General features: G+C 40.4%; 13 protein-coding genes and 2 long non-coding RNA genes across 62 annotated transcripts in view; 7 read left to right on the top strand and 8 right to left on the bottom strand.

The window, feature by feature from the left end:
• The first annotated feature begins 64,908 nt into the window (after positions 1–64,908).
• Positions 64,909–87,135, top strand: FERMT1 (FERM domain containing kindlin 1). 4 transcript variants are annotated; one of them, XM_054196615.1, is made up of 15 exons: positions 64,909–65,045; positions 67,989–68,162; positions 70,993–71,226; positions 72,759–72,905; positions 73,495–73,708; positions 74,702–74,804; positions 76,329–76,436; positions 77,341–77,472; positions 77,617–77,666; positions 80,177–80,301; positions 81,617–81,723; positions 82,463–82,684; positions 83,292–83,416; positions 85,252–85,393; positions 86,683–87,135. In XM_054196615.1, exons 2-15 carry the CDS (start codon positions 68,012–68,014, stop codon positions 86,854–86,856), a joined length of 2,034 nt encoding a protein of 677 aa, XP_054052590.1. In that variant the 5' UTR covers positions 64,909–65,045; positions 67,989–68,011; the 3' UTR covers positions 86,857–87,135. The 4 variants fall into 4 exon arrangements, with proteins under 4 accessions (XP_054052590.1, XP_054052593.1, XP_054052592.1 ...); XM_054196617.1 differs by having other exon boundaries at positions 65,028–65,045; positions 67,989–68,083; XM_054196616.1 differs by lacking the exon at positions 64,909–65,045 and adding an exon at positions 65,102–65,280.
• Positions 87,136–91,903: 4,768 nt separating this feature from the next.
• Positions 91,904–101,258, top strand: LRRN4 (leucine rich repeat neuronal 4). The gene is made up of 5 exons (XM_054196614.1): positions 91,904–92,283; positions 93,567–94,290; positions 95,510–95,714; positions 97,208–97,345; positions 98,484–101,258. The coding sequence occupies exons 2-5, from the start codon at positions 93,603–93,605 to the stop codon at positions 99,814–99,816; spliced, it is 2,364 nt and encodes a 787-aa protein (XP_054052589.1). The 5' UTR covers positions 91,904–92,283; positions 93,567–93,602; the 3' UTR covers positions 99,817–101,258.
• A 9,249-nt stretch (positions 101,259–110,507) lies between these two features.
• On the top strand, positions 110,508–118,273 carry CCT4 (chaperonin containing TCP1 subunit 4). The gene is made up of 14 exons (XM_054195358.1): positions 110,508–110,799; positions 111,243–111,295; positions 111,704–111,793; positions 112,557–112,665; positions 113,928–114,070; positions 114,762–114,883; positions 114,972–115,104; positions 115,463–115,602; positions 115,896–115,992; positions 116,310–116,420; positions 116,662–116,792; positions 116,888–117,122; positions 117,709–117,822; positions 118,099–118,273. The coding sequence occupies exons 1-14, from the start codon at positions 110,523–110,525 to the stop codon at positions 118,111–118,113; spliced, it is 1,770 nt and encodes a 589-aa protein (XP_054051333.1). The 5' UTR covers positions 110,508–110,522; the 3' UTR covers positions 118,114–118,273.
• Positions 118,274–118,275: 2 nt separating this feature from the next.
• FAM161A (FAM161 centrosomal protein A) lies at positions 118,276–129,635 on the top strand. 5 transcript variants are annotated; one of them, XM_054195356.1, is made up of 7 exons: positions 118,276–118,342; positions 120,694–120,941; positions 121,391–122,578; positions 122,996–123,163; positions 126,164–126,263; positions 127,293–127,447; positions 128,063–129,635. In XM_054195356.1, the coding sequence occupies exons 2-7, from the start codon at positions 120,766–120,768 to the stop codon at positions 128,493–128,495; spliced, it is 2,220 nt and encodes a 739-aa protein (XP_054051331.1). In that variant the 5' UTR covers positions 118,276–118,342; positions 120,694–120,765; the 3' UTR covers positions 128,496–129,635. The 5 variants fall into 5 exon arrangements, with proteins under 5 accessions (XP_054051331.1, XP_054051332.1, XP_054051328.1 ...); XM_054195357.1 differs by lacking the exons at positions 118,276–118,342; positions 128,063–129,635 and adding exons at positions 119,782–120,010; positions 126,644–126,901 and having other exon boundaries at positions 127,293–127,430; XM_054195353.1 differs by lacking the exon at positions 118,276–118,342 and adding an exon at positions 119,790–120,010.
• On the bottom strand, positions 122,572–128,111 carry LOC128907021 (uncharacterized). The gene is made up of 5 exons (XR_008465431.1): positions 128,026–128,111; positions 127,164–127,185; positions 126,604–126,820; positions 123,684–123,885; positions 122,572–123,020 (listed from the first exon to the last, which is right to left on the bottom strand). It is a non-coding gene; the product is annotated as an uncharacterized LOC128907021 (long non-coding RNA).
• A 77,133-nt stretch (positions 129,636–206,768) lies between the features above and the next one.
• XPO1 (exportin 1) lies at positions 206,769–247,193 on the top strand. Of its 5 annotated transcripts, none has more exons than XM_054194312.1 (26): positions 206,769–206,932; positions 207,647–207,670; positions 211,265–211,396; positions 215,122–215,223; positions 219,133–219,205; positions 227,516–227,577; positions 227,658–227,702; positions 227,791–227,972; positions 228,446–228,494; positions 228,589–228,708; positions 228,810–228,938; positions 230,510–230,668; positions 233,457–233,654; positions 234,284–234,422; positions 235,301–235,482; positions 236,341–236,497; positions 236,620–236,783; positions 237,565–237,699; positions 238,611–238,794; positions 240,133–240,239; positions 240,637–240,831; positions 241,823–241,991; positions 242,637–242,771; positions 242,895–243,054; positions 243,134–243,230; positions 243,962–247,193. In XM_054194312.1, exons 3-26 carry the CDS (start codon positions 211,271–211,273, stop codon positions 244,106–244,108), a joined length of 3,216 nt encoding a protein of 1,071 aa, XP_054050287.1. In that variant the 5' UTR covers positions 206,769–206,932; positions 207,647–207,670; positions 211,265–211,270; the 3' UTR covers positions 244,109–247,193. The 5 variants fall into 5 exon arrangements, with proteins under 5 accessions (XP_054050287.1, XP_054050286.1, XP_054050285.1 ...); XM_054194311.1 differs by having other exon boundaries at positions 207,615–207,670; XM_054194310.1 differs by lacking the exon at positions 206,769–206,932 and having other exon boundaries at positions 207,040–207,670.
• Positions 247,194–247,643: 450 nt separating this feature from the next.
• On the bottom strand, positions 247,644–254,517 carry LOC128906665 (uncharacterized). Of its 4 annotated transcripts, none has more exons than XR_008465284.1 (5): positions 254,397–254,517; positions 251,871–251,942; positions 251,448–251,616; positions 249,793–249,897; positions 247,644–248,678 (listed from the first exon to the last, which is right to left on the bottom strand). It is a non-coding gene; the product is annotated as an uncharacterized LOC128906665 (long non-coding RNA). The 4 variants fall into 4 exon arrangements; XR_008465285.1 differs by lacking the exon at positions 254,397–254,517 and adding an exon at positions 253,640–253,813; XR_008465283.1 differs by lacking the exon at positions 254,397–254,517 and having other exon boundaries at positions 251,532–251,616; positions 251,871–253,633.
• Positions 254,077–388,663, top strand: USP34 (ubiquitin specific peptidase 34). 17 transcript variants are annotated; one of them, XM_054194293.1, is made up of 82 exons: positions 254,077–254,221; positions 273,162–273,249; positions 276,664–277,084; positions 277,346–277,387; positions 282,484–282,534; positions 282,730–282,879; positions 288,185–288,252; positions 295,945–296,137; positions 301,379–301,440; positions 309,573–309,654; positions 309,748–309,840; positions 312,031–312,156; positions 312,531–312,660; positions 313,242–313,274; positions 313,679–313,809; positions 314,386–315,002; positions 315,474–315,688; positions 317,444–317,559; positions 317,644–317,771; positions 318,880–318,969; positions 319,808–319,903; positions 321,028–321,110; positions 322,411–322,565; positions 323,400–323,513; positions 324,335–324,434; positions 324,582–324,741; positions 325,190–325,316; positions 325,416–325,563; positions 328,567–328,667; positions 330,142–330,351; positions 330,974–331,099; positions 331,886–332,008; positions 332,136–332,219; positions 332,548–332,634; positions 333,788–333,988; positions 335,305–335,387; positions 336,714–336,754; positions 337,655–337,779; positions 338,868–339,020; positions 339,661–339,765; positions 340,891–340,946; positions 341,047–341,167; positions 344,743–344,926; positions 349,782–349,945; positions 350,998–351,063; positions 353,161–353,307; positions 353,396–353,452; positions 353,555–353,632; positions 354,372–354,466; positions 355,487–355,659; positions 356,256–356,409; positions 357,766–357,844; positions 359,373–359,426; positions 359,522–359,617; positions 361,192–361,256; positions 361,354–361,429; positions 361,533–361,580; positions 362,315–362,446; positions 363,892–363,972; positions 365,185–365,270; positions 366,385–366,553; positions 366,638–366,712; positions 367,295–367,446; positions 367,867–367,915; positions 368,018–368,122; positions 368,246–368,290; positions 369,710–369,814; positions 372,294–372,441; positions 373,453–374,087; positions 375,044–375,201; positions 376,418–376,496; positions 379,782–379,908; positions 380,257–380,364; positions 381,418–381,522; positions 381,647–381,771; positions 382,808–382,960; positions 383,926–384,049; positions 385,541–385,620; positions 386,116–386,256; positions 386,384–386,530; positions 386,904–387,063; positions 387,460–388,663. In XM_054194293.1, exons 1-82 carry the CDS (start codon positions 254,179–254,181, stop codon positions 388,068–388,070), a joined length of 10,914 nt encoding a protein of 3,637 aa, XP_054050268.1. In that variant the 5' UTR covers positions 254,077–254,178; the 3' UTR covers positions 388,071–388,663. The 17 variants fall into 17 exon arrangements, with proteins under 17 accessions (XP_054050268.1, XP_054050269.1, XP_054050275.1 ...); XM_054194294.1 differs by having other exon boundaries at positions 313,239–313,274; positions 335,326–335,387; XM_054194300.1 differs by having other exon boundaries at positions 313,239–313,274; positions 362,315–362,380.
• Positions 388,664–388,798: 135 nt separating this feature from the next.
• Positions 388,799–403,264, bottom strand: LOC128906664 (activator of 90 kDa heat shock protein ATPase homolog 2-like). Of its 9 annotated transcripts, none has more exons than XR_008465277.1 (11): positions 403,107–403,264; positions 402,781–402,971; positions 398,173–398,258; positions 397,412–397,526; positions 396,719–396,807; positions 396,354–396,476; positions 395,438–395,539; positions 394,175–394,226; positions 393,466–393,920; positions 390,610–392,704; positions 388,799–389,722 (listed from the first exon to the last, which is right to left on the bottom strand). XR_008465277.1 is itself a non-coding variant. In XM_054194316.1 (9 exons), exons 1-9 carry the CDS (start codon positions 403,184–403,186, stop codon positions 393,745–393,747), a joined length of 1,014 nt encoding a protein of 337 aa, XP_054050291.1. In that variant the 5' UTR covers positions 403,187–403,264; the 3' UTR covers positions 392,724–393,744. The 9 variants fall into 9 exon arrangements, 1 of the variants encoding a protein (XP_054050291.1); XR_008465279.1 differs by having other exon boundaries at positions 391,788–392,704; XR_008465280.1 differs by having other exon boundaries at positions 391,838–392,704.
• Positions 403,265–403,530: 266 nt separating this feature from the next.
• Positions 403,531–446,225, bottom strand: LOC128906766 (protocadherin Fat 4-like). The gene is made up of 42 exons (XM_054194616.1): positions 446,156–446,225; positions 444,245–444,316; positions 441,297–441,457; positions 439,616–439,714; positions 439,209–439,298; positions 438,390–438,500; positions 437,580–437,696; positions 436,439–436,529; positions 435,803–435,915; positions 435,363–435,536; positions 434,890–435,018; positions 434,480–434,635; positions 433,303–433,483; positions 432,169–432,302; positions 430,242–431,186; positions 428,687–428,944; positions 428,283–428,381; positions 428,005–428,177; positions 427,266–427,414; positions 426,035–426,342; positions 425,127–425,396; positions 423,766–423,903; positions 422,926–423,142; positions 421,805–421,963; positions 421,182–421,333; positions 419,886–420,054; positions 418,582–418,790; positions 416,931–417,110; positions 416,095–416,314; positions 414,465–414,601; positions 413,605–413,748; positions 411,626–411,870; positions 411,038–411,147; positions 410,171–410,305; positions 409,548–409,684; positions 408,722–408,919; positions 408,285–408,379; positions 406,803–406,958; positions 405,782–405,979; positions 405,028–405,153; positions 404,432–404,615; positions 403,531–404,035 (listed from the first exon to the last, which is right to left on the bottom strand). The coding sequence occupies exons 1-42, from the start codon at positions 446,223–446,225 to the stop codon at positions 403,868–403,870; spliced, it is 7,377 nt and encodes a 2,458-aa protein (XP_054050591.1). The 3' UTR covers positions 403,531–403,867.
• A 3,506-nt stretch (positions 446,226–449,731) lies between these two features.
• On the bottom strand, positions 449,732–475,450 carry SANBR (SANT and BTB domain regulator of CSR). The gene is made up of 21 exons (XM_054196923.1): positions 475,174–475,450; positions 470,670–470,835; positions 468,637–468,823; positions 466,102–466,195; positions 464,885–465,123; positions 463,967–464,025; positions 462,992–463,152; positions 462,022–462,108; positions 461,796–461,906; positions 459,650–459,773; positions 459,311–459,463; positions 458,931–459,076; positions 458,453–458,552; positions 457,377–457,409; positions 455,685–455,784; positions 454,569–454,663; positions 454,430–454,458; positions 454,251–454,324; positions 453,112–453,200; positions 452,664–452,755; positions 449,732–451,760 (listed from the first exon to the last, which is right to left on the bottom strand). Exons 2-21 carry the CDS (start codon positions 470,817–470,819, stop codon positions 451,724–451,726), a joined length of 2,160 nt encoding a protein of 719 aa, XP_054052898.1. The 5' UTR covers positions 470,820–470,835; positions 475,174–475,450; the 3' UTR covers positions 449,732–451,723.
• Positions 475,451–480,746: 5,296 nt separating this feature from the next.
• PEX13 (peroxisomal biogenesis factor 13) lies at positions 480,747–485,078 on the bottom strand. Of its 2 annotated transcripts, none has more exons than XM_054194056.1 (4): positions 484,939–485,078; positions 482,133–482,830; positions 481,578–481,706; positions 480,747–481,060 (listed from the first exon to the last, which is right to left on the bottom strand). In XM_054194056.1, exons 1-4 carry the CDS (start codon positions 485,010–485,012, stop codon positions 480,765–480,767), a joined length of 1,197 nt encoding a protein of 398 aa, XP_054050031.1. In that variant the 5' UTR covers positions 485,013–485,078; the 3' UTR covers positions 480,747–480,764. The 2 variants fall into 2 exon arrangements, with proteins under 2 accessions (XP_054050031.1, XP_054050032.1); XM_054194057.1 differs by having other exon boundaries at positions 481,578–481,703.
• Positions 485,079–485,240: 162 nt separating this feature from the next.
• PUS10 (pseudouridine synthase 10) lies at positions 485,241–519,953 on the top strand. 3 transcript variants are annotated; one of them, XR_008465230.1, is made up of 18 exons: positions 486,710–486,846; positions 488,396–488,662; positions 490,307–490,393; positions 496,701–496,735; positions 498,802–498,913; positions 500,608–500,669; positions 503,255–503,300; positions 506,119–506,183; positions 507,278–507,363; positions 510,229–510,354; positions 512,063–512,119; positions 513,047–513,123; positions 513,215–513,270; positions 513,396–513,513; positions 514,710–514,852; positions 515,534–515,633; positions 517,193–517,459; positions 519,860–519,953. XR_008465230.1 is itself a non-coding variant. In XM_054194055.1 (17 exons), exons 1-17 carry the CDS (start codon positions 486,721–486,723, stop codon positions 517,229–517,231), a joined length of 1,602 nt encoding a protein of 533 aa, XP_054050030.1. In that variant the 5' UTR covers positions 486,710–486,720; the 3' UTR covers positions 517,232–517,606. The 3 variants fall into 3 exon arrangements, 1 of the variants encoding a protein (XP_054050030.1); XR_008465231.1 differs by lacking the exon at positions 519,860–519,953 and adding an exon at positions 485,241–485,428 and having other exon boundaries at positions 513,215–513,513; positions 517,193–517,606; XM_054194055.1 differs by lacking the exon at positions 519,860–519,953 and having other exon boundaries at positions 517,193–517,606.
• A 141-nt stretch (positions 519,954–520,094) lies between these two features.
• REL (REL proto-oncogene, NF-kB subunit) lies at positions 520,095–560,946 on the bottom strand. Of its 3 annotated transcripts, XM_054194052.1 has the most exons (12): positions 560,126–560,946; positions 558,142–558,298; positions 557,155–557,234; positions 547,141–547,283; positions 543,744–543,892; positions 539,329–539,420; positions 529,080–529,220; positions 524,642–524,746; positions 524,108–524,320; positions 523,695–523,763; positions 523,511–523,585; positions 520,095–522,872 (listed from the first exon to the last, which is right to left on the bottom strand). In XM_054194052.1, exons 2-12 carry the CDS (start codon positions 558,150–558,152, stop codon positions 522,082–522,084), a joined length of 1,869 nt encoding a protein of 622 aa, XP_054050027.1. In that variant the 5' UTR covers positions 558,153–558,298; positions 560,126–560,946; the 3' UTR covers positions 520,095–522,081. The 3 variants fall into 3 exon arrangements, with proteins under 3 accessions (XP_054050027.1, XP_054050028.1, XP_054050029.1); XM_054194053.1 differs by lacking the exons at positions 557,155–557,234; positions 558,142–558,298; positions 560,126–560,946 and adding an exon at positions 552,608–552,732; XM_054194054.1 differs by lacking the exons at positions 557,155–557,234; positions 558,142–558,298; positions 560,126–560,946 and adding an exon at positions 550,672–552,449.
• A 4,312-nt stretch (positions 560,947–565,258) lies between these two features.
• The window catches only part of PAPOLG (poly(A) polymerase gamma), a 25,250-nt gene continuing 13,792 nt past the window's right edge, over positions 565,259–576,716 (bottom strand). For 3 of the 5 annotated variants that reach the window (XM_054196213.1, XM_054196212.1, XM_054196210.1), the window contains exons 16-22: positions 574,979–575,100; positions 574,722–574,891; positions 573,758–573,864; positions 573,443–573,681; positions 572,462–572,533; positions 571,818–571,874; positions 569,893–571,019 (exon numbers count right to left, since the gene is read on the bottom strand). In XM_054196213.1, the coding sequence (XP_054052188.1) occupies positions 570,921–571,019; positions 571,818–571,874; positions 572,462–572,533; positions 573,443–573,681; positions 573,758–573,864; positions 574,722–574,891; positions 574,979–575,100 (866 nt within the window). In that variant the 3' untranslated portion in view covers positions 569,893–570,920. Of the gene's footprint in view, positions 566,812–569,892; positions 571,020–571,817; positions 571,875–572,361; positions 572,534–573,442; positions 573,682–573,757; positions 573,865–574,721; positions 574,892–574,978; positions 575,101–576,716 lie in introns of those variants that run through there. The other 2 variants (XM_054196211.1, XR_008465577.1) reach the window with 2 other exon arrangements.

Raw genomic sequence — 576,716 nt, 5'->3', positions numbered from 1 at the left:
ATCATTATTTTTAACAATGTGTTTAATTACATTTTGCTAGCTAAACCTCAATGTAACATTAACATTTGCATGGTACCTGAGATACCACTCTAAAGTGGGAATAAATCAGTGCTTTTCACGTGACAAACCTGAGGACTGATCTTTCCGAGAGGTAAAGCAGGTAGACGAGCCAGTGGAGGGTGCTACAATAACAACGTACACTTACAGAAACACCGTACAGTGTGTCAGAGCCAGTGACTATACAGAAACACAGGTCTTGAACACAAATGAATCAACCTGCTTGCTGCAGCCAACAAATCCAACCGGGAACAAGAGGAGCTGCTATTTAAATGACCAACTAACAGCTGGAAGCCCTGTGCAGCTGGTAGTGAACAGGACAAGTCTAATCTTCCTTTTAAATTTTACAATCTATGGCCTGTGGTCACGGCAATGTGTTCCAACAGTATTTTAGTGGCAGGGATGCAAATAATACCATGACCTTCTTCACACTCACAGCTTTCTGGCTGATCATATAACCTGAAGCAAAGGCACAAAGGTTAAGTTCAGTCATGCTACAAACATGATCCTGGGGCTCAGCAGACACCCACAGAAATACTCCAGGCTTTTGCACTCTATCATGAATCTCCCCCCCAAGTAATTTGGAGTTTCCCCAGTAGCTTTAAATTCCTGTCATTATAAAAAAATGACAACTTTTTCCTCCAACAAGAAATAGCTGAATTAATCTGGGCTCTTTAAAACATCTCCCCATTTTAAGAATCTGGCCATGGTCTTGTTCTTGAAAAGAGCCTGTTCAGTGCTAGATTTGTATCGCAGATACATCCAAATAGGAGTAAGAGTGTGCCTGATTTCAAGACTGCAAATCTATTATCTCATTTTGATTTAAAATCAACACTGGTTAGTGTTTTAGCATTGTTACTGCCTGGCCTTCTGTCACGCAGCCTAATTCTTCAATCCCCTAAAGGGCTGGTGCATGAAATCACCCATGTTATAAATACTGTACTTAAGTGCAAACATCAGGATGTCCTTTAATAAGAGAGTCAGAGCTGACCTCTACATTTCTTCACGTTGTCAAACATTCAGAAGATACAGGACTAATAGACACGCTAATGCCCAAGGAAAAAAGTGAGAACATCAAACTCCGCTTAATGGAGTTAAAACACATTCTTAAAAAAAAAAAAAAAAAAAGGCTCTGAGAATGTGGCCTTTCACTAACATAAACAGTTTCAAAGAATGGTTGTGGCACAGAAACAGTGACTGGAAAATCAGAAAATCTGTATAAGAACTGTTGTCATAGTGGATTTCCCATAGGGATTATTTTAATCTAGGGAAGCCATTAAAGACATTGGTTTGACTGGAGGATCTCAATGGTTTTTTTCTTCCTCCTCTCCAGACACATACATCAAACTCTATTGGGCTGTCATGTTATCTCCAGCACTCGCTGAAAAATCTGCGGCAGTATTAAAAAGAAAACATTTGATGGTCTTGTGAACTGCTAAGAGTTATCAGTATTAAGGCGTTAATAATGCCATAATCTGAGGCTGATAATTATTCCTCCCATTGGTAATGCAATTTAGGCACTTAGCACATGGCAGCTATGATGCATACCAGATTCATCGCAAAGCTCTTGGAGGAAATTGTCCTAAGAAAAATAAAAAGCCCCAAGAATTCAAAGCCAAAACATGCATGACATACAGGGCACTAAAAATGCAAGGAAAGGAAGGTGTTATATACCAAAATTTTAAAGGAACCCCCAAAAAACCCCCAAAGAAAACCAAAAAAAACAAAACCAAAAAAAACAAAACCAAAAAAAACAAAACCAAAAAAAACAAAACCAAAAAAAACAAAACCAAAAAAAACAAAACCAAAAAAAACAAAACCAAAAAAACCCAAAAAAAACCCAGTCCAAATGTTCACTGTGTTTTGCATCTTGCAGTGGCTGACACTTGTACACTCTTTATTCATGAGCTTTTTTCTTTTTAATCACTTTAATTTTTATTCTCACAAAATTTCAGATAAGAGGGATTTTTCCTCATCCCCTAAATATCCCTTCCCCCAAAATATCTTTCTGACCATGTTTTCTAACGGCCCCTAAACTGATCCAAAGGGAATGTTTGAACAAATCCCACCAAAACTGAGAGGAAACTTTCTGCCACCCATCCGGTGGACGCTAGACCAATTTGAGAGAGATTCTGGAGCAGGGCAGCCAGAATCAATGAAGCGATGGCGTTTAACTCGCAAGTGAAATGAAGCTGACCCTCGCCACCCGCCAAAGGAGGGAGAAAACAAAAGAACCGAACACAGCCAAAGGCTCATTCTGATCATTCGCCTGGGAGTAGCAGTTGCGGCGGGTTCCAGAGGAGAATTACTTTCTGCTGGTGCCAGAGTGGGCACTCCGGCATGCATCCAAGCCATTCACTTCTTCTGCATATGATATAGGTGGAAATGTAAAAGCCGTCACTGAATCCAGGCCAGAAGTGCAAAAAAATTCCAAAAATGAACTTTCCAGCCACAGTATTAACTCAGCCACATTATACATCCTGTATATTATAAAGCACAGATTAAATAATAAACAGTAACACATTACATTTAACAAGGAAAACTGAACTGGAAAATGCCTTCTAGTCTCACTCTGTGTACGTGTACCACGGCTGAGTTAGGGATATGAACCACATATTTCAGACTCTCCTTGCTCTGAACTTTGGACTCCTCAGCTTTCATATTATTCCAGTACTGATTTTTTGCAATTATTTAAAGCAGAGGGGGATTTCTAAGAACTGCAAAATCTCAATGGCTTCTTTCATTCATTGCAAAGGTACAACGTTTTAGGAATCAACACCTAAAGCAGCTCTGATGGAGGCGCCAGTAAATGAAACATTTCTCACTCTAGCAGCCTTCACCCAGGCATCATTAACACACCAAGGCATCTTGCGTTTGGTGGCCAGGTTCCTTTAGACATTGGTGGAGGTTCAGCCCCTCCGAGAACGTTCACCGCTAGACCTCTACTGGAAAAGCACTTAAAAACAAAACAAGGACAGCATAGTGAAAGATAGCAATGGACACAGGCAGTAAATCTACTCAGTCACAGATTCTTTTCTGCAACATGGAAAAGACTTTTCAGATCTCGCCGACAGCCATGGAAAGTCTGTAGGAGCCACTGAAGCAGCACTTTGTGCTTCTAGTATTGGTGGGATCCACGGGCTTTAGCAGACAAGCTCAAGTGGAGCCCAGCTGAAGCCCTTGAAGATATCATTGAAATTAAAAACAAACCGTGTTTAATGGTATACACAAACTAAAGTCAGATATAGATTGTAACCATTTCCCGTGTAATGATTTGCTTAAAAATGTTTTTGTTTTACTTACTCACCACATTTAAGATTAACGTTTCAAACCTCTGACTTAGAGGTGTAGATTGGACCCAAGCAGCTCAATTTTTTTGTCGGGAATACAGACTATTCCAAACTGAGTCTACTCAACCCTACAGCCCCTAAAGCACAGAGCCCCACGGGAACTGTAGCTGCGGACTCCCACCCTTGCACGAAGGGGAAATCCTTCACCACACATTTACAGCATGACACCGTGGTCTTCTACTGTGCGGCACATCGTGGGAGTGTATTAGTAGGTTCCTCCTCCAACTTGGGAATCAAAATAATCCCACCCTTCATGGAAAGGGAACGCTCCTTGCCCAGCTCTGTTAAAACAGCCTTTACTTTCAAGAGCAGCAGGAATGCAGGTGCCTCGGTCCTACGAGATTCTATGACATTTAATCTCCTAAATGTCAATGTTGCTTTTGAAACGGGCCTAAATCATTAGATACTTTTGAGAATGTCATCCTTCATCTTTAAAGTCGCTGTGACCACCCACAGTCACCACAACTCTTGCAGTGCCATGAACCAGGATATTCTGCAGACAGCAACTACTCTGCTTTCTTTCCTTACTCAGGGCTACAAAACAAATCTGAAGTTTCTAGCTTCAGAGACTTTTCAGAATGCAAAAGTTTCATTAAAACATGAGGAGGAAAAAAAAAAAAATGTATTTTATTCATGCTCTCATAATTCAAAATCCTCCCAGACTTCCCAGAAAATTCACCTGAGGGCTAACACCAAGCACGGAAAATTTCAGAGCAAAAAGAATTTAAGAAAGTTATTAGCAAAAAGTTATTAGCCAAGAGTGGGGATTAGAACTCAGCCATAACAACTGCGTTTGCTATTGCAACTACTATAATAATTTTTACACAGGGGCTGCACAGCAAATTAATTTTCCTAAGGCATTACCGTCAAACTTAGCAACACTGTGTTTGTGTGCGCTGACTTACATATTGCCACCTCATCCCCATCTAAGGCAGCGCTGCTTTGGCACGCAACACAAATAAGTGACTCTTATATGGGCTGCGACGCGTTGGGCTTAGCTCTTTGTTCTCCTTCCCAGACATGTGTGAAATAAATAATTTAGCTTTAAGGCAGTTTACAGAAGCCTTGTCGCGTCTTATAGGCATTATCTGTTTTGCAGCACAACCACAATAAAACAACAGTGACGTACGCCAACGGCACGGTGAACTGTGGCAACGTTGCTTGAAAGAAGACCTTGGTTAAAAGGACACAGCAGTCACTGCTACGTAAGACTATGGACACCCCTGAAAAGGATCCCCACTGATTTCAACCGCTTTGTGTAAGAACTTGGGCCTGCATCTAGGAGCAGCCCGTAACCGCTGCTTCAGAGGAAGGTGAGATGGGTGGTCCCAAAGTCTGGGTGCTACACAGGGGCTCAGAAAAGCTCTGTTCCGTTCTCCACTTTATCACCTTCCTACGTGACTTTGGGCGAGACGCTTCTGCCCGAAAGCTTTGAAGTACATGGGTACCCACAAACTCATGGGGATCTATGCCGTAGTTCTCTACCTGTAAAGTTAAGAAATTACACTCGCCCCGCACCTGACAGGTTTTGGGGAAATAAATATCCTGATAATCCCAAGCTATCATGGATCCTCGCATGAATAAAACCCCCCACTGGTGACCGTGGAATTACAGCTGCCTACGCAGAAAATTTCTGCCCAGTCCGCGTTTACTCAGATACTGAGTTTGTGCCCAGAAGCACGAGGACTTCTAAATCTTTCAAAACTTGAGAAGGGTTTCCCCCCCCCCCCCCCCGTTCTTGACACCATTACCAATGATTCAACAAGTATCAGATCTAACAACTTATCATAGATAATGAAAATTTAGGCAGGAATATATCAAGTTTGGGGTTAATTTGGCCTCAGACCTCACTAGCCTGAACCTATGCAGTAGAAAATTAAGGATAAGGCTCACGAGCCCCTGTGAATTCAGAGCACCTCGCCCGTAACACCATCATCTCCCAAGTTACGCACTTTGGCGGAAAAAAACATGCTTCTCTCTGTGGGTGTCACTTAATTGTAATGTCTGTTTATTTTGTATTTTTGTCTGTTTTCCTGCATTGTTATAAAAGTGTAAATCCTCTTGAGAAATCTCCTTTTACAAGTTAAAAACAAGTTAAAAGTCTCTGAAGACTTATAAGCTGATGTGAAAGATTGACTTAATTGAGCAGTATATTTTTGATTTACTAAAGAAGCCTTAATCCTTTGATTAAACTGATGTATAGATTTTAGAGAGATTAGCAAATCTAAAACGCATTAAATTCCAGGGCAATAAACCCATTCTGACTGTATTAACATACATAAACATAAAACTATGCAAAATGCAGCTGGTGTTGCCAGTTACTGGGAGCTCTGATTACCTGTGGGTTCTCAATTAATTTAATGATTTTGCATAAAACAGATATGGCAATTATTTTACTGTAGTGATAATCATATGTTACAGTAAAAGTACTTGTCGAAATTATTATGAACCTCCTGACATCAGCACCGGAAAGCCACGGTGCTAGCCATTTACCAACACAAAGAGAGGTCCCTTTCCTGCAAAATTTACATCGGAAGTTATAAGTGAGCTAGAAGAACAAGCAATTCATTAAAAATATCACAGGATACATTACCAGCACCAAGTTTTGTATGCGTCGCTACCAAGCCACACAGAATAGCAATTTTTAATTAACAGTTTTGATGACAAGGGGATGGAAGCGGAAGCAAGGCCCATGAAAACTGGAGGGCTGACAGCTTTCAGGAGGTCAAAAATGTCTGGGGAACCTGTGTTTTAATTTACAGCTTATACCACTAGGGCAATTGGAGGTTTTCTTAAAACTTGATCTCAAACACAAGCAAGAGGACGCGCAGCCCCTGCGAACAGCCCCGGGCCGTGCAGGCTGCCCGGCTGGAGGATGCTGCTGCCTCCTTGACCCCGCGCCAGCGCTGGGCTGCGGGCTCTCGCTCTCCCACAGATGGTGGGCAAAGGGGGCAGGGGCTCGCTCCGAGGGACACCACCAGCAGCGCTCGGCCTCCTCACGGGAGCAGGGATAAGCATACTGAGGATTACAAGCCTGCCTGGATCCCGCGGTAATGGACGCCACACAAATACCTCAGATAGATGCTGTCCAAGAGCCAGATAACATTTCCATCTACGATCCCTCCCCAAAACACCAAATACCTGACCCTCGGGTTGTTTTTAACAGAGATTTTTTTGCATCTGGAGCTATCTGCTGACTGATTTAGTTAGCGTTCTCTGCTGTGGCAGTGGCTAGGGAGACAAGGGGACTCACGGATCAAAAACTCATTCCCCTCGCTAATGCAGGGTAGTTGCCTCATAGCGAGTTTGTGATCTTCATTTCATCTCTAAGGTAACATGCACCACCTTCAGTCACACCGCAACGAGCACGTGCTAGCTTGCAGAGAAAGAAAAAAGAAAAAAAATAAAGATTTATAAATCCCCACACAGAGACATTTGTATTCAAGCTGTCTTTCCATCACACTAAGTCTTCAATTATCTTTCCCTCACCATGACAGCATGGGGAGAAGCAAATCAGTGCTGCTGCTTTGGGTATAAAGATGACACATGAAACACAATATTCAGTAGATTCACCATGTTACCTTCGGAAAAAAATAAGTCAATTCTGAATAAGGCTTTTTAGAAGAAAGCCCTGGCAGGTAGAGTCACATTCCCGACGCTCGCGTGGCTGATGCCAGGACACCTCATGTTGGAAAGCGGTGCTATTGGGAGGGTAAAGCCCTGGCCCAACACTCCTACACCTTCTGCACAACCTTGGGACTTCCAAGTCTTTTTCCTCCTCTCCTGTCTCATAGTCACTTGGTTTCTTCAAAGCAAAAACAGTCTGTCACTACGTAGACACACAGGCCCTACCACTACGAATTCCTAACACCAGCGAGGGCCCCTCTATTCCACTGGAATGTAAGTAAAACCCAGCGCTTCTCCTGGACCTCTGCAAGTTAAGTGAAGTAATCGCACAGCCCTACCACCAAAGCACGTGAAAATGCGTAAGGGATCGATTCCGGTTTGTCTTTGGACTTCCTGTACCTTCATCATAACCTTCAAATCCCTTCTTTATTTTTTCAACCTTTTCACCAAAACCCATGTTGGAATACGGAGGAACCAGAAAAGGGGTACTAAAGGAAAGCAAATGAATAGACTAAAAATATTCTGGCCAAACATGCAGAAAAATAAATAGGTGGAAAATAAGCCCAGCTCTCTTGAGGCCAGAGCAAGGCAACATATACCAACGGGTCACAGCGATAGCTGCAGTAATTACATTTTACATTGCTTTAGGTTTCATTTATGCTGTCAAAACTGTTTTGTCACACTGGATTTTTTTTAATGCTTTTCAGGTTTTGCTAATCTCTAGAAAATCTATATATCAGTCTAATCAGAGGATTGGGGGGCTCCTTGCTGTATCAAAAATATATTGCTCCATTAAGTCAATCTTTCATGCTGGCTTATAAGTCTTTGGAGATTTCCAATTTGTCAAAGGAAGGGGATTTTTTCCTGTTCATGTAGTTAGGTTTTTTCTAACGATGAGTCTTTAAAAAAAAAAAAAAAGGAGAGGAAAAAAAAGAGTAGACTAAAAGTCACAGTCATTAAAAGAGCCTGCACTGGCCAAAACTTAGCATGCAAGTACCTGAAATCCCAAGTATTTGCACCAACAGAAAATAATACAGAAACAGTCATCATGGACAAACTCTTAATTCCTTCTCTTACACTGCATCAGACTATTTATCTTCATTTTCAGGTTCCTCTTGGCCTGCATTACCATACATCAGACTTACAGACAGCTTCCGTCTCCCATTGCCCAGTGGGAACAGTCTCGTGCCCACTAATGACCGCTCCAAACGAGCACCTTCATGCTTCCTTGCAAAGTGCTTCTCAAGCATGGCAGGGATTCATTGTAAACAAGACAAATCCATTCTGCTATCAGCTTTCAAATCCCTCCCTCTAAGCTCTCTTCTGCTCCAGTGACTACAGAAACACTTGACTTTGACCAGGCAGCTTACGGCCCCAAGCTCTAGGAGGGAGCACTTGGCGGAGCTTTGGAATGAAAAGAGACCTGGGTTTGGCAAACAGCAGGTGATGTTGATCACCTCTGTCTCTTCAGTGTCCACCACTATCTCTCCTAAAGGTCACAACCTCCATGGTGGTGTTGCTCATGCAAACGCTTCTTAAGACACCACATTCAAAATGAACCAGATTAGTGAAGACAAACTGAACTGGCTGATGTGGATCGAGCCAGATTAGGGACTGCCCCAGAGAGGCAGGGAACCGAAGCTGGGACAGGCTGCGAGCAGTGATTTCTACTGCAGCACGACTGAAGAAGGAAGAGAGCATGTACTCACAGCTATGGGCGGCCTGTAGACCAAGCGATGAAGTACCAACTCTAGGAAAAACGAAAACGCAGAGTGAGTGTTACTGCTTAAGAAAGCCTCCAGGATAAGAGGAGGTACACCAGTGTTCAGAAGAGCTCACGCTGATTTCTCTGGCCACATTTTGTGACTTCCTCTCTTCTGGGGAACAGCCAAAAACAACTCTGGGTTTTCCTGCTTTAGACATTATCGGAAAGAGCATCATTCCTCTTCTAGGGGAAGTCGCAAGGACTGGAGGGCAATAGGTAAAAGACTGGAAACTGGGAGAGGAGAAGGGGAAAGTGGCAAAAGAATGATTTTCCGTAACAGTTATATTAATACCCAAGACATATGGATGTTTATACTCCAGTTTTTTTAATATATTTCCAACTTTTCACAATGGCTTGCTGTATTCATTTTTAAGCATAATCCCGCACCGCAACTGGAAACTTCACTTTATTGTCCTTTTTTTTAATGCTAGTTTCTTTCTGCTCCTAGAAGAGCACCTGTCTGTCTTAGGTACTTCTTGTTAACACAAATAGCCTAGAATCTCTTTGGACTCTCCTGGTATGTGTTGATAAGGCACTATGAAAAATGGAAGCCTTATCTAGGATTGTCTAACTGAATCTGAGCGCATAAAATAAAAGAATGACAATATGATGACTTTATCATCATACCCGGTCACAAACTGCCTGCTGGTCTGCCTTGAGTTTAGCTCTCACGCTTAACGTCCCAGAGTTATTGATATACAAGCGTAAACTCATTAGTGCCAGTCGTTAAGTGTTCTGCCACTGCAAAGTCAATACGTTAGCACAGAGAGAGGATCCCAGCCATAATCTATGAAAAATCCCAGCCCGATGCTTGAAAACTTTAGCCCCAGACTCTTCCAAACAGGATTTCAACTACAAGGTGCTTCAGAAATCAGCGTTAGTCAAGAATGACTAAAGTCCAGTGAAAATGAAGAGAAAATTCCCCCAGCGTTGTTACCGGCTCCGATCCTCAAAGGACAAGCAACAGAAAACCAAACCACGTTGTGCAGCTAAAAGGACAGTCGGCATCACCAAGCAGTAATGAAAAACTCGCAGCCCCGGTGGATGAAATATTAGCCCCTCAGTCACTTCTTGCTAACCAAAAGCCATTGAAAGCAAAATGATTAAAGTCCACCTGGTGGATTTACAGGGCTTTGTGCTGATATGAGACTATTTAGTCGTGAGAGGCAGCCTTTTGACATGATTCAGTTGACTGCCCATGGCATTTGACACACACCTAAGGAGTCTAAGTGGTTACTGCTATTAGCAAAGACTTGAAAAAAGACACTTGTCACATTAGGTCAGCTATCTCTTAACTTCATCCTGTGAAATGTCACCAGTACCCCCGGGCTTCTCTTTTCTTATCAGTCTTTCAGACATACGTAGTTATTTTTTTAAAGCAGTAAGAAACAGAGAGAAAGAAACAAAGAAAGAGAAGTGCAAGTTGTTTACCGTCTCTTCCATAAATCACAAATCATTTCATGAATTTTTAAGAAACGAAGAGACCGTATTGCATTTGTGCGCTGCGCTTTTATAGGGAACTTTTAACTGCGAGAGTTTCCCTCCTGCAGCAAAGCGCCTGTTCAGTCTCTTTGCAAACGGGCAGCTGAAGACTCTGCCGCAGCGGGACTGGCACTGAGGTCCACAGACCTAAACTGATGCCAGCCATGATGTTTGTGGTACATCGACTTAATTTAAAGCAGTCTGGAGGATGCTCTAGTGTAGAGCAACTTCCAGACTGCCCAACAGTACAGGAGTGCCTTTGCCTGCCTTCCCCTTGGTGGCATCAGGGGCATTTGCCAGCCGTAGGAAGCGTTTGCGGCCGGGTGATGTGCTTCACACAGATGTAAGCGAGTATGCCGGGAAACAGCAACAGAGTTACCCTGGCTGCCTTCACACCAGTTGTTCTGCCCAAATTCAATTTCTTGGAGCCTATGGAGCATTTCCTTTAACTACACAGGCTACGCACATGGCTCATTTTAAACAAGCGTGAACTTGCTCTGCTAATTCAGAGCCGAGCTGTTCAGCCCCTTGCAGAACCAAACTCTAATAGAGAATTACATCCCATGTGCCGAACCCTCACCCATTACCGTTACTCACTGGAAGGTAACTACAGCAGAACGTTATCCAACAGTTCATCGTTAAGACACTGATATCCTGCTCGCAGTTGCAGCTACCCTCAGAGGACGTTTTGGGAACGGGGTATTATTTTAAGATGTAGCAGAATCTAGCTTTTCTGCCACATTTAAGGCCTAGAAAATCTAAAGCCTTGAATTCCTGCCTTGCCACAGGCTGAACCTCTAAATTGCAATGGGAGAAGGATGGAAATGTGCTAAAAAGGAAAGAAATACAGGGAAGGGAGACATGGATGAAAGTCTTCTATAATATCTTGGTTGGACAAGTTAGTGTTTGACAGCTTGAATTTATGTGAACATTAACAGGATTGATAAGTCAGGGTCTTGCTGACCTTGGTAATATTCCAGAAGTAATATTTTCACTAAGGTGAACTATTTCTGGACATTTCTCCAATGTACTGAACACAAACAATTTTTTTTCTGACACTGGAGCGAGCACAGCTCCTTGTTTCTGTTCTCTATTGAATGGGAACAATATATTCTTATTGCAGCCAAGGTCATCTAAATTCTTGCCCCTTGGCAGAGATTCACATTTTTCCCGATAGACGCTTTAATAAATGGATGTTGCTTTTCTCTCCTTAAACGGGTTGCAGCTACCCCACAGACCTCAGCCAGTAAAGCCCGGCTTCTCAAAGGTGTGGTCCTGCCAGCAGGAGCCTTGCCTTTCCCATAAAACTTCACTTTCTCCCTTTCACCTCGTTGTGTCCATACGTTGTTTTCCACAAGTAGCACAGCTTTGCTGTGACTATTTATCAGCACTCCAAATACAAATCATTTTCCTTGGGCTGAGAATGAGTTCCTCAAGCAGGGCAATAAAAGGGATGGAGCTGAAACCAAGATTTCCCGAGACGCAGACCATCTATTTTGCTTCTGAATGTTTTAAGTGAGTAAATGAATGTTATTCCTCATCGGTATGATTGACACCTGGAAAGCGCACAGTACTGAGACCTCAAGGAAAATGAGTGCCTTTTCCTTTCCATTCTCAAGTGCCGAGGGGCAGAGTCTCTTGGCCTGACCACACTCTACTGACTGACAATAAAAGATCACACCATCCAGAAAACCCCACTGAATGCAGCTTTCCCTGGTGTGAATCAGCGCAGCTCCCTGGCCTGGAGTGACAATGATTTATAGCAATTGAGAATATAGGCAGTTAAATTAATTTAATAAGCAACCACAAAAAGCATTGTATGTAATCTTCTCAAATAATCTATAACAACAAAACCTGTGTGCTCAAGAAAATTGCTTGATGATACCGCAGATATATACATTTATACAAGCTAATTAAAAGAGAGCTACTGAAGTAGTAGAGAACATATCTTTAATTACTGGCAATACTCTGAATGGCCCATAGCCCACAAATGTATCTCTATCATAATCACGCTCAACCCTTCTCCTCTTCAAAGTGTATCATAATTGTTTACTAATTAATCTTTAAGCTCTTGTACCACACAGCATGTTTAGCCTTCTATAAACACTGACTACACAGTTCTGGAGAAGAAACGGAGGAGAGGATGATGTGTTAAAGAAATTACCACATTTGCTGAAAGGCTCGCTACTTAGACTTTGTTTTTATTAACAGCTGTGGCATCCTGAGAGTCAAGAGGGATCTATCTTAGTTCTATTCACACAGCTAAAAATCCTGATTTACAGTCAAGTTCTAGATAGCACTTAAACATAATACCTACAGTCGCAGTCATCGTCTACCTTACTAGACTGCGCTCGGGCAAAACACTTCAGGCCCATGCAGCACTGAAACCCGCCTCTACTCAAAAGAACACGTACTTACGGCTTTTTTCTTCAACAGTCCTAAAACACTACTTGCTCTCATTACAAGCTCATTTACTGCTAACACTAATAGGAAATAGACTAAGCCTTTAATTTTAAAGGTAACAGTAGGTAAGGTTACCTGGCACGTCCTTGTTTAGAACAAGGTACAACTGAAACAGCTGCGACGGCTGATCATTTCCAAGTTTTATATTGATCTCAGGCTGAATTCTTCAGAAAGACGATTAAGTCATTTCTGTAAATAAGGAGAGAGAATGTGCTGCCAGGTCAAATGTCTCTATCGCAGTCATGGTCAGAAACAACTTGAAATTGCACAGAGGAAGTAATGTTCTTTCTGGGGAAACGTGAACATGGCCGAGTTACAAAATAAGACAATTATTAGTCTGAAACTAAATTTTAGGCTTTCTGTGTCACCTCCAACATATACCCCATCTTAAGTCAACATCCATCATCAACCAATTGAAGTTAGGAAATGCTGGAATTGCAGGTTGTTTGGGCAAAATTCTGTTCAGTTACACCGTCAGTTGTCGCTCGGATGAATTTATTGAGATCACACACTTCTCCCCCAGCCCATGCTGCTGCACCAGGTACAGGCAAAAGGAAGTTTCACTTCTTCCTCCCTCGTTCTGAGATTAAACGCAAATAAATTCTTCCTTTCACGTGAAGCTCAAAGCAGAGCTTAGGAGGAAGAAGTGACAGTCCTCACTGTGTCCTTGTCTTCAGGGGAGACAGAAGCAAGGCAAAAGAACCGAAATCACGTACAGCCTGAATGAGCTGAATGCAGCCGTTACCCTACATTATAAATAAAGTCACACTATTATGCAGTGACTAACGGAGTAGGGCTTTACAAAACAAAAAACCCCAACCAGTTCCGAAGGGAGGGAGAATTTTACTTCTATGAACAGGACTTTTCAAGGGCATACAGCTGCTTGGGCAGGTACGTGTCTTCACGCATGCACGTACGCAAGAAGAGTGGAGAGAAAGACTTCAGCAACCCAACTGCAGCTTTTGGACTACGCTGTGTTCATGTGTTGCTAAAGCTGATGATGTGCCAGTATGAACCAGCTCATCAGATGGGCACAAGCTCTCTCTGTTCTTCCCTATGAAGGTGGCAGATAAAAGACAAGGCATTCAAGTAGCTGACAGGGTAACCTGTAAGTGCCTGTCCTGAGCAATCTACTTGTCAGCTTTCCTGGCTAAGAGAGGAGATGTGTGCCATAGCTGTCAGCTTTGTGTCATCTTTCCTCTCTGCCTTTCATCGTCCTTCATCCCATGAATGGAGGTTTTATTTGACTTTCTTTTTTTGGCCCAGCTCACAGGAGGAGCTCCTTTGTCCCGCTGCCCTAATGCATCTTGTGAGTGTGCAAATCTGGCCAGCTCCAGGAACGGCTAAATGAGAAACAGGACAGAAGACATAAGGAAGCCATCATCATTCAACAGGCACGGCGGGGCCTGGAGGTGTAAATTCACGTGCTACTCTGTAGGTAAGCTAACGCAGAGTCTTCCCTTTAGGGCACTGCAATACACTGACCACCACACATGAGAACCTGTGTAAAAAAGACACGGCTCTCCTTTTTTCCTTTCTGTGATTCCAGCAAGCGCTTCTTCATCACAGCGAGCGTAAACACCTGCAAAAACAGGGAATCTCGAAGCTGCTTTTATTTAACAGCGCATTAATAATATTAGAGATGAAACCAGCTTCCAAGTCTGACGTGGGAAATCCCTGCACATGGTCCGTTTCGATACCTGTCCCTGGCAGAAGCTGTCTAACCCGGGTATTCCCTGCTGTTGGAGATCCTTGTGGGTACAACGAGCACTTAAATGTAAGACAAAGGGCTAACTCCTCGACAATCTTTCCATCCACCACAGTTATCTAACAGAAGACGTAGGAAGAGCTGATGAAAGTCTCAGGCTTTGAGCAGAGAAGTCCACCTAAACCAATAATCATGTCTTTAGGCAAAGGGCAACTCCTTGGTTGTGCAGAAATGCCAACACACACACACACGCACACAGGAAGGAGGCTATGGAGCTCCCCTGCAATTTTAGGAGAGCTGTGAAAGATCAAAGATTAAAGTAGCACTAGAGACTGGCAAGAGCACATATTTAATTTTGGAAAAATAGTATAGCTACGGTTGGAAGACATGACGAGAAGGACGAGCATCATCAGAAGTATAATTCAGGAAGCATGGCACACTGGGAAAAACACAGCATCAGCAGCTGAACTACCACCCTGATAAGAGGCCATGGTAGCGCAAGCAGATGCATTTCATTGTCAAACAGATTCTAATGAAGTGTCTCAATTTAGAAATGTCAACGATATTCTACTTTGATCAAGACTATTTCATCATTCCCAGATCAAAGGGGTTTTTTCTGAACTTTTTATTCCCTTCCTTTTATATCTATTAAAAAATCAGATTTAAAGGTATATAAGCTTTGATTCCTTGCTCTGTCTCCAAATGGAAAAGATGTAACTGTGAAAGTGGCCCTCCTCTGAGCACAGGGGTGGACCCGATGACACGCAGAGGCTGCTTCCAACCTGCATTAGTCTTCAATTCTGTGACGGGAAATGTCAAAGTAAATACTGAAATGTAGCTCTGAATGGAAATTCCAATTTAAGCTCTCCTCACCTTTTCAGATATCCAGTAGCTAGCTGACGTTTGCTCCAGTGTTTGAGAGCTACGCAAGGAAGTCTGAGCCTGTTCTGCTTCCAAACGTGGACAAACTACAAGAAAAGAAAAAGAAGAATTGAATGTGAGAAAGCATTTGCAAGATCCTTTGGAAAGACAAGTGTTCAGGTGACAAACAGCTCTCAGTTTTCGAGAGTTAGTTGTCAAAGACACAAGTTCCTGCATGCCGGCCTCTGGGCTTTTTTTGAACTATCCATTAGAGAGATGAATTTTTAGATAACATGACATTTGCTAGGTTCATACTGGTCATTCTGCTTGGGTGTTCCACCCCTCCTCTCACCCCTTCCGCCTCTGCCCGGCAGTGCTGCCGTTGTCGCCGGGTGAACTCTACTGGTGTATTGCACAGCAATTCGGCACAACAGAGCGTCACTCTTGGTACCTTCTAAATACTACCATAGCCGTTGATGCCATTGCAAAAGTTCAGAAACAACAAGAAAGTGAAGTAAAAAAAAAAAAAAAAAAAGAGGATTTTACCTATCTTAGATATAATTATGATTCCCACCTGCAAAACTCACACTACCTGATCACCTCATAAGCCTACCCAGCCAGGGGAGCTACGCACAGGGAGTCTGACCAGCAGATCCGCGAGGTATTTATAGTCCCTAAAATGCCCTTTGGAACTGACTTTCACAGAATCATCCTGTGTCCTAGAGGAATTCTGTTATACGGTAGGTAAAGCAGCTCCCGAGTACGTACATTTTCTAAACTTCCTAAATTTCTAAAGGAAAAATGTTGGTGGGGGGAAAGAAATCTGGTTTTGAAAATAACTCCACAGGACTCCTGCAGCAAGGGTCATTTCGGCTCTGGCTGGAGAGAAAGATTTCTAATGGAGAGAAAAGCAAGGTTGAGGGCTTTTTTTACATATAAAATAACGTTTTACATAAAGTATAAATTATTGCTTTTCTTTAGTAGAGTAAGATAATTCATAATCAAGAGAGTGTGAAACTAAAGTATTATAACATAACTGATTTTTGCAGATACCTGCTTGCTGGTTTAAACAATAAAGGCCGTAGTTGGACCATAGCTGATAAATGCAAAACATTCTTAGAAGATAATATAATCCTACTTAGTACATCATTATTACTTGGCAAGAAAACAAACAAATGCGGCAGTTTTATCACAGCACTCACATTTGATCAAGAGCACAATAATCTCATTTAAATCAACACCATAATTAGAAAGTAATTGCTGTATAATCAGACATCAAACAGACAAAATCACCCTGGGTGTTTCTAACAAAATCACTCGGTATCAGTTTAATTCTACTCCCTTTGGAGGCTTTACTCAAAAGGTGACAGCAGTGAGACTTCCTGAACCCCCTTCCTAATTTTTTTCCTTACAGCAAGAGGGGAGATGCAGAAATCCAGTGTCAGACAGCTTCCGACCCTGGCACTGGCATCGACGGACTGCAGCACCCCACTGCTCCCTGCTGCAGTACCACAAACCCACACCTGCCCAGTTTAGCACCATTCCCCATCTTCACATCTTAAAAAAACACAGAGCGGATTTAGAGACTGGCAGACTGCAGCACCGTACCGAGAAGCAGAAAAAAGGGGCTAATGCAGGAGAAATATCTAAGCCTCTTCCCAACCGGATGAGGGGTATTTCACTGCAGACGTGGTACGGAAGCTCAGGCTTCCTGGCATCTCACCCGACACCGTGTGCTCCCAGCGCAAGCAGGTTTTTCATGACACGCGGTATGCGAAAGTTTACCAGCACTCCAACTGCTCCTTCCCTCTCCCTTTAAATAAAGTGCTAGTGGGCAGCAAAACGCTCGTGTAGAGCCAACTTTTCTCGGTGGTCTCTTATTCTTGAGATCAACGCAATCTCCGCCTGGAAGCCCTTTCCTCGGTTTCCATCAGGCAGAGCAGCAAAGCAGAAACGGCAGTAGGTGCCAAAGTGAACTCCAGTCAATTGTTACACACAAAGGGACAGTTCGATGTGAAAAACCTTTTGTACCGCGCATCAAATAGCCTTGTAATAATCGTATCTTTTTCTCTGAAGAGCCTCAAAGCAAACTATTTCAAAGGCAGGAAGAAGCAAATACCTGAAGCTCTCTAATTACAGAGCCTGAGATACGCACGGCAAAGTATTAAAATAAATGATATAGATGAATTATCAGAGAAGAGAGTGGGGCTGATGAACCATATTTAGTATACTAATCCTGAATGTTTGTTTTGCATTCTTTGAGCCTTTTAAGATGACAGGTTCTGATCAACTGCTTCCCTTAGAGGTTGGCAGCTTTCCTGCTCTAGCGTTTAATTTCTGTTTGATGTTCTCAACTTTGTGTCAATGTACAAACTACTGTTAAGATATATAGCAGCGATTAAAATAATTCATCCATCTGGTTATAATTAAAGACCTAGTTAAATGTAATGACAACTAGATCTAGCAAAGCCAGCTCTCATCTTTTAAAAGGGCTGCGTACATTCAAAAAATAATGCTGTAAATGGGTGACAGACTATTGCAACGTGGCCATTAAATTCAAGTGAATTAATTAAACTTGTTTGATAAAAAAAAGTCTTAATGACATTTACTGGCAAGACAAGTAAGGCAGAAATTGCAAGTATCCGCAATTGCTCCCTACAGTATGTCCCGGCCTCCGGAAGGCCCCAGCAGACCCCTCCGAGCACCGCGGCAGATACTTGAATGGAGGCAAAAGGGTTTGATGAACTCGCTCTCCCAGACAGGCGGTAGCTGCTCAAGTAACAACCAAACGGCATTCCCTGCAAGACAGCAGGATGGCTGACGCCGTGCACAAACCAGTCCCCGCTCTGCTGACCTCAGCGGCAAACTGCAAGTTAAAGTCAGTGCTGGCTGGTACCCAGCTGAGGAAGATAAACACCGGGAGAGTACAAACATACATATATACACGTGACTACTTTGGGCATCGCGAACACTGATCTCGAATGAGAAATATTTGTATCGGAAAACGCATCAGAACCACAGAGCTAGATAAAGATCGATTAGTCTAATGAAACAAAGAAAGGCCGTTCTCAATCAGCTGGAAGAGCTGCCATTCCACTTCGTGGGTCTTCCTGCTGGCGACAGGAAAGATGTCCTACCTGTGCCAGGTATTGTCTGTTATGGCAGAAAAAGCACAGAGGACTTCCATCACCGTTTGCCAGATGAAGGAGTTCTGTTGTCTTGAGTAAGACCAAGACCACATTCAGAAGCTGAACTCTGTAAATAACTGATTTTGATTTTGCCATCCAATCCAAACATCTTTCAAAAACTTCAGCAAAGCTGAAAATTGTAATGACTTAGCTTGTGTCCAAACTAGACATTAACTTGATCTGAAGGGATTACTTTATTTCAATTCTGAAGTGCTTTAAAGTGGCAATTTTGAAACGCAAACCCCCTTGAATTGTTAGATTTCAAGATCTACTTGATTTGGGTGATTTTTTTGTTTGTTTTAATAGAAGAATTCAGCAAAAGTTACATACATATGTGAAACTATTACCACAGCTAGATATGCATTTTTTTGCTGAAAAAACCTGTTTCCATTGAAGACTTTCACTCAAGCCAGGAGCTGGCAATATTTTTCAGGTTTCAACAGTCACGAAGAGATTCTTGCCTGATTCCATTATAGCCTTTTCAATGAAATCTATAAAAATGCATGGTCTTCACAGAAAACCAAGGCAGCAAAAGAACCTCATCAAAATCTCACACGCTTATCTCTGTGAAGCTATTTTAACAGGCATGGGCAGTGAAGCCCCTTCTAATCCCCACCTTCAATTCTAATTCCAGGTGTAAAACAAGATACTGCTGAAAATTTCGCTGGTGTTTATAGCTTTTTCCTTTTTTGTCCTGCTTACAGTTTAAAAAAAATTAATCCATACGTAAAGCTCTACTTTCAGTCTGCTTCTTGAATTTCTGCTCTTCAAATCAATATATTACTGACTGATTAGTCCACAACACCTAATCGATAAAGATACCAATTCACGGTAGAAACAGTGATCTTTTCACATTGTCCCAATAAGCTGCTGATTCTACTCTTAATTGGCTTTAAAGGCTCTTCCCAACTGATTTTATTTTAGGACAAGACTCTCAAGCAGGTCTGGGGTTTGAGTTTTTCTTCTTTGCTTCACACACATATTATAATTCTTTTCTGTTTAACTAGAAGACTGTGAACAACCTGTCCCGCTTTTTCTTCGTCGAGAGATGCTGAAGTTTTCTCACTTCCATGCATCTTAGTAAAGTGCCTAGTATTATGAGATAAAATTGGCAAACTACAAGCCTTTTCTCACTCAAATTCACTCTATGGATCATACAGCACAATTACAGTCTTCTGCAGCACGCACGCCCCTGTTTCTATGTCTGGTCTAGGTCCAGAAGTGGTGAAACAAAGGCAGCTGTTAACATTTTCAACTGGCCAAGTGAAAACTTGAAGAATAAGAAATCTCCTGAGAAGAGCCGGAGTCATGAGATCTCCGGTTAGATAGCCAGACCAACTTTCGGTGACCTTTCTGAGAGAACTGAAAACGTCTGGACACTTGTCAAAACTGAACATCCAACCCTATTGCTGAAGGAAACCCATAATAAGAGATAGCCAAAGCAATATCAAAGGCATGAAATCCACGAGATACAAGTAATATAGTTGTTTTGGGAATAGCCTTTTCTGCACTGCACGCTCCATACTGCTTCATAATTACATGCAGACACACTGGTTCCTGTTCTGCCCCAATCATGATATCACAATACTCACTGCCTTGAACGTACAACCCCAGCGTCCCCTTTCAGACGTCTCTTAATGGGCTAAAACTGATCCAAAATGTCAAAATATTACAGGAGAGACCGAAGGGAGAGTTGCCAACGTTAAGACAGAGCAGTTCTTCCATCAATCCTGCTCTTGCCTTTCTCTACATTATAGCCACAACCTCCACCCCCCAAAATTATTTCATACTATTGAACATGAGCAAAGATTTCAAAATCTAGCTCTTCCAGACCAGAGGGTCACAGCCTATACTAAGTATAACCATTCCTAGCAGCATAAACCCATTTTCTAAACTGTAATTCAACATATCCAGCCCCTGGTGATCACAGGGCACGTGGATTTGGGATGTAGAGTGGATCGATAGTAGAGACGGTCCTGGAGGAACATCCAGGGGTGGGAGAGAGCTAAGGAAGGTAGGCAAGGTGGCAGGTTCATTAGAAGAGCAGCACTAGGGAGAAGCAGCAGGATTTGTGGGCGTACCGGTCTGAATTTCTATACCTATGTGACATGGTGCCAGTAGCACTGACACTTTGAGCGCAGAGACGAATCATCTGCTGCTCCCAATTCTCCAAAACCAGACACCCTTATTGCCTGTGTTGCTCTCAGAGTCCAGAGGAGCCGCTAGGCTTCGACCTGTCTCTCGCTGGTAAATGTTCCATTCCACAAAGATCTGAAGTTCAGGGCCCCACACTCTCAACCAGGGTAAGTATCTCCCCAAAGACTGATGGCAACGTCAATCAGATATCATTAGAAAGTGACATCAGGCGAGCAGAGTTGTATTTAACTCTGGGGGTTATCATACTTCGAATGGCGAATTCATGTTTAGCCGGGAGTTTTGTAGGAAACAGGCTTTCCTGCAATCACACCATCTGACTCAAAACTCCCAGGGTAAGGTTCACGTCTCCCCACAGTGACGTGCCAGTTACAGTACTCCAATCTGCTCTCCGATTCCTTGTGATTCTTATTATTTATGACAAAGCAACAAATAGAGGCAAATGGACAGATAATCGGAGGTAAGTGATACAACTAAACGATAGCGCTGTCTCAGCAGGGAACAGGCAACAGCTACAAAGCACTGGCTGTTACTCCCAACACCCTACCTTCTGCGATGCAACAGACCTGCATTCAGAAGACTCTCCAAAAACCTACTTTCAGCCATGAATACAAATGCTCCAGGAACCTGACTCTCTTCAGCCATTCCAGGACCAGCTGTTTTTAATTTATCTCACTATTCAAAAAGGAACCACTTGAATTTGTAATTTTTAGTCCGAACAAAAGGCTCTATATTTTGGGGCCGGGGTGGAGGGAGGAGGGGAAATCTGGCTCACCCTCAGCTACTGCAGAATTGACCAGCACAGAAGTCAGGGTTAATGCACAGCAGAAACAGGGAACCTCAGCTGCAAAGCAAGGCCTGAATCCCCTGCAGCAGCTGCTCCACACCCTCCTCCTTGGACGAGAAGGTCCACCATAGGCTTCCATTGCAAACCTTTCTTCACAGTTATTTCTCCTCTCTCTCTGAGTCCAGCACCGTTCCGCCTCAAATGAGGTGCCATCTAGATTATCTTACTTAGATTATTGTCTGAGATAGCAAAAAAAAAAATATTCCATCTGCTAATTTTTATTACAGCAAATTGAAACTAGTCATTAGGATTTATCAAATCTAAAGGGAACAGATATTTTCAGCTTCTTTATTGGCAGTCTTGATGTAATTAAAAATGAATTATCCTTAGGAAGTAGGAAATACAGGGTCAGGACAACATGGAAATGTATGCCATGCTCCTAAAAGTTTACAGGAGGAGGCAGTGCCTGCATTTTATTTGCCCAACCGTGCCTGCAGCAAGGCTGACTCTTCAGCAAAGCTTGACAAATCTGTGGCACATCTCACGCCCCTCCACTGAGCCGCCCCAGGACACACACACTGGGGAGACAGGGCTATAGCATCCAGTGGCTTCTGACTGCCATCCCTCCTCCATGTGACACCAGGGAACTGCCATCTGAAGCAATTCACCAACACCTCCGCCAGCCCCTGCTGCTGAGGGAAATTCAGCTGGACTTTCACCCTAACACCCCTTCCTTTACGCAATTCCTATCTCTCTCTTCACAGGACCTCCTCATCAACATCTCCTTGGCACAACCCAAGTTGGTCTCCTATTGCCGCGGGAAGAAAAAGCTCAGGGTAGAGGCAATTTGTACTGCGGAGCATACATCACGTCTCTAGTCAACGCATGCATCTGGCCAGGGTTTCTTGGACCGCTTTACGGAGCGGTGGACGCTGTCCAGAGCTCTATGCTCAGTGTCCCTGACAAGATGGCCATCAAAGACTAGGTTAGGGGTCAGTCACCCAAAGCCATTAGCACTCCAAAGTGATTGATTATCATCATGTGTGGTCTCAATCAAGAGCCGGTAATGAGCTGCATTCATTAATCCCATTTATATGTTTGCATAGGCCAGTCTTGAATTTCAGAGAATAAAAAGGCTTCATACTGAGATCGGCACATTGCACTACCTGGCAAGGATAAAGAAGTCCCTCACATGTAATTCCATATTTTGAGAATTTCAGCCCAGGTATTTCCAAATACCAAGCAGACCGGCTCCACGGCATGGCCTGCACACCTCCAAGCAGCCCCGAGTTGCAAGCTCTCTTCCACAGCTCTGTACTCCAGTTTCATCTGTACTTACTTATTTTTACATTTTCCTTGCACTTTTAAAATCACTTTTTATGAACAGAGCTATATCCAGTGTCACATCCACTCCAAGTTTCTGTTCCTTTTTAGACCACTATGGGTTTTCTGTTACTCTATGTTCGATGACCCCTTATTTTCTTCCTATAATCTACATCCAAAACCTTATGTTCTGAATATGCCACTTCCTTGATTGTCCGGTCTTCCTTAAGCCATTCCCCTCCGATAACCTTCTGCACGGAGCCCCATCAGCAAGTAGCTTGACTCCACGTCCTGCCTCAGGCTCCCATCATCTGCTGAGCCCTACGCGTGAATGCAGGCTCCTTTCACTAGCATTAAAGTCCTACTTCCCTACTTCCCCTCCCTAAAGATCCCCTTAAGGAATTATAAAAATAAAGGGTGAAATTCCAGCTCTGCTGAAGTCCACGGGAATGTTGCCACTGACTTTAGTAAGGCCAGGACTGACCTCAGCACTCAGAGCTCCAGCACAAGGCTCTGTTTCACACAGGAGGATGAGGGGGTTTTCAGCTTCACCACTTTTGAAAATAATCCACAGATTCTCAGTGAGGACACCTTCAATTTATTTAACTCTGTCAGAAGAAGTTCATATTGATAAACTCACCGACCAGAACAGAAGAAACATGCCAGATCTCAAACCCCTCGCGAAATACAGTAAATTTGAACCAGTTAACTCTAAAGCAGAAACCATATTACCTCAGAAGATGACGTTGGAAACTGCACCCGCCTTAGATAGCTCAAGGAATTAGCTAATTGCACAGTTGGCTGTCCAGAAGCTGTCAACTTTTCTCAGAATAAATTTTATACACGATGTAAAAAACAAAGTTCTTTCAAGATGGACAGTTTGAATACATTAAGAGGAGCCTTTTTTTTTTTTAAGAGGGTATTAGTCGGTTAAAAATAGATGTGAATAATAAATGCCTTTAAGTGTTCCCAGGCCCCCTATTGTAGAAATGTTTTTAGCATTTCATGTAGGGGGAAAAAAAAAATATGTAGCAGTGAAAGGTAAATGACATTTAGCCTCTCAACTACAAAAGAACAATAGTATGGTAAAGGTGACCAGCAAATAATTGTTTAAGCAATTAAATAACTTTACAATTATGCACTGAAACCTAAAACAAATAAGGTAAAGGCGATATTGACCATACAGTAAATTCAAACACACCTTTACTTTTCTTTTGCAAATCCCTTAAAGACCAGTCTCAAGCTCTCCTTCCTTGCGATGCCACAACACGGGCTGTGCTGATGCTCTCTGCCACAACGCCCTGCTGGAAGCAATCTGCTGGCACAGGCAAATGCCATTGCCCAACACTTAATATCCTTATTTCACACCCAGAACAAGGAATTCTTTATTTCTTCAAAGGAAAGGCCACCTCTGCTGAACACTCTGACTAAAAGCAGAAAGCTAGGAGATGCCTGGGCAATGCCCGATGGATGCCAAGATGAAAGAGCACTTTATAATGGCCCTGCAAAGCGCTGTTCTGTTAACAGAAGGAGCAAGAGGAACCAAGCTCCTGGAAACGCTGCCTCTAATGATCTCCAGGCAAGGCAGGATCAGGCAGAGGCATGAGCCCCAGAGTTCCTCGTAGGGCAGGAAAGGAATTGGAAAGATGCAGAGTTATAAAATAAAAATACTGATAAAAAGAAAAAATGAGATGGAAGGGAAGACTTTGTGATTGCTCCATAGAGAGACAGTGACAGAGGAGACAGAACTAGCCTTCTCAGGAATTTTTTCCACTGGGATTCAGTGATTCAGGTAATTGCCCAGTACAAGGTTTTCTGGACCGAGCTACCTGCTTCTTTGGACACACAGGGATAATTGGCCATTCTTCACAAAGAGCCAGGTGACCAGTTATCAACACTGACAACCGGCTGTTGCCTTCAAACCCATCTTCTCACTGCAAAGAGGTGACCTTAGCCTCGGCGTTCAAGAAAGGTCAAACAAGAAAGAGCGAACACAGCAGTCACAGGTGTACACCAGGCCACAGCCCGGCTGTATGACCTCAGGCAAACTGTTTTCTCTTGCTTCTCCTAGTTTAAACTAGCAGCAGGATCCACTTTCCTCTCTCACCACAGCCCTCTAAACTCAGTTTTGGAGGCAGCTACTGGGAAAGCAGTGCTGGAGCTGTGCTGGTATTGCCGAAAGAGGGCTTTGCCTATGGCTTGTCTGACCATCTCGGTTCCCTGAATGAGTTTAACAAGTACATGTGAGCATACAAAGAAACAAGTATTTCTAAACATACATCCTCACTCCATTAACTCAGAGAGACTATAGGAACTGTAGCCTCCCCGTCACACAGCAGTTACTGATTAAAACATAAGAACACTGCAGACCCCACGACTCGAGAGCCATACCCTCTCCGTCTGGCTGGGCTGTTCTACCAGGGATCTCCCTTCGCTTGGGAACAGACTCGCAAGGCCGCAGGTTACAGTTATTCCATACCACAGTAGCATAAATTTTACTCTGACATTTAACATTGAAGAGCTGCGATGACTTAGGGCTCCATTTATTGGCAAGTCAGCAAATAAGGAGGTGGACAAAAAATTCATACACAACCTGCCTTCAAAAATAAGGAAAAAGAGAGCACTACTAAAAACCACGCAGACAAAAGGTCTTAACTGCAGCACGACAGCAGTTTGATGAACGAATCCATGTAAGAATTCACCACCGTACCAGAGACAGCACGAGCTCCCAAGTCCCTTTGGAGGAGAGCACTTGTATTTGCTCACATCACTGAGTTTGGAGTTCATGCAGCTGTTTTAACTTTAAAAAAAAAAAAAAAACCAACACAGATGGGACTTACAAAGCATAAGACTTTAATACCTGCAGTATTTTCGTGTTTTCTCAAACTCAGGTCACAACACCCCCAAGGAGACACCTGCCCGCAGGCTCAACCTTCAGCAGCACCCAAACACCCTGAGGCTGTCACTGCATTCATAGAGAAAAGACAGTTTTTGCTGCGTCCGATGCATGCGGGAACCAGAGAAGTTGCTCAGAATCACCCCCTCACACCAGCCAAAGGATGGAGAGGAAAAATCAAAGGGCCAGTGGAGAGCACATGATGATAAAACTTTGACAGCAATAAAGAACCTCGGCCGCGTGGCAGCTCAGGTATTACGGGTAGGTTTCTGCAAAGGAACAAACTCAGCCCAGGAAGGTTCAGATCTCACATCTGGTTGTTTCCCGTTTCTTTCATCTTGCTCCCCAGCAATCAGTCACCAGCTCTGGCAGGGAAGAGACAGACCATCACCTTCCAAATCTGAGAAAGCAGCAGAGAACGCCAGAGAAAAATCAATTCTCAACCTAAGTAGTTTCAATTTTACCCTAAAACCACCAGTCTGCAGTTGAAAGGAACCTAGTTAATTATAGAGATGACTGAAAGGAAGTTTCTTTGCTCCTTCCAACTAATTTGGGTGTGTCTATGCGAACATTTTAATGCTAATCAGCAAGGATCTTCCTGAAACAAATCTTTCAGTCGTCTTCATCTGCTGTGCTTCGGTTCCCATCACAAAGCAGACGCGGGGCACAAGAACTGCTTTCTTTCTCACGTAACAGAACCAGAAGATGTGCTATTAAAGGACGTTAAGTCTACGAGTCCATACTACACCCACAGTGAAACCCTCGAGCCATGTACACTGTGGGCATCTCTTCTTCAGCATCTGTTTGTCTATAGATGCTCTCACCCCTGAGTGTAGACACAGCTGTCAAGGCTAAGAGATAAGCATACTGCAATTTAAACACCAAATAATAAACAGGCCAAGACCCTCTTCCTGATGTAAATTTACATAGTGATTTTTGTATGCCAGAGTTCTGAGATTCTATTTAATTTGGGGTTTTCTTCTTTAAACAGTCTTATAACTGGCTCTAGTGGTGTCCAACTAAGTCCAACTAACTAATTTTTATATACATTCCTCTACTTCATCTTCTAAAAAAAGTCAGGAGTCTTCTGTTTCTCAAAGCTCTGAGATACAAGAAAACGAAACACAAATACAGAAGGTTCCCGAGTTCTGGATCTTATGAAGTGGTTCCTACAACTTACATCATCGTTCATCAGGGTTCAAAGAAGTCCAGCAGGACACGGGGTGGAAATGACTCTTGTCTGGTTCCAAGAATCCACAGAACCTACAAAATTTATAACGCTGCAATGAAAAGTGGGGAAAAAACCACCAACCCTTGGTTAACACATAAAAAGACAGAAGGGTAAGACGCTCTCCCTAGTTAAACACTGATCTTCCGAGTCCTGACTAAAAGATGTTGGAAATCTACAGTATACAGAATTTTTAGACAGAAGCAGGGGATTCTGAAGCAATTTTTGTTCCATAATGGAATTAATTCATGTTTAGAAGATCTACAAAACAACGTTTCTTATAAAAATTAAGTGTTAATATATAATGTTAACAAATTTTTTAATTATATTTTTGAAAAAATGTGGAAGGCTATTACTTTTTGTCTTTTCTTATTGTTTCAAATTATGCCTAACATCACTGTTGCTGACGGTTTTTTTTTGTTTTACTTTTTCAGCTTTTTCTTAATTTTTTTTAAAGTTTTCTAGACTTTCTTTTGCTTGCAGAAGCTTTTTAATGCCCTTGTTCAATTGCATCCAGTATCAATACAGGAGAAAAAGAGGTAGAACTAAAATATCAACATTCCACTTAACATTTCTATTTTTAATGAAAAAGGAAAAAGTGTTGTTTCTAATCTAGTAAGAAGGCTGTCTTTCATCATAAATGTTTTGAACGGGAAATGTGAACAAGATACAACGACAACATTTAAATTTGTCTTATCTAGCTTTAGTTAACATAATGCTTAACATATTAGAAGAAAATAGTTTGTACAAGAATTATTAGCGTCAGTGGACTTAAGCTGGTGCTAGCCATTTCAGGAATAAAAAATAAAACTAATAAAAGACAGTGCCTGTTTATAGAAGGTGTTTCTATGGACTTATTTACCAGTTAAGTACTTCACAGGCCTAAAAAGTGAATTATTAAATTAAGCTCGTTCTACTCTTTGATAACACGTATCATTGAAGAAACATCTGAACTGAACTACTAAGAATTTGGAGAAGAAAGCTGTAGCAGGGCATTGACCTCTTCTGAAAACGCAGAAGTAAAACATAAGGATCATGTTTACTCTGCATGAGTTTCCTGTCGACACTGTTTATTATTGAGCAATAAACACACTTGGATTGTAGAGATATATCTTTAGAAGAGGTATTAAGAATCAAACGGTTTCTGTAAATGTTCTGAGTGGTATTAACATTCAGATTTAAACAAGGTTCCACACATAACACGCATTTGATCATTTAACAGGTCCATATCCAAAATATTTCTGGCTGCAGATGTACAGTCAGTATCTGATTCTTCCACTTAACTTAGCCAAAACGCTGAGATTTAGTCTTATTTTAACTAAACATATCCTAAGTTATTTTTATGAGTGTCTCCTGGGTCTCATTTTCACAGAGGCAAATTTCTGCTGTGCTGGGCTGTAAATGTTCCTTTCTTCCATCTCCCCTCCTTTATTCCGCTTCATGGCATTATCTGATAAAAAGATAAAAACGCTGTGGACACCCTCACTCCCTCATGCAAAACATAAACAAAAGGGACATCAAGAAAACGGCACCACTGCATCGCTGTCCCAGCCCTGCCATCACAACTGGCTGGAGTCCGGAGGGCGATTTGCTGCACCAAGCCGGTGACACGGAGACAGTTTGGACCACATCACGTTGTTTCCTCAGCACAAAGCAAGCCCCCACAAAACCTCGTCCTTCAGCATCAGCATCACATGTGCACGATCTACCAGGGCCTGGATCGGGGAATGATCTAGGGAATATTTCTCCAGGTTATTCATTCTAATTGTTTAGGGTCATTCTAAGAATCAAAATGTCTCTGTTCTCTCATCAAAAGATAAACTTGGGAAAAAACACATTTCAGACTAAAAGAAATGTTTCATTACGTTCACAAACGGCAAGTTGGTTTTTCTATTGAGAGCGCTTCTTTACTTTTAGAATTGTATTTATGAAGTTTAATTGAACCTGATCTTGGAACCCCATTTCAAAACAAAGCCTAAACGTTTCATATAGAAAATGCTGCAATGACAGCTTTCACTTCACTCATTTTTTCCAGGGTGGGAAAGTTTGGCTGAAATTGTTTGCCAAGTTTGACAAGGTTGACTGCAAACAGTTTCAGTTGAACTGAGTCTGATTTTTCAACAAATAAACCAGAGGAGTGACTATTTGTTTTGCCTATCTGTAAAAATAATATTGGCAATTTCAACATAACCTTTTTGTCAATAGCTGGTAACATATAACGTATGTGGAGACATGATGGACGCTGCCTTGCTTTGACAAGGGCCTCGGCCGTATGGGAGCGCATGGGGACTGGTGTTAATGAGAGGTCTGAATGCTCATTAACCCCTGCATGGGGTTGTACTTGTGCTTGTCCCCTCCATGGCGTGCCACAGCCCGGGGTGCCCGTCAGCCTACCTCTGCCCAGCTCCGCACCGATTTACATCAGCGGGGACCCTGGCTCCAGGTCCTCACTATCTGTTACGACTATCGGCTACAGTGCCCAGATACCACAGAAGTGGACCCTTCAAACCAGTTACATATGTAAGAATAGTATCTAGCAAGTGCGCGTATACAGCCAACCTTCTCCCTCTCCTCAGAAAGTCAATGTTCAGAGCAAACCCCTCCTCTGACTTGTCAACACACGCTGCCTCACCGCTTGCCCTTTTGAGATTCCAAGCCTGACGGAAGGTGATGGGAATTGAACTTCAGCTCTCAAGAGCACCTGGCTTTGTTATCTCTAAGGGCCCAGGAAGATTTCAGGCACTATCGCTCCGTGCCATGTCCTGACACTTGACTCACAAAGTGGCACTGGTGTTGGCTTGCCTCCAGGCTGTAGATAGTGACTGTCAGCAGCGAGGTGAAAATGAATGGGAGTGGAACAGAAGCTGAGACCCTACTGCTTCTTTTAAGGAAACACCGCATCCGAGATTGCTGAGGAGTCCTTTCTCTTCTGACTCTCTCCAAACATCAAGACCTTCGCTACAAGGAGTCCAGGAGGTTGAGTTCACACACGCCTTTTTAGTTCATTATCTCTATCTGTGTCGGTGGCCACAGCAAAAGAGTCAATACTAAATGGAAACCGATGGATTTCATAACAAGACTCCAGCCGGATCCCAGAAACACAACAGAGGTTGGAGCTATGGTACATGTTCCAAGCATCGGTGAAGGCAGGGAAGTTCCCCACTTTCCCCATGCAATTTGCCTCTTCTTCCACAAAAATATACTTATTATATACAGATATATTCTGTATTTACTATTCAGCATGAAGAGACTGAAAGTCCCTAACACCCTAGACAACATAACAAATCACAACTGATAATTTGATTTGTTTTGAGTACACTTGAGCCAGAAGCTGTAGCCTAATGATAATGGCCTGACATCTCTCTGGAAACAGATACCAGACCGCTAAACTGATCTTCTCCCCATTGTTGATACTCGCCTGTGTTACGTGCATAAGACAGATGTAGGAATGCCCTAGGAAGGAGGGAGATACTACTTTGAATGAGAAACCAGATAACGGCGAAGAAAGCAGCTGCTTTAGAGAAACTTCGTTGCTTCTAAAGCATTCAGAACTGTAGAGGCATTTAGTGTTTGCTCTTTTATCAGTGCAGCTGCAAGTGATAATTCAACCTCCAAGTGGTCTGCGCTTTTGTTCCATTTGAATTGAAAAATGCCCTAACAAAAATCCTTGCTTTGTATCGGGATTATATGCTTGAAAAGAACTGAACAAATTGCATTTAGAATGATCAAAATGATCTATTTTCCTTACCATGTTGCTAGCAGACAAAGGTTGATATTCGTGAATCAAATTTTACCACTATCAATATTACTGCTTGATGCGAGTGTAGTGTTATAGCTTTATCGGTCAAATTCCAAGACAGATTCACCCAAAAGACAGTTATCTTTATTATCCTCATCTCACAAACAGCAGTTACCAGTGTCACACACTGACAACACTTCACTAGACATCCTAAGCATCTTTATCATCTCAATATCCCAAAATAGAATGCCTTTTGTAGGTGTCTCTACAAGACTACACTTGCAAATGCTGTTTCTCCTGTACCAAAAAAAATAAAAGAGAACCACCAAAAAAAAAACCCCAAAAAACCCAAAACTCTTCCAAAATACTACACTATGAACGTTACTCCTCTCCCAGCCTCACTCCTTGTAACATCCCAGTGTCCTACAGAGCAGCCAGCGAGGCAGTAAGGAGCTCCAGTTGGAGACAGAGACTAAGGCCCAGCTTCTTGTGTATTTAGGAACCTCATACCCACTAAAAAAAAAAAAAAAAAAAAAAAAAAAAAATCAAGCCTTTACCCTAGTTTGAATCAAATCTCACCTTTTGTGGAAGTGGTACCACTGCGTATGTAGACAAGGGCTCTCCTGCTGAAGAAATCTATGTGCGCAACATAAGGTTGGTACTGTATCTTGTGTTGTAGTGACCTGAACTCACTGCCCACCCCGAGGAAACAACACAGCTAGTGTTAGGGAGCTGTATTTAGACAGGTATTTGAGTCCATGGAGAGAGACTCAGCAGGAAAAACACCCCGACAGACACGCCTACTGGATGCTCCCCATTTCCCAAACAACAATTTTCCCCAACAGAAATGTTGATTTAAACTATTCATGCTAACGTGAGTGCAGGATAAGGTTATGTGATTCTTGGAGCCGCCACATCAGGTCATGAATGATGTAGTAATGAAAAGAAAATTCCTTGCTCATTGCACAGCAAATAAAGACAGGATTGTGAAACCACTCGCTGCCACGCTGAGCTCTGCTGCTGTGTACGCACAGAGTCCAGTTTGCAGAAGAGCCCAGCACAGAGGATGAAGGAGACTTTTGAACATCATCTCACAGTCATTCCCCTAAAAACTGCTGAGTGCTAAGCACTACGAAAATCCAATTATGAATGCGAGCTCTGGTATTTGTACCCCTGCTTTAAAATCCAGGCACCTTGCCTGCTCACAGAAACTGATGTCCCCCTAAATTCTGCTGCACCATGCACCCGTGTCCTGGGTCAGAAAGTACCACACCCTCTCGGGAATTACCCTGGCCCATGATGAAATACCTTCCCCATAGGCTGGCAAGCTTTAACCCTCCTAACCTCTACGCAGAGGTGAATCCAAAGAGGTTAAGAGATAACCCCATCATAACCCCAGGTCTTCCCAGCTGAGCTACTGCACTAAAATCTCTCCTGTGGAAAAACCAGAGACCACGGGGGAACAAACAAGACTCTTTGAGCCTAAGTTTCGGGAGTACTGAATATCCACACTTTCCACTGATTTCACTTAGAACTAAAGGCACTCAACAGCTCTAAAAATCATAATAAAGGGTCACCTTCTACATAGAGTTAAGATTATTTAGATTCTGTAATTACTCATATTATTACGCCAAGAGGGTTTTTTCCAGGACGTCATTATCTCCAATTTCCTAGGCTTTCAATGTGTTTTTTTTCCTAGGGATAATCCCCTACAATGTGGGGGTTTTTTTATACACACGCTGAACAAACTCTTGATTAGGTAGTTTTTATACACGGAATACAGATTGCTTTTTTATATAAACTTTCTAAAAAAAAAAAACCCCAAAAGTCTTCTGTTTCAGCTTGGCCTTTAGAGATGTGCAAAAGCTTTGGTGGAAGGAGGGTACATTTTTAAAAGGTAAACATTAGAAAGGATTGATTTTTTTTTTTTCCTGGCTTTACTGACCCCAGACTGTAACCTCAGCCAAGCTGATAATTGAGAAAGTAAACTAATTACCACCTATGTCCAAAGCCTGCCCTGCCACAACTTCACTGCTCCAACATTACCACACTGCACCTTCTTTTCCACGATTTCTCAAAATTCAGTTCAATGAATCAAAGACACTCCCAGGCTGCATCATCTGCTACCCTTAGGCACAGCAGCCATCAGCCCAACGCATCTCTGTGCAGCGGTTTTAGAGCATCTGTTGTCTTCGCTAAACAAGCATTTTCATGACAAAAGTCAAGAAATAAATAACGATTTCAAGAAGTTCCTGAAACCTCTATTTAAAGTCCCTTAAGTTGTAAGTTCAAGGAAGGCAACGCCTTTGTGACAGCACAGCTGTAGATTAAAAAGATTCCCAGGGCCTCCTAGCTATTCTGACTCTTGGTCTTTAGAATTATATGAATATAGGCTTAAGACCACCCAAATTCTTCCCCCCCCCCCCCTCTTTTTGAGAGGGGGAAAGAGAGCGTGCACACAAGCGCGTGGAAAAGAAAGAGACCATTACCCTCACGTTGGACAACTGTAGTTTTACAGTAACAAAGATCTGACAGGCAGTACTGACCTGTGACAGCAGCTGTATTTACATTATAGCCTGAAAGGGAAAGCACGCTAGAGGGGATGGTATATACACTGCATGATAGAGTGGCCTTTAGAGAGATACTTTAACCCACATGTGCAAAATCCAGTTGCAGGAATTTAAGTTCCCTTCCAAAGCACACCCAGGGGGTAACTGACTTTTGCTTAGTAAGTATGTGGCTGCTTTTGCACCTAAATCTCCATTCTCTACCCGGAAGCCATCACATCGTGGTAGGACACGCTCTTCTGCGGAGCCAGCATTTGTCTGTGACCAGACAGTCCTAGTTACCTCCTATTTTGTTGGGATCATCAGCATGACCGGTGTGCTGGAAGGAAAGGGGATACCCCCCAAGCTAAGCAGCATCTAGTCTGCATGGCAAGTTTAGAAAATGGAAAAAATAAGAGCTTAAAAACCCCAATTCATTCCAAAAAGCTGAACAAACTAGTCTCTTTTCTTAGCAGAGAGGAAAGAGGTAGAAGTACTTCAAATACCGCAGTTTAGCGCCTTATTGAAGCTAATCTCCCCAGGGTCCCCAGCAGCCCATGGGGAGAGGGGGGGCAGTTCCTCTGAAGATGATCCAGAGCTGGAGCCCCCAGCTCTCCACCACCATCCAGCGAGTGCAGGGACCCAAGAAAAGCACCTGGGAGGCAGGGGCTGCCCCCCTTGTAGATCTAGCCTGAAAGCAATCAGTTTGTACTGGGTCTATTCCAAACTGAAATCCATTATACAACCTTTTGACAACATTTCTTTGTTTTCTAATTGATCCAGGCTTTCTTAGACTGATCTCTCAATAGAGAGTCTAAACAAAGAGAAACATAACCAAATGCTTGCTTTTTCAGCAGAAGGAAAAAAAAAATATCCCGAACACTGCTCTGTCTCGCGCTGTAGCTTTCCTGCGCTGCTCCCATCTTTATTTATTGTTCTTCCTTCACACCACAGGTCTTGGATAGCAAAGAAAAACAGTCCCTGTCCTCAAGAACAAAGGTTGGCAGGGAAATCAAATTAAAAATGGCAATCACATTTGCAGCAGTGTAGTCAGCTAAAATAATCAACATTGTTATTTATACTGTGCCTTCACTTCAGGTATCAAGTAGCTCAGAGCCCTGTTACGCCAGCACCCTGTGAATGGAAAGGAAACAGCTATCACAAGCATATGGAAAGCATACCTGGCCAGGATCTTCAGGTGCTGAAGCTTTAAACGTATGCACATGTCCCACTGATTCCTTTATTACCAGCTGCTTTTAATCACCTGCTAAAAGCAGGTGCTTACATACTTCCCTGAATAACAGATGTAATCTGGGTTTTATGAATCAGGGTGGATGGGACAGGCTGGTGGAGAAGGGACGAAGTTCAAAGTCATAGGAAGGTCTAGTATAAACTCGTCACAGGGGAGACTCCAGCAGACAGCTCTCAGTAGTGGCAAATCCAAACCATGACATGTTTGGACATAAGTTTTCAGCACGGGAACTATTCCGGTCTGCGGGACCCGAGTAAAGGCATTGGTGTAGTCAAAGCAAGAACGTGGGACAACGGCAGTTCAAACTTGTTCTCAGCCACACGCTTTCATATCGCTTGGGTCCAGCCACTTTGCCTCCGACTGCTTCAGCCCCACACCAGTGGGATCACACAGACACCAACCTCTTGCTCACAGGCTTGCTTCAGTAAAGGCAGCATGGACAACCAGGAGGTACTCGGGCCACCTGGCACCTGAGGTTGTCTAGATCTCCTTAGATGCAACCAGCTATCCTCACGCATCTCTGGGAAAGCGGATAATTACTCTGAAATAGCCTTAAAGCCTGTTCCTTGATTTGTGAGCTTTGTATTGCTTCTAGCTGAGGCACTTCGGGCCAGCCCTACAGAGCTAGATAGGCACCAAGCTCTCACACATAGTTTAAAGAATGATATCCTGCTTCCTGCCTTCCACGTCTCTCACTCTGAAGAGCCCATTAAAGTTTTTCCACTGATTCAACAATATACAGCTCCATCACACTGGTCCTGACTTAAGTACCTGTCATATAAATCAATCTTGCACTTCTAGTAGAATAAAATACAAACACAGGTCAAGGTGGCAGTAATGAAACATGAACTCAAGGGCTCAATTTTGGTTTCATTATTGGTATTAGCAAAAGCCAGCAAGACAGCGGATACCGATTCACAACAGCCGTTCCTCCCATCTAGGCTGTCCTCTTATATGAGAGGCTGGCTGTGCAGAAGGGAGCGAGACAACTTCAGGTGACACGAGGACCCTCCAAGCAACAAGAGCAGTCTTCCAGCAAGGCTCTACCCATCCCCTTCACCTGGGCAAACAGTGCCCTCAGTCTGTAAGCCCAGGAAGGGCCTAGGGAGGGGAGCAGGGAAACTGCTGCAGCCCAGTGCCTGACGTAGGTAAACCCACCACCCCTGCTGCCAGAAAGAGCCATTTCAGGGACTCCTTTTCATGATATTGGGAATTCCTGCAAAACTCCCATTTCTGACGTGCTGCTCTTATGTGAAATATCCGCAGTGTTTGCAAAGAAGTGATTATGAATGACTAACCAGCCGTGCATATATTTCAAGAAAACTTGGAAACAGCCTTGTTATTTTTGGAAACACATACACTTGTTCAGGGCAAGCTGGCAAGGAAGAATTATAGGGGAAAGTTACCTAAAGAACAGAGAGTCTGTAGTGCCACCTACTGCTTTACTCTGGATTTTAACTTCTGATTTAAAAAAAAAAAAAAAAAAAACAAAAAAAACACACACACACACACAAAGCCATCAGAGACAAGAAGTGCCACCCTGGAGTAGAGCCAAGCGCAGACGGTCACCCAGATCTCCTAACCACCCACACCAGATTCCTCACCAGAAGGTGCAAGAACACCACCACAGACAATGTGAGAGCTCATCCCGCCTGTGAGCTCTGCAGCCCAAAGCACAACAGCCCTTCAGAAAGCACCGTTAATTTCTGTTGTAATCATGCTGACTATTCGTGCTATGCACACGAATACTAAAGCTGATTTGGACTCTTAATACCTCCTCGACTCCCTCCACAGATCGGCAGCAACAAGTTCCAAAGATACTCCAAAAGATATTCCAAAGGTACATTGTAGGAAAGTATGGATCATCTATCTTTTTTAAATATTTGAAAAATATTTATTTTTTTGCATAATTTAACCTTTTAATGTAATTATAAGCCTTCCTGCTACACAAGACAGAGACCAATTTCCTGGCCTCCAGAATGCTGGGTAGTCATTACGGTATAAACTTTCACCAGGTTCACAGCTTCTCAGCTATTTGCACAGAATTAAAAAAAATAATAATTAAGAAATCCAGAAGTAAAGCCCCTTTGTGTTTATTTTGAACTGCCCAGCCAAATATATGACTGTTCCTTGAATACATTTCAGTTTTCCTAACCACAAATTCACAAAACATAGATGATTCCACAAAGAAATCCTTTTGGATTATGAATTACAAACCAGAAAACAAAACATGCAGAAATGCAAGGGGAGGCTGCTTTTCTCCTCCAGCTAACAGAGAGTATCGAAGAACCGTAATTAGAATTTGCTACCCAGTACAACATATTATCAAAAATCACCAAAGAGAACATATCCATTTATTCGTAAGTGTGGTCTGGATTATACAGGCATTGTAGATGCTTGGTCGCACGGTGTCCGGTCTGGTTTGTGTTTGGTTTGGAATCCAGTCATTCAGTCCTTAATTTGCCATTAAGGAACTGATACAGCAAGTGTGCACATTGAACATTTAAATACAGGTGCCCAGAGGCACACATAGTTAAACAACTGCAAGTGGTTATCCCTGGAAGTTTAAACGAGTGATTTTTCCTTCCTCTACAAAGATGAGGTTCAAGGTTGGACTAGATGACCTCCAGAGATCCCGTCCAACCTAAATTGTTCTATGATTCAAGCACATGCAAGCGCAGGACTAGAAAACTGACAAGTAGGCACAAGGTAGAGTATAATGCTCTGGAACCATGCTTCCCATTGGTACCAGGGCTGGAGGGAGTTCATACATCCAGATCTTAGGAGACTTCGGTCCACATCTTTGAGAGTATTTAGGTGAGATACTGCCACTGACACCAGTAGGACTGGAACTCCTGTGTACCTGGGGGCAGGCAGGACCCAGGGACTCGCACAAGCTTCTGGACTACAGACCTAGCGACAGAGCTCAGACACACCAATTTCACCACAGTCTCCATGTCATGAATTTAAAGAGTTCTCAGTCACCTGGAGCACAAACCAACACAAACAACAGAGTTCCAAGATGTCAGAAAAGCCCACAACTACCACCATATACTATTCACTGAGGAAGGGTTAAATCCATTGAAGGGTTTGTTTTGTTTTTTTACAGAAACTCACTAGTTATGTTTGATTATATTGTATCTGTACCCTGTAAAAAGCGACCCGAATCCCTCTTGTGCCAAATGCAGAAGTCCTTCTACAGATTTCAGGGATTTCGTTCCATGGCTAATGAGAAGTTTTCTCCATTTATCTTAGGTAAAAGAAATTCTACACATATCTTAAGAAATGTTGGATACTGTCACGCTACTTAGAGCAACATTTCGGTGGAATACGGCAATAGGAAAATGTATCACCTTTCACAGTCTGCCCTTCCAAACACTCCTATGATTTGGCCTGTCTTTAAAAAATAAAGAAAAAAAAGAAGAAAAAAAGCCTGCTTCAGCAATGCCAAGCTTTTAATGGCACTCCAAAGCAATGCAGCTTAGAACAGAAAGTGAAGAATATCGGAGCTGTACAAGAACAGAGCTGGGATAAAAGACCTCAACTGTAACGGAAGGAAGACAGCATAAAAGAATCATCAAGAATATTTTCGTTCTTTTCAGCAGTAGCGAGGCCACATCTGGAGTGTGTGTGTACCTAGTTCTGGGCTCCCCAGTACACAAAAAACGTGGGTTTAGGGCTGCAAGCCCAACAAAGTGCCACAAAGATCATTAAGTGACTGGAGCATCTTTCACGTGAAGGGAGACAGAGAGAACTGGGACTGTTCAGCCTAGAAAAGAGAACGCTTCAGGAGATCTCATCACCCAGTATAAATACCTGGCGAGAAGGAATGAAGAAGAGGGAGCCAGACTCTTCTCACTGGTGCCCAGTGAGAGGCAACAGGAACAAAATGAAACACAGGAAAACTTCATCCAACCATAGGAAAAATACTTGTTTTACTGCGAAAGTGCTCAAAGACTGGAATAGGCTGTGCAGAGAGGCTGTGGAGTCTCCATTCTCAAAATGAGAATTCCCAAAACTCCTCAGTTTTCTTTGTTTCTTTTTAAAAGTGCTATTAGAGGTTAAATTCTATGAAATTCTACTCAATTAAGTCACATCGGAATCATTAAACTGCAATAGGGATCAACAAAAATGCAAACCTCCAGACCAGCTGTAAGATATGCTAAGTACCACGACCGTTTGTCTGTCTGCTTAAGACTGTTCTTTACCCGATCCCTTCGTACATATAGGACAAACTTTAAGAGGACGGGCATTCAGACTGAATAATCCCCAACTAAAATGTTGTTGTAAAAACTGGACTTATTCACCTACTTCGATGTCAGCTACAGAGACAAGCAGATATCTAAAAAGACTTGCATTTACCTCTGTGTCTGAATCAGACGAAAGGAGACAACTGGTTTTCGGTTCTGAGTAGTACTGCATTTAAGGGTTAGAAATGGGTCTGATCGAACACACATCCAAAGGATCTGCAGTTAAAAGGAACATCGAATACTGACACAATCTCCTCAGTTTAATTCCATTTGTATCATTCTTTTGTGCAAAATGCCCAAATTTAATAGCAAAGCCTCCAAAACAGAACATACAATACATGTAAAGTGTCTTGTTCCTACACAGGAACTAGATCTGATCCTGCATCTATTTAAGAAATTGGCAGGATATATTAATTATGTCCCCAAGAACAAGGTTTGGCCAACTATCTTTAGTGCCTCTGTATAACTAAACTTTAAATAAGTCTGCAGTATGTAGGCAACAGTGTGCAGAAGTCAGCAAGTGGCACTTAAAAAGCACAGCATCAATTCGCAGCACTTAGCAAACAGCCATGGTTTCCGTGGTGGTTATAAGGAATTTGCCTTTGAATCTGCATTAAATAGCCAAATTTTCTACATCCTGTTTGATGCATTTAGAAAACATCTGTTTTGATTAACTTGAAATCAGTGCAGCACATTAACATCTCAGAGGAAATTAGGTTCATTTAATATGGATTTTAAGGCTGTGTTCCCCTTGCTCTAGTGATATCGGAAAGGGGCTTTATATTTAGAAGCTGTGCTTCTGCAATGCCTAGCGATGGTGGAAACGGAGTACTCTGAGCATAGAGTAAGATACGCTGAGCCTTGATTTACTTCCCTGGGTGGTGGGTAATAATTCAAAGGAGAAATTGGCCAGATGAGAGTTAAATCCTGTGGGATCTGGATTCTAAATGGGATCCAAAGTGGTGTAGTTTCCCCTTTCCTGGTTTCCCTTCCAAAGAGAGAAAACAGCAGGAGCCTTCACAAGCTGATCTTGGGTTTAGCGCTGAAGGAAAGGGGTGACACCAGACAACTCTGAGAAGAAAAGGGAGCAAACTGAAGCAAGCTGCCACCACCTTGTGGGTAAGAAACACTTCCCCAGAGTGAAAGAGCTTTCCAAACATTTCTGTTGCAGTGCAGCAAACTGAAAGATGGGCTTTCTCCACAGCAAAGGTAGTTTTCTTCTGGAGAAGGGAAAAAAAAAAAAAAAGAGCCAAAACCCACAGTAAACCCGTTTGAAGATGCCACTCCAGTATTACAGATGCAATTTGGTTGCCTCACAGTCCAGTACTCCTCTATAGCCAGCTATCTCTGGTTTGACGATAGCTCTCAACACGTACCACTGTCTCTTCCCAAGGAAAAGAACAGCACAGGTATCTCGGGCATCTTCAAGTGTGGTTCCCTATGGACATCTGGTTAGGCAAGCATGCTCAATAGGACCACATGGGCACTGAAACAGGCTTTTGAGGTACTTATGTAGGTTAGTAAAATCAAAATAATAGAGAATTACCAGTATTAGCATCTATAGAAAACCTTCAGAAGGCTGTGACTAAAATAGAATGAAAATACAGTGTTAAGAGTGCTGCAGGCACAGCTTGGAAGGTAGGGTCTAAAGCAAATAAATGCCCAAGGATGTCCATTTGTAGCTAAAGTACATTTCGATTCCCCATTTTCTCAGGCAACATCCAACAGATAAGCGAGAGAGAAGGATCAGACTCCTGCAGCTAAGATTTTCAAAGCAGCTTAAAATTGTGAATGAGTTTCAACAAAGTTTGGGTAACAAAGCTCCCTCAGGCTGACCTGAAAAGCTCTCCTGTGCCTGTTCAGCCTTCCGAGGTGAGGACTAACCTATCACGTGTTTCCTCACGCAGGGCCCAGCTCAGCAGAGAGGGCTTCGACTGGGAGGTTTTACCTGTTGCTGCAGTAATGATGGCTTGTGAGTTCTCTGATGAAGCTTAGAAGCTGGTGAAGTTTCCAGGGTTTAAACTTCTTACTGTGGCAATCATAATCATAGCAAGGCAAGTTTGCAGACCTTAGTTTCATATTTCCCCTCTCATTTCAAAAAACCATCTAGTTTTCAACACAGCTCTAATGATAACTGCACAAAAGTCTGTGGTTTTGCTTTGTAGATCATTTAAGTATTTTGTCTCAAGTTGCTCCACAGCTCTACTGTGTCAGCTCCAAATGAATCAAAGAGATCTCAGAGCAAAAGCTGTTTGAAACTGGTAATATTCTTCTGGATTCTCAGTGGAACCACCAATTTTGCCTGACGAGGTTCACTCAAAAGACTTCATTGACTTAAGCAAATCTTTCAACATGCATGGCAGGAGATTAAAGCTTCTAATGAACCATGAAACCAGGCAAGTTTCATAGGAGCTTTCTGAGAATGCTTTTGTTAATTCTAGCTCCACCTCACCTAACAATTTTGCCACCAATCTCATGATGCACAAGACCCATGGGAGAGTTGTACAAGCTGTTGAGGAAAGCTATGACAACCATATTAGAATATACAACAGGCCCAGGGAGACCAAAAGTTATTCACCATCTTGTAAGCCAGAGCTCCAAGGGCCAGTCAGAGAGCAAGATAAGAACCATTCAAGAGCAACACTGATCTCCTGCCACAAGTAGAACTAGATTTCTTTTTTTTTTTTTTTTTCTTTTTAAACAGGGTTTTGTTGCAGAATGCTGATTCATCATTACTAACAATGGATCCAGGATACTAAAGTGGATCCAGGAGATGACTTCTGGATGGAGGGAGGGACTCTGAGTTGCCATGTATTCTCTGGCATGCTCCTGAAGTGGCTTTTAAGCTCACATTTTTAGAAAGACTAAAAGCTACAGAAAAACAATTCAGCCACTGAAATCCAGGATTGGTGTTGTGCTCTGTCAGTGTTCCTACACAAGTTAGTTTCTCTGTCCTCCATTTCCTCATTTTCCAAGCAACTGAGACTTCCTACCTCATGGAAGTCATGTAAAGGTAGAAGCTTTAAAGACTTGCTGGTGTTTAGCTGTGACAAGGACCGGGAACACACATACTTCATGTACCTTACCAAGAGGCTATAAAATTCACAATTGTCTCACCAATACTATCAAAACATACTACTGGCCACTGGCCAACACGGGCATTTTGAGTGAAGTTGGAGCCTTGACCAATTTGAAGCCAGGCTTTAGTTTATGCCTGTGCTCCATCCTAGAAGGAAGCAGAGTGAGAAGAGTTTTACATTCATTTTGAAATCCAGAATACGCATCGGTGTATGGCAGTTATCTCCGAGCAATGAAAGAACAACCAGTTTTACTGCTAACTGAACTGATGAATCCACATGCAGACTCTTCCACAACAGAGCCTGGAGAGGCCTGTTTAGCAGCAAACCTCCTAAAGATCTGCTACTCAGTCATAACTGCCCAGTGTGCAAACACGAGTTCGCTGCAGCTCCTAACTGCAACTGCGTTTATCCTTTTGCTTACAGAAGCGGGACCTCCACTAAGTCCCGGTTCCTCTTCACTAGCCAACTGTGGACGGATCTTACACTCCTTTTTACTTCAGTTTAAACATTGTAATCTGCATTTTCTTTACTTGTTTCTCAAAATTCTTCTGTATCTATATAAGAAAAGATACGAGAAAAAGAAGCCTTACTTTCTTTTTAACATATCAATTTCAAGGACAAAGATTAGAAACCTCTTGGTGACACAGACTGGACTCAATTAAGAAAAAATATTCTGCATGCATACTCTCCTCAAGGCAATATCTGCAGCTAGTATGTAATGCAAACCATGTTAAGGAGCTACGTCTAGCCTGATTTCTGTCCAGCTACCACGGATTCTGACTGAATTTCACCAGACAGAAATGTGCAATTTTTTTGTCATTAGAGAGCACCCAGGGAAGTAGCACAACAAAATGCTTCCTGCTGCCGTTAAATGCAGGAGGCTGTGATTTCAGCTCAGTCATCTGCTCTCACATTGAGTAATCCACAAATATTTGAGCTTTCTGGCAGCAGAAACCCCCCCCCCTCAGTAGCGGAGTCTTTTTCTCTAAATGGTCCGAGACATTTCCATGTTTGCCTTCTCCGGCTATTGATAGTAAACCGCTTAATAGGAGAGGGCATCTGTGATGCTTTTCCCGATTATCGATAACATCTAGAAGGCTTAAACATGGCCTTTCCTGCTTCAGTTTTTAAAGGAGGTTAATTGAGATCAGATACTTAAAGCTGAACTTAATAGCAACAGAGTAGTCATATAGTCCAGACTACAGAAAAAAAAAACACGTTAAAAATACTTGGAATAGTTAAATATCTCCAGATCAGCCACATAGGATAACTTCAGGGCATTTAAGAATTTAAATGAAGGACCCTGAACCGTTCCTGGTTATCTGTAGAGTGTTCAGTGAAGACACGTATGGAACTCCAGGAGACGGGAAAGGATAATTTTACTGATTTTTAAGAGATAGGGAAGAGTTTGGGAACATTTAGCCCAGTCCATATACCTGATTATAACCCCTACTATACAAATAGGACAGTAAGAAGCACCTTGTATATGTGCAGCAGTACAAATGAAAGTTTCACCCTTCACAAGCTAACTGGCCTACAGGGCATAAAAAGATTATACAGAGGCAAGCAAGGCTTTGAGTACAGCCCTCCCAACACAGCTCCTCCAAGAAAACAAGGGAAAAAATGGTCTTTGTGAAATAATTATGAAGCAACAAAACAAGCAGTTGAAGAGTTGCATTCAACAAGTCATTGTTAACCATTCACAGGGAGGCTGAGAGAACGTATTCACCAGGGTCTCCGTCCTACACATCTCACGGCGCAAGAGGATTCAGAAGTCTTTAAAGTGCTTTTGAGAGACTTTTTTATAAAAAAATTAAAAAAATAAAAAAACACCACCCAAAAACCAACTGGATGATACCAAGCCAGAAGACAGTCCAAGTACTTTGGAGGACAAAAATCAGAATTTGAAGTTATATCGGTCAGTTGGAGAAGCCAGCAGGAAAAAAGCTCAGACATCTGTTAGACACCTTTGGAAAACAGTAAATCAACAGGAATAACAGCAAATTTTAGCAAATCAGAAGATTTACACAGTAGAGAGAGAGAAAAGAAGGAGACACCTTACAGGACACCAAATTTGGTGGGGGAGTCAATTACTCGTCAATTACCCTTCCTCCCCCATGGACAGGACAAGAGTAAAGGGCTAAATTTTGAAAACAAGAGAAATTCAGTTGAGAGGTCAAAAAGATTTTAAGTTAATTAATAGTTACTTGGAGGATTGTGAAGCACCTGTCACAGATTTCTAGAACACGTCAGGGTGGTTTAGGCTAATTACTTACATCCCATTTTGTTTCTCCTTACCTCACAACCTCTTCCTTGCACCACTTCTTCCCCCAGGGATGGGAAGAGGGAAATCAGACTTTAAAGAATTCCGCCTCAAATGACTAATGAATTAAGTTAGAATTAGTGTCACTAATGAGAACATTTTTCAGCATTTATTAGACCAGTGGCTGCAGTGACCTCTTATGCTAGGGTCATACAGTTGCTTCCAGTCCAGCATCCCTAATTTCAAGAGTCATGAATAACTTTAAAGACATACATTTTGGCTGAAACTTTCTAGGCATGAGGCAGAATTTGTAGGGACATCAACGGCTCCTGCATCGTGCAGCTTCCAAGCTTTTTCCAGTTTGGAAAAATTATTGTGTCACTGGAGAAATAAGCTGTGATCGTCTAGTTAAAGTCTATAGGATAATAACGCACGTGCCCAAGGCAGCAGAATTACAACTATATGCCTGACTGGCATTTCTTACCTCTGAGAGCTTAACTGTATGACTTTAATGTTGTATTAACATCAGCTGTTTCTACGGGATCTATTTTACAATGAACCTACAAATGGCATGTGTAACAAATGATATCTATTGCATTTTATTATTCATCTTTTTCCACATATTGACATTTGAGATGTAACCAGGGACTTTGCACAGAATACGTCTGGCAGAAGTGGTGTGTACTGATTAATGTCCTCTCGGTGCTGATATGAAACACATGGGTTATATTAGCAAAGCGATGTATGAAATGATACATTGGAAATTACTTACCTATTCCATGAACATGACTTACCAAAGTCAGGAATGTTCTAGTGATTAACTCTTACGAATGCATGTGAATTAAACTACTTCTTTCTGGGAAAAGGGGAGCATTATCAACTACCGATAGGCTGCAAGGGGTCAACCCTAAAATCTTCTGAAGTAAATGGCTTTGACAGTACAGTAGCAAAATTATATATTCAGACAACAAGTACACTGAAACAAAGAGCTATTGTTATTCCTCTTCCCTTTGACAATTTGAAGGTATTTCTTCAAGTTTAGGCCACGACGGACAAAAGAATCCCCATAGAAGTCCTTAGGCACATGCTTAACTCCAATTAAAAACAACATCCCAGTGAAACTGTTAAAGTTAAGCATGTGCTTAAATATTTTCCTGAATCTGGCCAGTGGGTACTTATTTGCCAAAGTTTTATTTTCTTTATTGATACAATATTAACTCCAACATGCTGTGGACCCGTAAATATTAGCCAAAATTATTAACTTTTTCTGGATTTCTTGGCCTTTTAAAAAATCTGGTCTGGCTAGAAGGCTGTCTTATCATTAAAGCAACATATTAAATTTCTCTGACAGTAAAAATCTATCTATAGACATACAGTAACAACAAATTAACCTCAATCTGACATGAATGAAAACAGTTTTTAAGTGGTTATAGTTCCTAAAACAGAATCTATATGCAATAAATATAATTATTTCACTAAAATTGTTAGCACATGTTTTTCTGTTGCAACAGACATGTTTGCCGTACCATCTTTGTTGTATTGATATGTTCTTTAGTAGCCCGTTCTGTGCCTTCATCCTTGATTTAAATTTATCATGACACATTTTTAAACAATAGCAGGAAACCTCACTTATGACTTTAATTATAAAATGGTGTTATAAAATTATATCCACATTTTACTTTTGGCAGTTGGCAATCCTCATTTAACATAAATAACCCTTCTTGGCCTCAGCAGTTCTCTTTGGTTGATTTCAATGCTTACTGTATGTAATTGATATAAAAACACAAGGTTTAGGAAGCAGTTATTGGAACTTGTTAAAAGAAGTAGTCAAGTTCATAAACGCAGTCATTTTGCTATGTTACATGCCAAGAGAATTAATAATGTACATTTGGGAATAAGGGAGAAATTCTGGCTTTTTAAAGAAAGACTGATGTAACTACAGTATTCCACTCCTATGTTAATTGTTTGGCTCACAAACCCACGGCTTTGTTTCTCTTCCACCCACAGCTGCTTCCAATAATCTTCTAAAAACTGACACATACATACACACACATCCACATTATATGCAGACATCCATTTTTAACTACACATATGCACTAATACCAAAATAATTCTGTTGCTCTGTATTAAAGAGCGAGAGCAAATGTGTTCACCTTGCTGTATAAATAAAAGAAAGAGACAATCGCATCAGAAGAGGCTGTTCTCAGGAGCCTGAGGTTTAGCAATACTAGGGATGAAGCTATTTCAAGTCACTTCCCAAAGCAAATTCCCAAGCAGTTCACACAAAGGGACTGATTTTCAACTGAAGACCCCCAAATTTGCACAAAGTCATCTTTGTCTGTCTGCCGCACACCAACAGCGCCAGTACATGAACATGCAAGAGAGTTACTTGTCTGCAAGAGCCATTAAGTAACTCCAAAATTGAATCCCCCGATGCACAATGGTCACATGAGTGTACGGAAAGTCACCTGTAAGTGACGCAGAGACAGACCATTCGTTGAAAAACTGAAGCTTAATATTAAAATGCAACACCTTCTTAACTTCTATTTGACCATCACATAGCATTACGCACAGGACCAAAGAAAAGCATGTTCATAAGAGACTCTCGACGGTGCTGGGCCCTCCATAACCTTCACTGAGCTGATGGGAGCTACTAATGGTCCTTCACTTTTGAAAACAAATCACTCTGGTTAGGCCGCACTTAAACTTTTTCCGTTTGCCATTTTAAGGACCCAGCTTCAAAAATCCTAACTTACTACAGCTAATTTATGAGAAAGAATTCAAAAACATTGAGAATGTTATTTTTAAGCTCCCATTTGGCTGGTTTATCTCATACCTCAAAAATCAGTTTAAGACACACGCGGGGGACTTTGTGCTTTTTGCATCAGGATCCACCACCTCAGATGACGTGGGGATATGCCCTACCAGCCAAGTCACACAACAGGAGACAGCCACAGCACAGGACAGCGTTTGCGGACAGATGGGGATTGGTGATGCCATAGATTGTCACTAACAAATGCCAGATGCAGAGGGCTGGAAGCAGAGGCAGCTGGGGAATTCAGAGGAAAGCCGAGATGCTTAAAATGTACGTGCTGTCAGTACTACGATGGGAGAGCAGGACAGAGGAGCCAGATGTGCGAGTCTCACACAGAAAGAAAGAGACTAGACAGACCTGGCAAGACAAAGCTAAAGAAAATGAATGTTTCAATTATGGGCTACTACCTTGGAGTAAAGGCTTGGCTTTAGGAGCATGGGAGGGACAAATACTTTTCCTGCCTCCTCTGACATATCCACAACAGGCAGCTGTTTTTATACATCCAAGATGTAACACAGTTGGTATTTGCTTAGTCAAGGGCATATGTACCTATTGGTCCTATATAAACCAGTCTCTCAAGCTCGAGCAGGTACCAATGTGCACCCCATCCCTTTGCAGTGAACAAGGAGAACACGCCAATACCACCAACCTTTACAAGATATGTCTCTCATCTGTAACTTGCCACTTCCAACCACTGCTGGAAGCAAGAGCCAGCCTGTTCCTTTGGCCTCTCATTAAACCACTCAGTCAGAAAAGCTCAAGAACACTGGGATTTCAAAACCTTCTTGCGTCCTCCCTTCTTACCCATGCAAGGATGGACACGACCCAGACTCTGTGACATAATAAAGTTCACTAAGTGAATCCATCTCAGGAGTTTTAATTCATCAGCATCACTGAATGGTAGCATCTATTTCAGCCTCTCGCAACTCATCCCTAACCAGCTGAGACCTACTGACTTTAAGAGACCCAAGAGAGAGGTGCCAGCTCAGACCTGCTACCTGTAGAACACAAGAGGGGCCAAAGCCAGTGGCTCCCACCCTAAAACCAGCTCAATAGCAGCTGCCAACTCTTTGGTTTAAATAGTCTGGACTGGCCTCTTTCTTCCTTGGGCATCGCCAGGTTTGTGCAAGTGTTAAAAGCAAACCTAAAAAAAAAAAAAAAAAAAAAATAGTGCTAGGGAACACGTTGCTTTTTCCCTGACTGCCAGGCCCTGAGGTCCAGCCGAGGAGGCCACACATGCTAGCATGTCTTTCCCTCTCCCACAGATGTTCCAGTGTTTCTGAATAAATAGGAAGCTGGCTACCTAGCAGTGGAAGAAATTACTTCAGAGGACGCGGAGACTCATGGGATTTTCACATTTCCTAATATAAACTTTGATTTTGCTATTTTTATTGAAAAGGGGGTGTTCGGCAAAGGCAGTAGTGCTTCCTCCTCACACTTCCTATTGCTATATGCAATATTAATACTTTAACCTTATAATTAGGGATGGTCATATTTTGTGGAACCTGAGGTTTTGCAGACCTCTTGAACTTCGGCGGGGGGGAAGGAAAGGGAAGCTGCAGAGAATGAAGCTCACCACATCTTCCCTTATAAGCCTTTGATTTTCTTTTCTCCTGTGAAAGGAGATTCAGGTTTTTTCTTTTTTTTTATTTTTCTGCTTAAAGACCTATCTCCAACACTTGGTCTAGATATACTTTTGAGGCCAAGCCCTAAATTGCTGCAAACTGTCAGTGTCCCTGACACCAGTGCTCCCAGTCTATTCTATCAGCCCTGGTGCGCCTGCCTCCATGCTTGGCAGGGCAAGGGGAAGATCAGTCTGCACAGAAGAATTCACCCATCATTCTGCAGAGATCAACTACTACTACTTAAAAAAAAATAAAAAATAAAAAAGCAAACAATTGGCTTTGGCAGCATTCAGGAGGTATCTGGCCACGAAATCCCAAAAGAGAACTAATCCATCATAAGAGCAACATTCAGTCGGTTATACTCCTTATTTAAAAGCAGATTCCATGCAAATAAAAAAAAAAAGGCAACACAGCTGAGAAATTTAGGTTTCCTGACTTAACCAACAACCGAAATCAAAACCCAAAGCCACATCCTCAGCTAATATAAATATGGTGCCACTGAAGCTGATAGACCAAAGCCTGTCAAACACATCCCTGTCCTGCTGTCATCCTTTTTAGCAGGGTTGAGGCAGAATAACTTTCCTGAGGCACACGGGAAGGGAAGAGAATTGCTCTGTTTGCGCGCATGCGATAGGAGACCACCTATTTTTTGGTGTTTGCAGCGGCATCAGGGCTTCTTCATTCAAGAACTCATTAGAAACAAAGTAAAGGACGACCGTAGGCATTAGAAGTGCTGAAGGAGAAGCAGGACAAAGAGTACGTCCGTCAGCTCGCTATCAGAGAGCTGAGTCCTCCCTGTTGGCCCAACAGTCTCAGAAGTCAAAAAAGATTTCAACCGAAGTCAGCTTAAAACTGCCATTCCCATCTTAACTTTAAAACTTAACAGTGAATTAAAGGATTGTTCTACTATTGAACATTAAAGCATGAAGTACTTAGCTTTCACGTTACTTTTATTTAACAAACAATTTAACAAAATTGAGGTGAATTCTCAAAAAAAAAATTCTACATCTCTATTTTTTGCCTCAGAGGGGATGGGATTTTTTGGGTTGGCGTGTTTGGTTTTGGCAAACAAAATATTTATGCCTTTCAAGAGTCCTCTAAATTATGGGGTCCACCTCGTACAGAAGACACAACTGGATGGATGGCCTCAGTTCAGGGTACAGCTAATTACACATAAACAAAGACCCAAAAACAAATTCCATCAATACCCTGAGCACCCACCCTGTTGTGTACATGACTTAGGGCTGCTCTGTGCCTGCAAGTGACGTACTTTAGGAAGGCAGGGACTCCCATTTCTCTTGTTGGCCCCATAAAGATTCCTTTATATGAACAGGTTGATTCCCCAGCTCCTACCTCCATACCTGATATCACGGAATGGCTGAACAAACACAATTTCGCCCCCCACCCCCGAATTTTCTGTGCCAGCATTAGCCCACTGCTGCCATCAAGAGGTACCCTCGCACAAGGCACATACGAAATTCACTTTTCTCAAAGCCATCGGTTTTAAATCCCTCCTTAATTTCAACTTCTGCCATGACGCCCGCTTATCCCTCACGGGCAGGTGAGCGTTTCACTAATAACAGATGCATAATGTTTCCCTAGATTTGAGTTCCTCCTGCTGATCGCTTCTCCGACACACAGTCTTTGCAGTACTGGTGCCAATCGACAGCACTTCTGTCAGCAGTGCTTTACTGGCTGAAAACTGGCATGGCAAAAAGCACTCTGCCTCCAGGACCTGTGAGATAGTTCACTTGTAATTTGTTTTCTAAAGTCTCAGAAGTTTTCACTCTTCAACAAAAATAGGCTCTTTTGTAAGCGTAACATTCTCCAGAACTCTATAAACCATCAGGCTAAAGATCCACAGGGAATGCCAAAAGACAGCCTCTTGGAGAAATTTATTGAACAACAATGTCCTCTGCTGGCAGGAACTAGACTCAACTTGTAATGCTGAATTCCAGTACCTTCCCCACGATTCTGGGGACATCATCATGAATACCTCATTAAACGTCCTGAACTAGAAGCCAAAAATAGAACAAAAATCAACACCAGGATAAAGTGCTATTTGGATAGCCTTGTCTGGTTTACCTCAGACGAGGACAGAGGTCAGGGTATATTCAATGCATAAACCTCTGATGACAGGAAATAAATTGGAATATGATTCAAGATTAGCCTATGTGACTTCGTGCCCCAGTGAACAGGGCAACAACATGGCAATGGAATGCAGATTCTCCTCTCAACCTTACTGCTTACCCTCCGCATGTCTTCAGACAAATCAGGTCTCTTCCACCTATTTAGATTTTGAAAGCATCAGAACAGTGAAGACATTATTTGCCCAACCAGACCTTACCACAAAAAGGAGCTGAGGTACTTCCAAGAGCACCCAAAGGACACAGGAGTCTGGGATTTATTTACAAGTGTCAGACACATACTAAAGACTAGATTTTCAGAGTATTCGGGTTCCAAGAGAGGCAAACAGGCCCTTACCTGACCTGGGTGCTCCCAGGAACTCTGGTAACAACCTAACTCCTGTTAATCCTCTTTAAACACAGTAGAACTGACAGCTGCTTTGTTGGGTTCCTCCATGTCCTTAAGTGCTGATTCTGAAGAGCTTATGTTTTGGCAACACTTCCCTAAATATCTGCTCCAATTCTCAAAATAAAAACCAGTGTAGCTGAAACCCAATTTTAGGTCTATCACACCAGATTGCTTCTGGAAAGAGAGAAAAAAAAAAAGCAGCCAAAGGGAAATCCTCCATTTTCATTCTTGGCAGGCAGCTGTCCGGTGTTCCTCACGCTGGAAAGCAGCTCTGCAGAGGGGAACCTGGGAGCCCTGGTGGACAACAAGTTGACCATGAGCCACCAATGTGCCCTTGTGGTCAAGAAGGCCAATGGTCTCCTGGGGTGCATTAAAAAGAGCGTGGCCAGCAGGTTGAGGGAGGTCATCCTCCCCCTCTACTCCGCCCTGGTGAGGCCACATCTGGAGTACTGCGTCCAGTGCTGGGCTCCCCAGGTCAAGAAAGACAAGGAACTACTGGAGAGAGTCCAGCAGAGGCTACGAAGATGATGAGGGGACTGGAGCATCTCTCTGATGAGGAAAGGCTGAGAGCCCTGGGGCTGTTTAGCCTGGAAAAGAGAAGACTGAGAGGGGATCTCATCTATGCTTATCAATATCTAACAGGCGGGTGTCAAGAGGATGGGCCAGACTCTTTTACTAGTGCCCAACAAGACAAGGGACAACGGGCACAAACTGGCACACAGGAAATTCCATCTCAACATAAGAAAAAACTTCTTTGCTTTAAGGGCAACAACACTGGGACAGGCTGCACAGAGAGATATTCAAAACCTGTCTGGATGCATTCCTGTCCAACCTGCTCTAGGTGAACCTGCTTTGGCAGGGGGGTTGGACTAGATGTCTCCGAAGGTCACTTCCAACTGCTACCATTCTGTGATTCTATGATACCCCTTCTATGCCTTAGAGGGGCAGTTGCACAATCATACATGAAAAAAGCTCATGAATCCCAATTATCATCAAAACCAAGCATTGTTATAGTTTTAGTTAGTTCTAGGCTCTAACCATAACCCTAAAATGCACATAATGACATGCTTTTCCCATTGACGGAGATTGACAATTCTGTTGAAATTCAGGAAGGTAAACAAGAATTATCCAACATATTTAGAAAGACCAAACAAACTTCTGGGCTCAGATTCACTTTATCAGATCCCTTGAGGTTCTGAGTTTGTTTGGTCTTTCCAACTACAAAAGTTGGTCAAGGAAAAGCAGTTACCCCCCTGAGTACATTTTGTTTCCTTGATATCCTTAGAGTTCTACAGCTACGCCACCACTACGACAAGAGTTTTTGCAACTTTCTTCAGCAGCCAATAGATGTCAGTGGAAGAAACCTCCAACACCTGCAAAATGACTACGTTGTTTCTTAAGAAAGCAGAAGCCGGGCTCAGGGTAAGAGGATTATGAATCAGTGCAACGGCTCAGAATTGGCAGATCTGAAGTGTCGCAATGACTGTATTTTGGCAAGGAACAGTGAAAACCACACTGTAAGGTTGTATGAGACAAGGTGATCAAAATACAGCAAGCAAATTCAATCGCGGAAAAAAGCGGAACTATTTCTAATGATCCTTTAGCTTAGTCACCAATTCTATTTATATGTTTTAAGGGTCCATAAATATTTTTATCGGCACTCAGGACACAGAGTTTTCCAGTTTCTATATAAAGAAGTCATTTTGGACAGATCAAAACAATAAAGGCACAGGACTCCTGGATGACAGATGCCAGGATGTTAGTAACCATAAATGGTTTTCAAATATGGCCCCATCACCATCCCCCACAGTAGCCCTTTCAAGTGGGAATTACAAATTACTTACTTGGAGAGGAAATTTCAAACAGGCCACTTATCAAAAAGTGCCAAATAAACCTGTCATTGGGATAGAAGTTACAAACCATTCCTAAACTCTGCAGACATTTCCTGAGCCTGTGAACTCTGATCTTGGCTTCTAATAAACATGACATCAGCTCCCCAGTACTGCAGACACAAGACACATGACCCACCACTATGTTATCGCTTCCTCTGCAGTTTCTTCTAGGATCTGTTCTAAAGCACAACATCAATGGAAGACTTTCCGCTTATTTCAAAATTGGTTTTGGATCAGGTCCTTAAAGGGAGGTCAGAACAAGCGCAGCATGGTATCAGTATGTGAGCTACAAATATTATTGCAAGTATCCACTTAAAAGCAATACTCAATCTGAGACCTCTGAGGAGTTTTCCAGGTATTGAATTAGTTAGTGGGTTAAGACAAGACCCCCGTTGCTGTCAAAGACTTATTAACTGCTAACCTCTCATCCTAGAAATGTAACTGAGCCTTTAAAAACTCTGATTAAACACATATATACTGGATGGCTACCGAATAACATCTCAAAACATGTTAAAAGAGATTACGATATGCTAGAAGAGTTCAAACACTGAAATGACAGTCACCTCAATTTCCAGAGAGGTTCTAGGGAAGGATTAAGATAGCTAAAGCTCTACCGTTTACTTATTCCATGTAGGCACTTCCTTTGCAGCTAAGTTTTTGGGGTTGAAACTGAAGTTGGAAAAGTAGATTTAAAAGAAAATTTCCCGTTTATCTCTGGGCTGGAAACTTGACCAAGAACCCTACCTCACACACCAGAAAAACGGGCAATCAACTCAATAAGCTAAGATGTCAATAAGCACAGAACTAGGGCTCCTGGAAAAGTAACTTCAAAAACATATAATTAAAATAAGATACTTGTAAAGACTATGGAATATTTATCTAGAAATGAAGCCTCTACTTCTGCCTAAAGAATAGACATTTCCTTCATATTCAGATATTCCTAAAACAATTCCAGATCAGATATGGGTCAGAGCTAGCAGGTTATATTGTGCAAAAAAGAAATTTATTTTAAAAGCTTCATGATTAACACATGAATCTTGCTGGAAAGGACATCTCCAGAAGCCACCATGAATCCTCACAGATGGTAAGTCCTAGCAGATACAGACCTAGAAAGCTGTCCAGTGTCCTGGGAGCATGACTGCCCTTTTTTCGTTTCTGTGTTTTCCTCTTCCACCATCATCAGTTCAGAACCTGTCATTTCTAAAATTAGTAAAGTCCCATCGGTCTGTGTAGGTCAGAAAGGAGAGATAGCTGCTCCATAGCATAAACTGACTCCCAACAAGGCTAGTCAAGCTCAAAGCAGTTGTGCATAAATAGCATTCTAGCGCAGAGCTGCTAAAACATCCTCAAGTCACGGCAGCCTTGGCACAGCCAGCTATAATGCAAATGTTTTGCTCTTCTCATGGCAGGACATCACCTGCCATTCACTGGGCACAAAGAGGAGGTCACTCTGTGGAACAGATACACAAGGAGACATAAACATATCAACTGCTATCACAAGATTGAGCTGGTCCTCAGGAATCTGCAAAGCTCACAGCCCCTCTGCGCCCTGTGGTGGGGAAGGGGAAACTCCTCCATGCTCCTGAATGGACAAGAAATCCCCCAACCTGAAAGCCAAACACTTTGCTCCAAGGACTTTTCTTATGAAGCAAAAAGAAACTCGCAGAAGGCACGAGATCCCTGGCCTATGTATGCTGTCAATCAAAAAGAATTATCCAGTTTACATCATCTGATTATTTAGCCTTCCCATTTCAGAGCTGTAAAAATGCATGGGTTTCCCCAGCACTAAAAGCTTGGTATATATTCTATACCAACATCATGAATGTGCAGCACCTTCGCAGGAAGGCAAGGAGGAAGTGATGAAAGCGCACTGCCCAGGGAGGGGACTGCACGGGGAGGGAGCTTACCCGAGTCAGGGGTTAGTCACAACAGCAAAGCTGCGCTCCGACTGAGGGAGCCAAGGGATCTTTAGTGACCAGGAAAAATTCCGTGCTTTGGATTGAATGACTCATGGAGCGGTGCAGTACCTCCTACCAACGTGCTGTGGCATTCAGACCCAGAAGGAAGTGTGTCAGCTATTGAGTCATGCACCTCCGAACGAGTGGCTGTGGCCAATCTAAACACAAACGATGCCCAGCTCCGTTCAGTCCTGACATTACCGTAGCCCAAGGTTAAGCTCATCTCCCAGGAGCTTTCTAAAATAAAAACCTTTCTGGTTATAAACAAAATATGATTTCCAAACCCAGGCTATCAGGACCGTGCTTGAAAAGCCCAGCAATTTCCCTACGCACACATTTAGCCTTCTAACATCAAAGTGCCTGCAATACAACCTGCCGAAGGGACTGGAAGCAAAACTGACTGGCCACTTAGGAGCAAACTTTAATATAGGAGTGGGACTTGTGTTGTTACACTACTGACCTACATTTGCAAATCCCTGGAGGTAATTTCGTGCAGCCTATAAAAAGGACGAGCTATAAAGCCAGCTATATTAAGTTGTTATGCAACAGAAAGCACAGCTGCGCCAAACAAAAACAGCCTACGACAAGAGGAGCAAACAAAAGCCATGAAGTTCTGTGTAGGAAAAACTAATACGTTTCAGCTAACAAAAGAAGAGTCTTTTAATTAACTTGTTCTCATTGAGTGCAGAGATAATTAAATTACAGAAACAACCACATTAGTGTAATCAGTTTAGAAAAACCCACATACAGAGACAAAGGATTTTTCAAGATCCATCTATAAAAAAAAAAAAAAAAAGAAGCTCCACTTAAACTGCTTTCACTCTTCCTTTGTTAAATGCATTCATGTGCTTTCTTTTAGAGGAAAAGAGACCCTTACTCCCATTCAGTTTAATCAAATCCTTGAAAGACTACCACAAGCTTCTGATCCAATTCTTCAAACATTTTGTATTTTTTAAGATTATTTCTTTCTTCTACTCATGCAATTACTCAGGAATCTCACCTTTCACTTCATCCAGGTATATCTCCCTTCCTTTCAGCTGCACAGTAAAGACTCACATGACTTGCACGCATGCTCCAAATGACAAATAAAAAACAAGGCGACAAGCAAAATAATGAAAATGGTCAGAGCTAGTTTGATAAAACCAAAATATTGGGGTGGGATTTAATTTTTGGGGAGGTGCAGCTCACAACTTGAGACCTTCAAGGCTTGATAACAGTGGCTTGCTTAATTGCTTCAAAAGGGATTATATTTGCTATGATTTGATACAGATATATTCATCCTAAGGGACCTGCGCTGCTTGAACTGCGGTATTCTTTAGCCAAAACAACAGCCCACCTTTCCAGCATTGGTCACAGTAAAAGTCACTCATGGTTTGATCCATGAAGGTCCAGCAAAGAGCTCATTCTATCTTTAAGTTAAGGAGCTGTTGAAATGCTTTGTGGAGCTGATACAAAATACATTAGAAAAAGAGCTCACGTTAAGAGGAACTCAGACCAGGAAAAGAGAATCCTCTGATGGCGTGCTCCTTGAGGTCTACCCAAAGACATCAGAGATGCCCAGAGCAGAGCTCCTGCAAGAGCACTGCCCACACCCGCCTGGTAGAGATGACAAGATGCAGCAGGAAGGAGGCATTTTCCATCTGAAGCAAATTGGCTGGAACAGCATCTGCGAGCTTGTAACACCCCGAAGAGAGACTGGTACAACAGCCAACTCCTTTTTGCCCTTAATAAATTCCACACGAAAGCATGAATGACGTAGACCCGGCACCACCACATCCTCAAGTCCTCCTAACATCTGTACGGTACAGCTGCACTGGTTCTAATCCCACATACCCTCACCACAGGGCCTTCTCCTCGCAATTTATGGCCTCTTATGGAGATATGTTTTGTACGAACAGCAAGTTCTACACTTCGGCATAAGAGCTACTTTTTAAACAGATAATGCTCCAGACAGACTTATAGTCAGGTGGGTTAAAAATATATATTTATATACACATGAAAGTTAGAACTACAGAAGCAGCTGTATGGCTTCCACTATTTGTTTTTCTTAAAAAAAAAAAACAACCCCTAAAATAAAACATTTATATAAAAATATTATCATAATCTATTTTTCATTAAATAATATTTCAATGGAAGATCTTGTCTCCAAAATATCATCTTTATACTTTAAAATAAAAAAGCCAAATAGACCTGGCTCACGCTATTTCAGGAACATGCAATAGTCAGTGTTCATCAAATCCCGAAGGTGATGCCAAGCACACCCACCATGGCAGCAACTTCAGTGCTTGCTGGGCCCAAAGCAACAGTGACTTGGAAAGAAATATAAATTGCACTCCTTGGTACAGGGGCAGAGGCACCATCGTGAATCTCATTCTATCATAAGGCAAGGGCAAGCAGGAAACTCAGCCAGGAAAACCAAGCTTTCCAGAGTCCTCAATAGGAAGCGTGTAATTTGCCGTAAGAATTAATTATATACATGTGGACATAAGGCGGTTTTACCCCACGTCTATCCCGTGCACCCCCAGCATTAGGTGGCGTGGCACATGCTGTCATCAGCTAACATGACTGAGCAGGCCACCAGATGTCCCCTTCCCATGCTCCAGCCACGTTCAGTTCTCTCCGTGCCGTGGTGGCCCCTGTTAATGAGGCTGCAGTGGCATCTACTGGTCATAGCCCAGCGACGCAGGCAGTATTTTTGTCGGCTTCAAACGTTTCTCACATGACAGAAAGGCTTTTCAGGCTTGTTGCATAACTTCTTTCTTCCGCCCTCCGCTGCTATTTATTGTTGTCGTTTATTATTGTTAAGTTGCTTTGGAGATGTTACAGCAACGGATATTACAGCTGACCGTCATCAATGACAAGAGAAATAAAACCCTCGGGATGTGAATGTATCACCCCAACCAACCCACGGTTAGTCTGTATCCTATCGGTAGTACCACAAAAGGCAGTGCCGGTTTACGCCTGGATTAGCCGGGCTTCTGAGCAAGCCTACAAGGACAATTATTTCCACTGACTGAGCTGGGACGTTTAGGCCTCCCTTGATGTTTCTGTTTACCACATCGTGCAATATTTACATTTCTTCGGGTACTCAGAAGGATCTGCACGGGTGAGAGACAGGTTGTGATTCAGCTACGGACAGACAGAAAACAAAAGCTGAACTCCAGCTGGCATGAACGATTAAATGAGACTTGCGCACAGGCGTGTCGGTGCAAGAGGGTAGTTTGCCAATAGGGAATTTCTCTCTTATCAGTGCTCAGCTTTAACTGCAAAGCAAAACTAAATGAGGGCCGAGTTTGAAGAACGCAGTTAAGCATCATAGTATAGCTCTCAGTTTGTGGGAATTCAAGTATCCAACGCTCACTTGATCTTACAAAGAAATCGGAGTTTTGTTCTGTCACAGGGAATAAAATAATAACCGGTCCACCCACAAGTGCAAGCACAGGCAAGAAGCCCAACGTTGGGTCAGGGCCAGAAAACAAGGGAGATGCAAGTATTGCCACTATTATGACAACTGCTGTTTTAGTCATCTTCGAAGATGACTCCTGTTTAAAGACATATTTAAAGCAGTGCTTCAAGGCTTGAAAACTTTGCCAGTTTTTAAGTTTGGGTTTTTGCCCCGATGAGTTTGGGTTTTTTCTTAAATCAGCTTTTAAATAAGCAGTACAATATTTGCCATTCGGTTTGGAACACACTTGAATCATCTTTTCAGATTTTCTTCACTGTTTTCAGTCTAGCCTTGCTCTCAGAGGTGAAGCTCTGAGAGACATAAATTAACATGAGGGTAACAATAAAAGCATAAGAGTTAGCAATCCAGTCAGAGACTGGGTGGATGAGGGAAGGAAAAAAACTTCCCCTTAGGCACATAAACATGCAACGCGATTTTTCAGAGCGTTAACTGTGCTACAGCTTTCACTGGTCAGTCACAACCCTCGTGGGGAACTCCAGGTGCTGCTCAGCCCTTTGGAAAATGCTGACACCAATTTAGGTGCCTGAATAGAAACAGGGAAGTCTTATTTAAAGCTTCTGATTTTAAAAGGCTGGGTCTAGCATTAAGACAAGAGTTGCATGTTTGGATGGGAAAACCAAGTTTAGCAGCACAGCATCACATCGGTTTCATCCAAAATTATTCATCCAGGAGACTTGCACAACCCACTTTTGCAGAAGCATCATTTAAAACAATCTGCTAATGCACTGCTTCATCGACAGATGCCTTCTATTCCACACCAAGTTGTATGGACCAGGGAAGATATCTTCACTTGAGATCTTCTAATGTAGGCCTTCAGGGCCTACAGGGCAGGAGCTCCTTGGAGGCCAGCACAGATCCCATCACCACCACCTCTGTGAGCCCCAGGGCTGTACGCCCAAACCCTGCCCTGAAGCAGCAGCCCTTGGCTCCTACCAGCCTGACCCACAGCTGGGGGCTCCGCAAGACCTCCCAAACTGGAGTGGGGGAACACCTGTATAGCTCTGCCTCTACCACCTGTGCCTCAGAAACACCTGATTTACAACCGAACCACTTCACAACCTCCAGTCATTCTTCTTTTTGTGCAGGAGAGAAAACAGGCTCAGTTACATGTGTGGTAAGCAGCAGACTCCACACCAGCATGTGTTAAACCAAACCCACACACAGCTCAGCAGGTTTACAGCCACTTTTTGTTGCTAATAACTCATCCTACCACCAAAAGGCTGTTACAAACAAAAGACGATCAAGTACTAGTTTTAGGTACAAGAAGTATGATGTGCATGGCCTTCCAGCCAAAGCTCCAGACTTGACATTGGGATTTGAGCCTTAGTTCCACCCCCTAAAAGCCGTGTAACTTTGCACAGACCTGTAGCCACTACAGTCCTCCTATTTCCTACTTGCGGAATGAGAACTGCTACTGCTTTTCTCACATCTGCAACAAAGCTGTCATGAAAATTTGACTTGAGACCTACAAGAAACACAACGCAATATGAGTGCAGACTAAATCCACTGGCCAACATTTTATATAGTGTCATATCTTGTAGCCTGTAACTTTTGTTTACACAGTCAGGCATGATAACATTTAACTCACAACTTTTACAACTCCACAGCAGGTGCTTGGACTCCAGGGGTGGAGAAGGAAAAGGTACTTCTTTTAATTAACCACGCAAATACATATTTAAGGGGAGAATCTTCAAAATTGGCCAACATTCTCTTGGTACTACCTCCTTGTAGCCCTGACTTGACACAAGCACAGAAAAGGTAACACCAAAAATTTCTGAAAGTCTTACACCACCTAGCACATTTGACAACCAAGCCACTGATTTTTTTATTTTTTTTTAAAAAAGCAGCTTGAAAGACAGTCCAAACCACTTTTTTTTTTTTTTTTTTTGCTCTGCTTTGGAATCACTGGACTGAAGGGAGGTAAAAGGCTGAATGGTAGGGTGAGTTCATCCTCTGTCATAAAAAAGCAGTTCTACTTGCAACTAAAGCTTTGCAGAGCTTCATTGCTTCAGCAGAAAGCACGTGACAGAGGTCTGAGTCATTAAAATCATCTGCCCGGGGAACATACACGCTGTTATGGTCCATTTCAGGCATTATTCTCTTCTGTATAACAAGACTCCTCCCACTCACCTTTCTCTGTTCCTCATATCATTTCTGATAACACTATTAAGTGACTCAGACTGGTCTAGACATGCCAGTGTTTCATCATGAGTTGCTTTTCAAGCGTGAAATAGCCAGAGACAGAGGGTCAACTTTCAAAATCCTTCAGAAGCACCTGTGCCCAGAGGGCAGATACACTCTGCAGACCTGACTCATGATGGCTCACTGCTGTCTGCTCTGCAGAGAGGGAAACCCAGTCACATCAACCACAGACCCCAGTTCAAATCTGCAATAGACACGTGACCTCTCCTAAACCAAGAGTAAGATGGTGGGGGGGGGTATTTATTTTTACTCTTAATTCAAGTGCTGCTTACAGGACTTAGATTCAGAGATGAATTTTTCCAAAGTTTCAGCTATTTAGACTATGGCTACTGGCTTTATCAACTGGCAGTAGAGCCAAGAGATACCAAAGATAAAGCATGGCCACCTCTCCTCTTGGCCATTTATTACAGAGCTGATTTTAAACATGGAGGCCTACAGATCCACCGTGGTAAAGATCAGCTTTTCCAACAGCTTTGCCAGTATTACTTGGTAATCATTCCAGGGATTGCATCAAATTTTTTTTATTTTTTTTGGTCAGTAACAGGGGGGGATACCAGAGATACATACATTAGTTCTGCACCTAGAGCAAATGAAAACAATATTTTTACTTAGCGCAACAAAAGTCATCTGTTTGCATAGTGCGTCTCAAAGGCAGACTTCAGAAATCACACTACAAAATAACACAAGTTCTCCATGGGGAGAGAGGACACCACCATTTTACATCTCTGCTCTTTGGTTTTGATGCTGTTACATGAAGAACGGGTCTCCAATGACGAGCTACAGGACAAGGGGACATGACACTGACATCGTCTTCTCGGCTTTATCAGAGCCTTCACCTGGAATCTGACCCAAGATACCCAGCACACTGACAACAGCTTCTTACCTTCAAGGCTTTAGGAAAGTCTAAGGTGCCAGACACTTGCAGGGACATCTGCAAGTATTTTACAAATGTCTATATTTAACTTTTGACTCAAATGCTACAGTCAGAGCTCACCTACTACCCTCTGAACTCAGGGCACTCTCATGAGTAGTTACTTGGAAAAGCTGAAGTGTGTAAGCATCTGAAGAGACTTGGGGGAAATACAGCACTTGCAACAAGTTGATGCTGGCCCCCACCCCTCCTGCAGTTCTGTTCTGGATCCGCTTTTGACGCAGTCTGACATAGGCTGACACACCCCGAGTGGGGAAGTCTGCTTATGGAGAAGGAGGAAGTATTACATCTATTACACGGAGGATGTGAAGAGAACCTAAGCAAGGCAGGTTGGGCAGGAATAGAAATTTGGAGAACAGATGCATCCGTGAACTGAAGTGACCCCAACAGTACTCGAAGTTTAATACTGAGCAAATTTTTTCCCCCACTGTTAATGTACAGAGGTCCCCCAAGAAAACATAAGACACTTACTTGTGTTTGTTAACAGGACCATAAAGACAAGAAACAGTGGAGCACGTCTTCCATGCCCACTTGGCAATAATTTAAAGCACTGGCCTAAAAAGGTACAGAGGAGCTATAAAAAATGTACTGGAAGAAGAAATACATCTTTTACAGAAATTGGAATATTTATTATTCATTGTCATGTTACATTCCCATGCTCTCAAAATATACATTTGTCTACTAAAAGACTCCCAGCTATAGGCATTTAGCAGACCCTATAGGAAAAGGAATCAAACTCTGAACAGACGATGTTGAGTCTTAGCCGAGTAACTCCAAGCATGAAGTCGTATGTTACCCATATCCAGTAAGCCTCATTCTTGATTAGAGGAGGGTTTTAGCATATAAACTGATCAAGGTGAAAATAGAGATTTTCTGTCCTTTTCCATGGGAATTCTGTCAGAGAAAAGTCATTACTTAATTACAGTTTTCCCCACTCACCATCTCAAAGGATGAGAGAATTAAAGGTCTCCAAATCAGATTTCTCAGCCTCCCACAAGATGGCTGAAAATGAGCCTGCTGCCTGCAAAACACACCTTAACTTTGCAACCCTTTGGAAGTAAAACGCCCCTGCCTTTAATGCTGTGGGTATGGTCAACAGTGACTGACAAACCACCCGTTTCCTGACATCTACACCTTATAACAGTTTATGCCAGATTCAAAGAGAACTTACCCAAACTTCTTTTTCTTCTGGCTTTCCTCTTCATCCAGCTCCTCCAGCGTACAGCGAGTGCATTTCCCTCTCAGAGGGATGTGGTGGGATCTGGGAACAGAGAGTTTTCTGCAGCAGTCCCAGAGCAGTTCAGAAGGAACACACGCCATGGCCCTCCTGGCACAGCAGAACATGGCTGACATCAAACCCCGCAGTCTCTTCCCTCAGGTTAGTTATTCACAGGCAACTGGGGGTAAGAAAAAATTTAAAAAACACTTAGAAGAGGTCAAGACTCGGACCAACCTGGAGATGAGAGACAATGTTTATTAATACTTCTGGTCCTGGCAACCACCTTTGCTTCTATTATCTCCCGAGCATCTTTTTTGCCCCAATTAATCAAGTCTTGCCCACAGGAGGGATGCTTTATTTGTTTAAACAACAAAACAAAGGATTTGTTTCTGAGCTGAGCAGCAGCAGACTCACCTATTTACAAAGCTTCCCTGGACCTCTGCATCGCATCTCTGCTTAGGTTGAATGGAGCACCAGGAAAAGCTTCTTAGCTTTGTGTCCTAGCCACATAGGTAAGGCCTAAATAAGCTCACATAGCCAGGAAGAGCACACACCAGAATATTCTGGCCCAAGAACAACCTTTTAAGTTTTTAAAATTGCTTTTCCAACTATTGAAAGTAACTCAGACCTGAATTTCATATTACCTCAGGGCCTTTTCCATAAAAGGTTATTTGCTCACCTGTATGTATTCCTGTCTTTTTAAAAAAATAATAACAAATAAATAGCTTACCAAAGTGTCCTATGGAGATCTAAAAGCCATTGAGTCAAGACACTGCCAAAGAGCAGCAGAAGCAGAGCTGTTCCACGTGGAGGCGTGAGCCAGGACTAGAGAGTGACCCCTTCAGTGCTCCCACCAACTGGGACACCCACAACATCATTCAAACAAGGACTGAAGACCAAGCCTGACCTTAACTAGAGCTCCTGGAATTGGTCCCAGGTGAGGCTGCTTGGGGCAATTAAAGGCCTATCTGTGCCCTCAAGTGACTGAGAGCTCTGGAGGGTATGAGTTCTGCACTCCCTGACTCAAAGGATGGCTGATACTTGGCCAATCTTGGTGCATGCATAGCCATCCAAAAAGATGGCTGTGGCCAGGGCAGCTCAGTGACCAAATCTAGGACAGCAATAAGAGGAGCAAATAGCCTGTGATTCTGTCTGTGGTTCAGCAACTTTGTATCTACTCTGTTCTAATGAAAGTAACTGCTTGCTACCCATGGGGTGTCAAAGATGCATCCTTTATACCTCTACAGCCTCTGGGGACTCTTTTTCCTGGATATGAGTTTAATTGGAAATAACTTTTTCTTCAGTTTTCTCTATTTCGCTTTCCTGGTTTGCTTGTTTGTTTGGGGATTTTTTCCCCCCACTGTGTTTTATCTAGTCGCTATACCACCAAGTAAGTCAGAAGTTTAAAACAAGAAAGGCTTTCTGTGGGAATCTACCCCTTGGAGAAGCGCTTGCCCAGTTCCAGTCAATTCAACCCACTTTTATTCTGCACATTGTAACACACCCCTACATCACAAATACACCTTGCTGGTTTTTGGCACCGTCTTCTCAGAAACTGAACTTATTTCCTCCGACTAGTCTCAAATCTCTCAACAACCGCAGACAAGAAGCAAAAAGCCCCTGTACACCCAACATGGCTCGATGTGTGCCAGTACAGTATGGTGCTGCAGTTAAACCCAAATGAGGTGGGGCCCCCCAGGAACCCCCCCTTGGGACAGCGTGATGAAGCGTGGCTGCCGCCGGCGTTTTGCTGTCACTTCTATAGGTTTCACACCCAACAACCAACCTCAGACAGCAAGGCTTTCAGGACAGGAGGAAACCTTTTAGCCCTGGTCACCACAGAGCGGCTTGTATCTACCTAGCTACGTTTTCAAACACTAATCGGCCTTCAAGTGGACTCCTAGATGTTTCTTACCCTGAAGTTAATACTTAACTTTAAATCATAGATCCAGTATCTTTGCACTAGTTCTCACTTCCTGAAAGGGAGATACGGGGTATTGCAGATAGGGCTTTGCCGTTCTGTGTTCCGGAGGGCAGCTATCGACTTCCCCCGGCGGCCTCCGCTCCTGGCCCGGCCACCTCCAACCACAAAGAGCTGGTTTTTTTTCACGAGCAGCCCCGGCTCTGCGGCGGCCGCTATCGCCAGCAAAGCGCTGCGTGGCGAGCCGCCCAGCTCCGCCACATGCGCTGCGGGGAAACGGCGGGGGACGGGGCGGAGGGGAGGGAAGGGAAGGGCAGGGAAGGGCTGCCTTTGCTGGCGGCAGGGCCGGGCTGGGTGCCGCTCCTCCCCGCCCCGTCTCTCAGATCGGCCGGTGGAGGCGAAGGCGGCGGGAGCCGGTCGGGGAGGCGAGGCGAGGGACGGCGCTGCCCCCGGAGACCGCAAGTGAGTGAGGGAGGGAGGGAGGGAAGGAGGGAGCAGCCCGTGTCCCCCCGGCCCGGTGAAGGCACACCGCCGGCCCTGCCGCCCGCCGGGACCCCCCCCGGAGGAGGAATGCTGGGCAAACCAGATTACTTTAATTTATTTTTCACTATTTCCGAGCGCTCGTAATGGCTGCCGGGCCGGAGGAGCAGCGCCGGGGCCGGCCGGCCCCTCGCCCCCCGCGGCCACCGCCCGCAAGGTGGGTGCCAGGGCACTACCTACCTCTCCTAGAAATACCCGGGGAAACAGCACGCTCTGCCTTTCCCCCCTTTTACCTTAAAGAGGATCTTTTCCTGCTCTAGTACGACTGACATCCTCCTCTATTTTCACACAAAAGTTTGAAGTTCAGGGCTAAAATTTGCAGAGAGCTCGACCTGTCGGGTAATTGCTGCTTTTTTATAGCCGTGTTGGCTCAGGCGCTGTGTAGAAACACTGAGTGGAGTCAACAGTAGCCTGAAGACATGTTTCTGGCCTTTTTGATCTCCCTGTGCCAGGCCACACAGCTGCAACCCTCATGGAGCCCAGGAACCGGGGCGCCTTCCCGCAGCAGATCCCGTCTTGACTCGAGGGTTCGAAGCCATGGAGCTGGCACAGCCTGCCCTGGCAGCTTGGGGTTTGTTGGGTTCTAATACGCAGCAGTTAGTTGTCCTCTTTTTGGAGACCAGGCTTTGTTTGCTCTGCGTTCTCCCATAGATTTACTAGCGTTTGTGTTTTCTTATCATCAACCTGAAACCTCCTGGTTGGAAGAGGAAGTGGGAGAGAGCAGCTTTCGGGAATGATGGAGTGCCAGGATTAGCTGCACTGAGGCCATGGTTTTCCAAGCCAGCGTGAATGAAAGAAAGAGTTTCACCCACCCCTTGGGCTGCTCATTTTCACCCGTGTCAGCACAAGCATTTGAATGCAGAACTAGACTGGGAAGCTAAATCAAATTTAAATAGGAAAAAAAAAAATCCAGATCAGCTCCCAAATGTTTTCGCTGGCACGAGAGGGCAGGTGAGACCAAGACTACTGCTTTTCTATAACAATACTGGCTTATAGTGGACTAAGCGTAGGCAAAAGTATAGTTCTTCTGCCAGATTTCATGCCAGTGCTGCTGAAATGAAATCCCATTGTTCTCGTGCTTAGGCCAGTTGTAGATTTATTTATTTATAAAGCTGTTATTGGTGCCTAGGAGCGTGACTAGCATAATTTTGACTTTTCTAAAGTCAGGATTTTTGGTTTGCTATGAATGCAGTGCAACGATAACTGTTCTCTACACCTTGGGCTGGAAGCCTCACCTGGCTGGGAGCCCATCTCAGGAGCTGTCTCTTGGCACTGTGGCGCAGGAGAGGCACAGCCCTTCCCTTCCAGCAGGTACCCCTGCTCCAAGACATCCCTGAGCTCCTCCAGCCATGTGGCACGCAGCAGCGCAAACTCCCAGCTCTATCCCATCGTGTTTTCCAGTGTCCAACACAATGTCTTTATTTACCACGGCAAACCAAACAAGCTTCTTGGATAAGTATCAACCCTTGTTGGTTTAGTAGCTGGTGAAAAGGTGTAGGCTGGGACATCCAAGAACCTAATTAAAAATAGCATTTATTTCTGAGTGCAAATTAGCCTCTTGGATACGTATGATTATAAAGCTGCAGTTTTTGGTAAATAGGCAAACTTAAATTTTCACCCTGTTTCCAGCCATGCTTTATTTAACCTTTAGCTTAATTTTACATTGGTGTAACCTAAGCTAGTCTGGTCTTGTCCTGCAGTCAGTCCTAGAAAAGGTCATTCCTCCTCTCACTCCTCACCCGTGACAACAGTTCTTGATTTTTCTGGTTTTGACCCAACTTTTAGGCTGTGTGTTTTAACTTACTAAATACTTCTTTTTAAAAAGATCTACATAAGTTTGTTAATATTGTTAAATCCCGTCTAGCCTTCTTTGTAAACAAATCCTAGTTATTTTTGATGTCAGAAGCAGTGTGTGTATGGCGCCTTTAGCAGTCTCTGTCTGTGACTTGGTTCCCAGGTATTGCTGAGAAGTCATCCACTTTACTGCCTGAGCTTCAACTGCAAAGGCTTGTTTCTTAGCGTTCAGTTTGACACAACACTGAGCGCTAATCTGATATCTTCTCTCATGGTTAAAGATCCCAAATCCTTCCTGCAGCATCAGTCACCTTAGACCTACAAGCTCTTTCTTCAGTAATTAGCAGAATTCTACTGGTGATAACCACAGCTTCGACTTTGAGAATCTTTTCTAGTTTGGCTTGGCACGCTTACTCTTTAACCTGTCCTGGCAGGAGCCTGGTGGGATCGCAGACGATTCACCCTGCTGAGACAGGATATGTGCCTACGTCTCTGTGCAAGCAATCAGCAGGAACAGCAGTAACGTGCCTGGATATTGCTGGCTGAGAGCCGTTAAAGTTATTTGTCTCCCCTCGTGTCTACTCACATAGGTAAAACTACTCTCTGGTTTTGGTCCCGTGGGACCAAGCTGGCAGAACTGCAAGTGTAAACTTTAATTTGCAGTGAAAATTACAGCTGTAAGTGTACAAGTCAACGAAATTCCTTTGTTCGCTGGACAGATTGCCAAAACAGATCCCACCCACAACTGCAGGCTTTATGGTGTCCAGACTGGCAGATTAGCAGCGTATAGTGGGGAAACTGGGTAAAACTGAGCTATCTCTACCCAGCTGGGGACACCTGAGTTAGGGGGAGGGATATGGAAATCAAAATAAAAAATCCCACATGCCTATCTTGCAAGAGTAATCACAGGAGCAGAGTCTAGTTCAGAGGTAACAAGATAACACATCTGAAGTTCCAGCCAAGGCCACTGCGAAGTCTTGGCAGCACGGAGGTATTTTGAGGCTGTGGAGATGCATTTGTTTCAGAGTGGAGAGAAAATATCCTTTTTGCTTGTTTGTTTTGTTTTTGCAGAGCTTACATAGCCCTTTTCCAAAATGATTTCCTCAACTGAATATGGGTCTCACACTTGGGAGCTCTTGGTGACAGTTGATCATCAGCATGAAGAGGTACAAAAGGAATTTGTACTACGGGTCACAGGGGACCTTCATATTGGAGGAGTGATGCTGAAATTAGTAGAACAAATCAGTGAGTAAAGACCTGTTTAATTTACACAGTGTTATTAAAATAATATATCCAGCTTTCCTTCTACAAAAAGAGGCTCCTGCGCATTTTGAAACGGCAGTGCCTCACTTACTTCTTCGTAACAGTACAACCAGCACGTAGGTGCTGCAGACTCAGGGTCTCATGTGGCCAGAACCTCTCCCTGTCTGTGACTAAAGCCCCTGAGCTATCACAGTGCAAACCAAACTTTACTTTGATCTTGTCTTCCAGTTAGACAAATACAGTTGGACCGGGCGAACTATTCAACTCCCTTTCCAGATAGACTTTATAGGTGACTAGTGTAAGGGGCAATAAAGGTAGTGATACCTTATTTATTCACCTGCAGCAGTCAGACAGGATTAGTTGTTACAAAGGCACCTCTGAAGTTACTGTTTCCTGTGCTATAGTGGCATTCTAGCCAAAATCTGAGCCACGTTATCCATTGCGTATATCCAGTAGGGAACAGCTGTGAAGAGCAGGACTGGCCGAGTCAAAGTTAGGAGATGAAAGGTAGAAATATCCTGTGTACAGTCACAGCAAGTCAGCGTGATGGACAACAAGAGAATCCAGCTTTCTTTAACTCAAAGCCATCAAATGAGCTGCCTCCCAAAATAACCATCTGCACTCTGAGGCTGCAGAATGACAGATACAGACAAGTTAGTGCAGTATTTGATTATTATATCAATGCCATGGAGGGTTCATATGCAATTCATTCTTCAAGTATTGTTTTTTTTCCTGGGGTTCGTAAATCTAGAAGTCTTCGGTCACAGAAAGGAACCTGTCTGCTAGATTAGACTCGCCAAGTGGGAATACCGCGAGCTTTTCATTTCTATGCATTGCTCTTGAAATACAGGATTTGTGTCCACAAAAAAAAAAAAGGTCAAAAAAACCTCCTTGAAACTTTAGTCTTTTTTATGTAGTTCAACTTCAGACAAACCAGAGGAGAAAAGCTGAACTATAACAAGACCCTTCAGCAAAATAGCATCAAGAAATTTAAAATCAGCAACTTGATAATTTCAGAGTTCTTACTGCCAAGTGAAAGGTTTTGTTTTCAAACACGGGTTTTGAAGGAAACAAAAGGGAAACACACAAAATACTCTTTCCAAAAGGCTGCCATTCAATGGAAGGCCATTTTTACACAAAAGTCCTTCATGATGAAAAAGCTCTACTTGGAGATAGTGATTTTATCAAGGAATCCCGTCTCCAGCATTAAAGCAGGTAGCAAATCTGTGATACATTTTTACCAACTTCTCTGCATACTTACACATACAATTCAGGCAGCAAACCAATGGTAGCTGGAGTTCTCATTGGGTCAGAAGACTAATTTTTCACAGTATTTTTATAACTAGTACTTGACTACTGCAAAAAGTTTTCTATATTAAATAATATTTAAAGCAAATCTGTGACTTGTGTCAGACGCTGTCTTGAGACGCAATTTTTTACGAAGAAAGTCCCAAATAGGACAGGGCTCGACTGTGCTACAGACACGCTGAGGAAAATAGCCTCTGCCTGGGGGAGCTGGTGAGGAGGAACAAGAAATGACACAGAAGACTGAAACAACTTGACCAAGATCACACAGAAATGTTACCTATTACTACACATCACTGGCATCTGGGAAGTCATCTAAGCTTGGAATTCCACATGGAACTGAGAGCAGCAATGCTTTATCTCTTTCCCTATGCATGTGCTTCTCCTGGTGATCTAAGTCAAGGTTTTGACACCTTTCAGGTCAGGATAGCTTACTGCTCAAGAGTAAGCAGACAAAAGCCACTGTTCTCCCCCTCCAAAGGGGGAGGAGGCTCATGAACAAAGCCTTCCATCTGTTCTTGATTCAGCAAGCTTTACTCTATCTGCATGTTTTCAAAGTACAAAATACACAAGCATTTTCTACTTAAGCAAGACACAGGCAAGTCTATATTAGTGAAACGAGAGTCATCTCTTGGCGGGCCTGTCTTCTCTGAGAAGTTTTGGTAGGCAACCCTTGTCAGTCCCTGGTCAGTCACCCCAGCCTGCCCTTCTGCGCAGACTATTAAAAGATTTAACTGTACCATATCAAATTGTGCCCATTCCACCTCCCTTACAAGTTTCTACCTCTCTTACAAGTTTCTGCATCCTGTGTGGTAGAGAAGGTCATCTTATTTGATGGAGAGCTTTTTAACTCTTTCCTGTTTGTCACAGGGCTTACTCACAAAATAATAATTCTTTTCCTTGACTATTTCAAGAGCCTTGCCACCGTAAAGTTGTCCCAAGTGGGTTGCACTCAGGTGAGCATCCTTGTTCATCTAACTGTGCAGCCACAGAGAAGAGCTCAGAACAGCCCTTAGCTCTGCGTCACCAAGATTTCAAGGGACTCGTTGCTGGTTCTTAACGCTAATGGAGATGAGCTGTTCCGTGGTGCTTCCCAGGAGACTGGGGAGAACTTGTGCCCATCGGGGTGCACACGAGGTTTTGCGGGAGGATTTTCAGCTTGCGCTATCAAGTTGCGAAGCGGGTACCCTTGTTGTTAGTCCGTATCCTAGCACAATCAAAGCAGCATTGGACCACGTATAGCACCAGATTCAGGAGATGCACTTTCCCTCTGGATACCTGCAAGACGAAGGCATTGCCACAGTCAGCACGTAGGTTAACTCTTAAGGGAAAACAAAGTTAGTTCCCAGAGACTGCCACAAGTATTCAGCAAATGGGGTCTAGGTCTCAGGAACCGTAGTTGCTACTTTAATGTAAATAAAGTCTGCTTGCAGAGCACTGTTTCAAACCCAAGTTTTTTAGTATATTTGCGCTGTAGTTTATTAATAACCATTTCGTATTTTCCTAGAAATACCACAAGATTGGTCAGACTATGCTCTTTGGTGGGAGCAAAAAAAATGTTGGCTTCTGAAAACCCACTGGACACTGGATAAATGCGGGGTGCAGGCAGATGCTAAGCTGTTCTTTACTACTCAGCACAAAATGCTGCGGCTTCGCTTGCCAAACATGAAGACTGTGAGACTGAAAGTCAGCTTCTCTTCTGTGGTATTCAAAGCTGTCAGTGACATCTGCAAAATTCTCAGTAAGTGAAGCTAAATCCCCTCCGGCAGCTAAGTTGGAGCATTTTATTAGGTGACTTTCTTTTGATGTAAAGTCCTTACTCACAAAACTGTTTAGCTCAAGGAGAAATTTGATTGAGTTGACCCAAGATCAAAAGACAGATTTTTTGGTTTTCAGTATCCAGTGCATGTCAATGGTTCTCAATCTTTGTGATAACTGATGCAAACAGTGTCAGAAATGTGTCCCATGAGCTGCAGGAGTAGTGGATAGCCAAAGTCCTGTTGATGGGTTTGTAGGGATCCTTGTCCTCCTTGAGCAGGACTCGATCCTGCTTATTCTATGCCATTGACTAAAAGCTTGAGCTTATCGCTCTCCTGCATCATCACCACAGGCAATGATACTGCTGTCAACTGATTTATCAGCTGCTTTCACTAGCATTCGTGATATTCAACTCACCCTATTGGTTATATGTATTTACTTCAGAAGGAGCATGTTTTAAACATTTGAAACTTTTTCATGCCCAAACCTCTTCAGGTCAGGGCATACCCAACTACCCCACCCAAGGCCGTGAACATGTTGCAGCACTGAGTCCCTGTGTCTCTGCTCCAAGCAGAAAGCACAGAGCACCTCCAAGCAGAGATGAAGTTTTGGACCATGCCAGACCTGTGTGTCTGTGATCCATGGGGATAAGTCGAGTCTGCAAGCAGTCCTCAGAATCCCTTAGTTTTAGGGATTCTTTAATTTAGATCTTCAAAGCTTAGGCCAATAACGCATTCATCTTCAGAAGGAATTTACCAGCTCATACTGACCACAGCGTAGCTTTCCATTTCATCTTCTAGCACTGGATTGTGAAAGGGATAGTATGTCTTTATTACATTTAACAGCTCTGATAAAATGATGCCATAATTGTTCAACTGACATTTGGCCAAATTAAATATTTCTGCCCACTTTTTTCTTCCAGACTGAGTCAGTACAGGAACCCTGTAACTTTTCTCATGAGTGCATATTGTCAAAAATGTCTTTGCCTACCCCAGGATTTGTTTTTCAGAAACAAAGTGTCTGGTTTGCAACTGACAATACACGTCTGAATCAGTAGTGCATTAGGGAATAGTGTGTAGCGAAGACAGAATTTTGTATGTGAAATATAAAATTCTTAAGTGAAAAACAGAAGGCATGAACTTCAAATACAATGGTTTCATTTCTGTTCTTGCTTATTCATAAGTCAGACATTTCATTTAATTTATTATGCTCAAAGATGACTGCAGACCCACTAGGGAGAAACAGTTTTTCCCTAGTGTCGTAAAATGCAGATATGCTTGCTACAAACGCAGGCTTAAATCCTGTCAAAACTCACTCTCACAGCCCAAAGTCTTTGGCCTCATTATTGAATTACTGGATTTTCCATAGCTACTGCTTTCAACCTCCTAAAAATAAAATTCAGATTGCAACATGGAGCTTCCCCGAATGCTATGACCAACCATGGGCTTTTTTTGGACGTAAGTTGCTAAGTTTCAAATGTTTCATTTTGCTTCACTTCCCAAATTGCCATTGTAGATATTAGACGGTCAGAAGAACTCTCTTTGTTGAAACAATCAGAAGATGCACTCAAAAAGAAAAAGAAAAAAGACAAGAACGGCAAAGAACCAGTTACAGAAGATATTTTAAACCTGTGCGACTCTCCAGTGAGTTCTGGATTATCAGGTAATGAAAAACCAGCATTACTTTGTTCTTCTGACTGAAAGTCAAAAAGAGGAAGAATGCCTTTGCTACACAATTAAAACCAGGGAGACTAGTTTAATGCAGGATGGTGGTCAGAGAGACACAGCTCGGCTGACATTAGTGGCTCCAAGAAGTTACTGAAATCTCCAGTGTATCAATATTTTTCTCTTGTTTTTTAAATGTTTTCCTTTCCATTGATACGAGAAAGGCTAAGCCAGAAAACAGGTGATGAGCTGTGGCCTTGCACACAGGATGTGCTGCCGCTCTTTGAAAATGTGAGACCACTCAAAACAATCAACAATTCTGGCAACCTCCAAGGAAAAGGAGAAATAAAGGCTTGAAAGTATGTGTTTCCTATCTCCAACACAACTGAGATATCTCACAGAACAAGGAAGAGCACTTCTGTCCCTGCGGTCACTTCACCTGTGAAAGGACGAGGCCTGCTGTAAAGAGCAGGGATAGGAGACTGTCTCGAAAGAGAAGAGTTAGTCTTTTTTGATAGGAAGTGGTAGACTACCAAAGTCTGAAGGCAGTTTTCCCTGGAATCATACATTACTCTTTCAACTTGCAGGAAGTCCAGGTTTATACAGTAAAACCATGACACCCACTTATGATCCCATCAGCGGGACGCCAGCTTCTTCTATGATTACTTGGTTCAGCGACAGTCCCTTGACTGAGCAGAACTGCAGCATCCTCGCCTTAAGTCATCCCAACTGCTCTCCAGAAACACTAGCAGAGATGTACCAGCCTCGGACTTTAGCTGACAAAGCCAAACTCAATGCAGGGTAAGATGCCTCTCTTCGAGATCTTTGTTAGCTGGCTTAACCAGGGTGGCGTTAATCCAGCTTTTTAAGTGTAACGCAAAATTTGAAAACAAGCCCCTGATATATGGCTATATCAATACATAAAAACATGCTTTGATCCACGTTTTGTTTCAGAAATACTCTTTTTGATCTTTTTTTTCCTTATTCAACATTCTCAGTTAGAAAATTTTGGTTTAAAGTGATGAATGATGTAATGGTGCAGGCTCTGGACTAAATTCTGTTGTTAGATGAAGGCAAATCCAGTTTAGCACTGTGGGCACAGCTAAAGGACAGTCTGGGTAGAAAACTCTAAAGGCTTTAAATAGGCAGTGGAAATACACGTGGGTAAATTCAGTAGAGCTCTAATGCATTACAAATAGGTGAATTCTTGAATTATGCACTGACAAATGTTGCTTATCGTACACCGTAGAGGAACACAGAGCGCTAGGGGGTTTAGCCGTGCAAATGTTTGAGATGGTGGTCTCTCTAGCATTAAAATATGGATTGTCATTTTTAGATCTGTGGAGCATTTAACAGTGACTTCAATATTTTAATTGGATTTCACTGGAGAACAGAAGTAGCTAGAATTATAAACCAGCAAATATTGAAATGAAAAGCGGGAGTTCTAAATATACAGGTACACTTTTGTCCTGGCTTAAATGAACATCCCATTTCTAGAGATCAAGAATCTTATTGGCATAGGTCACCCCACAACTAGTTAATGCTCAGTTTCTGGTATCTACTTCTGATGTTTTGAATAGCGTTGGAGTAAAAATTGGAAGATTTTAGGTATCGTGTGTACAATGAAAGTTGGAAATCCATATGTTCCACCTCCTTGAGTTATGTGAATTTTTCCCAGCCTTGCAGGAATTAGAGCTGTTTATTCCCATTTTTGTTTCACAATTACATTGGAGCTCTGCAGGTGTGACAGTTTTTTCCTCTACAGATGAATCTGTGGGTTGTTTTCTTCCGCAGCTGGCTAGATTCATCCCGATCACTTATGGAACAAGGCATTCTGGAGGACGATCAACTTCTTTTACGCTTTAAATATTACACTTTCTTTGATTTGAATCCAAAAGTAAGAGCTTTGTTTTTATTGCTATTCATTGTTCGCCTGCTTTCATGTCGAGGAGCTGTAGCACAAGGATAGCGAATTTTAGCTAGGATTTGTTACAGGCCCTTCAGAGATCAAATTCTACTTTTCCCCTCGGCTAAGGCTGCACTTTTCCCCTCTGGACACTGACTCATCGTTCCTCACATGAAATAAGATCTTAAGTATAAAGATGAGATCTGAAGAGCACCAGAAACAGTATCCAGATTTCCAGAGGGTCTGGTTTACTTTCTGCCTCTCTTTTAACAAGAAAAATTAAGGGGAAAACTAAACCAACAGTATCCTAAATGATGTAAAGGTATAAGCCCTATTTTTGAAAATGGAATTAAAAATGACATTTATGTTCCACTGCCCTTCACTGAATATTCAGCTTTTCTGAGCTGAAGCCCTCAGAAGTACTTAAATCAAATTTGTTTCAGTGAACTTTGGAAAGCTCAGCAAAAGCGTTTTAGTCCCATTTGGAAACAAGACTTACGTTGTCAAAAAACACTTACATTTTTTCTCAAGTTGCCTTTCATTTGCCTTTATTTCCACGAAAAGACAGTCACAGTGCTTGTGTTAACCCAGTGTTTTTACAGCTTGGGTGATACATTTAGTGAAATTAAAGCACAATTTTACCAGTGTAAATCAACAAGAGTTCAAATGTGAATTTTAGAGGATTTGGCCTGCTATTTTCTGTAAACTCTGTAAAACTCTTTCATTTCAGGCATCTCAGATAAACAGAAGGGCACTTTCTAGTTCAGGTGGCATGGTTTTGGGTGAAATGCTGTCCCCACTAAAATTCAAGTACATGTCTCAACTTCAGCAGCCCAAACGTTCCCCTCCTTTGCCCTATCCAGCCATGGAGCCATAGGATGAAATTACCCAAAACAGCTTCAGGCAACTTAATAGCTCACCAAGGTCACGCTCCCATCATCTACTTTTCACCAGCTCTGGGGCTTGAATATTTCTGTGAGTCACTTCAGTTTGTTAACCAAGTAGGTAACAAGAAACAATCAATAAGAAAACTATCCAAAAAATGGGCAGTGAATTAGAGCAGTTCACAGCAGGATCTGACAAGTGTCAAGCCAGTGCAAAGATAAAGCCAGAACCGAAAAAGCCAAGAGCAGAAGAGGGGAAGTGAGGAATGAGAGTTTCTTGTCTTTTGGCAGCAGCAAGCTGATGAATGTCACGTTCATTTCAGCCATGCCACGTTATTTTCACTCTCATAGAGTGGTTTCACATTTTGGTTAAGCCTGTCCGAGGCCTACTACCACTTCTGCTTCAGCCAAGAACTCCTGATTCATTTTCTGTTGGATCAGCAAGCCACCGTGACCCCACACACAATGCCACGAGCTAGTAATGCAAGGACGGGAACATACAGCAGGGCAGAGGTGGGGGAGGAAGGAACCAACCTTTATGGCTTCAGCGCAGTGTTAGATAAGCTGCAGCTGATTGTGAATCTCCATCTTGATGGTCATTAATGACTACTGTTATTCTTTTTTGCTACAGTATGATGCAGTGCGAATTAACCAAATCTATGAACAAGCCCGTTGGGCCATCCTGTTAGAAGAAATTGACTGCACAGAGGAAGAAATGCTGATCTTCGCCGCACTACAGGCACGTACTTGATCCAGGTTGCAAAACCTGTTTCCTCAAGAGGCAGGCATAAACTAGGACAAGACTGGGATTGAGCCCAGGCCGACAGCTCTGCTCGGATTGGGGGTCTGCTATTTGAGTGAGAAACAATAAGCAGCATCCATCAGCTAAGCCAACTAAATTCAGTAGCAGCACACCATTACTCAAACTGACACATACAGTTATGGAACCATTTACTAACATTATCTAACGCAAACCATACCCAGGATGTAACTTTGATACCAGTCTATTCGGAAGGGGATTACTGTGACGTGTTACTTCCCGTACCAGCTACCAGCCTTTCACGTACTCCTCCTGAAAATTTCTCTAATATGTAAATACATACATTCAGAACGGATCAAAATAAACTATAGCACAATGTGAAGATAGGGATGCTGTGGAGTACATAGAAATTCAACATGACCTAGCATAGCATAGTCCCTGACTGTAGGTAATAAGGCACGAATGTTTATTCATAACAAATTCTTTCCTTTTAAATGTAAAAGGAGCTGCCAAAAAATTCACGGCCTGCCACTGCAGAACACCACAGAACTTTGCTGCCAAGTTTCCACCTGGTATGGACGGCACTCACAGCTGACAGTACTAGGAATGCAAATGTTAGTGCTGAGTCAGCCTCACAGAACAAGGATGATTACATAGTGAAGGAATACAAACACTGGCAATTAACATAGGAAACCGTTACCAGTAATTGCTGTGGAGATGATAGTGGACATACTTGTTGCCTTGTGAGAAAACCCATGGTTCCATGCTGCAGAACTTTATCCAGTTGGCAAGACCCAGAAGACCAAATGGCCTATTTTCATATGCTGGGATTGTGTGTTGCTAATTGATGTATTGACTATTTGGTATCGATGCTTTGTTTTAGTATCAGGTAAGCAAGTTGTCGTTATCATCAGAGGCACAAGATTTCACCTGTGAATCAGAAGTGGATGAAGTAGAAGCTGCACTTTCTAATCTGGAAGTGACACTGGAAGGTGGAAACACAAGTAACATCTTGGTATGTCCTTTTGGATCCCAGAATTGCTTTCACTGTGTCAAATGCATTGACTCTGATGAGGCTGCCTGGTTCCTGATTTTATAAGAGTCAACAGATGATTACAAAGTGCACTGTACTAAAATTATTCCTAATTATTCCTGATAGGAGGACATCACAGACATCCCGAAACTTGCTGATAATCTCAGGCTAGTTAGGTGAGTTATTAAAACTAATAATGAAACATACAAAACAAAAAGCTTAACCATGCAAGAGATCTCTTGAGGTTTTGATTCTAATCTAACAGTAGATCCTATGGTTACAAATTAACAAATACACCAGATAGATAGGTCTAACCAGCCTAACATCATCCTCGTCAAATCTCTTTCTTACTGCTTCTGAGCAAGATTCTCAGCAAATCTTTCGAGCTCTTGGGCTGCTGGGGTAGCTATACTTATGCTTATTAAAAGACCAGGCTCTTTATATTTCCTAGTGCTCCTCAATCATCATCGCTAAACAAAAGTGTCTACAGTTTTGTTTTCGATCACATTTTACTGTTTTTTGCCAATGAAAAACTAGAAAAAACTTACAGCTCTCCCTGAGAAGAATTCCTGAAAGCAACCCTGGGGATTTATTTTTTTAAAGAAAAAAACAAAACAAATTATCCCTTTCTAACCAAACATGGAGTCTGTTTTTTTATTTGTTTGTTTGTTTTTTTAATATCCAAATGAGTTTCTGTGATCCCACTATAATATCTTGATTTATGGGTTATTGAAATGACTGCAGTGACCCCAAGTCCATAATGCCTTTTATCACAAAAAAGTCTTTGTGTTTTAGAAAGATAAAGATTTCTATTGCACAAATATTTATCAGATTCGTTCCATTGACAAATCATATTTGTAGTCAGTGAACTGAAAACTGCACCTGAAAATTTTTAACTGTTGTTAACTGTTACGAATTGTTAATTATTAATTTCCAATTAGGAATTTTATTTGACATTCAAAATACTAAGGTGGCTTAAGATGAAAGGGAATTTAAGCCTTTTAAGTTTTGTCAGTTACTCGGCTCTAACAATGGATTGTTTATTTTTCCCGAGCAGTATGAGCAGTTTGCTTTTAAAAGCATTCAGCCGTTATTTTTCATCATGAAAAGTTTCCTTTATACATGATAAATCACTTACTAAACCTAAGACATTGTAGAAACTAGGTAAGGTGTAAAACGTTTCTTTAAAGGAACAGCAACTTTTTGTTACTATAATTATTTGCTTAATTGTAAACCTGAATGCAAAGCTCTGCATGTTATACTGCTGACTGTATTCACATAGGGAACTTTTATTCACATTTATTCACAGTATGCGCCACATTAGCACACTAGTAAATACTGCTTCCAGGTGGGTGACAATATTGTGGAGAATATTATGTTTTTTTCAAAAACAACAACAACAAGAAGTTTTCAGCAACATTTCTGGATAGAAAAATAATTTTGTTAGTCTAAAAAAATTATAGTCCCTTATTTTTGAAGAGTGTCACTGTATTGGAAAATTAAAAGCCAAAGTATTTGACAGTTTTGAAAATCCAAGGTTTTTTTTCATTTGAATACAAAAATCACAATTTTCTAGAAAGGATTCTAAACTAGGACTTCTAGAAAGGCTCTGGAGAAGGCAAGAGCAGATATAATAAATCACTGTATTCCAGTTAGCAGTATGCTCTCTGTACCAACATCGAAGATTGAAAGGGAAGTACTAAATTGGCAGTAGATTTTTTTTCTTTTTTTCTTCTTTTTAACTTCATTGTTGACCTTTGTAGCTAGTTGTGATGTATTTATCTACTCAAATAGTTTCCTCTCCTGAAATATACTGAAAAATACACTGATTTTATTGCCCCCCCCATCCCTGTGGCTTTCTTAGTGTATTCTTAGTAGAATTATGATTTTTATCTCTTACTGAAGAGAGGTGGGGCTGGTACAATGATTATGTTTGACCATTAGTATCTATCAGTTAATTCTCAATTCCCAAGTAGATATTTTTAAATTTACTCCATGGAAGAAATCAGTTTGCATTAGCAAACTATTGAAATAATTAAAATGAGGATTATATCCATCTATACACATGTGTGAGGAGCTGGAGTAACACTGCCCTTGTGGAAGAACATGTTTAAACTATTACCCTTTCTTGGAGTGTTACAGAACCTCCATAAACTTAGTGAAGGAAGAGAATTTTGTTGTGTTAGATGCTATTCAGATAAAGCCAAAAAGATGGTCTCTACCCCCTTACGATTTAATGAATACAAGTTAATTTTATGGGTGCAAATCTCCTAGACAAGGAGCTATGAAAAGCTGAAGGTAATTCTAGCGCAGGTGAACAAGCCAGTGGTTACGTTAGCATTACTGAGTTCATATGAAAAACAGAATTAGTCTGTTAGAAAGGAATGGCTTTGATTAGGAATGGAAGAAAAAAGGAAAGTAAGAAAAACCACATAGAAGAGAAAGGAAAAAACCCAAGAGAAATCACAGATGGGATTCAGCTAGAATCTGGGGTAATAATCACATCCATACCTGGGATAACTTGGGTGCCGTGTTGGTTCCTCCCTCGTTGACACAAGTATGAGTAACACAACTGAAGCCATGTGTATGACCCCACAGCAATTTGAGATCCACAGTAATATTTGTGAGTGACTTACCAATTTGTACATTTCAATATAAACAAATGTGATTTCTTTTTTTCTTTTAGGCCCAGGAAGCTGTCGCTCAAAGCTATCAAGCCATATTGGTTTGTTTTTAAAGACACTTCAGTATCTTATTTTAAAAACAAGGAATCCGCACTGGGAGAACCTATTGAGAAACTAAACCTAAAAGGTAGGAATTTTCTTTTCCTTTCTTTCCTTTTTCTATTGCATTCGTGAACTGAATAAATGAAGAAATCCCTGCAGGATTCCAGAAGGCAAGCACAGGAGCATTTAGTCTTGGAACTTTTTCAGTTATTGAGACTCCTAAGCAGGCAGCCCGCACCTGCAGAAAAGGCCTAAACAAAAAGGATTCAATAGCTTAGCCCAAACCAAGATTATCTGGACCTGGCTTGTAAAACGCCATGTACTGCTGAATTCACTTAAAGATGAGTCAGATAGAGAATATGATCTGTGCGACACTTTTATTTCCAAATATTTTGACTGTGTGTTAAATGGTGGTACTCACCTCTGTCCTTGGCAAATGCACACTGGTAGAGGAGGATTATGGATGATGCAGTGAACAAGAATACCATAGATTGCACCTCGATACTGCTGTGAAGGTCCAAGACCTTCTCTGGAGCTTGTTTGTTTCGTGCATGGGGATTTCCATAGCTACAACCAGCTTTAGGTACTTCTGGAGGAGAAACCCCAGGTGTACACACAGCGAACACCAGCGTCATATATAGCCTCCATCTACATCTACTCCTGCAGGGACATCATTTGTTCAGCATCAGGGAACCAGTGATGCCCAGGATTCATCCTAGAAGAAACCTTTGAAATAGAAAGAAGATTGACCCCTGTGAACAAATGGCTCTGCATACCAATCTGCATATCCTCAGTAGGTCAGATAAATACATGGTAAAACTCGCCAGGGTAGCTGGAACCTCACCAAGTAGCCCACAGCCTTGGTGTCCCTTGACACAAAGGGGAACTGTAGGCATCCTCGACTCTAGCTGAATCCAGAAGGCCTGTAGTAGCACCATTAACATGAACTACCAAGTCCCCAGAGTTCTCTGGGATCCCTGAACTGGCCAGCTCTGTTGTAGGTGTCACCCACATCCCATTGTTAGTACTAAGTTGCTTCTGAAAATATAGTCCAGGCTTTCAAGACAATTAGGCTAAAATTTCCAAAAGTGCCTATCTCGTCAGCTCCTCTCTGTTTTAAATGTTGAGCATTTCCTAAGATCAGGCTGAGGTTTTGAGAGCATTTGGATCCTCTTCCACTTTGACTAACATGCTCTTTGAGCTCAGAGCATTCACCACCCTGGCGAGCCAGACCAGGCAGTGAACTAGAACAGAAACCTTTCATTAGGCCTGAGCTTCTAAAGTCTTGGCCCTTGATCTTAAAGAAAAACAACAATTAAGTACTGTTCTTTAGACTTAATCAGGACTTAGTGATGTAGTAATTAAATAAATTGATTTCTTCCTGATTCTCTGTGATCTAGGATGTGAAGTTGTGCCAGATGTAAATGTTGCAGCGAAGAAGTTTGGAATCAAATTACTAATTCCTGTTGCTGATGGCATGAATGAAGTATATTTAAGATGCGAAAACGTGAGTAATAAGACAAGGGAAAGTCTGTATTCCAGATTTATTGGCAGATTGTCTAGAAGACCCATTATCCTGTTGTAGAATTTGTATAGACAAATAAGGATGCTACAGAGAGTTTATTATCTGCAAGTTTAGTAAAATTTAAGAATTATGTGATGGTCTAACAAATACTTAATGGTTGAGGGGACAAAAGGACAGTAGTTCTATGTTTATCATCAGTTTCCACATAAAGCTGCTGGAAAGAAAAAAGAATATACTATCAAAAAATAAAAAGAAATTACAATATTTTGCTTCAGTGTTTTCAGAGGACTGGGGTTTGGATTTTGTTCTCTTCTCTTTTCTTAATTAGAACTCTCTCCATTCAGATGAGGCTGGTCTGATAAGGATCTCACATTTGTTTTCAGTTTCAGTTTATTTAATTTGTATTTAAAAGTATCAATCCAAAATGTGTAAAAAATGTTCATTAGGTGGAAGATAGTCATGCAATAAAATTTCCAAGAGAAGCTATTCCAACGTACGGGATTTCTTTGAAAATTTAAAACCTACCTATTCTGCATAGGCAGTCCTGTAGGCGGAACTAGCCCAATGAGAGAACAACAACAGTACTAGGGTAACTATACATCCACACAAACTAAGCGGAGTAACTCCAGAGTGCTTTTATTACACAGTGAAAGATGCGTGAACAGTAGCCATCTTCACAAATGGTTTGTCCAAAAATATCAAACAATTGTCTTTGTTGCAGGAGAATCAATATGCTCGGTGGATGGCTGCTTGCGTTTTAGCCTCAAAAGGCAAAACAATGGCCGATAGCTCTTACCAACCTGAGGTCCACAAGATCCTTTCATTTCTAAAGATGAAGAACTGGACCATGTCTCCCCAGGCTGTCTCTGATCCAGAAAGCATAGACATGAAACCAGAATGCTTCGTCTCACTACGTTATACCAAAAAATACAAGCCCAAGCAGGTATCCTGAGCACGGCTCGATGGTTGGGGATGGGTGGTTCCAACGATTCCTTGGGGTGAGGTTGGATCGAAGCAGCATTTGGAAGCCATATAGTAGAATCACCTTGAAATACTCATTTGTCCCTTTCGTATTTAGCAAGAGGCCTTTCCTTTAAACTGAACACACGGACAGCGCTCTCAGCACTTCTGAGTACTCCTCTTACATCTACACTGCCTCCTAAGTCACTCTTCACATTCTCCTCCTGATAACACTGTCCCTGAAAGTCTCTTCAGAGTAAGAAAGGAAGGTTTTTAAGGTCAGGAAGTTATTGTCTGCATCTTAAATAAGATGCTGCAAAAGAGTTCAGCCGACTCATCCTCAGGACAGAGTCTCCAGAGCAGTATGCCGGACTGTGCAGCACAAACCCAGACACTGAGACCTTCCTGCACTGTCCTGCCCTTGTAGCTCAGCATCTTTCCCCAAGTGCTCTCCACAGTACATCTGCATGAATGGTGACCACTGAGTGTCTGAACATGGCACCAGAGCTAATGATGTTTGATTTAGTGAAAGCAAGGGTATTTTTGTTCTCCGGTCCACTGAAACCTTTCTCTCTTCCTGTGTTTCCCAGTTGGCTGCTCGTATTCTGGAAGCCCACCAGAATGTATCCCAGATGACTCTAGTGGAGGCCAAGCTGCGTTTTATTCAAGCATGGCAGTCCCTCCCCGAGTTTGGCTTATCCTACTACATCGTAAGGTAATCCCACTCTTACAGCAATGTCAAGCTGCCATAATGTGTTCACGGTCAGCGATTTGCAGGAAGCTTTTTTTCTCCCTGTTCTGGAAACATTCTCTCATTTTTCCCCCACAGACCTTTTTTAATTCTAGTAACTTCTGTACTGCTGTTTTTTTCTATAGCAGTAGCGCTCAGTAGCTCCCTTCCTGGAGTGAGACCCTCCATTATGTCTGCCGTCATACAGACCTGTCAGGTTTTGCCTGAAGTAACATATCACTAGGATTAAACCCTTATTGACATAAACTCACTAAGATGTAAAAAAAATGCATGTCTTGTTGGTGTTCTCAGGTTTGCAATATATTTGTTCACTCCAACTCTTGCTCACTAGAATATGACAAAAATGCTTATTTCTTTGGCATTTCATTAAGAAAAACAGCAAATAATCCCTTTTTTAGGTGAATCTGGAAGAGCAGTCAGCACAAGAAAGGTCCTGTTGTGTTCACCGCAGTTTCCCTGGACACTTACCTTGAATATGGCAGGGTTCTGACCTGCATTCTTTTCTCTTGACAAAGCACCAAAAAACTGAAAAGTACTGACACAACCGAGGCACTTTCCTTAATTTGTGCTTAACACCTCTTCCAGGGCTACTTAGGAACCATCTGCAATATAAATTGAACCAGCTGGGAGCCATTCTCGGGCACAGAGGCCAGCTGGCATAGAACAGCCCACATCTGTACTATTAATCTATCTGACTTCCCAAAAGCCAGTAGCCTCATGTGAACTACCAGATCATCTTGGTCCTTGGATGTTCCAGCTCCTAAGCCATACCTGAGAGCCCTTTAAGAAAGCCAGAATTCTGCCTGGGACTCTTCTAGCAATTGAACAGAACCCGAGTTCAGTGCCCAGGAATGTTCCCTGTCACTAGTTGATTTACTAGATATTGATATTTTGCCCTATCTGTCAGCACTGATTCAGTTGAACAAAGAAACAGACCCAACACCTAAACTGCATTTTGTAGCATGAACAAAACATCTTGTGAATTTCTACAAACTGATGGGCAGCATCTCAGTGGGGGTGTTAAATAAGGCACAAATTGTATCCCAGGTCACATTCTTTCCCTAAGGGCCAGCTTCATCTAAGGAGAGAAGGTTCAAAAACAGGATCAAAAATATTAAAAATATTAACAGCAGTCAGATGAACTTCTTCCAGCTTTCAGCATGAAGGTGGAGGAAAGTAGTTTCCTTACCAGAGTAATCTTTTCCTAGCTATTCCCAAATTTCTGTCCCCCAAAAGTTCTGATAATTTTGTACTTATTTTTCACCTCTAGTCAGAAGAAAGCTGAAATGTTAAAACGTCTCAATATTTTTGTAATGTGATTTATACTCAGAAACATGCATATATCACTAACAGTTGTTTCAATAAGTTAATGGTGATATATAATATATTAAATGTATTTTGATATGCTTATATAATTCAGGTGAATATAACTAGAAGAACGTGTTTGAACATTAATGATAAGAAGCAAGGAAAATTATTGTTGACACTTTTCCAGTAAAAATATAATCAAATTCATCCATTTGGCAGAACAGTATTTTTTAGCAGAAAACAATGAATTGGAAAGATTTCAGCCCGATCTACCTGCCCGATTATTTTACATTTTATACCATGGCTCACCAGCCTACATTTTTGCTTCATAACAAACGCTGTTCTAAAGAAGGGTCTAAGATGTCCTCGATCCCAGGCTGTTGGGAATTTTGCCACATTTTTTGCACTTTCAGAGGAGGGCAGGTGAAATTTTCCCGAGACAGAAATCATTGAAAACCAGATCTGCTCAAAGGTCTTGGGTTTTTTTTCAGGTTTAAAGGAAGCAAAAAGGATGATGTGCTCGGGGTGTCCTATAACAGGCTGATACGAATAGATATAGCCACGGGAGATCCTATCACAACATGGAGGTTCTCCAACATGAAGCAGTGGAATGTGAACTGGGAAATACGCCAGGTAAAACTGGAACGGCTCTCTGCATTCACTCATTGCATTTCAGACACTGGAGGATGCTTTCAGAAAATTTTTTTAAACCTCAGCGTGAAACGATTTCAAATGTGTTGTGACATGTTATTAAATAAGCTGTCTATAATTTTTCTTAATGGAGTCTGTAGTCAAATTTCAGAAACAAAGGATTTCCAGTTTGAAAGGTTCCTACCAAGCTTATTCTTTATAAGTTGCCCTCGGTTTCGATGGGATGAAATACAGAGACTCAAAGGTAAATTCCAACCTGTTATGTTTACTGCTCTGTCAGTAAAACTCATTTTAACTCTCTGTATAGTCTAGCTCACGTATCATCCTCTAAATTGTGGTGATTCAGTCTCTGTTACAGACCGAGGATACAGGAACCCAGTTTGTCTTTCAAATCCCAAACTGAGATTACAAGGCCACGGGGCGAGCTCCCTTGTGTCAGTATGTGGTCCTGAGAACGCAGCTCTGGGGTGTGCTGTATAGCGGGGTGCTCCGGACCATGACACAGGCTGCTCAGTGGGGCCAGCTGTTGCCCAGCGGTCCACTGGAGAGTTTGCATTTGAAAGCTTGAAGCCAGCTCTGTAAACTGCAGATTTCTGGGGTGGAACTAGTGTGACCTGATGTAAATTCAAGCAGCCTCAAAAATGTTCCTGCTGATACAGTTCTCCACATCCATCTGTAGGAGCCAGGAGAGATCAGACACAGTCCCTAATACTCTCCTGCAGCACTCCCTGTTCCAGAGCCTGTAATGCTGGGTAAAGCTGTTGGGTTTGCTTTAAATCCCTACCAAAAAAGGCAGAACCCAGTCAGCAATTAACACCACTTTGCTGGGTTTTAGAACTGACAATAGTTGGAAATCAAAACCTGGCCCCCAAAAGCAGATTTAAGGTCAGCACGTAACAATGAACAGTATTAAACATTATTGGTTCAGTGTACAAAGAGTCAGGAGTGCCATTCCTGCTCTTCTCAGTGCTCACTTTATGAGCCATGAGAAAAAAAAAAAAAAATCTAGTTAAAAGCATGCTTTTGTTGCCTGTCTAAACAAGCAGCAAGATTTTGACCACAAGAGGGCCCTGCTATAGCAGAAAACTAAGAAACAAGCCACCGAACACCCTCAACATCCATCAGACCCAGAAATCTTGGTTAGCAGAGACGGGTACTGCTTTATCACAGTATTTGTGATCCAGCTGTGCTGGGTTTTTTTCCCATTTGCTTTTTTTTCCCCAGATGCAGCTTATCTCTGTTCCTGATTTTGCTGTATCTATTTTCTTTAGGTTGCAATCGAGTTTGATCAGAATGTATTTATCGCTTTCACATGTCTAAGCGCAGACTGCAAAATCATCCATGAGTACATTGGGGGCTACATCTTCTTGTCAACCCGCTCCAAAGACCAGAATGAAACACTGGATGAAGATCTGTTCCATAAATTAACTGGAGGTCAGGAATGAGGTGAGATAAACTCTCTTCCCTCTGCCGCCTTCTCCCCACAGCTAAGACGACCAGAGATGAAACAAAAATATCTCCGATTGTTAACTGCTGAGTAATAAAACTTGTACATGTCAATCCATCTTGTAATATGACTGGACTATTTACAGTTTTTGTTAAATATTGAAGTCAAGGTCACTGGATGCAGTATGGCAACTCCATCATCAACACTAGGAAAATTAAGTTGTCTTTGTTTTCCTTTTGTACAGCTAGAACTTTTTAAATAAACAGTGTTTAGCCACTGGGCGTTTCTGAATCCAGTATTTTTAATTGCAACAATCTGTTCAAGCATCCAGAACAAGTACCTTGAGGTACTTGTACAGCAAATTTTCTTCTCTGCTACCGCTCCCACTGTTAAAGTGGCCATTGTTAAGAAGGTCAGCATTTAACAGAACTAAAGCTGAATAAATACATATTTTAAAGCTATCTTACTTGACTAACACTTGCACTGGGAACAGAAAACATTCCGTCAGTGTTCCAAAGTCCTGCAGACTGAGCTATCGCAACACAAGTAGTGATTACACAGTTGTTCAAAAATGTAGCACCCGTGTCTACCTTCATCCACTTAAATAGTTCTCTTAAGGCCAGAGGAGATACCAGACACCTAAACCAAACCATTAATCTTGGCAAAACTGGATTCAAAAACGTTGATCTTTTGAGGAACTTTGTTAATTTCCAGACTGAAAAGATTGCTTTACATACTATTTAAAATTACTTGCTTGTTAGAAAGACCTCTGAGTGTCTGAGTGTAGGCTTTTCCGTTTTCTGTCCCTGTTAGTCTGTTTCACTCTGACACCTAAATCTAAACTAATCCTCTTCATAAATTGAGTAAGGAGCTGAAACATCTGTAGAAATGATGTTACTCATGTATGTAATGCAGAATACAAAGAGATTACTTGGTGATACTGTGCCTGAGGAACCAGATCCCTAGCAGCCAGCTCTGCCTGCTGGGGGGAGCCACACACATCCACCAAGAAATGTGGTTCTGCCCTGCAATGCATCAGTAAAGCAAGGGGAGACTCAAACGAGGAGGATTCGTGAAACTGCTGGACAAACCAAACGGACAGGTGTTGTCATATCACCAAAGGATGCTGCAGAAATCACTGCATAATTCCTAACCATCACTGGGACTGGATAGCCCTGTTTTTTCTGTCATGTCCTCTGCTTTTCTCCGGTGTCTCTAAGTAGGCTGCAGTGGAATCACTCCCAATTTGTGCCAGTTTAAACAAACTATAGCTTTACAATTTGCAAAAGAAAGAGCCGATACAGCCTGCTTCCCAGCCCTCTGTACTTCCCTCTCCTCGGGACTGTTTACAGTTTTCCTTCAGTAGAGGACTTGCCCAATTCTCACTTGCTTGACACAGGCCAAGAATCTTCCTTGGAGTGTGCGAACCACCTATAACGGATAGTCCAAGTCCAAACACTTGCAATGTTTAAAACCTGCCCAAGGGTGCTGTGGGAGAACTGAATGCACACCTTAGTGCCAGCACTTCTTCCACAGGCATCTCTCTTCCAGACTCAGTCTCCACTGTGGCTCCTGAGCTGCAGCCGGGATTGTGACTGTGCCTGTGTTGGAGCCCCTCGTTTGGCAATGACAGGCTCCCGTAAATTGTTCATCGGGAAGTACAGCCCCGTGCTTGCCACTCTCGGAGCAGAGCTTGTCACACGACCGTTGCATGGAAGCCGTGTAGTTGCCACCTGTCAACTAAATGATCTGAACACACGTATGCAGAGACAGGAGAACTTTGAATGTAGTTCTCATTAGCAGAGTGTGCGGCGCGTTCTACTGCTAAGCAAACACACCTCCTTGCAGTCCAAGTTGTCTGGGCTGGGATTTCAGAAATGATCAAGTATTTCCGTTTTATTTCCTGCCCCTCCCTCAATCTCACTCCATGTGTCACTGCCTTCCCAGTAAAGGCTTCCCGCTGCTCTGCGAGGAGGAACTCTGCCAGCTCATCCGGCGGGATGTAAGCCCCCCCGCCTTGTCATTTTAGCTGTACGGGAATGATCTCTTGCTGCTGTCCTCTCTCCAGGTTTCTTTAGCTTATCAGCTATCTCCCTCCTCGCTCCACTCACCTTGCAAGGCTTTTCCATGACAGGTAAGGAAGGCTTAGGAAAGGAATCTGGTTTTATCCAAGCGTGTCCCAGCCAGACATTCCCCTTAATACACACAGGGTACCACACCTTCCCTTAGTCATGCAATAACTTGATTAGACTTGGCTGTCCTTGTTTGTATCACCTGATTTATACATAGGGTTACAGACCATAGGCTCAGTGGTCTATAGTAACAGAGTTATTAATTGCACAGTGCCAGATGTGTAAGATGTTTTACACAGAGAGTGAAAGCAGGACAAGGGCGTCTGCCCTGAAATTTCGCAATGCAGACAAAATCCTGGACAGGAATGTTGTTTAGATGAAAATAAAAACCTTTAGGAAACTAATACCTCATCTCAGCTGCAACGCTATTCTGTCCATCGTGTTTAATTAAACCAAAGTCAGGTCAGAGTAAAACACTACCTGTGTCAGATGGCTGCTGTCTGTTCTTACTCTTAACAAATTCCATAGGGAATTTCACCGCTCCTTCAGCATGTGTTACTGCAGCAGACAACACACCCACCTCAGTTTTCTGAAACCTCAGGCTAAATAATCCTGTTCTTACATCCTCACCCTGTTCTCTGTAGGTAAATGTCTTGCTTACGCTTGCTCTGTGGACTGACCTGAAAAATACTTTTCTTTTGTTGGCCTTAAAAGCCATTCTCCAGATTTTTTCAGCATAATTTCATTCTTAACCATCACTTGGATCACGGCCAGCGAGAAACATTCATCACTTAAACTTTACAGCCTCGGACCATCCTCGCCTTCTCCTGCTCTCCCCATGCCCTGCTTATCCTGGTGTCACTAAGGAATGTAGGGCTCATCCCCAGCATTCCTGCAGGCACAGCGGTTTTGTGCAGCATTGAATCAGCCACGGGGAGGGGGCATATGGTTCAGCTCTTTGTGCATCATCCATGCAAAAAGGCTGACAAAAATGCCTGCCTTTACTAAACATTCCCCCTCCCCCCCCCAGGTTGCCACTGAAACTCTTAGAAAATTAGAAAAAAGGAAAACAATAATCTGAAGAAACACAGGGATGTGAGAACAGGCCAAAGTGACTCACAAAGGGGAAATCTCTGCTTCCTGCTACCAAATGATTTCAAAGAAACTGGTGAGAGCGGGCTGCTGTCTGCCCAGGGAAACCTCCACCGATACCTGGGCAGCTGTTTGGGACACAGTACCATAGCGGTAATATTCCAGATGATTAGTTTGCAGCTAGGCAAGGAGCTAGGAAAATACAATGCCTCAAAAACGAGACATCCAAAAAGCAGAAACAAAGGCGGAAAATAAAAATAATAAAAGCTCATTTTCCAAGGGTGCTCTGCTTCTTGCAAGAAGCTCTCTGTAACACTCAAAAACCAAGCACCTCTGCGCAAAGACTCCACCTGGCTTCCATCTTCACTGAGATGAGTGGCCCGCTTGCTAGGCTGCTTTTCCAGGCTGCTTGTCTCAGTCTCCAAAATGAAGTCAGTAAGGTTGGACACATTAAAAGTAAGGCAGCGTTTGGCTCACCAGGTTTCATGGATTCGTTTTTAAAGAGATTAAAAACAATAAAATAACCAATGAAAATGGCCTGTCTGTAAATACTGAGCTAAAAGCAACAAACGCAACACGGGTACTTAATAGTCCAAGGCAAAGTGAGGGCACCTTCCTGCTTCCCGGCTTCCCAAAGAGAAGCTTTGCAGCCAGCAGCTCTGCAAAGCCAGAGGCAAGGCAGGGTTTCCACTGGCCTGGCAGAGACTGGACTTTTCTCCTATTATAGCAAATTCTTCAGATTTTTTTAACCTGCTTCCATTTGCCCTTTGAACCACAGATCTCTGAAGGTACCTGTTAGTGTGCACATGCCTGGCCTGCACGCTGCCCTAAACCCAGGCCTGCGAGCTGCTCCACCAGGGTTAATCTCTGGGATTAGCCCCTCATTTAGGAAACTATTTGTCTTGCCTTCGAGCCGTTCCACACGGGAACAAGGCGTACATCTCGCCCAGCCTCCAAGGGAACCGCAATGGCTCCAGAGAATCTTACTAAAAGACGGTATCTTGTTCTGTGGATGTTCTGGTGTTTTTCAAGGCTCTCTCCCCATGCAGATAATGAACGACATGGTCAACAGATAAGGCCTGTGTACATGCAGACTCAAGGTTTTTGGGAAAGCAAGACCTTTATCTGCACTTTGGCACCAAAGCATACAGGTCTGCGTTGCCTTCACGTCATGGATCTTTTTTGTTGTCCTGACAAATGAAAAGCACTGGCTACTGTTCTTCCTGGAAATTTTAATCATTAATTGTCTTATAATAGCAACTGAACAACTGCCCTTTTGCTTTTACTTTGTAACAATCTCTATTAATTCATCCCTTTCCAGTTCCTAGCTTTACTCTCAGCCCTTGACCAGCCTAACTATTATTTGAATGGTGGGAAATGCTGGGAAACACAACTCAGGGCAGGTCCCTTGGTAGGAGATGCTCTACATCCTCAGTTTTACTTATCCAGCAAAGGATGAGAGAAGGAGCAGTAAGGGAATTCTCCCAAGTCATGCGGTATGGCAGATGCAGAACAGAGAAAACAACCCACGCACAGAGGGACCAGGAGAAGCCTCCCAATTCTGTCACGCACAGCGTGAAACGCCACAGGCCCTCTCCATCGGCAGAGAGAATTCCTCTCTGCAGGAGCGCCAGGTGAGAGTTTTGCTTTTGACATTTCCCAAGGGCCTCCTTAGAAAAGTCATTTGTCCTGCATGAACATTTCCAGGACTTACTCCCAAGTGCAAGAGTCTTAGAGAGACATATAAACACTTGAAGCCTTTTATTGGCGCCTAGAGAGCGACCAAAGCCCGTGTCAGCAGACAAAGCCTTAGCTTTACATCATCCTGACCTGTCAGCAAAGAAACACAGTAATTCCTTTCCCTTCTCCCCCCCGCCCCCGTCAGTGGAAGACGTGAGAATTGGGACTAAAGACTCTGATCTTTTCCCTTTACCCCCCTCTGCTTAGACAAAGACAGACAGAGCAGCCCTGCCTGAGTGTTGGGAAATAAGAGCCCTCCCACCCACCTCCTGCTTAGGGCCAAGGGAGCGGGAAAGCTGCCTGGAGCCACCCCCTCTCCAGGCAGGGGAAAGCTGGATGCGGGGGAGCGAGCCTGGAACAAACCTCGCCTGCGCTTGTGGGCAGAGCCGCGAGCAGGGAAAGCTGGGAACAGAAAAGAGGCATTTCACGCTCTCGGCTGAGTCACCGAAGTGTATAAAATCAAGGCCAGGCAATCGGAGTCACGCAGAGCAGAGGCACGAGGCATCAGGACTTCTGGACAGGTACGTGCAAGCGGATGCGGTTTAGAGCCAGGGACTAAGATTAAATCTAAAATGGGGATCCAGCAGTTCCATTCCTCCCATCCTCTCCCTACCATGTGCTGGGAATCCAGCAGCTCCGGTGACCAGGAAGCCCTGAGGCTGCTCAGCTCTTGCCCAGTTCCAGATGACAAAAATGACACAGGCAACCAAATTATACTATTTTGCTAGTCCCTACTTTAAACCTGGGATGGCAGCAACAGATGACGGTCTGGGCAAGACCTGGCACCATTCATGGAACAGCAAATAGCTATTAAGGTTTGGAATAAGTCTGAGATATTTCATAGTACATGGGGATTCAGTCACCCGCCTACACTGCAATATATTTTTGGATGAGGAATGAACATTATGATGTGGTAGTACAAAAGACAGCTCAGTAAGAAAAGCACTAGTTTTGGGCTGTTGTTAATTCCCTCCTCTAACACAGATTACCTGCGCAACCTCGGACAAGTCATTTAGGACTCTCTTTCTTTTTTTTTTAAATGCCAAAGACAAAGCCGGAGTGGGACGAGAAGGGAGCACAGGGAGAACTATAACACCGAGTAACATGCTTTTTGGTATCAAGGCCTTTGGGGCCCTCATCCAGGGGCACAATCCCCGTTTCTGACCACTTTCACTGAAACATGGTTCAGAAGCTGCATTTTCAGCACATCCTTTCCCCAGGAGATGGAGCGGGTAGCCTGTCTGCGGCACCCACCAGCAGCAGGGCCCTAGCCCTGCCACCGCCTGGCGGACAGGCTCCAAGGCACTGCCAGTGGGTCAGGAGCAGAGGAGGAGGGCGAGTTTCAAAGTGCAGCTCTCCTGCAGCTTGTCCAGTATAGTACCAACTGGTATTTTTATACTGGAGTAGCACCGTCACTCCCTCATACCCCTCTACTGCACAGAGGCAGCCGAGCAGAGAGTCTGGGGAGCCCACCTACTATGCTGCTGCTGTTCTGGGTGCCAGACTGGTACCGAGGGTACCAGCGTGGGAACCAGACATCTGATACAACTTGCTTGCTCTTGGCATGAAAAACTGTAGGTATGCTTAGACTGAGATCGCATGATAGTTCTGTCCCCAAGGGTTCATGTTTACTTAGGCTTAATTACAGAAGAGACATTAATTATCACTTCCACTGTCTGGATGCAATAGGAAAGGACTTAACAAATGTTTCACTTTTAAATAGCTTGCAGCTGCCTGGAGAGATTTAATTTAGCTCTTAATGCTGATGTTTTGTTTTCCCCTCCTTGAAACAAAAATCGAACAGATCTTGCAAGTTCATTGCAAGGCACCTGGGAAAAGAATGTTTTCATCCTTGCTCATCCTCGCTCTGCTGGTGGGGAACACAGCGTCGGGCCCGGTAAGCAGAGCAGAGTCTGCAGCATCCAAGGATGTCACCACCTTTTTCCAGATGGCTCAGGAAGCCTCTTGGGAGAATGTTAATCTCACCAGCATGTCCTGTGAGGATAGGAAGAACAAGACCTGGATCACCCTGCAGCTGACCAACAGCAGCCTGACAGCTTTCCCCATCTGCCTTCCAGAGGCCCTGGAGACCTTGGATCTCAGCAACAACCTCTTAGAAGAGGTGAACGGCACAGACATAGCAAACCTCCCACAGCTGCGCAGCCTCTTGCTGAGGCAGAACCATCTCCAGGCAGTTAGATGGGGATCCGAAGCCCTCAGCAGTCTCATCTCCCTAGATTTAAGCTTTAATAAACTGTCATCTGTGCCACCATGCCACAGCTCCGCCCTGCCTAACTTGAGGTTTTTGTCCCTGGCTGGAAATCCACTGATTGAAATCCAGCCGCTGGCTTTTTCCTGTTACCCTCAGCTACAGTTCCTGAACCTTTCTGCAACACTGCTCGGACAGGATGACAGCAGAGGAATTAAGGAGTCTGCTTTTGCCATCAGTGCATCTCCCAGTGAGGCCACAAACAGGCTTGGAAACACCATCAACATGCTTGATCTGAGTGGGACCTTTCTTGAGAAAAGTAAGTTTATGAATTTCCCACTGCGAACATGGGGCTTGGTCAGGCTGGGGGGGAGCAGAAGCCTTGCTGGGACGATGGCTCCCATCCTGGCTGAGCCCGAGGTGGAGGGGGAACACCCCACACCGAAAGCTGCAAACAGCTGGTCCAAGCGTGCAAGGCTCTCTCCAGCCGTGATGCAACAGCTGGGGGGAAACCCGCTGCAGACCAGACTCACAAAGGAAGGGCAGAGAGCAGACACCATCAAACAGGACTGTTTGTCCCACTGTAGTCCCCCACCTCTGTCCTAATTCCAGTGTCAACCCCGAGATTAGCTCTGGGACACGTGGGAGGAAATTCATTTCTCTTTCCAGACACGTTGCTGAAAGCTTTCTCTGTCTATCGCCACAGTTACGCTCTGCTTTATACCACTGCAATGAAGTTGCACAGAGAGAGGCTTTTTGTGTCAACCACAACCAGCCAAATACTTCCGCACAGGGGAGACAATCCCTGCCCTGAGCAATTTACAGCATGATTTTCTTCTTTTGTCTGCCTCCCCTGCCAGCCTCAGTTTATAACTGAGGTGCTGGGACAGACAGATGTCAGATGCCTTGCCCAGCTGCTCTCAACCTGGGGCAGAGCCAGGACCTTAGGGACTCCTCAAACCAGAGGTTTCACCTCAACTCACATTTAACAGATGCACCACCAAATTTCCTCCCTGGATTTGCCTAATCCCTCTCGTGGTAGCAAGTTACACAATTCAGGCATGACATGGAAAGGTGCCTTTTTATAAGACCTGTTCTTTCGGATTCATGCCTCTCAGTTCTCTTTCCTGTGCTAGAAGTAAGTTACTTGCCTTTCTCACACCAGTTACGACTTTGTAGACCTCTCTAATCTCCCCCCACCCATCACTTCTCTGAGCAGAGAAATCCTTGTTCATTTAATCTCACTTAATAGGAAAGCTATACCATTATCTCTTATCAGCTTTATTGCCCTTCTATCTTCCCTTCTTTTCCTCTGCCCTATGACAGCATGAGCTGCAGGTAGTATTACAAAAATGTGATTGCCACAGGTGTTTATACACTGGTGTATTGATGTTTGTTCTATTCCTTTCCCAAAGAGAATAGCTGCAGAAGACCACAGAGATATTTTACAACTCTATGAATAAAAAACTTTTTTCTAGGCAGAAATCCCCAGGCATGTTCTATTTAGGCAACAGGTATAAATCTTTTTTCTGCTTCAGTTCAACCAGAGTGGACCAGAGACTTGACCAACCTCAGATCACTTCACCTGACAAAGATGTCACGATTAAGAAGTCTTGATACTGACTTCTTCAAGTCCATGCCTGGTCTCCGAGAGCTGAACTGTCAAGACTCCCGCTCACTGGGTTTCGTGAGGACAGAGATGTTTGACAGTGCTCCTCATCTGAGCCATCTCTCGTTTGAGAAGTGAGTTGTCTTCTTTTTTGTTCTTCCTCATGTAACGTTGCCTTTGCCTCACAGCACCATGGTGCCTGGGAGCCAATTTTTATGCAGAGTTTGCTTGTTACCAAATATTTAGGAAGGAGGTATGGGATTGCGTGCCATGGAGAAACACGCTGTCTCATACTCAGATATGCCATGTAAAGCCTGTGATGTAGACCTGATACAGAAAAAGAGATGATACAGCCCAAAGAGGTGGCATGAGACTCATAGCACAGTTAGTGGTTGCTTGAGATCGCATCCATCATGCTCCCATTAGATTAACATAGATCCACTGAAGCCCACTTGCGATACAGACCATGCTGCCAACAGCTACAATGGCAATGTCTCACCAGAGGAGAAGCGGGTTGCTGGAGATTCCTTGCTCTACAAAGGATGAATGCTGACAGTTTCCCAAAATCTGCAGTCAAAAATCCTGTCCCTCACACTTTTAGTGTGAGAGATTAATCTAGTTCCTAGCTCAGCATTAGTAAAAGCAATGGCTTAGTCCTTATTCCAGGGGTAACAGCTCAGTGTGATTTACTTGATGTGTCACACACCTGTTGAAATACTAAGGGAAACAAAAGTCTGAAAGTGATTTATCAGAATAAGAGGACGTAAACTGCACATAGAGCAGTCAGTATAAAGGAAAAGTGTTCTATAATATAGGCCCAGATTATAAGCATATCAGAAAACAAACACTAGAGCACTGGCTGTGCTCTAGGAACCAGTTTCAGGAAAATAAACCCATTCAAGCAAAAATCCCCCACCGAATTCCATTCCCCACTAGACTGCCACACTGAATTTACACAGCACTTTACAATACCTGCAGGAATACCAGTTCAAAGTGCTAAAAATCAGGACCCAAACAAAGGAGTAGCCGTTAAAGTCATAGAGAGCCGTTAAAGACAAAAGAGAGCATCATCTGAGCACTCAGACTGCAGGGAGGTCACATTATCACACTCTTTGTGCAGCTAGGACAGCTTAACAGTAAAGCCAAGCAAGGTCTTCCTGTATTAGTCATTTGACTTTAGTAGGTGAGAGTCTATATTATGAAAAAGGCAATTAACATGAAGAGGATGATTAGCATAGAGAAAGTCAAGCCATTACGAGCAGCCTGAGAAAGAAGCTAGAGAAATGGTATAGTATAAAAGTGTAGCTGAATGCACAACGGCAGAAAAGAGATGATCTTTCACAGAAACGCTACCTCCCTTCCCTTCCAGTTGCCATCTCTAAAGGTGTTATCCCCTTACAATGCTTTTGTTACGATTTAACACACAGCAGCTACACTGTGCAAATTAAGAGAGATGGGCAGGGATTAGCCTGGCCTTTAAAGTGCAGAATGGTGGTGTTGATAACTAGCTACTTCCAAGGGAACTGGGAACAGTGCTTTGTGTTTTATACAGCTCGGATACTAAGCACACTCCAGTCCTTGGAAGGTAGCTCAGCGCTTGCTAATTATTGCATTTGTCATCTTGTAGCTGTAACCTGAGTTCCTTTAATCCTTGGAATATCAATTCATCGGATAGCATCATCATCAACTTGTATGGAAATCCTCTGTTATGCGACTGCCAGCTCTCCTGGCTGCTCTCCAAGCCCAAGAAAGTTGTGCTGCAAAAGTAAGTGCGTTTGAGATAAACTAATGCTCTTCAGACATAACTTAAATGCGTAAGTCATTTGGCGACCAAACATTCACTACCATCTAAGTTATTCAAAGTCCTTGTGAGTTCTGCCCTTCCACAAGAGGTAGAAATGCAAAATAAAGTCCCCTGCAGGGACAAAGCATGGCTGAATTATACTTGAATGTGGACACATACACCTAGAACAGTATTAAGTGTTATTAGCTGTGGATTCTACTTTAAGATAAGAATAGCTTATTTCCTCTCTATTTCGGTTCATATTTCTCTATTAGCTGGAGATAAAAACAGGCTGCCTTGGTGGCCTTGATGGGCCAGCACTGGAGCAGGAACTGGAAGACTTTGCAAGAACTTTAGCAAGTTATTTCCTCCTTGCCTTTGCATTCCCAAAGCCTACATCAGCACAGGCGGTCAACAAAAGCCCTCGCAAATAGCACCATTTGTCACCTATTGTCTTCATGCTCTCCTACAGTTTAACAGACTAATTAAAATAGGCTGTAGTTAAAAGAAGTACTTTGCATATGTATGATCTCTCCTCCTTTTGAAAGGCCACCAAGAAGATTTGTCATCCGAAGAGAGCAGGGAAGCAGATTACAAAAAGTAGGTTGTTTCTCATCAGGATGGGTTTAGCAGTTGCATTCTTTACAAAAACATGCAACGTCTGAGTAAAGAACTCAAGCTTAGTCATTTAAAAGCACATCCTGTGTCAGCACAGCTCCAGCTGCCTAAACCAGCTGGCTTAAGGATCTTGGCGACCCTGCTACATCTCTCTGGATGTGTTCCCCTCTTAGTGTGGCATTAAAGTCTGACCCTTTACAACAAGTTGCCTTGAACCCTGACACTCATGCTAAGGTTCACAGTCCTTGCACCAAAGGATGCTTCCTCTCAGGCAAAAGATATTCCTGCACCTTACAAAAACAAAAAGGCAGTCAGCTAAATTCCCAGTGCTGTGGAAAACCATCTGTCAAGCACAGGACTATTGTTAAGACAATGTAGCTTTGGTCTGGGTTCCATGAAGGCTGTTTTTGGACAGCAGGTTGCCAATTCCAATCCAAGCAGCTTTAAAGGAACCTGTAATGATCTTCTGGATCTTCTTTGTTCTAACTTGTCCCTTCTGCAGGGCTTGGGAGACATTTTGCAACACATCCCAGGAAGATTGGGGCAGACCTTCAACATCTTTTTCGCTGCTAGAGCTCTATGATAAATGCCAGTCTGAGAGAAACATTACGCTGCCTGATTCAAAAACACCCTCTCCTGAACATGATGCTTTCAGCCAGACCAGTTACGATGCCACTACTGTACTAACAACAACAGCCTCTGCTCTGCTAACCAAAGACACTTATACCAGCTCCATCATTCAGAGGAATGTAATGAGCACGACGGGAGCCAACCCCACTGAGATGATGCTGACAAAGGCCAACAGCTCCTCCCACAAAGAGGACGCAGTTTCCGAATCCACCAGCAATTCCCCGTCCTTCAGGTCCATAACCACCTCCCCGGGTTTTCTGCAAGAGCTCTATAGTCAGTCCTCAGATTATGGCTCCACGAGTCAAATTGAAACAGATCAGCTAACGGGAGAGCTCAGAACAACCGATGCGACGTTTCCCCAGGAGGACCCATTGAACCAGTCCACTAGTCATTATTCTACTCAAGCAACAGGAAAGCCCACTGCCACTCACCATTATATCCACTCCTTGGCCACTCACGCTGGGGAAGGTACACCACAAACGAGCCTACCACAGCTGAACTCCACGAGGACCAATGCTCAGTCAGAGCCTGCATCCGCCAGACCACTGATACAATATGTAGATGACTACGATTATGATGAACAGTCAACGGAACCACCGGTGCAACTGGCATACACCACCTGTGACTACAACCCTTGCAGGCACCTTCAGAAGCCGTGCAGGGAACTGCAAAGTGCATCCCAATGTCTATGTCCTGGCACGTCACGGGAAGATGAAGTTCCAGATCCGCCAAGGCTCAGAGAGGTGTCTGAAGTTACAGACAGCTCTGCACAGATACGCTGGTGCGCCCCAAATTCAGTTGTTCACACCTATGAGCTGATGCTTCATGCCCAAGGCAATGAGGACAGACAGTTTGTCCTGGACAATATTTATTCCACAGCAAGGCAGTACACTCTGTATAATCTATCACCATACACCACTTACCACATTTGCGTGACTGCTTCGAACAAAGCAGGGTCAAGCCAGACAGCAAGACAGGGGATTCCAGGTAATTCGTGCACCAGATTTAAAACAAAGCCCAGCTACAAGTCTGTCTTTGCTGCTCTGTCTGCAGCAAGCGGACTCTTTCTCATTTCCACTATCATTTTATCTGTGTGCCTGTGTAAGGCATGTAAAAAGCCTCAGAGTGAGCAATATGGTACACACTTAGTCTCTTATAAGAACCCAGCATTTGATTATCCATTAAAACTACAAACCACTAATTAGGTCTAGGTGATTGTTCTACACATCCAAAACTCACTGTCTCTTATCACCTTGGTATGTTTTCATGAGACTCTCAAACTGTCCTTCAGCAAAACTATGAAACATCAGACTTCATAGCCCTTATGTTTCTAAGGGAGAGAAAAAACACACACAAAAAGAAAAACTAATAATGAAGGTAGTCAAATAGAAAAAAAGCCTTTGGACTCTTGTTCATGTGCTAAACAGCAGCAAACCTGGACACTAACCTTGAAAAGTTGTTTTTATAATCACCTACAAATACACTGGCATACATTTCACACAGCGAGAGGCTGCCTTGCCAGCTGCCTGCCTCCAGTATCTCTCACAGATACAGTCTGCTGAAAGCAGTGATCCAAGATGCATCTAGCTAAGCAAGATAGACTCTGCTTTTATTCACATAAGTGAAGCTGAGTTTTCAGTTTCTTCTAATGTCCATATAAAGGTATTATCCAAAAAGAAAGCATTACTGGAAGGTGTGAGAGAAAGGTCTCCATGGGCTCCGTGGCAAGGTGGTGTGCAGATCTAACTCCATTAAATAACTCCGGTCACTGCAACTGCCCGGCCCAACTTCAGTTCAGGAAAAAGAAACATGAAGATTAATTGTGAAAATGGACAGTGCAGGATCCTTAGGGCAGGGATAATTGTTTTGTTCTGACTTTGTGTGATGCTTTCCACAACTGAGGCTCCCGAGTGCTCCCACAATACCAATTTGCAGGCAGCGGGGAGTTTGCAGTACGGCAGTAACCCACAGAAGGGGAGAGCACGTTAGCATTTGCTTCACAATTGGGGTTAAGCACAGATGATTGCTCAGTCCCATCTACAGATTTAGCAGGCTGATTATTTACCTCATACAGAGGCAAAGAGCCAAGTAATGAAACGATCTAATGACTATGTTGCTGAGACTTGAAAAACTGAAATCCCATCTACTAGCAGCAGACAGTTATGCCGACATTTTTCAAATGTACTTTTGGGCGCTAATTTCTGCTACAAAAGTAGTAAGAGACACTGAGAGTCCCGGTTCTTCAGCAGCTTTTAGCTTGCCATTAAAATTCAGAGACGTTTGTGTAAGGGGAGGCATTCATCCCGATCAAATACCACCTATTCAGAGACCCACAGGTTTATGCGTTTCTGCTGCTGTATACTGCTGTGGCTGTATAGATACAATATGTAAAATCCTCCCAGATCTCAGAAAGTGAAAGGTGCTATACAGTGTAAAAGAGTCTCTCTTCTGTTCAATTTTTTTTAATACTTCCAATATTAATGGAAATAAAAGCTACAGAGTTGAGTTCTTGTTCTTTGCTAAATATCTAGATCTTTGTGTTGTCTTTACCATCTACAACATTTAGCCTGAGAAATTAACTCAAACATTTTGTTGTTTTGGAACAAACTTTCAGCATATAGTAAAGTAATGTTTTTATTATGGTAAATTTGTGTTATCTGATGTCATAAGAGCTTTCATTTTGTACGGGTACAAGGTGGCCCATGCTGTCCTCCCCTCTACTGGCTTGCAGTCCTTTCATGCAAGTTTGTCCTTTCCCCTACACCAGTGCTGGCAATGACACCATCAGTGGACACTGCAAATTCCTGCCATGCCTGTCTGGAGCTTGGCTGAGCCCCATGACTCAAAACTCACAATAGAGGAGAACTCCAAATGAAAAAGCTGGGATGGCATCATCTTTCACTTTGAAAATCTCTTTCACATTCTGGTAGTTCAGACCGTTCTTTGTTTGGACTTAGCTTCTCATATTTATTTCCAGCCTGTTTTTTTCCTGCATTTTCTGGAAGGTGTAGTGAACAGGCGCAGATGATAATTTTAATTTCATCTGAAGTGAGCAGGAACCTTCAATCTTTGACTCATGTTATTCCAAAGTGGGGCAGAGATCATATCCCTTGTGTTTGTACAACATAGCCCTAAGAGACCTTGACTGGGGTCTTTGGTATTACCAGCAACAGAAACAAAGTGGAGCAGAATAAAAGATTTGTGAATAGAAATTTATACAGTCTTGAAGATTAGCTCTAGAGGAGGAGGACACAAAAAGACACTGCAACTGAAAATAACAATTGTTCCAGCTTAACTATGAGTTAGTCAAAAGCAACAGGACATTATTTAAAATGAGATTTTGAGAGGATATGTCTAACTACCCTTTGCAGCATTTTAAGTCATAATGGATGTAACACCTAACTAGAAAGCTACAAAGCTAAGCAGATCTGCCAGTAACAGGATTTGACTTTCGTGCAGTCAGTGGCCAGGGGACGCTCCAACCTGACACTACCTGGAAGCGCCACCTCATGCCAACCTCCATCTCTGGAACCTTTCCCCACTGTGAGATGCAGGTTTATCACAATCGATTTTCCCAACCAATTTTTACCCAGCCTCTCATGACTTTTCACAGGTCTCACACATTGCCTTCAAGCCAAGGCAACACGTCAGAGCCTTCCATTCTTTAAAAGCACCCTTCCAGGGAGCCAAACAAATAAATAAGTCTCACTTCCAAGTCCCCCACTTGCTCCAACTTAAAGTAACCCTCAACAGCCCGGATGAAACTGATGAACCGTCCTGAGGCACAGATCCCCCAGCCAGGGGTAGTGCCTCTCTCTTACCCAACCACACTCTAACCTTTCAGAAGTGGGATGTAAGAGATTTACCAGCAAGATTCAAAACATGGGATTTTTATTTATCGACACCTATGGTAAGTATCAGTGCTTCAGGTGCAGAAGTTCAGGGATTTTTCCCCACTACTTCTTTATAGTTCCACCAGAGTTTATTTTAGTAATGACCAACTTTACTCTGCTGTCATTTTTGCCTCTATTTGGATCAGTGCTTCTCTTGCTTCACTTTTTCCTGGTGTTTGTGCTAAGCTACAAACACTCTTCCTTGGATATATTATATATACACTCTGAAATAATTTTCAAGTTACGAAAGCTAATAGCTTTATTCTGCTGTACTTCAAAAATTCCAGCTTGGATAAAAAAGTCCTCCCCTGTATTCCCACCCAGAACCTGCGTGTTTTGTAAATAGCTGCTGCAGCCCAAAAACGGGAAAAATGACAGTTATTCAAAAAGGACAACTTACCCTTGAGTAAGTCATAATATTTTCAAAGTAAGTATTCAAGTGAAAAACCCTTCTTTGAAAGCACTGCCTCTTGCTAGTTATTGAAGCTGATGGATACTTCTAGCTGGACCTACTGATTTAGAAAGTAAACCCTAAAAAGCAAGCAATATTTTAACCAATAGGGTAAAGTTACCTTGAAGCCCATTTTCTGACTTCTACATCATCCAAGTACAACTGCGGAAAAAAATTACTATCACCCCCATTCCCCAATCTCAAAACCCAGAGCTGTCTGTCAGTCTTGTAAACACAACTAATAACCAGTTTGGAGGTTTCCTGTATTTTCATTACTGTGGATCGACAGAAGCGGCGGAGCCAGCTCTCACAGTGCTGCTTGGGATTGGGGCAGGGAGGAGAGCAACCAGGGAGCTAAACGGAAACCTTCCCACCCACACATAAAGCCATGTTAGAAAGTTGCCCAGCTCTGCTCTGCCTGGTTGTTCCTCCTCCTCCTCTTCCTGTTTGCACCCAACAGCAAATCCTGTTTGTACCTCCAATTGCAAAGACATCAACCTTTGGCAGTGTGACTGGGATACCCATACATCTCTGAAACAATTTTAAAAGCTAACAAAAGCCAACCCGTTAAGAAAAAAAATAAACAACCAAATTAATAAACCACTTACTGTTTCACAGTTCAACTTGTCCTGATTCTCCATGAGAGGAAGATCCCTTGGGGGAAGCGCAGAGAGCATTTAAATAGGTTTTTCGAAGAACTTGTGTAATTTTTTTTTCCTGGGTTTTCTTCCTAAGAAGAAAATGTTATCTGCATTCCCAAGAACCTTCTCCATTCACTTGTCAATGTTTTTCTTCTTTCTACAGGACCAAGTTCAAGCAAAGGAAGTCCAAAATAGCCAACAGTGCCTGTGGGTGCATCCCTTGAGTGTCATGACAGAAGTGCATGCTGCTCCATCTCTAATTCAGCATTTGAAAATCAGTCACTAGGTCTCATGGAGTCTCCCAGCAGAAACACTGGGAAAAGGAGCTGATCCGTGAAAAGGCACGTGATGGTTGATCCGTGGTGGTTGGACTCGATGATCCCAAGGGACTTTTCCAACCTAAATGATTCTATGATTCTAAGGCACTGATCTGTGAAAAGGCCTCCACAGGAAAAAAACCCAGCTCTCGAAGGGCCAGAACCCACGCAGGCAAAGGCGTCGCTGGCTGAGAGGGAACAGAGAGGGACAACCTTGCCTTTGGTGCTACAAATGCCATTTGGAGAAGCAGTCACCGAGAGGCCTGTCCTGGGCAGCAGAAGCAGGTGGGCGGGTGCCCAGAGCAGCAGGACGAGGTGCTTCGCCCTCATCCGCCTCAGTGACAAGAAGGGAGCCTGCCTTTGAGAGCTGTCCCTGGCCAGAGGCGAGAGAGGCATTTAACGGGCCTGCTGGGAGACGATGCAGCCCAAGGCAGGGAGCTCACATCATACCACTGGCTTTATCAGCCTCTCTGTGGAAGGATGTGAAAAATTAAACCATGCTGCTCACTCGGCAAGCACTGCCCTGGCACAGACGTACTCCTCCGCAGCGGTCTCCGGAAAAATGCATTCATGTGGTGCTAGAAGCAAGCATGCTCTGAAGGTTCAGGATCTTGCTTGTCAAGAAGCATAGGATTTGCACTTTACCTGTGAAATACAGAGATATTTATCACAAGCGCGAACATGTTTCATGTTTGCGGAAACAGATATTCATAAAAGAACATGTTCAAACTCCTGGTACTTTTTCTTTTCATCAGCTGTCCAAAGTATGCAGAGTTTGTTCTGAAGCAGGGCAATATATTACAACAGTAATTCCAACCTCTTTAAAAAGTAATCCAGCAGGACAACAAATAACAATATTCTTTTGAAATACACTCGGGAAACAATCCCTTACAGCAAGGCTGGTGTTCTGCTGTCATCTAGAGGGAGAGGGTGGAATCATCTCCCCAGGTACTTTCCCACATGGAAATACTCATTCTTTCACCTAAGAACTTCAGCTTGCACCCTACAGACCAAGCTCTCTAACTTGCACTACCCGTGTGCTCACCCGTGCGTGTCAGTGTATCCTTACCTATTACCATTAATACCTATCACCATTATTAACATTTGTTAACATTAGATGGGAAAGAAAGCAGAAGGGCTTAGAATTAACAGCAGCAACAGTCCCACAGACTGTTACTCAGCAGCTGATCCATCCCTAATTCTCTTTGTAGCCTTATGACCGGCAATTTCTCTGCCAACTTGACACCGCTAAGGAAAAATGTAAACTTAAGAGCAAGTAATCATCAGATTACTGTCTGGGAAAAAAACTGGTAAATCAATCTACAAGTGCAATAAGATTTTTTAAAATATTGTAGATTTTGGAAACGCATCAGATCACATTCATTGCACTTACACAAAAAAAAGGCAAGAATGGTTGGTTTTTTGATTCAGCACAGATAAAGATCAGCAACAGTTAAGTGTGTTTACATTATCTGATATCTTGAATTTCATTTTGCATATAATATTACTGTGGAATACTACAATAATTGGATGGGGATCTTCTAAGCAACTCTTATCTGCTTCAAAAAAACACTGATGATTCAACTGATGCTTGTGGATTATGCAGATGCAGGGCACGGCGTCTCTGCAGCGTCTGGTTACTCAGCACACGGACAGATCGGTGCTCTGGGCCCACTGATATGCATAATTGATCTGCCCATCTGCAAAACGTAGGTTTTTGCATGCCCCAGCTATGGCAACTCTGAAGAGTTCAGGGGCTGCCAAGAAAGCATGAACTACATCATCTCCATTTTCACTGCTAGAGTTGACCAACCCATAACTGCAAGCTGACATTTCCCATGCCACCATACGTTTTTAAGAGTGCTTTGACAATGCAGCTACCTTTAAAGTACCATCTTCAAAAAAAAAGGTCTGAATCCGTAAGAACCCCTTATACCAAATTCTTCACAGGATTAGCAATGTTTACCCTACTGTCTTAGCAGAGCAAAATCATCATAAATAGGGTGGTTTTATTCTCTTCCAAACCACAGTGCAGCATTGTATTTTGTGCTGCTACCTAATCCTCACACTTCAGTGCTGGATGACATTATCTACTAGTACACGTAAGAAGATAATACTCGTACGGCAATTTGTGTATTTCCCAACATATTACAACAGTACATATCCTTCTTTAATGGGTGAGCAGACTTTTCAACTGCTTATCACGACTCTCAGATTATATTTTTTAAAAGAACACAATGGAGGAAAGAACCTCAGAAAATTCTAACAAGAAATGGAGGGAGCGTGAGGAAAGGAGTAAAAAGTCTTCACAATACATAGTCCATCGGATATACCCAGAGCAGGAGAGAACCGAAGCAAATCAAAAGAAATCAAGTAAAAGAATCCCAAGAAAAATCCATAAAACAGGATCCCTCATTCCCTGTCTCCTCCAGAAGGTGAAAGCAGCGATGCAGCTATCCCTGTCACGCAGGGGGGCACAGCTATCCCTGCCACGCAGGGGGGCACAGCTATCCCTGCCACGCAGGGCTCTAACCAGGGCACAGCGCTCAGACACCAACAGCCATAACCTCCGGGATGAAACTCCAGATAGAAGGAAAAAAAAACCAAACAAACCCAAAAAACCGAAAATCACACTCTGCACTAGGTAGAGACTTCCTTCTTCTTTGAAAAACTAAAATCTACTTGCTGCACAAAATATTTTGTGCTGGGAAGGCACGAGTATTACACTTATTAAATGTTTAGAAACTACTGGCTCTTATCAGAGCATGATTAAGTAATGGTAATTAACTTATCTAAGGCCATTAGGTGAAATGATGTCACCCTGTCTTTGGCAATCATTCCTTATGCTGTCATCACTACTGCCTTGAGAATACTCAGCAAGTTATCTCCAGGAAAAAAGAAAAAAAGAGCCTATATGAAACTTATGTTCATATCCAACCTGACGCAAGTGCAGTAAGTAGTAAAGATGCACATCCCGGGCATTTTTTCCCTTATAAAAAGGACAGAGATGCAAGTATTCCCAGAAGCCCCATTTTGTCCTAATCACAGGATTAGGTGTCCACTGATGACATTTACGCTGTGAAGGTTGTCCATGCTGTTCATATTACACTAGAACTAGCAAGGTCCACTTGATATTAGGACCCCATTTGACAAGATGCTGCACAAACAGCGAGTAAAAAAGTTTACCATCCAGTTGTGCTAGACTAGAAATATTCGGGGAAGGAAAATGAAGAGAGAGAGGGATGACGTGATCTGCCCAGAATCACAAGCACCTTGTACAACAGTTAGCTATCAAAAAAGTTTCATGTCGACAGTGGTTCATTGCTTCTGCCTGAGTAAAATAAAACTTTGAAGCCACAGAAACATTGTCCCACTGACGAACATCCCAGGAGGACTGAGCTCTGTCCTCATGTACTGGTCTTGGCACTCTATCCCAGCCAAAAGCAGCACACCTCAGTGCGCCTTTAATTAAAAATCTCTCCTCCCTGTGCAGCTGGCTATTTACACAAAGCCAGAAAATGCAGTTTCTACCCCATTTAGTCAAAATTGGCTATAGGTCCGAGTGCTATTTGAAGGACAGAGTACTAAGCGCACAAATCTCATTTTTTTAGGAAACTAAGCTAAAAAAAATTACAACCCCAGAATGATGTGTGTGAGTGTTTTCTGTATGATTTGTTATCATCTCACTGCTCCTTGGAAATGCTGGAAAAGGTCGGAACAGCCAGAAATTATGATAAGAGCGTAAGAAAAACAATACCATTTGCAGGCAACTGCAAGTCTAAACCCAGCTCTAAAACAAGTCTGGAAGGTTTCTGTGAGCGCTGGCTCTACACATGACCTAAAACCAAATTTGGTCCTTTGGATCTGTCGTCTCACACCTCAACCTTCACCCTGACATGAAACTGAACTTCATCAGCAAGTCTGATTGATGTGAAGCCGTCTCAGATGACTCTCCCACAAGCAACACCAAATTATGAATACCTAAGAAATGTCTCTCCACAACCCTCTGCCTGGATCAACATTAACAACCGACACGCAGGTCAATGGGACATTACAGGAGGAAGCCTAACCATAATGCTGCCCCTAAATACACGCTAGTAAAAAGAAAAAAAAATAATCTTTATGTCACATTAAATGTAGTGGAAAACTGAGTAGTAGCCAAAGTCCTAAACAAAACTCAACAACTTGACAGCCCTCCATATCTGCTCATCTAAATTACAGATAGCAGACACAAAACAAGCAATAAAACATGATGCACAGCCTGGGACAGTCTACGCCCAGTGACACCTTAAAACCTGCAATGACCTAAGATCAAACCAAACTCTAGCCAAGGAGCTTCTATTGGACACAGAACAAGGCAGATGAAGACAACAGCAGATGACAACAACCTCTAAATTAGCCAGACAACTCCTTTTAAATCCAGTGCAAACCCGATCGCACAGACTAAGGTTTACAAAACCCTTAATCCTACCTCTGCCCTGAAGCCCAGCTTTAGAGAAGCAACCCTGCCAGACCAAAATTATTAGTAGGAAGGTAGCCGCTAACCACAGCAGCCCTAAACTTAGCTCAGCACCTTGTCACATACCAAGTAAAAATCCAGGCTCTCCACCCAGCAATGGAACAAACTCCAACCCCAAATTATTCTCAACACTAGAGGGGCTGTTTTTGCCAAACACGGAGCTATGTATAACAAGGTGGCTGTGACAGCATCAGTTCTAACTTTAATTTCCTTCAAAATCCTGAAAAAAACTTGCACCTAACCCTTGTGCAACATTAAGCAGCACGTGCTCATCGATGGTAATAGCACACGATCTGCCTTCTCCTGTCAGAAAACCAGGTCCTTTGCGTCACCCTATGGCATCACCAAACCCAAAGGCCAGGTCAGCACCAGAGAAGCAACATCTGCCACTGACCGGATTTTCACAATACCCTTAAACGTAGCTATACACTCATTATATACATCCCGGAGAAACCAGGAACCTCCTGTGAGGCCAACAAACTCTAAATGATCCCTAAGATGAGCAATAAGGAGGTGGGCAGCAACAGCAATGTAAACGTTGCTCTTGTAAAAGAGCTCAATAGCTCTTTTAAAAGCTCGGCTCTCTACTCATTCTAGCTTTAACATTGCATTAGTGTTCAGTGTCCAGGATTAAGTACTGTTGCCTTCGCCGCTTGATGTACTTTAAGATCAAGGTTGGAGACCCCAATGATCTCAGTCATTTAAGATGTGTTTCCGGTGATTTTGAAGGTGATATAAATTCACGTCAGGACTCTTACTAGTAGACCTTTCCTCTGTCTATGACCTGGACATATCTCTACCTTTATACTTAAAACTGTTTTCTTCCCTGCCTGTTGAATTGCAATTGAATATAAAAAGGGAAAGACCATTAAATTCCAAACCCACATCTCTATAAACGGCCTCCAACAGCCAAAGGGCAGTTATCTGTGTTTCAACGAAGCATAAATCCAGCAGAAAAAAATCAAAAGCAGCTGTTAGAAATGGTTGAAAGGGGATGAAATCACGTGACTACACAGTCTTTTTTTCTGACAACAAAACTCTCCAAACGCTTGATTTTTATGTATCACCATACAAAGCTGTTGCTGGCACGAGAAAATTGCTCATCATGAGGACATTTCACTTGCAATGAGCTCCTGATATAGATCCAGATACTTGGAAATGGAAAAACAAGCTTAAGAGCTCACATCCTCTGTCTGTTCCTTACCACGGCCTTACCTCAGCAGCACCTGACTAGCACAGGGACGCATTTCGTGTATAATTATAATGTGTGCCATATTATAAATCCTGACTTTTCACATCCAGTCAGGGAGAGATGTGCCATAATAATTATATGGTTTAGATACCACTTGGGCATTTGCCTTTCACTGAGAGCTCTTTCGAGCTGCTGTGTCTTACTTTGAACACCACACAAAATCAATCCGCTTTGTAGATTCAAATCAATCCGCTTTGTGGATTCAAGTAAATCGTTTGCACCTGAACCATATTGTTGGAGACGAAGACAATAATTTAAACAGCTATTCAGAAATCCAAAAAAAAAAAAAAAAAAAAAGACAAGGGTACAGAAGCTTCTTACATCACTACAGCAGCCGAGGCAAGATCACCCAATTATTCCTATTGATAATAAAGCCTACCTTTTTACAACGGTGATACAAGCTGCGATAAGAGTCCCTCGGACACGGGGGAAAAATCAGGGTGTTACAAGAAAATATACACTTTTTTTTCCTGTCCTCTTCCTGTAATTCAAGCCTGTCTGACTCTAACCCTTTTTTGGTGACCGGTTCTGCGAAACATCAGACGCACCAGGTGCTCAAAACCTGCTTAAGACCAGGAGCTCTTAGGCCCGACCGGGGCCCCCCTCAGCGTTACCACAGCGCCCGCGCGCCGCTTCCCGCCTTAACGCTTCACCCCGCCCACGCCCTTACGCCCCCTAGCGACGGGGGCGGGGCTGCCGGGGCGGCGCTGCGCCATTATTGGCGCAGCGCCGCCCCGGCAGCCCCGCCCCGCCCCTCCCCAAGGACCCCTCGCGGCGGGTTCTTTTAGGTGCCCGCGCCGTTCGCCGGCAGCCAGGCCAGTCTTTTCTGGGTTTACCAATGCGCAGGCGCGCCACGGGCAGCCCCACCTCGTCCTCCTCAGTGCGCGACGCGGCGGGCGGAAGGCCCCCGGCGGGTCCTGTGTGGCGGCGGCGGGTTCTGGAAGGTTCTGGAGGTGGCGGCCGTTATCGCGGGGCTCATCCGTCTCCATCGGCGGCCATGCCGGAGAACGCGGGGGGCAAAGCCCACGGCGGGGCGGGGAACCGGGCCAAGGGTACCTACCAGGACCGGGATAAGCCCTCACAGATCCGCTTCAGCAACATCTCCGCCGGCAAAGGTGAGGGGAGGAGGGGGCGGAGGGGACCGTTGTGCTGAGGGGAGGCGGCCGCCGTCCCCCCCACCCCGGGCCGCTCCGTTTTGTGTTGTGGCGTGTTGTGGCGGGACGCGGAGGGGGATGGGGCCGGTGCGTGTGGGGGGGAAGCTGGTTTTGGGGTTTGACACGAGCCTTGGGCGGGTTATTTGGCCTATAATGCACATATACGTTAGCGCTCGGCCTTCAAACGGCCGTGATTGGGTGCTGATTGTTTAAAAAAAGAGCTGTGGAAATCAGTCCCGGTATCATTCTACTATTAAGGATGATTTAGTGCTGGCAGAATAACCGGGGACCGGTTATCACTGGGAGAGGCTTTCTCTTCAGAAGCAGTGTTTGGAGTGATGGAAGTAATCGCTTTTAGTTCTTCAGATCGACTTGCAAACGTTTTTTTTTTCCCCTCTTCCTAGCTGTTGCCGATGCAATTAGAACAAGCCTTGGACCAAAGGGAATGGATAAAATGGTAAACCTTAGACTTAAATATTTAAAATATTTAGCTTATTGGAGATACTGTAAAATCGACATGTTTTATATATGACACCATTTTTTGCCTTGAAATTCTTTGCCAAGTGGTGAAACACTGGCCCAGGTTGCCCAGAGAGGGGGTGGAGGCCCCATCCCTGGAGACATTCAAGGCCAGGCTTGATGAGGCTCTGAGCAACCTGATCTAGTTAAAGATGTCCCCGCTCACTGCGGGGGGGTGGGACTAGATGGCCTTGAGAGGTCCCTTCACACCCAACACATGCTATGATACTAAAATGTGAACTAACCACGCATCTCACTTTGAGAAATAATGTTGTCAGGAAGAATATTTTGCATTGAGCATCAAATGAAATTTGTAGTTACTGATCAGAACTATGTTTCTCCTCAGATTCAGGATGCTAAAGGAGATGTGACGATCACTAATGATGGTGCTACTATTCTGAAACAAATGCAGGTTCTGCACCCTGCAGCCAAAATGGTAAGTGTTTTTGTCTGTGGCTCGGATAATTATATGTTTGAGAGCTTAATTTCTGGGACAAAAAAAACATAGTAATATTTAATGTGTTTTTGAGGAGCGTTACCCACTAGTGGTAGAACAAGAACTTTTGCGCAGTATGTTCTAGGAATATTTATTTTGATGGCAAGATGTGCTGAAGAGTTCCAAGTCTCTATTTCTTAGCTTTTATTCTTTATGCGTAATCCCTCTGGACATGTTTTAAGACACAAGAGAATCTAGCCCAAAGTTTTTTCTCTCTCATCTAAGAGAGCAAAGTCAGCGATGTCCTAAACTGCTGGGACAGAAAAGGGTGAAAGAAGAGAATTAATTGCATTATGGTCAGGTGGACTGAGGGTACAGTAGCCTGGTCTTTTGGGATGTTAAATGTAGACCTCTTGGATTTGGTTGTGGTTGGAGATGGACATGAGCTTTCTGTGACCCTTCTGCAGGAGAGGAAAAGGAAGACCTGTTAGATAGGTGTCATCAGTTTTAAGCTTGGGAGAAAAGCTTCTTTGCTTCTGTAAGGGATCCGTTTCGCAGCAGTTTTACTTCACCAAATAGGCGTGTAATTATGGAAAGCAGGGTGCAAAAGGTACCAACTTCAAATTAGAAAAGGCGTGATTAGTCCTGATGCTAAGGTTGATTTCCTTAGTCCTGCATTCTTGAGTATCTCTTTTTTTGTAATTGTCAGTGTTTGAAATTAAGTAGCATTATATATCAACTTTTGCCATAATTTGTTGTTTAGTTGGTAGAGCTGTCAAAAGCACAAGATATTGAAGCCGGTGATGGCACTACATCTGTTGTGGTCATTGCTGGAGCTCTTCTGGATGCCTGTTCCAGACTTCTTCAAAAAGGTAAATATATATGTGTTTAATGTAAAAACGTGACTGGACATAGTTAAGTCGTCTGTCCGCTTGCACATGTATAGTGAAGCTTAAAGTAGATGTTTCCAGTTAAAACGTGAAAGGTAATTTGAGTGTTGCCATTCAGGTTTCACTCATATCCCACTTTTGATTAAAAATCTGTTTTACCTTTTTATTACTAATTGAATGCATTACTGTTGGTACAGGAAGCAGTGCCTAGATGATGTGGGGAACATTGCCTTGTATAACCTCACCTTGATTATACTTACACTTCTCGCCTGGACAGAGAGATAGTGTAAGAAGGTGTAAATGAAATTTGGGACCAGTGATGTTACAGGGTTGGTTTTTTTTATACTCAGCAAGTTTGTCACCTCCTGTCACTTACGATATATGGACTTTGAGAAAGTCTGGTCAGGAAAAGACACTAATTACGGAAGGCAATAGTTAACGTAGGTTGTTCTGTTAGCTCAGGATGTTCTCTTGCAGTCTGCTTGCGTGCAGTTCAGGAGCTTCATTAGCTGTCTGGCCGGCTAACGCTTAGGCTTCTGCGTGCACTGGAAGTAGAGCAAGGACGACTGGATTTAGAGTTCTTTTCTGTCTCAGATCTGGGCTTGATAGCCATTTACTTACACTTGCCTCATCTCGATACGCACCATTTTGTTGTACTCTTTCTGGGCCTGACCAACGGTTCGCTTATGTTTGCTTCCTCTCCCGGTACTGGCGGTACCGCTGGACCAGCAGCATCCTCTACCATAAGAGGTTGTTGGAAGATGCCTGTCTTATTTGCTCACAAGCTGCCTGCTTTGAAAAGATAAAGGGTATCTCACACACTCAGAGAAACCGGGGAACTTCATGCACAGCTGTGGGAAACCAGTCTTTGAAAATCTGAAATAAAATTACTGTCAGGCTCCTGACAGGTATTACCTGAACAGCAGCAGCTTTAAGAAGGCTAAGAGTAAATAAAACTTTGAGATGTTTCTGGGATGTTGGATGTTGCAGGGAAATGTGCTGTACTTGTCCGTGAGGACAAATGATTAGGAACATTATAGCTTTTTTCCTCAGCTTTAACAGTGGGAAGTAATAAGGGAGGCCATGTAATTGGGAAGAACACATTTTGCTAAAATGACTTCAATTTATTCTGACCTGAGAGTCTCTGTAATCTTAAAATAGGAAGAGAGGGTGAGGGAAAAAAACCAAAAAAAGAATGGGTTTTAAAGCATGACTGTCTGACAGCCTTTTTATGCTATCCGCAGGAATTCATCCCACCATCATTTCAGAGTCATTCCAGAAAGCTTTGGATAAAGGTATTGAAGTGTTGACCAACATGGCGCAGCCGGTTGAACTGAGTGACAGAGAAACCTTGCTGAATAGTGCAACTACTTCGCTGAATTCAAAGGTGCGACTGATACTTCTGGTACCTCCAGACTGGCTGAGCCTTGCGGCTTTTCCCAGCCCGTGCTTACTTACTTCACTTGCTACTTACCCTGCACCTCACAAATGTAGTTGGCTTTCAGACACTGGCTGCCTTCTCTTTGACTGACTTGTCAGAAAGCCGTGGTTGAATCAGATTAAATCGAAGCACTCAGACTGAATTTCAGTACGAAATACTTAGCGATCTTAGATGTTGACTGTAAGTGTAAAAACAAGCTTCAGCTGAAAACAGAAAAATCAGGTGGGATACTGAGACTTTTACCAGTAGTCTGTGTAGGCAGTTCTGGTTCATGTGGCAGAAGCTCCTAAATTGGCACTGAAATCTGGAGAAGTGTGCTGGTCTTCCTTCCAGCAGAATAATGCGGGCAGCTCTCAGAAGTCTTATTTTACGAATCTAAGAAAGAGAAGTTCAGGTTTCTTCTGTAAGTCCCTAAGAATGGGGTTTCCACCAAGATAGCTGCTCTTTCCTTTAAATGACGAGCCATTAAGAAGATGCCATGTTAAGACAACTGGCTGGCGGACAGGGAGGGAAAAGAGCTTTGTTTCTAAATTCAGAAACCAAACGCTAGAATGCAATGATGATACTATTTTGAAATTGCTGTTTTATCAGTGTTAAATTTCTCGCCATTTTCTTTCTTTACTATTAAATCCCTTAGGTTGTGTGTCAGTATTCTAGTTTACTTTCTCCAATGAGTGTGGACGCAGTGATGAAGGTGATTGACCCAACTACAGCTAATAGTGTGGACCTCAGAGATATCAAAATTGTTAAGAAGTTGGGGTAAGAAACCATTTGTAACTAGACAAATTTTGTCGCTGTGAAATCAGCTTCCCAGAGTGCTGGAGTCACGGATTGTTTTTGTTTCCAGAGGCACAATTGATGACTGTGAACTGGTTGAAGGACTAGTCCTGACTCAGAAGGTGGCAAATACCGGTGTAACCAGAGTGGAAAAAGCCAAAATTGGCCTCATTCAGTTCTGCTTGTCTGCCCCAAAGACAGATGTAAGTTATACTGTGACGCGAGTGAAACCTTTTGCTGTAGTACTTGGGAGACGCAAATATAATGATAACACATTTTTTTAAGATGTGATGTCAGCTCTGTTCCACAGCTCTAGTGAAGATCTGTTAGGTCGTGCTTAGCTATTTGTGACTCTTAAAGAACTTGCAGTTGGTATAAGGAAGAAAATAGTTCAGAATTCCAGAATTTCTCATGATTTAAACAACCTCTAATAAGACATATTTTACTGTCATGCGTGTTTGCTTTGAACCACAGGCTCCTAAGTTAAAGCACGTGGAACATCTTGACACTTGCTTTTAAAGTCAGCAGTTGTTCATAATACTTTTTTTTTTGTTTAAATAGATGGACAACCAAATAGTTGTTTCTGATTATGCCCAAATGGACAGAGTACTGCGTGAAGAAAGAGCCTACATTCTAAATTTAGTGAAGCAAATCAAGAAGGCTGGGTGCAATGTGCTGCTGATTCAGAAGTCTATTCTGCGGTATGTTAATAGCGATTTACTCGCTCACTGTGTGTGTTTGGGGGAATGACTGGAATTGTTTGGAATACCTGGAAAATTAAAGCCAAACACTAACAGTCGCACTTGGCGGAGTGTCAGACTGGCTGTAACAGGGACCGTACCTTTAGAAAGCACTAGTGCTGTCTATGTTTTGGGTGTAATGACATCTGTACTTGGAAGACTTTCAGCCCTGCTAGCAAGAAGCGTGCAGCTGGCTGGCGCGACCTGGTTACTGTAATAGCGCTGTGGACTGACTACTCCCCTCCTGTTTTTAGGGATGCTCTTAGTGACCTTGCCCTCCATTTTCTGAACAAAATGAAGATCATGGTGGTTAAAGACATCGAAAGAGATGACATTGAGTTTATTTGTAAGGTAAAGTGAGTTATATCGATGGCTGTTAAAGTAGCAGCGGTGTTTGAAGTCTACCCCAAAACTAAGTACCCAGCCAGTGCCAGGTTATTGTGACACTTTCACAGGTTTCACGTTCTGACTATAATGTAAGAGCAGACGTTTCCCAAAAAACCATTCCTGTTCTGTTGAGCAGTTACACTTCTAGAAAGATTCGAGACAGGTGTAAAAGCCATAGTCCTAACCACATTCTCCTGTAATATGCAAACGAACGTTACGCAGGATACTTGCTGACTCTGCAGTGCAGTTTCTGGGTTTCATTTTATTTTTTTTTTTCCCAGACAATTGGAACTAAGCCTGTCGCTCATATCGACCAGTTTACTCCCGACATGCTGGGGTCGGCTGAGCTGGCAGAGGAGGTCAACTTGAACGGTTCTGGGAAACTAATAAAGGTGAGTCAGCGACAAAATGTTAATAACTAAACATCTGCCAATTATTTTAATGTTCTGCTAAGTTTAATGTTTTTTTACTACTGAAGTTACTACATTTAAGTACCTACTTCTAATCCCTGAGAAGTGGTGGTTTTGCTTAGCCAGGCATCAGCACTGTTACGCAACTTGCAGATACCAACCGAAGGCTCTTTTTGTTCAGAACCCTTTTTTTTCAGTCTTAGTATTTGGTTTTATGTTTTAGATCACGGGCTGCACAAACCCTGGAAAAACTGTAACCATCGTGGTACGTGGATCCAACAAACTCGTTCTAGAAGAAGCCGAGCGCTCAATTCACGATGCCCTGTGTGTCATAAGATGCTTAGTTAAGAAAAGGTAACGTCTCAGTTTGGTTAGAGTAATTTATTATAATACAGAAAGCTGATCATCAGTGCATTTAGGTAAAATGAGTTTTTAATTTGTGTCCTCAGAGCTTTAATTGCAGGAGGTGGAGCACCGGAGATAGAGCTGGCACTGCGCTTGAACGAGTATGCTCGCACTTTGAGGGGTATGGACTCGTACTGCGTCCGTGCATACGGAGACGCGCTGGAGGTCATACCGTCAACGCTGGCTGAAAACGCAGGTCTCAATCCCATTTCGACAGTGACGGAGCTGAGAAACAGGCATGCTCAAGGAGAGAAAACAGCTGGCATTAACGTCAGAAAGGTAACAAGGAATCGTTTATGCGCAGCATAGCTTAAAAAAATACTTAGGCTTTAAACAGAAAATGCTTGGCATTAGGGCTAAACTAAGGAGGGGGCACGTTTGTGTCTCTTATGGGTATTGTCCCTAAAATTAGCGTTGAGGTAGATTAGAGCTCGTTCTCTGAGGCTTTACCTGAGTATTGATAAAGCAGATACTTAAATACCATATCAACAGGACAAGAAGCTTCATGTGTCTCTTCGAAAACATTATTTCAGCTACAGAAATAGATCCATTTGGAATGATCCATCGCTATTATCTGCGGTGGAAGGTGCTCACACGTTATGAGTAGCCCCGTTTCTTTTAAATTGTCACCACGTTCAAACTGACATAACTGTGTTCGTCTTTTGTCTTTGCTAATTTTGACTGGGTATGTCAAGTGCCTGGGGGAAGGCGTGTACCATAATAGTCCTGTTGAGGAGGGGAAAGCACAAGCCCTTTGATAGTCTAATTTAGAGTTGCCTGTCCTTGGGATTCTAATAAAAGAAAACCTGCGAAATCTAACTGTAGTCTCGACTTGCACGAAGTAAAAGCCACTTGTTTCTCGTAGGGCGGCATTTCCAACATCCTGGAGGAGCTGGTTGTCCAGCCGCTGCTGGTGTCTCTGAGTGCGTTGACTCTTGCAACAGAAACGGTGCGCAGCATTCTGAAGATTGATGATGTGGTGAGTAGCGTTTGCATCGTGGTTTGTTTTATCTTTTTTTTTTTTTTTCCACAAGCACCAGGATAGTTACTGTGCTTCAAAATAGAACTGTGGTGGAGTATTTTCAGTTTACAGGCTAATTAGACCACTTGGCCTTTTAATAACTGCAAGTGGAACAAAATGCAGTGCATTATAAATACTGTTACTTAAAAGAAGGGGTTGAGAAAGAGACTAAAAAGTAGTTGTTACATGTGCTATGGCCACCTTGTGCTTAATCGTGTGAACTCTCCTTTGCAGGTGAACACTCGGTAAGCTGAAGAAAGGAAGCTGGGACTGTGCCCTAAAGCTCCTTCCCCGTAGTCCGGAATGTGGTTTCCTCGCCAAAAGCGCCTGTGGGAATTGTCTTAAAGTCCACAGACTTATGTGCTTCTATCACGTTAATTTAATAAAATTTCTGGTTTCACCAAGGAAATGCTGTTTATCAGGAAACATGCATTGGTCTGCCCTAGTCTTTGCTTTATCATTTCGCTGTAGATAGAAGGTAGACTTTTTGTTACACTTGCACTTTTGTGTTTCATGCTCCTACTTGGAAAGGTTTAACAGCAAATATTTAGCTCTTGTAGTACATCCTAAAAACAGCCTTGAGTTGGCACTCAGGTAGCACGTGAGCTGCTTCACTGAGGGTTGGCCACAATGGCGTGGTATCGTTTCCCTTAAATACAACTGCCCAGCGAAGGAGTATCTTTCCAGCGATGACACCCAAGATGTCTCCTGAACACCGCAGCATCCAGAGTGGTGCAAGGGCCAGTCTTTATCTGCAATTTTTCATGCAAGTGGCAAAACTAAACCTAGTTCTAAAGAGGCAAGGATGATATTCCTATAACTGGGCATATCTACACTGATAGGGATTTATTTACAGTTGGCTTTGGATAACAGGCCTGTCTTTCTGAAACAGTTGTAACTGTTCTTTTTGTCACTTCCATCCTGGTGGTGGTCAATCAGGGACACCCCAGGAACGAAGCTTTGGGCAGCTTAGGTAACCCCCCCCACATCCCCCTCCAAATTAGTTGTTTTTCACAAAACTGGCTGAGAAGTCAAAGTATGCTATTTTATAATAACGCAAATTGTGCTTTTCTGAAACAATTAATGGCATGCACAGTAAAATCTGTTAATAGCTGAAGGAAAGGTGTAGCCCGTGGTGTCACTGCAGCCGGGCGCGTGAGCTGCAGTCCCTGTGTCAGGGCGCGCTGCAATGCAGGGCTTCTCGGCCACGGGGAAAGTCCCCGCTGCCCCAGCATTCACTTGTTACAGTTTTTTTTGGTTACAACAGAATTACAGTTTGTTAGCGTTACATTTCATAGTTTAGAATAAGTATTTTTCAAATTCTAATTCTTATCCTGAAATGTTGAATTAACCCTTTCATCTCCCGTGTCGCTAGAGGGGAGGGCCGGATCCCTCTCTCTGTTCAAGGGGGAGGGTTTCGTTCATGGCTCTAACGCGCGTTTCTATTTACAATCAGGCAGGGCTGTAGCTTTTGAGTAAATTCCGGCCGCTTTGTGGGCCGGCTATTGCTGAAATACCTTCCTATCGCTTATAGCAAAGCAGAATATTCAGAATAATTCAAATACTAAGTTAAGACAAATGATTAAGGCATTAATGTTCTGCATGGATTATTTATCGACTGTTTAACATTACAAATTATGCCTTACCCCGCAGGATTACATTCAGCAACCATCTCTTAGTTTAGGTATGGATTAAAGCTTTCCTTCCCCAGCATCTCAAACTTCCAATCCTGGGCAAGAATTCCAAGTATTAGGTGTGATGGAACCTTTCCATCCGCTTCTCTACATAAAGCGTTTGCAATTCACCACGATCGATAAACAGGGGCGGAAGGACATTCCTGCCGATCCACGTTCCCCCCCTCTCCGCCAAAGCTTACCCAGCAGGGGCAGGGGCGCACGGCCGAGGGACGGAGCCCCGCTCCCGCGGCGCCCCGCGCAGGGCTGGGCCCTCCTCTTCCGCCCGAGGGGCCGCCCCCGGACGCGGAGCGGGCGGTCCGACCCCCCCCCGGCGCTGTGGCCGCGGGGCCATGGACGCCGCGCACCGTGCGGCGCTGCTGGCCGCCTCCTGCCTCCGCGCCCCGCGGGACCCGCGCACCCGGGCGCCCGCCGCGCTCTACGAGCGGGGACCGCCGCCCGCCGCCGCGCAGGTACCGCGGAGGGGACGCGGGGGTTGCCATGGGCTCAGCTGAGGCCGGGCCTCCCAAACAAACCCTCCCGCTGCTCTGGGGGGGGGGGGGGGTCCGCGCTTCTTTGCGCCTCTGGGCAGCAGCACAAGCCCCCACAGCCGCGCTCTTTGATTGCGGGTAAACTTTTAAAAACGCGGTGCTTAAAAATAACGTAAAGGAAGCCCTAGTGACGCAGATTAACCTGCTCTTTAATAACTTCTCGGACCTGTGCGAGCTTTAAAAGCGTGGGAAGAAGGCGCTTCCCTGCAGGCAGCTCCCTTACGGAAACGGGAATAAAGACGGGGGTGGTTTTGTTTGTTTTTTCAATGAAAGCTTTTTTAGAGCTGTGCAGTAATAAAGGAAAAATGACAATTTTTACAAGGCAGTTAAAGTTTTTTCTTTTGATAAGTCCTTTTGATCATATTTCCTGGTATAAATAACATCAGTGACAGGGAGAGACTTCAGAATTTTACATGCTTTAAATAGGACCCTTAGGATATAAATTGTTATGCAATAAGTTTATTCCATGTAACTAACTCCCCATTAACAGAGGTATCTCTATTTGGTGTTACTGTACCATTCATTAGACTTAATTAGAATAAAGCAGTATTAAGAACCACGTTCCCCTTTCTTCTAACAGAAAATTTGACAAACATCTTTTCTAGGATGGTTTTGCTTTGGATTCAAAGACCGACAGAGAGCAGACCCTCTCTCTAAATGGAGACCCTGATGACTGGATGGACTTTTCCAAAATATACAATTCAAACCAAGAATACTACTTGAAGCTCGAGGAGCTGAAGAACGCCCACTTGGAGACCATGGCACAATTAGAAAGTATGTATCGGAATAAACTATATTTAAAAGGAGTACAACCCTTGGAGAAGAAAAATGCTGCTTCTAAGATGTGTTGTAGGTAAGTGCAGTGGTACCTTTCATCTGACGATTCTCAGGTGCTTTGCAGACATTTATAAAACAGGGTTTTTTTCTGGGGGTGGGAAGTGTTTGTCTCCCCATTTCCTATAAGGGGATAATCACAGAAAAGTTAGTTTTAATAATAAAAATGCTTATTCACCTTGCTCACGGACTGCGAGATTTACAAGTGTGTGTGCAGCAGAGATGAGCGACATGTTTAGTAAAGCGTGGTGCCTTCCTTAAGAAGTGCTGACTTGTTCACAATCAGCACGCACTTAAAACTGTGATCTGCTGCGAGTGCCCCATGTCCTTCTCTTCCCCCTCTCTTCTTCCCCACCACTGCTGTTTGTTAATTTATTTTTTTGCTAATGATACCTTAAAGTGGAAGTTACTGGCTTTGCATCAGTGTTGGACTGGACTCAAAACAACCTTTTTTTCCCCTTTTTAAAGGCCAACCTGGGAGAAGAGCTCGTATCAGCCTCTAAATTTGCACAAATCCTTTTCAGACTCTGACTTAAGTGACCCCTTAGGCTCAAGTATATCTGAGGGGTCTGACAGAGAACTGGCGTTTGAAGAAAACGGTAGTGAAACTGGATCATCTGCGTTTGCTAAGGAACGGATTGAAAAAATGTGGGACGGGTTCAGTGTGGAAGACTACGTCTCCCGCACCAAACACAGCTGCTTACCAAGGTCACCAGCCTTCAGAATGCTACAGAAGAAACAGAAAGCGTGGTCACCAAAAGTTACTGTGCCCAGGCCTTTCCAGATGACTATTAGAGAAGCCAAAAAAAAAGAACAGAATCTCAAGTCAAAGTCACAGATTGAATTGGAAAATAACTTACTGAAGAAGCAACTAGAGGAAGAAGCAGAGTGTCAGAAAAAATTCCGAGCCAATCCAGTGCCTGCTGCCATCTTCCTTCCGCTCTACCATGAAATCGTGCAACGAAACGAGGAACGCAGGAGGTCTGTGAAAGAGAGAAGCAAACTCAAGCTCTTGGCTTCTCAGAAGCCATTTAAATTCATTGAACGAGAGAAGCAAAGGAGTGAAATTAGGAAAATGCAATTACGAGACCTTTCCGCACCCGAAAAGAAAACAAAACTGTTCAAAGCAAAACCAGTTCCCAAATGTGTTTATAGTCCGGCTGTTACCGACAAGCTAAAGGAGGACGAGCTCTACAGAGAGATCCGGATCAGAATGAGAGCTGAGGAGCTGCTGCGTAATTCCTCTCTACCCAACAGCAGACTGGCTTTAACGGATACCAATAAACAGAAGAAACACAAGTGCATTGAACCAAAGCACACAGAACATAAACCCAAGATCAAATCAAGTGTTCCAGATTTTGAACTGCTCCACCAGAAGTTTCAGAAACGGCTCTTGCAACAAAAACACGTGAAGCACCTTACAGTCTGTGAACCTTTCGATCTTCGTACTCCATCTATTCCCTCAAACAAGGGGAAGATTTTGAAGGACATTCAAGAGGATGAAGAGAAGTTGAAAGAAACACGCTGGCCGTATGCCTCTCCACGACGGAAACCTCAAATGAGACGTTCAAGTGCAAATTCACATCTCTCAGGATTTGGAGAATGTAAATCACCAAAAAGCACAGAATCCGCAAGACGACGGCTACAAGCCATAAGGTGACTACTTTAGCGATACTCTACATTTTATATATACTTTAGGAGTGGAGTTCTTTGTATTTCTACATATGTAGTTAATTCTTCCATGCAGTGAAGAATGCATTAATATTAATATATTAATATGGGGCTTAATTATAATATAAAGCTTAAAATATTTAAAGGTAAGACTTAATTAGTCCTTATGATTGTTAAAGAAACAGTAGTGCATTTTTCTCAGAACGTCCATAGGAAAGGGACAAATGACTGGCGCTTCCCAGGATATGCCTGAATCCCTTAAAATGGCACCTACCTCGTGCCCTCTTATGCCAACCCTGTTTCACCCTGTTTTTCTGTCTTGAATCTCCTTTGCCAAAGCTTCCTTTGAAGTCTTGCTCTTGATTTAAAATGAATTCAGCCTTAGTTTATTTTTCCACCCAGGAACTCACTTGAGGAAAAGAGAAAGCTGGAAGAACAACAAAAAAGGAACAGAACAATCCAGAAACAAAGAACAAAAAAACTCCAGAAAATTGTAACAACTCGGGCTGAGGCCAATGACCCACATCAGAGCCTAGCTCAGATCTCTAAATCCAAATTAAAAACATTCAGGTATTTTGTCGCATTCCCCTGAATCCTGAACCTCTCGGTCTACATTGTATGTTAAACATACAATGTAAAAAATAGCATAGTCTGAGTTTATATAATTACACATTTGATAAATTGTACACTGTAGAAACAGCTAGTAAAAAAAGTGGCCAAATTTAGTATTTCAACTGGGAAATTTTTGCCTGTTCTAGTGATTTCGATCTATGTGTTCCACTTTACAGTATTATAGATCAGCTAACAGGAGACTCCTGTGTTTTCTCAATTGCCGTATCAACTACAGGGGAAAAGTTAAAAAAAAAATATCAAAAGGAACAGTGTAGTTACAGAATATCCCTGCACTGCTGGATTGATAGGTGTTGGTACAACTTTGGTGCTAGCAAACAATCCACAGGTCACTTTTTTGTCCCAGCAGGTCCCACTTCAGAGGGAAAATTAGAGCAGGAATATTTTTTTAACTTAGCAGACATATCAGCAACCAACCGGGAAGCTGCTGGTGGTTAGGAGGGATGGGATCCAAAGTTACCTTTAGTAGAGATACAAATTCAAAGACTGTTCTGTACAACTGAGAAAAGCAGTACACAGGGAAAATTATCAGGGCCTTTTCCGTGTGCTGCAAGGTAGCAGTCCAGATGGCTCCAGCTCTCTGATGCTGATCTGACTCCAGAATTGCTGCTTGACCTTGTGTCTGTGGCTAATTTAACCATTTCTGCTTCTTCTTTTTAATCCTAGAAAAAAAAAAAAATAGTCCTGTTTGAATGAGTCTTTAGTGAGGTTTATAATCTGCCTTGGCATGATGGCACTGCAGCAGCATCGCCCGTGTAAGGCGCTGTTACATGGAGACGGCGAGCGGTGCTGACGGCTCTGCCCCTGTTGCTTCATGCCTGAGAGCAGGACTCTTGGGCGGCGATTGTGAATCCTAATTCCCAGTAACCAGGCAAACTGCCAGCAACTGACAGTAGTAGGGCAAAACAAGACAAGGGTGAACGATCATGAGATATGCCTGGCTGTAAGATTCACAACTTGGACCAGCAACTTTTAAGTTACCATAGTAAACTTTAAGGCATTTAGAATATGGTCCAGGATAGAGATCTTTCCGAAGTGAGGGTGGAGGCCAGGACTGTCTATATGGCCGAGTTGAACAGTAACAAATAAGGTTTCCTCATTCTTTTTTTGCTTTGCATGGGTGTCTTCTTTCTTTATAGCTAAAATAGAGACCTGTGGATTTATTATTAATAGACTTTGAACTCTGGGCTGTCATTAGCAAATTTGCTGAAATAGTGCAGCACCAGCTGCTAGACAATACTGCACATTGTTCCATCAGCAAACTCTGTAATGGTTATTCACCACCAGTGTTGCAGCGGAAAGAGAAAACGCCGCAGAAACTGAAGCACGTGCATCCTCATACGTTGAAAACACGAAGTGCAGTGGCTCAGCAACGTAAGCCAGGAAAAGCTGGAAGAAGCATCTCAACAAGCATTTTGCTTGGCCGCGTGGGCAGTCAGTGACTCTCCAGCACATCTGTGCCCACCTACCACCTCCCCAAAGGCAGCTGAAGCCAAAGCACGCCCAGGATGAAGCGGTGGTCTAGGAGAAGCAGGGCTTACACGGGGTCCTGGGGAGCAGAGATGCAGCGGTAGAGATGCAGATCAAAGGTGGCCGCCCCTCCGAACTACTTTGTTAGAGTCAGAGCTCTTTGCAGTTGCTTTTGCAACACCAACCAGCAGATACTGTTAATAACAGGAGCTTTATAATGTAAGTGTCCTCGGGCGTTGACTCTGGGACAGAAGCAGACAACGATTTGAGTTACAGTACCAAGGTGGAGAATTAAGAGAGACAGTGGGTGTGTTTACAGATTTGACTGGAGTTCATTCAACAGCAAACTTCACATTACAATATTTCGCTTAATCAGATTGTAGGAGTATTGTAAAACACTCATGCTTTATTCTTGACTATACATAAAATTATGCTATTACAAAGCAAGATTACTTCCCTAGTGCTGATGCATTAAGTCTGGTACAAGTGCTTAACTTGATAATGCTTCTTTCAGCATAGGCTGGGTAATAAGGTACATTAACGTAAGTGCTCTTCTAACAGATAATTAGGTTTGTAGAAAGCTGCCTGAGAGAGCAAGCAAGTACCAACAATGAAGGTCACTCCCTCAAAATGGTGAAGAACTTGCCTTAACGCACAGCCACGTTGCAGAAACTCAGAGGGTGGCAGGAGGAGCCAGAAGTGTAAAATGCCCCCCGGCTCTCGTATTTGCCCCTAAACGTCTAAGTAATGCCAGAGCTGGCTCAGTAGAGAGGCAACATCACGAAGAGGTGTCCTTTTCACACACCGAGGATTACAACTCATGCCACCTGGATTATGTAGTGCTTGCTGTGATCTGAAGGATCATTTCAGTTGATGAAGCAAGTTTCATCATCCTGCTACACTGACTGGGCCCTTGACAAACCAACTAGGAAAAAAAGTGTACTGTCGTCCAGAATGTGGCCACCTGTCTTGTGAGATAAACCGGTAAAGTAGGGAGATTCCTAGCATCAAACTCTACCCTAAAGTAGTGATTTTTATTTAATGATATTCATTTTCTACAGTGTATTCTGTTTAATTTTGCTTAGAACAACTGGAGAATCTGTATGAAACCAGCATTTAAAAATCCTAAATATCCAAATTTTTTAGAAAACCCGAAGTATCCAAAAAACCCTTAAGAATCCAAACTCAGGCAGCCTCAATTTAACCTCACTAGCCAGGACCTCTTTCCTCATCCAAAGTGATGACTTCAGAGACAGTTTTGTTCCGTACTTACAGGCAAGCAATTGCTGTGAAAGTGAGACAATATACCTCAGACCCTGTAACCACCGTGAAATAATTTACCTTTTATGTATCTTTTATGTAGGACAATATTTAGTTTGTTATGAGCAATTTAACTTTTAGCTGCTGTAGAAAATTACTTCTTGTATTATAAATTAATAACAATTTCTCATGTACTCTGTTTTCCCTTAGGAATTACGAGAAGCAGAGAATGCAAGAATATTTGCAAGAGTTGCAAGAAATGGAAGAAAGAGTAAATCAGAGGCCATTGCTTTTTGAAAGAGTCACTCAGGTTGTCTTTCTTCTGTATTACTTCTTAATCTTATCTTCGAGTACTACACAAGGCATTTGTAGTCATTTCAAGCATAGAATATATTTGAAAAATACTTTTGAGACTAGTATTTGTCCATTTTCATCTATATCGCCCTGTCTCCGTACAAATACTACTAATTTTTGTGACTAAGCAGTCATGGCTTGCTTGCAGAGGGAACGGAGATGGCTGTTCTAAACGCGTTGTCCAATTCAGTTATAACATGAGTAACTTGAAACACAACAAAAATTTACAGCTAAAGTGTGAGAGGTTTCAGTTGGGAAAGAAGCGATAAGGAAATTTGAGCATGCTTAGTACGTACTTTAAAGCTCAGATGCAGCGTTTCTATCTCTCCATTTCAGTACAACCGCGTGCTGGTAGTGTGGTCCCTGACCTGTTTCCAAACCCAGGGAGGCAGCAAGTCATACATCACTGGTCCCCTTTTCCCTTCTCTCCACGTGGTTTCCTGGTCTGCCGTCGCTGCAGGGCAGAAGCATCCGTGTAGACTGGAGGAGAAGTCCTCCTCACTCAGGTGTTACCTGGAAGAACAGAATTTACACCCTCAGTTTCAGAGGCAGAGATGCTCATCTACGTAACTTGTTAAGCAGCACTGTAAGAAGGTGAATCAGGACTACTTTTTTAGGGCAGCAGCTCCCAGAGAGGGAAGACAGAGGAGGAGGAGAGCAGATAAGGGAGAAGCCCTAGGAAGACGACATTTGCTATTTTAACGTCCACAATTTCTCCCTCCTCCTTCAGTAGCTCTATACAGAATATATAGTTCTTTTCATTAGCCAGTGGGCGCAGGCAGCAAAGTGTATTTAAACCAGTACAGAAAAGGAAAATCTGTTGTAAAAATTTCAAGTATTGTTTTTCCATTCTTACCTGCAGTAAATAATCGTTCAACCTGTCAGATGCAATTAAAAGAAACAGAGTATTAACACAAACAAAAATATCAAAAGACAGGCATTTAATGCATTTAGTTAACACGTAACCATTGTGGGTTCCCTACAGAAAAATGCCAGAATAGCTGCAGAAAAGCATTATTCTAACAGACTGAGAGCGTTGGGGATACGCCCGGAGTTTGTTTCAATGAAAGGACAAACAACTAAATTGCTACAGTCCTCCACTCCTGAACATTTTAATAACTCCACTGATGCCAGAGAAAGGTAGGGATCACTGGGGTCACTGAAGGCTTTTTTTTCTTTGCCACTGCATACCTAGTAACTAGAAAGTTATTTTTGATGTGTGGGTTTGTGGGGGTTTTGTTTGTTTGGTTTGTTTTTCTTTTAATTATTTACAGTATTTCGCAGGTAAATATTTGACTACATAGTTAGCTTTACTAATGTTAGCATTAGTATGTATTTTTTAATTGGTTTTCCTGAATTAAATATTATTTCATAAAACAGAGGAGAGCACCAGAGATGCACTTCAAAGAAAAATGAAGAAAAACGTTTTTTATTTGTTCCTTTCCCCAGAAAAAAGTGACAGGTTGCTAGGAAGTCACTTCATCCTGCATTACCTTTACTGAATTTTTAAAATAAACCTTACAAAAATACTTTGCAATATTCACTACGTATTATTGTATAAAAGGAAGCAGAAATGAAAAATATGAAATCTGTAAGTAATACTGTTGAGTTACTCTCTAGCATAAAAAGAGACTCTAGCGTCCCCCCTTCCTTTTTTCTGCCAGGATTTGTCCTGGATTACCTGAAGGTAGTTTAAAACTCAGTGGAAAGCGTCTTACCTGAAAATAAAATCGTACGTGCAAATTGTCTTTTCAGAGCCAGTGAGGATAAAGTGAACGAAAGGGAATCCTTTGAGGAAGCAGCTGACAGTAGTCCTCCGTCTGAGCAGTCCTGCGAGGAGGAGGAAGAGAAGAGAAAAGGTGTCAAAGCCTCCACCCGGAATGGCCAGTCCAGTCAGCTGGAGGATGGGGAGGAGGCAAGAGCCAGCCCCACCTCGGACCAGCACCATGAAGAGGAGGAGGAGGAGGAGGAAGAAGAGGAAGCAGAAGCAGGCCCATCACTTGGCCGCTCCCAGGAGGGGGAAGAGGAGGATGATGATCAGTCAAGAGCCAGCTCTCGGTCTGACCAGTCCCATGAGCGTGAAGAGGGTCGGTGTGACCCTGAAGCTGAGGGTGACTTCGGATACGAGGACGAGGAATACGAAAGTGATGATTCAGAAGAGAAACCCAGCGATGAAGAAGCTGACTGAAGGGGAGGCAGACAGGATGGCCCGCGGCTCGGGAACCTATTTCATTGCTGGCAGTGAAACAGACACCAAAGAAAAACGGATACAAAATTCTGTGAATTTAAAGCTCTTAGCTTAACACTCACTCCAGCACAGAAATTTTGTCTATTTTCCAGTAAGAAAGACAAAGTTACTAATTTCCACCATGAAAATAATTTAATTTTATACTAATCTTCTTTATTCTAGTCTTCTGCAACTAGAATACACTGAGAGTGGCCACTTAAACTTCTACAGAGATTCTTTAACACTTACAGACAAGGTAGAAGACTAAGTCAGTAGAATAATATGTTATACTGCAAATCTTGTATTACTGTCTAATCAAGCCCCAAAACTGTTCTTTCAACTCCATTTTGTTTTGAAGAGCTCTTCCCATGATCACGGATAATCATTCTTCGTAACATAGCAACAAATGCTGACATTAACCTTCAAATTTCTTTATTGAGGCAGTAAACTTACACTGTAAAGAGAGAATCTCATTACATCAGATAAAAATGTAGCCCAGCAACTCTAGGGACATGAAGGTATGGAAAGAAGTGCTTTAGTACCTTTTCTTAGCCACTTGCTACTCAGGACTTGCGCTACTACATAACATAGACTGCGGAGGGGAGGTCTGGATTTGTTTTTCTTCTTTATATCAGTAGTACCTTCTACTATTAGGAGCTTTCTTGCTAACCTGTCGTATGCAATGTTAGGAGAGATAATAAAGAAAAGAATGCATCCGCATGACAGACCACAAAACAAGGATTTCAAACAAGCTTTGGCTGGACAGAGTACAATGCAACACTGCACAGGTGCTCAAAACCTGCTCATTGAAAAGTAAATGCATTTGTTCAAACTACCAGGTGTGCAAAGGCATCCGCAATGACTAATAATAAGGATTTTTATTTTTTTATTATTTTCGTCCATGCTGCATGCAAGAGCACTAACTCTGTTGTTATTTCTTCCTCCTGACTTTGAGAAACTGTGTAACAGTGTTTGTAAGATTTTTATCATTATTACTTTTATTTATTTTTGAAGCGTGAGCGTAACTAATATGAATTGGAAACTTATTTTTTTTTTTTTTACTTAAATAAAATACCCATTGTATATATGTCATACATGAAAGCATTAATCGTTACTTCATAAGGAAAATCAGTCTACAATCTCCAGTAGCGCCTGACAGCCCCACAATACGAACTTAGGGATGGTTTGCCTCTGCTTGTCAGTATTCTATAGTTCTGAAGAGTTGTACAGTACATTATTGAATTCATAGTCACGTATTACTGATATTTGTCTCTTTAGTAAATCAAGTTTATTTTGAAATAAGGCAGAGGAGCTCTAAATAATGTTTCTCTTAAGATAATCTGAAGAGGTTTCAAATCAGAAAAAATTCAAATTTGTTTTTAAGATTTGACAGCACTCAACTAAGTGTTCTAAAAGAACATAAATATATAATTGTTGAACTATTAGGAGACTAAAAATATTACTAAATCTCCTTTGAACGGTAAGGAAGTACCAAAAACAATGCTTTTTTAAAAAAAAAAAAAGTTTTAGAAGGCAGTATGTGTGTAACTTAGACGGAGTTTTTCACTGAATTTTTACCATATTAACCTTACTAGGAACAGAATTAAGGAACACAAATAAATATTATGTAACAAGGAAGTGTTAGCACAGCTTTTGGAGGTTATGCCTCAACCTTTTCAGCGTTTTTGGAAAAGGCAAGCAGAATCACGTGGCCTAAGGGGATCCAATTGATCTGGTTCCCCTTGGACTGCCAGGGGCATTAGACACACAGTGTGCTATCAAAGGATCTTAAGGAAACCAGCCGTATTGTAGGAAGAGAAAGGTCTTAATGACTTGGTAAACCATTAAAAGTTCAGGAAAGGAAAGGTCAATTTTCACAGTTTAAATGCAGTTATCGGCAGACATTCAGTGAGATTCAAACTGTTCAGCACACTCAGAAGGGATCTGTAGTAGCCATTCCAAAGAGTTTGTGGAAGCCACAAATTTATTTAATGCTGTGGAAAAAATGAAACCGACTGCAAAGAACACGCTGAAGGACCTTATGATGATAACAGAAGAACAGATATAGTTCACTTTTAAGAAGTGCATGTGAGGGTGAAAAATATTCCTAATCTATACAGTAGTATAGACTGAAAAAAAAGCAATGCCATCTTGAATACTGCACACAGTCCTCATCCTCACATCTTAAAAGGGATTTCTGACGGAACTGGAAGAAGGCAACAAGAATGATCAAAGATAATGAATGGCTTTCGTATGACAAGAAGGTAGTTTGGTTTTCATATGACAATGTATACTAGGATTCTTTAATTTGGAAAAAATATGAGAGATTGAGCTTTGAGATATTAAAGGGACCAGTTATGGAAATCACTTTGAGCAGCACAGATTGTCAAAGTGGAAGAATCATGAAATTTAAGTTAAAAAAAAAAACTGTTCAGAAATTGCATTACAAACAAGAATGGGAAAAGCATTCCACTAAAGAATTAAAAAGGAAAGAAATGGCCAAGAAAAATCACAGAACAAAAATGGGGCGAGACAGGTTGGGATGAATTCAATCTCATGAAGCAAAGTAGAGCAGTGAAACATCCTTCAAAGACTGAGGCCTGTACATCACGCAGTCATGAGATGAACAATAGGCTGGCCTAAAAAACAAGTCATTATTTGGCTTTTTTTTTTGTCAGGACAATGATTTAAAACGTAGACAAAACAGGAAGAAACTAATAGGATGATGTCACTGAAATGAAAATTACTGTATTTAAAGAAAAACCCCAATAACCTCAACATGGAAATCTGAATCTAGGTGAAAGGTTTTGGTAAATTACCAAGACTCAGAGTAGTACTCAAAACATTTTGATGCAATTAACATGGAGGGGAAAAAAGAAGTCATGTGATTCACAAAAGATGTTACAATAGAAGCATTTTAAGGTAAGAAGCTCGTTAAAGGAGCAATGATGATCAGTTATGCTTTCAGGGAAGTTACCCTTGCAGGAGGGAGAGGAATAAAAAAGTTTCTCACAGATTATTGAATATTCTCTCTTTAATATTTTAATTAATGGCCAAAGCACAAAAGTAGAAACATGTTCAAAAATTTGCAAAGAAAATGAGAAAGATGTATCCAAAAAACAGTATTAAAAATACCACATGGGAAGAAGAGGATAACTTTGCATGTAGAGTGTAGTATTAAATAAGAATTTAAAAGTGCAAGAATAACATTTCTTTCATGGGAGTTCATCACCTGCAGCTGTAAGGAGAGAGACCAAGACGACTTGTTGAGCAACAGGTGTTGAACCACAAAATGCGATCATAAAAAAGGTGACGGAATTGAAGGATGTGCCAGGTACCTTATTCCCAGCAGGACTGGAAGAACGGTACTTGTACGTCCACAAACACTAGAGATCCCATTCTGGGTTTCTAAGTGATTCTCACGGTACTGAAGGTGAGCGATAGCCTTGGTTGGAAATTCTGTACTGAACTTGCCCTGCTGCGTATCTGCTCACATCTGCCACAGGTTCCCAGTGAGATAAGCTGCAGCCGTACCCACCACGCTGGAGAAGGCTGACGTTACAGGCAGTCTGAAGGGTCAGCATTAGCACCTGGCTTCAAGGCACTGGCTTGCAAGTGTATCTGATTTGTAGGGGATACACATCGCAGTAAAGGGATACAGATTCTGGAAGTTTAGTGGCAGTGCGGGCAGTGCAGTTGCCATGGAAAGGCCCTAAGATCTGGTGAGCCCAGGCTGAAAATGCTCATAAAGGTTGCAGGACCTACGTTTACTGACATTTAAAGACATCAGAAATTACATGTTTTTAGCAGTAGAAAATTTCACAGGAAAAGGAATATCACTGCCAAGTAAACCAAATAGAATTACAAGGCCCACAGAGAAATAAAAATGACTAAGTTACAGCCAGATGCAGCGCCCCGCGTGACTGTTCAGCAAAACCTTTGCCTGAGCTTAGCAGGTAATAGGCACTCTAAAAATCAAAATATATATTAAAAATTCTTTCTAAAAGTATGTCTATACAGTTGCCCACAAATTTAAGTCAAACATCAGCTTTTCATGCAGAATACATTGTCCAGGAATAGTAATTAGTCCATTATTACAAGATATGGCAGCTGCATGCTTACAAATGTTAACATGAAGATAAAACTAGAAATGGTTTGAGGTCTGTCCTCCTCACCCTTTGGTGGTATTTCAGTCTTACATCTCTGGTTGTATAATATTTTGGTAATTACTTGGCTTTGGGAGGGGGGGAAGAGTCCTTGCATACTCCAGCAAAACTCAAAATTGCTCCTTTATTCGATAGGAATTTCAGATATTTGAGGAACGCCAGATCAGAACTCAGACTTGAAATAGTATCAGAAAAATTCCCGTCCCTACTGTATCCTAAAAAACCCTAGCAGTCAGATGAAGAAGCAGAGGACATCAGGGATCACACGGTTAAGGCAAAACGCACAGACAGAAAGCAAGCTGTAGAACCTGATGGAGTGATTTAGCTATTAATTTTGTATTAAGGAATAACAGCATTAAGAGGCTTCCACTGTGCTAAATGTGCACAAACACACAGAAATCAATCCCCAATTCAGTCTCTACCGGGCATCTCTGCATACTTCAGGGGAAATACATCATGTTTACACACAAAGTAAATCCTTTCATTGACAGCTGAGCATACGAAACAGCTTGCTTGGGCCCAAAGCCCTCTCCTCCCCTATCCTTTCTTTTCCTCCTCGTTTTTCAGACCCTTTCACTGAGCCAAATTAACTCACCAAAATAGCCCAGCCAAAAGGAGGGGGTGAGGTTAGGAGATGACGGGGCCAAGCAGGACTTCAAGCCTTTTAGTGCTGGCCAGTCATGCCCAGTGTCTCACACAGAACTGCCTCCCAGGATTAGCCACACGAGAAAATCCCTCACATGCGTAAGTGGCTGTAGTACAGCGAAGACAGATGTTTATGGGCAAGAGCTACGGTCCTTTTCTGATAATTAAGACTGTAAATGAGACCCTGTTTAATGTCATGAACACAAATGGTACCATGGAAGCCAGCTGTTAACAGGACTGAAAACAAGCGTATTTGCATTTGCACAGCTCAGAACTTGCTACTAATAGTGAGGGCTTACTAACAATAAGCCGATTACTAACAATAGTTAGGCAGGTTAACAATAAGAAGGTTAGTAAGAGTAAGCAGGTTACTGATTAATAATAAGTAACTACACTACCTACACAGCTAGGAAATTCTAGTTGCCAACATGGTGAGTTGTTACAAACCATCCTGTTACCGCATTATTCAGATCATCACCCTGCTTTCAAACACAGCCTTCCACACGCACATGGCTCTCACAAAGGGCTTCTGGTAATTTGTTATACTTCTTAATGCATGTTTCATGCCATCCTACATTTTCTAAAATGGATAAAAGATACACAAATTACATTTGTAGTAAATAGTAAGAGGAAACAGAAATCAGATCTTACAGCTATTAAGCTCTGCTCTGGGGAGGCCAGTCCAGTAACACACCTTTATCCCTGAAGGTACTGGAATTGCCAAGGGCACCATCGCGACGAGCTCTCAGATCTAATACCGAAGGGGCCACACAAACAGCTAGGTGGGAGTTAACACATTCTTTGACGACGACCAATTTGGGGTTTTGAACTCAAAGTGTTTTCTAAGAAAACAAAAAAAAAAGCAACTCCAAATATTACACAGCAGAGTCTCAGCACAAAGTGCGAAGGCTAGTCTGACACAAAGGGCCTGCTGATCACGCCACTGCAAAATATCCATTATTAAGAAACACCTATCACTGGGTTCATAAAGTTTATGATATTGCAAAACAGTGATACTGCCTGAGGCAGGCAGACCCGAAGCACGTGAATGTCAGAGCTGAGAAATTAAGCAATTAAGGCTTAAAATAAAAGCCAGACAATAAATTTGCAGAGTTCCTTACTTTGAAGACCAGAAAAAAACCTATTACTTTCTGCAAACCCCCGTCCTTTTCATTTCCTCAGTGAGAATTTCCCATACCCCTTGCTTAACTAGAATCAGTTTATTCCTGGATGAAATCTTCCTTCTCATACTCTGTTCACGTGATTTAATTCAGGCCTAGCAAGCTGAGGCTGAGTTTACCTCTCCTCACGTAGCTGGTTGGGTACCTGTTTGCCTGCTCTGGCTTGTTTCTAACCCTGAGAACTAGCATGCTACCCTTTTAGCAGACAGGCCCTCCTGTTCACACAGCTCCCTTTCTTCCCTTTCCCACTGAAATTGCGCAGAAATAGCCTTCGGCTTCAAACCAGCCATGCAACTCCAGTTATGGGGCTAAGCGGCTTCTGAAAGGAGTTATCTAGGCTTTTCTAATTGATCATAATAGCTAGGCTATTGTGTACACCCATGCCTCACCACATAACGCAAGTGCACGCATAAAACAATGAACCAGTTTAAAACAGAAGCAGCCAAGTTGCACTGCTCCTTTCCGAAGCCAATGATTACCAACCGCATGCCATCAGTTTTGAGTCTGGGGAAGAATGAAGCAGTTGCAGCGATTGTACGTGTTTCTGAACACTGGCAGCGATACCTCTACATACCTGACCCAACATCCGCTGGTCTGTGCTGGGAAGTTGGTAACCTTGCTGCATTCCCATGAACAGCCGAGGCCAAGCCGCACGGGAGAGACCTTCTCCAGGGAGTTCTGTAGCTCTTCCACCTTCTTCAGAAGCAAACTGCTCTCTGTTCTTATCTATCAAAATAGAGGTGCTGATACGTTAGCACATTAAAGAAAACACTATCCACCAAGCTTGTTATGTTTCTGAAGTTACTTAACAAAGCACAGGGATATTGCGCAATTAAGACACTTTGCATTGGCTGGAGACGTCGTTATTTCCAAATGGGATTAGCTCAAAAATACCCACAGTCATTGACACATTTAGCATTAATGAGGCAGTAAATATACTGGGTAATATTCAACTTCGTATAAAGAGTAACTAGGAAAAAGTTGCTCAGTTTTATTCAACAGCTAGTTCTCTTTCAGACCCCTCACAAGACAGTATAATACCAAAGACTGCCCTCCTCACCCTGAAGTAGAGCCAGCAACTCTAGAATGCGGGCCAAACTCCATTTTAGGCCACACAGCTGAGCTCAGGCAGACGAAATTCTGGTAGGGCCAAGTACTAGGAAAAAAAGAGCAACGTCTGTCTTCATGGCGATTAACCTGTATGTGAGATTCCTCACGGTTTCTCAAAAGGGACAGCAAAACAATCCAAAGAAACTACACAGCAGAATTGTTCATCTACCTTCATAAATAGGAATTTATTAATTTATTAATTTTCCTTGCAGGAAACCAGGTAGTTTCCATCATGTGGTAGGATTATTATTATTTTTTATTTCTTCTACTAGTAGTTTTATCAAAACTTCAGCAAAACACATTATCTGAACAGCATAGAGATGCTGAAAATATGCTCCCCTTTTCTGCTTGGAGTTGTATTCCAACCTCACTCACCACCAGGAGCATCCCTTCCATATGTTACCCATCCAACACAGTCCTCCAGCTCTGCTATTTCCTTTAGGCATGCATCCTGTAAAATCATAAGTTGATAATTTATTTGTTATTTGTGCATACATGGCTGTGGATACCATTCACTTGCCACAAATGAGAAAAGAGGGCTGAGGCAGCAGGACATACTTGATAAAGTGCATGTGAAGTTTTTTTTCTTAACCAACCCATGGTTTCACAGAACAGTATGCAATGAATTAAAAGTTTGCTTTGGGTCAAAGGGATCAGTCCCTTTCCTCTCTCCTGGCCACTTACTATTGAACAAGGTCCAAGGCTCGTGAAGTCCAGGTCAAAAAGCCCTTCTGCGCACCCAGTAAGCCTATTCAACTTGCTGGAATAGTAGAAATCACCTCAGCAAATCACTCCATGCCACAACAAAAGCCCTTTCCAGCCATTCTGGTGAGCACAAGGGGAGGGAAGATCAGATGACTGCTACTAAAGGTGGGCGAAGTAAACAACAAGAAGAGCTGTTGATTTTTCTCAGCAATAATACACAAGGACATCTCAAGTGTGAGTTTCTTATTTTTTGGGTACAAAAATCACTTCTCAAATACACTGAGGGGTCTGACTATCTTTTTCCCCAGACTTCTGATAAAAGCCTAGCACAGACTTTTTTTTTTTTTTTTACAGTCATTTTGAAAATCCCACCTTTGGTGTTCATTAGACTTTTCTGTTATACATAGATTAGCTGGGAAGCGTGGGCCAAAATGCAATCTGTTGCTCACATAACTGCAGGCAAAACCAACTTTTCCACCAGCAACACTATGTTGCTGGAAGGCATATTTGCTAATAGCTTTTTTTTTTTTTAAACTAGCATGAAATGCAATTTTGCCAGTAGCCACATAGGGTACACTGTGCTATACCAGAGTGCCCCTGGAATTCCTCACCTGGATCTGGCCTTAGTGTCCACAGAAGAGGCTAAACAGGCAATATTTGTGTTTCTGCAACATCTACAGTCCATCACCTCATCTATTGTAGGACTGCAAACTCTTCACATTGTCCTGCCACAACGCCTTGGACGAAGTGATTTTTTTGAGGTGCAAGAAAGCAGTCCAGCCTCTCCTCTAACACTGGCCAAAACTCCTTAAAATTTAGAGAGAAGGAGAAAACAACCCTCCAAAAACGCACCCTCGCTCCACACAAAAGTGGGGGAGAAGAAATGGACAGAGGATGCAAGATTTTTTTTTTTTTCTCTCTCCCCACTCCTCAAATCAGTTTAAGCCTTCCAAATTTCTAAAAATTTTCACTCAGTTTAGTTTCCTGATCTGTTCCATTGCCAGCTAGGCTGCTTGTGCCAGTGCAAGGGAAAGGAGAAGGATGGTAAAGAGGAAAAAACCCAACCTCTTTCAGCAGTAATCCCAGCTGAAGGTGTGTGTGAAAGCCTCCCTGAAGACTAGGATGCTCCACAGTCCCAGGGGTCTGTTTGGCTCCACCAGCTGGACAGGAGCGCGGGAGAACTGAAACAGAAACCCTGCCAACCACTCGCCACCAAAATGCAAAAAAACATTGCCAGTGGCAGATTTGCTTTTATGCCTTTCCAAAAATCAAAATCAAGACCATCAATTCTGGAGCAAATCTGATTTTCCAAGAAGAAAGTATCCCTTTAAAAACAGAATTCTAACAGAATATATATGCAACTTACATTCCAAAGGATATAATATTTTTCTACATGGGAACTATGACAGTCTTTTAGGGTTATTTCTGTGGTTTGTTTGGGTTTTGGTGGTTTTTTGGGGTGTGGGAGGCTTTTTTAGAACTTCCTGCTGCACAAGCTCTTTGGACTCTGTATCCCAGACATTTTGCTGCAGAATGGCTACTTATATCCCAGTCACACAAAGAACTATCATAACAAGAAGTATTGTACTCCGTAATATAAACACTGGCAGAATGAAATAGAAAGATTAAGGAAAAAATAATTAAAAATAGAACTCTTTTCTTTCCAAAGGAAATAACACGATTTTTACCCCAGCGTCTTTTGTCGTTGTTGTAACAATGGTTCATTTTAGGCCATATCTCACTGCACTTGGAATCAGGAAACCCTGGTACAGACGTACTACAGCAAATTGTGCTTTGCACTGGATGTCTGCTGTAAAAGAATATGGAATATTAGTTGTTTGGTTCAGGTAAAATTAATCACTTAATCACTTAGCATTAGGCCACACTGGTATACTATACTTATCTAGAACTCACCAAGCATTCGTAGCTCAAATTAGTAGTTAAAGTTGCAAGCTGCAAACTTTCACCTAGAGAAGTTGAACTTATTTTGAAGTACTTCTTAGTTACATAAAGGAAGGCCCAGAAACCTTTACAAACCAGGAGATAAGCTACAACGGCCAGCAGAAGCTGCCACCCATCATGATAAGAAGGCCCACCTGCAGTCCGAGAAGGAATCCAGTGAGGAATAAAACCACCCCAGACCAGAAATTTCCATTGAACCAAAGGGCACGTGGAGGGCACACGAAGGGCAGGAACATAGACTGTAAAGGTATAATTGCCCAGGAATTTCTTTGTTCCGGGTTCTTCTCCAGAGGCACTGAGCTTGAGCTTTTCCTGCCACTGTACTACTTGAATAAACTGATTTTGGGGATTTTTTTCCCCAAGACTCTGCTATGGGAAACCTAGGGTGAAGAAACTTCTTCAACATCTGGGACAGTACTGCAGATTTCAAGGGACTTGCTAGAGGTTAACGTACCTATTTCAGGGGGTATGTTTTCCTGGAGCACAACTCTGACGATACCTGTAGCACTGGAGAGCTCTGCAGGTTATGAAGGTGACTTGTCAGAACATCTCAACTCTCTAGATAAAGTCGTCCATTTTGCAATGGGACAGGTTCAGAGCTTGATAAAAAGAGGGATACGTGGCAGAAAAGCACTCAGCAGCACATTTCCAAATACTCTTATTCCTGGCAAGACCCCTACCTCTGACTATACAGGAACCGTAAGAATTCAGTTCTCAGGATTTGACTTGCTAGAGGAAAAAAAATGTGTCCCACTTCCCTTGGTCACAGAGCAGCGTTATGATCTGCAAACTCTCAGCCCTGGAGAGCATGGAAACGTTAAAATGCCTTAACTGCTTCCCACAGTGTTTGGCCGGGAAGAAGAAATGCCAAAAGATTACATTAGTTATTTTTCACTGTACAAAGATAAAAAGCTGTTTCTCTATTCGTTACTAACGGACATTAAGGGAAACCCTGTGCGCCCTGCAACTTCAATGGTGCAAAACCTGAAACCTGTCCTCTCTTCTTTTTTCATCTCTTCCAATACAGGACACAAGCAACAAGCCACCTTTCTTTTATATATTTCGAAAGTTAAAACATTTCAGAGTAAGCATAGGAACTGGAAAGAAAACTGCTGTACACTGGCATACATACATCCACATTTCCTGATAAGCACCTTCTCATTTTCCAGAATAAAAATTTTTCCTTTTTCCCTTTCTTTGTCCTTTGGAGCTTGGACTTTAACTCTTCCATTTCAAAAAATAACTTGCTGTGCTTCACGTTGGTCCTCTGGGTTTGTTCTGCCTCTCCATCTTGCGTTCCTTCCAGGCAGGCTCTTGAGTCCTCTGTTTTAATTAACAAGCTGCTCTGGGTAGGGGGAAAAGACAGCACGTGTTCCATGTTAATTTTGATCAACGGCTTAAGTGTTCTCTGCTCAGCCTCAAGAGTTTGAGCACTTATTTGAAAAAGTGAGGTGGAAGGCCGGGTCCTAGTAAGGGAAGGGGTGCTTTGAATGAAACAGGGACCAGGATTTCACCTTCATCTCTCTCAGGAGTCATTCTAAACAATGAACGTAAGTGTTATGGCCAGGCATTTTCCACAAGGAAGATACCAGAATCCTGGCCAGCTCTAGAAATTGGCTATATTAAAGCTGTGCATTATCTTGTCAACATGTAGAACTCTTCTTTAGCAGGTCCATTAATATTAATGAAATCATGTATACGTTTCCTCAGTCCAGGATCTGTCCAAGGCCAATGCTAATTAAATTCTGCAGAAGGAAGCTGTTGGCAGACACAGCATGCATCATGCCATAAGGCTGAGTACTTCCCCTCTTTTCCAGCTGTGCAGAATACAAGAGACCTATCTTTCTCCAGATATGCAGGAAAGTTTCATGCCCAGGGTCCTCTACATCTCTCAACGGCAGGCCACTGGAGGCTGCAGCTCTTCACTGGCCCTCTTACTGTCTCTCCATTAGGATTCCTTCCCAACTTCCCTATTCCCCAGCACAGTAGGGTAATACTCTGGCCAAGAGGTACACTCGTTTCCTGTATCATCTTGAGATTATGATGCTGGATCTTCCTGCTGTGATGATTTAAAAGCATCTTCAAACCTCCGAATTCCTTCAAAATAAAAAGTTGTAAGCTTATGTTTAAAAACCCCAGACTGACTTCATACTCGCTCAAACCACTCCCTTAAGGAGCAACAGCAACATAAAGACCAGAGTTCACCTGCACTTGAATTCCTCCTGGCTGCCTAATGGCATTATCAGTTCTGGCAAACACTTCCTAAAGGAGGAGAGCCTGGAGTTCATTCTAGTGCGTGGGTCACCACAAAGACATAAAGCTCATCAGCTTTTGAACAAATTAAATTTGTGGTCAGAGACAAAAATAACATTGGTGAATATCCAAGGCAGACTGCCTTCATTCTCATAATATATTTGGCCCGTGGAAAAAAAAGAATACGGAATGGTGTGCTATTTAAGTGAACAGATACCAGGGAGCTTTTAGGATGATGAAAACTGGTTGTTTCAAAGCACCAATGTGCTGTACACTGACAGCATTGCGAACAAAACCATTTTTTTCATCCTCTCTATCAAAGATGTAAAGTTATATGTCAGAGTCACCTTATCACGAGGTGCAGCATAGTAGATGCATTAGCAGAGGAAGGAATCAATTCAGTCAATAAAGGACTTGATATCTGTCTATAGTTAGAAAACACCTTTTACAGAACAAGCTGTTCTTCTGGATCACTGAGAAATAGAAGAGTTTTATTGAGTTTCTAAATACACAGATATATGTATAATTAATATTGTCTAACTGCCAGACATTAAGAGTGTTTTAGGATTTAAAATGTTCTCTTCTTTTGTTCTTTCCTTCTCGGAAGTGTATCTAACAGCTATGGGGAAAAGAAGAGACAGGTGAAAGAGTTAAGAATTTCCTGTATAATGAGCAGGGGGCTACATACACTACAAACCTTAAAGTAGATAATACAGAGACTACACACTCACAGAATCTATTAAGCGGGAAAACAGGATTCAGTCTTTTCTTTCTGACCCACTGGTGGGGGGCAGAACAGTGGCTTTCTGGCTTCTCCATCCATAAAGTCCAAATAATGTTCATCCATGTTCCCAATACTCAAAGAGATTACTGGACAGAAAGATCTCGCCCATGCAGAAGTACTAACTAGGACATTCTGGGAGACTGACAGGGTTATTTTCGTTGTCTCCCAGAAATCCAGCTTCTGCCCAGGACAGGCAGCGAGGCAAGAATGCACACATTCACAGGCAGGATTGTCTCCCTCGGATCTCCTGGGCAGTGTTAGCAGAGTCTCACTGGGCTGGAAGATGGGCTGCCTTCAGGGCTTGGAGCAGTCTTCACGAGACAGGCCTGGAACACGCTGGCAGCACAGGCTCTCCTGCCAGAGCCTGTTCCATACTTGCAGGCCATCTGCTGAACGACAGTCATCAGCCATGATTCAGGAGAAATAAACTGATCTTCAAGTTTTCGAAGCATGTAAAAGAAGTGAAACAAATCAAAAGGTACTTCTACATCATCATCTCAGTTTGAATGCAGAGTGCGCTTGATGCAAATCTTCCAGTTGTCCACGCGTCTTGCACTGTGGTTCACATCATCAAGTAATCACATAAAACCACAAACTGGATTCCTTTTGGATCAAATCAACGAAAAGATGCATCCCAGCCACCACTGGGAGGCTGGTCCCAAGAACTAAAGAGCTAGTCAAAAGTAAAACCCTTGAAACACATGCAGATCAAGCATCAGGTTGCTGCACTGAGAGTTCCCCTCTCCAGTTTGCCACAGCTGCTGATGGGGATGCAGGTAAAGCCACCAAGTACAGACCAAGGACACTGTGGAGGGCATCCAGCAGGTGGCAATCTGCTGACAGCAGTGACAGCAAAGGGTGAGCAGGAGGTCCCACTTCTGGCAGAGGATGTGGGAAGAGGAATGGACAGTGTTTAAAAAAAATAAATTGCTTGAGCTTTAAGTTATCTACTTATTTTTCTCTTTTTGAGAAGTTCAAACAAAGCTGTCACCAACTAGGCAGAAAGATTTACTTGCTATTGTGGATAAGATAGTTTCTTAACGGTGTAAAAGCACACACAATCATTCCATGAAGGAACATTTACTTTGTATTTCACCTATTCCTTGAAAAATGCTTTATTAAGATGGGGTTTACAGCACGACACAAGCTTGGTGGTATTACTCCACATAATCAGTTTCATCAGCAGACCAAACAGGTAATGAATTATGACACTCTTGTTACCACTGTCATCAAGAAATGAAAACGTTGACAAAGTGCTGTGTTTAATTCCATGAGAGTATCCATTAAAAAGCAAACCAAAATACACAGACATAATCCATACTATGGATACCGTAGGTTCTTATCCCTTCACTTTATCTCAAAAGTGATTAGAAAAGATGTGGTTGTCACAGGCAGGAGCAAGACATAACTCCATACAGAAGGAATGACTCCATATGAACTGAATATAGACATTTCTGTGTAGAATTCCCTCTGTCATGGAAGGCACTCTAATATACACTGGCGACAAGCACGGGAAACTAAAGAAAAGGCACAATCCTCTACAGCTGAAAGGCAGAAGACTTAGGAAAGCAGACCCCTTCATTCTCTTGCTCTGGAGGTGTCTCATGTTTGCATCTGTTCAGTTCAACTTCCAGTTCCACAGCCCTTTTCCCCAAGGCCTCCTTGTCTCTTTTGGACTGCAAAACAAATCTCTCACTTGTTCTGGATCCTTCCATCCTCTTTGCAGGTTGGACACACTGAACCTTCAAGTGCTTCACCTGTGGGTCTTTCTGAGGGGATCTCTGAAGTGGGCAACTAACCTGGATTTGTTTTCCAGTTTACTCTCTCCAATACTATCAAAAGTAAAACTTCTAAACGCTGAATTTTACAGATATTCCCCAGGGTAGTAAACCTCTTTCTCTAAAAAGCATTCACAGAGTAACAGAGAAAAAAGAAAAATCTTTTTTTCCTTTCATATAAGAGAGAAACAGACTTGGAAGTTGCATGGCTTCTGCGGTGTACAGATTCACCATCTATACACCAAATCCATAGCTTAATCGGGAGCAAAAATCGGGGCTTGTAGTCTACAATCACCTCTATGCTTTTAAAAACACCTCTTCAGCCTTCCTAACCTTCCACTAACATCTGTTCACTCAGAAGCAGGGGCATGTGTGTGCAACTTCGCTCCTTTCAGCACACCCTCAACACAATCCCCTGCACCATGGCACTATCAGCATCCCTTCCGAATTCTTGAAAAAAAGAAAAAAGTGTTATAGTCTAATGGGAAAAAGAGTCCACAAGGCAGGGAGAGAATTCCCCCCTCTAGGCAACACAAACGTTCAAAATGCCTCCCTTATGACTGGGCATTACTTACAGCCACAGAAGTGCAGATGCCTATATATCACAAAAAGCGTTAGAGAATGTGGCCAAAGGTCTCCTGAAACTAGTCCACACATAAAACAGAGTTCAAAGTACAGGCCTCCCTCTTTCCTTCTCCCTTCTCCGCCTGCTAGTCTCTCTATCAACTGTTCTCATTTGCAGAAAAGTCTTCCACATCAACAGATGACAGGTATATAAGCAAAAATGGAAAAATAACTTATTTTTGAAGAGAAGATGAGGGAAATGCTAGGATTTTTGTAACAGATTAAGATGGCCTGTAGAAGCAAAACAAAATAAAATTTAGAAGCACCAACAGAATGAAGGTGATTTTTTTTATACAGTCTTGTTCCTCATGACTAACAAACACCCTCAAATTTACCTTGGCCTTATGGAGCTTTTATAAGTTTCAGTTTGTACCAGTAAGAGTCAGAATTAGCAGTTTGAAATCAACAGAATTACACTCCTGAAATGTAACACAAGCAGCATGTCAGTGCCTGTCCCTGCTGCTGTTTCTCGGAAGAACACGGAGTTTATTTACCAACCACAATTTGATTACAATTAGTCTAATGGCAAAAACTTTGCCTTTACCTTTCTTGCATTTGGATTTTCAAGTAACCGCTTTCTTCCCTTGGATTCTTCTGAGCAGAAAGTGCACAGTTTGTCTTTGATTAAAATAGAAATAGTGAATATCAACAAATACTTTCATCAGAATAATAATAAAATACAGTATGTCTCATGGAACTATAATTTATACTTTCCACAGCAGTGATTTTCTACCGGTCAAGCCAGTAAAAGACTTTCATCATAAATAACTTGCAGTTACAAATTAAAATACAGTCTCATGAAAGCATCTGTCTGCAGAATTGGCCACATTTTACAGATTGAATGACAGTACAAAAGCATTACTCACTAGAGAGCAAGTTGTTTTCAGAAAGCTTCACATCTGCTACAGAACCACAATGCATTTAACCTAAATAAAAATGGCCTACTATTATTTCCATACGTGCTGTCACAGGATTAGCAGAGTCAGAGTGCACTAGCATTGCATTAGCGTTATTGCAACACTATAAATTGCCATTTAAGGGCTTTAACTGATATTTAATTTTCAGTCTCCAACCTGGTGTGAGAAATACCCAACGTTACTTCCAGTTTCTGTCTTCAATCTAGTCACACTGGTTGCAACATACAGGGGAAGGACAGCATGTTATACAATAACGTTTCTCTCATCTCCAAACCCTTAAAAGGTAAACTATTACTTACCAGCTATAGGCCGACTAAGAGATGAGACCGGGACAGAAAAAAGCATTGTCTCAAAATAGCACTTAGGCGAGAGACCAAACTCCACCTAGCTATAGAGAAAAGGAAGGATGCTAGGAGTCCTCTGGCACACCATTTTTTGCCTTGCTAGTGGCTCTATCCATTTTTTAAATTGACAGTAAGTTAGTAGTTGTATCATAAACATCAAACTCCTCTAGAACCAAGGATTTGAGTAACTGTCTGTGGCAGTTAACAACGCTGATGGTTGGTTCTATTCATAAATTTCCATGGAGCAGGGTAAGAAGCCTCTGATTTCTGCCACCTTTGCAGCTGCCTATGCTTAACACAAGCTCAAAAAAAATAATAGTAACTTTAACTGTGTAGCATCACGTGAAATCTCTCATCAACAGCAGAGGCTCTAAGGCTGCCCGTTTGCAGCCCATCATATGCTTGCATACTGCCTACATTTATATGCATAAGAAATGCACACCTAACTCACTTTTCACTTGTGATATTCTACAATTAGAACCAAAAGCAGTAGGGGTTAGAGATAGCTGGGAGGAGTATTCATTTACATCTATTCAATTAGATCTACTCATAAAAAAATAAAGTATTTTAGATTCCAGCGAAGTTTGGTGAACTCACCTGGAAAAGCCACCTATCTACCACGAATATTTTCTAGTTCTATTCTAAACTACCAAGTTTTCATGATCTGCCGCAAAACATTCCCAGGAACAGGAAAAAAAATATCTACAATATACCTGACAAATACTATCTTGAATTAGGGAGGTCTTCGTAGTTTGGTTTTTGATCCATCGCACTTTACAGACATAGCCTCATGCTCAAAATAAGTGATAGAAAGCAGTTTCCAGGGGAGCTGAGCAAAAATAAAAGATGTGCGTAAGTTTTGATACTGACAAAGGCTGTTCAACATCGTTTCAGGGAACACAGAACAAGACACTTACACTCCTTTCACAGCCCTTCCAAGGGTTTGTCTTGTAGGCTTACTCACATTAAAAAAAAAAAGCAATGGCAGCAGTAATGCTCCCAACGGAAACGTTAGGATAAACACACTAGGGAAACCATTTTGGAGTTGAGAGTGCTGAGGTGGAGAAGTATAAATTATCTTATTATTTCTACAGCACTTACTAGAAAAGTGTTAGCTAGCACAAGGAAAGGAGCACTTGTGCAGAGAAGAAAATGAGTGTTTTGCCATGGTCTTCAGTGGATCATCATCTAAGAAGCAAGTTCTGCTTCCTTAAATAAGGTAGCCCAAAAGGGTCTTGGATTTCTGTAGGACTGCTCCTGAGCAGGACTGGGCTCCTGTTCATTTCTATCCAGAAAAGATGCCAAACAAAATGATGTTTCTGGAATCTTAATCCAAATTATCATTGCCGTATGGGACAGGTTTGCATATGACAAAAGAAATTGTGACGATTAATTGCATCTACATAGCAGAAGTACCTCATGACCACTGAGCCTGAAGCTGCGTTAGGAACCCCACAGTGTAAAAATAGTTACTGAGAGTTTATAATCTAAGCAATTAATGCAGAAAAAGCAACATTCTTACTACAAATAAACCTTGCAGGCACAGTATAATATATTTTAATAAGGACTTATCTATGATTCCAAACTTACTTTGTCCACTGATTTTATCAATGCTTTTACCTTACAATTCAGAAAAATACTACAGTGTGACTAATTTCTCCCGGGGAAAAAGAAAAGGAATTAAGAACAGTACCTCTTAATAGGAACAATACCTCTTAATCAATGCTTTAGTGTTTTATTAAAATTCCTACTATTAGGGAAATGTCAAAGTCCAGATTCAAAACATACTTGCAGGTCTTGTTATTGCAATATGGTTTTCAGTAAACAAACATGTATTTTTAATATATTAAAAAAAAACATGTCCTTTAGGCCAGCAGTATCCTAAATCAAACTCTGAGAGGCAATTTTCTGTCCAGCTGTCTGACTTCAAAGACCTATGTGCAATTTAGGCCTTAAATGTGAAATTAAGGAATGTGAATAGACAAAGTGAAGGATACATTACGTCCAGTTCTGCAGTCAAGGCGGAAATCAATGCACCTAATGTTTCTAATATAAGCTAAACAATTTCTACAATCAGAAGTGAAAAGCTTGGAATTTCCTTGAATGAAAATTCCTAAGTATCTCAAGCTTGTATCCTCAAACAAGAAGAGAATAAACATGTAGGAACATGTTCAGACAAAATGGAATAAATAACAATGTTGAAAATAAGAAATATTATGTATTCAGAAGGCACAAAGACATACTGACCATGAATTGATCAGTTTAGGTTACTTTTTAAGTGATAAGGAAGTGCGATAGTAAAAGACCTCCCAGCAGGAAAGATGGATTAAATCTTGCAACACACACTAAAAAAAAAACAGATACAACTAAGATCTTCACACTTTTAATAGACCAACTCAGGGAAAGCAGAATTGAAACTGGGGTGGGGGGAATAAAGCTAGGTGGAAATCAGATAAACAGGTTTCAAAATGAAGATAAAACCTTGCAATCCCACATGAGCATCTATATTGATAATGGCGATAAGCAGGACAACAGCAGAGAGGGAGCACATCCAGACATTACCGCTTCCCAAGTAGAAGCAAAACCTAAAGATCTTAATGCTCTTAAAAGGAAGTGCTAGGCAATCTCCATCCCAGACTTGTAGAAGAACTGCCATACGAAGTTACAGATCCAGGAGTAACTTGGGGGTAGTATCACATGATGAGAGTTGCAAATATTGCATCTATATTTAAGAAGTGAAGGAAAACACGACAGACAACTGTGGATCCTGTTAACCTAGCCTTGTTGACATGCAAAGTTTAAAGATACATACTTTTGTAAAAACAAAGATACAAAGTTTAGCATGAAGAATGAGATATAATGCAACACAGATTTGTAAAAGGCAGTTCTCTGCTAACCAGGAATTTGCCTTAAATTAGATCTACTTTATTACCTATATTTAGAAGAATCACTTTTCTTATCAGTCTGGACTTCAGAAAAGCACTTCATATGAGGAGTTAGTTAAAATGGAGATAAGAATACTATTGTAGGATGGGACACAGAAAGCCAGGGAAGAGCCAAAATGGAAAGCATTAGGCCAAGGGAAGGTTGCAATTGATTTCATTTAATAACCTTTCAAATAAATAGCAGAGAGGGGCAGGAAAGAAAAAGGAAAGAGAGTGCTAATGGTACAGGTCTGGGAAGGCTCCAAAGCTAGCAGAGAGCAGTTTGTCTTCAAGCTTCTAGTTGCTAAATTTTTTAGATTTGATACAGAGTTGCCCAATATCACACAACCATTTAAGAAAAACGTCAGGAATAAAAAAAAAAGAAAAAAGAAAAAACAGAATTCCCTGTCCCTTCTAAGCAAGATTGACAGATTTTTAACAGCACATAGATGCCCAACTTCCACACCCTCAAAACACAAACTCTAACCTTTTACAAAGCAACTATGGGGCCAACACTCCCATTTATTCTGTGGAAGCAGGCATTTAAAAGGCTACAAATATGCCTTACAGGTCACCAGCTATTAGGAGATAGAATTATTTCCTATATTTTTCAAGTATTGAATCTAAGCACACGGGAGGCTGAAGGCCAGTGTTCCTAGACACTGCAATGAAATAAGTTCAGTAAAAATCCTGCCCCTAGAAATGAAATAGAAATCAGTGTTTCTGAAATCCTACCCAGATTCAGTTTACAGGCAGTGTTAAATTACATAATTAAAGAGTTCTGTTCAACAGCTGATATTCCTGATTTAAACAGTACCACAGACAAAATAAGATTTCAGTATTAATAGCAATTACCGCTTTTCTGGAACTATAAAGTGTTAAAACACACACACAAACCAAACTATCATTTTGAAGTGCCACGAGAAGAGATGACATCATTACTACAGACCATCTGCTAGGAATAATATAGACCAACAGAGGATGAGCCAAAATCACGTCTGGCATAAAAGAATAGAGTTCCACTGACTTCAGGAAATTTATCCCAATGTTCTTGTATGTTACAAGTTAATAAATTGACACACACTACAGACTAGTAGAGGTGAAAGAAGTTAAACCCACAAAGATTGATACAGCATACTCATTTAGAGCAATTTAATCTTTTCACCACAAATATATTTGTAGATGCTAAAATCAAGATTGGGACAGCTACTCACATAAGTCAATACGCTAAAAAATAGGGTATTTCTGCAGAGATAAGAAAGAACATATGGTCCTTGTTGCCAGCTAAAGGTCCCTTTTAAAATAATTTTCCTCAATCTGATTTGCTTTACAATTACACTAAATCCTGACATGATTGGTCTCATAGAGCACTTACAGAATTTGGCTTCCCTTGAAGATGTATTTTTCCTTCCCTTAGTTACCGCCTTTATTATTGATTTCTAGATAATCCCTGCAGTTACTAGAAAAAGGTTTTGGCAAGTTTCCCTAAGAGCCTGCAGATGCCTATTACCCTTATCAATAGAGCATCCTTTCACCCCCTTAGCTACCATCCTCAGTTACTAACTGTTTGACTATGCATAGGTTCTGTTCAGGGACCAGCAGGGAGGACATTTAATATCCTCTCCCTAGCAAACAAGAAAGGCAACAGCTGCTGGCCTCAGCAGAGGGTCCGCTCAGGGAACCTGTCCCAGAGCGAAGTCTGGCTGCACCCAGCTGCAGAGAACTAAGCAATTCCCCCACCCCATGGCGAAACGTGCTATGAGAAATTTGGCCCGTTTTGTCCTCTCCTTATTGGAAGGGGATTATACTATTTGAAAAAACCCTTTTAACCAATGCAGAAGAACTGTAATCAGAAAAGGACTTTCATTAACATCTCTGACACAGAGAGGTCATACCAGAGAAGAGGAGGTTCTTTTGTCAGAGAAATAACAGACTAAATATTCTGTTAATAGAAATCACACCCCTGAAGACAGGACTGCTAGCATGTAAGCTGCTTTCTGAGAACTAACTGATTGGCGAAACTGAGGAGAAAAGCTGAAAAAAAACCACTGCCTGTGTCGTATGGGACTCAGACATGCCTGCTGCTCCAGCAACGGGGGTAACCTGGGGGGCTACTTACTACAGGGGGTTGCTACATGACTCTCACTGCCAACTTTGTTAGGTTAAATTACTTTATTTTGTTTTTAAATTGAGAAAAACATCAATGGGGGATTTTTTTTTTTTTTATTTTTAAGAGAAGGAAGAATTGGATTATAGTCCCAAAGTTTTCCTCCAAGTGAATGCCAAATCTCAGAAACCACAAAGCAAATACAAGGACACCAAGGCCTATTAAACATAACTCAAACATTTTTGCTTTTATTTTTGTGATTTTGCAGCCCTGTGCAGAAGATGGGGCATTTCCACTTCAGAGTGACGACAAGGAGAGAAAGACTGAAGGCGTACAGAGCTCCTTTGAAGCAAGGAGCTGTGCCTTATCTCCAAAACCGGGTAACAGGCTCCTTTAAACAGAGCCGCGCTCTCCTTAGTCTCCAATTGCTCCAGCTGCCACTCAGGAAACGGACAGAAATGCTCAGGGTTAAAAGCTTCTCCCCTCCCTCCAACCCAGGCAATCAGGAGATGAGATGACATAAACCCAAACTATGGCCCCAAGCCAGACCCTTAAAAGGAAGGCAGAAGTGTTTCAGGAAGGTGGCTGGTGCTGGGATCTGGCTGCTGCCCATCTCTCTCCGACAGCAGTCGCTGCAGTCCCAGGGCTGTAGAAACTGCTCTGCACTGCAGGAAAAAGGGAGTGTCGGCTGCTTTCATATTGGGTGGATCTAGCACTCTTTCTAACAGTAGTTTTGCTGGTTCTTTTCTTGTCCCAGCTTGCTCAGGTTCAGCAAGGCTGGCACAGAGCTGGACTGGAGTTGAGCAAATCCCCTTGCAATTCAGAGCTCTTGCTTTTGTTCCGAGATGAGGAAAACTGCTAGTTTTCCAACTAGCATGAGTACAGCCAAGTGTGGGCTGCTACCCACCTGATAATGAGTGATTAGTGTTGGGTGTAATGGAAAGTGGAAGCCTTTTGTTTTGGGGCTAATTAAATGCTTGATTTATGTCCATTAAATAGGTGCTAGAAGTTCTGGGTGCTCCCCACACGCCCAGAGGTTTTTGTCCCTTTACTGCCACAATAACCCACTGGATGACAAATATTCACATTACTTAATCGTTACCACAACTGCACACAGTTACCCGGCTATAGTGTCTGCAAGTGGCCAAGGGCTGAGCAAAAGAACCCGAACTAGCTGGTCACCGAGAAGCTGTCACCAGAGACTGAGCCAGCTGACAAGATCAGTGGAATTCCTACTGCTGCTTCTCTGTGGATTCACATGAAAAAGGAAAAAAAAAATAAACAAACCAAACCCAAAAACAAACAACCCAAACCAAACTGAAAAAGAGAAAACCAAACAGTCCAGGAGATCAAATAGGAAGTTTTCCCCAACAGTAGAAGTCTTTGTTAAATTATAAAAAACCAAAACGTTAAAGCATTTTTAAGCAAGAGAGTGAAACAACAAAATAATCACTGGTGCATGGAGATGTTTTTGACTAAATCCAGTGGAGTTTTGTTTTCTACCCAAGATACAAACCTCGCACTCTGGGGATCAGAAACAGTAAGGCTGACTGATTTAACTCTTGCAGCACAAGTGGTTTCACCATAACACGATACAAATGTGATAAGGCTGAAACCTGATCACAGTGTGACTTTCATACATTACAATGTGAATCCCGTTACTACCACGTACTCTAACTTGAAACACCAATAATTAAAGTGACAATTCATTTCTATAGCATATCTGTTAAAAAAGTCTCATATGAGAAGCGGCTCTTGGTGTATTTATAGGCAAAACAGCTGCTTTCTGCATTCCTTGACCTAAGCTGAGGTCTGCTCCAAGTCCTGCATGTACCGAGACAGCCTGGGTACAGAGTTACCTCATGTGAAAGAAAAATGTGGAGCTCCTTTCTGAAGCTGTGAATGGTGTCTCTTTCACTGTCTGCTGACACCTCCTATGGAACACAGTTTTATTAGTGATTTTCTTTAATTACAAGAAAAGTGATAATTTTTGATGGTGGCGGCAGACTAACTCAGGTCTGGAACTTGAGTTAGTTCATTTTAGAAAACAAAGTAAAGAGACCTTTCACAGCTGCTTTCCTCTCAATTTCCCTCCTGAAATGCTCTTTAAGTATACAACAAGCAAAATCAAGCAATAGCCTCCAGCCAAATTAGCCCATTCATCCAGAGAAGACGACGGTATGTGTGTTCCTCATCTACACACTGAAATGACTCTGCTCATATCACTCACGTACCCAGATGCAGTCATTTTCTACTACTGCTCGCTGTCATCTGTTGTACTGCATTGCTCCATGCAGCACATCCTGCTGCGCATCTGCCACTTCGTAACTGAAGTATAAAATACTCTGTGCTTTTATTAGTTAACATTGGGTATGTGCATTAGTACAAACAGGCAAAACACATATTGTACATATACAAGTACCTCCTTCGCAAAGATCCGCAAGTGATGAGGGCTCACCTAAATACTTTTTCATGTTACCTTAATTTGTTCTTAAGTGATAATATTCATTACAACTTAGAAGTTTCTTGCTCTACATATTTATTCTAATAAGGATTCACAGTCCTGAATCCTAGCATTGAGATAGTACACATTTCAACCCTTTTACATCTTTAAGTTAATATCTTTTTAGAGAAGTTTTATATCATTCATTTAGATTCATTATTGCTTTTCTCTCTTAAAATCCACTTAATTTAATATAGCTGCCCCTTTCTTAGTTTTTTTGAAATATCTAAAGGGGAGTGTGTGTCCTGTCCTGACATCATCCACATTTTGCCCAACAGCGGCCAGTATCTGCAATCTTGCACCAGTCTCACACTGGAGGAAAAATCAATAACATATTCTAGATTACTTTGCTTTATATGCATGCAAACTATAGAAAGTCAAATAAACATAAGCAAGCAATTCCGTCTCCCAGGAATTCCAGTCTACTATCTTTGCCGGTTCCCAAAAGCCAAGTGTAAACAAGAAAAGACTCAAGGATGAAGACAGAATAAGACTTCCTACTTACACAGCTACAGACTGAACCTCTACACAGCCATGAGTAATCCCAAATGAACGGCCAGCACAGTACCCCTTCCCAAAACAGAACATTTACACACATACTAAGTAAAAAATGTGAAAGACTGGCTGCTGGCTGTCATAATTTGGACTCTGCAAATGCATTTGGCAATATTTGTCAATCCAGTTAAATCTGCTTTGTAGTTTACAGGGGCACACAAAACTCATACAGAGAAGCACAAAATGCACTCAGGTATTAACGCCGATTTAAATGATCAGTTTAATTAAACCAGGCAAGTTTAAGCACAGACAAGCCCTGCAGTGTATTTTCTCTGAACACATATTAACAAAAAGAATGGGGGGGGGGAGAAAATCACACTGAGTTTTAACTCTATTTTTTCCCCCCCTTCATTGCCCAAACATACTCATCCTGCTGCTCAGACGATGTGCATATTTTGTGCTGAGCCATTCAGATACTGCAAAGTAGCTGTTGGATGGGTTTGCTGTAGGCATTTTCCTATGAGATGTAGTATCTTCCTGCACTTAGCCAGCACAGCCTCCACTACTATTCACGGCCTTCTTGCTTGGACAGCCAGCAGGGGCTTTAGCTACTGGCTGGGCGAAGCCTGTACTAAAATCGAACTGTAGGCTGAAGCCGTCCCCAGCTGGCTCCAGAACTGATACAGCGGGCAAACGACTCACAGCCAACTTTTCACAGCCCTCCCATTATGTTCTGAGCATAACCCTGCCACGCAAAGTGTAGGATGTGGCCCCAGGGTTTGTAAACCTCAGCCTAATCATACGTAATATATCCAAACAGGAGCTCTGGATGTCTTTTTCTTCTCTTCCCGCCCCCCCCCCACGCCCCCCCGCTTTCTCAAAAGCTGTAACCAACTACTTGGCTCTTTTTTCATGCAAGGCTGCCAGCTTCTATAAACGGACTCAAAACCTGGCAGTCAGTATGCAGAATTCTGGTTGCAATATCCCTGCTTTGCTGACTATTTTTGTAGACACATTTCAAGTGCCTGCAAGCCAAGGGTATTTTCCTTTGGTTAACGATTCTATCTTAAATGGTATATAAGATAAATTCCTTCAGAAAAGATTCCAGTTATCCCTCAGGTGATTTGAACTCCATGAAAGAGACTTAAAAAGCGAGTTTTTCTTTCTGTCACTGCCAGATTTGCGAGTCAGTATTCTGCACACAAAACCCATACTAATTTATTCAGTTCCCTTATCTTCCTCCTTTCACTCTCTCAGCTGATACAAGGCATGCCAAGCTCACCGTGCTTCCCTAATGCTGCACTGCTCTTCGCTTACTCTTCCAAAGGGAACATTCTCTACGTCTATTTAGCAAGATGGCTTTTAAAAATAGGAACATAAAATCCAGTGCTGAGTTCAGGATAATTATGGCAGATACAGCAGGTGCAAGTATTCTCTTACGCTGCATTTTCTGATGGTAAGACAAAGAAAAACTACTTGCAAAGGGCTTAGGGGGCTTTTCAGGGTACTTCTGTTGTACAGCTTTTGAGAACTATAGTAAACAGGCTATTGTAAATGAGTCTGGCCAAGCTAGGAAGTGGAAGCGTAATTTCTGAGTGACGCTCAGCCCGCTCGCTAAGCCAGCCAGAATTTTTCATTCTCAAATGCACCAGGCTCCTGTCAGATGAAAAACCTGGATTTGCATCACAGAGCAGCTGGCCCAGACTTGGACCATTTAGGCTCCTAATTTCTCCCAGATCTAGGAGCCAGGACCTTAATTCCTTTGCTGAGGCAAGTGCTAGGCCTTTGCTACAAGATCTTTGAAAGCTACTGCTTGAGTCCCTGCCTGAAGGGAGCCTCCTTAGTTGCACTCTGTCCCCAGACTTCCCACTTTCATCCACTTCTTGCTATCACAGAATTCACAGTTGAAGACAGGCAATTTAAAGACAGTGTAAGTTCAGTAAGTGGAAATAAACTCAGAGAAAACACACCTTAATCTGATTTACTGAGCCTTACATGGATACATAGCCCTGTATTTTGATTGCGTGTTGATTCCAGAAATCAGTTCATGGTGTTTATGCTCTAAAATATCATGGAATAACTTTTCTGGATGAGAAATATGTTACTGTTTAATTTGGATTTTTCTCCCTCTTGCCCAATGCTGAATACACAAGTTATTTGAAGATCAGCTTTTAATTTTCCAGCACAAGAATTTTTCCATATTATTGAATTCAACACATTAAGGTGGTAGTTGATTGATCCTTTTGAACCTATTTCAAATTCAACCAAAGTCAGTCTAAAGATTAATCTGCTTTGCAGTTAGTTTTACACATCCATTGGATTTTTCTGTTCAACAGCAGAAGCATTAGGGAACATGTTTCTTCTATGCAGAAGCAAACAAGCTTTTGACATAAGATAGGGATGCAAGCTCCTCTTTTAATGGAGAAACGGGGTCCAATTTTATATAAGTGCTGTTCGTTTGATGGGTATGCAGGTTCCATCAGTAGCAGGTGCACAAACTGGGAACTCCCGACAAGATTTCTGGCATATTCAGTATCTTTGATGAGATACCCCTGCAACTCATTGTTTCCAGTGCTGCAAAGCTCAACAAGCCATGCTTAAACCTCTCCACTTCCAACTGATGCTCTCTCGACTAGTAACTAACTCCCCATGCCATTCATCTCTCTCGTGTAACCCAGTCCTTTTACGCCAGCCTTTGTGCTGGCAGTTCTGCTCAGCTGATATCCCTCCAGGGAGCCAGTTCAGGAAACTAAAGGGTAAGAAACAAGTCCCACAAGAACTTTTCTGCCAGTTAGCTCGCTAAACTGTTCCCCTCCAGAGCTAGCACAAGGAAGGTGATGAGCCCTCTCACAGGCAGTTAGCCATCCACATATCCATATACAGATATAACGCAAAATTTAATCTCAATGTGGAAGCACTCATACCTCAGACCACCCTTCAGAGGGTCACCTACCACCTTCAAAAGGCAATACACTAGATACAGTCACCTTACGCATTCTCTCACGTGCATCTTACTGTTGTCCTGCCTCAGTGTGCACTACAGAGAACAGAGGGCTGAAAATATTTGAGTGTGCTTCATGTGTGCTATGGAATTTGTCATGCTGTTCAAAAGGCTCACAGACAGCAACAAGCAGCGAAAGGCTCCTGGCTGAAATTAGAAACCTGGGAAAGGGAAAAGGATTGCCTACTTAAGTATGACAGATTTTTACCATAAAATAATAAAGGTGTCATTTTCAAATAACAGAATAGTACTTCAGAATATAAATACTATAAAAGACTACTAGAAAGAAAAAAAATAGAAGTTTTCCCAAGTGCCGACAGTGAATATAAGTCATTTACATGGTTTTTCTTAAAAACATTTCCCTTACAGTTTTATTTTCAAAGGCCTCAAAAACCTTCTTGCTTCAACATTTTAGGAACAGGCATCTCATCTATTACAGAACAATAAAATACCAAATCTAAATCGAGCTCAGCTCCATTTATTTTACTATCAGGTACAACAATGCTGCAAGCTAACAATTTTGAAGCAAGTTTTGGAACCGAGACAATGCCTATTTGTAAACAATTATTAAATACAACCCAATTATGTAATTGTTTCCACAGTTTTCTGGAGTGCAATCTGTCTTCCTGGACTTTTTTTCCCCAAACTATATCAAGTACTAGGAAGTTCTTAATGTCATCTTTCAAGCTAAACAAAATGCACCAAAATGGTCTCAAAGTCCAGATTTATTTTCTTTAATGACAGAATGATTTCGACGCATCAGTGATTTTCTAATTTCTTGGGCTTAAAATACTCTGTTGAGCTACCTAAAATTCAAGAAGTTTTAGAGATGGCACATTTACTAATGCTGACAAAGGCAAAAAGCCAAAGCTGCCTCCTCTAGACTTCAGAAGGTCAAACAAGAATAAATGCAGCCAAGAGCTAGCCCAGAAGTTTGGAACAAGAAGATGTGCAATCAAATCTTAGCCTCATTATAACAGAAGTCCCACTGAATGTCTTCAGTGGGTCCAGGGGGTTTGTCTTTTCCTCCAAAAACCATCCTGTTTCAGGCGCTAAATGCTCAAATTTCCAGTGCTGCAAAATATTGGATCTCAAATCCAGCAAAGCAAATTACTAAATACTTTTGCAGGACTGCTCTGCTCAGTGTTGGCAGCCAGCATGCCTGGAGTATCAGACACTTCCCACTCTCTCGCATTTCCTTATTTGACTTTGCTGACCCCAGCTGTGATACGGTGAATCACATCTTGTCCCCCGCCACTCCAGTTCTACCCAGTCCTTACTCTCACAGACATCCCCCACTGAGGCTGGGGGATTTCTTTAGAGGCACAAGAGTTCAAAGAGATTTTGCACCTTTCTAATAGAACAGAATTCACTGTAACCTGCGGGTAATCTCTAATCAGCAAGATAATTCTCCTAAAGGTCCTGGCCTGCCCCACAGACTACTTGTGCTGCGAATTTCATTGATCATTTTGTTGGCAACCTGCAAAGATAGCTGAGTAGCACTGCTAATTATACAAGCAAGACAGCCGATGGACAGAACTGACCGCAAGAACGTATCAGAGTCCAGTTTCAAAAGAACTCACTATTGTTACTGCTAGTCCCTCAACAACAAATACAGAATATGAATTTAACATGCATGTTATTGAAATAATTGTTAAGCTTTAGTATACAGGCAGTAATCAGTGGCTTAAGTGATATTTTCTCCTTCTAACACACCTAGTGGAAGCTTGCAATTATTTTGCTAGCTAGACAGAGGCGCCTCTTTTGTGTTTAAGAAGAGCAGTAAAAGAAAAAGGCTTTGATTCCTCAACACCAAGCGTTTAAGGTTGTTCACAAATTGATAAAGCCTAACAACCCAGCATGATACCTTTCTATTATTTCCAAGCAGTTAATGCCAACGCTTTCAGAAGCGGCATATGTTTGGTGCAATTTTTTCCTCCAGCTTTTACAATCCATTGTTGTTACTTGTTCTAGACACTTAAACAGAAGTCACATGTATGCAAAGAAGATAAGCCACGTAAGTTTAGGTGTTCAAAGTGAGGGAATTCCTCTGAAATTTTGAACGTAAAGGACCAGCACATACTCACAGAGCTATTTAGTATCCTTACTGTTGGATTTTCAAAATACTGTTGTTCTCCTCTATTCTATAGTGCCTGTTCCACCATAAACACTAAAAATAACAACTGACAGTATAAAGCATTTAGCAAAACAGGTGTTATTTCAACTATTCAAAATTACTTTAAAAGACTATCCAAATGCAACTCTCCAAAACCAAAAAATGTTTTTCAGAAGTGCTTCAGCTGACAACAGGAGAATGATGTCCCTCCAAAGGGGATTCAGCCTTTCAGCAGATGGTGTTTAGTTAAAACACAGCAGGAAGGACAACATATATAATGATCTTTACTTTGTTGCCTTTCTTCTTACAAAACGTTGGTCCTATCTAAAAGGGAACAGTCAGATTTGCACAAAAGGCTTAATACCTCACATTAAACTAGGATAAATTATACTGCCTGCCAAGCAGCCACAGACAAAAGGAAGTTTGCGCAATGGATATCACCAAACAAAACCAAAAGGGTGTGCTGTCAAATTGCTGCCCTTGTTCAGGAAGGGAGAGCAGTGCGGATGGCAGTTTCCCCAAACTCACCCTCAGCAGAGGCCTGGTGCAAAACACACCGAGGCCAAGGGAAAGGAGGCTTTGGATCAACCCTACAAGCCTCTGAATTACGGGGCAGTCGCTGGACCATGGCTTCAGCCAAACACCAGTGCCAGGTACATGCTCCCAGGGTTCGGGCTGCATGGCGACTCCTCACCTGCAACAAGCTCTGCCAGAGCTAGCAAAGAGTACTGATCTGCTTCCACAGCCACGCCATGGCAGAGGGGGAGTCCCTGTGACTGCAGAGACATCCCCATCGCCCGTCCTAGCGCTCAATTAAACAGCGCCTAATTTATTATACTATTTAGAAACAAAATTACAACATTCATGCAGCCTAAACTAGAGCCACATCTGTAGTTTGTGGCATTTCAACACACTGCACCTATTGCCAGATTGAAAGGTGCCGAGCTATGTGGCAGGGAGCACCCCTGTCACTCCAGAGCGCAGCACCGTGGGGGGAAGAAACCCATGCAGAACTGCCCATCTCTCTTAGCCAGAGCTACTGTGAGCAAGGGAAGAATTCTCCTTGCTAGGGGGGTCCAGGGGAGCGAGGGGGTCACTCAAAAGCAGAGAGAGATTAAATAACTCGTTTGCGACTTGACAACTCAGTAGAGCAGCCAGACCAACATCATAGCGATGACCCTATTGTGCTGCAACATCTGCTTGTGACAAGATGATATATATTGCAAGCTATGATGAGCAATGTTTGCATTATCCTTGCCAAATCCAGGGGGAAAAAAAAAAAAAAAGAGAAAAGAGACAGAGCAAAGTGAGTTTTCTCCGATGAGAAAAGTAAATCTCCCAAATATGGACATTTCAAGGCCTGCATTCTCACATCATGGCCCAGGTTTCTGGAATAAATGTCGTGATGTATCCACGAAGCATTTCTTTGAGACACTGTACCAGCAGCCACCAGGATGTCTAGTAAGTGAACCACGGTCACTGAGAAAGCAGAGGTATAGCAGGCAGAAGACAGCATACAGTTTTGTATGGGACACTAACAAATAAGAGCTGGTCACACCCTTGTTACAAAGCAGACAGGATCTTAAATTGTACATGTCCTCAGAGTATATATGATTTTTAGCTCCAACAAAGAATATATATGCTTGTCAGCAGTTTTAAGGCAAAAAGACTTGAGAATGTTATGAACAACTAAACCAGATGATGCAGAATTACTGCAAGTATATGAAAATGTGGACACTCTACCATTGGTCTAAATCTCCAAATTCAGATCTTCCTTCACCTGGGTAAAGCCTGCCTAACAGTTAGTAATGAAACAAAAACAATTCAAGGTTTCCCCCTCCCAGCTGTTTCTTTAACAGTGGTAGACAAACATCCATTTAAGCTATATTGCGAGCAAATATATTTTTCCCAGATCTTCTGCTTATTTTCTGAATAACCTCTTAAAAACAAACAAACAGAAAGGGGGACTGCCTATTTTTTAAGGATGAATAAATAAGCCATTATTATTATACATGTGTTCTCATGTCCCACTGATGAGGGTAAAAGCCAAATAATTTCCATGGAGGAGGAAGAGAACTAATAATATATTTTTCAGCACTTACCATAATCATAATTTTTATTGTAGTGATGGAGAAAAGCAGCAGATTTCAGAGTACATAATGGAAGGCAATTTTTAAATCAGTTTTAAAAAGGGGTGATGTACACAGATGTTTGTATTTGCAAGGCCCTCCACAATGCTCCACGGCAGCATCGAGTCACTGCACTCGAAAAAGCAGATCCCAGTTCCCTAGCAGATCTTTGCTGTGCTTTTGCATACTTGCTCATCAAAGGCTAGTGACCTTTCCACCGGGTGTAGAGTTGCTGGTGAAAGACGTTTGTCTTTCTCTGTCCTAGGTTCACGATTAAATTCAAGTAAGGATTTTTCAAATCATCTCTTTGTGAAACCACATGAAAGGGATATTCCCGTTTGCTTTCAGGTTTAACCAGGGACCTAACCGAAGCAAAGGGAATTTCAAAGACTGGTCCTCTTGCCCCTAAGGAAAAAAATGGACTGGCTATCACTCTGGAGTTCAGATGCTACGAAGTCAAGCGATAAGAAGGGGAGTAGTGGATCTGAAGGAAGAGCTAGAGGCCAAGTGCAACTAAAACTAGTTTCTCACCCACCCATTCCTCCCACGATTGCACCTTTCATGGAAGGTCCTGTGGAACAGGGAAGAAAACAGCAGAGAAAAACAGATGCCAAGAAAATAAAGACATAGAGACATATGCTTACCACTGAACTATGCAACAGCTGACTGTCCTGTCCCTCCTCCTGAGCAGTCTGAACATTGCAAAGATCTGTGTAAACTCCTACAATAAACACAACTGTCTCATTACAGGCTTGTTAAATTACAGATTGTTAGAGCAGTAGAGATGGCAATGAAAGTAATAGTCATGGAAAAATGTCAGGAAAAACAAATCTGAATAGCTACAGAAAAAGTTTGGGGTGTTTTGTTGGGTTTTTTTTTAAATCTGAAATTGATCTACGAACATGCATAATTCAAAAATTAAAGCAACTTTGAACTAATTTCAAGTCTTCTCACCCAGCAATTTCTGTTAGAGTTGCATCAATGATAGCTGCAAATGTTTGGAGAATGAAAATCATACAACTTCAATAAAATTCCTATGCATGGGTACTCACCAAGGAACAATCAGAAGTATGTTGAAAGTACAGGGTCTGCCTTTGACAGATCTCTTCAAATAAGGACAGCAGTTAATTAAAAAAAAATATACATCCCTCACTGGAATAGGCATTGCTCCCTGCAAACAGAAACAGGGCTCACTGTAGACAACAAGACCCAACTGCTGCCAGCTGGAGGATTTTGCAGCTACTGGCAGGGCAAGGATGGCTCCCTTACAGGCAGGAAATAAGGTTGGGACCCTCTGCAGCCCCCAAGAAAAGGCAAAGACCTGGGACTGCTGGCGTTGTGTGGAGTGAGAGGGAATTCACTCAGCAACTCATGAACCTCCCTATCCAGTTATCACCCCCTCGTTCCCCACAGGGGGTCCCCTGCCTCACCAGGCCAGGGATGTCCCTGGGACAGCAGGATAACTTACAGTGATAGGGAAAAGAACAGGGGCAGCGTCAGACCCCTTGACAAATGCCCAGCTACTGGCACTTGGGAACCAGACCACCCTGCGATTATGGCTGTGGGGACAGAGGAGGCAAAAGGGAATAGAGACGGAATGAGACAGAACTAGGAAAGACTGACCCTAAAAAAAGAAAGGAGGGAAAAAGAAAACTCTGAAGAGAAAAAACAGGTGAAAGAGCAAAATCAAAATAGCACCCACCATAAAGCAAATAAGGAACTGAGAGGAGAGGAGAAGAAACATGAGGATGAGTGGAAACGCAGGCTCTGGAAAAGACTAGAGCCCCACAAAAAGGAAACAGTAGGTCAGAGAAGAGAAGAGAAAAAGAGCAGACTCGGAGAGGTCATGGTTTTGTTCGAATTTTACTGAAAGTTTGGTTTTCTACAATGACCTTGATTGTTGGTTGGTTTAGTTGCTTTAGCAAAACAAAAACAAAACAGGAAATTCCACAGTTGCCTGAATCAAAAAATGTAGAGAAGAGAAGGGAAATGACAAACATTTGAATTATTTTGGCAGAAATTCAAGTGGAAAAACTGAGTCCAGTTGACGTTTTCATTTTTAGGAACAATGATTTTCTTTTAAAATTCTCTTTGAGAGATTTTTCTTATTGGTACCTTATTTCTATTGTTTGTTGGAAGAACATCTTGCATGACATATTAGATCATAACACTAGTGCTTTTTATCACTTAAAACAGTTGTTAATACTGTAACAGTAGTGGTGTTTCAGTATTTGGTGACTTAAACCTTTAAAATCTCAATGAACTCCATCCACATTGAATGCATGACAGCATCTGTCAACCTGAATTAAGTTAGAACCAGGCAACACTGAGTTAAAGTTTCTGCAGAGGGCATGGTACACACTCAGGCAAACAGCACAGAACATGCTTTCAAGTATATTTTGACTGTACCATCTGAATCAAAGACAAAAACCAATAATAATCTGCCTGAGGTTTTACAAACACAAAGTCCAAGAAAATAAATGTTTTGAGTTTCTCAACATCAAGAATCCAAATTTGTCTTTAATGCCCCGATATAGAAAATAACATTTTATACATGTGTGTCTATGTAGGTACATAGACAGTTTTTATTCATGTTGCACGTAGCCCCAGCCTTTTCAAAGAAGGAAACGGCACCTCTGTAAATAACAAACACTTCGTTTACTGTTTTATAAAATCTGAACTAGAATGTTATCTCTCACAACTGCTAGTGTCACTTTTAATACATGTTAGCTATTTTAGTAATGTCACTGTGTGATCATGCTGGTCATAACATGCTAGCAAACGCACTGAAAAGCATCGAAGTAAAAGTAATTACCTCTTAATAACAAGGCCTCTTCCCATCGCCAACTGTTGATGTTCCCTTAAGGTCTGGGCAGGTGGAAGCTTAATTTGGTTGCATAACATTCAAGGCTGCATTTTTTGTGCCCTAAGAGCACCTATTGACTTCAAACAAGACAACAGGACCTAAAACAGGGCATAAAACATGGAGAGCAGAGAAGAATCAATACCTGTGTAAAACAGCGTTAGCCGCTTTAAATGCAACAATCAAGCATAATACCTGATGACTGGCAAGAGAGAAAATATGAGTGAGCATCCTGTACTTCTCCTTCAGATAAGCAAGAGAAAAAAAATATGTTTTTCTGTACATAAAGTAAACAAGAACAGCTAGATAGCTCTAACAAAACAACAAAATCCCATCTGCAGCTAAAATACGAGATGATGCTAAACATGAAAAAAGTAGAAGAAATCTAAACCTTCCTATTTGAACAAGCAATCATGTCTCTACTTTTCACCTGCCAGCTCCAGCTGTGCACAGCAATTAAACATACTACACTCACAGGCTGGTGCTATTGTTTGTGGGATTTTTGTTTAGTCTGGGGTAGATGGCTGCATTTTAAAATAATAATAAAAAAAAGAGAACTTTGTATTATCAGAACTCATGCCAAGCAACTATAAAAAATTTTGATGGCTCTTTCATTTCACATGGGGCTCTAATCTGCAACAATTACCTTCTTCCAGCACATTTGTGTTCACTCTTTGTGACTGACAGGGAATGTAAAAGCAAGGACAACTGATATTGGCTACAAGCCATTCTGATAAGACCTTTTTACTTAACTATTTAAGGCATTGGCCACTCCTGAGGTTTAATCCTCAGTTCTTCACTTGGACAGAATGCTTATAGATCTGGGATTTTTTCTACACTGGATTAATTGACCCATTTATTTCCGCTCCCTTGATTTCCTAGACAATACCATCACATTTGTAGTTGACTTGAGCACACACCCTCACGAGATCAATAAAAACAGCGAGTTACAGTTTTTGACTGCGTATTTCTTTCACTTAACCTATGAATATCAGGTACAACGTAACGCATCTGAAACAGAATCAGCACGCTCCAAGTAATGGAGAATTCTTTGCAAAAATATCCTTCCTATAAAATAAAAGGTCCCTATTGGTGTCCAACACTGGACTCACTGCTAGAATTATTACCTTAACAAGATGTCATTGTATTTACTGTGTTGTTAGTAACTTCTCAGGGTTTTAGATTCTTACTATTTTAAAGTCGCATAAATAAATTAGCATAAAAGGAAAAATACTTTACAGAGCCCATTAAATCAAAGTAAATAATTAAGAATCACTTTTAAGTGACTATTGGGTGCTATTTTCAGTTTATGACCCATATGTGGATTTTTGTACCTCTTATCCAAATGATCCTAGATATCTTTGGCTTCTGAGGAAGCTGGAAACCACAGAACTATTTCAAAGACGGCAGCGATTCTTTCAAATCCATGACTGAAAACAAAGCTCTTGGGTCCAGTCCCACAAGTTCACGTATCAGTAATTTGCACCAATTCCTGCAAACACAAATTCCAGATAGTTGTTGATGTAAACAATTTCACAGCAAAATTGAAGTTGATGGGTTTGTATGATACTAACAAAGCTCAAAGAACTCAAAAAAACCCAAACCCCAACCAACCAACTAGTGCTACCACTGAAAATCACCATTGGGGAAAAAAAAAACCAAAACTGCGTAAGTGAAATGTTAGAAAAGAGTTTAATCTATACACGTCTACAACTGAACCAAAACCTTTCCTTGCAGCTCAGACAGATCCTCCTAGAGTAGTGCTTTCTTCCAGGATACGTACAACTACCTGATCTGTTCTGTTTTGCAGGGGAAATGGATCTTTTCCAAATGGCTGCACCGAGTGTATTTCCCATGCAGCTTTAACAGGCTGCAATTACTGACATTGCTGCTGCAAGCGAAGGAGGTGAAAGTGAAGCGTTAGTTTGTAAGATGTGCTAAGCCATTAACACAACTGCATTTTTGCAAAGGCACAGATCTTCAGTCAGCAGCAAGATAACTTGAAGTTTTGCTGACCAACTAAAGTTACAACAACTGGGTAGATTATTCTTTTTAAAGATTAAAATATGATGCGGAATATTTGAGATATTCTCTTCCTATATAAAAATTCTGTAACTGAAATAGATGGCTATCTCTACTAGAAGAACTGTTCCCCGGCAATGACCAGAGGGTTGCGTGGCGTAAACACGCCAGCAGGATCAGATTAAGATAAGATTATTTAGTTTTCAGTTTTAGAAACAACTGGTATTTCAGCTGAAACAGTCATCAGCAGAATAATTGTCAAAGTTTAACTTTATTAATATCACTATGGTAAGTTACGCTGCAATGAGGTGAAAAAGGACTGTTGACAGCTACCTCAGAGCTGCTGCTTGCTTGTCTCAGTCTTGACTCCTGATAAACTACTTTCTCTGTAACAGAGACTAGAAGGTCTTTAGTGAGGCTCTAATAGCTTTTCTTAAACGTACAAACATTTAAGAGAAGATTTCAGAGGCAGCTTTCAGTGGAATTTGTACTTGCTATCTTGCTTAGTGTGATTTTTAGTAGGAAAACTGTTCTAAATACAAATCAGGTTTACAGATTCAAATTAGAAATCAGGTTTACAGATTCAAAACAATACTCAGTGTAACGTCACCCAACTTTGCAGCAGCTGTTACAACCTCAAACCTTTGTAGTCATTCAGATCTATTTGAACTCCTACAGTCCACTGAAGGCGACAGCTTTGCACAAAGGCTTTACTACACCATACTAATACAATTAAGCCTTAAAGCCCAGATCCTTTAAATTATTTCAGACGGACAGGCTGTCAGGCTGTACAAATATCTGTCACAAGGGGCCTCCAAAGCTGCAAGGTCCTACTGAGAAGAAACAGCTTACAGGACTGGAGCCTTCCTTTGTATTGTAGCAAATAGGGACTTAAGATGTATTACATATAACAAATATTAGTGTGCTAATTGCTGAGCAATTATTTATTCAAATGTGAATCTTGGAATTTCTCAACATTCCTGTATTCTGATGTTGTTACTGTGGGAGAAGCAGAGCAACTATCCAACCCCCCCCCCAACATAATACCATGAAGTCTTCATTACCTTTAATCAACCCTTCTTCCCGCACCTTGCTGTTGACTTACGCAGTTGTGCGCCTATTAGACAGGCTGGCTTATCGAGTCAGCTGAAAAATAAGCCCTCCTCAAGGAAAGCACTCTCCAGGGGACTCGGTCCAAGTTACTGCACAGCTGCACACAAATCAGTATCACTCCAAGTAAAGGAATGAGAACACATAACCAGAGAAGAAAGAGAATCAGTGTCTGTTGACCATAAAAATCACACCCTCAAATTAATGATAGTTCTAAACGGGCTGTTTTGTAGGTAGTTCTCAGCCAGTGTAAGGCCTCATCTCCCAGACGAGACTCTGTGATCTACTGCCAAATTTATTCTAGTGTTGACTTAGAAGAGAGTTGGAAGGCTGAAAACGCTTCATGAATTATTGATAGCGCACATTTTTGTACAGATGCGTTATTGTTTACAAATACTGTCAATATAAAAGGACAGGATGTATTTCTTAATGCACCAGTTCCTATCTCCCAGTCAATCAACAAGCCACATGAAAGAAGCAAGATAGATTCAAGTAACACATGACTCATGTTCATTTATGTTACTATGGATACAGGCTTAGAAAACTGGAGATTTTATGACAGCAGACTAATAATTAAATATTTGGGTAGATACCTTGAATGCATTAATTCAGCTTCTCTCTAGCTCCCTCCAAAATTCAATGAGTTTATTAGTTCTGTCCAATTCAATCTTCAATCATTCCTCTAAAGTTCCCCCTCATTATGTGATTTCCTTCATAAAAGCTCACATTCACATTACCGTCCCATTCGCAGATATCCCCTGTCCTTCTCACTCCCATTTCTACAGTTTTCTCTATAACACATGACAGATACATGGTTTGGGGGAAAAAAAAATAATAAATTAAATCATCAAATTGAGGAACTGCAGGTTTAATATGAACTCTTAATATTGTTAGTCTAATAATAATAAAACTCTCACAAAACTCGTTAATATTTACCAAAACTTACCATTTCTGGTCACCCTAGAATTCATCAAAATTCTCTAATCATCTTGATGGATATGAATATGGCAAACGTGCATACTGTCAGACACACCCACACACACAGTAAAAGGAAACTTCTGCCAGTATTTTCTTTACTTCTGTAAACAATCTTTCATCTAAAGTGTTTAACAACTTTGGCTTGCAAACATAGGATACTACAGGAATGTAGCAGCAAATTTGTACTGTAAATCAGAGCCTTCAGTTTTTCTCATTATCAATAAGTTACACTGCTTACCTAATGGGAAACCTAAAATGTCACGCCCCAAAAGATCTGTCAAATATTTAAATTAACTAAACATGATCTGCACAGTGAATAAAGTTACCTCTCAATTCTAAAAATAGCACAGTGGAAGACCTCAGGTTCACATTTATCACTGACAAATTTAATTTTTTCTGCAAACAATTTATATTGATGCTCAGAAGCTGAAAGTGTTTAGACTAAATAAATGCAGGGAGTATCCCTGCATAGCAACTTAAATAAATTTGAGAGCTTCTCCATGATCTAAATAGCAGTTTTCTTATCAGTCTTGCTAAAAAGAGTAGGACTGAAGAGTGATACTCAAATTACAAACACGTATCTACTTCCTCCTCATGATCCTAGAAACCAGGGGAAGAAAACGATGAATTACTGAGCTGAAATTGAGAACAAGTTCTAACAGCCTTGCACACTTCAGCTAAGCGTCTGCTAAAGAGTGAGAAAGTCAGTGGTATAAAGCACTTGAATCCATCTGCTCTTTTCTCTCAGCAGGGGTTGTTTTATGTGGCATAGAGAAGAGACTTGGATGTGGGAAAACATTGTATTCTAAACATTACGCACTTCTGAAAACTGTCTGAGGTGTCTTTCTGGGTCTAAATACATCTCAAAATGTGACCACTGAATGCCACTTCTAATTTGGCCTTTGACAAAACAAAACAAGAGGGAAAAAGAATCTTTTTTTAAAAATAGATATGAAATCCACAGAGTTACAGACAATAGGTATTTAAAGATTTAAGCGCAGAAAAAGACCCCAGGCATGTCCCACTGTGACCTTTGCCCGGGAGGAGCCATGGTAAGATCCCATGCAACTTTAAAATAGTCCCCCAATTCTAAATTGCAGCATCACATTTTAATACACTTTGTTATATATTAAGTAACTTACTTTTTTGCAAACATATTACATAAAATCTCTGGTGAGTATTTTTTGCAAAGAAAAATAAAATTGTTTTCGTGCAAATACATCGGTCGGAAAGACGGGCAAGTGAAGGAGCCTCCCTGCAAGGCTGGCACAGGTGAGCGTGTCCCCGGGGAGCGGGGCCTTGCCATCCAACGCGCAGACAGGCTGCAGCCCGGGGCTGTGCCTCACCTCCCCTCTGGGCCAGGCGCACTGATGGGTGGCTCACAGGGGGCATCCTGGCCACATGGGAGACCTGGAGTGGGACAGGGACTGAAGCAGCCTGTAAACCACTCTGCCGGCTTCTCAGGTGCCAGGGCACCCGCATGGGAGCCTGAACTGAGACCCAGGCAAGAGAACTGGTGCTTTTTCATGAAGTGGAGCAGTACTCATCCATCCTCCTGTCCTGCAAGGCCACTGGATTCATGGAGGAACAAGGATGCTCAGCACCTGAGCGAGGAACTTGGATACCTTATAACATAAGGTCCCAACCTGCAAGTGATCATTCAAACAAATACCCTTACTTACATGTGCAGTCTCTGCAACACCAGTGGAACATCTTGTGTGAATGTTCCTTTAACTGGCGTTTAACTAAAAGACATTAGGAATGGGAAATACTGAAAAATTTAAACCAGTTCTGGTCACAGTAAAATGGGCTGATGTTGGAAACAATACACTGTCTCTGAGTGTATTCTCAAGAGCAATGCCCTGTATATAATGATCACAAGTATGCAATACTGGGTGGGACTCTGTTCATACTTCTGTTGTTTTGATTTATCCTTGACTGCCTGGGAAAAAACACTAGTATTCTGTGCCATAAGTCATCTCAGAAGCGATGTATCTGTTACCATATCTGTTACAACAACGTAGAGTGAATGTACAGTTCAGGTTATGAAATATGTTTATATACTACATGTGCTCCAGTTCTCAAAGCGAAAATACAATTCTCATTAGGTTTGCAGGCCAACTTCCAAACTCACAGAAAAGGTAAACCATTAAGCAGTTAATACCATCACGTATACATATAATGGACACCTCATGCCATCAGTACTTTTTTTCCCCTCCATTGAACTCTATTCTCTTGTATACTTTTGCCTGCTGTTTGAAAAGAACTGAAATAGAAGGATTTAGAGGTTATGCGCACACAAAATCACTCACTCTTTCACCATCGACTTGTGTATAAATGAAGAGCTATCAACAGACCGCATCCCTTTTGACAAAAATAATGTCACTTTTCCTATGCTTATAAAAATCCAACTGCAAGAGAAGGCTCAAAACCAGTAACTTAAACCTACGAAAAGCAGACATTTTCTACATGGCTTCTAACATAGGTGGAAATCCTGCAATTACTTCCTTACCAGGAGCGCACTTCTTTCTTTGTTCCATCACCTCTCCTGTGGGTATCGGCAATCTTCACCGCAACACCCCATTTTCAAGTCCAAAAAAAAAGGTCTACACTTGTTGCCCTCACAGCATGCAAAACAGATGACAGGGTAACAGCTCGCAGAATTGCCCTTATTACCAGCAGAGGGATTTGTGAGGGGACTGAGTTAAGATTTGCATGAACTAATGTTTTAGTTGGTGACATCTGAAAATACTTTTTTTCTTATCCTGGCTGAGATGCAAGCAATTGTGTCAGAACTACGCTGCAGTCAGAGTCAAGCAAAAGAGCAAAATATATGAACTGCAGGATAATATGAACAAGCAGCAACATTTAAAGCTGGGTGGCTTAAGCACTGTAGCACTATCACAGATCACAGTAGTTATTATTCATCTATATTCGCAATGCTCTGCAAGGCCCCAACGTTAGAACAGATAACTTACCAAAGCAGGAAGATCCAAGCGGCTGATCAGACCAAGTACATCCATTCCACAAGAAACACATGGAATCACATCATTGCCTCAAAACCCACTTCTTTATCTACTACGTCACAACACGACTTTGATGTCTGAGGATCAAACAACCCCTTAACCTACTTTGAAAGTACCTAGCAGAGCATGTTCTACATATTCTGGTTCTACCGGGAGCAGAAAAGAAAGGAAAACAAAGGTCTGCTTTACCCAAGAAAATGGACGTGGTCAAAGGTAGCATGCGGCAAGAGGTAAAAATAAGGCCACACGTCCTGCATGCTGCAAGAGCATTTGTGTAACCGTAGCTCCAGCCACGTGTACGCCTGCAGCTCATACCAAGCGGCATAATGCTACTCACTTTCCTTACGCTACAGAAACGGTGCTTCTTTAAATATTTTTTGAACCCAGGGGAAGAGCCGGGAGATCCTCAGGACTCTGGATTCCCCTCCACTTCCCAGTGCTGGCACTCACAGCTCCTTTCTGAGCAGGGAATGCAACATCACCAAACCCATCACTCAGCAAAAACAAACCTTCTTATAGGATTTGGAGCCCTGAGGCCTAAGGGCAGGATGTTGAAAATTTTATTGTGCTCTGCTTCTTTCTGTATTAAAACAACAGTCCCCAACCTCCCAGTTCTTTACGCTGAAGGGTAAATCACGTAATCATTTAAGCTTTAACTCCAATAATGGCTCTCTGATCCTAGGTCAGATGTAAGTCTATTTCAACCTGGTCAGCACTTCCCACAGCAAATTTGATAGGAGTTTCCCTCATGCTAAAAAACAATAAATACTTTTTCTGTTCTTTACAGTACTATCTGCAACATGCCAGGCAGTTTCCAAACACCCTGTTCTTGCCTTGAGAAGTTCACAATGCACACAATAAAAGGACATGGGACAGGCACACCCATACCACTGGCCTAGACGTAAACACGCACACACAAAGTTTGCCTGGATCTCGTACAATTCTTTTCTACCGCACGGAGTGGTACCACTATCGTATGCCTCTCCCCTGAGCAGAGGGATTCTCACCTCTCATAGATGCTGAAATAAGATGGGACAACTCTGTTGTGACTTTCAGAAAGATGATAATTAATCACAAGTTTCAGTCATCATGAGTCAGGTCCCTCACCTTCAATAAATCCACTAAGATATTCTTCATGGTGGCCTATTGTCCAGACAAAGAAATTAAAAGATACAACATAGGTTAATCAAACAATGCAACATCATGTGAAGGAGAAGTGAGTACTCACACAAAATCGGTCAGCTAGGAATTGTGGTATTCTCCACTTCACCTTTTCAGGATGAATCCCCCAATATTATTCATGTTTGTGTTGCAGAGGGACCTAAATTAAGATGTCTGTTGCTTACCTAAGGTACGAAACCAAATCCTTTCCTTAAACCACCTTAAATATATTTGAAATCTGTAAAGCATACCAATCTTTCCTAGAAAAAAATAAGTGTCATAATTCAGACACCAACCCTCTCTCTCCAATAACACAGGTAAGTTTATGCAGTGAGTTGAGGCTGATCTGCAGAGCCTTGTCATAATCCCTTCATAATTCATGACAATTCATAAAGAAGGAGGATGAGAAATTTCTCAAGAAAAACATTCTTACTGCACTTCGGAGATTATGTGAAGTGTTATATATTTATCCAATGAAATAGAACCTCTGAGCCTTTAGAAAGAGGTTTGTTGCTAGTGAAGTATCAATAATGCTGGAATAGAGGATCAAATAGCTTTTGAAATAACCCTATCAAGATGCATTCACATTTGCTTCCTAACACCACACAAAAATCTGACTCAAAACACCGTGAGGCAAGAACCTGGCATGAACCTCTCCTATGCAGGTAATAGAATATAAAACATTCCCTCTGTTCTAATCAGATTATCATATGAAAAGAGAAAGTTTTAAAGGCAAATTACACCTCAATTTCATCTGTATTGCTCTTTCAGAATTATATTAGGATTTCATTCCAGGAGCAAAGGCGAAATCCATGACAATCCCAGAAGCTCAAGTTTTCTAAAAACCGAGCACCAACGGTCTCATAGTAAAACGCTCGTGGTTTCTTCATCCGTTTGGAGGAAAGAGATGGATCACAATGTGACTCCATCAGAAACTGTCAGGTGACTTTAGGCCAAGAATAACCATTTGTTTCAAGGAATTTTTTTTCCATATTGCATCAAATGACAATAGCAGGATAGAGCTAGGACTTCCCTGGCTGCTAGCAGATAGATCACAGCCATAACGAGAGGGAAAGTCACCTTGAAGTGTAATGCAATTCCCAGACCAGTCAAGGCCCAGAAGAAATCCATTTACAGCTAAGAACTATATAAATATCACATGCAAAAGAATGCCAGGACAGTAATGTGAGAAGGTGAGAAAGGAAAACGGACTATTAAGAGAAGGGAAATGAGGAAATACAGCTCAGGGATTCTTTCGTTAGAAGAAAAAGAAGTAATGAATGAAGCCTGATGTGGGGCACTGTATTTTGAGATGTTCCTCAGAGAGCCAGGGAAGAGGTTGCAGCACTGCCTGAAATAGAAAAAAAGATTTTCTTGCTTTTGGCACTTCATGATTTCAAATGGAAACCGGATCTAATACCAGGTATACTAATTTAGTCTTAAGTAAGGGACCCAGCAGGGAAAATTATAAATGGTGGTATAAACGAGGAGACAAACTTTTCTTCAATAACTAGACATTTAGCTGGATAATCCCTTAGGATTCCTCCAATTCTAGATAAATTCTTGCCTGGCCCAAATCAGAGTACCCTTCAAGCCTTATTTGTACCCTTCTGAGAAGTCCTAAAGGGCCACTGCAGCTGCTACAGGTTTCAGGGACCTTCATCAGTGCTATTTCAAATGAGCCTCACCTGGCACTCCTGAAATAGGGGAAAAAAAGAACAGGGAAAAGGGGAAAAATAAAGGATAATTGAGAGAACACTGTATGATCTCCTACACTACCTCAAGACTTACTGTGTCCTAACTACTGAAGCTCTTGCCTACTTCCAGAAGTGGATGCAAACCTAGATGTCAGCTGAGAAGTGGGTGTATACAGCAATCCCCAGAACTAGAGTATGCAAAAAAACCATCCTCCAAAGTCAAAGTAGAGCAGTGTTATCAAGAATTGTCATATTGAGGGGCACCTCTTAACAGAGCTCATTTCATGAGCCACTTCTAAACCTGTGTGTAGGCATTTGTGGTTCTTCAGTACTCCCGCGCCAACATCTCTGGTTGCTCCAGGGGAAGAGCGATGTGAGGTAGTCAAGCACCTTTGCTTAACCTGCTAGAGGAAAGCAAAGCAAGCCGACTGGCTGATTTTGTACAAACTACTAGCAAGTGCTTCTCTGTGAGACACAAACCCACTATGTACTAGTGTGGTGAACACACACCAACAGACAACTGAAGAGACCCCTTCCATCCTAGGAATTTGTAGGCAAAAGTTGTAGTGAACTGAAGTTTTGAAATTGCCACAAGGAATGATCAAGTTGGAGGAAGATTCCTGCATCCTCCTCCATAATGTACTATTTTCAGTCAATTATGTGGCCCCCAAGCACTTGTACATTAAGATTTTTAGCTTGGTTATAGGAAACTCGCGTAACAAAATTCTGTATGAGATCTCATGAAAGGGAAGATGGTATTTATTTAAAAAAAAAAAAGTCTGGCTACACTGACTTTACTCACTCATACTCTTACACTTATATACCCATAAGTACCAAGTTTTCTTTATCAGAATATTTTATGGCACCAGTTCAGTTCCCCATCTTCTTGGCACCTTAGGTTAGTTCCTCCTCTTTATTTGAATGAAATCACACTTCTGGCATTCTGTAGCCATTAACATGCCTTTCCTTTTAGCCCTTTAGTTCTACTGTTTCCTTTGGAGCCACCACAAATACTTCTTTTTCCCCTTACTAATCTTAATATAGCTCTACATATTTTTAATAGAAAAAAATCTCTACGTATTAAGTTCCAGAAACAATTATAGTATTAGAACTACAAGTAATTGTAGCTACAGGCAATTAGAAATTGTGATATACAAAAAATCAGCAAATAAATTCTTAAGGTAGCATTTGTGAAGTGATCACAAAAACCATCAAACTGTTCCTTGTTGGGAAAAAAACTACATCTTACCTACTAAGCACATTTGTCCCTTGGAACAATTCCGGACATGTAACATTGTGCAAACAAAAAAAAAAAAAAGAGGCATGAATAATATCTACCAAGGCTGACCTCAGTTTTACAAAGTGTTTTAACAGTCACCAATTGGGCAAAACAAGAGATCTAATCATCTTATTAGGGGAAAAAAAACCCCAACACAATTTTTTTCAGAGAACACACTTCTGCACATAAATTATTTTATCAAGGCTATAGATACAGTGTGCAGCATCTGCTGAACAGGGTGTTACATTCATTTGCTCAGTCCAGTTCTTTGTCTTGGTGGAAAGAACTAGGAATTCATTCTATGCAAGGAATAAATCTGTAACAATGCTTAAATCACCAGCAGAGCCAGGAGACAGCAAGGTATACAACAGCACCAACACTCTGTCCCAGTAAGGACACCTGACATGCAGATTAGTCACAACAGGCATGTTTTATTGATTATAGCCTGTCATATGACAGCCCCTCTGCTATTTATGTACAATTAGCATCAAGTTTCATCCTGGGCTGTTGCCACTTTGGATTTAATTTTACTTGGACTTGACGACACATGAATACATCTTCTACAGTTGTATTCCTTGGTGCGAGAGCTGTTTTCTCTTGCAATTGATGGGATAGATTTTCAATAAGGACATAAAAGTACTGCAATTCATAATTTGTGCCTTTAATCCACTGCTTTCAAAACGCACACGTCACTAGTCTCAGGCTCAAAAAAACATTTCAGGCAGGGACACAGACATGAACTCAGATTAATGCTTTCTTTAGCTTTTCACCCACAGAGTGAGCTGAAGTTAATACTTTACAGTGTTAATTTGTACCTGCATTATGGCCAGCTCAGGAGAAAGCCAAGCTAGATCTGCCAGAAGCATGAGTAATCTCAATAGAAAATAACGTGGGTGGGTCAGGCAGCTCGCTCTCAAAATGCAGGGACCAGGCTCCCTGACTATTAAACCATTTTCTCAAAGGACATCACATTCCTCAATGCCTGAAAACACTCGAGAGCTGCAGAACGCCAGCCCTGTGTTGAAAAGAGAGGGGCAGTGAAGGCCCTCAGGTACCTGTTTGGATTTCTTCAGAATCTGAAAAACAATATGGTGTCCTTTAACAAAATAAAAAAAAAAAGTTACAAAAAATCCACATTAGCCCTGTGCGATTGCATGTTGATTCAGCCATTTTGTTGAGTTTGCTAAAAGGTGGTATACAGTTAAACATCAAACTCCAGAGATGTGTGGGTATCAAATACTATAATCAATAGAAACGCTTTAATTGGCACTCACAGTTAAGAAGGAGACAGAAACCTGAAGGAAATCCAGGCTTTGCTACTTCACAGACCCAGCACAGTGCCACGTAGAGTTAACCAAGCTACTTTTAGACACTCTGTCTTCCATATAGGCTTCGTGTTGGGTTTATCAACGCAGAACAGGTCCAGTCTTGCTCTTTTTCCCTCACTGCCCTGTGGGCTGTCACCACAGTGCTAAGTTCAAGGGCATTGTGGGAGACGCTGTGACACAATAGGCCCACGGGACAGTACACCATATTGCAATATAGTATGATTGCAGTGTCGCGTACTAGTATTTTGTATTTCTACAGGATGCACAAGCATTATGAACCAACTTTAAATTTCAGGGTCTTTTAAATCACCGTGATGAAATCCCTAAAGAACTAAAGAGATATGGGTAGGGAAGAAGATACACCTGAAATATGAACAACACAGGAAGAAATCTGCATTGGTCTACAAGCTTTCTGGCTGCAAGTACACATATACTGTTTGTTTGTTTAAAACAACTAGAGTTAAGATATTCATTTTGGACTCAAATGAAATCACAAAGTTATCAGCTCCTGATACAGTGAAAGGTAAGAAAATAGAAACGTTTGGGTTTTCTTAGGGTGAGGGGCCGGTTTAAAAGTGTTCCATCCAAATGCATATAGTTTTTTTTACTTTGAGACAATCTGCTACCCTAAGCAAGATTTCTTCCCAGACCACCAGCTGACTATAGAGAGAAATTCAAACCAATTAAAACCAATTCAAATTAGAGTTTCCAGCTGAGAACTGATGGTAGATCCCTTCTACCTCTCTTAAGTAGGTCCTAGAGTACTCCTCATCAGTACCAGCATGTTATTCTTTTCATCTGTGGCCACTTACTGGCCAGGAATGGATTTTAAGTGAAGTCCATAGCCAAAACACGGTGTTATGAAGTGAACTGCAATAAGCTACAGTACTGCTAGAGATGACCTCCTGCAATCTCAAGGAAAGCTAAACAAATAAACAAACCCCTGCAAGCCACTACCACTCTGCCAGGCTCACACTAAACAACCTCATGTACACAGATAGTATCCAAGTTACTCTGAGAGCAGCCGGTGCTAATATTGGCAACAGAACCTCCATTGAAACACGGTTGTGACAGAGATCACAAATCATCTCCGGCAGCATGCAGAGAGACTGTTCAGAACTGGAAAAGTAATGCTTATTTGCGAGCCGCTTATTTCCTGCTTTGTCTTGAAGGTATCAAACACTGTTTAAGCTTTAAGAAAAAAAGAAACAGACTTTGCTCTCAAACATCCTCAGAGCAATAAAAGATCAGCCTCCTTCTTACCTTTCTTAATGGAGCTACATATTCAGCTAAGCCGCATGTTTCAGCATCACCTCTGAGTGTTCTACACCGCAAGTCTGACATATCTTCCTACAGTCAGTCAATACCACAGTAAATTTGTGGTGAAGGCACACAAGGGCAGCCAGAACTGAGAACTAGGTTTTCAAATTGAACAAGAATTTTTTGTATCTAGGGCCTAAAAAAGAAAAGGAGATTTTTTTTTTTTTTTTGCATTTAGTCATCTGGTTGATGGACAAAACTTACCCTTCCACATGATGTAACCGGCTGGTCTGTTATAGAAGGATTCCTCACTCAGCAAGGAAACTTCTAGAGAGGTTAAATGGCATCATTTGTGCCTGGAATTTTTTTGCCCTGGGGGTTTCTCAGAAAGCACATTTCCCTGCATGTATTGAGACTTCACTGTGAAGTGTCAAGTGTCATCTTTACTTCAGTCTTCATGGAAAAGATTGTGATTAGATATTTACTAAATGGGGACAGAGATTCAGCTCAGAATATTATTTTTATCCCAGTTTCCCTGATACGGCAATAGACCGCTCATGAAAAGCGGGCAGTGTCTGTTCAAATGGTCAGAAACAAGACTAGAAAGGTCTTAGCCCTTTTTCCATTTGGTCACCTGGCGGTCACCCACAGACCTTACCACTATGGTATTGTATGGAGCAGTTCCCGAGGAAGGCCAAATGCTAAGAGTCTCGTGGGTAGTGCAGATCATGAACAGTATAGAAGTTTGGAGCTGGACTGATGTCTAGAAGTTCTCTTGCTCTCTTTACCACAGAGCTGAGTAGCCATTTAAATTAGCCTAAATTAGACTGCCTAAAGCTGTCTTTCCATGTAAACAGCAGAAAAGAAGCACTGAATAAAAGCATTGAAGTAATGTTTGAAATGCTGCAGTTATTGCACGAGGTTGTCTTTAGTGAGACAAGTAATTCTTTCCTAGACTCAGCGTTAACATGCTGTCGCTCACAAAGCATGCAAAATAGTAGCAAGTGATAAATACCACTTTTCAGTAGTTTGCAAGACATTTGTGTAGTATATTCCCAAAGCTTGTCTATATGATTCAATTTTAATGTGTGCTTGTTTTGACCAGCACTGTAAATCACATCTCCAGTGATAATCTAGGCTGCTGGTATTTCGAATTGTCTCTACTGCATCAGAATATCTTGAATTTAGTGATACACTTTCCAGATACTTATAACCATATTGGTTGCTCTGTATTTTAAAACACTCTGAACTGACAACATGCCCTGCCTGAAATTTTAAATTGCTCCAACTCTTTTCTTTTCTGATACGAGAGTTTCTACAAAGATGCCGATATCCAAAAATACCATAAAATACGTCTGTATCATTGGGTGTATCTAAGCACTACAGCCAAACCACTTTCAGCTTCATGATAGACTAGATTACTGCCAGTTTAGGTCTCACAAAGTTCCCAAGATCAGCAAGTTCCTGACCACTTTCCTGTCTTACCAGTGCCTTTGTGAGCCGCCAGAGATTGATGGCTGGGAGAACAAATTGGGGTGGGGTAGGTTAAGCTTGTATATTTGATAAAGAACTGTATGGATCACTACAAGGTGTGCAAAGAGGAAAAGCCATATTTATCACAAATTAATTTAACATACTTTGCAGGAAGGTCTTTGGTACTGACTGTGGTAAAGGCTGCGTTTCATGAACACTTTGAAAGTGTTTTTGAAGAAGCCAAATGATATAATAAGAGAAAGGATAGATAAATGTAACCCTTCTTCACTGCTGAGTCATCGAAACAAAAAGCCAATGCTCAGCCTATGTTATCAGGTCTTTCTCCATTTTAAATTATCTCCCAGGTTAATTTTCTGCAGGACTTCAGCTAAAGGTGAGTCAAGTATAGGTGCAGTGGGAGGTGCCTAGGGTTTGTGCACCCCACACAGCAGTTATGCCCCTAAGCCATGTGATATGGCTGCGGATGACTAATTCCAACGAAAGGAAGACAGGCAGGGAAGCAGAGAGCAGTCTTGCAGCTAAGGAACCAGAAAATAGTCTGCAGCTTGCTTCTACAAGACTCCATGATGCTGATTAAAAGCCACTTGTTATGTCTGACCCTTAGCTCCTCATCCCCTCAGAATGGGAACAATAAGGACACCGTACCTCATTAATTTAAACTACAGCTTTTTGTGGCAAGAAAAAGAATGTCATAGTGTGCCTGTCATAGCTACCTAATTCTGAGCAACACCTGTTACAATGAGAGCCCAGACTTAAGGCACTACTGAAATATACACAACAGTTTACGATAAGGAGAAACCCATCCTTTCCAAATAGCCAGACCCAAAACCTGCTGCACGACCCTCAGCTCCAGCTACAATTGTAACACGTGTTTCACAAGGTTATTTTTTTCTATACTTCCTTTTTATTTTGGAGGTTCGCACTAGTTAATGAAACTTGTTTGTATCTGTAGCCCATGCATTCAGAATGCATCGGGGAATTATTACCTCATGCTGGTCAAACAATTCACTGGTTTGTTTACAGAAAAACCGTGCTAAATAGCTGGACTGTTGTCACAACCCTTCACCCAGATCTTTTGATAGCGGTTACTAGAACGTCACGTAAAAATAAATTAAACAGCATTGAACTACTAAAAGCAGTTAGTGTAACTAGAAAGATAAATTCCATAATATGTCTAGCAAATGAAGCGCTTTGACAAATAGCTCTTTCTTGTGGATGAATGACAGTTTTACACTAGCATTTACCACTGATTACCGCTCTGTATCCCTATGAAATAGATACAAGCAAATATTATTGCATAACTGCATATGTATGGTCAGGTACAAGACACAGTACAGGACTAAAGACTCCACAGTCAATTCTTAACAAAGCCTGTTCCTATTTCTGTAGATCGCTTCTCTCATATTGAGTCATGCTTGCTATCATTTTTCTGCAGAATTATCATGCTTAAGATCATGATCCTTTTCAGTGAACAAATACTGGTAAAACAAATGTTTGCAGAACCTGATACTATAAATAGCAGATTTACAGTAGGGTGAGTAAAGCAAATTTCAAGCGTGCTCTGTCTATTCTACGCGGAATCTCTTCAGCAGGTATCACATTTCCGAAGGAGCGGGGCAGTTCTTGCAAGAGAAGCGACCTGCAGCCCAGCTAAGGGCTGTAAATTTCCACTGCCCAGCCTGCTCCTCATTGTGTGCCGCCAGGCTGGCCCGACCTTCCAGCAGCACAGACCCTCTGTGCCGCCTTTACGGGCATTCCAGCAGCCCTCCACACTCCCTGCACAAGGTTACAACCAGGGAGATGAGGAGGAGGAAAGTTGAGACGAAAAGTGAAAGAATTTCAGCAGGAGATGAAATGCGGAAGTGAGGTGATTTGCTACACAGTTCCTGACGCAAATATGAGACTGATCTAATCCAGTTTCCAGTGAAGTTTGTAGTGTGGTTACTATAAAGCAAGGAGAATCAGGCTCTTGGCCAGTTATTTTGTCATGACCACAGAGCACACTGAAAACATGCATCTTTGCAGTTAAATCTCTTACCTAATTGGCACATGTGAACATGTTACTGATTTTGCAAATCAGGGCCCTAAATACAGAGCCCTCTACTGCAGGGAGAAGAAATGTCTTAAATCCACGCAGCTTTTTTTTTTTTTAAATAACCCCCCCATGCACTTTTTTTTTTAAGACAGCTTTAGAAGGAAGGATACATACTTCTCTCTTTCCTGTCCTTCCTACCACCAAACCTTCCCTTTTGATACATGAAGAATCCAGCTCCTACCCCCTATCCTGTCAGACCCCCAGGGAGCACAGTCACTGTCTGCGCAGCTGTGCTATTAGCCCCCCCACAAACAGAGCGGGAGCCAGAAGAGGGGCAGAGCCATGGGAATAGCAGGGCTGCACACACTGCTTGTACCAGAGCGCTCTGCTCTCAAGTCCAGATCAAGAGAATCAGATATCTGCTTCGAAGGAATGCTCACTCCTTTGTCATCCTTTACCTGTCCTTACCTGCTAACATAAACTGTTCCCAAAGGGCTGGACTCTGTGCTAAGCTCCTTTTAGCTCACAGATCAAGGTTATAAACTGTAGGAGCAGAGAGAAGCCTGATTCAGAGTTTGCTGGGCTTTAAAATGCAGCTGCCTGCTCCCTGTTGTCCTGGAACAGAGAAAGGGGTGGTGGTGCCATCAGGTATGTGAAAGACCCTGCTGTATAAGGAGTAACAGAAGCCATATGGTCAAAGGAGGAGCTTGGGATCGCTTTTTTGGACTGACGCTAAGAGCAGGGCTGTACAATCAATACAGAAGGCAGCAAAAAACACAAAATGAAAGTTTCGCTTGGTGGGATGGTGAAGTGTGCCTCCTAATGTGCACAATATCAGGCAAGACATCAAGACAGAGAGGAGGGTTTGATGCAAGATTTAGGGAAGCTGTCCCAAGCTTGTTAGGCCCTAGTGAGTCAGCCTGTGCAAAGCTTAGTTTTAATGACAATAGAAGCACACGACATACTTTGTTGCCTTACCACATCCCATGTTCTGCTTCCACTGTGTTTTCAGGTACAAAACAAAATCCAGAGCGATTAACTCAATTTGATTTTAGTCACAGCAGTGAACATTTTACTCACAGGGAACAGCATAAGACTTCTTGCAATCCAAGGCTCTGGTCAATCCTCTCTCTGGTCAACAGAGTTCCCATGGATGAACGACACCTGCCAAAGCCCAGAGTTATGTATGTGGTGGAACCATTGAAGCCAGAACAACTTATTAGTGATCCACAGTAATTAATGGACTTTTTTTCCCCAAAATATATTATTTCCATATAGCCCAGAACTACCTTCTGCCTTTGATTGCTCTCACCAACACAACACATGGGCATCTCCATCTGTTTGATCCCCTTTCTGAAAGCGGGTCCAGTACTTCATAGTTGAGCACTACACTGCATCACCCTGTGAATTTGGAGCATGGGTCATAGCTCCTTTTTTTCCATTTCACTTATCCTCTGAGGCCCTGTAGTCTCAGGAGGTCTAACACTCACAATTGGTACTGTTCTAAGGGCATATTTTTTCCACTGACAGTAATTTCTATGATTAATTCTTAGATTAATTCTTAGATTCTATGATTAATTCTTAAACCAGTATTATCCCATTATCTCTTCTCCCACAGGGCATTTAACTCCTTTTAACCTCATGACTGAATGATAGAAGGTATTAAGACTCATTGCAATTGGCTTTTCATAGCCTTCTGCAGTATCTTATCTGGTCTTCATCATGCTAGTCTCCTTCAAGATGTCCCCCCCCAACACAAAATAAAACGAACTCTGTATTGACAAACCTAGGTTAAGAATTGGTGATTGTTGCTTCCTTTCTTGTCTCAGCAAGAAGAAAGCCTGCTATGCACCATGAATCCTTCTGCAGATGTTTTTACAGCAATAGTAGACCTTGGGACCCTGCTGTTGGAATTTAATGAGAACCTGCCTGTTCCCGTCACAAAGGCAGCCTGTCGAGGGACCAATACCACTTTTATCCCTTTGCTAAAAAAAGGAAGACCCGTTACTGAAACAACAAAATAAAGATGCCATCAGAAAACAAGGACTTGAGGGTAGGGTTAAATGTGAATATAAAACCAATAAAAACAACACAAAATAAATATATTTACTACCACATTGTCTTGAAATGGATGGACTTGCTAGAAACATCCTACCTACGTAGTTATTTAGTGTTCAGACAGTGCAACCCAGTAGTGCCCTGGACTGGAAGGACCCCAGGCACTACTGCAAAGATGTTAGCAGCTGGCACTGCCAGCAGGCTACACTGTGGCTTTAGTTCATTCTTTGTGAGCCACTTTGTACCTCTGAAATTACACTTGGTGGGGTTGTGTTTGGTTTTTTGGTTGACCTTTTTTTTCCTTGGGGGGGGGGGGGGGGGGGGGCGGCACACACGCGGAACACAGGACAGGGAGGAACTGTAAAACTCAAAGTAAAAATTAATCAGCAAGCTTCAAAGATACCGCCACCCAGAAGAAAGCATCAGAGGAAGACACAACTGTCTCTCTTCATTCCTAGAATTCCTAAAGGTCTAAGGATATATTCTGCTTTAATTTCTGGCTTCTCTTAATACTGCAGAAACCACCATCAACCCATCTATATTTGGGGCACATGCAAGAAGACTGTGCTAAGGCTAAGACTAAGGCATTTTGCTCAAAAGGAAACTTGGTCCGTGTTAAAGAACCTTACAAATGTATGTACACATAACATATGTAAGCTGTGTGGGAGTTTTGCCAATTATATCCACGATGGCAGGACTGAAATGCAGAGGAACAGAAAATGTATTTGTAATTTAGGAAGAAGAAACAAAATCATTAGCAAAAAAGCACTCCCCATCTGAAATGAATTCGCTGCAAACTAGGTAAATAATGATTCCTATTAATTTGAGGGTCTTTTCTTGCAATGAATAGATGCAAGTGTACTGTGTAGGTATTTGTAAATCCCCAGAATCAGACTGAGCTGCAAGTCCTTTGGAACTCAAGCCAGCAATGCTTTCATGAAAATTTGTTAAAAACCACTACTTTTGAATAATTGTGATGCAGTAGTATCTACAAGAAAATGTTTGTATAAACCTGCAAATTTTGGATCATCTATAGCTCTTTTCTCCCAATTTTCAGGAAACTGCAGACAAAGCATGTTTAGTATATTAAAGAAGGTAAAAGTTAGCTTCAGAACTAAGCAGCAGTTTCCACCTTGCCCAGAGTAAAGGAGCCGTTTATTTCTCCCAGCAATACAAAGTAGGTTAGATTTAGATTCCTGCCCAAAACAGCTGTCTATAATACTTCCCACTGTAGTGAACCTAACCCAAATTCATAGCCATTTACAAAAAGCTTAAGAGTATAAAGAAAAGTCATTAAAGAGGGGATAAAAAGGAAGAGGGGAGTTAAGACCTTCTTCTGGTTTAGACAATGAAAAAGTGGGATGTGCCAGAGTCCTACTGGAAATACATTTTCAGCCTTGCTACTAGTTGGAGCTGGGGACATGGAGCTGTAGCCACCTTGCCTCTCTCAGGCTGTCAGATACAACTTGATATTCCTCTAACAATAATATCAAAAAAACTCCTAGAAAATTCCAGCAGACTTGGAAGGGAAAAATATATGGAGAGTTAAGCACAGGCACAAGAATGTTGGAATTCAACTAACTTCAAACAAGTTACACGGACAACTATACACTTCACTTTTATGAGTCATAGTTCTGATTGTAGTAGCTATTATGCCACAATAATTCAATAATTAACTATTTCCCTCTCTCCGTGAAAATTCATGTTAACTGTGCACTTACTGCAGTTCACTTTCCCAGGCATAACAATCAGTCACAAAGCAGCAAAGATGACTGTTTTGGGCATCTACCTGCAAAAAGGAATAAATTTGAAAAACTGAATATTTTAATACCTTTCCATATCATTGCATTTAATCCACCTTTTCATACTTAGATAAAATCCTGCCCTTCTGAAATCAATACTCTTTTTGCTTAAATTGATATTTGTGCTTTAAAGTGCAATCTAACATCAACGAATTTACTGTATTGATTTTTATACTGTGTTTGTAGCTGGTAACACAGATATATTAATACACACATATGCATTTCGGTAATTCCAAATTAACTAGAACTTAAAGGATTTTAATATTCTGCACCTCCAACTTTTCAAATTACATACAGTTAGATCACCCACTATAATACGTGCCAAAACTAGCTCAAAAATAACTAAAAGCCCTTTGCAAATGGGGTAAATACCTATCTTACAGACAGGGCAAACTAAAGCAACATGAAGGGAAGTGTTTTACTAGAAGCAGATCCAGAGCCTCCACCTTTCTAAGGCCAGGTGTCTACCCTGTAGGCTACACTTCACCTGAAAATGAGCCCTTGACTGTGTATGCAAGAGAAGTATCTGGACCCCTGAACAAGATACTGAAGCGTACAATCTTCTAATATGTAAAGTTTTTTTTCCACTAACACTTTCTTGGAGTTACTCCCTTTGTATAGAACAACTATAACTAGACTACGCCATTGGAGCATTTGTGGATCCACTGTTTATGCCCTTGAGAGATAAATATGTAAAACACACCAGTGAAAGAAACAAAGCTCATCACAGAATAACATTTGTAATCAGAATGTACACAAAACGTGAAAAATACACAAGTGATAACATTGATGATACTGAAACAACTAAGAATCGAACGTGAAATCTGAGCTTTATAAAAATCACAGAAAAAACAATAGCCTATTATTAGGCTGTAGGATACAAAGACATTTCAGCTAAAAGGCCTTACGTAAGACTGCACTGTGCTATACTGACATTCCCCCCATACCAGCAGCTTTATTACTCCAGGCTCAACACAGAAATAAACAGCAGAGAAAAAGGGAGAATGTGGGGGGGTTTTATACTCTAAGTAATGGAATATTGTAATTATGAATTATTATAGAAAAGTATGACTCTAACGTGTCTAGACAAACTGTGTTCACATTCATAGCACAGTCTACACCATCAACTTCGACCGTTAAATTCTGTTAAAACATGACTGACCTAGCTGTAAGAAACGTTTCCAGGCTCTATCAAAATTAGAATAAAGACGCTGTAGGGCATGGTTGGAAAGGCAGGGGTCAGAAAAGGGTTAATGTACTAGTTTGCACTTTGAATTAGCAATGTTTAACATTAGTTAGCACTTAATACGTAGAAGAAATAACAATAAAAAAGTGCTAGTTATTTATGGTGAGTTTCCTTCTTTTTCCATGCTGCGCGCTTCAGTTAAAGTTACAGTTCAGCCTCTGAATTGAAATGCAGATCCAATCCAGACCAGCAGATGGCACAAAGTATTTATTTCACCATGTTCATCACAATATTTATTGTAATGTCATAGAATCACCTATTCTCTTCAAAATAGTGTATCATACATCCCTCTAAGCGTAGTCAATCCTAAGACATTATAGTCTTTAAATGAATTAATAACCAGTTCTAAAAACATTTAAATATATAGCACTGAACGAAAATTTATTATATACATATCAAGAGCAAATAATCCTGCAATAAAGTTATTAAGCAAACACATTTTGCATTTTAATCTTATTGCTTATTTGTAACAATTGTTAATAATCTCAAATATGAAGTAAGAACTTGTTCAACACTGCAAAAATGAATCTAACATAAGAAGGCCTTACAGTGATAGGTATGCAAGAAAAATATGCTGGTGAAACTTTTAACTTCAAGTAAATCTATACTGAAGTGACTATAGATGAAAATGACAAATGCCAGGAAACAATCATAGCAGTTGCTAAAATATCTTGTGTCTTAGAAAATAAATTTAAAAAACCCCAACACTTTTACCTGATTTGTATTACTTCTGCCCTTCTAAACTCACAATGAAGGAAAAACTAACCATTTATTTTAGAACTAGGTAAAGATTTAAAAAAAAAAAACACTAGCAAAAAAAAAATCAAACCTTTAAGAAAAACCTAAGCAAATTTGACATGGAAAAAATCAAGAGCACTAAATATTTGCCTAAAGCAAAAAAATCTAATGGCTTATAACCAATCATACAATAGCATCTATGAAATCCACATCATTTCCGTGCCAAGTGAAACAAGCATTACCCAGTGTACAAGACAATCAGTAGGGTTTAAATGCCTAAATATTTGCAGCTGAATCAGTTCATCCACAGGCACATTTCCAAGTATACTTCTGTATAAATCATTCATGACAGAGACAGTCAGGGGTTATCAGGTTCTACAGAGGATCTTCCCCAACAACAAGAAAAATAGACACTTGCATATAGATAGACTGTTTTTATTTTTATTATTTCAAAAAGAACACACACTCCTGAAACATAGCAGTTGTTTCCTTTGCTATTACAAATATGTTCTTGGAAAGAAAAGAGAATAAAGGAAGTGAACTACACTGAAATACAGGGCTGGGGCATGTATTTACCTCTCATGTTCTGTAAAGCATGATGCTTGCTATTGTACGATTTTGTCAGAATTCTTGGAATACTACAGAAAGAAGAATCAGGCTACCTGACTATTTTCTAAGTTGCAAAGATAACCTATAGCTACAGAATTATAGGATTTAATGATACTTAATTGCATATTTTCAAAGAAATATTATGACATCACATCACTTTACAGGACAAATCACTTAGCTTTATAGCTGCTACTCACTGCAGAAGCACATATTATAAGCTATGCAATCATGGGGTAAATTACATTCATATCTGTTGGTCAAATTACAGCTTAATAACATGACAAAACATATAAATAATGTGAAGATCCATGGTTTAATTACTTTATTAAGAAGTAATTTATCTAATAATTATGAAAAAGAAAGAAGCAGCCGGGTCTACTGGACTGGAATATACAAGCAAGAATGCTTTTTTGCACTGAGCCAAGAACTTGTGAACTAAAATGTTAATAGTAAGAGCATCTTGATTTTTTTCCTCTAATCCAGTACAACTGCAAGCAAAGCCCCAGGCAGTGCTTGTCCCTCCCACCTCTCATTGGATCTAGCGATCGTGGAGATCAGTTCAACAGGTTGATCTGAAAGGAAAACTTTGGTTTTGACAGGTTTGTTTTCCGCTGAACCAATCCATTTTGTGCCACATGCTTGCTAGATCCAATGCAAGGGGAGAAAGAGGGAACGTGCAGCCAGGAGTGGAAGTGCTTTTCCACACCAAACCCTAGTTATACTAGATTAGGTGTACAGCCCAACTAATGACTCATTAAGAAGTCATTAATTTAGTCTGGGACATTTGACAATAGAATATTTTGATGGAAATATTTACAATTTTACAGATAAAGACAGAAATAACAGACATTTGCTCACTGCTGCAAAACCATAGGAGCGTAACTAAATGACTTCATGAAATTTAGTGCCATGTTTCCAAAGCAATATTATAACACCACCATTTTGCAGGGTAAATACCCTAGTTTTATTGCAGGGATGGACAGTTGGACTTCATTCCTGAACATCTCACACATCCATAAAGCATTTCCAGGTTGAAGTGGGGAGCAGTAACCTGGTAAACAATCACAAGAGATTTTCTCACTTGTCATTCCCAACAATGAGGCCAAGATTCTAAATTCACTGATCGCAGCTTACTTGGCAGTACATATTTGACCCCCATGAGCACGACTACTTCTGTTGCATTAGCCTGAACACATGATGTGGTGTTTATGCCTACTGCAGGAAGACATGCTATGCCTGGTTTAGCATAGCAAAAATTTTAATAATACATTTGATCTGGCAGAGTGAACTTGAATAAAGCACTGCTTAGCATCATGAGACTGCTCTGTTTTGACTCAGTCCTAGGTGCACTAAAAACAGATTTATTGTCCTGTGAAGCCATGGTTCATTCAAATTCCCCCTCTCAAAGCAGGCTGCAGGAAAGCATATGTTGCTCAACAGTACCTTTTGAAAGTCATATACCTTCAGACTGATTGTAATACCTCACATCAAGGAATGGGTCTCCAGTAAAGATATTCCAGAGGATTTTATTTACCTATTGGCATAGCTTCGCAAGCCTGCTACCCTTGCTCTTGGCTCAGGTGACTTCTGAAAATACACTATGCCCTCCCTTTTTCTTCTGTATCCCTCTGGAAGTAGAGCTTGATGCTTTGCTGCTGTCAAAGCCTAGAGAATCTGTGCTGGTGGCAAATACCACAGATACATCCTTTGTACACAAAGCTTTTTACCTCCCTGCCACCTTCTCACTGCACGTCATCTTAAGACCCATACCAGAGGAAGCACAGACTCATTGGAGTGTAACTGCTTCTGCTGTGAAGAGGACCTGCTCCTCCTCTGAACTGCTGTTTTGCTGAGGAAGGCAATGAAGGCGGCCTTCACAATTTTGATCATCCCACAAAGGGCTGAGGAGGGAATCAGAGACACCAGAAAATTAACAGTAAGCTGAGGCAAACATCTGTCCGTCTCCAGGACGTGTGAATTCACTCCTGACTGCAGCAGTTCCAGCTGAAGAGGCTACGCTGTCTCTCCAGCTAACTCACACATTTCTCTGTAACGCATTTCTGCTAAACTGAGCTGCACTGGTGTATACCTGCTAATAGAGCTGTTTATAGTAACCCACCTCATTTTGATTTAAATGGGTTAGAGAATGGTCATAGAAAAAGCGTAGTTGGCAGTTCTGAAAAAAGTAGTAACAGGGATTAGCAACCTCTTTAACTGACATGCAGCAGTACTGATGGTCCTTTATGGTGGAAACAGATGACAGTCACTGTACTTGCCCTCAAGATAAGAGAAACTTCTTTCCAGACTGAGTAAATCGTCAGTGTTCCACCCTAAAGAAGCAGAATAGTTACCTAATATTGAGGTTCTGCTTCTAACAAGGCATCCTGTCAGTGGCAATTTCCTGATGTTGGCAGAAAGCAGGGCACAAAAAAAAAAATAAAGACAGACCAGATATCTTTAGGAGTCAAGTAAAAGAAAAGTGGTAGTGTTGGAAATTTCTCTGATGATTGCACTAAGAATATTTTTGTATCCCATGAAGGATGCCCACAAACACAGAAACGGACTGAAGCATGGATAACCTTGTCGTAGCTACTGAGGGAAATGCCGGCCCAAAAGCAGCCTACACTGTGATTAGAAGCCCAAATTTACAGGACAAGCTTGGAATTTAATAGGACAGGACCCTAACACTGTTGACAGAAGTCCTGAACTGTAAAAAATCAGCATACTTAATATTAGTGTACAAGCACTGAAATTCTACTTCAAAGAGCAATTTGCAATTCTGCACCAGTAGTAATCTAAGGGTAGGCTTGTAGTAGGTAGATCTCCATAAGCCAGAAATTTTTGGGTTTTTAACCACACCAGGAGAGAAACTGGAAACAATTTGTTCAAAATTCAAATCTCATGGTCTCTAAAGGAGGAAATCGCTAGATCAGAAACAGGCCAAAAGGACTACCTCAGCAGGAGATAGGAAAATCAACAAGTGAAATTGCTCTTTGACAATGAGTATTGCTGAGATTGAAAGCACAAAGTACTGGCTGACAAAAAGAATGATGATTAGAGTCACATGTGTTTTAGATACAAGATGATAGAGCAGGCTGATTTATCCCAGCTGAACAGTAAAATACCCTTGTTATTGGCTATTTCCTTACAAACCTGCCTGAACAGCCCCCTCCAGGCTACAGAAATGCTAGATCTTAACATTTGGTGGAAAGTTTTCTTCTAGTACAAGTAACATAACTACTATCCTCCCAAAACTTCAGTAAAAATCTCTATATTAACAAAGGAAATCTGCATAACTTAGTAAAAAAGTTATTCTAGGTGACCACATAGGCAGGGGTCTCCAAGAAGACTTGAGAGTTCCTTCTCCCAACACCGTGACAGAAATGGGAGGCATACTGAGTTTGCAGATTAGTCAGCAGCAAGGTCCAAGAACTTTCCAAGGTCCTCAATTTTATTTTCTGAAGGGACAGACGACACAGCATTTATTGTTGCTGAAATTAGCTTCCCTGGGTCAGGGACTACTATTCAAAGAGTGATTAGAAACTAGAGGGTTTTTCTCTAGTCAGGGAAAGGAACCAAATGCCATACTGAAGTATTTTAGCAACTCTTGCCATAGAGACAATTTGTTGTCTTGGAACAATGAACATAAATACAAAATTAAATAACTCAGATTCTGGCTACAATCTCCAGAGGGGGAAAAAAAACACCAACCACCCAAAAAACAGAATAAAACCTGCTCCTTTGGTGCTTTGTTAGCTTCTCTCTGAAATATGCTGATTTTGAATGACTTCTAAGGCTACCATCTCACCTCTTGTGACAGTGGTCTTTTGGCTAACATGTTTGACTTCACAGTTTCAGGTCAAAAATATTTCCTCTGCAAACACGGGCAAGTCAAAGTCCACAGACTTCTCAACTCTCACTTTGTGTGAATGTTGTGAGACTTCTTTCCTACATTTTCTGACTTGGTAAATTTTTTTGGGATAGCATCTGTCTTTGGCTGTGTGTGGGTGCACTGTGCCTTGAACTACCAGGTCCTAAAATTGGTGGTACTTTCAATCATAGCAGAAAATTATAAATAAAAAGTCTAGCTCAGAGGTAGAAACATTTTTTTTTTCCTCTTGTGGATAGTTATTGCAAAGCTACAATTAACCTCAATTAATAGGAAGGGTAAATTTTATACAAAGAATATATGCTGTTCAGGTGCCCTTAATGAGAGCAGCACTTGGCACTGTTCAATCTGTCTGTAACAGGGAGCTCTGCTGGGGTGAAAATTAAAGTGACTAAAGCTTAATCCAAGAAGAAAGTAGTTTGGTTTTCCCCCCCCCCCATACAAAAAGCAATTCCTCTAATAAAAGCTACCTATAAAAGTTAAGAGTCTATTTGGGCCCTGAGTGCATCGATATCCCTTAATTGTCCTGATCAGCCTCATCTGAGACCCCCATCCACACTCTGTCCACTGACCCACTTGAGCTCAGGCTGAAGCCCCTAGTCCCCTTCTGAGCTGTGTAGGTGGGTCTGTGCTCAGTCCTATCCCCCACTGTGCCTGACTTCAGTGGACTTCCCGGATTCCTGACCTCCAGCCTGCCTGATCACTACACATTTGTGTTATTTCTAACACAGTCATCACATTTTTGATGATCACTGGGCTGCACCCAGAATCTGTTAGTGTCACCGACCTCATCCAGCTACTCGAAAACTAATTTTCTGCAAACCTTACCTTAGGCAAGAGCAGTAACAATTAAGATCTTTTCCATTGCTCTCGCTGTTCCTTCCTCCTATTAAAGTAAGAAATATTCAAATTGCCAACTTACACTACCTACAAGACTGGTGTAACTGACAAACAAAAGATCAGTTTCACTAACGGTAAAAATAGGGGAAAATGACTAAATCCTGTACAGAACTGTCCCCTTTATATTTTCTACTGTATTAAGATTTACATTTTCAAGTAATGAAGTTTCACTCACATCCCTGGAGATACATTTTATATTCCATACGCAAGAACTATTTCCTATTGGCTTTCTCAGTGCCATCGCAGTTCTAGTAACCTCTTGTGGGCTATACAAGTGCTATTTTTTGTATCAATAACTATCACGTAGGCCAGCAATATCTACCTCTACAGTTTAACCTTTATGCCATCAATCCAGGCATAATCATTTCCAATTACCAATGAATTTTTAAATAACAGTGTAGCCCAAAGTAGAATTTCAGACAATGCATTGTAGAAAAAAAAATTACTTCTCTTGAAGTCAAAGGATATTAAATTTGACTTCTGAATTTTAGGGTATTTTTAATTGAAAGCTTCCCTGGGAATCTGAAATTACTTTATTTGTATGTAACTTGGCTTTTTAGTTATATACTTTTTGAGGGGAAATATAATGATAATATATTGCACTATATTTCAGACATACAATTAGCTCAGTATGAAGGAGGGAAGGCAAACATCACTACCTGATCAGATGGCTGTTGACCTGGGAATGTCCTCATCTAACCTACACAAGCAGGTACAGCAGAAAGTCTGAATAAGAGGCTGGGTAAAGTAAGAGTTTGAGTAACATAAGAAGCTTCAAAAACAAGAGGATACATTTCATTATCTTACTTCCCCCTTAATTTTTTTCATATACCCAAGTTATGGGTTTATATACAGTTTAAGTCATTATAAACCTGTACTGCTGCTGAAAGACAGAGTTCTGTCACCCCTCCTTCCCACTAAATCCTAGCTATGTACCCATTCCTACTGGAAAAAAACCCAACGTTTTCTACAGCCACAGTGATTCATATCCAGGTTAAAACTAATCACTATCACGTTAGATTTCAGTGCTGGCTTAAAGCGTATGTGAAACTATGGCCTCATTAATCAGCAAATTTTACCTAATTACCAGAAGTCACAAGGGATGACCCTGCTACTGGAACATATCACAGCTTCCATTCCCAAACTTTATGGGTTGTATTCTCCCCTTTCATCAAGCTTGTGACCCAAATACTAGCACACATGAACAAATTCCTATCACCCCTGAGACCCAGTTTGTACCTGCAGTGGTCCCTGGCTCATAAATTACTACTGTATTGCATAGCGAAAAGTTCTTAATAGAAATTTCTCACCTGATTCTGCCTCACCTGAAACTTTGCCTCCCATGCACCTTTTTCCTTCTGGTGTCAGGAGGTAGAGGACTCAGAAGATTCAAACAAATCCTTCCTCCAGGCCCCCCTTGTAAAGCTGTTCCCTGATCCCTGCTACAGGCAAGACAGCATCAGCCTAGGAGATGTCTTTGTTTCCCACTTTGAAAATCTGTTCCGTTCAGGATTTCAGAAAATAGACTCGTTTTATTCCAGCTACACTAGATAGCTTGGTTTGCATTTCTGTGACAAACTATTAATCTATCTTATATACAACAAGCATACATATTGGAGAGAAGAAAAGCTTTGCTTCTGGACTACTTATGAAATAACACAGGGCTTTTACAAGCTCTTATCACTAACCCAGCAGAGCAGGGCTAACAATAGCGCATTTTCTTCTAGAACAATTTACTGTATCCATTTTTTTTTTCCAAGAAAGCAACTAAACTATTCTGAAAGGTTATAGATTATAATACTTATTTAAAATAGATGAAACATTTTAGTCTTTCCATTATCTATTTCCATGAGAAAATCTCCATTATTTCCCTTGAGTTCCCCTTTTGTGTGTAGTCTAGACTATCATAATAGATTTGACAATTATATTTATTACATAACTTTGAAAAACAGACTCTCATAGAATTTGGTTGTTAGAAAATTCTGCTCTGAATAAGATAGGACAATGTGTGGCTTTAAAAAAAAATATCATGAATTCCTCTATTGTTGGTTTGCTTTCAGAGTTGATTTCTCAGCCTAGAAAAGCTAAAGCCATTAAATATATTTTAGATTGTGCCAAACACAGCAATATCTATAGAGATTTTCTTTTCCTACGCTTCTTCCTGTGCGTAAGGAAGTAGTGAAACTCCTCACGCAAGTAAAAATAAGATTTGGCCTTAAATCACTAAGCTATCTGACTAAAGAGCCACATCAAGGCTGCATGTTCTGTTAGTCACCCCCAGTTAAAAATTCTGAAGTACGTTTTTTATTCTTTCTCATTATGTACTCCTACAGGCAGAATACATTTCATAATGTTCTGAGAAATTAGGTGTAATACATATTTGTAAAGAAATTTTGTTTGTGACCCTGATACTACACTATTTACTGAAGGAGCATTCCTCACTGTGCCTCTCAGCTAGACAGGAGAGACAGGCAGGCTTACATGACACTATATTTTCATATTAAAAATAATGTTGCTTTAGATGTGGTTTCTGCTAAGTACCTTTATATTAAACTATTTTTGGTGCTATCTTGACTTCCTCCACAATTCAACCTTCTGGACTACTTCTCTGTGCTGTTTTACAGTTGGAAAGGATAAAAAACTTGTTAGCGGTAAGTGTTAAGTGGAACAGATTCCTGCTAATGGACTATTGATTATACTTGAGTGATGTATTGAGTATCACAAGCAGAATGCTCTTCTCCCCTTTAGGTTTAAGAATATAATATATTAAAAATATTAACATTATATGCTAATTATTTTCATGAGGGAAAGTATTAAGCTAGGATGTACATCTCTGTGCAAGAGGAGGTGACATCTCTATTTTTTTTGTCACAGATTTTATGGAGTATTTTATCACACTCAGAATGCCTTTACCGAAAAAATCAGTATGAAAGTTCTTCATTATTCTACCATAACCACAAGCTTGTTTGGATGAAACACTTCACACAATAATTGTCTACCTCCCTGCAATCTTAAAGCTAGCAAAGCAAGAGTGAAAGACTTACCAGATGAAAAGTGTAATTTTATATCATGCACATTGTCCTAGAAATCTCTTTTCTGTTTTGTAGGTTGTATGCTGACATGCAACTTAAAACTAAGACTCAGAACCCAAAATCCTTTTCCATCTACAATCTAGGACATATTAGATAGATTTGGGATTAAGGCTAATTGTTATTAGGTGACACTTGGCTAAATCATGCTGCATTTCTTTCATATAGCTGGAGTCAAATGCCAGTATTAGTTTTACTTTATAAAGAGTTACTTCTCAGAAATAACTTGTGAAACAGGTTGGTCAGAAAAAAGTCATCTTCATATAAAATCCTGGTCGGGGAAAAAAGAATCAAACTAGACATCCTACGAGTACACAAATTTTCAACTAAGTTTGTAATGAGATTAAAACGGTTAAAGGCACACCAGGTTTGCATCTGTACAACACTGTCACACTGTGTTAATCTAGGCTTTCATTCTGATCCAGACAGTTCACTGGAACACTTACAGGAGAACACATGCTTCTAATTACCAATTTTCTCTGTGCAGGCAGCTCTTAAGACCTGCATTTCCCAAATTATTGAAATCTAATTCCCTAGCAAAAAAACACATCCAGCCATCTCTCCTGCAGTCCCCTAAGGAAGGATGAAATTATAAAGGGCCAGTCCACCAACATGTATGAGCTGGCCATCTATACCTGCTAGCACCTTCCTTGCATGTTTCACATTTTGGGAAGTAACTGTAGTTATTTTGACAAAATGCTTTCTTATAGGGAGAAGTGAAGTTAACAACTTTTGACATTGAAGGTGTCACTGACATCCCCCTTCGAAGCGTGGTGACCTCTGTCACAAAAGGAATGCGTGGCAGCTTCTGTCACAGTACTGTTAACCACGCACAGCACAAGGTTCACACAGCGTCTCCTCCTCTGCAATTCATTCTTTGAAGGATTTGAACTCTCCTTGCACACAGACTACCCTAAACCAATGGCAAGCTTTTGCTTTCCAAAGTTTCTGAAAGTTTGTATCTTTTCTTTCTTGTAGAGATGTACCCACTCTTTAGATATTACCACAAACAATGAAGGAGTCTAACCTACCACATAATTGTGTACTGACTGGGGCACTGACACCCTCTAACCTACTGTTCATTTAGAGCAGGACATTTCTGACAGTCTCAGACCCACAATACTTCCATTTGCTTTGGGGTAGGATGATTGCACTGTGTCATTTTTGGTCTGGGGTGACAAGTTTCTCATCCTATCCTGCCTTCAAAATAAATTGCTTATTGGTACCTGGACACAGAAACAGAGCTTGTGGGGATGCTCTATTAAAACTAAAGCTTTCCAGAGGATTCTCACAAAGGAAAAAGGATTCTAAAGGTAGAAAAACTCCTTTTTTTTTTTTTTAAGTCCTAATTTTCCCTTCAGAGTGGAAAGGGCTAGCCACGAAGGAGCATGATCAAAGACTAAGTTTAGTCACAGGTATGACAAAAAAGCAGCATTTTAAAAAATATAGCTTGCCAACGGCTGAACATTAATTTATGGTGGGTTGAAATAGAGGGACAAGTGAAAAGACAGTAAAGCTTACAACAGAAAAAAACCACATCTCTAAATCAAGGAGTTCGTTGTGCAAACCTGTAAAAAAAAGCCTTAATGAACTGGCACAAGATTGCTTACACATTAATCATTTACAGCAGATATAGTCTGGAAGCTACAAGCTCGTCTTCAAAAAAAAAAACACTTGGGAAGAATGTTACAGAGTTTTTACTTTGGCACAGTGTTATTTGCCTGAAATTGAAAACTGGAGTTTCCTACAAATTGTTTCTTAATATCACTTCTCCAAGAAAAGCCTAAACAATGATTCGGTTTCTAATCCTTTCCTCTTTCTACCCCTTTTTCCAACATAAAATTGAGTTATTTCTGAAATGAGCAAGCTAAAGAAACTTGTTCTGGAATTACGGTCCTGCATTCATCACATGGGGAACACATTTTCATTTCACAGGCTATTCAATATAGAACCAGGAAAGTGTCCTGACATAAGGATAGCCAAGTTGTATGAATGACAGTATGGAACATAGACAATACTTTAAAAGCACAAGGAATTGCCTAGGGGCAGTTTAGCATTAAGGCTCAGTTATAATGCTGTAACTGGACAGATATAAGTCAAAGTTTTCTAGCAGGCTCACTTTAAGGCATAACCTGTATTTTTTCCAGACACTGATATGTTTATGAGTTTGGCAACCACAAAATCTATGTATTATCATGAAAGTGACATCTATCAGTATTATGGAGCCATTAAGCATTGAAAAAATAGTGTAAAGCACTGTAAAGTTTCCAAGCAAAGTTAAACAAAGTTATATACCCACTGAAATCATAGACAGGACATAGAGCTTCACTAGCCTCATAAACAGCAAGAATTTACTGAAGGCACAACAATCATCTTTGGTATATCTAATCCTAAATTGCAATCTGAAGTTATTTTACTTGTTAGAGAAAAAATATTGTCCCAAAAGTTAAAAGTAGTACACAAGAGCAGGTAATACCCCAAATCAATACCTTACCACAGTTAAGTATTAGCAGATCTATTTCAAAAAGAAAGTGGACTTAAGTAATAGACAATTGCCCAGAGGCAATTGTTAGATTTAATATTGAGAAAAGTTTATTGGGTAGAATCAATAGTTTATGCCAATGACATTTAGAACACTGAACACTATGGAGTATTCTAGCTCAGATTCCCAAACCACCTTTACACTTTGATTCTTATTTTAGAACACAAACCCTACTTGAAACCTTTTTGCAATCCTTAAGGTGCTTTAAAAGTTGCAATAGGCTAGATCAAAAAACAAGGCTAAGAAATAGTATCAAAAGCCAAAAAACTACCCGCACTTTTAGAACTAGCAAATGTTTCAAAGCTTATGAGATCTGGTTTAACAGAAGGGTGACAACTTTGGGATCGCCTCCTTGCAAGATTTTACTAACGTGGCTTTATATTAGTCACCGTGTTAGCAGAAAAGCTCTGTTCTGGGACATACACCTCAGACTTAACACTAGTTTTCTAACACAGTTCACAGCTGCAGATACTAGAATCATAGAACTTAAACTGTTAAAATTTGGGTAAGGTTTATTACAGTTTAGTAGTTCTTGAAGAACTTAGACAATTTAGATAAAGATTTATTTCTCTTAAGTTACTGAGTAATGCTATATGTAAATATTCCTTTTGCATTATATATATATATCTATCTCACTGTTTTCACTTATGTATTTACATACCAAGTTCCATTATAAAGGTTTTCAGTAAAAATTTTGTAAACTCACTTATTTGAAGGATCTGACGGGGGGAAGGGGGTAAGTTTTTTTTATTTCCCTTTACCTTCTGACCACATTCAGGCATCAGCACTACTCATGTGAATATGGCAAGCAAGATTTGGCTAGCAAAAGAAGTCCATTACCAGTGAAACACCACAAAGACTACACCTTAAAAAGACTGGAGATGGAGAATTTTTCCCTTGTGATAAACATTGTTTTCTCCCAGTGTTTTGTTCTGTTCCTTCTTAGAATCTATTTTTCATGGATTTGTATGTACTGTGAAAAGGTATTTTACAGTTTTAAGTTCAATGACTAATCCTTATTTACAGTTATTTTAATTATCTTAATCTTCATCAATAGTGTTTACAGTTCATAGCTTTAGAAAGTTTACTGATGAATGTGTCCCCACCTGGTTTTTCCTCAGCCATGTTTTCCATATTTCATACCTTTACTCTCTCTTCCTAAGTGCTAATTACTGATCATCTCCAAAGTTGTGCCCATCTGTTTACAACATACAGATAATGATACACCCAGGCTTAACTACAATATTCTATCAGCAGTCTCAAAATTACTTTAAGGCAGCCACTATCCTGCTGCTGTTCGAAGTGATGCCCACAGATACTCCCTAATTACATTGTCCTTTCCTTTGCCCTGTCACTGAGAAAAGGCATGTGTAATTTGCTCTCCACTTTCTCCCTCAGCTATTACTATTTTCCAACTTTTCCCTTGTACTGAACTTCTCACTTTTTCCAAGGACACATCAGTTTATATTTTTCCTCTCTACTCAGTTACATTAAATTTCCTGTTTCCAAGATTTTTAGATTATGTTGTATTATTTCTTCTTACCCAGTGTTTGTAACACCTAACTTAAGATCATCTGCAAATGCAGCTAATATTCTTATTATAGACTCTCTGAAATCATTGGTCTGGTACATTCATCAAAACAGACAAGTTGCTTTCTTCATAGAAGAATAAATTAAACTAAATGCAAAATTAGTTTGGCCAAACTTAGACAGTAAAGGTAGAGTCAAACAAAAGTCATTGAAGAATAAAGTATGTACATTAGAAGCTGTCCCAAAAGAAAAAACATAAAACAATTAAGAACAGCAGCAGAGAGAAGATGATGCTCAATGAGAAGAGAGGTGCTCAGGCAGGATTAGTTCTGCCATTTCTAGAATAACATGAAGTAAGAGTGTAAGGACAGAACAACTTCTCTACGTTCCTTTCATAAGCCAAATGTATTTCCTGGTCCTATCATGTCAATAATCACAGAACTAAGTCAGACAGCTGCATGAGAAAGAGGGAAATACAAGGCATCTTTCCCTGCTTTCAGGAGGAAGCTTCTGCAATGGACACTGCACAGTAAAGTAAAAACTCTGCGGTCATTCCACACACACACGCACCCCACTCCCCTCCCTCCCTCAAATGAATAGTTTGAGGAAAAGACCTTTACTGAAGAATGAGGTAGAGGCTGAAGCTGTTTACAGTGACACTCATGACATTAACAGATTGTTTTAGTTGTGTGTTGCCCAGACATCCTTGGAAATTTACAGCTGGCAATTTCCTCTGAATGCCGCACTCCCTTCACTTCAGCACACCTCCCTTCTCTTTGCCTTATTCCCCTAAACTGCATTTTTCTTCCTTCCTTGGTCTTTCTGTTTACTAATCCTACTTCACCGCACCGAGTAAAGAAATTATGACACTAACTTGATGTTTTTCTCTTCTTTGTATGATTCCTCCTGCTTTCAGAACATCAGCCTTCCTAGATGCACACCACCTAGTGCTAGTACACCACCCAAGAAAGAAGTCCCACTTCTGAAAAGCCTCAGGAGACCAAATTAACTGCAGCTAAAGAGTATCTTCTGCTAAATTGCTACAGAAAATTTGCAGGAAGAGTGTTTATAAAACCCCAAAAGCTTTCAATAGTTAAAAAATTATTTGCATTAAAGATAAAAGGAAGGAAAAGAGCTACACAGCTCTCTACCTTCAGGATGAAAGCTAGTAAGCACTACTTGCCCATCCACATTATCTTTATTTTGTGACAACCTCAGACTACAGTGGCCCATCCTATCACCCATGAACAATATGCGCAGGGATTAGACAAGCATTCAAAATATATTAACTGCCACAAATTCTAAGGCCCTTGTGAAGAACAAACAGACTACGAAAGCTTATTTACTTAATTCTGCCCATATACTTTCCACCCCCATCTTGGGTTTGTAGTTTTCATGGAAAGCTAAGATTTCCTCAGAAAAGGTAAAAAATAGTTCCTTGAAGTCTGAAGAGGGGTTGCACCATATCACATGGGGTTATTTCCATGCACTTCAGTCTTCCTTTTGCAAAGGAAAACTGAAGCTAAATATTCTTAGTAATTGCCAGCTTCATTCTATGTTATATATTTCTTCCTCTGCCTAGGGAGTCATATCAGTGATACTGGGGAAAAAAAAAAACCAACTTTAAAAAAAAAAAAAAGAGCTCAGAGCACCCAAATTTCAGAGACAGTAAAGTAACAAAGGTTTGAATCGATGTGAAAGATCAGTATATTAGATCTGTAAACACTTCCCTAATATGTCCATGATATAATGTGTAGTAGTAAGCTACAAGACAGCTAATCATTTCAGCGTGTATTTCATAGGCCACAAAACATTCCCAACAGTATTTATTAAAACAAAAATGAGTTATGTATGTCAAATTAAGAAAATAATTTGATCACATTGGGAGTTAAACTGTGTTCAGAGAGACCAGAAGTAAGCAACATTTTCACATACAAAAATATTAGTGGATAATTATATACAGTAATACATAGCTTCTGAGTTTTTTCAAACCACTCGAGTTGGAAGGGACTTTAGGACATCTCTTGTCCAACCTCGTACTCAAGGTAAGATCAACACTGAATTTGAACCAAGTTGCTTGTGGCTTTGTTATGCTTAGTTAACTTCAAAGTGAAAAATTGCCTCCTCATCTCTGGTAGGAGAGAGTACTTCAATTTATGCTTATTGTCTCTTGTTGTCCTACCATGCTCTCAATCATGCTCACTCTTTCTTGTAAGCTCAACTTAATTACTGGGGCTGTTAGTAGGTCTCCCCTTGCCCATCTTTCTTCTGGGCTGAAGAAGTCTAGCTCCCTCAGTCTCTCCTCCATCCTTGTAGCTGGCCTCACACGAAATTTTCAACATCTTTCTTATACTGATGGACCAAAAAGCAGGCATAGCGTCCCAGATGCAGCTAATGATTGTCAAGCAGAGAGGAATAATCGCTTCACTTGATCTACTGGTTATGCTTCTATTGATACAGCCTAGTATGCAGTTAGCTTTTATCACTACCAGGGCACACTGCTGACCTGAAACCCAAGCAAATTTTCCTATTGATTTCAGCAAGGCCTAAATACCAGACTCAACATCTAATAAAGAAGCCAACAGACAGGGAACAGTGGTAACAAAACAGCAAGCATAGGCTTACAGCAACTAAAAGCTGAGATCCAGATATATTCATCCTGTTAAAACAGCTGCTTGTTACCTGACTACCCTCAGTTTCTGAACCAGCCTTTACCTAGCTGCTTACAGAAGAGAGACAAGAAGTATTCTATTTTCTCATAGTACAACACATTCAGCCACAGCTTGCATAAAGACAGGAGGGACATTTCTAAAAAAATATTAAAATATGTTATTTGAGATAAGCAGAGCCAGTGACACTGCTTCCTACTACAGAAGAGATAGGAACTACCCACCTACTCAAGCACAGGATTTATCTAACAAACTTGCAAAACTAAGCCCTGTTGTGTTTACTATTGCAATTTATTAAAAATGCATTTCATTCTGGGGCATTACTGACACCTGATGAAAATGCGAAAAGCTGCATCTACTCTTCTATCTTAAACAGAAATAGCTAACATTCAGTTTAAGTCAAGGATTTAAACTCTCTTCTCCTGCACAAAAACACCAAACAACCAACCACCAAACAAAAGAAGAAAATAAACAGAAGTGAGCCTTCAGCACGGGCTGAAGGAGTTAAAAAAGAAGCTGACTTTTTAGTCTCTTACATCAGTTTGTTTTGAACACCAGGGCTAACTAGAACATCAAAACACACATAGAGACACTGTTTATTCTAAGCACTAGGGTTACAGCTCCGTTTTTAACCCATCAACAGCTTGCTATGTCTATTCATTCTATTTGAATCACTTTCAAATTCAATTCCATCAACTACAATGCTATCTTCAATTATAAGTCACACTGCAAAGACTACAGATCTGTTAATTCTTATACAAGCCAACACACCAGAGCAAGATAAACAAGGTGAGTTAAACAAAGCACTTCGTTACCATTGTGACAGAGATGTTACAGGATGCAGTTATTTTTATGCATGATAAAAAAAGTGTTCACATTCCAGCTCTTCAAATCCTTAAACGCTGCAAAAATTTTCCCAAGAGATCTGACTTATGAATTAAGTACAGGAAAAAAAAACCACAAATAAACAAACAAGCAACCCTCTGCTATTTAGGACAACTGTTGCTTGTAAGAAAAAAAAGTCTCAAAGTTACAGTTTCCATTTATAAAGAGCAGAATAATTCACAATTTGTGAGCCTACTGACTACAGAGACGTCACATAAACGTGGGTCACAAAGCTTCTACAAACACCTTCTTGAACTAAGGTGAGTTCAGATGATATATAACTTTCCATGATACCTCCTCCTGCCCCCTACCTCTCCAGCTGACCTGTGACTATCCTGGTGGCATGGCTATTTCTCCAGTAATACAACACACAGGAGCTAGTTTGGTATCACATGGTGTTGCACCTCCTCAGCTTCTCCCTGAAACATAAATATGTATTTGGATACAAGCGTGATTTCCCTAGCCATCCCAGAATTATATAGAAAGAAACCACACATAACACAAACCCACAAAATGAAGATTCAGAAATTGGAATCTCCACAGCAGTTTCAGAACTTGTAAGGCAGTCAAGAACCATAGTTATCAGAACAGTGTAAGCATGTGTAATTATAGTTCATTTATTGAAGTATGTTATGATTTGCATACTACGAGAAATCTTTTGGTATTAGTAGAGGCTTACCCTAAAATGTTACATTTCACAGAAGGAATGGTTTAAAAAAAATCATAGGGAAAAATACAGGTTTTGAGCACAATCCAGTAGGTTTGCAGACAAATACACACTATCTGTAAAGGTAGAAAGCTAACAGAAAGACTCCAAAAATATACAACTAAGTTTCCTTTTTGTGACTTTGTAGTAACAGCAGAGCCCCTGACTGTCCGGTTCCTTTCCATTAGGATACCAACTTCACACCAATGCTAATTTAGCAGTGGTCTTTATTTATATCAGTTGATATTTTCTGCATGATCATGCCGCATGTCCTACAGTATTGGTATAAGGGAAGGCAACTATACTGAAGCTAATTTTCCTACATAAAAGGAGACTGGTGTTTCTCGGCTAAACTTTGATTTATCGGTTTAGTTTTGAAATACTTTCTCTTTAGTGATTGTCTACCAGTGAGGAAGTGCCTGTTCATACAGGAAACACATCGCATCATTGCTTGATATCTAGTATTAATTACATAAAAGGTCCTCCTTTTTTGGACTGTGATCTCAAAAGCAGCCTCAGCTAAAGAAACAAATGCACTGGGGAACGAATTACCTCTTAAGAGGGTATCATTCCTCAGTTCGATTTTGAACTACTGCATATACTTTGCAATTTCATAATTTCATATAGTATTGTAGAGCTAGTATCTTAGCTCATTTAATATAACGGAGTAAGCTCCGAGCATGAATATACGGAAACCTGTTGATGGACTCTTGGTTGAACAGGTTAGCTCCCACTTAAGCCTACCAATACCTTAAACTCTTTTGTAGAAGCTAACTGATTTTTAAAGCATGAAGCTTTTTATAAAGGTAAGCTTTAAGATATTGCCAACAAGAAATCAAAACATTATTACACAGCTATCATCTATAAAGCAGTGAAAGTTATGCAAACTGTAGAGAATAAATTGGTCCGATAAGGTTACCAATATTCTCTGATAAAACTTTAACAATTCATATAGAAAAACTTAAGAAAAAGCTTTATTAAGCTGGTGCTGTAGTTATATCTCAAGAAAACAAATACTGAAAACACTTTCACCAACAAAAAAAATATTTATAGGATAATAAAATAGTAGAAAAAGAAAATAAGGAAGATTGAGGCAGCTTGAACAACTCATCATTCTAATGTTATTTAACACTTTAGGTTTGCATTCACTGCTTATAGCATGATCCCAAAGCCATTTTCCAGATTATTCCCCTCGCCCAAATGGTGTCTCACCCTATCCGTTATCACCCTGAGCATGCTATGGCAGAGTATTTCTTTCTATACTCACTCCATTCAGTTCTGCTAGAGATTTTTAATAAAGCCATGGAGAACTTATCCTATGCAGCTCGACCAAAAGCTTCTTAGAGCCTCTAGATGAAAGACAAACAGCAATTGGGAAACTTGTATTTCATACACCAGGAGCTCAGACAACTACTAGGGCAGACCACTTAAATGAGTAATTGATAAAGAAATTATCCATGTTGATATAGGAGCGCAGATCTTACTATGTGTCTCCATTTTCCAATTCATTTTGTAACTTCTATTTTAAATAACTCAAGTCACAAAGGGCTTGTTTTTTTAAGCTAGTCCATTAACTTCTATGAGTACCAGTTTATTTTACAGGTTGCTGTAGTTTACAGCATAAGAAAGTAGTTTGGTGAACAATACCAGTATCAAAAATTAACCTCTATATATCCTACTAAATACTCCAGAGTGGTCTGTGGAACTGCTAAGGACCATTTAAGCCTTTTTCAGTACACCAGTTCTAGAACTTCAACATCTGTGCTGTTCTTCCATTTTGAAAAAAATAGAAACAAAAAACTCCACACACTCCCTAAAATCCTGCAAAACCAAACATTTTGCCCAGTTTCTCAAAAACAACTGCAGGCTTAGTTTTTCAGATCAGGAAAATGTAAAAAGACTCTAGTTTTGTGATCAAAAGTGAGCATTTCTGAAAGGATAGACTTCTTTGTGAAGTCTCAAGCAGAATACATACAAGAAAGCACTATTATTATTTTTTCTCTTTTAAACTGTGCAAAAGAACTTAAGCATAAGCTTCCCTCCCACACACCCGCCATAGCACAGGTGAACACCATCTCACAGTGCTTCAGAGGAAGTTTCCTTTGGATACCACCACAAGGACATGGCATTCTACAAATCAAAAGTGTCACTTTTACAACAAGTTTCACTGACAGTGCATTGTTATCTCAAAATCATAATCAAATGGAAAGTTTTGCTTCAAACTAGGTGATGAAAACTGCAAAGCTTGTTCCCAGAAGGACATTTTAAAATTTCATATTATCCCCCTCATAGAAATTAATTATTTGTGTAAGCTTTCTATAGCTATTATTTTCTCAAATAAGGAGATACTGTTTTGAAGAAACGCATACACAGGTACTGAGTACCCTAACTGAATAAGAGTTTTTCCATACGAAAGTTGGTAAGTACATTCTTCTCCTCCTTCAGGTAGCAATGAGAGGCACAACCATAACTTGTTACATATGCACCACCACTAAGAAGCCAGTCCCTGCCCTGAGATCACCCCTGTTCCCATCTGGTAGACAAGCATTCCTCACACAGTTCAGGATTTCTCTTATCTATGGGCAAACCAACCCAGCCTGAACCACACCTTGGAAGGCAAGCTGTGAAAGACCGAGGAACACAGCTGCAGCAGCGAGCTGGATATAGCCCATGAACATAGGTGCTATAGAGGACAGGAAAGACACACCACCCTTCCAACCTGCAAAGGCCTTGGTAGAGGAAAGAGAACTGCCTGGGGAAGGGGTAAGCCAGCACCAACCCCTCACTGCTGCCCCTCCCACCCACACAGCCCACTCTTTACAGCTGAGCCTTTAGCTTCCCGCCAGCCTCGGGACACCAAAGCAGCGCCTCATCCCTGTGCTCAGCATCCACCTCCCTGACCGCCCCCGCTCCGGAGAAGCGGGCCTGTGAGGCAAGGCCTGCCATTGCGACACAGTCCCACCGCGCCAGCACCCCCTCAGACAGGCGCGCCCCCCCCCCCCCCCAGCTCATCACTGCACCCCCATAGAAACACCGCCTCAGCAGTAACGGGACGCTTGCCCGAAGGCCACCTCGAACCCTCCCAAAGGGGACGATAAGTCCCTTCTCCTTACGGACCAGCCGCCCCCCGCCCCGCCCCGTCCCGTCCCCTCTCAGGCACGAGCCCATGGCTCCCAACGGTCGCGCCGCCCAGCACGCGCTCTTCCTCTCAGCAGCCTCTAAACGCCGCGCTCAGGCGCGTGCGTCATGCCGAGGCACCCACCAACCAGAGCGCGGCAGTGGCTGCGCCCGCGCTTCGCGAGCAGGAGGCGGGCCCGCCTTTGAGTGACAGCTCGGGCCGACCTATCAGCCAGCAGCGGCCCGCCCCCCGCCCCCCCCCCCGCGCGCAAGGCGCTGCTGGAGAGGGGGCGGATCCCCTACATCTCTTCCCCCCCCACCCCTCCCTTCGCGCGGCCGCTCGCTCCCTCCGCCCCTCTGAGGCGCGCGGCGGATCGACAGGCCCTCGGACCAATGAACGGCGAGGCCGCTTGCGCGGCGGCAGGGCCCGGGACCAATGGGAGCGGCGGCTGGGCGGAGGCCCGAGGTTTCCAAACGCTCCGCGGCGCCATGGGCTGAAAACTAAACCGAGATGGAATCTCCCAGTCTGAACCGGTTTGAGCCGGTTCCGAGTCTGTGGCATTAGGAGGGGGAGACGCGCCGCGCTCAGTCCCTGCTACCACCGCCGCCGCCTCCGCCGCCGTGCGTGTGACCTGCTTCGTAGGGGAGCCCGCAGGGGGAGCGGCTGGCGCGGCTGAGGGGGGGCAAAGTTGAGCGCGGGCCCGGGGGGGGTGGGTGGGAATGGGAACGGGGGTGAACTGAGGCGCCGGCCGGGCCGGGCCGAGCCGAGCCGAGGGGAAGGGCGGGCAGCAACGGGAGTAAGCCAGTAGACCCAGCTGCACGGCCCCGGGCCTGGGCAGGCAGCCAGGCGGGAGAGGGAGAGCCAGGGCCACGAGGAAGGTAGAAGTCCCGTGTCCCCGTCCTCGTTTCCCCGTCCTCCCCCCACTCCACCTGGGGAGGCCGGAGCCCCGCACCGAACGCCCCGAGCGAGCGGAGGGAAGCGCGGCCCGTGGGCTGCGCGCCCGGCGGCGGGCGGCCTTGCCACCTGGGCTGAGGGGAGGGCGCGGAGCCCCGCGCCGAGGGCAGCGCCCGCCTGGGGGCTGTAGGCTTCTGCTGGGCGGCTCAGTGCAGGGAGGCCGGGACCCGCTTGCCAAGGGCTAGCGTGGGGTGGAGAGGAGAGGTGCTGGGAGCGCAGGCCCGGCAGGGAGGGGTTGCGCTCGGCTTAAGCCCCCCCTTCGGGTTTGCGCTTTTTTTTTTTTTTTCTTAGGGGGGAGGCTTATTTTTGGTGGTGTTTATTTTCAATTTTTTTTTGGCGTGTGGTTAGAAACTTGGCTCACCCACCCCTACTTTTTGAAGGAAGAGGCTGTAAGAAACACCTAGGTAAGTAAGTGCGGAAAGGGGAGGGGGGGTCCGCCATGAGTAACGCGAGGGGGCGGGGAGGGGGGGGTGCAAGGGAGAAGGTGTGGGGGGAGCGGGGAGGGGTCTGGCCCGCCGTGTGCCCGGCAGGGCCGGGCTGTGGCGGGAGAGGCGCAGTGTGCTGCGAGGAGGAATCCCTGAGGCGCGGGGGGGTGCTGTTTAAAATGGGGTTTGGGGGTACGAGCATCCTCGGCTCGGCCGAGCGCGGATGCTGCGGGGAAGGCGGCCCGCGGAGGGGGGGAGCCGAAGGTGGGGGTGGGGGGGTATTGCCCCTCGTTACGAGGGGGCCGAACGGGCGGGGGTGGCGTTGTTGGGATCGGGTACGGGCAAACCGAGGGACATAATCTGTAAATTATTAGGAGTGGAAGTTTCCAGAAATATTTTTTTGTGTGTGTCTGTGCAGCAGTATTGAAACGTCCGCCTGCATCACGTGGGGGGCCCCTGTATAGAGCCGAGGGAGGGAGCGGAGGGAGGGGCCGCGCCGCCGCCGCGCTCCGCAGGGCCCCGGCCCGCCCCGCCGCCCCACCGGGGCCCCGCCGCCGGTCTGCCCCCCCCCCATCCTCCCATCCCTCCCTGCCCCTGCGGCCACCGCAGCCCGGTGGGGGGGGAAAGGCCTCCCTCCGCGCTGGGTGGGTGTCGAGTTATTTCGGGCGCGGCCGTGGCGAAAAATTGCGAGGCTGGGAGGTGGCGGCCAAGCGGGGGCGATGGGGGGGCTCGGAGGGCGGGCGCAGGCCTGGGGGAAGCAGGCGGGGAAGGGGCCGCTTCCCTGCGGTGGGAGCGCGTTTGCGATGTGCTCCCCGTCCGTGTCGTGCCGCCGGAGGAATTTACAAGCCCTGCGACTAATTCGTTGGAAAAGGGTAGAGGGGCGGTCGTTCGCCCGCCTTCGGTAGCGGAATTGCATGCTTAGGAAAGGGACAGAGTCCCCCTCCTAGGGGTTTTTCTGTAATCGGTGCCCCGACTGAGCTCTAAGTAGCCGCGTTGAAGGTGCTCGAGGGTTCACTGTGAATACTCAGCATTTCTTGCTCTTAAAGTGTATGCTTTTATTCCTGCGCGCTACATGCCGAAATGAATCGGATATATCATAATAAGCTAACTGTTGTGTTAAAGGTCCAGGGTCATCGAGAGTTGGGATAGCTATGTAAACAGTGTTGTAAATGCAGTTCTTTTGACCTTCGGTAGATGTCAGATTCTTGCTATGTTGTGGTTCAGTTTTTTTTTTTTAAAAAACTTTTTATCTTCTTTTCTTTCTGTTTCCCCGTATATTGGCGGTATTGAAGAATTGATTAGTGGTGGATCTTAGAGATGAGGTCTACACCTCTTTCGGGCTTCAGGCATGATGGAAGGGGAAAAAAGTATAGCACTATAGTAAATCAAAAGATTATAAGCTTCGTGTGGGCACAATGTTAGGAAATGGAGTTGATTGCAGTTGGTATTGACCACAAAGCCGCCATTTCTGTACTTCAGTTTGCGAGTAGGTAGGTCATTTTGAAGATAATGCTGGGAGTGGCAAAGGGCCCTATTCAAAACATTTCCTTTCTGTTTCCATGTGGTTACTAACTTCTCTTGGTCATGTGGCTCCTCATTTGTGCTCTTAGGGCTGCATAAAAACCACCGAAACAGGCTTAAATCTGAAATGAATGGCCCTACCTGAGGAACGACTGATTTACGAGGTTTATTGTAGTTTGAAAACCTCTTTCCCGGCTTAGGGTTCAGCCATGGAAGCCAGATGTGGACAAAAAGAGGCGTGCCTGAAAGCATGCATGTCTGGTGGGAGTATTAACTGCTCTAAGCTGAAGAGCGTATTAATTGGTGCTGTTTCTTTCTGGTAGTGCTGCTGGCTGCTGCCCCTCTGTGAAATGAAATTTTCAAGTGTCCTTCTGAGTTAAAAGAATGAAATCATCCGTTTTGTGTCTTGTTTCCATACTTAACGTTGCGCTTTGAAAACTTTAGGACGTTGGGGAGGACGACAGATGTGGAGTGTTAGTCTCAATATATTTCGGTTTCTATTTGATGCTTATTTCCTTCTGTATTTCCAGGTAGCTGCTGTAAAAAGGCTGACTGGATATTGGTGGAGCCCTAAAAATGATTATGTTAGCGTAGTAATACTAACTAAATGAGGTTTTTCCTTCAGAATACAATTAAAGCGTTTGGGGTTTGAAACTGATATCTTTCTGTATAGAAGTAAACGAAACTGCTTGCTGCTACTTGCAAATATGCATTTCTAAACAAAAGATTTTCCTTGTCTGTGTGCTACTGTAGGACTTTCACTTAATTAGTAATTACTTGGGTTGAGGCACAGGTTTGTCTTGCTCTTTACTTTTGAGCATGGCTTAAATATGTAAGGCATAAAACACGTGAAGTTTTTAGCAAGAGTAGATCTGACTTCTGGCTTACTCTAAAGAAGGGGTTGGCTAGGGGGAGCGATCTTGCTGTCCACGCTTCTGGCTGATTCTCACTTGAGCAGTTTTATAGGAAATTTGTAGCTTTAGGACAGATTCTCAGAAGGAGGGTGAATAGCAGAGAGCTGCTGTAGAGGAGAGGGTAGGAATATGTGTTACGGCTGCCAGTGACTGTGAGAAGAGGGCAATAAACTTGATCGGGTGCTTCCAACATGGGGGATGGTGTGAAAAGGTTAGACTATAATTTACCATCCACAATTCTGTGGTTCCTAGCTTATTTTCTTGCTTTTTGCGATTGCCTTTGTCTTGTACCAGTCTCTGGCTGGTAAGCATCTTACATGCACACCCACGGTCACACACACCCCACCTGACTTCCTTTGCATAATATTGAGGCTGCTATATCTAGGACAAAGAGTTAATGCATGTGTCGCTGGTTTTGTGGGACCTGAAACCTCCAGTACAATTCCATTTCAGCTTGAAGTGATCTAATGTGGTTCGTGGGGTAACCTGCTGACTTAACAGTCCCCTTACTTCATCCTCTCAAAGTGCCTTCAAACAGTCAACTTTCTTATTTTCAATGGTAATTTTTTACTTGTATGTAGTTAACTTTTAAGTTTTGTTTTTTCTCCAAGTATTTGAAAAATGCCCTCTGGCTAGTTTCTTACTGTGTATGTAGATCACATTTCACTTCCATGACCAAGCTTTTAGAACTGATCTTCTAAATGTGCATGTTGGCCTCGGAAACTCAAAATTTGACTGAGGTTGCTAATATGGGTTTTGGTTGTAATGATACTGGGTATTTCTACCAGTAAACTTACTGGTTTACATGTGTTTAGGGACTGATATAGGGTTCGATACCTGCTCTGAAATAATCTTTAGCTTGCTGATAATACAGCCCATTGACTAGTCAGACTGTTGTTATGTGTTACACCTGCTGAAGACCCTGAGAATTCAGCTGGGGTAGTGATGTGTGAGTTTTTCAGAAAGTTTGTCCTGATGCTCACTCAACAATTGAAGTGTTGTATTTGGTGTTATACAGTACTGCTAACATAGCTAGTGTCATTCAAATGAGATGCGTAAGTTGAAGTGCTTGCTTTACAACTACATCTAATAATAATTTCCTATTAATTAATCATTTTTTTCCAAATTTATTTTGCAGTAATCTATGCCAGCAATTATGACAATGTTAGCAGACCATGCAGCTCGTCAGCTGCTGGATTTTAACCAGAAACTGGATATCAATCTCTTGGACAATGTGGTGAACTGCTTGTACCATGGAGAAGGCGCACAGGTAATGTGGACTTAGAACCTTCATTTATTCACCATGTTTAACCTTATAATAAAGCAGTTGAGCAAATTTAATTCAGTTAATAAAAATCAGTAATGTTAATGAATTTACTCTGCTAGTGACTGGAATATCACTGATAATTCACATGTTGTGGTTTAAAGGCAGGCCTCATGTAATGAACATTGAAATGACACTTAGAAAAGTGTTAGTTTGGTGTGTGTTCATTTCTAGTGTGCCTTCTGCAGTTGGAAAAGCGTGAGCAAGTACAATTTGGTAAGGGCACTTCTGCTTGCAGCTGAAGTTCTCTGACTTAGTTCTTCAGGAAGGTTTGAGTTACTTGTTATTTATCATCATGGACAGGATTGTGAAGCCATAAATTTAACGTTGGCTTCATTGAAGGACTGTATTTAAAAGAAAAATCTTAATTATGTTATTACTGTATTTGTACTTTAAAGAAGGATTTCACACATATTTGAGAGAAGACTTTGTCCTTTCTTGTGTCTAGTGTTTTTTTCCGTTACTGTTTGTCTGTACAGGTTCTTATTGCGCTCTTTTTCTTTGGACTTAGTGCAGGTTGTGAAGTCTTAAGTTTATGTTGGGGAAATGTGTGCATTTGTGTGTTTGCATATATTGTCTTGAAAGTGAATCTTGTGTTGCCTTTATCTTATTTCCAAAGTAGTTCAAGAAATAGACTTAAATGTTGAAAGGAAATATTGCTAAAAGGGTGTTGGCATAGTTCCTCTTCTGGCAAATTTTAATTGTTCATGCTTAACAAATTGGAAATTTCAGTGTCAGGCATCTCTTATTAAGATATTCTTGCACAACAATAAGAAGTGAATTAAAATGAGACAAAGTAGCTAATGCTTTTCTATTCCTTCCAGCCGTTAGAATAAACAATAATATACTTGCTTATACTTGTGTATCTGTTTTTTTTTTTTTAAGTTTTTGTAAGGCTTACTAATCTGAATTCCTACAGGTTCTGAAATACCTTGCTGTTTTTTGAGACATTTGCATTTTTAATTTCCTAAATTCAAATAGTTATTAGCTGTAGTTTTTAAAATGATCATATGACAGAAAACTTCTTGTAGCTTTTGCCATAAAAGTATGGACTTCTGAGTGCTTGTTTTGTAAGTGATATGTGTGTTTACTGCCTTATAAAGTAGGTGGTGCTTATAGTATTGTTTGGTTTGAATGGGGTTTAGAGAGTTGTGAAGGTTTATAAGGAGAATAGAGGATTAACACTAAATACAATGATCAAATTGTCATTGTTCTGGTATTGCGAGAAGTTGCTTCATTTATGACAGCTGGGTATTGTCTCACTATTTAGAAAATTAATGCAATAAGAAGCAAAAATTCAAGAGGTGGTTCTTAACTGACAAAAATGAATTATGGTATAAATTTAAGTTCCTGTACTAACATGTGACACTTCAGTGAAAATTTGGCTTGCTATTTTAGTATGTTTCCAAAGGTGGAGACATATTTCAGTGAGTCTGTGAGCTCTTATCTCTTCCAAGGAGTTCAACAGTTCCTGCAGGAAAAAATGCTTCTCTGTGGAGCCTGGCAGCTCAAAATCATGACTTAAAGGGTGACAGGGGTAACAGAAGTTGAGGAAACCAATTATTAAAATTGGGAGATGATCAATGGTTTGCCTGGAATAGATTAGGGTAATGTTAGAGTAAAAAAGGTTTAGAATGCAGCCTGGATGGCCCATGCTGAACTTGCTTTCAGATTCACCTGTCTCCTCCTCGGGCTTAATTCTTATCTGTGCTTGCAAAACTCTTATCTGCTGATCTATATTAGGCAAGAAAGCAGCTCTTTTCTGTCCTACTCTTCTACCTTCCCCCCACCCTCCCTGTTCTTAGCTTTTTTTGGTATACTTCTCTGAAAAGAAAGAATGTCCCCAACCCCACCCTAGTGCAACACATGACTGAGGGAGACCTCAGACAACTCAGAGATCTTTACCTGGGCTCATCCCAGACTCTGGAGTTCCATTGGTCTGTTAAAACTTCCCTAACTGCTTTTCTTTTTGGTAGCAACTACACAGTGAGGCTTTGATCTTGAATTAATCATTACTGTTAAATTTATACCCTTTTTATGAAACTACAGGAATTGATGTCCAGAAAAGGGGTTAGTGGGTATGGGAGCAAACTTTTCAGTGCTTGGGAGAAGGATATTAAGCATTTATTTTTTTGGTGTTGAAATTTGATCCTGTGATCTGTCACCAGTGTTAGAAGCACTGAGGAGGCCAGTATAAAAAAAACACACCCAGGTTGAACCTGGAAATAATACAGCTATTCTTTCCCTCTTACATTAAACTGCATCAAAAGTGCTGATTTTTATTATTTTTTTTTAAGCTCTGATGTGACACTGTGAGAATATGGTTGTACTGCTTTGGGATATTCCTTTTCATTTTTGTGTGGTACTTCTCCATATCAAATCTACGGGGAGTTACTTGCTAGTCAAAGGCAGTATCAGACTGGGAATTGCTCCACTATGCTAAATTATATTAAGTAGGGATGCCAGTGTTGTACAGTTATTTTAGACATCCTGGCTCTTTACTGTTGTGGCTTTCAATTTTAATTTGCTAAATCCCATACCCAATTTGTCTGTTCTCACATTATACGTATATAGATTTTGGGGTCTTGATGGGGTTTCTGTTTTACTCAAAATAAATGCTTTCTTATACCAGTTGATGATTAGCTCAAGTATGTTCTTTGCAGCAGACTAGAAATCTGCATAGCTGCTGTGAGTTTCTAACTGTTGAAGTTAATCCTAAGTAAAGTTTTAACTGCTTTGTAATGCCATTGAATTGGCTCTACAGTGCAGTGAAAGAATAAACTAAGTTCTGTTAATCGTTATGTAAAAAGTTGATCTTGTTGGTAAGATGTTGTCTGATGTTTGTAGGTGATGTAATTTGCAGCAAGATTTGTCACTAGGCTGCATTTTTGAAAATAGCTAACATCATTTGGCTCCCTAAAAAAAAAAAAAATGTTTATGGACATCCAGGCTTTTGTAAAGGATGGCTATAATGAATTCAGTGTTTCAGTGCGTAATTGCTTCAGATGAGGTTTTGCAAGTTACTGGAACCATAGTATCTAGTACAATAATTGGTAATGTCAGTCCCAAGGAAGAACAAGCCATTAGCATGACCAACTCCCTTCCTCCCCCCAGTCAGTTTTTATTATTGTTTTGTAAGCTGTTAGATACATCAAGGGATTCCTCAGAAGTAGGGAATGGAGACCTCTAATGCTCCACTCCATGGTTCTTCAAAATAAAATCAACAGTTCCTACACCAACAACTTTGCAGCGTGGTATGGTGCTCCTTAAAGCTGGCGTTTTATAGGAATGCTTCCAGTAGAAAAAGAAAATTTGGGTGCCCTTGAATAAAGCTTTATCTAGATGACTTTCTTGAATGGGAGAAAAATTAATTCCCTATAATGTGTGCTGTTTTCACATGTTCACTGCTGGTCTAGATGAATCATTCAGTATGGAAGAGTGGAAGTAAGTCAGCGACTGTCTTGCGTCAAGGCGTTTTTGGAGTTTCGTTGTTAATAAACTTTTAACTGTCACACAGAAGGAGGCTTAAGGGACTTGTTGCTTCTAATTGAGTTCTGCCTAACTCTTGGATAAGTGATTTAAAGAGGCATTACCTGTTAATGTCTTCACTGACAGTATATATTTTCATAAATAATGTAATACTAATACATTTTTATCAAACTTGCTTTTAGCAAAGAATGGCGCAGGAAGTCTTGACTCATTTAAAAGAACATCCTGATGCGTGGACAAGAGTTGATACTATTTTGGAGTTCTCTCAGAACATGAATACCAAAGTAAGCAAATTAACTTTTATTGATTTGGCTTTCTTCTTTCTTCCATTCATAAACTTTGAGGAAGGTATCTCATTTTTAGCCATAGACTCTCTTGATTCAAACCACGTTTTTTTTTACTGTCTTGTTCCCAAAGTTGGCTTTAAACAAGAACTGTAAATGGACAAAATATTTAAAGCTCCTTTTACATTGACAAGAGTTTTTCTCCTTTTTTTTAAAAAAAAAAAAAAAGGAAGACCTAAATTGAAAATGCAGGTGGTTTTTTTCAAGGCACATACAAGCATAATGCCAGTTCCAAAGATTGGTGTGTGTCTGTATACATCTGAGTAATGAAAAGTCTCCTAGAGTCACATTTTGTCCTTGGGTTAAATGCTTGGCTGTTATTGCTGATAATGAGAGCCACGTGCATGTGACTCAGGAGAGAATTTGTCCCTAGGTGTACTAAAGACAAAATAGAAACCTTATTATTAGGCCAAGATTTTGAGCAATCAATGAAAGTTAAGCACCCCAAACTCTATGTAGTATGAGACTAGTCTTTACTAATATGCAGAACACGTTTTCTTTGTACTGCTGTTTTAAATCCATCCATCATGGTAGAGACTAAAAGGGGCAGCATTCAGTTTTTTCTACAATTTTAAATGCTTTACTTAAGACTTCTGAAGTTTGAACCGAAAAGTTGATCAAAATGTATTTTCACTGTCTTAAAGTTGATGATTAGTCTTCTCAAATAACTGACATGCATGTTTTTCTGCTTGATACACACCGTGTTCGAACAGAAAATGATGGTGTTTGGGTGGCTTCTGAAATCAGGCGGTATTCATGAAACAGTTCCATTTTTTCCATTGCTCTCTGAAGTTTAGGGGAAAATGGTGTAAAGAACTTCCTCAAAGTGCTAACCTTTAAGTAACAGTGTTTGCCTGTTTGCTTGCCTGGTAAACTTTGCTTTTTATACTGACAGACATTACTAATGTTTAAGTTGATTTATCAACAGTATTTTTAAAAACTCAAATTTGTCTTGTGAAAAATGAGATGATTAGAGGAACAGAAAGAAAGCAACAGGTAAAGAATTCTTCAATTTACATAAATTGCAAATGATTTGGTGCTAAATTTATGCACTATGACATTTGGCTTTTATGCAATCATATTTTTTCTTTAATTAAAGCTGTTAACACTACCTGATATTAATCATAATGTTCCATTATGTTGATTGCTTGTAATAGGAAGAAAAGGGGTGTCTTCCTGTGCAACTGACACAGCTAGGCTTTGACGGCAGGCCTCCACAAGGTCTACCCTTTTGATTCCCTTTAACTGAATTCTGTTCATCAATTGTTTTTGTTTCTTGGGAGGTGGGAGGGAAAGGGATTTGGTGCATAGAATAAGTAATAAGGGTACCATAGAAATTTCGACCATAGGGATCACGTCATGCTTTTTTTACAGTCTTTGCTGTTACCTGTCCCTCATCTTCATAACTGAGCACTGAATTGCTATTAGGCAATTAGAAACAAGCAAACCAAGAGCAAATTGATTTTGAAAGACTTCTGGTTTATGCACAGTTTAAATGTGTTTGCATGCACTGTTGCAATAGTTGATTAAAAAGTAAGCTTCTGATAGTTCACATGGCAGAACTTGTAATTGGTGTCAGTGACATTTTTTTGGGGCTTGGTTATCTTGTTATCAGGGAAATACCAAAAATTAGAACCATCAAATCAAACGAAGCTTAAAAACAAAATAAAAACCCTAGAAAGCCCCTTGCAGAGTGTTTAGGCAGGCTGATGAAGGCTTCAAACATGGTGTGGCAAGAAAGAGGTGTAGGTGAAGATGTATACAGTGGCGTTATTACTGCTGCTATTTCATTTCATGTGCAAGTGTTAAAAAAATGAGTATTACTAATACTGAGGAAGAGGTGAACGAGACACTAAGAGGGGGCAGAATTGAAGTCGTATGTAGAAAAGAACGAGTAGAGACCTAGACAGCATGAACCTCTTCACAGTTTAAGGTACATGAATCTGAATTAGATATTTGAGCAGATAATGAGGGATAGGTGTGGCAAATTGCTAGAGGTGTCTGTCCTTTCCTTTGACTAAGAGGAAATGGTAAGTGGGGAATCAAAGACTAAAGATGAGGTCTGCCCTTAGTTTATGTCAGGATTTTCATTTAAGTTTGTTTCATCATCTAGTGCTTTTCTAAAATTAAACTAGACTTGCTATTCTGGTCTTAAAAGCCAAAGTGGAAAAAAGTTTGGAAGCAAACCTAACATTTTTGGCTAGCTATTATCTGAAAGGGCTATTAATATGTGTGTCTGTAGAATCTAGAAATTAAAGGAAAGTTTAGATCTGCTTGAGGAAAGTTAGCAGTGTCTGATATCAATGTACATACTTAGAACATTGTTAGAAGCTTTTGTAAGTATATATTGTGAGGCTGGACGAGGTGCAGATGACATCTATGAATCTATAGCAGTGGCTGAAATCACTTCCTGTGAAGTGAAGCATTTTCCTTGAGAGCGTTTTCATACATTTTCCTACATGAACATTCCCTTTATTTCATTTAACTTTTATATTAAGTAGTTAAGTAAATTTGCAGGTTAAAAATCTAGTTGATAAACACTTGCTGCTGACCATGCAGAAAAAAATACCTTGCCAATTTGCTGTTAACACATAATTTTCCTTGGTACCCAAGATTTTGGAAGCTGACAGAATATTTTGTAAATGCAGGATGTACATGTAAAGCTCGTGGGAACTTGGGTTGGACAGAGAAGCAAAAGGATCTAGGTTATGCTAAGATGACAACAGCAAAAATTGCATTTTAATACAATGTAGTTTGGGACAGTCTACATTGTGGGGTTTTTTTATTAAGTTGAAGTTTATGTGATCCCTTTGGTTGAAATACTAATGATCCTACTTTGTATAACAACTAACCATTTTAAAGAGGAACTCTTATTCTCAGCCAAACTTTTAAGTGTGAAAACTTGTGTTTACCTTTCAGGCATTGATGTGATATCTTTTTTTTTCTTCCTAATCCACTGCAGATAAAAGTAAACACAAAACACCTCGTCCCCTTTTCTCTCCTGTCTATTCATGCTAATGGGGTTTTACATATTAAAGTTCTTCGATCGTATCATCGCAAACTTCTTTCCCTGTTACTGTGAGTTGGCAGTAGGGACAAATGGGCAGAGGGACTGGCCTTACCGAATACTTTACAAATGTAATGGTTTTGGGTAAGAACATAGGAAGGAATTCCTGAAAGGTAAAAGGATTTCCAAGAGTTTATTCACATTTTTATTATTCTTTGACTGAGCACAAAAGTTCATCTTTAAATAGTAGAAATAGCTGCCATATTGGGGTGGGTATTGAAATTAAATAAACCTGTGGGTTGTCTTGCTGTTCCTAAAGTAACACACCAGTGAAGTTTGCGAAATACTTTCTTTAGAAAGTGCCAGTTTCAGGACATGTGATGCTAAGACAAAGTGGTGTTTTTTTTCAGCTCTTAGAGGAACGATAGGAAGCTTGAGACCATCCAAGCTACTAAATATTTTAGGAGCCTGGTTGTGTTAATGCTTGAACATATGAGCAGTCATTTATGATGCAAATTCATATCTGGCTGCTACTTTCTCTTCTCCAGATAGCCAAAATTGTCTGCCAGAGGGCTTTTCATTATTTTTTTTTTCTTTTTTTCCCCCCCTCCTGGTGTGAGCATGATCAAACAGCAGGACTTAGTATAGTGAAGAATAAAACAAGAAAAAAGAAATGCATGAAACGTCAGTAAATGGGTGAATAGACATATATTTAATAAAATTGTTAGTTTAATAATCTTGAAGTCTTAGATGTTAAGCGTGAATGTCTGATTGAATGAGAGTCCTGAAAATAAGTTAGTCTTACAGTAATGTACTCACATTTTGTTCTTCTCCAATTTCAGTATTATGGGCTGCAAATCTTGGAAAATGTGATAAAAACAAGATGGAAGATCCTTCCAAGGAACCAGTGTGAAGGTAGGGAGGAATTTTGCCTTTTCCTCTTGACTTTGTGTATTAACTGATACTTAGGCTGTCAGTCCCTGTGTAAGTAATTTTCAGCTTCAAATACAATTAGGCTAGTAACTTTTTATCATGTTATCTGGGTAACAGAACCGTGTGTTTCCCTTTTTGTGATGATGATCTCAGTGGGATGGTGGGCACCTGAAATTCTGTAAATGTCATGGGAAGGTAAAAGGTGTGACTGATAGTTTTGAAACATCCATTGCTTAAGTGTTGTACTGACTTAATGGCCAAACTTACCTGAGGAGGTCTAACCCTAGGCAGCTTCTGAAGTTAGCTCCTGGCTTTGAGGTAGGGTAGGTTTTGGTTCTCTCTACTTGGCACAAGAGGCTCTCTGCTGCCTGCCTGGGCTGTGTACACAGCCCCACCAGCACGCTCTCCTTTCTCTGGTAGACTGTCGTCTGTCTGGTAGCACGTGTAGATTTATGTGACTTTTATTTAAAAATACAAACACTAAGTAAAAGCATAGTCTTACCTATTAATGGTCATTCATTCTCTTAGGCAGTGAGATACTGTAAAGTCTGCTTTCAATTCGTGTAAGCGTATATGAAGCTAGATTGCTGTAACTGGAAGTGCAGTGTAGGGCAAACCCCAAACTCCTGTCATTGCAAGGAATCTGGAAGTCTTAAATGCTGTGGTTTTGTTTTGTTTTTTTCTCTTCCCTCCCTTATAGCTTGCAGTGTATGTTGAATTTTAGATGCTAGCTATGGTAGATGAAGGTACCTCTATGAGACAGGATTAGTGCTTGTTCACGTAGCTTTCTGCCAAGTCATGATAACTTGGACTTCAAAATATTAAGTACAACTACTTTAAATTCGTGACATTGAACATTGTCACCGTTCTATACTTTCTACTAAAAGCTGCGTTTGGAACTCATTAAAGTTACTCCAGATTTCTGTGTTGTGCTGTGTGCTTTTATTAGCAATGCTAAGATATCCTTCAAATTTTTTCTGCCAGTGCTTAGGTTCTGAAACTATTGATTAAAATGTAACTGTAAATATCAGTGCAAACATGTGTAGAGAGAGACTTGCACGTCTTTGGTTATTATTCTTCTTACCTTTCCCCCCACTTCTTCCAACTACAGGTTGACAGATAAAGCCTATCTCTTCTTGAAAGTGGAATTGTGGTTTCATGTTCATTCTGCTGTTGGAAACAGATTTGCAGGCTTTTAGGGAACAGCTTCAACTAAGGCTCAAACACAACTATGTCCATTTGAGAAACTAAGGGAGCACCCTGAAGTTAAGTCTCCTGCGTGCTTTTAATAACTAATCTCAGTTTACTCATATCTTGTTACATTCCTGACTATGGGTGCTTAGTTTCAGCATTTGGAAGTTGTACTCCTAAAGTTCTTGGCTGTGGGTGCAGAGCAGGAAGAAAAGAGTCAGTAGTTCGAAGCAGTTACTCAGCTTGCCACTGCCTGCTGGTCAAGTGAGGTGTAGCAGAATAAGAGATGTCACAGAGGTAGACTTCCTTGATAGTCAAATACAGAATATAATCCCGTAATTGTAAATCTTAAAAAGACATGCTCTTAATGCACAGAATAGATCAGAACTAGTGGTGGTAGGATGAGGATGCTGGCTGTGCTTTGGATCGTTATCTCATCTGGTGTCGAGATGCCAAGATAATACTGGTTACATGGCTTAAATGAATTGTGGAACTGATATATTTGAGTTAGTGGTTTAGATTTTTGTTACTTGACTGTTTGCAGGCACAGTAGTATTGTTTAACTGGTTCCTGTCATCTGAGAAGGTGCAATGACTAGAGCTCAATACATTACAATGCAAAATGAAGTTACTATCTGTAGTTGTTCAATCAACTTTAACTATTATATTCTTATTTTTCCTGATTTACGTACTATTTCTGAAGATTACAGAGGAAAAAAAACACATTCATCCTAACAAATGTGTCTTTAGTTCAACCTTTAAAAATATTTTCCCTTTCACAGTGCCACACTAAAACTGTGAAATTGTCTTTTATTCTAACATTTTAGGGGAATTGAGTTAGTTGGCTTTTATTTGCCTGGTTTCTCCCGTGCAGCAGTAGAAGAGGAACCAAATATATTTAGCATACTGTGGCATTTGATCCATCTTGGCCTCGATGGTGTAGGAGGGAGAATCAATGTTTTATCTCGAATCCAGTTTCATCTGGTCTGTGGTGGCTTTTTTTAAGATGTTTTTGGCTGATGATGCTGGCTGGTACAAAGGAACTGCTCCAGAGCTCATTCAGACGGTTTGATTACCTGGGAGATAAGAAGACTGGTTAAATTGAGGTTTCCTTGATTCTGACTCCAGTCATTCCTTTAGCTGACAGGATTTTCCTGTTTGAAGTATAACTAGTAAAATATGGGTGCAGGAAACTGAAACTCAATCTAACAAAGTAATGCTTAGTAAGAAAGCAATCCATGCAGGTTATAAATCAGTTAATTTTATCTTACATCTTACTTTATGAAACTTAACAGATCTGTTTTGATTTGTGTAGTAAATACAGCTGACAAATCTTACTTTTGGTTGAGATGAAACTAAATCCATTTATGAGAAAATACTGTTTTCCCTTTGTAGCAATAGCAGCACTTAAGAGTTGAAGTTAAGAGCAGACCTCAGTTGAGCTGTCAGTGAATGGAAGTTTTCTGAAACAACCTGCCTGAAAATTCTTGGAGAAATGAAATGATGTCATTAATCAGAGACTGAACTGTAACCTTTTTTAAGTATTTTTTTCTCTTTTTCCCCCCTAGCTGTACCTCCAGTTGTAGATCAGGGTGACTTGTTGGGCCTTGAGGTTAGCCAGGGTGTCGTTATCACTTCTGCCTGAATGCTGGGTGGCTTTAGCTTCCAGCCTGAAATTCCAAATGCAAGTTGGAAAATATGTTTTCTTCACATGCGTTCTTTGGACTTGAAACTCCATTCTTAAGTCGTCTTGTATTATTTTAAAATAGCTTTTAGTCTTGAGCTCTTCTGGCCCTGATACCTTTTAACTTGTTAAAAGTTTTTCCTGTTCTGCAGTTGTCCTGGATTTTGAGGGTTGAGGATTGTAAGCGGTTCAGGGAAGTTCGTCCATATCTGCCCATAATTCTAAACCAGGATTTGGGCAAAACAATTCACGTTTCTAAAATGCTTATGTGATTACTCTGCTTTTTCTTGTTCTTGAATTTTTTTTGTTTGCTTTTGGAGTTAGCAGCTTGAACCAGTTGCTGACCTGGTTATCTAGACAAAAGTGACGTTTGTGGAAGAAAGAACTGGTCAATTTGAGTTAAATGAGATGCCTGGCCTGCGCTGCATGTTCAGCCTTCAAATGTTTAGCAGTAGACCATAGCAATGGTCTGGACTTGCTCTTTATAATTTATTTAGTCTTTAAGAGAATGCTTTGGATTGTTCTTACACATATACAAATGATGCGATGTGGTTTTCATTCAAACCTTACTGAGGCTGCTTTAGTGAAAGGTGAGTGGGTGGCGTATTCCAGAACATGCCATATGGTGGTGAACTTGGCTTATTTCCAGAGTATTGTACTATCATTCTGAAGTAAAAATTCTCAGTTTACTGAGGTGATACTAAACTGCTTCAAACTCCGATATCTGTAGAGCAGATTGTTTAATGACACTTATAAAGGATGTCATTTGGTTGAAGTGCTGTGGTTTCAATAGGATTTTCTCTTACAGTGTGAAAACCTGCCTAGAACTAAAGGCTTCTTGGTTTTCCAGCTCAGTGATACGTTTCATTAATCCTGCAATGTGAAATGAAATTATGTTCCTGTGAACAGAGCGAGCTTTTCTGGAGTGGTTTGAGTTGGAATGGATAAGCACTTCTTCATTATGAAATCTGAATTGCCTGTACGACTTTTCTCATTTTGAAATGGAGGGGGGGAAAAAAAAAGTGAAGTGTTCAGAGAGACGCAGTTAGTGGCTTAAAGGAAGGTCCTGGAGTTAAGTATTAAAGCTTATGATGCTGTGGAAGCTGCTGTGGAAGAGATTTTTCTGTGGAGTGATTAGACATTTTAATGGAAATTTCTGACCTGCTTCACAAAGAGATGTTTTTTGATTCTCTGTAATGAAGGGGGAATGAGCTACGTGGCACTTCTGCGTTTGTTGGGGGAAGACAAGCTTTATGCCCTTTTCAAGAGTTTTCATGAATTAGCTTTTCTTGTTCTGCTGAAAAACAAATAGATAATTGATTGATCGGGTTCACCTCTAATGGAGAAAGGTGATTTGTGGGACAATATGGGATAGCATTGTTTCTTAAGACTAAAAATAAGATGGTATTTTGACCATGTTTTGGGGCTACTTAAACAGTTTAGTATAAGCATGTATGCATACAGACATCCCTGGAGGGGACAATTCAGCTTTAAGATTTGAAATTCTAATTTTGGTTGCAAAACAACGTGAATTTGCTGAGCTACGTTGTCCACCTGCTTCACTTATGCATCTTATTCTTTAATATAAGCAGAGAATTTGTTAATTTTAGTATACTAGTGTAAGCTCGCATCTGCAGCACCAATTACGATAACTTTCAATGCTTGTTAAATGTTTGTGCTTTGTAACTGCATAAAAGGATGTGCTTGTATGTCTTAAGTACAAGAAGTGGTTTTGTCTACAGGTGTGTACTTGCTGCTGCTGAGTATTTGCTCACCATAGGAACTCCTCGGAACTCAGGTTACACAGCCTAGATGAGATGTATTTGCTTCTAAAAGTGCATCTGAAGATTAAACTGTAGGATATTTCACGCTTTCCAAGTTTAGACTGCGGAATTTACTAATGTTGGATAATGGGATGTTCCTCACTGTCCCAGTCCAGCGCTAACCATTGCAGGGCTTGGGTCACCTGTGAAAATAGCCTTCGGTCCAGAAAGTGTTTCACTTTTATGGTATGTTTGCCTATCTATAGGGGAGCAACTTTCACACAAGGACTATAATATCTAATGCTCATCCACAAACTTTCTAAGAGGCCTTGGATTAATGTCCTTGTTCTATGCTTCATTTTTTTGTAGTTTGGACAAAAGTACTTTTTGTACTTTGCTTACCAGAAAATGCTAACAGTGGCACTAGTCCAGGCCTTCTGACAGCGATGATGTCCAGCCTTTCTGAGAATTAGAACATAGTTTGATGTGGGGGCTTGGTTGATCTACTACTTCATTGCTGTGGATAAAGGTGTTCCTCACTGTGCGCTTTTTGATGTCTTTGATGTGCTTCTCTGGCCCTTTAGTGAACTGGTTCGGGGAACTAAGCTGGCAGGAGATAATTTCAAAATGATTTTAAAACTATTGATCTTTTTTGGTAACTCTATTTTCCCACTAATTGAGCCCCTGAATGAGTTCTTGAGCAGGTGCTAGGACTGCCAGTGCTGTGTCAGTGACAGTTTTGGAATGGAAAACAGAACCTGCTCCCTTTGGTGTCAGGTTGTCAGGAGATCAGCGTAGTTGTGATGTCAGATGTAAATCTCTTTTATTGGAAGGCCTGTTTTCCAGGAATGTGTCTCTCTCCCTCTTTGTCTCAGTGAAGGGCCTGAACTTGACAGTAGTGGTGTTGCCATCTCCAAGACTTACTCAGATGCTTCTGTGATTGAAGGAGACCTTTTAGGCAGTGGCTGTGTGGCTTGTGCACATCCTGTACCTGTCTCCTTAAAATAACGCTTCCTTTTAACTTCTCAAAACACACTGATTTTAGCAAATCTAGCGGACTGCTACCCTTGACCAGTTTCTTGGCTATGCTGTGCTGAAAAATGGTAACGAGTTTGTGTTGATTTTTGTCAGAGTATGAAGTTGAAATATCTTTGTTCTACTGAGAACTATCTTTCCTGTGGAATGATAAAGAAATGAGCTATTAAATATGGAACAGAAACCACAATACTTCAGTTGAGAAAAAAAAAAAAAAGTAGAAAATGCCATTTAAGCCCAAAAAAGCATTAGAGGATTGGATTGCTGATGCTTTTAAGGGATTAAGAATATGCCTTTGTTCACTGGATGAAAGACCTTAGAAGACCAGTGAAAACTATCAAACTTTTCAGGTTGTTCTTTTGAGCTGTGGTGGCTATCATTATTTCTTTTTTCCCATGGAGAAGCTTTGGTCCTGAGCAACTGTTTTCATCTGCTGATCTCAAGGCCATATGGATGGTGGCTTATCATTCAAGTTATAACTGAAAAGCATACTACTATTGATGCAGCAAGATGGAAAATGTGCAGCTTTGCAGTCGGAAGTCTAAGAACAACACTCGCTTTCTAATTCCTTTTTGAAATGCAGAGTTGCATCAGTAGGCTTCCCTTAGTGGTTTGGCAGACAGTTACAATAGTTTAGTTTCTGGCACTGCAGACCTGTTTCCATACTATTTTGGGGGCTTTCCTATCTCATCTGTTGAATTACTGTAATGCTTCAGCAAAGCATGTGGTTTTTAGCTTTAAAATACTAGGACATGCCTATGGTGTAAAGCTAGTGCTTGGTAATAACTCTTACCCAGTTACTGACAGTGATGATTATTTTGCTAGTGACCATTCTTCTGGAGTAGTGTGCATTGATCCCAGTTGGTAATGACAAATATTTTCATTTGTAATTGAAACTACCCATAGAACAGCTCCTGTCCAGTAGGGATCTAATGGCTCGAAGTCTAGATCTAGTTTTCCAGATTTCATGAGAATGCAATTAGCAAAATGTTTCTTCTAATCCTGTTGCTCAGGCCCGAAATGCAAAAAAAATGACTAATTCTGATAAAGTCTTAGAAATGTTTTAAAATTTAGAACAGCGGTTAGGGGGAAACAAAATGTCTTCGACATAAGGTGTTCTTCTGGGTAGTGACTTTTCCTAAAATTTTCAACATCTGTGTTTTGTCTGCATGAGTCAGTTGACTCTTGTTGAAGGACGGGTTGAAACCAGATTTTGAGGTTCATCAAGTTGAAGAGCAAAATATACACCTATTGTAAGACTTCACTATGACAAGAAAACATTTGCCTGGTTTGAAAGTGTTTAATCCCGGTGTGCTGAGATCCATCATCGTGTCAAAGCTCTGTTGAAGTAGAACTATTAGTAATGTTCATCTAGTTCGTGACTCCAAGAAAAGACATGCACAGATGACCTGGAGTCAGATGTTTTTGTACAGAGTGGTTTTATATATGTATATCATGATGAAAAGTCGCTTGGAAAGCCATTGTTTCCATGTCTTCAGTCACTGGTAGGTTAACAGTGAGGAGGGAGCTGAGGATACTGTGTGGTGGAGCTGAAAACTCTAAAGCAATTTAAAAACATTTGTAGAAGAAACACAACAAAACGAGTGATTTAAATACAGCCCGTGCCCTCAGTTGACAATTTAAGCAGAAAATACAAAAGCAGGAAACCAGAATTTATTGAGTTTCATAATCCACAGTATCCATGTGTGCCATAAGAGCACAGTCGTCCAAATCCAAGTGCATTGTACTATAGTGGGTGAATAAAGGTTTAAGTTTTGTTCTTTTAAGATTGTGCAGGGAAACCTTTGCTAAGCTCCGGCACGGTGCTTTTACTTTTAAATGCTGTGCTTAAGAATTCCTGTGTTTAAAATGGATCGTCTAGGTGAACTGGAGCATTGCTGAACTTTTACGTACAGTGAAGGTGAAAGGTGATGTACCGAAGCTCTCCGTGCAGTTCTAGCTAACTTGGCATTAAAATTTGAGTTGTGCTTAGAAAGCTCTCTTTATTCTTAGAGTTCGCTTTTTATTAATAAAAAAGCATTAGTCAAAGAAGATGGAGGACTCTCTTGTTTGTATTTTTTGTCTTGCCATTGTAAACATTTGGCTGAGGCAGTAAGAGTATATTTGCCAACTTTCGGTTGTTAGGTATGATCTGAAAATCATATTGGGTAGAAATAAATTTTACTGAGGGAGCTCTACAGCAGCATTTGTAAGTTCCTATCGCAATATGTGTCGGGGTCTGGACAGTGCTGGATGCTGTCTTTCTGTCCTCAGCCTAATGTAGTTCTGTGCAGTGCTGCCAATGCAGGCTTCCTCACGAGTTCTTGCAGCCTTTAGGAAGCTGATAGATTGATCTGGTGTAAACTACTACAAGTACACTCTGATCCTTAGTCCATTTAAGTATAAAGCCCTCTTGTACATTTGAAATACCCTCTTGCAGAATTGATCCAAAGGTGGATTTTTCCATACAAGTGAAGAGGGATGCTCACCGAGATGTGCATATATGTTCATTAGAGGTGTTTCTTTTTAAAAACATGTGAAGAATCTGAATTCAAAAATATTTATTACTGTACTCGTGATATCTGGCATAGTTGAAAATAAATTCCTAACTCTTCTGCAGGTATTAAAAAATATGTTGTTGGCCTAATTATCAAGACCTCATCTGACCCAACATGTGTAGAAGTAAGTGACTTCTTTTCAGGGGAGGAGGGGGGAGGGGAATATTATGCATTACTTGACTCCTCTCCTCTTGTCTTCTCCAGAAAGAGAAAGTGTATATTGGGAAACTGAATATGATTCTTGTTCAGGTAAGCTGGAGTTCATAAAGTTTTACATCTTGTAATAAAGTGTTTGGCTTTGCATACGTGTCTAACATATGGATGCTTCACTTTTCAGATACTGAAACAGGAATGGCCAAAGCACTGGCCAACTTTTATAAGCGATATTGTGGGAGCAAGCAGGACTAGTGAAAGTCTTTGTCAGAATAACATGGTGATCCTTAAACTATTGAGTGAAGAAGTGTTTGATTTTTCCAGTGGCCAGATTACTCAAGTAAAAGCTAAACATTTGAAAGACAGGCAAGTATATATATTTAAATCTTAATAAATAGGATGGACTTTGTGCTTGCTGCTAAGTAGTTGCTCTCACTTCGAGCTTTTGGGTGAACACCTACAGCTGTTGAATTTTATTTCTAAGGCTGAGTAGTTACTGATTTTTCTTTAAAGCAGTACTGTTGGGTGATACCAAACTTTGTACACACGGATATTTCTACCTTACTGCAAGTAGCATCAGTTGACTGATGGTCTTACCCTTTTAACAAAACATCCAGCATTGCTTGCATTTCCAAGCCAGAATTTGCAGGCACAGACTTTAAGCTACTTCAAAATCTGCGTTATTAGCATGAAAATTGGTAAAAGACAGGTGGCTTGTGAATGCCTCCGTGGAAAAAGGTCTTTAGGACCTGTTCTGTGAGCATGGACATTTTGATTGAAGGAGATAGGATGTTTCATGGACGGTGGAAATGATTAATTTTTAATTTATTTTTTTACAGCATGTGCAATGAATTCTCTCAGATATTTCAACTGTGTCAGTTTGTGATGGTAAGTCTTATTTCTTTACTGATATTTTTTTGATATTTTTAAAAACTCCCCCATCATGCCTAACAATATCATAAACACTAATGGTCGTTTACAGGAAAACTCCCAAAATGCTCCCTTAGTTCATGCAACTTTGGAAACTTTGCTACGATTTCTGAACTGGATTCCTCTGGGATATATATTTGAGACCAAGTTAATCAGCACACTAATATACAAGGTACTTGCGCAAAAATTGATGGCTTTTAAATTTAAATAAAAGTTGCAAAAAAGCTTAGTGTGCAACACTTTTGTAATACTCTTTGTTTCCTCTCTCAATAGTTCTTAAATGTTCCCATGTTTCGAAATGTCTCTTTGAAGTGCCTCACAGAGATTGCAGGTGTCAGCGTAAGCCAGTATGAAGAACAGTTTGTAACACTTTTTACATTGACCATGATGCAGTTAAAACAGGTAATGTTTTTAATAAATCTGTCTCTTGACTGGTTCATTTTGCAGAATCAATTTGTGTTGAACTTAAAGTTACTTAACAAATTTATATTCATTATAGAGCTCTCGATAAGACAAATATTATTCTTCAGTGGTATTTAGCACTTGATCAGAAGGTGATAAGTGTATTTTTTTGGCTCTTGATCACAGCTGTATTTTGCTGCATTGATTTGTTTTGATTAATTCAGGGGGCTTTGTGAGCACTTGGGCTGTCTGATGGGGAAAGTTGAGAGAGATGCAACAAAACGTGTACTGCGTGTCTCCTAAGACCTAAACTGAATTAACTTCTGCAAGTTGCTATTTATTTTTGAAACAGAGAGAAATGTTTGTCATAAAGCCATGCTTTAAGTTTATATAATTTGTTTATTCCACTCAGAGCAGCTCAGATTCAGGTACATGAGTTTGTAGCTTTTCTCATTGTGTTAGCATCTTAAGAGAACAGTTTTAAGGGGTTTTTTGGCATTTTTTTTCCTTTGTTTGTAATGTTGGTCTGTCTCAGGGGTTCTTTAGAACAGGCATGCTTCTTTTAATGGCCCAGTTCTCCCCAGCTGCAAGTGGAGCTGTAGGACTTTTATTTAGTTATAATTAAATTTAAAGGCAGGTTGTTGCACACACCAAAGTTATCTTGTGTATTAGGCAGCTGAACATTACTTCCTCAGTTTTGACAGATGATACTCTTGATTTTAAATGCCGGTATATCTGGCCTAAGTTTTTGCTCAAAGCATCAGTTGAATGCCAAGTTGGGTATTTGGCATGTTTTGCAACCTGCAGGTTTTTAGCGTGACTGTGGCATATGAAGTTGATGCAAACTGTTGCATTTATTGCAGATATTTGTCTTGTTCTTAACTTTGTAAAATGAAGTTGGAGAACAATCAAAACCACACAAAAGCTGGCAGCAGCAAAAGTGTTAAACTTTATTCTCTCTGTTCTATAGCTTAATAGTGTTGACTTCAAAGAATGTAGTTTACTAGTTGATGATAATGTTGAAAACATTTTATTTGTATAATGATCGAGTTTAAAAGGCAGCGCATCTCTTTAAGAGGTGCCAGAGATTTCTAGAAGGTGACTGAAGAGTACGTTCCAGTATCCTTCAGTCGTCTTTATAATTTCTAAATACTACAGAGGAGGTCTTTCATGGGGTTTTAACGTTATGATGATGTAATGTTGTGAAACTTAATGTTACTAGGGACAGGTAACAAACACATTTTTGGAACATCTTTGCCCCATGCCAGCTGGAAATGTCTGTGATAGAGTAGATACTTCTCTTGTTTACAGCTGCTGTTACAAGGGGTGGAAAAGGGTCTAGTGCGTCAGAACTCTTGCATCTGTTTGTTTTTGCCGTACTGTCCATCTTGGGCTCAAGCATGAAATGAAGGAGCTGTAAGGCTTTTTTGTAAGAAAGCTCTGTAAAGAGTGGATGCCATCAAAGGCAGAGGACTTTTTTGCCAAAAGAGCAGGATATTTCTTAATATTTAGTAGTTCTACTTCTGCATAAAATGGGAAATTCTTGATTATGTCTCTAATCTTTTTATTAGATGCTTCCCTTAAATACCAATATCCGACTTGCGTACTCCAATGGAAAAGATGATGAACAGAACTTCATTCAGAATCTCAGTTTGTTTCTCTGCACGTTCCTCAAGGAACATGGTCAGCTTATAGAAAAAAGATTAAATCTGCGGGAGACATTAATGGAGGTAAGTTGCTCAATTTATCCTGTTTCAAAATGTAGCAAGTGTGTCCTCACATGCAAAGGATGTGATAGTAATATAATTTCTAGATTGTTCTACGTATAGCGGGTAAGAGGGGAAAAAAAATTCCTATTTCCTTCACATAATTAATAAATCTCATGAATAATTCAAAAAACCTTTCGGTTTTTGTTTCCTAGTATGCTTCAAAGGCACTCTGTTTTCAGTGATCCTATACTGCTAATACAATGTCTGAAGTCCATAAGTCTCTGTCTCTCCCTCTTCTTAATTGTTCCTCCTTGAAAGTGTTAAATACGGCTTTAAAATAATTTCATATATTCTTTTCCCATGGGTCCGTACATACCATGTTTTGCGTTTAAGTCTTGTACAGAGAAGGCGTTGCTATGACTTTGATCAGTCTGTGTGAAGCAGGTCAGTTGTGTTTTCACTCAGCATCCAAAGCGGGTTTGTAGGGTCCAGCGCGTGCCGCAGTTCAGCGCTTCCATCCTGGTGCCGTTTCTTGCCTCATTTGCCATTTCCCGAAGTTTGAGTAAAAGGCTTTAAATATAATCCTCGAGGATGATGCTCTGTTTCTGTGTAATAAAGACTGCATGTGCCAGTAACACTTAATGGCAGAGCTCTACCAAATGACTGTGCGTTGCTGTATTTTGCAGTATTACTGGTCTAGGAGGGGGACCTATGGGTCTCGGTTATCAGCAATCTTACAGCAGTTGCTGTAAGAGATTTCTGCTGAGAATAAGATTTCCAGTTGTCCTTCCTTTCTGCTTGTTCCCTTCTTTTCTTGGAGACTGCTGCATTCTTTTCAATTGTGACAGTAAAGTACAACTTCACTGTCAAAAATTACTGGGATCTGTGGAAATTATTGGAAATTCAGCTAGGAACGACGGGTTGGAAAGGCTTAAATTCTAGGTGTCTAGATTCAACGTGCTACCTCATAATGTATTGAGGCTAGATCACAAAATTAGGGTTTTTTCAGCTGTGTTTTTTTTGATTGTGAAGACAAATGTGTCTGAGGGTGAGCTGTTCTGTGGTGACTCTTTTGCTAGCTCCCTCCCACTGCTGAGCTCCAAGGGGACGAAAGTGGCTCTGTAGCCCCTTGAAGCACCACTGCCCGTGCCCAGAGTCAAGCCCTGTGTAGGTATGGAGGCGCCAGGGTGAGGGACTGCCCGCAGACGGGGACAAAAAGAATATTGCAGCTGAAACATGGAGACCACGTTCCATTTGGGAGGGGGAAGTACATCTTGCAGGTGATTAGTTCTCATCTAACAAACGTCCATCTGAATTCCAGTCTGTTTTCCAGCTGGTGTTCGCAGTATTTCTGGAGGTAGCCCTCTACACATAAATGTTCATAAGATGGTTGCAAATACCAAATTGTAGCTCACTTAGAAGATGGACTAAGAGGAGTATCACTTTTTATTTTAAAAAGAATAACTATCGACAGTTCCCAAATAATTCCTAAACTTGCAAGTAGTAAGCTTTTAAAATAACAGTGAATCGGGGGAGCAGAGCTCAAGCTTCTCTATATATTGAGGCTTTATTAGGAAGACTTGTGGTCATGGCTGCAGCTGTTGTGTGTCCCGTGCAACTGTGTGTAAGTTGGGGTGCAGTTTTTAGGTATTGGCCTCCTCTTGTCTGGTATAACTATGTTAAATTCTTCTTTAAAGCTGACACCTACAAAATTCAATTCTGAATGACTGAAAGTGGTGTACAGGATGTTGAAATGCTTCACAAAGTTCTTAGGCTGGCCGAAAATGGTTGCAAATTTCACTTTTGTAAGTTGCAATGTAATAGAACATAGTTACAGTTACTTAAAGTTCTATGTCATTCTAACCTCTTTATTCCTGCACTTTGGATGTGTCAGATCTTCTGAAATTGCTCCACGGATTCACTGGAGCTGTGTAGACTAATGAAGGAAGCTGTATGAGTTCTTCCAAGTAAAATTACCAAGAAAAAGTTTGTAAGACTAATGTATGGCTGGTTTGAATCCCTCTTTTGACATTGTAGGTACAGGTGCTGAATTCAGGTCTTTACCATCTGAAATGCTCTGAGGTGCTGCAGTACCCAAGCTATGAAATGTCTTCAGATTTCATTGTTTCATTCTGTTTGTTCACTAGGGGACTATTGCTTTGATACCTTTCACCAGGGGACTGAAAAATAAGCTAGGTAAAAATAGTTTGGCTACGTAGTTCTAATTACTGTGGTCGGTATCTGGGTCTGTCAGAATTGCATCGGTGGCCTTCCCTTCTCAGTCTGCCATGGCTCTTCTGGCAATAAAGAAGCTGAAAAGGTTCTGGTAGATGATGGCTGTGGAAAGCGAGCCAGTGGCATGGCTTTGAGCGCCTTTGGTTCTTCAGGGTGTACGGATCCAGAACAACGGAGTAGTAATAGGCTTGAGAACAGCAGTCATTGAAACGAGCTGTCGAGAGTTTTTTGAGGCTCTAAACCAAAATGCCTTGCAGAAGCTCCAGAGGCTGAGTTGGATAATTTCCAAACAGGCTGATTTGGCTGTGGCAGTTTTTAAGTTGTCTTTAGGTTACTTTAGATTTAAGAATTGATACACACTTTGAAAATACCAGTAATTGACAGGGCGCTTTGAGTTGTCTGCTGGTCACGGCTCTGACTTGCAGGTAATGCCATTGCAATGTTAATGCCTCCTGTTCCGAACTCGTGCATTAATTTGGCATTTCATCAATATTTGGATAACTGCACTTTGAAGCAATGTGGTTTTATCTGCAGAAATAATTCATAACTGGATGTTTAAACCACACTTTTCCAGGCTCTTCATTATATGTTATTGGTATCAGAAGTTGAGGAAACAGAAATTTTCAAGATTTGTCTTGAATATTGGAATCATTTAGCTGCTGAGCTGTACAGGGAAAGTCCATTTTCAACGTCTGCTTCTCCGTTGCTTTCGGGAAGTCAACACTTTGATGTTCCGCCAAGACGACAGCTTTATTTGCCTGTATTGTCCAAGGTAATCCATGCTTAAATAAAGGTACTGTAAAGACTTAGATAATGTTCCTGAATTAGAGATTTTGCCTCCTGTAAGGAGTGACGTAAGAAAACTTTTCTTGCTTTGAGTAGTTGGTAATTGATGCAACTCTAATTATTTAGTATGCTGCAATTGTGAAAATACTTTAAGATGATACCAGTACATGACAGGAGTATTAATACGGTGTTTCAGGGGCTTTTTTTTAGATACCTATTATAAATGTAAGACTTAATTTAATAAAAAAAAAAAAGTTTTAAACTGTTTCTTAAAGGGGTAAAGGCTGGAGTGTTACAGTTGGAGGAAAAAAAATGTGTGTATAGAATAAATGGTTTTTTAAAACCCTAATATGACATACACATTTTGAAGCTCTAAAAAGTATACTTCATAGGTTGGGGGTTTTTAACTACTCAGCTTGTTCATGGAGAGAGAGAAATCAGCAAAATGGCTTTTTAGTTAATGCGTGTCTATAGAATCTTAATGTGAGCAAATCTGGTGAAGTGCTGGCTATACGCTTTATCTGGGTCAGGCTGCTCTGGCAGCACCCATGGAGCTACACGTGTATTTTCGTGTTACGGTTTGATTCAGTTTTAACTCGCTTTTGCAACATGCAGGTTCGATTGCTAATGGTTAGCCGTATGGCTAAACCTGAAGAAGTCCTAGTTGTGGAAAATGATCAAGGGGAAGTAGTACGAGAATTCATGAAGGATACAGATTCCATAAACTTGTATAAAAATATGAGAGAAACACTGGGTAAGTGTACTCAGCTCAAAATTTAGTCCTAACTGCAATTTGAGGGGGTGGGGGGGATTAGAATTGTCACGTATTTAAGACATTAGACCTTCAATACTAAATATTTTTCTATCAAATGCAAATGCTTTAAGGGAATGCTGAGAGCCAGCGTTAGATTAATTGTTCTAATACCTTTTCATGTGGAATGTGAAAAAAAGAACTTTTGATTGATTTATTGTATTAAATGTTTATTGTATTAAAATTATTACTGTATGTCTGAGCCTTAGTTGTATGTCCAGATACAGGATTATTTATATGGAAAAGCAGATTTAGTTAGTGTTTGATTTCTGTTGTTAACTATTGCTTGTAGTGTAGTATCTTTCAGATTCAAAAAAAAAAAAACACATGTGAATGTGGTGGAAGCTGTGTTCTGTGGAGTAGTAAAATCTGTTTCTGAATCTGGCCTCAGATTTAGAATTTCATATTAAAGACACAAATACTTATTAGGGGCTGATGCAAGTGTCTGAGTTGCGATACCTGAATTGTCCCACCTAGACTTGTTTAGGAGGAGCATCTCCACTGTGCTGATGGCTTATTGCAACCAGCAGAGTTAAGGGCACTGAAACAAAGAGCAGAAGAAAATGGATTGACTTCTTACACACTATATAACGTCCCCCATAGGTAGCCAGTCCCATATTCCCTATAGACCATCAGTATGTCTGCCTTTTGTTACTAATTTAACTTAGCAACTTGACTGATGTGACTGGCATGCGAGACATTCATTGACTGAGACTTTTCACATCGCTTGTTGTCTTTTGGTTACAACTTAACTTTGCCTATGGAGCTGTGGTCCAGGTTGTTGCTTTAAAATGCCCCTGTTTGATGTTTATGTCTTTCAGTTTATCTTACGCATCTGGATTATGCAGACACGGAACGAATTATGACTGAGAAACTTCACAATCAAGTGAACGGAACAGAATGGTCATGGAAAAATTTGAATACCTTGTGTTGGGCTATCGGCTCGATCAGTGGAGCAATGCATGAAGAAGATGAAAAAAGATTCCTTGTTACAGTAATTAAGGTATCATGGTGCAAAACTAACAGCTTTGTCACACTTCATAATTTATGCTCAAAAAACTAAGTTTACAAAAAATATTGCTGTACGTTCTTTGTAAGTTACCTTGTACAGCAGGCAAGTTGGTAAGAGTAACTTACTGGGGAATCTTACATCCTGAATTTAAGGCTGATAAAGTCTTTAACCATGAGCAATGCGTTAATCAGACAGCCTTTTTGCTGTGAAAATTTCAGGGGTAAAATTTAGTTTATGATTAAGAATTTTTCTTCAGGGATGCAGAAGAGATGGAAAGGGATTGCTAACGAAATAAAGGAAAGTGGCAAAATAACCTACACTTGTAACGACGTGGCACCCTGCTGTTTTTCCTTTTTCCAAATATTCATTGATCAAAGTGATTTTTTTGGTAAATATGTGCATGGAAAGAGTGCAGGAACAGAACATTTTTTTACAAGAGTAACGGACCTTGCTCTAACAAGTCACATAAATCATGCAGACGATTCAGTTTAATTTCTTTTCTCTGATGTGGAATGTATATTGATACCAACTGCTTGGTCAGTATTAAATGCTGTGAGGCTTGTTGAAGTCCTCCCTGTAGAAATCGTTAGTTATATTGCAGATGAAGATTCCGAGGTTGAAACCATGGTGTTCCTGGTTTGGTTGAAATTTCAATAAGTGCATTACCCAAGTCTTAACCCACTTGGGCGTTTTGTTTGTTTTTTTCTTTGGACTTTGAACTTGATGATGGTAACCACTTTCCTTTATTTTAGTACAGCTCCTTGTAGGGTTTTTATGCTTCGTCTTGTAGTGCTTTTAATTGAACTTGGACAAACTTGGAGAGGAAACTAAAAATATGTTGTGTTGTAGGATCTCCTGGGACTCTGCGAACAAAAGCGAGGAAAAGACAATAAAGCCATTATTGCATCAAATATAATGTATATAGTAGGTCAATACCCACGGTTTTTGAGAGCTCACTGGAAATTTTTGAAGACAGTAGTCAACAAGTTGTTTGAATTTATGCATGGTAATTATCTGGTTTTTACATGCTGTTTTAATTGTAAAAAACAATTAAAATTGATGCCCATACATGCATGTGTATGGGGGGGGGGGGAAATGCAAAGTAGTAACTGACTTGATCTAATTTAGAAACCCATGATGGCGTCCAGGATATGGCTTGTGATACCTTCATAAAAATAGCACAGAAATGCCGCCGACATTTTGTTCAGGTTCAAGTGGGAGAGGTCATGCCCTTCATTGATGAAATCTTGAACAATATTAATACAATCATCTGTGACCTTCAGCCACAACAGGTATGTTTCATTCGGGGTTGTGGACAATTCTAAAAACTAATCAAAAGTGAACTTCATATTAAAGTGTAGTAGCGGCTTTCAAGGCTTGAATTGAATTCCTCAGTTCTTTGTTCGTGACAGTGTGAGGGTATCAATAGTATGATGCGGTTGCATTACGGAGAGCTCAGTTGGAATGCTTGGAAGGAGAATTAAAGTGCATTTAGTCAGAATTTTGATTTCTGGAATGTTTTAACAAGTAAATAACATACTGAATCTAATTCTGAGGTTCTGATTCAGGAAAGATTAATACCCTACTATCAGAGTAGACTTACAGCTCCTGTATTTGAGAAGCGGGGAAGGGAACAAGCCAAAAGCACCTATGTCTAGGAAGGGCACAGCTCAGGAAGCGAGGTGTGCATGCAAGTGACACGTGCTGAGATGTGCAAAAATGTCCTGAAACTTTGGGCAGAGTGGCTCTGGCATCTGGAAAAGGTTTAAACACTTCTGCTAATATTTAGTTAAGAGCTAAATGGCACACGTCTGAGCTTCCTCACTTCAGGATTTCATGGCAAAATGAAGGAAGACTCTGGGATGTATTTAGTGGCATTTGAAGGGAAGGGGATGGAGGTTTGTTTTATATATGATAAAAAAACAGAGAAGGATCTCATAAATTCAAGAGGGGGGAAAAAGGCATTTAGACAGTGAAGCCTGTTTTCAGCCTTCACTATATGTTAGTTCAGAACAGTGTGAAATTTGCCTTATTCCTTTTTAACCTTTCTATGTGACTACTTGTTCTGATCAGGTGCATACATTCTATGAAGCAGTGGGATACATGATCGGGGCACAGACAGACCAGTCTGTGCAGGAGCACCTGATAGAAAAATACATGTTGCTACCTAATCAGGTGTGGGACAGCATAATTCAACAGGCAACAAAGGTAAGCTCATAAATTTTACATGTATTCTGTGTTCAGGTGAAGAAAACCTGCTAAATGCTGGGTTTGTTTTTCACGCAGCGGGAGATGAAGTACGTAGCTGTGGTGGGCTTTTACTAAAGGATGGCTAAAGCAGTGATTGACATGACAGCAGAAGTGGTTTTGAGAGAGGAGACTTAAATGACAAAATAAATACTGTTTTTAATCTGACTTAAAGGATAATTTTCTGTTACTGTACAGAATATGCTTCAACAGTTTTTTCCCAAGACTCCCTTTCACCTGGCTTAGAAGCGGGTTTTCTTTCTGAGTAGCAGGGAAATTAAAATGCTAGAAAATACTGCTCACTCTTCCTCCTTTCTCTTCCATCATTCTCTTAAAGTACCTCTTTATTTCTTACTTTGGTCTTCCGTTTCTTTCAGTCTTTTCAAAATACATTATCTCCACCCATTAAAGAACAACAGTCTTGCACTGCACAAGAGATCAATCCATTTGGAGTTAATCTAATTGAAATCCTGAAACTGAAAAAGCTTGAGTAACTTTTCTCACTCTGGCTTCCCTCTTAAAACAAGAACGTACTGCCTTGCCTTTGGACCACTGCTGTCTGGTTTCACCTTCTTACTTTCTCCTCCTTAGTGTTTTTCTTTCTTCAACTGGAGTGACGCTTGTACCACTCTAGCAAAAATACTTTAGCAGAAGAGCAGAATGAAATCAATTGAAGTTTTATCCAGACTTTCTGTTTGAGGTGGTGGCAAGTGCCATGAAGTAAACAGCGGTGTATATGAAGTCTGTACATTTCAGTGATATGTTCTTTTAACGCTGTGGAAGATAAATTATTTAAAGTTACATTTTCATGTTGAAAGCTAAAGAGCAGTTTTATTCCCTAAACAAAATGGACTCTATTTTTTTTTTAACAGAATGTTGATATTCTAAAGGATCCTGAAACAGTGAAGCAGCTTGGTAGCATTCTGAAAACCAATGTGAGAGCATGTAAAGCAGTTGGCCACCCCTTTGTGATTCAGCTTGGAAGAATTTATTTAGATATGCTGAATGTGTACAAGTGCCTCAGTGAAAATATTTCTGCAGCTATTCAGGCTAATGGTAAGAAATTCTACGTTCTTCCTGAAAATGAGGGTTAGCAGGGTATGTCATTAGGTTTCAGAGTACATTCCAATTAGGCTAATTTTACGGTGTTTGTTTTATTGTTTGGGAAAGTGGAGAATGACTGAAAGCGCTGGCTTAGATTTTGTTGTTAACCAGATGTTCTATTCAGATAAAGAACTACTGATTTTAGAGGGAGGAAAAAACACCTATAAACAAGCAAGTTGAAAAAGGATGCAAAGCACCATAGATGCTTACTTAGAATTAATAGGGATCTTGCTGAGACAAAGTTGTAGCATGTGTTCTTTTAGCTTACTCTTAATTTTGTATATTAAAAGACTGTCTTTAAATAGAACCTCATTCATTTTTTTAAAAGATGTTGTCAGGGTTTTGGTATGATACTGTGTTACTAAATAGCTTTATTACAGAAATGTAACCGTAGTGAGGAAGATGTCTGAAAGTCATGATAAACCAGGCTCGCAGTCACTGAGAAGGAATTGCCAATTACCTAACCTATTTCTACAAGATAAAATAGGCCTATGGTATCTCAGCAGAGAATGTGCTTCTGTAGTAGTTCATTACAAGATTAAATGAGTCGGCTATTGAATTCTGTGTTATGACCAGTTTTCTTTCTGGTGCAGATAATTGTATTTGGAAATGTGAGCGTTAGATAAAACTTGGTAACTGAGCAGCTGGTTTACCTTGAAGTAGCTTCTCAGAGTCTGTTCTCCCACCTGGCTCTGTCTTCCCAGAGACAGCTCTGATGCCAGCCCGAGCCATCCCACCTTGCTTTCCCTGGCTGCGCTCCTCAGGTTTTCCTGCGCGTGGTAATGGTTGTATGGCGCTGCACTTCACTAGATCAGGTTTCACTGAGCAGAGTACAGTGATTTTGGGGGGTAAGCAACTGAACTAAGGATGAGGCTTCTTAAGGATGAGTGCAGACAAAGAAAAGTGGAAGGGTTATTTCTTAGATGAAATCAGGAAGTAACTTATTCTCCCCCCCCATCACTTGATGAGGAGCAGATGTGAGCTCAGTCCGTGTGGTTAAGTGACTATCCGTGATTTCCCTTAGTTGAAAAGTAAGTTGCAGCTTTGTTTTTGAACGCTGTAAGTCATGTACTGTCTTGTAGTAGTTCTGTAGCGCTAAATGGCAACTTGGAGCTATGGAGCTAGAATGGGGAGGTAGGTTTTTTATTTATTTGCACAATACGCATAAGAAGTCTTTAATAGTCTTTGTAGTTTGGATATAAAAACTGAGCATTCTCTGTTTTGTAATATGAATTTAAGTTAATCTTTTTGTTATTTTACCCGATTAACAGAAGCTTTAAAACTTTTCAGGTGAAATGGTAACAAAGCAGCCCTTGATTCGAAGTATGAGGACTGTAAAAAGGGAAACTTTAAAACTAATTTCTGGCTGGGTGAGCAGGTCCAATGATCCTCAGATGGTAAGTAGGTTCATTTTATACAAATAAGTGTATTCGTATAAGACGACAGAATTAGGAAGACTCTGTTTTCTTGTTCTGTTGCTGACCGAATCAGTTGGTCACAAGAGCAAGGAGAAAGTGTGATGGTACAGAGGGAAGCCTGGGCTACACTTGAGATACTTCAGTTAATTTTAGCTGAGACTAATCTTAAAGGGAATCGAGGAGGTGTAAGAGAACCCTGTTGGAAGCCCTGTTGGATGGGTACAGAGTGGGGGGAGTTTATGGAAGTGTAATTTATTTCAGCTTCCTTAGGAAAAGTATCTCCTGTAACTACACAACGCACTTTGCTATAAACTGTATGCCAGAGACTTTGTTCAATAACTGCATTGGTATAACCGTGGCTTACTCTTTCATTTAGGTAGCCGAAAACTTTGTCCCACCCTTGTTGGATGCAGTTCTCATTGACTACCAGCGAAATGTTCCAGCCGCGAGAGAACCTGAAGTGCTGAGTACTATGGCTATCATTGTAAACAAGCTGGGTGGACACATCACTGCTGAAATACCTCAGATATTTGATGCTGTTTTTGAGTGCACGCTAAATATGATCAACAAGGTATTTATAATTGGTAACGGATAAGGCATCTCCCTGGTGACTGAAGCCCAAAAAAAAAAAAAAGGGGTTTTCTAAGAGTGCTAGTCTTGGCTGTTGGTACATCTCTAACTGAAAGACATCCTTTTCTTGCCATGAAGGGAGGCAGTATGTAGTGAACTTAAGAGTTCAGTACACAGCTTCCATCTCATGGAAATGAAGCAGGGGTTCGTGCTGTCTTTCTGTGATTATCATTTCCATATGTGATGTCTTGTGGATCATCTCCCCAGTTTTTTTGCAGTCTCACAAAGTGCATTTGTGGCACTTGCAGAAATTTCTGCTCAAGCGAACATACTTGTTTGAAATCTGGCTGCCTAGTTAGGTGTCTTAATCTCATTGCCTCGAATTTCTCTGTTCAGCTCTTAAGTCATTAGCAGTTTTTCTGTTCTGGGGACTTGGAATGTCACGCTTCTGGAAGCAGAAGTGTACTTCGGCCCAATGTCGGTGCGGGACTAACTGCTGAATTTCATAAACATATAAAATTTATGAATATAAGTATGATCAGTCACTTTGAGTATTTCCTCACTCATGCAGTTCTTACGCTACAGCGTGCAATGTGTATTTGCATAATACTTGAGCACTACCAGCTGAATTAGTGCTGCTTTGCAATAGGGTGTAACCAGAAATTGTTCCCCTGTAGCAACGTAGGCGCTTAACCGGCGCTGAGACCATCTGCCTCCTTATCTGTGGACCCAGTAGCGATTCAGGTTGTGTTCTGACAGAACGTGTCTCGGCCTGTCAGCGTTGGGTAACTCCAGATTGTCTTCTCAAGCTTTGGGGGGGGAAATTGCGGGGAAAAATCTCACCGAGAAATGTAACCTTTGCTTTGCGTTTCAGGTTATTTCAAACCTGGGTTCTAAGTGTTCTGTCAGCTATTGACTCTACTCAACACAAGATCTTATGATGGACCTTTAAGAACCTTGACCTTTTTTTCTCCCCCTGCCTCTCCTTCTAGGACTTTGAAGAATATCCTGAACATAGAACAAACTTCTTCTTGCTACTCCAGGCTGTAAATTCTCATTGCTTCCCAGCGTTCCTGGCCATTCCACCTGCACAGTTCAAGCTTGTTCTGGATTCTATTATTTGGGCTTTCAAACATACAATGAGAAATGTTGCAGATACAGGTAAATGGAAGTGTTCAACATGCAGACTTCATTTGCAGTATCAGATATTTTCTGATACTTACTGGTAATTACTTGGGTAGTTAAAAAGCCCTCCAAAATGACGGTTATCAAGGGAGACTAGGAGAGGCTATATATAAGTCTTAAGTTCTAAACCCATTATTTTTTTAAGATCGTGGGCTTAGTGCACTATTTTGGCTACCGGATAAAAAGGAACGTTGTTCTGAAGCCACTTAGTCTTTGCCAGTTGTATCAGTGTTTGGAACGGGTGGGGATAAAAGATACCTTTCAGTTGTGTTAGTAAAGTAATTTAAGTGCCTTCTTAAATTAGCAAACGCTTCTTTTGGTAGAGGGATCCTCTCACCTTCATTAGTACCAATGAATGCGATTGGCTCTTTATGCTTTTGACACCCAAGAATGCCAAGAAAAGCGGCATCCCGTGGCCGTGCGGCGATAGCCCTCCCGTGGCGGCTTGAGGAAGTGCCTGAGAAAATCACTGTACGCGCTACATACATAATAATGCTTGTCTTCTCGGTGCCTGTCGGAATTTCTTGGGACATTTGTCGCATTTGGAAAAAGGCAAATTATGCACCGAGGTCTTAATATTGTTCTGTTGGTAATTTAGTTCTCTTAATGCATGTTTTCCAGGACTTCAGATACTTTATACTCTACTACAGAATGTTGCACAAGAAGAGACTGCTGCCCAGAGTTTCTATCAGACGTATTTCTGTGATATCCTTCAGCACATTTTCTCAGTTGTAACAGACACCTCACACACAGCTGGTAAGAATGAATAAAAATATCTATGAGCCCCTTGATGATGACAATTCTTTTGAACATCAAAATACTGTTAGGCGCATGCTGTTCTGAATAATAACTGCATACGTCTAACTCTGCTCTGCTCAGGTTTGACAATGCACGCATCGATCCTCGCATACATGTTCAACTTAGTAGAAGAGGGAAAAATAAGTACTCCCTTGAACCCGGGCAATCCAGTGAACAACCAGATGTTTATTCAGGAGTATGTTGCTAATCTTCTCAAATCTGCGTTTCCTCACCTGCAAGAGTAAGTGTGCCGTGATTCTTTAATGCTTTTGAAGCGGGTTCTTCTGTCTTGCGATGCTAACGGTTGTGTTTGCTGTTAGTGCCCAGGTTAAGCTGTTTGTAACGGGACTCTTCAGTTTAAACCAGGATATTCCTGCCTTCAAGGAACACCTAAGGGATTTCCTGGTCCAAATCAAGGTATGTTTGGTGTGCTTTTTTCAAGAAATCAAAAATAATTATTCATTAAGGTGCTATCGTTGGAAAGGACTTGGACAGCATTCACGCAGGGTTCATTTAGGAGAGACAAGTTATTTTGCAGCTGTTTAAAATGTAGCGGGAACTCTCAAATGGCTTGCATGACTCTGGTGTATCATGGAATCCATTTCAGTATGATTTGATAAACTGGGCTTAAACGTCATCACTTGTGCTTCACGCTGTGCGTACAGTTCGTATGTCTAAGTTGGCTGCAAAACTAATGGGAAATAAAGCAAGCTGATTTTCAACCAGATTTTGATTCAGTTCTGCTTGGGATGGGGACTTGTTTGAAACTTGCCAGAGTAATGCCATGCTTCTGATTTTCTAAAGATGCTGCAATTCAGGCCGAGTGTAGGGAAGAGTCTGTTAATTAGTTTTCAGAGTGCAATTGTTAGGTATCTCACAACTGTAATGACGCTGCTTTAGTGGTGATAGGCTCCAAACGCCGGGTTACTACAGCATCCTGTTCCGTAACACGTAGTGAAAAATCTTAAAATATTTTACATTCCTTTATATTAATTCTGACCTTGGGAGCAGAAAGCAAAATAAACAAATAGCCTGGCAGGGAACGTGAAAGGAGGATGTTTTTCTGTATCATTCTGGATTTTGAAAACTCTTATTACTCTGCCTAAAGCATTTGACGAGAAACTAATGATTTGATGTGAATTATACAGGAATTTGCAGGTGAAGACACATCAGATTTATTCTTGGAGGAAAGAGAAACAGCCCTTCGGCAGGCTCAAGAGGAGAAGCATAAACTTCAGATGTCTGTACCTGGCATCCTTAATCCACATGAAATTCCTGAGGAGATGTGCGATTAAAAAAAAAAAAAATAATAAAACAAGTTTTGCAGTTTTCTTTCTGTACAGCTACTTTGTTGTGATAGAAGAAAACAGCACTTGGATTATTTGTTGACCAAAATGATGCCAATTTGTAAATTAAAACGTCACCTAGTGGCCCTTTTTCTTATGTGTTTTTTGTATAAGAAATTTTCTGTGAAATATCCTTCCATTGTTTAAGCTTTTGTTTGGTCATCTTTATTTAGATTTGCATGAAGTTGAAAATTAAGGCATTTTCAAAGTAATTACTTCATGCCCATTTTGTGGCTAAGGGGAAAATAGGCAAAACATAACTTGTAAAAGACTATATTGCAAAATAATACAATTTCCTGTAAGAGTATCGATTTTTAAATTCGGGATCATTTTCTTTCTAGTCTGTCCCGCAGTCTAGGAGAAAAGGTAATGAGTAAAGCAGATTGAATTAATTGTTCAGCAGAGGATTATAGCGCTGCGTTTGTTTTGATCAGTTAGCAGCTTTTTGGACCGAGTGGTAAGGCTAGGCTACGTGTATTTGCAAGTTGTATGGCAAGTTTGCAGCAAGATCATGTGCATATCATCCCATTGTAAAGCGACTTCTAAAGAGTATGGGAACACAGTACAGTTAGTTATTTTTACACAGTTCTTTTGTTTTTGTGTGTGTGCTGTCGCTTTGTCGACAACAGCTTTTTGTTTTCCTCAATGAGGAGTGTTGCTCATTTGTGAGCCTTCATTAACTCGAAGTGAAATGGTTAAAATATTTATCCTGTTAGAATAGGCTGCATCTTTTTAACAACTCATAAAATAAAAAAAAAAAACTCTGGCTTTTGAGATGACTTATACTAATTTACATTGTTTACCATGCTGTAGTGCTTAAAGAACACTACTTAAAAGCAAAATAAACTTGGTTTACATTTATTTTTCTTTCTTCGGCTTATTCTTTTATTGGATGAGAACGCTGTGATCATATTTAAGATTTGTACCCTGAAGGCGTAGAAGTTCCTTGAGGTCTAGATAAGCGTTGCTTCTGGCTTGCCTCATCTCGAGGACGTTGGCTGTGCTTGGAAGTTAACACGCACTAAGTCGGGTTCCGTTTGGAAGTGCAGTAGCTGCTCTGACTCACCTCCAGGAATAAAGAAAGTATTCCGTACTAGGTTACTCTAAAATGCCAGGAGCGAGGTGCTCTCGCTCTCTGGGTGGACTCTTTGCAGTGGATTTCAAAGAGGTATTGCACTGTATCTTGACTAAACAATTGCTACTAGTACATGTTAACACCTGTAGACCAGATCTACAGTTATTTTTCTACCTAAAGTTTTGTAATGAAATGATTTTCACAGACTTATGAAGTATGGATACAAAAAGCAGTATGAACACTAAAGATTGGATGTACAGTCTTGGCTTCCCCGTTTTTGTAATGTCTTGTCTCTGTTTTCTAAGAGTTGATGTTAAGCCCTCCCCAGGTTTTTCCATTTATTTGGGTTTTAACCTTGTTACTACGATGCAAAGTATAGCCATTCACGCCGAGCTGTCAGACGAGGTCTGTGGAGGTGTTTTATGTAAGTTTGCGTACTGTCGTGGACTTTGTGCTGTGTATTCAGTTTGACGTAGAAGTGCATGAGTTAGCAGTGTTCCCGTAGAATTTAGCTGTGGCCAGAACGCTTTCCGGTTTTTTGTATTGGCCCTTTTCTGTTCATGAACATCTCTCCGTTTGTTTTACTGAGCTGGCCCTAAAAAAAGCACAGCTGCTGCTGCCTGGAGGCCATTTGGCAACACCAGTGTTGGGAGCTGGCCGTTGCTAATCTTTGGAGAGAAGGTTCCTCAGACTCTTTATGGCTAGGACTTGGAATACAGCCTACCAAAAATGTTTGTGATGTCAACAGTTGCAGAACTGATTTCGTTCTCTCCTTAAAGCTCACGATTTAAGCTTTTCCATGTCTTCCTGTCCCATTGATGTATAGCTTTCTGTTCCGCTCTGTGAAGGCAGCATCATCTTTAATAGGCAGTTTAAAATATGTGAAGTACTGTTGAAGGACGTGTCCAGAATGGACGTTAAGTGGCTTGTGACCAGGCCGAGTCGCAGCGTTACAGAGCTACAGATTATCAAAAGCTGTGCAGAGAAGAAAACCTTATTAAAATGGAAATAAATACCACCAATAGTGCGACGTCTGAATGATCCTATCCCATGAGTCACAGAACTAAATACGGAATTGGTTCTGACATGCAGTGGCATTGAAAGTAGTTTTGAACAAAAAAATGCACATATGCTTCTATGCGTGTTAATTCTTTTCCGTATTTAGGATTCAAGTTTGTCTGAGGCTTGCGGTCTGGTTCTTACCGAAGAATTAAATCTGACCTAACCTCTCAGCAAATATGAAATGTATTTTTAAAGTTGATTCAAGAGAAGAGTTGTTTCATTATTTTGATACCTTTTGGATTATCTAGTAACAAAATTTTAATCTTAGTTTTTGCTTCCCTTTTAGATCTAAAAAACTTAACTGTGGTCTTGACTTGTTATCTTAAGAATTGGTGCCTTTCGCTGATCTCTGCAGATGCTATAAAAACGCAGCTTATGCAGAGTTCTGGATACCGTTAAAGATTTGACTTGCGTGTGTGCAGATCTCTAGGGCAGTTATCCTGGATGCGGACAAAATCATTACAATGTACGTCTTAGGAAAGTTCTAGTTCTAATGCACACTCTGTAAATTGAAATATATGGATAAAAAGCATGAACCATCATCTAAACATCTACGTAACTTGGAACTATATGTAAACCAATGTTTTGTGCATATTTCTATACAGACTTTTTCAAAGAAAACCCAGTTCTATGTACTGCAGGTGCATTCAGAAATAGAAACATTACCGGGTGTTTTCTGTGTTTACATGAATCGGTTGCCTGTTAGCTGACGAAGACACCCCCGAGGACTTGTTTCAGGCTACCATGATGTGTTTGCTACTGTAACTGAAGCAGATTATTTTCCAAAGCATTTTAGGTTAGTTTGTTTTGTTTTTAACTAGAATAATTTGGTGTGTGTTAATCTGATTGGTTAAGTGAACTATTTTCCAATAAAGCTAATATTTATGCAAAAAAAAAGCTTTAGAAATGCTCATCTCTCAAGGAAGCTTTTAAGAGTGGCTTTACTAGTTCTTAGCACTGGAAAGGCAATAAGACTTCAGCTGTGGGTTTCTTAATGGAGAAGAAAAAAAAGATTAGGAAAAGATGCTGAAAATAATGTGTAAAACTGTAGAGAAGCTGTGGCTGAAATGAGGAACCTGCATTAGTGCTGTATTGTGACCGGGGGCCAGTCTGTCCCGTACTCCGTTTGTCATTGGAGAAAGGATTGTTACGGGTCCAAGACTTCTGGAGCACCGGATGCATTTGCTGGAAGATAAGCCGACTTTTTCCCATTCTCCCCACTTAGTAGGTTTGTCTCCAAATGTTATGAAGCAAAAATCGAAATGTTGGAGATAGGGTTTTGGGTTTTTTTTAAATAACTTTTGGTGCCAAAAATGAGTAAAAGAACATACCTCTCCCTTCATGAATGCACCTCTGCACTTGATTTCTTGACAGTGAACTTATTTTTGGGTAGACTTAGGAGATCCTTGCTTCATTGTCCAAGGCTGATCATGGCCAGCAGCGTTCCTTGGGAAAAGGCTTAGCCATTCCAGCTGAGGGATTCATTTTTCAGGTAAGATTGCACATACAATGCACCTTAATTACTCCAAGTACATGAAATCCCAGATTTCATTCACATGTACCTGCCCCGCGTGCCGCTATAGGTCTTTGTACACGTGTTTCCGCTACCTGTGAGCGCTGCTTTGTGCTGTGAGTGGGTGCAAGAAAAGAGAGCGCTAAGGAAAGATGGGGTTGAGGAGCAAGGTTCTGGACGTTAGGAGTATGGATGAATGACAGAAGTCAAAGATGAACTCTAGACACATTTTCCCTTTTATTTACCCCTTGCAAGTTAAACAGCACTTTTTTTTTTCTAAGCAATACATTGGATAGTCTCTTCCAAGTCCCCAAGGTGTGAAAAGGCCTGGTTTTTTTTACTGTTGAACACCTTTTAAGTCTTAGCTCTTTTAAATCTCAAGGTTTTTTCTAAGTCTTGAGAAGTCTGTCGTTAGTCTTTTGTGGATTCTGTAATATCGGCAAAGTCTATCAGGAAAGATCGGCCAGTTTATGTTGGAGGATGGAGAGAGGAGTTAAAATTGTTTTCTCGGCTGTGACAACATGACAAGGTTTAAGTGTGTGTGCGCTGCGAAGGGCTGACTGCAGCCCGCTTACTACCACTGCCGGTTATTTTAACATGTATAGCCAGGCAGTAATCACCAGTTTTTTCTTGTGGCATCTCTTTAGTGTTACATCTGGCTTGAGCATTTTTGCATCAAGCTTCGTAACTGGCTCATATCTTTGCAATTAGCAAAATTAGCAAAAAAAAAAAAAAAAAAAAAAAAAAAAAGCAGCAGCTGTCTTGGGCTCTCTCTGACTGGTAAGATGGTTCAGGTGCTGATGCTGAAGTAGCCGTTGTCTTGCTTTCAAATCAAAGGGATGACCGGTCATGTGTGACTACTGTATCGGCTGAAATAATCAAAATGAAGATTGACACACGCTGTGAGGGATATCCCCGAAGGAGGCTGAGAACGTGGGTATAATCCTCAGGCTGCCTCATCTGGAAATAGCAGCGTAGACTAGTAGCACTGAATCTCAAGTTAGGACAGCAAATCTCCACCAGACCCCTATGGGTACAGAAGTACTCAAAGAAAACAACTGAATTACAAACCATAGAATCATCGAATAGTTTGGGTTGGAAGGGACCTTTGGAGGCCATCTGGTCCGACCCCCTGCCATCAGCAGTGACACCTTCGACTCCATCAGGCTGCTCAGAGCCCCGCCCAACCTGACCTTGAATGTCTCCCACCTCTCTGGACAAATGTTCCAGTGTTTCACCACCTTCCTTGTAAAAAACAGCTTCCTTATATCTAGTCTAAATCTTCCCTCTTTTAGTTTAAAGCCATTACCCTCTGCCCTATTGCAACGGGCCCTGCTAAAAAAGCGTGTGCCCATCTTTCTTAACCAAGACTGCGGCTGCGGAGACAGGCTCCAAGGTGCAGTCTGAAACCACTCCAAAGCGGAGCTTACCCTGTTTACCTGGCTGTACAGCCTGATTCTTGCCACACCCAATAGCTGATAATAATGTTTATTAGAATGCAGGCTATTTTCCTACTAAAATGCTGAGCAGCCAGTTAGACAGCTGATTCTGGAGCAAGCTGTTTAATGTAGCTTGGCAGTGCAGTGAGCATTATCTAGTCTTACGTGACAGGTTTTTGACCTAATAGGGCTATAAATTATTTTGAGTGTATTCTCTAATAGTTGGGGTAAGACAAACTAATTTGTCTTCACAGGGTGCTGTGATATCAAAGTCTAGTTAGACATGAACCTTGTTAAAAAGTTTAAAATGCTAACAGAGCAGTGAAAGTCAAGTGCTGAAACTTAAAGTGTGTAAATTTAAAGTGATGCTGTTGCACTTCGGCCAAGTTTCATTGTTAGCAGAGACTTACTTCCTTTAGTTAAATGAAAGATTTCCTATGAAATGGATTCCAACCATTCCCAGCATCATTCCAGAACAGATCTAACTGGACGGGCTGGAACTCATCTTTGTGACACTATCCTCTGTACAGCAGAAATTACTCACTTGCTTTCCAGCTGTCACAGCTCCCGTCTCCTCTTAGACTCTGCTGGAATCACTGGTAGTCAAACGTGCAATCCGTTCGCCTATCGCTGCTACAGGAATGGGAACCTACAGCAGAGCAACAGAAAGTTCAAAGGGAAGATAATTCATTCATCCCCCACAAGACAAAGCTCTGGTTAAAGTAGTTGATGTGACTGGTGTTTTAAAAAAAACTTTTTAAAAAACGTTTCAGTTAAGTCTTTCACGTTCCACAATTACTATTCTGAGGTTGAACAACCAACTATGTATGTTCATAAAGAGAATGAAGACTTAATAATAGAAAGTACGAGGCAGGCTAGGAGGGCCTGAGGTGTCCCAAGGAAGGAAGAGGGGCAGTGATTGGTTTTACTACCTCGGCCCCTAATCCACCTCAGGGCTGTTGGTTCTGGTTTTGTTCTGGTTGTTTGTTTTTCTTTTGGTGAATTCCATCTTAAATGTAAAGAAAAACAGGATTACAGTATTTTTTCAGTGTTAGGACATAGTAGGACATCATTAACTTTGGAAAAGTATATGTATATATGTTACCAAACTCTTAATCCAGTCCTAAATTTGGATTAAGAATTTCAGTTTTGCTCGGGTCTTGTGTTTATCTAAGCTATTCCTCTAGAAGAACCGTGCTGGCAGTTTACCAGAGCAAATATTTCCAGATTAGGAGCATCACAGTCAAGGGAAGGAACGAGGGTCTCCCGGGGATCAAATGACCTTGCAAGGACGGCACATGAGGAGAGAATAAAGGTCAAGAGAAAAAACAACATGTAGAAGAGCGGGAGGCTGATGACCACTATAACCAGGCCAGTTACAGCTCCCATTGCCTTTTGTTTGGAAGCTAACATTTCATTTAAAATAAAAAAAAAAATTATTATTATTGTGTGCAATAAAAAGAATTTAGCTGGCGATATTCCAGCCTGCACAAAAGCAGGAGTGACTCAAGGTCACCCATACTCTTCTGTTGTATTCATTGAGCTTGGCATGTGATGCCACGCCACAAACGGCCCCTTCCTTGTGCTGACTCGGGTGGTTATGTGGTGCTGCAGTCAGATCAAAGAGCTGATTGGTCAGAAAAACGATCTTTTAAGTTGGTTTGGCAGTTGATTTTGGTTCTGTTACGAAATTTACTGCAAAGCCTGTATAAGGAAGGAAGAGGGGAAAGAAAAGGGAAAATTCAAATCCGATTATGCAGATTGTAGAACTACACTCTCTGTCAAAAAATGTGGTCTTTGGCCAGATGCAGACAACTCACTCATATTGTACAGCCTGATTACACGCTAGTGGGAATACCTGTGCGATATAATGTTAAAGGTTAAGGACGTGAGTAAGCATGACTTCTTGGAGATACAGGTTTTATATTATTCTGGTGTGATGAAGTTTAGTTTCTAAGTTTCTCTTTGTACAGCTCTTGGCTTCCAACTTCCACAAATTCAGTTTTGATAAGGGTAAGAAGTAAAGGGTATTCCAGCACATGACGACTGATACGATTCAGAAAACACCATGTAAGATATTGCAAAGACAATTCATGAAAGCTGTGGAAGAAAAATGACATACAAAAGATAGACAAGTGAAATAATCTGACACAGAGAAGGAAAGAAAGCACATCAAGTGAAAAATAACTTTATACGTACACACAACGTAAAAGCCCCTGGTCCACCTTTGAGGGATCCCAAAGTTTTGAAAGCAGTGCCGTAGAAAAGAAAGGTGGCTGGTACCTTAGTTCAGGCACGAGCAAAATGTGATCGCGGTGATAGTCCGGAATGCTCTTTTAGTCTTCCCTTATGCAAGTCTTCAGGCTATCTGGAAGAGATCACACAGCCAAAAAAGGTCTGACAGGGTCCAGTACATCTGTGTCATTTTAATAACTAAACCAGTGTGGTGATTTAGTTATTAAACTAGTTAAATAACTAGTTAATGGTGGTTAGATTTCTATCAATAGAAAATACATTGTTTATATTGTTCTCACTATGACTGTCAGGAATTAAAACATCTTTAAGTTACATATAACAAGAAAGATCAGTAATAAGTTTCAGGGAATTTTTTAGTTTACTTACACACAGTCCTCCTCCTGTCTCTTGTATTGATTGGTGTCCTTCGTTATTCTCAGAAATCCTCTTTGAAAGACACTTGCATTAACACGTGATGTGAATTAGTAACAGACAAAAAGGAATCCGCGTCTCATGTAGACTCTCAAAGAAGTTAATTTTCTCTATTAATTTAATTCAGTCAATGGAAATTTCAGCAGGGAATGTTTAAGAATAACCCCAACTTGGAAAGTATTTAAAAAACAAGTAGTGACAAGAAGTCTGGGTGAAAGATCATTCTAGTATATTCCTGACTTCCACAGTAGTTGTGTCTGAGGCTAGATCTTTTGATTACAATAACTTGTCTCTTATTTTTAAAGAGTAGCGGAGTTCTTTTGGCTTAGCTTAACAAACTGATGCCTCGAGGACTGTTAGGAGAATGTTCTGTGCACTTGAGTGGGAGGCTACGTATACAACTACCAGTGGTGTTATCAGCCTGTGTAAACACGCTTATGGAAATAAATAAAAAAAAAAAAAAAAGACAGAACTGCATTTCCACAATGACATCAGAGTTACATATATTTTTTCCATTTAAGTCAGTCACTGAGGAACTCAGAACAGCCCTCCATTTTTTTTTTTCCTAATTTGGCAATTTTGATTTATTTTACCCTCTACTAAGCTATATTGCATCTGCATTGCGGCTATTAATAGGTTTGTTTCCTTAATCCTATGTACAAGTCAGTAAACTAGAGGCATTCCGAGTAACGCACTGCCTCGCCACTGGGTGGTACTACAGAAATAAAAAACGCTGCCTGGTACCAGGGAAGTCCCTACTTCGGGGAGAAAAAGCAGCCGGGATCCCTCACCAGATGCCTATTCCAATTCCGTGTGCCCGCACCGGTGAGCATGTGAGTGTGCAAGGCTAATAGATGGCAAAAAAAACCCCAAAAAACCCACACCACGCAGTTTTCCTTGTATGTAAAATTGCTGTTTGCTTGAAAACGTGTCTTCCGGGGGTCTGAAAACTTGTTCAAAATGCGACCAAGAGTTAACTGCAGTTGTAAATCAGCATAAATTATGTAATTTTAAATGAAGTCTTTTCGGTTGTTAAGAAATCTGGATTATTTCAGGAGACGGACTTTCTCCTCATTTTCCAGCGTTTCCAACTGTTTATAGACGTTGTACTTGCCATTAGACATTTAATATGCAAAGTAGATCAGCGTCCAAAGCGGGGGAGGGGGGGAAGCAGGGTCAAATATTCGTCCACGTATGAGGTAAAAATAACGTAATTATCTGCATACAACGCTACCGCAGCACTTCAGCCGCCCGTTTTCGGGAGGCCGGCGGGGCCCCGCTCCTGCCCGTCCCTTCGGCTCCCCTCAGCCGCGGCTGGGCGGGAAGGAGATGGCTGACGGAGGCTCTTCCGTCAGGAATTACCCACAGGCCCGAAAAGGGCCCGCCTAGAAAAAGAGGAAGCTCCCTTCCTGCACAGCCCGCCGGCAGCAAGCGCTCCCTTCAGGCCGGAGGTCCCAGAGGGCCGCCGCTGCTCCCCCTCTCCTCGCCAACCCCATCTCCTCGCCAGCCCGCCGCGCTCCGGCAGGCCGTTTCCAGCTCGGCCAACGTATACATTTAAAAAAATAAAAATAATTAAAAAAAAAAATGATAAGGGAGTAACCGGGCAGCGGAGCGTTATTGGAGGAGATTCCCCCCCCTCCCGGGAGGCGGGAAGAGGGCAGGGAAACACGCTTCCCGCCCTACCCCGGGCGCGCGCCCAGCCGCAACCGCCGCCGCCATTTTACCTCACCGGGCCCCGGCTGCCGGCGCGGCCCGCCCCCTTCCTCCTCCTCCTCCTCCTCCCCGCTCGGCAGCCCGCCGCTCGGCCCGGGGTGGGAAGGCGGGGCGAAGGGAAAGGGAGGAGGGACTCGGCCACCTTCGCCTCCCGCCTGGTCGGAAACTGCCGAGCTGAGCCCGAGCGCCCTGTCCCCCCTCGCTCCCGTCCCCTCCTCCTCCTCCTCCTTCCCCCTCAGCAAAATGGCGGCGCGTGGAGTCACTGGGAGCCAGTGAGTGACTCGGCTTCTCCTCCCCGCCGCTACCGCCGCCGCCACAGGCTCATTTGCATTGATCAGCCGCCCCATCCCCCGCTCCCCCGGATCCCAGACCGGCCCCTGCCTCTCCCCCTCCCCCCCCCCTTCTCTTCCTATTCCTTCCCGCCCCCTCCTTCCCCTCCCCCCCGGCTGACCCCCGCCCCGGCCCCCATCAATCATCAATCAGCAGCACCGAGTGGATCAATCAATGGTCGGGAGGAGGCGGCGGCGGCGGCTGCTGCTGTTAATGAACAATGTGTGAGAGCTGCGCCGAGCTGCTGGAGGTGTTAAATGAGAGTAAGTGCGGCCGCCCTCCCCCGCTACCCTCCCCCCAACACTCCTTGCCCCGGGCCGGGACCCCACGTACCCTCCTCTACACGGGCTGGGTTATAACCCCGCTCCATCTCCTTCCTTACCCCCCCCACCCAACCCCTTGCCTTTCCCCGCTCGGGCCTCCTGGGCGCGGGGTTACCTCTCTGCGGGGTGGCCATAGAGGGAGAGCTTGCCCTACTCTGCGGCTTCTTTCCTCCCCCCCCTCCCCTTCCCCTCCTCTCCGTGCCGGGCGACTTGCGGCCTGGGGAGGGTGCGCCGAGGGGCTGTCCTCGCCGGGCCTTCCGCAGAGCCGCCCCCCCCTCCTTTTCCCGCTCTCCCCCGTTCCCGCCTGCCCCCCGGGTGTCTGCGTGTGGGGCCGGGCGGGGACGTGACCCTGCCGTCGGCGTGAGGAACCCGCTCCTCGCCCCGCATCCCCGGGAAAGCCGCAGCGGGGCCTAGCTGGCTCCCGGCTGGGCTGAGGAGGTGCCTGGAAGCCGCTCCGGTGGCTGCTGAGCAGCTGGAGGCCGGGCCTGGGCTGGGTCCCTCTCAAGCGGCAGACAAGGCGGCTCTGAGTGATCCTGCCTCCCCCCTCCCCCTCGCGGTGTGGTGGGGCGGGGGGGGGAGGTGGTTTTTCGGGTACTTATTTTTTTCCGAAGCGACTGCCGGGCTGTGAGGGAACCGGCGCCTCAGGGAGCCCGGCTCGGCTTTGCGAGGGCCGGGCTGGCGTTGAAGGAGAGGGGGGGGGGAAGGAGCTGCCGGCTGCTTCACTTCAGGGGTGGTCTCTTGCATCCTTCCGAAGTTTCCTCTTTACAGGTGTTCCCTAAAGAGCCGGGAGGGTTAATACGGCAGGTATTCTTCCCCCGGCACCGCTGGGATCCGTTTCCATTCGGGGCACGAAATCCCCTTTACCCCTACGCAGTAGGCCTCGGGTATCCCTGAGAACCTGCTCCCGGCCCTCCCTGCCAGGCAAGGTACCTTCCCCGCTTCCCCGGGACTCCTCTCTGTGCACTGCTTCATGAACAAAGGCTAAAAACCATGATTTCCAGAGATGCCGAGGAATTTAACGAACTTACCAGTTGAAGTTCGTGATTAGCGGGAAGTTTAGCTATCTCCAATCTTAAGCATTTTTCCTGGTTGTACGCTGCGGTCTGCTTAGGGGCAAATTGTGTTCCAATAAACTGAGGCACAGAATGCTTCCTGGAGCAGGATTTGGATAGAGTTTTCTTTTCCTTAACTCTTGTGAGGCCCAGTTGCATGTGGTGTGTGTTCTTTCCTAAGATTTATTAGTAGATACTATGATAGTTGAATGTTGGCCTCTTTCTTGCTGGGGAAATATGATATTCAGGTGATGGCCAGCTTTTTATTTGAAAAGTAAATACGTATGTGTAAAACTAACTTTCAGGAGAGCCTAGAGGCTGGAATAAATCAGATTAAAAGGTTAACATCGGAGAACTGTTGGGTTGTTAAAATTGTTTGCCAAGTTTGGCTAAGCTTGCAATTCCAATATCTTGTTTTGAACAATCTGTGTGATGTTTACTTAATTTAGCATGTATATCTTATCTTTCTCAACTGGAGCGGTGGAGAATATGCTGGTACTATAGATTGAATGCTTATTTAAACAGTAGGTTCAAAATAAGACTAAACTATTAATGGTGTACTGATGACAACTGCTTGTTGGAAGAGATAACTTCGCTTAGTTTTGATAGATTGATAAATAATCATTGTTTAAAATTGATCGATTGGTATGATCAAACAAAAAAGAGTTGTAACATTAAATTTGATATTTCAAGAAATCTCTGCAATACCAGTATGAATTTATTTTTAGAACCATTTTAAGGTAATTGGGCAGCTAGATATTCCCTTATAGATAAAGCAATGTCTTAAATCACTTTAACAATTTTTTAAAAATATGTAACTAGGGTATGGATAATTTAATGGTTCTGTATAACGTAAGATATAAACCTGCCATTTATGAAAAGGAAATTTGGTGCTTTAAGTTAAATTTATTTGGGAAATTATGCACTACTATTGCTATATAGTTAACTTACAAAAAAGCTGGTCAGATAACGTTAGGTTTGGCACGCTTCAAATAAGCATGACTATTTTGTGTGTGTGTTTGGATACGAAGGCATATATGATGGTGCATTGTGTGTGCCACCTACCTTCTCACTGTATGAGAATGAGTTATGAGGGAGGTATGCTTTCTTTTATAACTTCAAGTTGTGTTTTTTGCATTTCTTAAGTAATAATTAAAGGTAGCATGCAAAGATAATGTCAAGCCTTGGTTTTTAAAACACTGCAGCAAAAATGAAAAGTGGTAGTAAAGAATGAGGTCATGCCCAAAATGTGTGAGCCAGAGACTGCCAGCAGTTTCCTTTTCTGCCCGCTGAGCATTTGGGATCGCCTCTTCACTGAAACTACTGAAACAGTGTTTTGAAAGAGGTCCAGGAAACATAATCTAGTTTGTTTTAGAAATTTCTTGCTAAACTAAATATTTTTACACAGAACACATACCACCCTTTGTCTTCGTTTACCCTGATGTTTACAAAATAATTATTTGGTATCAGTTGTATGACAGGTCACTTAAAAAGTGAATTGACTAACAACTCTTTAATGTACTGTTTTGAAAAGAACACGTGGGAAGCTCCGGTTTTCTTCAGAAGAAGTTACCAGTTTATGGATGACAGAAGGGTGGAATTGAACAATTCTGCAAACAGCCAGGCATATTTTTATTATCAGCATATTAGTCCCACTGTAAACTGCTACAATATTAATCCACACCCCATAACAACACGCAGAGATGGAGCTTTTGTCTGGCAGCAATCTTGTGTAGGCCCAGGGTTATGTCTTGCTAGAGCTCATTTTACTACAAGGTGCCAGGTCCTTAGGCTTGGTTTTGTAACAGATAGTCAATGGGCTTGCTTCTGTGGAACTCCTGAGGGCCATCTGAGGTCTTATGGAACTGGAAACCTGTAGTTTGAAATTATTTTTTGGTCATTAGATCCATATGTAAGCGTATATATGTTTAACACAAAGCTTCATTGCTATGCTTAAGTGTGAGAAGCAGGCAAAGTTTTATGGACAGAAGCAGCAATGTTGGGTTTGGTTGTTTGTTTGGGTTTTTTTTTTTTTCCCCCTCTTGCAGCATCTTTCTTTTCAGCATTTGATATGAAGTATGAAACCCAGTAAATTCCCTGATCTTGAACTTACTTCCTGAGAAGCAGTAGTAGTTTCAAGTTGTTATTTGACCCAGGAACTCAGTGAAACACTTGTTCCTCTATGAAATGTCCAGGCTTTAAAGCAGTTTTTGCATGGCAAGACGATTTGTTGTTCGCTCAGAGTAAACGGTCTACAATTTCTCGCTGAGTGTTCTAGGTATGTTAGCATCACTTATGTTTTCCCAGGCAGGGGTTTAATAGGAGTAAAGTCTTTATACAGTCTCGTCTGATTTCTGAAATGATCTTCCAGAACATAAACATTTTTAGTAGCCTTAAATAGAAAGAAAAAAAAAGGAAGACACAATTGTTTACTTTTAAAGATAAGGGCACTTATTTATAGAAGACTTAAGAACAGATTCTTATGGCATTAATTATAGGGGTTCACTTAAATGTACCCACTTTCTACAGGAAAAACGTGTGGAGGACGTTATGTGCTTTAATGTTAGTTTACAGTATTCTGTATCCCAAAATGAACCCTGATATTGACACACTGTGCATTCCTTGGTTTCTTTGGATGCCAGCTCTTGTCAGTCTAGGAGGGATTATATTAAGTTACATTTGTTCTTTGGTAATATTTACATTATGCTGTGGTCCAGAGGCCCTGATCAGGATAGTTCTGTTTTGCTAGGCACTGTGCAGATATCCAGATAGTCTTAACCCTAAAGTAAGCCAGAAAATACAGAAATGTAACATTAAACATGGATTTTTCCACCTCAAGTCTTTTACACCCATAGTCTTGCAGGTCGCTGTGTCACACCTGAAGCCACAGTAACAGTTTGAACTACGTATAGAACCATGTTATCACTGGACGCTTACACAGGTTTCACCTCGAAGTAGAGAGTACATGATGCTCCGTGATAAGCGTTTGTTGAGTGTAAGGTTGTCTTTGCGTGCCTGGGAGCGCCTCTTCTTAGCTTAGAGTGGAAATCTAGTTCTCAGACTGGTTGTGAGTCAGTTGTGCTTGTAGTCCTGGCTGTGGCACGTCCCAGAGAGGCTGACTGGTCTTGGTTGCCTAAGAGGCTTCCCTTTGGGACTGCAACTGGTGTTGCTGTATGTTGACTTAGAACTCTGTAGATGGTTTTGGTTGAGATCTGTTTTGTTCTTTTTGTTTGGTTTGGTTTTTATAAAAGTAAGAAAAAAAAATTACAGCATGGATAAATAGGTTTTATTATACAGCAGCGGTTGTGGGTTTAGGTAACTTTGGTAGGCCTAGGTTATTCCCAGTTCTTGGTTTCTGGGAACTAAGTTTGTTTCCTTCCCAGCATTCTGCTTCACTTGCTTCGATCATTACCTCTTTAGTCCATTTTATTTTTTTTCCTAGCAGCTCTGAAACCTCATAAAATGAGTTCACATTGATGAGTAGAGGCTTCCAGGTATTATTCTACTACACAAGCTTGCAGGCCGTTCTTCTCATTACATTTGCTCTTAAACCTTTAGTAAAACATAAAAAAGAAAACCCAAAACAAAAAACTCGGTGTACTATTTACTATTCGTATAGCTTCAGGATAGCCCAGAGTTTGGATGCTGAAGATGCTTGACTTGACTTCTTGTCACATAATTCTGGCATCTAGGAAGTACAAAGAGTGGACTTAGAGGTTGAGTGAGGCAATGTTCACCTTGAGGTAGATAAGAAATTAGAATCATAGAATCATAGAATCATAGGGTTGGAAGGGACCTCTGGAGATCATCTAGTCCAACCCCCCTGCCAGAGCAGGGTCACCTAGAGCAGGTTACACAGGAACACGTCCAGGTGGGTTTTGAATGTCTCCAGAGTTGGAGACTCCACCACCTCTCTGGGCAGCCTGTTCCAGTGCTCTGCCACCCTCAGGGTAAAGAAGTTCCTCCTCATGTTTAGGTGGAACTTCCTATGTTCAAGTTTGTGCCCATTGCCTCTTGTCCTGTCCCTGGGCACCACTGAAAAGAGCCTGGCCCCATCCTCCTGACACCCACCCTTTAAGTATTTATAAGTGTTGATAAGGTCCCCCCTCAGACGTCTTTTTTCCAGACTGAAGAGACCCAAATCCCTCAGCCTTTCCTCATAAGAGAGGTGTTCCAGTCCCCTAATCATCTTTGTAGCTCTCTGCTGCACCCTTTCCAGCAGTTCCCTGTCCCTCTTGAACCGGGGAGCCCAGAACTGGACACAGTACTCCAGGTGCGGCCTCACCAAGGCAGAGTAGAGGGGGAGGATGACCTCCCTTGACCTGCTGGCCACACTCTTCTTGATGCACCCCAGGATGCCATTGGCTTTCTTGGCCACAAGGGCACATTGCTGACTCATGGTCATCCTGTTGTCCACCAGGACTCCCAGGTCTCTTTCCACAGAGCTGCTCTCCAGCAGGTCAGCACCCAACCTGTACTGGTGCATGGGGTTGTTCCTCCCCAGGTGCAGCACCCTACACTTGCCCTTGTTGAACTTCATAAGGTTTCTCTCTGCCCAGATCTCCAACCTGTCCAGGTCTCTCTGTATGGTGGCACAGCCTTCCGGTGTGTCAGCCACCCCACCCAGCTTGGTGTCATCAGCAAACTTGCTGAGGGTGCACTCTATCCCCTCATCCAGGTCATTGATGAATATATTGAACAGGACTGGACCCAGTACTTTGAAGTATTGAATTGAAGTATTCCAGAGCGTTGCAGCGTTCAGTTTGCTCTTTGGGATCTGGAGAGGACGAATATTTTATGCTGTGAATATTCGTGTATTACTTTAGATACTGAATATATGTTATAAGAAGATTGTTACGAATATTGCATACTTACCATCACTTGGTCCACAAGAACTGCTGTCACTTGTGCAGTGGTTGCCTGTAAGTTTCAGTATTGATTATTTGACTACCCCTAGTGTTTAGTGCAGATCTGGTGTTTCATTTGATTGTTTGACGATTCCTCTTGTGCAAAACTGTAAAACAGTCGTTTCTGCATGGCGCACTTTTTTTTTGGCCTTTTTTTTAAAGATTCCTGTTTTCTTTCCACTTACATGTTATTTCCTTGTTCAGAACCTCTGCTTAGACTCTATGGAGGAATTATTGGGGTAACTGCCCAACTTTATTAATTACATTACCCTAAATCTTACTGTCTCCTGTTGAAGAAAAGAAGCTCAATTGCTTATAAAATTCAAATTCAGTGATTGTTTCATGTTTACTTTTGTTTTTGACCCCTTTCAAGGAGATGAGCAGCCAGACTTAGAGGAAAGTGAAAATAACTTTTCCTTCATAGCAGTATTGCCAAATTGCAGTTATCGTGGACTGTGGTGAAGTGTTACTCCAAATGAATCAGAGTAACCAGAGAAAAAAAAAACTGGAAGGAGGAACTTCTATGCTTTCTAAGGGTGAACTTTCTAAAGCAAAAGGGAAGGTGACACTAAGATAAAGTAGTTTTAACTTGCTGTTTGTAAAGCAGTTGAAGGGAAAACTCCGTGACTTTAATAGCTAAAAGTCTTCTATTTTTAGAAAGATATTTCAGCTTTTGTTCTGTGCAGTGATTTTGGTTCATGTTGTTTGATGTGATCAAAAATGATTTTGTCCTGAAACTTTTCCTGTTCAGGCTGCTGAAGACTGGTTCTTTCTCATTTCTCAAACCGCTTGATCACTGATGCTGAAGATTAGTTATGTAAATCCCATTCTGCTGAGTTTTGCTGTGAGTTATGGACAGTTGACATGTATTTACTGAGATCTTTCTCTTTGTAGGTAGGGAAATGTTATGTTGGATAAGTACTTGTTACAATATCCTTAAAGCTTAAGAAAGCATGAAAGCTAACATCCTCACACTAGTTACCACATGTAATATTAAGAAAACTAATTCCTTTTTAGTAGAGATTCTCAAATTTTATGCTGTAGATGCTCTCAGCCTTCCTAGTAAGGGGTCTGCACAGAATCTGCAGTTATATTCCTGCTTAGTTATGTGAATAACTTCAATGAAATTCGAGAAAGAAAGAAAAACAACCCTTGCCTTGATTTTTTGGGGTTTTGTTTGTTTTGTTTTGTTTTTAAAGATACTTGACTAGTGTAGAACTTGAAGTCATCTAATTCCCAGTGTAGGAAAACTTCCTGTTAATTTCCTTTTTTTCATACCTTTTGGTCCTGTATGGCTTTTCCTCTCTCAGGATAGTTTTCAAGTTACGGAAGCCCCAAGCAGTTCCTGAGATGTGTCCAAGATAATGTGTTTTAGGCTATCCTGGATGTTGTCAGTGTTGGCTCTTGTGAGAGACTAGCTGTTCTAAGTGCCCTTAGATGCTCTTGTGGTTGGGACGTTACTGGTGAGAGGGTGCTTGGGAGCTGTGGAGGAGGGGGCAGTACCTTGGAGAGCAGACGTTGGCCCCGCGTCCGTCTGCCTGACTCGGGGGTGATCCATTGGCTTTTGGAGGGACCAACTGTTTTGTCATCCATGGGGGCACTTGCATGGCTTCAGGGAATTATGAGGCTCACTCTTTCTTTTAATTTGTAGAATTCTTTTTTGCTTATTTTTCTTCCACGTTAAACAGGGAAATACATTTATTCATTGTTAATACTGACTATTCACTTTGTGGCTTTTAATTCCTTGCGACTTTGATTTCTCTGTGCCGCTGCAGTTTGCCTCTGTCTTCCTGTGTTCAAGTAACATTGGGTCAGAAAAGCAGATCTTGCTTCCTGGAATCGTGTTGTGTGGACAAGTGATGAGCAGTCTGCAATTTGGCATTTTAGAGATTGGAAGGGGAGAGCAGTGTTTACTACTTGGTTCTTATTATTTCTTGTATTTTATTCTTTGAGTATTTAGTTTCATCTAAATACTCGATCATATTCATACTCTATCCTGCACCTCATTTTTGTTGCAACTCTTCTGTTATCTTTCTAAGTTGTTATTTTTCTGTGCTGGTGATTTTTTTTCCATTTCTCAGTTTCCGTTCTGCTTACTCGAATGCTCTTTCTGTTCTTCTCTCTATCCTCCACCCTGCTTAATTCTTCAGTGTTGCTTTATTTATAATTCTGTGTCTTCATACTACTGTTTCCTTTAACAAGCTTCCATAATAGATGGAAGTATTCTCTTGTTGACTGTTCAGGTCTGATTCAGAAAAGATGAGAAATATCACGGTCAGAAGTTGCATGTGGAATATGGCAGTGCTTTCATCTGTGTCTTGGTGCTTCCAACAAGTCCTTAAGTCTCTCACTTTATAGAAGAGAGTTTCTTAGGGAAAGATTCTCTGTACAGAATGGTTTTTATGATGTACTCTTTTTTTCATTCCTTTTTTAAATGTAGCTCATCTGTTAGTTTTACCAGCTTGGCTAGCTAATAAGTAAGGATTTTTGCAGGCTAAGCTATGCGTTTATAGTTGTCAGGATGCTGGGACAATCTGAAAAATAATCTTACCATCCTCAGGAGCAAGTGATTGTGATGATTACTGAATGCTGCTTATACTAATAATAGCGTACTGCAATTAAACATAGTTGTGGCCATTTAATTTCTGTTGTTTAAGCATATATTGTGGTAACTTTTTTGTGTAGCAAATTGGCAGTTTCCAGAATCTAATCTGTGAATAGGTGAGAAGCCATTCTTTTTACTTTCTTCCTTTCATTGTGTGGGAATTGTTTTGCAGTCTGAATGCTAAACATGGACACGGAACTATGAGTATCTCTGTGGTTTTCTTAACACTTGGTTACAATACCCAGCTTATTTGTAGTTTTACAAAGTGTTACTTTTGGGATTTTCCAGATCTGGTGTGTATGGTGAAAGGTGAACTTCTTGAGGAAATTTGGTGCAAATGCATTATAGCTATTTTGAGGTAATATTAGAAGAGGTAATACTTGCTCTGTTTACCTATATGTAGTTGTATGAGTATGTATAGAACTCCTCTGGGAGATTTAGTGTGGGAACAAGTGGTTGAAGAAGTTGAAACTTGTCAGAAAAAGTCCTTGTGGAAAAAGCGCCTTTGAGTGTTGACCTTTATTTAGCTAATTTGTAGAAGGTCTGTAAATAAGACTTCAACAACACATGACAATTGAGGCATGATTTCTAGATCGGCATCCATGCAGATCATGAGTTCCTGTCTAGGAAGCGATTGGCAGTGCTTTTTTTGCCTCTCTTCGCACTAGATTGAAGAAGCCTCAAATTCTTTGCGCTATTTTATTAATTGAATTCCACTTGAGAGTTTTTAATCTGTGTAATTGTATACAGGAACAGGGAAAAGTTTATGGTGAAAACTAAAGTGAAGCAGAGCACTGTGGTCTTAAGTATGTTAGCCAAAAGGCTTACTACATACACTGTTCTTAAGTACTGCATAGATTCCTTAATAACTTGAGAATGTGCTACTTCCATACCTGCTGTGCTAATGAGCAGACAAGGATGATTTCTTGTAGCTGCTTTTGGTAGGTTTGTGAAGAGCAACTGCAGCACTGGAGCTTTCTGCAAGCCTTGAAAAAGTTTGGGGTGTGTTTGGTTTTTTTTATTTATTCTTCTAGCTATAGAAGTGCATCGCTTTTAATTTCTTTGTGTAAAACTAGTGCCCTCAAAATGTGAAGTATTTCTCTACACTTAAAAGAGTCCAGCTTTTCAAGCTGCAAGTGGGTTTTTCCTGAGAAGGTAGTCTGTTAGCCTCTTTTGTGTTCCTTCTCTAAGAAATCATGGGGTACAAGAACTGTACAAATTACATGGTATTAGTGTGTCTGCTTTATCTTGTGTTGTGCAACACTCATTGTCTTTATCTCTCTATTGTGCTTCCCAACTCATTTTGGGGGGATTTGATAATTTTTAATGAGAGCTTAATTTCATTTTCAGGAAGTGGTCAGTTGCCTGTTTATTGATTTGTTACAGATAACTATTAAATTCTACTTAAGTTACAATACAACCCCCTTTGTTTTCACCACTAGTGAAATATTTTTTTTTAAGTGTATGTGGGGGTGTGTGAACTGAAAAACTAGTGTTTTTCAGAGTCGTCTTTTGCAAATCTAGTGATCAGGTTTCATTCTGGGCATCAACAAAACCGACAGTGCTTTCACTTCTACACTCTTTCTGCTTGTAGAAGCTATGAACAGTGCTCGAAATAGGCAATGGCATGTTTGCAAGGGAGGACAACTGCAGAAAAGTTGTAAAAGGGCCAGAACATCAAAATCTACTCGGGAATTTGGGAAATGGTCTCTGTGAAAGGCTTACATAGTACAGCTGATGCCACCCTTTTCAGGTGCCTGGTTTTTTGGACAGGAGAGGTGTATGGTGGAATTGTGTTCTAGGCTAGTAGTCGTCAGTTGATACAAGAGTGTGAACAACTTTATTTTTCCTTCTTGGAACTAGTATAAGATAGCAGTGGGGAGCGCGAGCTCAAAAGCTGGATAAAAGTAAGCTCTTTGGCTTGGTTTAAGGATGGTCAGTGCAGTAAATTCTGCACTGCATGGGCCAGTCTCTGACTTCTTACACGGTTAGGAATACACTATTAACTAGTTTACTTATGGTTGAAATTGGTTGTGTTTGTGGGTTTTTTTCTTTTTTTCTACTTTTTTTTTTCCTTAATCTTTGAAATTAAATTTTTACCACAAAGTGTCTAAAGTCGTAAGTCTCGATGCTTTCTCTGCTGATGTAGTATTTTAAGTAGATAGAGTCTGGTCAAGTTGATCAGATTTGTGATCAATTTTCATCACTATCTTGGAAGCTCACTAAGTCATAACAACAGTGCCAAAGTGAGTTGGCTTCGTACGTTGTGTCTGGCCATAGTTACGGATATATTGACCTGTGTGCACTTGCTGATAAGTGACTTGCAAAATACTCATTTATATCAAAATGACATCTGTGAATACGTTTTCTTACTGGGGGGGATGCTTGTCATGAAACTTAACTGCAGTCTTGGGGATACTTGTGTAGACCACAGACATTGCCTTCATCCATCCCTTACTTATTTCAGTCTACTAGCTTTCAAAAAAAATTTAAAAATTATGCTTTAACTAATAAATTACTGAGAACACCGTGTATTTCAGTGGATTATTAAATACAGATTATCTAGCAAAAGTGAGTGCAAAATTTGAGCATATGTTTGAAAGTTGGAAGAGAATGCAACTTTGCTGCTTGCCTATCCTTTTTCAGTATTTTAGTCTCCTTTTTGAATGAGGGTTGCTTGCATCTGTGTTGATGAAAACAAATAATGCCTTGGAGTTCAAATGCTCAGGAAGCTCTTCTTGGGCTTTCAATGAATTGCCTGAAGCTCCATTTAGTGTAATGACCCATTGCCCATTTATCCATCTTATCTCTTTGTTTAAGCAGGCTCAAACATACTTTGTAAGAAGTAAATTAATCATATTTGCCTCTCACAGATTTTGTCCCTAAAACCTGGAGCACAGTCATTAGGTGCTTTTGTTATAAATCTGCTGGTAGTCTGTTGGTTCTTACTGGCTGTGGTGGCTCAGTCGTGGGCTCTGGCCTTTTCTTTCTGGGTGTAGGGGAAAAGCTGTTGTTGTTTTCTGTAACCAATTCATAGTCTGCCAAGTAGTACAGCTGAACCAATTCGCAAGGTTCTGTCTTGAAAATAGAATGCTTCCTGGAGTACGTATTTTAACTTTTGCATTCCTTGCTGCTTTTAATTAAGAGTAATAGGAAACCTCTTTAGCTTTTGGTTCCTTGTTCTGGAACCTCGTGCAATTAAATCTTTGTTTTACTTATAAAATAGTTTGATAAACTTGGAGTTCTGTGTTTTCACCTCAAAGTGGTATTTTAGAAAAGTCCAGAGGTGGAGTGTTTAAAGAAAAATAGTTAAAAACCAGAGTCATTCAAGTAGTGACATTATTTTCTAAGTTATCAAAAGGAAGGAATGCAAGCAAGTACTCTATTTTAAACTGAAGGTAAGCAATCCTTTATCCCAGCAGTAGTTTTGGCATTGACAGTGTCAGCCCTAGCTTTGAAAGTTACCTTGGGGTAATTAGTGACATGCTAGGAAGTTCTGGTTTCATGCAATGCTTGTCCAATCCTGAATTGATTCTTTAAGAAACTTGTAGTGGCCATTGTCAAGATATTATGATGAGCAGCCTGACTCTCTGCATCTAGTCTATGTTTTGGTGATGTCAAGCAGACTTGATTGTATGGGAATACTACATAAATAAATCCGGGTTGGTTTTTTTTAATTAAAAGAGGCGCTATAACAATTTTATATTAAAGATGAAAATGCAGTCTTCCCAGAATTGTTATGTCTTATCTTGGAGTCAGAGACAATTTACAATACTGCATTAAAATAGGACTCTGAAATAAGACTACTACTATTTTTATTTTTTTCATCAGAACACAGTATTGCTTATACTTGCAAACCTTTGCCATATTTGTTGAAATTGCTTTTATGTTCAAAAGTTTAAGTGTCTGACAGAGGCCAGTAATGTGATCACAGTTTGTTTTTCTAAGGAAATGAGACTTTAAAAGGGTTACTAATTCCTGTCTTTAAGCTATTATGTCTCTGTAATATTGGCTTTGTAATCTCTGTATACTTTCTTTGTAATCGAAAGCTTGCAGGAAAGAAATAAATTTACCAAGTTGGAGTATTTATAAATAGAAAAATTTAGAGTTAGATTTAGACTTAAAGTGAATTCAGGTGTGTTATGGGGTGGAAGTGGGTATAGTTATCCCTAATGCTGCGCCGTAGGGATATGATGAGGGTGAGCATTGATAACTCAGTATCATAAAGATACCATAAAGGCACTCAGAAGCACCTTAACAAAACAATTACAGAATTTTATTACTACAGTGTTTTGTGTTACAGATTTGATTTTTCCTGAGTTAACCTGGCATCTGAGCAATGTTTCTAATACTGAAGAATTAACTTGCTTTTTTTACTTCATAGTACATTGTACAGTAGTGTTTCAGCACTCTTTGGTTATGTGTATCTGGACAGTTTTCTGAGGCACTTTTATTTTGTGGAGACTGAGGAGTGGAAAGAAGACTCTTCCTCCCTGAAAAGTTGTAGGAGAGCTTGGGCAGTTAAACTATTGCTGTTGAACTTCAAGCTGACACTGTCCTTCTAGATACTTGTCAAAGGTGGCTTTGTAAAGGTCTGGAAGAACTCTGAATAAATCTAAGGCAGCCATGAATTCTTTATAATAAAAAAGGACTAATTCCAATAGATGAAAGTCGAAAGGGAGTGGGAGACACTAAGCTCTGTGGCTATAGTCTTATTTACTATTGATCATAAACAAAAGGAATCCCCCTACAAGTAACAGAAAACATCTCAATGCATATATGTATAAAAAATTGATGTGCTGGTTCTCTGTGTGAAAATGGTACTTAAAGAGATGATTATGTATAAATCTCTTTCAAGATTAGTATTATTGTCCCTAATACTGTTTCATTTAGCGTATGGCACTTGTTTCCTCTGTTTAATCTGTATCAGGGAACAATTTCTGAGAATAATACCCATTTTGAAAGTGATCTCCTCTTTCCCATGAGAAGCTGATATCACATGAGGCTTGGGGGAGAAGGGGGAGGGAGCAGAATCTATATGTAGCTGTACTTCGTTGCAGTTTTAAATATGTAGAAATTACAGTTTTATATATGAAAGCATTTTCTATTGTTTACTATTTTTTGCTTCTGAAAGTAGAGAAAGTATACTTTGAAAAAAAAAATACTATTTTTACTTGCCATTTGATTTTGTACTTGGTGTGATAAGTGACCTTTGGATATAAGATATTCCTCTCAAGTCTAGTATGATAGTTGTCCTTGAGGTCTAATTACAGTCTGTTCCTTTAGCTCTGAAGTTCTTGCTAAAAATGCACTTACGATCTGAGCTTTGTTTGTTCACAGTTGAAATTGTATTGCCCCCTTCTTTGTAGTTGATTTATATTTTTCTCATCTTCTGTAATTTTCTTGGTTTAGTAGCTTTATTAATAGGTTTTTTTCTTAGCTTGGGAGATGGTGTTGTTTCTAGTACTATAATACACTTTTAGCAAATCACTCTTGTGGAAGATTAGGTAAATCACACAAGTTTTCATTTAAAGCTAGCCAAGTAAAGTGGGAGACTGGGGAAACAGCAAGGAAATTTTTTTTTCTGTGTTTTGGCTTCTTGTCAGCTACCTAAATAAACAATGACATTTTAAGTATATCTGATTTTTTTTAAGAACATCTGAAAACTTGAACACTAGAAAATGTTTTTTAAAAAAATCAATCAATTACTAATTGTTACTTTGGGTTAGCTAAGTAGCTCTGCTCTTTCTTATATGGTGTTACTGTGACAAAAAGATCTCTAAACCAACTTGTAAAGATTCAGTGAAATGAGACATCGCAAGTATGCAGAAAGATGCTATTTCCTTCATTATATTTGTTGAATGTATTTAGCTGGAATTTACCTACATACTGGTCTTTCTTCTTTCTGCTGGTTAGTTGTGTCTTGGATGGAGCTGTTTAAGGCCTTCAGTGTTCTGTTTTTTCCATGTTCCAATGGTAACTGTATCTTCAGTTTCTTTGCCTATAGATGAGCAGTATTAGGGGGAAGTTACTCAGGATGGGATGGAGCGATTTTCCCTTTGCAGTCACTACAAAGGTGTTCTCTCAGCCTCACATTCCTCACTTCCCTTTCCAGCACCCCCCTGCTTCCATAGCTGCCACCCTGAGTATTCGGTGGCTTAAAAAGCCAACAAAAAAGTGGGTGGTTTTTGGTTAGATTGGTAGGTTGGGTTTGCTCAATTCCCAGTCCAGCTCTCTGGGTTCCTGCAGGAGTGCTAGTGGTTGTTTGGAGTAGTTGAAAGGCATGGCTATGGATGCCATTAGTAGTGTGGACTTGGACTTAAACTGGGTTATGTTGATCTTGAAATTGGATCTAGTGTGGGGAAAAGGTGTTTGTGTGTGTGGAAATAAGAGGGAAAAGGAAGGACTGGAGGGTGAGAAGGTCAAAGAGGCTTTAACTGAGAAGAAAAATTTGCTAGAGCCAATTTAAGGAAGAAGAAGAAAATTGAGCCCAGAGCGCTCAGGAGTAAAGTAGGGAAGGCGTCTCTAACACTGCTAGCTCATGGAGAAAGGAGCCTGGAGAAAGAAGCAGCCGCTGGAGACAGGGGCAAAGGAGCCGAGCCTGGGATTGGCGTGCCACTGCTGAGAGTAATACTAATAGATCAGGGAATGACTGGCTGTAAAGCTCTGGAGCACATATTATCAATTCTTATCGATGAGAGCACACAAGCTGCCACTTTGACGTGCTTCAGATGCTCTCAAAGCACACAAGTATGCCTTAGCATATCCTGTGGGAATCACTGTCTTAGGTACGAAACTAGGGGAGAGTCTTACCCACCAAATCAATTTGCAAGAATGGGGTTTGTCATAGTAAAATTTTTTGAAAAAGTTTGACATGATTGTTACGGCTGGGTTTGAAACACTGGGAGTGTAGGAGACCGGGGAGACAGAAGATTGAGGAGGACCGGAGACGTGCAGGATGCTCGAATATGGGAGAGAATAAGGGATAGTCCTTTATTTACAAGTGGATGAGTCTGTTTTAATTACTGGCCCATTCAAGGTAGAAGAGAACTAGTTGAAAGGAGAGAGATGCATCATCAATTGGAAGTGAAATCATATGCAGCAAGGGAGTCCTCATAGAACTGACTAAAATCAACAAATACACAGGGATGATAACTAGTGCAGTTGTTCCTATTGCTTTTCTGTCTGTACTTTTTTCAATTAAAAAAATATTACAAAGGCTTCATAACCAATTGTTCAAGCTTCACATGTCCCTAAAGAGAGGGCCTGTAAATCAAGAGCATCCACAAAGTTGATATTCAGAATAAGGCAGGAACTCGAAAGCCTAAGATTTAAATTTTGGTTGTGAGGACATAATTTAGGTGAGCTGAAAAATATCATTTCTGCTAAGGAGTGTACGAGAGAGCTTCAGCTAAGGTGCAGTAGGAGAAGCCCTGCAGGATGCGTCACTACCCCTTTTGGTAGTGGCACAGGCTTAGATCAACTTAAATTCAGTGGAAAAGTGCAGCCTCAGTGTGGTTGCTCCTGTTTTCAACTTCCTGAGCATTTTCAGGAACAAGAACAATATTATTTCTAGGTACAGAAAACAAAAGGGAAGCAGTGGACGTAGCCACTATATTGATTAGCAACAATTAGTAAATAAGACCGTTTGAAGTTGGTCTATGTGTGAGATGTAGAATGTGTAAACAGGAAAACAGATTTCTCCAACTGGTGCATATACCTCCCTGTTTTTTTGACCTGGGTCATATGCCTCAGTATTTCTATAACGTCTACATTCTGTACACTTTACATGGCAATTGTAGCTCTTAAGGGACCAGTTTACTTTACTTTCAGTTCTTTATTTTTTCTTGATCGCATAGAGGGATAGTTGAGAGTGTTTCAAACTGTGGCAGTGAAGAGGCTGCTCCGGAAGTTAGGAATTACTGTGCTACTTGTGAGCGTGTGTGTTTTTAAGTAGGGTGGTGTGGGGATGAAGGAAGTTTTATAAACATATATGTAAGATCCTACAAGTTAGAATTAAATTTGCTGCTACTAAATGATTGTCAACGGTTTTTGTGTCAGGTTTGAAGGGATTCATCTTAATGAAACAATGCTCACAAAAATTGGAAAACAAAGGTTTTATGAAACTTTTATGCTGGGCAAGTCTTTTTCAGATACTATCTATAGTTAAGGATCTGTCTTTTCTGGTCAGCTTGACCTAAATTGTTTGACAGAGTTGTTGGTTTCTTCAGTGCTGTGCTTTGGTCTTAAGAGAGTCAAGTGCCATGGTAATTTGTAGTGTTTAAAATAAAAAGTAGTATGAAGTGATACCCGCCTTCTAGTCTGCTTGTCAATTTTGTGCTTTGTCCAGTGTTGTATAGGGATCTTTAAAGCCTTCTAGCAGTAAGACAGAAAAGTGATTTTTAAAGTTTAATGGTATCCTATTGAGAGACTGCTTTTTGTGTATTTTTATATTTGTGTGTGCGCATATACATGGAGGTACCCATGTGTGTTGTTGTGGTTTGACCCCAGCTAGCAACTAGGGGCTCGCTCGCTCCCCACTCCCCTCCCAGTAGGGTAGGGAGAAGAGGAGGGGGAAAGTAAACTTGTGGGTTGAGATATAGACAGTTTAATAGAGCAGTAACGGGAGAGGAAAATTGTAATAATATTAATTGTAATAATGGTAAAAGAATATTCAAAATAAAGTGATCCAACACAAGTTGCTCTCACCACCTGATGATTAGTTGCCCAGGCTGTCCCGAGCGGTGATTGTGGATTCCTGTCCCCAGCCAACCCCCACTTATATGCTGAGCATGACGTCTGTGGTACGGAATATTCCTTTGGCCAGTTTGTTCTACCTATGCTCCCTCTCAGCTTCTATGGGAAGCTGAAAAAGTCCTCGATTAATGTAAGTATCACTTAGCAACAGCTAAAACAATATGTGTTATCAACATTATTCTCATACTGAATCCAAAATACAGCAGCCGCTCTCAAAAAAAAATTAATTCTATCCCAGCCGAAAGCAGGACAGTATGTGCAGATGTAATGTCCTTATTTGAAAGAAGTCACAGATATTTGTTTTGTGTCAGTATTCTTCTGAACTTTACTTTCTGATCTGTGCCAGCAGACTTTCATTCACTTCAGTTGTTGGAAACTTGTATTCATAGATCACGTAGGACCTCACAAGGCTGAGGCTGGAAAAGAGGCTGAAGTAGGGGTTCTGAAGAGCTTGCTTCTGTTACAGAACCCTTCCCACAAAGCTTGCTTGTGAAGTAGTTTTTTAAGCATATAATACTTGAAATTTCGTGGGAAATGTGGAAGTGAATACTTATTTTTGTTATAAATGAAATGGTTGACTTAAAAGGAACACTGACATTCTCAAATTGTGTAGCAATTAGATAATTGTAGAAGTGTATGCAAGTTTAGGACAAGGAGGAAATGAGAATTGTGCATTCATAGTTAAAGACAGTTACGTGGCCAGTAGACAGAATCCAGTGCCCTAATATATTATTGGTTAATGCGTTAAGTGGAGAAATGGACTACTACTGATGTTTGGCTTATTACAGTGTATAAGCATTTTTTAGATGGAAGTGGGACGTTTGATAATACCTCGTTGAAATATTTGGGGTTTGAATTCAGTACATAGCTGTTACGTTTGCTAGCTGTAATAAATATGGTAAGCGTTTATCATTTTGCCACTTAGTGATTCATTTATGGTTAAGTGTCAGTATAGACTTGTCTATATTTGAAAGTAATAATCATCAACTTGGCTAGTCTGAAATAACTTTATGCATAACCTGCACATTGTTCTTATCTTGATAGTTTTGTTGGTGGGGGTTTTTGGGGGGTATTTTTCCTAGTCTTTATCTGATCAGGAAAAGGAAGTTAAGGTCTCATGGTCATCTCAAAATGCAGACTTCTAAAATCTAGGGTGGGGGGTGGGGGCTGGGAAAGGCACCTGGTTAATGGGTAGAATTGTTGAAGAAGGTTCATATTTGAAAGTGCACATCAATCAGTAGTTCCCAGTGAAGCTTATGAAGAGTATTAAATAAGAGGAGGATTAGAAGAAGGGGCTGTTTTCAATCAATAATTTTCACAGCAGTATTCCAGAATACTGTGCAGATTCTGTTTTCAAGCTAGTTGCATCTAAACCCTATCTCTGTTCACTAAAGCAAAAAATACGTAGATTTGGTTGAGAACTTCAGTTTCTAATATGAAAACATATTTACAAAATATATTTCTTTATTTTTCATATCAAAGATAATTTCTAATAAAAGTAGAGCAATTGCATGAGGGGTTTTTTGCTAATAGTATGTGTATGTTTTTGTGTTCTTTAGTATCAGACATTGAAGGTGCCGATGGGTTGCAGCTCAGAAAGGAACATGCCCTCAAGATATTTGCTTACATCAATTCCTGGACACAAAGGTAATTTTGGAGTGATTTTGAGTGTTGATGATACTGGATCTCAACAGTAGGTTTCCATTTTTAAAAAATACAGTAGAGTGAATTAGAATGGGCAACTTATTAATGTATAGGTAAGTGATACTTGGAGAGTAAAGGACACTTTGCTACTTACAAAATAACAATAAACATGTTACCCAGTGCATTTTGGGCAAAACATATTTTGAATGTGATTGGTGTTTTGGATGCTGTAATAATTGTGTAGCAATAAATAGCTATATTGCAATGACAAATAATGTGTGTTGCTGCTTTAAGATGAAATTTTCTGACCTTCTGTGGGGGGGACAGGGTAGGGTAAGAAGAATCTAAGAAAAGATCACTTCGAATGGGATCATCATATCAAATTTTTCTCAGTGTCCTAGTACTCAGAGTCAAGATGACAAATGATTGCAGCTCATAGCTACTAAACTGATACAGAAAATCCTTTGCACGTTGTCTTAAATCAATTACATTATTCCTTTTAATCTATTATTTAAATTACTGTTGTTGGTTTTTTTTAAAGTAGTTATATCAACTGTTCTGCTTACCTCACACCTACTTATTTTTTTCCAGCACAAGGAATTGTATGGATACTAGTTTTTATAAAGAATCTACAATAAGAATGTTTGGAATTCAGTGTTCAGCAGCGGTCACAAGACCAAACTGAATTGTAAGAAATAATTGGTAAAAGCATAGAGAATAAATTGGAAAACATAATTCTGGTATTTAGAAGACTCCGAAAGACAAAAAGGAATGTTACATTTGAATACCTGCAAAAGCAGAATCCTCCTGTTCTTCATTCTGCCCAAAAAGGCATTCAGAGCAAATTCATTATCTTCTGCAATATGCTGTTAGACACAGAGAAGAATTTTAAATCAAAATAAACAGCAGCAACAGAAACCAGAATACTGTCATTTCTTGACAGGTCCTAGATCCCAAGTATGTCTGTGAACAATTGCAACCTTGTCGTTTTCCAGGTCATCATCTGTTTGGAGTTTTGTTCTGTTCAACAGCTATACCAGGACAAATCCAACCTGAAGAAAAAGTAAAGACTGGATAACATTTACCTCTTTATTTTCTTCTGGTTTCTTTTTACCTTCCATATGTATGGTTGCATACTAAGAAAAAAGTATGGAAATCAGTCCTTAATGTATTCAAAGCAGAGTCTGGCAAAGAGGCCACAGGAAGGAGTTTTACTTTACATTTTAATTTCATGTCCTGTTTCTATTCTGCCAAATGGGCTTGTGAGAGTTCTGCTTGTTGTCTTGTGCTTGAAGCCTTCCTTAAGAACTACTTTTTACTTTGTTACCTGTAGTTTAAATCTCTGCTTTCCTTCAGAACATCAGTTGGTAATTCAGCCTGAAGAACACCTTTTTCTTCCATCTGCATGTTGTGTTTCCATTTCAGTTTTCTTCTGGAAATTATGTTCAAAGAAGTCATATTTGTAGCACACTCATTTTTTTTTTATGGATCTTTAATTTTGGGTGGAGCTCTTCTTCCTGGGAACACATTCAGATACATGAAGACTTGGAGGTTTTGCACATACCTCTGTCTTGGAAAAAAAAATGTGCCTTTGCCCAATAGAGAATTCTCCAATATTGGTTGGCATTCAAATACAGATATATGAGAAGTATTCACCGGACTTTGTTTTCATTATTATTGAGAATAATTTGTTACAGCCAAGTGGGGTAGTAATTTGTAGGCATAAGTGATGGACCTATTGTAGTTAGTTTTCCCCAAGGATAAATGCTTGAGGATACACTTGGCTCTGCCTGCAATTCGTTGTTGTCATTTGTTAATATGAAAATACATTTAGAAGTAAATCACAAAATCTATTTTTCAAATGGGTGAAGACACAATATTAAAAGAATTTTTCTTCCTGGATAGATGGCACAAAAGGTTTTAGACTCTTCCATCACTGTGTCTGGAATTGGAGAATACTGAATGTTATCTTTCTGTCTAACCCACTGAAAAAACCCACCCTGTATTCAGAACGCATATGCTTTAAGAGCTGTAGCTCAAGGGCATGTTTGTATTCCCTCGAGTGAGGCAGCACCCTCTACCTGTGATAGTTCTGAGTTCTGTCTCTTTTTTTTTTTCTTACAAAATATAATTTATTAAGCCCAGTTTCTAGATTAAATGCTATGCTTTGCAGCAGATTTTTTTAATCACTTCTTACTGATGACTTTTTGCTCTATCTTTTGCCTGCTAATTTCTTTCAGAAATTATATGTGTAATAATTTGTATTATTTTAGTATCTGAAAACTGTAGTCATGGACTGGAGCCCATTGTGCTCCATGTACCTTGAGCAGGGTCTCTACCGCAAGAGAGCTACCAGTTTATGTAGCAGTTACGTCATCTACTAGACTTTGAGGGAGAAGATTCGAGTCCATCTCAAAGATTCTGCTACAAGCATATAGCCTTTAATTTTAGTCTTCATTGAAGCCCCCTTGCTTATTGCTTGCTTTCTTCTCTGCATTCTCTGGGATTTAGATCCTTTTAGGGGAATATCCTCCGCCTTTTGTTCAGAAGGAGGAGATTGTTTGTTTGTATGGAAGAAGCAAATGTTCCCAGACAATAGGTTCTAGGGTATCTGTCTTGGGGGGGTTTACGCACCAAGAATCTCTTTGACATCCATAGTTATCCTTGCCACAACTAGAGCTGTATTACAGAGTTTTCTAACTTGATGATTTGATTGATTTTTTTTTCTTATTATATTGATAAAAGGGATGGTGTATAGTTTTCCCCCTTGTTGTCTTCAGTTTACAGTGTATCAGTAGGTATTCAGAGGAATAATCTCTGAGGCTATATAGTGAAGGAAGTAATGAAAATACTTGATACTGCCTTTTCCCATGAGGAAAGGGGTACCAACGCGCATGGGACTTCTATTTAAATGCAGACAGAAGAAGTGAGCTTAAATACTCAATTAAAAATACAATTATTTTGCAGCCCTGTTGATTTAAAAGTAACAATTCTTACACAGCTGACAAGCGTTGTCAGGTGGTTTATTGCAATAAATGTCAATAGAGAAAACCAGAGGAGGAAGTGGATTTAGGAACATACTGAAGAACACTGCTGCTTTAGTACTACGGTGACCTTTCCCTTTTAGATGTCTTTTGTATATTTTACTCACAGTGGCAGCTGCTGAAGGATAACAGGGACTTCATAGTTTTGGTAAGCATTTGGAAGTAATGGGATGTTCACAGCGTTTAAGGAAGGCTTTGTGATTCTCACTTGCTGCTGCATAGAGTCTGTTTCATTTGGATTTCCTTACTTTTACAGGTCTGTCGTATATTTTGTTGTTTAAAATGCTTTAATGTGAAGAGTCCTTTTGGTCAGTTACCTGTTCTGATTTTAGCTACTTCAGGAATTTTTATTTTTTTTTCTATTTTCTTACAGACAATGTCTGTGCTGTTTCAAGGAGTATAAACATTTGGAGATCTTTAACCAAGTAGTATGTGCGCTTATTAACTTAGTGATTGCCCAAGTTCAAGCTCTGCGGGACCAGCTCTGTAAACATTGCACTATTAATATAGATTCAACGTGGCAAGATCAGAGTAACCATGCTGATGAGCCCCTGAATGTAGAAAGAGAGTCTCATGAAGAAGAAAATGGAGAACGGCAAAAATCTATAGAGAAAAAATTAGATTCTGGAAGAACTTGTATCCTGACAGAGGAGGAGTCTGCAAAGAACACTGATGCTTTTAGCTTATGGAGCACTGATGAGAAGGAAAAGTTGTTGCTGTGTGTGGCAAAAATCTTTCAGATTCAGTTTCCTCTGTACACTGCTTATAAGCATAATACTCATCCCACAATAGAGGTATTACCTTATCTTTATGTGTATATTTAATTATTTTGTGAAAGGTTATTTGTTCTCATTTAATGAGTAGACTGTGCGTGTTTGGTGATAGTTGCTTTCACACAGGATGGGCAAATTGAGCTCTCCTGTTGACTTCAGTAGAACTTTTAAATGACACATACTCTTATACTTTCTTTAAAATATGCTTAATTGTTATAGGTAATATATTGATAAGTGTTGGATGGAACTGTACACTGAATTATTGTACTGTTTAAATAACAGGAAGGCAAAAAGGGGACTATAGCGAAGCCTTTCTTCCAGAAGGTAACCCATTAATAGTTTACTAATTTCTTTTCATTGCAATCTATGGTTCTAGAAGCAAAGCTTCATAATCTAAACTTTGTGCAAGACCAAACTTATTTGTTAGAACAGATGTTTAATTGATTGGAATAACTGAGGTCTACACAAGTGGCTTTGTTCTACAGTGCTGTTTTTTCTCTGTGATATTTGTTGTGGCTGCCACTCACATTTTCCGTATTTTCTTCTGAAAAAAACACCACACACAAAATTTTTCAAAAATCATGCCATGTTTAATTCACAGTTTCTGAAATAAATACGATGTTGTTAGCATTTCCTAGCTGAAACAATATAGTTCTTGGAAAGGTTGGGTTTTAATCCAACTTGTGGTAGTCTAATAATAAGTGATAGTTAATAACAGTTCTTTTACAATAGTTGTATGCAAAGAAGATGTATATTTAGCTATATGAAGAAAGCTTCTATCCAACAAACTTCTGAGAAAGCCACAGCGGAGAATCAAACTACAGTTAACCCAGTTCTTAATTTTTTTATTCAGGGGGTTTGTGAAGTTCTGTTGGAGCTCTGAGTGGTTAAGTTCTCATTTTGGACTTAAGTTTAAAAAGCAAAGATACCAAGTGACATATAATTTTTGGTTATGTATGCTAGAGTGATCACAAGATAGCATCAGTTCTTGTTGAATGAATCCTGCCATATCTGACAATAAATTTAGTTAAAACCCGCAATGTAGTGGGGCTTTTGGGTGGGCCGGATTTTGGTTTGTCTTATTCTAAAACATATGGGCATAAGTTAACAGAGGTTGTTTCACAAATATTTGTATAGAAAAATGAGGCAAAGCTAGGATTTGTGGATTTCAGGTTTCCCATCATCCATTTTGGCCTGCCTTTTAAACTTTCACCATATGTAAATAAATCTGTAGTTCAGCCTCTGCAAGTAGGAACTGTAGAGGGTAGATCTTGTTAGTTAAAAAAAAAAAAATAAATCAATGACTACTTAAGTGATTTATCTTCTGTACTCCTGGGACGCCTACTGAAACTGGCTTTGTAGGAATACGCAATGAACAATTCTGGAACAGCTTTCCTATGTATAAGCACACTTGCTTCTTTTAAATGACAGTTTCATGGTTTGTTTTTTTTTCCCTTCCCTTTCAATTTAACTTCCAAATGACAAAAAGAAAATCTCAGAGTGCCCGTTGGGACTTCTTTTTCACTTGATGTGCAGCCATAAAGTGATTTGGACACAGATATGCTGTAGATTGCTGTGCTGTGACTGGCTGTCACTCTAGACATGCTAGTATATATCATACTGGTATATATCATTTGAATTACTGAATACATTTATTAGCTATCCAAAAAACATAACTTAAAGGGGAGCTGAGAATGAAAAACACTTCCCTGTGGTACAGACGAGTGAGAGACTAGTTTTTTTACTAGACTTTTTGTGTTTCCAGGTCTGGATTACGGAGGTATGCTAACCTGCCATATTTCTTGTGTACCTTTTTCTTTTTTTGGGGGGAGATTTTTTTCATTTGCATTTAAAAGGTTCCAGCATCAATCATTTTTCTCACAAACTGAGATTTCCTGTATTTAGGAAGCACTAGGGTTCTGTTATTCTAAAGTAGTACTATTGCCTATTTTAATGTCAAAACTTCCTGCTACCATGAGTGACTCACTAAGGTTTCGAGTTTAATTTTGGATTGCAGTCTGGAGCACATCTTAGTTGAATTGAGACAAGTTATTTGACCCAGTAACGGGAGCACTTCTTGGTTTAGATCAGGCTTGGACTCAGTCCTCAAAGGATCACAAATTAAAAATCCCTGTTTTAAATGTATCATCTATACTTGTAAGCTAAACATATTCCTGAACAGACCAAATCTGTCAAGAATTTGTTGGGAGAAGCTTGTGTAGCTCTCCGTCTCCCTCTAAGCATTTCTTTTGCCTCATGGAAAACACATTCCAATCTACACTCTCTCTGACTTAAAAAATTCCTTGTTCTAGATTCTTGAGATGAATTTTTACACAATTTCATTAAGTCATTCCATCCGGTTAAAGGTTTCACTTTGCCTAGAAATGACCATTTAGACTGTCATTTAAAAATTTCCAATGTAAGACTTTCACATGGCATTATTACCTTCTGGTAATGACTAGCAGTCAATATTACCGTTAGCCATTGTTCTGCGTACACCTCCAAGATCTTTGTTCTTAATGACAGCAGACAGAAGACAAGTCTTGAACTCTGATCCTCTTGTTGGGTGCTCACCAAAGCCATTTTACACTTGACCATCTAGTGCAGAAGAAAATGTGGAAGTGTGAGGTTTTCCCTAGTTTAGGAGTTCACGAATTTGGATGAAAACGAATAGCAAAGACCAGATGATTTGAAAGGTTCCTTCCAACCTAGGCCATTCTATGATTTCTTGGTAGTCAAAAGGGTGTCTGCCTGTACGTGATCCTACAGATTCTCTCCTTAAATGATATGGGCTAGGAATTATTTTGTCCCTTACGACATTTCTAAAGTGAGAGAGTGAAGACCGTGGAAGCCTGATTGGTAGCCAGAAGGGCATACTCTCAACAGCAGAAGCTACCTTGAACGGGTGGCCTTGCAGAGGGCAGAAATGTCACAGAAATATGTTATACACAAGGACAATGAAACTACATCATGTGAAAGTAAATCAAGCGTATTGACAAGCATATAGTCTTGACAACTGTAGAATGGATATGCGTCTGTATAGACAGAATGTTTGTCTCACCTTTTCTTAAACTGATGAGAAGCTTAATGAAAAATGTCTTTCTACTAAGTTTGGATTTCCAAAACAGCACAATTGGTTGCAGTCACTTAGAGGACAGCCCACTTCAGGAAATAAATATTGAAAAAAATCTGTAAAGATAAGATCTGAAAACACACCATTTGCTTCTGTTGAAATCTACCATTATTTTTGTGCCCAGAGAGAGGCCTTTTTGTCTATTTTTCATCCTAAACAAAAACTAACTCAAACTATTTTTATAAACGTGGCTTGTTGTTTTTTTAACAAATGCTTGTACTTTGGAATTAGTTAATTTCTTGTTTTGTTTTGTTTTTTTTTAATGTATGGGATATCTTTTAAGAGATCTTGCATACAGGGTAGTTTAAGACTGTATGCACTATTCTTCTTTTCATACCTACTCTGTGCAGCAAGCGCAATACCTGTGAGTGGACACTTCAGAAGGGAAAAGAAATACCTAGAAAATGGAGTCCTGTAGAGTCTTGAAGTCCTGTAGAGAAAGAAGCAACTGTGTAAAGTGTGCTCCTGAATTTTGCACTGTCTCGGAATGAACAATGAAGCAATTCTGGAGAGAGGATGAAATGAAAGAGGAAAAAAATCAGTTGTTCAGGTGTCTGTAGCTGTAGTCCCTGATTCTTTGCTTCTCTTTTCTTTTTCTCTCTCCTTCTCCTTTTCAAATAAATATTTTCTTGGAAAATATCCCTAGTTAAGTGCCCTCCACCAAGATCGTGTCCGTGTCAGACCTCAGGTAGTATATTGTATCTGAAGTGATGGGTGTTTTTTAACCATATGAGATTCCCATGAGGAATTCTCTTATCTCTTTATACACTTGATCTTAAGGAATTCTCTGTCTCTGTTCTGTTTCTCCTCTGCAGGAACAGAAGTCACATTTCCAGACTCAGTCTCTCAACCACAACAGTTTTAGTAAGCTTTGCAGGACTCGCGCAACAGACCGCCATGCATCTTTGATCTCTGTGTTCTAAGAACTGTAGTTCACTGGACAGCAAGTCTCTATTCTATTCAAGAAAACTAATGAAATTTCTCACACTATTTCTGCAGTTTTCATGAGCAGAGCACTGAACACCTTTTCTTGCTACTTGAAAACATACCACCTACTGGCTTCAAAGCTGTTTTAAAAATAACTGTTAGAGTATCACGAGTTCAGGCATGACTTAGAGTTCAACAGAAGTAAAAAGAAAATAAATGCTTAGATAGAATATGAGCATATTGAATAATTCAAAATGTTTGTATCACACTTAATCCATCCAAAATTGCTTGCCTCCAGCATCCTCTGGTGCAGTTTTAAGAAGCTTACTCCTACACAGCTATTTGAAATATATTCAGGAAACTTCATTTAAAATCTTCACTTTATGTTAAATTTACATTAGATTTGGGAATATGAGAACTAGGTGTTCGGCATAGAGGGATGGGAAGAAGAATGCGCGCTGTAACTACTTGCAAGTACCCATGGCAATGTTGTGGTTTTACAGTCAGGTTTTATGTTCTCTTCACTGCCCTTTTGCCCCAGCCGTATGCAAGTTACACGCAATATGTGTAACAACCCTAATAAATAGAATTCCTGCTTTATACTGCCTGACAAGTGGGTGTTGTGAACGTTAAAAAGAAAAGCTATTTTTCAAAACCGTTTTCACTTTAGTACTTCTAGAAAATAGTTAACAAATAGCAGCAAGTATCTAACGGATTGATAGGGTGATATGATTTCTTCCCTCTCTTTAGTTAGCTTAATCCTGTAAAGAGTACTAGGCACTTATTTTATATAATGTGTTTTGTTATATTTAAGAGAATACACTAGTTGAAGAATGTTAATGTTCTGATGGGAATGAATAATTTGACAGTTTAGCCCCTTAAGTCATTAAATGTAGGATTGTAGAACATCCTACATTTCATTTAAATTCAGATGTTTGGATATATGCCTCATCTTCATGCAAAAATTGCGTTCAAAAGCACCTAGATTGGTTTATTCTGTAATTCTCAGGCTGGTGTGCCCCCTTTGCAGTATTCCTGTTGGAAAAAAAAAATGGTGATCTGAAGGGAGGTGGGACTGAGGAATGATCTGTTAATCCAGGCATTGAGAGCCACTGCTGAGATGTTATCCTAAGCGTGCATTTGTGTACTTATAAATACATCTTAACAAAGGTAAAATAATGAACCAGAAAAGTATGTTTGCAATATAAAAGCAGAGCAAAGCTTGAGCTTTTGTCATCATCTAAATTAGGGTTTTGGTTTTTTCTGTTAGTTAACTATAATGTCTGTTAATGGTCAGTTGTTTTTTGTTCTATAAATGTATTTTTATTGCTTCAGTTAATTTTTTTTTCTTTTTAAACAGGATATTTCTGCTCAAGAAAGCAATATATTAGGGGCGTTCTGTGATATGAATGTAAGTTGTCCATTTTTAAATAGGTGCACGTTTTCTAGAAAGTTAAAATATCCATGTTCTCTCCTGTATAGATTTGTGTTATACTAATGTAGCTTCTTGAATTTCCTGGGTGTCTGAAGGGATCTTGTATTGATTGTTCAAATTGATTGTTCAAATTCTTCTTCTTCTTTTTTTTTTTTCTTAATATATTTCTAGGATGTAGAAGTACCATTGCACTTGCTTCGTTATGTTTGTCTCTTTTGTGGCAAAAATGGCCTTTCCCTCATGAAGGATTGTTTTGAATACGGAACTCCCGAGACACTGCCATTTCTTATAGCACATGCGTTTATCACAGTGGTATCTAATGTAAGTATTGTCTTTCAATTCTTTAATGTTAAACACAAAAAGTAAAAGGGCTGAAGTCTGGAGGAATTGTATAGGACTGGGGAGGGAGAAAAACACTGTAAGATTTTTCCTTGTTAGGAATGTGAGGTTTGCTGGTCCACTGAGCATTTCGTTATCCAAACCCCATACATCTCCTGTAAGCACACAAGTAGTTTTGTAGGTTTGTACCTAGATTTTAAGATTGTAACAGCCCCAGAAAATACTTGTAAGAACGTCATCAGAGGTCATTTCTGTCCCTGAAATTGTGTCATGGGAATGTTTTAAGCATCTTAAGGCTATATTAACTCTTTACCTATTTCCTGTGAGGCACAAAAGAAAAGCCTATGGATTTCTTTTCTTCTCAATATCCTGTGATTTTATATCATTATACACATTTGCAGCTTAGAGGTAACTATCTTGTATTTCGCCTAGTTTTAGAATACACATCCGTCATCATTTCTCCATTTTGAAATAACAGTGATTTTTGACCAGCAGAATTACAAACTGATTTTGGTGAAGATTTGAAGGAGATTGGTGATAGAAATGAAAAACAATCTCTGAAGGAGTACCTATGAAGACTAATGTGAGAATGTGGAGTCATGATCTGTCTTGTGAATGTTACATACAGGCAAATGAAAAACAATAGTTTGTTATGCCTTGTATGAAGTGAGTTTAACATGATTTTGACGTTGATTGCAGTTTTGAATGCTTGAAATCAGATCCTTCCTTCCACATATCTTCCCTTTTTCCTTGTTGCTTTTACTGACCAGCGAGGATGATGTTCCAAATAAGTATTGGAATATGTTTGCATAGAAGGAACCAGTGACTGAAATAAAGCTGCCATTGGTGATGTGTATTATTCGCTCCTCATCCTTTTAGTGTAATGGTTCTTCACTAGTCGGTGAGAGAACAAGTGATTAAGGCCATGATATGCTTTGTTCTGGTAAGCTTGCACAGGAGGACTGCTGCAGCACCTCTCTTTGTTAAGCTGTGGAGATGTGTTCCCTTCTGGCCCTTTCTGTATGATCTGATGAGATTTCAGGTGATAGTCTGAGGAGTTCTTCATCTCTACCTGTTGTCAGTGCAGCCTGCAGTCTTCATCAAGCCATCTGCTGAAAATGTATAGTCTTCTACGTTATTCTGGTGTAGAAGTAAATTTTGGTCATGGAACCAGACAGTCTTTCGTGTCTGATTTTTGTTGGGCTTTTTTTGAGGATGGGCAAAACTGTTCAGTAAGTGGCAGCTCCCTATCACACCAGCATTTTTTTCAACAAGCATTCTGGCTGCAAATCCCATTTCGTAAATATCCCAGACCAGTTTATGTTTATAAACTGCGCCTGCCTTTCTTCTTTGGCCTTTTTTGAAGTCTTTATTTTTCTCCACATCGATCGTTTATTTTCTTTATTCTTAGTGAGGTGCCCTAACCCAAAACACTTCTCAGCAAAGTTTCTCCTTTCAGATGATTACTTAGCAACTTTGCATTTATCTTTTGTTATAGTAGGTAATAGATTTAGCTGTCTCTTGTGGCTATTTTAGATTAATGCTATGGTTAAACCTGCCAGATAAAATGAAATTCAACCCAAAGCATAACAGGTAGAAATACTGTGTCTTCACCCTCTTCCAGCATTGTATCTTTTACTATTCAACTAGAATCTTCCTTTTGAACTCTGTCTGGCTTTGCTGGCAAATCTGTGTGAATTGGAGGAAAACTGTTTTAGAAAATTTTTTATCTTGAGATTTTATCTGTCAGTTCGCTATGGAAAGTACAAGAAAATGATTTATGTGTAATGTGCTTTATTCATCCCCTTCCCGCGTTTTGGTGTCACTCAGAGTACTTGTCAGCAGTGCTCCTGAATTTCAAATGCAATATGGTTTATTGGTTCCAAATGAGGAAGCTAATCTTTTTGACAAAATACATTTTACCTTGCATATATTAAAAAATAATATTTTTTTCTGTACCTCTACAATGGTGCATAAGCTTCTAATTTTTCTTTTTCCCTGTTTCTTTTTGTATCATCTCGCTATATAATTCATACAACTTAAGTAAATATAAATAATTTAATAAATGTTTCTGTTTATCTGGGAAATGATGTACCAAACTCCAATAAAACAAAAATAAACCTTCACAAAACTATTTTTCGTGAACAAAGTATTGGTGATCTCCTTGAGAACTCTGCTAATTTGACTTGTCTTTACCCCAATGCGTTTGAGTTTTGGGGATTTATAGATAGCGTGAGATTTGTGGATGACCCTGTCGATAATAGCTCAGCGGAGACCTCTGCAATGTCAACTGTTAACTGGTTCACAACATGTAAAGGCAGAACTATAGCGCACAGTAGTTCTTAAAGACATTTTCACAGTCCTACCAACCCTTGAGAATGGCAGTTAAGTAGGCATTATTGTAAAGACTCCTAGAAATATCCATGCTGGAATTTATTTTAAAGTCTGAGAGAAGAATTGGTTGTTTACTACTTCCTTAAATATTTCAAAAATATTTTCAGAAAGATTGTAGTGCAGATGAAGCAATCAATTTCTTATTAAAAAGTTAGGCTTAGTAGTAAGGTCCAGGAAGTGGAACAGGTGAAGCTGGAAATAGTAAACAGCAGCCAAAGAAATCATTTGCTAAAAAACCCATAACAGTTAACCTTTAATAGACAAAGGTGCATAGCGGTGTGGAAAGCATTTGCTCTGTTTCTCCCACAAAGGAAGGTGAATATCTCATTAAGTGCACTCTACAGGTGCATGTAAGAGAAGACCATTACCACAAATTAGGAAGGCCTGTGGGGAACTGAGCTGCTTGTTTGTGATTACTGGTGTCTCCTTTACATCCAGGACATTAAAATTTTTGAAAAGATGTTTCATTGAATTTTTTTTTATCCAGCAAATCTCGAGTGAGTAAATGTCTTTGTCTGACAAGCTTATGTTTGTAGTAATAACACCAGCAAATGTAATATAATGCAATTTACTTTACATGGGAGTTGGCTAGTTGGTACTCTTGTTTTTAATCCAGCTCATGGCTCTGCGAGATGCTTTCTTAGCAACCTGTGTTGTGGAAGGACTATTCCTTCTTAGGATATTTCTTTCCTGTCTTTTTTAGTTAGATACTTGGTTCTTCCCACATTTCATATTCTGTGGTATCTGCTCAGCTTAACTACCTGTGTTGTGGTGGCCTTAAAAAACTAACAGATGCAGAGAAGTCCATGACCTACAGCTTGTTCTGTGGAGAATTTAAACCTCACTGAAAAAGCCTGTCATTCCATCATTCTGTATGAGTTCAGTTTTGTGGATGTTGTGGAGGAATAACTGCCCGCTCAGTGGAGGTGAATTAATTGAAATAATGCTGATGGTTTCCCAAACGTTGCTTTAATTTTACTGTATGAAACTTCAAAACTCAAGTCAGAAGTAAAAACTGTTGAGAGACACACTGCCTTTTGGAAAAGAATTACCTATGATAAAGAGCAAATAATAACCCAGAAACCTCTGAAGCTTGAAAATAGAACAGATGCAGTAAACACTTTGTTTTAAAAGCAGGTGAAAGCAAAAAAAGGTATGATGAAAGCTGTGGATTTTTAATGTAATTTTATATATGTTATTTTTATGTCATTTTAGATATTTTGTGCTACTTTATTTAAAAAAATTAGTATATTTATAATTGAGTTCATGATGAAAATTACATTTTCATTTATAATATGTGAGATTATCCATTAACTCAATTGTGAGGATGAAAGTTGTATGTAATGCAAGTATACAGATGAATGAAATGACTTAGAGCGAAAATTACTGTGAACAATTAAAGCTGTAAAACCAACGCTTCCTACTTCTATTTCACAAAGAAAGATACTCGCTTTTGTGTTTGATACTTGCATATGAAAAAGAGCACATCGTTGTGTTAAAAATCAAATTGTGGAAATGCAGTAGTATGTTTGTCATCCTTGCAATTCCTTGTCAAAATAGTATTTAATTCCTGTTTCTAGAACAGGCATCTTTTAGTTACACTTTCTATCTTTGGGATGTTAGCCTTTTTTTCTTCTTGAGACTGCCGATAGGATCAGAAGCCTATTCCAAACGTCGTCTTTTTTGCAACGTGAAGATTTGGCTGGTTTGTCTTGCAGAGTAGGTTGGTATTGTTACTGCATAGTGTTAGTTGCATTGTAAAAAGTGAGTCTGAAAATATTTTTTTCAGAACTGACTCTTAAAATCACTTGGCTAATTCAAAAAATGTTTAAAATAAATGCCGGTGATACAGTTTTACTACATCCCGATATTTTTTCCATCCTGGCAAGGAGAATTTAGGTTTTCTGCATCCAGAATTTTCCAAAATCCTGGTAAGAATTTAGTCCTTAGGCAGAATTTATTGCATCAGTTGCAAAGAGGAACCATTCTCCTAAGAGCAAACATGGAGATGTAAATCGAGGTGATGGTTTTGAGTGACTGGCGCTGTTAGCTGTTCACAAGATTTGTGTGTGCCCATGATTAAAATTGTGTGAGTAGTAGTAGCAGCTGCTAATGTTTCATCTGTGCTAGATCCCTTACCTGGCACGTAGTTGTCTCTCTGTAACAGGTTTAACAGGCTCAGCATTCCTTTTTGAAATGCAGATGGAGCTTCTGACTTTGCCTGTGTAAGTAGTTTGGTTGCTCCTCTTTTCCTCACAGCGGTGTTAAATAGCTGTTTCAGGGTTTTTTTTCTCGACATACATTTTCTTCCCGCAAACAGTTTTGCAAAGGTGGTAAAGGCAGAATGGTAAATATGGGAATGCAAATATCGTAGTAAAAAACTCTTCTTAATTACCGGTTATAAAACATAATTTTATTTTATAGGATATATAAGCCGTAAGAAGCAAAACATCAACACAAGTCAAAAAATTTTACTTGATTTAGGAGAGATTTGCAAGGAACATAAAGAATGGAATAATTTTCGTGTAAACTTTAAAAGAAAAAGAAACCCCACAAGGCTGAGTAACAGTTTTTCCTACTGAAGAAACTACAGAAAATTCAGAAATGAGACATCTGGGCAGTATGATACTATTCATACAAAGTTTATATTTTCCAACTGACTAAAGTCAAAGATGTAACTCCTGTTTATAAGTCGCAGAAACGTTCCTCTGATTAACAGCTTTCCAAATTAGAAAATTAAGAAGTTGAAAGAATTGAAGTTGAATGAAAAACAACAAAGCCTTTTTCTAAAGTGGGGTTGCATGTGCAAATGTACCAGCAATAGTTCATTTTTTACCATTCTCATTAAATGTCATTAATGAAATTTTTATCTATTTATCTTTTTGCATTATAGATCAGAATATGGCTACACATCCCTGCTGTCATGCAGCACATTATACCCTTTAGGACTTATGTTATCAGGTAAATTTTTAATTTAAGAATTTTTCTCGTGGGATTTTTTGCCAGCACCTATTTATAATTTCAGCTGATACACTTTTAATTGTTCAAGTTGTTGCTCTGACTGTATCATTTCAACAAGGAGAGTGAAGGTAATGTTTAGAGTTAGTTTGGGCAGCTCCTTATATCTATCTGATTTCAGTATCGATCAAATCAATCTTGTTAATAGCATTTTTAGTGTGACATCCAGCCCCGTTCTGACGTGTCGTGTCGGGTTCAATTGTGATGCAGTTTCATTTACTGCAGTATCTACATCAAACTTTACATAAAATTTGCAATGAGAAGATGTAAGTAGAAGAGCGATATGTAGTCATTGAGATTTCATATACTGAGTTTCTCTGAGTTTTAACACTGCTTCACATTTTGATGTTCTGTATTTCCAGCTGGCAGGAACTGAAGCGTGATCAAAAGTCTACTCGCACTTTTATGTATCTAAATATATCTAGTCCCAAAGATTTTCTTTACATCAAGCTGACTTCCCATGAAAAGCACTTTAAAATTAAAGTACTTATAAAGATATTTAATTATACAAGCAATTTCTTTTTATTGGCTTTCTCAGGACAATATAAAAAATCCAATGAGGTGCTGCTGAAAGTATCTTGTGTATGTGTGTCTGCCTGGAGGTGGAGGGGTGTGGTCACAGCTAATTCTCCTTCCAGTGGCCCAGAATTTAACTTTTCTGGTGCAGACAACCTAAAAGGCCACTGCTCTTGCGTGGAACCACAGCTCCTCCAAGGCTTTGGATTTCCTATAACTGTAATATTAGAAATGTGCTTATACTAGTAATAGCTTACTTCCCTGATAGCAATAAATGTGCCTGTACAGAAGATATTGTCTTAACTATACCAGTATATCATCACAGTCTTAATAAAAGTAATTGCATTGGCAACAAAAAAGTGCACAGAACAATGAGGCTCAGAACTATGTTTTGTGTTTAAAAATGCTCTGGTTTGAATTGTAAAGAATTTTGACTGTAAAAATTTAAGTACTGGCTTGGGTATCGATCTTTCTTCCTATAATATGGTCTCTACTAAAATGATACCAGCAGAGAGAAGAGTATTCTGATTTTTTATTAAAACATACCATTCTGGAGTTACAGTCCAGCCGTGTGTGCACCTTTACTGCTGATGTGTTATCTTTGAAATCTTACAAAGGTAATTATTAATCATGAAGCAGTCCAGGAAGGACAGGCAGAGAATCTTCAAGTTCTTGTCTCCGTACATATTCCGTTAATGGTTGTTCGTGAACCTGGGAATTTGGTCAATGAGCCTTACCTATCTTCTTGCAATGTATAGAAATTAAAAAGAGCCTTGAAGGATCGAGAATTGGAGATAGGCTGAGAAGAAGGAACTTGAGTGAGACAGAATAACACAGCTTGCAGTCTTTGTTGCTAATCCTCACTTGTCATCCTATAAGTATTTTATAACCGTAGCTGTAATAAGGGTCACTGGAATGAACAGAACATTTTTTTTCCTGTGTTCTCCTCATCTCTTCCTCTTTACCCATAGAATATTTGCATCTGACTTAAAATGTGATATGTCGGCAACTTCTTGTCATAAATAATGCCCTTGATGTCTGTTCTTAGCATTTACAGTACGTTCATGTCAATCAGAACGGTAATACTGATACAGGAGACACCTATGGAAAACACCATCAGTTTAGAGAAGGAAGGGGATGTTCTCCCAGTTCCTGTTTCTCACAACTGAATCCCGATGGGAGATGTGGGATTTCTTAACATTATGAAATGCAAAGCTTTGTTGGGGAAGATGCACTTGCAGAGTGGGACATGAAGCTCAGAGGCTGTATAACAAAAATAATCTCTGGTGCTATACCTTTATATGGGACAGAAGATAACACAGATGCCTTCGGTGAAAGATGAATTTCTTGATATATGTAGCTCACCCCATGTGGTTGTCAAGCTTACAGATCTTGTCTTAGCAGCTTGGGTCTCTAGGTCTCCATCTGCTTTTTACTTTAGTTAAAAAAAAGAAAAAGCAAACGTAATCCTGGGTACAGCAGCACAGCACCTTTGAAAGAAATCCTGCAATAGCTTCTGCTGCTGTGTGAGGTAAGAAAGAGGGCTCGGAGAGGGGTTTAGTCTAGAATGAGATCTTGGGGCTCTAATTGACTGTTAGTCCAAGTTGCTGCTCATGTAGATCCCTTGCAGAACTGAACTGCATGTTGGAGTGCTGATCAGCATCAGCAGAAAGAGACATCACCTGACTGGCATCTTAGCAGCATCTTTTATCAGATGAGGTTAACCTTTATGTTCGCGTTCTGTGGTTATTTCTGCTAGGAGTGGATGAAGTGAATAGCAAAGTGTGCATTTGCGTAGAGACGGCCCCTGCTGGAATCTGCAAAGATCATGGACACAATCCCGTCATTATTACTGCTACTAAAAATAGACTGATAAATGTTATTTTCTGCCTGGGGAATGGAGCACTAGCAATCCTATCTTGCCTCTGAAGGGTCTGTGTTTTTAAGCAGTTTAGGAAAGAACGAAAGGACATGCTTTCAGTAAGGAGCAAAGTGGTTTTGTCCTTCTCAGAAGGAAGCTTTTATTGGTCCTAATACCTTAGAATTCTGCATTTCAAAGTGCAAAATTCTCATGAAAAAAATAAGAGACTTATTGACAAAGTGACTCGAGAAAATAAGTCATAACTTACGGCAATTATAAATGAGGGCAAATTGTTGATGATGTCTCTTTATAAAAGCCCTTGGTTCCAGCTGACTTGCAGCTCAAGATCAGACATGAGGGATGCTGTACGAGGTTCCAGATATTGAATGCCTCGAGAAAGCAGTAGCTATAAACAGCGGTGTTTTGAGGACAATGGTTTTTCCGCAGCAAGACGGTTGAAAGCGTCATGGATAGTTCTGTCCTTTAGAAAGAAGATGACTAGCAATGAAGTCCAGTTTTATGAGACGTAAGAGATAGAAGTTGTATGTCTGATATTGTAAGTGCCTCTGTAAACCACCAAAAAGTGCTCGATAGTATCAAGGAAAAAGACCTAAAATTCTTCTTTCTTTGACATCCAGTTGGTATCGCCTACTTCATGTTCCTCTGGCAAAATCCGAGAGCCATGTGTAGCATTAGTGCTGACCAATATCCTATTTAGTCCTACCCCTTTTTTCCTCCCCTCCCTTTTTCCTCTCTCCTGCTTCAAGACCAATCTTGAGAGATATTTTTTTGCAAAGGATTCGTGTCTGTGCCCCAGATAGTGAGAAACAGAACATTCTGTGCCCAAGCACTTTGAGAGGATATTGGAAGTGGCAGTTTCTGCTGTGTTATCCGTGTCACCTCGGCACAGGACACAAGCGTAGCACTGCTGCATGCAGAGGAAGTGGAAGCTCCAAACAGAATTGTTGATCCATGATGCTTCCTGTGGAATACAGTGAGAGAGAACAGAGCCGAAAGAATTCAAATTACTCTTCTGCTTAAAAATAATTTTTCTTAAGAATTTGGGTTTTCTGGGAGTGCCCGAGACCACTCCTTGCTATTAACTGTCACGAAAAACTCCTGTAATAAGCCTTGAAGTTTTCAATTGCAAAAAATACTTCACTTCTCCGAAAATCTGAAGATTTATGCTGTAGGTACAAAGGTTAGGCAAGTCGGGAGACAATAGGCAGGCACTTAAATAAATTCTTCATATCACTGAGGCTTGCTGACTCATTCTGCTTGATATCCTTCTTGCAGCTGTGGTCCGAAGGAGTCAGATTAAGGGAAAAAAGATTATTTCACAGCTGAGTAGCTGAAGTCCTGAAGCGTAAGATGTGATTGTAAGCGTTACATTAACGTGGAACTGCATGTGTAAAACTGAACTCTCTCTATCCCCAAATACGGCAAACTTAAATCTTTTCAGTAGACTAAACCTGATTTTTTTTTTTTAAATTAATGTGTATGTGTTGCTTAAATTTAGATAGTATATATATTTACTGATTATTTTAATTGTGTCAGGCTGGCAGGACAGATCCTAAACGTATATAGACTATCCTTTATGTATTTGTATAAAAAGAGGTATGTTTCTTTCCAAAAGTCTCATCTAGGCAAAAATGTCAGATTTACTAGATCACATAGATCCTAAAGTATCTTTGATATATTCCTCTAAGACTTAACGCTTATCAGAATCAAAATGACAAAAATTTATTAATTAAAAAAAATGATGGACAGAATGGAAGTTGTTATTAAGCCATTATATGAATCAGTCACATGCACGTTTATATACTATATAGAGTTCTGATCGTTCCATCTCGCAGACGTAATAACAGAACTACCTGGGCCATAGGCAAGGTGACAGAGAAGGTAGGAAATAAAAAAAAATTATACTGATAGGAGGAGAGACATAGTCTAGGATTTTTTTTTGTCAGGGAGGTGGCTGTTATACAAGTGGTATGAAGACAATAAATAGGGAATGATAATTTGCAGTTTTTCAAAAATAAGAAATTGAGAGGATACGGTACAATTGTCGGGTTGCAGACTTAAGAGAAATGAAAGCAGATTGGTTTTCATGCAAACATAATTGTGAAGCTAACTAGCATAGGTTAATGAGAAGGCCAAAAGTGTAAATAGAAAGAGGTAAGCAAATTTGAAGTAGTAGATAGGTTCATCCATTTTTTTAATATATGGCATAAGTCCTTCATCTGCTTTTAGAGTGGCTGTTTCGGGCTAAATGGACCTTTTGCCTTCTCCAGTACCTCTGCTCTTACGTAAGGCAATGCAGCAAATTTATAGTTAGCGTGAGGAAAGATGTGTGTTAATTGCCAGTGCTAGTTGAAGATTTCTTTTTTGTTAATAATAACATTCTACTGGTAAAAGCATAAAATGGTCCCAATTTACCGATACAGTCGGGCTGAGGCCACTGTATCTTTCCACAATAAAAAGTGAGGCTTGGCCTGCTCTGCAAGTTTCTGTAGTTTTAATTCTGATATTAAAGATACGATCGTATTTGATTTATGAACAGTTTAGTGTCAAGAAATTTTCTAGCGTAGCTGCAGTTATACTCGTAAAGACAAGTATCCCATCTTCTACATTTCTACTGTGCCTGGTTAACCCAGTTGCATTAAAAAAACCAAGGAGGCAGGTTAACAAGTAAAAAGTGCTCTTTTCTCCCTGCCTTTAGGGCCTTGGCAAAACAGATTATACTGTTGAAGTGCTTCTGTAGCTGTGAAAATGCACCTACACGGTAGTTTCAGTTATTATAAAGTGGGATTTGTTTAAAACACCGTTTCTTAATGATCCTGTAATACAGGAAAACATGACACAAGTCTGATTCAGGCTTGGATTAAATACAGAAAACGCGTTGAAAGAACCTTAAAAATGTTGTTGTAGTGTGAATTTGATGAATAAAAGTAGGTTTATACTGATACTGTTGCATTAAAATAGAAAACGTTTTTGTTACATAAACTAGATTAGTGTAGTGCCTTCACCAAACTCTCTAGCGTGAGGAAGACTTCAGGCGAAAGTCCTGTTACAGAAATGTAATGAAGCCACAAATGCACCTTTTTTTCTTTATATGTAGATCTGTGTCCGTTCCCCCTTGTCTGTTGCATACAGGCACTCTTTATCTGTCCTGTGTAGAATGAGAAAATTCATAGAATTTATTTTATCATCTTTGAGATCTTTAGAAATCCTTCACAAAACAGTTGAGCATGGCTTGATGTGCATTATGATCGTTGAAGAGCTTTGGGAACTAGGGCTGAATATAGTTTGCATATAAAAACGGGGAGAGAAAACCTGGTCTGAGGTTGCTGCCAGTTATATCGAGATGATTATGTTTTAACATGGACCGATGCATTTTTCATCAGTGTAACTCCTCTCACCTGTCTGTAATTAAAGATAGCTCACTGGCTCTGGTTTGCTGATGAATTTTTTCAAATGAGTATCCCTTCTTGTTGCTACTTTTCTTTTCCTTAGAAATCATAGCACAGAAGCATTACTTTCTTGCCGTGATCCAATTTCGAGTGCTCCACATGAGAAGACAAATTTCATAATTGATAACAGTGAAGGATCTGGTTGCCTTGGCCCTGAATGGTCCTTCTGTTGTCCTACCGTTATTTATCTGTGATTTCTATCACAGTTCTACAGTCTCTATGATTATTTGCACTGAAGTCTCTTTCCTATGTTTGACAATGTTAAGTATCATTTAAGTGTGTTTATTTTAAGGCGTCTACACAAGAGCTGTGAAAAAGGGCCTCAATGTAAATAAGAATCAGGGCCTTTATTTTTGCTTCTTAAAAAAAATATTACTGTTTATATGAAGTAAATGCTAAGGAATGGTGCATAAATCTAGTTAAGTGTAGTTTAATATCTCCTGTGTTTTTTTAAAAGATCCATTTATCTAATTGGCCAGTCTCCAAGGATAGATCCAGGCTTAGGCTGTCAAACAAATGGATTTTTAACGCGTTTCTGCATAGTTAAATCTAGTTTGGATGTAGTTGAAACTTCAAAATGCTGAAGTACAGCAGAAAAAAATAATTATGCTAACCTTGTATGTATGTACCTTTCACTGTGCAATCTTTAACTGCTTCAAAATAAGCTCAGGAAAGCTTTCTAAACATTTTTCTCTTGTGCATTGAGTTTAGGAGAAATTCTCAACTGTGTCAGTGTTTTATATGTGAACTCTACAGGCATTTCGGTATAGATTTTTCTTGGTACGCCTCAAACTTTTAGTTGCTTAGGTAAGAGTGAGGGTGCAGGAACTTCTGGAAATTAATCCTTAAAAATCATTGTTTCTCCTGCCTCCCATCTGCAAAGAGCATCTGTGCTGAGTCTCAACACGCGTGATTAGATGCCCCTTATCTAAGATGTCTGCAGTAGGAAGAATTTAGCAGTTTAAAATTCTTTAGCATTTTTGGTTCTGTAAAAATCCTGGGATCCCTGGTGATGCTTCACGTGTGTCCCTAAAGATGGCGATTACTGCCAGTAAAAGTAACAACTTGGGCACGTGTTACTGTCCTAACCTGTTGCGAAAGCGGTACTGTGGCACGGGGAGTGCTGATGTACAAGCACAGACGCCATATGGTTACAGCGGAAAAAATGTGTGTACACTGCATTTACTCTAATTGTATCAGAACGTGATTGCACAATTATACTTCTCTTCTGACTAAGGCCACAAACAGGGATATCTTCACCTCCAGAGGATTCTCGCTGTGAGAGCATGCTGTTTGTTGTCCACTCACGCTGTTTCCAGAAATTCAGTTTTACAATATGTTAAGCGTATCATGACACTTCGCTTTTCAATACAGTAAATGAACATGATGCAGCTATCTGGAGAGGGCACCTTCCCATGAAACAGATTTGAGGTTAAGGCTTTCAACCTACATTTCCAAAGAACTTTGTGGGTTGCCTGTCATTTTGTGGAGTGAAAGAAATCTGGAAAGGTTTAAAATAAGAATTGTATTTACTTTTTAAAATATGAAGTTTATTTATTTTTTGAAATATAATTATATTTTTAAAATATATATAAAAATATAATTCTGTTTTCCTATGGTGGTTTTTTTATTGTTGCCAACTTTTGATAGTGGTATTTTAAGACTTAGTACTCATACAGCTATTGGGAATATATGTTTGCTATAATCAAGATGGTGTTCCAGGTATGTTCTAGTTTGACTCATACCTTTTTTTTTTTTTCCCCCCCTTCCATTTGTACTTTATTCTAGGTATTTATGTAAACTGTCAGACCAGGAGTTGCGACAGAGTGCAGCCCGGAACATGGCAGATTTAATGTGGAGCACAGTTAAAGAACCATTGGATACAGCCTTGTGTTTTGATAAAGAAAGTCTTGATCTTGCGTTTAAATACTTTATGTCTCCAACTCTAACAATGAGATTGGCTGGGCTGAGTCAAATAACAGTAAGAACTTTTTAAAAATATAAATAATATTTAGAAAAAATGTTTCTTGTTGTGTTTTACGAGTTACAGACTTGTTTGGGGGCCTTTTTTAATGTGTGAAAACGACAGAATCCTCTTATATGCGGTCTTGGGAAATTATATGGGAAATTGTGAAATAGGGTTCACTAAGAGATAAGTCCGAGTGAAGGCTCTGTTCTGCAGCACGTGGAACTGTAACACTTCTCCTGAACAATTTACCATGCTAAACAAAACTCTTATAAGCATATTTTGTGACAGCTATGTTGAAATTAAGTCCCTTGACATGGCTATATTTGTCATTTACAAAGGCTTTCAATCTGTTTGCAGTGTCTTCACTCTACTGTAATTAGCTGCTTCTTTGTATTGTACATACCTCTTTTTCCTGTTTGTTTAGTATAGTCTGTTGCTCAAGAGAGAGTATTTCTGCATTAATTAGCAGAAGACTGAATTGAATCGGTCTTCGTCAAATAGAAATAGGTTAAAATGAAAAAAGCCACCCTTCTCTTTCCCACGGAAAAGCTCCACATTGCACCAGTCAAGATACTTTGTGCATCCTTTGTCATTGTTTCTTCCATCCTACACTGTGTTATAGCCATAGAGAGACAGGTGGACAGAAGGTCAAAAGGGAATATTTTTATTCATCTGAGCCTTTTCAATTTTGTGTTTCTTCTCATGCTCCTGTATTTAAGATTTATAGCTCATATTGTCATGTTTGCCTCAATGCACAAAATGATGAGTGATTATAATCACAAAATGATAAAGGATTAATGCACAAACGATACTAGAACATGTTCTTTTTAAGTTTTATAGTATTTTTTGAACACATGTGGCCTTCTGTGTTCTAACTGGTTACGTAGCATCACTCAGTGACCTTCTTCATCACCGACTGTCCGTAAATGCAAGTTTACTTAAGTTTAATTTTGCTTCCCACTATATTTCTATATAGAACTACTTACAATTGTTTTAATAAATGACAATTTAAAGTAACCTGGAAGTATTCCCAGTCAGATTATTGGTGTTTTTTAACCAAAGTCAATACTTTATTTATGTAGGTATGTGACCTACTAAGTTAAAAAAAAAAAAGTCTGTGAACGATATCCACTCAGTGTTAATCAAATGCTATTGTAAGGGTAACTGCGTTTGTTGGACTTGAATGCGTTGTCCGTTCAGTTTGGCATTTATCTGAACGGAAACGTAACGCAGCTCATCAGGTAGAGATGCTAAAGCAAGACACAGAGAAAGTTAACTTGTGGAAGACATAGTGGCATTACTGTAAATATCATTTCTATACGTAAGTCATTTATATGACTTTATATGAATGCTACATATAATACACTCAGTGCCTGAATTCTAATCTTCTGTCATAATGAATTAGTGTAAAGTGGGTGTTTACACAAGGGCTCTTCTTGTGTAATGAGAAATCCACAGAGAGGTGATGAAGTCTTATGTGAAAGTATAACATATATTTTTGTTTTAATTTTTCATTGATGTGTACTTTATTATTTATATGGTTACAGACATAATCTCTGGCAGATACATTTTAAAATATGGCTGTTAACTGAGTGTAAAAGTAACTTTTTTTTATTCTGCACGGTTTTGGAAAATGTTATTTTCAGTCTCGAATTTAAAGTAAATTTCCAATGTTTGCATAGTTCCAATTACATTAGATATTTATTCCTATAAGTACTTTCCTTTGGTTTTGTACAGTTGTCCGTGTTCAACTACTAATGTATGTCTTTTTGTGTATCCTTACCCAAAGAAAGTCTGAAAATAAGAATGCATCAGTTCGTTTATTTTTTTCAGGCATGTAGTTCATTTTAAGAGAGTGTGAAATTGTATAATTTTAAGTAGTTATAATATGTTTTGACCTGTTATGATTGATAAGTGTGACTATAAAAGTGAGATTTTTTTAATAACAGATGTATTTTTAGACTAAACCAAATAGGTTTTAGCTTGTAAAAAAATGGAATATTGTTTGTTAATAAGCTATTGAGTCTTTTTTAACATGAATAGTCTCTAAAACTGCTCTTGAACTCTGATATTCCATTCTTCTTTCTAATTCAAATCAGGCAATTTTCTCTTTTGTTCTCTTTTTAAAGATCTTATGAAATGGTTTTTGAAAGAAGCATTTTTTGATTTATCTTGTTTGACTTCTGCGTTTGGGAAGCATTTTGGTTTATTTAGTTTTGTATGCCTTGCCTGGAACAATTTTAGTTGCCAGCTCTGTACAACTCTGAGTGTGAAATCTGAACCAAAATTTCCAGAAATTTTGACTGCCTTTTTACTGAAGTTTTTTGACCTCTTTGCAAACAAAGATGTGTTTTCAAAGATGTAGTATAGTTGAGCTTCATTAGTTAGTATTTTCACACAACCTTCTCTATTACAGATGTAATTTCATGACTACTTTTTCAAGTTTCTTTTTTTTATTCCTGTCTTTGATGGCTAGTCAAATTTCTCAAAGTAGTTTCACTGAAATTTTCTTCCCAACAAACACTATTTCAGCCTCCTGGTTTGGATTTCAAGACTTCAGAACTTTGATACCCACAACTGCAAAATGTTTTCCTTTCCTGGACTTCCGTTTGCCAAAAGTAGGGCGTTTAGCATTGAAGGAATTCTTCATTTTGTGTTGCAAATAGATGTGAAGATTCAAAGAAAACTTTTAGCAAAATGATGCACGAAGTGTTTTAAAGTGTGAACTTTTCAATATGTGCTTCATTTCAAAGACAAGTTTCTTCTGAAAATTCACGTGGAAAGGTGACTCAGATGCAGGTTCTAAGTTCAACTCACAAGATCAAGACTAAAATAGTTTTGGTCAAATAATTTCTATGGCTTGCCTGATTGGTCCTTTTGCAAGATAAATGTACTTTTGCTCTCACCGTGGAGACAGAAATCTTTGACCAGAAGTATCAGTGAAGCTAAACAGATGAATGTCTTCTAACACGGAGGTGTTGATTTGTGTCTGCCAAGAGATATTTTTTTTTTTTTTTTTTTCTGTCTGACAGCTAACGTGACCAGTCCTAAAATTAAACCTTTCAGTTTCGTGGAACCTCTTGAGACCCAGAGAATACACGCAGTATGGCGTCCAGGGATTATGTTTGCTTACCACCAAATATAGACTTGCCTCCCTTGAAGAGAAGCATATACAAAATGTGTCATATCATCTGACTAAAGTTCTTATTTACAAAACAAGGTTGAAGACAGACACACGAAAGTTAATTTTAGCAAAGTGGGAGCTGCAGTCATTGAATGTGAAGTTGGAAATAGCTACAGAAAAGAACAGGAAAATATAAACTAAAATATACCTGAAGCTTTATTTTTGTTGTTAACCTCGTTTCTCTTTGATTTCATCTCCCAGTTGTCTGTTGAGGTGGTTCAGCTCCAAAACACCCTCTTCTCTCTACAATTTCCTGACAAGCAGGATACGCTTTTTCTGCCCTTCCGCGTACAGATCAGTTGAAGTGCGTGAAAGTGAACGCTCAGAACTGATCCGGCCATCCTTCCCTTTTCCTTTTTCCAGCCCCTGTTTATTTGCTTTTGTGCATTAATGAATGCAAACATGGTTGGGGTTTTCCTGACCAAATTCGTGCAAAACTTGGAACAGTGGGTATTTATTCTTCTTGCGTTGTTTTCCTACGTAGAAAGTGTTACAACCTGTGATGCCTGGGTCTTGAGACAAGACTAGTTAGGGAGACGCCGTTTTGTTCTCAGCTTTCTTTGCTGAAGACGTTATACCTCTGCTCTACTTTATAGCTAACACATTTGTGTTACATTAATCAAGTGATTGTTTGGGCACAGGCCTCTTTAGTTTCTTACAATGTTTCACATATGGTAAAAAACCGTAAAAGTCTTTTATTCGCTCTGTCATTTCACGGTAACAAAACATGAAGTGAAAAAACTGTTGGGAGGTGCGTGAGGATAAGGCGGTGCAACACTGACCCGTGTGCACTTCGTATCGTGCTGTTGTGTCAGAATTCTAAGATTGTAATTGAAATTACTGGAATTTTCAAACAATTTTTATAATATGAAAAAGAGCATATTTTGTCAGAGTTTTTTTGAATGAGGATTTTGTGTGGCAAATTTGGAACAACATGCGACCATGGATTTAAAATGTATAATAGTAACAGTTTGATACTCTTTCACTCATTGATCCCTCTCAAAACATTTTCAATTGGGGGGGTAAGTCTTCGGAAAAGCCAGTGAACTTTCACTTCTTTATTTGACCCAATTCAAATTGGTCATTACAATTTCTTCATGAAGTTCTGTTCACATGTTTTTCCACTCCTAACTACGTTTCATTTGAAAGTATCTATTAATAACTTATCTATCAATAATTGTGTAATCAGGCTCTCATGTCTCACTAATCTTAATGCATATTTTCAGTTTTGTTTCTTCAAAAACATTTTTTCCCATGATTATTGTTGAGATTAGACACAAATAAATCTTTGTGTAAAGACTGCAGGAGGTTAGCTGTCACCCAAATCTGCACGTACCAGGCTTGTTTCAAGAAAGAAAAAATTAAATATTTTGACGAAGTTATGCAACAAGTTTAATTTGAATGTCAAACCCTCACATTACTGTGTCTTTAATTTGTTTGAAAACAAGGTGACAAGTTTTATTACATAATTTTAAATACGTTTTTTAAAATGTTTTGTACATGTAAAGAATTGAATGCGGGGCCATTGCTGTCTGGAAAATTGATGCCGAGGAAAAGAAGATAGATGTAAACCTTTAACGGGCTTTTCTTTTCTCTGGCATGTCCTGAATTTATCAGTTCGGATACCTTTCAAAGCTTCATTTTATATAAAAATACTTAATTTCCACTCTCCAATTTTGTAGACTTTCAGCACTGATAATGTGACAAAAGAAATCTTTGCATTACAATAATGGGGAAATTACATCTGTTTCCAGAGTATGCGTTTCATTTCTCATGAAAACCTCTGCAAAGTGACTGCTGCACACCTTGCTCTGATTTCTGGAGTGGGTGGAGTTTTTAACATCATCTAATTGCTTTAGTGAAAGAAAAGTTGATGAAAAAAGAAAATTGATCCCTCTTGCCTGCTAGAATCTGTTGTTCAAATATTTGTCAAAGTGGATTATTTACAAATGTTGAAAGTACTAGAAAAAATTGTTTACTGTGACTAATACTATTTTTAAATATAAGAAAACTACCTCACAAAATATTTAGATAAAATTTTAATTTTTTCTTCCTTTTTCTAACTGTAGAACCAACTTCATACCTTCAATGATGTGTGTAATAATGAGTCATTAGTTTCAGACACCGAAACGTAAGTAGGAACGTTATTATGAATACTTTAAATGCGCTATATGATTGCAGTTCTTCTGTATTGTTGTTATGGATTATACGAAGTGGGGAGTAGTGATAATCCAGGGCGTTTATTAGAAATATTCTAATCAGGGGTTTAAAAAATATTTTTAGGTGGTAACTTCAAAATTATTTCTAAATGTTTCTGGATTTTTTCACTGTCTTAAAGATAGAGTCAAGGTAACCTTTAGAAAAATGTAGATACTGAAATAATAAATACTCATAACAGGCCATTGTCTCCATTGTGATGTATAAATAAGAACCAACTAATTCATATCCAAGTAGTATTTTTGCCGTCTTCTCACTTCTGCTGATTATTTAGTTAACTAAGACTTGTCTTGCTGTCGCTGGCTCCCAGTCTCTTACTGGTTTTCCACTGAGTCTGTGAGGCGATACTTTTCGAACTAGTTATTGTTTGTCTATTATTTGTATAACTCAGGTGTGTTGAACAATTTTAAAGGAGACTCCCATAAATCTTTACGAACTTTCATGCATGGGATTCTATTCCAGTGAGGAAATGTATGGATTTTTGTTGTAACTCTAAACTTCATGTTAGAACTGTCTAGAATTTAGATGAAAGTATGTCTTTAAGTAGTTGAAATAACTTTTCTTTCGAAATAACAGGCAAAGTATGAAAAATCTGGGATTTTACTTGTGATATAGTCTTTATCTTGGGGTGTGATATACTCCACGTTTATCTTGAGGGTTGTATCGATGTGTGTATCTGTCTCACTACAGGCACACGCTCTCCACTCTCTTTTACTCATTAATGAGAAGTCTGTTACAGCAGGGGTTGCCTTGCTTTTCTGGCTGGGTATTTTTATTATAGATGGTTTTATTTTAACACCTGCTTGTTGAAATCTGGCAGCAATCAGGACCACAATAATGTAGGTTTCATGTAAATAACAACTTGAATATTTGAGGTGAAATTTATGGTAATGGGTTGGTATTTTAAAAATAAAGAATCAGAATCTAGGGCAGTTTTGCTTTCATAAAGATATGAAAATACCTTGAGAATCCAAAACAAATAACCACTTGTGATCAACTTTTTCTTGTCCTTTGTCATCAATAGGTGAACATGAATCCGTGCTATCCATCTATTTCAAAGTAAATTATGATATATCATGTCATAAAAAATTAAAGAATTCTCATCAAGTATGACATGTATCTTGCTATGATCTGATGAAACCCGAATGTAATGTCATTAAGCTCATATACATTTAAAAAAAAATGCATTGCTGTAATAAATATAAGCACACATTTATTACTTTTTAAATAGAATATTAATATAACATATACTTCTGTATCATTATTATTGCTCTGGGAGGTGTTGGGTTTTTTCCAAAGCCCCTAGTTGTTGTAGCAGTGGAAGTAAATACTAGAGGAGCGTAACAGGTTGAGTGTGTGAGGTGACTTGGTGGACTGGGGTATTCTCAATATTCTACTGGCAGTTTATGGTGTCTGGTTGCACTGGGACTGCCGAACCTCAACTTTATCCAGTTCTTCTCCTCCTTCCTTCATGTTGAAAATCTGAAACTGAGGTGTTTCTTGGTTATTTATCTTCTGAAACACATTGTGAATGAAACAGTTTTTAACTAGTAGTAAGTACTTAAGGAACATTAACAAGAAGCTGTTCTGCCAGTTAAACCTAATAAAAAAAGCCATTTGATTTTCTGTATCAAATGTGAAAAAGGAAAGTTACCGACAGGGGAAGAAGAGAAGGGCGCTTCAGGTTCCCTGCAGCAGAGCAGATGTACTATGCAAGAACATCAGAGTTATTTTAAAGCTGAAGGAAATTGTCAAATTCTCATTTGGGATATTACTTTCTTGGCAAGGGCATCTGTAAACAGCCTGTCATTTGAAAGGAATGCAGCATGAACAGAAGACCTTCTTTTCCACTTTTGTAGTATGTGATTTATTTTTTTTTTAATCTGAATTCCAGTCATTCTAGTGTTTTACCTGAAAAGTTGGGTACAAATGAGTATCATGTATTGCTGCTCATCTGCAGATATCTTTTGAAATCACTGATTTCTTCCAGCCAAATAATCACAAAAGGCTGTTGCAGAAGGATGGGGAAAATGTCTCACTTCTACAGTTTGTTCCATACAAAGCTTCCCTCTCATTAGAGACTCTGTTCCTGAGAAATTTTTGGATGAGAAGGCACTATGGATTTGGCAGTGACTGAATGAGCAGCAAAAGGAATGCTTTTCATTCCTATTTTCTTTCCTTAGTGGAGAAAGGAAGTCTAAGATTTATTTTGTACATTTGTAGCCTCTGCAGATTTATCAAAGGAAGATGTTTTGCATTATGTGTGGTCATCCCCATTATGTGTTTTGACTTTTCCAGATGCGTTTGGAACTGTCAACCTTTGGGATTTCTCCTTCTGTATCTTGATAAGGTGGGTTTGCGGGAGGTATCTTTTTTTTTTAAAAAAAAAGCTGTCAGTTAGTCCTAGCTCTTCCCATTTGTTTGGAAGTATGGTCAGGATTTTTTAGCAAATATTTTGCAACAGTAGCTTCCCACCTTTATCTACATGGTTGCAAATTTTTCCATGGCAGGACAAGCTAAAGCATCTTCCATCTGGGAAAACACTGGATTTCACAATTTGCACTTGAAAGCAGCAGAAAGCTAAGATAGAGAAATCTGGTTTTTAGCTCTAGGTATTTGTACGTCTTTTTAGATTTAGTTTACTTGACTGTCTTCTCTAGGGTTGAGGGTTTGTGGTGACTGAGTATGCGTATTGTACAGATACAAGCAATGTCTCAGTGACTCAACCCTCAGAGATGTGCTTTTAATTTAGCTATTCCTGGCTTTTAAGATAGAATCAAATTCTTTGCAGTCTGAGGTACTGAAGAATACGAAATCTATTGAAGCTAAAAATAACGAGACTGAACAGAAGGGTGATTCCTAAACCTATTTTGCTGGTGTTGGTTAGTGAAAAATGATCACGCCTTTCAGGGAGAGAATTATTTTTATTTTTTGTGCTATTTGGACCACAAGAGGGAAAAGCGGTGTTTTTTCCTTAACAAGGACACTGTCAGCTTGTGGAAATAATGTGTAGAGAGATACTTTGTTTTGCTCTTCGTTTGGCAGGGAGCCACAAATTTGAGTTTCAGGATTCAGGTTGATGCTGAGATGACTTCCCACCTCATTTAAAAACTTGATTACCCTCACTTAAAAATCTTCCTACAGAGTAATTTCAGATGTCCAAAATACCTCTGAACAGAAAGATCTGGACTATTTCTTCTCCTTTCTCTTCTCTCTCTTTCCTTATTTATTGAGATACTAAACTGCAAGTTTTGTATTGCTTTTTCCTTTCAGCACTCTTCTCTTAGCTCATATTAACTCTGGCTTTCTCAATTTTTGTCTAAGCTCATCAACTGAATTTATGGCAGCATCATTTAAATGTCTCTTCCTCTCTCTACACCACTTTCCAGAGATCTTTTTCAGATTTTCTCTGAAAAAAATAGTAGTAAAGTTTTCCACTCAGCTCACTAATGTTTCTTTCTAGTGGCATACACAGTAGTTTAATAAATATTCAATATTATGTCAGTGTGGTGATTTTGGAGTGTCAAAGAAGAAAATGTGTGCCCATAAACAAAACCATGTGCTTGAATGTGTGTTGGGAAGGTGCCCGCTAGATCCTCTTTGCATTTCCAATTCTAGAGAGTTGAGATGAGTGTTTCCCATCCGTTGTGTTGTAGATGGTATTTCAGTGATTTTGTCAAGAAATGTTAGCCTTTATTCTTTGCAAGCTGTTCGTTATGTTTCTACTTTTTTTTCTTTTAAGGTTTTACATTCTATTCCTCAGTGACGTCGCTGACTTGCTATTGTATTTCATGCAGTACTGAGCCGGCGTGGGTTTGTAGCTGCGTGGTGAATTGTTTTGGGAACTGACTGGTCGGATAAATAAGTTTTTTTTCGAGGGGGTGGTTATTTTGCTGTGGGATTTGTTCCTGGATCTGGGTCATCATGTGGCTACCAAGTATTGCACCACAGCCTTAGATTAAAATGTTTCTAGGACTTTAACCCAGTCCTCTTAGAGGGAGACATTCTTTGACCTACCAGGAAAATGCGTAAACTGTAGTTTCCTTCTGGATAGATTTATTTACAGTAATGAACAAAATTCAAGCTCTAGTACTTGCCTTTGGTAAGTACAGCTCACAAACATGAGGTTCTGTCACCAGCAGCATTGCTTCCACCTTCTTCCCCACAGTCTCATGGAACGCCTGGGGAAACTAATGTCAAAAGCGCTTAAATTTCATTTCTTGGAAGTAAACCGGTTCTTTTTGACAGACATGAATTACCAGTGAATTTAAATTAAAAGTCTAGGGAGAAAGTGATTAAGTCTAGAGATCGTGTAGCCTAATACATTGAGTAGACTTCCAGTGTGAGAAAGCTTTAGAGACAATTGAACTAGAGTAGCTGCTGCCTTTACTTTTTCATTCTCTTCTCCTGCTCCCTCACCCACAACACAGACTCAGAGAGTATCAGGTTCTTTAAATGACTTTTCCTCTTACTATCCCAATTACGAAATCCACGAGAAATAGCTAATATGTGTTATTATCAAGGTGAATGTTCTCACTAGTAAGGTCTGTATGACTTGGGTTTGTAAAGGCGTCCGTTGTACTGCTACTTTCGTGTTAGAATGAAAAGCAGATCTATACTTCGGTCTTAATGCGTGGTTTTCACTCTCACTGTTTCTTTCAATATGAAGGAGGAAAATTTTTCTATAACCTTTTGAAGAACGTCTTTTAAAAGAAAATTTGAGCATATTTTTACTGAAAATTGAGTTCTTGCTAAGTTGCGTGAATTGTAGTGATATTGTATAGTAATAGTCGTACAATAGTTTGTAAATTGCTCTATGAAAAAATACTTTTGAATTATGAAAAATACAGACTATATGAAAGACATTTTAACATAGCTAGAAATGGAAATAAAACCACATTGAAAGATACTGAAAATTACACTTTAAACCTTTTAATAAAAAGTAGTTCCAGGTTGCGCTGCTTATCTGGGGCAACTCAGAACTCAGTGAATTTTTATGAACTTGAGCATATCTGCAATTTCTCAAGGCTATAGGGCTTTTGATAATTAATAAAGTAAAAATGGGATAAGTGATGATATACAAACTTAAATCATAGGTTAATTCATCCATAGGCTGGCAGTTTATTTATATGAAGTTCTGGAATTGCCTGTGAGTTAAGGTGTTCTGTCTGCAAGTCAGGAAATGTATCAAGGAACTGGAAAACCATTCCCGAAATGGAAGTGTTCAGGAAACGTCAGACGTTCTTCATTTGCACTGAAATTAGATTTCTTTGGTGAATCCTTGAATCTGCTATCATAAACATATTTCTTAGTATATCAGAGAAGAAAATACTTAGCGCTGGTGATAACTTGGTGATTTTCAAAGACGGTATATTTAGTGATTGGTGTGCCCTCAGCAAAACTTTCTGGGAGGAACGATTCTCTCTGGGAAACACAAAGGCTGCATTCTGCCTCTCACAAGGATCCTCTTGTTTTTGGTCATCCTCAACAAATCCATATCGAATGAACGTTTACCTGCAGAAATCTGAGATGTTGTTTTATCACAGTTGAGCTCACCAGTAGGATAAAGAGTTTTTTTACCACTGAGAATACATCTATTAAAAAAAGGCATTCCTTCAAAAGAATAATCCATTATTTCTCAGAAGAAAAATGTTGCAGACCAGAGATAGAGAACTGCTGTACTCGTTTAATAAAATGTGAAGGAACTCACTCTGTAAGAGAGTTTTTGTTCTTTGAAGTAGCTAAAACGCAGCATATGACTGTGGATACAATGTCTGATGGCCATTGTGCCTCTAGCAGAAGTATTTGGTTTAAAGAGACACGCGGGGCAGTACGTCCTTTCATAGCAGTGTTTATCTGGGACTCCTTCTGAAAGCTACAGGGTTAGAAATCCAAATCCAAGAACAAATTAAGTAGTCCTGGAAGAAAATTACCTCTACTGACTTACAACTCAGGCGTTAAGGCTTTTGCCTCTTACAGAGGACCACATGCAATGATTTTTTTCACATTTCATAACCAGAAGTGATGAAGTTTCATATTCCATATGCATTCAGGTCTCCTGCATCTGATGGCTGTATGTTCACTCGTGTGACCGTATCTGTGTACCTTTTATACATGCAAAATGCAAATTCTGAGGCTTTCTGCTTATCTTTTGGTCCCATAGCAGGAGCACTTCTGCCCACAGCAAGGGGCAGCAACGCAAAGCCATAAGAAGGAGCTGAGGGACAATAGACCATAATTCAAGGAACTTTTTTGCAGGCTGCATTCAGTTTCCAGTGTGGGGGTTGGGCACTTGGGATTTAAGGTGAATCTGTGACATCAAGTCTACCAGTAACAGAGCTCTAGTCTCTTGAGCTATGTGGACAATGCCACTATGGTCGCTTGTGTTTGTCAGCATGGAGGCAGGTGGATAAGAGCATTTTTTAGCGCCGTGTTCATGGCTAAAGGAGACCGGTAGCATATACTTAAATGAATCAGAATTCCCTTTATCTGTAAAACGTGCAAAATCATAGCTCGTGTATGAAAGGTCTTCAGGTTTTGCTAGATGGAAATCCAAGCCCTGAATGAGTGTGTAATGTGGATGCTCCGGAGTTGGGTTCGGGATAGCATCTTTGGGGTGATGGGGGTGGTGGTTGGGGTTTGGTTTTCTGTTGAAATGAGGCCGTAGGAAGTTAAGCAGATCTGGAATTCATGGAACAGACTTGGCTTATCTTTTTTATCCCTCTTCGAGCAGATACCCTGTCAAACGGACTTTACGCTTTGAGAACTAAGTCATAGTAAGCCATAAATGATACTGTTGGTCAATTGTTGTTCTTTGCAAGCCCATTATTACTTTAACGTTAGGGGACGTTATCTTTTTTGAACAATATAAGAATATTTGATTCCCCATGTCCTGGGGTTAGAATAGCAGACGACAGTAAGGAATGGTGAGGAATATGAACTATGCTGAGTTCAGCCATAGGGATCAGGCAATTCAAACCATTGAAGAACTGGCAACATGCCCTGGAAAAGTGAATCCTGTTTGGAAAACCTTTTTACCTGAAGAATCTTGTTTTCTTATTGTGAATGATAAAGATTGGTAATCCTGGAATTTTAATAGTGACCATAAATGTGACACAGACAACAGTGGTAAAAATAATTCTTCCCGTAGCCCTTGAAGACACCCCCTCCTTCCCATCTTCTCCTCCTTGTGAAACAGGGCGCTTTTATTCCAGGGCCATTTAAACGCCAGGCTGTGCTTTAAATACTGTCATGTCCTCTAATTCCTTCTGGTGCCAAAATCTGGGTAAACAAACCTTTGCTTGAAAGGAAGGAATAAAAAGGAGCTTATGCAGTAGTTTCCAGACAGGGCAGTGCTTTCTGGAAGTTCAGCTTTTGTTTTGGAAAATTCAGCTTCCTTGTCCTGTTCTGTTTGGATGTTTGCTTACGGATTGGCAGTGGGGAAGGTTCCCTATTGTTACAGATGAAACAAAATCAGAATTTTGAAGTATCTGTATGCTACATGCGTGTAAGTAGGACCATGGAAAACATAGGTTTTTAAAGCTATATGAGTTGCTATTTATGCAAGAGAATCTAAAAATACTTACGTGGTTTTCTTTAAAAAATAATTTCTATCATTCCCACCTTTAGCTACATTTTTGAACTCAATAGTTCTGGAATTTCGTTATAAACTTGGGTTAAATAGGAGTGTTTATGAAAATCTTACCTGTGAGGTCTTTGAAAGTGGTCTGCAGGTGGTCTGTTGAGCTCTATTAACTAATAACATTGTCAGAGTCCTCGGTGACCTGTTTGCTAATGATCCAGAGGGGTGAGGGGGAAACAGTAATATTTGGCATTAGTCTTCCAGCCAAAGAAAAAATATGGAAATCGTTTATTTCCTACCTTGACGTATGAATGTTGAGTATGCTCTATGTTCAAAAAAGTTTTTGTACACTTAATGCAATTACAGATAATAATTTGAAAGACATGCTGTGCTGGAGAAGAGCACAATGTGTATATTATAGGCAGATAATTTTATGTATGTTTCCACTCTTCTTTCACCTCTAGGTCAATTGCAAAAGAGCTTGCAGACTGGCTTATCAGCAACAATGTAGTTGAGCACATTTTTGGACCAAATTTACATATTGAGGTTTGTATAAAATAATTATTATTTTTAGTATAAACGTGGAGGAGTAACTTCTTGTTCTAGTAAATCTTTCCTCAATATGTTCTCACTTTGCAGATCATCAAACAGTGCCAAGTGATTCTGAATTTTCTTGCAGCTGAAGGGAGACTTAGTACTCAACATATAGACTGTATTTGGGCTGCGGCACAGGTATATATAACATTTTTATAATTGCAGGAGTGATAAAAAAAAAACAAAATAGCACATTAATTTTGTTTTATATTTGTGAAGCCGAGTTTCTTACTTTTTCTTGTCTGTCTGAGTCTTTTGCTGACCAAAATTTTAATTTAGGTGACTGCCACAGTTACTGTTTTTTCATTAGATGCAAGAATTCACTTCTATACAAGAAAGAAAAGAAGTTGTATAGCAAAGACTTAGTGTTTTAACTTAGAATGGGGATGAAGATTGTAGGGTAGATGTAATATTTTTACTGTTGTGCTAAATTGCCTTGCTCCTCTGTATTGTAGCGTCCATTTCTGTTACTCCTGGTGGGAACAATCGGGTGAAAATTGTGGCAGTGAAGTTTACAGCTGTGCTACAGTGCTGATGTTAAAATCTATAGAAGGCACTGAGATTTTGGTTTTTGCTTGGTAAACCTGTAAACTCCAATAGGCTTTTTTCCTTCAGAAAGATATATTTGTTTGCTACTTTAGTGGATTGCTATGACTTTTATTTTAGGTTGTGAATTTTTTTTATTTTGGGGATTTGAATACAATAGACATTTCGATTTCCTGCTGTGGAAACTGGTTTTCCATGGTTTCATTCTGCCTTATTAAAAAAAACAACACACAACCCCCAACAAACCCAGAAAAAACCCTCTAAGGTTTCAGTGTCAATTTTTCTGAAAAATAAAATGAAGGTCAGAGAAATAAAATTGATTTTTTTGAACAGGTATAGGGAACATACTTCTATACAAGTTAGAATTTGAAGGTTGTTTTTTTTTTTAGATGTGTTCGATATTTTTCTGTACTTTGTTTCAGTCAAATACTACTGTACACACATGCTAAAACCTCTGTACTCCATTGTCATTATGACGTGCAGCTGGTATGTTAATAAATGCCCGTTATAACAGCATTCACTCTAATAGGTTCCAACAACTTTCTGTATCAGAGTAATTAATAATTACTTATTTCACTTACATTTTTAAAGCGATATTTTACCGTTCTTGATGTTTTCACACATACAGTGACTCACGCTAGTGTTAGACCTCTGGATTTTTTCCTATCTTTTATACTACTTTAAGAACTTAATATAATTACCCAAATGTGATAATTCTTTTGCGGTTCACATGTTCATTTTGACATACTGACATTTTCAAAATATATACGTTTGATATTAGAATTAAGTATGTCCTGTTGCTTCCTGTAAAAGGTTTAAACCTCTAATGTTGTTTAGAAAGCTGACACCTTTAGACTAAAAGAATAGAAGGCCTTAAAGAATATATTTTCCACTTTTCTAAACTAACTTTTTGACAAAAATTTATATTCTCTGAGTTGAAGAAGGTATCTCAAGAAGTTTAAATGCATCCTTGTATAGAACCCACATAATTTCATTCCAGTTTGAATCCTGTGAAAGATGGCCTGTACCCCATAAACTGCTGACACAGGTATTTTATATGCCAGGAAGGCAAAATAAAATAAATAAATAATTTTTAAAAACCCTTTTGAGGTGCATGTGTGGTAACCAACATTAAGGATGTTTTTTCTAGAAGTTTTCTGTAACCATTATTTTATTTTTTGAATAGCAACATCCTTACAAACATAATGAAATAGCATTTAACCTAAGCGGGAACATCTAGGAGCGTTGTCACTTTAATGTCGAAGTACAATAGTTAGCTAAACGCATTGTCATAGTTTTTGACATCCATTACTGGAAAGACAAAAGAATTATAAATAAACCTCACGCAGTTCACACAGTCTGTTCTCTCAGTCTCATATTAGCCTGTAATGTCTTTATTTGGATTTACCACTGCTAAGAAGATAATCATTGCAAATATTATTTCCCTCAGGATTTAGCACATACACTAATATTTTAGAAGTTATATTGAAGTTAAAATGCAAAGTAAGCTTCCAGTTCTTCTTTTCACCAGACCTCTTGGCACTAGAACTGAGGAAGATATTGTAACATTTGATATCACTAAACTTCACATGCTTGACAATATAAAGATTAAATTTAGTCAGCACTGCAAGTCTGATGTAGTTTGGAATTACTGGACGAGTGCTTCCTGAGAATTTGTGCAAAGATGTTATTTAATTGCTGCAATTTGATGAATCTTCGGATTTTCTTAAAAAGTTTATTTTGCTGTTCCTGTTATCTTCTCTGTCTGTTTGTACCCTGTAGCTAAAGCATTGCAGTCGTTACATACATGACCTGTTTCCTTCTTTGATCAAAAACTTGGACCCTGTCCCACTTCGACATCTTCTTAACCTAGTCTCAACTCTTCACCCGAGCGCTCACACTGAACAGGTAAAGACAAGGTGAACAACGTCACTGTATCGAGAAAAGAAATTGGTATATTGAACAAGCATTATGGATTTGTCTTTGTTTTTGTAAAGGAATGCATTTAAAAGTGATATTCACTAATGTGTACGAGAGGAAACTAGATGAGTAAAGTCATATTTCTTCAAGTAGGCCTTTTCTGGCTTTTGAATTATAATCTTTTTCCGAGATTTTTGAAGACTGCAACAGGTGTTTCACACAACCTTATTTTGTGCATTCATGTATTCTGATGAGTTTGTCTTGGTGAACTATAGTATCGGCATATTGAAAGCTGAACAGTGGATCTTTGCATACAAAGCCTACTGCTTCTTAATGGCGCTGCTCTCTGATTTTCTTTATAGACCTTGTATTTGGCATCAATGCTTATAAAAGCGCTGTGGAATAATGCACTAGCGGCTAAGGCTCAGCTGTCAAAACAAAGCTCTTTTGCATCTTTACTGAGTACCAATCTCCCCATGGGAAACAAAAAAGGTATGTGTTTTTCCAGTAGAGCTGGTAGTTAATTTTTTAATTTTCATACTCTCCTTGTTGATTTTGGACAAAAGGGATGTATAGAACTTTTTACTTGACTATTTTTAAAAAGTGTCATGTTGGCATATTTTTCAAGCAGAAGTTGAGGATAAAGACAAAAGCATTAAAACTTTGTGAGCGCATTTGGAAAGCTTTCTATTTCAGATCAGTTCTGTTTGTATATCTAACGTAGTATGTATTTTCTATTTTTTTGTTTTTTCATTCAGAGGATGGTCCATACCTTATCCATTAACGTATTTTTGTTCTATTGAACATCTGTTACTTACATAGCTATATAAAATTTTACAAAAGCTTTTCTAATTTTTACCTGGTTTTTGATATTATGTGCTATTTCTGCATTGTTTTTCTTTTTTTACTTGACTGTGTATTGCCCCAGTCATTACTAAAGGTGCTGCCAAGCCATTTTACTGTCATTTCCGTTTCTTTTTCTACTGCTGATTTTTATGAATCATGGACAACTAGATGCTGACAAAAAGATTTTTAGTCACTTATTTTTCCATCCTGCTTTTTTCCTTCAGAAGAAGAGGAGCTCAGAAGAGCAGCCCCTTCACCTTGTAAGTATAGTTTTAGAAGTACACCACAATCTGATATGTTTGATACTACAGTGTTTTTCTACAGCTGTTGAATTTGAACAGAAGAACTAGTAAAACTTTGAAATTATGTTTTTATGAGAAGTCAAATGAAAATGATATTTCACATAGAATCTAGTAAATTCGTATAGCTGTGTTATATACTGGCAAGAAGAGACATCACAATACAAATCCTGTAGTAAAACACTCAATGTTCTAAAAAGGATTTTTAGTGTTTAGGTACAAGAATTGTTTGAGTTATGTCCCTTGTTCAGCTGTTTGCAGGAAGAATGCTGTTGAGTTCAACATTTGAGGCAGATTTATGTAATGCTGTTACAGTCCAATTAATATATCTCACAAAGTAACTGGGAAATGTGGTTTTGAACTAGGGTCACCAGCAGCAAGTCCTCAAAGTAGTGACAACAGTGACACCCATCAGAGCGCGGGCAGTGACATCGAAATGGAGGAACAGCTTATTAACAGAACAAAACATGTCCAGCAGAGACTTTCAGATACAGAGGTAAGAGTGTAAATCTTAGTCTGTGAATTTTGTGACCGAGTTGCCTATTTATTATCAGCTATGGAAATAATTTTTTTCTGTAATCGTTTCAAAACCTGAACAGGCACATAGCATGTATGCCTACCTGCAGCAGGATAGCGGATAGCTAGAATCTTATGTTCTGTGCAGTTTACAGAGAATATATTGTTCCTTGCCTATGAACAAGCGTCCTACAAAAAACCACCTCAAACAAATGGGTTCCTGCATTTAAATTGAATTTCAGTAAGATTAATCTCTTAGTAAGGGAATGCATGGCATATTGTTTGTGTGTCACAGTGTCACTCGGTTTGTGCAAAGCCTGCACGTATACCTTGTTATGAGTAAGGTAATGCGAAAGTTAAATTATTAAATCTGAATCTTGCTCAGAGCGTTTTGTCATTGGCAACCAAATTGAGAAAGAATGAATGAAAACTTGTAGATTTGACACATTTCCTCATAAATGAAGAATGGTGTTTGAATGATGATGATGTTGGTTATGTATTTTAAGTGCTGTTTTATTTTTTCACCAATCTTAAAAAAAAATAATAATGATTTCAGGAATCAATGCAAGGAAGCTCTGATGAGACAGCCAACAGTGGTGAGGATGGCAGTAGTGGTCCTGGTAGTAGCAGTGGCCACAGTGATGGATCCAGTAATGAGGCCAACTCGAGTCACGCAAGCCAGTCTGCTGGAAGCCCTGGCAGCGAGGTGCAGTCTGAAGACATTGCAGATATTGAAGCTCTCAAAGAGGAGGAGGATGAAGAGGAAGAAGATAGGAGTCATAATCCTCAGAAAAGCACTAGGAGCACAGATCTACGAAGCAGGAAACTGGAATCGCAAACGGGCATTTGTCTGGGAGATTCACAAGGGGCATCGGAGAGGAGTGGTGCAAATAATGGGGCGGGAAAGGACCATGTTTTTAACACTGACTCTGTGACACCGGTGGATAATCGAATTAGAATGCTAGATGCTTGTTCTCATGCTGAGGATGCAGAGCATGATATGACAGGGGAAATGAGCACTGCTCACATTTCGCAAGGGTCTCAAGATTCTTGTATAACTCACACAGGGGACTTCCTTGGGGAAACTATCGGAAATGAATTATTTAACTGTAGACAATTCATTGGGCCACAGCATCACCACCACCACCACCACCACCATCATCACCATGATGGGTAGGTAGCTTGATTCTTCTTCTGATTCCTTCTATAACAGAAATAAAAGCGGTAGCAAAATACTCAGTTTGGGCAGAAATTTGCGTGGACATTTTGCTATAGTTCAGGATAATTTTATCTAACAGAAATGATAGTTGTCGCGGATAGTTACACAGGGATCTGTTTTGTTAACGTCCAATTCAAGTTTTTTTGTAAAGTTTTTGTATTGAATAAATACGACTGCATTTAACAAAATGTTTAAATTGTTTTGGAAAATGCTGTATTTACTTAATGTTAGAGAAGTCAACGCAGTCATCATGATAGTGAGAGCTCCAGTTTATCTCTGATTTTTTTTCAAATTCATATGAAGGTCTGCTGTTGAGATAGATGATTCGTCTTGACTTCAGCTTTAGGGAGATGTATACTCACTTCTAGTCTGCTGTAAACAACGCTCTCTTGGATATTGTCCATTCTAATATTCTTCTTTTACAGGCATATGGTTGATGATATGCTAAGTGCAGATGATGTCAGTTGCAGTAGTTCCCAAGTCAGTGCAAAATCAGAGAAAAATATGGCTGATTTTGATGGGGAAGAGTCTGGCTGTGAAGAAGAGCTTGTGCAGATTAATTCACACGCTGAGCTCACATCTCATCTTCAGCAGCACCTTCCTAACCTTGCCTCTATCTATCATGAACATCTTACTCAAGGTAAGAGTGTTAAAAAGAAAACAGGAAAACATTGTACTCAAATTTATGTTTGAATTTATTTTAAATTAGTCTCTAGTAATTAAAATAATCAAATTATTTTAACCGTACATGTGTATTTGCCCAAAGAAACCATGGTGACTACTGAGATTTTATTGTTTTTCCAAGAGATTCATTTTTGTATCACATTAGATATAGTTGTGTTTACCTTTTTTAATTTTTTTTCTCCCCATTTCTGCTGGAGCTTTTAATGCAAGTTAAAACAAATAAAGGCACCAAAGAGCCCAGCAAATGTGGGGTTTTTTTCTAATCAGTTATTACAGTAAAGAGAAATGTGGGACTGAAATTTGAGATTTTTTTTTTTTCCTCTCTGAGGCCTTATATGATTTTTCTTCTGGTGGGTGGATCTTATTGTGATTCTGTGTGTTTGTCATCTTAAATGAATTAACCATAATGGGCTGTACAGAGGATAATTTTGGAAAAATGAGTTAAAATATAACTTGATATCTTAGAGAGCTTGCCTTAAAGGGCATTTTATGCTATTTCATCTTACACTGCCAAATCTTCTAGTTTACTTCAGGGTGCAATTTAAGATGCTACTAAAACCCGTCTCAGGAATTATGTCATCTTTCCATATGCTATTGTGGCAGCTTTATTATTTTCTGGTTTATGCCTTTAAATTTAATGGAGGGTATGGTTAGTGAAGGTTTGACTTTTTTCTTCGCTGGTCTGGCAGAACCAAGTTTGCTGTCTTCCAGCAGACAGTAAAACCAGTACGTATCTTTTCCTGAAACACAGTTGAGTAAGAAATCTTTTTTCTTTAGGCTTAACATTTCTTTTTGTGTAGAACTGAATCATAATTTCAGCCCGACATTGAAAATTGGGAAGGATATTTTTTCCTACACTACAGAGTTGAATAAACTACTAAAACTTTGTAGTTAAAACATGCTGTAAATCAGCATATTTTTTCAATATTTTTCATAGATATTACACATCTTATGAAGATCCAAATTATTGTTTGACCAAAGGGCCTTCAGTTCAGGTTATTTTTGACACCCCTAGTTTTGCACATGCAAATAATTACAGTGTTCTGCACGCAGTCTGAATTTTCTACTTGACTTTGCTGTTACATGAAAACAGTATCAAATAATAGACAAATGAATGGTGCCAGCTGTGACCACGCAGAAGGAGGAAAATGTCTATGTGAAAACATGATGAGTTTCTAAAATCATGCACTTTGATACTCTATCGTATATAAAAAATGGTGTTTGTTTTTATTTATTTTTTTTTTGTTAGATATAGGAGATCGTGCAGTAGGAGGGGAATTTATTGAAATGTGCTGCTTTCTTGCTTTCCAGCCGTGGTAGTTATAAAGATACCTCCCTTTGGACCACAACAGTACAGAATAACTTAAGAAATACTTTACTTACACAAAGAATTAAATCTAATTAAATTAAAAAGGAATGGCACCCACTTCTGCAGTTCTTAAGTGCTGTTGTTATGGCACCTCACCGTTAGCCAAAAGCAGCGTAAATATTGGCTTAACTTTCCTGTGGACTTCTTGTATGGTCATAATTATTTTCTTTTCTTTTAAGAACCCGTATGTGGAAAAAGGCTGCAATTACAGTGTTGTTGTACGCACTTGAAAATAGCCAAGTGTACTAATAAAGCATGTTGTTGTCCATGCACTTAGGGAATAATGTTCAGATTAGGTAGTTCCTTCTATTTATTCAATAACGGTCTTTATATTTTGTTCAGGACCAGCAGTTCATAAACATCAATATAATAGCAATGCGGTGACGGACATTAATTTGGATAATGTTTGTAAGAAAGGAAATACCCTTTTGTGGGATCTGGTCCAGGATGAAGATGCAGTAAGTTGAATACCAGAAAATATTATTTTTTAAAAGAAAATAAATATATACTATTCAGTGACCATTTTTTTCTACTTGCTGTAGATTCATCTCTCTGAAGGGTTAATAAATGAAGCAGAGAAGCTGCTCTGTTCTTTAGTGTGCTGGTTCACTGACAGACAGATTCGAATGAGATTTATTGAAGGCTGCTTAGAAAATTTAGCAAACAACAGGTAACTTAAATCATAAATTATCTGTTTTTACATTTTTCTATTTTTGTACCGTATAGGAAATCCAAGTTGACTATAACAATTATTTAACTTTACAGGAAGACAAGTTAAACCAGACAAAAGCAAAAGTATAAAAGTAGTTTTCAAGGTGTTATGGATGTATCTGATGATCCAGTTTTCTATTCTATCAGTAGCCTGAATTTCTCATCTCGTTGCATTTGTCCATTCTTCCTTCTGCCAGAGGTTACTGCCTTCCTACCAGTTGGTAAAAGCGGGTCCACATCTTAGCCAGTTGAGTGCACGGTCAGGTGCCTTAGTATAAGCATTTTGAAATGAATCTTTAGATTTTACACGCAAGTGGCTGAGGAACAGTCATGTTCTTTTCCACCAAGCCTCTCGTGGAGTTTAATTTCTGTGAGGAAGGAGCTGGAGGTAGAAGTAATACCTTGACCTCAGATAACTTGTTTTAATACCAGCCAAAGCTGTGAGATCACACAGTTTGACGCCTGGCAAAAGTGGAATTTATTTTGTTGAGACAACCAATTGACTGCTGGACATCACCTGCAGTGTTACATTACCTTTTTGCTAAGAACTGTATTTGTGAGATGAGTTACAGGTGTACTGAGATACTAATTAGTAAAAGAAACGTGAAGATACTCATCACTGATACGAAAGTTCAGTTATGTGCAGTTTATGCGTTTCTTGAGTCTATAATGAGTTTGCGGCAGACTTCTTTCTGCTGTGTCATCTGTTTGTAGAAAAAACATACTCATTTTGCTGAAATTTCAAAAGATAAGTATTATGAAACTCAAAAATAAGAATTTCTCTTTTGAATTTGAACAATTTTTAACAAGAAAAATGTATACTATTGTATTTTTATACTTGTCCAACAGCTGTGTGTCCCAGGTATTACCTGTAAAGAACTTGAAGTATGTGTAGCTCAGGTTCAGAAAACTAACTGGCTGACGTGGTGGTAAACTTCACACGGACATTTCCAGTGCTTTCAGTTAGCCTGTTTGCTCGCTCAACCTGAGCTTCTCAAAGCAGTTTTAAAACTATTTTAATTTTGTAACAATCACATATTGTCATCGCTTCTCTCTTTCTCCTTTAGATCAGTAGTAGTTTCACTTCGTCTTCTTCCAAAGCTCTTTGGTACGTTTCAGCAGTTTGGGAGCAGTTATGATACACACTGGATAACAATGTAAGTAGCCCCCTGTCCCCAACAGACTAAACCAAGAGAAACGATGACATTTAGGGTGCTGCTGCAAGGCTTGCTGCTTTAGTGCGGGCCAAATTAATAATGCCCCAAGGTTATCATCTCTCTGTTGTCTGGCCGAGTTGTATGAGCTTGTCTAACCACTCAGGCCTAGCTTTCTTCATAATACACGCTACTGTCAGAACTGAGGTGAAAACTGATTTATATGGTTTTTTAGCCTTTAAATCCCAAAGGGCTTGCAGACAGTACTAGACATCCAGTATTAGTATATTAAAAAAGGTTGTAATAACTTGATGTTACGTCATTCTGTTCTGATTGTATATCAAATGCTTCTCAGCAATAAAAAAATTGGTTTATAAGAAAACCTGTGAAATGTGAAGTTATATAGTATAGCATTCTGTACTAGAACAAACTATGTAACTAGCTGCTCTAACTATAGAGAACTGACTACTGGAACTTTTGGGAAAGATTATAGTGATTATCAACAATTTTTCTTGGCTTTCTTGACATGAGATTTAAATATATGCCCAGTTCTGAGTTTTGGCTTAGACTTTTTCTGAATTAGGGCCTTTAGAAAAAGTTTTCTTGGTCTCAAAAGGAAGTGTTCGGTCAGTCCTATGCCTGAAAATGACGACATTGGGGAGCCTTACGGATGGCAAGGAAGAAGAGAGTATTGTACTGGAAAATACTCCTGAATTCATGGTCGATGGACAATCGAATGTTTGCTTTGGTTTTGTGTGTATGCAGTTTTCCTATAATAAGTGTCTAATTTCTGATCTTTTTAAGCAAACTGTAATACTTTCTGCCCTTTAAATTGGCACAGGTGGGCAGAAAAGGAACTTAATATGATGAAACTTTTCTTTGATAATTTGGTACACTACATTCAGGCGGTCAGGGAAGGACGACATAAACATGCATTGTAAGTACACAACTGACTTTGAGTGATATTTTATGCTTTTAAATGTTTCTTTTCTGCTTTTCTTCTGGTGCTTCTGATGTGTTCTTATAAGTAAATACTTTCTATAGGAACATTACATGCTTGGGGAGAGAAAGGTCTATAAAAACAATAACATTTTAAATAGCTTCCTTTTCCTTAAAAAACCTGTGCAACTACTGTCCTGTCATTTCTGTTGGACGTTATGTTGAATATTTGTTTACAAATAAAACGCAAAGATTTTATATATTCAAATCAGTTTAAAGTGATTTCATGGCATAAAATTATTCAAATGTTTTAGTTCTAAGATCTGTTACTTTGCAGTAGTTTTTTTCTGTTTAACACATTCATCCACACTTTCCAGTCTGTGTGATGAAAATCAGGTGTACGTACACAAGTGATACAATTTCTAGCATCTGAATCCCAGAGGAATAGACCATTCAGGCTTTGACAGATGTCAAAGTCGGTATGTAAATATGGGCACCCACAGTTGAAAAACGTTGCTATTTATGGGTCACATTCTTACTTCATCATACACCTTTATGTTGGACGTTGCTATAGTGAGAAATCGCTTCAAAAAGCTGTTTGAGAGTGGGATGAATTGCTGTAAATTCAGGCAAAACGGTACCTTGTTCTGCTTCTTGGACTGCTAAGCTTCTACCTTATAACTAGCAATAAAGTTAATGTTTTTACGCAAGTTATGAAAATATTTTTATTACAAGTATGTATCAGCTGGAATCGGAATTCAGAGTAGAAATATCAATATTTTACAAGTTAGAGAAAAAATTAAGGTCAGATCCTACAAGGTGCTAATGACAAAATGATGCACTTGAATTGGACTATATGCCAAGAAACCCCCCTTACATCCCCCCAGAAGAGAACAAAACAAAGTACCTTACCTAGTAATGAGTAGTGTGTCATTCCACTTGTTTGCTGTGGTTCCGTAATGTGTACAGCTGGACTAGAGACTATATACTGAACTACAAGTTCAGAAAGAAACTTATAAGCAGAAAATTATTTATGCTTTTGAGAGGCATGAGTGGGGGGAAAAAAGTTATGACAATAAACAGTTAAATAAACTTCTGTTTTTATACAAATTTAAATTTTAGATACAGCCACAGTGCAGAAGTTCAAGTTCGTCTTCAATTCCTGACATGTGTGTTTTCAACTCTAGGATCACCGGATCATTTCAGTAAGTATTCGAGGTTACCTTATCAGAGAAGCACCTCATAGTAAGGCTCACATAATTCTTAATAATCAATGTTAGCTTAAATAAATGTATTTTAAACAGATACAGTTTTAAATAATCTCATACTGTTTCAAAAGAAGGAAGATTTTTTTGACAAAAGCACAGAACCAACACTGGAGTTTAGATTCTGTTGCAGTTCTGTGAGAACAAATTTTTATGTTCTCTGTGCATCAGTTTCTCTAGATATTAGGATTGTAGTAACTACTGAAATGAAGGTAATATATTCTGTATTTGTGGGTTTTGGTTCACGTCCATAGTGTTCCCAGAGATCTTTTACTGGCATGCGCTGTAAATAAGTTGTGATTCCCAAAAGGAATACTTCTTTATATCTTAATGCCGTCAGAAATTGGTTTACACTCCCTGTAGGGTCTTTTGCAAAAGTGGTATTCTGTATGACGGCTGATCTGTACCGAGGCTGAAATCTTTTCACTCTACGAGGCTAAAAATGGAAATCTTTTGATGTGGCTGATGGAATTCGAAGTTAAATATAATTTTCTGTTGTTTTAGTAACCCTTGGTGGCTTTCCCATCTGTAAATTGTTTTGGCCGCTTTCTTCTTGAGCCCTTGTAAACTAAGAGCCTGCAGTGTTGTCTCAGCATCAGCTCTGTGCAGACTTTCAGTTGACTGTATATTGAGATCATTTGTTAAAATGGCTGAAGGGAGGAGTCATTTGGGTAGTCTCATTATAGGTAGCCAAAGTTATCATACAATGCATGGCTTGTCCCTCTGGGCATTGGAGTAGAGTACAGGAATAAATGAGGATATCTGCAGCCAAGAGGAAAAAAAAACTTGTAACGCTGTATTCGCTATCATTGATAGGATAGCCACAATTCTTTTTAAAGAAATTTGTTGGAGTCACAGATGGTTATATGCCAACAAAAAAAATAAACCTACAGTTTTCTTGAAAGGAGTAACAGTGAAATAATTGCAGAGACACTATTTTCAGCCACAGTCTCAATACCCATCTCAAAGCTGAACTCTAGGTTGTGCCCAGTAATTGCTTACGAAGTGAGAAACAACCTGCCGTTTGGTACGAGATCTCAGGTCAGCCCACGCTACTCATTGTGTAGTGACAACTCACAGCACTAATGACCAAAACCCCTAGCTGATTGCCAGCTCTGAAAGGGGACAAGTATTACAAAAAACTATTCTGATTTTTCTGTACATATTCCTGGGTTTTGTAGAATATTGCTGTATATTTGATGTTATAAAGGAGGAGTTAAAAATACTTCCCTAATTTTAGGGCTGAGTTTAGAACAAGTGGACATACTGTGGCACTGCTTAGTAGAAGATTCTGAATGTTACGATGATGCACTACACTGGTTTTTAAATCAAGTACGAAGTAAAGATCAGCATGCTATGGGTATGGAGACTTACAAACATCTTTTTTTGGAAAAGGTACGTAGAGAGTTAATTGCAACCTTATTCATTCTAATTAAAGTGTTTCTTTCCGTATCAGCACTATTTAACGTATTTTAAATAGTTTCTATGAAGCTTCTGCAGTAGTCTGGGAGGGCCTCACTTGTCATGCAATGATTTTTCTCTGCTACCTGACTTTAAAAATGACTTTTCTTCTTTTTGGGAGGGGCATATAAATGTCATCCATACATCCACTGAAAATACGTACATGCAGCAGTAGAGCCTTTTGCAAGGGCTCCCATCCATTTCGACAGATAACGTTACAAAAATGATGGATTGTGCAATAGTTAATGTAGTCTAGTTCTTTCTCAAGGTTACACGGTTTTTGTCTAGTTTTTTAAGCGTGTGAGTCTTTTGAACGGACACGTCATGTATGCTCACTACTTGTCCTGCTGTTGATAAATTAAGCAGCTAATGTTACAACAATAATTTTTGTTCCCCCCTGCGCTGTTACAGTCCAAGTCAGTGATAGAGAAGAGAGGTTTGTTTAAGCCACTTATAGTTTAATTTTTGTGTTGTGTATATATATAAATTGTAGAGATATTGTGTATATATATAAACATATAATTGTATATATGTAGTATATATATAAATATAATAATATATATAGTATATATATAAATTTTGTATTGTGTATATATAAAAAGAGTGTGATCTTTTGCAAGAATGTATTTTAATTGATCTACTATATTCGAATATGATTGGTAGTAACAATGACATTTTTCTCACTAATGCAGTAAAACCCTGTAATCGCTATCCATTCCCTCCCTGAATTTTTTTTTTTCCATACTAAAGTGTATTTATTTTATTTAGATGCCACAACTAAAACCTGAAACTATTAGTATGACTGGCCTAAACCTCTTCCAGCATTTGTGTAATTTGGCTCGATTGGCTACTAGTGCATATGATGGAGGCTCAAACTCGGAGGTAAGCCTAGATTCTGTGCTTTTCTTCTTTCTGAGGGAAGGGGAACCTTAAATCACTTATCTGCAACGGCACATCTCTTGAGAACTTACTGGCTTGAATATTGTTTACTGGTTGGAGATAATAATGCCCCAGCCCATCGTGGTGCGGTCCGTACAGATTTCTGCCTTGAGGACAGCCCCAGAAGCTCAGGACTCAAATGCAGGACTGAAGCGGAAATAAAAAGAGACCAGTGATCCTGACCTTCTCTCATGACTTTGAGCATCTGTAGATTTTGTCTCCCGGGGTGGAGATAGGGTAGCACAAAGAAAACGATACCTGTTACCTTTGTCTCTTTGTGCAGTTTGTCATATTCTTACCGTAACTGAACTGTATTCGCTAGTGTGTTTAAAGAATGGGTTCTTTAGTTTTTTATCCAGAGAAACTATCTTAGAAATAAAATGGTATATAGGATATTTTTCTGTGAATTGATTTGAGGCAATTTCTAATTAAAATTTCTATTCTTGCAATGAATACCAATAATAGTTGTTGTTTTAAGGCTTCATTTAAAAAGTATTCCTGTTCGTCAAAAATGAAAATTCACTCTTTTGAATTTTAACGCCTTCTCCTTATGCTTCAAAGTAGGAAGATGTTTCTCTGAAAGTTAGGATTTTACAGTAATTGATGTGTGCAGTGATGAGAGCCCAAGCAGAGGAAAAACAGAAATATTTTTAGTAATTTCATCAAGAGGCAAATAAAATGTCCAGGTCAGAAAAGTAAAGTGCCCAGTAAAATAATGAGGCAACGTTTTGTTTGTGTGTTTGTTTTCTTTTTTGTCAAAACAGTTGTGTGGCATGGACCAGTTCTGGGGTATTGCTTTACGAGCACAGTCTGGTGACGTCAGTCGAGCGGCTATCCAGTATATCAACTCTTATTACATCAATGGTATGAATTTTCATTTTTTATTTTTGTTCTCTGTTTAAAATGTTGTAAAGAATATCTAGTGTTACCTTTTTTTTATTATTATTCTCAGTTTTAAAATGCACGGTCTCAAAGTTGGGCTTATGTAATTTACTTTAACTGATGTTGCAGGTAAAACCGGTCTTGAAAAAGAGCAGGAATTTATTAGCAAGTGTATGGAGAGTCTGATGATAGCTTCCAGTAACCTCGAGCAAGACTCTCATTCAAGTCTGACCATTATTGAAAGAGGACTCTTAATGCTGAAGACACACCTGGAGGCTTTTAGGAGAAGGTAGATAATATATTTGGATGCGGAATTTATTTCCATTCCTCTTATCGTAATGATGAAGGAGTTATGAGTTACTGTTAATTTAAGTAGTAATTTCTTTGGTTTTCTTTGTGTAAAGTAAGGACAGTAGTGGATAATTTTGTAATATTGTAATTAATTGTAATTGTAAAATTTGTAATATATAAGGTTTAAACAGGTACAAGAATCGGCTCTTCTCCTTGTATAAAATATGGATGTGGTTCATGTTGCCCCATGCCTCACCAAAGAAACTTTTTCAAAGTTGTTTTAGTTTTGTTTGAAAAATAGTGCGAATATGAGTAAATCCCTCTTATTTTGAAAAAACGGTGAATGAGGGGACAAGTTTTGTCTTTCCTCTCATTGTTTGTAGAACATTTGTGCTAAATAGATTTTGACAAAAATACTTTTTCACTGTTTTTACCTGCTTCTTAAGGTTTGCATATCATCTGAGACAGTGGCAGATTGAAGGCACTGGTATCAGCAGTCACTTGAAAGCCCTGAGTGACAAACAGTCGCTACCGCTAAGAATTGTATGTCAGCCCGCTGGCCTTCCCGACAAGGTAGTTAAAATGTCGCCCTTTTACAAGTATGTCCTACGTTGTTGAATTTCGGTATGTCCACTGGGCGCTTAGAAAAATAAACTATGTGTTTTATTTCAGATGACTATAGAAATGTACCCTAGTGATCAGGTGGCCGATCTACGGGCAGAAGTCACCCATTGGTACGAAAATTTGCAGAAGGAGCAGATAAATCAACAAGCGCAGCTTCAGGAGTTTGGCCAAAGCAGCCGCAAAGGGGATTTCCCTGGTAAGATGTAGTACTCGTACCTGTATTTCTTGCCCTTACAAGGGTTCATCCATTTAGAGTTTAGAAGATTATGGTCTTTTTCTTCCCCAGGTATCCTAAATAAAAAAGCATTATGATTTATTATCTTCTAGCTGTAGTTATACTTATCATCAGTCTCACTTTTAATTAATAATGTTGTTTCTTAAGCGCTGCCGTTTATTTGAAGTAGCAAAGAAAATGTAGATCTACCAAAGGAGCTTAGATGTAGCCAAGCTCCAAGTCCCAGTAGACTTTGCTCCATGTTGGTTTTCTTCTCGTTGTTTTTATTAATTATGTTGTTTTCTGTAATTTGGAGACTGTTACAGAGAACCTTATTCTGTGTTTTGTGAAATCTATACGTTTCTGGCTCTGCCATTGATTCAGAATTTGAAGTCATAATTCAACTTCATAATTTATACTCTACTTATATGTATTCCAGTCAGGTGTAAGATTTTCCTTGCTCCTGCAAACTGCTTTTTAATTTATGATCATCCTGTAGCAAAAATGATCATTCATCCTCTTTTGATGCACTTAATTTGGAACGTCACCTTGCTCCTGAGATGCTCATTGCTTGCTTACAGGGTGATGAATATGCATCCTGTTGTTGTTCGCTTTCTTTATGTGTTTTGGAGAGAATGAGAACTTCTGCTTTATCCTTTAGGAGGAGGACATTTTCTAAATCCTACTGATGCTACATATGATAGCATTCTTATCCATCGTTGCTGTTCAAAATGTTATTGTTTTCTGAATTATCTTCTTGTCAATGTTTTCTTGTTTTCTTTCTTTCTCATTATGAGCAAGAGTTAGCATGTAATGCATATTATCTCAACAAATTCTGTCCTTGAACATCTTTTTCCAACACCACTGACCATGTGGAAACATGAATCCGGCTTTCTTTTCATAGTTCAACAACTTCTTAAAAAAATGTTTTAATGAGACACACTGTCAGTAAACCTGAATTTTAGACATCTTAATTACCCTCTTTGTGTAATTACCCTCTTTTCCAGCCACTCATCAGAAGCTGTTTTAGTGAAGAAACTATCTTGTTTTCACCAAGTGTAGCCACATAGCAGAAATTTTTATTTTTGTTTTAGGTGGGAGTTTAGAAACACGTGATTCAGAAAATTCAGAATTGCAGTCCAGCAGTGCGGTCATGTTACATACATACAATGTCTTTTTTTTTTTTTTTTTTTTGTAGAATGCCTGTGCTGATATCCATAATTTGGTACACATTTTGTGGATATTATTTTTTTTTTCTGTGTGTATTACACTAATTGTTAACATACCTTAACTGTGAGAAACTGGAGAACCATAACATTTATATCTGTGGGTTCATAAAGCTAGTGTCCTACAGTAGGTTTAAAACCTGTATCAAGCCTCTAAGTGCTTTGTCCTGTAATTGGTATCTGTGTTGGCTGATAAATGCATAAAATCCTCCAGTGGCTAAACCTCTTATTAACCAAACTCCTGAAGAAGTGTCTTTGCCTTGTTCTGTGCATGCCACTGTGTGTTTGGAATAATTTAGTCACAGGATTTTTGCTTTTCAACTGCTAATTTTCAGAAGATAGGACTGAAACTAGGACTTGCAGTTAAAACCTGTAGTTTTACTCATTTGTTCCTTATTTGGGGGACTGTACTGTAGTTTTTTTTTTTTTTAAGGACTTTCTAATAACAAAGATCTTTGTGAATTATGGTTCAGTGTTGACTGTTTACACTTAAAAATGTAAGTCATTCTGCATCACAGGTGGCACGTGACATAAGGTACATAGTGCACGCCTCTGTCTCGGTGACCTTTTGCTGTGTCCACTTAAATATACCTGTATTAATTAAACAAAAACCAGTGCCTGGTTAAGAACCTAAAATGGCTATTATTTCATCAACTGAAGTAGAAATCTGAACAGAATTTATCAAATTCCAGTAAAAATTGAAGTCATTTCCAGCACCTTTGCGCAAAGTGTTACTTTCATTTTGCCGCTTTTGGGATTCATGAGCAAATGGTATGTCTGAAGTGCTACCAGTCACATCTAACACCCACTGTCTTACAAGGAAATTTAGTTTGAGAAGATGAAGACACTGAAAATTAATGTTAAACAGACTGTTACAGAGGTAAGGTAACTACTGATGTCAAAAATGAAGCTGTAGGTTCTGAGGTGGCCTAAAAGAACCTTAGAGCATTTATTAGTCACAGGTACGTTTCTGAAGGTTTTTGCCATCATGCTTCTGTCAAGGGAATATCCAGGAAGCCAAAACGTGTCTGTAAGTAGTAGGTGCATTCACGTTTATTGAATGTTCCTTTTAACTCTCTTTCACTACAATAAAATTAATAATTATTTTTGTCCATTTACCAGACATTTACCACATGTTTCTTTTGAGGCCCCAATATCTCTTGTAACATCTCTTGCTCATTTGAAATCTGCAGCGCTCAGGGAAATGTGGGATTGCATTTGCTTCTCCCTCTGTCTTGTGAAATCTGGCACTAGTTTGCTGAAGTGCAGAAGATGGTGGATGTTCAGATTTCTTGTTCAGCATTGAGAATTCTTTGGAGGGTGTGCTTGGTTTTCCCTTTTTGAAGTTCATGACATTTTGAGTTCCAACTTACATTTAAGATAATTATTGCTTCTTTGCCTTTGCTGACTTTATCACAGGTGTGTGATACAAAGGGACTTTGTCGATCCCAATAGCTTTCCGTTATCCTTCTCTGGCATAGCATTATTTACTACAAAATATGGAGGGCGTGTTTTAATTGCATTGCGGACACTTTTCACTACAAGATTGGGTGAACTGTTACTGAACAGGGTATTTCTAAATACACGCAGACAAATTTAGTTTATTGTAATAACCAGTTTTCATAAGGAAATTGCATTGCAGTTTTGCCTCATTTTAATTGCTGCTGAAGGGTGTACTGTTAAAAACAAGTCTTAGCACTTTCATTAGAAAATGAAGTTATGATTGCAGAAATGTATTGAAATAATGTTTTTATCCTAGGTGGCCTCATGGGACCTGTGAGAATGATTTCATCTGGGCATGAACTGACAACTGATTATGATGAAAAGACGCTGCATGAATTGGGTTTTAAGGATATGCAGGTATTACCAGCATATAGGTAGCAGTCACTGAAAAAGGTTGCTTGATATGTTGCTTTTGTCTTGTGCAGCTGTTACACGTAGAGGTGGTGGAGGGTATAGTTTTCTTCAGGAGCATCCTGCAGTTTTCTGAAACTAGCTGTTTCATCCTATCCAATGTGTGCCTCCTGTAAGCTCAAATTAATACTGTCAGTCCTTGCTGCTTTTGTCAGTCTTTAAAATAATTAATTTATAATAAATAGTTATGTTAGCGGATGTGAAAACTCAAATTGTGGAAAAAAAAAAATTCAATTTTTTCATTCGTCAAGGAAAACTAGGGACCAATGAAAACAAAATAAAGTATCCCCATTTTGTCTGGATTGTTGAACTCCTGTTATTTCCACGGTAGCAGTGACTAGCTCTCCTTTCATGGGTTAAATCTGAAGCATTTTTAAGGCTTATTTTTATTTTTTTATTTTGATTCAGAGTTCCTGTTAGTGACCTACTCATAAGTTTGATGAAGTCTACAGTATAGAAAAGCCTAATTTGATTTGTATGAATGACATGAATGACATCGTGACTGGTTTAGGGAGCTGGGACTGTAACAGCACTTACCAGCAGATCATCTCATATGTTCTTTCTATATAAAGGAAAATGAAACTCGATGACACACCTTCAGGGATCCGCTAATAGACTTTTGGAATGATAATCGCAGTCTGAAACGCTTACGTGTGCCATTGCTGGCTCTTAGCACTTGTAGCAGTTGGTCTGTCTTGACTCTTGAGGTTCCAAACGGAATGATCTGTTGGACTACGTCTTCAATTGTTCATTGCTTCCTTTTGCTAAATGAATTGGGTTAATTCAAAAGCAAAACCAGATTTTAAAGTAAATTTTTCTCGTTAGCATCGATTAATAGAATTGAAATATGGTGCAGTCAGATGAATTCTTATGTTCACAGAACTCGAAGGAGCAGTAACATGCAGTTTAAATCAATATACGGAGGTGATACCTAGTCAGCAGGACGAGTTGACCTGAGAATGGCTTTCCACAACGTGGTTATGCGAGCATAACAAATGTCTGCTTTTCCAGCTGCACTGCTATTTGCGTTGCTACCCCCTCGCTAGCATTATTCTGGTCCTTTGAGCCAATTTATCTCATTTTTCCTTTGGGTTAGTTTTTGTACCATTTCATTAATGTACTGAGAAGTCAGAACTTGAGTCTCCCCAGCCTGAATGGCAAAATTATGGATGCCAGACAAGGAAACAGGACTGTCTGCTGTAACAACAGCAAACAGCGTATGCAACTGCACCATGAATGCCTTCAGTGAAAGCTTTAAGCCAAACCAAGCTTTAATTATGGCAGGTGCTTGAAATACCGCTCAGCAAAGATTTGACAACAAAGATATCGATGTATCTGTAAGTTCTTAATTCTGATCTTGTTGAAAACATTCTGTGGTTTTAGCATATGTGTTTTTCAAATTGTTTCTCTCTATGTCTAGATGGTGTTTGTATCCCTGGGCGCACCAAGGAGAGAACGTAAAGGGGAAGGTGTTCAGCTTCCAGCATCTTGCCTACCTCCTCCTCAGAAGGACAACATTCCGATGCTTCTACTCCTGCAAGAACCTCACCTTACCACCCTTTTTGATTTGTTAGAGATGCTTGCCTCTTTTAAGCCTCCTTCTGGAGAAGTGGCTATGGAAGATAGTGAGGTAGAGTAACTTTATTAGAATAATTACATTTAAGTCTTATTTAATTGGATCTATTTGTTCTGTCCAGCCTACATCTTGTGTAGTCTATCCAATTGGTAGATACGTTTATTGTCTGTATATTCACATTTCATGTATGGTATAATCATTATGATTTTTCTGATTCTCTTAACAACATTGTTCTGATATATTTAAAATGTTTTAAATATTGTAGAAGCTATAAAAAAAGTAATTCTTAAGAAAGAATATTGAATATTTAAATAGATGTGACTAATAATGGGAATCGGCTGGAAGAAGGGTCAGTAAAGGTTTTATTGCAAAACCTCAAGTTTTAGGTCTTCTATGCCATCATTAGCTTGTGGGAAATTAAATAACTACTAGTATATTCAAATCAGTAGTTTATTAAGTTTTATTTACACTCAAATATTTCAAAATACGTGATAACGGTGTAAAGATAATGAACTTGCAGCTTCAGGGAGACTTCAACTATCACGTTCTATTTAAGAATCTATGTTAGATAGGAAACAGATAGCTTCTTAGTTAAGAATAAACACATTTTTGTACTTGGAAATCTTATTTTCATAATGAAATTCACAATAAGAAAGGTTGTTCTATGGTTTGTCAGAGTGCAAGGTGTGAAGAACTCCATCTCCATGCAGAAAACTTATCCAGACGTGTCTGGGAACTGTTAATGCTTCTGCCAACGTGCCCTAATATGTTGCAGGCATTCCAGAATATTTCAGATGAGCAGGTAAACAAAGAATGCTTTTTTTTACATGTTTATCTTTATTATACATGAATGTTTTAGTGTCTAGTGTTTCAGTTGAAATTTACCCAAAGAGGAATGTTAAATAGTAAGTATGCTGCAACACAAGTAAACCTAATAAGCAAACCTAATAATTCTTACAAAATTAAACTAAACAGAGATGTCAGTTTAGTTCCCTGAAGTTTATTTTTGTGATTTCTTTAAAAAAAAAAAAATAAATGAAAAGAGTAGTCAATACTAATTGTCACAATCTTTTGGTTTGAATTGAAACAGCAGTTTCTTCACTTACGGCCCTGCTTTAACATTATGACTGTTGCGATAGCAATCCTTTTGTAGTCTCTTCGAGAATTTCAAAACATAGCTACTTACCTAATTGGTTTTCTGCCCTGTAGACGGAAATTTGGCTCTTTTTACGTTGTGGAAATGTAAGTATTAGCAGTTTTTAGATATTATGGTTCTTTATGGACACATGCATCAAAATTTTGGTGAAAGTTATAATTTAGAGTCTAACTTTTAGCTTCTACTTTAAAGTGGTGTGTACATTAGCTTATAATAGTGTTGGAGGTTTATTCAAATTTCATTGCTGAATTCACATTATTCAAATTGTTAGTCATGTATAGAAATATGCTTTAAAATGTCTAATTTCAAACAATAGATGAAAATAAAAACCAAATCATTTGTCCACGCCGCTTTAAAAATCCTCTCCTTGCATTTTTTTAGATAGATCAGCATTGCGTATAATTGTGTTAATTGCATTCTGTCTTTTTTAAGAGTAATGATGGCTTTAGCTGGAAGGATCTTCTGCGAATAAAAAGTGCCCATAAACTTTTGTACGCCCTGGAAATTATTGAAGCTTTGGGAAAGCCCAACAGGAGAATAAGACGTGAATCTACGGTAATAGAGTTCCTTGCACAGAATATGTGTTTTTTCTCTCTGAACCAAAGCATATCTTGATGAGTTATTTCATAGTATATTAATTCTTTAACTGTTTTTACAATGAATTGTTCTTGTTTCTCTTTAGGGAAGTTATAGCGATCTCTACCCAGATTCAGATGATTCCAGTGAAGACCAAATAGAAAATAGTAAAAACACATGGAGCTGCAAGGTTTGATTTTCTTACAGTATTCTGTGATACCTAATACAGCTTTCCAAAAAGGATATAAAATGAAAACCCATTTAAAACATTAACTGTCTTAAAGTTTTTGGTCTCAAATTTAGGTATAATGTTTTAAAGTTTTCTGTGTTATTAGGCCTGTAAATTTGTCATAGTTGTGTACAACTATTTCTTTTGGTTTTCGTAATATATCCAGCTGAATAGTGTATCAGATTTATTTTTTCTAATTTATTTATAAAGCTTAGGTTGGTATCTAACTGAACTTAGTGATATGTCCGTATTTGCTTTTTCTCACATTGGTTCCATAATATACTTGCAGTTTGTTGCTGCTGGAGGGCTCCAACAGTTACTAGAAATTTTCAATTCTGGAATCTTAGAGCCCAAAGAACAGGAATCGTGGACTGTGGTAGGTGTTTATTCACCCTTTTTCTCCAGAATAACGTAGCTGTCATTTATAAAGACTTCATTACTTTCAGCCTTTGTAATAGTTACTTTCCTGTAGTAAGTGAAATAAATTAATTTTATAATTGAAACCACCAGAGGCTGTGCAAAGCAGCTTTTTGTTGAATATTTTATATTCCTGGAAGAATTTATTTTCTGTAAAAAAAAAATCTTCATGCTTCTGCTTTTTTATGTTTTAAAACCACCCTTTGTATTTTTCTGTGTGTTTTTGGTTTAATTTTTTGTCCAGTTTTAAAAAACTCCTGGTTTGTAGAACATAGAATTGTAGATCATGGGAACGCCTTAGAGGAAAAAACAATCTGGGTTCCATTTTTAGGAATGATTGCAACTGCATTGCATATCACATTTTTTTTTAAAAAGTCAAAATTTGCCGAACAAGAAGGGAGTACTTTACTTTTGCCTTTTTTCTGCTTGTTCTAGGGAAGGTTGTCATTTGGAAGCTTTTATTATAGTCTGTTTTTAAAAGCAGTAATCTGTGAGTTATCTTCCCCTCTGAAGAAATACCATTTTCCCTTGTTGGCACTGAGGCAAAAGCGGTAGCACGCCGTGGCTATGGTGTTAATAAGACATCTTTCAATAATGAACATTATTACTAGCCATGGCCTCACAGCTGAGAGCCGTGAAAACTCATCTCAAGGGTTACCAAAGGCATCAGTGGTTTTCATCTAACAAGGGATGTTGCAATACAAAATGGTATTTTTAAAGTAGTAGCTATTGTTTCTGCATGGTTAAATGTATTAAACTTGAAAGCACTTCTGTATATGGTACTCTATACCCCGTGCTATAGTTGAATACAATGCAGGAAAGGCTTTTAACTCCTATACCATTTCCTCTCTGTTATTTCATGCATTGAGTAATAGAATGCCTTGAATGTACCTGTTAATAGGACTATGAAATGTTCTCATTGTAAGAAGTAACTTTTTTTTTAATAGCCTTCCTCTTTAGTGTCTATTCTGGTGAGGTTTTGCCAGTTAGTTCTAACTGTTTATCCTTTGTACCTTACATAAGCTTTTCATTTTGAATTCTGTAGTAGGTGTAGAACTATTTGTAAGCTAAGTCCCTGAAAAAATAAAATTTCATTTTCTTCGTATTCACAGTGGCAGCTAGACTGTCTTGCTTGCTTGCTGAAGCTGATATGCCAGTTTGCAGTTGATCCTTCCGATCTGGATTTGGCTTACCATGATGTCTTTGCCTGGTCTGGTGTAGCGGAGAGTCACAGAAAAAGAACGTGGCCAGGCAAATCAAGGAAGACTGCGAGTGACCACGCAAAGGGCCTTCACATACCTCGTTTAACAGAGGTAAGAGATAAACAGAGCGCCTGTTTTGGGAACTTTAGAAAAATGACACCTTTGGTGTGTGAAGCCTTTATTTTGGTAATAATGTAGTGGAAAAGTTACTACTAATAATTTATATCCTACACGTTATTCCCCTCTAAAAAGTATTTTAATTGCTTTAAACTTGGCAGTTCTAGAAGCTGAAATCAAAAGGGTTTTGGTGATTGGTGAGCCCATGAGATGGGAGTTTCAGAATTCCAGTGCTTTATCCCTGTTTCTTAGATTTTGTTTTCCAAATTAATTACTCCTTTTTTTATGGTAACTTGTTACATAGGCTGTCCCCATCCTCACTAAACCCATTTTAGATCCCTTTAGTAAACGCTAAAATAACTTACTCTACTAAGGATACCGGAGTGAGTGGATGGTAAACTTATCTAAACCTGTAAACCTTCCTGCCAGATTCCTGCAAGCTAATTTCCTAATGTAGACCAAGAAAATGGAGTATTTTGGCATCAGAGATATAAATGGATTGCTTTTGGGCACAGGACCAGCTGTGATTGCCAGAAAGCGTAGATCTGAACTGTGAGCTGGAGCCCAACTTCCCATTTGTCATTGTTATATGTGGGAAGACCTTAACTATTCTTTAAGTATGAGATAGTTTTGACAAAACAGATCCTTACATTGCCAAAGTTACTATGATACAGGGAAATTACCAAATGGATTAAATTTTTCAACATTGGCTGTGTGTAAATGCTGCTACCAGTCTCTATAACTGGTTTTAAATTGTTAATTGTCATTGATGAATATTTTTGATTGCAGTGGATTTGCTGTCTAAATATTTTAAGACTTTTTTCAGATTTGGATTTTAAAATTCTGTGTAGCCTGTCAGATTCTCTAAAGATGAATAATTTAAGTGAATGTATAGTCAATAAAATGTGTTGATCCCAGAGACAGGCAAAGTCATCCTCAACCCTGTCTCAAGCCCAAGATTTTTAAAAGGAAGTGAACAGTCCTTGCTTTTAAAAATAATACCGTGTTTTTACTAAAAGGATTGAATAAATGGTTGATTTTTCTATTCAGTTAAATTGTCTTTCTTAGAGAAATAGAATGAAATTTTTGCCTCTAGACTTAGTCAATGAAACACAGGATTTTAGATCTGCTTTAATAAAAAACAATACAAGTTTTAACTATGGAGATGCTATGATTTGTCATTTGCTCTTCTTCCCTCGACACAGGTGGGTGTGTTTTAGATTCACAGTGTGTATAATTTAAAAACAGATCAAAAAGCTTGTTGTTATATTAACTGTGTTTTTTTTTTCTTTTGACTTCAATTTTTAAAGGTGTTTCTTGTACTTGTCCAGGGAACCAGTTTGATTCAGCGACTTATGTCAGTTGCTTATACATATGACAACTTGGCACCTAGGTACAATATCTTTTTATTTTTATAATAAAGCTAATCAAGTGTGCACATTTTCATCTCTGCTTTAAATAAAGTAAATAACTCTTTCACTTGTAGTTCCCATCAATGCCCAGAGACTTAAATTCCTGATATGGGTGTTAGACTTGCTTTTCTTAGTCGCCTCTTTTGGTATTTATCCTGCCCCTGGAGGAGGAGGGAGAGAGAGGAGAGTGGTGAGAACTCTCAATTGTCGTCAGTGATAGAAAAATCAATTAACTAAACAAATTATGAGAAGTGTTTTGGGTTTTTTTTTTAAAAGTGTAAAGTAATTAAGCATCATAGAATGCCTTGTTGTTTAACCAGTTGTTCTCCAGGGTATAAGACAGGCAGCAACAAAATATATATGGTATGCTCTCACAAATTTTCATGCCAAAACTATTTCTTTGTTCTCTCTGTAGCAATTGGCATCTCGATTTCAAGGCAATATAAAGGAGAAATTAAAAGAAATCCACTTTTAAGCTGCTTATTCATCTGCTGGTTTTGACTTATTTTTCCCATCCTAATAACGTTCGCTTGTTGTTGCTGAAATTACCCGTAGCGTTTTAGTGAGTGTGCGTGTACCAAAGGCAAAAGTTTACCTTCAGAAACAGGCTGTTAGAGATTTTTGTCCTTTTTGTCTTTTTTCCTGAGGAAAGCAGTTCTGTGTAAAACTGCATCATGACAGAGTCGGACTGAAGGTGGGGAGGACGGGTTTTTTGCTACATTTGCTGTTTTAAAATGATTTGATTCCAAGTGATGAATAGTGCATTTGACCATGTTTTTAAAAGATTGTTAAGGATATTCAGAGCATCTCCAGTCAAGTCTGCCAGTCTGCCTAACTTTAGCTGAGTTGCAGGAATAATTTTAAATATATACAGTATGGTTTTGGTTTTGTAACCCTTTACTGCAATTTATAAGAATGTAAGCAAATAAATACAAGCACTTAAAATTTGTCTAAAGTTTGCCAATATTTGTTCATAGTGCACTTCTCTGAAGAATTCTAGCTTTCTTCTGTATGGGTCAGTTCTTAGTTCTGTTTTACATCTCTTTTTTGGATAAAATAAAGGGGTTGTAGGTATTTTTTCTTGACTTTTTATTTTGTAGTCAGTAAAGCTTGAAGATTTTCGTAGTTTTATTATTGTTGCTAATTTTGAAACATGCAGGAAATGAATCCTTTTAAGATAAACATTTTAGTTTTCTTTCTTAATGGGTGCTTAAGACTAACTGTGTTGTTACTTGTGTGTATTTCTAAATGATAACCCATTACGTCCTGTGGTAAAGTTCAACTGGCTTTATCTTCTTCCTGTTCAGGGTGTTGAAAGCTCAGTCTGATCACAGATCAAGACACGAAGGTTAGTGCTGCAAAACAGCTGTACGTTATGAACGAATAGTAATGAAAATGAGAACAAATTATGTGTTTGTTTATGCCACTATGAGAATGCTGTAAGATTGCGCTCCTTGGTAGTATTAGGGCTGTTATAATCTAGGTGAGAATACACAGAGAGGCTTTCTTTCTCTGGAAATAGTTTTATATGAATTGAAATTTTGTACTGTGGCTATGCTTTCATCTCCAGAAGAGCTGGGTTTGGTAGGAAACCCAGCTGTATTCTTATCTTCCAAAGAGCAGCATATATAACGCCATAAGAGAGTTGCCAATAGCCACCTTTATTCCGGTTTACAAAAATCATTCTGGGCCCAGAATTCCTTGGAGCTCTCCCCCTCTTGTGGAGGTTTCTTACAAAAGGTCAAAATGACCTGTGTCAGATTAAGCCTGTATCAAAGTAATTATCAAAAGTACAGCACAGACGTGCGTAAATATAGGTATCTCCTCCTAGCTTTATACATTGCCTTCAATTTTTCCACTTTGTTCTCCCCTGAGGATGTTCATGTCTATGAACTGGAATTCTCAGTAAATGCTGTGTATCACCTACTAAAGTCTTACTTTTAGTTGTTAAGAAGAAAGGAACAGATATACTAGCGAGCCCAGGGAAATGTTCACGTTAAGACATGATGCAAGCCGTTAGCAAAGGTCATACTTAGAGCAATCTCATTTAGATGTCATCAGTAGTCGAGCAGTCAGTACTTAGAAACCACATTGGTAAAATTCTCAGTTTAGGTAGTATCGCATCTACCAGTAAGGATTTAGTCTTGTACATTAGCACGACTGAAATATGTGCTTAGAAGTATCCTCAACCTAAAAAGCCTCTTCTGTTCGTTAGAGCATGATTTACTCTTATCTCATTTTCTTTCAGTCACTCATTATTCAATGTGGCTGTTGGTGAGTTGGGCTCACTGCTGCTCCTTGGTGAAATCCAGCCTGGCAGACAGCGATCATTTGCAAGACTGGCTAAAGAAGCTTACCCTGCTTATTCCAGAGGTGTGTTAAAGGAGAGCTTGTTGCATCACTAATTAGTGCATAATAGGGAACAAGTTTCATTAAATTCAAAACATGTTGTTTCCTGCTAAAACTAGGCAGGATCTGGCTCAAGTTACTTGTAATCCTGTTTAAGGAGTAATCCGTTGTAGCTAAAATACCATGTAAGATGGCACATTTGTGGTTGATTGCAAACCAGTTCATAAACTCTTGTCTTTGTTCTTGGCTTCTGTTTGAAGGTAATTTTTTCATTGTCATTAGTCGAAATTTCTGGGTGATGCCCTCTAACGTGGATTAGTCTATATATACTTCCCCCATTATATTTTTTTTCAGCTATACTTTTTATCACAAAATGAGGTGAATGACGTCGATGTGAAAATGTTTGTCATTACTGAATCTTTGCCTAGTTTTAAGGGGGTTTTTTTGATGTAAGAAAAACCTGAAAATTGCATAAAGATATGCATAGTAGAAAATTTTTCTATTTACTAGTGATTGCTTAAAGGCGCAACATGGACATGGTGTGATAATTATTACCTGCTGCTTTATTACTCGAGCACAGAAAAAGCTTACCTGCTGACTCCATTTAAAAACCCTGAAAAAGAAAGAATGCAAACTTCCAAAGCGGGATTAGAGTTAGTCTGTGAATATTTTTCTGAAGACTAAAAGAAAGAAGAAAATAATTCTTCTAGTGAAATTAAACAAACTAACCATACAGTTAGGAATGAGTAAGCGTAAGTTCCGGCGTCACACAGATTTCCCTGATTTGCCCAGATGTGATATTTTCTGCTTAGCAATATTTCTGTTTTACTGGCTGTAATCTTTACCGTAGAAAATATGTAACTCAAGAGACAAAGGGCACAGACAAATCAGCTTTTTTTGTTAGAATGGTCGGTCTTTTTTGCATTTTTCTGTAAGTAATGTACATGTACGTTATTTGTAATACGTGTTTTTGGAAAGACGTTCTACATTTATAACCTGAGAGGTATTTTGAGAGGAACTTAATTATGTACACAGGAAAGAAAAGTCAACAAAAGAAAAAAAATCTTCTAAATAATATGCGTAATCATTTAATTCTTTTATTTTTCATAAAGACTGCCGTTCGCCATGAGTCTTGCAATGGTTTATACAAGTTATCTCTCTCTGGTCTGGATGGGGGAGACTCAATTAATCGATCCTTTCTGTTGCTGGCTGCATCAACTTTATTAAAATTTCTCCCTGATGCTCAAGCTCTGAAACCAATCCGGGTAAGAATTTAAGAAATTACAAGACTTTGTCAAAGATCTGTTTAGACTTACTTTTGTTAATATAAAAATAAGAAATGGTAGCACATATTATCATTATGTCTGATGTAGTGCTTCTGATATACTGAGATATTAAGACTTTAGATGCTTCCAGAAACGTCACAAAAGTAGTTAAAGCCGTGACACTTTAAAAAACAGAGTTTTAAACTATTGATATTTTTTAAAAAAATTAAAACCATCTGCAGAAGATTTTGCATTATTTGACTCATTTTCAGAAGAGTTTAAAATTAGGCTTGTACTAACGAACGTTGAAATCAACAGAAGTTTCTCATGTTTAGTCTAATACCGAAAAATTTGCAACCTGCAGTGGTTAGGATGGAGTCAGTACTATTTAATTATTTTTTTTAAGTGTCTGGCAGATCATCCTGCTAATCTTTAAAGAAAATTAATAAATATTTCAGAAGAAAAATAGAACGTGCACTGTTAACCGTTGTAAAATACATTGTTCCTATACTTGGCTTATCTTAAACAGGGGCTTGTTGAAAGTAATATTCTTGTAACAGTTACTGGGTTTACTACAGTTTTGTCATACGCAGTTATTTTGTCCGAGGTACTTCAGAACAAAAGCAATTTCTTTTCACAGATAGAGGATTACGAAGAAGAAACAGTGCTGCGACCAGGTTGTAAGGAATATTTTTGGCTGCTGTGCAAATTGATTGATAACATACATGTCAAAGATGCAAGCCAGGTAGGTTTTGCTTTGCATTCATATGAATGTTTGCTTTTTTAAAATTCGGGTATTCAGGCCACTTTTACTTCAGTAAGAGACATTTTTAGTTAAGATATGGTGAACTGCTGTGAACAGCTCTTGGAACTTTGCCATCTCCCGCCTTTCTTTACTCTCTGATGTGTATTTAGTAGCTCTTGGCCAAACAAAGCTTCAGATACTGAACCTGTAGAGTCAAGAAGCGGGAATGGGTATAATACACAAAGAGGGTGAACTCAGGTGAAGGTAACTGACATTGGGAATACTGTAATTATCTGAGAGATTCACTGTTGATAATTTCAATGCGGTCTAAGGAGGGGGTAATCAAGTGTTTGACTAAAGCTGAAAGAGCAGAAAATTTCAGTTAACAGCCACTCGGCAGAGGTTAGAAAACTTTTTCACAACTTCTGAAACATCTCTAAAGGGTTAAAGCTACCTTTTGGGCAAACTCTGCAACTGCTTGTGCTGGCTGGTGGCCCTGCATAAATCTCTCTAGTTCATTCTGAGTCTTGTGGCAGGAGTGTGGGAAGAGAAGAAAGACAAAGCCTTAATCCTCATTTCTCAAGAATGGAAAAGTCTTTGTCCTCTCTTAACTCTGCATCTTCCCAGTAGAGGCAAAAGTTTTGCCCCCCCCATCATTCCTCCGCTCAGTTTCCTTCCATCTCTGTTTTATTCATTGAATCTCTTAGCTAGGCTGCAGTCCTGCCTACTTCTGCATGTTGCTCAAGCAAGAAGTAGGACTTTTCAACTTTCTGACGGCAAATTGTGTGTTCTTGTGAGAAATAACAAACGCTTTAAAATAGTACTATGCCATTTTTTCAGTATGGTAGATATAGTATATTTTGTGGGATCTGGAATTGAAAGGATAAATGTTACTTCATTTGAACTGTACGGCACCGATTTTAAAAAAACAGTTTTATCCCATTTATAAAAATGTATTCAAATATTGTTGCAAGCATGTTTGAAAAACGAGTTTTAATTGTCCCTGGTTTTTCTGTCTGCAATAAGAAAAGCATAACCATAGTTTCAGACTAGGCTTATAAATTGTAATTCGTGAAGTACGTAATTATTTTCCATTTATATTCCATTTTCTTTATTTTTAATCAGACCACGCTGCTTGACTTAGACGCACTAGCAAGACACCTGGCTGACTGCATTCGGAGGTAAGGTTTGCTAAATGTAATTTCACTTGTAAATTGCATTATATTTATTGTTAGCGGGACAGTGTTTTAACATTTCTTTTGTATATATGTGTACATATAGCAGAGAAATCCTTGACCATCAAGATGGTAATATAGAAGATGATGGACTTACAGGACTACTTCGTCTTGCAACAAGTGTTATTAAGCACAAACCACCCTTTAAATTTTCTCGTGAGGGCCAGGTAAGAAAAGGACACTGAAAGACCGTAAAGAGATCAAAATAGTATCGTCGCGTCTTACGGTACTTTCTTCGTTTCACCTTTTTTCTCCTACTTTAATCACAGGGATCGATATATGAGAGTATGTCATATTTCTAGCCTTAGGATGATGGATAAAAACACACATATCATTCATTATTAAAAAGTAGCACGTACAGTCCCTTCCCTTTCTAACTATATTTAATTTCAGGATGCAGTTCCTACATCCTAGAAATTTTATTTATTTTCATTTATTATCTTTAAATGTTTTCAGCATTGATCAGTATTAACGGGTTTAAAAGTCATTAACAACAGCTGCTTTTTGACCATATCCTGGGACAGTTGTGATCTAAAAGCAGCTTTTAAGCGCTACATCTACACAGAGGCAGACACGTATTACAAGAATATTACATTCCACCTCTGCTTGTACGATGGGAGAGTGGCTAGGCAGAAGCAGCTGCTAAAAAATTTCTACTTTGTGTTTTGGGGCCATATTGTCTAAAAAAAAAAAATATCAAGATTTGTTGTGTAAAAGCTCACTTACACCAATGGTTTTTGCTGTAGACTGTACTGAGCTTATGACTGAACCTTTAGTGAGGTTTGACCAGGAAAATGGTTCCCTGTGTCCAATTATGTTGTATATATCCTGTCTGTTACTCTGTCTGTTGTCATAACATGTCCATGAAGGTAATTCTACAGTCCAAAAGTTTTAATAGTGCCCACATTGTGCACTACCTACCATAAAGTTACATTGCTGACAGCATTTTAAAAGACTACTACTTTGTAATTTTCCCGGAATAACTCTATTTTAAGTACAGAGAGCTTGCAGATTAAATTAGGAGCAAGAGTTCAGTTCACAGAGTGCTTTGTGGAGAATGATGTGGTAATTAAAATAGGAGAGGTATGCAAAGATCAGGTTTATGTAGGCTGGAGATATGAAAAGTATGAGAAGAAAACAAAATGGAAGATTAAGTAGAGAGGAGTGATGCTCTGCAGAATCCTAAAGTAGGTTGCACATAAGTAGTATATCACAGGGAGGCCAGAAATTCGATCGGAAAAATGGATGAGTGTGAACAGAGCAGTATCCACAACAAACTTCTCAAAAAGAGTTTGGCTTTGCTGACAGGGTCTTTGAACGTTTTCTCAGACTAAGTTATGATCTTATGTTATTTTTTTTTAATTCTGAACATCTTTTAATTTTTTAATTAAGAGCACCTATTAACTGCACATGATAAAGTGCATTAGTGAAGAGTTTTGTCTTGTGTTCAGTGTTACAGAACAGGATTGTGAAACCACATGCTTCCCTCTGAGCAAAGGCTGGTGGAAAAAATACCCAGGAAAATACACTGGCAAACACTGAAGATAGTTTAGACTTGCCCAGAGGAATCTGATGTTCCGCTGTGCCTTTTCTTCCCTACAGATTCCTTCTCTTACTAAGTAAACAAAATTATAGTTTGGCAAATACTGTCAAACTTTAAAGGTCACGTTTTGTGACAATATTGGATACTCGATCTACCTTCTTTCACGTCTTTTATAGATAATCACTGCCTACCTTATTCTGCACTAAGTGGACAAAAATACATTTTTAATACACGCTAGCTAGCACATCTTCACTAGAAAGGTAGATCTTAAGGCCACTTTGATGGTAAAGAGACACATTTTTAATAAGATTTTGCATTCGGCCTCTGAGCAAAATCATCTGTAGAGTTCTTTGTCTTCCCTGCTCCAACACGTGAGAATTCAATAAGCACAAATGCAAGATTGAGAGTGTTAATCAGAAAAAGATAGATCCGGATCTCTGAAGTTATGGCTTTTCTACTCTGGGACACCTTCATGTGGCTGGTGCGTTAAAACACCCGTTTGACAAAGGCTGCAGCTGAAAGCACAGCCTCAGACTCCCCTGAGTGCACGCAGCTGGTTTGCCGATGAGCAGTAATCACGGACACCTGACAAGCACGGCCAGGCATCAAAAGGAGTGGGGCTGCTGCCCCCCAACCACTCCTGGCGCAGACTAACTATCAGCAAACCAGGTACCTATCTATTTATTTCTAATTTTATGCATTTTCTTTCTCCAAAGTGTGGAGAAATCTGGAAGAACTTTGGCTAGCAATATTGCCCAGAAGACCAATCCATGTTATTCAGCTGTAAAAATACGACCCTGGTTGTAAGATTTTCTATTAAGACTATGGAAGTTTCCCTGCATGCTGAAACAAGGCTTCTAATGGTGATTTTGCTGTGTGCTCTGCAAGCGCCCCTTTTTTGAAATATTTAGAATTTCGTTAGATTTTACAGCAGAGTCTGGCCTTTCAACCTTAAAAGACTTCTTAACTGAATATTCAGGAATATACCCTGAAATTCAGGGGAAATTCAGGAAGAACACTTTTTTAATTACAGTCTAGAAATTGTAGAATGAAGTATAATAGTTGGATTGGTAGCCTGTGCTCTACAAATGGAGGAAGAATTTTGTCCCTAAAAAACAGCCAAGAAGGTGTCTTTGAGGAGAGAAAACCATCAAAATTCTACAGAAGAGGAGGATTTATTGCCTGAATATACAGACAACTAAAATGATACACTACTAATATAATTTACTGATTAAATACAACTTGTTAAGATTGCAGACAGTGTACAGAAGCAGTGAAGTGTAGGCTGTGGATCGCGTCATCAGACAAAGTATGCACATGAATTGCTGGTTGTTTAAGGAAATTTGTTGAAATATTGCTTTATAAATTCTGCTCAGTTTCTTCTTTCATGGTCTCTCATTATACCACTTAAATGACTAATTAGTAACGTTCACCTTGTAGCTAAAAGGTGGAGGAAAGCCTTTTCTGCGCTTCTTTAAAGGTGCTGTAGTTGTGGAAGAGTATGACCAGCATTCTTACAAGATCTATACAGATCTCTTTTTTTCTTTGTTGTCCTTTTAATGTTTTACTTTTGATTTCATTTTATTTAATTAAATTGCCTACGTATAGAAGGAAGGTATTGAAGTTTGGACAGATCCATCTCAGTTTTTCAGTTTATTCATGTGGGACGCTAAAAATAAATAACAATGTGTAATATGTATTTGTCGTGCAAAGGCAACCTGACCTGGTACAGCTGTGTTTGGTGCCTTTTGTGGTTCAGTTAATATTCCAAACAAGAAACAATACAAAAATACACTTACAGTACATGTGGTACATAATTCAGTGCATGTTTTATAAAACTCAAACTAATACAGTGATTAAGGTCACCTGCTGTCTTTCCCTAGAAGAAACTAGTCTCAAAGTTACCAAAAATACATGTGTATGGTTTGTCAAATTAAATTATCGGTCATGAATCGAGCATAATTTGTCATTCTTTTTGAGTGGACATGTTTCTCTTTAGGCCATAATGTGTTTACACGTGTGCACTTTATGTAGTATAAAGAAAATTTTTCAAATTCATAATTCAGAACTTGTACACGAGTCAGAAAGTTTTGTAAATGAGAGAGGTCTAGAAGTTTCCAGAAGATTGCTAATACATGACTGTCGTCTTTTAAGAATGTGGTCAAGCTGCTAAACCTGCCGATTGAACTGTTTTTACAGGAGTTTCTGAGGGACATCTTCAATCTTCTGTTCTTGCTGCCAAGTTTGAAAGATCGACAACAGCCAAAATGCAAGTCCCATTCTTCAAGGGCTGCGGCTTATGACTTGTTGGTAGAAATGGTAAAGGGCTCCGTGGAAAACTACAGGCTGCTCCACAACTGGGTTATGGCACAACATATGCAGTGTAAGAACCCATATTCATATATAGCTTTTGAGTATGTTTTAGAAAACTAGTCCATTTTCTGTTCATTTTGGGTGTGTTTTGAATTTTCAGATTTATAAAAATTCAGTAAGGAAAATGGAAGCGTACTCATAATACGGGCCCCCATTCTGAAAACTGTGTTCATGATGGTGATGGCTGCCCACCGTTGTGAACACTCCTGCAACCACGGAGTTTCCATTTCCTCTTGAAATACATTAGAAGTGTCTGCAGTTAATGACTTTCTAAAAATAATGATCTGTTAAGAATGCATAGGTAGAAACAGGGAAAGGAAAAGGTGACACAGAATATTTTTAGGCTTAAACTGAATAGTCCTGCTTTCCGAAAGGAGTAATGAAGTAAGACGACGTTGCCACTAACGCTGCTCTTAAAATTCTACTTCGTAGCTCTACTTCTTATCCACCATCACTTATGGTAGCGTCACAGAGCAGATAAGGCATCTTTTGCTCACCTAGCAAATGAGTGTATTTAATCGCGTGTATAATTTTCAGATCATCTGTTCTTATATATGGGTTATTTAAAGTATACGGTCCTGTTAAATGACACTAACACATAGATAACATTGTTAGAGTGGATTTAACATGTTTTACGGGCTTGTGCTGGATTTTAATTTCTGTTTTCCCTTTCTAACATAAAGAAACATGGTATGTTTATGTGTAAACCAAAGTCTGTAGACCCCACTGAGGTACTGTAGGCGTGTTGGGTGTTAACAGCACTGCTGTGTTTCCAGAGTCTCTGATACCGTTGTAGTTGAGTTTCAGTCCGTACCCAGATGTCTGCATACAGTGCTAATACAATTCTGTTATGCCTCTTGGCTTTCATGCTTCCTGTGTTTTGGAAGCTCAGTTCCTATGTATAATATGTAAATTACCAGAATTTGAAGTTAGTTAATATTTTATCTTCGATGTGCAAACTCTTGTTATGCATTTTTAGCTTGACAGGTTTCCTTTCACATGCCCAGTTTAAATTCCTGTAACCTGAGGACCTGTAATTTATTATAATCTATGGAATTGATTTAGTGCCTTACAGTTCAGGAAGCAAAAGAGAAATCTGATCGTAATAATGTTTTGTGTGCTGTACTCATATGCCTGGGGCCTTCTAAAAAGCCTCCAAAGTCTCTTATGTTCAGCAAAAATATTCTGAAGAAGATGTTTTATGAAAATATTGGATATTTCTGTTTGCTGTGAGTGCAGCTGCCGCTGCTGAGGTTGTCTGTATCTCTCCAGGTACAACCAGTGATTTTTTTACAGTTAGTATTTTTCTCACTCCAAATCCCAGTAACTCCTGGGTGCTGAAGTTTTCTGAACATTTACCACAGTTGGTGCTTTCTCCCAGGTTACTCTTGTCTGGATTGTCTGTTCCTTCCTGAGTTCTCCCAAGCCATCTGGTCTCTGCTTCTGCTCCTGTATCTCAGGTTCACGTTAATGTTAATTTTCTGACAACTGGCAGAGTGCCATTGTCTCTTTCGTTAAAGTCTTGTTATTCCATTGACGTGATCCAAAGAGCCTTAAAACTGGATTTTACCACTTTCCTTATCTCTGTAATCTTCTTAGTCTTTAAAAATCTCTTCGTCTTAGGCCCATCTCTCCGTTCTTCTTAGCAGAAACATTAAGGAAAATATCCTGTCTTTGGTTTTAATGTTTTAGATTTGCGGTTCACTGGAGAAATTTTTGATGCTGCCACTTGTACAGTTGTTGTCCTCTGGTCTCACCAGTTGCTATCACTGCTGTTCTACCATTTTTTCTCACACTTCTAACTGATTGAAGCCAGGATGCTCTTAAGAGATGTCAGCAAAATAAAGTAAAAGGAAATCTAGTATATTTTCCTTGGGACAGAAAAAACCCTATTTTCGGGTTCCAATCAAAAATGCTGTTATTAAGACTCTATTTTGGCAGTCATATCAAAATGTACAACTGTATACTGTTCTTCAGACTTATACTAGTAGGGATAATGTAAAGTAGTTGTACAGTTTTAACTGCTGCAACAACAGACCAAGACTAATAAAAACCTCATTGAGTTCAAAGGAAGGAAACAGGACCGGCTGCTTTGCTTTCTGGGAAGTTTAAGATAGTGTCTGATGTTTGGAGCAGAAGTGTGATCAGAAGGTGGAATATAGAGAAATGCACGGTCATGTGAAGAGGAAGAAATTCAGTTTTATTTTGCTTAACATAGACCGTGGATACTGCAAGTTTTGTTCCAAGTTTCCCTATCTTTTCCTGAGAAAAGGCTGTTTTCTATAATGACAGTGAGAAATAAAGAAGAGACATAAACGAGACACAAATTTACCTTTCTAGTTAAGATCCATATGGAAGAAGGAAAGCTTTTATTATCAAAATGAAGACAGTCGCTTAAAAATCCCAGGGTGGAGAAAACAGGATCTTCCTAACAAGTTCCGTGTCAGATTTCTGAAAGCCCTTTGTCAGGTTGAGGTAGGAGGAAGACACACCCAACTGTTCTCATGAAGTGTGAAGAATTCCTCTGATTTCTTTGTAATTACAACTTGATGAGCTATTTGCACAGTGACAGATGCTGAGTCCTGCCATCAGAAAGGGTGAATTAAGATGTTGCAATTTAAGGATTTGGGTTAAAGGAGGGAGGTTTGTGGTGTTCTGTCATGCTAACGACTTTCATTAGGAGGTTAAAGGTGGAGGAGAGCTTTGTTTCAACTGGCCGATCAGCCCAATGTAACCAGGTAGCGTGAGGTCACCTGCTGAGATTTGTTGAAACAGGGGAATTAAAACTCCTTCCTGCCCCACTTGACGCTGCAGGGCTAATAGTTGTTTTGATGCCAATGCCAAAATGAAGATTACAACAATTCTTTGTTCTGCAACAGAATCTCTTGTGGGTCTGGTCTCTGAGGATGCGAGGATGTGTTTAGAGCATGCCAAATAGTTTCCTGAATTTATAGTTGGTAATATGAATTGAGAAGAATCCTTAATGAGCCTTTAATCTTTGCCAAAATAATTAAGGATTTAAAATTTAGATCTTGAATGCGCGTAGTTTTTGTGGATTATAAAATAAACCCAGACTACTTTTTTTGCTTTTTTCTTTATCTCTGAGCGTATACTTCAACAGAGGTGCTGAATTATTTGTAGGACACTTGACCTTTTTGAAGAATGAAATCCTTGGAGATGAACAGCAAAGCTAGAAGCATTGCAAGCCTTTGTGTCAAACTTCTTGCGTACCAAGGAAGATGGGCTGTGGTGAATTTCTTTGGACTCTGGATTAGTTCCTCTGTAATTTAGTGCTTGTGTCATCTAGTTGCCTCTGCAGCTCAAATGCTTAATTCCCCACTCCTTTCTCCTGCGTGGGATGCTTGGAAGAGAAGCCTGTTGGTGTCCAGAAGCAGCACTAATCACTTCCAAATGGTTTGGCTGGCCTGGTTACCATCTTCTTGACTGGCAGAGGAGGAGAACTTTCCCATTCTTCTGATTTCTTGGCAGCCATATCAGAAGAAGGCTTATTAAGAAGAGTCTGTCAGACTTGCCTAACTTGTCTAGTGCCGTGCTGTGTAAGAAATGGATTGCTACAGCTGGTACGAAATACAGAGGAATAGAAAACATACAGGAAACGAAAATGTCTTTTTAATCTTATTCTCTAGGCAATTCGCTTCTAGATTGCAGATTTCTGTGGCGTATGTGGCTTTGAAGTGCAGTAAAGCCATTCCTTCTCTTCCTATACAAACTATTCTCAAGTTTATTCAAGCTTGTGTATAGCCACCCACTTTATTTCACTGCACTTGTGTCTTATCTCTGATAAGCATCTATCCGTCTTTTGCACAGGTCAAAAAGATCTTTAGCTATCCTGGCACCTGTTATAGTAGATACCATTCTGAAACCAGCTTCTCTTCTGAACGGAAAGGTCTCGCTTCACGTGCGGTTCTCTCGGATACCAAATCGGAAGGGAAGGCTCCCTAACTTGAGTCTGGGTGCAGAGCCTCTGCTTTGCTTTCTTTCAGTGTGATGTTAGGGGTGCCTAGGAACGGGTGGTGGAAATTAGGAGTAATTTTTGTGCTGAGGGAATGACTGGTGTATGTTTGGGAACTTGGAAGCATTGTGTGTTATCAGATATGAGTATGTTCTCAGTGGTTTAGGCAGGGCAAGTGTTGTGAGAGAGCTGCGATGGGCTTGTATTCATAGAATCACAGAATGGTTTGGGTTGGAAGGGACCTTAAAGCTCATCCAGTTCCACCCCCCTGCCCTGGGCAGGGACACCTCCCACCAGCCCAGGTTGCTCCAAGCCCCGTCCAACCTGGCCTTGAACCCCTCCAGGGATGGGGCAGCCACAGCTTCTCTGGGCAACCTGGGCCAGGGGCTCACCACTCTGAGTAAAGAATTTCTTCCTGATATCTAATCTAAATTATCTACTCTATTATAAAAAACCCTTGTGTATAAAAAATGCCTAGCAGCCCATGTTTAGAATTTATGGGTGCTCTTGATGATGGAAAACATTATGTGGTTTTACCAAACTTTAGTTTTAAAGATAGAGGCTGGAAGACCACTACTATGTGTAATACTACCTCTAGAACGAGTGTGAGGGATGATGCTGGCCATGAATAATGCTTTGGAGGGTGCAGCAAATCACTTGCAGCCCAATGTGGCACCTAGAAAGGCTCGCTGCTGTATCAAATGATTTTCCAGATGTACATACAGTGCATTTTCTTAAAGAGCGTACAGTCTGGCTCGTGCCTGCAAACATAGAATGCCTAAACAGGATGTATTTTATTAATGTACATATAAAGCTTTTAATTGTATGTATATCTTTGGAAATTTTACTTTGAATTTATTTTTTCTGCATGCGTGACTCTTATTTTTTCCAGCTTCCCATGCACCTTACAAGTGGGATTATTGGCCACATGATGATGTTCGAGCCGAGTGTAGATTTGTGGGTCTAACGAATCTTGGAGCAACATGTTACTTGGCATCCACTATTCAGCAACTGTACATGATACCAGAGGCCAGACAAGCAATTTTTACTGCAAAGGTATGATTTAGGCTCTCGTGTTCCTTCGGTGGACTTTGGTAGAAATTTAAATTTAGAATCAGCGCAAATGCTAATGAAGTATAGACTTAGTTTTAAGACTTTATTTCTTGATAAAGAATATTTCTGCAGGAGTTTAGTTTGCTTTTTGTTCAGCTGGATTCTTTTGCTGATATCTAACATGAAGAGGTTTTTAAAAAAATATATTTTTAATACAGTGTGTTCTTAAGGTGGTATTGTAATAAAACACGTTCTCAAACTCATCATTCTGTTGCTATCAACTATATTTATTCAAGATTGGTTTTACTGAATTGTCTGTTGTTTCTTAACTCCTAATTTGTTGTTTTGTAAGAACAAATGTTATTCTTCTTGAATATTTATAAAGGCCCAGAGCATGTATCTCATGCTACCAGAAGCACAGCAAGTCCTGTAAATTATTATACATGCTCAACTTCCAGAAATATTATAGTATTACTTCTAGCTATTTATAGTAAAAGAGAAAGCTTCGGTTTAGACCCTGACATCAACAGGGCACATATAATGTGTGAAACACCCTAATTGGCAGTGACCTCATAATTTTTTGTTATCATTAAGTTACTGGTAGTTGTCATTTAACTTCATCTACAATTACCCATTTATAAATAAAAATAAAAAAATAAAATGAAAGAGGGAAGCTGCTGGTCTGCGCATGAAATGCATTAGATAGAGGGTTGATGAGAACTCCCACAACATCTATGAATTGGAAAAATTCCAAAATTACTACAGTCTCTTGTGATACCTCCCCAAAAGCTCCTAGCTGCAGTAAATTTTTAGACAATAGAGTTACTTTTTGACTTAGGTTTAACGTTGATGTGCCAAAAAATGAATAGGTAGTGCTTTATATATAAGTGTAAAATAGTGTACTGTGTGTTCTTACACACAGTCATTTTTCTTTATTGTTCATAATAATGCGGTAGGCTTTTTACTTAAAAAGGTGATTGCTTCATCTTTTTAAGGGCTGTTTTTGGAAAGTTATAACCAAAAAGATAAAGTCGTCTTTTATGAATTTCTTTTAGTATTCAGAAGATATGAAACACAAGACCACTCTACTAGAACTCCAGAAAATGTTTACATACTTAATGGTAGGTGTGAAAAAGGGTATTTTGTGAAGTATCTTATTTTGGGGGAGGGGGGGAAAGAAGGCAAGAAAAACGTAGTTACCATTCTATATGTAAATTCTTGGCAGCTTAAGTCCATTGTGCCCAAGCTTTGAAAATGAGTGTCTTAACTGAAATAGTTTTTACCCACTTTAAAGCTGTCATTCAGCAAATCAGTTAAGCCAACACTGGCATAATGGTTTTCATGAAGAAGCAGTGTAAATCCTAATGCAAGATAGGGTTTAATATTGGGCACCAAGTCTCATGAGCAAGAACCAGCTCTCAAACGTTAGTTATTCCGTTGCCCAGTCCCTGAGTGGGCCAGGACCTCCCTGGCCAGGCATCTCCTTGGTTGCGATAATGGAGCGGCTTGAGACAATGGACCAATTTGAAACTGGGTAATTGACTGTGCCTTCCCAACGAAGTATTTGACTGATCGTTACAGGAGCCCCACAGGTGGGAATTTGGGACAGTTCTACTGTTGCCTCTGCTGTGTATAGTCCTATTTCCAGATTGACTTTTCTAAACGGTCGATAGAAACTGTTCCTGCAGAAATGACCACATAGGACAGTCTTTTATACGGATTTAAGATACTTAAGAGATACTTCATACATAGTTAAGGTGAATCAATAGTAATGAATTACACAGATGCCGGGGAGGTCACATAGGACTGTTGGATAATAAGAATTTAATTCTGGATTATACGAATTTACCAAAATGGTGAGTTGAGGAGTCTCTCCGGGTCTAAACTACTGCAAGAACCTAGCCACAGACTTCCATCACCACCAAACAGCTACTGGCTGTGCTGTTAGAATGTTTTGATTCTGTATGTGAGCACCATGCCAAGATCCCAAGAAATGATTATTTTCTTTTTAACAAACGCACTGCCCTGAGCGTCTGTCTGACACCACTGTCGTTCATCCCATTTCACATGGACCTTGATGTAAAGAGTTCTGAGCTTGATTCTTCATTTAATCATGGAACAATTTGTTTGCCCCAGTTTCCCTGGTGATAAAATAAAATACATTATTTTTGTTTGTTGCATTTTCCTTGCTCCAATATTTTAAAAGTTAATCTGTTGAAATAAAGTGTTAAAAAGCAACTAGCATTTTCGAAATTCCAGAACCAAACAAAATTGAGGCATTTCACAGGTGTTCACAGTTGTTAAAATAGAGAAACATTTCTGAAATAATGAAAAGAAAACTGAGGAGAGCTGACTGGTTTTGCTCTTGGCACTGGCTTTTGCGGAAGAAATTCCTAATCACTTTGAAGACAAGTAGAGGAAAGGAATTCAGGCATCTAGTGTCTGCCGTGAATCATAGAAAAAAAAATATTGAGGTATTTACATAAGCATAAAATAGTACAGGAACATAAAATCGTACAGGAACATAAAATCATGTGAAGATTTACCGTTGTTAAAACCTTGAAGGAAGTCTTGCCACGCATCCTTAAAAGAAAACAGTACGTATAGTGTTGTTTACGAGAGGAAAGTTCTTTGTGCTGTAAATAAGTTCTGCGTTCCCAGTGTGCAAGGCAGTGGAATGGGGCATGTATTCTACAGAACTGCTTTATGCTGCACATTCTTTTCTCTGCATGCAGTTGAGAATAGATGATACGATTTTATACCATAGAGAAGGCTGAATGAGAATTGAGCGCGTGTCAAGATTTAAGTCAGTCATGTCCAGAAATACATAAAAACAGGCTGATGTTCCTCATATTCGATTTTGTATCTGAACAGATATGCAGGAACTGGATTGTCGCATCTTCAGCCAAGTTCTTTTATTTTAATGATTCATTTTCTTAAGTATTTATTAAATATTATTTAATACCATTTTACAAATGGTATTTTAATAACGAATATCACAATATTGATAATCAGATCATTAAAAACTGCTTTACGTTAGATCAGAAGCATTTCAGCACTTAAACAACTTTGTTGCCCAATGGGCATATGGAGATATTGTATGTAAAAGTGTATCCTTTTGAAAACAGACATTTGTGTGTGTGTGTTCGGTACACCTGTGTAACTTCAAAATATAAGGATTTGTGTTGCTTTCTTTTGCTTGATTTTGTTCCCTAAAGGAAAGTGAGTGTAAAGCGTATAATCCAAGGCCTTTCTGTAAAACCTACACTATGGATAAGCAGCCGCTCAACACTGGAGAGCAGAAAGATATGACCGAGTTCTTCACTGACCTAATAACAAAAATAGAAGAAATGTCTCCAGAACTGGTAAGTTATTAAGAGGGAGCAAAAGGGAGCTTGAAAACTTATGGATTTGCCCAGATTTCCTTGACAGAATGTATTAATTCATTCACAGAAAAATACAGTGAAAAGTTTGTTTGGAGGTGTTATCACGAACAATGTTGTTTCTTTGGTAAGTATTCCCTACCCTTATCTTTTCAAGATTTTTTTTTTTTTTTTTACCTTCTCAAAAACAGTTATTTCATTGCTCTTCTCTTTCGTTACTGCGATTTAGGACTGTGAGCATGTAAGTCAGACTGCGGAAGAGTTCTATACAGTAAGATGCCAGGTGGCAGATATGAAGAATATTTATGTAAGTAATGGCAGACTGAGACACGTAGCATAGATCACAATTATTAATGAGTGCTGTCGAGTATAAGAGACTGCACCGTGTGCTCTTGACTATCTTGATGCTTTCTGTATCTGTGCTCGAGTTTTGGTGTATTTCTGGGTTGATATTACTAGGTCGTTTGGTCAAATCGTTTCATCTTTTCAATGCAACGTGCTGTCAGCTGGTGCCATTTGGAAATTACTATAGACTGTGAGAGTCAGGAATCACTTTCTCCCTTCTGTGTTCTAAGAATGCTATGGACATGTTTTATATGGGAGAATTGTAAATGTCAGAAGATTTGATATATACATGTACTATTGCTTATTAACACCAAAATAATTTTTAAGTTTTTGAGTTTTTTAAACAACTATTAATCCCCACACTTGGAATTTGAATTTAAAGCACTTGAATTCTTGGGGACAGCTTGGAATATTGAGTACAATTTTTCTGAATTGGTTCCTTAATTTTGTGTTTGGGTTAGGAACTGCTTTTCCTGTCAGACTCTTCTCTTAGTTGACATGCATGCTCTTTGTGCAAACTTTTTGATGCCTTCGGCCACCTTTACTTTCATAACTTACGGAATTGTTACTTAAATTTATGGTAAGATTGAAAGAGAGGGGTTTGTAAAGCGGGCCATGCAAGCACAAGATATAAATATCGAAGATAAAAAGAAAGAAGGAGTTTATGGTTTTGGTTTGGTTTGGTTTTTTATTATATGTAGGAATCTCTTGATGAAGTAACTATTAAGGACACCTTGGAAGGTGACAACATGTATACATGTTCTCATTGTGGGAAGAAAGTGCGGGCTGAAAAAAGGTATGAATAAGAACAACTAAACATTCCTAATGTTTCTTTTTAGTAAATTACTGTTTGAATTAGAGTAATCCTTTAGATGAACCGGGACTGTGGTTTCATTCAGTTTGCTGCTGTGTATGCCTGGGAGGATGTGGTACCCGTGCAAATAAGCTCGTAACTCAGAAATCAGATTTCCGAAACAAAGAATACCAGGTATCTGAGCAAAAGATCACCCAAACAGTAAAATGTTTGTCACCTTTTTTTAATGTAAATAAAAAGAAATTTGTAGAAATCATACCTCTCCAAATCTGTAACTTTTCCCATTTTTAAAAGATCAAATTCTTTCAGAGTTTGTTCAGTACTTGTGTTATTCGTTATGCAGAATTGCTCAGGTTTCATAGGTAACCACAAACTTCTTAATTAAAATTAATTTTAAAAATATTTCCATATTTTAAAAAGTTTGCTAAGAAAGAGAATGCTAAATAAGAATTTTACGTTGTCTTTATATTGCAACTAACGAATTTCTTTGTTAGAGATGAAAAAACCTCATAGTTGGTTTTTGTAGCTGTTATAAATGACACGGGTGGAGTAACCTCCTTTAAAATCATTAGTGTGAACGTTATGAGGTTTAATACCAGGTACGTTCCCCACTGAAATTTGTCCGTTACAAGATAGTAACTCCGTCTGATGAGAGGGTTTGCATTGTTAAATTCGTTCACGACTCCTTTTATGATATCATTTTAAAAAATTGTCGTTCGTGCCATATGAGCATATTTGATGTTTCTTCCAAGGCATGACAATAGCCTAAATAGAATTGTTCGATAGGCTAAAGAGACTTGTTCGATAGGCTGAGTTGGACCTTTCTGCTGCCAGTGAGACTGCCCTGCTCGAGGGCATTATGATAGCTGAATTTTATATTTATGTGACTTAGCAACAGATTTCCAATTTTACGTTTGAAATAAATGTCTTGAAAATCCGTGTGAAAATACAGTTGAATTCTCGAAGCTTTTGTAGATCATGATTATTTTTTTAATCCTTCAGGGCATGTTTTAAGAAACTACCTCGTATCTTAAGCTTCAACACAATGAGATACACGTTTAATATGGTAACCATGATGAAGGAGAAAGTCAATACGCATTTTTCGTTCCCTTTACGTTTGGATATGACACCTTACACTGAAGATTTCCTCATGGGAAAAAATGACAGAAAAGAAGGTATGCCTCATAAAATGAAGTCAGCAGGCTTTGTCTCCTTCATCTGTGTACCGCTTTCTGGATACATAACACATGCGTACAATTAGTGATTTTCTTTTTAAGAAAACAAAATCAAATGTAAGTTTTAATCAACCTATATTCCCAAAGTCACATATTTTATTTAATAGCAGAAAATTATTGACATAATTGACAGACAATTATGTTTCTTTTCATGCACTGTTCGATTTGAATTATTCTTAAATTTGTTTGTAAAGTATGAGAGAAATTACAAATAGTTACATAGTTTGTCACTGCCCTTTTGCAATTTTGCAGGGTCATGCTCGAATGTCAGCAAATGGCTTACTGTTATCATAAATAAGATGTGCTAACTTGGAATAGTTAGTTATTAGTCCTGCTCTCTTGAGTAGTGATGCTTTGCAAAAACAGCTGGGCCTGTTTCATGAGTTGGGATCTCTGCTGCTTGTTCTGGGTATGGAGTTTCTGGACGTCTTCATTGCGGAGTTTTGAAAATTTAAGTGCAACTACAGGAAAAGTGTAATATTGAAGTTCGGGCGTTTAGGAAATAACTGATTAAATATTGTATTAAATTCTTCCAGGTTTTAAGGAAGATGGTGAATATTTGAAAGAAACGGAAAGTTACGAGTATGATCTGATTGGCGTAACGGTTCATACAGGAACAGCAGATGGTGGGCATTACTACAGTTTTATCAGAGATATAGTCAATCCCCATGCTTACAAAAACAACAAATGGTGAGTTAAGCAAAACAAAATGTGATAATTCCTTATGTTTAAGTAACTAAAACCTGTTGACTTTGTCAGATGCAGTTGTGTAAGAGATATCTGCTGTAGCTTCTCCTCAAAAGCACGAGATGTTGGATAGGTGTAAGTACGTTAATTTGTTAGCACACAAGTTTGTGTAGCTGTAAGAGTTGTGGAGCGCCCTGGACACAGGGGCAACAGGAGTATGTAGTAAGAGTTAATAGCCTGTCTTCATAAAATCTGGTTGTTAGCTGTGAGCACACAGCTGCATTTACGATTGTGGAATTTGGACCTTTTCATTTTGTGTGTTTTCAGCGAAACAACAATTTGAATTTTTATTTGCTTTAAACTCCTTGCATCCTGTGTGGCAGAAATGGTGTTGTATCCCTAGGTTATCTAAATCTGTTCTTATTATGCTTTTATATGTGGAATTAGTTTCACATGTAATTTTCTAGTTTATCTGTCTCGTGATCTTCTCCTATTGGCCAGCTCCTCCTGGATGCAATTTACAGTGACGTACTGGAATATTTGATAGCATTTATTTTTCTGTCCTTTCTTCGCAAAGATTAAGAAAAGAGACAGGAGCTTCTTAAACATAAGTGATAGAAAGCTGAATAAATGCAATGTAGTATTTTCTATTTAACCTATGGCATCCCACTTCTAATTTGGAAACTTCTGCACACATTGGATAAATCATGGTTGTAAAGAGGGAGAAAAAATTAGGGGATGTAGCCTGGGAAAGAGGTGAGACGTGGGCATGGAAATAAGGGAGGGTCTTGCTAGGTGATATAAGAAAGCAGGGAATTAGCTCTCCCAGGCATTTCTGGAGGTCGTATCTCAGGTTCCCAGCTGAGGCCATGGAATAGGAGACAAGATTTCCTCCATTCCTGATCTCAAGAACAGCTAGCTGGACCATTTTTGAAATGGTTCCAACCAGTGGCCCAATCCCTGCTCCAAATAGTGTGCCACTTTTCTCCATCCCCTGCCAGTTTGGGTTCTACTATTATATGGAATGGATCTCCTTTTTAAAATTTTTATTTCCATTTCACTCAAATTGAAAAGGAAAAGGCAAATCTTGGCTGCATTAAAACCGTATCTGTACCAGAGTCGGGCTGGAAACATGAGGAAATTAATGAGACTCCTGAGTAAAAGAAAACCAAGGAATGTTGAAATGGTGACTTCCTGATCTTATTGAAAGGAATTCACTTTTGGGATCCGTTTTTAGTTTGCTGCGATTCAAACAAGATATTAGAAATTAATAGGGATACTTTCATTTTAAGTGTTTGTTCTGCTTTATTTGCCCTTGGAGACAAACAGCGGTTGTTTCAAAAGCTGACTGTTTTACAGGTATCTTTTCAACGATGCTGAAGTAAAACCATTTGATTCTGCCCAGCTTGCTTCAGAATGTTTTGGTGGAGAGATGACTGTAAGTCATGACTTTTATTTTTGTCATGTTCAACCATTACCATGTCTCTTCTGAAGACTTTCATGAAGGATTCCGTAGCGTTCACCTTTTGGTCTGCCATCTGTTGTGTATGCAGATGAAACGGTTAGAAGTGGTAGCTGGGTTTTATTAAATTTCTGATATCTTTGTTGTGCAGATGATACTTTATCTTAGGTCTGTGTAGATAGCTGATCTGCCACCATCCATCTCTTCAAAGGGTCTCCCCCTCCTTCGGGGGATGAAAGACTTGTCAAAGCGAGACTGCTTGCGGGCTGGTCATTAAGCTTTCTACTTTTTCTACGCTTTCTGCAGAACAGAAGTTAAGCTGATAAAGGAAAAGGGTCTTAATTTCTCCCGTACCCACTATCATATTTATTTAATTTGTGACTATGCATCCAGATATTTTTATGGAGTTTTAAAAGACAGGTGTCAGAAGTATAGTGTAGGTATTGCTAATGAATCAAAATGAATGAGTGGTCTCTCTCCAAAGAAGAGGTGTTTCTGTACTATATCTGCTTTTTATCATCCTATTATTTATTTACTTATAAAAAAATATGCAACTAATATAGGAATCCTTTGCTTGCATGGTTTTGCTCGGAGTGTGGACTGACAGAATAATTACTTCAAGCTTATGCCTGTTCTGGAAAAACAGGGCTTTTTGATCTTTGTCTGTGCCTCGAGTCAGTAATTTCCAGATTCTGGTCTGTGAACCTCTTACGGTCAGATCCTTTTCCATTGGTGACAGAACTGAACTAAAAACCTCTCAGATCTGTGTACACCTGTGCTTTTGTTCAGCAGCAAAGTGTGAGCTCTGATATTAGCAAGCGAATTTTCAAGCTAATGGACCTACAGGCTTAAATAGTTTTGCTTGTTCCTTTTATTGTAAGAAAATAAAGTTTCTGAAGTTGATTTTTATTTGCTTTCAGTAGTACAAGGTTTTTTTTAATACAGTAGCAGCTTTGTCTCTTGGGTCAGCCTGCTGCCCTTTGACATCCGTCTGAATAGTTCTACACAGTATCAATACCAATAACTGTTGAACAATGCTCAAACGTTCTCAGGTTATGCTTGAATTGATCATTTTTTAATAATTATATATTATTACATAAAACACATTATTAATAATGCGTTCTCTTACTAAAACAGTCCTGTGAATAAGAAAAATCCTCTTGTCTGATAAAGAGAATACGCAGAAATAAAGCAAAAAAATTATTTTATTTGGCAAGCGGATAAAATACCTGTAGGTACCTAAAAAAAGAGAAGTGTCAATGAGATGGATGAGACAGGAAATTGCACGAGATATGGGTCACAATATTGCTTAGCAACTTTAAAAAATCAGAATAGGCCACCGTAGAAGAAGAAAAGAAAGAAGACTACTTTGAGCAAGAACTAAATTGTCAGCAGCCTCTCTACAAATGCCGTGAAATAATTTGCTTGCACGTTTATCTCAAACTGTCAATAACCAGGCCATTAAAAAAGCTTGTAATTAATGGTTTTACTTTCTTCTTGACAGACAAAAACTTATGATTCTGTTACTGATAAATTTATGGACTTCTCCTTTGAAAAGGTATTTCTCTTCCAAACACTTGTTATATGATTATATTTCTACTTGCATGATTTATCTCTCAAAGCAAAAATTATACAGATGTTTTTTTCTTAAAGACGCACAGTGCTTACATGCTGTTTTATAAACGGATGGAACCAGAGGAGGAGAATGGCAAAGACTACAAATTTGATGTGTCATCAGAATTGCTGGAGGTACAAGTTGATTTGTTTTAACACCAATTTTAAAATACTATAGGAAATCTTAAACAAATCAGGAATCAGAATAAATATAGGAAAAGAAATGAAATCTAAATAAGATGACAATCGTTTCATTTAGCTGTCTTCCTTAGAAGAGTGGTGTCTGATAGGAAGTCAATCAAGATTTCCACTATATGTACATTTTTGATGTTTTCTCATTCTGTCCTGTATCTTCTAATTCAGGTAACAGAATCATTCTGCTTCATGTTTGTAAAAAATGGTAGAACACTGTTTGTTTGGGTTTTGTGAGTGCTTATCTACATTTTCTGAACAGTTGCAGTATTTTCGTTAGCTACCATCATTTTCATCCTTCAATTCTTCAACAGATTGCTTTAGGAGAATAGTTCCAGCTGTTTGTTTGCACTTTTGCTAGTGGGATTGTGAAAGTCCAAGTGAAAGCGATCTATGATCCATGACTATTTGCGCTTCTTACTCAAAGTGAATCAGTCAGAAAAGGATCCCTGCCTCCCCATAGTCACAGAGTAGCCCAGGTGTTAGCAAAATGGGTGGGGGAAACAAATCCCAGTAACAGCTACATCTCCCTGTTCTTCCTGGGCACGAGGATACCTGGCTATTTATGTAAAGATACTATTTAAGCCATGTATGATCTGAGGAACTGGAAAAACCATCTCACAGGAGCAGTGTATTTCACTAGGGGTCTCCCTGTGCTAGATACATCCCCACTATGGGATTTGTAAAACAGTCTTCTCCCTTTTTATCTCCTGAAAAGCCAGTTTTCCTGCTCCCTCTGGCCAGAAGGATCGCTTTATCATCCGTCACATGTTATGTTTTGAACTTAAAAAGACTCTTCATCCCTAGCCAGCAAATCAGATTCTGCTTTTTATCCTTCTCGGTCTTAATAATAGATTTTTATCACAGTTAAACTTTTAAAATATGTGAAAAATACTACAAATGGATTTGGTCAAAAACATCATTTTGGAGAGAGGAAGAGGGGGACCTGGCATGTAATCCTTTTCTGCTTAACGATGAAGACTCAAATCTTACTCCTTAAAAAATTTAACAAAAGTTCCCAGAGCTTGTCAGGCTTTGGGTGAGAACTTGAACCTTTAGACTTGAACCTTTTCCAGCTAGGCTGCTGGAAAGTCTAACTCATCTCAGTGAAACGAGGTGTTTAGCAAGATTTTCGGGTTTTTTAAGTTATTACACTATCGCGGCCATCAAAATATGGTCTTAAACTGTGGTTCTTTTTTAACATGTTGGGCCGGTTCTCAAAATTTCAGCCTAAAAATGTGAGTAATTCAGTTGTAAAACTGAGGTCACAGAAAGAGGAGAAAGTTCTGAGCTCCATTCTGCAGTCCTATGGCAGGCAAAACTAATATTCGCCATAGTAGGAATAAAATAACTTTGAGCCAATCCTTTAAAATGAAGAAAATGTTTCCAGAAATAATTTTTCCTAAGAAAAAATTCTGTTTTCTCAGCCATGGCAAGCATTTAAATATTCGTAATATCATGCTTATGTAGTGAAATAAACTGCTTTCTTGTATCTGATGTTAGCATTTTTTCTTCAGTGGATATGGCATGATAACATGCAGTTTCTTCAAGACAAGAACATTTTTGAGCATACATATTTTGGGTAAGTTTTTCTTAAAAAAATGTAATATTAATGCTTCTTTTCTTCTTGCAGATTTTCATTATTTATTTTAATTAACAAATAAAATTACTGACTCTAGGTTTATGTGGCAGTTGTGTAGTAGCATCCCAAGCACACTACCAGATCCAAAAGCGGTTTCCCTGATGACAGCAAAGGTAAGTACTTCAAAATACATCATGCTTATTTTAAATTTTACCTTGTTTATGTTTTAGTTCAGGCATTCTGTAATTAATGGTGCAATTTATTTTTTTTTTCCAGTTAAGCACTTCCTTTGTGCTAGAGACATTTATTCATTCAAAGGAAAAGGTACTCTATTTACTTGTAAATTCTCATTTAGTAGCTGCATGAATATAGTGAAAAGTATGTCTGTACTTTTTCATTTTAAAAGTGTGATTTGGAGATGTAGTAAGTGCCATTGAGAATACAAAGTTAACGTTTAAATGGTGTCATTTAATGTATTTATAGTAAGTACTGCATAGTGGAAAAAATGGGGGTTCTGGTTTTAACTTACTTGCCTTAGCAAAGTGTTGGGAACAACGGCTCTTGTGGTGTTCTCATTTGAAAATTCCTGGATGATTCGCATCTTAACAGACACTTGTTAAAGTCTGGTGTGGAGAGAATTGTTCACTGTTGAGCAACAGTCGTGCTCGTGAATTTTGAAGATATAAATACTAGCGTGAACGACAAGAAAGTTCAGTCTGAACCTTCTTTATTCTCAGTCAGATGTTACTTCTTTCTCGTCTGTGGTGGCATAATGCTATTAATTCTGAATGGTCTGGGATTAGTAAGAATATGGTTGCAATTCCAATTGGGAGAATTCCCTGGGTAGCTACTACATGTTACGTGTACCTTGCATTCGTTTCAATCTATGTACTGTTATTTTTGTGTAGGTGCAACGTACTACTGGTTTATAAAGGGTTTAGTGTTTATAACTATATTCTTAAGATTCGGTGTTCTGACTTACCATTTAGAAATGTTTAAAATGAAGTTGCAATTGATTATGTTAAGTCATAGGTTTTTTTCTGTGTTTCTTTTTACAGCCTACAATGCTTCAGTGGATTGAACTGTTAACAAAACAGTTTAATAACAGTCAGGCAGCTTGTGAAGTAAGTGACTTAGGAACTCAGCAAAGTACAAACCAACTTTCTATATATTGTTTAACTTTCCTGGAGGTTCGTATCCCTGGAATATTTTGGATTATGAACTACTGTATTTGGCATACTTGTGCACTGTGACATGCAATTCATCCTCTCTGATTACTGCAGATTCTGGGGACTGACTTTGACTTTTATTTTCAGACAAAATCACTTTGTCACAGGAATAAGAGAGACATGGTGTCATAACCTCTTAGTTCAATTGGTTATTGCATACTGATTTGTGTAATTAAGAGATGTTCAAATGAAATCACACAAGAGAAACGGAAAGACAGCGCCATGTTTAAGGACTAGAATGGCAGCGCCTGGAGTTGAATCCAAGGGAAGAGGGCAGTGAGATAAATGGAGAGTGAGCAATGGAGAGGTTTAGAAAGGGAATAAGAACAGCTCGTGTCAGACTTCGCTGAAAAAACATTCATACAGCGCCTGGTTTGTGAAGCTCTGGATCTTGAACCCAATGTGTAGAAAGACTGAAACTCTTAGAAGAAGGAGGAAAAAAAAACGGGGGAATGTTTTTATATAAAATTTTTCAGGACGCTGCCTGAAAGGTGTCTGGGACGTAGTTGAGAGGGACTGAGAAACCACAGAGAAAGAATTCGCTGTAGCGTTGGCAAAATCAATTTTGAGATACTGAAGAAAAGTTTGTGATAAACTCTCTGTGATAGTTTAAATGTACAAGGACCCCAATATGTACCGTACCCTGGATTAGACCTTATTCAGTAGAAATGAATAAAATTAATTGTTCTTTTATAAATTGATTCGAGGTCGTTAAATGGTTGTGTAACACTTGGTATTCGGGTGATGCAGTTCTGTTAGTATCGTGTGGTTCTAAGATGCTTAAAATGAGTGAAGACATTTAATATAGTAAAGACTATTCAGGTATAATTAAAATAAAAGGAAGAACTTGGATTCTTTATTGAAAACTGTCTCTCCTTGTGACTAAAACAAAATTCTGGGAGGCAGAATACTCAGCTGTATTATTTGCTGAGTCAAACTTTGAATGAATCATTCTCTGTTATTTCTGTACCTTTTCTGTCTCTGGAGGTAGTAAGGCTTTTCCACATGTTAAACTGCAAAAGGGATCTAATTCAGGATCTACATTCTTATTTAAGCCTATCCCTATTCTGCAAGATTTTTCAGCCTATGCTTCATTGTAAGCATTGTTTTTTATTCTGTTGACATAACTTTTCAGGATAAGCACGTCCTTCCGGGTAATTGAACAATGGCATCATAACACAGGGATAAGAAGATACTGGATATAAATTTATATTTATGTTTATGCTATTGATCTTTATTCCTTTCTTCTCACGCACGGAAGACGTTTAGATTTCCCTTGGATTAAAACCTGCTTATTCCTTAATAATAGTAACACCAATTTCTCTTCAGACTTTAATATCATGCAAAAAGAAGATTGGACTAGAACAAGTTTGGAACAAAACTAACAAAGTATGTATCTTCTGCAGTGGTTTTTGGATCGTATGGCTGATGATGATTGGTGGCCAATGCAGATTCTAATAAAGTGTCCCAATCAGATTGTCAGACAGGTAAGAAAAGATGTTCCTTTGTAAGTCAAGTGCCTACTTAACCCGTGAGCAGAAATGGACAATTATTATGACACATACAGTGATGGTGAAAGTTTTTATTAATACCTCTAATTGTCGTCTGTTCCATTTTTGCGGATGATTCAGAGAATGTGTTTGGCCATGGGAGTGTGATTGTTTGAAACAAAATCAATATCAATATAGTGCCACAGTCGTACAGTTAGGATCACAAAATGTCACAATAGATGCAAGTTAAGGTTTCTACAGCTCCCTCATCATCTCTACAAATTTCAACGCTTTACATCAAAAACGTTTCGTTCTGAATGGGTTCAACTATAATGCATCAAGATACACATTCAGAAAATAATAATAAAAAAAGTACATTCGGTACTCCTCAAAGCTTCAGTTCTAAACTTCTGCATTTGTTTCTCGTGAGTAGATTTAATTTTATAATATTACGCCACAAAGTTTTGTTAGTAGCCTTTTCTGGAAAATTTTAAAATTGAAAAAAAGCCCTAGTAGCATTTGGATATTCACAGATACAAATATTATTAATAGTTTCACTTACAAGTTACACTTTCTTTGCAAGTTGTTTAGGTAAAAACTTTAGCAATTACTTTCTTTCACCTGCATCCTTCAGTTGGGTTTCTGATTATTATTAATATTTCCATATAAAACCATACATAGTTCCTGTATGCAACGCATCATTAAAAGATTATATTTCGTAGCGAAAATCTATGCAAGATCTTAGGCAAAGCTCTAATCCTTGATGAATGTTTTGCAAATTAAAAATTACAGGGAGGAATTTCCTTAAAATTTTCACGTAAATTCTTATAGCCAGGGGCCAAATAAAACAAAAAATTGCCAAAATTATCTAAACGTTTCAGAAAACAGAGATAGAAGAAAAAACAATGTTTATGAGCAGCAGTCTTAAGTCATGTTTAGTAGTGTCCAGTGCACAGCATTATTAAAAACTGGTTTTAGGGTTCTTCCATCAGATCTGTTTATTAAAACCGGGTTTGACTACTGTGTTAAAATACGACGTGTCAGTACACCGAGAAATGGAATGTGGGCGTCTCGATCTCAGCTTTGACTTTGAATCACCTGGAGCTGGAAGTGGTGCTTGGAGACAGAATATCCTTTGCTTAGAAAATGTGTATTGACATATATGTAAAAGAATGAACATGTGGAGTTCATTTACTTCTGCATTTGCAGATGTTCCAGCGGTTGTGTATTCATGTGATACAGAGACTGAGGCCAGTGCATGCACATCTTTATCTCCAGCCAGGAATGGAAGACTGGTAAAATTATAACACCTGAAAACTTCTATTTATTACGTGCCTTAGAGCAACCCCTTTTGTTTAATGAATTATTCAGAATGGTCTGGTAAAGCTAAAATAGTACTGGTTTAATCATTATTTATTATTCTACCCAAAATGCTCTGATTTATTCAAAAATATTATTGTGGTTGGAAAACCCTGTGTCTAAAGATATATTGTTTGAAACATTTGTTCCCTTAGACTAGATTTTCCGCATAGTCTTCCTTTTCACTGCCAGTAATATGCTGCAGGTGTAAATCTCGCTACTTATACATGAGAAGTAGATTGTAAATTGGATCCAGAGGCATAAAGGTGCAAATTTTATTTGTACACCCAGTAAAAGAGGTTGGATTCTACTTTGTGCTGCTAATTATCACGAAAACTGTCACTTTGTGTCCAATTATGAAATATTTATTCTTTTTGATACATAATGAGAAGAAGAAGAAGAAAGTGCTTTTTCTTTCATCTCTTGCGTTCAGCTTATGACTCTGATAATAACCTTTTCCAGAGGAAAAATGTCAGAGTTTGTAATACTATACTGCCATAACAAAATTCAGGACATGAAGATACAGTTTTCATGGCAAAACATAGAATTTAATTTTTTCTGGGAGCCCGTCTTTAAAAGACTCTGTCACTTGTTTTGTTCAGTGCTAAGATCCAACTTTCAGTAGGTGAATAAGGTTAAAAGCGCATGTTTTCTGCCTGTGTGTTTAGGAGACTGCCGTTCCTTAGTTCCACAGTAAAATGAGCTGTAACAGCAGTCTTTCTTGAAGCTCAGGAAGTTTGACATGCAATTGAAGAAGATGATTTTAAGTAGGAGATCCCCTAATACTGTATCTTTGAGAATTCTTTTCCTGACTGAGAATACTAATTTTATTAACCTTTCAACATTTTGAGTGACCGATGCTACCTTACTTTAAGCCGTGTTGTTACCTAGGCTATACTTGGCACAAGAGAAAGTGTTAGACATCTAAGTATGAGAGTAGGACAGAGTAAGTTTTTCTGAATTTTTATATTTTTGGACTGGTTCAAGATGATTTTCTGTTCCGTGTATTGTGTGAAATACCTAAACCGGACTTTGTTATTTTGTTTTCAGTTCGGATGACATGGATGGTCCTGTGGAAGACATCGGCAGTCGCTCTTGTGTAACGCGCTTTGTGAAGACCCTCTTGTCAATTATGGAGCACGGTGTTAAGCCTCACAGTAAACATCTCACAGAATACTTTGCCTTTCTGTATGAATTTGCTAAAATGGGAGAAGAGGAGGTGAGTATAGCCTTGGAGTTTTGAGAATTCGGGGTGTCTGTGCACGTATGTGTTTTCGAGTAATTCGATATCTGCATATTTCAGAGCCAGTTCTTGCTTTCGCTGCAAGCCATATCTACAATGGTCCATTTCTACATGGGAACTAAAGGACCTGAAAATGTAAGTTCAAATATCTTGTATAATGAGAACTAGTCTTTCATATTTTACATACGTGATCATTAGTGCCGTCCCTTTTCAGCCATCTTTGAGCTATTAAATTAAAATTGCTTCGCTCACGCAATTTTTTTCAATGTGTAAGTGAATATAATATTTTAAAAAGATGCTGAATTGGGTATTTCTATTTAGTATAGAAATAGATATTAAGCAATTAAAGTTTACCTTATCATGCTATTAACGGTAACAAGTGATTGCTTACTCCTGTTGTACAAGTTAAGCTTTTAAATTTACTTGCTTTTTTTGTTACATAGACCACCGTATCAGGTTACATAGTGGCTTCAACCAACCTAGCTTTTGTGTTTGTGAATACAATTTAGTTTATGCAAAATGAATGCTTCAATATGTTGATCAAGTGATTAGATATTTATCTGGTTTGATTCATGCAAGTTTAGTAAGTTGCTTTGAATAAAAGGACTGAATCTATGCAAAACCACATACCGGCTCTTTGAAGTTAAGGCTCAAAATGTCCACATTGAAGTTACCTCTTTTATTTTTTTTTTTTTTTTTTTTTGTTTTTCCCTTCAGCCACAGGTTGAAGTACTTTCTGAGGAAGAAGGGGAGGAAGAGGAGGAAGAGGAAGATATACTTTCTTTAGCAGAAGAAAAATACAGGCCTGCTGCACTTGAGAAGATGATTGCCTTGATTGCTCTTCTGGTTGAACAGTCTCGGTCAGAAAGGCAAGAGCTTTTGAAACACCAAAGTAAATTCTAATCTAGGGTAGTTCTGAGGGGAATTAGAGATTTTATGGGTTCGGGGGGATTTTTTGTGCGCTTTTTCAACAGCATAAATGAGCTTGTGTATGGGCCCCATTATATTTTTAACCTTTTGAAAGATAAGTGTTATGTCATTGTTGACCAAATAAAAGACTCAGGGTGAATTCTTGAACACATTCAGTAGCCCACATTTGAATTTCTCTTTTTATTTGGTCTAAGCACAAAATATTTATTATTTTTGTTCAGTTGTATGTCTATACCTTTATTTTCTTTTGTATCTTGTGATCCTGAAGAATATAAATGAACACTCACAGTCCTGTATTTCTTCTTAACCTTACTTAATATCTCTGAAGTAAAATGATAAAGGTTTTTTTTGTATTTTAGGCATTTGACTTTGTCACAAAACGACATGGCAGCATTAACAGGAGGAAAGGTATTTCACTTAAATATGGCTGTATAAGCCTCAAAAAAAAATGCACGGCTGCGTACGTGTGTAATTGCAGGTAGTATACTAATATCTTATGATTTGTTGCAGGGTTTTCCTTTTTTGTTTCAACATATCCGTGATGGTATCAACATCAGGCAAACGTGCAATCTCATTTTCAGTTTGTGTCGCTACAATAATCGACTCGCAGAACATGTAAGTGTCAGAAATTATAGCTGTTTGTTGAAAATCTTAGCTAATAAGTGTAATGGGGTGATTTTTATTGTTTTAACTGAATAAGCACAAGTCTAAGTGAGTTTTGTTTGTTTTGTTTTTAAGATTGTGTCCATGCTTTTCACATCTATAGCAAAGTTGACTCCTGAGGTATGTAAACATACTACCTGTCTATTAAATAATTTGTATTAATATTTTTATGTTTAAAATTACTTAAATGATCCTTTGCCAATCAAATATCTTGCATGGAAGATGATCCATGGAAGTTTTTGTGACATTAGACGAAGTCTAACTGCACTGTATGTTAAGTTTTCTAAAGCAGAAATCCGGTATGCAGTTTAAGATGGAAGTTTTATTCAAAGCCAAAACCATATTTCTAGGTTCTCCACCTATGTGAATTAAAAAAATTGGTAACAATAAAACGTGCATGCTAGAATAAGTGGAGATACGTAATTATTGTCTGGTTGTTCAAGCTTTGGGGCACTATTTTGCAGTTCTGTGCATGCAAACACATTTCTCAGTCAGAAAATAAATTCCTGCCCTGGTAATAACAAAAGTACTGAAAGTTCCGAGTGGATTCCACGTGAAAAATATATACAGAGTGGAGAAGTGTCTGCTCACACAAGGGCATTCTTGTGTACGGCTGTCAGAAAATAAAAAATAATCAGGCAAAATTGCGGGTGTGTCAAGCAGAGGAGACGTGGTCACGGGTGGAAAAGAAGCACCTACTAAATCATTCTCACGACAGCTTTGCTTTGGGTGATAGAATGGGCACTATCGGGTGGCAGTCGCCTTCCCTCCTGCCGTGCTAGTGTTTGCTAGGTTTTGATGCTTTTTTTGCTTTGCACATATACTTGCGCACCGGAGACATTTTTGGTGAGGAGCAAAATACATAATAAAAAAAGTAACCACTTTATTGAAGCATGGTTAAAAGCAGGTGAATCTTAGCAAACTTTAAAAGTAAAATACATTCATATTGGAGCCAAGGTGTTAGAGTAGAAGTATCAGTGGTTTCAGAGGAAAAGAGTATTCCAATAATAGTCATCAGTGTAAACCCTCAAAATGTGCTGCTTTTCGATAAACTTTTCAGGCTCCATGTTACATGTTATGCAAATACATAAAAATAGTAGCTTCCCCGAGGTAGCCAGATCTTCTATTTGTGTAAAACAGGATAAATTGGTGAATTTTTCAAAACTGTACAGAATTTTTCCCCCCTTTGTTTCAGAATAATGTCTGACTGTCTCAGACAATGTCAGTTATTTCCTTGGAACTATATACGTCTACTAAACTGATCCTAGCTAGTATGGTCATGTTGCCTTGCGCTAGCTGTAAAAAAACGGCTTAATTCTACTGTATCCGTCTGTGGACACAGTAGAATTAAGGTGTATATATATGTGGATTATTTACAGACTAAATAATAAAGGATTAAAAGTAATATAAATGTATCAGAAGTTCACAGAAATATATTTTTATACAAATGTTTGGAGTTTATTTTAAAACCTCTAAAAAAAAAATAATGGATGAAATGAAGTAGATCAAAATGGATATTTTTCATTTTATACTTTCCAGGCAGCCAACCCTTTTTTCAAATTGCTGACCATGCTCATGGAATTTGCTGGGGGACCTCCAGGAATGCCACCCTTCGCTTCTTACATTTTGCAGAGGATATGGGAGGTACAACATGTAAAAGAAAACAGAAGCTAAATTGTCTTTCTCTTGTTCATTCTTTTATGTCTATGGAAAGATTTTTACGTTTCATTATCATCCTTGCTGCATGAATTCGTGACTTCTTTAATGACTGTTTCTCTTCCAAATAACCAGCAACAGCTAATAGACATTTAAAAGTTCTGCTCTACATTTTAATGTTACTTTAACAGCATTCTGGTTAACTGGTATTTCAGTTTAAGTTTTAGTTTAATGAGAAATTGATTCATTATAAGAGCCTAGAATGCTACTTAAGGCAAATACCTCTTATTTTTCCCAGTTATCCTTTTGCAAGGATTGTAAAATTTTTCAAGTCTTACCCTTTCTTAGTTTGTTTTTTTTTCCCACGTTATGTACTGTTTCTTTGAATACTGGTTTGGCATTTTTATTCTCTGTAAAATACTCATGAACATTTTTAACCCATAAAATAGTGCTAAATTGAATCTAGTGAATAATTGCTGTGGTGCAGGACCATTCTTGCTTGCCTTTCTAAAGCAAGAAAGAGACTTTTTAACCAAATTGGCACAGGGCTGAATTCCTTAATCTGAGAAATAGATTGGGAATTAAAGCTTTGACTTCAACTAGCTGCTCTTTGAGTTCCCAGCACAATGCGCTGTCTTTATTGCTGTCTGAGAACAGCGCGTCCAGCCTGAAGACTGCCGAGGACAAGCTGTTGAACATTCATTCCCTTTAATACTCTTTGAAAAGTGGGGGTTGGGGGTTGTAAAAGATTATTACTGTGTAGAACTGAGACCTCTAGTAAAGTACAAACCTGTCCTACCCACTGAAGTGCTGTGGGATAGATTATGGATTCCTGATCAAAAGTATTTTATGCCTGGTTGGGAGCAGTTATGGGATAGGAACCACTAAGTAATCTGGGAAGGTGTATACCAAGTGTTTATTAGGTGTCTGATCTGAATATAGATTAGCTGTAACTGCTGTACCTCAGGTAAAGAGAGTTCAACTAGCGCATCTCACGATCAAGAATTACATCCAGCTGCTTTCTGTGTACGGGGAAACAGTAGGTTTGGAATTTCTCTTAGCAATGAGGAAACCTTTCGGTGAGAGTTTTTGATAATACACAAGTTGTGGCATGAAGTGCGTGTGCTTCATTCTTCAGTAAGTAGCTACAAAGTTTATGTGTGTAATCTGTTAAGCAATCCTCTCTCTTATTTCCCTCCTTCTTCTCAGTACACAAACAGAACCTTCAGAGGAGGCGAGTCAGTGAGGGCTTTCTCTTGGAAAGCCAAGCCTTTAGCAGCAGGAGTCCTCAGTTCAGTCCGGTGTCGCCAGCATTGTTATCCTTCCCTCGTTGACACCGGTCTAGAGATGTAAATGCTGTAGGCAGGGACGAGAGGCCCAATGGTTAATGCGTAGGCAGACAAATTTAGGGTGTAGAATGTACTTTTGCGGGCACTTCAGTTTCTAGAAGTCATTAAAAAGTGATTGAGCGATGAAGGCAGTGAATGATGATAGTCTCTTTCTTGGAGATACCCTCCGGCTATTACCAAGGAAACGTCACAGATCAATTTGTCATTTCTAAAAAAAGGGAGGAGATTGTTCTTAATGTGTTTATTTTTAAATGGAGATTAAAATTTTATAAGCGGAGATTTGGTCCTGTCAACTGCTCATGTTCTTCAGGTGGGTCAGAGTAGTTGGGAACAGCTTCAGCAATTCAGTTACTGCCTGTGGTTCCTTAAATAGGTAGAGTTCCATTTTCCTTGTCTGGGCACCTGGACCTCAGGGTAAAACCAAGACAGTTCTTAAAAACTAGCAAATGGGCAAACTGCATTTATTGGCCTAATAATACGTCAACAAATTTTTAACTACACAGAACCAGAAAGGCACAGGAAGCTGCATTTTCTCCTTGTTATCTGTAAGGCTTTGGTAACTGTCCAACAGCACTCCACAGGCTTTTCATTACTTTTGAAAAGCACTGGACGAATTTATTCCTTGAAATTCCATATTCATAAAAACATAATAGCTGTCCTCAGCATGAAGCTATATGAACATATTTGCATGCCATTTCTGTTCTTTTGATATAACTTGTGTGGAAATACTGATTTGGTGTTAAGGTTTTGTGTTAGCTATTTTAAAAAAATATATTTATTTGTTTATAAAGACAAAATTGTTCAGTTTTCTGTGTCATTAGCATTCCAACTCTTAAGGATCTCAAAATATGCAGAAAGGATACGTAGAGTAACTCCTGGACTCAGATTGAACTTTCAAAAGCTCTGAATGAGATTCAGAAGCACAAACCAGTGACATTTTAATGAGGATTTTCTTTGCGTGCCAGAGCACCTCCGTCTTGTAGGTGCTTTGATAGCCCTGTGGGATTTTGAAAAAATATTTGAAAGCCTTAATAGGCTTTCTTTAGGGTTTTTTAATACAAACAGTACATAGTATCAAGGTTAATGTATTCTTTTTGGTTTTTACGCTCTTCTTTCAGGTCATTGAATACAACCCATCTCAGTGCCTGGATTGGCTGGCTGTGCAAACACCTCGAAACAAACTAGCTCACAGCTGGGTGCTGCAAAATATGGAAAACTGGGTTGAACGTTTTCTTCTGGCACACAACTATCCTAGAGTGAGAACTTGTAAGTTAATTGAAGAAAATTATTCTTCTCTTGCAGCAAGTTACTGTGTATGTGGTACTCCTGTCACAAATGAAATATGTGCTTTTGTACTCCTCTCTTCTCCTTTTCCATTTGTTTTAGGATTGCTGCATTTTAAAATATTAATGCAACTGTGGTGCCTCATCAAGACATGCTACCTGGTTTTGATGAAAACCGTGATCTCCTTTTGTAACTTGAATAATACATTACTAGTTTCTTTATCTTTTGTGGTTAATCTACAAGATCCAGGAAAACCCAAAGTAGAAAAAGAAGTAATCCAAGAGGTTCTCAGTAGTTTCCATCACATAGTTGTACTGTTGGTAGGAGTAGTACGTGTTCCTCTTTTACCCATCACGGGGAGATCTGTAGTTGAGTCCTTCGATCTTGTGGGTCAAGGAGAAGTCATCTGTGCTTCTCCCTGACTCCAGGGTGTCCTGGCTCTCTAGTTTCTTCTGCCAGGAATCCCACCACCAGGCCATTGCCAAGATCACGTTTTCAGCCTTTCCTGCCCCTAAATTTTTATATAAAGGAGATTGCATAGTAACAGGCCACGCTGGACTTTAATATGTTTTCTGTGGTTGAGGGAGATGTGGAAACTGGAGGTACAGCTTTGCAACAGAGTCCAGTTGTAAACCTCTCTGAAGAGGTAGTGGCGTCTTGATCAAGCGGTACGGAGTTTAGTCATAGAAGACATCTGGGTCTGTATTTCTGCGATGGGACACGTTGTGTTACAGTAGTTACAACTAAGCAGCAGACAGGAATGTGGGGTAAGGAGGCCTGAAAGCAAATCTCAGCGCCACTTTTAACATGCTAACCTTATCCACTCTGATTATTTCTTTTTTCATCTCCAGTGTGACTATAGTAATACCAGATTCTCTAAAATGCTTTGAAATCTGTAAATGGAACACACAATGTAATTTAACTTTTGATTAAATGACTGTTAAGCATGTGTGTCATTTTCCAAAGGTGTAACAGGTCTGTTTTTGTTTGAAGCTGCAGCCTATCTCTTGGTGTCGCTTATTCCAAGCAATTCCTTCCGTCAGATGTTCCGATCAACTCGCTCTTTGCACATCCCTACACGCGATCTGCCTCTCAGTCCAGATACTACAGTAGTTCTCCATCAAGTCTACAATGTGCTTCTTGGCCTTCTTTCCAGAGCTAAGCTGTATGTTGATGCTGCTGTTCACGGCACTACAAAACTTGTGCCCTACTTCAGTTTCATGACGTACTGTTTGATCTCAAAAACTGAGAAACTCATGTTTTCTACTTACTTCATGGACTTATGGAACCTTTTCCAGCCTAAACTTTCCGAGCCGGCTATAGCCACCAACCACAATAAACAGGCTTTGCTGTCTTTTTGGTATAACGTCTGTGTCGACTGTCCAGAGAACGTACGCCTTATTGTCCAGAATCCCGTGGTGACAAAGAACATTGCCTTCAATTACATCCTCGCAGACCACGACGATCAGGATGTGGTGCTCTTTAACCGCGGGATGCTGCCTGCCTACTACGGCATCCTGCGCCTCTGCTGTGAGCAGTCCCCTGCCTTTACCAGGCAGTTGGCTTCTCACCAGAACATCCAGTGGGCCTTTAAGAATCTCACGCCACATGCCAGTCAGTACCCAGGAGTAAGTAGATCGATACCAGAACAATACCGTTCCATCATTAATATTTCCTCTCTTACCAAACGTCTCTTTTAATGCAAGAGATTAAAAGACCTATGTAATATCTAAGTGGTTAAAGTGTTATATTTTGATTTCCTGGTATAAGTAATTAATAATGTGTTTAGATCAGATTACTATACTTTGTAGGGGGATTGTTTTGGATTTTTTTCCTTGCCACATAGCAGTTGGAGAGATTTTTTTTTTTTTTTTTTCTGGAAGCAGACACTGGTGTTTCCACTGTTCTACAATAATTTGTACACCAGTCTGGTCCTAAGAAACAAGGAATAGCCTTTAACGGTGGTCTCAAGAAAGCACGTTGAGTTCTAACACGCTAAGTTGGAGGAATTCCCAGAGAGTTTCCTCTTTGCCTTCGGTTTCTGGAATAGGGCCAGGATTTAGCCCGTGGCATTCAAAGGGAGCGTGGCCGGGTGCTCACCTTGGGAACACTGGTGTACCTTTTGCAAAGCATCGGTACACGGGGAGTTGTTGCACTGTCTCTACAACATTGATGCTTGCACTAGAGAGTAGATACGAGTTAAAATAGTCCATGTGGAACAGTGGAAAAACAGGCTTACAAAGTTTTTAAGAGGCCGAGTATGCATTTGTGTGTGATTACTGAGTGAATGTTGCTTTGAGGTCCTTTATAGGTGTACAGGGACAGAAAGAATACAAAGATTTTCTTTACTATGTAGAGGAATTTTAGTTTTTAAGAACCATTTAGTTTTAATTTTTTAAGGTTAAAATGTCTGCTGATTTTATAACTTTGTTGTAATCCTTCAAAATGTATCCCCGTCTAAATTCGCTCATGTATGTTTATTCTAGTGTTAGTTGAAATAATACACAATAAGTAATATAAATAAGATCTAAACCCCAGCATACTGAGAGAGATGACTCTAACCTAATATTTTTGTGTGTTTTAGGCAGTAGAAGAGCTGTTTAACCTCATGCAACTGTTTGTAGCTCAGAGACCAGAGATGAGAGAGGAAGAGATAGAAGACATAAAGCAATTTAAGAAAACAACCATAAGCTGTTACCTGCGCTGCTTGGATGGACGGTCTTGTTGGACTACTTTAATAAGGTACGTTAGTAGTGAAGTCGTAGTGTAATAATCTAATCCTGGTTGAATAAGAACGATATTTTGCCAGATGTGAAGTACAATTAAAATTAGCGTTGCTATTTTCATGGGTTTTTTCACAAAGTTTTGGGGATACTTTTATTCAGAAGTAAGTAAACAGAAAGTTTCAATTATATGCTTTTTTTTTTTTCAAGATCCATTGTTAGTGAATATAATTTATTTTAGAATGTTTCATCAGATGAAAATTCAGAAACTAAGCAAATATTTCACAATAAACAGGTGTAAACCAAGTTGCATATTGTTAGGGTTCAAAAAAAACCGCTATGACACAATTGCGTCAGGAGACCCCTAGAAAAAAACCTAAAACCAAATCACTCTGTTCTAATTCAGATGAAATTCCATTCTCAGCCTACTATGCTTAGCCTAGGTGGGCAAAGCAGAAATTGCAGCTGCTGATGTTGACGTGTTGTTTTGGGGCAGAAATGTTTTTTAGCAGTTGTGCCTGTGGGACAGAGTTTTATTGTATCGTATCTTCAGATGGCTTTTCATTCCTAGTCTATCTAGTACATCTGAAACTTCGCTTGGGTATTTTCAGCGTAACTATGAATTGCTTGTGCATGTACATCAGATATCGGGGGTTTAAACGCAACTGTTGATGCATTGAAAGACTCTTGTGAGAAGGGGAAATGATGGGTGTAAGTCGAAGGGGTCACATCCCGTCATGTCTCATGGCGCACAACCAGATTTTCCCCGATGCTCTGGAAGAATTGTTACGTTGAGAGGGATGGTTCAGTAGTTACGCATCATCGTTTATTTTCTGTTCTGCTCGAAATGTTTTCATACATCTAAAAGTCCAAACATACGCTTAACTGAACCTATTTAAATACATCATTTGACAAGCACAAACTTCTGTCTTTTGAAGTACGCTATTCTCCTCGGGTTTTAGCATTTTTGCAGACATCATTTGGAAAATATTTCTGTAATGGTTGTTTATAAATTACTTTCGATAACATAAAGGAAGTTGACATCAGAGGCATTTTTAAATGAAAAAGCGGGGGGGAAAAATGAGGAGAATAATTATGTCCTTTTGGGGTTTCTTTGTTCTTCTGTAATGATTTTCCAACATACAGCACAAGCATAAAATTTTAAGCATTTGTATGAATTGTGAAAAGATGATACGTATTTTTCAGTGTTCTCAATGTTTGAATTTTTTTCCTAGTGCCTTCAGAATATTATTAGAATCTGATGAAGACAGACTTCTTGTTGTGTTTAATAGAGGATTGATTCTGATGACTGAGGTAAAGACTGACATTTAATTATAATGAGCACCTCGCTTCCTTATCGAGTCATCGCTTCCTTCCTGACAATGTGTTTGCTTTAAATTGTTTTAATATGGTATCATTTAAAATAAAGATCAGAAATATATCGATTAAGTACTGGCGTACTGTAAAACCTTAAAATCTTACAGATGTTAGGAAGGACAAAAAAAGACTGACCAGACATTTTGCTTGTCAAAACACTAATGTAGGAGGTCAAGTGAGTAAATATGAGGCAATGCAAATCTTAATGCAGGCTAAAGATAACAGGTTAGTTGATAACGGTGATTTGGTAGGATAACTAGAAGGGGATGTAGCTTAAATAGGAAAGATGATCAAGAAATCAATTGAGAAATAAAAGGGTGATGTGTCATCTCATGTCAAGGATAGATACACTGCGCTGAGGCTCATCATGGAGAGAAAATGAGGTCTACTGAAAAAGTTGCAAGTAGCAAGAGGTGTCGCAAGTAGCAGGAAATCAGACTTGGCTTTCTCCACCCCTGTCGTCTTTAATAAGATTTCTTTAGTAGTAAAAAGATGAGGAAAATGTTTGCCTGTTCCGAAGACAGAGGGTAAGCCACCAGCAGATTATGGTGAGAGGAGTGAGTTTATGCTTTTTTGGTGTCATTCTCTTTACTACAGACCAACTGGGAGTAAATGGCTTGGCACAGTCACGCAATTACTACTAGTTAAGAAGTGTTAAGGCAACAGGTTAAAATACAGAAATAAGGGCTGCTCAGATGCAGTCGTGGTTAATACTTCTGAACACTTCTTGAGGCACTTTGGAGGCAGTTCTCCCCATCTTTCCTACCTATTGCGCTTTTGTTTCCAAGAACGAGTGGTCTAAGAACACATAAACTAGTTTTCTTTCTGATGAAACTACAGCTAAAGATGCGTTTCTGGAGCACATACGGTATATTCCAGTTGTAAATGGGTATTTGGTCGATGAGACCAGACCAGAGTCGGTTCAAACTAGAGAGAAGAAGAAAAAAAAAATAACTAATACAGCTCTGAAATGGGTACAGTTTGGATGTGGAGCCCCTGCTGGTGAAACCAGCGGTGGTTTCACTCTACAGATCCACTTGTCCTCACCTGCAGTAATGTAGCAAAAGCCTAAAAGACGTTGCTGAAGAAGCTGGGAACTGTTCGTGGCTGCTTTTTTTTTAAGATGAGTGAGATACCAGAAGACTGAAAAAGGGCACATACGGTCTTTTGTCTTTTTTTGTCTCGTTTTTTCTTTTCTCCTTGAGATGACTGTGAGCTCTTGGATTCTATTCAACTCTTCCATTATTGAATTGATGGATGAGAACGCGTGTTTATTAAATATACTGGTGATGCAAAATGGGGAAGGAGGCTAGGTTCTTCTGAGAACAAGAATAAAAATCAAGATTATCTGGAGGTGTTGGAGACAGTGTAAAAATAAGATGCAGTTAATCTTTGGTGTATGTTGAACAGTGTATTCAGGGAGGGATAATAAACTGGTAAAAACGCGTGGTGCAAGGGCAGTGGTAGGAGGCAGCTGTAGCTGTGCAGTGAGCGGGATGTTGGAATAGATTCCTTCAGAAGGTGGCAGCCAGCACAACTGGAAGTCATCAAGAGGACTTTGAGCAAACATCTGTCAAGGATATAAAGATACTTAGTCTGCCTTAAGGCACGTGGATGGACTAGATGATGCTTTGAGGTCCATTCCAACCCCATTTTTGTATGGTTTATATAAAAAATTCCCTTACCTTTTTTTTTATGTTGCTAGTTTGTATTTTCTGGAACAAAGTGATAGAAAAAGCTGGAATTACAAAATCAGAAAAATAAGAATTACGACATTGTAGTACTGTTGGAAAATAGAGTTTTCGTGAGTTTATTCTAAGTGTAAGCTTCTGATTAACTCTAGTTAGCTAGCTGACGTTCGGTCAGCTTGGGCTAAGAAGTTAGGAACGGATCTATAACTTTATTCATACGTGAAACTCGTAAGTAGAGCAAAATACATACACGCATATGTATAAAAAGAACTTGTTTAACAGCTGTGGTTAACCCTGACCCATACTAACAATGGATAATTAAGTTTCTAAAGAATGTGTAGTTTAAGATGCAGTTTATCCTATGTAAAGCATTGCTAGAAATTAGATATAACTAATATTCAGCTTTTAGCTGAGTTGCTTTACAGCTTGAAATTACCAGTTCTTCTATTTCCGCTTGTTCCCTGGCAGTGTTCTGTGTGGTGAAAAATGCTGCATCGAGGAGTTGTCACCTCCAGAAAAGTCACACATCTCGTGCTAGAATTTTTGCAGTTCAGAAATTAGTTGCTTTTCCTTCCCAATATTTCTATAAATCACAGATGCCTAGAAGGTATTCTAGTTATAAAAGAAGTAATTCATCTGATGTGCAATCATACAGCAGATGTCCTTAAGCAGCATTTTGAAAAATGACTAGCACCTATCTTAATCTTACGTTTTTTCCCCAAATTCACGTGCCCAGGTGTGTCTTTATGCATCTCTAATATCACTTTGCATGTTGGCGCAGAAATATTGGGATTACAGATATATAAAAATACCATGTCTTAAATTATGCTTTGCTTATTGGCTTTTAGCTAAACGTTACGTGTGAAACCTTTATATTGAGCCACTAATAGAAAGCTTGTACCTGGAAAATGAGCTAAGGCTGTTCTTAAATGTCTGTATAAGCTGTATTGGACGTGCTCACAAAAACGCTCATTTCTTGAGTTGCGGTGGGTGGTAGCTACTTGCAGAGGGTCATTGTTATAATAAATGTTACAAATTCAGTTTCCCTCTGGCATGACGTGAGAAAAATGTAAGATTACTCTAGTCGTTGGGTTAGGTGAGAAGAACAAAAATCGGCCTTGTGACCAAAAGCAAGTCTCAGTTGAACCCTCCGTTTGAGAGTTCCTGTTGTTCGCTGTTAACAGAACCAGATGTCCAGGGCAGCTGTTCTGTTGCTACAGAAGATACCTGGGGGTTCATTTGCTCGCTCTCCTTCCTCCTCTCTTTCTGGCCCTTTCCCTTCCCCTGGCCTTTTCTTCTTTTTGTTTCTTAAGACTCTTTTGTTCACAGTAAATATACCAATTTTGTATGCAGATTTATTCGGTTTTTACATGTGGCTATCTTTGAGTAATTTTGTGGTTCTATCCAGCACCGTATATTTTGATGCATCTTTTTTTGAGCATGAAATAAATCATGTAAAAGTGGTATCTGTAGGATAGATAGAAATGATAACAAGTGTGTTAATTTCAGCTTTTTTTTTTTTTCTTCATAGTCCTTTAACACATTGCACATGATGTACCACGAGGCCACAGCTTGCCACGTGACTGGAGACCTGGTCGAACTTCTGTCTATTTTCCTTTCGGTTCTTAAGTCAACACGTCCGTATCTTCAAAGAAAAGGTTCGATTATAACTCTTCAAAGGATCATGCCTGTTGTCTGTTAATCAGTTTTCATGACTTAAAAGTTAGTACTTCATCCTGATTGTTACCTGTGTTTAAAAACTGCCCATACAAGTAGGAGATATTATTATTAAGTTATTAAATTGTTACTTATTAAATTATTTATTGATGTAATATGAAACTAGATTAAGTGAATTTAATAGCAGTAGACCAGCGAGATCTAACAGGTTTCTACATTGATTATAATCACGCTAGAGGAAAAGGAGATGCTTCAGCAGTAAAATTCTATGCTTTGTTTAATGAGCCTTTTGAGAAACTAACAACTTTCTCTGGTTTTTGTGTTTGCAGATGTGAAGCAAGCTCTCATTCAGTGGCAGGAACGCATTGAGTTTGCCCATAAGCTCTTGACTCTGCTGAATTCCTATAGTCCTCCAGAACTGAGAAACGCTTGTATTGGTAAGTGGTAGCGGTGGAGCTGCGGGCGGGAAGCACCCGTGCTACGCAGTTCCCTGCTTTCAAATTCGAATTCCATTTTTGCAAGTGCAGATGCTTACTAGATGCTCTGTAGATTGGGGTTGTTTATATTAATGTTGTCAATACGCTGGTATTGCCATTGTTCCTATTCCAAATCATTCTGTTTTGGCGGGTTAAAATCAATATTCCTGCTTCCCAGGGCACGCAGACTGTGCACAAAAAGTCAGCCTCCATTTTGAGAGATCGGCTTGCTACCTGATAAGGGGCACAAGTAAGGAATAAATTCAGGCATCAGTGAGTTCAGAACCAAATCCCAAATCTTCCATTAAAATGCAAATATTAAGTAAGGCTCCGCTCGGCAGGTTGCGTGGTGACCAAGTTCCTCTCAGGAACAGCTTCTAGCCTTCGTTTTTATGATCCGTTACAGGAAGGTAAAATAATAAAAGCAAAGCTTGAATAGCTTGTGGGATTGAATGGGTTTGCTTTTATAATTGTCGGCATAGACATTATATATAAGTGTGTCTCTTGCATTAGAAGACCTATTTCAAAAGGTTTTTTCTAGTTTGGTTATTTTTAAGTATTCATTATGCTGATGAAGGCCTAAAACTGTGTCCGAATTACCATTTTTTGTGTGATTTGTATGCATTTTCCCCTTACTTTGAGCGTTTTCTCATTGTCCTCCTGACCGCTGCTGGTTGACATTTTCCAGGCCTCAAACCTGATATGGTTAAGAAGAAGGAAAGAGGGTAATTTTATTGAGCTTCTACTTTCTACAAGCCGGTGCCCCTCTGGCTGGTGGTCCATCTACCACTGAGCGGGTTTTCTCCCAGCAGCAGCGGTGGAGGGAGTCTTGGCTGGTTCAGGGGTGTTCACTTTACGCGCTATTCACAGTAGAGCCTCCCTCCCGCCACGGTGCGCGCCAAGTGCCGCAAAAGTGGTATGAAGGAGAGTTTGAAAATGCATGAGCCTGAAGTTAAACTGTTTGCTGTTAAGAAATAACAATATGTAATAGCAAAAACAACTTTTTGTTTGTAGATGTCCTCAAGGAGCTTGTACTTTTAAGTCCTCATGATTTCCTACATACTCTGGTTCCATTTCTACAGCACAATCATTGTACATACCACCACAGTAATATCCCAAGTAGGTATTTCAGTGATTGTATTTTGAAGTTCTCTTACACTATTATTACTCTATCGTGTTCCTTGCTGATGTCAAATATTGACCTTTTTAATATATCCCTATTTTATCCTAACTTATACTACAGTGTCTCTTGGACCTTATTTTCCATGTCGTGAAAATTTGAAATTAATAGGGGGAAAAAGCAATATTCGTCCTCCACGTCCTGAACTTAATATGTGCCTCTTGCCTACAATGGTGGAAGCCAGCAAGGTATGTAGATGTATGGTCTCACAAACCGCTATTTCTCTATTGTTTTCCCTTTGTATAGCAGTATTATAAGAATCCAGTAGCGTAATGCATCTACGTTTTCTCTGTAAACAAAGCATAATTCTTCTTCAAGATGTGTTGTCCTCATATACTCCATTCTAGATGTGCACTCCAGAAGCGCCATTTCCCTGCCCTTGGTGATACACAGCTTCCTATTCCAGGCGTGACGAGAGTTTGACCCCTGTATTCAGAAAAAAACCCCATGGCGCACATTTTGATAAGCTTCCAATCTGTTGGTGGCGTTAATGAAGAACATTCAGGAACTGCCCAGGGATTGTCCAGATGGGTTTCAAAGTGTGTTATTACCAGGCAGCCGAGCAGATCCTCCAGGTTTCATTGGAGGCCGTCCCAGCGGGACTGAGGCATAATCTACTATTTGTTTGGGTAAAATACCAGCACCTGAAATATCGTATAGGGCTTTAAGTCTTTTACTTTCCATTTCCCCTCTGGGGGCTTCCCGCTGGGATGCCAGCCTCGGTGGGGCTACTTCCTAGTCCCTTGCCACCCCCCGTCATTACAGTCGCAGCAACGGTGGGATTCAGCTCACGTAACTTTGCCTATCTAAAAGGTCAGTGTCCAGCTCTGTCTGTGGTTAACGGCCACAAATAGTTACCCTCGGAAGGAGACAAAGAGTCACGCTCCTTCCTGTCCCAGACACCCGAGTCCAGACGAGGTGACTCTTCCTCTGGAGGAGTGAGTCTGTCTCTCCGCTGACTGCAGGGAATACCGCAGTGACTAGATTTTAGATAGCTAAAGTCAGGTAAGGTGAATCCCACCCTAGCAGGAATATGTATGGACAATCATTTGAAGAAGGAAAACTGGTTACTCGCTGTAGGGTAACTCTGGTTCTTCAAGATGCTTTGTCCACACAGATTCTGTGGTCCCCCTCCCGTGCTAACTCCGAGTCCTGTCCTAGGGGATTCTTACGGGTGAAGGAATTGAGTGGTGGTTGAAGCCGCCATACCCCTTATGCCCTCAGGTACAGTGGTCGCAAGGACACACTGGGTGCAGGCACAGCCCCAGTGGACACTGCTATTCAGAAAGAATCCAATCTCCCGCACACGGGGCCTATGTGCACGTAGATGGGAATCTGTGTGGGCAACACATTTCGAAGAAGCACGGTTACTGTAGGGTAAGTAACCCTTCTTTTTTAAAGCTTTCAAAATGATGCTTTGTAGATTTGTGCGCCGTCAAATTTACCGTAGAACCAAAGTTGGGGTTTTTTTTAAAAAAAACAACATGTAGAACCAGAAGGTTTCTGTAGTGGTTTATTTCCATCGTGTATCCAGAGGTAATGGATGTGACACTAAATAACGTAAATATGTGAACTTAAAAAGTCGTCGTACTATATGACACAGTATTTTACACTCTATAATGAATTCGTATATATTACAAAGCAGGAGATTTTTAAGCCTCTAAAACCACATCCACAGTTACATTTCCCAGTGGTTTTGCATGCTTGTTTTTCATTCTTTTTTGTATAAGATTGCATTTGTTTGCTTGAGTTTTTGAGATTTCCTTCTGGCTCTCTGCTCTACAGAAGCTGATGCCGTTTTAAGCCTATACATCCAAAATATATTAAAATATTGGCACATCAAAGCCTTGGCGTATATTTATCACTTAGTTTGAGACATTCCTGCAAAATACTGCTTTGAAAGCTTGTGAGGCTCAGTCTTGAAAAAATTCTGACTTCTACAGATCGTAACCGACCAATTACGATTTTTAAAAGCAGTAGTGTATTTAGGTATCTGCATGTGATTTAAAATCACTGCGTTCTTTTCTTGTCATCTTCAAGATGTGGTATCCGCGCAGCTTTGTGTCTTCTCAGTCTGTTGATTCAGAATCCTACAATAAAGGTTTTTACTGGTGTGGGAATGGCCTTTCCATCCCTCCTCCCGTCCCACCGCACCGAGGGCTGGGTGAGGAGACGCAGTGGCCTGGGTCAGACCTGGAAATTCCCATCACCTTTCCCATCACGTAGTATTTGATGAAACGCTTTTGGGCGAGGAATGCAGTAAGAGTAAGCTGGGTGCTTAGGAGATCTGGTTGCTCTCCAGTGGCTTATGTAGTTTAAATGAAGCTCTCTTAAATCTTCAGGGCAAAGATGATGTTTACGATCGTATGCTGCTAGACTACTTCTTTTCTTATCATCAGTTCATCCATCTACTATGTCGCGTTGCAATCAACTGTGAAAAGTTTACTGAAACTTTAGTTAAAATGAGTAAGTATGAAGGTTAAACAGCCTAAGGGTTTATTTTTTTTTCCTGTGATAACTGCGAGTGTTTCTCCGCTAAGTTTATATTCAAAATTTTTAAGAAAAAGCAGAGCTTGTGGAACTTGCTGCATTAATTGTCCGGACATTGTTTTTATCCACAAAACCGCATGATGTGTGTAACGCAGCGCAGTCATACCTACATGACTGTCATGCTTCAGGCCCGTCCAGCGAGAACTCAGTCTCCTTGCACATGTAAAGTGCTGTGCTTTTACCAGCCCGGCTTTACTTTACTCCCTAGTTTTGGGAACCATCTCAACATTTAATGAAGTTTATCACCATTCAGTGATGTACTTTTGTACCTGATGCTTGTTTCAGCTCTGCCAGTAGATACCGCCCCTGTTAGGGTTTCTTCCGGTCACAATGTAAACCTATTTTATCGGGGTCTGAAAGAAGGCGTTTGTGGCTTTATCTGTCCAGCTACTCCAGCCATTTGGCTGGTTCTCTGCAGGAGAGCATCCCGCCTGGAATTGCCCCGTTAAGTCCACGTGCTGCTCCAAAGCACATTTGTGGAGTTAAGTTTTTTAATTTTGTCTTTCACCGCGGACCCCAGGAGAGGCCGAGTTACCCGGCGTGGGAGGTGCAGATGCCCAGACCTCAGGGTCGCCCAGGTCGTTATTACCCACACACGCAGCCGGGGCAGCCGACTCACTTCAGTCGTCTAAAAATCAGACGTACAGCCAGATTTTCCTCTGTAGGCAGTGGAGAGCCACAGACTCTTTCCAAGAGAAATATCTTAAATGTCTTAAGCAGAATGAGCCACCTTCTGAAAATACCTGTTTGTTGTCTTGTTTCCTCTGCCTGTAGAAGCTGGCTGGTTCTCATTAAATACCACTTCTAGACAGATACAACTACACCAAATTAATTTTATCCAGAGAGTGACGGTAGTGGGTTGTTCTTTTGATCCCCTGAATCACCCGGTTGCTCATTGTTCGTCGCGCTCTTCCATTGTAACTCGAGCATTATTAGTAGTTACTGTGGGTTGTGTTAATTATAAGGTGTATATGGGATGGGAACGCGCATCGTTTGCTCTCGTTCAGCGTGTCCCTTAACTCTGTCATGGAGTAGGTAACAATGGTGCCTGGGTTAATAATGAACATTACCCTTTAAAAATTAAACACTGGTTTTTAAAGAAAATATAGTTAAAACCCTGAAGTGCTGTAGCTGACCAGTTGAAAATGGAAGACAGGAATAAAGTAACCTACTTCCAAGCCCAGAACGAAAGCCAGCTCTTTTGTTTTTTTATATTTCACAGAAGTGCTGAAGGGATGCGTGTACGGATTAAATACACTGTAAAAACTTGACAGACGAGAGGTCTTTCTGATTATAAAAAATCCTTAGAATGTGGCCTTTTTATAAAATGATACGGTACTTTTATCAGGAAGTGAGTATCTCCAACAGAATTGTCACACAGTAACTTATTTTCTCATAAAATTTCAGGTGTCCTAGTTGCGTACGAAGGTTTACCGCTTCATCTCGCGTTATTCCCCAAACTTTGGACGGAGCTTTGTCAGACTCAGGTAAGAGTCAGTGGGTTTGAGAACTAACGGAACGGAAATACAGGCAAAATCCAATGGATTTAACCCATAAATTGTAACTAGTGGGTATCGTTTAATCATTCAAAGTACTAGTATTTTGAATAGAAAATACCGCTGCTTATGTGGCCTGTCATCTGATAGAACCTGCTAAATCAAGTATAAAAATCTAGCAAATTGTATTAGAGCCCAGCAGGCCCCAGGTCCTGCACAGCGTCACACTGCCAGGGTGGCAGTCTGGGCCGTGTCCAAAAATTACTTATTACTCTTACAAAAATTACTTATTCCTATGGTATAAAATTCATAAAAGGAAAATGCAAAATAATAATTGATAATAATTAATTTTTACAATTTATCGATACGCAATAGAAATACTTTTATCTGAAGGAATTAAGACGGCCATGGGGCCTGGCTGGATGGCGCCAGCCAAGGTGCCGTGCGTCCGGTGAGGATTTTGCAGTGTTCTCTCTCTCCCACCAGTCCCCAATGTCAAAGAACTGCGTAAAGCTCCTCTGTGAAGATCCAGTTTTTGCAGAATATATAAAATGTATTCTGATGGATGAAAGGACCTTTCTGAACAACAACATCGTATACACCTTTTTGACCCATTTTCTTCTCAAGGTAGGTGGTCTTTTAGTGATAATTTCTATTTCGGGGAATGCTGTCACAAATGCTACTTCAGTTTAGGATCCTGTTTTCAGTTCCAGTTTTTTGTGGTTTAAGAAAAAATAAAATGTTCTTTTCACAGGTCCAAGGGCAGGTGTTTTCTGAAGCAAACTGTGCCAACTTAATCAATACGCTAATCACAAATCTAATAAATCAGTATCAAAGCCTAGAGTCTGACTTCAGCAACCAGAGAGTCGAAATTTCCAAAGCGAGCTCTACTTTAAACGGGGTGAGTGCACACTCGGGCCTCCCAGGCTGAGGGCGGGGAGCGTGCGACTGGGAGGAGGGCAGCAGGCTGTGGACAGCAATTAACGCAAAGTGCAGTAGAGTTAATTGTAGAAATGTTGTAAGCTGGCTAAAGATTCTGTCTTGCGGTGAGCAGCACGGTGCTGTCATCTGCTTAGGACAGGCCCCGGTACGGTCAGCGTGTTAGTAGGCAGCGGGAAATTTCGGTAGTGTAAGTGTAGTTAGAATTTGATCTTTTTGGGTGTTCAGAACGTGTTGAAGCCTCTGCTCATTGCACGGCGCTCTCTGTGTGCGGGGCCAAGCAAATGCCAGTTTGAAATAAGGCTGGTTAAGTTTGTTTACTTCTGGTTTTTTAGGACCTCCGAGCACTTGCCTTGCTGCTTTCAGTGCACACTCCCAAACAGCTCAATTCAGCCCTGATTCCAACCTTACAAGAACTTTTAAACAAATGTAGAGCTTGTCAACAACAGAGGAACTCACTACAAGAGCAAGAAGCCAAAGAAAGAAAAACTAAAGGTTTGCCTTCTATAACAGTGTCGCTCTAACAATTCTAAGGTTTTACAAACTTTTACAAAATCAACATAATGCGTTGTTTTCTTGTGCTGCAGCGTGGGCCATTTCTTGGCTCCAATCCCCAACACTACACAGGAAATAATATTTTATTATGGAGCTAACATGGATTTTCATAGAATCCTAGAATGGTTTGGGTTGGAAGGGACCTTAAAGATCATCTAGTTCCACCCCCTCTGCCCTGGGCAGGGACACCTTTCCTTTCTGTAAGGAAAAAGCATTTATTAAAGCACCATGTTTACTATGGAAAAGGATAAAAATATGAAAAGAAAGGCTTATTAGTTGGATATGGGGCCTGAAAACAACGCGCTTTCCCTAAGCGAGTTTTCCTTTTCCTTACAGACGATGAAGGAGCTACTCCTGTGAAGCGAAGGCGGGTGAGCAGTGACGAGGAGCACACTGTAGATAGCTGTATCAGTGACATAAAAACTGAGCCCCGGGAGGCGTTGACCCCAACAAGCACTTCAGATAACGAGACACGGGACTCTTCCATCATTGATCCGGGCACCGAGCAAGATCCTCCTTCCCCTGAGAACAGTTCTGTCAAAGAGTACAGAATGGAAGTCCCATCTTCATTTTCAGAAGACCTCATGTTAGCCACGCGGTCGCAGCACACGGAAGAGCAGTCGGGAAACGGTAAATTTGAAGAATGCAAAGAATTTAAAGACCTGCAGACTTCCAAGGATTCCATTGGAGCCGAGGAGGACTCGGAGTTTCCTTCCACGTCGATTTCAGCAGTTTTATCTGACCTCGCAGACTTGAGGAGCTGCGATGGCCAAGCCTTACCACCCCAGGACCCTGAAAGTAGTTTATCAATCAGTTGTGGCCATTCCAGAGGACTTTTTAGTCACATGCAGCAGCAGGACATTTTAGACATCTTGTGTAGGACCATTGAGTCCACGATTCATGTGGTCACAAGGATATCTGGAAAAGGAAACCAAGCTGCTTCTTGACATTAGATGGAGCATGTCTGCTTTTAAGTCTTTTTTTTTTTTTTTTCTCCCCCCCAAAAACGCTGTTTGTATAAGTTTTGCTTATTTCTGTTTCGTGCTTCAGTTTGTCCAGTGCTCTCTGCTTGAATGGCAAGATAGATTTATATGCTTAATTCTTGGTCAGGCAGAACTCCAGATTTTATTTTTTTTTATTCTATTTTTTCTTTGCATCTACCGTACACTTTCTTAAAGGGCAATCAGATAATGGATATGTTTTATGTAATTAAGAGTTCACTGTAGTGGCTTTCATTTAATATGGCTGTCTGGGAGAACAGGGCCTCCTTGCCCTGTACGATGTAATTTAAACTTATGGCATTTTTACTGTGTATAATATGGTGTCCTCTGTGCCAGTTTTGTACCTTATAATAGAGGCAGATTGCCTCAGATCGCTGTGGTTCTTATTATCAAAATTAAGTTTACTTGTATACTAAACAACCACAAGAAATTTGATTCTGTAAAGAATCCTCTTTAGCTGTGGCCTGGCAGTATATATATGGTGCTTTATTTAACAGAATACCTGTGGAGGAAATAAAGCACACTTGATGTAAAATTAATTGTTTTATTTTTATTGACATGATCAATTGCTATTCTGTGCACTTCATTAAACTGATTGTGATGACTTTTCATTTGTTTATAATATGTTGCTTCACTCTTTGGATTTCTCATCAAAGACAACTCCAAAAGCAAAACCGGTGCAGAGCGAGGTGATGATCAAATGTATCGAATTGATGTAAAGTTTGCTCCTTTTCTGGTTTACTGTGCGCAAATGTTCAGTCACGCGGTTGTGAGGGACGGGTGGTTGTTTACAATTTTTTTCACTTTGTACCTGAGGCGATGTCAGAAGCCAGCGGAACTCTTCATTCCCCTCCTTTTATCCTGTGTTCAGGGGTGTTTTCTCCTGCGCCCTCTGCAGCCTGACGCCCCGTTTCCCCTCTCCCTGCACTCCCCCCGGCCCCCGGAAATGCTGGAGTGACTTTGTCACCTTCCCCTGTCCCGTTCCTCCTGGTATTTCTGAGCAGTAGCCATTTCCCATGTGATCTTGCGGATTGTCAATGGTAGTGGTTTTAATATCTAATTAAACTCCATTTTCAGCTTCATTTTCCAGTCGCTTAGCTCATTTGTTTTTCTATTGTCTTCATAACACTTCTGTCTTGGCTTTTTTTCTTCCTACTTCCTTCATTCTGCCATTTAATGTAGTTCAGCATCATTTGCTTCACAGTTCTATTACGCGATGCTTTTGTGACAACTCTTACTCTGAATCTACTCTCATTTTTTTTAACCTTCTGTAATTAATAATTTCCGTCTTTAAAGTTTAGACTTTCTATACCCCTTCCTTAGCACTTTTATTGCTGCATTTACACTATATCGATGCTGGTAAGTGCTTATTATTCAGACATGAAGTAGTTATGTTTTCACTCTCTTTAGGAGTAATTGTATTACCTGTTCTGATCAACTTCCCCATAGACTGTCACGTCAGAGAAATCATCAACAGCTGCTGGTCAAAACTTCTCCATAATGAATCAGAATTCATCTATCGAGTCTTCTACGGAGCCTGCTCCTTTGGGGTTGGGTGGAGATGTCTTGAGGAAGGTTCTCCCCGTCCATCTAAAGACCTTCAGGAGAGGAAGCAGCCATTGTAACCCTTGGGTGAGTAGTCGCAGTTAATGAATTACTCCTAGTTAAAATGCACATCTGATTGTTGGTACGTTGTCTGACTTCCCCTTTCAGCTGTTGGACTTTGGCTTTAGCTTCTCACGCGGGATGAGATCGCACCATAATTCTGCTACTAAAGTGTAGGATTCTGTCTTTTGTGATGTTTTTTCTCTCATTATTTTGAAACCCCTTTTAGAAGCAAATACTAAGTATAAACGGTATTTAATAACAATTTTACAAATGATACACCCTTCTTCCCCATCTGTTTTCCCAGGTGAACTTTAGCCCCTCTGTGTTCAGCTGGTCACTGACTAAGGACTAGGTCCTCCAAGTTATTTTTAGGGTGTTTTCCCCTACAGGCCTGTATATGTCACTTACACATGCTAGTAGTGGTTATTTTGTATTTTACTGTCCATAGTTTTCTGACAAATATCTAGAATCACACTAGAAGCCCATTTATTTGATAACCGTTTCCCATTCCCGAAGAAGTGAGCGTTTCAGGTTGGGTCTCAGCGGTGCGGTACGCTCGGGTTTGGTGGCTCTGGAAGCAAAGCGCCTTTATGTAGCAAGAGAGGCAGCGCATAGAGAAGCAACCTCTGCAAAAAGCTACATCAAAGTTGACCAGGTATTAAAAACTATCTTGCTTTGCTTTAACGATTATCCTGTGGTTCTAAACTGAACGAATTTAATACTAGCTGTTCTGTTCTTTTGCTCAAAAGTTGTGTCAAGATTACCAGAATTATCGTTATTGTTACTGCTCTTCCCTTACGTTACCTTCCAATTTCCTGTAATTCTTACTGGGAATTATTTCCCAGTATTCAGTTTTTTAAACAAAAGCAAGCAGTACCTGCACAAACTTGTCATCTCTTCTGTATCCTTGTCTGCCCCGTTTTTTTCTTATATCTTCCTGTGTCCCTCACATCTTGCATGTTCTGCAAGTCATTTCTTCCGCAGTATTCTCCTTCTTTTACTTTTAATCCATTTTCTAGTTTGTATTTCTTTGCCTTCAAGGATGCTTTTTTTTATCCCTGTCTCTGAAACCCCCGCCTTTATTTAACTGGCTTCCTCAGTCCCTTAAAGCTTTTATTCTCTTCCGCCATCCCACTTCCCATTTAACTGCTGCGTATTTCCTCCTGGAAGTCCCACCTCCCATTTAACCCCTTCAGAATTAAGCTTCTAAAATACTTTCCCCTTAACAGCCACCCTCTGGGCTGATTTTTGGCTATAATCTTACAAATTCAATTATTTTTCCTTTTGGCTGTCTCAGAGACCAGCTTGTTGTCCAGAATCTTACTATGTTATGAACGCGCTACATCACAGACAAAACTGTCTCTTCTTTCATGCTGCTCGCCCTCCCTGGGATGTCTTCTGTGCTCATTACTCTCTTCTTAAAACACATCAATTCCAGTAAATGCGAGGCTATTTCAAACTCTGTGCACACATCTCCACTGCTGCTGTTTGCCCTTTTGTTACATTGAGAAAAGTTTGACATAAGGAAGAACAGAGACTTACTCAGAAAACAAACTACACGTCTGATACTATCGTTCCATGATATGTGATACCGTATGGTTTATGTATGGTACTATCATATTGTTATCATCATACTGTGACTAAACGGTATGTAATTCCTAACTCTGCTCCATCTAGCTCAAGGACTGAGGATAACGAGTAGTTTAACGTTCTTTGGAAATCCTCCTGCTGGCTACCTGCTCAAAGTAAAATGAACTTCTTTCTGATTTTTTCTGGAATCCAAAACAACTGTGTGCAGACACTGAAGTTTCAGATCGGCAATATGCTACTGGCAGCTGTGTTCCAGCACACACAGTGAAGATGGGAAAAGCGCAGGAATGCTGGTGAAGCAAGAATAAAAACCTGTCCTTTTTTTGGCCTGCAGGGACAGTCAATCGGGGGCCCTTCACGTGTGCGCAAGCCGACTGCCCGTTTCCTGCGCTAGGCTGGCAGGAAGGAAAGGTAGGTACTTCATGTTTTTAAGTACGGAAAGCTTGTCCGTATTACCAAACTTACAGCTGTGCAGGCACGACGGGACAAGACGACAACTAAAGATGACACGTCACCTGCAGTTCCTGCCCTCTCCTTCAGGAGGAAATGAGGGCTGGCTGGGGCTGTTCCGCCTCGCACAGGCTTGGACCTCCCTGCAGAGTGTTCTGGGGGTTTGCACCATCCCACACCTGGCACTGAGTGGTCGGACACTGGAAACACAAGTAAGTCACTTTTTTTTTTAAACACTGATGATGGGCAGTTGGTCCGGCTGATTGCTCCTGCTAGGGGAAGGAGACACAAAAATTCAGACTAGCAAAACATACAAGTAGTGGGTACTTGGGACTCTAAGCCAGAGGGTGTTTAGTCGGGAGGGAAAACTGGTGATACATACTTCCCAGAGGAGTGCTAGGGCTGTAGGATACACCGTTTGAAAAGAATGTGTAACTGGATGTAACAGCCTACTCTCAGATACTAAACTGTCGCTTGGGTCACGTACACATAAAACTGCTTCGCCTCATCTGTCTTAAACCTAGATTTTCTCTTTTTATTTAAAGGTTGCCCCTTCGTCAACCAATACTTTAAATCATTTTTGTATTCAAAGTGTTAGACTCATTGTTCTTGAGTATTTACCGAAAAAAGGGTAACTTAAATTCTGAGCATTCGGAAAAAGAAAGATGCTAAAACATGACGTTTGTCAAGAGGCTGTTCTCCACCCTCTGACTGGACACCTAAACCACAAGCAGTGTGACGCTTGGTAACCAGCCTGTCGCGGCCAGGCCTCTGGTCTTGTCACTACAACAAACCTCACCTAAGCTCACAGCGGGTAAGAGACCTGACCCCAAACTCCCCAGGGAAAGCCTCGCCTGTAGAAGAGAGCAGCACTTCGTTATCTTCTGCATGATGTACGCTGGTGTGTGGGAAGGTTGCCATGTGTTGGTGTCCTGTAACAATAAAATATGCAGGACTCAACTTGTATACAGATTCATTTAGTTTGGCAGTATCACTTAATGGAGAAAATAAACTGCATGTAAAATCACATATTTTATTGAGTCAACCACAGCTTCCAAAGGCAGCTTGCCCTTTTTTGGTTAATTTGTTTCAAATTGCGTACTTAATTCATACACTTTTTATAAAGCGTTTGAGAATTAAATTATCATTGCTAACCTCAATGTGGTTTAATTAAGAGTAACAATTCTTGACTTTCAATATCCCAGCTGCTCTCCTGTCAAATTTCTCTAACAGTTGCTCACTTCAACTTGAGCTACAGAATTGCAGAGGGCCATAAATAATTTAAGTGGAAGGTTTACAGAAGTGCAAAAGGAAAGCAGCATTACTGCTTGTTTCTTCCAAAATAAATTTCACACTGAGGTCAAGTAAGGGAGTCCAGTGCATGCAGATTTAACAGCGGTAACCGTCACACCAACCCAAATTACATAGTGGTGTTAATTATGTTTCCCTAAAACTGTCTACGGAGTTAGAAACAAATCCAGTCTGCAGTTAAAGCAATGTTAAGTATTTAAAGAGGCTGTAAACTACATCCCCCCCATTTCTTGAAAGATCTAGTGTATCAGCAGTTTTATAATCCCTTTCAGGTCACCTGTGATGGGCACCCCATCGCCTAAAGGGATTTAATTTTGCCACTCACTATACTGAGTATTACAGAACTGCAGGTGCTCCCTGTTGGTTCATGGAGCTTACCTACCTACCGTGGCAGCACTTCACTGCAGCCGAACCGCTGTTACTCTCTGAAGTGAAGTTGGAGGCAGGCAGAACAGAGATCAGTTTCCCCAAGTAAAGCTGTTTACGTAGTCCGACTTACTCGCCACCTCACTCACTAAAAATCCATAAATAATGCTTAAATTATATACAGTATCATATAAGTGGGTCTTTATTCTTCCCACAAATAAATTACTTTTTTTTTAAAAAACAAATGTTAACAAAGTATAAAAAGTAATGCCCTAACAAAACTACAGTGCTGTTGTCATTCCATGTTGTCTTTGGCTTGCTGCAGTAAAGTACGTATTTCTTCAAAATACTGCTTCTTCCAACATTGTCTTGTACTATCCTCGTTAGAGACAGGAACTCCTTTGCACTCTAACTGCAGTTCTGTTTGCGCAGCCATATCCTTGAAATTCAAAGCAACTGTTGCGTAATGTTCTGAAGGAAGAAAATAAAGACGTTTCAATAAAGTGTTTTTTAAAGGATTACATTTGTTGTTGCTAATTTTGTATCTGCTTTTGCCTGAGCCTGAGCGAAGCCTCTTTTCACAGATGACAATTGCTGTGGACGTCAGGCTGTTCTCCAAAGGCAGCAGACTAAGCAAGCTTGCTGTCAGCAAGGCTATCAACTGGCACGTCTGTCCCTTTTCCCTGCACGGTGTAGCCTCTATTAGAGCCCTCAAAAAGACTCACCGTCAGGCCAGCTTCTACACCTCCACTTCAGGACAATTCTCTGGCTTGGGACCTGTGAGAACATAAGAAGGTTCTCCCCATTAGCATTGGAGATAATTCTCATTATGACTACTCCGTGCTAATTCTCCCCTGAAAACTAAGGAGACACGTGCATGTAAACGATACAAAGATTGGGGGTTGTTGTTTGGGTTTTTTTCAATAAACTGTTTTCATCAAGCTCTTCTGCTTGCTACATTCCTCTGTTTTGTTTTCTCTACAGGAAAAGGTCAGGCTGATTAGTTACTAAATATAAGCCAATGGTTTTATTGCAGACCTTGAAATGGGCAGAAAAGTCATGTTTTCACCTGTGGAATCTCCCAAGCGTGACAGAGTATATGCCCATGATGTTCTGTGAGCAATCCAGCCTGCTTTAATGTACAAGTCAGGCAGTACCGCGTAAAAATGATCTACAGCCTGCCACCAGCTCGCCTGAGAAGGGGGGGTACTGCTTACTTCAGCATTAGCATATGCATTAAGTCAGTCTAAATTGGGTTTAGTGCTTTCACTAAGCCATTAAGTTTATATTTTGGCTGTTTCATCGAAATAGTTCCTTAGATAAGGACAACTGCAAAGGTTGATGACTGTAACTGATTTCTCTCAGCTTCCATAATGCAGTTCTGCAGCGTGTATGGTTCCGGCTGGAGCCCTTTATGGAACCAACAACAAGTTTTATTAGGTTGAACTAAGAATCCAATTTTCCAAGGCTTTGCTTTTTTAAAAACTGTCCAATTGTCAGTGATACTTACTGCCCGTCACCTGGATGGACATTAAGATACCAAGTCTAACCTCAGCAATTGTGAAAATGGTTTTTCAGCGGTTTCAAAAATGGAGCTGAGCTCTAATTATGAATTTTTCCCTTCTATTTGCAAAAGCCTTCAGCTGGGGAGAATGTCACGTTTGCCCTGAACAGAACAGAGCTCATTTCTCCAGTTACAAGAAGAATCGATAGGAATTTTGGAGATAAACTTGCTTTCTCACTCCTCCTAGCAAAAAAGAACAGTGCTGAGCATTTTCTCCCCCACTGCAGGTCATTAAGTGTAGTCAGTGCCTGCTCTTTTGGTAGTGAAGAAAAATCACACAACTTAATAGCAATTTTTTGGCTTCAAAATAGAGGAACTGAATATGCATTAGAGAAGCTGAAATGTCAGAAACTTATGCTACTTTTTAGCTAAAGAAGCTGACACCACCACCCCATTTTTAAAGTGCGAAGTAGGAGCTTCTTACCAATTCTGCATATTCACCGCTGACGCACCCATCAAACATCAGAAGTTTGCCTCCTTTCTCAGCTTCGATCACAGCAGGACATTTAGAAAACTTCTGTACCAACTAGCAAAAAAAAAATACATATACAGCACAAGTCCGTTCACTCCAAATCTGTTCTAATACATAATGCACCGTATTATGAGACAAGGGAGGTTTGCTGAAGAAATGATACCTAAGAGTCTTTAAGCACTAATCAGGCTTTCCATTTTTCCAAAGACCAGACTGTAGCCGTCTGCGAGAGGGGACAGGCAGGCGCGCGCACACGCACACTGGCTGTTACTAGATTTGGAAATGAGGTGCAGGGGAACTGCTGAGAGCCGTTATTGTTTCCCATTGATATTCTTGGGATTCTAATTTAAAGGTGTCTGATACCAGACCAGGCTCTTTTGAAGGACACAAACCCCAAATTAGTTTGTGCCCTATAAGCAACAGCATCATGACATCCAATAGTTAATCTAATTAACCTGGAAGCTGTGGATAACAATAGTGCCATTACTGAGCACTTCAGGCTCCTGAAGGACAAGTACCTCCATCAATCCTTTGGCATTTTCACCACCCAAAATTCTTCAGTTGCTTAAAAGGTAAAGCTATTCAGCAAAACTTGAGGAGCGAATGATGGCAATTACAAATACTTCATGAAGTCAGACAAAAAGGGAGCTCATGAAGTCTTCAGTTTCTGGACACTCACATCTCTCCATTTAATGTATGTAAGGAGTATTATCTGTATGTGACACATTTATTACTACACATAATATTGTGTATGTGACATGTGACATTAATTACTACACAACTATTCAGCTATAACAGCATCTGCATTAAGTTAAAATTACATTATTATATATATTAAGTTATAGCGCCTACTGAAAAGATCACTTACTTCCTTAGTTGTGAAGATGCTGTAAAGTTCATCTGCTGGAGAGTTGAATATTTCTCTCATAAGTATCTTCACTGTTGGAATTTTTACACCAATTATATCCACAGACTGTGCTGAAACAGAATCCTGTAAAGCAAACAATGTTCACATGAATGAGTGCAAGATCTAACATTTAGAAGTACTGGAATAGCAGGATTGTTGTTACCTGTGCATTCTTAAACATACTGTGTGGTGAATAGATGTTAATTATAGAATCTACTTCACTTTTGCAGGTAATCACAGGAATATGCAATTGTTATCATAGCCAAATCTACAGGGACTACATTTATGGTAATATTAAATGACTACAACACTTAAAGCCAGCATACTTGCAGAGTGTTCCCACTTGGTTTTCGCTCTGTGGCCGGCTCCTGACCAACAGTAGTTTTTGTTGGCAGGATCATTCCCAAGGTAAACTCTGTAATAAAGAAAAGCACTTTTCAGTATGAAATTGAGCTGTACAACCACACTGACATTCAGCTAGGTAATGAAGATTGCTGGCCAAAACTGTTGAGAATGGGCAAAACTGGAGAATGCAAGCACAGAATGGAATAATACAACTCCAATCCACTTTCCCCACCTTAACCCATGTTTTTCTTAGCAACAGAGCCTAAAAGGCAATTTCCCTTAAAAACACAGGCTTTTCAAAGTTACCTGACCCAAAATTAATAACATCTACCCATTAAGGAAAGCACCATCTCCACAAATGCCTGAGCAGTTCAGCAGAGAACCAACAAGCAGAGGGCTGGGCACTGTTTTGCTAGCCAACCAGTCAAGGCTTCACACTAGTCTCTGTGGCCAGTACACGTAACACAACAGAGCCTGGGTTGCTACAGAAACCTCTGGACACTGCCATGTTTGATGGCAAGAAAGGTTTGGACTGGTAGGACTAACTTGTTTCATCTCAGCTGGTGACCATTAAAATAAAACCAATACAAACCGAAGGACCTATCAAAACATTACCAATCTATTCCAGAGAGAAGGCTGCGTAAGAACGTACCTAACATACTGATTTCACTTACCTGTTTTAAGTGCTTTCAGGTAATCTCTCAGGGCCTCTCTGACTTTTGTGGTTCCTTCAGTTCTCATAAGGTCCTTCAGAACATCGCCTTCCCCCTTCTTTTTGCTAACGTTTATCTAGAAACAGAAAAATTACAAGATCTCAGACGCATCTAAACATGAGCCTTTTGGGTTCTGGCAACAAAGGGAAATATTTTGGCTTTGTTTACTATTTTCAGAGGACAGCTGCAATTTCAAGTTCATTATTTTCTCAGTTTATCCTACCTTTGCTAAAAATAAGTCCTCTTGGGTTTTGACTTAAATGTAGTATCTCATCTCCACAGTAGCTTAGTCAAGTTCATCAAGTATAAATAGAGTTGCCTACTACCCAGCAGAGCTTGAGGAATCTGTGGAAGCCACAGTATCAACTGCTACACAACCAACAAGGACATTCCTTAAGTTCTCAGGGGGTTGGGGCGTGGGAGGGGAGGTAGTTAGGTTTTTTAAAGACTAAAACAAGCAGAAGTCTTCTCAAATTTGTAGTTAGTATATTGTCACAAACAATAATTAGCAAAGAAAATCGTGCACATTCCTAGTAGGTAAATTTGAGAACAGGGACAAGTCGTTATTCCAAGTATAAAAAACCAAAAACATGAAATAAACTACCCAAGTGTAATTATCCCACTAAATCAGAGGATAAATCAAAATATGATGCCTATATGTTGATTAACACTTTATTTAAGAATTCTGAACCTATATAGCCATATCAGTATTTCACACCTACCTCTGTATCATCTACCTCATTTTCTTCTGACAGGTTAGGAATTTCAACAGATCCCTTATGTTTCTCACCAGACTCTTTCACTGTACCTGTATTAACATAACGAATTCTTAAATGCATTATTAAAAACTATTTCCCCCACAGCAAGAGTTTTATCTCGGAAATTAGTCGTACAAAAGTGTTATTGAGGCAAGTCGCCTAGATTCTCATTTAAAGGAACTAAACAGCAACTGAAAGTCTGAAACGTGGCACAGTACTTTCATGGTAAACTGTTCTCCGCACCATATTTTCCGGCAGAGATGCATCAGGATACGCACATGCACATGGGTACATCTCACAGCAGTTTGCCCTACTGTCCTGCCACTGCCCTCACCTTCTACCCTTGCCTGTCCTAATGCTCTCCGCTTAGAACAACTTAACTGCTGCCAACACAGGATTTGGAAAACACAGAATGAGGGAAAAATAACCTCCTCTTCCCCAAAATTTGTCTGCCCTTTATTCAGAAGCTCCCTAGAACGCTAGCTATTCCTTCCTGAATATCTGAAAAGCTCCCAACATACAGCCATGTCACCATAAAATGTATGTATGTATAATGGACAGGTATACAATTGGAATTTTTTTAAAATACAAAACTTCACTTGCAAATTTTTTTAGAACAATTGTTCCTACTCTTCGTAGCTTTACCGTGACCTGCCAGTAATCACTGTACATGTCAGAAAGACTTTGCAAGAACAGAAATTATGCTCCTTTTCTGCATCTTTCAGGACAAAGGCCCGCCATCACTTGCCTACACAGCTCTACAAACACGTTCTGGGATACGAACCCTGCGCCGTACTTCTTTACCTCAGACCTTACTGTGAAAAGATTTCACTTACAGCCTGACACTTTCTTTCTTTCCACTGAAGACTCTCCCCCCTTGCTTTGCAAAAGGGTTGTTATTTACATTTATTCACTACTTAGATCATGTCAAAAATCTCTTTAGCGAGCAATGGTGGAAACATGCAGTTCTGCCCCAAATCCAGTTACCTTCATACTCTTGTATCACCTTACTTGTCAAAATATATACTACCCAACAACAGGCTTAATCAGCAAAACTCTAACACACAACCACCCAGCGTTAAGCATGAATGCAGACAAGGAATTATGAAGGCAGATAAAATATTTCTTAGGATTCTCTCACCTTCAAAGGAGCTAGCTAGATCCAGCTGCATCTTAACATCACTCTCCTTTTGTTGTTTTTAATTACTACCCTGAAACGAGCACCAGGCTCCAGGGGGCCACTGTGCACAGATATAACCTAAGGTGCTACCGCTGAAGATCACAGCACAGTAACACAAGCAAATGCTCAGACCTTTCTGAGCAAGAAAAAGAGCGAATGACAGTTAGTGACACAAAGTGGAGTATGGCGCAAAGATCCCTTCCTCATCAGGACCCACGTCAATGAGGCATAGTGCAATATGCAAAACCAGTTAATCCAAAAATAGGCAACCATGTCCACACAAGGAAAGGCTAAAATAGGCTAAAAGACCTCTCTCGGGCTTCTCAAAGTCTCCCAGCAGAATTTGGTAGCTGTAGGAAGGCTGGAGGAAGCCATGTGAATAGTTGGTTGTATGGCTAAAACACTTCTGGGCCCAAAACAAGTCACATGCAGCCATCTCAATTTTCTCTTTACTGCTTTCTTCCAGCTCCAGGACTAGTACAGGCAAAACCACGCACCGTTGTCTTTGCAGATAGTAAAGCAAATCGTACTTTCAGTGATTCTACCCAAAAAGGAAGTGCAAGCATGCAGGAAGAAGTTTTTAGGAGCAAAACACAAACCTGACTTCTATCCATTCAGCTAATTTTATTAACAATTCTTAAAATAAAGATTCCCAAATAACCGAGGCCAGACAACAAATTTAAATTCGTAAGAACAGCAAACAGATATATTCCCCCTCAAAAAAATTGCGTGCCCAAGGGATAAATGGAGATGGTGTCTGTGCTGGACAGCAAAGTCCAGTCAGTTAACAAACAGAGCTGGCCGGTCAACAGTACCTAGGCAGAACACTGGCACAGCTTTGCATTTTTAGTATCACTGTAATGTAAGAAAAACTATTACCTACAAACAACCAAAGTATTTGCTTGAATCCCATGGGACTCCAGTAACAGACCTAAAAATATTTTTTTGTTTCCTGAAAATACAGTATTTTAGAAAATTAATAAAGCACATGTCTCAGAAAGACCTACTTATAAACCCATTACTGAAATACCTACATTTTAAAAGGACATACATGTTTTCATAAAGCTTCCATCACAAGGTAGAATAATGCATTGAAATCCTCATTACAAACAAACAATAGAGAGAACAGCCACTTTGCTCAATTTTAGTGCCAGCAAGTACCCTTAGTTCCTCACCTTGTTGCTCTGTAATCTAAATAGCTAAGGGCAATGTTTTTCCAACATCGGACTTTTCAAACGGCTGCAAATTTCAGTATTTGTATCATCCTATTATGTATCCAGATTTTAACCATAGCTTGAATTACTAGTTATCCTAGAAGACTTGTAGAAAGAAATAATCCCAGCAATCGGTGTTTTTAGCAGTTCAGCCCCAGCTCTTTTAGAATTTCACTATGTAGTAGCAAACTTCTTTAAAACTAAGTTCTCAAAGACATTATCCACCCAGTGCAACACTGAACTGAGCAAATGCGAATACCTAATGCAAATTAGAGTTGTCTACAGTTAAACACTGAAAAGCATGAAGACCTAGCAGAGGAAAAGGCATTTAGAAAGAATTTGTACAGAAATACAAACAAAATACTGTATCTGCCTACTTCTATGCCTTACACACTGAAATAAAACAAAAGATCAACAAACCCGAACTAACCAGTATTTAAAACTTAGATTATTTTAGCTTATCTTGGAAAAAAAAACAAACCCCAAAATATCAAAAAGCTGATTACAATTATTTAAACTGTACTGATATAAACTGCACAACAGAGAATAATGTTTGCCTTCCTCTCTGTTAACATTTAGATCACAATTGTAAGTATGTTCTTAGTTTACAAGACACTTGTAACATTTAACACATAGGTAGCTATCAACGTGAACCGAAACCAATAAATAACAGTACTTCTTTAGGTCCCCTATTATTATGGGAGCAAACCTCCATTCCAAATCTGTTCAAATAGGTGCACTGGTCTCCACATCGGAATAAACGTTAAAGTCCCTGTCAGCCAAACCAGGAAAAACACAAGTCATGAAGAACTGTACTGGAAAGGGTACCAGGAAAAGAAGTGCAAAGCGCAGACAGCCCACTGGAGCAGGCCACAGCATCACCTGAAACCCTGATCCAGAGACTACAGTCCTGTTTTGGGGCACAGGGATTAAGAGGGGAAAATTAAGTATGGCCCTTGGTACGCCCACCTCCTATAGTAACAACTGAGGCCTGAGAAATAAGTACGGTATTTTGTAGAGGAACAACCTGTCATTTGCCATTACAATACTGACGTACAATTGCCCATGCGGGTGCTTTTTTATCAGCTCTTCCTGGTTCTTACTCCCATGCACGAGATAATCCACAATTTGCCATCAAGTTTTAGGCATCTAATAAGTGGAAAGAATTCCTTGGTGTTACCAAAAGAGAAGTTATCGGGTCGGTCTGCAAATAAAGAGCTGTCACGGGACAAGCACAGTGGAGGATGAACCTCCACGAGCCGAGGTTGTGAGCAGATGCCGCACAACAAAAATGCAGGGACACAGCCCCCGTTATCCCAAATGATCCCGAATTATTTCTGTTTTCCTTATTTCCACTAAACAGGTTTTTTTCCCTCATGTAATTCATTATCCTCAATGTAAACTACACTAAATGCTTTGAAACATCTGCACTTCCACACTTGGTAGTTTCTCTTGTTTCCTGCTATCAACGTGCATTAAGCACGCAGCTGTTAATTTGCGCACACCAGGAAACTGAAGCAACTCAAGCACGCTGTTGTAAGCAATACTTCTCTCACCACAATTAAAATATTTACTTCTTCCAAAGCGACATGAGTAACACTGTGCTGATACGCTGTTAAAACAATGCTAAGAAACGTCTGTGGTACAAAAAAAAATTGGGTGAAGGGGAAAAAAGAAAAAGACAAGCTAGGGTTTCAAGATTATTTAAAAATAAGCGTTAATGACAATTCAGGCCCACGTGTCTCCCGCAATCTCCCTACGATTTTGATTCACTGCGGTTCGCCAAAATATTCCTGGTTTTCCAACCCAAAGGAGAGAGCTGACTTTCCAAAGTGATCACACCCGATCCCGCGGAGCAAATCAGCAGAGCCGGCTTTGCAAAGACCACGAAGGCAAGCCCTATCAAGGCACATGTCCCCGGGAAAGCGGGGGAGGGGACACGCTGCCCCCCTCCCAGGTCACAGGCCTCCTCGCAGCCGGGAAAGGCTCAGCAAGCCCGGGGGGAGCCTCTCCGGAGCGGCTCCGGTGCAGCAAGGTGCAGGCGGTGGCCTGCACCCGAGGAACCGCCGCTAGCCGGGGGCAAACGCCTCCCAGGAGCGCGGCCATGGCACCGCCTGACCCGTCGCCCCCGCCGCGCCGGTCCCCTCACAGCCGCCCCTCCGACCCCCTCCCCCGTACCTTTCCAGCTGAGGCGCAGGTTCCACTCGTAGAAGAAGATGAGTTTCCCTTTGCGGCTGTTGCAGGACGCCTCGCCTTCCACCTGCTTCAGGTCGCTGATCTCGCAGCGCCCGGCCTCGCCCTCCACCACCAGCCCCACCAGCACCTCCTTCAGCTTGCTCTTCGACCAGCTGGTCGCGTCCCGCTCCGTCCTGGGCCGGGGAGCGGGGCCGTTAAGGGCAGCGTGTCCCCCTTTGCACCCGCACACACACACGGCGTCCCCCCCCGCGCCTTCCCCTCAGGGAGCCCGCGCCGCGCTAACGGCCGCGCCGCGCGCCGCCCCTCACCAGTGCCAGTTGTTGACGTTGGTGGCGTCCGCGCGCTCCTCCACGATCCATCGCGGGTCCCCCTGTCCCCACTTGGCCATGGCGATGGCCCGGCCACCGGACACCGCTCCCTCCCCGGACACCGCCGCAGCGCAGCGCCCGCCTCCGCCCGCCGCTTCCGCCCGCCGCCGGCCCAGCCAGAAGGTGCCAGAAAGTTCCCCTCCCCCGTTCCCGTCGGAGGAGGAAGGCGAGGCCGGGGCCGCGCCGCCCGGCAGGGGAAGGCGGCCGCGCCTCACCTCAGCCCGGGGCCCCTCGGGGTCGCTGCGGGCCGGGGGAAGGCGGGTGGGCTGGGGCAGGGGCCGGGGGCTCCTCCGGTGCAGCCGCGGTGGCGGGGGGCGGGGGGAAAGGCCCGGCCTAAGTGGAAAAGCAGCAGCCGCTCCCCGTCAAAAATGAACCGCGGCGGTGAGTTCGGTGCAAAAGAAGAGAAAAGGGATGTCCGAGAGGAACTCCGCCTGAAATAACGACAGGGCAGCGCGTTTGGGATCGGTTTTAATTGTCTTGCCATTAGAAATTAAATACACTGTAAGATGGGGCTGCGTTACAGCCTTCTGGCGCCCCACCAGCCTGTTTCTTATTTTCTTTCTTGTCCATCTCTAGCAGTACAAACAGGAGTACCACCAATCTCCAGATAGCGTTCCCATATTCTTATTGCTCGTTTAATTCTGCAGTGTGCAATGAGGAGCCACTGTGTTTTTTCCCAAAAGTTTTCTTCATCTTACTGATTAAAAATCATCATTAATGTCAGGCTCATCGTCTTCAGACTCTGTGTCCAAAATAACTGCCACTTCTGAAAATTTTACCCCTTTAATTTGTTTTTCAGGGATGTCTGTTGTGGGACCAGCTGTTAAGGAAGGAGCTCCCCCTTCATTTGTATCTGCGGGAAAGCAATCCTGCAAGAAAAACATAACACAGATGAGGCAGAAAGCTGCAAATGGTAGAGTTTGGACAAATTCTAAGCAGCACCAGTCAGGTAACTTTTGTACATATATTCTCTCTCTGAAACATGCAGAGAAGGAATCATTTTTAAGGCTGTATTGTTAAGTTTTAGGAGCAGCACGTGAGAACCCTTTACCGTACGCAGTCTGTAAAAGGTGGAAGAGAGTCACCATTTCTGCATCACAGAGCCCTTCTAAAGCAGGAGGAAACTTCTCATTACTTCGCCTAAGATTTTTTTTTTTCATTATTTCCATCACAAGTTTACTTTTTTGGATAATTTTTCCAGGTTTTTTAATGGCAAATAATAAAATGTCTTTCGCTCCCTTCTTTGCAGTTGAAAAGCAAGTTACCTGTTTTGTTTTGAGTTCGGCAATGGGCTGGACATGTACATATCTAGGTTCAGCGTCTGTTTCAGATCCTGCGTTTTCTTCCCATTCGCTGTTGCGATTTAGTGTCTCAAGGTATCTTTCCTTGGCCTGAAGCACGTCTTTGTCAGCATCTTCCAGGTTGATAAACTCTATTGTTTCAGTTTTCCTGAAAGAGAGTTAAGAGAACTCCTGACACCTTGAGCTTGCAAATAGCGAAGTGACCAAATTCTCCACCACTCTAAAACTGGGAGTAGCAAGTGCACTGATCTCAAAATTACTGGGATTTTACCCAGGGCAACAATAAGTAGCTCCTTGTATCCTGAAGGGTCTTTTCTGCATAAGGCTTAACAGTTTGCTAAAGAGTAAGTAGGAATTTGCCCTTGTAATTTTCAATACAAGATTAAAAGGTATTAGCTTCTTTCAAGTGTAGAGTTTTTAATTTATAATTGTAAGGGTTCTTAAAAATCAACCTGTATGCTAGTAATGAGAGACAAAATCCTGTGTTACCAGAATAAACTAGAATCTCATCTTCTGATGTGCTATTTTTTATACATTTGTGATATCAGCATCCTACTTACACATGCTTTGTGTGCTTTAGTTTCTCTAAGCTTTTCAGACTTCCATTTTCGTCAGTTGCACGCGGGTTATCAATATCCTCCATAATTTCAACCTGCTTCGTAACCAAATGCTCTTGCTCATGCTTTCTGAAAATGATAAATACATTAAAATAAAATCATTAATTCTTTTTGAAGATTGCCTTTATAGTTGTTTTAAAAATAGAACATGAAGTATTTGTGTCATAGGTTTAATACACAACACTTATTTTTGGCATTATTCTGGGGATTAGTTTGGAGTATTTCCTATTGTTCTGCACAATTGATAGATTACATATTTAACGGTAACAGGGTAAATAGCCACTGCCGCCTTAGAAGTGTATTCATTTTCCTCATCTACGTGTCACTCAAGTTAGCAGCAAAACGGCCCTTGATTTCAGTATTCATGGGATTAGAGGAGATTTATATGGGTATATCACAGCTGCTTGTGCCCCCCTTAACAGTTAAAATTTCGGCTATCCGCATTTCTCTCTTTTTAAAAGTATTTGTTTCTGCTGTTGCTGTGTGACAAACACAAGAAGGAACCAACTTCCAGTTACGTGTAACATGTCTAATATCTACAGCACAAGGCCAGGCATTTTGGTTTATAGCAAATCTTGGGCAATTCTCTTACGGTAATACCAGTAATTTCTCAGATAAGTATTTTTCAAGGTGACATTTAAAGTAAAGTTATTAGTTGCAAGTCTAAATTGCAATGTTAATATAAAACTATTTGTACCTTTTCCTTTTTATAGTAAAAAGTACATATGCCAGGGAGGCTACGAGGGTGCAGGCTAGCAGAACGCCCAGGACGATCGTTGCGATGAGTTCAGGAGACGCTGAGTCTGCAGGAGCCTCTGCTATGGCAGCAGTTACAGACGTTGAGAATATTTTCTCCAGTTCTCCCTCAATATTACTCTTCTGCTCCCTAAATTTCCTGAAGATAGAAGAATAATATGCCAGTGATTTATCAGACCTTCATTTTGGCATGGAGAAAATAACAGAATACCACTCCCTGCTCCACAAAGACCTTTTCCAAAGATTCAGAATCTTCATGTCTTTCATTCGTGAAAAATTCTGTTTTCTAGTAACCAGCCCTGGTACTTATGAACTAAAATGCTGCAAAACTTGGAAAATTGAACTTGAGAGGTCAGTATCCTCGAAATCCACATCAAGGCAACCACATACACTCTTACAGATACCAATAGTGCTTTCCTCAGAGGAAGCGGTTCATCCATGGAGACTCTTTCCTGCGACCACAGACTTCATTAGCAATATCAGCCACAAACAATTAGTAGTGTGAGAGAGGTGTTGAATCTAGAAATTGTGTGTTTAAATAGCAGCTACCCTTCATAGAATGTTTGTAAGAATATACATTCATACCCCTGTCATGTTACGAAAAAAATGTGAAATACACCTAAAACATAAGTTTTTAATCAACGTTCTGCAGTTCTAAAATGAAGATGATATCTATTTTAATGGTATTTTTTCTGCTGCAGTTTTCTATAAAACCGACTTTTAAATACATTTTGCACAATTAAACAACCTTATTCATGTTTTTGACAAACTCTGAAAGTTACCTTTCAATAAACAATGAAAGCTTTCTGAATTCTAAAAATTCCATTTAAGCCTTGAGAGAAGTCTCAGATAAACTGTAATTTGATCTAAACTTGTCCAGTCCAAGAGGTTAATAATTTTAAGGGAAACAAAACCTAGCTGCATAGTGCTGACCCCCAGAAGACAGGCTCTGCCATACAGACCTTTTTACATCTTCTGCAGATACTTCCTGGTTTGCCTCATCAAAAGCAATGACTTTTACATAGGTTACATCAGTGGTGCTTCTTGCTTTTCTTTCAGCTTCATTGGAATAAACGTCAACGATGTATACATTCCATGCAAGTTTATCTTCCAGGACCCTGCCATCATATTAAGAAAACATTTTAAATTAACTGGGTAATGACAAATTCTTTTACTCTGGAAATTAAATGACAGAAAAGTAGCATTTAATACAACACTTTGCAGAGATTTAGTATTTTAATCTGAGCATGTGAAAATGCAGGATTATTGTCAGCAAGGGAATTGCCCAATATCAATGAGTGATTGAGTAGCAGAGGAGAAAAAATCCAGTCCTTATCTCTAACTGCTAGGTAAAGATAATTTTCCTTAGCAGATGCTATATAACTTTTATATATAGCATGAAAATTCTTAGATAGGTGCTGTTAGCATAACTCAACAATTAATGAGAGAAAGGAAGGGATAACAAACCCTTATACCTAGATTTCATAACCAATACTGCATAGTATATCATATATTTAGTCACGCTTTTCAAAGCTTATTGGCTTTGAAATAGGGCTTATTTCATGCTTAACATTATTTTTTTATAAATACAGGCAGTGATACCTATGGAGTATTACAAACAGTAAATGTGCGGAGGGGGGAAACTCAGTCTCATAATCCTCATTTTTTTCTCAGAGAGATTTTCACTCCGGATGGGACCACTGGCCCAGTGAATCCATCATTCTGACGGCAGTCAGTACCAGCTGCTTTGAAGAAAGCGGCAGAGCAGATCTAGAGTTTCCATTTAATTTTTACCAACAAGAAACTGGTGCTGTAATAGTGTCAACATCACAAACTCATTTTTCCATCCTTCAAAGTGATTTGCCCTCAAAAGCACCAGACTTAATATTTCCAATGTAAAGATATGTTTATGTATAATCAAACAAAAGAACTCGTGTCTTCATTAACGTGCCTAAAAGGCCAAAATATGGTTTTCATTGTGGCGTAGCCAGCCACACATCGCTGGCTAACCCCCTAGCAGCGTAGGGCTGAGACCTCCTTGAGCAGCTCTGCTGCGGTGCTTCAAAGGCGGGGTTTCATTTGTGGAACAGATGGGTTTGGTTTGTGGCCTCTATCTTGTCTTTCTCCATGTTGGTATCTTGAAAAACTTTATCCTAGGCTGTTAAAAATCACAGAAACATTGAGGCGGGAAGAGACCTCTTGAAATCATCTAGTCCAATCACCTCTGACATTTGTCAGCTCAGGCCAAAGCCTTACCGGGTAAAAACTGGTGGATTCCTGTGAATTCCCTCAAATTATTCTGAAGTACGTCAAGTGGCAGGCCTAGCTTTTCATGGTCGCTGGCTGTGCCACCTGCCCTGTAAGCTGTCAGGTCCCTATCTCAAAGGGACTCTCAGTTTGTCATTAGATATTATATCAGAATAAGCTTCACAGTTTCAAAATACCTTTTTACTTCAGCGATGTTTTTTTCAACAACGTTGATCTTCTGATTAAGTACCGCCACCACCATGTTGTTAGAGGAACTGGAATCAACTGTTACCTAATAAATAAAAAAAAAAAACCCACATGTGAGGGCTTTCTAAAGTATTTGTACCTCCCACATTGACTTTCAAAAAAAAAAAACAAACACCAAACCTAAAAACCCCCCCACCTCTCCGATATACAACAATTGTCCTCTAAAAGTCAGTCTTCATGCCAACATATGTCAATTGAAATGATAACCTCATAATTCTGGCCTGAAAGTACGTAGTAAACACTGGTGTATCGGACAGTCTTACTATACAGTGTTGTTTTTTTTTTGTCATTTCAAAACCTAGCCCTTCTTGTATACAGAGTTTTAATGTGGAAGCAAATCAGGACTATAAATAACAATCTTCCTTACATTGACTGTTGCCTGGGCTGTGAGTCTTCTTGTGCCTTGGTCTGCAGCTTGGACTTCCAGATAAAATGTTCCAGCCTTTCCTGCTACAGAAACTGTAAAAATCTGCCCCGTGTTTTCATCGATGTCAAATTCATTCATTTGATTATTCACTAAGCTGTACAGCAGAAGTCCGTTGGCTCCTGAATCTGGATCTGTGGCCTGGGTTTAAAAAAAAGGCGATTTATGAAACTCAGCTTGTGGGTTTTGGACTGCACGTTGCTCTTCAATCATTAAACTCTGCAGTTTCTATTTCTAAAATGGGTATTCTAGGATTGTGCTGTCTTATTTTTCTCTTTGCACTAAACCAAAAGCGGGGTACAACCTATCAGAATCAGGCCAAGGGTATAAAAGGGGAAGTACGTTTGCCATAAAGTCTGAAGGATTCTACAGCTGCAAGCATAAAAGGAGCAGGCTAGAATGGAGGGATAACACCAGACTTTGACAAAGATGAGAACTGCTCCATTTTGTAATTCATTTCCCATTTGGGTCTGATAGAAAACAAAGCAGTTAATGGGAGAGCGAGAGAGAGAGGGGCAGCCTGTGCAGGACGTAATCCATAACAGCAGCATGAGTCAGACCATATGGCTCTTCTGACAGACCCACTGGTAGGACAGGTATTGGATCTGTTCCCTAAACACCCCATCCTTCACCAGCCTCATGTAAAACCTGGGTGATGGGCAGAATCTGAGCAGATTTAACAGCTCCTTTAACCCAGTTCAACCGTGGAAGAAACCAAAATCTTTCAAAGGACTTCTGTCCTCATGAAGAGCACAGAAAGATACTGTACCTGAACTGTAATAACCGGGTACTTGTACGGCACAGAGTTCGGTATCCGAGCAGAGTAGGTGTTACTCAAAAATGCCGGCTCTTCATTTACGTCCTGCACCGAGATTGTCAGCATCATCACATTTTGGGCAAACAGGCCTATTAAACAAACACAAGTGAACTGCAACAACAAACAACGGCAAAGCGCGACTTCAAAGGCCGGGTCAGGCTGTGGCTTTGCAGCAGCGTCTCTGCTGCACGCGAGGAAGAGGGAGAAGGAAGGGAACGCAGGAGGGATGTGCCCAGAGGAGCTCACTGGCAAAAGCAGACAGTGCTGCTCCTCTGTCAGCCCTCTCTGGCTGGCTGTGGTCTACCAGGCACGAGGGCAGGCAAGTTCCTCCAGCTCCTGCTGAGGAGTCCAGCTATTACATTCTTTTCTGAGACCATGGTAGGGCCCTGTGGGGTTTGCAGCCTTGGAGGAAGGCCGCTGCGCTTCTCTGCACAACCTTGACCTTCAGCTTTTCATCTTTCACATCAGACTTTGCAGTTAAAGAGAGTCCTGATTCCTATATTGGGTTGCAAATACAGAAGACGTGTTCATTGCCCCTGATTTAAGTTGAAATGTCCTTTGAAGTAAAAGGTTACCTGAATTTTGGACTTCTGCGGCAGGCAAGAGATTTTCATTTGCTTGAATTAAAATCACGTACTGAGAAACTTCCTCATAGTTCAAATTAATTGCTGTTCTCAGCTGACCACTTTTCGTATCCAATCTGAAATGACCTGAAAGGAAAAACATGCACCTTTGCCATTATAACTACCATTTCACTTGTGTTCCTCCTACCTCTTGTGTCTGCGTTGCTCTTAGGATGTTTCCATGGGTCCTCTGCTCTTAGGAATGTGAAATGCAACATTTCCACTGGCTGAGCATCAAAGGCACCAAAGCTGGGGTCCCATCCCAGACCAAACAGGCCTCAAACAGGCCTCAAACACGTAAAGGAGCACCATACTTGGAAAATAAGAATTGCAGCTTCTTGTTGCACAACTCCTTTTTTGCTGCTTTCCAAGTTTTCTCTCTGTTTCCAATGATTTCCTTTTTTTTTTTTCTGCAGCAAAGGGAGTCACAGCACAGCTGCAAAAGCTGGAGGAGGGCAGATGCCCTGACTTGGTGCAAGTGCAAGGACATGATAGACTAAAAGTGAGCGGCGGGGAGGAAGCTGCTTGCTAACAACTTCTATTTTGGCTCCCTCAGCCTGCAAATTATCCTAATGTAAGACTACAAGAACCCATTTTCTGGCAAGGTACCACCACCTATTTAGCCAGAGGAGATTAACAAAGTCCATGCTGAAGAGCTCTGAAAGAAATTCTTGGTGTACTTTGATTTTTTAAAAATATGACACAGGTTTTAATCCTTGCTCTCCATCTCCTCATTTACATACAGCTACATCTGCCGCACCAAAGACAGGTTATTCTGTTATCTCGGCTATTTTAATTCATAAGGGAAATAGTACTCACCTCTTTCATTGCCAGATACAACTGTATAATCAATCGGTTTTCCTAAAGTTTCAACCACAGTAAAAGCGTAAATTAAATAATCCACTCCTGTGTTTTCCAAAACGGAAATGCTAATATAGAAAATAAATGATAAATCATGTTAAATTTCCCAGCAGTTGTTGCACTGTCAGGCTTTGAAATTTAACTCTTTAAGAGCGAGTTCTCTGTGGAAAATCCTGCCCCCTCCCCTCTAGTTGTTTGCCAGAGCTCCCTGACTTTCAGAGTGCCGTGCAAGCCCTACTTTTCTAGCCAGACATTTGTTCATCCTTGAGTAAAGGCTAAAGAAGAATGTTTAATTAGTGTGTGAGAGGAAAGGGACAAAGAGTCTGGCTTATACGAACTGCACAGTAAAGAAACAAAAGCTGATGCCTCGCATCACGTTCATGGAACCACTGGCATAGCAGAATTTCATGGATGTTTTGTGTAAAAAAACCCTGATGTTCTTCTGCATGGAAGAATATGAAAATTAGCTTCAACTTTCAACTTCACCGTGTTTTCCACTCTCTGGAGAGTATGCAACAGTTATACAACTTAAGGTGAAAGCCTCACCTGATTTTGCTCTCGTTAAACCGAGGAACAAACGGACGGTTGTCAGACACATTAAGAGTAATCACAGCAGTGTCATTTAAAGATGGAAAGCCTTTGTCCTTCGCCATCACTGTCAATTGGATCTCTCCAGAACTAAACAGGTTTCCAGTTGTAGTTATTTTCCCCTCACTCATATCTTCTATCAGGAAGAACGAGCTGGAGTTTTGATCGGGGAGGATGTAGTACTCAATAAGACCATTTTGCCCCTGCCATGAAAGGAACAAAACTTCATGTAACTATTGCTTGCAGGACCACATTATTTCAGTGCCTCAAGTTCCATAGTACAGACTCACTGGAATCTCAATATTTCCACACTTAAATGGACAGAATGCCAGAAGCACTTTAAATAACTAGAGAGAACCAGGCTCAGAGCTACTTCGTGCTTAAGATGTAACACAAGAGCAGCAGCAGAGGAAAGGGTCAGTGAGCAAAGCCCCCACTCCCCAAGTTAATTTTGATGTTCCAAGATCCTAAAAAATTCCCATAGCAATATTAAAGAAGACTACATGCACTAGGAGTACACTTTGAAGGGTAGGATAAACACTGAAACTTGGGGTTAGCTATGGTAGGATGGGTGCCGACAAAAACACAAAGCAGAGGAAAATTCACAAACAGTTGTCCGGTTACACAGTAAAACTGTGGGGAAAAAAAAAAAAGATCTCTAATGAAAATAAATTAAGGACACGTGTAGAGAGGGCCAGTCAGAGTAGTGAAAGGGAGTCATCTAAAGGTGTGATGTCAACAAGAATAAGCCAAAGTCCCTTGGATCCTTTTCACACCTTGAGGAGAAGCGCAGTCTCCCACAGCTATGAGGGCAAGCCCTGTTCCTGCCTGCCACAGAAGAGCTGCACGCGTTTTGCTCTATGCACATTGCTTCCCTTTCCTGAGAAAAGCCGTTCTGACGAACCCTGAGGGTTTGCTCTATCGCACTTTGCTCTGTATTTCTGAGAAGCATTGTTCTCCCACAGCTCTGCAGCAGCAGGATCAAACCCTACCATGAACATCTGTTGTTTCTAAGTAATCTGTGGATTTATAATTATTTCTGGAGCAGGGAGGAACAGGGAAAGACTAATAATTTCAGTAGCAGTCTCTGCCCCAGAATCCTGAAAGGGTGGCAGAGGGAGGATGAGTGCCACTCTGCACGCCAGAGGACCAGACATATTATCTGAAGGATGAGTTTCATTAGGGGTCTCAACATAGATCTCACAGAGTCCACCTAACTTTCATGAGCAATTTCAATTTTGTATAAAATAATTGAGAAGGATGACAAAAAGGGGCCCATTAGATTATTTGCAGCAATATACCCCATAGCTGCAGGTATTTTAACCAAAATTATGCGCTAAGAAATAGGAAGGCACCTGCTACACCTATTCTGTTGTCACTTCCAGATGTTTCTTCTTTTAAAGGACATAAGTAGTAGTGATGCTGTCACGGTGATTTGGTTCACTAGTGGATATCTCTGCCAGTCTCTGGATACTACTCAATGGGTGCAGTACAGATACAACAAACAAAATTACTTTAAAAAACGGGGTCAGAGATAATTAGCTGGGGTACCACACTTCGGAGGCGTTTGGGAAGCAGATGTTTCCGTGTTCAAGCCAGCTATATGATGTTTAGCTTTTACAGCTCCTTCTACTTAGAAGTTCAAGTACCTCCACAGACACTAAATTGCTTTGGTCCTTGTGTACTTCTGAAAGACTGGTACAACGCCGTACAAGAGGAAAAATTAAGGCAAATATAGCTGAAGAAACATGCCCAAAGGCAGGCAGTACATCAGTGTCAAGGCAGAAGCATCAAAAGTCCTCCTTTCCAATTCCCAGTGCTGTTAGTCAATCAGAAATCACTTTCTGCTACATTTGGTATTTCGTGCCTAGAGAATGGCGAAAAATGTATTTGGGCTGCAGCTTAAAGCAATGTCAAAATCAAACAGGAGTAGTTACCTGATCTTTGTCGGTAGCGCTCACAGTTATGACATGAGCACCTACAGGATTAATCATGTTTATAGAAGCGGAATAGGATTTCTGAGCAAATACTGGAGCATTATCATTCACATCAATCACTAGAACAGTGACATGAGTAGTTGCCTAGAAAACAAAATGGTTTAATGCATTTTAGAATGTTTAGAATGTCTTACTTAAGAGATATTTTTTGTTATTTGCATATGCAACAAAAAGTACAAATTAGACTTTGAAAATGCTGTAGTAAAATGCTGTGTTATGTTTAAGTTTGTGAACTCAACATCAGAGATCACTACAGGATTTTAATATAAGAGACGTGGGAATTCAAATTTGCAGTAGGATTCTACTTCTTGAAAGGTGTCTGAATGGGTAAGAACAGGATGAGTTTAGGAGGCCAACATGTCCTACTGTTGCTGCTAGATGCAGTTAAGAGAACCGCACATGCTCTAGTTCTGTTAAATAAGTGTATAATATCTTTTCAAATAAAAGAAACACAGCAGAGCTACAACAATTTGCTGAAAACTACTTTTTCTCCAGTGAAAATTTATAAGGCATTTACAGTACTAATAGGCAGTAGGCAAGAATTCCTGTTCCCCAACACAGACTAGTCTGCAAACAATTCAGGGTCATATTCTTCCATGCGTGACTATGAAGTATTTCAAGTAATTATGGAGTATAATACTTCTCAGCATGGACAAAGGTTGCAAAAATCTGACACTAAACACTATTAGGTGACTAATTTATTCCCCAGAATAAATGTCTTTGATAGATCTCCCTCCCACTAATTTAAAATCCACTCTTACTAGAAGAATCACTGTTTATTACAATGACGGTTCTTTTACCTGATGGAAAGGCGCAGATTTGTTGTTGACTGCATTCACTGTAAGGTTGTATTTATTCACAGTTTCATAGTCTGGAGAGTTCTTTATCTTAATGTTGCCATGTATTCCATCTATTTCAAATATATTTCCTCCGCCACCTGAGATAAATTTAAGGAAGCGTTATCAATAAATACATCTTGGAAGCATACAATTAACTACGCTCAAATTATATGTTTACTTGCGTTTTGAGCTCGTTAGAACAATTTTTTAAATATCATATAGATAACGTGGAAGAAAAACTGAAGGTATTTCGAGTGGATGAATGTTTGCAATGTGAGTCAACAAGCTTTGCAAATACATCTGTCACGCTCAAAAAGTAATAGTGCTTGAGGCACGCACGTGATGATGGACAGCACATTAGAGTTCTGGGCTGAATCTCTGGAAGCAAGTTCCTCCAAGCCTGTGCAACTCTTAGAGGAGATCTGAGGTGTTCCCTGGCGCTTTTACAGTCCTCTGACCTTCTGTACATTCGGTCTCGTGTTTGCTGGTTGTAACAGTCATGAAGCGCTGCAACAAGACAGTGCTCCTGCCAACATCTCACTGATTTTATTCTGCTCTATTGAAGGTGGGCTGAGCGGCACACAGATCTAAAGAGAAATCAATTTGACTGCCAAAAGACCCGGCAGTGACTTTTACTGGCTTTGGCCACCCTTGTCCAAAGCCACCTCAAACTCTGTTATGCAGATTGGAAAGAAAAGACTCTAAAAACATACAAACTGTATACACATTGCTCTTGATGGTCCATGGAACAAAAACAACTATTTCAACTCCTGCAGGCTTTTGGTCCAGAGGGTCCATCTCTGTCAGATTTAGGGGCAGTGGCAAAAAGGGCGCTCTTCTCAACGGCAATGCCATCAGCTTCCACAGTCAAAGGTGACAGGAAGCACCAATCAGAGCTCTCAGTCACTGCAGAGCACAAGCTGGCATGTTAATGTAAAATTAAACTGAAGGCACTTTATATCAATAACCCGGGCAGAGATCTGAGGTAGCAGTAGGTGACCTGCCGTCTGCTGTGGCACTTCTGCTGCAGTGGTAACGGTGTCTGGCACAAGAGCGAAGAAGACAGCTCTCCAGCAGCCCTCGATAGTCAGTCGGGTCCCTGACACACTTGTGATATCATTTACATCTGCTCCTGATAGCTGTGAAATGCTCACAGTCCACAGGCTGCGGAGAGACCTAATTTAGCAGCATTTAATGCCTGGCACAGGCCCAATGGGTTCTACAAGGCAGGGATTAAGTAGGCCCTGGACCCTTGTTCCTCATTCAGGAAAGCTATGAGCATTTTCTTTTTCATCAAAACTACTTCTGCTGATGGCAGCTATGGCAGTCGAGTAGCTAAAGATTTTTTAAAAAGCTGGTTTTTAACAGAATTAAGCGTATGATTAAAAGCAATTTGTAGTTTCCACAAAAGAAGTTCCTACTCAATCAGTTTGAAAGCTGTATGAGCATAAATTAGTAAAGTACCAACCCAGGTGAAAGTGAACCTTCTTGGCTTATGTGGAAGGGGGCTAGGCGATAACACACGTTAGCTCGTAACAGCATAGACAAGAAAGTGACAGTTGTTCCAGTGCAGCAAGAAATTCCTTGTTACCTGTAAGGCTATATAGAACAAATGCATTGTCCCCTGTGTCTCTGTCCGTTGCTGTGATTTTTCCAACTATGAATCCCACAGGAGCATTTTCGTTCACACTGAATTCAGTCACTGGATCGAAGACAGGTGGGCAGTCATTAGCATCAATGATCTTTATAGTAACTGTGCAGTAACCTCTTTTCTTTTCAGGGATTCCATCATCTTCAGCATATATCACGATCTGTAAGTTGCACAATTATTGGTAATGAGAAATCACACAAATAGGTACTTGCATAAGGATTAAAAAATCCTGGTGAATTTTAAACTTCGCAGTATTCTTAGAAACATAAAGTCAAATTCTGATTTCACCTCGAAATGATTATTGAAAACTTAAGGAGTATTTGGTTGATAAAAAAGTCTTTCTATATAGAACCAACAAATTCATCAATATTTTTGCTTCAAGCAAAATAAGCTCATAAAAAAAAAAATCCAGCAGTGGCAGCAACAACAAAGATTAACTGAGAATTGTATCTGCAAGATCTCAGTTGAGTACAGATTCAAGCAAACAGACAGCACTGAATACACGAGCTGTCATTGTGAAGTTAGTTATTTATGTGCTGAAGCGTTTGAGAGTTTGTAGGACAGGTAAACAATGAGCCTTACTTGAATTTCGTTATAGTCTAAAGGCAGTGTCTTGCTTTAATAATGCATCACATCTTGAAAAGCTCATATTCTAAAACAATGCATAAAATGTTCAAGCAATATCAAACTAAACAAAAACAAAAGTGTCACCTGTTGTCCAAGGGAAAGATAAAGAGTTCTGAATAATGGAAAGATGTAAGGAATCTAAAGCAAACCTGATACTCTCTAGGTTCCTCTTCATAATCGAAGGAGGCGGTGGAATAAAGAATTCCAGTTGCTTCATCTATCCTGAATTTAAGTCTGTCTCCACTGAGAATGCCATAAGTTAGGAAGCCATTTCTACCTGTATCATTATCCTGAGCTTTCAGCTGGACAATCTGAGTAGGGGTTAAATTCTGTGGATGAAGAACAGATTTGAGGCTGTCAGAGACTTTGGTTCGGGGGAAGTAACAGCCACCGCGTACACTTAAAATAGTACAGACGTTTTAAAATCAAAATTATACAACTCATTCAGCACAGTGAGAGAATCTCTTTTTTTTCTGTAATTTACAGAAAAGAACTATTTCCTGCCCCATGTCTCTACCTACAGCAGCAGTCTTCAGGAAGAAAAATCACCATGATTTCAAACAGGCCAAATGCTAACCTCCAGCATCTGACTGGCTGATGAGGAATTATTCATGTTTAACAGCCTCTGCTCCTATGAAACCCGATGGATGTTCTCAACTGCAAAATCACAGAATCATAGAATTGTCTAGGTTGGAAGGGACCTTTCAGATCATCTAGTCCAATCATCAACCTAACTCTGACAAATCGTGTTTCTTTCTGAACACTATTTGGTTAATAATTACTCTTTTCAAAATAAATACTCTATTTCTTCCTTTTAAAAAATGTTATTTCAAGATTATCGTGAAGATTAACAATAAATATCAGTGTTCCACTCGCACGGCCATTTGAGACCTGAGCTGAAGTTACTTGATCCCACAGGGCATTCAGCAATTCCTACTGCGTAAATATTTCACATGGAAATCAATTTCTAAGGTTGGGAAATGTGATTCTAACTCTTCTGCATTAAACTAACCGGGAACATTAAAAATAGGTGCGATAATTAAACCTATGTTTAGCTCAATGTTAGAAATGGACTAGATTTTAAATCATTTGTGGCTGTTAAAAGACAATGTGAGTGAATCAGCTGGAAATCTCAAAAGTCAAGGTACATGCAATATAAAATATAAACATGATCAGTGTGCATCTTTTTAAAAAAGTAGCTAGCAGATTAAAGTGTGAAAAGTGTTGTTTGAAAATTTAAGAGTGAAATGTTGAGCTAGATGCCTTTGCATAATTAAATGCTGTGATATCATAACATAACAGCCACAGACTGAAATCTGGTTTGCTTTCTGCTACCGATTACTTGGTGTCAGGAAGAATCACAACAGATTGTACATGAGCAAGAGGAGAAATGTTGCTAAATTAGAGACTTCTGCCTGCTACTTCTCTATATGAAGCTCCATTACAAAAGACTGGGTGAGGGTCTATGAGGTGCCCAGCACAGTCACTAGATTTTGAATGCACATGAATATTCTCTGTGTACAAATATGCAAAATGGAGTGGCTGTTTTTCCTTCGTGAAGCCCCTTACTAGTAAAAGATTCACTTTTCCTTCAATATGTCCACACTTCTAGATCATTCTTTTTGTGGACTGGGATTTTCAGCTTGAAATAAACCTTAAAACATCATATGGCAGAAAAGAATGGCAAGCAGTCGAGTTCCAGAAGGTTTACTTCTATACTCACCAAAAGAATTTTTTTTAATTATTATTATTATTTTGAGGATTTATTTCTGTGATTCAGTTTGGGTGGCATTTTCTTACCTCTTCAAGTCTTGCTTCTACTAGAGAGGATGGGAAAACAGGAGGGAAATCATTTACATCAATAACTTCCACAGTCACAGAAACTTGATTAAATATGTTAGCATCAGATGAATCTGTTGCTCGCACATTGAAATTGACTGGAAAATCTTCCAGTTTCAAATTCTTTCTTGTTCTGACGATACCAGTGGATGAATCGATAACGAAATACTCTGTTTAAAAAAAACAAAAACAAAAATATAAATTATTCTGTTTATGATTTTATTAGTTAAAACTGAAGATACAAACCCTTCAGTGCAAACTACACATTATTGTTATGAATATTGTATGTTACAGTATTCTTCAAAGAATAAAATAACATCCTACGTGGATTTACAAGAATGTCAGATGTATCCAGGGCTGTAATTAACAAAAACAAATAATTCAGAAGGTCAGATGGGAGCCAAAGGGGAGAAGTTCACCGTACCACTGACCGTCCAGTCAGAAGGTCTTCACCTTCCTCTGAAACAGTCAGAGGTAATTTTCCCTGTTTCAACCAGAAACTATTATTTCATTTCCTATGAAGTTCTGTTCTTACTGAAGATGAGGAATTCTGCAAATAACTTCGGGGGGGGGACACAACTTCATACAAAACATTTTACAAAAAAAGAAATATAAAGTGGCTATGTTTGATGATACAATAAAATCAGTTTAGTGAGAAAAGACACATGACAAAGCACTGATCATAGAATTGTCTAGGTTGGAAGGGACCTTTAAGATCATCAAGTCCAACCATCAACCCAACACTGCCCAAACCACCACCAAATCATGTCCCTAAGCACCATGTCTACCCGTTTTTTAAATACCTCCAGGGACGGTGATTGAACCACTTCCCCGGGCAGCCTAGTCCAGTTGATCCCATATAAACTTACTCTACACATTCACGTTTGTTAAGGAAATGTTGCTGTGTTAGTTTTTCTACCGGCAGTCTTTATGCTGAATGAGGTATTCTTTCTCCAGTCACTGTAACTTTATGCCTGATCAGGTACCACCCGATCTTCCTGTAGCAGACATACAAAAGCGTAGAGCTGGTGCAGTCAGCTCTGTCTCATGTGTCTCTAGCTAATCTGACAGAAACTCAATCACGTGCCCACACCCGATCCCTATCAAATTTGTACGCCTGGTTGATTTGATACACATCCAGTATTAATGGCTGTAGAGCTGAGATAAAAGCAAAAGGAGAGAAGAAACAATCCAAAAGCTAAGTGCTCTGCAGCGCTGGTTGTTTAACACACCCTCTTTCTTGCTATTTCAAATGAAGAGCTCACCCTTTTCATCTCCAGATACAATACTGTGTATCACAGGGACCTTATACAGCACACTGATCTGTACAACAAACGTATCTGGCAGCGTCTTCTCGCTCAGAGGGGCAGGCTGATAGGCTGCTTCAGAGAACACGGGAAGTGAAATGCTGACGGGAGCTATCGTTACTGACACCTGCGGAGAAAAGGAGATGACTACAGGGGTTAAGTTTTCAGGCTTAGCAGGCTTTTTCTATTCAGTTATGCAACAACAGAAGTCCAGAACTTTATCAATACAAAAAAGCGTATGATGGCTGCATGCCGAGTTTGACACATTAGTGCCTTGAAAGCAGCGAAGGTTAGTGAAAAATGCCAGCAACCAACTCAGTTTAGCTTTACCTGTATACTTTCCAAAACAGAGAGAGGGATTCCAGTTCATGGCATATAGCACATTTCAAATCAATTGTCTAGCTAAATGGCTCTTAGAAAGAGGTACTGGTCTGTATTTGCAACAAATTCTTCCACTGGAGAATGTATGAGCAGAGCAGGAGCTTGTTAGTACAGTATTTTGAAATTATTATAACTGACTGTATATGAAAAATGGTGACAGGCGATAAATAAATAATGCCTACTGCCTCACAAAAATAAATACAATTTATTTCTAAATGATACCAGACAGCTGCTGTCCGATGCTTTTAAGAATGATGGCTCATAAGTCTATGTTTTAAGATCCTGTTGAATATAATTTTCTACATGTCTTTATCCCTATACGTTTCTGGTCCTTTTTTTGGATTCTGCTAAGCTGTGTTATTTAGTGGCAAAAGATCACCAGCCAGTTGTAAGCACTGTGTAAAAAAATATTTATTTTATCATATTTACATTCTCAGTCTTCAACTTAATATTTTTTTTTCTTGTATTATAGGAAAATAAACATGAAGACTTTATTTGCTGTCTGCTGTTTATTATATCACATACTTCCATTACATCCCCTCTGACTGTCCCACTCTTTGACCTTGCACAGAAGTCTCCGCTCCTCTAATCTTCATCTCTCACTGTATAGAGCTTCTGTTTGCCTTTTCTGAAACGGAATAATCAAAACCAAGATGGGTGACATGCCAGCTAGTGCTACAGCAGCATAACTTTAGAGCCGTTATCATCTTGTGTCCTGTTCCTGAAACAAAAGTGGGACTCTGACATTCTGATTCGTGTCTTGCATAGTTTCACCTCACTAATACCCGTTTCCTGGTGTAGTCACACTCAGTTTAGAATGAAACAATCTGGGGAATAAACTGCATAAGTAGACACTAAGAGAAATTTTAGTACCTTTACAGAAGTTGAAAGAGGCGGCAGACCCGAATCTGTAGCAGTGACTATCAAGGAGTAATACAGGGGAGCAATCTGCTTGGATAAATCTCTTGTTAAGGTGAGTACTCCTGTGGTGCTGGAAAGACTGAAGAGGCCATCTGAGTTTCCACCTGAAGAGGCAAAAACAAGTGTTGGAGATGTCAACAGAGCCAGCAGAGACAAGCAACTGAATTACATGCCCAGGATTTAAGAGACACGGGTTGAAATCCTAATCTGTATATGTAATCTGGAGCAAGACACCTGGCCTCTCTTGATCCTGCATCTGCCTCCCAGAATCGTCTGGGTTGGAAGGGCCCTTGTGAGGCCTCTGGTCCAACCTCTTGGCTCAAAGCAGGATCATGAATGAATTCAGAGCAGGTTGCTCAGGGCTTTGATCCATCAGGTGCTGAAAACCTCCAAGGATAGCCTTTCTGGGCAGTACTTGTTATCCTCACAGAGGACTTTTTTCCCCTTTATATCCAGTTAGAAGCTGCCACTTCAATGTATGATCACTATCTCTCATTCTTCTGTCGAGCAGCTTAGATTAGCAGTATGCAAGTACCCCAGTAATAAACACCCGTAAGATTTTTTTTCTAACATACCTGAAATATTGTAGAAAATGCCTTCATCATAACCCATGCTTTCATCTCTTGCATTGATATCTACTACCAGTGTGCCAGCTGTAGAATTGTCTAGAAGGATCTGGTAATATGAGGGCTTGTCAAATATGGGTCCTTCTTCATTAACATCTCCCACAGTAACTAAGAAAGGAAGATCCAAGTGTAAACATGAGTTTCACCTGAATGGTTACAAGCTATTTCTTCAGCTCCTCTGAATTGAGTTGCAGCTCTCTCAATTTAAACCAGACGGCAACCTTGTTTTCTGTACTGCAAAATGATTGCCTTTGTGGATTAAATTATTTACTGCTCAAGCAATAGTTTCCCACAACGGCTGCACTTCTGGCCACCATGCTGTCACGATTATCTGTCATGAATAATATCATCTTATCGTTTCACTAGGCTCCCTTCTGTGTCCATATTCACCTGGTATCTCTAGGTTTCGGCTTGGATTGCAAGCATTGTGAGACAGGATTGCTTAGTTTTATTATTTGTGTGTGACCTGGCCAACAATTAGCGAAACTGGCAATACAGTAACATAAATAGCACAAAACTACAAGTGATGGGACCAATACTTTCAGTTGTACTGATCGAAACTAGGGCTGGCCAAAAACTAGGCTACCAACTTCATGGAAATCTTTTATGTTGTGTTGGGAAAAAGAGATTTGTTTTTTTTTCCCAGAAAAAAACCAACAGCAATCTAGTACTGTTATTTTAATGGCACTAAAAATCATTGTCAACAGGTTTTTACCGCCCTAGAAGCAGGCTTTCTGTAAATAAACAGAAAAATAACTGAACTGTGTTTTTGGAAACCTTTTCAATCAAAATGTCAATAGGTACTCAAAAAATGCCATAGAAAAATTTGTGGATAACACTGAAGTAAGTAATGTCAGTTTGTGTGAAAAATCTTCATTTTTGACAAGCCAAACATTTTTTAAGAAAAAAATTCATCTGGCTGTAGTCAAAAGGACACATCATCATTTCTGATAATTTGCTTTAGCAGACTGTGTCAGTCCTGAAGGCTATCTTTATGCCTTACAATTACACATGCTGAAACATTCCCTAAGGGAAACAAAGGTAACTTTTCTGTGGTAAAATAGACCTACCTGTAATGTTTGCTGTGTCCTGGAGATGTGGCTCTCCAGGATTGAAAGCTTTCAGAATAAACGTGTACTGGGAACGACTTTCATAGTCCAGAGGTTGAAGAGTTGTAATATTTCCAGAAAGTTCTCCAACACGAAATGAAGAAGTCTCTCCAATTATGGTGTAATGAATAATGGCATTGTACCCTATATCTTTATCTGTGGCTGCTGCACTCAAAATCTAAATGAGAAAAAACAAACAGAAACCCAACAGGTTTAGAGCAGAACCACCAGAGCGGCAAAACTTACACGCAAGAGTGGCATTTAACTATATAGTGTTTACTGACTGAACTACTCATATAGCCATTAATTGCATTGCTAGAATACTGACACAGAATATAGCGTGGCTGGTAACAGATGGTACAGATTCTTAGGTGGTAACTCTTCCCTTGATTCCTGTAAACCATTAGTTCACATCTGCAAGGCAGATACGGAGGCAGAAATGGATATACTGGGAGAAGACAGCAAACCTTAAGAACAGGGGGATGCTGGATACATGCACAACACCTCCAGCATCTTTAAAACATGCTGCCTGTAGGTCTTCTGAAAACTAGATCCACGCAGGGTGGCATCGCTGCTGGGGACAGGAGGGAAAGGGAGAGCGGCACAAAGAGAGTTTTAGGAAGAGTGGGTGGGATAGGCACTCCACTGTCATATAAAACAAACATGCTGTGTGATTTTACAGGCTCCACAAAGGAAAAAAATATGTTCACCAATGCACAGTCATCATAGATTACTACCACTTCCAAGTTTACATAAAGAAAAGAGCTGCCGAATAGCCAATTTATTCTTAATGCCACGTACCACATGTGGAGGCTCATTCTCTTTTACGGTCACAGAGTACGATTTCTGGGGGAACTCCGGCGGGTTGTCATTCGCATCTTCTACAGCGATGCTTAGAACTAAGCTTGCAGAGAGCGGCGGTTTGCCAGAATCAGTGGCCTGTGAAGAAACAACTTGTCATTGAAGGCAGCACTGCATTGATACAAACTTATTTTACCAGTTCAATATTGTTCTGAAAATTGTGAAAGGAAACTTTGTCTCAGAAGAGTTTCTGCGGGATTAGTTATCACCCAATTACACTGCTCTAGCCCTGTGCTTCATTAAATGTTGCAGGTCTTCCTGCAGCTGGTATCCTCACCCTGTCTCATGCTCTGCCTTGTTTCATGAACAATTAATCAATTGCTTAAGCCTGGATCCAGGTCAAATGTGTCACGTCATCAGATGTGGCACTACACCATGGCAATAAAACCATGGTATGAAGATGCCCATCTGTCCTGTGGCATCTCAAAGAATAAGGAAATGCCTCACATTTTGAAGGCTTGAAGTGTCTACAAAACAAATAGTGAGAGCAGCCAGTATGTGGCAAATTCACAGTGCAGTTTTCCATCGCGCTAACAAACCATAGAAAAGTTATAGTCTAGAGGTACCTATAGACAATTCTCAATTAGTCTTAAAAAGTGTCCACTTTTATTAATTCTAAAATTTTCAGAAGACACTGTTTGATTTTTAGTTAAGTTTCCTTGCTGTCCTGTATAGGTTCCACAAGCTCCTTGACCTGTTCAATTATATGTTAGCGGTATAGATCCCCTTAAAATATATTGGAGCACAATGGCCAGTGCTGGAACACTTCTTTGTATGCACAATATTTTATCTGATTAATAGCAGTAAAAACCCATTAAATCAGCTATAATAAATAGATACCCACAAGAATGTTGGGTGAAACTTAATGCTGTCAACTTTTTTTTTTTTATTATTTTAACTTGGAAATCTATATTTCAGGTATTTTAAAATGGTCTAAGTATATATATTTTGAAAAATGAAAAAAATAAGGGAAAGGGACAATCAATATGGACTGGCAAAGCAGTAAGAGCAGTACAGCAGTATGACAGTTGCATGGTCTAAAATGGACTCAGGAACGCTTCGCAGATGTCACAGTGAGCTAGCATGTGACTGTCACCTTTAAGATCTGATGGTCATGGGCTGTTTATTCACTAATACTAATTTACACAGCAGAAAACAAAACTCCGGGTGCAAAACATATGCAGTCAAAATTCATTAATGAATTCTAATGGAATTCACTCAGATTAAGTGTTTTTCTTGTGATGATTCGGTATTTTCTATGTTGAGAATTTTGTGAACTTGCATCAAATTTGTCAGCTTACAATTATTTTCAATTCGTAATTGTCCGTCATCTCTCTGTCTAAGGACTTTTTTGTCATCAGCTTGCCAGTGGAACTGTTAATATGGAACATTCCAGCAAAATCCTCTTGCAGAGAGTAGCTTATAAGTGCGTTAACTCCTATGTCCAGATCAGTAGCAGAGAATATGCCCAAGTCTAGAGTAGCTGCATTCTCAGGAGCTGATAACTTAGTTTGGATCAATGTTGAAAAAGCTGGAGCATTGTCATTGATGTCATTTACTCTCACAGTTACCTGTATTAAAAAAAAAAAAAAAAAACAACAAAAGAAAAAAACAAAAGAAAGAGACAAATATTTGAGCTGTAGAACAGTATTCAAAGGAGAATTTTGATTCATTTTAGTCTATGGAAGCCTATAGGGAAAAAATCCAAACAAACGTACCAAAAAACCCTCCAAACTAAAAGCCAAAGGGTTACAGAACAACTTCAGCATTTTTCAGCATTTGAGTGTTTTGACAACTTCAGCATCTCAGCATTTTTATTTTTTTTTGTTATCAACTGCTACAAATGAGATAACACATACTCTAATTGGAAGAGATGAGCAGGATTAATAATTGGGGGCATTTTGACTCATCTACCTCATGCATTCGAAAGAACCATGCACAGAATCAGTTTCAGTGTTAATCAGTTTCTCTGGTTAGGGGTTGTTCACAGAGGAGCTCTCAGGAAGTGAGAGAATTTGGGAAGTTGACAATATTTCAAGATGGTAATATCTCCTCAGAAAGAAAAGGGGAAATTAAACAAAAGGCTCTCAAAATCCTTATGCTTGCATAACAGATGACAGTTATCCAGATATTGCTTGATTTTTAATGTATTTTTTAACATATTTTATAATCCCTTTAAAAAAATATTTTAAAATGCACTATACTGTACCAAAGCAACAGCTGTATTGGGTGGCACCACAGAATCAACAGCTTCTACAACGATGCTGTATAGGTCGACTTTTTCTCGATCCAGCCCGGCAAGAGCCACAATGTCTCCTTGGTCATTAACAGAGAACTTGTTGCTGTGAGATTTCAGAGAGTACGCCACTTGTACAGCTATGCTTCCGGTCAGCGCCTTCACCGTGCCAACAGCAGTCCCAGCTGGTTCATTTTCTTGAACGCTGAACTCATAGCTGGAGCTATCAAAAGTCAGGCCAAAGCTAGTGTCGTTTACCAGCAAGTAGAGGGTAACAGAGGCTAATGAGAGAAAACAAATTACAATAGTGAAGTTGCTGCTCAAATAATCATGCTCTGTGCTCCATTTCCCTAAATTTTTGAGGAACTAATAGAAAATGACAGAAATTGGCATGTAGGAAAGAGGAATGAGAAAAAAAAAAAAGTCAATAGTAATAAGGATTAATATGTAACACATAAACCATGATGCCTTTTATACCTAACTAATGTTCCAGAATAACCCCACTTCACCGATCACAGCAGTGTTGCTTCTATAGGATAGGAAAGGAAGGATCACCAATTTGAAGTTCATGGGCTATGCAGATATTTTCCACTCCCTAGAAATTTTTTGCTAAACTGCTTTGTAACAAAAGAGAAGGGATATACGTAAAACCATGTGAGTGTAAATTCTATCCTGGCCACTCATCCTTTTTTAAGAAAATCAGTTGTTTCTCCTGTTCATGATAAATCAAAGCTAACCCCTAATAATGCATGAAAAAGTTACAGAAAATAACAAAGAATATTTTTTGAAAGAACAGAAACTTGTTTGGGGGTTATTTGCCAGTTTCTAATTTGTATAAGTGTTTCTAAATCTAAGAAAATAAAAGAAAACTGAAAGAGAAACACGCATTATCAGTATTATTCTAATACATCTGTTTAGAGTGGCTACTGCTATGAAGTCCTGGTTTTTGTACCATAAACATCACTGCAGAACTACAAAATTGTATTTCTAACCAGAATTATTAAATACAGCTTTCTGTTAATATGAGCAGCTGGGAGGAAATCAAAGGGTAAAAAGCAAATATTCATCATTACTGGAACATAACATGGATTCTAGCCCTAATTCATTTCGACGTGAGAGCAATGGTATAAATTTCAAATTTCAATGTTTGCAAAGGTTACATTTATGTGGGGGGAAAAAAAAAAGGTGAAAAGATACTATTTACCATTTGATGTAAGCTGAGGAACTCCATGATCAGCGGCAATAACTATCAGTGTAACAACTGTGTCGGTTGTGATATGGTCCAAGTTACTGCTGAGGGTGATTTCTCCAGTGCGGTTATTTATCCGGAAATCATCAGAACGGTTCATGAGGCTGCATTAAAGAGAAATCAGTATGACATTCATATTCATGACATTGGAAGTACCATCCACTCACTGTTACATCTGCAACAAGCACGCAGCAGACAATATTCGTCTGTTTATAAAGAACGGCTAAGCAATGGGTTTTAATTGCTGTGTTATTAGCCTAAATATGTATCAACCTTTTTATCTCCAAGTATGTCTTCCATCATGAAAAAGAGCATTCACACGGGTCTTCATCATGGGCTGGCAGGGGAATCTCTGCTCCGGCGCCTGGAGCACCTCCCCCTCCTTCTTCGCTGACCTTGATGTCTGCAGAGTTGTTGCTCTCACATATTCTTGCTCCTGCAATTGTGCAGGTGTTTTTTCCTCTTGTTAAATATGTTATCCCAGAGGCACTACCACCATTGATGATGGGCTCAGCCTTGGCCAGCGGTGGATGCATCTTGGAGCCAGCTGGCACTGGCTCTTTTGGACATGGAGGAAGATTCCAGCAGCTTCTCACAGAAGCCACCCCTGTAGCCCCCCTGCTACCAAAATCTTGCCACGCAAACCCGATAGATTCTTTAACAAAAGATACTTAATAACCTCACAGATATTTACCTGTACGAAATAACAGAATTGTTCCCAACGTCAAGGTCAGTAGCAGACACAAATAGCACAGACACTCCTTCTTTTGCTGTTGCTACACGTACATTTGCCGAGTATTGTGCTTTTGTAAACTGCGGAGGGTTGTCATTCACATCTAATACTTGAATGCTGACATGCGTGAAATTCTGGGGTGTGACGGGAGAAAACCATGATTCAGAAAATGCACAGACACTTAAATTTACGAATAAAAGGAAGCTGCAAATAAAGAATAATGTGTTCCTCTCTATTACCTGCCTTTGAGGTACTCCGTTGTCAGATGCCACCAACAGCAGCTCATACTTCTCTTTAGTTTCTCGGTCTAAATAGCCATTGGCCAAAATGGTTCCATCCTAGAGAAGGTAATAGAGTTCACACACGGATCATTTTGATAACTCTTGTACACTGAGATGAGGAATTGAAATCCCCTGTTCTCCTTTGGACAAATATAGTTCAGATTCCAGGCAATGTCTGACCAGTATATCTTAGTTTTTGGACATTGACATATACTTCCAAACTACAGAGCATGCGCTGGGTTTGATTTCATGTGTACTAGAATGGTTACTGCCTACTCTTTTTACCTGATGTATCTTACTATGTCAAGTAACTTCATGAAAACAGTATCTAAATATTGTTTTTAGCATAACCAAAACCATACCTGTTGGATGCTGTATGGATTATCCCTATCCTCAGCTGATAAGTAATAAGTAATTTGTGCATTCTCTCCCTCATCCAAATCAGTCGCAGTCACACGTCCAACTCTAGCAGGAGCACCCAACATGTAATCTCCTTCCAGAATCGCAAATCGATATGGCTGCATCTGAAACTCAGGGTTATTATCATTGACATCCAGAACGGTGATGTGGAACAAGGCACTTGAATTAAGCCCATTTGTTTCAGCATCAACTGCCCATACCTGCCAAAGTAAGAAACAAAAATGGAATTTTAGTTGATGGTATTGCCATTTTAACCATCTGATGAAGATATGAAAAAGGGTTTGAGGGAATGAAGCAGAAATGAGACAAAGCTGCAGAGTCTGCCCCAAATTTACTTGTAAAGTGAATCCAGATGTAGTCTCCCTGTCCAGTTCTGTGTCATTCCTTAATGAAAGTATTCCGGGGACATCCACAGTAAACAAAGTACTGTTATGAATAAAGTGTCCTTGAGAAAAGCCAGTCTAAAAAGAAAACGTAGCTAATTTAAGATTAAAATTATGACTATTTAAGTTTTAAAAATAATCTTATTAAAATTAACATCTGACATTTCTATAGGACTTCTCATTACAAGTGCTTTGCAAGGTTTAAGAAATGAAATATTGTACCCTGAGCTATGGGAATAATGTACTTCTTTGGCAAACAGAAACTGGGGTAAGTAGAAGCCCCTGTGGGCTTCCCTATTTGGGTCCTAGACATCCTCTCCCTAAAGCTCTCTAAGACCAATCCCCATGATGCGAGGGGCAGCAACACACACTTCTGTGGAGTCTGAACTGGGAGAAGCATTTATGCTTCTTTAAAACTGACACGAGCAAGAATACAATAGCAAATCAGAAATCTCTTCCTCCAAACCAGCTCCCCAGTCCCATGGCTACATGTGAAATTTCATTATAAAACAAGGGGAGAAAGAAACAACTTTTTATAAAGCAGAGTGAAATTGTGTCATTTCCTATTAAAGAAGAAGAAACTATATCAGCTTTACAATTGCCTTTCTCCCTGATTAAGCTGATACCAAGGGCAGGTTGACTGCATTGCAGAAATGCACTAACAAATATTCTCACGTAGAAGTAAGTTACCAAGCAATATTAAACCACCGTTGATTACTTTGACGTAATAAGCAATAATACAGAACATTAACAAAAAAATTACTAAACATCTGTTCTCTATCTGGTGTGACATACATGCGTTTATCTCACATGCATGTGTACAGAAACAAACAATTCCTGTCCTGGGTTACGCATCTACAGGGAGGGAAGCTCTTCTTACCTTCTCTGATATAGCCACTAAACTATATTGTACAAGTTGGTAACGCCCTTGGTTAAGGAAGTTTTATTGCTGGCTCCATAGAAAGCAAGATGGACTTTTGGTGACACAAAACATACTTATTGCCAACTGTTTAAGAAGTCTCCCGTTGCCCATTTACTACTATAATTTTTGCAGGTTAGTAGAGAAAAAGAGTGTCATTTTGATTTATCAAGATGAGATTAATTTGGTACCTACCTCATCCTTGTCAGTAACACTGAACGTGTAGATAGGACTACCCTTCTGTAGGTTTTCAAACACAAATATGTCATAAGCTGCCTGATTAAATTCTGGTGGGTTATCATTGACGTCTAGTACATGCACAAAAACACGCGTTTTAGCGCTGAGACTTGGCTGCCCTCCATCTGATGCCTCCACTTCTACTTCAAATTCATTTATGGCTTCGTAATCCAGCTGCTGGCTCAGGCTAAGCTGGCCAGTGGTCAAATTGACAAGAAACACCGGCGAGGAGGTTGGAGGCTGCTGGCTAACAATTCTGTACTTCACGAGGGCGTTGGCCCCAATATCCCTATCAGTAGCAGATACTGTCAGCAGTGCTCTTCCAAGCACTTCATCTTCAGGGACACGCACTTCATATCTATCTGATGAGAAGACTGGAAAATTGTCATTCACATCATCGATGGTGACTGTCAAATTGAGAGCTGTAGACAGCCTGGGCTGGCCTTGGTCACTGGCGATCACTGTTAAGTTATAGGAGTCTTGGTCTTCTCTGTCCAGTACCTTTTGCAGCAAAATTAATCCTGAGGTGTCAATATCCATTTTTCCTTCTCCACCTCTCAGACTATAAACCACTAACCCATTAAAGCCCTCATCCATATCTGTAGCTGACACACTGGTAACACGAGTTCCAGCTGGCATGTTCTCCAGAATGGTAATGGGAGTGTTGAGTGGACCAAACACAGGACTGTTATCATTGACATCTGTAACTTTGATAAACACTGTAGCATAGTCAGTAGTATTTCCATCTGACAAGGAAATATTTAGTATATAATTATTCTGGGATTCATAGTCCAGTTTGGTTTTTGTCGAAATGACTCCATTGACATTGATGTCAAATGTAGCAGATTCCGTCAATACTTGAAATGTAATTGGTATATGGGGATTTAAAGACTCATACTCGACCTGTGTAAGATACAGCATATTATCCATAAGTTAATAAGTTAAATTCAAACCAATAAACCATTGTCTAAAAAAGAATAATGGTTTTAACTATGTCCAAACTTATTTTGCTAATTTTATTCATTAAAAGAAGTAAGAATCAAGCCACAATGTACATAAAAATACAGCTGGAAAGAACTGCCTTTTATTAGAATATCACTAATACAGAAATGTAAATATGTATAATACTTAATAAAAATAACAGACTGCACTTTAACCTTTGGTTCTGCCTTTCTTCATACAAAAAAAAAAAAAGTGAAAGATTAATTAACTCAGGCAGCCAACAAATCAAAGACTAAAATGCATTATCTTCTCTCTGCTTTGGTGTCAGACCTCCCATCTGCTTTCAGAACTGCACCTAAGAAGGAGCTAGTACAGTGCATTCTGGTGGCCTGCTTGTCTGAGCGGTTTTTGATCAAAATGAGGAGCAATTTCTAGAGCCTTCTTTGAAAATGCCTTTATGACAGTCTTCTGATTGGGAAGTCTCCATTTCCTACCTACATCATGTCACAGGGTTTTAGATTTATCACCAACAGATGAGTGAATATTGCCTATCCTAGTCTTTGGAGAATATCCAAAGTCAACAAAGGGCTAAGCATGAAAGTTTACTTTGTCAAGCAGTTCTGGGGTTTATTTTGTTCGGGTTTGGTGGGTTTCTTTTTGGGGGGAGATTTGTTTTTTGTTTTGTTTTGGTTTTTTTTATGTTAAATGGTAGCAGATGCTGTTTAAAGGTTTGCAATGGAAAGAACAGGCTTTGTGGGTGATAGGCTTCATCTGAGGTATGTGATCAGTATGTAGTGTATGTGAAGCTTGATATGCAGAAAAGAAAACACAACATCTAGTTATCCATAACTATGGGGAATACAGACATTTAAAGCACATATATTACAGGATTTTCTTATCGCTGTCATGTCCTATACAAGTGACAGAATAAAGTTGCTCTTACTCTTGCTACTTCAGCAGGACTGGCTAACTCTTCTTCCACAGACACATTATATGTTTTCTGAATAAACCGAGGTCTGGAATCTCCAACTGCAAAGATTTGTACTGGCACTGATGAACTTCTTGGAATCGTCCCACCTGCAAGCAAAAGAAAACAATCTCCCAGCAGATGCACAAAATACCTTCTGCCTAAAAAAATACACTTTTTCACTGGTACTGATTTTTTAATTTTTTTTTTTTTAAATCCTTACTGCTACTATTACTGTACTGCTGAGAGGTCCTAACCAAGATCAGTTTCATGCATTAGGCGTTACATTTACAATACATGAACCTGAATACGTACTACAATATTAGCAGACAGACAAAAGATGGACTGATGAATCTCTTTTGCAACCGTATTCCCCCCAGTCCCCATTGTATCCATGCAGCCACAATTTGAAGACACAGAGGTCATATTGACCACATCAGAGGAAAATCGGGAGGCTGAAAAACACTTTATATCCTCATGCTACCAGGAGTGGGATTCCATTCCTAGGTAACATTTATCTCTGTCCTTACTCAGATCATAAATGTTGGCCAAGTTCTCTGTTATTCTTTCAAAACAAAGAAACCCTCAACAAATACAGCAAAAGGAAACCACATTTGTGCTGATCATCCAAAATACAGCTTTGGCACCTCCATTTTCATTTTTCAATACCCACATGGATGTGCAAACAAAGTTACTCATCACATTTTAATTTCATTTTACTCCCTGTTAACCGAATTATAAATTCTTAGCTTGTGCCTGAATCTCTGTATTCTATGCTGTGCAACACCGGTCAATAATTAAAGGAAGGTGTGAGATGTATGCTATTTTGCACATTCTTCCCACAGCCATACAGAAAACTTAAATTTGATATAAGAGCATCAGCAGGAAGCAGTGTTTTGCCAGAGATGCAGCAATTACTTTGGATGGTATCTTCCATCTTTCTCCTTTCTCCTTATCTTCCACAAACAAGAGCATATAAAAATATACGATATTTTTAAAACAAATTCTGGGAACATATTTTAACAGTATTCCTTCAAGTAAAAAATAAAACCAAACCAAATCCTATCACCGAATATAGCTACGTTGACCTGTACTAAAATCTTGTCTTACCATCAATAGCTGTTATCCACAAGACGAAGTTCTCAAGCTGGTTGACTCCTAATGGGATTACTCTCTTTAAACTGATTTCTCCTGTGGATGTATCCAATCCAAAGTATCCATCCTCATTGCCACCAGCTAAGATAAAGCTTATCTCTCCATTTATACCATCATCCGGATCATCAGCAGCAACCTGGAGGAAAAAAAAAACAACAAAATTTTACTCTAGTTTCTTGTGCTGTTATCATGTAACACAGAATTGCTCATTCTCGTGTAGTTTGCAGATAAAATCATTCAGGTAGCAGATAATTAGGAACTAGTTGTGGGGTTTTTTTCCTCCCATTTACAGCAAATAATGGGTCTGGATAATTTTATATATATAAAAATCAGCTAAATATAGCCACAGTACAATTTGGTTATACCTTTAAGTGACTGACTGTCTACTTCCTATGATTCCTAGGTTAAACCTCAGTAAGAACGTTTGCTCTTCGATGCACACACAATATCATTCCAGCAGTAAGAGTGAAATCCTGCCCCTGTGTAACTCATGTGAACGACACGAAGTTTGTCTCTCAGAAAGCTCATTTCATAATAATTCCAGTCATTGGAGGTAGATTGTTCAAGAGATCACATCATGATCCATTAAATCAGCACACCAGGGTACAAGTTTTCATAGTGACTCCCTATATATCTCAGCTCACAAAGCTATTTTTATCTTGGTTTCCTGTTCTATTTGGTTAACTGGTTTACTGTCTTACAGAAAGTATATTGTATCTAAAAATTATCCGCGGTGCTTCAGCATTCAGCAGCCTTTCCAAAATTTTTACAATTAGTTTGATTTCTGGATTCTAGCAACACCCAGTTTTCATTAAACACCTTTCAACAACAACTAAATCCCATTTTCTGTCTTATGTTTGTGGAATTCAGGATGGCGCACAGCATCTAAGATCAAGAATAAAAACCCTTTATCATTTGTTCCCTGACCTGGGATATCCTTAGAGCATCCACGACACTGTGATTATGGAATATCAACAGATGTAAGCTTTTAAGTGAAAGGCGGGTTGTTTCTGAACTCAGAGGAGATCAAAAAAGATCCCCTATTCAATACGACTGTTACACAAGTTCAAGCAAGAACTCGTGCATACATTCAACTCATGAAAATGTCATTTTTACTTTGTACTTCTAGTACCTGAAGAATGGACATTCCTGCAGTCATGTTGGTGAAAATATCTCGTTTATATGGTGTGCCTCTGAAGGTTGGGCTGTTGTCATTTTCATCCAACAGCAATATGTTGATTGTAGAGTGTGCCTCATGGTAAGGTGACAAATGATCTCGAGCAGTGACCTTAAAAATGATGCAGTAAAATTATTATCAAATGCATGCTCTATAAGTAGTAAGAAGAATGAACGATGATTACAAGCTGAGTAAACGGCATCACTAGTGGTGTTTCCTTCCAGAGAGCTCTAATGTCAAAGTCTGGATTTGATTCTTCAAATAAGCTGCTGATCCATATAAGAGTCACCTTCTTGCCAGGACAGATCAGGTGTCACCTGGTTGCCTTGGGTTGATTTGGAAAGGAGGAGGCTTATTTTTAATACCTGTAGGTGAACAGATGGTATTCTCTCCCTGTCCAACAGCGTGGAGTTCCGCACAGTTAGGATGCCTGCTGGACTTAGCTGGAAGGGACTGTCAGCTGGAGTGAGATTAAAAGTTCCCTGGAAGCCTCCCTGCAAACAGTAATGATATTTGTTATTAAAAAGGACAATCACTGAGCTAGTACCTTAGGATGTTTTCTTCTTATTTTCCAGGTGGAGAGCATTCCAGGTGAATTGCAGCTTTGTGTCCATTTTGCACTTCTGTACTTTCATATTTGGGATCTTATGCAAACCAGCCCAAATTTATTCTTTGGCAGCAGTACTCTACCCCTTGAAGAAGTGAAATTAAGTTTATTTTGCTTAAGCATATTTAAGATAGTCAGGAAAAAAAAATTCTCTAGCACCTGTATAACGCAAATGCATTTTATTTCAGAGATGCAGTATTTGTAGCAACCATAATGACATTGTCATTTTACCTCATCTTTGTCAGTAGCTGTTATTTGAAGAACTTCCATCCCACTTGGGAAATTTTCTGGAATTGAGACATTGTAAGTTGATTGGGACAATACTGGATCATTGTCGTTCATGTCTTCAATAGTAACCAGAACTACTGCATCAGCTGTTTTGAAAATATTGTCTTGCTGAGTTGCCTAGAAAACAGAGTTTGTAGCTCTAAATTCTGTACCCTGATAACAGCGAGCTGTTCAAGCTTAACACAAGGACGTGACATGACTGCATATATTCAATGAATGAAGTTTTCCTTTATTTTGTGTTTTAAATGGCAGGATGGAGCCTTGATACCAACCACACCTTAACATTACTATGAGAAATACTATTAACAGCAACATGGATTCACATATCATTTTATGAAATTGAGACTCAGTATTAACACACTGAACTCTAAACCAGTCACTACCTGAATGCCCACAACAAGATACGGACATTCTTCTCTATCAACTGCAGTCTTTACTTCCAACTCTCCAGTGTCTGCATCGATTGACAAGGTGTTGCTGTAGGCCGGGGGTTTCACTGAAAAGAAACAAATTGCAATGGCTTAATGAGAATGAACCAGAACAGTAGGTCTGGTCTGTCCTTTCTACGACTGCTATCTTCTCAGCCATAGCAAAAATGAACAGACATTCCAGACAAAATGCTTATTTTCAAACATTCTTTCCTCAAAACAATTCTTGCACTTCCAGGGTCTCAAATTAAGCATTTCATGAGCTTTCAGCAATTACGTCAGGAGGAGGAAAAGCTCCTGGTGGAATTATCTCTCTAGATGGTCCTGAATTTTTCTGAATGGAAATCCTTTGATCAAATGGAAACCTCTAAACTGACTTACACTTTGAATCAGTAATTTTTTATTGGAGGAAGGTTAAGAACATCTAAACAGCTCTAATGACTGAAATTAAGCCGATTTAGCTCACAGAGCATCACTGCAGTGAAGATGTATGCAGTTAAGACATGTGACTGTACACTGCGCATCGCTATCATTCTCTTCAGTTCTCTTCATTACTGTGTGAATGTCTAGAAAAAAAATAAAGGCTCTTACCTAGTTTGATGCTGTAAACTACTTTTTCATTTATACCCATGTCTCCATCTTTAGCTAATATCTTCTCTGGGAGAATAGCCAGAGGACCCCTCTAGAAAACATATATTGATTAACTTGAAAAAAATACACATAATCTTTAATTTGTTCATTAAGTCACAATTTTGATTAAAATAACATGTAGGTAATCACTGGGATCCAGAAAAAAATCTCTCTCTGCCATACACCCTTTACAGAGGAAAATGACGACCAAAATATTTGATAGATACACTGTGTTTGAGAAACCCCAGATTATGAAGCAGTAGTCACTGATGGAATTCATGGTAAGAACACCGCATGTTTCAGTTCCATTCCTCTCCTGGAAAACAATGTGCAAGTCTACACTGCAGCCCTAATAAAAACAGTAACTTATTTAAAATATAAAAACATTGTAGGAGATCTGAAATTATTCCTTTCAGACAATTAAAGATGAACATCTAACAAAAGGGACACCAAAGGTATAACAGCAAAAGCATACATGGTTTAAAATATACTAACATGAAGATAATGATAAAGAAATAGGGATAAGATGATAATAATTTTCTTTTTAGTGGATTATTCTGGTAATGTTGTTCTGTGATCTTTTTTTTGTGTCAATACAGACAGAAGCATGAGCTAAACAAATACATTCCACCCAGAAATTTCCACCCTATATAGGAAAAGAAATATTACAATATAGTATAAATTACGGTTTACTGTTCAGATTCTTATTTTGCTTATCTGATTGTAATGAAGTATGAAGGAATTACTCTATTTAAAACTGAAACCAGGCAGCTAACACCAGGACCGATGGGCAGTCAACTGCTCTTCCAAGTTTACAGTAAAAACCCTTTTACAACACCTGTTTAGTTGGGGTTTTTTTCTTTTTTTTTCCTCCAAACACAAAAGAATCTGTTTCTGCAGCAGAAAGTTTTACGCTTCGTGTAATATTAGCCTGTTTACCTTGTACTTGGAGGTCTACAGTGATAACCTTACAATTCACCAGTTAGCACAAAACAGCAGCCCTCCATCTTACGCTGCTCTGTGATGAAGACTCCTCAAAGGAAGAGCACTGCAGACAGGAATAACCTATTCACTTTTGCAGTATTCAGTGCAGTGCTTTTACCTGGTTTTCACTGATGTTCCCATTGTACACTGAATGACTGAAATAGGGGTTCATCGTATCATAATCTTGCACATTAATTAGTAATGATGCAGTATCGCTGTTATTTCCAAATTTTTCCTACATCCCAAGAGAAAGAAGAAAATAAGAAACATTGTAAGGAAAGAGCCATTTCTCAGTGGAAAATAAAGCAGAATATTATTATATGTTCTTTGTAGTGTCTAAGCATTTTTAACCCGAGAACTCTCACCCTGTCAGGTTTTTCCAATTCTAGAAATCCAGTTCTAGGAATAATACTATCAAAAGGTAATTGTTCTTAATTATTAATTTTATATCAGGCAGGTGTTACACAGTAGGACACAGAATGTGTGTACTATTTGCTAGATACCACAATAAGTGTGCCACGATTACTTGTTTTTAGTTCTAAAAGGAATTGAAGGCAAATATATATTCAAATCTCAAAAAGACACACAAAAGACTGCAGGTGGTAAGCTGCAGCAAAAATATGATAGATTTGCCAGAATGAATAGGTGAATATATATTACAATAGCGGGGAATAAATATGTACTATATACATACTTAAAGAAATACACGCAGAAAGAAACTTGGGCTGGTATTTGAGGGGAGACTTACACAATGGCTCAAACATTAAGAACGTGCTACTTTGTCTTCAGTATGAGCCAAGATGCAGACACAACTTTTGGCTTGGGAACTCCCTAAGTTTTAAATTTGCAGAAACTGGGATGTTACAACAAAGGAAGTATCGCCGTGGAACTATCGTGGTTCTCATTCTTCTTTTAATTTATATCATACCTTTGCTTCGACCGTTAAATTGAAAAGGCTGATCTTGTTGTAATTCAATGTTTTATTCACCAGGATGTTTCCATCTCCTTCCCTTATATAAAAGTAATCAGAGTTTGGACCCTATTAAATGAATAAATCACACATTTTACATGATTAACAATTAAATACATTTTCTTTTCCCTTGCCACCTTTATTATTGGAGTATTCATAGAGGACCAGGAATCTCTCGAACACCACCACTGGAAAGGAAAATGCTGATACTCTTCAACACATTTTATTGCCTCTTCCATCAATGCCATTAGATTTTCTGTCTGATTTATCTCATCCTATGGTCAATAACTAAAGCAGATCAGACAAATGGCATCAGCTTCCTCTCACCAGCTATAAAAGGAGCAGAGACAGCAAGCTCAAATGTAAAGATCTCCACTGCAGATACGTAAAGCTAGTTGAAATAATCTTACTTCAGATGGTTTACACATACACCTCAGCAGGACCGGAGATCAATAGCAAGTCAAATTCATGTTTTAAAAAGAGGGGAAACTGTTTCACTCCTGCTTCTAAAAAGGACCACAGAGTTCCTTAGCTGTAGCTGAAAAGTGCCACAAAACATTTCACAAACGCTAAGAAACAAGATTCAGGACTCTCTGCGTGCTAGGCTGATCCTGTGGGCTAAGTTCTAATTTTAAATAGTCTTTCTAATGCTAGCTTTTTGCAGATTGTAATCTTAACTGCACAGTGCAAAACAGAACACTCGGATCAGATACCAGGCTGTACTTCACATGAAAGCAGACTGGTGTTCACAGTCTCTGACAAACAAAGGGCACTCACCCAAAGACTGTAAGTAAGGAGGCTCCAAAAGGATGAAAAATCTTTATCCAGAGCTTCCACTTTTATAACCGTGAAATTTATTGCAGATACCTAGAGGAAAAAAAGATCATCAAATGCTCAGTCACAAGCCGCTTCCTAACTTCTGTGCCACCTCCTTAGCATATGCAAATTACTTCCAATTTCCATTTTAGGTTGGATAGGCAAACCTTCTTCACCTCATGCCTCCAGCTAGACATGCAGCCCAGCCATTCTTTTCCACACCCAGGGGAGGGTGTAGAAAAGTCCCATAAGAGTGCACGTAATGATCTAGTATCAGTGTGGGGACATTAGAATCTCATACGTTTTGACCCCGAAAAGTAATCTAAAAATACCACAAGAAAAAAATATTAACATTAGCCATAACTCACCTCTGATACTGAAACGTTATAGTGAGTTTGTAGAAACCGTGGAGAATTGTCATTTATGTCTTCTAAGGCTAAGTCTCGGGCATTCTCTATCTCATTCGTCTTCGTAATGGAAGCAAAAGACATGTTAGAAATGACAGCAGTGAGGCAGCAGCATACTGCTAACATTTAATTTCATCATATCAAATGAGATCTTCAAAGAGACACCCCTTCAGTTCTAAAAACTGTAATAAGAGGGACCACCATTTCTAATAATGGAGTAGAAAGATTGTATAAATATTTTGAAATTAACTTTTTAAAATTTATCTTAGATTTTCTGCGAATAAAAACACTCATTCCAATTGGCACACTTAAACAAATATATCTTCTACAAGGTGCTCTTAACTCCCTGCATCATATCTTTAAATGAAATACTATTTCAGAAAATAGTAATTTGCATTAAACTTAGACAAAAAAATCCAGTTGATAAAACGTGTCTCTTGCTTACCGTTCCAATCCTTTGGCAAACAACAGCATAAAAAAGATGGTCACTCTAAAAATTAACAAACAAGCAAATAAATAATATCATCTATGAACTCCTAATATGATTGTCAAAGAATGTTTATGTCAAAATTATACAAAACAACTTTGAGTACTTGAATCCTCAGGTGTGCCATACTAAGTTAACAGTGAATTGTTCATCTGATTCAGTTACAGGAGCATAATTCAGCTATTTTTTATCATTTCAATATGTTGTACTAAAGCATACTCCATATAATATATAGCAAAGTGATTACAGATTATTAATCATAAAGTTTATTTGGCTGGCATTCATCTACTGCTCATATCCACCAACCTAGATCCCACCATCCATGTACCTGACTGTTCTCCCTGGAAGAAAAATTAACAGAGAATGCGTAGGAAGCCTAAAACATGTTTTAAGCCATATGGAAAATATCCAGATGAGAAACGCGAATGTAAAAGTCGTAAATACATTTTCATCAATTAAAATTCTTGTTTGTAACAGTGTTTTTTAAAATATGTATGGTTCAATTCTTTCAAGTACAGTGCTACTCTGAAATAGTACTTGTACAAAAAATCACCTCCACTTGCTCTGCAGAACTACACCATTTTCATATTCAGAGGCAACTTCGGCCAGGAAAAATATTAATATTGCTTTATGGATTCCTGATAGTCCTAAAGAGCAAGAATGGCCTAGAAAGAAAGACCTATCCTTCTACGCATCAACCAACAGAGGCGAATGGATCTATTCACGTGTGAAGTTGAACACTTGTGTAAACATTCATATGATTAAGGGTTGCCTTCTACCAAATTATATGTGATCAATCTCACTTTGATGAAATAATTCATGTTACTGAGAGATGAGTTTTAAGAAAAGTGACACCTATCATTACTGTGTATTTACAACTTTCATTACAAGTGACAATATGTGATTAGGAAAGAACCTGTCTGACTGTCAGACGCCAGGTAAGTTTAACAGTGATAGGAAACTGAAGACATTTAACAGATATTACTGAGAGGTAGATACTGAAGTCTACGCTGCTCTTTCTGATGAGTCACTTTTTTGGAATACCGACCTGTATCATAAGAGAATGAACAATTAAAATGTATGTCTTAGTGCTACTTTTTTTCACCTGTCAAGAAAACCTTTATATCTAGGTTTTAAATGTGGTGAAAAGAATACCTGAATAGACTCAACATCCAGTTTCTTAAGAGTCCTCACTGTTGCATTTTTAGATCCAGAATTATATACTAGCTCCACATACGCTAAGTGTTCGGGGAACAGATATGCTTGTAATTTCAAGTTCACATCGGGTGGGATATCTGTAATCCATTCTATATCACCTGTAGGAGAAAGTGTAATGAATTAGATTGCCTTCTGGAAAAGAAATCCATAGGTTCATTTCATACGTACTGACAACTAGACTACCGGTTACCTTTGGCTACATTTTATATTATTTTGGCATTTTCACCTAAATTATGAGATCTGTTAAAGTCCCCTTAAGTACTGTGCACAAGTGTATTGATATGTTTTTATACCACACAAACCCACTTTTTCCAATATATTCACACTCCTTAGCAATATGTCCAGAATTTAAAAGCTTGGCATAATTTATACCTAAATTTCCACCATTTTCTGGAAATAGCTTTATGCTCCAAAACTTTTTTTTCACATTTAGTGTGAAAGAGTAATCAAAGTGTAATCAAAGTGAAGGAATGTAATCAAAGTCGGTGAGAGGCTAGTCAGGGCGGCATGGGATGAGTTTCAGTATTTTCCAAACACAAGGGCATGTCATATCTCTCAGCTGAATCAAGCAGGTGGACGCCAGCGGGAATCTGGATTCAGGTTTGTGGTTGTTTATATTTTGATTTTGGTAGAGAATGGTAAGTGTATGGCCCCTCCTTTAATCTGTTCCTGTATGTACAGAACACCGAAGCACAAACCAATGCAACCTTGGAATCAATTTGAACGTGATTTTCCACAACCATGCATTTAGGAACTATCGTCTTGAAAATATTAAAAAGTGTTATTTGTAATTATCATGATTCATATTAGATTTGCTATCATTTCAGTAGTGAGCGTTCTACTTGCTTGGTTAAACACCAAATCTGTGTTTGAACGTGCGTTTGATACATATCCTTTTAAACCATCCAGTGTGGTGCTACCGGCAATTTTCTTAAATAGATTAAAGTTACTTTACTCATATTATCAAGGTATTTGTGTTTGCAAAATAATGCTTATCTCCTCATGGAACATATTATCTGGATTGCAAACCCATAACCCCCTCTCTCCTCCAAAATATCTCCTGAACATCCCAACTATTTTCCATGACCTTCAGGAAACTTGCTAGCTGTGTTTGTTTCTTATTCCGTCGGTTTTGTACTCCATCACTACCAATTTAGGGTAGTAAACCCTTTCTGTGACAGCCCCACCTCTTATCTCCACATGCAGACTCATAGCCTGGGTCTCTAAGTGCTAAAGGAAGGGAACCTTGACTTCTTCCAACAGCAGGGAGTGTCTGGAATGCCGTCAGCTACCAGCCCAAAGGTACTGGACTATGATTGCGTGTAAGGAGAAAGTCCAGTCAGATGGCTGTAAGCACAAAACAACTGGGCTGCGTCTCCGTGGCACAGCGTTGTGTGGTATCACACCATTGTGTGCAGAGTCGAAACTGTTAGAAGAAAACATTCTAGAAAAGCAAAATCTATCTTTGCCTGCTGATACACAGATAATCCTCCATCCAGAGTTGGATACATTCAGACCAGAAGTATCAAGCAGCTGCCCAGGAAATAGTATTCCAACCAGCGGAGAGAGACTAACAAAAAGGAAGTGTTTGGAAAAATTGAAAGTGGTTATCCCTTTGCTTATTCATTACAGATAGGTCAGCATGTACACTCATATGACACACACAAAGGGCCAGACTTCTTGCTAACTGCTTAAAAATTAAACGGAGAGGAATCAGGGTGAAAGTTAATTCTTCTCCTTTCTGTCTCCATGCAAGAGTCAGCCACAGCAGCTATACCCTTACAGCTTTGAAAGAAATGTTTCAACAGTGGCTGGGAGAAACCCCCCCACTGCTCTGTATCATCCCTGTTTTCTGTATCTTGCTGAAAGTCAGACGCAATGAAGATTGCCTATGGACAGCCAGCATGGGCCTGGTGCGTGCTTCCATGAGACTGGAAGGGTTATGACATATCCTGAAGGGAACGCGTTGCCCATAACCTAACGCTTTGCCTTGTGAGATCGCTATGTATCTGTCAGGCAAGTCAAATCCTGACCGCGGGGCTGCTTCTAACAGACAGCATAGTCACAGACAACAGCCCTACCTTTTAGCTAACAGTAACCTCTCCAGATAGCAGTGGGAGGAAAGGAGGATGGAGTTATCCTCTGTACTGTATTTGCAAGATAAATACCAAAAAAAAAATAGTAGTCTACTCCTTTTCTGCACTGTGCTCTCTTGCAGTCACTGTGGGATTTTGTCTCCAAGGCAGTTACGCTTTGCCAGCTAGGCTAAGGAAGCACAGAAAATGTGGGGATAAATTAACGTTAACCCTGTCAGGTTGCACAAATTAAATAATCATCAGAGCAGTACAGTGTGCTACGCTAACAAAGAAAACTAGAATAGAAAACACAAATACACAAAGTGGCCAGCATTGATGCTGCAATTCCCTGTACTGCAAGGCTGCTTGTTCCTCTGCACCCCATCCGCTATCCCTACTGCCCCAACACAAAGCCTTGGCGTTCAGGGAGGCTCCAGTCTGAAGCAGAGCAGGGCTGGGGTGGCAGTTATTCCTTCTGATGGAGGAGGGAAGGAAGAGATCAGCTCTTGTGGGCTGACTTGACACGGTGAACTCTAAACATAAATTTTTCTGTACTTGTTTCCTTCCCCTTTGCCTGCTCTGTCTATTCAGACAGCGAGATCCTTGGATCAGGGAATTTTGGGTTTTATATTTATTTACTCTACTAAGCAGTATGCCACGTAGGCAGCTTCTGCATCCGGGCATGAAGACTATTGTAAATCAATTAAAAATACAGGCTCATTATAAAATACACCAACTACATGAAGCATTAAAGTACTATGCGCATTAGGGAGCAAATCAGACAATTCTAGGACAGAATCATGATTTTACCTGAATGTTCATCCAAAAAGCCTGACAGCGGGAGTGGTCTGGGGGTTGTGTCACAGTTTATACTTGTGGTTTCTAAAAACAAAAGGAAAAGTCATGTACAAATGACACAGAGGGACCATGTCCAGAAATAGTAGAAGGTAAAAAAAACTTATGCTATATAAAACCAGATGCACACACTAGTACAAATTAAGCTGAAAGACATTTATCGTGGTGGCACCTTGACATAATTTTCAGGGTTGAAAACAATACAACATAATACTGAGTAGGTAAACGTTGGTTTCTTGGACCCAATATATCCTTGCCCACAAAAATTCTACAATGAAGGACTTCACAATTTAAAAAGCAGCTATCAAAAAAGGATGTGAAAACGTCTCGCTACGGAATCGCCCTTCCTTCGTACCCTGACTGGACTGAAACTCGGGCTTTATCACCTGACAGTAATTTCCTGCTGAAACATTTGTGGAAATCATAACCGAAACCACTTTTGTACCCTGGCCTTCCAAATGTTTTCTACTCCCCAAAAAAGCGTAAACACAAAGCTATTCACCATTGACACGTTAGCAAGAATCCGGAAGATTAGGGTAAAGGCACACAGATAGATTTACCTGAAATTTATTCTCCTTAAACTTTTATAGCAATTGGCACTTTTGAAGTATACAGTATAGTTTTTTACTTTGAAGGGGCTTTCATAAGTCATTTATTGTACCTCAGTGCCCTCTCGCTACATTTTCTCTATGTGATAGAAAGCAACAGACATTTTTTCCTAAATCTCCAAACTATACAAACAGAAATCCACCACGTGTTTTTCCTCCTTAAATGACCAGAATTACTCAGCAAAGCTGCCACAGTGCAGTCTATGCTCTTATGGGTACCTGTGCAACTTTGGCCGTCTTGAGTGGATTTGCACCAACGCTAAGAGTGTTCCCATCTTCTTCTCACCATCCTTACTGTATATTCAAAGTGACAACTGGTAAAAGAAGTAGTGAGCCAGTTTTGCCTGGCTAGACAGATACCTTCATATTTGTACCACTCTGTAGAATCTCATTTATAAGTAAGCAGCGGACAGATTTCCACACAAGTAACTAAACAAAACCCTAGAAAATACTTCTATAGACAGCAGCTGCTGGTTATGGGCCTAATTCGCCACCTCCATCTCTGAGTACTCAAAAGCCTGCTTTGGAAAGCAGGGCTCTGGACTACTGAAAAAGATAAAAAACTGGAAGCCTGAGAGTGGTTGGAATGTTACATCACAGTTGAATAAAGGGAATTCAGTAATTAAATAAAAACTCTTGTTGCTTTTTTTCCCCCCAAAGTTTCCCTCAGCCATTCCTGGCGATCATCTGGAGCTACCAGAAACACTGGATTTTCACTGTTGTCAAAATTCTCTAGGAAGAAAGAGAAGGTCCTTTGGAAGGACCAAAATTATATGAAGACCTCAAGTGTAGGCACACAGACAGTTTCTACTCCCAGATTCAGCTAATGGACGGCAGAGTTTTCCCTTTCTGGAAGCCCTCTCCTCAATATACCAAAGAGAACTTTTAATGGAGTCCTTACCCCTACAACAAATACCAGATGTAAAAATGGTAACTACTCCAATCATTTAGCAGAATAACAGCAGCACGGAATTCAACCGATCCTAACTTCAAACCTATACAGCCTCAGTATTTTATTGAATGTCCGCTGCAGATATAAAATAACCAAACGCGGAAAAGCTCAAAGAGAACTTATAAAAACCCACTGTACATAAAAGTGATTTTCAACAGTGATTTTCAACTTGTGATCGGTCAACAGATCAATGCATTTTGAACTTCTATGATTGTGGTTTATACTTATTTAATAACTTTAATTTTGTTCAATTTCAATAAAAGTAGGAACAGACTCACAAGCATTTATAACAATAACACTACTTACTTTGTGCATCAAGACAGATGAACATAACCCAACCGATCAAAGCAAAAACCAGAGATCTAGAAAGCGCCATGAGCACCGCAGAAAAAAATATCCTACTGAAGGCAAAACCAGATGGTCGCTTCTCAAATACAATATTTGTAAAGAATCATTTCAAGTGCCATATCATAAGTGAGTTGCCATCTTGACAAACGCTTCAGCGAGAACAAGGCAAAAGACTGGAATAAGCCTTTGAGAGCAATCCACAATATATGACATGGTTATCATGTTCAGCTTGTGAGATCAAAGTCCCTTTTGGGCAATAAAAATAAACCAACAAGGAAATATCACTTTTTGTGTTACAGCACAAATAAAAAAGTCTAATTTTATTTTAACCTTAACATAGTAATGAGAATAAATAAGTTAGAAAGACATCCTGACCAATAGGAGAGAAGCCTACATATTCTTCCCCGGGAAAGAAAACTAGATGGGGTGTCAAAAGGCAAAGGGACCAGCATTTTCCCTTTTGATCTCGTAACTACGGCAGAGTATCTTCTCCTAACTCTGTTCCACAAGGAATAAGTACAGAATTCCTGCTGCAAAACCAGTAGTTCCTATTTGATGCGATGAAAGTAGACACCTCAAGCGTGCTTAGTATTTTACGGATAGTATACATAAAAAATAGGTTTAGCAAGCAGTTACAATATTTATTTCAATGAATTTTCCTGCAAAAAGAAAAACAAAACAAAACCAAACCTAAAAGCTTGCAGAGAACTTTCAAAGATTACAAGTAATACAGCTAATCATACTAGCTTGTTTCAATCAGTTGGAGATAAACATACCTTTAATTCAAAGGAGCAACTGATGACACAGCAAGGAAACTGCTGCCAGACCAAGGTCTTTTCATGTTTGTGCTAGCGTATTTTGTCACCATGGATACTAAAGTAATTACTGTAGTTTGAATGAAAATACAAAACATAATAAAATTGCGTATAACAACTAAAAATAAAATTATCATTGTGCTTTCCTAGGCATAAATAATTGAAATGGAATTGTGGGCACAATTCAAGCAGAAGTGATTAAAAAACATTAAAGGAAGTTCGATCATGGGCACTAACTCTTCTGAACAAAGGCCACATCCAGTCATGATTATGCATTCAGTGGCATTATTACTAAAACCAATCTCAGGCAGTTATTTTTCCTCCCCTGCCTGATTCTTCTCCGTGTCTGTGATGACCAAGCCTTAACAAGGTTACATGGCAAAATACAGAAGATAGATCTGTGCACAAAATACCTCTTGGAAAGCAGAAAAAGGAAGAGAAGTTTCTTGACCAGCTTCGCAGAACAGCATCCCATACCTTTGTGCTCTCATAGTCAGACCAGAGGCTACATAAGCTGATATTTGTACCAAAAAGTTCTTCCAGCAACCAATCTTCTTGACCACTGGAAATATTTATGTGCTGGAATCTTAATCCACTACTGAAGATCTACTTTTGGATATTCCAAATCACAGTGAAGGCAAAGCAGCTTCAACGTTTTCTGGGACCTCTGTTAGCAAGAGGCATCCCAGAGAGCTGGAAGCTCCATGAGAAGTGGCACGAGACCTTAGTGGATAAAACTCCAGAAAGATCTCCCTCATTATCTATGGGGAGGCAGCCTAGGAGCTGAAGGAAGTTTGCCATTAGTGTACACAAACCCAGTGCAAAACCAAACATAAGTTAAAGGTCACCTACAGGCAGGTGTGGAATGAAAACTGCTACTCGTATGCAGGACAATGCTGTTATTTGCTATTTATGACCTGCCACAGCCATTTAGCTGGGAGAGTCCAAGTCCAAAGCTGCCATGCAAGATTATTCCTTCCTGCTCGGTCGTTTTTCACAGGGATCAGCACTCCAAGCCCAGGAAAAGAGAAGCATCATGACAGTCTCCGCCATTGTAACCTATGTGCCATAATAGAATTAGGCCCAGAACAAAGTTTGGATGAAATTCATTTGCTTTCTACACTTAACGCACAGGGAAAGAGGAGGACAGAGAAACGCATTTAAGGTGAGATGATTTGTAACACCAAACAAGCTACAGAAGAGGCAGGAATACAACCCAGCAATGGTGGTGTGCTGAACACCGTTAACCAGAACATACCAGCCCAGCATCCAGCTACGTCACTGAGGACGGCATCGCTTGCTGAGCATGCGGGGCACAACAACGGCAAACAGCAGGACACACACTTTTCCCACACCAGACTGACAAGCAACAGCATCTACTAAGGGCTGCGTGAGAGTGCACCGTCCTCCCCAAACTGAGGATGCTGCCCACTCTCAACAGCAGCAGCACCTACCAAATTAGCATCCAAAGCCCTTGTGATTCCCAAAGTAGAGGAGCTCACGCAGTTCTGTGCAACTTCGTCAGTCGCTGTAGCCTGACGGTTTCATCAACCTCCACCATCATAATGCTCAAAGACAGGACGAGGCAGTAACCTCAGGGACACAGCTATTCTGTGCTGCCACTTGGCCTCAAACCTGGAAAAGGCTTTGGCTGCTTGTATTTATAGATATAGCCAAGAGGGGGTTCAAGAGTAAATCTATTCCTGTAGTAAGATAAATTTAACATAAGTGCAGTCTTCTTTACTTCCTAATTACTAAGAAATAGAGAAAAAAAAAATCAGAACACAGAGGTAGAGTTCATACAGATTAGATTTCACCAAGAATAGCTGCAGGAGGAATGTCTTCAGTCTATGTTTATGGATAAGGTTTTATATTTGCCTAGAGTAGAGAGTGAGGTGCCTAAGTGGAAGCAGGGACCTTCCTGTAATGGCTCAAGCAAACATCTGATGTACAAGCGCTGTTTCCCAACACAATACAGTATGTCTGTGCACTCAACAAGAACAGGAAACCATATTTTTAAAAAAATCTGTTCCCTTCTGGCAGAGAGAAGTGTCCTCTCAGTCACATCAACTATGCCCATGCCATCCATAGTTCTACATTTACAGACTGGGGCAACCATGTGTCCACATTTCTCCTAACACGTTGCCTTTTTCTCTTGGAGACTGTGGCTGAATTTAAATTTCTGGCCCTTTCTCCAACATTTCTGGACATCAAGAAAACAGCCACAGCTTCACAGTGCAGTGAGTTAGTTTAAACACACACATGCGACAGTAGGACGTACACTATAGTCTTCCCCGTGTACCAACTGCACATATACAGAACATCCATACGGCAGTTTCTACAAACAGATAATGGAAACTAATTCTATTCATAGATTTAACAGACTGTTTAAATGGTGTGATCAGCACAGTGGCAGTGGAAGGCAAAGTTGAACATGTTTTTAACACAGCTTAGTTTGATATTTTTGCATACTTGTGTCATTTGTAGGGCAGCTCACTCATGAACTTTTAATCCAGCTTCAAAACTCAATGCAGATAAAAATTCTTTTCTTGTAGATTTGGAGTAGCTCCATATTCAATCGTATCCTGTTCTTGACACATAAAAAGCCTGTACCATGATGCTGCAATTTAATCACAAATACACATGTGACTGAGACTATCAAACAGCATTTACGCACTTACTTAGTTCTTACAAGTGTCTATAAAAAAACCCCACACACTTCTTAAATCAATAACATTTATTTCCATTAAACCAAGACAAATTTTCAAAATTAATACAAGATAAAAATTCAAGGTGGTTGGCAAGGGGAAAAAAAGATAGACTGCATATCATGTACGTTATTTTTATATGCTCAAAAATATTTTTGAACAAAACAATACTGGCACGTAGAACTGGCACTTTCTCACAGAACAAAACCATCGGAATTTTCCCTTTTCTTCTAGTCAGTAGTTCTATGAAAACTAAACACATACATGCAGCCTGCAACTTCCATAGCAAAGTTTACCATGGGAATTTGGAACAATCCTCTAGCAGAAGTCGCAAAATTGTAGCAAAACACTTACTTCTACTGCATTTTCATACACGGTGGACTTTATAATACTTCCTCGTTCAACAAACAACAAGCAGTCTTCCAGTGTTTACTGTAAGTGCTTAAAACTGCATTACTAATCGCAAACGGACCCGAGGCATTAATAAAGCCTTATTTATTTGATACAGATTAAAGCACTCCTGCTAAGTTACCACTCCTGCCCAAAATCAAAGCCATTGAAATCCACAGTTTTGCCTGTTGGTTTCATTGGCCTCCAAATTTGCTACAGCATCAGACAAAACACACAGTAGACAACATTCATTTTTAATTGTTTCAGTAAAAGTGTTCCACCTTGAAAGCAGTCTTTTCAAGTATTGCTATCCTAGTTTTCTAAAGCCTATTGAAAATCCTCGAGAAACAAGACAAACAAAAAAAGCCTGAATGGAGAGAAGAGTGCATTTAAACAATGATCTCCCTCTCCTTACCCCACCCCACCCTCCTACCCAGGATCTTGCTGACTTAATTCCAAACTCACAATTTATTGTACAGCCGTGGTCTGGAATAAGCTTTCCCTGAGCGCGCTTTCTACCTGTTTCAAAAAGTCAGAACATGTTTACTTGAATTCAGCCATTATTATTGCCATTATTGCCATTTTCTTTGCTAATATGTGACATATTTTCTAGGCAAGTTATTTCGTTTTGGTAGCCCTGGATTTTACATGTAGACAAACTTTTATTCTATTGCTCCAAATACAGAACTTGAAAGTGCATCTGACTTCTAAACTGTTATGCAGGCAGGTTTCAGAAAGTAACTAGACCCAAAAGATGTACATGCACAATTCTTCGTAATGATTCATCTCTGTTAATAGATGCAGAATTACAGCATATCTGCTCAGAAATTAAGTGGCACAGCATCATTAAGAGACAGAACTGCTTCGCACCCTAAGGTCTGGATATTAGAAGGGAACAAAATAGTGTATTGTGCAAGAAGAGTCAGATGTGGAATGGGAGTGAGTATTAATTTCACACACAAGTAAAGCAAGTGTTTCACATGCAAGATGCAATACTGCATCATCGTGGCATTTATATAATCTTTGGAGGTCTAGTCTCTACCTGCTGCCCACCTTCACACCAATGGGAGTTGTGTGATGTGCAGAAGGAAGCCTCAGAACTGCATTAATTAAGCTAGTCTAAGTCACAGGTATCATCATGGACTTTAAACGCAAATCCCCAGAAGACTGACCTAAAATGTACTATCAAATACTGCACAATATAAATACTCTAGGCGACTTGTGTTAATGCTGCTGACTGTATTCAGAATTCAGTAGTCTTGCTTTTTCCTTTTCAGTATTCTAGCATACTAAAAGGCATATTTATGTCTTCCCCCATAAATAAAGTTAGTCTGATAATTTAACTTTGTAGATTCATAAAATATTTTCTATGCAACTTAACATAATAGCCTAAAAAAAAGCAATTAAATTTAAGAAATCGTATATTTACAATTAAAATAAGTACAGACCTTATTGGATTTGCAACCATTTATCGCACAAAATAATTTACAAGGCTTAAAGTAATAAATAAGTCAACTGGAAAGCTTTCAGAGATGTGCATTCTCCATACGTCAGAGTGCAGTACAGTCTCAGGAAGCAGTAATATGTTCTGGCTAAAGTTTTTTCATGAGTCCTTATGTTGGACGGCCTTGACCAAAACGGGATTTTGACCTGGATTTAAGAACACATAAGAAAGATATGTACGTTATCACTGCTAGAATTTTAAATCGTCCAGCCAGCTCTCTAGCACAGCATTTGTTAGAAATTACTTTCATGTTAAAGTGTCTTCTGAGAGAAGGAAAGGGGTGGGGGGGCGGAAAATCTCACTCTCAAAATCTATCATTGAGAAAGTCACCTTTCTGCCAGGATATTTGTAACCAGAAACTACATATTCGTACAAAGGTACACAGCTGGAAGAACTGCGATGTCAAATATCTTCTTTTGAAATCACTAATTCTACAGAAAGAAAGTCATATGCATTTTTTTTTGACAGAAATAAGACCTGCGAGAAATTCCTCCGACAACTTATTTGAAGCTTCCAGCCCATCCCTTAAAATTTTGTCAGCAACTCCACTATAAGCTTCAGCTCAAGGGGCTCACCTGCTGGCCAAATTATGACCAGTTCTATGCTCCACAACTGCACGCAGTGTGACAGCTTCTCAGTTCATTTTTGTTTTATGTATTTAAGGTGTAGACGACCAATATGCAGTAATGTAGGGTTTTGGTGTGGGGAGTTTTGGGTTTGTTTCTGGAAGGAGGCCAAAGAATAGGCTAAGGAATCTTGGCTAAAGCTCTTTCAGTTATCCATAATTTCACAGAAATTTATATTGGAGCAGCAGCCAAACTTCCAACACACAAGCTATAAAGCAGTTCTTCCAGCATGAGAACAAGAGTTCCATTCTCTTAGCTCTAGTTTAATTTGACAAATGAAGCTTTCACATCATATATGGTTAACCTGCTGGAAGGGATGCATACGCAAAAAAGCGTATTAAACGAGGCAATTTTTTCTTTAAACAAAACCCACCACTCCCCCAAGTCCACATTCTGCTTTTTACTTATATTTTACTATCTTACCTGGCATTCTTCTCAGCGTTGTTTTGTCGTGCACTGGCCTGTGCTGAGGCCTTTATCTGAGCTTCAAGTCTAGAATAAATGCCTCCTGCATACTGGAATCCAGAAAAAAAAAAAAAAAAAAAAAAGTTTTGCCATTTAATCAGTGACTTTTCATAAAAATCACTAATATTCAACAAAACCTATGGCATACTTGGTTTCATTATCACAACCCAGTACTGAAACCTTTTAAACCCATCTTATTTTCCATGCCCAGTTTTTAAAGGCAGCGAACTTTAAATATTATTTTAAACTATTTTCCCCAAAAAATCATGCTTGGAACACAAGGAAGACTGATAAAATTCAGTTCTTTAGCTTCAGTATTGAACAGATGACATTGTCAGTTGTGTTATGTATTTTTGTTACCAAGGCTCACTTGGTAAACACTACATTGTGACAGGACAAATCTTACTTCTTTGCTGTCTTTCGACTTGACTCGATCAAGGTCTCCCAGTCTCATTTTTATTAAGTGCCCTGTAATCTCAGACATTCTTCTCTGATCTGTCAGAAATAAGAAAGAATATTTAGAACAGATGTTTCCCTTGCTACTTAATAGAAGAGAGAGAGTAATTAGATGCACACCTTAGTGATATTCTATTTGTAAAAGTAGCTTCCTTTTCAGCTTATATAAAAATCTCGAACAATCAAGACCCTAGATCCTGATGCATAATGTAGCTTCACCAGCGTTCTTGGCAGATACCAGAATCAGCCTGAGGTATTACACTGAGATCAAAATCTACAAGAATGGTTTTGAGGCAGAGGTTTTCAGACCAGCAAAAATGCACAAGAATCTCAGGAGAGATTAAAAAAAGGTGGAACAAACTAATATACTTCTGAACCTTTTTAGTCAGAAAGACTGGGAAAGAGAAGTGAATGTTTATCTCTGTTTATCTGCAGAGACAACAAACGGCATGGGGACGCAGGAAGAATTATTTCCATACTTATGTAGCCATCAGATGACACAACTATCATCTCTGTAGGTTATGTGCTGACATTCCAAATAAAGAACATAAAACACGCTAACATACACATCTAAACCTGCGTTTTTTCTTTTTCTCCAGCAAACTTGGAACTCCTCTCCAATATTTTCCCAATCCTGCCCATTTATTTTTCAATCTGTGTGCAAGACTACAATGTATAGTTTTATATGGTGGATTTTCTTTCCATTTTCCTACCACATACGTTTTTTTTCTCCTGTAGAATAGATGAGATTGCCTATAAATGCCAATCAAATCCCAACATTTCCAGGAGGAGTTCCTAGCTGTATGAATATTTTTGTACAGTTTGGAACCAGAGCCTGAGATTGCTGTATGGTTTGGATACAGCTGATTAGTAACGATTAGCCTAGTTGAAATCTGTTCTCTTCCAAATGAGAAGCAACTATAAAAAAAAATTACCCACACCAAAAACCATTGCTATATCAGAGAATAAATTCCACCTAAAGGTTTCTAAGTAGCTATATTTTAAGAAAATTACCCATTTCTATATGAAAAAACAATTTTCTTTGCATAATATTAACTTTGTGAAAGCTAAACTCAGGTAAGAACAGACCGTCTTCTCTTTGAGCATCTTGGTTGAATCTTAGTGACCTGGAGGCATCCCATTTGTTCTGCTGCATACTCACGCTGGTTAGAAAAGAAAGATGCACACAAGGTCATCAGTAACAGTTTACAAAAAGGGATAAAGGGATATACTAGAATACATTCTCAAGGACTTTGAAAATTACTTACATGAATGGAGATGCATCTCGGGAACTTGACTATCAAAGAAAGAAAAACACATTATGTTTTAAGATTAAGTCCAAAACTTAAAGGAATTCCTTATTATTCAACCCAGCCAGAGAGGCTAGTTTCACAGCTCTGATTTTACCTTGTCAGATGGCTTCTCCTTTTTCTGGACACTAGGTGAAGAAACAACTTTCTTTGGGTGCTTGTAGGATTTCTTCAATTTCTCCTTTCTCCCAGCTAATTGAAGAAACATCATACCATCACAGATACTTGAATTTTCTCAGCTACAAAATAATTTTTTCTCCCCTATTCCTTTATAAACAGAGTAAATGAACAGGCTATTTCCCCTTTGTTAGTACTGCAGGCGTGCTAATACACACAGATTACTCACACACTTTTCTATGAGAAGTGTACAAGAACTCAAGTACATATTTAAAATGCAGAGTGGTTACACACAACTGCACAACTTTTCTGTTGCAAAATGAAAAGCAAGTGCACACACAAGCTACGTCTCTGACCATACTAATTCAGTCAACAAGCTCTGAGTGATATCAGACCAAACAAGTTTCAAGTCAAACGACAAAAATTTTAATTCAAGTTCCCCCCCTCCCGCCCCCAAACAAACAAACTGGTACACTTTAATCCCTCTGAGTCAAGACAAAAAGAATAAAGAACTGCCTCTGTTCAAATGACTTATTACTAGGGTGAAAAGGAGAAGCTGATTTTTAGCTTTCCATGTTCCCAAACTCCTTATATTTAAAAACAAACAAGCAAAAAAAAAAAACAAACCCAAAATCCTTTTAGATCATGTAGAGCTTATGTTCAATGCAGACACAATTCTAGCCACATTCATTTGTCATTCCACTATCAAACCGGAAGAATATTCGGGGGGGCGTGGGGTGGGGTGGGCAGGAATGGCATGCAAAAATATAGTCATGTAGCTACTGCCTTTTCTTCCAATGTTTATCTCTGCAAAACTTCATAAAAGTAATTTGATAGTCTTTCCTGCAAAATATGCCCTTGATCAACTTTGAGGACATCTCAGACATGAATAGTTGCAGCTTTCCTTATTTGCTAGTGATTTTTGATGGCACTGAGCAGTGAGGTAATTTGTACCTAAGCACAGAAAAACTAGAAATAAAATTTAAATGACATTTTGTTTAAAATGCCTAATGTTTAAAATTTGCTTACAGAAGAATTCTGCTGCCTTGAATCCCTATCTCTAATACCCAGAGCGGACAACCGTAGAGACTTGTACCTGGTTTCCTGCATACTTCTTCTTCATCCCCCACTTCATCTTCAGTGACCTCTGAGCCAGTGGTGTACTCCTCCTCTTCAGATAACAATGACTGCTGTTTCTAGCCAAGAGGAGGAGAGTGTCACAGATTATAAGTGAGGCTTGATTCCTATTAAATAATACATTAAATCTGTCCTGAAGTAGTTGTCTTCAAACCTAGCTCCATATATCTTAGTGACACAACTGTGCGCAGTTAGGTCCAAGAACATGATTCTCAAACGTAGAGAAAGTAATTTCAAAACTTTGCTTAGGATGCACCGATAAATATTTTTATTTATGTTTCTTTCAAGCAGTCAAGCATTGTAAGGGGTTGCCCAGAGAGGCTGGAGAATCTCCATCTTCAGAGATACTCAAAATTTGACTGGCTGTGACCCTGAGCAAAGCTGTATAGCTCTGAAGTTGAATCTAACTTTGAAGTTGGCCCTGCTTTCAGAGTGGGAGGAAATACATAAGATGACCACCAGAGATCCCTTCCAACCTGTATTATTGTATGTTTTAGTGTTTAATATCCAATGTATTGCTGGCTATATTATTTTCCTAACTAATATGAAAATTTATGTTAGGGTAGCAAGTGTCTGAGCTAGCCCCATAATCATAGAATACAGGAAACTACAAGTTTACGGACGGTTCTGTTGAGGCTTGCTGCATCTTGCAAACTGCCTAAAATTGCTGAGATACTCAGTAATTAAATACCCCAAAGCACGCATATTGCGGCGCACTACAAATACACACAGATAACGTACACCAGAGCTATCTGCATTAATAATTTATTGCAAGTTGGTCTGGAATATCTGGTTGGCTTTTTTTTGTGAACTCACCTCAGTACCTAATTATTTTTTTTTCCTTCTATCTCTTGCATATCACAATAAACTATGGGCTCCCAATACTGCAACAGATTAGGTTGCAGTGAATAGTTCCTAACTCATCAGCACAGAATAATGAAAATACTAAGGAATGTGATGTTTACATTGTTTGAGACGTACATCTTTTGAAGTAAGTGATAATGACTGCTTAGTAATCCAGGAGAAATGATGAAGCTTAACACAGACTGCAAATTCAAAAAGTTTAGGAATCACGTTTTTGCAAGAACAGTCCTACTATGGGACACTAGAAACATCAGACTGCAACACAAATCCTCAAGAGCGACAGCGGGAAACTGCTGCTCTCCAGCATTTACATACAAAACCAGTAAATCATGTGACATCCTGTGCTACTGGAAGAATGACTCTCGATTCTCTGCATTTGGCTGGGCCCTCAACTCTGACAAAAGCCCTTTGCAGTGAAGCAGCAGCATAAAGAAGACATGAAGCATCTCAGACAAGCCAAACAGCTTCTGATTTTGAGGATTTACATCTCTGTCAGCCTCACGAACTATTAAGAACTGATGCATGCAGTCCTGGTCTATTGTTTGTTATAATTTATAAAAACATTGAAAAGGATTTCTTAATTTTTATTCAGGCCAAAGTAGTACTTCATACATAGCTTATGCTTTCTTGTGAAACTGTTGCTCTACTGCAACCCCCGAATTAAAGCAAAAGTAAGAAAATGCATTTTCCACCAAATTAATTAGAAAATAAGATAAAAATCAAAGCTAGTTCTCTGCCAGTGCACAGGAGCAAATATTTAAAACTATGAACAAAATATTTTACTAACCAGCTGTAAAGTCCAGTTCTTCAGAGAAAGAAACTGTAGTCACAGAAAGAGAGAGAAAGGCATACAAGTTAAAGAACTAATAATAATTAGAATTAAAAAAAAAGTGAGTGGAATTCTAAAAATAGGAGTCGTATGTTAGAGTAAAGCAATATATAAATTTTGATGGAATGAGTAACCTCAAACAGATTGTGAACCAGTGACTATTTAAATGCAGTGAATTCAGAGTCATGTTTTAATGTGCCTAACCTTAGCACTAAAAATATTTACAGCTGATTTTAATCAAAAAAGCAGACCAGGACCGGGGTGGGGGGGCAGATATGTACCACATTGTTATGGTGTTGAAATTATTTATCACAGGAGAGCTTCTGACACTCTGTTTGTAATTCTCATTAAATCAGCAGCATTGTGCTACCATCAGGATTGTTCTGTTACCAAAAAATCCATGACTGGCGCAGAAATTTAAAAACTTATCTTTGCATGAAAGCTCTCTTTAAAACAGAGACAGTATTATAAACAGTCTCCTTAAACTTGCCTTAGAAAGTATCTCTGTTGACCTAACATACATCCATGGTAGCTCTGGAAAGTAAAACATTTCACCATCTTGGGGGGAAAAAAACAAACCAAACAAAAAAGTAAACCAACAACCCCCCCCCCCCAATCAAATCACAACCCAAGTTACTGTTCTTCATTTACAGACTTGCAAAAGTCACATGGACATACCCAGATAGATCAGCAGACAAAACAAAGGCAGTGATTATTTAAATATTTGCCATGTGATGTATAAAGTACAACTGGATACTTAAATATCATCAGTTTCAGAATGGGGTGGAAAGCACAGACATATGGAGAAATTCCTCTGATATATAGAAATATTTCCAGCAGACATTATAAAAGTTTTGCTTTTTCATCAACCAGATACTTTGTACTTATGCTAGCCTATGCTATCCTGCAATGCTCAGCAGTGCACTTCTTCCTCCAACAATGTATGGCTTTTGTTTTTATTAAAAGTTGTCTAAGTTACCCTTGTAAAAATCCTCATTATCAGAAAAAAGGGGAAAAAAACCATTAGCACTCACAGCATTGATTTCTCCAGTTTTGGGACCCCACGGCGTATTTGGTTCTACAAGCACATCACATTCAATGCCTTTTTCATCACAGAGCCCAATACCGGAATCACTTAAAGAGAAAGATGTGAAATGAAAATAAATTTTTCTATTTCACATATTTAGAATCGGTCTTTCTCTACTCATCATGTGCCAAGAGAGAAGACAGATCTCCAAGTTAGTTACATAGTATTTTGATAACAATCCATTAAAATATAAAGATAGGACTGAATGCTTATGGAGGATGATTGACTAAATGCCTGCTTGAAAGGCAGAAGGAAAAAATACTTGTTCTTCTCTTCCCAATTTCCAACTAAACAATCAAAAATAAGTTACCTTTAAAAAGTCCTATGTCCCAATTTAAAATGGGAAAAAAAAATTTAATGTAATGTACACACGTGTTAAGTCTTGAAGGCTAAGTTGTTTTAGTAACACAATATGATGTTCTTACCTATTCTCATCCTTAGTGAAAGGAACAACAATAACATCTCTGTGATGAAGCAGATCATTCAATATTTTAGTAGTTTGAGACGGCAAAGCATCCCCGTCTTCATTTCCTGAAGGTAAATCAACCATGTGATCCCTCACTTTGCAGCCCTGCCATACATATACACAAAAGATCAAATACTTGAGTTAATGGGAAGTACTGATTTCAGTAAGTACAATAACAAAAATTCAACTTTTGAACTCTTTTGTCTCAAGGTCCTAGCCCGCCTTGCAACACCGCAACGATTTACAATCCTGATTTTGGAAAAGATCAATTTTCATAACACATTGTTGTCCCCCCGCCATATGTTGTGCTCTTTTAAAAGTGAGCTAGTATTGAAGTACCTTTGGGAGGGTTGTAGGATCAAATCGAAGTACTTTTTGGTTACAACAGGGATATACTCCTGTCCCAGTCGAGCCCAGAGCACTTGCTACACCTGGATAAAGAACTGGCTGCGAATGGTACTGGCAATGGGAAAATTCAGTACACAGGAAAGACTACATTAGAAGAAAAAGAGAGAGAGTGAGAGGAGAGATTACCTATGGAAGTCAAAATTTTGCACTCTAAAGAACATATACCAAGCTTTATTGCCATATATTTTCCAAACTGCTTTAATCCTTGCCTCACCCCCAAAAGTCACCCACAACAAGCCACTTACATCAAACAACTGAAAATATACTAACTTGGTTACATCTTGAGCAGGTCAACCAATTGACGGTCCCCCAAAGACGCCAATAAACATCCCGCCAAGATTTCAATTCCTCATGAAGGCCAATTAAATACTCGTGAACTTCCCAGGTTTTGTCTCTGAAAAAGCAGAAGGTGAGGTTGCATACAGAGTCATAACTCCGTTTTGATCCTGCCACCAGAAAGGTGAGTGGGAGAAGGAGCAGAACAATTCATGCTCCACTGGTGAAAAGCCTACAGAAGAGTTTAGAACAGGAAGGATACAATGTGGGACAAGCATTATTAAATTCAGACCATGACAGAAGAGCCTATATTCTTCCACCACATCCTGAACTTACTAATAAAGAATTACAGCTTGATTCATCTGAAACTCCAGATAATGCAAATTTATAAGCTAAAATAAATATCAAGCCTTTTGGAAATCAGGAGAACTATAAAACAGAGGAAAACCCAATACACAGAGTTGAAGAAATCAAAATATGCACATGCAAACAAGTTCAGTCATATTGTAGTTCTTTGTCTTTAAAGTAGTGAGTTGTGCAACAAAAGCAAAGTACTGCCATTCTATTTTACTTATTTTAAAAGCCAACATAACATGTTTCTACGTAGCTGCAACGCGACAGCTATTGCTCAGTTAAGAATTTAAGTTTGAAAATACAAAACCATGCCTTTTTGATGAATCTGAAACTTTTGGTCTTAAAAATACAGACCTTGCTCCTTCTTAGTGATGACACACACCTCTTCAGAATTCAGAAGAGAATACAAAACCTGCCCTAGTGCATGCTGTCTTCAGAAAGAGCAGATTACTGTTTTCCCACAGTTTTAAGCCCTGTCCTGAAACATTTTTTATTATATATACACATCTAACCTAGACTAAGCGAGGAATACTTCCAACAGGAAGTTAGTTCTAGGCACCACTAAAGGACCAATAAATATAAACCTATTTTTAAATCATTAAAGATAGCTTGTGTTAGTTCCTAAGCCTAAACTCATTAGCAGCCAGCATTACTTTGCTTAAGGAATGGTAAATGGATTCTGAGTAGAAAAGTAGTCACAAATACCACAAGGCAAATAATTAGAACCTAAATAATCCTCTGAGTAACTTTAAAACCCTGTACATTTATATGCTAGGAATTGCGTAGCAGGTACATACAGTCAGCTTAAGTGAACTAATACAATTAATGAATTTTACGTGGCTAATCACCAATGATCCTAATAGGCCAGGACAGGGTTGCAAGATTCCATTCTATTTTGACTGTTAGGCAGAACTTGATCCACACCTTGAAATTACTCATGGCAGGTAATACTAAATACATGTCACTTCGGGAAGTGGCCCTGAACTGTGTTTTGGTTGTTCTGAACTGAATGGATCTGATGAGAAAGGTCTCCTATTACTAATTTCCCACTATCTTTTTTTAAGGGAGCATGTGGGGAAGGAGGGAGGGAACTGCAGCTGATCATGCACTGACCTTCATTAAGAAGAGAATCCAGCTGCTCACAAACATGGATCAAAGAGACAGAGTTGAATTAAACATTTGTGCCAAATTAATAAGGCTTACATACAGAACAGGTCCTGGAAGCTCCTCTGACAAATACGTTAGAACAGAAAAACAACTGGCAAAGTGTATATATAGTAGCCTTTAAGCAGGCTGAATATTTGATTTGACAGTATAAAGTCAGTCCAGAAAACAATCTTTAGCATTTCTCTGCTGGGGGAGTTGGATCTATCACTCCACAACAAACACTGCAGAAATGCAGCCTTTAATTTAATTTGTCATCAACTACATGTATCTTAAAACACTTCGATGAAAGAATTAGATGAGTATTTTCTATTTAAGGCAGTACCAGCCAAAATAGCTCTCCCAGCAATCATGGCTGTAGTGCTTCCATTTCCATCCAGCAGCAACACTGATGAATGAATTTCCAAAGTACAACCTCATAACTGCCCCTGTTCTATGGGGTTTTTTTTGCTACGGAATATAATAAATTCAGATGTTTCATATTACTCTTCAAATATCTATGAATAGTATATACCTATATATCTTCATTTTGTAATGTGAGTATCTGGTAATTCCTAAACACATAGTATTTTTTAAAATCACACAGTTGAAGAAATATTTTTAGTATATATATTTTCACTACCTTATATGAACATAGACAATATTCCCATGTTGATCTATGTTGATTTTTCCTGGTACACAAGGAATTCTTCTTTCAGTTTCTTTAGTTAGCAGCTTTTTACATAAACAACACCTAGATATTTGGAAAAAAAAAAAAAAGAAGAAAAAGGCAGTACTGGAGTAAGAGCAGGACTTTGAAACACAGGGACTGTCCTTGCGACTAAAGTAGTAATAGAAAAAGACCATACCTGTATAATGTTGCTGCATTTCCTCGAGAATCTGGATTTAGGTAGTCTGGATCAAACAGCCTCTCAATCTTCTTGCAGAAAAGTTTACTATTAATGACAGCAACACAGCTTGCCCATTAGAAAAAACTGAAAATTGTTTTATGTATAGTGAGACTAACAATTATATTTTGAAGATATTCAAAGTCACGGTATTTCTTTCAGAATCTAGTTTTTAATGTGATGTTCCTTTAAAATAATCTGTTTGGATAACTGGTTCCTGGCCTGCTCAGCTCTTACTTCTACAAAGATGCGAGGAAAGAGATCCCTTAATTTTTTTCCTCTGTCCAATGTTCTTTGTTTGCCAAAATAAACTGAGAGCTTCTACCTTGATTAAAAGCCCTTCTATTAATGAATACTTTTTGCAAAATTACACTTAACTTTAATTGTAAAAGTTATAATGTCTTCATCCCTACTGATTAAAATACTTTCTTACTTTCACCTTGCTTGTTTGTCAGTCTGCCCTCCAATAATTGGCCCTTATCTTGATACTAACCAGGACTCCTGGTATATGGAATAGTATTCCACCAAAACTATTCAGCCTCCTAGACATCCTAAATTCTATGTCCAAACATCAGAGTTCACAAGATGCTGAACCCAAACCACTCTCTATGAAGCAGGGGCATGTCATCACATAAAAGGTTCCCTACCCTAATTCTGGCTTCCATGTGAGAATGGATGAATATTTTGTCTATGTCACACCCCTAGCACGGCATTTCCTTTTGCTTGTTTCCTATAAAAAGCTATTTCCTTTTGCCCATAATTTTAATATAAAATTGTGAAGCTACATCATGATACTTAGTGTTGAAGATACATTAGGGGAGAATATAAATTGTATATATACAATTGCAAACCCCAGTGTCTTAGCTATTCTGAAAAATGATCCAAAAGCTCGACACCACTTTGGTAGTATACTACAGGGAAAAAAAGTTACCTCTTAAATTTGTCCCTTTTGTCCTTCAACTCTTCCACTTCATTGTGTGTGAAAAGATCAGCAATGTGAGTGACAAGATTAGCATTGATACAATTCATGTTACACGGCGTGGCTACAATAGCATTCATGTTTTTGTGACAATAATGAATACACTTTTCTACCTAGGAAAAATAGAAACATTAAAAATAATGTTAAGGAATTCTAGACAAAGCTATCTCAAAAGACGTACTCATTGCTTCAAGTTGTTGTGTTTTTTTGTTTTGCCCCCCCCAAGTGTCTGGCATTTTGGAAAACTATTTCAGTTCAACTTAAAAATAAAAAACAAGTCTCAGATTTATCCAAAAGAGACTCTGAATTAATGTGATTCTGTGTTAGTTTATGTCCTCCTCCAAAAGGTTTTGACAGGCCAGAAAACAACTCCACAAATGTTTCATCTTCAACAAGCTGTGCCTTCCAACTGCTTGTAAAGAGAGAACCACGGTACTCATTATACGTAGTATTGTCTGGATCTCAACTTCAACAGCTATGTTTACTGGGTATTTAATTGTGGGTCACCCCAATGACAGAATTTTTGACAAACAAACAAGTCAGCAGATATTACTTATACAGAGCTGGAAAACCAGATCCTAAATTGCAGAAGCATCATTCACATAAAAAGGATAAAAAACAAAGGTATTCATTGATTTAATAATCTCTTTTAATAAAACCTATCAGAAGTCAGATACTGATGTTACTTAGATCGGTCACCAGAAGGCAAATCCATGATCCCACTATCACATTTATAAATAACTTACCCTGTAGGTTATCTTGCACTGAGGTTCTGCAAATATTAATTCCTGCACTGAATAAGAAAGGTGGTAAAATCTCAACATTTTCTCCTTGCGTCAGCTGTTTATGTAACAGCCAAAGCCTAACAAACAAGCTGTTAAACACACGTGCCCTTATGGCAGAGAATCTTTCTTTTTTAATACTTACTAATGAATCCATCTTCAAAAACTCAGAAGAAATAAGAATTGATATGACATTTGATGGTTCTAAAAGGCAATAAAAAAAAGTTTTTTACATTAATTCTTTTGATAATTTCACATCACATTTCTCCTTCTGAATATTTAGTATCTGTTCTAAGTATTATTTTACCAATCAACCTGTCATTCAATCTTCCAATATGGAGAGCATTTCCCATTTTAAGAAACAAAGTTTTGATCTATCATTTAGGTGGCCAGAGTACAACTAAAACAAGCTGGAATTTATAAAAACTGGAAAAAGTGGCTTCACAGGGATACAATGACAAAACAGTTACACAAGATTAACTTCCCTGTGTAGCCACCATACCCAGCTGAGATTTTGCTTAACATAACTTTTGCACTGCAAACTATAATTCTAATCTCTCGGTTTGTTTACATTTTTTAAATATGGCAACCAAGGCTCATAAAAATATTAAAAACTTGCCTCAAATTCATACAGGCAAAAGTTCTTCTACCATGGTATCAGACTGCATTGAAATTTTAGAAAATACTGTTGTTGTACAGATGGGGAGCGGAGGGGAAACAAAACAAAACCCAACTATCATCAGTGTTTTAAAACTGCCACTCTTCTTACTAAGAGGAGGTCTGAGGAATCTTAGTTAAAAGCACCAGATCCCAAAACACATTAGAACTTTTTCACAGCTTCAACTATCAGGATGTTTCCTCAAAACTGTCAATGTTGACAAATCGGAGACATCTGTTACAATGACCAGAGGATATCTGTTGCAACACTTTTCTAACAAATGACAAGCTTCAGTGCAACAGTCAGAAACAAAGAGACTGGGCTGCTCTGCATCAAAAACATTAATCTTCCCTTAGTACAGCACATAATGAACCTATAACAATGATTTACACACTTTTCTTTTACCTAAAGTGGGCATTTCATTAGCTTCAGAATCTTTGGTGTTCCTTTTAACATATCTTATCAACCAGTCAAAGATGTGAACGTCGCAGTGCACCGAAATGTCCACCTCTTCCCAGCGCTGGGCATCCACTGACAGATATTCAGCAAAGTATTTCATTTCTGAAATCAAAAGGTCTCGAGGACACACAAAATCTTCTTTGAGGTTTTTTGCTTCATCGCACACATGGATCACCATATTTGGCCTCAAAAAAGAAAACACGCCACAAACCAAATTAAGGACCATACGCCAATTAGGCTGCTGAAACCGATCAACAAAGATCTCATCGCCAAATCTGGATCACGCTTTGCAATGTTGATGTCACTGACAGGTTTTTGTTAACAGAAAGAAAATAAATTTCAGTTATTAACTATTCATACAAAATATTAATAGAAACTATTGTCAGATAGCATTGTCAGGTGAAGAGCACAAATGCATATCCTCTGACAATGCATATCCTCTGACAATTAAATCAGCGTGATTTAATTGTTCAGTTAAGGGACTGGAGAAAGAAAATATCTAGCAGATATATATGCCTAAGTTACTGAGGCACCAAGGACAATAACAACATACAATAGCAATTTTCATCTGTGGAAATTAAAATCATTTCATTGTATATTAAAACATCTGTTTCTTAAGAAAAGGTCAAAGCTAGAATCAGTAAATGCTGTCTCTACAGAAAGATGGCTACTGTTAGGTTTCCAACAAACACCTTATTCTACGTGTACTTGTATAGCATGGAAAACAGGGATGTGATAGTGCGATAAACAGGGACGTCTGTGGCTACTTGAATTCGTAGTAGAATTTTTCATTTGCATTTTTCATTTATGGCTTTCTTTTCCCCGCTTTTAGATAGGACAAATCTATGTTCACAGAACATTTTTTTTTAATTAAAATGTTATTGAGCATCAGTCTTGTTTCTTTCCTTTTTAAAATCAGGTTATGTTTCCCATTCTCACCACAGCAATGATCCATCACTCTGTCACTACGGACAGATTTATAAATAAGCTAGTCTTATTGCACGTAAGAAATTCTCAAACCAAAGTATTCTGTAGCAATGTAAGTCTTCAAAATTTTGGATGTTCCCAGCTGTTTTCTTTGTGATAGTAGAAAAGTAAGAGCAATTTAGACATCTGTCAGTTCTATAATCTCCTAGATAGCAAACACACAAAGATCATCTTACCCCTGGCTTTCGTCAGTGCTTTCTCCAACTTTATGCACAGGACCTTTCTCAGATTCTGAAGAACAATTCCTTGTGGAGGTTGTGCTGGACCTTCCTTAAATGTAAGGAAAAAAGGCTGCATTAGAACAAAAATGCCTGACCTTTTGCTCTTCAGCATCTTGGAAACACATACTTGGAAGTACAGCTCTCACGGTGGAGCAACATTACAGAACTAGCAAGAAATCTGTGCTAACATAAGGGCTACTAGATAATCCAAATTCCTGCTCCAAATGCCATGCACTGGAAAATCAGACCAGCAACGTTGCTGGGTTGCCCAGACACTTGGCTGCAAACCCAGATTGGTCCTGTCTTCATAGAAAGCAGTAAGATTCACGCAGAGTCTTCAGCATTTCCTTCTGGGAATGCAATACATTCCTTTAGCTCTTCTTGTCTGCTTTTGTGGGATGTGGGTCTTAAGACTGTCTCATCAAAACTTCTGTTTTCGGGAAGCTTTGCTGCCATGATATAACAACTTGAGACTAACTCTGCTTCTTATCCATAATTCATTAGCTTTGTCTCTTAAGATGCATTTTTGCTAACTTTCTCAAATACATGGCTTAAAGCATCAGATTATATAAAACAATGCTCAAAGAAAGCAAACGATGAAATGTGCCTGGTCCTAGAACTACATCATAAAGCTTATTCCAGGAAGAAAGGATGAATAGGTTCTCTTCATAAATGCACTACGTGCAGTGGAACCTGGACACAAAACGCAGTGAAGTCCAGTCACCAATTCCAGCGAGTTCTGGGTCAAGGGTTAAGACAAGCCCAGCATTCAGCCATCAAATAACTTTCCTGACTATGATGAATGGATCGCTGCAATGTGAAACTTCAATCGTCTTGCCTCTAAGTCGGAAAGATCTTACCTTTTTTAAATAATGGAAGGGCACATATTTGTCTTCCACCGATGAAAACCCATACGGTCATGATTTTCCATGATTACTCCCTGACATAATATGCATTCAGAGGGACTTTGCAGTAGTTTGCCTTATAATTAGCAAATAATAAATGAGCTTTTGTAACTCAGCCAAAACCAGAATCCAGCTCAAAATGAATTTGGTCTGATTGCTTTTTCTTGCTGTTACTCATGTCTACAAACAAATTCAACCAGGCCCAAAATTCTCGATCCTAACAATAAGCAGATGTGAATAAATCCACTAGGAAGTAATTAATTAAACAAAACCCATTTATAAATAGGCTTTTCTCAAATCCCCAACTCTGAAATACAGAAGTATCTCACAAATATTAAGAAGGTGAGTTCACTTAAGCCTGTGAGAAAAAGATTAATTATCCTAATTTCATATCAGCAGATTACATAATAAAGAGAAAATGATTTAGCCAAAGTCGCAAAGGAAACAGAAAAATCTCAGGCTAGGATCTTGTAGTAGGAAACATTAGGATACTTAACTGCATTAATACTTATTACATGTATTACATTGTTAAAAAGAAAACATGCACTAATTGCCTAAAGACTTCTATAAGCAGAGTTAGTTTGTTAACTGCCTACTGGGAAGCTACTAATCTTCTAAGTAGCCACCTGTGGGTACAAGAAGCTTTTATTCCACATCATGCATGTAACAAGTACATAATTGAAAGCTGATTGGAAGCATTTTCAGTCTAGACACTCCATATACAGTTTTCAAATATCATCTCTTGATTACAGTTATTAAAAACATTTTATTCGTTCTCCAGCAAAGGTCAAACAGCTGTTTTTCTTTTACAGAGAAAGCTGCAGCACTGTGAAGGACATCATCACAGAGAACATTTTGTTTAAACACTGCACTGTCTGCTTTATTTTTAACACAGAAATTGTTTACTCATTACTGGAGCAAATTTCTCATGCAACACATTTACCAAGCCCTACAAGGTGCTGAAAACATCTCAGCCTACAATGAAAACCAGAGAATGACTATCGCACAGTTAATTACAACTTCTTACAGGAGAAGTACTTAAGGAGATGTTAACAACATTTAATTGTGCTGTGATTGAAATACAACTATTAGGACTGGTCCTCTTCTGCCAAATTATTACTGGGATGCAGCATGGCTAACACAGGGCTTTTTGCTGGGAAAGAAGGGTCTGATCTCAAGGGATCACCTTCTCAACTTTCTGCAGCTTTTCTACGCAAAACTTGCTAATCATTTTAATAACACAGATTAACGTGATTGAAAATGGCTGCAGGTTGAACAGTACAACACCAGGGATACAAAACAGGAAAGTAATTTTCTCTCCCCACCAAAAATCCTAAACAGAGGATTTAGCATCAGGATTTATACCTTTTGGAAGGACAAGCTATTAAAAATACCCAAACAAACATCGATTCTTAATCTAAACTAACTGAAAGCGACTTCATGTATACATCATATTTATACTCAACTTTCTTTTTCAAAGATAAACAAGTACTATTCCCGGGTCACCTTACCACTCAGGACAGGAAAGCATGCACATGCTGATTATAATCAAAGCCAATATATTTCAGAATAACTAAAAACATACCAGTTATAGTAATGGAATCCTGCCCAATAGCAGGCTCCTGAAACTCTGTCTGTGTATCGAGCAAGGAAGATTTGATGTACGTAGCTAAAGTTTCCACAGGACTCGCACCAGCAGCCATCAGGGGATTATACTGGTTGTCAACAGGTGAACTTCCACTGCTTTTTAGTTCATCAAACCTTTTTGCACACTGTCATAAGATTAAATGATAGGACAATGAAGCAGCAGCTTTCAGTACCTTTTTAATAACTATAATTTGAGACTGATACTGTATTTTGTCTTTTGCATGTGAACAGTTACTGATATTAAACTTACAATGCTTCCTATTTAGCTAGTGGTATCAGGAAAGTACATAAATATACAGTAAAATAAGTAAGATTTACCATAATTAAATACTCTAACAGAAAGAGAAAAACAATATGGAACCTATTTCAACCTTTATTTCCTTAAACCCTGTGATTTTAAGCCTGATCTTCAAAAGGGAAAGTTATGGGGAGAGTTTAAATTCTCTTTTTGTAACTAGTTCTTTTACCATAAACATTGTCAAATGTTATTAAAAGTAGCTATGGTAATTGGTTCATAATTATTATTCTTTTACTTTATGATTTCCGTTCCACGTTTTGACGAACTAGAAAGTCTTTCCATTTTGTAAATTTGTACTGATACAATGACAACTACAGGTTTGGTTCAGCAGAATCCTACACACAAGTAATTCACAGGTACAAGTAAATCTACTTAATTCTACAGGTGATTCTCCTGTGACACAGCTCATCAGGCTCCATTCAAGCAGCTGGTTTTAATTATTTTCAATTGAGCTAACTGACATTGCTGTGTGCCACCTGCCCCTTTGGGAGAGATGCACACAGTGAGATCCTTCTGATATTAATGTAGTGTCTCAAATTTGTAAGGATGCCAGTCTACTACATACCACAGACACATAAAAGCACAGGTATACATTTACTTAATTGCTTTAAACAGGGACTCCACATATTTGAGACACTTTGTTCTTTTAAAACACAGTAACCAGACATGTACTAATCAATCATGTTATCTCAATTGAGGAGAGAGCTCACTGATATTTTATAATTCTTTGCTTAATGTGCATTGTACTGTCTGCAAATTGAACGGTAAACAGCAGAGACCTCCCCCAAGCAGTTTGCCAAGCACTTGAAGGCAGTAACATTCCACATAAGCTCCTACACCCAATCATTCACTTTTAATGTTCTAAATACAAGGTTACAGTGATGCCCAATAGCAATGCTATAAATGTGAGCTGACACATTTGATTAAGTTTGCAAGAAAATAAAGACAGTTGGCTTGGTTTTTTTTCCAGCTTTGCTGAATCACAGGGGCAAAAGACATTTTCCTCTTTTAGCTTACTTCCCCTCAGAAACGAAAAAAAACCCAAAAATTATTAAAAAAAAAAAAAGTAGGCATTTCACCAGAAAATTCAGCAATCCAGAAAGATTTAGTATATAGAGAGAGGTACTAGATCCTTCCAACTCTATTCCAACCAAAGAAAGAAAAATCTACATCTTGTAGGACCAAGCAAGAGGCAACAACACTCTTAACTACCTAATGGAGATCTGTAACTCATACTTCCTTAGAATTGTAATGACAAGTATTGAAAGTTATCAGGTTTGCTAGTAAGTATACTACAATCTCCATGAGGTTAGCGGGTACTGCCATCCTTTCCATTAAAATCTTAGCTATGTAATTTGAAATATATTAGCACAACTACTTTTTTTTTTATTTCACTTTAATTTTTACTTTCCAGTAATTTTTGTTCTTATTCTGTATCAGTTCTACTGAAATAAAACACAGAATGTATTTCTTAATTTCAACATTCAGGTTTCATAGAAATATTTTTTTTTTCAATCTACTTCTCATGTAACGTTTTCAATTCTTTAGGTATAAATTACTTCAGAAAAAAAACCACATTCCTTTAACTTCAATTTCCCTCCCTCCCCCAAAGATGTTTTCTTCTTCATGAAGTACTGCTTAAAGTATACAAAATCTTTTATTAGTAAATTCACCTCTTTAGATGTATATCCTGGAACCAGCCTTGCCACACTGTCCCAGTTGATAGGCTGAGGAACACCAATTAGGGAACACAGGATCATATCCAAAACCATTTGATTGTTGTCATATGGGAAGTTGTTATTTTCTGAAAATCCACGACTCATCTTTGGCTACTTAAGCCTAGAAGAGAAAATGTTATTAGCAAGTCTTACTGCAAGGTTTGCTAAAGCTTGATCTAGGTTAACAGCAGCACTCTGTAAGTTACTATGGGAAATGTTTACCACAACATTACAGTCGAGTACTAAGGTTTTATTTGACAAAACTTATGTATTCATATCTGCATCCTCAAAAACCTAGGGGGAGAAGCAGATGTGCAAAACACACCAAACCCAACCAACAGCAGCAGGCACTACCCGCCATTCCTTTGAGTTGTCTGATTCCAGCAGGGATTCCCACCACTGAACCCTCCAATGCAAAAAAAGGCCTCCCACAGTCTCAGAATAAACAGCCTAAGCTACAGAGGGACATTTTAATTTAAATTTACTTACATTCAAATACACTCGTCTCTTGCCCCAAACTTTCCACTGCTTACCTTTGGTCTCCTTCTGCTCTGCCAATTTGTTTTGTGCACCTGACTTCCATTATGTAGGAGCCAACTGAGGGCACCCAGCTAAGGGCAATCAATAATTCTCTGTAGCCAGGAAACACAACACCTGGATGTCTTTCATCTCTCATCCTGAAGACCTGACTTTTGAGTTTTCCTAAGGCATTCATAACTCCCAATTAGCTAGGGTTTGCGTGGCAAGGTTTTGGTAGCTGGGAAGCTGCAGGAGCGGCTTCTGTGAGAAGCTGCTGGAAACCTTCCCCATGTCCAACAGGGCCAATGTCAGCTGGCTCCAAGATGGACCCAGCACTGGCCAAGGCTGAGCGCATCACCAACGGTGGTAGCGCATCTGGGATAACATATTTAAGAAAGGGGAAAAAAGAAACCCTGCACAATTGCAGCTGGAGAGAGGAGTGAGATGTGAGAGCAACAACCCTGCAGATACCAAGGTTAGTGAAGAAAGAGGGGATGGAGGTACTCCAGGCGCCGGAGCAGAGATTCCCCTGCAGCCCATGATTGAGACCTGCGTGAATGCTCTTTTTCATGCAGGTCCATGCAGGACCCCATGCCAGAGAAGGTGGATTCCCAAAGGAGGCTGTGACCCTTGTGGGAAGCCCACCCTGGAGAAGGCTCCTGGCAGGAACCTGTGGTCCCATGGAGAGAGGAGCCCAGGCTGGAGCAGATTTGCTGGCAGGACTGGTTACCCCATGGGGGACCCATGCTGGAGCAGTCTGTTCCTGAAGGACAGAACCCCATGGAAGAGACCCACACTGGAGCAGTTTGTGAAGAACTGTAGCCCGTGAGAAGGACTCATGTTGGAGAAGTTTGTGGAGGACTGTCTCCCGTGGGAGGGACCCCACGCTGGAGCAGGGGAAAAGAGTGAGGAGTCCTCCCCCCGAGGAGGAAGGAAGCAGAGACAACGTGTGATGAACTGACCACAACCCCCATTCTTCATCCCCCTGTGCCATTCAGGAGGAGGAGGTAGAAAAATCAGGAGTGAAGTTGAGCCCAGGAAGAAGGGAGGGGTGGGGGGAAGGTGTTTTAAGATTTAGCTTTTATTTCTCGTTATCCTCCTCTGATTTGGTTGTTAATAAATTAAATTCATTTTCTCCAAGTTGAGTCTGGTTTGCCCGTGATGGTAACTGGTGAATGATCTGTCCCTGTCCTTATCTCGACCCACAAGTCTTATTATGTTTTTCTCTCCCTGGTCCAGCTGAGGAGGGGGACTGATAGAGCAGCTTTAGTGGGCATCTGGTGTCCAGCCAGGGTCAACCCACCACAAATTATCAGGCCAAGAAACCTTGTTCCTTCAGCTTCAAGTTGAACACCAGAGCAAAGCATGTAAGGACAGCAGTGAATATTTCAAAAACGCAGTTCACCTAATTTCCGAAAAGCATTATATTTAGGGTGGTTTTTTTTCTTTTTGTAAATGAATTTTATGTATAGCACCAGGAAACACAATAAAAGTTCAAAGCACTGTTTTAGCATATGCTGGGATAAAACTGCAGGCATTAATCAATCATTTCATATTCAAGTAATGCACAGCCAAAGAGCTTAGTAAGGATTCATATTTGGAAAGCACTTTGGACCTTTTCCAAAGTACCTTAAACGGATCATATAAATAACAGAACCCAAAAGTCACATACAGAATTTTGACTGACAAAACAAAAATTATAGAGAATTTCAGGGAAAATACACTTAGATGACAGATGATAACTTGTTACTAAAAGTATACTTCACAGAGATGTTTCTTTCGCCTCGCTCTCTTGCTGTGTAGCTGAAAGAAAAGATGCTGAAAATATACAAAATAGCACTGATTTTGTTTCAGACTCTAGAAGCTATTCCAGCCCTTTTTTTTGCTTTGTTTTGTTGGTAGAAACCGAAATCACAATAGCAGGCAACTGTAAGCTTTCAACCTCTCAAAAGAGCAGCTGAATGAAACCATCAGAAAGAAAAAAGCCCAGAACCCACCAACATAACTCTTAGGTTTCATATATTCATGAGTTTTAATAAAATAAAATACAGAGCCACAAACACAACAGAGAAAACAAGTCCAATAGGAAAAAATCATAGCGTTTTAGCAGTTCTATCTAAATTAAATCTATTGCAAAGCATGCCAAATAACCAGTTTTAAAGGACAAAGGTCCTTCACAGACAATATGAGCCCAAGTTTTCCAATTAAGACAGATACCAGTAAAGGTAAAGGTAGTGCAGCCCCTTCAGTCATTGAGTACTTCGCCTTCATCCTCATAGTACTATCAAGTGGTGTCACTGTGGTGATTCCATGGTGGAGACTTCTCACCTTCAGTGCACAGACAGATGTCAGTACCAATTATATTTAAGCCACTGAGCATCTACCATTTCTGCTGTTATGAAAAGAAATAACCGGGCCAGAGCAGGTCAGCACCAGTGACAAACCTGAGCAGTTATAAAATACGAAGCCGACTTCTTGTGCTACCTTGTTAGCATGTAGCAGATGGTTTAAAAATATGTTTGAATGAGATAAGTAAATGATTATTAGAATATTAGAGGATTATTAGAATCTTCTGGTCTTGAGCCATAAAATATGCTTAATGAAAGTAAAATTACAAGCGATGTCAATGTTCCATAAATCACCCTTTTAAGGACTAGTTCTATGATATGATTATGCTGGGTAATCAAAGAAAGAAAGAAAGAAAAGCAGTTATTTTGCAATAGTTAGAGTCTATAATTTAAAGGGAAAAATACAGTGTGCTTTGAGCACTTCACTGGTAACAAGTTTATGTACACATCAGCACTGTGGAACATGAAGCAACCTGACCACGAAGGGATGACAGGTATTCTAAAACGTAATGACATGTTCAAAAGGGATGAAGCCTTTGTCTCTCAAATATTATTTTTTTAACCACTTATTCTGTATGTTAAAATGCAGTTTTATATATGCTTATTACTGCAAAGATAAATGAAGCAGCATACTTCGTTACAAGAATACAGAAGTTAAGTTTTTTTATTTCTATTCTGGAAAGAGCATGGGACTCCTCTTTGTGGCTTTATACGTGAAATTTAACATTTGCCTTTCGTCCTTTAGGAAATCCTGTCAGCATAGTTAAAGACACACACAAGATTCTGACTCATGCAAGAGTGGTGCACTCCGTAAGAGCAACATAAGCCTGTGGTAAAGCATATTGTTAAGAGAGAACAGGCAACTTCCACAAATCTCTCCAGTTTGTTACTGCAATTAAAGCTCAAGTTAACCCCTTCCTCAACTATGGAAATAAGAGAAAAAAAGTTGCAGAATTGTTCAATTCTGAACAACTCATTTGATACCCACAATATAGAAAGATATGTGACAATAGGAATTGTTTATTAATACTTAGAATTCTAAATTATGTGGTGTAAAAGATTCCCAACACTTCAATATTTCATAAAACTGATATGATTTAAATAGTTAATTCGTTATGCAGGAAGCTGGTTTACATTACAGAAACGCACCACCTCATTCAAGACTGATTTATTATTATTTTTTTTTTTATTTAAAGCAAAGAATCGACCTAAAACAGAATTACTATCCCCTCGCACGTGCATAACCTGCGGGAAGGTGAAGATGGTGGGATGGGCGTGGGGTTTCATGCTGAACCCTAAATGCCACAAAGTGATGGTGCGGGGGGGTGGCGGGGGGGGGGGGGCACGGGAAACAGCAACTTTGATTGCAGTTTGCCCACATACTAGTCAAACAGAAATTAAGATAAGGTAGTTCAATAAAAAAACCAAACAAATAAACCACACTGATCCCAGTTTTTGAGGCAAAATCCTCGCGCAATAAGGCGGGGGTGGACCTCCGCCCGCCAGCCGGCTCCTCTCCGAGGGAGAAGCCCCCCTCGGCTGCCGGACCCCTCAGAGGCGCGGAGGGAAGGGGAACCCAGGGCAGCGGTTACCTGGCGGGCTCCCAGGCGAGGGGTCTGCGGGACGGGCAGCGGCTCCTCCTCGAGCCGCAACGGCCGCCAGAGCGGGCAGCGGGGACGGCGGCGCCGCTCCCCTGAGGGGACGAGCGCCGCGCCGGGAGCCGGGCGGAGCGGAGCCGAGCCCGGAGCGGCCGCTCCCTCTCAGGAGCTCGGCAGAGCCGACCCGGGGCTCCTCGACACGGCGGGACACGCCGGCCGCCCCTTCCCGTCCCCTCCCCGCCTCAGCTGCCGCGCCCGAAGCGCGGGAGACGGGCGCCCTCACACACGGCCCCACCCTCTCAGGGAGGGAGGGCGAGCGCCGCGAGGGAGGGGAAGGGGGCGCGGCGGCCGCCAATCGGCGCCCGGCGGGCGATGAGGCACCGCCCCCTCCCGCCGGGGAGAGCCAATACGATGGGGAGAAGTGGGGGGGGGGATGCGGCCGCGCGGGCAGTGCGGGAGCCCCGCCGGCGGCCCCGCCTTGTCGCAGTGCAGCGGCTGCGGCGGCCCCTCCCGCCCCGCGTCCCGTTGCCTAGCAACGCGCCGCCCCGCCTCCCCCGCGTGACGTTGCCGTGACGCCAGACTTGCGCCTCCGCGTCGTCACGGAGCGGTGACGCAGCCTGGCCGCCGCCCGCGCTTCGGTCGCGACGGACTAGGGCGGAGCGGGGAGGGGGCGAGAACCGTTACACAGCACGCGCGTGGCGTCACGCCCCGCGCTCCAAGCAAGAAATGACGTCGTCGTGCCACCTTCTCCCTTAGGTCGGCGCGACGCCAAAGCGGCTCTTCCCCCTCGGCTGCCCGAGCAGCGCCCCCCTTTTTTTTTTTTTTTTTTTTTTTTTTTTTTTTTTTTTTAAGTAAAAACCCCCCAGAATCGTGATGACGTTCCCAAGTGTAAAAACACAGAGCGGACGCGCCTGGGCTGCCCCAGCACGCGAGGACGTCACTGACCCCCTGTCAACGCATCAGGTGCAAGAATTAAGCTCACGGTAAGAGCACGGCAAATTAATTAAGCAGGAATTTGTGTTAGAACACTCTATTAAAGACTGCGTTGTACCCCCAAAAAGGTTGACTAAACACTATAAATGAAGCTTCTCCGGTGTGCAAAATATTAGAACGCTTCCCCAAACGCCCGTTTTTCTGCTTGCCTCTGCCTAAAACTGCATATCATACGGTGCAACTCCTGTTCCTCCTCCGTATTTGGGCAGGAGTCACCCAGAGAATCATGGCCACGTGATATTAACCATTTTCTTCAAAAAAACCCTCACCCCTAAACCCTAGAGTAATACATTAAAGATGCAGAATGCAAAAAAAAAAAAAGCACAGAAAAGTTCAGAGAAGGGATGGCACCAATCTAGGAAAGTACATGAAATTCGAATTCTTACAACAGTATCAAAACTTCCTTGAGGTTTCAGTAAAAGTAGAAAACGCTCCCCATTTCATACCGTCCCCCAGCAATCCACGGGGTAAGCTAACGCGGCAATATTGCTGCATCATTACGACATCACTTTATTGCACTATAAATGCAGGCTTGATGAAGTGGCAACACAGTTTTTGAATCAACCTGAGCTGTTCGGCAGAAATTCAGTCCCTTTTTTTCAGATAGGAGAAAAAAACACCAGTATCAGTATTTGAGGAAAAAACCCCACCTCCCTAGTCTAGAGACTATGTTTGTTCAGTTTGTAAGAATTCAAAGGTAGTGGAACTAGCTCTTAACATTTAAAGCATTTTCATTTCTAAAGTGAAAAAAACTGTAAAGATGCCCTTTGACAGCATAAATAAACCACGTCATTTGCCCAAGTCTTACAGTTTTGTAACTCCTGTGAAATTTAGGGAACTTCAGTATCTCAAAGTAGCATTAAAACCTGTAAGGTAAGAGAGGTCCAGGGGTGTTTCGCATTGACATCACGCGCTCCTGGTACTAGTTAAACCGGTTACACGAGCACGAGGAGAGATTATCCAGCTGCTCAAAGGCTGTGACTGGTTTGCCCAGGGAATCCAGGAGACGGATTTATCAGCCCAAACTTGCTCCAAATCAGTCTGCGGAAGAACCAGTCCCAGCGCACAAGGGTGAAAAACACCCCATTGTGTCACTGCCTGCGGACACACGCAATCGCTGCCTGTCACTACAGGCCAAAACCACTGGTCAGTCCCAACACACGGCCACACCTGCATGCGTTAAAAAAACTGGAAGGAGCTACATAAAAACATACGCTTTTGTGTTATCTATGCTTTTTGTAAAATAAGTGTGGTTCCGCTACTTTTGCGGACAAGAGTGTTTCTACAATGGTTATGGTGCATCAAGAAAATCAGTGTCTTGGTTTCTGGAAAAGTTTCACTGCAAACAGATTTATAAGAAACTGTATTTTCTTTGTATTTACCTGACTAGCAAATTTCACCAAGATCACCAAATAAGTCCAACCAATCTTACTAGCTCAGCTACAGTCTAGCTCCACAGAAGGAAGAGGTTTTTGAACCTGTGCAAGAGAAGCAGGCAATTTTATTAAGTTCTGCTGGACAGAGAGAATATTTTAAATTTATTATTCAGAAACCCGAACAAAGCTTTGAACGTGTGCATGTTCACGTATTGCTAGCACCCAGAGAACCAGTTAAAACTGGCGTTTGCCATTAGTTCGGACAGCATTCAAGCATAAAATGGTTGGGATACTAAACAGCAAGATTAAAGTAAGATTAAACAAAAGCCTTATATAAACAAACGTCATAGGTCTGCTACAGACTTCTAGGTCTGCTACAGGTATATAAGTAGTTCCAAAGAATAACATAAAGGTAACTGAGTATGTACAGATCTTAAAATAAGAGTCAATTGCCTAATGCACAAGTTTAGCAATATTTCAACAGCATCTCTTTTCTCATCTCCTCTGCTACATACTCCGGCTGCAGCCACACCTGCTCCTAGTGTTCTCACCTCTCTAAAGCTGGGCAAGTCTTGAGCCGCCTCCCAGCCAGCCTCCCTTTTTCAAGCAGCATTCAGTTAGGCGGGTTGTTTTTTTCCTGTAGCCTGACATATGGGCAGAAACATAAGACAATGACATTGTAGCACTCGCATTATTTCCTGATGCTAGTTTGTGCATTTAAAAAAAAAAAAAAAAATCAAAATCTGAAAGCACAGTATATATTTTACTTCAATGGATTTTAATACCCTTCTGCAATCAGTACAATTAATTGTGACTTAAATAATTCATTTCCTCAGAGCCGCCTTTTCCCATTAAAGTAATCACAAGATTGAAATGATCAAACTTCTTGTGAAGATTTAGCAGATACAGTTATGACGGTTAGTGATCGGTAGACTAAGTCAAACTACTATAAAGGGCAGTCAGTTAAGTTATTGATAACCTATCTTCCTACTAAAAGAATTGTTTTCAAAATAGTATGACCTGAAAGTGAAATTCAAAATATCTTTCTAAAAATTAGTAAGATTTAAAGATTCTAAAAAACACCATGGTACTGTCTTCCCAACTTGTTCTGAACCGGAAAACAGAAGTCCACTTGAATGGATACTCTGCAAAAAGTTTGGGGTTTATTTATTCATTTATTTAAAAGACCATTTCTCTGATTGAAATATTTCACTGACGCAAGAGAGGCTGACAGTCCATTAATTAAATTTCACAACAGTAAATGAATTCCCTCCATGAATACACACTGTAAGCAGAACTGTAAACTTGATACTCCCACCCCCCTTTTTTTCTCTTTATATTTTGTATTTCCGGATTGTTTGCTATTTTTATTTCAACAACAGATGTCGTTTCCAAATATAGGTAATTTTCTTCAATGCCCTGGTACAGAGGGAGATGTCTCAGGAACATGTTCTGTTTTAAACCTAGGAAACCTAGTTTCAAATTTCTCGTTTGCCCTTTAACTACTCTTTCCTTTTCCTCCGCACTTGAAGATCTAACAATCAAGTAAAAATGTTTCTTCGCACCATCTCCCAGTACCTGAGCGCCACCAGTTAAATTCTTCCTCTAATTATCAACAACGGGCATTCAGAGATTACTTTAAAATCCAAGGTTCCAGCACAGTATCCATCTTTTCAGCCGCCCTACCTCAATAAAACTGTGCTCATTTCAATTTTTCTTGTCAGAGTTATTTTTTTGGGGGTGAACAGAATTCTAAGAACTCAAGGCCAGCAAATGCAATTAAAGTATAAAGCTTTGCTAACACATAATGAGTGTTGCAGATCTCTGTAGAAACAGTCAAACTGAAACTACTGGATCAATTAAGCAAAGGCACATGCCCTACTTTCACTAATAGTTTTGAGTACCTTTAAAAGAAAAGCTATTTTAATGATTAAGACAAGCTTTAGCTATTTTATCCATTGCTCTAACCTTCAGAAGCTCAACATGTTATACATATATACTAAAAGGAAAAAAGTGTTAATTATCTTTGCTTCATTAAAAAAAAACCCAAACAGTATTTCAATACAGAATTCTCAAACACCAATATGAAGAAAATACTAAATACTTTGCAACGGGCAAATGTTTTTATGGCTTTTGATAAATCAGAGCCCTCAAATTTTATGGGCAGATGCAAAATTTACCACCTGAAAGGCAGCAAAAAGAGCTAACTCGGAGACCTTTGCTAACTGTGACAGTTAAGCAAGAAACACTACTTTTTCTTGGCCGCTCCAGTTACATTAAACTTCCTCCAACCCAATGCTTTCCTAGCTCACTAAAAGGCAGGAGAGATATTTTGAGATTCCTATAAAAACAATAAAGAACAGAAACAAGTAGAGATGCGGATGGTAGCTGACAGACTATTGATAGGCAGTTAACAGGCTCCAACACAAAACAGCTAGGAGTGATGCAAAGTTAGTCCACCACAGAAGGGAATAACGATTAATAAGTGTGCTGGAAAGTTCCTGACTGCAGGATACCCTTCATTCTAATGTCATTTTAATAAACAAAAGAGAACTGGTTAGAACCACTTGCTGAAGCCTCACTGCTCTTCCTTTGTAACTGTATTTCTCTCCCCTTTTTTATTAGGGGTAAGGTCTTTCTGACAGAAGCCCTGCTTCTTACGAAAAGCAAGCAGCTTAGAACTTCTAATGATTCAGTTGTGTCATCTAAATCTCTTGCAATTCTCTCTCCTTTCAGGGGGAAGCAATGCATTATTACTGTTTTATGGTCCTCAGCGTCCAGTTTTGGAGGACATCTTACAGAAATCTGTCTTCCCTTTGCACATCTATTGGAGAAGCCTCTTGTCAAGGCGACATTCCAATGAAGACTGGATGTTAATCTCCAGATTTCACCAACAGTTTGTCTCCTTAACAAGAATAAGCCGGCAGTCCCTATTTTTTCATTTGTTTGCTTTGTTAGAAATGCCTTGAGATTCTCCTCATCTCAAGAATCTTCGAGCTGCTGCCACGTGGTTGGGTAGAGTCACTAATGTACAGCCTTAGGTGAGTCAAAAATAAATACTACAAATTTGAGCAATCGTTTTCTCCATCCCTTCACCAGTCAGTAGCAGCAATAACTGGTACAGACCCATCAGTGTTCCGCTACAGTACAGCTTTTCAACAAACCCTATGTTTTCTCAATAAAGCACAGTTCAGTTGCTTTGTTGATGTAAGTGCGTTAGAGCTCCTGTTTCTCTCCACTAACCACAGTGGAGTCAGATGCAACAGGAACTTTACTACTTCCAGCAAAAACAGAATCAAAAGCAGCTTCCTGTTCCTCTAAAGTCACAGTAGCAGTGGATCCTCTAACAGATGTGCTGGTAAAGGCTGGCCGTTGCTCTGTAATCCTCTCCACATCCACTGTTTTCCTACCTCTTCTTTTGCCCAGGATTTTGATGTAATTAGCTGGCACAAGTCCTGTTGTTTGGCCATCATAACTAGCCAAAAGCCAACCGCGGATTTTGGGTTGCTGTTCTGAAGAAGAAAAATGCAAACACATCGAGTCACAAAACAATTCAAAATATACTGCAGTTGAGGCACAAATACACCAGAAGAAAAACACCATACACGCAAAGAAAATAACTCTGTGATAAAAGGCAAATACAAATTACTTCACAAGAGAAATTACTAGGATCTGCACCGGGGAAGCGAGCTGAAGAGCACTGTGAAATGCAGGCTATTCTGAAATCGATGACACCATTGTACTGCAAACATCTAGTTGTGCAGCACATGCGAGGAAAACGTAACCACAAGGGTAACCACAAAGCACTCCCTGAGTTTAGGCTGTGTCAAAAAACTAGTCAGTAACAGTAACAAAACTACTCAATAAGTTTTATTACAATGCAAGCAATAATTTACGGACACCAAAAAAGTCAGTGCGGATGAGGAGTTTGGTCAAATAAGGTGGGGGGTTTTGTTTTCATTTTCAGACTCTAACGGTATGACTTACTTCTCATGTGATTAGGAAATAAATACAAAATTAAAAGTTTACCTTTGGGTGCTAATTTTAGCATGTCACCAGCACGGAAAGAAATTTCTTCTTCTGAGAGAGCACTGAAATCATATTCTGCTCTTCCAACTACATGGTCATCTTCTCCACTCGCCCAGTTACTAGATACTGCTTCCAAAAAGAAATTAAATGGTTACCTGCTCTGAATTATAAAGTGTTGAGTTTTCTTAAAGGAAAATGAAGAAAGCACCTTAATTCCCTTGCTAAAACTTTGCCAATAGAGAACTGATCAGAGTAACAAACAAAGAATGATTTGTTGAGTCAATCCAACCAATATTTTTCCCACCGCCCCAACTGATAGAAAGGAAACAGAAATAGAGAGGAACCATGATTTTGGAATCACACAAAGCTTACCATGAAACTGCATCCTAACTCAACACTACTTAAGCAGGCTGTTACTTGTATCATACACCTAAAATTCAGTATTGTACCCCACTATTAACTTCTATTACTGTAGTATAAGATTAATCGCTATACATGTGATAATAAAAGGAACAATATATGCTGCACTTCTCTCGTGCTGTAGATCATCTTTACCTGTTTCTTCGTCACTGTATGTAGAAAGCAGCTTCCAAATCAGATAGGGACCTCCCATTATAACAGCAAAGAACAAGAAAATGGGCCAGGATTTTGCAGAGTTAGCCGCCTTGTCTTCGAGGCCAACGCGAGCTACTGTCCCCTCACTTTCAGCCCACAAATCCTCATTCTCAGAGCTCTTCCGTAGACCTAGTAATCGTTGTAGACGTTGGTAGAGATATCTTATAGTTCTCACCAAGGCAAAAGCTGAAAACACCTTTGTGAAGTGTACTTTGAGGCGGGAGAAGTGATTGGCTACATCCAAGACAGCTCTGAAGCTGTTGTACACAGCTGAAAAGGTAGCATCCATCATCATGCTGACCGAGGCAAACGCATGCACGATACTTTCAATGGACTGAAATGCACCTCTGCTGCTCTCTTCAGCCTGCTGAACAAACCTGCTGGGAGGAATATCATCTGTACGAAAGCGGTTATAACCCAAGCCACCATATCCGTAACTGTAAGGACTATAGCTTCCATAAAAAGAGGTTCCATAAGAACCATAGCCCGGAGAAAAAGAACTAGTATACGCTGGCCTGAAAGTGCTCAGACTACTGCTTCCCGCTTGCTGTGATGGTCTTGGCAAAATAGGTGGAGGTATTCGTGCAACTGTGGGTTGTCCAGGCCTGGTCAGCAGGTTGTCGCCCAAGTCAGCAGACCTAAACAAATTCAGACAAGCAAGATCAGTACTCAAAATAAGTTTATATTTTTACTTCCTCAGAGTTCTTGGCTAACTATATAAATACGACAGTATGTGTCGGTAGTGCTAGGACAGGGAACCTGGTAGCCAAACACTCGGTACGTTGCAAAACATTTGTGGGAAGAAAAAATTCTAGTCAGGAAACACAGGTCTTTCAGGGAAAAAAAAAAAACATACTGAGATATTCAGTATAAATGTGTGGAACCACAGCATATCTGAAATGTACACATGGAAAAAATTTCAGTCTATTTATTTTATTGACTAAGAAAGCATGAAATGCTACATCCAGATCCATCAAACTTGATGCTGTAACATCTAGGTTATTTTTCTATACACAAAAGCCTCTCATATGCACTGCCAAGAATGTTTATGAACTTTTCAATCTGAAAGCTTTATTTCCAATACTTGTTCTCAGCTCTTCTATACAATGAGCCAATGATACACCAGGAAGGAGGCTTGAGAGCTCCTTTGAATGCACCCTTACAGAAAAGGGTGGTGTGACCTAATTGAGAATCCAAGTAATTACACAACAACACATGCAAGGGCTTTGGGTCCCCCCAATTGCCCCTTCTACCCAAACTATCTAATTACCTTTATGTAGCATGTCAAGGGATTGAATCTATTACTGTTAACTGTTGGCAGAAAGAGGTATTATAAGTGATTTATTTGTTTTTAATTTAGTAAACTTGTATTCCATTGTATACCCATAAGTTGAAGTCATTTCATGTGTGCCCTTCGTATCAACACTCTGCAAGTACTAGATTGGTATTTGAATTCTGTCAAGCAGCTGTCCAACTTTTGCTGTTTCATTAAAAAGCTAATCACATATTATCATCCTAAAAGCCAAACATTTTGGTCATTTCACATGTTTACTGCCTCATCCCTTGACTTTCCAATTCTGTAGTCCATTAAATTCACAGAAGAAAAAAAAAAAAAAGAAAAGTCAAGTTTGAATTGCTATGGAGGTGCTTTTTTCTGCGCTGCTTTTAGCATGAAGCATGCTTGCTATACTATTTCCCTATAAGGAAAGGAACAACTTGGTCTCAGCAAAACTTACAGGGTTCCACAGCAAAGAATATTATTTATATCTTTACACTGGTTTTTCCATCATATACTTTAATTCTCTTAGCAGTTAAGAACAGAGGCAAAAATAAGTTGTTATCACAGAAAACAGAGGTACTGTAACTTACGAAGTGACACTACATTCACCTCCCTAATAGTCAACTCGGGACATCTCACTTTAAAGCTGCTTGAAGCAATTTAAAATGAGCTAGATAGCCCCACCGAGAAAAATTAACATCAAATTTCTCATTTAGCAAACTTCAGCTCGCAGCGAAAGCAGGCAAGTTTCTGTTGAACGTTTAGTCTCGGCCTAACCTTTTGCCCAGTTTCAGCTCGCTCTAATTGCAATCACCAGCACCAAACGCAAAACAAGACTGATCTACAGCCGCCAAGCCTTCTTCCTTTGTTTCTGATGAAAAGGAAGGAGTTTACAAACACTTTCTGTACAACATCCCTCTCGGCGAGTGGGGTGGATTTTCTGGAAAAGCTCAGCTTCCCGTCGGACGCGCCCGGGCCAGGCATACACCTGTGCCTTTCCCAGCTCCTGGGGATGGCCCGCAGCTCGCACGGCTTTACAATGCCCAGGAACGGACGGACACCGGCGCTTTGCCCACTGGTGGGAACACCTATAGCTTTACCTTCACCGCATTTAAACACGCAGCTCTCTACAGACGCGAGCAGGGCTCCAAACCGGTACCTTTGGGCACCCCCTCACTCCCTCTCCGCACTGAGAACGGGGATCCCCCACAGACACCCCCACCTCGCCGGGCACAAGCAGATCAAACGACCCCAACCCCCCCAGCTGGTAACCCACCCCCCAAGCTCCGCTCAGCCACCAGCTGGCGGAGGCGCTGCCCGGCTGGGCCCGACCTTTAAGCTCGCCTCAGGGGCGAAGGCCGAGGAGGCGGGAGGCCCAGGATGGCGGGGGGGGGGGGGGTGAGGCGCGGCCGCCCTGAAGGGGGCCAACAGGCAGGGGAGCCGCGGGGGCCGGCGCACGGCACTCACTGGAAGGCCGGCGCCACCGTGCCCGCCAGCCGCCGGTTCTCCCAGGGCTTGGGAGGCGGCGGCTGCGACGCCATCTCCGCCTCGCTGCGGGCCCCGCTCTGCCCCCCGGCCCGGCCCGGCCCGGCCCGCCGCGCTCCTCCGCCCCGCTCCTCCGCCCCGACCGCCCACCGGCAGGCGCGACGCCGGAGCGCCGAGCTAGTCAACCCACGCCGCTTCGGGCAGGGCGTCCCGCCGCGCCCGGCCCATCGATGCGCTCTGCCTCGCCGCTGGTCGAGCCTGTGCCGGCCCCGCTGGCCGCCCGGGAAGGCGGGGAGGGGGCGGTGAGGCCCCGCGTGGAGCGAGGGCCGCCGTGAGGTGATCGCTGCTCCCCGGGGAGCGGGGCGGGGGGCGGCCGCCTGGAGCCCATCTGCGGCGCCTCCGGCCTCCTGCGGGAGGGCGGCCCTGTGCTGAGCGGTCCCCATTCCCCCGCGGGGGAGCGAGGCGCCTCAAAGTAGGGAGGAGGGGGCTGTAACGGTTCTAACGGTCGGGGCGCGCGCTGGTGTGTGGGGGTTGTGGGGCTCCCTCCCCTCCTGTCACCGAGAACTGAGGTGTCCGGGCCGGGAGGGGCTTGTGGGCGGGCGGGGGGGTTGCGGTGTGGTGGTTCGGCTGTCAGCAGGTGGGGTGGAATCCCGTGGGGTGGAATTCCTCTGCCGAGGGATACAGAGGCCAAAAAAAAAAAAAAAAAAAAAAAAAAAAAAAAATTCAAAGAGGTACCCGAGAAGGATGGGAGGAAAGGCCTGTCAAGGTTAACCACCAGGCAAACCACACCAGGTCAAGGGGTTCCCCTTAAACCAGAAATACCTGGAGGCAGAGAGCACTTGGCAGAGGGATATGCCCTGCACACACCTGTTTTCCTGTGGCCTCTGTTTATTCCCACCCTGGGTGACAGTAGGCTAATTGGACCTTTGGTGTGAACAATCGTGGTTATTCTTACGTGCTTTCTAAACTCTCCTAGATATCCAGTGTGGGCGAGCACCTCACTGGAAATCTCTCTTTTTCCGTATTTTTCGAAAAAATGCAGGAACTTAAGTTTGCGGAGAGTTCTATCCGTTAAATTTTGGGCAAAAAAATTGGTCTGTTGTAAAGTTCTGGGCAGAGAGAGCGACAGGAACCCAAATTAGCCATAATCATTTAGGGGAAAAAAGCGTTATGAGATCTCTCACAAAAACAGTAGTCCTGTATTTGAGATGGAAAATAAGAAATCTCAAAAAATTGAAGGAGCTAATGGATAGAAAAGACTTCCTTTGCTTTTAGGGCCTTGTATGACAAAAGGGGATGGCATCTGGTTTTCGCTTGTTTGGGTTTTTTTTTCCCCTGTGATTTTAACGGTTTGATTCTTTAGTTGCTACAATATTAGAAGGGATTTCCATTTTAAGTTTGGTTTAATATGTCTTAGCTCCACCCGCCTTCTTCATTCAGTAAAGAATAACTTGTCAGGTAATGCACATTATCAAAGATAAAACTCTGGGCAAAAGCTCAGCACACCTTTGTCAGAACTCTTGACTTCAGATTTTTCTAGCAAGTACAGAAGCTTTTCCCAGAGTCAGTGGTCTTTTTGGGTTGGTCTTCCAATTCTATTGTGCCTTTGATTTAAGACAAACATGTATCCTAAACTTCCTCTAGAGGACCAAAAAAATCCATTGATTCTAAATATGGGACAGTTAAGTCAGTCCTTTTATTGTTGAATTGCTGAGTTGTGTTTATTCTAAGCTTTTTTTCTTTTCTTTTTTAGAATTATCCAGTATGTCTTCACTAACAGAAAAGGACAGACCAATTGTTCAGCTGTTACTGAACACTGGCACTTGCCCACGATGTATTTTGAGGTTCTGCTGCGTGGGATCACAGGCGCTTTATAGATGTCCATACAAGGTTTGTTCTTTGTGTTCCTAATTAGAACTTGCGAACATATGAATGCAGTGTTCTTTGCACTACCTTGGAGGAGAAGGTTGTTGTGTTCTTGGGCTCTTTGCCTGAGAGGAAAACATTTTGCAAAATGAGTTATGAAAAATAACTGCTGCTACACTGTGCAATTTTGAGAAATTACAAGAATCATAGAATATAACAATTGTTGTGGGTTAAATGTTAAGTTTGACTGTGGAAGTTGCTATGTATTTCCTGAAAACACCAGAAAACAGGGCGTGTTAGCTTCTGCACATCATGGCTCTATCACTTTAGAAGCAGAACAGCTATGACTGCTCCCTCTGTTCTTTTTCCTTTAACGTAATAAATAGTAAAGGGGTTGTGGGCAGTGCAGCTGATGCAGAGGAGGAACCATCTATGCTCCAAACTTTTTTGCTTCATACTTCCTTCTTCTTTCAGTAGGATTGGTAGGGGGATGTAACTGAAAAATTGCAGAGCGCAGGTTAAGGATAAACCTTCCTTTTTCAGTCAATCGAACACAATGTTATTAGGCATCCTTTTTAGCTGACCTTAGTGCTGAAATTCAGTCATCAAATTTTTCCTAGCTGTGCACAATCATTCTTGCCTTTGTTCTTCTACTTGTTACTCCTCAGCTTGGTTTTGGTGATTTGCTCCTCCTCCGTATTGGTTCTTTGAGACCTCTGTCATTGTGTAGGCCAAATAAACATCTCCATTTATCTGGTTTAATCCCGTGACTTTATGCTTCCATTTTCTGATGTCTGTCTTGATTGTTTCACCTTTGTTCAAGTTTAGACTCCCCAGAATTTATTTTTAACATCTTTCTTCCATATCCTTTTTGCTTTTCTATCAATGATTTGAGAAGTGTTCATTCTGTATGCTATTTTTTATTCTTTTGCATCTCAACAACACAGTAACAGCTGTCTTTGTTACTGAAGACCTTTTAGTAAATCTTTCTTTCTGAACTATGTGTTGGCTCTATCTCTCATCCTTCCTAAAATTCAGAGACATGCAGGTAATGCATCCTTTAATTTTTATAGGCTTCTCTCTTTATATGAAGTTCTTCCTTTATGTATTTAATTTCACTCTCACCTGTATCTGCTCTCATTTTCTTCTCATACTATACTAGCCAACTCTCTTCCTAATCATCTGAGCTAATGGAGTTGGTAGAATTCAATGCTAACATAATCTAAATGACAAATAGGCCATAAACATCTATTTCCATTGAATAGTGATGGGGCCAAAGATAAATGCATTTTTGCAGGTTACATCTGTAAAATGTTTTCACTCTTATTGGATGATAAAGAAGTGTTTTCGGCAAAATTCAGTTTCTCTGGATAACATTTTGAGAGCAGTAGAGCGTGAAGCTTTTTAATTGTCTAGGTGTCTGTTGGTATAAATTCCAAGTTATAAATTACATACACTAAAGCTAAACTGGAATGGTTAGTACTACCTTTTAGAATTGTATTGTAAGTTCTTGTTACACCATTGGAGAAAAGAGGAAAGACCAACAACAGTATGATTCCTCTGTTTGTGTTAGGATTTAATGAAGGATTTAAAAGAATTTCTGAAAAATAATCAAGAAAAAGAAGATACTGTTTGTTTTGACGTAGTTGATCCACCTTGTAAGAGAATCAGACTTGAACACACAGAAGAAGGACCTGATGAACTGAACCACAGTGGAGCACTCCAGCAGATTCCTTCAGTTAATAATGAAAATACTGCAATGGAGAACTCAGCTGTGAAGGTTTGCAATGTGTGTTTGGGAATTCTTCAGGAGTTCTGCGAGGCTGACTTTGTTAAAAAGGTAAATAACCAGTTCTTAATCTTCATGTGTGCTTTTATTGGAGCTTGTGTATATTGGCGCCCAAAGTGTAGAGCTGGTTATTACAAACAACATGCAGTTAAACAATTGGGAGAAAGCTACTGGAAAACAAGCCGAAACATTTACCGGTTTCGAATATTTGGAAGGTAGATGGCGCCATTCAACTACATACTGCTCATTGACAGTGTTTGCATACCTCCTGTGCAGCTGGGAAATAACATTTGTCAGTGTGACCACATTTTACCCAGGCCTTGTCATAATGTAACCTTTTTTTAAAAAATAGCAGTGTAGGTGCAATGGAATGACTGCTAGGAGCACATTTTCCTAAGAAAAGGACTAACAGATACGTGGTTACTTGAATTTAGGAGATAACCTGAGATTCGGCTGCTTAGATTACAAGGAAAACCTCACTGTAAATGGTGACCTCTCTTTACTTTTGCTATATGAAGGGAAAATAAGGCATAAGTGCTGTGCTCTTCAGCTTAACTGCGTGTTCCTAATATAGCACGAGTCTGTCTTTACCATGTGCTACTATTTAGAAAGCCACAGAGGAAGAAAATGTTTTGGTGGTACAACAGACTGTAGATAATAGAGAAAATATGAGTTAGGAGAGAATGTAGGCATAACGAGTGTTGCAAACATCATCTCTGAGCAATAAAATTGCTTATGTGACAAATTGAAATATCAGCGAGAAAAATCCCACTTGTATTTAAGATGTTTAAAGGAGTTTTAATAGAAAAGAATTTGGTTTAATAGCATGAGTATACTTAAAAATGGGCCTAAACAGAAAGCATAGTATATAGTTTCTGTTGTAGTGCGTGTTTCTTTTTCATTTCCATTGGCAGAGTATATATATTTTTTACAAAATCTAGTTATAAGGCTTGTTTCAGAGTTACTCTCTTGAGTAGCAATGGAAAATCTGGTAGCATTTATTAAGGCACCGCAAAAGCTGATTATTTTATAAGGAAATTTCCTTATCTGAGATGTTGATTTCACCTTGAAATCTCAGAATTCATCTTTTAACATTCACTAAAATCACTGACGTTTTGGATGACTTCTCCATGTGTGTTTAAGTTTACTTCCAGTAGGGGCATCTAGCCATTGTCTCTCACTAGCGTACTTTAAAATGTTTGATGTGTGTTCGGGTTCTTACTTTATTTCCAGTGACAAACATGATTTTTTTACAATGAAGAGTGATTATGAATTACTGCTGTGGATACCTGTTTATTCCTGTCTTATCCCAGGTTCTTAAACATTTTTATTGTTATAGAATTGTATCACTGCCGTGAAGAAAAACATTCAGAGTCAGCTGTTCTAGCCTTTGGTCACTGTGGTATAATTCATTGCACTAAGATTTTGGTATACAATTGTTCTTAGCCTTAAAATAGAGAGTTTGGTTGTTTCATAGCAGTAAGGATACAGTTTGTTAGTAACTTTTTTTTTTTTAACAGAACAAAAAAAGATTTCAATAAGTTTTTAGGGATTACTCTGGTGTGTATGTTCAGCATCTATCTGAATGTGTATTAACATGGATTTACAGTGATTATGCTAGAATAAAGAATATCCTAAAAGATTATCAACTCAGTTCCATTGCTGTGGTTTAATATTAGAATCCTTCACTTACAGGTGTGCCAAAAGGTTAATTCCGCTGACTACCAGTTCACTAGTTTTGTATTTTCTGTGTCGCTGCCCCCACAGCTGTCTGTTAGGGAGGTAAGTGTTTACAGATATTTCTTCATAACTTAAATGCATATTAAAGAAAGTAACTGTGGAGTGTGCAAGCTGGAGGTGGTTTGATTTTTAATTGCTATTGTTTAAAAAACCAAAAACACATGCTCGAAGTGAAGTCTGCTCTCCTCTTCCTTGTTGGTGAGTATTATTCTAATTAACAAAGTGTCTGAGTCACTTTAGTTTTCAGTTAGCCCGGGAGTTACTTTACATCTGAAAATCTAAAAGGAGTTTCTTTAAACCCTCAGTGTATTGTTTCCTTTGGTACAGATGCCAGCTCTGCTTTGTGGATCTTCTCAGAGAAGGAACTGCACAGCTGGTGCCTTTCCTGAAATAAATGATAATTGGTAGTGCAGAATACAAATGAGGGAACTTGAAGATGAACTCTTTAACTGTTCTGCATTTTAAATGATGTGAAAATACACATTTTAATAGTCACCTGTCTTAGGCATTGTTGAAAGTCTAGATTTGTAAAACTACAGTTAATAGCAGTTGTAAAACTACTGATTTTAATGGCAATTTTAATCAAACTTAAATTGTTTACATTTCTGTAGTGTGGAGTGTATAACCCTGGTAATATTTTTTTTTTTTAAATTGAGGGAGCATACTAAGCATAGTAGAACTTGGTCAATAAAGCGACAATTTTTGCTTAGTTGTGGGTTGTTTTACAATGTTCCCCTGCTTTCTGATATGAAGTGATGCAAAAATACTATTCTAAAGGACAACATGTAAATCTTTTATGATGGATGCCTGCTGTGGTAAGATGTAGTAGAAGCTTCAGTGAACACGGCAGAAAGAAGTGTAGGTGGTCTTGGATTTATATATAAAGCTGCGGTGAGGTCTATTCCCATCCCACACAGTTTGATTGTTAAATAATCTACTACACTTTTAGTGTTGATTTGTACTGTTGGTTCTGGCATCTCAGGCAAATGCCAGTGTAATAGCTGCATTGTGCTAACATACATTCTACTTCTAAGTCTTCTCGAAGCTAAGATTCTCTACTTCCCATCTGAAATTAAGCATAGTTGGTGTGTTTGCTTCAGCTGCCACTGTGTCTGGTAAAATAATACCAGAAGAAATTGCTCTGTGCTTTCTGAACGGATGAACCCTCCTTATTCCCGTTTGATTTTATGGTCGTCCAAAAAATGAGATATGTCAAAAAACCACTTTCAGGTGAGGTGAATATACGGATGTGTGCATGTGTGCCCATGATGCTCTGTGAAACTCCAAATGTAGGTCAAACTTACTCCAGCTTAATGCCCGGTGTAAGCTTAGGTGTTTAAAAAAAGTGGAGCCTTATTATTTTTAGGGTACTATTGATCAGGTCTTTTGCATTTCCACTCTACCTTTGCTAGTCATTAGTGAGAGCTCCCTTACTCTATTCATTATGGCCTCAATGATCAAAAACAAAGTGATGCACAGAATCTTCTGGCTAGATTCCCAACTGCAATTCCCATGTTACCAAGTTCTTAATACGCTTCCATTATGCACTTTAGCTTGACAGCTTTAGTTTATCCAACTTAAAAATAGCTTATTTTTTTTATTATTTCCGTAGCATAGCTATGTAATGATGGAGGCGAGGAATTTGATGCTATGCTGCTCTTTCTCGCACTCTGTGGGTCTTTGCCAGAATGCCTCGGTAGAGGGGGTTATTGCATTGCAGTTCTGGCTCAGTGATGTTCTCACACTAATGTGAACAAGCAGGGCAAGTGTTTCTCTCTGCTTTTGAGGTAGTCTTGGCTGTAAATGGAAGCAAAAAATAACAGTTTGCTTCAGAGTTCCTCTTACTGATCGAAATGTTGATGATACACTGAGACTGTGTGGACTGGGAAAACTGACTTTGCAAATGCAGTTAGTAGAAACCCAGATTTATTACTTTATAACAACTTTGTCTTCTAAGTGCAATAAATCATTAGTTAGATAAAAGCAATGAGATGTAATTTTTAACCTATTGATCTGCTTCATTCAAGCTATCGTGTCCTTATGTTCAAGCAAGCAAACAAACAATACTACAGTGCTTGGTACAACCAAGGGAATAGAAGTTGTGGTGTGGGTTCAGAAATGAATAGGTGGAGTGAGGTGAGTGAGTAGGAAGCTCCAAGTCCAGATCAGTTCTCTTTGGAAACACTTTTGGTTTGTCTGGGAGCAGGTCTGCATTAGGAAGTTCCTGCTATCCTTTCTCTTCCATCCCTTCAGTCTCGCCAAATGCTAAACCAGCTGTTTGTGTAGCTGTGCTCTGGCTGAAGGGGTGAAAATGGGTGATGGTGGAGAAAGAACCTCTTTAAAATCATGGGGGTTTATTTAGCACCTGTCACTTCAAAAAATAATTGGTAAAAGCAGCTCCTGTTTTACAGTTAGAGAAAAGCAGCAAGTAATATAATATGTCAAAGTATCTCAAATATCTCAAAATGCTTCGTGTTGAAAAGAGGTCTTTTGTTAAATTCTGCTTTTAATTCTTTGAACTGCACTGTACAAGAACATATGTAATTTTATCATAAAAGGACTCCCCAAAGACAGCCTCCCTCCCATTGACCTTTTGTATGACACACACATTTTCTCTGACTTCTTTTTAACAAAAAAATCAGAAACTGCCTTTTAATATTACCTTCAACTAATTTAATTATGACAGTTGTCATCCTGCCAAGTCTAAAATGTACGATAGGAGCTGAAGAAGAGTGGGACATAAAATTTACATTTGCAAAGTATTTGTATCTGTAATGCAAAAAACCTATCACCTCTTTCCCCAAGTAGGATATTTGATTAAAATAAATCATAACTACAGGAGTCCCAAGTTTATGTCAGACAACTATATTAGAATGTGAAGCGAGTCATGCCCTTCAAAAGGGTGACTGTTAGCTATGTCTGTAGTCTCAGTTGTGATCCATCATCCTGGTACTTGCTACAAGGACGTTGATGCAAATAGCATCTGTAGTCATTACTCCCTGTAGGGCTGTGTATACCTCATCATGGAATTCCCCATCTCGAAGCTCTTTTCTAATACAGTGAAAAAAAGGCTGTGGCTGGGATTGCACATGGTATTTCAACTGTTGCCACTGTGATCCCTCAGATAGCATTAGAATAATAACCTGCAGCTTGTAATCAATATAGCGGCTGAGCTAGTGTATTTCAGAAATATGTTTGCTGTTAAGCATTGCCCTGCAGGCTTGAGCTCTGTAATGAGCATTTTTCATTTTCAAACCACTTCACAAACATAAAGTAATTATGAAGTGGAGGGATCTGATCCCCTGCTTCACATACAGCTGGGAGAGAGCAGAGCGGGGGAGTGAAGGCATAGGGGTAGGGGGGTTTGGCTGGCTTGGTGACTGAATGTGATTTGGAATTTGGGATCTTTTGGCTTCTGTGCTCACAGTACCCTAATCTATTGTTTCCTCTTAATTGAAGGGAAAAAGCAATTTCTTTAATTTTCTTTCAATTTTGAAGTCAAGAAAGAGGATGTGAAATTTGACTTGTGCTCTCATTTTAGCATAGTTACTTGCACGCAGAAGTTTTCTCTATTTTGTAATTGTACGCCTGTAAAACAGGGGAAAGGTGTGAGATTAGCCACCTGACTGAGTACCAAACCTACATGCTTTAAATCAAGGCATATGTGATTTCTTTAAACTGGCATTTGTCAAATGCAGATTTCTAGACCAAGTTTTATGGTTGTCATGTTCTCTAGTTCTGAATTATGTTCAAGGAACTTCAGTTGTAAACTATTTTTATTTATGATTTTATCTGGGTTATTATGCAAACAAGATTACGATATACTTCAAGCAGTCTTACTCATACTGTCTACATATGCAGGATAATGAATCACAGTGAATTTGAGTGAACAGTGTTCCATCAATACAACTATATTTATTTGGTTCAGTAGCATGCAGTTTTGTGTATCGTGTATCTAACAAAATTTGTGTCCTCTCTCCCTCATCCCTTTTTCCCCTTAACATTTCTAGCATTGTTTTTAGGATTCCCTCATTCTTTTAGATGTACCAGAGGAAGGTTATTAGACATTTTTTTGATTGAGTTCCTCTATCAGCATGTAAAAGAGATCTACGATGGGGTTCCTTCTGATTTCAATGAAAAGATGATGTGATCTTGGCTGTGCTCCTTTAAGTTTGATATAAGTTTTCAAACATGTATTTAAATCAGTGGTGTTCGCTGCTTTTGAGATACCAGCTCTTTTGGACATTCCACATGTATATATGGTTGTATAGCAACCCTATGGAGTCACCTTTCTCTGGCACTTCACTAGTAGCCTGCAGTCCACAAACTGAAAACTACAAATTTTGATTTTTTTCACTGTAGTTATTTCAAGCCACCAACATGATTTTTGGAATTCATCTTCAGTGAGGATGGTGAGACTAGGTGTCCAGACTGCGTCTTGACAGTACAGGTTCTATTAGTTAAGTGGCGTCCTGCCAGCTTTAATGTATTTTGTTTTTGTTAGTAGCGGAAGAACTGAGACCGTTATTGTTGTTGCTGCTTCGTTGTAGGAGGTTTTGAGGGGAGTTTTTTTCTTCTTATTAATTGCTTTTGCACTGATAGGCATTCTGTTGAAATGGAAAAATTGTATGGTTCTTCTGAATACCTGTGTCCGGCATCACATTTTTTCCACGTAATTAAAGACCTAATAGAAAGGCCGTTTGAGGTCAAAGTTACAATTCTGGTTAACTGTAACGCACTTCAGTTTAGTAAGTTAGTTTTCATTGTAGTGCAGAGAATGGCACTCACTCCTGGCCCATGTGGAGGCAAAATTTAAAGCCCAGAACACTAAACAATTACTGCACAGAACTAATAGATCATCTTGTAGAATCAATATTGTCAGTACAAAGAGAAGCAAGTGAGACTGCCAAAGGGTGCACCTCTAAAGTGTTTGGCTCCGCAGAGCAGGGTGTGGTACAGATATGCCTTTGGAAGCTTTTGGCATTAGCAATGTTGTTTGTAAATCTTCAGTTTCTTGATCCTTTTTAATTTTGTTCGAGTCTGTTAGTGTTGGCTGTTCTCCTTTGTGCTTAATCTTGTGTTTTTGTATTGTCCATCATACCACTGGTAGTTCTAATTCTGCTTTTGAACTTTGTTACAACCATTGTTAATTCTTACACTGCTGAGTTCCATTTGTTGGCTGGGACACCTAAGTGATGGTTTGTGGTCTTCTTTCCTGGGCGGTGTCACATCTAAGAGGCCTCTATGTTGTTTGTTTACATACTTAAGGCTGCTAGAGAGTGGGGTAGATTTTGAGGAAGTATTTGCTATGTACGGATTGAAGACAATCAAGCACTAGAGCAGGTTGTCCAGAGAGATGGTGCTGTCTCCATTACTCCATTTCAAGGACTCATTGGACAGAGCCCTGAGCAACCTTGTCTGGTTTCATAGGTGAGCCTGCTACAACTGTAATGTTGGATAGAGACCTGCTGAGGTCCTTGAATTATTCTGTGATCACACATGTAAAGAAAATATTACTTCTTGTAACCTCCACTCAAAGAAGCGCATCAGGAGCCGCAGAAGGTGGTATTCACAGAGGATCTCCACAAAGTAACAGAGGGGCAATTGAGAAATGAAAAAGGAGAGTTCAAGGTTGAATCTGTCCATGATTCTCAGATCACATCTTCCAGCCATTCCTATATATGCTTTGTGATAAATAATTATTAGTGAACTCGAGCATTTGTACTAAAAGCTCTAGAATTGTTCCTTCTGTTCCTCAGCTTTCTCATATTCAGCCTGTGTCTCCTAAACTAAGTGGTGTGCTTTAAATAAGGGGGCAATCCTGAGGGGAAGGGTTCGCGATTACCACGAGACCAAGTATGTCTTTTATTTCATGTTTTTTATAAGGGATGATAACTGAATAGTTTATATTTTTTTAAAAAATTCATATGTTAAATCAGTTTTCATATACCATCCATTTAGACACTTTTAATTTCTCTGTGTGGTAGATAACTGTCGGTTGCACTTGACTTAGGCTGTCAGAGTCTTTTTCTAGTTATAGTGTTAATAGCAAGTTTCAAAGTGTGTTTAATGCAGCCTGATCTTTTTTTTTTTTTAAAGCCAGATGGGATTTGAGGTGAATTGCAAAATGTTGTCTTGCAAATAAAAACAAATAGCAATCCTATCTTTCCATTTCTAAAGCAAAAGCTAAATTAAAATCCTAATAATTCCTTTTTGTCCTGAGTTTTTAAAACATTATTCCTTCTGCTAATAGTCTCTCAAATTGTTGGGAGTTTTGAGCCTTAATTTCACTTGCTTTCTTTTTTTTTTTTTTCTTCTCTTCTTCCTGGGCATGCCTGGTGACCTATAGCGTGCTGCTTGGCTGCTGGTAAAACAGGAAATGGGGTGAGTAATTTCTTTTGGCAACCCTCATACCACTTCTGTTAGAGAGTTCTCCAGATTTAGAGAAAGGAGAGATACTCTTACTATAACTTTTTTCCAGCGTAGTAGAAATGAGAAACCACTTAATGCAGTGGACCTGCTGAGACAAGTATGTTAAGAGAGAATTTTAACCAAGCAATTAATGCTGTATTTTCGAGGTCAAGAAAGTTGTATTCATATAAATGTATTTCTGCTGACAGTTGTGGAATATGTAGAGTCACTTCTATGTTCTTGGACAACATTTTCACTTACCTTCAAAACTAAGCATAAGGAAATTCAGAATTGGGATGTGCTGTCATTTTATTTGGGTTTTTTTATTTTTTTATTGTCCATAGCTTTTGTTGTATGACTGACAAGAACTCTTTTATATAGCCACCATTCGTCTATATAAATGTTGAGCAGGCAAGAAGTTGATTTTATAGTCTTGTTATGAAACTATTGTCCAGTTTACTTGATGCTTACAAAGGATAAGATGGCAGCTGGTTTAGTTTTTTGTTTATTTTTACCTGGTTTGACTTTAATTGGCGTTTCTTATCTCCTTTGCCTCATAGTGTGATTATAGCTAGGACATGGCATTTCAACTTGGAGTGCAGGCTGTCTGTCCAACTGTGCACTTTGGGTTAGCTTAATGGTCCTGAGAGGTGCCATGATGCCATCTGTGAGCCAAAATCTTCTTGTACATGGAAGACATAGTGAAATACAGACCTCTTCAGGTTTAGCTTACATTAATAGTGACAGAAAATTGTTAATCGGATAATGGTGAAAATTCAGTAGTGTAGCAAGAAAGATATTAGTGCAGTGGGTGCATGTTACTTTTGACTCTTCTTTTTTATACCTCAGTGTTTTGAAATCAATTTAAACGCTTGATTCTTTGTCTACTCCAGGACACTCCCATTCCTGGCCAAATGAGAACGTATTAGAGCCATTTTGAATGGGTAAATTGTCTTTGTGGGCAAGAGGAAAGAAATGCACTTCTCTCAAAGTTAGTTGAGGATACTGAACTAGTCTTTGGCGGAAGCCATGTTGGCTGGAAGTACCATTTCAAGATACTCATAGAAAGCTAGACTAAAAGGTGATGAATCACTTCCTACTTTGAGATTAATTTAAAAGCAATTGTTTCATTAAATTGCTTGAGAGAAGATGAGACCCTGTAGAGCCACATAGCCTACCATTGGTGCCATTTGTGTAGGAGGACATGCGCTTTGCTCTGTAAGTTCCCAAACAAGTGGTTTGAAATCATGGCTAAACCAGGACACACATACTGGTATCCTTACAGGCATCTGCTCCTTTTAATTTCACTCTCCATCGTCAAAGACACAGGAGTCAAGGCCTGGTCTTGTATGTACAGAGGTAGTAGAGCCTGTTGCAGCAAGGTCAACTGAGGCTGTCATCTGGGCTTTTCCTCTTAGGAATTTGTGCCCGCTGGAATTCACACCCTCCTTTAATGAAGGACTAGATAGCCCTTTTAACGATAAAAATAAGTCTAAGGGTTTTTTATTTTTTTCTTTTTAAACAAAGTATTTTTGTGCACATCTCTCTCAGCTCTTCTCCAGGTAGACTCTGGAAAGACTTTTGCAGCTTTTGATCTACTGTGAAGCTATGGCATGAGTTTCCTCAGTGCATGTTCTTTTACACAGAAAAAAAAAGAATCTATTTTTAAATGTTAGCGAAAAAAACACTGCCAAATAGAAACAGGGCAAGACAAGATATTACTTAGGGTGGAAGGTGGACAGGAGGCTCCTTAGCAAGTAGCACAGGTGCTGCCCTGCAGGATCCAGATACTTGGTTTACTTAAGGTGAACTAGGTGTTGGTTTACCATCAGAAGGATCTTGCCTCTATCTGCATGTACCTGTGGAACAGCCTTTCATTCTTTCATGCCATCGTCTGTCATCTGTATGCTTCGTACTTTTGTCCTTTTTTATTTGTGCATTGCTAGTTACTTCAGTTTGTCTTGAAATACTGTATGTCATGTATCTATCTTTGGCAGACTCCTGTGCAAGTTTACTATTTCTTTGTGTATGTGATTCAGAAAACTGGGCCTTCCCTTGGCAAAGGATGACATTGTTCAGCTGAAAGAAGCTTATAAGTGGATTATTCATCCCCAATTGTCAGAAGAGTTGGGTGTTCCTGCTGACGGAAAGGTGTCGTATAAATAAGAAAACACTTTTTTCTCTGTGTCTTTTATTCTTTTTAATATGTGCTTGTGTGTGTGTGTGATTTTTATACACTTAAATATACAAGGGGGGGAAATAAAAATATATACATTTTTCCCTCATTAAGATAAACAAGTTGCACTGCTCTTATATTCACTGTAGGGGGAAGCAGGGGGGAAGCTCTTTTAACCAGAGATCTCCAAGACTCAACACTGAGGAGTCCAGTCTTCATTTTTGTACGCATAGATCATTGCATCTTCTGAAACCGTCGTAGTCTTTTCCTAAATCTCTTGCTCTTGGGCTGCCACCCTCTTTTTATCAATGAGACTTTTTCAGTTTTCTTATTTTCCAGGCTCTCTGTTTTCCAGAGGTTAAGGAATGCTCACACATTCCTTCTTTGCTCTCCTATTACTGCCACCACTGTCACTGCTCTGTGAGATAAATCATTCAGGTTGTTAGCATGTTAAATTCTACGGATAAAATATATTTCTGAATCTTACTGAAAGAGGAAAGACTGGTCCTTGTTCATTTTTAAGGAACGCTAGAGATAGGCATGTTGGAACATGCAATACCTGTAAGTAGGCAAGAGAAATGTTTTTTCAAACCCTGGTTTCAGCTTTCAGATTCTGACTAACATTCTTAAAATGTTTCTGAAATGCATTGACTGAACATAACATTCAGGTGTTGCCAGGCAAACTCAGAAACACCATCATCTTGAATGTAAAATTTCTGCAAACATGGCTACAATTCCTGCCGAGGACAAGGCAGACTGCAGTTTTTACCTGTCATCAGCCACACGACTGACCCCAGGACTAGACTCATTTAGTCTTTACGTTAATTTGTCGGCTTCCATAATAATTACAGATTGTCTTTTCCCAGGAGTACTAATTGAAAGCATCCCTTTTGTCTTAGCGAAGAAAGAAATGCTCAGTTACCCTGAAGATGACCCAAGAAGAGACAAACTTCTTACATACCAAGTTAGCAAAAGCTCTACGTTGCTTGGGCACTGAGCCGCTCCAGACATCATTGTACCATAAAAGTTACTTGTCTAGTGCTCTTTATCTACAAGGCACTTGAATATTAGCCAATCTTTTCAATAGCCCTCTTGAGGTATTCTGGTATCTGAATAACAGAAGTAATGAGTGTCGTTTGCCCAAGGCCAAAGAGGGAATTGGGGGTAGAATTGAGATTACACTAGAGTTTCTGGTCTAGCTGTCAATCCGCTAGGACATATTGCCTTTCTTTGCCCCAAGGCCATCCAGTCATTGCAAATGAAGCCCCTGACAAAATTTTACAGTGGTGACTACTACAGGGTTTTTATCTTTATTCCACGCCATGCATTGCTCTCCCAGAAGGTTTGTTAAGTTTAGTGACCGTAATAGGCTTTGAGCATTCACCGTCTCTGACTCAGTTCCCCCTGTGCAAAATAGGGCTGGTATCTATGATGTGTAGGTCACTTATGTTTTGAAGGGCTCTCAGATCATCTTTGGTTACTTCAGAAATGCAAATGCTATTTGGCACACGTTTTAATATCTTTAGACGATGTTGTAGAATAAATGGGTTACTTTCTCTTTTGTCTACCTCTTTACTGGTTTCCTTATACTAAGGATGCTTGAGAGTATCCTCCCTGTTTGTTTAAAAAACTATTACCTTTTTTCCTTTTTTTTTTTTTTTAAATTTAGAGTTTGTTTGAAGTTAGCGTGGTCTTTGCTCACCCAGAAACAGAGGAGGAGTGTCGTTTCCTGTAAGTTTTTATATAAATAACAAAAGATCTTTATCTAAATATTGTGCAACATTGTTGGTTTGGATTTGCTACAGATGAGAATATGCAGTGTTTATAAACTAGAGTGGGGCCTGCATCTAAACTTCCTCATAATGCAGATAGAGTTGTAGAGCTTAAAGTTACACCATCTCTGGTTAATTCTGTGCTTTAAAGCCAATAAACAAAATTATCCAGAATTTTGATTTGAACTAGAAGGAGAACATTCAGATAAATTGTTCAATTTCAGGCCTTCTCAAAGTCATTACCCTCTTCAATATAGCCATATCATTTTAAAAAATAAATTCAAACCACGTAGTTGCAGGGGGGGGAATCTTTTGAGGTCATGCCTAGGTTTTCCTGCTCTTATAGGAGACATGGATGGGAGGGAAGGCTTTGAAGAGAGTTAATCCAGTTTAGCTGGATGACTAAAACAAACAGAAGTTCCCTGGCCATGCTATACATAGTTTTTGGCTTGGCCCAGTAGGGCATCAGCTATAAACAAAGAAGCAAAATATTTCTGTGAATTCAGCTACCATTTAATCTGATTTCTCAAAATCTAGCTGTAGTATATTCTGGATGATTAGGTTCACTCTTCCTGTTTGCTGATGCTTCCTGGAAAACTTCAGTTTCACTCAGTCTCATCACTTATGCTTCTACTGCAAGTTAAATCTTAGCATGGAAAAAGGCTCGGCATAGAATTTCTGACTTCCCTATTGCATAGTGACCTCAACTGTTGAGACTAGAGATTTGCTTTGCAGCCTTCATGTATTTCCCTGATTTTACCCCTTCTGGCAATTTGTGATCTTTGTTTGGATGCCCAGTCTGCCACCTTCTTGGTTTTCAACAACTGCATCCTTCATTTGTCTTGGGGTGGGGGGTGAGGGAAATGCATGCTTGGTGACATACCTGCTATTAGGAAGAACTGATTACCAGCATTTGCTGAACTTCTCGCCTGTCCAGCTTCTTCAAGACTGGGTAGAGAGGGGCGAAAGTAGTAGGGCCAAACTACAATTCTAAATAATGGTACCTGCAATCCTGTAAAGACTCAAAAGTTTCTGGATCCTGCACCCGTTTGTTCTTATTTATTTAATTTTACTTGATCGGTTCTTGTTTCCTGTGGTGCTTTTCCTTCCTTTGAAACCTCTCAGCAATTATTTTCAGCTCATCCTTCCGTCCTTTTTGTAACCTTTCAAAAATGTTGATGCCAAGCATATTATGATGCCAGTGTTGGCGCCCCAAGCAGAATAGTTGTAGAGGTGAAAGCTGTAAAGAAGTTCCATTCCAGGTTTATTCCATGTGGCTTGACTGTATCCCTTTACTTGCCTTCTCTTTGTAGCACACTTAAACAGCAATTAAGGTTTTAGACATTTTTCTGAAGTGACAGCATATTACCTAATTTAATTAAATAGTAGTTTCTCGGGCATCAAGGCATTCTGCATATGTGAATACCTGGCTCTTGGCATGTTCTGCGGCAATGGTTTGGTTTCAATGTAAATATGGTAAATTTGACTAATCTCACAGATTTAGTAATGACAGTCACGTTTTTTGTGGAAGTGAAGGAGGACCTTGTCTCAACCTGGAGAAGTCCTCCAGGTATCCTTTTGGGTGGGATTTCCAAGTATGGCATCTGCAATTTCTCATCTCTCAAGCTGTTCTTACAAAATTATGTGCAGGTAGGTGTGCTAAAATGACCCTTGGTTTGACACGGAAGATTGAATTGACTCTTATTAGTTTACATTTGAGATTTATGTTTAATATCACCTTAGGTGATATTTAAATTCTGGAAGAGGGAAGTTGTGACGCTTTGTGTCACAAACTGGCCAGGCAAGTTACTTGTACAGAAACAGCAAGAGATCAGATGTGCTTCCTTATGGTCTAAAGTAGTTACAGCGGCGTTGAAAAGCACCAGCAAGAAATGATAAATTGTGTTGTAGGCTAGAAATCGTCTCTACCTGCATACATAGAAATCCACTAATAGGAACTGCAACTTCCTTTACAATACTCAGAAACTGAGTGTTTCACTGACTTGGCTTTCACTTTCGTGAAACAACCAATAGTTTCCTTATGAAGAGGCAAAGCACAAATGGTATCGAGCACCTGGTGTTACTTTTTCTGTACTAAATTGAATTTTCCTATCCAGAAGCAGCAGTTTGAATCTATAGTTTGTACTGTGCATTGTCCAAGAACAGCAAGTACAGGTATCAAGATGTCAGCAAATCTTGCACAGAACTTAAACATCAATCGTGACCTTTATTGAGGATTAGAAATGACAGCTAAACTTCTTGTGTGCTTTTCCGTCCCGTCTCAAAGCTGAGACACATTTGCGTTGGTCAGAGCAAAAGAGGATTATACAGCTTTGTGATTTCTCTCGACCAGGCAATGCACACCTTCCGCCGTTAGTGGTTTAGGATAAAGTTAATTTTAAAATCTGCTCTGTGATAAGCTGTCGGAGTGAGATACTGGACATATTGGTACAAAGACCATGTACATGCTATGGTTATAAGTCTGTCTGTCTGTTTATTTCTTTTTCTCTAAGAGTAGCAGCTAATTTTCATTTTTGTATTTAGAGCCACAGCTTGTCCAGACTGTTTCAAACCCGCGAAGAACAAACAGGTAGGATCTCATAATTGTTGTATTTCTTTTCTGACATTCAGAATTTCACAGCTGTAGCTACAAGGAAGAACTTTTCTAGGTATTCAGGCAGTGTTTAATGCCTGGTTTTCTTTCATCAAAAATCTCGCCAGTTTTCAGTTGTGTAAAAATAAAGTTGTCTCCTTTATTCAGTTAACATTCCTCTGCTTAAGAAAAATAAGAGCTTGGTGCTTTTCTTTAGGTCATTCATTTTCCAGACTGTGTGAAGGCCATAATTTTAGGAACGTTCTCTGTAAATACATCCCTTAAGATCTAGGAATTTGATTATCATGCGTTAAAAGTAGTATAAAAGGTGATCCTCAAGCTCTCTGTGGGTGAAATGGTTCAGATAAGTCACATTGAGAAGATGAGAATCCGCAGCTGAAAGAGAACGATCACACGGCAGTTTTCATGTCCTCTGATCTGAATGAAAGACACAATTCATGCCAGATGGTTTTATCCTGTCTGCCTCTGGAGGAGGGGAGGAAAGAAAAGGGACTTTGCCACTTGTTGCAGGCCCTGAGCACGCACACAATCGTTGACGGAAAAGAGGATATGTAAGAATAAAAAAACAGTTGGAGAGAAACTGATACAAGTAGGACAGTTGGTGTGATCAGAGGGAGAACAAGTAACTTCTGACAGAAGCCTATGTGAGGCCTTTTATTCTTTCTGGTGGAGAGTCTACCGACATTTGGCAGAGGCAGTCTGACCCAGGAATTCTGCCTACTCTACTCCACCTGACCAATAAATGCAGGTCTTTTTTTAGAAGGATTGTATTGTTATAACTCACTGCTTGCTGCATTGCTTTCCTTTAAAAGGGAGGAAATCCCACATAAGGAGCTAAAGTAGCAGGGCCTGGCTGTTAAAACCACACAGGCAACAAGATGTAGGGGAATCGAAAGGAAAAAATACCGACTCTGAAGAGCCGTCAGAGGTTCATCCTTACAAAGAAGTTGTGCTTGAAGCTGGCTTCAAGGGCTGTATTAATCAGAGAAGTAGTACAAAAACTGGGTTCTGAGTGAAAATTTCTGTCATCTGCTATAGGTAGTTATTTAAACCTGCTCCTAGTTTAAGGTTTTTCCAGTTCATCTGTTCTACAAGGAAGGGAAGTGCTATTATCTCTAATTTATGCTTAGGAGGAGAAAGAGCAGCTTTCCTGAAGGCATCCAGGAACTCTGTGTTAGAGCAAAGACTTGAATTGTCCCAAACATTGACCCAGTACTTCTCAGTTTTTTTTTCCAAATCCCCAATCCAGTTTGCAAAAAAGACATCATTAAATCGGAAATTCAGCAGATGGCCATCAAGACAGTTGGGGGGCTGGAGCACATGCCCTAGGAGGAGAGGCTGAGAAACGTGGATTTCTTCAGCTTGGAGAAGAGAAGGCTTTCTGGAGGACCCAACTGATTATTATATCTAGTACCAACAGATTATTGAGAGCAGGGAGCCAGGCTGTTCATTACAGTGCATGGTGGAAGGACGAGAGACAGCAGAAAGAAGTTGAAGTGAGAGGTTTGGAGTCGATATAAGAAAAACCTTTTTACCGTGAGGACAGTTGGACAGTGGAGCAGGCTATGCAGAGAGGGCATGTGCCATCCTTGGAGGATTTCAAGACCTGACTTGGTGAAACCCTGCGCAATATGGTTTGATCTCATAGCTGACCATGCTTTGATGAGGAGGTTCATTTAGAGACTTTCTGTTGCCCTTAGCCTTCCTAAAGTAGGACTCCACCTCACCTGTTACAACACTTGGTTTTCCTGTTCTAGGAACCTAAATTCTGTTTTCTGCCTTAGGCTCACTTGAGTTATCAACAGCAGCACCTGGCAGTGCATAGAGGATGGTAGTCGTGACACCTGCCACTGTTGTGCTATTATTACTACCTTTATTATCAGTTCACCCTTGTGAACTGATGCAGCTCGGGGGTCTGAAGTTGCTTGTCCTCCACAGTTTGGGAACTGCCAAGCCCTACTGTTCTGAGCCCTTACGTCTGAGTATGAATGAACTTTGGAACTTTATAAACAGATACCTGCTCAGCAATCTTATTTTCAAAAGAACTAGTTGTCTGCTGTCACAGAGATAAAAGCTGTCACTTAGGTATCCTTCACTCTTGAAAATGGGGAAGCCTGGTTTAGGTTTCTGTTCATGGATTTAGGATTCTGTTTTTAATGTATTTTGCAAATTTGGACCTGAGCTCCCAAGCACCACTTTTTTTGTTCTTGCTTTTGCGCACTGTTGTATATCATCTGAAATAAGATAGTTTCCAGAGATAGGCTTAGCATTTCTTTCAGCTAACCAAAGGGCAGTCTTAGCAATTGAATGTTGTAAGGAATTGGAGTAGGTTTATTTGAAAGCGTGACAGTAACTGTAGACCAGCTGAAAGCCAGTGGCACTTGTTATTTTTCTTCTGTGTAAAAACAGAGTGAGGAAACATATACTTCTCTTTGTACGTGTCTTCTAGAAACAAAGGGGCCAATCTTAGTTCTACGACTAAATAACTGTTATGTTCCAATCTGTCAGCTGTGTAAGTTGTGTTGCTTTCATCTTCATCTTGTGAGTGAAGTTACTTGAATAGGTATTGGCAGAATTACCTGTTGCTTTTTGTTGTTCTATTAAAGTTAGGGTTAAGATCGCAGTGAGTTCTTGCCGATACAGAGTTGCTTTTAGGTATAAGAAAACACAAGTGAAAAAACTATGTTATGAAAAGCATACGGTGTGTATGTTTTAGGGTTTTTTTTAATTCCTTAGGCATATCCTTTCTTAGCTTCTCTTAGTTCTTGACTCATTTTTTTATTTCACTGTGCAGTCTGTTTTCACTAGAATGGCAGTTATAAAAGCCCTAGAGAAGATAAAAGAAGAGGATTTTCTCAAGTAAGTATATACTGAAAACAGTTCTTAGTATTGTACTTTTGTGTAGAATTAGGATGGGGAGGAAAATATTAGGTGGGTAAGTAGTGGTAAGATATCTATAAAAGAACTTTTGATTGCTTAAATTCTGCTAGTTCACTGGTTAAAATGTGGTGTGTTTTCTGTTCTTCTGGTAATAAGATGTCATTCCAGATCTTTTAATTGCGGAGTAATCTGAAAATGCTTGAGTTCAGCCACAGAGGGTGGAAAACTGAGCGTAACAGAAATGATGGTCTTTTTCCCGTTAGTAAAAGGGCTTCCTTGGTTGATTATCTCAGGAGCAGCAGAGAGGAGAAACTGTGGGTCAGAGCTGCAGTTCTGCTCTGTGCTTTCGGCAGCACGTCACTGCACCTCTCTGGGCTGGCATGGGATTTGGAATGGTTAGAAGTGAAAGCAGTTCGTTGTGATATTGCCAGTCATTTACATTCAAAAATCTTTATGTACATCCCCAAAACCACAGAAGAGATTGAGAAATCACGGAACTTCCTTCTGTATGTTGAACCTTAGAGTTTGTAAGGCAAGCTTCTCTTTACAAGAAAGACTTTTTCCCATATTTCCAAAATGTTAGGAGTTGAGTTTTAAGAAAACACCAAGTGCTGTAATATGGTAAAATCACAAGCAATGGGAAGACACGAATAGACAGTGTCTCTGGAGTTCACTGTGCTTAATTGCACTAAGTCTTCACAGCTCTTTTCTTTGATTCACAGCGAAGATTTAGTAATAGATCCTGAAGATAGTTGTCATACAGTATTTAGTTTCATTATTGCTATAGCTATAGTACAGTACATCTTATTAGCACACTTTGGAGTGTTATACTTCGATAACGTTCAATGACAGATTGACAAAAGTATTGGCAATGTGGTGTTCTTGATTTGCTTAATGTTTATCCATTTCTTGATGCTCCAGCTTTTAACGTGAATACTGAATTTATATTGTAGCTGTGTTTTGTGTAACTGAGGTCGTCATCTTTCATGCCATTATTGCTACGGTGATGCTCCATCATGCTCTGGTATTACTAGTATTTTTTAATCTTTTTTTTTTTTTTTTTTTAAATACAGGCATTTTCCATGTCCCCCAAGTTCACCAAAGAACCTCTGTGTTGCTCTGGAAATTCAGTGCAATAATGGTGCAGTTTTTGTGGCTGGTAAAGTGATCCATTTATTTGCTGCTGTGTTGTCTTTAAACATGACTTTATAATACTGCCGTGAGACCCAAAAAATTCTTGCTATTTGTTGATTCCTGTAATTAAAACAAAAAAATAAAACCAAATCTAGCTCTATTAAGAGTGGGCTCTGAAAGGGGAAGAAATGATACTTGCCTTTGCTGAAGACATGACATTGTCAAAAGTTAGAAATTACAGATCAACATTCTAAAATCAAAACTACTTGCCTGCTTTTCTGTTGTGAGTTTAAACTTGGAGCTAGCGTGTGGTGGAATGTGGCTGAAGAGGAGCGGGAGCTGCAGGCAGCTGTCGCGGGGCCAAGGTCGGGTTTCCATGGTGGGAGCTGCAGGAGGGGAGCATGTCGCTCCGGCTGCTCCCAGTGCGCACACACACCTCCCTTCTGGATATTTAGGAAGATCTTGCTTTTCCTTGACATTGTTTTTCTTTTGCTTTGAGAGATGGAAGGATTCTCTCTTCTAAAGACAGCACAGGATGATGTGAAAATTTAAAACAACTTATTTTGTGCCTTCTTTTGGGGGGGCTTATCCAGAAGCAGTTCAGGAAATGAAGAATTTTGCCCTGTTGTCAAAGCTTGCTCTCTCCTTCGGAAAACCTTTATCCCTGCAAATCCAGCAGTTGTAACATGTCCCCTCATAATCAGCACATGGTTTGGGAAGGACGCTTCCCCACGAAATAAGCTCCTGGCAAGTGCTGTTCACTTGGATTTTGATGTGGATTCAGAGGTTTTCACCTCTGAATGGCATATTATTCCATCCAAAACTGCCAATCTTAATGCAATTAATGAAAGTTAAATTTTGGAATGCTTAGCTCTTTCTAGTTCCCTCCCTCAAAACAAGATAGCATCTGAAATAACTGGGTGAGACAGGTAATACAATGCCTGGCGTCCCTGAGTTAGGATGATTAAACTTTTCTATCACCTGCCTGCAAGAGTATCTGCCCTTCCTCCAGTCCTATGTATAAACAACCACTTATTTAAATATATGCAAACAGATTATTTTTAAAAACCCCGCAATTTTAATCCAACGTACTATGTTTAAAAGGATGGTACATATCCTGACTAAAGGAAACTGTAAAATGAAAAGGAAAAAAATGCAAAAGTGAATGTTCTCATGGCAGGCTAGTTGGTGTTCTGTACATACCTGTGTCTTATTTTTAGTTACTGATGAGACAGTTAGACGGACATTTTCACAAATCCAGGATATCCTGTGTCTTTTAGCCTCTTCCAAACACACTGGCTTAGGTTGCTTTTTTGGATGGTTTTATCAGGATTCATCTGTGTGGCAAAAGAGACAGGGGGTTAGCTTTCTGCATGGGATTTAATAGTGGTTTTGCAATTTATAGCTTCTTCCAAACAAAACCAAAAAACCCCAGGCAGGATGTTGTCTTTAATTTTTGAATAATTAAATCCAGAAGAGAAGAACTTGTTGAGTACTGTGCAGTTACTTTGTTATTACAGCAGTTTAGTATCCTTATTTGTAAGCCCAGTTTCAGAGTTGGTATTGCCTTCTTGACCTTACCTTTCTTTGCTCTTCATTGAATGCTTCCCCCCAACTTTTTTTTTAAAGGTTCAGGAGAAGTTGTCAAACTGAGAAACCCCTTTTGTGTTTTTTTAACCCACTCTTGATCAGCTCAAAAGCTAAAATTATTAGAATGGGGAGTTGAGAGAAAAAATAAAATATTTTCCTTTTTCCATTTTATGGAGAGAGTTTAGCAGTGTGAAGCTGCGAGTCACAGTGCTTTCATTATTTGCCCCAGTGAAACAGTATTAGTCATTTTCCCCATTTGTTTGTGTGGGTTTTTCTGCAGATCAAAATGCAAGAAGGAAACATTGTTAGAAATAGGAAAATATGATACCAAAAACCAAAAAAATGGAGATGACAGATGCACAGTATAATATGCATAGATACTTTGAACTCCTTTTTTATTTTCTGTATGCAAGGTTTCAGATTGAAACTTGTTTGTGCAGGGGGGTTACTCATTGTTCTTCATGAATGAGTTCCTTGTTTTGTGCATATTTTCATATTTTCACTTCTTATAAAACCTGTCAATAAGTAAAGCTCATCTTGGTCGTCCGTGTCAGATTGTTCTTTGGTGGTAACAGTCGTGTCACGGGACAGCACGCTGGTGTGACATAATGTGAGACTGGGAGTGGAATCAGTCAGAGGATGGCAATCTCTTTACATGGCAACTTCTCGAGGTTCTTGAGATACGATATGTACTGGTTTATTTTTAACACATCTTGCTCATGTGGTTTTCCTTGTAATGAGCCAAAGTATTTTAGTTTGGGTTTCTTTTGTTAAACATTCAGACAACAGCAGAACTTGGAATGAAACCTGAACTACTTTATACCAGTGGGGTGCGGGAGTGTCTTCACTTGTGACACACATTTAGTGGCCAGGCATAGGTGTAGCACTAGTTTGCTATATGGGAGGCTGGTTGAAAACCATGGTCTGATCCAAAAAAATCAGTTGTTCCATTCAGAATTAAGTTGACTCAGACTAGGCACTTGAACCTCTGGGTTTTCGTTCCCGGTTGAGTCAGGCTGCATACAGTTTTGTTTCTGTGGTTATACCTGCAGGTATGACTGCAGCAATAGGCTCTCCAAGTCTACCTTTAAGCTGGCTGTCTTGGATGCTGAAACTCTCGTCGGTGCAGCAGCACGCGTTACGTACTCTTGCTGTAACGCTCTTGCCTTAAAACAAGTTTAAGCCTGTAAATTTACTTTCACAGTGCTCCAGTGAAAGTTAAATGGGTTGTGCTGTGCCATATTGGAGCTTTTGTCCATTGCTTTAGCATGATTACAGGTAACATAGTTGTTTTTTACAGGAAGATACAATAAATATTCAAGGAATTTACCTCAGACTCCCTGGATTATTGATGGGGAGCGGAAGCTGGAATCTTCAGTGGAAGAACTGATTTCAGAGCATCTAATGGCAGAATTCAAAGCGGATAGTAAGTATCTAGGAGATCTTCTACCATATATTTTTTTCATCATTACTAGAATATTTTTTCTTGGTAGCTACTCACTTAATACAAGAGTGTAACAGAAAAAACCTGTTTCTTTATCCCTCTCTTATCCTTCCAAGTCCAAGCTTGTAAACTTTTTTAGCTATGATCTGTGAGTAATTAGATGACTGCTTTGTCTTATGCAGCGTCTTTTATCCTTCTGAAATATCTCCTCAGTTGATCTGATGATGTAAATATTATGGGTTTATGTGGTAGAATTTTTGCCTTCTTAACGCTTGGTAATTCATAAAATGACTTGTAACAAGAAGGTTTTTGCCATCAGTGTTCCACAATATCTGCCTGTCTTTTGACCCCTTCATTTTTCTTACCTCAATTAATTTATTTTCTTCAGTGCACAGAGTTCTACAAGCTAAATGCTTATCCAGGAATTATCCAGGTGAAATAATCATTGCCCATCATTTGTCATCATGTAGATGTGGAGTTACAGATAGAGAAGGCCCAAGGAAAAATCGCATTAGATATTAGTTTGGAAAAAACAGCTACTTTCCCCTCCGCCCCCCGCTTCCAGTCTAAACACTAGGAAAGTCCTCAAACCATGTCTTTAGGCCAGGTACTACGTAACACCTTATTTCAGCTTGCAGAATTACTACAGGTGGCTACCAGAAGTGCATGTGCAGTAATGTTGAGAAGAGATAGAAACAAATAGAAAGACCATTGCCAGTAGGTCAAGGGAGGTGATCCTTCCCCTTTTCTCAGCACTGGGGAGACACATCTGGAGTACTGGGTCTGGTTCTGGGCTCCCCAGTGCAAGAAAGACGTGGACATACCAGAGTGAGTCCAGCAAAGGGCTCTGAAGGTGATTAAGGGTCCGGAGCGTTCCCAACTAAAAAAAAATCTGTCAGTGTGACCAAAATACACCTTCATGACCATGGAATGTGATTATGTAGTTGTCATAATATGAGCAGAGAAATGAGAGAGAATAAAAACCGAGGAAATCTTTATGCTACGTGTGTTCCCTGTGGAGGAAAAAATGGTGAAACCATCAGTTTTTCGGAGACCCTTTGGAATAGAGCTGCAAAGTTACCGCTAGTGCAGGGTTTGGTGCCCCGTTCCTCCTTCAGGCAAAGCTTAAAGGTAGAAGGGGTACCATGAAGGAAACTAAATACCTAACATGACATTTTTGTAGCTTGAAAGATCTAAAAAACAAATACACAGAGGTTACTTTTCAGTTTGGACTTGAACTGTCTTCCTCTTTTGCCCAAGTGTGTGTGACTAGCAGAAATTTCTCTAAAACCTTTGGAAACCATTGGGTGTTTTGGGGAGAAAAAGTTGTGTTTTGGAGGAAGACAGCTCAGTTTGATTTTATTCGTAGGCTTGAATTAGCTGGGTAAGAAATGAACACAACTAATTAGTGAGTGGAATTCCTTTAGGATGGTACTGCCTTTTTTTGGACATTTTCAGGATTGTCGCGGTCACATTCAGGGCAAGGCACTAGGAGTGCTCTTCAAGAAACTTGTGAGCCTCATCCACTAAACAATAACTATCCCAGATTTTTTAAAGTACAGTGCAGGCTTCATTTTGAAAAGGTAGCCCTTCGAAGTATATTTGCAAACAAGTTTAGAAAGAAAATATTTCACTTAGTATTAAAAATGTAAAATAAAATCTCACCTCCCTTGTTCAAATCTTGTTACAGGCTTTAATTTTTCTTCCTCTGGAAGAGAAGATGTGGATGTAAGAACGCTGGGCAATGGTAAGGCTTGGAACATCCCTCGTGAAACATAGAAACAAACAAAATTGTTAACCAAAGCTACCCTTATAGATCTCGCTGAATGCTAAGTGTGTAAAGTGTGTGAAATTTTCTCTCGGAATCGTTTTGGTAATATTTATGTATTTATTCCCAAAGACTGAACAGTTTTCTAAAACCAACTGAAAGAGGAGCCCTTTTTCCCTGTCCTTGGCCGCACGGGTGCATGGAAATGCGCAGCTTGTTAGGAGCACTTTATTTTATTCACTTCCTATCTTTAAGCCATTTATGCCAGGCTCATTCCTCTCTCATTTTCTGTTGGGTCCTTCTGCTTTGCCTCGCTGTCACTGGGGAGCGGGGAAGCCTTATTTTCTTTTTAAACTGGAGTCCTTTATAAAGGTCAGCTGCTTTCCCAATATGCCGAAGCTACAATAGCCAAAGGAGGAGGGGAAAGAAAAGGTAAAAATTAACAGCGCCGTGTTCCAGTTGCTCTCTGATTTGTAGTGTAGTTCTTGGCATTGCTTGTGCTGGGGCTCATCCCTGGCCCTGAGCGCAGAAAGTGCAGCTATTGCAACAGATGTTTCGCTGAGGGAGCGGGATTTAACATCATCTTGCACCTGGGCATTGCTGTAGGTGACAGAAAATAAGCTAATTAACTTTTTTTTCTTATTTTATTTTTTAATTAGCACAGACTTGTACAAGATGTCTTCTGGGAAGTCGTAATTTGCACTTATTGCTGATACTGGGGTTTAGTAGCCAAAAAAAGTCCCTTGTTTCTTTCCTTCCATCTGATGCTACATCCCTAAACCCGCAAGTCCTCTCCCTGTTTGCATAACAGCAGACAATCTTCGCACCTTCCAACCTTACTGCATAAATTCAAACGTTAATTTAGAACAACATGTTTTTATGTTTTATGACTGTGCATGTTGCCAGGAAGGCCCTTTGCAATTGAGCTTGTGAATCCTCGTAGAATACATTTTACTGCTGAGGACATGAAGGGACTTCAGCAGGTAAATCATTTGCACCTCACGAACTCATAAAGCATGTGTTTCCTCTCTAACCGAGCAGTTTTGCTAACTGATTCTTTTTTAAATATCGCAGACAATTAATAACTCTTCAGACAAAATACAGGTTCGAGATTTACAGCTTGTCACCAGGTCAGTATTTACCATCGCTGTCAAGGGATGTCAAAGCGGTACTTTGGGAGTTTTGCAAGCGTTCTTGCTCACAGCGTTATATAATTATGCTTATGTTATGCAAGTAATTAATTTCTTTTGTTTAGAGAGGCAATTGGTCGTATGAAGGAAGGTGAAGAGGAAAAGACGAAGACCTATAGTGCCTTAATATGGACAGACAAGGCAATACAGAGAGAAGATATTGCCTTTCTAGATGATATCAAGGTATCTGTGGCTCTTTTTCTAGTTTATATAATACCTGTCCTGGTGCCCCAGGGGAGTTTATATACCTACAGCCACGGACATCTCTCTTTCACCGTTTTGTTTGGTTGGGTTTTTTTTATCAGGGTTTCTCTTGCTAAAGGGACTTTCTTATCTCCCTTCCCCCTTCTCAGCCTTCCTTATTTCACCGTGGTCACCCTAGCCATCTAGCTGGCTGGCTGTTAGCCAAGACAACAAATTACTGAATAGTGTTGACCTTCCACTAGACCGAATAATAAAAAGTGGCGAATGGGAGAGGAGGAAATCTGGCACCTGCAGCCCTTTCTTTACCTTAGATAGTGTTTTGCGTCAGTGAAAGGAGTGGAGAAGGTCTTTTGTTCTGCAAGCTCTAAGGCCCTTCTTCCACACCTGCAGCAATTAGGAGTTTGAAATGTCTATGGAAAATAATGCAAAGAGGCCTTACAAAGTGCTCAGTGTAACGAGCCCGCTGTGTTAACGAGAACTTTCTCCAAGTGTTGGTCAGGGAGACACTGCTGATGGAGAAGTGCGTTCAGTTTTTGTCGTGTTGCACTATTTCCGATGGGTCTGGGCCATGAAATCATTGTCAAAGTGAGGGCTTGAGCCATTGCAGCTGAGGGAGACAACTGCTGTGAAGCTTTTTTTTTAGCAGGCCCACTCATTTCCTGAAAAGTTGCCTTTCCAACTGCTGCATCTCATTTAGGAAAGGGGGTGGGGAATGAACTTTTTAAAAGTCTATTACAAGATCTAATCTCGTTTTGGGGTTTTTTTTTCCCCTCACTTTTATTTCTAGGGGGTTGGCTGGAGCTTAGACAAAGCATTTTGTGGGTGGGATATTTTTTATTTTATTTTTTTTTGATTGCCCTGAGGCTCTCACTGAGCTTCAAATTCCTGGAGTCATTCCAGCAGAGGACTATGGAGATTTCAAGGTTATTCCTCTGTATTTGTGATTCTATTAGTTTGTGTTCATATGAGGCCGCCTCACTTAGCCTTTGAGATGGCTGTGCTCTCTTCCTTTGACAAACATGGAAAAAAAATCAGTCTTGCCTCAACAAGGTTACTCAACTACTGTAATATGGTATAAAAAAGATGTGGTTGGTTAACAATATGTGTGACTCTTACAATCTGTGCAGCCTGCTGCCCATTTCCTTCCTCATTTATTTTCTTACCCCTCGTAACAGGAGTTAAAACTTGACCAGAAGACGCCTCTCCGGGTTCTTCACAGAAGGCCTTTAGCTGTCAGATGTCGGATCATTCACACCATGAGATCTGAGTACATAGACGAGCACCATTTTCGCCTGCACCTGAAGACTCAAGCAGGAACGTATCCTTAGGTGCCGTTACACAAGGCGTTTACGAAACAGCTTGCTCATTAGAGTACGTCGGGGAATGGGAAGTTTCCTGCTTTTATCACTGCCGCGTTTCTAAATCCCCGCTCTTCGGCAGTCATATGTTGCTGCATAACGTTTGCTTTTGTGTCAGAATCTCACATTCAGGCTTTCATTCAAAAATGCCACCCAAGGGAGTGTATTTTTGTGATGACCACTCTGATAGTTTTAAAGTATGTGATAGCTATAAAAGTGTATGGTTAAAGACACACTTCAGCTTTTTCTGATTTAACTGATAACTTTTCACCTTGGAAAATAAGCTTTTCCCCAATATTTAATGCGCTGCAATGCAGACTGTAGATCGCTGCTACTTGCAAGTTAACAGTTTTGTCATAAAGTCGCTGCTCGCTTTGGAATAAAATAGAAAATATAGGTAAATAGTGCAGTTTTTGGCATTAGAGTCAGAAGCTGAGAATTAGGAAGGCTTTTAAAGATGGGTTTGGGCTTAACAGGATGGTGAGAATGATCCTAAGAGGACATTCATTGCAAGTGGGCTTAGGAATAGAAAAAGACACTATTTTTTTTTCGAGTGTTTGCCACCATACTCTTTTTTGTTTGTTTGGTTTGTTTTGTTTTCTTTGCGGTAAAATACACCTTTCCTTAGCCAGTATTTCTAGCTACATTAAAGAATTTGTGCATGGCGACTTCGGAAGAACAAAGCCCAATATTGGCTCCCTGCTGAACAGAACCGCCGACATTCTGGAGTTGGACGTAGAGGTAAGTTGTTCCCTGTTTAACTTTCCTGGAAACCAGTAACGTAGTTGCGTTTGTGAGATGGTTTCAGTGGAATTGCTCTGACCAAAACAACGTTCCTCACCGCAGTTATTAGAAAAATTGATGTTAAGGCAAAGACTGTGGTCTGTACCACACTGACACATGTCAGGGAGGGATGGAGGGACACGCCATGAATTGGTGATGCTTATTCTTAGCACCCGCTGGAACTGAGCTTAGCGATGTTACACGTACCACATCATTTCTTTCCAAAACAGCGTTGGGTGAAAAACAGGAGAGATTTGACTTCCTCCTTCAGTGCTGGTTCAAACACAGCAAGAAATTCTATCTGTTCGCTTGCTGGAGTCAGATGAAAAAAACCCAAATTGGTTTTGATTAGAAGAATGTATGTGGAGATACGGATTTAATATTTAACTGAGTGGTTTGGCAAGGTTTATTTGAAACGTGGGTTTTCATTTCAAGTAGCCAGTCATCGGCACGCTTGTTCTCGTGTATTTCTGGAAAACTGCCCCGTGTTACACTTTGCAGAACAGATTTACAGTTTTGTGCGTATCTTTTGTAGGATAATACAGGAAAAGAGCTTGCAGAGGGCACTTCAGTTGCCTCTGAAAACAGGAACACCTGACTTGGGGTGACAAGCGTCGCTCTCACACGGATAGGTGTCACTACAGTTATTGGACATAACTGAACAATGTCTAGGGACGTGAAAATGATTAGTCGCCTTGCTAATGATGCATTTAACTCGGCCTAAGAGCCTAATCCTTTGACGAAGTTGAGGCTTAGGCATGGAGTAGGTATGATTAATGTAGGCAGTCTTGAAGCCAAGGCGTTTCAGGTGCTGCGTGGCGATGCCCGTGCTGTGATTGCAAACGGTGATACCGTGGCGGTGTGGGGCGTTCGGCTTTTGGAAGGGGGTGAGCAACAATGAGCTTATGCCCAAAGGCAGTTGGAGATGTGGCTGCAGGGAGGCCGGGCCAGAAAGACATAATCCACGTTGCAGTAATTAAGACATTTGCTTCTAATAAAGTTAGGCATGTCCCTTTTTTCTAACAGTCAGGGTGACTGTTAGCGATGCTGCCTAGATAATTCCTGCACATAATGCTTGACAGCTTATTCTTTTAGTCTAGTTTTCCTTACTCAGGAGGCAGGCTGGGGGACAGGTGATGGTTTTCTACTCGAGCCTTGCCTGCGCTGCCCAATACCTGAATATTTCTGTGGCATCACTCCACAGGTTATTTGTTTTCATGTCATAACAGCCCGTCTGTAGGATGGGTAGAAGATGGGGACGGCTCACGTTTCTAATTGACAGTTCTGGACACTCTGTAAACGCAGCCCATCAAATGACGAGGAGCTGCGATTCTGCTTTGTGAAGAAAGCCGCAGTCTTGTCTTGGCCCCTGTCTCTTATCTTAGCGTCCTTTATTTACTCTCTTTCATTCCACTGTTAGCCTACAGCTGACAAGCAGAGAGTTCTGACAGCAAGTCTCTTTATATATGTAAAATATCAAGGCTGCTGATTTGCCTTTTTGCCCCCCGCTCTTCTAGTCTGTTGACGTTGACTGGCCTCCAGCCCTGGATAATTAACTTTCCAAGTCGGGACGAGGAAGAAGCAGCTCCTCTGTCGGCAGCTGGTTCCTGAAGACTGTCCAGTATATTACAGCCGGGTTGTAAAGTATTTCTGTTGAACATTTGGATCATGTTGATCTGCCAAAGGATACGGCTACTTTGAATCTACTGTAAACGCTCTGGAACAAGTAGTGTTCGTTCAAGCTCTAGCCTTATTTTAGTTTCTTCGTGCACAAAAGGATTTTGGTAAGGTATTGTGTTGATAACAAGTCTTTTAAAAGTTAAGATAAGCATAAATGACGTACGATGCAAATGCTGTACTGAGCAAGTACCTCAAATATGCGTTCTGCAGTAGTTCAAAATGTTTTAATTAAAAACCTCCCTCAAGCCAGACTTTTCTTTCTAACTCTTTTTATATTGGGTGCTGCAGCTTTCTTGTCTGGGTGCAGGTAGCGCTGAGTTACCTGAACGCCAGCCCCAGCGTTTTCTGAGCACGGTCCCCCAGAGCCAGGGAGAGACTGAAACCGGCAGGAAAGCGCCTGGGAGGAGGCAGCGCTCTGCTGACTGCATTTTGGGCAGCGTCACTTTTAAATCTGGGCAAAGCTGTCTCCCACAGTACTTTGAAAAGGGAAAAACAGTTTTCAGAGGAAAACTTTGCACTTAAACCCAAGTTTTTCTCGCTTAAAAACATCAGTGATGCTTCCTAGAAACAGCAGTTGAGGTACTGGAGCGCTCTGGCCTGGTTACCGTCCTCTTCAGGCGCAGGATTTCCCCCGTTGAGTCACCATTTATAAAAAGACTGGGAACTCCTGGCAGTGGTGCACGATGGAAATCTAAAGAAAAATAGGAATACCGAGAACCCCAAAGTACGGGCAAGTATCAGGCATACTGAAGAATGTTGGTATTGAGAGACCAAGTGGGATAAAAAGATAAAAAGCTCTGGTTTGTAACGTAATACACTCTTTTTTTCTGGTATCCAACTTTGGCTGGATGCCTGGAAGAGCTGAACAGTGTCTAGGAACTTGTCTGGCATAGGGAAGACGTGAGGTGTTTTTTTCTTTGCTTGTGTCATTTAAAATATTTCACACAAGGCAGGAGCTGGGCTGCAGGGTTCTTTTTACGCTTATTAGCCAGGTCCCACCACCTGCATCGTTAGGAAAAGCCACTTTATGCCTGTATCATGTTAATTCATTAGGAAGATGCTGCTGCGTACCTGAAGTACAGAAGAAAGTTAAGTTATCGACAGGACGTTAAGGTTTGGAATTTAAGGGCTCTTTGTTAATTAACATTTCAGAAATAAAGAGGGTAATATTTGCCAAGACAAACCAGTGTTTGGGGACAGGAAGGATTGCTGAGCCATCTTACCTTCAATTCAGTGGTGCCAGGACCTCGTACTAGAACAGCTGCATGAGAACGTTGGCTGAAGGCTCAAAAAGGCACGAATAAATACACTTTTCAAGGAGCTCCTAAAATCCGATCTTGAAAAACTAGCCTAAATATTACGCACTCTGCCTGTGACGGGCTGTCAAAAACTTGTCTCTCGTCACTTGTTTTCCTTGTCTGCTGTAACATAAGTGTGGCAGGACTTCAGAAGCTCCTGTTTGTCTAACACGAAAATAATAGGAACATGATTCAGACAGCAGTATTTTTTTTTGTTTTTAATCTTAAAGCTGTTATGAGCAACAGATTCCAGGAGTAGTTGTCTCAGATATAATCTGTACCCAGAAAGGAAATGTCATGAATGATGGAAACCGTAAGAAACTGAATTCAGAAAACAAACAAGAGAGAATTTCAGTCTCGTATCGATGTGGCTTCTTGAAACTCAAAGTGAAGTAAAATATGATTTATAAATTCCATAAACTACAGGGCCGGGGCGGGGGGGCAAGCAGGACTGCACTACGGCCACGCCAGACACGAGACGAGCTGTCCCGGGGGAACAGAGGGATGGCGGCGGCCGCAGCAGCAGCAGGAAGGGCTCCAGCCCCAGTGCCCGGACGCTCTTTCCGCGCTGGGCTGTGTGGCATCGTGGTGACAGCGGCCAGCGCGTCAAGGATCAAAGTGCGGCTAAAGGAGGCTAGAAAGATGACACGAAATGTGCCGAGTCTCATCTCTTCTCCGCGCAGGGCAGAGAGCGCCACCAAAGATTCCCAAATTGCTTATTTTTTATGATAAAGGTGAAGTATCCAAATGAGGGGGGGGAAGCTGATGATGCAAATATCTTTACAGCTTTAGACACTTACTGCTCAGGGGTCACGTGAAAATACTAAAATGAGAGCTGTAATGCTTTTTTGAACTTTAAAGCCTGCAGTTTGTAATACAAGGTAAACACTTTGAACTATCATAATCTGTAATGAATATCGCAGCAATAACATTAACGGTGTACTTTGGCCTTAAGAGACCTACTTGTGAGTACTGAAAAATAGGCGGTTTTGTGAGAATAAGATTTAATCTGGTTCATGAGACGTGTGAAAGAGGTAGATATTTTCTAGCACATGACGTCAAAAAGACTATAAAAATGTGGTCCAGCATTCCTTACCTCCATCCTCCTTTGTGCTGCAAGGCCTCAAAATAAAGCCAATGTTTTTCTCTGAGCAACTGGTCACCTATACTATCCCCCCATGTTGTTTGGGGGTTTTTTTGCATCAGCTTGGCTGAACCTGGAGAAAACCGTACCAGAAAATTGACTTTTTCTGCCACAAAAAATTGCTGAGCGCAGATGAAGCCCGGCTGCACGCAGCGCGTCAGGGTGGGTAGTGACCGCTGCTGAGCGTGAGCAGAAAATACGGTGAAGAGCCCCAGGATCGGCAACCCGTAACCTACCTTCTCCCCGCGCTCTAGCTTTCCTGCCGTGAGTCCGAGAAGGCTGCAGAAGCCGAGTGTATTTAGTATAACCAGTTCTTTTTAATTACCAAACCAACTCGTTTACAAAGGAAAACAGAACTTTGAAAACATTTAATTATACAGTAAAAACAAATCGTACTATAAAGAGCTTTCTATGAAGTGAGTAAAATGTTTACATTTAATATACTTAAAACTGAGAACTTCAAAAAAAAAAAAAGACCTGAATAAACAACACATTTCAAGCTTTCTTTGTATGTCTTTGGCCTTTGTATTACTTAAGTCTGCGGAGAAGCTCTGCAGAAGTGAGGAAAAACTGCTTTAAAAGGTGGCGAGTCAATTCATCGCGTACCTGCAGTCGGGGGGGAGCAGTTTTCCAACCTTCCTCTCTTGTAGGCGTTGTTTAAGGAACGTGTCGCGTCAAAGCCGCTGCAACGCCTCGGAGCAGCACCTGATCGCTTCGGATGCAGTGGATTCCTGCAGGTGAGGAGTCACTGCTTTCCGATAAACCACCAAGGCTTTTTGGGAGTTCCTTTCTGCCTTGGGTACAACTGTACATCTCAAGTGGCTTTTTTGATTTGGGGTTGTGGTTTTTGGGTTTTTATATATCCGAGTGTGCTTTTTTTTAATTGCTTCTTTCCACGGTGCAGTTTTATGTTACCAAACAGTAACGATTACATTCTTAAGCCTTACCTGCCATGCAAAACAGCCGTATAATTTAAGAAATAGTCATATATTTCTTGCTGTGTTGCTTCTTAACAAATAATAATAATAAAACTAGCAAAGCCCTATAATGCAGAGTAGAGTGTCTTCCCGAGCCAGCAGCAGCCACGCGAGCTGTCGCTGAGCGTCTCGCCACTCAGGCTAAGAACGAAGACTGAGATTCAAGTGGAAGGGAGGAAGTTCTGCTTTCTGATACAGAGAATAGAGGAGTGGGTTTAATTAGTACAGACTGAAGTGGCCATAAGTTGTTAATTAAGTGTACCTAGATGAGGCCGCCCTAAGACTGCCTCTGGGTTTGCCCCAAAGCTCTCCTGGGGGGGGGGGGGGGGCCGTGTCTGAGCCTTCCTTTGAGCAGTCCCTTGCATAGCAGGAACTGCCGGCACACCTGAGGGAAGAGCAGGGAGTTGCTTCGGCTCAACAGAGTTCTGCAGTTCAAAACAGCACACACATCACAGCTACACACGCGCACACACGCACGCCAACTCCCGGGGAAGTAACAGCGTGCTCCAGTCCTGGAGCAACAGGGGTTTGCCATTTAAAACAGCGCACTTTGGATGAAGTGCAGAGAAGTCCTTGCTTTCTACTCATTCTTTTGTGCAGTGATTCATTTACAACAGAGATGGACTATTAAAAAAAAAAAAAACTCAAACCTTCCGGTCTTTTAAAATATATCTAACAATGACATAGTCATTAAAAAAATTTTTAGAGTAAATTTGCCTTCAAAGCAAATGGAGTGTGGTGAAAAACGTGAAAATGCATGATCTTGTTTTAGGAGAGGAATGTGTTATATGAAAGAGGGTAAGAAACCTAAACCTTTCAAGTAAGTTGAGTAAAACTTTGTTGTTAGGCGAGTCGGAACTAGAGTGCCCACGTGCAGGGTTTTTTTTTTTTCCCTAATTTCTGTCCTATCAAAGTTTAGATTTAATTTCCGTAGCGAAAATGGTTCTTTTTCAAAACAATTTTAACCCTGTGAAGGATGTGAAATTTTAACCCTTCTGACGGTGCCAGTTTTTACAGCCCCCAAAGGTAAGGAAGATCTAAGGGTTAACAGTTCCCTTTTCCAACAGCATAAAGATACGCGTACAAGATACTTGAAGGTACAGAACCCCAAACCCTGCTGCCACCTCTCTTCTTTACGGGCACCGGTCTTTGGGCTGGAATATATAACCTTAAGTTACATCGTGAAACTTGCCTAGTAGCATTCTGAAAGAGAAAGCGGGGCCTCCAGAAGGGTAAGTTACTCCTCTTCACGCCGCTAGCCAGCTGAAAAGCGCTTAGGTACCCGCTTCCAGCCCGACACTCCTGCCTCAGTGGTTGTAGCTCTGGAGTATGCTATCGAAGGGGAAGGACTGATAGAGCTCATCGGCGTGGACACCGTCGGTGTCATAGTACTGGCTGTCTGCCATGCTATTCTGGTGGTTTGGGATGGGGTTGGTGGATAGTCTCGATTCGCTTAAAACTTCTTGGTCTATAAAACCGTGAACTGCTGGATCGGCCAAGTTAGACTGGGAATTAAAAGGCGTGCTGCCCGGGGCCGCTACGGGCGGGCAGGCGGGAGGCACCTGATGGAGCTGCTGCCTGTGATTGCTCGCATTTAACACTGGGTTATACTTTTCGAAGTTGATACTAGTGCAGTTCATGTCGTCGGTCTCCATGTTGACGATGCTGGCCGTGGAGACGCTGACGGGATGAGTCTGGTGCACAGCGCTGCTGCTGGAAACGCTCTGCATGTCTGCGGTCGACACCGCCGCTGCTCCCATCCCGTTTGTGCCGCCGTAATTCCGGTAGAAGCCCAAATCCTTCTCATCCGGCCAGTTCAGAGGGTTGTCGTGGAAAGCCGGGAGCGTGCCGCCGCCCTGAGCGGGGGGCTGAGGCGCGTCTGCCGCAAAGCTGTTGTGCGGGTGGGCGTTAAGCAGGCTGCCGGCCGAAGCGGAGGTGCCGTACAGCTGCTGCCAGCACGAGGAGAGCGCGTCCTGCTTCCCCGGCCCCACCGGCGCCGGAGGGTGGGCGACCTGGTTGCAGACAGGGTAGATCTGACTCGTGTTGGCCAGGGTTCCGAGCCCCGGCATCATCAGCGTGGATGAGAACATGTTTGGTTCTGTGGAAAGAAAAGATGCATTTTAATGCCATTTTAAAATATTTTTTAGAATCACAAACGGTAAAAAGCAGAGCAAAACCAGCGCTACCTTAGTCAGCTTATACACGCATTTGCACTTTGGTGCTGCTTTCCAGGGCGAAGCCTAGATTTCTGGACAGCAGCGAGACAAGCTAATCCCCCTCACCCCTCTGTGGCGAATGATGAAGGCGACAGCTACATTTAAGTAAAGAACTGACGATTTTAGTGTTTATAGTCAGAAGTACCAGTATCTCACAGGAAGAAACTCTCAACAGAATATTAGGGTTTCAAACAAAGAGGAGGGAAGGCCAGGAACTGAGCGTACGTTTGAGGGGCAGAGTATCTGAACGCAGAGAAAAGCGGTAGTTATCTTAATTACGGCCAAAAGCGAGCAACGCTTAAAGATGAAGAAGGTGTAGCCCTCTCCGGGGCAAAGGGGAAGCTGCAGCACGGCTGAGGCTTTGAGAAGACTCTGGAGGAGGAAGAGGAGGAGGAAAAGAAAGCGACCAGTACTACTGCTGCCGCAGGAACGCCAGTGCCCCCCCGAAAAAGCTCCAGCCCTTCCCCACAGCAATCGGACACTGTTCGTTTCGAACCGCTGTCGGACTAGAACACCCTACCTTTCTTAATCAGCTTCCCTTCGGGGGTGACAGTGGGGAACGGAGCTACTTTGGGCCTCTCTGTCGCATTTGATCCTGCGGTGGAAGAACACGGGAGTCTACACTGAATGTTTGCTTTTACATAGAACAACTCCATCTAAGTGTAAGTTCACTCGAAGGAGAAAAAGACAAATATTTTCCTTACCACAGTCCTGTATGAGCTTTTGCCAAGCCAACGTCGACCTTTGCCTTTTTGCTTTGTTGCCGTATGGATCTACAGGGGAAGGAGGAGAAGGGAAAAGCGTTAAGTTTCTCTTTGATATAATTAGCAAAGGAAGTTTCCAAAACTTATACTAGTGGGCTCTAATAGTAGTAGCGTGTATTTAAAGAAAAATATTTCAGACATGACAGCACTAACCAAGACAATGTTATTAACAGCGATTCTTGATATTTTCATTGAAAGAGGGAGCAAACTGACTACCGTTACTTTTAAACACCAAAAATTTACACTGTAGAAGCAGTGATGTAGAATTTTTACTACTTAAACTACAGTTTGCTATCAACACGAGTTCTGCGCTGACGATGGCTTTTAAAAAACTCAACTAATTAGAACCTTACCCTTTTCATCTGGTAGGTATCTGAAATCCATCGGTTCGCTGACTTCCTGGTCCGAGGGTCTTCGCAGCTGCATCTTCACCGTGACGGGCTCGGTGATATCTTTGAGGAACGGTGGCGTTCTGAACACAATCGCAACTTGACGGTGAACGTCAGCTTGTGAGAAGGAACCTTTGGCCTCCCAGTTGTCCAAGACGAATCGGACTTCTATATCATCTAGTCCATCAGAAACACAAGATGGTTGTCAAGGTGAAGAGGAAAACTGGAAACTTGCAGCAGAAAAGAGGGGGCAAGGCAACAACGAAAGGAGTCTGACTCAGAATTCAGATGCAAAGTAAAGGGCTTGACTTTAAAGGCACTGAGTATCTTTCAGAGGTGCTGAGAGCCCTTGAACCTGAAAGCTCTTCCGTCCAGCTGTAAAACCAGAGCACTTACGCCGGAGCGTGGTGAAGGGCTTAAGTTCCCCGGCGAGGAAGTGGTAGTGTCGGCCTTTTGGGACGAAAGGTGGGGGGAAAAACCAAGCCTCGTCAAGATTACCTTTCTGAACTTTGTCACACAGTAGAAATATTTCATCTCCTCCTTTTACACTTCCACAGTTCTTGTTCACACGACAAATTCTTAATTCCGCTGTGTTGGGAGCTCCTGGAAACAAACAGGCAAAGTTGGTGATAAAGAATTCCTGTGACTTTGTGACTGTTGAAGGTGAGGTGCTGGGCGTTCAGGCACGTGAAGGGAAGGCAGCAGCTGGAGGAGTGTGACACCCCAAAATCCACGCTAAACAAGTCGCTCCATGCAGGAGGCGCAGAAGCCGGGCTTGATGTTCCGCCACCCTGCAGCTCTCGGCCGCTCGTCTCCGAACACAAGACACCGGTGCAGCTGCGCTCACTCCCTCACTCTTCCACACCAGTCTCAAAATACTTCCCCGAATGACGTTACTGCGCTCGGCCCTGCTGCCCTTCAAGCTGTAGAATTCAAAGCAGTTCTTTGAGGGACTGATTACCTGGTAGAGTCATGCTTCTCTGGAAAAAGCTGGCCTGGCAAGTCAAGAAAATTCCCCTCTCTGAGGCACATTTGGCCACCAGACCTCTCCTCTGTGTCCCCCTCTAGGTGCTTGAGAGCAGGTCTAGGAATCTAACTGTCACGCCTTCACTCAGGGGAGCAGATTTCACCCCCAAAACGCTCACAATTCGGCTCCAAGCTGTGGCTGTGGGCGGGCAGCACTCGTGACAGTGGTGGATGGAGAGCTGCCCTGTGCACAAGCTCCGGGAGCCTTGTGTGTCGCAATAAATTCCCCGCCACCCAAGTTTACACACCGCGTCCAAACTGCCTGGTGGCTTCGGGGACTCGTGCGGGATAGAGACAAGCATCACCTGATGGCGCCTGGCCCCATTCAGCAGCAGCAGCTTTTCTGCAGGGTAGATACGGACAGGGACAACTGCAAGAGAGAACGGCCCCCTCGGAGCTTTGTGGGCTCTGTTACGATCTATTTAAAAGGGCACTAATGTCACAGTATGGTGATTCAGAAGTAACAAAGAACAAAGAAAAAAACCCCAGAGTGGAAGAACCCTCTCTAGAATTTCAAGTTCACCCCCTGTGCCTATATGCTGTGTTGATGCTTCTAAGTACATGGGCACCTACCAATTTTAAGATTCCACCCTCATTTAACAAAGTAACTGATGCTCGTTTTTCTGCTGCTGTCTGTGACCATAGTTCACAGCACCCTCTTCCGCCCCTCCAGTCCCAACAGAGTGAAACTACACTGTGCCATGATGTTCTCTCATCTTCTTCTGTCAAGACATCAACTCCAAATGTATTTAAAACACCTGGGAGGATCTGGCCGGTGCCACGTTGCGACCCAGAAACTGATCCTCTGACCACCACAGCAACAAGAGGCTCCACCACCGCAAGCCCCCTGTTCCAGGCACACAGATGAAATACAAAACCAAATCACAGAATCTTAGAACGGTTCAGGTTGGAAGGGACCTTAAAGATCATCTAGTTCTACTCCCCTGCCCTGGGCAGGGACACCTCCCACCAGCCCAGGTTGCTCCAAGCCCCGTCCAACCTGGCCTTGAACCCCTCCAGGGATGGGGCAGCCACAGCTTCTCTGGGCAACCTGGGCCAGGGGCTCACCACCCTCACAGCAAAGAATTTCTTCCTGATATCTAATCTGAATCTCCCCTCTTTCAGTGTAAAACCATCACCCCTCGCCCTGTCATCACACTCCCTGACCAAGAGTTCCTCCCCATCTTTCCTGTAGGCCCTGTTTAGATACTGGAAGGGGCTCGAAGGTCTCCCCAGAGCCTCCTCTTCTCCAGGCTGAACAACCGTCATGTTGATGATGACAAAGCTCATGGTGTCACCCTCCAAAAAAAAAAAAAAAAAAAAAAAAAAAAAAAAATCTACTTTAGACTCTCAGTTTGAGTCAATTCCTGCCCAATCTTTCACAGTACCGTCCAGGTATGCTGTAACACAACACAGACGACACCCAACCCAGCTCCCGGTAACCTCAGGCCAGACCCCAGTTCCGTAGTTACTATCCGCAGCTATTACTATCGTTATTATTCGGAGAAGTGGGTGCCACAGTCCCATGTACTACATGACACATGCCACTTCATGTGCTGAATGAATCAGAAACTGTGAAGGGAGGGGAAACAAAACAAACCCAGAAACAGCACAGCATCATATGACTGACAGTCTCATCGTGCGTTTTTCACAGGAAGGGTAAATTAAGAATTACAAGGAGAAACCTAATTTTACCTTTGTTTCACTTCTGTCTGCTTGAATGGCACTCGGTGTCCTTTTACCAGGTTTTTGGGAAGGTCTCCTAGGCTGGAGTTTGTTGTTTTGTCTTTTACTTTAAGGGGAGTTTAGGAGGGAGGATAAAGGAAAGCAACGCAGGTGCCAGGAGAGGTGGAGGCACCACGCTCTGCCGTCAGCCCTGGCGTGGGGCAGGAACGTCTCCGAGGCAGACGTTCTGTTCTCCGCAGCCTCCGTCGTGCCGTGCTGCTCCCATCTCTCCTCCCCGAGCACGTCCTCGCCTCCCTCTCGCCGCGACACCTGCCCCATTCCTCTTCCTCACTCCCCAGATCACATCCCTGGTAATAAATCCCTAAAAAAATAAGCCTCTCACCAAAAATCACATCACTTTCAACAAGGGCAGAAGAGCACGTTCTCCCTAAGCTCGTTTCTCAGAAAGGGTAAGCTGCTTTATCTGACTCTTCCCAAGGGTTTTCGGTGTGGTAAGATACACAACTTGGGAAATTTCCGTGCAAAAGCAGTTAACATTATAAGCAACTGAAAACAGAAGCTGCCTGTAATACTGAATTTCATACACGTGCAGTCTCTGCTCGTGCGATTGCCACCCTATTATCTTCATATTATTCTTATGTACCTCTACTACCCAAAGCAGCTGGAGACGACGAAGGATTAGAAAGTGAAGAAAATACTAGATTTAAAAGGTGCAAACCGATCTTCAGAAAAGCTCTGAATACCTTTTTGCTCCCGATCTGGACAGATCTGCGAAAGCTCGAACCCTTACCAGCCCAGGATTTCCAAGGCCATCATACCCTACGGTTTTATCTTGTATCTGAAGTTGTAACCTGACCTCACCCGGTTCCGTGTGACAGAGCAGGTTTGAAAAGGCTAACATTTGAAGAAGAAATTCAGATCTGAAACTGCTGTTCCAGAGGAGCAGCGTAATTTTTACGATTTGTGGTTGCAGTTACGCGCTGTTTTATTTACACCGCTGCTACGTTACACGGAGGATTTTAGATACCTACGGTGTATCAGAAGCTGCCCACATACACCCACAGCCCAAACCCAAGCTTCCCCCCCCACGCAGCTCTCTGTCGTTTCAGCAGCTCAGCAAAGACTGACGTCAGTCAACGCAAACGAGTAATCATGATTTGGCACATTTCTAAATGGCAGCTGAGACGTAGCTGCAAATCTTGTGCATCAATTTTATCTCAACTCTAATTGCTTTAGTACTAGAAGGGTTCTCACTAAGACCATGCACACAGCTCCAGCTTCTAGATAATTCTAGGAGGCGCTCTAAAAATATCAAAAACACCTGAGTTCACGTTCAACATTTTCATAGCGGTTATGCCCACATCAACACAATTCTAACATCAACTACATAAAACGCAGACCTCATTTTATTCAGCAGTTCCTGCTAAAGTAACGACCTTAATATTTAGCATGGAAATACTCTCGCTGCGGAAATAGAAACCACTGCTAAAGTGTTTCCCATTATTACAAGTTTCTTCTCCAGGCGAGAAGTCCAGCACACGTTGAGGGCTGAAATCCTCAACTGAAGCGACCCACCAGAGCCACACGGAAGTCCACTTTTGTGGGACGTGGACACGGGTGCCAAGAAGGGGCGTTTCACGTACTTCTGCACCCTCCCAGAGCATGATCAAACATTCCCTCGTTATCTGCCTATACAGTGAAAATAGCAACCAACCGGGATACAAAAGGGATAGATAAAAGCCTTAAGGCAGGTTCCTGCTGGGAAACTCCTCTCTCTCGAGTCCTGTTCCACAGCCCTCACAAGGCAAAGGCAAGACTCCTCGCAGGTACAAACGGGCTTTCAAGGACGTCCTTGGCAAACGGCTAGGTCTTAGGGCAGCCATCTATCTTGCTACTATTTATTTTAACCACTTGGCACGTCAGGAGCAGGCCCGTCCTTGCCGTCATTGCTGAGACACGTGAACAAGGGCTGCAAAAGCCCACGCGTGAGTCCATGGCTGTACTGCACGATTCTCACTCTGCTGGGCCAACACTTCACCCTGGGACCAGCTTCTGAGTATCTGCTGACCCGCTCGCTGTGCGTTAGGCACGTATCTAAGAGCCCCAAGCCTCAGCAGTGGCCCAGAGCACAGACCTCAGAAACTGCCCTGGCATTTTGCATGCCACGCAAAAGAGAAAAACAACAACAACAAAAAAATACACATTGGACTGCACTGGTACTTACTGTTGTCATAGATGGGGTTGGAAATCAAAGGAGGAAGAGCTATCGTGTAGTTGCCGTGCTCGTCGGGGAGGAAAGCTTGGAAGCAGAGGCGGACGACGTTGAGATCGTACTCATCGATGTTGTGCAGCTGCTCTTCAGGCACTGAACAGCAGAAGGAAAGACAAGACTGAGGATTAGCCATCAAACCCAGCAGTAATTCTTCAACAAACCGGAGATGAATCTCCACCGGTAAAGGAGATGGTGTTGCCAAGGCAGATGAAACGTGCCCATCGTCCCTGCTAGCCTTACAGGGGCTGTGCGAATAAATTCCTTGTACACAACAAACGATACAGAAGCCTTTAACGCTCTCCCTTCGACAAAGGAGGCTAAACTGTCCCAGTTCTCCAGCTGTTTCCTGCGTCTGGTTTCCTCACCTCGTCTTCCAGACCAGCTTCACGTATCTGCAGTGTAACAGTCATTCCCTGGACACGTTTCTCTCGTTTGTGCATGATAAAATTTACAAAGCGAATGCTGCCACTGCAGAGAAACCTTTCAATACAAGTAAGTTCTAGGACGTAGCTGAAGGTTTGCAGCAACAGCGAGAGACTCCTGCTGCACGATATCATTATTTTCCTCTAGAAACTGAGACGAAAAAACAATCAGCAGGCAGTTCTTGGGGCAAGAATGAAGCCGTAACAACACAAACCGCCTCCCCCCTCCCACCAACATCTGTGTTGCTTCGGTACCTTTGAGAAAAGCGGTAAGTGGTGTCATCGTGATATAATTTTGTAACACAACAAGCAAACCCTTGGTGGAAGGGATCCGTTTCCATACATATTCCTCGCAGTGTAAAACACAGTAATGCATAACCCAAGCTCAGCATTTCAGTTTTGTTCGCTCTTTCGCTTATTTTAATTTGAAGACACAGGGCCTGGGATATCGTTACCGAACATCTCGTACTCCTGGCTTAATGGGCGATTCTGGGAAAAGCAGCCCTCTCTGAATTCGATGCTCTCCTTTAAGGTCTGACATTAACTATTATGCTGACATTCAGTGCTAGCAAAATGAGAAACTGATTTAATTTCATTTCAATGGAAGTACTGATAATTAAAATCATTTAAAGTGGCTCTTTTTTCCAAAATTGTTCGAAGCAGCAGTTCAGCACAGCTAGATCCTCCTCGCAATTACCTAAAATGAACATGTGCCGAGTCAACACATCACAACCTCTCACGTTCGCTCCTTCCCCTGCCCTTTCAAAGGCCTCCTGCAAGAATAAAAGATTAAACGTGCCTGCGATCAGACGCCTGGGGGTCACGCTGTACTGATTAGATTGCAGTGCCCTGACCTTTAACATTTATCACCAGCTTGCTCTCCACCCTGCCATGAGTGGGATCCCACAATGCCCACTTGAGTGATTTCTTCCTTTCACCTTTTGATAGTGTGAAATAATAAACGCGCTGAGCTCAGAATACTTTCCACTGGCATTTTCAGCCTTTCTCGTGCTCCGAATATCTCGGTTTCTGCTGGTCTCTAACTCTAAAGAGAAATCAAATCACCTTTCCCTTTTAAAAGTCCGTGATCTGCAATATTTCAAGACAAATACGGCGGCGAGTACAAAACTGAGCAGCAACTACCTGTGTAACTTCAGAAGCGGTGGTGCCCCGGGGAGTTCTGCCAGTGTGCCCTTTGCAGGTTGGTGGCTGACTCTACTACCAGGTACACAGAGCAAAGGTTGATCGTTTAAGGTGCTTCATGAGCTGACCCCCTAACTTAACAAAACAGGACCTTTAGAAAAGGGGCTTGGAAGAGACAGCTCTTCGGCCTGCCTCAGGTTTGGCAGACTCTGCAGCCGGAGCGCCTCGTGACACAGCCTGATGTAGAAAATACAAAAAGAAAAGCACCTTCTCTAGATGGTACCTTGGCAGAAGGGCTAAGGTGATCCTTCTAATCCATGCTCTGACATCACGGCCAGCAGGCAATTAGCTCCCAAGGGCACTCTGGCATCAAGGCTTACGCTCATGCCTTGTAGTGGCCATTGGTGACCACGTGGATCCGGCCAGAGCGCCCAAGTGCTAGTCAAATTTCAGACCTCTTAAAAATGCAGTTGAGCACAGAGATTCAGTACCTTTGCCCAAGTCAATTCCCTGCAGGTAGAAGCCAAGCATAAAATGTGGACCTGGCCTTCAACTCTGAATCAAAAGCGAGGACCTTGTGGTGGTGCAATCAGGTCTGTCTCTCTCGGGTGAACGCCGCACCGCTCCTGTGCCGCGTTTTCCACAGGCGCAGCCGCCTCTTCCTCAGAAACAAACGGCAGCAGACTTAAAAAGCTCGAGAGAACTCTATAAATGCAAAATTACACTTGATATGGAGAAAATTAGTAATGCTAATGTTCAAATTACATCATTTCCTATACTAGGAACTTTTGCAAATTCCCAATAAATCTCTCTAACCACGCGACACAGGAAAGGTGTGGTGTGCTAATGAGCACAAGAAAGAGAATTGCTGTATACAGCTCACGGTATTGCAGCAAAAAACACTGCTCCTAATTTGCATGTCCTTATAAATGATTTAATACAATTTTAAAAAAATCTGTACTTTGAAAGAGGAAGTGCTCAGTCAAGACTGATTCCTCTTGGGCTATTTTTAACCAGATGAGAAGAACATAACAGAGCGAGAAAGGCGAACAAGACAGCTGCAACTCCATCTTGTGATGACACGTTTCAAAAATACAGACAGGCTAGATTCCACCTTCGTATAAAGAAGCGAACAGCTTTCCGCAATTTCAAAACCTATTTCATTTGCACCTAAAAGACAACCATCCAAACAAAATAAAATGTTGTTATTTTTAACAAACATCTAATTCTGCTCCCTCTGAAGTCAATTTGAGAGTAGCCACTCACTTGAACGGTTGCTGGCTTGCACCTTAAGAATATTAAAAACAAACAAAAACGAGGCGGACAAAGACACTGACTAATGCCCGGAGTATGGCTGTACGGAGAATGGTCGTGTCAGTCAGTGTTATTTCACCAACTTCTGTTCAGAAGAACAACAGACGGGGCTAAACCTGACAAACCTGAAGTTATTAAAGTTAAGAAACGCTGTTAAAGATTTGGGGAAGAGAAAGGACTGGAGAAGAGGAGCAGCCACTCCGACCCGCGCAGGCTCCGCGCAAGCAGCGCTGCTGAAACCAGCGACAGGACACACGTGAAGTAAAAACGTCGCACGATGCAGATACGGTGAAAAAAGACTCGAACACGACACATGAATCAAAGGAAGAAGTACTCTGTTTCTGGCAAGAGTTCAACTTCCTCTTCGGAGTGCTGCTCGCTGCGTGGCACCACACCTCGCTGTCTTCATGGGAACCCAGCCGAAAGAGCTGGCGTCCAACCAACAATCTAGGGATGTTCCTGTGGTGGCCCAAGCTAATACAAAACTAGCCTTAACCTGGCAGAAATTCGTTTTCCCTAGCTATCTCTGCAAACTGGAGCATACAAAGGAATGTTCGTAAGTACGGCTCTTTTACAAGGGGAAGGAGAGCGCTTTCAAAAGTAACGCTTAGCGACTCACATACACAGAAATGACAATAATATTTAAAAGGGATTAAAATGCTAAGTTAATTACGGGACAAGCTGACAAAAAAAAAAAATCCATAAAAACACCACCAGCACAACGGAAAAAGAAAACTAAGCCCACTCACCAAGATTCTGGCCAAAGGATCTAAAGAAGGGTATCTAGAGTTCCGGTCAAACCTGGGGAGTATTAGCTGTTCAACCTCCAAGGGGCTACAATAACTAGTAAATCCTTTCTTTATAAATCTGTTTACAGCTCTTCTGAAAGAAACGCTGATTCCCCAACTCAAAAAATAAGTACCTTTGAAATAATTCCCTAATCCATTATCTGCTGTCATGGGAAGAGACTGATATGGTCCCAGCGTGGGCACAACAACCCCCCATGCCAGTTAATCCATCAACTCCTTCCAAGCTGGGCTGGCCGATGGGCGCAGCTCACGCGACACGGGTGTTAGGTTTGGGCTGTCCCCGCCTCAGGGATTTATGTCACTGAAGTCCAGGGGTGCCCCGCTTGGTTTCCAATGGATGACAGAATTCTTGGATTTGCTTCTGTAACACAAAATTGGAGACTCTCTGGGTCCAACCCACCAACGTGCAATGCCAAGTTCGGGCACAAAATTGAAGATGGCGATAAGATCAGGCCTCCTATTTGTTCCTGTTTATTAATTTCAAATATTTTTTACTACTTTAACAGTCTTCAACATCCAGGAAGGCCAATAAAATACCATTTATCTGATGAAATTACTGGGGGATTAAGGGCTCTGATGTTTACTCATAAGATGATGCTACAGGGAAAGTGAAAGTTTATTCTGAACACCAAAGAGAAATGATGAAGTGTTTGGGTTTTTTGACTGATAACGCGACACCTGATTAAATAGATTCCTCACATCCAGCCCCTCCACCCAGCTTCTAGACTAATGATGTCAGAAACTTCTGGAGTGGGTGGAGTCGGAGGTACTTTAGCATCTAAACTTAACCTGCATGGAAACTTCCAGGGCAAACGATGTGGTGTGACACATTCAGAGGGCTCTGCTCAAAATACCAGCTTACCCTGCGAAGGGACATCTTGTGACCTCCCCTTCTCAACGAGGGGCTGCATCTCAACATCTCAAACCAAGAGAACGACCTCCCGGCAAAGCAAAACACTTCACCGAGGAGACCGCTCAGGAACAAACACACGTCGTTAGTAATCACGATGAGCTGTATTCTGCCTCCTCGCTTACGCAGGTGATGGTTTTTAATTTAGGGATACGCTGGGAGTTCAGTTTCATTTAGGTGATGACACAGAGGTGGTTTCCCTCAAGCGTTTTGCTCCCGGAGCGCAAAGATACCGCCCCCCCCAGCCTTGATACCGACAGATGAGTTTAACTCGGTCTACACCAGAGGTTTTGCTGTAAAAGGTTGGCTCTGCCCAACCTTCATTTCCAGCACTGCTCTTACGCTGGGACTAGCTCCCACGTGGCGAAATCAGATCAAGAAACTGGTCTGGCACAAAACTGACTTGCCAGACAGTGCTGGTGTGCTATTTGTCCCTGGCTGTCAAAAGCAGAATATTGTGCTCCATCTGTACCTGGACTTCAGCAACTGGACAGGCAGCACTGGATGGCAGGCCGGGCTGTTCGGCTGCACGTCCAGAGGCATAAATACCATCTCCTAGCACTTGCTGAGAGGTAGAATCTGGGAACAAGGGGAGGGAAGGATCGTGGCAGCACTACATTTCTTCTCCCGATGCACCCATGTCTGATTTATACCTTCTGTGACCCATGAAGAGGCCAGTTTCGATCAGTTCTGCAGACAGAGAAACCTTTGCATGTACCTATAATAAACAGAACGTGCATCAGCAAAACTCGGTAATTTTAAAAAAGCAAAGGGGGTTGATTAGTGCAAATGACTGTAAAATTCAGATGCCAACCTACAGCCAATAAATGCCCAAACCACTATGGTTACGTTCCCCCCGTGTATCTTTCAGGCTGCTTCAGCATATGGAAGTGGCGTCATCGCTGTTTTACAGAAGAAAGCAGCACAGGGAAGGTGGACGGCCTGGCCTCACACAAAAGCCAACGGAAGAAGCGGGAATACAAAGTAAAACTTTCGAAACTCAGTCCTTGTTTTGTCTAGACAATGTTTCTCTGAATCTGGGTTCTCTTCCTGTTTTTAAGTCCAATCTAAAAAAAAGGTAAAAATGGAATAGATTTAAGCACATATATCCAGCAGCCCCTGTATGCTTCTAAGGCATTTTTTAGCAGTTTCTGTTTATAGCACACAAAAAAAAAAAGAAGTCAGCATTTTTTTGTGTCCCTACTTGGTAATTTTCCTTTTCATCTTTAAACAACTTGAAAAGGTGCTGTCCTTTAGGTTAATATAAAAATCTCAGCATAAATAGCAAGAAGCATTTGCATGAGGAACAAAAGAACAAAGGCCTTTCCAAAGGTAAAAGCTAAAGTCGTGTTACCATCAGGGCATTTGGCTTTCCTCAAACGGATTTTCTCTGTGCCTCTTAAAACACTGACAAGTCTCACCTACCAAGATTTTCAGCTTGAGAATTTAGTTGGGGGGGTGGGTTATACTTTCGTTTTAATTTAAGGACAGAAGTTTAAAGTTTCTGTTAACATCTGGGGCTTTCATTACAGAGGACTCTGATGCTTTCCACTTTCAAACCACTTTCTTCTTTTGGTTCATAATATTCTGCCGATTTGCTCAGGTAAGAGTAACCCCCCGCCCCGGTAAAGCAAGTGGGCTGGAGAGGGGGGGTCCTGGTGAGCCCGGCTGACGTGGGCAAGCGGCGTCAGAGGAGAGGGGGTCTTACGAGGGCAGGGGCCGGCGAGGGAAGCTGCGGAGAGGGTGACGGCGTGCGTGGGCAGGAAGCGAGCGCGACTGGTGTGGGGATGAGCCCAGGCGCAGGGCGGAGGCGTGCGGGGGGCGGCGTGGAGACAGTGACGAGTGCGAAGCCAGCACCGGGTCAGCTGCTCGCGGGCGGAAAGGGGAAACGGCAAAGGAAAGACCGCGGAGGTTGTGGGGTACAGGGGAGAGCCTAAAACTGAATTAAATGCCCATTAGCAAGAGCAATCACAATGGAACAGGAACCTTAAGCATATGCCAAACTCCAGGGAAAGTCTACTCATACCCTCTTGATCAGTGGCCAGAAATTTGGCAATTCTCTGGGTTTCTCACTCAAAGACAAGTGTAGGGTTTTCGTGCTAGCATCCATTTGGCTAGAAAAAGGCTAGTCCTCTGCAGTACTTTGCAGAATACAGTTTCCCCCTAAATTTAAAGAACACATTTAGGGCTTTTCCTCATTGATAATTAACTTGAGTTGTTATTAACTCAATTGTTGTCTCTATGTCACGTCACACCCACCCACAAAAGCTCTTAACTCAAGACTGGCTCTTCTTTTAATTTGAGTTGGCTGTACATCAGACAGTCCATGGGAAGACAAGGATATGGCACAACTCAACAGCTACTAAAAGAAAACAAACACCCTAGAAAGCAGACGTGGACCAGCTCCACTGGAGGAGTAACTCTGCTCCTTGGATGCTGTGCTATTTATATCACCATCATCATGCCAAGGAGTCCTAGTTACACATTAGGCTGCCACTGCGCACCATCTACCTGGTGCGCTCAGGGATGAGAGACAAGAGAGATTTCTAGAATTGTTTAGCTTATTAAAAGGACAAAAATACATGGGATGTACCTTGTGTCCACAGCAGATCATGAACACGTCCAGAGATGGTGTGGAAACAGCAATTCTCTCAAACGAGGTTAACGCAAGAGGAGTGACCTCAGTGCAAGTCAACTGACTTGCATCCTAGTGAACGCACACAGTTTGCACAGCCTGTCCTGAACTTAACAAGGGATGAATGCTGGCAGTCAATAGCGGGGAATTCATAGTGAAACAGTCTTATGGGTACCCTTGCAGAATGACTCAGACGCAGACAGCTCCAGCTAGTCACACAGCGTGGTCTGCAAACACCCGCTCCTCATCATCCAGGAGTTTGCAGGTAGACATCAGTTGCCTTAATGGTATAGGCAAGAGTGCTGGAGAAAATTATCTTAAAAACACATAAATCTTGCCCAAGCAACTTCCTAGTGTTGCTGATTATGACCCCTATTCAGTGTACGTCCACACCATGTGCTGGAAGGCGTGGAGGAGGGATGACACCACTACAGAATTTGCGTTAGGGCTCACTCTCCCTTTGCCGTCCCAGTTGCCCGTGGCACCCGGGCTTCCCTGGAAGACGATGGCCCCTTCACATAAAGAAGTCTGGAACGCAACTCTGTGGACCCATGCCTTGCTATTACTTCATCCCGTACTGACAAGTAATGCATATGCTGGCAGGCTGGAGGCATTCTGCGTCTGTTAATAGGGTCAATAGCAAACCTCTGCCCCAAAAGGAGACTCAGGACAGGGACTCTTTGACTGTTCCAGAAGAAGGTGGGAAAGAAAAAGAAAAAACAACCAACTCACAAACACCCCAAAGGCTAGTTTTCAGCTCCAATAAATTTCTTTTATGATGTTCATACAAGAAATGAGTAACGCTAACTTGCGACCTGCTTAGAGGATGCACCTAACTCTGAAACATCTCTAAATAGAAAAGTCAGAGGCCTTTCTGAGGACACATAAACAAAGCACAACGCAGGACGGCTCCAGTACAGCCTGTGCAATCTTGGAGAATGTAGCGATACTCTTCTGACCTTAAAAGACAAACTAAATCCATATATAAAACTTTCAATCTTAGCAAGCAGCAAACATTACGGTGACCGCTGCTAATGAAACTCTGTTTTGATCAACTAAGTACACATATAAAAATATTTCTGTCACTAATCCTGTTTTATTAGACCTTGGTCCTATGCCTTTCTGGGCTCTACTTAGCGTGGGACTGCCCTGGAGCAGCTGGAGGCCACTCTCAAGGAGGCTCTGCTTTGTGCTGACACGTTAACAAGTGCCGAAAGGCAATTAGGCAGGCTGGGGATTGCCGGCGGCCCCTTCCCAGCACAGCCCCTGCCCAGAGCGGGGGACTGCCCTGTGTGTCACCAAGCACGGCTCCCCCGGCTGCCCGGGCAGGGCTGTGCTCTCCTGTGCCGCTGGACGGGTGGAAAGCAGCCCAGATTCTCACCTGATGCTCTACCAAGCACAGCCTGCTGGCATCACCCAAAAATCATTAGCGAATGTGGAGTTACGTGCCTGCCGCTGTAAAAATCTACCGTCAAAGGATTTTAGTTAAACATGTCTTCACTATCGCACTCGGCAGCGCTAGGAACAGAGCTACAAACGTGGCCGCTAAAATTTCTTTGGTGAAATACACGTGCAGAAAGGGATTCTATCACGTTCTTTTACTGCATGAAAACAAGAGAAAATGTCAACTCACTTTTTATTTATGGAGTCAAAGAAAGCCTAGAGGGCTGAAACAGAAGCGTTCCCCTTTTTTGTCTGAAATCAGACAAAAAGCTGGCTGAGTCAAGGTAACATCATTAAAACACATAAACTGTTTTAATGGTGCCGATGGACTAAACTCGATGTAAAAACAGATGCTATTGCGCGCACACATTATCGGAACCTGGATAATTGTTCAGATGGACCACCAGGACCATCAGCCTGACTCCAAACGGCTGATGATCTAAAACATTTCTCATTCTGGAATAAGTTCAACATGCTTCTTTTTGTCCCAGTTCAGAACAAAAGCAAAGTATGTATTTTGAAGCTGTCCAGAAATCCAGATCTTGACTCTCTGAAAAGGGTCTTACCTCAATTTAGCAAGACTTCTGTGGGTAGTAAAAAAAAAGCCAAAAAACCCCAGTATTTGAAAAATCTCCAAGCTCTTACCATTCTTCAGCAAATACATAACTGCGTTCCTAATAACACTTAGCTAATAGTTGGGGAGGGTTCATGCTTTTCATCTAATTCCCCCTAGTTGTGGCTGCGTGCTGGAAGTGTTGGTCCTGCTCCAGCTGGCCTTACAATTTGCCGTGTGTTCCCCAGTCCCTCCGTGCATTGCACTTAGCGATTATGCGGCTGTGAGACGAATTGGTTTAGCAAGTTGATCTGAGGGGAAACCACTTTTTTTTTTTTTTTTTTTCCTTTTCCTTTTTTGCAGGTTGGTTTTCCATTGGAACAACTTGCTGAGTCTTATTCGCTGCGTAGCCACACAGCCTGTGTCTGGCGTGAGGAAAGCAGTAGGAGTGTGTGACCAGGGATGGAGGGAAGAGCAGGATGACTCTTTTTGAGAGCAGCCCACAGATCAGCTATCACACAAACCTGCAGCCTGTGGTTCTGTCGCAGCACAACTTCCCTCAGACTTGACCGAGGCCGATGCTGCCGTGGACTTCCTGAGTGCCTGTACCAGCTCCCATGCTGTAAAATCAAGCCAGCGGCAGCTTCAAGGAATCTATCGGCTCCCTGAACTGGCTGATATCTGCCGCTATCCCGCTGCCTCCATGATTTGCTTCTGTCCAAGCAGCAACTCACGTTGCTACTGGGGATAAAAAACCCCATAAAATTAAAAAAAAAAAGAAGCAACTATCCAAATAGATTCACCATGTGATGACAGTGACCAGGAGGGACACAGAAAGAAAAGAGTGTTTCTCAAAAGAAAGATTTTTTTTTTTTTTTTTTTTTTTTTTAAATGAAGCTCCACCATAAAAGCAAAGGCAGGACAAACAAAACCCCACCACCTCGCAAAGTGAACCAGCTAAGTTCTACTCACCATTGAAAGGGTTAATCTTCTTCGAGATTCGTAAAGAAATTGATTCCTTCAGGTCTTTCTTCTTCACACACTGAATGCCCAGATTCTGAAAACTGAAGCACATGTGGTAGGATTTCAGCAACTAATAAAATCCTCAGTGTAGAATATTAAATAAATTATTTTACGTTGACCAGTGTGGTAACATACAGCGTAAGAAATAAAAAAAAGAGCTTATTTGGAGAAGGATGTAAAAGATCTGAAAAGCAGTTTTTTCTAAGAGAAGAGCAGAAACAGAAATGAAAAATACGAAAATAAAATTCCAAAGAATTTATACTCTTTATTAAGAATATATATTTCTATAGTAAAAATTGTTACTCCGCAGTACACGTACAGTGATTAAAAGTTAAATACTCAGTTTCAGGTTATTTAAAGTGGCAATTATTTTTGTTATTAATAAACCTGCATTAGTTAAGGATTTGCCCTCCTGCTTTTATCAGGGAATGTAAATTTCAAACGCTATTTTAAAGGTTTTTTTGAAACAAGTCTAAACAGGTTTTTAAATCTCATCTAGTTATGGAAAAGTTCTGAAGAGCTGCAGCTCTTCCTTATTTGCATAAGAGTGCAGGTCACCCCGATGCAGGAGGTGGGGGGAGTCCCAGGCGAGCTGACTCTTTCCCACATGGAAAAACCATGACATCATCAAAGCTGAGTGGATGTAAAGCAGGAAGTTAAAAAAAAATAATAAATAATCAGAGTTTCATGATGTTACAAGAAGCTCAGAAGATAGGTCGTGCCAGCAGGCATCTGCCTCCAGAAGTACCAGCAATTTCCCTTCCTTTGAAACTCTAAAAAAAGAAGTTCTTTGCTTTAGCTATGCCTAAAAAAAACATCTTAACGCACCTAAAGATACTCCTTATTCTTGCCAACACCCTCAAGAATAGTCCTACGTTTCCCTGCTCTGAACAAGACTATCCTAGCATGATGTTGGGTTTAATTGCCTTAAACTCTCTTGCCTGCGCCCAATACACTCTGTTCAGAGGTTCCCAAATCCTCTGCCATCAGCCTCCACTTCCAGAACCTTTATTTACTACAGGAACACGTAAGGTTCCTTTTGAACCTGAACTTGATACAGTGACCTAAAGAAAAATAAAATGCAGTACCATCTCCAAATTCACTAAAGCGCTTTGGCTTCGTATTGTGGCTACTGACATTCAAGATTTATACCGTACCTTGATGAGGAATCCTATTTCTGTCTTCTCTTGTAGGTAGTACTTTTTTTTAGGGCTTGATCACAGCACATACTACATTTTTCCCCCACTTCAAGTCCATGAACACGCCTGGTTCCGTATTATATCCCAAATTGCTCTCTGGCAGCCCCAGGCTCTCCAGCCATCCACCATAAATTACCAAGCAAGTACATACGCAGAACAACAGCTCTACCCAGCTACGCAAGGACCGACTGCCATCACTCCACACCTTTCGAGCCTCTCACGGACATGAACTGGGCTTTTCAGCACCCTGTAATTCTCACGATTATAAACATTTTCTTAAACACGCGCTGTCACAGTGAAAGTGTCCATTTAACGATGGCTGAACAGAGGGCCGGATCAGAGGAGAAACTGTCGAGAACCTCAGCAAGGCTGTGGGGTTTCACATCAACGCACGCTGACAGGAAGCAAGCAAGATAACGAGAAGAGAGAGGGAGAAGTAGAAAGAGAGAGAAAAAAAAAAGAAAAACATTTAAAAAACCCTATGATATCATCCTTGTAGAGAGACAGCAAAGTAGGAAGTAAAATCTGAATATACCGGCAGTCACACAAGCTCCAGTGTTCATACTTTCGCCTTGCTGTTTTGGCCAGGGAGGGCTCTGCTGAAGTTTAGGCAGAACGACAAAAATCATTATACCGCAGGCAGAACGAAACGCTTTGTTCAACCGGAACTACATGGGGAACTTTAAACAAGCAGAAGGCAGAGCAATTACTCAGACTAGCCCAAAACCTGGGATTAATATCCACTTCTGCAGAAAGAAAAAAATAAAAAAATTAGATTTTTGTTCCATTTGGGATGATCTGGAAGAGTAAACAGCCAGAACCACTACCAAGAGAGGACATCTCCTGCTTACTAGTATTGTATGAAGCTTTTCTCCAACATGGACTCGAAAAGAAGAATGTGAAGACTGAGTCACCAGCCACAAAAAGGAAAATGACTTTAAACATCCAGATCCAATTATGGATCACACTGTTCTTTCATCTTAAAGCAACCAATGATTTGTTTAAAAAAAAAAAAAAAAAGTGAGTGTACCGATGCTGGAAACATTTCAAAGAGAATGTTTCTAGCCTCCTCCCATCAGGATCTCCAATGTCAAGCTCAACTGAAGCTTACAGTTTCGCATTATCAATAAAGCAAAAGTAGCCCACTGACTATTTTGTAAGAAACTGAGAGGCTTATAACCTAACAATATTGAGAAGAATTGATGGATATAGCAAACAATCATAAGTGCCTTAAGTGAAACGGAGATACAGCATGATGTCAAAGAACAGCATTTGATGCACCCATGGAGATGAAATAAAAATTTTCATCACGGAGATGAAATAAAAATTTGCAAATAAATATTTGCAGAGCACCCCAATGCTTTTTGGCGTTACATCCTGCAATGGCCAAAGTGCTTACACACTTAACCTTGTGCAAGAAAACGCCGAGAGGAAAAACAACCATCAGTGCCTTCCTGCACCCCGTGAATGTAATACATAACCAGAAAAGGTGTTAAGCAATCGAGCTTCTTTGCTTGGGATCCGAAGGTGCAGAGCTGAGAGGAGGAAGTGGGATGGGCCAGAACATCCTTTGACCTTGTGTGAGGAAGCTTGATTTGAGACAACAAAGGAGAAGCTGGTCAATGGACGGTCAGAGGAAGGCGCAAGGTCCCTTAACAGTTTAAGATATTTGCAATTGCATTTTCGGCAAAGTGAAGGGGAACTCTACTTGCAGGGAAGCAGGTGACGATGAGGTTACAACAATCAAGATGAAAGGTAAGTGCCTGAAGGGACAGCCCTGCCTTTCTAGAGAGGTATGACAGTGGGGAAAAAATTAGAGGAATTACATTTACTAATCCTTTTCTACCATTTGCCAACTAGGACAGCATTGTGAACAGAGCTGAAAACAATAAACTAATAAAATCGTTAGCATCTGCAACAGCAAAAGACAGGACAGTCAACATGCTACGTGCCACCTGAATACGCTGCAGCACATTCATGATCCCTTGAGCCTGGGCTGTAGGTTGAAGAAGCATCTCCACTATTACAACTGTTTATTTCACCGTCAGGCAATCATCATCTTCAAACAGCCTGTGCCTTCAGTTCTCTCCTTTAATAGTGTTCTACTGACTAAACCCACGTAAATGCGGAGTAATTTCACTAACATCAACAGCATCACATCAGCCTGAGAGCAGTGCGTAAGAGCTACTTAGACACGGAAATATTTACCTTCTTTTCTTCCCAGCTCAGTTATGTTTACCCCAAAGCAATAGCCTACTTCCAAACTCACTCCATCGCAAACTGTGAACCACGAACAGCTTGCCAATTCTAAATCCCCCTCTCCGCCAAAAATCACTCGACATTTGTTGCAGTTTATTCTGCTTTTCCTTTATTACATAAGGCTTGGTAAACTTACAGGACATGCCATCAAATACAACTGTATTTTAGATACTCTTAATATCCCTCTGAATAGCACTGAGAAACGTGTCATACACGGCCTGAATTTTCCGTACCGCATCCACAAGTAGATCCATCCCCAGCATGCTTGCTCTACAGAGCTGGGCCTGAGCAGAATCTGTATTTTTACCCAAAAAAACCCCAACCCAAACAAAAAACAGCAACAGCAGTGACAGCTACTAACACGTCTCTAGATGCGTCACAACCATTATCTTCTGAGTGACATGATATTCAGCCAGTACATATAAAAAGCCCGCACGTAACTCCCATATATGTTTCTATATATATATAGAAAGCCCACATATAACTCCCATGGCAGACGTGAACTTCCCTAAATCTCTTATCACCGTGAAATATTAATTCTAATGTTGTTGTTACCCATTCTATTACTCATCATTTTCACATGCAGGAGAGAGTCACGCTCAAGAGTAAGAAGTGTTACTGAACAAGACTGAAAAAAAGCAAACGAGTGAGAGAAAGGAAAAGGAGAATGGGAGAATGAACAAAGAAAAGGGTATAGGAAAAGAGCAGGATCAAAGATGAGTGCATGAAGTATTGAAAATGAAGGAAATACTTCAAAGAAAAGTTGCCCTCTCTGAGATGGATTAGTAAACTTCAGCAAAGACAGCATACTAACTGCTCTTTTAATCACTAGTCAGAGTTTCAAAACATAAGATTGGCAAATCACTCGCATAATTAATCGAACTCCCAAGCAGCACCATTACTTACGACAGGACTCGCCGTTCTGGCCCAAATTCTGCTTCATAGTAGCCATCTCTGCAGTCTTTTCCAACCAGATCATGAGGGTGTGGCTTGTAAGGTTCATTCTTCGTTACCAATGTAGTTCTTATTTTGACTTTTCCAAAATAATTCAGAATCTACCAAAAAAGTGAGATACTTTCTAGATTTTGGATATCAAGGCTAGTAAAGTCCCTACACGTAACAGAAAATACATTTTATCCTGAAATACTCTATGGAAGAAATACCGCAGCTAAGAAAATGGCATTATTGCTTCATAAAAGCCAGGACCATTCGGAAGTTTCGTTCATTCCATTTTAGTTCTGTTCATTTTGCCCTAAAAACCACAACCCTTTGGCAAAATATTTGAAAAGTGAAATCTTTTTTCAAAAGTATACCTCATCTGTTTCAGAAAGTAAAACAACATACTTCACCTGCTAGTTTTGCCATAGCTGGTTATTTGTAATGATAAAATTCCGCCGGTGCCAGTATTTGACATCCAATGAATTCAGTTCTCTTAAACTACCCTACTGCAAGAATGAGAAGGATGTCTGAAAGGCTTTAAGGAACCTTTTTCTTTTTTTTCTGCCCTCTTTTTTTTTTTTTTTTGTGGCTGGAGATCTATTGCTTCACCATCTCACCAGAGCTCTTTACATGAGTCGAATTCATCCCTGTGCAAAAGGCCAGAGGTAATATAGAAGCTTAGACCTAAGGATAAAACAGCTTGTAATGCTGTAAGACCAAACGTAACGGGACATATTTCATGATCATATCTAACCTTACAGTGAAAGATGCAAAATTCTACATAGGTGACCACATACAAATGCTTATTGAAGGACAGGTCTAGCTCCAAAGATCTTAGGAAAAAGCTCCTAAAGCCCCAGGGATAAGCATATTACCTGTGCATGAACATTAAGTAGTGAAAGTGGACCTTAACAGATACAGCACAACATAATCCCCTATGAAGTTTCGGGGTTTTTTAAAAATTTATTCTCAGATGAATATTCAATCTTATATTCAAGAAGGGGGGCACTGAATTCTCAAGCTCCTGCTAGAGCCTTTACAGCAGTCCTCAGCCTAATTCAACACACAGCTCTAAGGTGCATAAGTTTTCCCTCATGCTGACAGCTACCGGTGAAGTCAGCAAGGGTTGTGTGGGTGAGTGAAGAAAAAAAAAAAAAAAAGAAAAAAAAAAAGAAAGAAAAGCAGTTTGGCCTAAATTGTTTGAAGCATAACAACTTAAAAGCAAATACAAGACTTGCTCAACCATACACTTGTGCAGAGGCGAGCTCTCCTCCTCCACTTCCCCTGCCCTATAACTAACTGTTCCTCTCCTCCTTCAGCCCTTTCTTTCCTCCTCCTGCGACTCCAAGGATCCATCATATACCTCTTTCAGCCGACATTTCACACCCTGGACTTAACCTGTGCTCTTCTAGCTTCTATCATCTGTTAGTTTCTTCAGTCTCCAATTTGGTTCCTTTCTTGGCCTTCATACAAGCCACCATTACTTTTTACCCTTAAAATAAAACTTCCACCACTCCTTCTTCAATTATTACGTCATTTCTTCCTCATTTCACACCCAGTCCCTCGAACTTGAAGCCTGATCTAGCCACTTTTCATTCTCCAGTTCCTCCTTGATGTTCTTCATCTCAACCACACCATGAATTTAATCTCTTCCTGGCCTCTCTGTTCTCATCCTCATTGATGTTTCCATTTCTGGGGGGGACTCCCCTAGCAGCTAATCAGCACTAAAGCCTCCTACGGGCTTCAGGGAGGCAGGAATTCACCTAGAAATCACCTGCTATCAGTAACAATCAGCTCTGTCATCAACAGTCACCTTTAAAAAAGAACAAACTATGGCCAGGACTGCGCAGTCACCTACTATGTCCCAGCTTCCCTTTGGGTCCAGGCTGAGAGGAATCAAGGGCTCATACCACCCGTTCAACTCATGCCCTGACACAGCGTTAGGCTGAGAGTCTGTGAAAACATTGACTCTTGCCAGCAGCCTATGTAGTTCCTCGTTCAATTGGTAGAGCGCTGGGGGGGAAAAAAAAAAAAAAAAAAAAAAAAAAAGGGTCTGGCAAGATCTCCATTTCCTGGATTCCTTAACCAAATCTGGCACTGTGATAATCAAAGGGGTGACCTTCTTGTTTGCTTCTTCCCTTAGTAACTCTGGCTTCAGGGCTAGAGCAGTTTCCACAGTTGCTTTATGTAGTAGAGGCTCACTCTGCTGCTCAACACATGACTGCCAATACTGTCTTTGTCAAGCTCTCCCTCTTCTTAAAGAGCTTTTAAGCCTCAACCTAAAATATCTCATATTTTTCAGATTTCACGTCCTCTGTCTCCGTTTTTTCTGCTGTGATTCCAGAGACTCCATCTTTGGCTCCACTTTTTTTTGTATACTTGCATACGCTGCGAGCACAGACACACAGCTGCTGTTCCTGGGCACTGTAATGTACTTCAAGATGGCAGGTACTCTTAACTTTGTATTTGAGCTTTCTCTTCTCATCTCTGAAAGATTTTCTCCAAATTGAAAGACATCAAGGAACCACTGGCAACTTAAACTTCAAATAGGAGACCAGAAATTCTTCTCCCTTACCCTACCTGTCTAGGGTATCTGACACATTCCTTTGTCTCACATACGAAAGCTACTGCCAAAGTGCTTCCATTCCACCTCTACTCTCTGCTTCTTTGTCCCTGCTTTGATCACAGCTGCTAGGGCTACTCTGAATCCCTTCATTCTGCATTTCCCAACACAACCACCCAACTCGTCTTCATCGCAGGTGCCCCGACCACATAATTCCCCTTTCTCAGCTCATTTTTAAATTCTGTATCCCCTTCCGACTTCACATACTTCATGGTAGTTTCTTTTGCAGAGCCTAATCACCAACTCACTAGCTGCAAGTCACTTTCCTACTTTGCTCACTTGTACAGAGTGCCTTCTTTCATGTCGCGCCCAGCAGTTTTTCAAAGCCTTTGCAAATTTTGTACGCAAACTCCTTCAAAGCTCTCCCAAAATTCATACTGCAGTCCAAATAGTAGAAACAAACCCAAGTCACATAACTAAGAACCCAGAACAAATGTGCCTACAGAAAAAGCGAATAATGAATGATTCCCAGACAACGAGTAACTTCACTGAGTTCCCTCTCTACCGGCACTTTAACTACCTCTACACTTTCTCCTCCTCTTGTAAATTTGAAATAAAATCTTCAATGACTAGCAGCAAGGAACTCTTTTTCCGCTCTGTTGCAACTACATTTGCATGCCAAGGAAAGAATAACAGAACATGAAAAGAAAAGTATTTTATTTACTGCACCGAATCCAACACATAGCTAAAGCGCAATGTTAATCTGGGCGATGGTAATTAAAGGATAAAAGCGGTATTTACCTGTATGGAAGGGAACGTCTTATTGTTGTCGGTACTGTGTTCTCCTGGAATGCTGCCTGCCGATCTTCCCTCACATTTGTATCTGAAACGCATGCCCCTTTGCCTGGGTTGTTCAAATATTTCAATGTAGGGTTCAGGGCCACCTTAAAAACAAAAGAAAACACTTTCGCTGTTAGTACACAGTAGAGCTCAACAAGCAGCAGAAGATGCAAGAATTAGAAGATCTAGACTCTTCGACTGATATTACTATCTTTCTACTTGGTCTGCCTTCTCAGACAATTACTCTTCTTTTTATGTACATGCAAACATTTAAGGCGGGGGCGAGGGGAGAGAACAAATTTTAAATGAAGCCTCAGGTATCAATGCCATCTAAGTAATTAGCAAAGGACACCCTCCCCTCCATCCCACCTAGGACTTAGCTTCTTTCAGTTATTAGAGAGTCTGATGAAAGAGGATTTTATACAACAGAAAAAAAAAAAAATCATTATTTTGAAGGAATGGTTGGTATTTTAAGTAATACACTTTTAGGAATGGTTGTCCTCTCAAAGTAGGGTACTGTCAGTACTATGTTCTCTTAAATGTCCTCTGAAAGTAAAGATGTTTCCCCTGAATTGATTAATTTAGTTCCTATCATAGTGAAGCAGAAACTATGCAAATTATACAAAAACTACCCTACCAGGTTGAATAGCATCACTGTGGGCTAAGAAAATACCTGATTGCTGGTATTGAGTTCTACACCTTGAGCTGCCCACCTCCCACAGGGCCAGCTTCTAGCTGCAGTATCTCCCCAGACAATGAAACCTCAGTAAAAGCTACTGGGCAGTTGTCAAAAAAGAGGTTTTCAGGAAACATGAGTGATAGACAAGAATAAGAGACAGCAGAACTCTTAAATTGAGGGGGGGGTGGCAGCAAGACATTAACTTAGTAAGACTGTAAGTACTGTTCAAGTGATGTTTTATTGCCAGACAGTAACAAGCTATTTAATATATCTTACTGAGAACATCAAACAGGATAGTCAATCAAACAGTGACAACAGTGGGATGGCATGTGAAAAACAAATAACAGAGGGTAAGTAAATATTGTAGAAGTTGAATCATCGTGGTGCTGCACGATCAGAAGAACATAGCTTATGGAAATGTCTACTGAGCTCTCTGTCATCTTCATATAATAGCATCCTACTCAAGCAAGGCTGAGCATCACAAACAAACATGACAGGCAACATCCTGTGGCACAGCACTGAAAAAAGTGCTTGGACTTCAACATAATAAGCAAAATAGTTATTAAATATATTGAAAGTGCTAAAAGGGTAAAAGATCCCCTCCTTCCTTTTGCCCAAGGTCTATACAGCCTAAGGTCCATTGCGTATGAGTTTTGGCCAAGAGGTGCATTCCAATCTGAACTCCACAATAAAAGCTTCTCTTTTGTTGCACCTACAATGACTTAGGTATACCTGCCAACAAAGCTTGAACTTTACGCCTCGGATTTGTTGATCGAAAAACATTTGTAGTGCTGCAGTGGTTCACGCTAAAGTAGGAAAATATTATAAACTAAAAGATAAAGTAATTAGGAGAAGTGGAGAAGGGATGGAAAGAACTGCATCTCTGAGATGTCACCTTGGTCTTACCTGAATGCACATTTCAGCTGTGACACACCCACAGAGAGCTGTGGAATGGCAGCATGAGAAAGCAGCTCTGATGCTGGAATTGTATTCAACAATGCGTGTCTTTTTAAAACCTGAACGCCTTTTAAAAAGGCACAGGGCGTTTCAACTTCAGGCTGTATTTGGTGCCAAAGATTTGAGAACTATGTTTTAGGATTCTCTATATTCCTTTCTAACAATTTATCAAAATGAAATATCTAAAAAGATCACCTCCCATCAAGTAGATTTTAAATAATTTTCTGAAAATAGACCATGAGCTATCACATTAGGTGCTACCCTAGGTCCAGTTACTTACAAGGTTGGTCTCTTTTCTAGATACTTCCCAGATCTTACCTAGCCCACCTTTAGACAAGCTATGCATATTTTCTCTTTCTGGAAAATAAGCAAGCCCAGCAAAGGGAAGGGGAAGACAGACATTGATAACAAAAGAGCCTAGAAATGACGTAAAGTTGGTTTCAGAGAGAAAGCATAAGTCTGGGCTTCTCACAAAACCACGCGCCAGCATATGGCTCTTTAACTTCCACACTTAGATTTACTTATGCTATTGTATTTATCAGGACCGTCCAGCGGACCAAACAGAGAGGACTTCTGCCAGCAGTAAGAAGCGACTGCTGTGCATCAGTCAGCTTCCCATTTCCATCACATAATTGAGAGAAAAGAATCTCACCTTTCCATTCCTACGTAACACAGTATGCCACAAATCCAGACACATATCCATATTCTAAATTAAAAGTCTATTTTAGATGTTACAATGACAAAAATCGCAGTAAGGTGTCTACTAATCACATTACTTTGGAGATGCCCAGGCTTACATAGCTGCTAACCAGACACACAATACAGCCACATATATTACACACTTGTCAAAACTAGCTAGAGCCTTGCTGTTCAAAACTACTATAGAACATCATCATTCAAATCTTCAACTCTCTCCGCTTTAACCTATAATTTCCCTTCATGCTCTATTAATACTTGCTTAAGAGGACCTTTTTTCTCACCTATTAGGAGCGCTTTGTTTTAAAACTCTGGGCTCAGTGATCTTTACGAGGCTGTGGTTGAAACAAATGTCACTGAAGGCAACCCCACTGCTTACCAGCAGGTGTGTTTGTGGGAAAGCAAAGCTCCGCGACACAGTAGCCTCCAGAGATTAAACATTAAACTTCATTTTATCTTGGTTCTCTCTCACTCTATTTAAGAATCACGTTATCATCTCTGCTGTGATTATCGGTGTCATCATGTTTGGTGGAGAGAGGAAACACTCAGAAGTGTTTGTGCGAACTAAAGGTATTATCAGCACTCTGCAGTGAAGTGGAGGGCTGTGCGGTGTTCCCTATTTCTGTAAATCAGCAATGTGCTTGTGAAGTGGCATGGCTTAACTATTTCCCAATCTACGCCCACACATGGAAGTCTGTTAGTTCACACACAGTTGCTAAAGACCTGTCCTCTTCAGGTCCTGCCGTGTTGGTCAAACAAATATGAACTATGTCAAAAAACAAACCCTCTTTTGCTACTTCTGGAAGAGAAATTCACGGCTACTCATACTACCTACCTGCCCACAACTACTCGGAAAAGCATTTGAAATGGAAGAAATGCAAAAATCTAGCTAATCCTTCATCTAACTGCTTAAGAGTTTAATTTGCCTTTGTAATTAATTATAATTGCCTTTACACATGCTAACATTAGAAATATTATGCTACATATTACAACCTGCCTCTTGTTCTTTTTGTTATAAAATTGCTTATTCCTCCCATGCCCCAACTACTACACTAAATAATTTAAAAGAGAATACAGGAGACCAAGTGTCCAAATTACGTATGGAAGGAAAATAGGTAAAAGCAGTAAGAGCTCCAAGAGTTCAGCCAGCTTCTACTCACTCAAGAACTGAAGGTTGTTTCGTTCTCATCTGTTTTGAACAATACAAAAAAGGAACAAAAGCACAACTCTAAAAACTCAAAACAACGCTTCCATCAGACCTCTCCATGATGAGAAAACCTGGGCCGGTTTAAAGTTTAACACGGCCTGTGCCATTAGGGAGGAAGCATGACATGCTGCCACCAAGCAAAGTGACAGCGGGATCAAGGGTTCATACGTTTTGCCTTGTTCCTTTGCTCAAAGGAAGCAGGCTCTGGAGGGACTACACCATTTGCGATTTTCTTGCCCAACTAGGAGTGCCCTGAGAACTGACTCTCCAGCAACATCTGCCTGCGAAAGCAAAGGAGCTGCGGGTCTTGGTGGAAGATGTGAAAGTATCACCCGAAACCCTACGACGAGAGGTGACTGCAGCAAGACACAGATGGGAGAAGCTTCCACTTTGCTGTCACTGCTCTGTACAGATCACTGGTCACCCCCTACGTCCTCCACGGCAACAGCCATTTCTGAAAAGCAGAAGCAGACAATCTATACGCTTATAACCTCCTGCAACGGCTCAGACAAGAGAGACGACAGTAGAAGATTTATTATAGCGCATTCTGGCTCAGTCTAAAATAACTGAAAGCGTAAACACAGTTTTAGAAAACAGTAATCTACCTAGGACTCCATAAACTGTACAGATTCTAACAGAGAGGCAAAACTGCTCACGAGAACTTCCTCTTTACTATCGTGTTACGTTACAGAACGGCAACCAAAAGAGAAAAGAAAAAAAACCAACCAACTACAACAGCTAGCTAGTACCAGGAAGTTATGAACTTCCCCTGCTGAAAAATTCCTTATGTGGTTCCTAATTATACTGAAAATATATTAATAAATGAAGAAAAAAAAGGTGCCATCTCCTGCTTCAGTCTTCCCACTCTAAAATACAACATAACATCTAAAAGATGCCCCCGTACAAACCCGTTTTTTTTCTCTCTCTGTTGATAGTTAGCACACACATGTATTTAACAGCAGTGAGAGTTCATACTTTGTTAAGCAGTAACTGAACACACACACCTCTTAAGTTTTGAGGCTGGAGAGCATCTTTCATTAGATGCTACTGTAATTAATGCCGTCAAGTCTGGAATTTTTGTGGGTTTTTTTTAAACCCTAAGATGCCAGAGAAACACCTTCTGAAAGGAAGACTAGTTCAGTTTAAATTAGCCTAGAAAAACTTAATTGTGCTTTTTGTTGTAATTACTCAATGCACAATCCCTTATCTACGTTACTTTGCGTTTATACCATCTCCGTTTCTTATTCATTTGCATTCCCGTAGGCAAGTTCCTATGCGAACAGGGTCCTGCCGACCATCGGGGTCCTTGGCCTACTGGTGTCTTTAGCCCAGATACAAGACCCACGTCCTTATTTAACGCCTAAATGTTTTAGTGACACCATTTCAAGACTTAGAAGATCCATTCTGAAACGTAACAGCCTTACAAGATGTTATCCCAAGTAATCTGAACAACCCCGCGTTTCTTCATTAACTTTTTCCGTAAGCCCGCTTAGCAAGCTACACAGCCACGGGCTGAATATCAAAAGCAGATGCTGGGATGACGGGGGTGAAGAGCACTGTCACCCTTTTTCGCCCTGTTACTCACCTCCCTCTCACTGCCTACGGGCTTAACTCCATGGGAGACGGTGGCAGAGGAGGCAAACCACCCCTCGGAGCATAAACACACCACCCGGCCGGCGCTCGGCGCTGCCCCTCAACCAGCCCTCGCTGCTTCAGCGGCGCGGCTACACAACGAACGCCACCGAAGCGGGGCGGGGAGGACGGGAGGGGGCTCCGCGCCCCGGGGAGAAGCGGGGCCGCTCTCTCCCCGACCACCCCCCCCACCCCGATCCGCTCCCCACCGATCACCGCCCCCCCCGGCCCGCTCCGCCGCCCCTCCCGCCGCTCACCGGCCATGCTGACAGCTCCGCGCCGCGGGGCTCCCCGCCCGGACACCTCGGAGGGACGGACGGCCGGACAAACGTCCAGACGCGACTCCCTCCCTCCCGCTGCCGCGCCCCGCACGCCGCCTTTTTCAGAGGGAATTTCCCGGCAGGCGGTGCCGCCCCCCGCCCCGGCTCCCGCCCCCGCCCCCGCCGCGCCCCGCCCGCCGCCGAGAGCCACGGGGAAGGGAAAAGCGAGCGGCGGCGAGCCGACGGCCAACTGAACGCCTGCCTGGGCTTCGCAGCGCTCCGGAGCCGTACCTGAAAGGCAGCCAGATTCTAGAATCACGGAGCGGCTTGGGGTGGGAAGGACCTTTGAAGCCCAACTAGTCCAACCCCCTGCGCCGAGCGGGGACTTCTTCAATTAGAGCCCCATCCGACCCAACCTTTTCCAGGGATGGGGCATCTACCACCTCTCCGGGCAGCCTGGGCCGGTGTTTTATCACCCTCCTTGTAAAAAATCGCTTCCTTTTATCTAGTCTAAATCGACCCTCTTTCAGTTTAAAACCATCACCCCTCGTCCTATGGCTCCCCGGCCTGATCAAGAGTCCCGGCCCCTGCTTCCCTGTAGCCCCTTCAGGTACTGAAATGCCACAATAAGGGCTCCCCAGAGCCTTCTCTTCTCCAGGCTGAACAACCCCAACTCTCTCAGCCTGTCCTCCTAGGAGAGGTGCTCCAGCCCTCTGATCATTTTTGTGATCCTCCTCTGGACCCGCTCCAACAGGACCATGTTGGACACAGTACTCCAGGTGGGGTCTCACCAGAGCAGAGTAGATGGCCACAATCACCTCCCTGGACCCGCTGGCCATGCTGCTTTGGATGCAGCCCAGGACAGGGGTGGCTTTCTGGGCTGCAAGCATACATGGCCAGCTCATACTGAGCTTCTCATTCGCCAACACCCCCAAGTCCTTCTGAGCAGGGCTGCTCTCCCTCCCTTCAAGCCCCAGCCTCTATCAATACCAGGGCTTGCCCCGACCCAGGTGCAGATCAAGTGAAGGAGACGAACAGTGTGGGCACAAGCCCACAGCCCCAGATTGGGATCAGGAAGAGGGGTCAGTAACAAACAAGCAAATCTAGGGGGATTCAAAACACCTGTAAAGAAAGGAACACAAAGGAACACCAAGCCCAGACAGAGCTGTGGTCCAAGACTGCATTTAGTTAGCAGCAAGATTTAATACTTTTTGTTCTTTAATCTTTACTCTGGGAATGCAATACACTGTCACATGTGAAAATGCAGTTAAATGAATTAGTGTTCTTGAAATGGAAATATTAATCGAGTAACAAGAAAAGCCTCAAAGACCACTAAAGTAAGGTACCTAACTGGTATTTTTTTTGGTCTCTTTTTTTTTTAATTTTACTTTTCTTTTTCTCACTATCCTTTTTTAAAGCAAAGGTATTGGGATGTCCAGAAATGAACCACAGCAGAAAATGCTGGTTTGCAAAAGTCTGCAAATCCATCCACTAACCCAGGCAGCTAAACAGAAGAGATTGACCAATGCTCGTTTTTCTTCCTGCTCTGTAGTCCATCTCAACAGGACTTTATAACCTTAATTTTGCCCAACTATCCTTATATTTCCTGTAAACAGAGATTATCTTTCTCTATCCCGCAAGCAAAACTTTCCTTATTTAAGATTCACGGTTCATCATACAGTAGGATACACCCCCATCAAATTTACAGCTGAAATGAGAACAGAAGAATCCTAGAGGGCACACAGCATAATCAAAACGTCTGTGACATTAGCTCTAGAAGATTAAAGGGAAGAACAGCTACATTATTATATTTGGATATTACGCTGAAATAATTCTATGGTTGTGGGTTTGTTTCTTGCCAGAACACCACGATTTCTCATTTTCTTTCCCACAAAAAAGTTAAGAAAGGTACAAACCAGCAGTGCCCTAAAACTATGAGAAATTAGGACTAGATCTTTATGTCTGGGGGGATTTCTTGGATCCCCTATGACTGATGACGTAAAATAAAGCAGGGAAGTAGCATATGAAGTGACTAAACACTTTTCCTTTTTTATTGTCAGGCTGGTTTGCAAAAATCTCAGATAGTAAACTGCAGCCTTTCAGGAAAAATGAACTTAGGTGCTTCCCTAAATACAGTTTCTATCCCTGGTTCCCACCTACTCCTCCAGCCCATGACACTACTGAATAGACACAGACCAAGGCACCTGGGAAACTCTGTGGCTCAAAACCATGTCTGCTCATTTCTTCAGAAGGAAAATGTTATTGTAGGGTACACAGTCTAAACTGATGTGAAATTAAGGGCAATATTCCAGGCAATACAAATACCATGTTATGACTAAAACATCAATAAACATTCCCTATATTTCCCCAGCTCTTTTGAACTCTAATTCTTAGGGCTTGCAAGAACAGGCTACTCAAAGATAATTCTTAAGACTGCGTGTTAGAAATTGAGGCAGTATCTCACATACACACCAGTGTCTATGGTACAAACTGCTTCTTGATATTATTTTTAAGAAAAAGATGAGTGGGTTGCGCTTCTTACAGCATCCCAAAAACTTTAACTCTATCCCTGCCCCTTCCCTAAAATGAAAATGACCTATAACAAAATTAGAGGAAAAACAACCGTATGACGTGTTTCACTGTATAAGATCTATACGCTCCCATCATCTGAATACAGAGAGACTAGATCTGGCTCAGGAAGTCCTTGAACAAAGTTGTCAGAGGAAGGACAGTGTGAGTGGAGACATTTTCTGGACAGTTTTTCTTTCTCCAGCCATAAGTTGATGCCCAGGGAAAAAAGACAATAGAGGGCCAAAGTGACCTTTTAGTCTAAGCCCAGCGTGGCTGTTTTATAATATGTTCACATTCCTGAACTAGGGGAAAGTTCTACAGAAAGCAAGAAGCCTTCCCAAGGAAAAGGCAAAAACCTAAACAAATTAAAGAGGCCTTACTCAAAATCATTCCAGCATTAGGTAGATCCCTCTGTTCCTGTGACTATCCTCTATGCAATTTGTTCTGCTGCGATCTGAATCTATGGCACAGGGATTATCCCACGAGAGTGGTGTGAACTAGAGAATTGCGGTATAGCAGTGGCAGTTACAGAAGCCTGGTCAGCAACTGACAAGAAGCGTAAGAACGTGTCATAACTTCGGGCATATGCAGATCTTTGCAAAAAGCAGGACGGAATTCCCCTCCTGTAGCATTGCATAAGGAAAGCCAGGTGCATCACTATTCTTTTTGTCAGCTGACTTTGGCTATAGCCAGAGGCAAGATACCAGAATTCTTAGACCAGTTTGATCCAGTGCTTCACTTCCTGTCTTCCAGTTAAAGCAAGCATTTCAAGATCCCATTTTTCTCCACTTATCAAGTCTAAAGACAAGTCCTCCCTCCTGCTTTTCACTGGCTGCTGCACTAGCACAGTTAACACCTAGGTTGCTGTAAGGAATTAAGCTTTCCTGCTCTAGCAGGGAATGTCATGGGGCAAGCAAGAGCAGAAAACGGTAGAGTGGGGAAAAAAAAAAACCAACCAAAAAACCAGCACCAAAACTTCTAGAGCAAAGGATTGGGTGTTTGACATGACATTTGTCAAGCCCAGGATGATGGCTCTGGTGGTGCTTAGCACAGGCAGTGCCCAATAAAGTCTGCTAAAGCCTGCTGTGATAAGAAAGCATAGGCAAACTGTTAAGTCTTTATTTCCTGTTCCCAGCTATCTGACTTAGATCAAAGATAAGCCACTTGTCACTGGCCTGGTTAAGCAGCGAAGCAGGCACTAAGGTACTTTTAGAATATGGCTCTCCTATTAAGGTACGTCATACTAGGAATAAAAATAACAAAATTATTCACTTCTCTTCTTGTGAAATATAGTTAGAAGTCCTGTTTTCTTGCCCCCTGTATCTCAAGCCTCACATGTTCCCTTGATTAGTAATTTCCAATCCTCTTTGCCTTAAGAAATCTTTTGTCGTTTGAAGTATGTTTTTTAATCTCAAAGGCCTCTTATTTAAACACTGTCAGGCCTTTTGATAGTTAAAGCATTTGCGGTTATTAGTCCTGAGGAAGGTTCTAATGCAGAAGCCATTCCAAGAAAAATCATGGCTTCCAGATTAATGATAAACTCAAAGGTTGTTCAAGCCATTCTGCTGGAAGCTTTCCTGCATCACGCTTTGAGTTTGTTCGACATAGAAAAATGCTACTGTGCCTCCTCTCAAAACAGGGTGGAGAGAAAGGAAATGCTAATAGAGAAAGGTTGGTCTTGTGGATAAGGCACAAGGCAATGATTCAGGAGACTGGAATCTGGCTCTTGGCAAGTCAGCCTTTCTACTCTTAGGCAAGTCGTTTAATTCTCCGAGTCTCAATTTCCCCAACAGAAATCAGAGAAGACAATTCCTCGCTCCCACACTTCTACCTTATTCACTCATGATGCAACTTCTTCCGGGGATGAACTGCTCATTATATGAAATTGCCGAGTACAATAAAATGATAGTTCCACGAACACTTTAGACTGGTAGTGTCAAAAAAGGCAGTCTCTTCCCTCTTTCTCTCCTTACCTCTAGGCAACTCGCTCATGTGCGTTCTTACGCTGTTGCAAGCATTCTTTTGGCGATACGGCAGCTTGCTTAAAAGTAACCTGGGGGAAACAAAAAAAAATTGTTTTTCTACTGGTTCAGTTTTTACTGAGACAGTTCCACGTACAATCACAGAAATGACTGGGCCAACAGCAAGGAATGTGGCGGTACCAAGGCCAGAACAAGTTTCCGGAAGACAGATTTGGGCAGAGGTGCCAGCTTCCTGACAGAGCTTCACAGAACTGTAGCATAACACTGTATTTTTAGCTTGAGAAATTGATACATGACTCTGAAATTTCTCGTTCACAATCCTTCCTTCCCAGAGCTAGTTTTCAGAGCAGAAGTTCTCAGGCACCTTCTCCCTCAGCCCTCTCAAGTGTTTCCCGTTCCTTTCTTCTCAACTCAGTGCTACAAACACATACTACGGTTTGGGAGTTACCGCATTATTTGAATTGAGAAAAATCTTTCACATTAGTTGGCAGGCAAAGAAAAAAAAAAAAAATTGAAGAGTGTTTTCTTTTTCCACCGCACTACATAAAAGCCTCGTATTACAGCAAAGCTGATCTAGCGACCTCTGAAATGGACAAACTGCAAACTTCTTCCTTATGCCGCAAATCAAGATTCATCTGATACAGTAGTGCTGTAGTGAAGAGGACTCAGGGAGGATAAGCTCAGGATGAGCGTAAAGAGCTGAATTAGCAGAAAACAACCTTTTTCTGCCCAGAATGATTTTTTTCAAGCTCTCCGAGCCAGACCACTATTGCTAGTGAAAAGGGAAACAATAGAATTGCTCTAGCTGCAGCCACAAAAAAATATGGAGGCAGAAGGAAGGATGGGAATTGTCCCTTTGGCAACAACAAGCTATTAGAGTACCTTAGTCATAATGTGAAAACTACGCATTGGAAAAAAAAAAAACAGGCAAAATATGCTCATGTTAATTCTCCTGCTCCCCAAAACCCCGGCACATACCAGCCAGCCATTATGCACTGGATCCACCTACAAAGGATAACAATCACTCATCCAGGTTTTTATTACAAGACTTCCCTTTTTCCTCAGGGCTTGCGAGGAGTTTAGGCTACTTAACATCACCTTGAGCTTCACGAGGCTCAGAAGACCATATCTGCAGCTGATAATAGAGATAAAAAGGAACATTGTTTCAGTACAGGCCCGCCAGATATATCTCCTTTTAATGTAAGTCTTACACCTTATTTTTAAATCTCTAGCCCAATGACTCATGTAGTTCTGATTTGTACAGTTACAGGATTACATCCAGGAATCACAGAAGGTGACACCGCTCTTCAGGCTGAACGTAAACAGGTAACACCTTCTGGGACCAGTTTATGCATAAGTCCTCCTACGTATGCAAAACATATCCACAGTTTGTAAAGTGGCCAGCTACTCGTCTTATCTGGACCTGCATTAGCCCCTTTTACAAATTGCCCGGGGCTGTGTGGCACAGTGCCACCCCACCATGCAAAGTCTTACCCTCAATAGTTGTGAGTAACCCACACTGTACACACCGCTGCTTCACCCCACTGGAACAGTTATGTCTCCACAGCGTCTGTTTGGGCTTTGCGTGTACATATACAACTTAACTAGTTTGCTGCAATAAAACCATATAGATTTACTAAAAAGGACCAACATTCTAGCAAGGCTACAATTTTTAGTCTGAGCTTTCTTAATTACCAGGTTGAACCCCCCTGCTTTCTCACACAGAACAGTGATGGGTTTCGCTATTTCATAGTCTTGTTCATTTGCCAGTCGCTGCATGACTTGTCAGTTTTGCTTTTAGGACATTTGGGGAAAGTTCGACATCCTTTTCGTAACCAGTGTAGCGGTTAGCCTCTCACATAAGAATACATTTGATAAATATTCATTCATCTGCACAGCAATTCCACTTATGAACCTTAATATTGCTGAAAACAGATAAAATCCAAACAACATCCTCTGGGTTTTCAATCTGAAATATTGTGCCTTAGGTGCAGTAAACGTGTCATCTACCATGAGACTCAGAACATTTCCAGATCCCCGGAAAAAGTATTTTCCTCCGTGTGAGTAAAGAATATACGTATCAATCTTCTGACTTTTATTTTTGATTAAAAGGAACAAAAAGCCAGGAAAAATAATAATTCTTCAAGACATCTGTTGCACAATACACACATTAAGAGAGAGAAAAAGGAACTGAACGTATTCGTTGCCCTGCGCAGTGGAAGAAACAGGTCTAGATACATGGCCTGTTAAATGGAAACAAAACAGACGTGAAGGAAGAATTGCCACCACAAGCTTCTTCTGGCAAGCAAATGCAGGAACTAGAGGAAGGAGAAGGCCTAACCCAAGAAGTGACAGAAACAAGCCAGTGACAAGAAGGATTAATTAGAGCAAGGCCTAGAGTTGTCTAGAAAGGCAATATCATATGTAAAGTTGAATATAAAATAACTGCTTATTGGCAAGGTTCGTTAACACACAGATGCAGAAAAGACGAATTATATATAGTAAAGCCACCAGTGTCGTAGCTCCGCTTGTGATTAGTCTCCAGTGAGACGCTGGGGTGCAAGCCAAGTCAGGAGTGCTGAAAATCAACCTGTTGACTGATCTGTTTCACAAAGGCTGAGACATGTAATCACGAGCTAAAATTTTCCATTGCAGTAGCCTCGGCAATGAAGTGATAACCATTACGGGTTCCAATATCAAAAGAGTAGGAATGAAGAGGAGGTGGATTTGAAATAAAAGTGCCTGATTACTGTTCTACTGGCTTTACTCCTGGCTGCCACAACAGCTTGTCCTTTAAAAGCCTTGATGCCACTCCCCCAGTGATCATGAGTAATACACTTCGGTTTGCGGTGTCTTAATAAAATGCCCCCTCGTGGTCACTACAATGATTTCCTGAAAGGGCATGCAAACTATTGCCTTCCCAGTATATCTCACTACATCTGCTTCTAACTGCTCGTCATACTTGTGTGGTTTCGTGCTTCTTCCAGCACAAGAGGGTGAAGACCTTCATGTATAAAGCAGAGAGCTTTAGTTTCTGTGGTGTCTTGAGCTCACGTCTCAAAAAAAGTAGCCAAAGATAGACGACTGTGCCTTTTCCAGAAGCTTCCATTAAAAGGAAACCTGCAGAAATAATGATCTGCATAACAGAAAATAAACTGAGATCAAAGTTCCCAATTTGCAAAGTATTCTATGAATCTACATAATCATTTGCTTAAAAGAAAAAAAAAAAATCAGACAAAAGCCAAATCTTTAGGCCTACTTCAAAAAGTGTGTTACTTTTTAAAAATTAACACAGCTATTTCATTTTTTGTCACCACACTCGCTTATCCTGTAAAAGCAAAAACCAATGAGCAAACTGATTCAGATGTAATACTTTTTGAGGGACTAGACACTCGTGGTTCAATAAAGAGCTACCAAATCTGTTCCCAATGGCACAGATGGTACGTAGTCCAGTAAGAAGTGAATTCTGGAGCTGTCTGATTCCAGGAGACTCAAACACAGTAGTGGCAGAGACCTGCGTAAAGTACAACTGCTACATTTAATTAATATTCATTATGGCCCACACCCACCCCTAAATGATCTGGAGAGAGACTGTTGCAATTCAGAAGTTGGTGCCGAGACCTGATTCACTTCCTGACACTTTTGCTGCTGCAAGTCTTTCAAACTTATCTGGCCTGCCACATCAGACTATAGGTCCCAGGGGGAAGGTCTTGCTACAAGAAAAGCTTTCATTCCAGCTTTCTTTACAGATAGCGATCAGCTTGCCGACAGATGCTGTCACTTTAATTGCTGGTGCTACCCTGTTTCACCATCTTCACGTTTTCCCTTACTCTATTTTTTGACTGCTAGGGCTTTGGGGGATTTATCAACCTGCTTCCGCAGCACAACAGGGTAGTCTAAGACTACTGCTCCTTGGCTGCATGGCAGCCACGGTCAATCCGATCTCTTACCTCTTTAAGCAACTACACGTGATACTATCTACATATTGTTGTACAGCCTCTCTACTTCACAGGTATATATTGTGTTTACTCTGTTATATACTTAGCAATCAGCTCTACAGGCCAGGAACTTTTCTTTTGTTTCAGAGGGATTCATCCAGTGGCATAACGATTTCTTTTTGCGGTTATGCTACTGCTACTAATTCTCTTTCCCCAAGAGTGGGCAGCTCTCAGGGTGCAAAAAGCCCATTAAGAATTAGACCTGAAGTAATTACAATGTTCCTTCAAAAACCCGTGTCGTTTAGCGGATAGATTTTTTAAAACTTGAACTTATATTCCTTTTACATGCCCTAGATACACATGGTGGTGTTTCTGCTTCAGGGACATGCATCTTTAAATTTCAGTGTCAACACAAACGCTGGTACAGCTATGCAATTATAGCACTTTTGCTTCTGCAAATATTCCCATGACCTACGTCACAAAACAACTCTGTGGCAGGTGACCCAGTTACTACAGACTGGGTCAGTTCAGGACTTCACACTTGCAACACGGTTAAAACCTTATTTGCAAAACAGCACTGCTGTAACCGGTCAAGTGGAAACCGTGTGACCTGACATGTTTTTAATTGTAATGTAGACACAACTTTTCATTTACATAGCCTAGAAGTAACATATACTTCTGTTCTGATGCCAGAGGACACCAGAAACGTAGGAAGTGAAAAAAAGAAGGAAGGCTGCTTGGATAATTTATTCAGACAATTACTGTCTCATCATTACTATTCCTGCTTGGAAGAATGTTTACTAGTGCCCCTAGAAGAAGAATGGAAAAATAAAATTAAATATATAGCTGGGATAGAACCACAGAATAAATTACATTTAGCACAGCAATTACAGTTTCTACCAGACTACATGTATTATGAACAACCTATATTTGTGTGGTCAACAACCCTGCCTCATAAACATCCCTGTAATTAATTTGAAATAACAAAAACCAGGGGTAAATAAATGTAATGTTATTTTTGCTCCTTTTAACAGAGCATTTGACTCTTTAGCTATATACAGACAGTTGATTCACCACAACTGATGAAGCAGAAGTCTTCAGCCAGGCAAGGAGAACTCGAGTGTGCCGGGGATGAAGGTGGTGGCAAGAACCTCCTAAAGTGATAAAAAGCAAACTGATTATGGTTTATGAAAACAATAAATGGCAAAGTAGCTACTGCTTAACAGGCTAAAGTGGGTTTTTTTTTCCCTTCCCCTTAATAGCAACCATAGCCACTTCATTCTCTAGCAATCACATCCAGTTCTCTTTCTTTTGCAATATCCTCCCCTTCATAAGACCCATGATTCTTTCAATTTTCGAAAAAGAGATACTGTCTGTCTTCCAACCCCGAGCTTTCTACTGCAGCATGCATAATGGTGCTCTATGAACAGAAGTTTGGTATCTTCAAAAATTCCTGTTCTGGCTCAGTAAGACAGAGGGGACTCAGAATTCTCTGTGGTTCCCTTTACAAGAGTGTATCCATCTTTGTTCATAACATGCTCACGCAGCAAAGACTGATCAACAGATTTATTCAGGAAATCTAGGAAAATTTACACTCCTAAAGCTGGAGAGAAGGACTATGGCAACTTCCCTCAACTGAGTGTTTCTTCCACCTTTATTTGAGGGGCCTTAAGCAACTCATTAAGCAATAGCACATTCTTTGGCCTTGGAGGCATGCTTGTTGTGCTTGTTCACTGCACTGAACAAGCTTTGATTACAGGAATAAGCTTATTAAATTCGGGGCCATGCAATGATACATTCATAGCAATACAGTACAGTTAAGAGTCAAGAACCCAATCGCGCACCTCTCTTACAGGCGAAGCTTCCACTTGCGTTGACTGGAATTTTGTCTGAGTGATAAAAATACGCAGCCCTGCAAACTTACCATTCATTTAAGTATTGTAAGGGAGATGGCTACCAGCAGCTGCTGTAAACTCTAGCATTCATTCAGAAAGATATAACGATACACCAGTTCACATACATAACATTCATAATTCAACCAACTCAACTCAGTAGCTACAACCCTTTCCTAAATAAAAGGATTTGGCTTCTACTGAAGCCAAGAGTAATTTTTAACAGTGAATCTAAAGGGGGATAACTTTGGGCCTAAAATGTGCGATAATAAAAGTAGTCTGATATCATGGCTGTGAGCTGGCGACACTGAGGTCCTATGCTGCTCAGCCTTGCAGGACTTAACACGCATCTTAGGGATTCACGTTTCACCAAGCAACAAAGCCTCTTCAATTCATGCAGTTCAGCATTATTTTGTGATACCCAAGGCCTTTGTGGCTTTAAGGTACAACCTTACGTATGGTGCCTCCTGCACTGGAAGAGTGTCATGGGATAGCCTGTTTTTCATAACGGTTGGCATGATACTTCTGCAAAGATGTATTCAATCACTTAGGATTTGCATTCATCTTTCATATAGAAAGTCTGGTTCGATGCTGCAGCAACTGCTCAGCAGCAGAAAAAGACATCTCTAACAGAGTGTCTAATCAAGAATCTCAATTGAGACAATTTACACAGAAGTCTATTTTTGCCTTTTTTTTTTTTAAAGGACATACACTTAGCGTCCATTCATTTTCTGTAGAAACTAGCAGTCACTCCCTAGAAAATATGTAAATTTTTTTTTTTGCAATTCTACTATAAGGAATTATTGGGATTCCTCCTTACCAACCTCACCCACCCCCACAAGGGTAAGACACAAGAACTTACCCATCGCTTAGTAAGGTGTTAACTTGGATCTGACAGTCCGATGGCACTGCATGTTGTGCTGAAACTCTTAGCGAGGCTTTTTTTGTGGAGAACCAACAATAAGCAAGAAAGAAATCTGTGATTTTTTTTCTTCTTAAGAAGGTAATCAAGGTCTGAAAAGTTGTTTAACTTGCAAGCTTATAAAAAAAAGCAATAAGACAGAACAGTGGGCTATCACGTATGCAGTGGCTTAAAAATCAGCAGTTGGTTTCAGTTATAGTCTCTAGAGAGACTTACAACAGTCCTTAGCTGGATACAGTAACTCTTATGTACTGGGAATCCCCTTTGCAAGCGTGGACAACATGACTCTAAAGAAAAAGGGTCAAACAACACAGTCTCACATATTCAAGGAATTTGGCTTCAGTTTCTGGTGTTGCCACAAAACTTCTGTCTGACCCTTCATAAGTCTTTAATCCCTATGCCTTAGATTCCTTACCTGTTAAAACAGAGATTTTAAAAAACTTCTCAGAAATGTTGTGAAGAATTATTCAGTGTTGAAAAAGAATTTGACATGGTGTCAGGGAAAGCCTTGAAAAAGTGCACAATAGTAACAAAACTTAATACAAATAAGGAAACACCAGTGGGCACAGTGGTTCATCCTCAGTCCAGTTATTTCAGATAAGAAGTCATCTTAAACACTGGTGTCAGTGGCATCCATCACTTAACAAATACAAGGTCATCCCATGTTTCTCAAAAAAGCTCCCCTTAATAAGTAGTTGAAAAACAAAACAATCTAAGCAAAAGGAATGGTGACCAAGAAGAGACCCAAGTTCACATACAAGCAGCAGCTGATAAAGTAACACAGTCTTGCTTAGGAGATACTAAGAACATGTGGTTAGTTTCTATAGTGAAGCCTTAAACTTTGCTAAGCAGTGGCTTTGCTTTTATTTTTATTTGTTTTTGACTTTTTAGACCTTCACACAAGGACAAACAGAAGCGCAGCAGGGATTCCCCACTGACATCACAGCTACTGAGATCAGGGATGACCTTTAAGGCTGAAGACACACAACATTTGAGTCTGAACATACAAACCTCTATTTGAGCTCCATAGCTGGGCTTCTGGCCAATCCACCTCAGCTTACTTTTACTGAAAGATGAACTGAAAACAACTTTAAATAAGCACAGTCTGGAGAAAATTGAGATGTTACCTTTGCTAAATTTTCCCCACTTGAAGTCACAACATGTAAGAATGGGAGAGAACACACTGTTGATTACTTATTTCAGTAAGAGTAACATAATTTAGTAAACAGATTTATAATTTTTACAGGCATGTGCCAAATATTTACTCTTAATTACAGAAAGTAAACATCTCTGTACTTACGCAACTTATCATTTGGTGTAACCCAGTGATTTATTTAGTGGGTGAACAGGGGAACAGAAACAGGGGATTCCCTTGCCTTCTCATTGCTAGTACTTGCCTGTTTGCAACATAGTCATTTTCCTCAAAAGACAACTCTCAGAGGCATATTTTTGTCCCATTTGATTTTCTTAACTGAATTACTGCAAACAATCACTATACAGAAAATCCTGTACCTATGATCTTCCTATTGTTCATGATTTGACAGGCTGGATTTTTTTTTTCTGTAACCATACTGAACAAGACCTATACCAGGTTGCTTTACACACTCTACCAACAGCTGTTATCCTACATAGCAGAAAAGGTACAGTATTGGTAAAGACATGTAAAAACACTCAAAATGAGTGGTGAAAATTAACGTGCTATACCATCTAGACAAAAGCAGAAGTGAATGTAATGACCAGCTATAACTCTTGCAAGAAATACTTACAGACTTCTGGTTTTGTATATACAATTCAGAAGCAGGACCAGCTTTCAGTTTCCCGACAGTCTAATGCCTGCCTCATTTGGGAGAGTAGAAGACATACAATATAGCAATGTATTAAAATAACAATACTTCTTTAGCTTATTTATTAGAAACCTCTGTTGAATTGCTCACAATGACAGGTTTATGCCCTTCTGCTCAAGTAATAGAAAAAGCTGTACATAATAAAATGTAAATTCAGTATCAAAGAAATGAGAGGAAAAACAATCTGACAAAAATCACAACAAACAAACTAAAGCAGTGCTGAAGGCACACAGCCAAGCACTTATACATCAAGTGATTCACAAAACCTCATTTTTTCTTCTTTGTGTGCACGCACTTGGATATAGTGCTTATGATAACTTTCAGTTCTTGCTAAGTGACTACACAGAAGAAAAATGGAGCAGCATTAAAACTGCAGGGGCCAAATAAATTCTAGCTTTAGTTAATGCTGCAGCAAGTAGGTACTATGTTTTATTTTTATCATATTACTATCAACGTACTTTGTTGGTTATGGCTAGATGCACTTCCTATTTTAGGGACACATTTTCAGTTACTCCAAGTTTGCCAAAGACTTTTCTTTGGAGTATGATTACATATATTGTGCCTCCAGCTGATTTTTAGGAAAAACAGAACAAAAATGACTCAACCATTTCTAAGAATGAGTCATGGGAAACATATGCTGCTTTAATTATATTCAAAGAATTCTTAAAACTTTTATTAAGAAACTTCTTCACATTTCAGAAACAGGGACATGAAATTTAGCACAGAGGCTGTGCTGCTGTCGCTATTGGACTTTTTGCTCTTCCTTTGAAAAGCCACATATCTGGGCATGTGTTGAACCTTTGAAAAGATTGAACTTACACATGCTTGCCAGACTTGCTTAGTAGCCAAAAGTTTTTAGATTTCTCTCCGTTGCACATACTGCAGAGAGTGAGCAGGATCATCCCCGCACTAAGTGGCTGATTGTCAGGCTGCCACACACTGGAACAGGGTAGGTTATTTCTCCTTTGGTTTCAGAACTCCCAGGGCTATTCACTCCATGGGCACAGAACAAATTACCACCCAGTCCAAATGCAGAGGAAGCAAAGATGGATCTGGGTGAGAAAGGAAAATGAAAGTGACCAGAGAGAAGGGAAGACAGGCAAGAGCCTGGGATCAGACAAAATGAAAAGACATAAAGCGTGAATAAGAAACAAGGTTGGGTGAAGAGAGCAGGATGATTCAGACAGGGTCTTCCCAGCAAAGAGGAACTGCTCAAGGACAAGCAGTCCCAGTTTGATTTTCTTGATTTCTATCAATTTCTTGAAGGTCAGGCAGCTGAGAAGTCAACAGGCTGTATCTTCTAGAACAAGAGGAAAATCAGCCCCCAGACTTCTGTTTTGCTAAGATCCTCCCAGAAAAAAAAATACACAAGGTCCAGCAGCCTGGAGGTCTTGGGCCATGCTCAGAGCTTGGCACCCCAGGGACAGATGATGGCTGAAGAATCCCTCAGCCAGGATGAAGGGCAGTCCATGCTAACCAGCACGCTACGAGTGCTCAACAGCCCACCACTCAGCTTGGGGCTGGAAAACACCCCACTGGACGCTGCTTAGCCCAGCAGAATTCGGGAAAAGGCAGAGCAGCAGAGCAGGCCAGGAAGCCGGGGGCTGCAGCTGGTCCCCCCCAACCCCTCCAGGCGGGTGGTCAGTGGTGGCAGGCAGCAGAGGGTGCAGCAGTGTTTCCCGGAGCACTGCAGCAGTCACATGCCCGCACCGTCACAGCGCATGCAGCTCTCTGTCCCCAGCCCGCCCCCGCCACAGGCCTTACAGCAGGAAACCCCTCCCAGCGTGGGAAGCCTGGGCCACAGCTCCCCTTCACCCCGCTGGGGAAAGGGCACGCAGCCCCCACAGCCACTCTGCAGGGGCGGGTGGAGGGACCAGGCTGCAGCCCAGTGGGGTGGCCCTGCGGGAGAGTTGTCACAGGAGCCGGTTACTGCTCAGACCGAGGTGCCCCCTACAGCCATTGGATTTCCTCTGGGGACAGGGCATGGAGTGTCCCCAGGCCAGGGTGGCTGTTCGCCCCTCAGCTGCACACAGATACACAGCACGCTACAACCACAGCTTTTCAGTTACTGGAATAATGCATAGGACCAGACTCTTTATAAGAAGTGCGATGAGGTAATTGCAAAAATACAGCCAGGAGTTTTTGCTTGTGTTTTTATGCTAAACAGCTTACGTCACTCAGTATTACATAAAGGCAGTATTAAAAAGCCCCCTCCCTCCCAAAGTCAAGACTAACAATTTCAAAACACTTCCCCCCCACACCTCCTTTGCTTTTTACTCATTAAGGCAAAGAGTTAAGTACTCTATTACTTTCTCTCTTAGTTTCGAAAGGGACATCCATTGCAACAGTAGAAGTGTGGGCGACTCTACATTAACTGTTTCTTTGCTTATATCTAAAGTAAAACCACAGGAGATGTTAATTCCAGCAATGAAGTTTCTTGCTCAAAGTTACTAACCACACACAATTTCAATACAAAGCAGCTCCTCTTTAATGAGAGTGATCATGCTTCCCTCACCTCTTCCCTCTGGCCCTCCAAGCCACACACACAGCAACCAGCTAAGAAAGCAGATAGAAAACAGCAAAGTTTGCAGAATGTCTGATATTAAAGAGCCTCCCTCACTGCGTCTTTATGCACGAGTAACTCTCCTTTCAATCACTATAACAGAGGACTTGCTCCATAAACAGAGGAAAACATTTAAGTTGAATGTTGCCATTTGAACTTTATTTAAAACAGCTGAAATCTGTTTTAATCCTTCTGCAACATTCAGGGGAACTCCAGAACAGTGATGTCGCTCTGCACTGGGCAAAGTGTTGAGTCAGGGTATATTAAGACAAACCATGTAATCTCACCTATGCTGCATCAAGTCCAAGAAACTAGTAACCTAAATTTTTCCTAAACAATCTTCTTAAAAGCTGGGGGAAAGAGGGGGGGGAGAAGCAGAGAGGAACTAGGAGCAATTAGAAGATAACTGCAAAGGAAGAGTTAAAAAAAAAAAAATCTGTGTAAAGGCATATACTTTGACATCCATTAGCTAGGTTACTTTGAGACCAGTCGCACCTCTATGTCAGCACATGCATTTAAGGGCAAAACAGCCCTTAACAGTCTTAGAATATTCAAGTGGAAGAATTTGTTTAGAATCATGGTAATATTACAGAATTATAGACTATTTTGTGTTTTGTAAGTCACTGACTTTTCATATTCGCATTGCTGTTTATCTTATCACCTATTTCAGCTTTAATTCCTTCAAAGTCATGATGGATTTTTATTTACACAGGTGCTGAAGTTGTATACATACTGTAACTAGTACACAGACTTGACACTATGTTAATACCATAGTTCTAACACAGGCCACAGAACCGAGGTAACCATTTTATAAATTCATGGTGTAGTTCTGCTAAAAAAAACTTAAGTAACATGGGTTCCGTTTCTTAATTTTAACCTGTGTCTAAACCTAAGCCTTGCAGTCTAAGTTTTGGGGTTTTTGGAGGGGAGGGGGAAGAATGAGACCTCTCAAACACACTAAGGCAAATTTTCTAAGAGATAGAGTACACTTGAAGCAAGCTGGAAACCAGAGGTAATAAGGAAAAAAAAACCTAAGTATATTGTGATAAATTCATGCTTTCTACAAGTCTGGAATACTAGCAGGAGGAGGAACGCTAGAGAATCAAGACATCACAAGATACATGCCTCTTATTGCTTTACAGCCTTTCGGTCTTGTCACTTTGGTTTTAGGTGGATACTTATGATGAGAGCTCAGAATTGCTGCTTAAGCCAAGCAACTAATTTTAGAAGAATTCAGGCATATCTGTTGTCCACATAGCAATCTGGGACTTCAGTTTCCAACACAATTGTTAACTGCATTATTCAGAGGCCATTAATTCAAAACCTGGAAATACTAGAAGCAGAAAAGCAGTTCCTAGTTTCCTCAAACTGACTCTAGCATGACGTTATTATTCTGTAGAACGTATTTTTTGTGGCACTGCCCCCCCCCATTTTACATTTAGTTTAGTTGTCTGGATTTTTTAAGCAGATCCCACCTGCATTAAAAAAAAAAAAAAGAGACACACAGAAGATTTTCAATTTCTCTTTGGAAGATAGTATTCTACAGTACATACAAAAATACTCTGGAAAACACATACAACTTCATTTACAAAAACACCAAATTATATAGAAATTACAATAGAGAGGTAGCATAACATTTGTTTCATATGATCAGAATTTCTCCCCACCTCTCAAAAAAATCTTAATGCATTTAACTGGGTAAGCAGTGTTATCAGTTTACAGAACCAGACTTAAGACTACTACAAGTTTTCATGTAACTATTTAGAACAGCTTTCGAGGTTTATCTGAAACCACTTTCTGCATGCCAGTTGCTTTCAAGACTGCAGCCTGCAGGTGGGTAGTAGTGTCACAACAGCCTCGCCTGTTGCAATGTTTAAGTGCATCTTCAGCTGTGTGTTCTGAGTTTAGCTTTACTACCCAGTGACAACAAAAAAAACCCTCGAGTCTCATACTGGAGCAGCCTTAAGACAAAAATCAGATAACATGGCATGGGACACGACTATCATCTCCACACCTCGGTAGCATCCTCCGCTGTATTTTCTTCAATATTTAAATTATTTATGGGCCTCCATGGGAAGCAATACTTGTGTAGTGCATGGCTGTGCTAGACAGTGGAAAGCTACTAGCTGAGCGCCATTGTGACAGATGCACAGGAGCGTATGTGCCAAACGGGAAAATAATTTAAGATAAGAACAATATATGCACATGAACTAGGAAAGCACAAATGAATACAAGCATGTTCATACACACTTGAAACCAGAATGTGGTTGCAGCGACTAGCTAATCCTGTTTACATACATTCTGAATCCAAGTCACAGGACAGGTTGTTTTTTTTGTGGCTTTTTCAAAAGCTGTTTCAGCTAGTGACAGTTAAGATTTTTTAAAAAGACTAACAAGGATAACTGTTACAAGAATGTGCAAAAAGTAGTTCGAAGGGAAGCAAGCATCTAACAATACTATAAAATAAGACCATGATTTTAACTGGCCAGTTGCATTTTGGCAACAGTAACCTTCCATACTTTGTTAGTAACTACAATACACATTGATAATATGGACCACTAAAGAACTGATTATCGTCTTTACCTGAAGAGATACTCGTTACCCATTAAGGGTAAGTTTGATGGATCTTTTAATAATACGAATACTGTTTGTTGGAACAGGAGATGAAGAATCCGGTAGTTCTTTACTGGAAAGCCTCTACAACACACAAAAAGATACCACAGAAAAGAAAAAGGAAGTTTTAAATTCATTAATTCATAAGATGCAGCAGATAAACCCTTTTCCTAGCTGAATATAACAATTATGTACAAAACAGTATGGCCCAAACCCAAACATTTACAGAGAAGGATTTTTTTCCCCACCACACCACTTGTTTAGTTACCACCAGTTTACAGAAGAGCATTTTGCCCTCTGTACACTTCTTTCCTAGCATCAATTGAGATAATTATATTCCTGAGGGGGATGAAATAAGTTGCAAGTTGCTCAACAGCATAATAGAAGAAGCTACCATTCTTCTCAGATCCATGGATCGGGAAAACAGAGTGTCTCTACTGTTCAGATTACTTCCAGTCTTATAACCCTCAATTTCACAATATTGTACAAGACACAGAAGAATTAATGCCACTTATACACTTCAAAGTTTCCAAATCTGGTCACAGAAATCAGTATACAAGTATTTAATAAAAGTTCAGATCACGTTATAGAGGATCTACAAGGAGTAGAGATCTTTTTGCTTAAGAAAAAAAGCAAATCAGAAACAAACCGTCTCAGTGTTTGAGTGCACGGAAACATGGTTTTTCAAGTTCAATAACTTGGAAGCTTTGGCTTCACTTTTGTGAGTGAATGTCATTGTTCAGCTATACAATTTACAGGCTAAAGCTTATCACCTATTTAGAACTACCAAGTTTACGGGGATTAACAGCACAAGTCTTTGTACACAAGATAAAAATTCTAGTTTTGCTTTACCTATGAATACAAAAGCACAATAAATAATACCTGTGATCTTGATGGGTTGATTATTGGAATCCGCATGGGTTTTCCTCCAAGGCCACCCTAAAAAGCCAGAAGGGATTTATTAGTCAGTATTGTCAAATTCATGACCTGAGAGACAGCAAGGTCTGGCAGCTAGGATACTTAAAAACTACGTACACACATGCATTGACAACCTCCACTTTTTTTTTTTTTAAGACCTATAAGCACACATATAGCTTTTCAGTTATTTCAACCTTCAGTCTACCAACAAGACCACATCTTGATTTGAGGGCGTTCCCTCAAGAGTTTATATTTCACTAGCAAACTACACTGAATACAGAGCTCTTTATCCTCCCTTTGAGTGGCCAACTGCTTTAGCCTTTACAGTAGTTTTCAATCAGTGAAGTGGTTTTAAAAAAATAATAAAATCTGATATCAGGCACAGCAAGAAGCTAGATACTACCAAATCATCTAGTAGTTACTTCTTTTAAAAGATAGGTCATGCAGGTGTAATATTTGGGAAACAAAGACTGAAATAAGTGAAACTAAAAAGCATATTTTTATTTACATCAATAAACAGGTAGAATATTTATGTGAAGTAGTCTAGGCACTAGAACAGTCCATTCAGCTTTCAGTTAGTCCACTGAGTAAAACCACTTCAAAATTACATTTTCTGTAGATCTTCTCCTGACATCTTCTGGATTGCCACCATCTTTGAATGCTGAATCCTGGCCAGTTAACTAGAAGAACAGAATACACAGACTCAAAATAATTGCTATACTAAAGTTACCTTCATATTCAGGTACAGCTTCCAGTCAACACGTTAACTATACTAGTGGCCATTCTTAAAAAAGACACTTAAACAAGACTACTATTACCCACACAGAATCTCAAGCCTCTCAAAAAGTCTTACTACCCAAACCTTGAAATCTGTACTTGGAATATTCAATACTAGATAACAGTTCCGCAAGTTGATTCTTTACAAGTGTCAAAATTGAGTTTTTCCTAGTTGTTTTTTGCCCCTGCCTCAAATCGGAGGTCAAGCCACAGGAACAGCTATTTAGGAGATTTATTTATAGCAATAACACAAGTCAAGCATTAATTTAAAGATTCCACCAAAACAAGATTTAACAAGCAACTCTACTCTGTCATTTCAGCAGTGGGTCACCTGTTGAGTAGACTGTTAATTTCTGAAGCAGAACTATCAATAGGCATTCAAAAATCATCTGCCAGAACAAAATTAGCTCATACTTTTACATTTTTAAGATTCATATCCTCTTCATTTTAAGATAATTTTTTTCTGATTTTTTTTTTTAAGAACCACTTCCAAATAAGGCAGTTCATTCAGCAACTGGTCAGTGCAGTAACATGCAAGTACAGTATTATTTAGAGACCCTGCTACCAGACTAGAAACAAGTCACTAGTGCCAGATCCTGGAAAAATATTTGTTTAATAGCTATACATTATATCCAAGACAGTTTCTCATATCTACATCCTAGTAAAACCATCATTATGCTTAAGTCTAGATTCCTGAATCAGTTGGGGATGTATATATGCATTTCTTCTCAGTTATTTAATTTATTCTACATCAATAATTAATGCTACATCAAACCCTCCCCCGCCTAGCCCCATCCCTCGCCCTTCCTTACCTTTTCTCCATCCCTTGTTTTTTTGGGGCATCCTTCTGATGTAGGTGAATGACTTCCTTTAGAGGTTGGTGAATAAGGTCGTTTAGGTGCAACGTTCTTAGGATCTGTAATTGGGGTCCCGCTTATTTCATGCTGTCCTTGGACAAAACATGCTCTCAGTTGAGAAATTGTGTTATGTCCTGGCATGGTGTAACCAATTGAAGGTCCCGATGTTCTTACTGCAACTGTAGTCTGCATTTCTGTAGAGGACACTGAGCTTTTAGAGTACAGCTATGAAATTAAAGACTGCATTCCACCCACTACTTCAATACATACGTGAATCAATAACAGGAATGGAGAGTCCCTTAGACACTGATGGCACAGCTACATGAGATCTCTTCTCTCTATTGTTACCACCACTAGGCCTGTGGCATACAGCATTTCTGTAAAAGTCAGATGCTAGAGTTATAAATTGCTAGTTTGTAAAATACTCTACATTTCATTTCCAGAAACTTCATGCAAGACAAGCATCTACCTTCTTAGCTCATTGTCACAGCTCTACTAAACAGCACAAACTCACAGGAGACTTAGCATGAGATCGTCATTTTGATGAACTTCAGACTGCGAATTTGAACTTAAGCTTTTTCTTTAGCGAGTCTCTACATACTGGTACTGTTTTCCAGCTTAATATACCCAGCACTCTGTGCTGCTGTTAATGAATGTATCTGCTCTATCCATACATGCACGCAATTTTTTTTTTTTTTGCATGCTACTCTTACAGGACCAAGTAGTCTGAACATAGCAGGCATTACACTTCGGGCTATTACACTCAAGATTACATATTCCTCCTCTGCTGAAGTAGCTTATGGACAGACGTCCCAGGAAGTGACAGACACTTTTACTGCCCAAGTTCTCATACTGCTCCACTAAGTTAGCAGAAGCACTAGAGCTTCTGTGATCAAGATCAGCACTTCATTAGAACTAAATACTGGTTGGCATTAACTACACTTTTTGTTAGTAAGAACAGTTATCTATATGTAAAATACTCCAGCTTCAAGTTATACACTAACCTAAGGGGATTTATATTGAAGACCAAATAATTTCTCTTGTATCAAGTTCTTCATTCCTAAGTGTTCATGTGCATTAAACGTTTTCAAGGATTTAATCATATCCCACCACGTGCCCAAAGGATATGTCAGCTTATGATCCACATAGATTCAAACAAGAAATTCTAGACCTCATTCACATTGTGAGTCAGTTAAAAGCAGCTTCTTCACAGTTCTAAGGTTATTGTGCTAACCTTTCTATCTCTGCTGTAGAGGCGTCCGATTTAGATATCTTATTTAATGAAGATGAATTATATAGTGTTCTGGAGCCCATGTCCCTGCAACTGTCCAAACAGCTTCCATCTGAAGAAGTCCTTTTGCACTGAAGCCCACTAGCATTTTGAGTAATATCTGACATGCTTTGCTGAAATGGTTAAAAATAATAATTAAGTCTTCAAGTAGTTATTAAAGCAAAAAAAATATTGCCAGACAAGCTAAACTGTTGTTATACCTTCTTTCTTTTCTGTAAGGTTTCTGCAGGCAAAAAATAGTGGAGATGCTTTCTCTTCACATGAGCTGCCTCAATCTTCATACCTTCCTTTAGCACATTGAGGTTGCTAGCCTGCCTGTAAACTAACATGAAATTTAGTGTTACAGCTTAGTGGGCATGTTTGCATTAGGTATTTGTCAAGGTTACATACGGTTTCTTTAGAAACAGCAAGCCTTTAAGTCAAGCCAAACAAAGAGCAAGAATTTTCCAGCCTAACTGAACACAAAATGCTACCCAACCACTCCACATATGCGTATTCCAGAATAACGTGACCCAAGATGCTCATTTGACATCCAGTACTGACCAGATAAATAACAGCTATTTAAGTGCAAATATGCATTTATGTGCACTGTTACAGCTGTGGTTTGCTAATTATGCAGTTCACATGCTGCTGAATTGTGAGTTGAGAGAATCCAAATCCGAGTTGATTTTAACCTGAAAGAGATAGTACTCCTTAACCATTAGTTTTCTGGTTGAGAATAGATCTAGAGAACTTAACTGAATCAACCTAATTGCGCACAGCTGATGAGAGACCAGAAGATTCGGACTAATTTTTTATTTTATATTTACAGTGACAATTGGGGTTTTTTCTATCAGTTCTGTAACATTATATAACTTCTCAGTAGTTTAGATTTTAAAATTCTACCTGTCCAAGAAAGTAAGACTGGATTTTAGGGACATCTGATTTATCAAAATCACTGCAATTTAAACAGGTTTTTCTTAAGTGTCTACAAACAGCCTTTTATGGAACTTAAAAATGCTATACTAGCACAACAGTTATTACAGGATTAAGTCACATTTAGATAAGCTTATTTAACAGGCCTATCATGAGCCTAACTGGAAAGTCAGCTCACTAACATACAGAATGGGAATCAAAGTAAGGACAAGCAACAAAGAGGTTTATAAGTCTTTCTACAGTACACCTAGAAGTGAAATAAAAGCACAAATATGAACAGTTGCTTCAAAGTAAATTCAATAATATTTTTACATATAAGTGAGAGAAAAGTTCACTTAAAAGCCTTCCAAACAGTAAACCTTATGTTCTTGATCCCATCAACCTGAAGCTAATCTTTGGCCTCTAAAAGTGTTCTCTCCAAGTCATGGCACGTGATAAAAGTTTTCTTGCAGATAACTACTGGTCACTCCTACATTTGCCAAAGGATTTCACACGTCTCAATACCTTTTCTGTTTAATCTCTCTGGATTCAAACCGTCTACCTGAAATGTACTATAGACTGTGCTTTGCTAAATTAAGAGCACATAGCTCTTAATCAAGTTTGTACATAGAAAAAAAGGATTTAGCATTAGTTCTAGCCTCAGAGCAGTACACAAACCTTATTACATAATTTACATTTCCCACAACATTGAAACACAGTGCCACTGTATGTAGCATACAAGGCAAGCATCAGTACAGATAGCAGTGCAAGTCTGAGGAAGTCACCCTGCCTGGCCTGAAACTGACAGGAGTTTAATGCGTTTTTCTGTGCTTTTCTCATATCCCAAAGCATGAGCTCAAAAAAATAAAGGGTCAGGTTTCACTGCATTTACTTGTGTTGTCTGAGCAAGACACCACACAGCTCATGCTGGTACCATGCATACACTCTTCATCAGTCCAAACAAACATTTAAAGGAGTCCACTGTTTAAAACTCTTTCTCCAAACACAATTGTCACTTCAGAAGAGTAACCCGATTTCTTAGTT

Source organism: Rissa tridactyla, chromosome 3 (genome assembly GCF_028500815.1).
Source record: "Rissa tridactyla isolate bRisTri1 chromosome 3, bRisTri1.patW.cur.20221130, whole genome shotgun sequence".
In the NCBI taxonomy this organism is placed as follows: Eukaryota; Metazoa; Chordata; class Aves; order Charadriiformes; family Laridae; genus Rissa; species Rissa tridactyla.
Note: the sequence above shows the minus strand (reverse complement) of the source record. Positions and strands in the feature narration are given on the sequence as shown.

Bases quoted from the DNA above. Each gene is read 5' to 3' on its own strand.
- FERMT1 (XM_054196615.1), top strand. From the start codon at position 68,012: ATGATTTCCTCAACTGAATATGGGTCTCACACTTGGGAGCTCTTGGTG. The intron at 71,227-72,758 runs GTAAGTGAAGCT...TTGCCATTGTAG, and splicing joins TGACATCTGCAAAATTCTCA to ATATTAGACGGTCAGAAGAA. The intron at 77,473-77,616 runs GTATGTCCTTTT...TATTCCTGATAG, and splicing joins GAAACACAAGTAACATCTTG to GAGGACATCACAGACATCCC.
- LRRN4 (XM_054196614.1), top strand. From the start codon at position 93,603: ATGTTTTCATCCTTGCTCATCCTCGCTCTGCTGGTGGGGAACACAGCG. The intron at 95,715-97,207 runs GTGAGTTGTCTT...GTCATCTTGTAG, and splicing joins AGCCATCTCTCGTTTGAGAA to CTGTAACCTGAGTTCCTTTA. The intron at 97,346-98,483 runs GTAAGTGCGTTT...TCCCTTCTGCAG, and splicing joins AAGAAAGTTGTGCTGCAAAA to GGCTTGGGAGACATTTTGCA.
- CCT4 (XM_054195358.1), top strand. From the start codon at position 110,523: ATGCGCAGGCGCGCCACGGGCAGCCCCACCTCGTCCTCCTCAGTGCGC. The intron at 115,105-115,462 runs GTAAGTTATACT...TTGTTTAAATAG, and splicing joins TGTCTGCCCCAAAGACAGAT to ATGGACAACCAAATAGTTGT. The intron at 116,421-116,661 runs GTGAGTCAGCGA...TTTATGTTTTAG, and splicing joins GTTCTGGGAAACTAATAAAG to ATCACGGGCTGCACAAACCC.
- FAM161A (XM_054195353.1), top strand. From the start codon at position 119,891: ATGGACGCCGCGCACCGTGCGGCGCTGCTGGCCGCCTCCTGCCTCCGC. The intron at 122,579-122,995 runs GTGACTACTTTA...TTTTCCACCCAG, and splicing joins CGACGGCTACAAGCCATAAG to GAACTCACTTGAGGAAAAGA. The intron at 126,264-127,292 runs GTTGTCTTTCTT...GGTTCCCTACAG, and splicing joins TTTTTGAAAGAGTCACTCAG to AAAAATGCCAGAATAGCTGC.
- XPO1 (XM_054194312.1), top strand. From the start codon at position 211,271: ATGCCAGCAATTATGACAATGTTAGCAGACCATGCAGCTCGTCAGCTG. The intron at 234,423-235,300 runs GTAAGTGTACTC...TATGTCTTTCAG, and splicing joins AAATATGAGAGAAACACTGG to TTTATCTTACGCATCTGGAT. The intron at 242,772-242,894 runs GTAAGAATGAAT...TGCTCTGCTCAG, and splicing joins AGACACCTCACACACAGCTG to GTTTGACAATGCACGCATCG.
- USP34 (XM_054194292.1), top strand. From the start codon at position 254,179: ATGTGTGAGAGCTGCGCCGAGCTGCTGGAGGTGTTAAATGAGA. The intron at 325,564-328,566 runs GTAAGATGTAGT...TTTTTATCCTAG, and splicing joins CCGCAAAGGGGATTTCCCTG to GTGGCCTCATGGGACCTGTG. The intron at 328,668-330,141 runs GTATTACCAGCA...CTCTATGTCTAG, and splicing joins TGGGTTTTAAGGATATGCAG to ATGGTGTTTGTATCCCTGGG.
- LOC128906664 (XM_054194316.1), bottom strand. From the start codon at position 403,186: ATGGCCAAGTGGGGACAGGGGGACCCGCGATGGATCGTGGAGGAGCGC. The intron at 398,259-402,780 runs GTACGGGGGAGG...ATGTTAATACAG, and splicing joins CCTGCGCCTCAGCTGGAAAG to GTACAGTGAAAGAGTCTGGT. The intron at 396,808-397,411 runs GTAAGTGAAATC...TCTTTATTACAG, and splicing joins CCTGAAAGCACTTAAAACAG to AGTTTACCTTGGGAATGATC.
- LOC128906766 (XM_054194616.1), bottom strand. From the start codon at position 446,225: ATGGCGCTTTCTAGATCTCTGGTTTTTGCTTTGATCGGTTGGGTTATG. The intron at 435,019-435,362 runs GTAAAATGACAA...TACTGTTTGCAG, and splicing joins CAGCTACTGACAAAGATGAG to GGAGGCTTCCAGGGAACTTT. The intron at 421,964-422,925 runs GTAGGTCTATTT...TTCCTTTCTTAG, and splicing joins GGACACAGCAAACATTACAG to TTACTGTGGGAGATGTTAAT.
- SANBR (XM_054196923.1), bottom strand. From the start codon at position 470,819: ATGAGTCGTGGATTTTCAGAAAATAACAACTTCCCATATGACAACAAT. The intron at 461,907-462,021 runs GTATGGTCTTTT...CCAAATATCTAG, and splicing joins AATGCAGCAACATTATACAG to GTGTTGTTTATGTAAAAAGC. The intron at 454,664-455,684 runs GTACAAGTCTCT...TTCTTCAATTAG, and splicing joins AGAAGTATGCAGGAAACCAG to CTGGGAGAAAGGAGAAATTG.
- PEX13 (XM_054194056.1), bottom strand. From the start codon at position 485,012: ATGGCGTCGCAGCCGCCGCCTCCCAAGCCCTGGGAGAACCGGCGGCTG. The intron at 482,831-484,938 runs GTGAGTGCCGTG...GAATTTGTTTAG, and splicing joins ACGGTGGCGCCGGCCTTCCA to GTCTGCTGACTTGGGCGACA. The intron at 481,061-481,577 runs GTAAACTTTTAA...TTTCTTCTTCAG, and splicing joins GCTAAAATTAGCACCCAAAG to AACAGCAACCCAAAATCCGC.
- PUS10 (XM_054194055.1), top strand. From the start codon at position 486,721: ATGTCTTCACTAACAGAAAAGGACAGACCAATTGTTCAGCTGTTACTG. The intron at 490,394-496,700 runs GTAAGTGTTTAC...GGTGACCTATAG, and splicing joins CACAGCTGTCTGTTAGGGAG to CGTGCTGCTTGGCTGCTGGT. The intron at 513,124-513,214 runs GTAAATCATTTG...TAAATATCGCAG, and splicing joins ACATGAAGGGACTTCAGCAG to ACAATTAATAACTCTTCAGA.
- REL (XM_054194052.1), bottom strand. The intron at 529,221-539,328 runs GTGAGTAGAACT...TCTGCTGTTCAG, and splicing joins GAAGATTAACCCTTTCAATG to TGCCTGAAGAGCAGCTGCAC. The intron at 522,873-523,510 runs GTAGGGTGTTCT...TTCTTTCCACAG, and splicing joins AGGGAAGCTGATTAAGAAAG to AACCAAACATGTTCTCATCC.